Consider the following 576,716-nt stretch of genomic DNA (forward strand, 5'->3'; position numbering starts at 1 on the left):
TCTTGGTCAGTGCAGCCAAAGTCCTGAAATGTAAACTCCTCACTATATTCTATCAATCCATAAATCAATACAAATTATGTTGCTCATGTTCTGATAAATAGGCTATAAGAAATACTTATCAAGAGCAATGTTTCTCTTCTTTTTTTGAGACATAATCTTAACCACATGACAACAGAAACTGGGGCAAGTCATATAATATTCAAATTAGGGCTCTCCCCAGCAAAACAGGAAGTGTTGTCGCGATTCAGTTTAGGACCTGGTTGCTTCTTTCCCTGGGTCCTGAGCCGGAATCTTCGGAACAGCTCCGTGCTGTTATGCAATCGCTCTTTTTCAGAGAGGAGTAAAACGGAAACCTTCACTATTCATAGCCAAATTAGGAGGAACTGAAATCGTTCAAGAAGTTGCTTGCCTGGTACCATTTTGTTGTTAACTATGCGTTTCTTCTGAACATATCCCCTGACTCTGGCTTTCAAATGGAGGCTCTTTTAAAGAGCTGTCTCCTAGCTTTTATTTTCATCCTCCATGGTGACTTATACTTTAGAAGTAGATAAGCATTCCTGGTATATAGCCTGACTATTTTTCAGGTTTTTTGGTGGTACAAGAAGCCTAAATGGAAAAGCCAGGACAGAGAAAATCGTGCTGAGGATGTCCTGTGTGGTGTTGTCCAGTGGTGATCTGTGTCTCAGGGCTGCTAATGGGTATTCCGTGCAATTTGTAAAACAGGAGAGTGAGAGAGATGCAGAGGGCTGGTGGGAAGCAGAGGCAGGAACCCTGCACGGTTCAGAGGCGGGATTCCTGAACAAATGGCCCCATCACTGAGGCTGGGATGAGGGGGGGAGGCTGCTGGCAGGGGCCTGGCACCTGGATGCTGTCACTTCTCATTCACGCTCTATGGCAGGTAGCATTGCAGCCATTTCTAAAGCTGATCACTGGAAGGGAAAACGCATTTAACCCATCTGTGAGGCTCTCTGAGGAGGTGTCTGTCTTCATCTTCCCCTGAGGTCAGCAGCGGCGTAACTGCAAACAGCAGCAAGAAGGCTGCACCACATTCTTGAGTTCTTGAGACTGCTGCCCTTTCTCTCTCTCTCTCTCTCTCCACTCTTTTCTCTCTTGGAATTGTTGCTACCATGTTTTATCTCCATCATTTATTTGTTTTCTTTTCCAGATGCAGTATGCAGTGGTGGTAGGTACAGATTACCAAACGAAATGGATAAATACTGAATAAACTATGTTAGTTCCGTTTTCTTTTTTCCCTGGTGGTAATTTTTAACTTTTCAAAATTAAAACTAATGGATATAAAGGAATAGGATATAACTTTCCACGCATTTTTATGATCAAACAGAAGACCAACCCCTGGGGCTGGCACATTTACCATTCTCCGCTATTAGGGAAGCAGAGAATGGTAAATTCAAGGGAAGAACTTGCAGAGCCCGGTGATTTGAATGAAAACAGAGCATCCCCCACTCCACCCTGAGCATCTCCCTCCCACCAAACAACATCTGAACAGATTTCATTTCACAAATGGAAATGGGATGCAAACAGATTTTTTCAAAGTGATTTCATGAAGAGTGGGCCTGTTTAATTGGGTTTCCTGCGCCAGGATTAATATTACAAGCTGGGGAGCTCTGTGATGTGCCTCTGTTGTTGGCTTTGCCACACCACCTGCCTCCTGGGGGAAGGCAGAGAAAAGTGCCACCATTCAGAAGCAATTTTACTTCTGCCTCAGCCTTCTCACTGAATGACTTACAGTCAGCCTGGACCGAGCACCCAGGCCTGATCTGAGTTACATGTAATGTAGGAAAGATCTCCCCAAGCTCAAGGTCATATCTAGAGCATGCGTCGGATATTTTTTTTCATCTCTAATGTATGTGACTTTCTAATATGTTTAGCATTTGCCCTCCCCTTGTCTCCGTCCTGCTTATTAAGGTAAATTTGCATAGAAATGGGATCTTGGTTTTTAGGACTATTCACCTGACACTTGATCTCTTGATGTGACCAGTGTCTGCTGCTGATACCATGTGGGTGACCCACAGAAGCCCATCTTCCTGCACACCAGAGGCAAGGCCTTAATTAGGGAAAGCTTTGCATGTTAAAGTAATGGGGTGAATCAAATCAGCAAAAGCATTTAGCTTTCACTCAGGAGGACAGAATACTTCTTCCTGTTGAGTGGGTCATCCTAGGTCACAAAAATTTTAATTTGCCTTAGACAGACAGATCTTGAAGAAAGTGCACAAAAAGTATATATATTTTGGGTTTGGAAATAAGTTTTGGCTGGTGATAAAGCTCAGACGGTGAGCTATGACATTTTCCTTTGGATCCTGAAATAATTTTTGCTTAATATCTATCTTTGGGATTGGTAATACTCATCTCTATAAATTGCCTTTGGAAGACCAAGCAAATGTGGAGAATCAGAGGAAGGCGCCCCTTGCTATCACCAGGGTTGCAGTCTGCTTTAAGCCCCTGATCTCCGGGTGCCACCCCCTCCCACGGGCAGCCACCTTCCTTATTTACCTAAATCTTGTCACTTGGGCAGAAATTCCCACTGAGAGGATAATTGTGGTCCCAGTTTCCTGGTTGCTGAAAGTCAGTTAGGTTTGAGGGTTTCTAACCTACAGGGTTTCAGACTTAAGCAAATTTTGCAAAACATAAATGCCAAGCAATAGCTCTCAAGACGGTGTCCTTGACAGTTAGCAGAGAACCAAAGAACTTGAGCGTCATGGAGAATAAGCCTCAAATTTCTTTCTTTTTTTTTTTTTTTAAAGCAATGCATTCTTTTTTTTTTTTTTTTTTAATTTATTTTTGGCTGTGTTGGGTCTTCGTTTCTGTGCGAGGGCTTTCTCTAGTTGCGGTGAGCGGGGGCCACTCTTCATCGCGGTGCGCGGGCCTCTCACTATCGTGGCCTCTCTTGTTGCGGAGCACAGGCTCCAGACGCGCAGGCTCAGTAGTTGTGGCTCACGGGCTTAGTTGCTCCGCGGCATGTGGGATCTTCCCAGACCAGGGCTCGAACCCGTGTCCCCTGCATTGGCAGGCAGATTCTCAACCACTGCGCCACCAGGGAAGCCCAAGCCTCAAATTTCAATGAGAAAAGTTTAGAGGAGGTGGGAGAAACCAGAAGAAAATTTTTGCGGCTTTTGGCTAGGCTGCCTTTGCTGAGGCTAAATTCATTCCATAAAGTTATTCTAAAACATAAATGCTATGCTACTCAACTTTATCTTGTATAACATTTTGCATCTATTCTTTAATTTCATCTTACATCCTTATTCGTTGAACATTATGATTCCCATTTTACGAACGAGGAAACTGAGGCTCCAAGAGGTTTAGTACTTGCACAGATCACACAGCTGTTCACCGACACAACCAGGACTCTGCTCTCTTTCTATTACAACCCCACTGCCTCCTAAAAAAACCCAACCGTATTTCATTTGTGGGCTGACTTATTTATCTTTACACAGGTCTCATGTATTACTAGGAGGAGCCAATATTTTAACTCAATTCAGAGGTATTAAAATGCAAGTTTCCAAAATGTACTTGGCTTACACAATAATAATAAAATAAGGAATCTGACTCATTGAGTCTCCCAATTCTAAAACCAGAATGCTTTCCACTCTCAAACCATGTAGAAGGCTGCTAAGTTCCCCACTGACCAATGCTGTCTAATTCTCTTAAATGATTCAGATGTAAAAGAGAAAATGGCATCTGTCTAATTAACACCGCCTGGCTAAATATAGCTGTTGAGGGACGGCCTCGGGACAGTGTTTACAGAACAGTCTTTCCAGCCCCCCAGGCCTCAAGTTAGAGATGATAGCAAGTCTTCTGTCCTTATCAACCGGAAACAGGGGTGCCCCAGAAACGCTTACAGGCCAGGACAGCAAATGGGGATGAAAGGAGAAGGGGAAAGGCGGTTGCTGGCCTTCATTTCCTGCTCCTGGCATCTGGGGATTCAGAGAATGATGCCGGGAAGTGGATCCTAGCAGCTCGTGCAGCTCTTTCTGAAAACAAAAGCCCTCACTGTGTGCCTACGCCTCCCTCTCTGGCCTGGAGACCTTGGACCCTCTCCACCAACTGCTAAGACTGCCCTCCTCCTGGCAGAAAGACACAATGACCACATTATTTCCCTTCCAGCTTCACGTTACAACATGGAAGCCATTGCCAAGTTTGATTTCATGGCCTCAGGAGAGGATGAACTGAGCTTTCACGCTGGAGATGTTCTGAAGGTAGGTGATGCGGGACCCAGGAGAGCCGGGGAGAGTTTAGGTTACTCTGGTTTAGCCACTGAGTTAATCTAACAATCCATCCTTTGTTTCTCAAGAAATACACACAGTTCCTTGCAAAATGTGAAGTTTGCCTCATTCAAAAGGGTTCCTTCTGAGCACCTGTGCACCAGCTACCAGGCCGGGTGATGGAAATCCGATTGGCATAAGCCACCATCCTTGTCCTGAGATGCTCGTGGTCTGGAGGGGGAAACAAATCCATCCAAAGGGCTGTCATAGATGTCCTTATCTGAGGGCTCAGGAGCACAGGTGAGGGGACAAGTGATCCCACCTTGAAAGATGGGGTTGTAGGAATGGGTGGCAACATCAGTTGTCAGGGAACACAACGCAGGTGAGTCGGGCTTTTGGCTAAAGCTCAGAGATGGGCAAACCCAGGCAGAATTAGGTCAGCATTGCGAGTTTCAGCAAAGCTGGAACTTACAGAAGGAAGGTGTGGATGGGGACACCTGGAAAGTCAGCTGGAGGAGATGCGAGTCAACAAAGGCCACGCACACCCGACCACTCAGGGGCTCCTTACAACTTTTCTGCCCCCACTTGAGTTGTACTGGCCACTTGCTGAGCTGAAGAGGCCTTGGACTTCTCCCACATTTCATGCACCATGCTTACGCACTCTGCATCTTAGCCCCTGTTTTGTGCAAAATAGCATAGGAGGCCTTCAAGAGGCCACTGGGGAGTCTCTGGCACCTATGCCCCCCTTCCTGGCCTCAGAGCACCTCAGATACCCTGATCCCCTGTCCTCAGCAACCCATATGGGCCTCCTGAGACTGCCCAGTGGCACTGAGACCACCACTGTCTCTCCACGAAGATAAATGCTTGCTATGGAAAGAACCCTATCATACGTGAGAGGGTGACTCGGAAAGTGTCTGTGGAGCACAACCCAGGTGGAATGACGTGGTCTGGAATTTTAACCCCCCAATGTTTATCCCTCTGACTGCTCTCATCTGGCAAGGTCTGGTAATGTGGCTGCCAAGAGTATGCCTTCAATGCTGGAACTTCTCAAGGTCAAAATATTGCTTGGGCCGCTGACCCAGGAAAAAGTGACCTTCACTTCCTTGGGGTCTTACCAAGGTCACAGAGGGGTCTGCGACAAGGTGAGCAGTCCCTCCCTTCCTTGTGGGGTATTGTGACCATGTGATTATCTACCATTCTCCAGTGTTTTCACCCAAAAGAGAACCTCGCTGGGGGGTTGGGGGCAAGTCCCGTCCCTCATCTCCCATTTCAAACAGAACCTACTATCTGGCTTAAATTTTCCCTATTCCCCAGAAAAGGAAAAAGGAAAAAAAAAAAAAAAACACCTTTCCTCAACTCTGCTTCTCTGTTCAGCTCCTAATTTCTTTCCTCTCCTCACTGCCAGCACTGGGAAGAATTCTCTATGCTGGGTGCCTCCACTCCCTCACTTCCTGTTCACACCACTGGAACCCTCTGGAATCTGTCTTTTACCCCCAACATTCCCTTAAAGTCCACTGGTGATCTCCTCAATGTGGAATGTAAGGACCCTACTAAACGCCTGTAGGATTAGACACTGCTAACTGCCCCTCTCCTGTATCTGAATGAAGCTCTGTCCCACACCTAAACACTGTACTCTGCTCTGAATATTTTTCTTTTATCATATCTCCCAAGCAATCCCTTCTTCACTGGAGAAGAGTCTGGTGCAATAAAAAGGAGCATGGACTTTGGAGACAGATAAATCTGAGTTTGAGTCCCAGCCCATTAGCTGTGTGGCCTTGGGTCAGTCACATGCCCCCTCTGAGCTTCAGTGTCTTCATCTATAAGTGGAGGCCATGCCTATCTTGCAGAGGTATAGAAAGGATTAGGGGTACTGGTCCCAGCCCAAATCGGATGCTCAATAAATGATCACCGTATTGTCAATATCACTCAATTCCTGCTGCCTCTGACTGTTCAGACTATTGTTATGTTCCCTTGACTGGCCTCATTGCCTCCCGTCTCTTCCTCCTTCATTCTACGTACCAGTCCCAGAAAGATCTTTCCAGAAGATAAATCAGATCATATTACTTCCTTACTCAGAAGCATTCAGTGGTTCCCCATGACCAGGTGATGGAAATCTAAGCCATCTGGCCCCAGCCTACTGCCCAACCTCATCATGCTCGCGTGCAAGAACATGTACACATACATACACATATACATACATACATACACACATGTGACACACACACACACATCTTTGCGTATGAAATGCCCCAGGTCATGCTGCAATATACAAACTCTCCTTTTTCAGGCTCTCCCCGTATTCTGAATGCCCTTCTCTCACACACACATATTTGACCACCTCTACCGGGGAACCCTCACTAATCCTCCCTGCTCCTGACCACCCCGGTAGAATAAATACTCCCTCTTCAGCTCCCCCACAGCATTTCACACACACTGTTCGAGGCACTCACACCCTGGCCTCACAGGACAGTTATTTACAAGCAGGCCGAGCTTCAGCTCTCTGCACCCTGAGCACCCACCTCTGCTGCTGCCCTTACCCCGTGCCATCCTGACTGTCCACGCACATCGTGGCTGTTCCACTCCCCAGAGCTCTGCGCGGGCTGGGGCCGGGCCTGCCTCAGTGTCCAGAACAAGAGAAAGGTGATGAACATTCGATGAATGAACGAATGGGTGATCCCTCCGCTGGTGTGAGAGCAGAGCTTTGCCGGGTTCATCTTTGTATATTCCCAGCATCTAACACAAGTCACGGCCCCAGATAGGGGCTCAGTACATATTTCTTGAATTGTTAACTGCGTTTTTGCACACTCATTTAGAATTCCATCAGAAAGCCAGACCCCTCCTTCTTTTCAAATTCTATCCATTGCGGCCACAGGGGTAAAGAGGAAAGGGGAGGGGGCTTGTTGGCTGAGCCTCACAGAAGGTCTGTATCATGGTGGTCGGTGGGCCTGCCTGTAGGTCTCCACGTACAACCCTCTCCTCCAGAGATGGGTAACAAGCCCCAGGGTCCTGGAAATTGTTTTCTTTTCTTTTCTTTTTTTTTTTTTTCTGGGAAATTGTTTTCAAGGCTAGCTCTTAACTGCCCCGGCAATTCACTCATGGAATGTTCTTTCGTGTTTGGCCTTTAGTGCTAAAAGACTAAACAGATGTTTTCATTAGAAGGTACACAAAATGTCTCGCTCACCATCAACCGCCCCCCGCAGACTTTGAGTTCCCCGGGGCGCAGGCCCCGGCTTGTTCATCTCTGTATCCCCGGCACCTAAGTACAAACAGCCAGCAGGCGCTCACTAGATGCTGATCCCAGAATGGTGAACAAGACGCTGGACACAGAACTCTGGCCAAATGACTCGATCCCGTTTCTCCTGCGAGAGACACATTCCAAAAGTCAGGGGTTGGATGTTTCATGTTCGTATCAGCCCCTCTGGACCCGCAGCTGCACACAGCTCGCAACTTACACTTCCCACTCGAATCTGCCGGTCATTATTACAAAATGTCTCTCGACCCAGGCCATCTCTATCTGCTTCTGTAATACGTCTAACACGACCCCGTTTCTTCCTACTAAAACAGCAACCAAAAAGCCCCCAGAGTTAGACCTACGTAATTAACTTCTTCAGCACTTCACATTTCTGCTATGCCTCTAACAGCTAAAATTTCATCCAATTTTAAAATTCACCCAACCATACATTTTGTCTTCTTCCCACGTCTAACTTATTCTCAGGCCATGTAACCCAGAAAATGATTCCGGTAGGCAACGTTGTAAGAATTAAGTCACAGCAAAGCTAAGGGTAAAACCTCATGCATTTAGGCTGAACTTGCCCAGCTTTGCACGATGGGGAAAAGAGATAGGGGGAAGGAGGAGATGGAGAGATGAGAGGAAGAGGAAGTATGGGCCCTGAGCCAACAACGGCAGGAGGAAACCACCTCCCCCCAAAGACTCTTCTTTGCAGAAAATGAGATCTTTTTAAAACCTTGCCTTCTATACACCACAGAAAGCCTATAAATGCGCCTCTCTGGGAACACGATCTCAGGCTGACCGAGCACCAGGTGGTGGGGAAAATGGCTCGCATTGTGGGACAATCTTTGGTTGCTAGAGGGGGTAGATGGGTATGAGCCACGATTACTAAAATTACAGCCGGTTTGGGGTCAGAGAGCTAAGTGCGAAGTGTGGTTTTTACCGTGCAGGATCGATTTCCAAATGACCTCTTTTACCTCATCCCTGCTCACCCCGGTATTTGACAGCTGCTACCCAAGCCGCACATCGCCTTCCCATGCGACGGGAGAAAGGAATTCCAAAGCCTTTAAACTTGGGGGAGATGGCGCAGAGTGAAATGCCCCCGTGTTCCTTATGTGCAGGCAGGCCCTGCTGCTGAGCTCCCTGGTTCTTCCTTTGACCTAGATTTCCCACCTTCCCCACAGGCCCCTCACCACACACGTACCCACACGCCCTTAGTGATGCCGACAGTCATATTTGATGTCAGAAACTATAGAGTTTTCTTTTCTCAGCAATTCTAGAACTCAAACATGGGACACACTTTTATTTCTTCAGAACACATAATTACATTCAAAACATACAAATATAACACTTTAAAGAACTTGTAAACCCTTCCGTGTCCTTCAGAGCTGGAGTTCTCCCTCATAAGAATATCACATTTTACAGAATTATATTTAAAAACACAGCCTGTACTCTCTGAAGGACATCCAGGTACCAGGGCACATTTGATCCTTGCATCAGCTCCGTGAGGTGCCGGCCAGTTTTTTTTGCCCCCATTTTGCAGATGGTAATTGACTCACCTGAGGTCAGACAGCTAGTGACAGGACCAAGCTAGACCCCAGGCCTTCTCATCCAAAACTCAGGAGTGATATTAGAAATAGGTCAACCCTGCTTCTCAGTTACTTAGCTCTATTCAGCTCTCTTCCCATCTCCGGGAGGGAGAAATCAGAGGCTTCAAGTCCACCCACTTTTGGATGACTCGACTCCGAAATCTAGCTCCAGCCCCCACTTCTCCGCTGAGCCCGACACACATCTCCAACGCTCGCTAAGCCTTCCTTCTCAGAGCGTCCCGGGGCAACTTGATTCCCCTAAAGGGGATCTGAAGTCTGTGAGTTTTCCCTCAGACCTGCTCCTCCTCCTGTATTTTCTATTTTAGTAAAGGCATCACCACCCACTCAGTCTCCCAAGCCAGAAATCCGGAGCCATCCCAGAATCCCCCTTCTCCCTAGGCTCTGCGAACAGTCAGGAAGTCCTGCCCATTTGTGCTTCCTGATTCCTCTGAAATCTGTCCTCACCTGTTCTCAGGCCAGATCCCCTTCGTCTCTTGCCTAGATGGCTACGCGCGTCTTCCTACACTTTCTCCCCTGACTTTACCTACCAATCCATCTTCACACTCTGATACAGCATGCCATTCTTAACTCTGATTCTCACTGTGCTGTTTCCCTGCTGAAAATCCTTTCATGGCTCCCCATACGTTTCAAGATAAAAATCCAGACTTTTCAACTTGGGCTACAAGGCCCTGTGCCCCTGGTTTCCCCTCTCTCTACTCCTGGAGTCACAATCTAAACTGCCCCCTGACTGAGGTGTTTTGTCCCCAGAACGCACCTTCCTTCCTCACTCCCCGGAAGTAGTTCTTTTACCATCAGACTTCGCCTGGGTAGCTCCTTTCATTGCCTGGGCAACCCAGATGGCCTCTCCTCCGGGCAACCTTTCCTAGCCATCTTCTGCTTTCCTCTTTATCATTGCATGACATTTTCAGCTACAAGAAACAGAAACTAAAATTGGCTTAAACGACAACAGAAGATTTATAATTTCTCCTGCGAAGTCCAGAAGTAGGAGGGCTCCTGGGTGGCTAATTCAGCGGCTCCGTGACATCGCCAAGTTTCTTCCCATCTTTTTGTTCTGCCATCTTCATTTTGAATTATTGTTGAGTCTGCGCTACATATTTTAGAAACATTCTCAGTGGGGGGTGGGGGGGAGGGGGGCAAATATTTGTCTTTTGATGGTAAAAGATTTTCTGAAATAACCAGAAGCCACATAGAGCCATGTCTGGAGGGTCATATGAGTAATCAGGGCAGATGATGACATTTGAGGTCGTGGTCGAGGTAAGACCCTACAGTAATGAGACAGAACTTCTGGTTTTGCCTATGATCTGGGTCTAAAAGCAAGTTGAGCAAAGGCATTCCAGGTATCTTGAGTTATGTCCAAACTGTTTGGGAAAACATGGAGTGTGAACACCAAGAGTTACTGTTTTCAAAGCTGCTTCCACTTGATGTTTTAATCTGCTGGTGTAAAAAAGGAAGAGCAAATTAAAATTATAAAAGGTTCCTTGTTACCTGGCAGAGAAGGAGAAACTAACTACCTGCCTAGATAAGGAGCTTAAAGTGCTAAGATCTGGGACACGAATCTCCCAAACAGAAGGAGAAAAGGGGTTCAGGGAAGCCCCTGAGCCCTGAGTCTGGGAGGTCATGCCAGGGTGGGCTCATATGAGTGGGTGGCCCACGTGGACAGAAATAGCTTGGGGTCAAGAGAAGCCAAACTCCAAAGACAAGCCAGCCGCTCCCCACTCGAGTGGCTGTGTGGCTTCTTCGGCTTATTTTCCTCTAAATCCCAAAGCACTTTCTTTGCCCTGCAACCCCTTTCTCCCGCTTCTTGGCGTCCTCCCCACAGTGTCTTTGTCCTTCCTTCTCCTCCCTGTAGATCTTAAGTAACCAAGAGGAGTGGTTCAAGGCGGAGCTTAGGAGCCAAGAAGGATACGTGCCCAAGAATTTTATAGACATCAAGTTTCCTGAGTAAGTATTTCCAGCCTGCTGAGATGGGTCTGTCCCACACACTCCCCTTTACTGCAGCAGCCACTAAAATTATCCCGACGCAGCCCAGACGCTGTCAAAAATGGTTGCCTCTGGAGAAGGAACCACGCCGCTGAAGGCCAGGGCTGGGAGGGAGATTTGCATCACACAGCATTCTCGTTTGAATGTTATACCATGGGCAAGAATCACCTATTTTAAGTTTATAAACTAACATCATGTATAATTGTAACCATGGGGTTTCCAAGAATTCCGGGGGGGCGCGGGGGGCGCTCTCGGCCACTCCACCTCAACAGAGGCTCCTTCAGGGCTCTTCTCTTTTATCTCCCAACCCACCCTCCATCCCAACCAGGAGGGCAAAGCTCTCGGCCTTCCTGAAACCACGTTCGCACCAGTGAGAGAGGTCAGGGAAATTCCCTCCATAAAGAGGAAACGAAAAATTGAGATTGGGTCTCGTGCGTCTCAAGAATTGACCACAGGGGTGAGATAGAAATCTAACGTGGTGTGAGGGTCAGGGTCTAGCCGAAGAGCAAAGGTTTGTTAGGTATTGGTGACTCTGGTGAGGAACCAGCACTGACCACTGAACCAATAGAATGACCACTGACCTCAGCCAGGGGGCCCCTGAGGCTGCCCTGTCATCTTCTAGGTGAGCACGGCACACCTGCAGCCCCTCTTCCACCGCACTCTCAGCGGATGGCCTGGCTTCCAGGACAGCGGAGGCCCCCAGAAAAGCCCCTCGACCCCACCCGACCTGACTCGTTGCATCCACCCACATCCTGCAACTGCGCAGATACTGCCTTTCCTGCAGTTGTTTGGAAAGAACCATCTGCGCTTCGAGCAGAAGTTCTCCCCTCTCTCGCGCATCAACTTGCCTCCCTCTCTGCTGGATCATTCCCGGCAGCAAACAAAGATGCCGCAGTTTCTCCCATCTTACCAAAAACCAAAAAGCAAAACCAAACAACAAAACCCTTGATTCCAAACCCCCTTCCAGCTACGACTCCACTTCTTCAAAAGAATCGTTATATTTGCCATCCTAAAGTCCTCTCCTGCCATTCTCCCCGGAACCCACACGACTTCAAGGTCACCGTGAACTGCTGGTCCCAGTGGCCGATCGTCGGCCATCACGTCAGCACGATTCGATGTGGGGAATCGCTCCCTCCCGTGGAAACACTTTCTTCCTTTGGCTTCCAGAACATCCTTCTTCCTGGTTCTCTTCCCGCCTCCCTAGCTGCTCCTTCCCCAGCTCCTTTGCCGGTTTCTCCTCGCCTCCCCCATCTCCTTTACAGTTAGAATGTCGCCCTCCCAGTGAGACCCTCCCCATCACCATATTTTAAATGACTCCCCCTCCCCATCTCTCCTCTGTCTTCATTTCCTCCCCAGCACTTACATCAGCTGACACACTTAATATTCTAATTACTTTGTTGTTTATGGTGCGTCTCTCCCTGCCGCACTAGAATATAAGAAGTTCCATGAGGGTCCTTGTCTGTGCTGCTCACCACTGTACCCGCTATATCCCCAGAAGGAGGCCCAGCACACAGTAGATGTTTAATAAAAGCTGTTAGCGATGAATGAATAGCTTTTGGAATGATGTGTAATAGGAAAACCTGGTACTCGTTTCATAGGCAGTGTGTGGACATTTTTGCAAGTCTTGAGGGAAGTCACTTATCAAATTCCAGATGGAGGACAAGCGTGTATTTTCTAAACAGTCCCCTCAGTGTTTGCTGCCTCTTCCAAGATATCTCCTCTGAGGACGGCTGCTGTGGAGGGGTCCCATTCTCTTCCCCTCCCCTTTACATTTCCTGTGGTGGTCACTCATCAGCACTGTAGGTTTGTATGGCAAATACTCTGGCAGGATCTCCAGGCAGATGACTGGCAGAAACCCTCTGTTTCCGGCCCCTCAGAGCCCGACCAACCTTCCCCTGCAGTCCCGGGTCTGGAGGAAGGACATTTTTCCCGCCACCCCTGTCTGTTCAGTTCCTACATTCCAAAGAGCATGGGGAACTGCTCACAAAGGAATCCAAAGCTGTGGCCTGTTGGACCTTCATCTTAAAGGGACACACATACTGGCTTTCCAGGGGTGGCAATTAGAGCAGCCACCTTGCAGCAAAAGGACACCGCCCCCCCCTTTGGCCGCTGAGGGATTGCAAACACTTGTTCCTCTTCGCTATGGTTGAGAGAGGTTTCTGGCCTCCTGCCCCGTGGCTGTAGCCACTGTTTGACTTGCCCCTGTGCAAGTGTTTGGCCTTTTTCACATACGCTGTACCCCCTGCAGCAATGCTTCCAAAGGCTGCCAGCCTGAAAGAGCAGTTTCTCCTTGGTTGCTTCTTTTGCAGGGTAAAGATTACTTTCCAGCCTGGCTTTTGGAGGGCCCAGGAGCTGGCTGTGTAGACGCCTCTCTCCGGCTGCTGCCAGCCTCGCTTATCTCCAAGTGTGTGTGCGGGCCTCCCTGTGTGCCCTGCAGCCTCTGCCAGGCATGGAGCACAGCCGCTCCCGCCCCACGCCACCCAGGGGCCCTGGGCTGTGACTCTCTTTCCCAGCCACCAAGGTCTCAGCCCAGAGCCGGCACCCAAGGCCCTGCCCATTGCCCCCAGTGCCCCGAGGGGTCCCTGTCCCTGCAGTTCTTTTCTGGAGACATCCCTCTCACAGCTGCCGGCAGGCGGCCGCTCCCCGCAGTGAGTCACTCCCACGCTGTCCCATTTGGTGCAGTGGCACATTTCCATGATTCAGGATTTCCAAGCAGGAGAGAGACTTCTCCTGGGGGGACGGGACAGGCGGTGCCTCAAGGGGAACACTCACTTGCCTCGCCTGCAAACTGCTGGAGCGTTTGTTTAGTTTCAAAAGCACCTGGCCCCTCTTTGGTCTCTGCCTGCTCTCTGCTGAGCAGTCCCCAGCCTCTCTCCCTTTGGGTCATCTCTCCCTTACTTCCTTCCCTCCCTACCCTCACCCCTACCATCACTCTGGCGTCTCACCAAGATCCTCTGCTTTTATCTCACCTGATAGATGGTTTCACGAAGGCCTCTCACGACACCAGGCAGAGAGCTTGCTGATGGGCAAGGAGGTTGGTTGCTTCATCATCCGGGCCAGCCAGAGCTCCCCAGGGGACTTCTCCATATCCGTCAGGTACCGGCTGTTCCTGACTCCTCCCTGACCTACTAAAGCACTAAAGCAGCAAGGTGACCTCTTGAACATGACCTATTCCTCAGGAGCATGGCGGACAAGGGGCCCAGGCACCTTATCAACTGTGATGCTGTGCATTTTCTTTCCATAACACACGTACACAACTCCTTAGTTTGTGGCCCAAATTACATGTGCATTCATCTGCCTCCCCCTCCAGCCCAGGTGCTTCTGGAAAGAGAGGATTTTTACCAACTTCGTCTCTGTGCCTTTTACAGCACCCTGTACCCAGTAGGTGCTGGATGAGTATCTGTGGAAGGCGTGGGAATGGAGAAGGAAAAGAGAATTCCCAACTGTCCACATCCGTCTTGGGGTTGCGATCTTAACCTTTTCTTTTACTACTGATGCTTGTCTGAAGAAGGGTAGAGAAAAATCAAAACCCCAAGTCACCGCCGTAGGACACATCTGTAGTTGTAAGTGGCTGCACAAAACGAAAGGCTACCTCTATGCCCCGTAATGCAGCAAAACTGACAGGAACAGAGCAGAGTCCAGGAGTCCTGGGGTGGGGGGACCATGACAGCAAAGGCTCGTTAATGTGCAGCACCCCCGGGAGGAAGTGAAGCACCCCCGGGAGGAAGTGACTCAGTTTAACACGACACAGCCCCACACGCAGAAGCCCCAAGTCTGAATACACGGCATGTGGTCAGCGTGTTGGGGATCTCAAGTCACACATCGGACTTGGTGACCACATGTGAAAGTGCAAGAATTATGGTGATAGCAGTACAGGGGGTGGCGCGGCAACCCGTACAGTGAAACCTCACTGTCAAGTTACCTGACCGGAAGTGCTGTCTGGATTCTGCAATATAATCTGAAAGGCGTGCAGCTTTAAGTTCATAAATCCAATCTCGGGTAATAAACGGAGGCCACTTTACTATTTAGAAAGAAAGTGTCCTGTAAGGAATAAGTAGGAAGGACTTAAAAATAATAGGTCAACCATTTGTGTGCATTTGTGCCCCCAACGTGCTCAAGAATAGCTTGGTCTCCTAAGCATTGCCCTTGCAGGCTGGCTTAAACTCTTCATTTCCCTTAACTAAAGCTTTCTTTTTCACATCTTGGGTGATGGTAAATTTTAGCTCAGGCCAATATTGATGTATCACAAATTCTAAACTTGTTAGGTCTTAATTAATGAGATTTTGCTCTATTAATAAATCTTGCAAGTCAAACCTATTTCTTAAGGGCCACAATTCGAGGCAAGACCAAGCAAATTGTTCGACTGAAAGGCATTTCTTGGTGTCTTTGGTTTGCATGATGTTGCTGAGTCTGGCTTTTTCAGTGAGGAATTAGGGTTTCTAGTTCCTTGATTAAATTGAATTCTACAAAAAACGATCAGCCTTGACGTCTGCCACAGTCTTCCCCTGCTGTTGAGGCCATGCAGCTTCTCGTGATGGTGATTATTACTGTAATCAGTATTACCTCTTCTGCAGAAATGTAGCATAATATATTCCAAAGCAGAATCATTTTTATTTATTTATACGTCTGCTTTCTGTCATGGGTACAGATAATTAAGATCTAATTGTAGTTCTATCACTTAGCATTTGTTAGGGGTCTGAAATACTAGACTTTAGAGTCTGGAGCCCTGAATTACACCCTTTCTCTGTCCCTCTCAGAACTCGAGACAGTGGTCCAGCCACTCTCTCTCCAGCCCCAGATGACCCACTACAGCCCTGACATCCATCCTCTCAGCACATGGGAGTGAAAGGGTTAATGTTTCTCATTCTGAGTTCTTTGGCTAAGAGGTGGTGGATGAATAATTGTATCACAAGAATATTTCCTCCTCCTCACCCCGATGTGGGGAGTGATGGCTGTGAGTTGAGCCATGTGGTGTTGCACTGAAGAAAGCATATGTGAGTGACCACAGCCAAAAGGTGAAGTGCAAGCAATGACTGCCAAAGTGTTGGCTACGACCCCCAAGGTGGTTAAGCAGAGGTCACTGCATGGGTTCACTTGGCTATGAGCAGAGACCCACACAAAAGATGAGAAGGAAAATCAGAATTCCTGTGTCCTGGCTTCCCTGGTGGCACAGTGGTTAAGAATCTGCCTGCCAGTGCAGGGGACACGGGTTCGAACCCTGGTCCGGGAAGATCCCACATGCCACGGAGCAACTAAGCCTGTGCGCCACAACTACTGAGCCCGTGTGCCACAACTACTGAAGCCTGCACGCTTAGAACCCGTGCTCTGCAACAAGAGAAGCCACTGCAATGAGAAGCCCACACACCGCAATGAAGAGTAGCCCCCGCTCGCCGCAACTAGAGGAAAGCCTGCACTCAGCAACAAAAACCCAACGCAGCCAAAAATAAATAAATAAATAAATAAAATAAGTAAATTTTTGAAAAAAGAATTCCTGTCCCCTCTGAACACGGACCACGAAATCCATCCCTAAGAACGAGGTATCTTTACTCTTCAACATACTTTAAGTTTGTGACCTTTCTTCTGTGTCAGGCAACTGGTATCATTAACGCCAGTTTATTTTTAGACATAAATGTGTATCCATTTGACCAAAAAAAAAACTTGACATCCCAATGAGAATGACTTGGTGATGGAAAAAGGCTGGAGCTATTAGTAAAGGCCCGGTCCCCTCTTTCCAATGAATAAAATCCAATTTCTCCATCCCCGGTACAAACATACTCCATCACTTGTGAGCCCAGCTGGTGTCAAAGGTGCTGATCTAGAAGAAGTTAGCATGAAAAAAATAATAATAAAAAACAAAAGAAGTTAGCACGTGTGCATGGTGTGACAGGCCCAGCTCATTAGACTGGAATCAGAGACCCCGGGTCCTTGTCTCAGCTCTGCCACTCACTCACAGTGACCTTGACAAGGCCCCTCCACCTCTCTGAGGCTCAGCACATTTTTTTCCCAAAAGCTCAAGATACTTTGTAACCTTATTTACGCAAAACAAGACCAAGAGATACCCATTATGTAGAGAACAAAGCGTGGCAGATTTCTCAGGGTAGTTTATGGGCTTAAAGGAGCTGGTTCAAACTATTTTCTGTTAACAGACAGGTAACGAGGGCTTGAAAAACTCCTCTCCTCCGAGTCTTGGCACAGTCCTTAGCCTGGTAGGTTCTCAGGTGTTGCCATGTTTCAAATAAACATTGTAAAAAAAAGTCCTTGACCTTGTAGTCTTTGAAGCACTGGGAACATTTTTTTCTTATAAAAGGTCAGTTCCAGTGTCAGAAGAAAGATTACCTTCTCCTCATGTTAAGAAAAAAAAAAAAAATCCCCTCTAGCTCAGCCTGTGTCCGGAGCCATCCCTCCCACAAATCTCCCTCCGGAGTTCACCTGGGCCAGCCCACCTGTCCAGGGATGGGCCAGCCACCCATACCTCTGCTTCCTGCCCAAACAGAACTCCAGCATCCCTGGATGCAGTCAGCCCTGGAGGCAAGGACATGGTCACCATGTAATAGACAGTTTGGATTTGCCTTGATCCCTAGGCATGAGGATGACGTTCAGCACTTCAAAGTCATGAAAGACAACAAGGGTAGTTACTTCCTGTGGACAGAGAAGTTTCCATCCCTCAACAAGCTGGTGGACTACTACAGGACGACTTCCATCTCCAAACAGAAGCAGATCTTTCTGAGGGACAGGACCCGGGAGGAACAGGTATGCTGCAGGTCCCCGTCGGCCCCAGTCCAGAGATTCTGGGCAGCTCGGGTCAAACACAAACCACCAAGACCATGCATCTGATGGGCAGGTCCCTGCGTATTCTGAAAGGCAGAGATCTCAGTTTAAATCCTAGCTTAACACTTCCCAGCTATGTGACTTTGGAAAGTTCTCTAATCCTCAGTTTCCTCATCCATTAAAATTGAGATAATAGTGACAGCTACCTCATAGGATGGTGTGAAGTTTAGAGAAGACAATGTATCCCCATTCCTTGCATCGTTCCTAATCACGCCACAAGCACTCAGTACACGTGGGCTCTTCTTATGGATGCTCTTATTTTGTTATTCACAGACGTTACTATGTCACAGTTTTCAGCCTAGCTCAGGAGTTGCCCAAGGATGAAGGTGGGGGGGAGATGGGGGGGCACTATACGTGGGGATATTAGAGCCTAGAGTCCAGGACTAATGCAGCAGGTAGAGCTTTGTGACCAAATTTGGGGGTGGGGGAGGGTAGAAGCAGGGGGCATTGGAGGAGAAAACTGGAGGTGGGATTCTTGCTCTTGAAACAGTTTGGGATATGAAGTATTGTTTTAAAGAAAATGCATCCGACAGACCTGGCTTTCTTTAAAACCTGATTTCATTGCAAGAGACGAAAACTTTCTGAGTATCGGTTTTTCTCTTCCATAGAATGGAGAGACTATAATGCCTCCCTCATTGGGCTATTGTGAGGATAAATGAGACATCATTACAGCCCTTGCCACAGGGTCTGGTCCACAGTCGGCACTAAGGAAATGTTAACTAGCCTCCATAAGTAAATTCACACACACACAATCTATACAATATGTTTCAAAGGAAATAACATGGTTATAGGAGATGGGTATTACAGGAACAAGCATTGACTAGAAGAGTTGAAATCCCAGCGACAGGTTATTTGAAAAGGCATTGAGACTTTCAAAGCAACATGTGCTTCAGGAAAGTAAAGAAAACCATCCCTTGCAAGTAATGGGTTGATTTTAAGCCTGAGAAGTTACAGTCAAAGGAGGAAAGAGTGTTCCCAAATGCACACAGAAGTTCAGAAAGATAAACAAAGGTTAACCCCACCCCCCCACCCTGTAAATTCTTTTAACCAGGAAATGGACAGAGGTATTCATTTATTAGGATGTGCGCGCAGAGGTGAAAGAGGAAATATAAAACTGCATTAAACTGGATTTAATGAGTTCATTTTGCAAAGTGCTTAGACCAGTGCCTGGCATATACTAAGCCGAGGGCCCTGTGTAATTGTTTGTTAGATAAAAATAACAAGAAAGTGTCTCTGAGTCACGAGGTTGTGGTAGCAGTCAGGAGAAAGATCTTGTTTCTTCCCAACATGCCCAGCAGCAGGCCTGGTTTCCATGGTGCTGCAAGAGCGTTGCTGTTTGGGTCTCTATCACCAGGCTATAAATGACAGTTCAAAATCATGCAAAGTCAATAGCAGAGCTTATCTGGAGGATAGGATGTCCAGCAGTGTGGCAACATGCGATAAGGAGGGGTGGCACTGTGTCGGTAAAATGGAACATTTAAGCTTGATTACACAGAGAAAAACAAGCCCACTAGGAAGGGGCTAGTTGGGTACCACGTGGAAAGTCTGTGAACCAGAGATCCAAACTCCCCAAACTGGGAGAATCTGAGCATGCAGCGGCCACTTTGAAAATGTAATGGTCTGAACCATCGATTCTCCTTAAGCTGCCCTCACCCCATCAGCTGTTTCTTGGAGCTGTCACGAGCTAAGTCTGGGAACAGCTGCCAGAAGAGTGGGGCAGGGCCAGGAGATGCTTGAGGAGGATGGAACCGCATCATCTCTGTTCTCTCCCAGGGTCAGCGGGGCAACAGCCTGGACTGGAGGTCCCAGGGAGGCCCACCCCTGAGTGGGACTGTGGGAGAAGAAGTCCGGCCTTCGATGAACCGGAAGCTGTCGGATCACCCCCCGCCCCCCCCCCTCGCAGTTTGCCCCCGCACCACTGCCACCACAGCAGCGGTACCTGCACCAGCAGCATTTTCATCAGGTATCCGGGAAGAATGAAGTGGGGCACAGCGAGGTGGGGAGGAGGACCTGCTCTCCCCCCCAGGCTTCAGTCACCTTGTCCCCACTGCCACTTAGTGTGTGAAAACTCCCCACAGTGCCGGAAACAACCAAAGCAAATAAACGCTGGGGGCCTGTTTTGGGTCCAGGACTGGGGAGGAACGTCCCAATCCAGGCCTGGCCCCATCAGCTCTCACTGGGCCCATATAGAAGATCCTGGACCCCCAGATGGCAGAAATATGGAAACTGCTCTTGGCGAAGAAGTCTCTGTGAATTAAATGGCTCCCTGCTTGAAAACACACACACACACACACACACACACACACACACACACACACATACTCTCTCTCTCTCTCTCTCTCTTACCCTGAGGACTCAGTGAACAATTGTTTCATTTTCCTATCAGCACAATTCCAAATCTTTTCATGCCCTTTAACCCATCTGGCTGTCAGGATCTACAAGTAAAACAGATGAACACCAGAAATGGAGCCTTGCTTATTTATTTATTTATCCCCCGCCTTGTTCCAGATGGGATTTTACGTGGCTTGCCCAGAGTGACAATACAGCCAGATAACATCATCCCTGAATTCCGCAGCAGGGCATACAAAAGTCCTTTGTGAGCTGCCCCTATCTGTCTCCCCAGCCCCATCCCCTGCTACCGCGCCACGTGAACATACATTCTGGCAACGCTGCACTCCCTTTAGTTACCAGAATTTTTCACTGCGTTTTCTCTCATGCTTTTGAGGCTTTTTATATGCTGTCCCCTCTGCCTGAAATGCCCTTTCTTCGTCAGTTCTGCTCCTCTTGAAGCTGGAGTTCAAGCATCATCTGCTCCCTGATCACCCAGGCCAACTTACACTCTCTTCTTTATGCTCACTCCTCACTTAAAAGTGTATGGTTCCCCCTCGAAACTGATGTTCCATGAAGATAGGGGCCTTCTCTTTCCAGCTACATATCCTCAAGACAGTACTAGACACATGGTAGGTGCCAGACAAATATTCCTTGGTTGAACGAATGAAATCTGGCATCATCTTTGCAATCTAAGGTCTGCTTGTCATCCTTTTCCCTCTCTCCATTATCTAGGGTTTGTTGTCCTCAGCAGTAAGTATTCTTGGAGCACGGGCTGTGTCCATGGCATCAGAGCAAGGTGCTGGGGGAGCCTGTGAGGGACGCTTCCGGCGATGTGGTGATGGCTCTTCTGTCACATCTGTTTCTAGGAACGCCGTGGAGGCAGCCTGGACATAAACGATGGGCACTGTGGCATAGGCAACAGCAGCGAAATGAATGCCGCCCTCATGCACCGGAGACACACAGACCCCGTGCAACTCCAAGCAGCCGGGGTATGTGAACTTCCCTCTCTGGGCTCAGTGGAGGAGGCCAAGGGGTCAAGTAGAGAAACGGTTGGTCCTCCACGAGAGACGTCAAACTGCGCACAGAGGTGGTGGGAACCCAGCGAGTGATGGTGGGGCAAGAGTTCCCCGTAGAGCTGATCCCAGCTGGCACCATCCAGCCTGCTCTTCTCAGTTTGGCTGTCGGGCCTTGCCTGATCCTCATATTTCCTGACTGCAATTCGAGCAGAGGGAGATCTGTTGCGCTGGCATCGAGGGCTGTTAGTCTGGGCACACTGCGTTCTGTTTGTCACTTGAAGAAAATAAAAAGACCACCTATTGATGTAGAGAGGGTAGTTCTCAAGGATCCTCTTGAAGCCTTGGAGAATTACATCTCGGTTGCTCAGAGCTGGGCATCCGGGTCTGCTTTCAGTTGCAATGGGGCTTGAAATGTCTCTGGAGAGCCACCCGTCAGCCTTCAGGGCAGGCAGCTCACGGCGAGCTTTGTCTTGGTGCCAGGGCCAGCAGATCCTCTTCCGTGTGCCCGTGGCTCAGAAACCAGCTCGGCCGGCCCCAGCTCAGCAGGACCTCTCTCTGTGTTTTCCCCCAGCAGCGAGTGCGGTGGGCCCGGGCGCTGTACGACTTTGAGGCTCTCGAAGATGATGAGCTGGGGTTCCACTGCGGAGAGGTGGTTGAGGTCCTGGACAGCTCCAACCCATCCTGGTGGACCGGCCGCCTGCACAACAAGCTGGGCCTCTTCCCTGCCAACTACGTGGCCCCCGTGATCCGATGAGGCCCTTCTGGAGGGCTCGGAAGCTTTTGTCTGAAGCTGCCTGCAAGTGACGGAACAAGGAAGAAAATCTGGAACTACACATACATATATATATATGTGTGTGTGTATATATATATATATGTGTATATATACATATGCACACACATATATATGCCTATGTATCCACACATTTATAATAGTAATTTATTGGCAAGTTAGTTGGTTACTTAGTTGATATGAAAGGAACTCAGGTGGAGAATTATATTCATACTTATTTTTCTGCTCCCCTCAGCGGGTGTGCAGAAGGCAGTGGGGGCGCTGGGAAGTGGGAGGCAGGGAAATGATACGGAAATGCCTCCTGTCCTTAAGTCGGCACTGCTCCCTCCTCGTCTTGGGAATTCTAACCGAGAGGAGCTAAGCGGGATGCACACCTGGTATTGGACGCGGAAAACAGGGTGGGGTTGGACTTGGCGGGGCATGTTCTCGTTTCCCTGCACGTCCTGCTCCCCGCCCCCTCCGAGGGTGCGCGGGGCTGTTGCCCTCCTCTGCCCGCGGGGTGGGCACTGCCGGCTGGAGGATGAGGGTGCAGCTCTGAGCTGGGAGCGGGAGGGGATGTGAGGGGAGGGCTGGAGCAGGGGGCGTCCCGGGGCCTGGGCAAGACTAGTCCCCTGGCCGATGCTCACCTGAGACCTTCCTCTCCCTCAAGCGAACACTCCCCAACTAATTCTCTTCCCTGTGGCTGAGGTGGAGAAACGCAGGCCCTGTGAGAACCGAGCACTGGGAAACTGGAGCGGTTTTTCACAAATCCCCCACTGGCTTACTTGAGTGTAATATCTGTTTCCCCAGCAACCAAGAAAGCAGCATCCTAGACTCTGTAAAGCGCCCGGAGAAGCCCCAGCTGAGAATGGCAGATTTCAGAGCCACTGTTTTATGGTTACAGGGATGTCTCTTCAGGGCTCTATTTGTTTTCCCTCTTGGTTTCCTGTGTTTTGAAGATGCTTTTGCCCAGCAACACAGAGAGAAGCCCACTCCTCAAGAGCACTGCTTAGCAACTGATGGATTGATTGATTGGCCATGACCCTGGGTGGCAGCTGGCTTTGAGAGAGCTTCCTGTTCCCTCCGACTGTTGGGCCACCGCTGGCGCCTCCCCGCCCCACGAGCTGTACCTGGGAAGGAACCCCACGGCCACTGTCCCTCCTTCACCTCAAAATAGACTCGTGTCTCCCAGGGCTCAGCCTGGGCGCGTGAAGCGCAGATCAGGCTGGCCGGGGAGCAGGGACACTGGAGAAGGAAGCTCAGTGTCTTAGGGGAGCCAGAACAAACGTGTCCGCCCCGAGGGCACCTGGGAGGGGTGGTGGGCAGGTATACTGAGACCAGAAGGAAAGGGCTCTGGCGGACGTGTTGGTGAAGGAGCTCCGGGGTGGGTGGGGACCTGTTGCTTTGTCCTCTTCCCAGCCCTTCCTGCTCTGAGGAGGGACGGGGCAGCCATCGCCCAAGGTGACGTAAGAAGGAAGAGTTTCTGACTCAGAAGTAACTGTCAGTGTAACGTAGGCTATGGCCTGTTGACTCTGAAATCTGCCATTCTCTGATCCCCATGTCGCCTTTAGAGAAAAAGAGAAAAAGAAAAGACTCTGCGGTGGGTCTCGGGAGGGAAGAGAAAATAGCCTGAGAGGCAGGGGGAGTCCAGCGAGTGGGGAGCGGTCTCTGGAAATGAAAGCGCAGGAGGGAGAAGGGAGCGGAGACATTTCAAAAGATCCAGGAGCAGCGTGAGAGGCCGAAGGGAGGAAGAGGGACGGGAGGTTAAGTGGGGCAGGTGAGGAAGACACTGGAGTGACAAGTTGGGGGCAGATGAGGCACAGGCAGGAGGGACAGAGGCCGGTGGGCAGGAGGAACCGGGACAGAGAAGACACTGCAGGAACCAAGACAAAAGAACAAAGGCCAAGGAGCCCGGATAAGCTGTTTCTCGGTGCTGGGTGATGTGAACAGGTTACAGTAAATAAAAGCCAAAAGTAATGTTTGATTTTACAGTATTTACAAACCATATGCTTTCAGCGGTCCACGAACTTGGTCCATTTGTCTGATTCTGTGGGAGGACCAGCCCCAGGGAGGACAGAGGGAAACGACTTGGTTCTGGCCTGGGTTTTGTGCCTTGAAACACTCCTCAAGAAAGCAGTAATAAAACAAATGCCTTTGTTTTGCTGGGCTGGGTCTGGCGTCTGTGTCACACGCCTCTCTGGCGGAGGGCGGGGGTCACTGGCCTGGAGAAGCTGACCACGCAGTGTGGGCAAAGCTCTCAGAACCCCTGGATCTGGACTTTCTGTTCCACCAGAGCTTTTAATTGAGGTGCTCAAACAGCCTTGTCCCTGCTCATCTTGAGGCTCAATCCAGAAGGAACTGAGAGTCATCCTAACCACCCACAGAGAACAAGGGCCCTCAGGGACCAGACTAAGAGGCCCAGGACCACGCTGTCCACACTGTCGGGGGAGGGGAGGCCTCTGGTGCTGCCCAGGGGAAGTTGCTCTCCACCCAAGGGCATTTCAGCACCAGGGGCGGGTCCCCCCAAGGGCCTCTCATCAACCACACAACCAGGAAGCAACACACTGTCTCTGAATTCGGTTGAATGAATCACTCTGCGTGACTTGGGGGCCACCTGGAACTTCCAGAGAAAATCCGGTTCCTGTTGGACCAGTTCGGTCTCCCTAACCGCTTGCTGAGGCTCACGGCATTTCAAATATCTTGTACCTGCCACTGCCCACCCACTTTTAGATGGCCCTAGGGTGACCTGAGGCAGCGCTTTTCTCAAAATGAACCTGCCTATGAATTGCCTGGGAAGTGTGTTCAAATGCAGAGTCTGGTTCAGTCCTGCAAGTCTATCAAGCTCTGAGGTGATGTTGCTGGGTCCACAGAACACACTTGAGTAGCAAGGGCAAAGAACTTGGCAGTGAGCTAACGGTCTACGAAAATCTAATTGAATCTCTCTTCTAGGGATATTTAGGCGTTTTTCTCTGTTGCTAACAAGTAAGTCACTTTGGCCGTGGGATAGACAGACATGATTCAGAGCTGTCATAACATCATTTGCGTTTGGCAGCCCAGACTTCTTATTTTAGCATCTTCATCTCCATCTCGAATCAAGAAACTTTAGGGCAAGAGGCATTCGGATGAAATACAGACAGGGATTTCCTAACAGTAATTATTGTAAACACGAGCAGTGGTTACAGAAGTTGTGAAAGCTTTCTCAGGAAATCCTTAAACTCCCATCAGCTGTGATCCTGCTTGGAGGCCGGAGGGATAGCCCTGTGACGTCATCAGATCTTGGGTAACTCAAAGCAAAACAGGTCACGTGTGGGACAGACTGGCACAGTCAAAATATTTGCTGTTTGCTTTGTCTCAAGTTGGCCTGTCTATACCAAGGCAAGAACCTAAGAAAAACCTGTCATCTCAATTCTTCTCTTAAATACTCCTTAGACTCTTCCATTTCTTTCTATTACCACAGCCACGCCACCATCATCTCTCCCTTAGGCAGCTGAATTCACCTCCACCCTTTTCTCCCTGCACACCCTCTTGAACCCAATTCATTCTCCACACATTCTCCAATGTGAGTCTGAAGGCACCACTCCCCTGCCCATTGCACTTAGGTTTAAATCTAAAGTCCTAATGTGGCCCTGTGAGGTGTGGCCCCTCCCTCCCTCCCCAGCCTCCTCTGGTTCCTCTCTCCTCCTTGCTTTCATGCCCCTGACCCACTGGCCTTCTTTCAGCCTCCAGATGGCCAAGGATTTGTCCCCATACCTTTCACACCTGCTGTTCCCTCTACCTGGAATGCATATCCCTGCTCTTCACCTGGCTCACTCCTATACATCTCCAGGTCTTGGTTTAAATGTCACTTTCTCAAATTGTCCTTTCCTGACCTCTAATCTAAAATAATCCTTCCCGGTATTTCCCTGGTGGTCCAGTGGTTAGGACTCTGTGCTTTCACTGCCGAGGGCCTGGGTTCAATCCCTGTTCGGGGAACTAAGATCCCACAAACCACGTGCTGCAGCCAAAAAATAATAATACTAATCCTTCCCGTTAGACTATCTCGTGGTTCCCGGTACTTTTCCTGAATAGCACATATACAGATGATGGTGCCAGACTGATTACTATGACTATTAGATGGTAAGCTCCCTGGTGACAGGATTGTCTCTGTTTTGTAAACCATTGTACACCCAGCATCTAGCACGATTCATGGCACACCCAGGTTCGATAAATATTTGTTTAATGAATGAACAAGTGAGAACTGCCTCATCTTACTTGTCATTCATTCTGTAACCCAAATGTTCCAGGCCTTACAGGCCCATAGGTACAAACAAGGTGATATTAACATTGATGCCCAAGTTATAGTAGCTCTTAGCCATCTGCCCTCAAAATCTCCAGTTACTTCTGGAAGCCCAAGAGACAGAGGCTGGTGTCTCTCATGTGTTTAAGCACCAGTCTGCTTGCGTCTCCTCCTCTGCATTGCCCAGGACACCCTCTGCTGACAGCGTCTCCCCTGATGCTGCAGATACACTGTGCATTGCATCTGTCTGCTGGTGAAATGGGCCAATCCTTCAGGAAACCAAACCTGCTCCACAGTCCATGTGGCAAGGGGTGGGGGGGGAGAATAGCCTGCACCCAACTCTGAGTAGCTCTTGTCCCTGGGCCCCAGAGAGGCACTGCTTGGGTCCAGGGTCCCTCACAGCTTGCTCCCTTCTCACCGGAGCCATCTCTCCATCAGACAGGATAGGGATGCCCCATCATCTCTCTTTTCTGTCTCTCTTCCTATTGCCCCTTTTTCCTTCAGCTGAAATAAATGCCCCTGTACCTCTTCAGTTGTGCAATAGGGTCCCAGGGGATGTGCACCCAAGTTGTACAGTCTGGGCTTGGTTATAATTCATTCATTAAATCAACAAATATTTACAAAGCACGCCTAGGGGCCACACACAATCAGCCATTGGGTCCTTTCCATCTGTCGACCCTGCCCTGTCTCTGCACCTGTGCCACAGTCATTGCCTCATTTAAAACTTCCCTCTCTTCCCTCCCAGGTGATTGCCATGGTCTCAGAACTGGCCTCCCTGCCTCCTGGCTGGCCCCCTCAATCCAGACTGCCAAAGAGAGCTTATTAATATGCAAAGCTGATGACATCAGGCTTCTGTTAAAGCCTTCAGGGCCTCCCCATGGCTTTCAGGCTAGAGTTTAACCTCCTTCGCTTCACACTAAAGACATTTTGTGGTCTGACTGCTGCCTGTTTGTTCAGCTGAAATTTCCATCTCTCCCCAGAATGAGCCACGTTGTCTCAGACCTCTGAGTCTTCCCACCCTGTTCCTTCTGCCCGGAATGTCTTTCTCCCACTTTTTGGTCTAGACCAGTGCTGTACAATAGGACTTTCTGCAATGATGATGGAAAAGTCTCTATTTGCTCTGTCCAATGTGGTGGCCTCTGGCCACACATGCAATGTGTCTAGTGCAAGTGAGTTAAATAGCCAGAAGTGGCTACCTTATTGGGCAGTATGGACCCAGACAACTGCTAATCCCTTTACAGTACTTAGCTCAGGGCTCAAGTTCTGTGCCGGGAAGCCACGTCGAATTCATGGCTGATGTAGATGCCCCTCCTCTGTGTCCTGTAGCATCCTTGCTCTGTTTCTATCCCCATACTCAGAACTTCTCTATAGCCAGTGATGCATCAACCTGCCTCCCCCACTGGACTGAACATTTTTGAGGACAAGGGCAAACAGTTCACCCGATGAATGGTTGGTACATGAATGCATAAGTGCACTGGTAAAGGTTTAACTAGCTCAGAGGAAAAGCCCTGATTTGTTGTATTTGCCAATTCTGTGATGTAAATATTCCTATTATGTGTCCAGAGAATAAGACAAGGCACAGAAAGAGAGAAAATATTTGCAAAAGTCATATCTGATAGATCTGTTATTTAAGACTGTTATCCAAAATAAACAAAGAATTCTTAAAATCCAACAATAAGAAAATGAACAACCCAATTCAAAAATGGGCAAAAGACTTGAACAGACACCTCACTGAAGAAGATAATGAGATTACAAGCAAGTATGTGAAAAGATGGTCAACATCAGATATCATTAGGGAAATGCAAATTAAAACAATGAGATACCACTACACACCTCTTAGAAAATCCAAGATCCAAAACACTGACAGCACCCAATACTGGCAAGGATGTGGAGCCACAGGAACTCTCACTCACTGCTGGTGTGAATGACATCAAATGGTACAGCCACCTTGAAAGCCAGTTTGGCAGTTTCTTACAAAACTAAACCTAGTCTTAACATATGATCCAGCAGTCATGCCCCTTGGCATTTACCGAAAGGGCTGAAAACTTATGTCCACACAAAAACCTGCACGTGAATGTTTACGGCAACTTTACTCATAACTGCCAACACTTGAAAGCAACCAAGATGTGCTTCAGTAAGTGAATGGATAAATAAACTGCGGGACACCCAGACAATGAGATATTATTCAGCGCTAAAAATAAATGAGCTATCAAGCCATGAAAAGACATGAAGGAAACTTAAATGCATATTACTAAATGAAAGAGACCAATCTGAAAAGGCTACATACTGTATGATTCCAACTATATGACTTTCCAGAAAAGGCAAAAGTATAGAGACAGTGAAAAGATCAAAGGTTACCAAAGGTGACTGGGGAGAAGAATAGGTGAAAACAGGGGATTTTTAGAGCTTCACAGTGAAACTAATCTCTGTGATTTTATAATGGTGGCTACATGTCATTATACATTTGTCAAAATCCACAACAAGAGTGAACCCTGACATAAACTATGGACTTTGGGTGATAGTGATGTATCAATATAGGTTCATCAGCTGGGACAAATGGACCACTGTGGTGGGGGACATTGAAAATGGGGGAGGCTATGCATGTGTGGGGATGCGGAGGATAAGAAAAATCTCTATCTTCTGCTCTAAAAACTACTCTTTAAACTGCTCAAAAATCAAGTCTATTTTTAAAAAAAAACTACCATGGCTGACTTCAAGCTACCAACATGACATCACTGAACTCAGAGTGGGGAAGAGATGTGCAGGATCGGCTCTCACACGTGCAATCCAGTGGTGGTAGGAGCCAGCTCCAGCACACCACTGCATGAATAAATGAAAGAATGAATGAAGTGTGCTAGATGCTGGAAATATAAGAGATGCCTTCAGGCTCTTTAGGAAGAAGCTTATTCAGACCTGCAAGAAGCTGGGCATGCAGCTGCAGGTCTGATTTCAGTTCTAAACCATCAGATAAAGGACTGAGGTGTCATGTCTTTGACTTATTCAGGAAGAGAGACCTTTGTTTCCTTTGGGTCCTTTACCTTCAATACCAAGCCTTGTCCAGGCATCTACTGAGCCCCCAACTCAGATTAGAGGAAAGTGGGTGAGCCTGAGGCTAGGAAGCAAGGGTATCAGTTAGGAGGGCTCGCCTGCAAGAACATGGAATCCTGACCGGAAGTATCCTAAACAACCAGCGGTCTGTGATGCCCCACATAAGATGTCCAGAAGGAGGGCAATTCCTGGCTTCTGAATTCAACGGCTCAACGACGCCATCCTCTGAGGGTCAGTGGTGTCTCTCCTCGGCGGCCATCGCAGTTCCAGGCATAACATGCAGGCCGACAACGTCCAGTGAAGAAGAGGCACATTCCCCCCCAATTTTAGTTAGTGAGAAAAAACTTACCCAGAAGCCCTTCAGCAGCCATTCCTTCAGATCCCAGCGGCAATGACTAGCTCACATGCCGTACTTAAACCAACCGCTTCCAAGGGATGAGACCACCGTGACTGGCTTAGGCCAATTAGTGGGACCCTCCAGGAGGCAGAACCTGGGAACCCAGGCAGGACTCTGCCCGCATGGAAGAAGCAGGTAGGGGTGGGTGGCAGTGGGCAATGGCTGCCAAGACCCAATCTACAGGGAATATTAGAAGAAGATTCACCTATTTTATAACCAGGCCATTCCATAGGCATTCTTGAGATATTAAGGAACAAGAAGGCGGTGCGAGGGAACACAGCTCCCCACATTCCCTCTCCAGGTTGAAATACCTACGTGGACACGCACACAGGCACACACACAAACACACCCTGCCGTCAGCCCTCCTCTATGGATTCCCACGTGCAGGTTAAGCCAACACGTCAATGGGGACAGGTTCCATGCTGTTCAAAGAAACCAGAACTGTACATAGTAAGGCCCGGCGTCTGCTGTGGGGACAGAGGTCCCAGCCAGCCCAGGTCTCAGCCATACTCCCAGCAACTCTCTGGTCCTGGTGTGAGACTCCCCCACGCAGGTGCTTCCAGATATGGCTCTATCCAGGGTCATCTTGGCCACGGTCTGATGTGGGTGACCCCGTTTTGACAGGTCTGAATTCCCCAGGGAGAGCAGCGCATGGTGCCTCACTCCAGCTCTGACCTGGTTATGGGGAGTTGCTAGGTAACCGCTACGCGGCCTCTGCTTCCCACGCCGCCGAGGAGGCCTGTTTACCATGGCAAGTCCAGATGAGTTGGGGCGTGCAAAGGAAAGGGAGCCCCGGCCGGGGGTCCGCAGCCTGGACTCTGCCCTCACTCTCTCTGGACCACTGGACCTTGGGGAAGTCTATTCACCCCTCTGGGCCTCAGTTTCCTTGTCAGTCAAATGAAGGAGAGGCTGGGTCTCTTTTCTCTCTAAACCGCTGACACATGCAGGCAGCATAAACTAAATAAACACTGATCATCAGATTCCTCTTAGGTAAGAATGACTCAACATGAGTGCAGAAAAGGAATGGGTTGAGTTATTTGCCTTTAAAATAAAATAGAGAAACTAGCAAACCTGTGTCTCCATTAGGACACATAAAAGTTACAGAGAATCTGTAACTTCCCTGGCAGTCCAGTGGTTAAGACTCCACGCTTCCACTGCAGGGGCCTCAGGTTGGATCCCTGGTCAGGGAACTAAGATCCCACATGCTGCACGGTGAGGCCAAAAATAATAATAATAATAAATTTTAAAATAAATAAAAGCAGAAGTTGCAGAGGGCTTCCCTGGTGGCGCAGTGGTTAAGAATCCGCCTGCCAGTGCAGGGGACGCGGGTTCGAGCCCTGGTCCAGGAAGACCCCACATGCCGCGAAGCAGCTAAGCCCATGTGCCACAACTACTGAGCCTGCACCCTAGACCCCGTGAGCCACAACTACTGAGCCCACGTGCCACAACTACTGAAGCCCGCGAGCCTAGAGCCCATGCTCCGCAACAAGAGAAGCCACGATGATGAGAAGCCTGTGCACCACAAAGAAGAATAGCCCCCGCTCACTGCAACTAGAGAAAGCCCGCACACAGCAACGAAGACCCAACACAGCCCAAAAATAAAAACAAATAAACAAATCAATTAAAAAAAAAAAAACTTACACAATGTTAAAAAAAAAAAAGAAGTTGCAGAGAATCTTCCTTCTGTTGGCAGAAATTTAGCTTCTGGAATTGATGTTCGTAAGTCCATGGGGCTCCCCGGGTCCTTTTCCAAACCCAGACTTCCTAAAGAAGTCCCCTTAGGGTCACAGCTTGCTAAAGCATGCTGTCCTATCTGGGCTCTACTGGCCCTTCTTTTCCCGTTGGAGCCACGTCACAGGCCCAGTCCTTCCCAGGTTGTTGGGGCCAGCCCCGACTCCTGCAGTGTGGGCTCTGCACTAGCCTCTGGGGTCTGCTACTTGGTCCTGCCTTCATTCTGAGACCCGGTCCCACCCTCTTCCTTGGTCCCTGCAACAAGCTCCCCGCCCAGGCCCGCATGCTGGCACCTCTGCAGGACCCAGCTCCTCACCACCCCTGCCCCTTGTTCATGCCAATCCCCCTCCCAGAATCCAGACTCCTTCTACTGAAGTTTCCTAACCCTGCCGCCATCCTGCCTGTCTGCCCACCTGAATTTCCAAATACGGCAGGCTGCTTTACCCCTCAGCATTCCCGTGCCCTTGTGCCAGAGCCCCTGGTGTGCCAGCTGCATGCCACGGCCACCACCACCACACAATGCCCGTTGTCACAGGTGGCCCCTGTGACCCCATCCTACCCCAAGCAGCTGATATGTTTTGCCCTTCCTCCTAGACCCTGCCTTCCTGGTCCAGTTCTAAGTCTTGGCCACGTCTGATCCTTCCCTATTGCCATACACACACAGCGTAAAGGATCGTGTCTGAATGTGCCCCAGGATGCTGGAGTCATATCAGGGAACATTCTCCACCCCCTCAACAGAGTTTCCCCCCGGTTGGGGGCAGAAGGAGGCATTAGTACCTTGTGCACAGGGAATGAGAATCACTGGGGTGGTCAGGGCAAGTGGCCTTTCAGCTGCCAGCTCTGCTCTGGGGCACTCTAGACCCTCCCAGCCGGGCAGAGAAAGCCCCATCCTTGAGTCATGCACCCCAGTCCCGCCTTCTTTCTAACACTCCTGTAGGCAATGCGGAAAAGCCGAGAAATCACAAGCTTTGAGTCAGACAGATCTGGGCCCCAGTCCAGACTCTGCCCCTGACGAGTCCTGAGCCTGGACAACTTCCTTGACCTCTCTGAGCTATTCTAGAGAACTGGAGAGAGTAGCACGGAGTTGTCATGAGAAGTAAGCAGAATGATAGGAACTGCTTGGTGAGGGCCCAGCAAACCGTGGGCAGCCCCCCACCCCTGCCATCTTGGCAGAGATGGGCTTCCTCATGCCTCCACCCCACCCCAGACATGTTGCTGCAAAGGCCTCCTCTGCTTTGAAACTTACCTGCCCTGTATTCAGCCCCCTGGGGTGAGTCTCTCCGCCCCTATCAAGTTGATAACTTGCTGATGTAGTAAATCAACTCTGGAGGAGCTCTATTCCCTGGGCCTCACCCACCCCCTTCCGGGTGACGGCTGCTCTGCCATAGTGGCCCACCGGGGACAAAGTACAGAGGGTGTTGGCCAAATGAAGGAGTGATTCTTGAAGGGAGAATGCCAGGGCAGGCAGAGGTGTCCCGCAGCCACCATGACTTCCTCTGGCGGGTCTGCCTGCCCCCAGGCTCTCCGCTACCCAGATCGGGCACTTTCTCTACTGGAAAACCTTTCTCCTGCCACGCCTGGCTTGGGGTTCAAGCAGCCTCCCGGAGATGCGGGGGGGAGGTGGAGGCAGGATGTGTGGGCTCCTCTGCCCTGAACCTTGCCCGGCATTTCCTTCTTTGGAGACTGTGCTCCTGCAGGTCCCCACTTGAAATTCCCCTTCCTTTCGATTTACCTCTGTCCACATCCTAGCCAGCCTGCAAGACCAGGGAAAATGCCACCTCCTTGATTGATTCCTTGATTCCACCCTCAGCCTGGAGTAACTCTCCCTCTGCAGAAACTTCTCCTGACACTTGCTCTCTGGCCTTGCCCTGGAGGGATGTGTGCCCTCGAAGCCTGTGCCCTGTGACTTTGGGGGTTCCAGTTCCCCAAAGACAGAGATGAGCAGATACTAAGCAAACAAATAATTCCAGCCCAGGTCCCTTGGTTGGGTCAGAGCTGTCATAAAATTTGTCTAAAACTATTGCAGACACAGCCCAGTTCCCAGCACTGCCAGCCACTGGGAAGAGGAGGTGCTTCGCAGCACTCTGCCCGCAGGGGTGAAGATTGTCCACGCTGCCCCGCGTCTGCCCTGCGTCTACAGCCTACCAGGTGTGCTGCTCCAGGAACTCCCCACGTCTGTGCTGCCGCCAAGAGGAAGTGAGAGGAGGCTCCGTCCCTCCCCGCGGCTTCCCTCCTAAAGCCTCCCAGCCTCAGAGCAGAGTTCTTTCTCTAACACCTAATGTCGTCCACCACGGGCTCTCTCTGCCTCTGGCCCGTCCTGTGCCCTCTGCCAGGCACATCCATCTCGAGCACCATTTGCATCCTGCCATTTCCCAGCTCACGAACCATCCATGGCTCCCAACTGCCAGCAGAGTTAAGTTCAAACTCACCTTGGAATTCAAAGATTCAAGAATTCAAAGATTCAAGAACTTTCATGAGGCAACCTATATCTCTGGCCCATCGCTCTTCCCGTCCTTGCCCCATCCCTGAAACACACACACATGTACATATTCACATACATGTATACAGACATACACATATGCACGTGTGCACACTTACACACATATATACATGCACATACATACACACAAATACACACTTTATATACACACATAAATGCACACATACATACACACTTACATGACCCAAACTAATTTGTTGTTTAACCTGTATTTGCTTTGAGCATTACATTCATTCACTCATTCATTCATTCGTTCATTCATCCTTTCAACATTCCCTTGGTGCCAGGTCCATATTAAAGCTGGGATGCAAATGTGAAGAGCACAGTTTTCTTACTTCTCCTAGAAGTACTTACTATTCAGCCAGCTTTCTAATAGCTTTTATTTAATTCTGACTACTTTAAATTTAAATAGTAGCAACCATATTGGACAGTGCAGTTCTACTATAAAACCTTCTGGCCCTTGGGTCCCACGAAATTGGTGGCAAGTAGACTTGGGTTTGAATCCTTAGCTGTGTGACCCTGATTGGGTTGCTAAACCTCTCTGAGCCTCAACTTTATCAGTTACATCGTGAACAGGTTGTAACACATAAATGTAAAGATGAAATGAGCAAATGTATGCCTGGAGCCTAGAAAATGCTTAGAAAATATGTTGAATCTGAGTTTTTGTCTCTAGAAATTAAATAATTATTTGGATCATGATCCCTATCCTATTATTAACCTTGTCAATATTTTTGAAGTCTTTTGAATATATTCAGTTGGCCTGAAATAATATAGAAATCCTGCCTCCTTCGATGTTTCAAGGACAGCAGGGGAGACAGGTTCTGGAAGTCCCTTTGTTTTCTGAGCTCCTTTTGAGCTGGGAGTGTGTCCGTGTTTTTACTTAAGTCCCCTGTAACATAATGCTTTATGTATGTTTGCTGATAGAATCATTGTATTCACTGATAACAATACTCAGAATTCAGTCCAATAAATATTTAGTGCATGCACTCTGGCTAGATACTATGGGAAACACAAAGCAAACCACAACAGTTCCTAACCTTGGAAACTTAATCTAACAGCGGAGGCAACACGTTTGCTTGCGATCGTGTTGCCCTCTGACTCTGGGTGTGAAGCCCTTGGGATGGGGCCGTTCTGGTCAGGCTAAGTGTCTCTGCCCGGGCAGTGAGAGACGAGGTGGGGCAAAAGCCTGGTTTGGGGCGTAAGGTTGTCTTGGTCCACCTACTTCGTGGTCAGGAATCTCCTTCTGATATTAAACCAGCAGAAACAGCCGGAGCACGAGGCATTGAAGACCACAGGGCAGAACTCAAGCTAATCTGCCATGGCCACCTCTCCAGTGACCAGCTTTTGTTCTAGGTCACTGCATCCCAGGTCACACAGTGGTCTGACTCTGACAAGGAACGCAGCAACCAGGCCCCAGGGGGAAGGGCCAGGGGAGGAGTCTCCAGGTGGGGAAAAGCACAATCCCCTGGGCCTCTTCCTAGGCAGGACTTTGGCTGAACTCTGCCCTCTGTTCCCTTCCTGATCCTGCCCCCAACCCCACCTGCCCTTCCGTTTGCACCTCCCAGGAGGACGTGGATGGCAAAATCCAGCTTCATCTTTGACTTATTTATTAATTTATTTTTGGCTGCGTTGGCTCTTAGTTGCAGCATGCGGGATCTCTTGTTGCCGCGCGTGGGCTCTGTAGTTTGTGGCATGCGGGCTTAGTTGCCCCACGGCATGTGGGATCTTAGTTCCCCGACCAGGGATCAACCCGCCTCCCAGGCATTGGAAGGCAGATTCTTAACCACTGGACCATCAGGAAAGTCCCCTGACTTCCAGGTTCTTATTCCTATGTTCTTACTTCATCTATGCTGAGGAAGAGAGAAAATCTTACCCATTTTTTTTTTTTTACATCTTTATTGGAGTATAATTGCTTTACAATGGTGTGTTAGTTTCTGCTTTATAACAAAGTGAATCAGCTATACATATACATATATCCCCATGTCTCCTCCCTCTTGTGTCTCCCTCCCACCCTCCCTATCCCACCCCTCTAGGTGGTCACAAAGCACCGAGCTGATATCCCTGTGCTATGTGGCTGCTTCTCATTAGCTAGCTATTTTACTTACCCATTTTTAAGAAGGAATTCCTGGTCAGTTTGAAGTAAAACGATGGTGGAAAAGGGGGAAACTGGGGTGAAAGTCCAGTGTTTAGGGTATAATGCCTGGGAACACCACACTGAATAAGACAGTCCTGACCTCCAGGAACCTACCACCTGCTGGGGGAGACAGGCCATCAGCACAGAGCTTGAGTGCTAAACAGGGGCTGAGCGTGAAGTGAGGGGCCCTGACCCAGACCCGGAGGGTCAGGAGAGATGTTGTGGAGGAATTGACCAGGCTGAAGACAAAGGATTCAGAAGAGTAGCACATGGACTGAACAGAAAAGCATTTCAGCAGCAGGAAGTCCCCAAGCAAAGCCATGACGTATTGAGGAAGGGGGAGAAGAAACCTAACAGGTTTGGATCGTAAATGGTCACAAGGCGCTTGACTTGTAGCGTAGGGATAATAGGGAACTTTGGAAGAGTTTTGTGCAGGGAAATGTTGTAATATATTTGCATTTTAGAAAGGATTTGGGAGGAGAAGATCGAGTTGGGAAGACCAGTTAGTGTTACCGAACCCAGGTCCAGCTGCTTGCTGCTCAAAAGACAATAAAGAGACAAGTTTGGTGGAAAGGAAAGTTTGCCGCCTTATTTTGGATGCCGGCACCCGGGGATGGGTGGGGTGGGTGGGTGTGGATGTCTGTCCAAAGGCCGATGCCCCGCCCCCAACAATCAGGGGGCAAGAGCTTTTATAGACAGAGGGAGGGGCCTACATGCAGAAACAATACAGTCAGCTCTGACAGTCATCTTGAAATTGGTCATTGGTGGTCTGACCAGCCTCATCTTGCTTGTTTTAGGTACAGTTAATCTTCAGTTCCAGGTTCGGTTTGTTTCCATTTCTTTGAGGCCATTTCTCAGAATTGTGGCAGCTTATGTCGTGGCTACAGTCTGGTCATCATGTAGTTCACTTCTTCCACCTGGTGGGAGTTTCAGTATCTATAAGACAGCTCACAGGACATGGCTCAGAATATTGTCTACAGCCCTTGAGGAGGCACAAAAGGTCCTTGACTATATGACTAAGTGATTATTTGGTCTCCTTTGACGGTTTTCCTTTGTTTCTGCATTTTCTCTCTTCTCTGATTAAACTTATTCTTTGGCTAAAGGTTTTCCACAGACAAAAGGCAGGCTGAAGACATGGTGGTGGCAGGGGCAAGGACCAGAGGGTCCTGCTCTGTTTCATTAGGAGGCTTTCGTAACAATGCTTGGGATGGGGGGAGTGGCAACAGGGATGGAGTGAAAAGGGCTGATGGGAGACGTCACAGAGGAGCCTCATCTGGCCTGGTGGCTGTGAGATGGGGGAAGAGTCCCACTAGGGCCACCAGGCAGGTAGTGGTGTCATTCTGGAGGAGAGGGACCCAGAAGGACGTGTAGTGGGAGCAGGTAGAGGAGGAGAGGGTGAGGGGTTCCTTTGAGACACGCTGCCTCAGAGGTGCCTGTGGGGCGTCTGAGCAGAGATGAGCAGCAGGCAGCCTGATCTACTGGTATGGAGCAGAGGAGAAAGTTCTGGAGCTGAGAGAGGACTGAGAGAGTCCTTCGAGCCCTAGGGAGTGGGAGCACCCATGGAGCGTGTGAGGTCTAAACAACGAGGAGGCCAAGGCCGAGCGCTGAGGGACGCCAACGTTGAAGGGATGGACAAAAGAGGCGGAGAAGGAGTGGCGGGAGGTGCAGAGAGGTCAGGGAGTAGGGCTGTCGGGAAGCAAGGGCAGCTGTGAAGCGGCGGGGAGAGGAGCCTATAGGCTTCCAAAGTTGCAGATACAACCAAGTCCCCAAGTCTGGAGGTCGGGGAGGGCAGGTACTTGCCTAGTCCAAAATCAGCGTGCAATAAATCACCCCTGAACGAACAGATGAAAGCCCGAGATATGTCGTGAATGGCAGGGGGGAGGCCTCGGTGTGTTCACTTCTCTGGGCTGCAGAGTGGGTCGGAGGTGAAGGCCGCTCAGCTAGTTCAGTACCAGGATCTACACCCCTCCTCCACGGCCCCAGCTATAATCACCTCCTCTTCCTCTCTCATCCTCTCCGGGAATAGGCAGCAAAGCACGAATCTCATAGAGGCGTGAGAAAGCCCCCAAAGTTTTATAACAGGTCTTCATGACACAAATTGCCGCAGAGGGAAAAAAAAGTCAGCCCTGAGAAGCTTATCTTAGAATATATCATGAGGTGGGTTATTCTGTGACTCGAATTACACAGGAGGACCTAGGTCAATAGACGCAAACAGGGATGGACGTACCTACAATGAATGTGAACGCCAAGGGGTCAGATCTCAACTGCACACCCAGCCGGCAGTGTGCGCGGAGTGAGGGGAAGGCGAGTGACAGCCAAGAGCCCAGGCAGAGGGGGAGGTGTCTTCCGGAGGAGAAGGAGGCCTGAGGGGAACTGGAGGAGGAGGCACAATTTCTCAGGAAGGCCCAGTCACCTTGCGCAAGGTGGCTTCCGAAGCTGGAAGAAATGCAACCGTGATGGGCCCCCCAGCTCAGGGAAACACCAGATCCAGGACTTGAGGGACTGGTAGAGGACCAGAGGCTTTCCTAGGGAGTCACCACCGCATGGGATGTCCACAGACACAAGGTAAATTGGGCCTGTGCCTAAAAGAAATCAGTTCCTGGGCTGGTAAGGTGTTTAAAAAATCTCACTAATAATGCACAGGGGATCAGGCCTCAGGGATGTGTGTCCCAGCACCTCCACTTGTTGGCTGATAACTTTGAAGAGGCTGTCTCACCTCCCAGGGCCTCAACGTGTTCATCTGCAGCACCTTACGGTAGTCCCTTTCACAGCCTACTTCCAAAGATTGGGAGGACCAAATTAGATAACTGTACGTGACAGTGCCTCCATAGCCTATAACCTCTCTGTGAATGCCACTGTGTCACTCGTCAACCTGCCTTGTAAAGAAGGCTGTGGGTATCTGACTCCCAGCTAAACCAAGGGAGCCACCAGAGCAGCTAACGATCACGTCTGATTCCTCTTTTTTATTCTCAGTGGCAAGCATGTTATCTAGTACACGTCAACTGCTCAAAAAAGTTGGCTGAATAAATAAGTCATTGGTATGTAAAGGGAACTATCACGAAAAGATCACTGTGTGTTTCATAGCAGTTAGATCTAGGAAAGCTCTTTTCCACTGCGAACTGTTACTAAAATAGTCTACTCTGATTCTAACCTTCTGTCCTATTCTAACTTGTGTCACATAATATTTGTGTCCTTGAGAGCAAAATCCGTATCTCAGTCATTCACTTCAATGTAAGCTCCACATGGGCAAGAACTTGGTTTTGTTCAGAGCTGTACCCTCAGCACCTAGAGCAGGGCCTTGTGATTGTTACAACTCAATAAGGATTTGGTAAATGAATGAGTGGTTTCTGACCACTCATTTGTTGAATTTATCCATTCAACAAACATTCAGCAAATGTTTGTTGAATGGATAAATTATTAAACAAGGGGAATTCTTTTTCTTTCTAATGTCCCTTTCTAGCATTCTCAACCGAGGCAGTATAGCAAGGTGGGCAGGCAGGTAAGCCCTGGAGTCAGGTGGTTTGAATTTGAATCCTGGCTCTTCTACTTAGCAGCTGGGTGACCTAGATTGAGCTACTGAACCTCTCTGTGTTTCAGTTTTCTCACCTGTAAAATGAGGATAATAATAATTTTTCTAATAGGACTATATGAATTTATTTGAAAGATACATATTTTGCACAGTGCCTGGCACATAGTAATTGCTGCTATTTTTTTTATGACCATATCAGTCTCTTAATAACCTTTAATGGCTCCCCTAGCTACGGAATAAGATTTAAAGTCAAGGTCCCCAGGGACTTCCCTGGTGGTCCAGTGGTTAAGACGCTGCGCTTCCACCGCAGGGCGCTCGGGTTCAATTCCTGGTCAGTGAACTAAGATCCCACATGCCGTGTGGTGCAGCCAAAAAATAAAATAAAATCAAGGTCCCCACAGTTTGGACTCCAGGTCCCTCTCTTTCCAGTCCCATCTTCCCACACTTTAACACTAACTACTCTTCACAGGCTACCACGCTGTGCCAGACACTCCACTAAGTGGTGTATATCCATTAATTTGTTTCCCTTCTCGCACAGCTCTATTAGGTAGGACTTATTATTACCCATATGTCACTAATGATGTGGCCAAGGCTCAGAAAGGAGAAGTAACTTCCCCAGGGACACACAGCTTACACCAAGAAAGTGGGATTCCATTCCAGGACTCTCTGACATGAAAGTTCACCCTCTTATTCACTGGCTTCTGAAATCCTTGCTATGCCAATTGGTCTATGGACCAGCACTACGAACATTACCTGGGAGCTTTCTAGAAATGCAGACTCTTGGGCCTCACCTCAGACCAACTGAATCAGAATCTGCATTTTAGCAAGATCCCCCCAGGTGACTACTGGGCACAGTAAAGTTTTAGAAGTACTGTTGTAAACTGCTTTCCATCAGTCAGACACAACTGCTAATTAAATCAAATATGTGATCTTATTTAATCCCTACAACAATCTGGGAGGTCACAGGGTCGGAGGGTGGTCAGCATTGTTATCCCATTTTGTAGATGAGGATACTTAAGGCTCTGAGGGTTGCGTATCTTGAGTTGAACCCACGTGTGCCTTATGCCAGCATGACACTCTGACTGCACCCAATCCCAACTTCCTCTGCCTGGAATGTCTTCACTCCCTCTCTCCCCCTTGACTTCTCCTCCTTTTAGGCTCCACTTAAGATCCCTTCCTGCTAGGTGAAGACCTTCTTATTTACATCCCACTAGTCAGATTAATTTCTTCTTCCCTCAAAGTCCCCACAGCTCCTTGCACCTACCCTTTTCTTGGCCCTAATACATTCTTTTTTAAAGAAATCGTACTAAGTACATACTGTGTGCCAGGCACATAGTAGGCATTGAGTAAATGTTTACTCCCAATGCATTGCTGATTGAGTTTATTAAAAGCATTTTCATCACACCTGTGTTATTCTCCTGTGTGTTTGTTTTTCTATTCCTCCCACTTCTCTGAGCTCCTCTGTATACCCAGGGCATAGAGTTTGGCATCTTATAGGGCCTCAAGTCATCGGAAAACAAACTAAATGCTCTCCCATCTAAAGATGAAATTTTTCTATACTTAGAGTGTTACTAGCAGTGAGGCCTTCCAATTCCCAAGAATAGCAGAGGACACAAGTGAGATGATGGACACCTCTTTGCTCACCATCCCTGACCTGACACAGGACGCCAGAATTGACTACTGTCACAAAAGTTGCAGATATTTGAAAATCTAACCCTCATTTTTCCAGGCCATCAAAGGAGGACCCAGAAATATTAGGTGATCTCTTCTAAGTCCCCAGGGTTAAAACCATGTCCCCAGTAACCTTCTGTCATTTCACAAGAGACGTAGAAAGGGCAAATGTGGCCATGGTTCAGGGCAAAGATCTCCCAGACACAGAGAACCTAATAGTCCCCTGTGTTGCCTCTCCTTTACAGGGAGACCTGGGCAAACCACATGTTTCTAGGCCTTATTTTCCTCTTCTGTAAAATGAGGGGGTTGAATTAGTTTCTAAAGCTCCTTCCAGCTCTGAGATGCTGTGTTATAAAATGAGAGAAATGTGAACCTTTGGTTGCTATGATCTGAAAATATTTTGAATGTGGAGAATCAAACTGTACAGCAGTGCATGGACAAAATAATATGTTAATGACTAAGAAGATTGTACTTAATCCAATGGGAAACAGCAGAGTTGCTGCTGGTGATGTGTGTGTGTGTGTGTGTGTCTTCCTCCCTTGAGCTCAAACATACATTTTAGATCACTAATATAGTAATCAGGCCTCTGGTAGCCTATCTTGCCCAAACACACACACACACACACACACACACACACACACACACACACACACACACCACTTCAAATTAAAATGGGGGAAAAAAATTCCACTGCTGCTGCTTACATCCTTGCTGTATCTGGGTGGCTTTTTTTTTTTTAAAGAAATTTTTGTCCTGGTGAAAGTGTTGGATTGACAGCCCCTGGAGGGGCCTCTGATCTCAGACTGGGACACGTGGACGTGGGCCGGGAGCTGGGGGTTTTACTAGCATTTCGCTGTTGCACACCAACCGTCCCTGCTAGGCCGTCACAATCTGGCCTAGCAGAGGGCCCCCGGACCCCCAACCGAGGAGTGGTCAGATCGGCCACCCCAGAAGCACCCTGGCCAGACCACGTGCTCGGGGCCCTAACAGCGGGGAAAATGGACGCGCTGGGACGTGTCTGGCCGGCCCGGCAACAGGAAGGGTTAGGTCCCCAACCTTTCCCCCACCGAAGGGTCGGGGCCAGGAGACGAAAGCGGGCCAGAGGCCGCACGTGGGTCTAACTACGGCCCGGCTCCAAGTTCCGGCCCGCTCCGGGGCTCCCGCCCCGGGCTGGGCCCCGCAGGCCTAAGCGCCGTCGCGTCCCCAGCCGAGCCCCCGAGGCCGCCTGCGCCGCTCGCGCCCCGCAGAGGCGGAAAGCGCAGCTGCCCCTCCCCGCCCGACGGCCGCGCCTGCGCCCGCGCCCGCGCCGATTGGCCGCTCTCTCGTCCAGGTGAGGCGCCCCGCCCCTCGGCGGCTCCAGGTGCGGCGGTAGGACCCGGGCCGGGGCCGGGCCGGGGCGCCATGGCCGAGTCCCAGCTCGGCTGCCTGGACGAGGCGCACGTGAACGAGAGGGTGACCGCGGCGCAGGCATCCTTCTACTACTGCGAGCGGCGGCGGGCCGCGCTCGAAGCGCTGCTGGGCGGCGGCGAGCAGGCCTACCGCGAACGGGTCAAGGAGGAGCAGCTGCGGGACTTCCTCTCCAGCCAGGAGCGTCAGGCCCTCGGCGCCGCCTGGAGCCCCTACGAAGAAGTCGCCGCCGCCGCCGCCCGGGGCAAGAGCAAGGCCGCGGCCGAGACCCCGACGCAGGCCGCGTCCGAGTCCGGCGAGTCCCTGGCCTACTGGCCCGACCGCTCCGACACCGAGGTGCCCCCGCTGGAGCTGGGCTGGACCGAATCGTGCTTCTACCGCGGTGTGAGCCGCGTCACCCTCTTCACTCACCCCCCTAGGAAGGAGAAGGCGCCCCACCTGAAGCAGGTGGTCCGGCAGATGATCCAAGAGGCCCAGAAGGTAGGCCCCGCCCCGCCCCACGCCTGTCCCCTCGGACCAGGCGCCACCTCCGAGGCAAGGCCTGGGCCTGGCCCCCCTGACCACCCTCTGGAAAATGGGTCCAGAACCCTGCCTTCCGACGTGGGGCTGGTGAGTCCTCTGGAGAGCATGGATGTGAACGTGTTTGGCAAATTACAAGGTGCTGGGACAGTTGTTTGTCGTCACCATTACAGTGTCCAGAGGCGCTGGCTTTCCTCTGCTCTGTGCTTCTGTTTCCTTGTCTGGTTTCTCTCCCTAGAGAAGAGTGTGGGCTGTGGAGTCCTGTGGTAAAATGGGCCACTCAGAGGTCTTGATAATAACCTATGTGCTGCCCAGGGATTTACAAAACATGTCCCTGGCCATTTTCTCATTTGATCCTCAGGCAACCCCAGGAAGTGCGGTGTGGCCTCCCACCCCAAGCCTCGCTGCTCTTAGGAGGCCCCCCAGAGTCAAGGCTGGCCTGGCCCCTGGCCCCTGGTATTCACTCCGGCTCTGGGCCCAGTGCTAGAGCTCAAGCAGTCTAGGATGAATTAAGGGATGTATTTTGAGCACCTACTGCGTACCTGACTCTGTGCTGGGTGCTTTGACAAGGCAGATCCCTGGACTCAGCAGGTCAAGAAGAAGCTCCCACTTAGGGCGTCTACTCTACCTGGGGATTGAAAGGAGGTGATGTTTCCAGAGTGGCTGGTATTCTAATACTGGTAGGGCCAGTAGCTCATAGGGCAGGGGGAAGATTTACTCTGTGCCCTTGGGTAGGGGTACCTGGGTAGGGCTTCCAGATAAAATATAAGATGTCCTGTTAAATTTGAATTCCAGATAAACAACAAGAAAAAATTTAGTATTATTCAGTATGACCCAAATATTGCATTGGGACATACTGATGCTAAAAAGTCATTCACTGTTTCTCTGAAATTCAGATTTAATGGGGACATTCCGTATTTTTATTTGCTAAGTCTGGTTCCCCTACCTTGAGATTTGTTAAGAAACATCAGCAGCCTTCGGTGCCCAGTTCAGAATATACAGCAGGAGTGGCTTGGGTTCACCATTCTGATTCAACTCAGTAACTGTTGTTGGAGCCCTGTTATCCCTGGAGGCTGAACGAGCCTAGAAAGACCAGTGGTGGGCCTCCTCTTCCTGGAAGGCGCGATGCAGGTAGTCGGCTAGATTGGCTGCCAGAAGGAAGGGTTAACTTTTCACTGTCCATGTTTCCACCCTCCCTCTCTAAAGAATTCCAGCTTGTCTACCTGAGCGTTCTTTGTATATTGCATTCTGCAAAAGAGAAAAACAAGTTTGGACAGAGGAGAAGAAAGGACGCAGGTGACAATACTGTGCAGCAGGGTGCAGCTGGGGTCAGGGGTCAGGGCTCACGATGTAACACTAACAAGCCTTGATTTACGCATTCCTAATATGTGCCAGCCACTGTGCTAATGATTTACCTGCATTTTTTCTTTTGCTTTTCACAACTACGGAGTAAGATGGGTATTTTCCTTATGTTTGGATTCAGAACAGTTAAGTCACTTGCTGAGCCAGGGTTCAAACACCAAAGTCCTTCTTCTTAACTGCTGTGCTGTCGGATGATGGTGCAACAGACTAAACCAAGGAGCTGGAATGGAACTAGCCTGGTCACAACCTGGGCTGCAGGTTGTGAACCCCTGTTACAAGAAGGTGGAGAGAGGGCCCTGCCCACTAGAACTTCTAGTCCCATATGGGATGTCAGGAATCTCCTATGTAGTGGAGTGTTCTTAACTCTTTAAATATTTAACAACAGAAACTTTAACAACTGTGAACCGATCCAATGCATACATATTAAACCAGTAATTATTTCCTGAGTGCCTACCGTGTGCCAGGCACTAGCCATAGGAGGATATAAGGTGGCCTTTGCCCTCCAAGAGTTAATTCAAATGCTGGGAGATGTGCTGGAAGGAAAACAGTTTTTGAGGCTAGATTTGCCTAATCTGGAGGATTTCCCAAGGGACGTAAATTGCAGAGTTGAAAGGAGAGAGAGAAGGAAAGTGGAATGGGCAGTTTCTCCTTAAGAGACTCAGGAGAGAGAGATTTTCGTTTCAAAACAGCAAGTGGCTTTGACTGGCAGGAGGAAAGAGCTGTTGTGGTGGGAGCTGAGTATGTGGGGGACCTGGTGTTTAGAGCCTGGTCCTAAAACTGGGTCCAAAGCAGGTGACCACCCCTCAGGAAGAAGCAGCTTCTGGCCCCATCTGTGCCCGAAACCCACAAGCCCTCTGGACCCCAACTGTTAATCACTGCCACTCACATCTGTGCAGTACCTTCTTCCCAAAGATCCTGTGAGTAGGCAGGGCAGAGAGGTTGACCCTGTTTCACAGGTGAGGAAACTGAGGCGCAAAGAAGAAAAGGGGCTTGCCCAAAGGTCACATGGTTGGTTATGGAAAGACCCAGATCCCTAGCTTCCGCTCTAAAGGCTACACCTTCCGACAACTACCTGCCCACCTCCCCAACCCCAGCTTGTCCAACTGGCAAGCAACCCTCTAGATCCTTCCCCCTTCCTTTTCACCCTGAAACACCCTGGAGGGAGTTTCCTTTGTCTCCAGGGAGAGTCTGGCTGCTGTGAGGCTGGGTGGGACAGACCGAGATGGTTTATGTGCAGAGACACAGGTGACTGTTGGGGAAAAGGGGGGGGAGGGTCAGAAGGACCTAGTACACACGTCCAGCTGTGTGCCAGAATTTCATATTTTATCTCTTTTAATCCTCAGAATAACTTCGTGAGGGGCTGTCATTTTTATTCCCGAATGAAAAACAGGAAACCAAGCCTCAGGGGGAGTGGCTGTGACTTGCCCACAGGCGCAGACCAGTGAGGGTTTTGAACCCGGGCCTCAGGGTTATGGACAAAGGAGCCTAACTAGGGGACACTTTGAAAATATGATTGGAGGTTGGGGAGGAGGGGCAGAGGGTGGTGGCCAGTGGGGAAACAGCCCAGCAGTGGTGGAGGTGGGACCACGTGGAATGGGAGGAGGCCTTTGAGTTGGTCAGTCTTAAGTTATCTGCTGTCTGGGCCTCTGCAAATGGCAGAACGCCCTCCTGGCTGTGCTGGAGAGCCAGCATTCAGACATTCGGCCCTGGTTCCTTGCGGGGGGGGGCGGTTTTTCCTGTTGTTTTAATCCCCCTTAGGTGATCTGCTTATTTTAGTGTCACTGAATGATGTACTTTGCTTAAAGTACAGGCGGAAAACGTGCCTTCAGGGACCCAGAAGTGAGTCCGTGGCCTCTCCCACGCTGGCAGAGAGGACCAGGGGAGGTTGCTGCCGCTTGGGCTGCTGTGACCACTGTAACTGCAGGGAGGGGGCAGGGGGGACTGGACTTAAATCGAGACCATGTGTAGACAAGGAAACGGTTCTCATTTACAAGGGCAGAGTGAGAGGACCAAATAACTGTGGTTTGGAAGAATAGTGCATTTGGTCATTGGACAAATATTTCGAGGTTTACTATGTGCTAAGCACTTCAGTAGAAAACAGACATAAAACACACCTCTGCTCTTAAATTGCCTAATAGTCTAATAAACCATCATTTTAATACAGAATGATGGGTGCTTAGCAGAGGGCGTGGCAGGAGGGGCACTGAACCAGCCCCTGAACCGGGTGAGGGAAGGACCTTTGATGCTGAGGGCCTGTCTACAGGCGTGTCTAAATGCAGCAAGAAGGGTGAGATTGCACCAAGCATCCACCCATCTTTGCACCCCAGCTCCCTTCTGACCAGCGGCATCCATTTTTGGGTCTACTGGGTAGGTTTACAGAGTATTGCCTGTGCTCCAGGAGCAGAGGAAAACCTACTGGCCACCCACCTTGAAGATTGATCCTTGGCCCCTGCGTTCCTGAGCCCCACACTCAAGGGTACCAACTACCCAGCTCCTCACTGCTTACCACCGTGCCTCCCGCAGCATTTCCTTTGGGCCTCAAAAACCGTGTCGGGCAGAGGGGAGGCCCCTGAGGTCCAGAAGGGTCTAATGACTTGTCTTCAGACCAAGGACAAGGAGAGGACACAGCTTCCCCAGGTCCCCGGTCAGAACTACCAATGACCCCGTGTAGATATAAACACAACCCAGGAGAGGGTGGCTGCTGGGCTAGGAAGCTGTGATTAACTGGGAGCTGCTGCTCTTTATTCCTGTGGCAGTGAGAGGAGCAGGCCCACCTGGTTGGTGGGGGACAGAGGGGCATGGGTAGCAGGCCCAGCCCTACCCCATCTCTGCCTGTCAACGGTTTGTCCCTTTCCTTCAGGGTCTGGCTCAGAGGCTAACCCTTCTTTGGCTGTTTATCAAATTTTCAATCCAAAAGTGACTTTTTGTTCTCAGACGTGGCTCCTGGTTTGTGCCACATGTGTGCCTGGCACACAGCTCGATTTAGGAGAGCCCATTTTATCCTCGGAGGCTAGCAGCTTTGGAAGAGCTGAGACTCCCTCCTACACCTCTCCGTCATCTTTGTAGGGCCCCAGCGGCACGGGCAACCAATGATGTTTAATTGATGGAAACTGCCTCCTATTGGCCACCCGCCCCTCTCCATCCCTCTAGGGAAGCAAGTGTCTGGAGAGTCCCCAGTTGAACGGCACATTACCGAGGGACCCCTTTAATCCCCATTGTTAAAGCCACCTGGCAGCAGAGAGAAGAATGCTCTAAATTGGGAGGAGGGGGTGCAGAGGGCTTTGGGGGAAGGCTCCAGGGCAGGAGGCATGGCTGGCCAGGTTAGCAGCCTTGGTTAGAGGTCTGGGCAGCTGATGGGGGTGAACAGCTGGGTACACATGCCCAGGGGATGTGGCAAAGTCTCAGAGGCTCCAGTTCACTTCACCAGGAGGCTCAGCTTGCGGGTGGCAGCCTTTGCCACTGTCTTCCCCCGTTAGCCTCAAATTGGCTCTTCCCTCATTCAGATACATCCAGCAAATAGCACGCAGCACCTTCTCTGTACCAGGTGCCTGTACCAGGCACCATGCTGGGCACTGGGATATTGACATGAAGCAGATTCAAAAAGAAAAAAGAGAGAGAGAGAGGAAACAAAAGAAAGCGTTTACATATATATATACTTAAATGTTACTGGTTTGTGAAATCTGAGTCTGATGATACGTTCGTTAGCCACCTCGCAGCCTTGTTCGAGAGCTGGTCCCGATTCTCGCCTGATACCTTTCCCCGTTCTCCTGACGTTCCATGTCAGAGGCTTTATCTAGAGCATCTGAGCTGCCTTTGAAAAGCCTGATTCGCTGTGCAGAGCAAGAAAAGGCCTCTCAGGGCAGCCCGTGACCTGTGGGTCCAGCACACTGTCCCCCCTGCCTAACTCTTCTTCCCTCCCTGAGTGACCATTCCTCACGGGCGTTATTTCCGAGGCGCGGGGCAGTTCCAGAGTCCTTGTCCCCTTGAGGCTGGCGGATAATGATGCAGCTGCAGTTCCAGGGACTGAGCACTTCACAGTCCTTCCAGGATCTTGCCTCGGCCTGTCCCAGCATCCCTGCCAAGCCCTTGGCTCTGTGGCTATTGGATTCTGAGTCTCTGTCTTTTATGCTCAGTCACTGATCCTGGGAGCTGGGGTTTCTGGGCAATGGAGACCCAGCTTCACGTCAAGGACAGAGAATAGGCTCTGAAGTTGAAAGGTCTTGATTTCTGTCCTGACCTGGCTACTTACAAACTGTGTTCCTTTGGGGTAAATCACTTCCCTCCCTGGGACTCCTGACCTGCAAAATTGGAGGGCATTACCTAGATTTCTGGATGGTTTTGAAAAATAAGGAAGAAACTGTATGGAAGCAGAGGATACCAAGAAAGTATCGTACAAATACCAGTTGTCCTGGAGAGGTGCTGCTGCCGTCGCTGTCCCCTCCCCTCTCGGAGCAGGGAGGGAAGTGTGGCTGAGCTTCCTCCCAGGACGCGGGGCTGCCGGCCAGGAGATCAGAGTTAGGACGGTCAGGGGTTGCTTCTCAGGGGTTGCTTCTCATCCTCAGGTTGGAGGCCCTGTGCAGGTGCGCTTCCTGTTTCCTCCTCTGGGTGAGAGGAGCCGCTCCGACTGCCCTCCCCTCCCCCCCGACCCCCGCACTTCTCTGCTGCCTTGATTTGATGTGGCCGTTTGTCAGGGCGGCTCTCGTCTGCAGGGCTGTGGTAACTGAGTACTCAGCCAAGGGTCTTCTCTAGGATCTGCCACGGGCCGAGACGAGACAGGAAGGCACGGAGGCTCCCCGGTCCCTGAATCAGGGGTCCCTGAGGGCGTTCCCCTGCAGAGTCACCCAGAAGGGCCAGCTCAAAGAGCCCGAGGGCAGTCTGGAAGGACTCCTCAAGGACTAAATCTTGCACAAGTAGGCGCTGGGGCATGGGGACACGGGGGTGGGGTGGGTTGAGTTGGGGGACAGGCTGTGTTTCAGTCTTTGGAGAAGAGGGAGGCTGAGGCTTGGTTCCTCTGAAATCTGACACTTTAGGTCCCTGAAACTCTGAGGATGGGTGTTTCCCGGGGAGTTCAAAAGTAGAAGATGGGGCCTCAGTAAAGGGGTGCCTTCTTCATGACTTCTTGGTCTCATGGTAGCTTAGCCAGGTTTGCTGGGCAGTGGTCTCAGGAGGCCAGGTCACTGCAAGGGAAGGAGTACACAGTTGGCAGCCGGGAGCCTGGGTGTCTTCATTCTTGCTCTGTCTTTCCTCCTCTACCAGGTGACCTTGGGCAAATCATTTGACCTTGCTAGGTCTCCATCTCTGCATCTGTAAAATGGGTATCATTCTTGTCTTCTTGCTTACTTTCACAAGATTGCTCTGAGACTCCAATGCAAGACTCTATGAGACAGCATTTTGAAAAAGATGACTAATAGATGCAGATAAAAGGTATTTATATTAAGAGAGGCTAAGATTGTTGAAAGATAGGTGCTCTGCATGTTATTTCCTTTAATTAATTCAATCCTTGGCACCTTGCAAGGGAAATGAGGTTTTCCCAGAGGCTCAGGGAAAGCACAAGGCCGTAGATCTCATAAGAGGCAAGCTGGGACTCCACCCAGGTCTGAATTCAAGGCTTGTGTCCTTCTGCTACACATGCAGTTACTTTTGGGGATTGCCCCTGTGGCCACCGCTTCCATCTGAAATTCCAGAAACAAAGTATATTTGTTGCCAGCCAGGTTCTGGGAAGCTCACCAACTAGTTCTGGAAACAAACAAGTACAGGACTACTTTGGTGGGAGAGGGAGAGGAGAGGAGTCTTTTCTGCTTGGTGGCACTGGCACAGGTGTCACCAGGAAGCTGGATATAGGTAGCTTCCAGGGACGTTTTTGGTTTGGCCATGCCACATGGCTTGTGGGATCTTAGTTCCCCGACCAGTGTCCTCTTGCTGGCCACTTTCTGGCCCTCTGGGACGTGGGCCCTCACTGACAAACTGAGACCTTAATGGGAGACCCGCCGGCAACCCCACGCCCACGCCGCCCCATCTGTCCAGGTGCACCCCCGGGATGCTGCCTCACTGCTTCACCTTGGCTGGTGGTCAGATCCGCCTCCCTTTCCTCACAGTGTACAGGGCAGACAGAGCCCGTTCTGGGGCAGGCCTCCCGTCTGCGGGGAGAGAGGAGCAGGGCTGGGTCCTGGCTGACCGCCTGCCTCTGCTCCTGGCACTGTCCTGACCACACCCCCTCCCAGGCTGAGTCACTCTAGTGATCCCTGGCCCTCCCCCTCCCTCCCACCACACCTCCTACCCCAGGGGCCATGACTAGTCAGCCTTAGCTGGGGCCGCTGCCTTCCCCCGTTTTCTTTTCCTTCTCTGAATTTGTGGAGTCTGTAGACTTGCTAATGATCCCAGAACCTTAGCCCAGGGAAAGAGCCTATGGCTTTTCTAATTAGTGGTCTCTCTGGCCCGAGTTTCTAGTAATCTGTTAACTCATCCCAGCCCAGCTTGTACGGTGGTCACCCTGTTGGGCCTCTCACAGCACTGGTGGGGCGTGTGGGAGGGTCCAGATAAATGCTCTTTCTGTTCTGTTTTCTAGCAGAGTCAGTAGAGGGCGGGGGCAGGGACAGGGACCAGGGATTCTTACCTTTTTGTGGGTCTTTGAGGACCAACTGTGAGTGTTCTTAACTCCCCCTCCCGGGAGGGTTCCCAGACTGCTTGGAGATTCCCCACTTCTGCTCATTCACTCACCATGTTTCACATGTGCCACATTCCAGAAATATACAGGTGAATAAAATGTGGACGCTGAAAAAGAAAATAAACTGCAGGACAGGTTGGAGGGAGCGGGTCAATAGCTATTAATTGTTGAGTACTTAAATACCAGGCCGTGCTAGCCCTTTTAAAATATATTATTTCGTTTAACTTCCACAACAATCCAGCAACTTTCCATTTTACAGATGGTAAGGTCACAGGGCTGGTAAATAGTGGAGCTGGATGGGAACTTGAGATTGAGTCTGAATCCCACTGAGCTCCAGGGGCACAGAGGCCTCCTGGGAATTGACAGCTGAAGCAGCCAGTATGGAAGGGAGGGCGGGCAGAGGGCCGGGGTGTGCAAGGCGGAAGGCCTAGGAGTGCACAGATTCACACTGTTCCCATCGCCCAGCGCCTCCTGACCACCTTCCCCTGCTCCCCGCACCCTCCACTTGCCTCTCTGGCGAAGCCCTCCCAGGCGGCATCCCCTGGCAGTGGCCAGCAGGTTTTCCTTGCTGCTTCTCAGAACCTCCCGGGCAAGCTGCCAACTCCAGTTGTCTTGCCCTGATTGATCAATCAAGAAATACCTCGAAGGTACTTCTCGAGTCCTGCCTTACTCTGCCCACATATTGTATGTTGCTCAGAGCTCCAGGCCAGTAACCCAGAGCAGCAGCTGATCCTAAAAATCATCTGTGTATCCTCATTGGGTTTTTTTTTTTAGCAGCTGATTTATCTTCCTAATTATGTTTAGCTTTAAGCTAATGTTAAAATGAGCTTGCATTAGATAATTTTCACTAATTAACACCAACTTAATGCAGGGGAAGTCATCCCAGAAGCATGCCGTGGGGCAGAGAAAAGCTGGCCTAGGATCTTAAAAAGAATTGCTCTTCTCACTGCCTGGCAGATCACATATGGTTCTTCACGGCTGAGTTAGTTGACCTCGCTCACAGGGGTACAGCCTGTTCTCTGGAGAGCCAGCCCGAGGCTCCTCTGTATCACCCCTTCATCCACCTAGTTTGGGGAATGGGTGTCAGGAGTGCCTCGTATGGATCCGAGGTGGACGGGGAGTGAGCCCCGGTGGTGCGCAGCAGAGGCGGGGGCAGAGCTGGCACAGAGGCCAAGGGGTCTGGGAGGGGAAGTGGCCTGGCTGGCAGAGCTGGGCTGCCAGTGCAGGAGGGAGCCTGGTGTTTAATGACGTCTAATTAGTGAGCCTGAAACAGTGTAGCATGGCCTCAGGCAGCTGGGAAGCCTCAGCTGACAAAGCGCAGGTGCCCGGCTGCTGGGCTGGGGGCAGCCCGGCCTCGAGGCAGAGAACAAGACCCCAGTGGTCTTGGCTCTGTCCTCTCGGTGGGCCAGGGCTCTGGTCCAGACTGCTTCCTCAGCCCCCCGAGGGAAGCCCCCTACCGCGGAGGTACTCTGTTTAGACATTTACTGCGTGTCGGGCCCAGTGCAGGGCGGCATGATAGGTCTCTGTCCCCCCACCATGTGCTCAGAGAGACGCAGGCCTGAGCAGGTGTGCCTCCTGAAAAGGGCACACACTGCCCTGGGGGCTGGGGACCCAGGACGAGAATGAACCTGGGACAGCCTGGGGGAGGGTGAAGTAAGGACCTCAACAGGGAAGGGATGTTCCCATCACCACAGGGAGAAGGTGGTGACAGGGTGAGTTAAGCCACCAGGGTGGGAGTTGATGGGTGTGTTTGGAGAACGCAGAGGAGTTTATCGTCAAGGGAGGGAGTGGGTTGGAAGCACACGGAGGGTCTTTGGCCAGGCTGAACTCAGGCCGAGGGTTTGGGCAGGGAAACGGCACGATTAGGGTTGGGCTATTGGCTCCACCTGCCAAGAGCAGGGGACCGACCCCTAGTCTCCCATCACGCTGACGCTGAGCCCGCACCGTGCGCCAGGCGCTGTGGGGAGGAAGCGCAGTGCCAGATGCTCTCCAGGCATCACTGCGTTTCTCTGCATCCTCACAAGAACCATGAGGCTGCCTCACTTTACAGGGAGAGTTCCCAGGGGTCAAGTAACACCCGTGGTCTCACCGCCCCTGTGGGACCCCTGACTCCAAAGTCTGTGCTTCACCCACTGCAGGATGCTCTTGGACTTTGGGGATTCAGCTAAATGACTCTGGAGTCCACGGGTAGGAGGCTGCAAGGCGGGTGGGGCGGGGCCAGGCAGCGTCCGTGGGTGTTCCCCGGGCAGTCATGCAGGCCTCCTCTCCTGGGCTTTCCTCTCCTCTCTCACCCCAGGGAGCACAGACAGGAAGGAAGCTTAAGGTAAAGCTTTCTTGTCCAGTTGTTCACATCCCACCGGGGCAGAAATTGGATGGGGCCTGTTGCAGCCTTGATGACAAAAGAAAGCCTTTGCGGTGTGCCAGGAGCACTGGCACCTCCACCGTGAGTTGTGTCCATCCTCCAGCAGCACCTCTCCGTGCTCAGTGGCAGCCGTGCCAATTGGGTCCCGAGCCCACCTGGAGGTGCTCTCCACTCAGGCTGCAGTTTTCTTTCCTTTCTTTCTTTCTTTTGGCCGCGCCTCATGGCCCCAACCAGGGGTTGAACCCAGGCCCTCGGCAGTGAAAGCTCAGAGTCCTAACCACTGGACCACCAGGGAATTCCCAGGGCCGCAGTTTTCTTAGCGGTGCGTTCCACGCTCGGTGTGCGGGCACTGATGCCCAGCATCACTCGAGGGACAGTGCATTGTACAGACTTACTTACTCTTCCCTTGACTGAGCTGCCCTTCCCTTCGGTTCAAGTTTTGACCTTCCTGGAAGTGTAGTGTTGCCTGGGCTTTAATCACCATGCGCTGGGCCTGCTGGACATGGTATCAGGCAAAGGAAAACATCTCCACCTTGATGTCTGGGGCTGGTGGGCAGCTCTGTGCTGCTGGCTCCCTGGGAGCTGCCTCCGAAGTGAGGCCCCTTTGTTCTGGGTTCCATCAGAGGAGAGAGGGGGGTGCCGACGTGGACCCTCAGCTCACAGCAGGCCAGGCACTGTGTTCCTCGTGCCACTGCATTATCTCATTTAAAACTCAGAACAACCCTGAAGGGACCACCTCCCCATTTTAAAATGAGGAAATGGAGACTTAGATTAAATTACTCACTCAAGGCCCCACAGCCAGTGAGACTTTCTGCTTCCAGAGGGTAGATTCTCTTCCCAACACCGGCCGTCACTCAAAGTGTGATCCTTCCACCACCTGCGTTCAGATCACCTGAGGGGGAGGGTGTTGTTAAAACGCGTTTCCAGGGGCCGCTGAGTCAGACTCTCTGAGGATGGGGCCCTAGCATGCGCACATTCAGCGGGCACACCCCGCCCTGCCCCGCCCTGCCCTAGCTGATCCTCTACAGGCTCGAGCTTGACAGCCACTGCCCTGGAGACCTAGATCGCTCGCTGGGGAAATCAGAGAAGGCGATCCACAGCTGGGGATGTGTGAGCCGGGTGCTGGCTGGCCTGCCCAGAACTGACTCCCCTGGGCTGCCAGACAGATGGACCTTCTGGGAGGCAGCAGCTGACCAGTTTGCCCAGGTGCTGCCCTTCCTACCCCAAGGCACCTTAGGGCTGGAGGTGTGGGCATTTGGCCCCATTCACCTGGTTTGGTGATAGCCCCTCAAAACCGCACAGCTTTTTCATAGGATTTCGTGGACATGATCTCATCTGAAACCCCCAACGGCCCTGGGAGGCAGGAAGGGCAGGCATGGGAGGTAAAAGTCAGGCCCCAGGCTCACATGGGTAATCAGTGGTCAAGTGGGGACTGGAGCTGCCCGTGTGGGCTCCCCTCCCTCCCTCCCTCCCTCCCTCCCCAGGAAAAAGTGACCATCTCCAGCGCATACCTGCACGGAGCATGCCTGGCCTGGGGCCTCTTGCCTTTTCCCCACCGCGGCGCTGAGCGGGACGGGGGTCTTTGTCGGCAGCAGCCGTGCCCACCCCGGTGCCTAGGCTCCACGTCAGCAGAGCTGGGGAAACCAGTGAGGGAGAGGGTGGTATCGTCTGGCTCTATGGAGGCATCCTGGTTTTGTGTGTCCAGAAGTGACCTCAGGTCCTAGCCAGAGTAGATGTCCCCAGAGCCTTCCATGACCACGTCATCTGGGGGTGACAGCTCTGGACTGGGATCGGAAGCCTGGGCTTTAGTCCCGCCTCTGCCAAGACCCAGCTGGGTAACTTAACCTTGGGGCTGGGCTCTAGCTGATACGTTTCCTCCCAGCTCTGAGGTGCTGCCCATCTGGAACGTCCTTCAGTGCAGGGGCCGAGTGCAGAGATGCAGCCTGTGCCTGCACTGGAGCCTGGCCCAGGGGCTTTGTAGGGCTGACTTGCAGCCCATGCTCCACTTACTGGCTTGCATTCCATCACAGGGAGGACGGGTACCCTTTCATAATCTGCACAGAGGCGCTGGCTGTACGTGCTGGTGGCAGCTCTGCTTCCTGGTCTGATGTTCTTGGCGTGGACTTTTACCCCTTGGTAAAGTACTGTCCTCAATAATGGGTTGGCTACTCCTTCAAGACCTCGGGCGGGTGGAACAGAGGCAGACCAGCCTGGGGACCGGCGCTCAGGCAGCAGTCCCAAAAGGCGGCCACTTCTTTTCCCTTCTCTGTGCCCTTGAGGAAGAACTTCAACTCTGCCTTCCAGCAGGATGATCTAACCGGGAATCTTGCTCAGCATTCTTTTTTTTTTTTGTCCTTCCACCGAAATGTCTAGTCATTAATGAAATAAAAGAGTTAACAACAAAGCTAGGTCCACACCCTGCAAATAAAACAGTAGACATGAAACACCCTCCATTTAGACATTCATTCCACAAACATGGAGAACTGACTTGGTGTTGAGATGTCCCCTGAGGGTGGAGATTCTGAGAGAAGTCAGATGGTCCCTGCCATCCGGGAGCCCACAGCCCTGTAAGGGACAGAGCCATTCAGCAGATGTTACAATAAAATGTCAAGGATCTCTGTTATGTGCCCGGAACACAACGTGGGCAGGAAGCAGGGAGTGGTGAACAATATTGGGTGGGGAGAAGTTCAGGAAATTCTTGCCTGTGTCTTGAAAGATGCGTAGATGTTTCACAGGAGTACAGGAGGGGTAGGAACAGAACTGGAAACTGCCTGATGTGTGCAGTTGTTCTCAAAAGCGGGTGGGGAGTTGATGCAGTTTTGCCCCCAGGAGATATTTATCGATGTCTACAAACATTTTTGGTTGTCACCAGTGGGGGTGGCGCTACTGGCATGCTGCTACACACCCTGCGATGCACAGGACAGCCCCCCACAGCAAGGAATACTGTCCCTGGGTCCCTGGAAGTCCCACAGTGGAGAAACCCTGAGTTAGGGTAACTGCAGGTCATCCTGCACGGCTGAAAACAAGGGGCAGACGTGAGATGGTCCGAGATGAAGCTGGAGAGGAGGAAAGGGGCCATCATAAGGCCCTTCAGTGCCAAGTTAAGGAGTTTGGCTGTGGGACCCACCACTTCATCAGTCTGTTGTTTTGGCAGGGTCACTGCTACGGAGAAAGAATTGGAGCACAGAGATGGAGGAGAGACTAGTTAGGAAACTATTCCAGCAGTGCAGTGAGAAATGAGGGGGGCCCGAGCGAGGGCAGCAGTGCAGTGGGAACAGAACGGAGCTGACCCAGACAGAGAAGGTGCACAGAGGAGGACCTGCTGGCATCGGTGGCCGATTGGATTTGGTCATGGGGAGGAGGAGGAGGCCAGTAGACTCGGGCTTCTGGCCCGGGTGACCTAGAGGACGTTGATTTTGGAAGGGCCTCCAGGGCAGGCTGGTGAGCATAGCTCTGTGACGAGGAGACTGGCAGTGCAGTGGCCGTCCAGACTGGGTCATCCAGACACACCAGGGGTGTCAGTCCCCAGCTGTCTTTTTTTTTTTTTTTTTATGAATGTTCTTTATTTATTTATTTATTTTTGCCTGTGCTGGGTCTTCGTTGCTGCACGCGGGCTTTCTCTAGTTGTGGCGAGCAGGGGCTACTCTTTGTAGCGGTGCGCGGGCTTCTCATGTCCTGGCTTCTCTTGTAGCGGAGCACGGGCTCTAGCTGTGCAGGCCTCAGTAGTTGTGGCATGCGGACTCAGTAGTTGTGGCGCACGGGCTTAGTTGCTCCGCTGCATGTGGGATCTTCCCAGGCCAGGGCACGAACCCATGTCCCTTGCACTGGCAGGTGGATTCTTAACCACTGTGCCTCCAGGAAAGCCCCTCCCCAGCTGTCTTGAGTAGAGTTGCCGTGGAGTGCATGGGGAAGGTGGAGTCCTTTTCATGAATTTTGTTAATCTAATGGTAATTAAGGAGTCCAGGAAGAGAATCTGAAAAGCTGGCAGTTTAATTAAAGGTAAGTGACAGATGGAGGGGATTTCAGAGGCTCCCTAACACACCCTGTTCCCCCACCCCACCACTGAGGCCGAATATCAAAGGAGGAGATGGTAAGCTAACCAAACACCTGATGAGAAGTGTTACAGCATCAGAACTGCTTTGCCAGAGCCTGCGACAGCTTCTAAAAACTCCTGCCACCTCAAATTAACCTCTCTCCCCAGGTGCTGCACATCAGTGGGTAACCAGGTAAAGGATGCTAGGAGCCTGCGGGAGGCCAGGGGATGGCTTTTCCCTCCTGACGAAATCCGGCTCCCCGGGTTCTGTGCCTTTGATGTCTCTCTTATAAAACCTGATTTTCCATTTATACTGGGAGCCTTGAAGTTAGATTTGGCTCGTAGGATCACGTGGCACATTAAACACCAGAGCGGAGGGAGTGGGGAGCTCGTTTCCCTGGGCCTGATGCCGTGCATCCTAATGTCAAGCAGGGCCTCAGAGACCAAAGCGGAGGGTAATTATCACCTCTCCTCCACAACGAGATTGCAGGAGTCAGCGAGCAATTGATTTTTTCCTACTACAGATATTTCACTGCTTAATTGGTAGTGACACAGATGGCTGGCTCTCACCAGGGCGCCGCAGACCAAGCCTCCCGAAAGCAGGGCCCCTGGGGACGTCTCTCCCTCTAGTCTGTGATGCTCTCACAGCACATCCTCTGTCGGGTGGGGGTGAGGGTGAGCTGGCTCCCTGTGCTTTCAATTACAAAACAAAAGCAAGAGTGAATCCAGAAGCGCTTTCCTGAGCCAGTCAAGCCCTCCCCAGCGACATACTGAGAGTCAGCTTTGAGCTGGGCACTGGAGAGTCTGGAAATGAGCAAACAGTAGACTCTGGCCTCAGGCAGCAGTTGGGAGCTATCAGGAGGCCTATGAGATGGTGGGAGCTGTGTTCTGCTGGAATGAAGCCTAAAGTGGCCTGTTAAAACCCTCCGTGATCCAGCCCCACCCCGTTGTCCTTACGCTACATCTACCCTGAACTGTTCCAGGCCAATTGTTTTTTGTTTGTTTGTTGTGGACCTCAAGTGCAGAGCTGATTGTGAACCTCAGTTCGTGGTCCGCTGCCATCGTCAATCCAGGGAAGGCCCCTCTTATTTTACTCTCTCCTTCCCTGCCGTCCCTTTCTCCTTCCATAGGCAGCCACCCTCCTATATGCAGTGTATGTCCTTGGACATGTCCGTATCCTTGAAAAACTCGCAGAGTTATTTTATGTAGTGTGTTTTTATTTACATAAATGGTATTAGGCTATAGATCTCTATCTCTAACATTCATCTTAAAAAGAACTACCCAGGTTCTGCACATGGAACTCGTCCATTGCTTCTGTCTGCTGCAGAGCACTCTGTCCCGAGCACCCCTCACATTCTCCACACCCATTCTTCTAGAGATGGACATCCAAGTTGTTGCCAACTCCTTGCTATCCCAAAGAAAGCTACAGTGAATGTCTTTGTTCCTGCCCCCTTATAGACCTGTGCAAAGATCCAAGAGGTTCCCTGGGTGTGTGGCCAAGAGTAGCGTTGCTGGCTTCCAGGCATGCACAACCTTAAATCCACGAAGCTCTGCCCCTTGCCCTAAGAAATAGCTGTACCAGTGTTCCCTCCCACCCTCAGTGAATGAGGGTTCCCCTTTCCTCACACGCCAACATTTAGGACTATCCAACTTTCTAGTTTTTAGTTAATGTTATAGTTGTAAAGTGGTATCTCTCTTATCTCTTTGCTTTTTTTAAATTTATTTTAAATTTTTTATACAATTTTTAAAGGTTACACTTCATTTGCAGTTATTACTATCTCTTTGCTTTAATTTGAATCTTTCTGCTTACTAATGAGGTCTGCTTCTCTTTACATACTTATTAGCCATTAGCCATTAGCCATCAGGTATCTCCTCTAGGAATTGCCTATTCATATCCTTTGCCCATTTTTCTAATTAGTTTTCTGTCTTTTTCTTGCTGATGTGCAGGCATCTCTTGTATATTATTAGTTCCTTTCGGTTGTAGATATTGCAGATATCTTCTCCCTGTCAGTTATCTTTGTCTGTTGACATCTTTCTTTGAACAGAAAATCCCTAATTTGCCAAATGCCTCTTTTAAAATTTTATTTGTGTTATGATTCATGCTTTTGGAATCTTAATAAATCCTATCTTACCTATGCCATGAAGATATTTTCCTATATTTCATGAATTCCTTTATTAGTTGTATCTTCTGCATTTAGGTATACAGCCTACCTGAAATTCACCTTTATATATGGTATGAGGTAGGGATCCATTTTATTTTTCTCTATTTAGTATGCCAATTGTCCCAATAGCATCTACTAAACAGCATCCTTTCTCCACTGAGTTGTGATTCTACCTTAAAGTTAAGACTAAGTTAACTTAAAGTTTTATGTATGTGTGTAGGTACCTATATATTTCTGGTCTCTCTATTCTGTCCCATGGTCTATTTGTCAGTTCCTTCCTATCTCAGTATCGCAATTCTTATTAATTTGGCTCTGCAGTATGTCTTACTGTCTAGTAGGACAAGTGTTCCCTTTTAGCTTTTCTTTTTCAAAATTGACTTAGCTATTGTGAATCTTCATTCTTCCTCACATCTTAGAAATATTTGAGCTCCTCAAAAAATTTTACTGACCATTCATTGGAATTGCATTGGATTTTATTAATATGAGGAGAACTGGATTTTTAAAACATTAAATCATGTTATCCATGAACACAGTTTATCTTTTCATTTATTCAAATATTTGTAACTGTCCTTTAATAGAGATTTCTAAATTTCTCCATAAAGGTATTAATTCCTAAATACTATGTGCTTAAGTTGCAATTTTGAATGGATCTTCTTTTCTTTTTTTTTTTTTTAATTGGTTATTGCTGTAGTAGAAGAATGCTATTGGTTTTTGTAAGTTTTTCTTGTATCTGGCAATCGTGCCAAATTCTCCTATTACTTCTAATAGTTTTTCTCTGCATTCTAATTGTTTTTTAAAAAAAAATATCATCTTTAAATACTGGTAGTTTTGTCTCTTCTAGTCCTTCTGTCTCATTTCTTTTTCTTGTCATATTGCATTTCTCAGGACCACCAATACTTTGTTGAACAGCAGTGGTGATAAGTGAACATTCTTGACTTGCTTAAGACTTAAAGGGAATGCAACTTTAAGTATGTTTCATGAGGGTTTTTAGTAGATAGCCTTTATGACATTAAGGGAGGTCCCTTCTATTCCTAGTTTTTTGAGAATTTTAATCACAAATAGTGTTATCAAATACTTTTTAAAAACTTATTAAGATAATATATGATTTTCCCTCTTTGACACAATAAATGTTATAAATTGATACGTTTCTGATGTTGAATAATCCTTTCATTTTTAGGATAACCTTACTTGATTATGCTGTATCATATTTAATTTACTTTTTAAAAAACTGAACTATAGTTGATATGTTTAATTCACTTTTAATGACTTATCCATGTCAGTTTCATTTTCAAAGTCATCAATGTGTAAGTGTTCCTAGTCTTTTTACCATTTCTTAAATAGTAAGATTTATTAAATAGTAAGAATTTCTTGAAAAGTAAATATATCTGTAGTTATTTCTCTTTCTTCATTCAGTATTTTATTTGCATCTCCTCTGTTTTTGTCAGTCATGCCTGTCCTCAGTGCCTTTGCTTGTGCTGTTTTCTTTGCCTGAAATGTTCACCTCCTAGGCCCCTGGTAGCCCATGTGGCACCTGTGCGCAGATTAGGAAAAGGCATCTCTTCCTCAGGCAGGCACAGCTCCCACTCACCCCCATCAGCCCAGTGCCTGTGTGCAGTGCACAACCTGCATACCCATGCATGGCAGCCCTGCCCACTTCCCTGCTCGGTTTTATTCCCTGCTCATTTCTCATGGCACCCAAGGCTGCCCATTCTTCAGGTTTCAGCTTCCTCGGTGAAACCTTTCCTGTTCTCCCCTGGCTGAAAGTAATCTTTCAATCTTCCCCCTCCCTAAGTCCCTCCTTCTCTTCCTACCACCCCTCCTTCGAACTCACATCACACATCATTTGTGCATCTCCTAAGGCATTTATCTCGTTTTACCTTATGTCTTATTATTTTGTGTGAATGTCTTATGATTCCAACTGGATTAACCCCTTGAAGTTAGGGACTATAGTTTGTCCATAGATCCTCCCTCTGCCTGTGGGGATTTGTAAATGTTACCTGTATGAATGATTGGGTATTAAATGTAGGAGGTAAGAAGGGCCTTATGTAATATTGCGTAAATGGTGTTGGGGGGTGGTCTTTAGAGGCAGAGATAATGGCAGAGCACACGTGAAGGTGATGGTGATTGTGATGATGACGATGGTGATGGAGGATACACTTATTGAGCTTAACATGTGCCGGCACTGTGCTGAACGCTTTCACAGTTTGCTTCTCTAAGCCTTCTCAACAACCCTTTGAGACAGGTGCTACTATGAGCTCAATTTTGCTGCCAAGGAAGCTGGGGCACTGATGAGTGAGCAGTGGAGTTAGTGAGCCAGGCCTGGTCTGCCTGGCTTCAGCGTTCAGGCTTTCAGTTACAACGACAAGCAGACTCCTTCGACCATACAGTGGTTACCATTTATTGAAGACTTGCCTACGTATCAGGCATTGTTGATGCTTACAGATGTTATTTCTAATCCTGATGCCAAATGTAGCAAGTACAGAGTATCCGCACTTTGCAGATGAGGAAACAGAGGCTCATCAAAGTTAAGGGATTTGCCTAAGGTTACATAAATAGAAAGTGGTTATAATCAGATCTCTCTGACCCCAAAGCACATACTTTCCTCTGCATCATGGGCACAGTGCTAGGGGCAAACAAGAAAACCCTGCCTCTGGAGCAGAAGGTTTGTATAGGGAAGTGGAGGAGGTTGAGGTCAGAAAGGCAAATCTGCCTCAGGCTGTGGAAGGCCTCGCCTTCCAGGATGGATAATCAAGACTGGCTTTTGGAAATCAAGGGTCCTAGGCAGGGACCTTGATTTGAGGATGAAGTGGGATGGTCTGGACACCTGGAGGCCAAGGGAGCCCGAGCTAACTGGAGCTCTGCCCGAATCTGTGCTCAGGGAAGCACAGGGCTTTGCACAGCTGCAGGGAGATCAAAGCACCCAGGTCTGCAAAGAAAGTGGTATCTGAGCAGATCTGCAGCTTGTGGAAATGGTCCATTTCATGCCTCTCGGTGACTGCAGCTCCTAGAACCTGCTTATTTCCCAAAGGCACCAGAACCAACTTTCCTCAGCCTCCTAGATCTCCACTGACAACGGCTTCTGAAGAGCCGCTGGAAAATCCCCAGGGTGGGTGGTGGGAATTTGCCAAGGATGAAGCACAAGCAGCATGGCCTGCACCCTCTGCACCATCTTCATTTCCCAGAGCAGGGAGCCCATCTCCTGCTCACATGCGCTCAGAGGTGGGTGGGGATGTGCGAAACCCAGGAGTGGTGCAGATGGCATTTTTGACTCTTGGCCAGCGCTTACCCCAGCCCAGCTGGTCCTCCGTGGGCCGCAGTGTGACTCTGTATGTGTGTAGTCACCACGTGCCTCACTGGTGCCCTTCCCTGTCCAGGTCATTGCTGTGGTCATGGACCTCTTCACTGATGGTGAGATCTTCCAAGACATCGTGGATGCTGCCTCCAAGCGCCGAGTCCCCGTGTACATCATCCTGGACGAGGCAGGCGTGAAGTACTTCCTGGAGATGTGTCAGGGCCTGGAGCTCGCTGACTTCCGTATTCGGGTAAGTTGTACCACTGGGGCTGGGGGCGGGAGGGGGGAAGGAAGTGGGATGGAGACTGCCTCTGCCTGCTCCCCGGTTCAGGGGCCCAGGGGAACAGCACTCTCAACCCCTTTCCTGGTGTCTAAAACCTTGCCTCATGAACTGATAACCCTAACGGCACGCCCAGCTTACATCTTATCCCAGGGCTGCTGAGGCTAAGGAGGCAGCTCCGGCCTAGTCCCGGGCACTCAGCCCGCAGAGTCACTGTCAGGGTTGAAGGCAGGGCTGTGCTTCTCTTCTGAAGAGCTTTGAGAGCAGACCGGGGCCACCCTGGGCCCGTCCGAGCCCAAAGCAAGATTTGCTGACTTTCTCAGGCCTTAGGAAGCAGAGTCAGGGTCCCGTGGACAAGAGCATTCGTCCTCCACCCAAGCAGAGACTCAGCTTAGAGCCTCTAGGCCCCCAGCCTGAGTGACAGTGCCCTTCTCCTCTTCTCAACAGAACATCCGTGTCCGCTCTGTGACAGGTGTTGGCTTTTACATGCCCATGGGGAAGATCAAGGGGACCCTGTCATCCAAGTTCCTAATGGTAGATGGTGAAAAAGTAGCCACTGGATCCTACAGGTGAGTTGGGCCAGGTCAGAGAAGGGCCTGGGAGGCCTTAGTTCATGGTCAGAAGTGTTCATGTTCAGAAAGATGCTGGGCTAGAGCCTCCACAATCATGAGTTTAAGAGCTATTGTCTATTCTGATAGCAAAGAATAGCCTCCTGGCCAGTCCCTTCCCTCAAACTTTCTGGCTAATGGATTATTCAAGAAAGAGGGTCAACTTTTATTGAGCATTAAGCACTGCCTGCCTTTCATGGTCCACAACAGCTGGTTGCCTTTTGAGGCTGGAAGAGACCCGGGCACATGAAACAATTAATAAATGGCGTCAGTCCTCTTACATGGTTAAAGTATGGGGTTTTGCAGACGCTAAGTGCTCTAAAAATTCAGAGAAGAACTATTGAGGAATGGAATACTATTAACAGTAGTGGCAGCTATAGGTACTACTTATTAAATGTATGTTTGTGCCAGGTACTGAGCGAAACCTTTTATATTCGTTATTGGACTTTGAGCCTCACAACAACGCTGTGACTGTACCCCTTACAAGCCCCATTTTACAAGGCACGCAGGGCAGAAAGCAGGTTTGAATCCAGGCCTGACTTCTCTTGCCCTTGCCCTTGCCCTGCACCCACTGCCTGCTTTCTGCATTTGAGGCCAAGACCTGGGCCAAGGGAGGATTTGGGTCTGTGGAGGGAGAGCACCCCAGCACGAAGGCAGCAAGGCATCCAGCCTCAGTGGTGGAGCAGGTCGGGCTGGGCAGCAGGGTGTTGAGATGGGCTCGCCGAGGGGCGGCTGGCAGGGCGAGGCTGCAGGCCCGGGCACATGCATGTTGCTTTTCTGTCCCCACGTTCCCAGATTCACCTGGAGTTCCTCCCATGTGGACAGGAACCTTCTCCTCCTCCTGACGGGGCAGAACGTGGAGCCCTTCGACGTGGAGTTCCGGGAGCTGTACGCCATCTCCGAGGAGGTGGACTTGTACCAGCAGCTGGGCCTGGCAGGAGGCGCTGGCAGGCTGGGCCTCAACTACGCCTCCACCGTGGCTCGCAAGCTAATCAACCCCAAGTACGCGCTGGTGGCAGGCGGCCGCCACCCACCTGGGGAGATGATGCGCTGGGCTGCCCGGCAGCAGCGGGAGGCCGGCAGCAATGCAGAGGGGCAGGAGGAGGGCAACAAGGGCGGCGAGTCAGCACGGCGCCTGGAGGGTTTCCTGCACGACCTGGTCACGCTGGAGCAGGTGCTGCCCCCGGTGGAGCCCGTTCTCTCGGGAGAGCTGAGTCAGGATGGCAGGGTGGTCTCCCACCTGCGTGTGGACCTGAAGCCCAGACCCCGGGAGGCCCTTGCCCGAAATGGCAGGGGAGAAGCTGCCAACGGGGAGGCCACCGCGGCCAAGGAGGGCAGGCGCTTCAGCAGCAGGTTCTTCAACCGGCGGTCCAAGAGGCCCGCAGCGCCCAATAGCACGGCCGGTGCCCTCTCCCCCGAGGCCTTGGCCGAAGCGGAGTTTGTGACGGGGAAGAGGCCCAACCAGGGCTCCAGTGACGTCTCAGGTGAGCCCCTCCCACCGGGCCCAGGGCTCCTCAGGCCTCTGGCCCTGGTCCAGGAGCACTGCTGATTCTGTAAGAAGGCAGCCTCCCGGCAGGGAGAGCACATCAGCTCTGGGCCCTATGGTCCTCAGTTCCTCAGGTGCTCTGGCCTTTGCCTGCGTGTGGCCTGGGGCCAGCCACTGCAGGCCGGAGTTTCAGTTTCCTCTTCTCTAAAAGGGGAAAGTGATGCCTGCCTCGCCCAGCTGTTCTGAGGATATGAAGTGCTCAGAACAGTGCTGGGCACGGAGTAGTCTGAGACTAGGGCTCTGACTCTAGGGCTTGTTCCAGCAAACCTTGTTCCTTGCTGGATCAGTTGTCGTCAGGATCTGACCTGGTCAAACACACCGCACCAATGCCCTGACCCACTTTTCCTTGTTTCTGTTGTAAATAGTTTGACGTGGCTCCTCCCTGTGTTTATTTGATAAGTGGTATTTGCCAGGCTGCTTACTTCTGGGAGAGACTGTTCCTGGTGGTGGTATCTTTCTGGCTGTCTCTCTGCCTTTATCTCTTTCTCTGGAACAGTCTCCAGAGTGGCCTTTTCTGGCTGGTGGTAACAGCCAGGGCCACTGCTGGCACCTTTTCTCATGTCGGCATTGCTGAGTCAAAGGGGTTTCCATGTTGGGGTTTCTCCCTCCATGGCTGTGGGGCTTTGCAGCGGTGAGCCTGGGCTCCCTGGCTGGCCAGGTAGGTAAGGGCAGGGACTTACCTTGGGCAGCCTGAGTGCTTCCAGAATTCCTGTGTCCCTCAAGGCCCCAGCTTTGACCTGACATTGGCTGCAGTGCAAGTCTTCCCAAACACTGATGCCCCAGCCCTGCTACAGAGCCTGACGCACTCAGTCCGTGCCTCTTAAAGTTAGGACAGGCCTGGAGTCTCCGAGAATTTGGGCACAGCAGCAGTGCCAGGGCTATAGCTGCATTTGGCCAGGAAGCATTTATTGAGCGCCTCCGTGTGCCGGGTCCTTCGCTAGGTGCTCGCTCTCTCACTTGGCCCTCACAGTAACCACGGAGGTGGCAGATGGAAGCTCAGAGAGGTGAATTAAGTGGTCCCAGGGCACAGTAAGTGGCAGTGGGGCCAGTTCGCAAACCGAGGCCAGGGCCCGTGTCCTGTCAGGGAGGGGTAGCTGGGCCCGTCCCATTCCCCCTGGGCTCCCTGGCTCCCCCAGCACCGGATGCTGCTGCTGCTGCCCTGCACCTCTTGTTTAGAAGGAGGGTTGCCATGGTGAACACCTGGCAGGGAAGAGAGGGGGAGGGGCGAGCCCAACCACAAAAGGGGCTCTTTCCCACGCCCTGACTGGAGGTGAAGTAGAAGCTTTCTCTTCCTTCAGCCCCTCACCCTGAGGTGCTGTTTCCATAGAAACAAAAGGCCATTGTCTTATCCCTTCCTGCTTCCTTTAGTGAGTCTCAGCATCAGACTCCCCTGCTTGGATGACTTGAACGGTCACTGACACTTCTGCTGTTCCCTGAGTGTTTGCACGGGGTGCCAGAAGCCAGCCAAACAGCCAGGGACAGTGCCCTGTACCAGCTCGTCTCCTGAGTGCCTGGCACCCTGAGAGAGAGAGTCAGAGACAGAGAAGGGCAAGTGCAAGAGTGCAGCGGCACGCACGAGGGATGGCCCTCAAGATCACCCTATTCCTGCTCCGTCATAAGGAAACACACAGAGTGGCCTCGTCCAGCACAGCCTCTGTGTACCCGGATGGGCATCCAGCCCCGAGGGCCTGGCATTCAAATCCCTTATGAGACCTTTCCTCTTTCTTCCCTCGAAGGCAGGGCAAGAAGCCAGAGACTCCCCTCCCCAAAGGCCCTTTTTGTGGCCTCCAGCCTCCCAAACATTTGACTGGTTTAGTGCCTCCTCTCAGGCAGCAGAAGCTTATCAGCAGGACTCTGTGTGCCAGAGGGTCAGGTTCCTGGCAGCATGGGGGTCCCCAAGGTTGGAACTTGCAATCCTAGTACACTGGGAACTGTCATCTGGGAGGAAATCACGTTAGCTATTCCCTTAGGGCCCCATCCAGGGAAAGGATCCCTGTCCTACAGCGAACATTCAGAGCAGCGTCAGAACAGCCATCGGAGGGATCTCAGCTCCCAGGACCTTGCTCCCCACGCCTTGGACACATCCTTTCACCTCCCCGGGGGCTGTTTCCTGGTTGAGAAGAGGAAGGGTTGATCCAGGAAGGGTTCAGGAGGTCCCTTTGAGCTCTGATTCTGACTGTCCTTTCTGTCCCTGCTGCCCTCTTGTCAAGGGAGAACCCAGGCCAATGACAGGGTGGCTAAAAGAGAGAAAAATAGAAAAGCTAAGAGCTGGCAGCCTGTACAATTACTTGATAAGAAGTATATAGTTGTCAAACAGCATGCACATTTTTGCAAACCCAAGCGTGGCCCTTGGGAGAACCTTCAGAAATCCCTTCCTTTGGGTCTGGCAGTCCAGCCGTGGGCGGCCAGGTGGTTTGAAGGCTCACAGCTCCCCCTACAGGTGGAAGCCAAGCACCCTGTCCTTCTGGTTTTTCTCTCAGCTGAGTCCTTGCTCCTGCAATTGGCGCCTTTCCTGAGCCGGCCGCCTGTGCCCATCCAGGAGCTCGGGACTCTGCGGCAGAGATCCAACCTCAGGGACCAGCAGTCACTGGAGAGCCTTGTCAAAAGAGTCAGGGGTCTGTCCCGCTCGGCTGGGCTCAGGAATCTGCATTTTAAACGAGCGCCCCGAGCGTTTTCCCACGTAGGGGTCCTCAGAGCAGCAGATTAGGTGACAAGGCTCTGCCCTCGGGGACTGCCAGTTTGGGGGAGGGGGTTCCAGGTGATGTCCTGAAACCCCTCCTGGTCCCCCTGGGGAAATCCCTGGGACAAGGCCAACACTCTCGTGCACGGTAAGAGGAGGAAGAAAGGCACAGACTTTGGCTGAGCACCTGGCGTGTGCTGGGTAGACACGGTGCTAAATGCTCTCACCCAGAACCCACAGCCACCCTGCCTGATGACGTTGTTTCAAGACGAGACCCCAGAGGTGCAGAGAGGCGAGGCCCTGTGCCCATAGTCATGAGTGAGAAAAGGGCGGTGGGCTCTCCTGCCTCCCAGGGCCTGCCAGAGCATTATGGCCATCTCTGGGAGGTTAGGGTTGACACCAGCTGCCTACGTCTTTAAAGGCTGTTTGGAAGGGCCAGAGGCCTGAGTACATGACTGACTCCCCCGCCCCCCGCCACGTATGGAGGAAGAGGAGAGTGCCTCTGGGTCACCACCTTCCGAGGGCCCCTGAGCCCACGCTTGTGTTCCCAGAGTTCTCTGAGGTGACTGCAGCCACAGTTGCTGTGCCAGAACTCTCCCAGGTTCCCCTGAGTCATGCGTGGATGGGCCACCCTGGCTGGCAGTGTGGTCTGGCTCCTAGTGCTGTGCTCGCTGGCTCCTGGATTTGGGGACTTCAGATTTGCCTGTGTCATCCCTGGGGTGGAGGTCTCAGATCTCTCTCCTAGAAGTCTGGGCGCCTGCCTGGGATGGAAGGCTGGGGAGGTGCTGCTGGGGTTCAGAGCTCCATAAGGAACCTGTGGGCCTCCAGTTCCAGGGTAAGCCTACTCAACAGCTGTCTTGCCAAGATGGAGTTCCAAAACTCAGTGTCGCTCCTGAGGTCAGACCCCGGCTGATGTTCTTAGGCTGTGCTCTGATTCCATAAACCTGAGAACTGTTACCAGCCAAGGTCTCGGTCACATGGCACAGATGAGGGGAGCTGAGTGGGCATCCTTCGAGGAGTTGATCCCACTGGGCTCCGGAGAAGAGGCAGGGGTCCTTAGTCTCATTGGCAGGTGTCAAAATCCCCTGCCCTGCTGGTCTCTTGGGCCTGGCCAGGGCTTCCGTCACCATCTAGGTGAGTGAGGGCACGTACGTCACCCAGTCACCACCCACTGATGCCACTGCAGTTGCTCTTGTTACTAGATTGGTGTGAACCCTTACGTAGCTTGCTGCTGCCTGATCGTTCATTGTTTTCAACAAATGTCTATCTCTGTGGTGTCTGCTCTGTGCCAGGCACGGTCCTAAATTCCTGGTGTAGCAGTGGACAAAGTGAGCTTGCCCCTGCTCTTAAGTACTGGGAGGGGGGCAGGGAGGGCAAGGACCTTCTCCTGAAGAGTGATCAGGGAAGGCCTCTCTGACAAAGGGGCATTTGAGCAGAGACTTGAATGATGGGAAGCAGAGAACCATGTGGACATCCAGGGGAAGAATCTTCCAGAAGAGGGGAGTGTGAGGTCCTGAAGCCTGTAGGGAGGTAGAGCTCACTGTCCTTGTCATGGCCGTCTATATCACTGTCCCCTCTCCTGCCTGCCGGGCCGGACCGGCCAGGTCCTGACCATCGGACCGGGTCCTGATGCTCCAGGCCTTCCTTCAGGCCGCCTCTCCTCCACTTCCCGCCCCTATGTCCAGTCTCACTGCGCTGTTTTGTTCCTTTGAAGTTTGACTTTCTCTCGTGAGCCTCCTTTGGGCCGCCCGTGCCACATATACTTTGTAAAAAATAGAAATGTGGGGCTGTTGATATATTCTCCTCCACTCATCTGAGCAGGTGTGATTGGCCACAGCATCTGCTGCAGGCGGCAGCGGGCTCTGGTCTGTGTGCCGCGGGAGGGGCGGACCCGAGGGCTTGGTCCTCAGCCCGGCCTCCCGTCAGAGGCGTGGAGGTGAATTCTGAGCGAGAGGCCCGTCTCCAGGCTCACATCCAGCCTCAGGGAGTGGGTGGGAGTGTGGGGAGCTGGCCACAAACCTGCTCTGCCCCGGCTGCCCCCAGCCCACGCAGCCACTCCTCCCTGGCCTCGGGAGCCCAGCGGACTTTTCTCACCTGCCTCCAAAATTCTGCTGCCTCTGGGGAGAAACTCGGCATCTGCTCAGTAGGCCAAGTAAGTACAGCAAGCCGCTGAGGACAGGAAGTGGGGACGGACGTGTCCTGCGGCGGCCAGGGGACTGCAGGACAGGAAGGGCAGCGGAGGCAGCCTCAGCACCCGAGGAGGCTGGAGGCTGGAGGCTGGAGGCTGAAGGCTGACCCAGCTCCGGGCCCTTGGAGCCACAGGGAGGCGGGCACCATCGTCTGGCTCCCCTCCCACCTCCTCGACCCTCTGGCTGCTCTCGGAACGGCCTCCGGGGAGGCTCAGCTGGACCCGCAGCAAGTCCCGAGGCCTGGGCCCCGCTGGCCGGGCAGGGAAGGGCCCTACTCAGGCCTGTTCAGCGTCTCTCTTGCTAACGGCCCGGGAGAGGAGGCCAACACCACCTCCGTGAAACTCACAGCTGAGGTGATACGGGAAGGTGGTGTGAGTGCCGGGAGACGACCCTGGCCCTGGCGGTGTGGAGAGGAACCGGCAGGAAAGAGGTCAGCGGCCGCCCGGGAGACGGCGGCCAGCGCCCCAGGAGGGCTCCCCGCAGCAGACGCGAGGCGCTGGCCTGAGGGCAGGAACACAGCCGGCCTCCGCTTGGGCTGTAGAGGCAGTGGAAACGGGTGGAAGGGGCCTGGGAAGAGGAGAGCTGTGCCTCTCCACCCCTTCTTTCCTCCGTGCCCCTAAGCCTGGGGTCCGCGCCACCATGCCTGGCTCCCTCCCGGTCAGCCTACCGGCCCCTCCTGAGGCACCGCTTTGCCCCTTCCACGTCGGCGGCCTGAGTGGCGGGAGGAGCTGAGATGGGGCTCGGCGGAGCGGGCACTGGCGCAGGCGCTGCCCGGCTCTGGGGGCTACTGGCCCTCCTGCCCCCCACTGTCAGGTCGGGCCGAGGATGCCCCCTTGCAGCAGAGCCACGCTGAGGGTCACTGACAGTGACTGCGGTCGCGCTTGTGAGCTGTGACCCTGCATAGGGTATTAGCAACTGGTGAATCACCCCGCTGAGGTCAGGAGATGGCAGATCCCTGATGCCCCAACCAGTGGTGGTCTTGCTAAGGCTGTCAGGGCAGGGAGAATCTTTCCTTTTGCTCTTCTGAGGACCCTACTGACCTAGTTTCAGCAGCTTGGGAGGGAGACAGTGACCCCAGCACCCAAATTTGCGGCGTGGGCGGTGCATAGGAGGGGGGCTGGAGGCCAGCCCAGGGAGCACTTTACCTACATCCTCCCTCGCCTGTGTCCCTTGTCTCTGCAGGTAAAACAAGTTCCAGTCCTGCCAAGGCCAGCAATTGTGTGATTTTGTGAGCTGCGGGCCAGCTGTCGGCAGGACCTGTGGATGCCCCCATCCTGTCCTGTGGAGACACGGGTCAAACCCTGCACCGATTTGCACATCGGACGCCTACTGGCCTCCTGCCCCAGCAGCCTCCATCCTGGCCTCAGGGACCCTGTATCCCAGATGTGAGGGTCTGCAGCATCTCAAGACAATCACACGCCTCCACGAGACTGCCGTGGCCGGGCAGGGGGTCAGCCTTTGTTTACATGAAGTGGAAGCTTGACTAGTGTCCGCTCTCCTTTATGCCCAGCCCCCTCCCTCCACCGGTCCAGCCTTGCCCTGCCGGCCCCCAGATGGGATGAGTCCATGTCTTTATACCTTAATGTGATGGGGTCTCCGGGGCAGCCCCAGCCCCCTGGCTTCTCCTTCCCTGGGCTTCCTGGTGCTGCTGGTCCCCCAAGAGGTTTGGTGGAACAGAAGGGACGAGGACAGGGCTCTGAGCCCGGGATCCGGTCTTGCTTGAGCTTCTGAACTCAAGCTGGAAGATGCAGCGAGGACGGCTGGGGGCTGGCTGCTTTGGCCTTCCTGGCGTGTCCCTCAGGCTCCTGCAGTAGACTCTGAATGGAATGAGGGCAGAATTTGACCCTGCCATTTTGAGAGCCCTTGTGCTGAGGCCTCCTTTCCCTCCCCTAGCACCATCCTGGCAGGCTGTGTCCTGAGTGGTCCGGGCCTCCTCGGCTGTTGCCTGCTGCAAGCCCATCTGGCAGCTCCGCTAGTGCCTTTACCTGAGGCAGCTCCCTCCCGTTTTTTGCCTTGATCTGCAGCCCAAAGTAGGGAGAGAGAGAGCCTGGCTGATGTTCCGGTGGCGCTGGAGGCTGGGCCCTGTCACCAAGAGTGCTGGCCTTCCTCCCACCCCAGAGATGGCCCTCAGTCCCTTCACCAGCCGGGACTTACGTGCCTTCTCTAGTTATATGTCAGCCAAAGACCAGCCTAGGCCTCCTGCCAAAGTCAGACTGTATTGAGGAGCCTCAGCCTCCCTGGCTTCTTAGGGACCTGGCCTGATAATCGCCATGATGCCAGGCCAGGAAGACCAGCTGAAAATCGCACACCACCCCCTCTTCACGCATGTGACTGAGAGGACCTGCGGAGGGGGTTCTTGAACGGACAACAGAGAAACTGCCAAACCGCAGGCTCTGCGGCTGGCCTTGCTTCCGGCCGGGTGCTGGAGGCCTGGAGAGCCGAGGGCTGCAGTGCCTGAGAAAGCACCACGCTCAGCCTCTCTCAGCCTCCTACTTCTGAGCCAAACTCTCGTCCTCACATCTTTCCTTCTGCAAAACCCTGGGGCACCAGCAGCCCCTTGGGGAGGGGCCCTGGTGCCTGCTAGCACCTGATGGGAGAGGGAGCGAGGGGCGCACCGAGCATCCTGCGAGGAGCCTGGCCTCCCCGGTGGGTGGTGGGAGCGGCAGGGGAAGGAAGGGTGCACCTGGTTCTTGGGGGGTGAGGGACCCTGACCCACCTCCATGAGCGTCTGTGAGGATTAAACACTCCTGGGAAGTGCTTCCTTATGCACCAAGGCCTGGCGATGTGGCCCTGCTTGTTCTGGAGGGGAAGGGAGAGGGAGGTGGAAAACATGGGGCAGGGGTTACACCTCAGCTCAGAGTGTTTGGGTGGAGAGAGCACTCTTGGTGAGCAGAGTGGACACCTCTGGGGCAAGGGGGGAGGCCAGAGGAGGGGACCGGCTCCTAAGCGATTGTGCCTCCCTTGCTAGAGAAGCAGGCCCACGGAATCCCTTTCCCGTCTCCTGACCCAAAGCAAGCCCGGTTCCTCCCCTGCCCTCACATGCAGGAGGCTCTGGACTGGAGGTTCCAAGTCGCTGCAGCCTTGAGCCTGGCTGTCCGTCCTGCCCCGGCTTCTCCCTGCACCAGCGTGGGGTCATTCTCACTCTCTTCAGAGAAACCAAGCAGGTTGGGAGACCATGTGTCAAAAAGGAAGCAACGCAGTGTCACGGGAAGAGTGCTGGCCTGTGAGGTGGGGCACCTCTCCCCTTCCTTACAGAGGTCTCGGCGAGATGGTCTCTGACCCCCTCCAGCTCTAAGATGTTCGGGAAGAGACGATAGTCCAAAGGTGGCTGAGGATCCTGAAGACCTAAAATGCAGCTTGTCTGCCTAAACTCCAGCCCCTCCGTTCTGCCTCTCGGCTTCTCACTTTTTAGTGCATCTGCCCTCTGTTCCAGCACTTTCCACATACTTTGTGAAATAGTCTCTCTGTCATCAAATCTCAAGGGGACATCTGGCCTTCCCAGTTGGATGGCACATTCAAGGATGGATCATGCCCTTGGTCCCTCTGCAGCAGCTTCCACAAGGCTGGTAACATCAGAAGGGCTCCAGGAGGAACAGGGATGAAACAGCACTCTGGGTGCGGGGCCTGGCTTCGCTGGCCCCATCTCACCCCACCGCCAAGCTGCCCACTTTCTGAGTCCGGCCTCTGTAGGTTGAGTGCCAACAACTGGCACAGCTCCTTGAGAGGCTGACCTCTGATGAGCAGAGGCACTTGAGGGCCGAGACCCCGGGGCTGCTGCCACCCTAGACCTCGCCCCGTAGGAGCAGGAACCCCGGGACCCCTGCATGGCCCTGGGAGGCTTTGCCTTGACATTGACAAATCTTCCCAGTCTCATTGTCAGCTGTCCTTGGGGTGCGGTTAGCCCTAGCCCTGATCCTTCGGGGGTGCTTCTGAGACCGCCTCTGCCAACAGCACCACCCCGTGCCTGTTTGGACCCTAATAGAAAGGCTGGACCACAAAGGCAGCCTTGAGATATGGAGGAAATGGGCCCGGGTGGAGGGGAGGGGAGGGGCTACGGGGGAGACTTTTTTTTTTTTTTTTTTTTTGCTATGACGCTTTCCTCTTTTTAACTTATTGAACACCTACTATATGCTAGTCACCGTGCTAGATGCCCCCCTCAGTCACCTGCAGGTTTCAAACTAAGAAAAGCTCAGGAAAAGGCCCTTTACAAAGTTAACAACAAGTTCTCCTGTATATTTGGAGACTGAGCCTCACAAAGTTGTGTGATGAGCAGCTTAGGTCTTGCCGCCCCCATTTTTCAGATGAGGTGCATTGTTCTCCCCAGATCCCACGGCACATAAAGTGCAGATCTCAGCCTGCTCCTCCAGCTCAGGGTTTCCTGCCTTCAACGCCAGTGACGCTTCGGACACAAAATTCTCTGTGGGAGGAGAGGCTGTCCTACACGTGGTAGAATGTTTAGCAGCGCCCCTGGCCTCTACCTACCAACTACCAGTAGCACCCCTTCAGATGAGGCCGCCAAAAATGTCTCCAGACATTGCCAAGTGTCCCTGGGGGTTAGAATCGCCCCAGTTGAGAAAGAGCTCTTTGCATTGAGCCCTGAAGGGCCACGGGCTCCTCCCTGAGCTGCTTTCTGTGCTTACATCCCGCAAAACAGTTCTCTTTGACAGATCTCTTTGGCCCAGAGAGGCTGGCTGACTTGCCAAAGATTTTGCTTTCCGTGACTGACACGATAGCATCTTCCATCTTTGTTCCGGTTACCTTGCTTAGCTCTTGCCCGCCTTGGACTCTGCGGAACAGGTATGTTTATGTGCACACATCTGTCTTACTCCACCCAGAGCCCTGCCACGTTTCCTCCCAATCTGTTCCCCTTCCTTCAGTCTCAGTTAAAGTCCTACACAGAGAGTACCCTTGGACATACCCATGTGTGCCCAGCAGTGTCCCCACCTCAAAAGGCAGCCAGGGCCGACAGTAGAGAGACTTCCACGCTCCTCAACACGGGCCAGGTGGGGATTGCTACTTGGGGTGCCACAACCACGTTCCGTTCTGACAAAGCCCCCTTAGCAGCTATTGAGCTCTGCCATGCACTGTGCATATAGTTTATCACCTGGCTGTGCACCACCGTCATTCCTCCCTGTCTGGAGGACCCAGCGGCTGTCACTGTGATTGTCTGCACTGCTGTTCCAGTGGCAGGAGGTCTGGTGCAGAACAGGCATCCCGGGCTCAGCAAGCTGAGCCAGACCAAGTTTGAGAGGATGTGCACCTTAGGAAAGGTTGAGAGGTGGCAGGTGCAGATGTGAGAGTGTGCTCAGGGCGAGTCATCGTTGGATCAGCCAGAAGGCTTTGAAAAGTTAGGCAGGCCTGAACTTCTCACCCCTCCTCTGCGAAGCTTCTGCCTTCCCAGCTCTGAACCGAGGAAGGCCCTGCTTCTGACAGCTTATGCTGCTGCCTGGCACGATAGATACCCATTCTGTGCCTGGAGACCAGGACACTGTCTTTCTGCCTCACTATCGTATCCGCAGTATCTGCTTAATAACGATTCGTTAAATGATTGAACACTTGACAACCATGTGATACAGAGAATAAGTCAGGCTAATCAATGTGGACGGTGTCAGAGGCTCTGCAATTGATCATGATCCTTTCACTTTTGTTCCTGACTCCTGAAATTGTACATGGAAGCCAAACAGGATTTAATTTCTTAAGGACTTTGGAGTCCTTCCTTATCAAATCCTTTCCTCCAGGAAGCCTTCTCCTTTCAGTGCACGTCCTCAGCAGACAGTCTTCATCTCCCAGTCACCCGGTCTCCAGGCCTCTGGCTGCTCACGGATGACCCTGTCTGCTTGCTTCTTTCAAAGGCAAGCACGAAAGCACGGGAGGAGGAGATGGGCCTTGAGGTAAGGAAATCTGTCCAAAGTCACCCAGCAAGTCATGAGAAGGGCTAGAACCTGGCTATCCAGACCCTCTAGGAGGGCACTGTCACTGCATCATGTGGCCTCTCCAAGTGACAGCCAGCTGGAGACAAGTTTTCATCAGAAAAGTGGCTAGAAGTTAGGCACTGTCTGCAGCCACTAGAAATCAGCTCTAGGAACAGATGTTCATGTCATAGGAGACCAGCTAGGACCTGCCACGGAAGCCAGCAAGTGCGTGGGGAGCCTGGAGGAGGAAGGGAGGAAAGGGCAAGACAGGCAGTATGCCTGCAGAGGCTACGGTCCTCTGGGCACAAGCAAGGGAAAAGCACAGCCCATCCTGTGCTGAGCCAAGAACCGTGCCTGGTGATCCTTATTTCCTGAGTGCAGCTTGGACACCCTGGCTGGTCTCCTCCTGGAAGGCCTTGGAAGTTGGGCGATTGGACAAGGCGAGGCACTTCACTGCAGTACTTGGAAGGCTTTATTCATTTGTTCACTCAGCAGATATTAACTGTGCACTAGGCCCGGGGATGAACGGTGAGGCAGGCCCTCGTGGATTTAGGGCAGCGGGGTGGGGGGGGGGCATCCTGCTTGCTGTGATCTTAGCTGAGGCTTGTGGCAGCGAGAGGACAGTGCAGAACGGGCAGGCTCGGGCTGGATTCCCCACTCCGCCACATATTAGCTAAATGACCCTGCAAGCTGTTCCACATCCATCCAAGTAAAATGGGGATAATCCTGGTACCACTCTCAAGAGGCCCTGGGGAGTAAAGCACTCAGCACAGTGGCTAACGTAGAGGAGGAGCTCTGTAAAGGCTGATGCCTCCGTTGTGTTATATGGCGGGGGGGGGGGGGGGGGGTGGTGGTTATCACTTCCGTCTTGGGACATTCTCTCCTGGATTCTCTCCCCTGCTCCCTCCCAGTAAAATTGCCACTTTCATGTCCAGGACTTGGCACACCGGCCTAAATGCTCATCCACCTGGAAGAAGTTTCAAGACCCGGGTTTTGAAAGAAAGACGGAGAAAATTTCCAGAGATGCCACTTGTGAGCCCTCAGCTCAGCAGGGCCTGAGTTAGGCCGGTGCCCGCTCACCGCCCCACCCTCCCAGCTCTGTAGGTTTGTTATCAGGGGGCCTGGAAGAGGGCCACCGTCTTATCTGCTTGTGCAAAAGTCCCAAACTTTTCTTGACTGACAGTTTTGGGTAAAAATAAACAATTTTTGTTTGTTTGGAGACTCCTTCATATATAAAATACAAATTAAACCCAAACCAAACAAATAGCACATCAGAAAAGCCTGCCGACCCGCGCCAAGCCACCGGGCTTCCGAGCCAGTCCTGAACCCCCGTGCGGCTCCAGACCCTCCTCAGCTTTCTTCCAGCCCTTTCCGCGCACTCGCCGGCGGCGATGACAGCCGGCGTCTCCCCGGATGGACCGGGAGGAGCCCCAGGACCGGCGCGGGTCGGGGCGCAGAACCCGAGGCTGCGGGTCCCCGCGGAGCGCGCGGCTGAGAGCACGCGGGGCGATGCTGACACCTGGCGGCCGCTCGCAGCGCCGTGCTTTCCTCCTCAGGGTAGAGAAAGAAGGCAGAGGCCAGGGCTCGGCAAACTTTCTGTAAATGGCCACATAGTAAATGTTCTAGGTTTTGGGGACATGCGGGGTCTGTCACGACCGCTGCTGCTGCTGCAGCGCTAAAGCCCACCAGTACGATGCGAGTGAGTGGGCGTGGCTGTTCCAATGAAATTTTGGGGACGCTGAAATTTGAATTTCGTCTCATTTTCGTGTGTCACAAAATATCACTCATCTTTTAATTTTACCACCCATTCAAAAAGATGTAAAAATCATTCCTGCTCAAGAGCTGTGCAAAAACAGGCAGTGGCTGGATTTGGCCTGCAAGCCCGGTGGACCCCTGGCCCCGGGCCACTTTCCTCCAGGCTCCCAGCACTAACCCCCAACTGTCACACCTGGGATCCTTCCCTACTTTGCCACTGTCCTGCAAAGGGGACTCCCCCAGCACCCCACCCCCCCCAACCAGACTGCTGCCGCTGAGCCCTCTTCCTAACAAATTCTGGAGTTGTTAGTTTTCACCCATGCCTATGAACAATCCCCATGGCCAGGCCAGGGCTGGGTCTGACTCTACACAGGGAACTGAGAGAATCTAGGGGGAAGGAGATGTGGGTCTGGCTTCTCTGCTCCAGAAGCCCCTGAGAGGAAAAGGGGCTTGAACTGAGCTTTGAAGGAAGTGTAGACCTCCGAACAGGGGACAGAGAAAGGGGCATCCGAGAGCCGGCAAACTCACTGAGGAAGCAATGGGCATGGGCCCGCTGAGAGGCCACCAGGAAGTCCTCCCGAGGGGACCCCCGGGAGGGAAGCATCCTTCACGGTATGAATCTCACAACTACTCCAACCAACAGGTATAATTTTTCTCAGCCCTACCAATTAAAAAATGCAACCTTGGGCAGTTACTTAACCTCCCTCTGCCTTAGTGTCCTCATCTGTATCTACCTCATAAGATTGTTATGAGGATTGAGTAAGTCAATACCTATATAATTACAGCAGTGCCTGGCACTAGGGCCAGCTTCATGGGCATGCAACTTGAGGGCTCCCATGGGCCCTGCACCCAGAAGGCGAAGGGTCCCACATTTGGTTTAATGCTCTGCTGTTGCTGTCTTGAAATTCTTAATAATTTTGGAACAAGGAGCCCCATGCTTTCATTTTGCACTGCCAGTCCTGCCTGGCATAGCATGTGCTTACAAACTTGAGGTTTTATTATTATCTTAGAGTCTAGAATAACAAATCTGATTCAATACACTTATTTTAGAAATGAGGAAACTGAAGCTCAGACAGTTTACGTGACTTGCACACGATCACACAGCAAGTGGCCTGCAGAATGAAGGCTGGGGACGGAGAAATGAAAACCGCGATCTCAGAGGTGAAGGCAGGACAACGACCCAGCTCTCCACCCCCACTCCCCACCCCCCCGACACCCCCGGAAGGCAACATAAGGAGAGGAGAGAGAGAGACTCCTTAACAGGAGCTTAGAGAAAGAGGGGATATGAAAAAGAGCATGAACAGTTGTAGAGGTAGGAGGGGAGCTAGCTATTTTGAGGAACCAAGAGAAGATTTTCAGAGTAAAACATAGTGGTGAAGCCATGGAAACAAGGACTAAGAAAGTCTCTTGGATGCCGGCCACAAAGAGGTCATAGATGAGCTTAGAGAAGTGAGTTTCAGTGGAGAGTTAGGGCTGGAAGCCAGGATACGGAACAGCAGTGGTGGAGATGGCCACAGGGCATTATTTAAGACGCTGAGAAAAGGAAAAAGAGGGGAAAAGGGCAGGCAGGCAGGAAGGAAGGCTATTTCGAAGGGGGTGGGAGAGGAGCCAGATCCCAACTGGATGCAGAGGAAGGACCATCAGAGGCAGTAATTTAGCCAGGAAGAGGTGCGCCCCTTTCCCTGAGTCTGTAGGGAAAAGAGCATGGGGTTGAGCTCATAAAGGCTATGAGGGCGACTGTTCATTTGGGGGCTGGTTGTCTCTCCAGCGGCACTGTGGCGGTTCCGACGTAGACGCCTCTGGGCAACATAGCAGCATGGAAAAGAGCTGACTCATTGGAGTCAGAGGGCCTGGGTTCAGCTGTGAGGTTATTAACTGTGGTGACCTGGCGCAAGTTAGTCGGCCCTTCAGAGCCTCAGTTTCCCTACCTGGAAAATGGGGATAACCATGGTTGTTGTGAAGGTTAACTGCCATGATCCATGTAAAGCCCTCAGTACAGTGTCTGACATACATCGCTGTTCACGAAAGGGTAGATGTTATTAACAGCACATTCCGGTTCTCCTGTGAACCTCCTGGGGGTCGAGCGTTGGCCAGCACACAGGAGGGGTCCAGTGTTTGCAGCTTCCCTAGGAGCTTTTCAGGAAGTGTGGTTGTAAGAAATGAGAGGTGATTTAGAGGCGGCACAGCTTCTGTCACAAGGGCTTTGTTACACAATAAATGCTACCAAACGTAATAAATGCTTATGAACGCGTCCTCTGTAATCAGCACCCTCTAGAAAGTTCCCCTCCCCAACTGCTATTGGCCTTGGCTGTGGCCACGCCCACTTCCCAAGTGAGCCAGATCAGCTGTCAGCTGTCCTCTTGTCTTTTGGATTTAGTTCTTTGACAGGGAATCTTCCCATAAGTTTGAGAACCAGAGACTGCATTATAAACACTTCCAAATGTCTCACAGAAATGAGAGGCCAGTGCAAAGGGTAAAGGGAGTTCTCCTGTGCCACAGAAATCAGAGCTGGAGCCGATCCAGCTGGCTATGTCACCCCAAGCTTGTGGGTCATTGCAGAATTGTTTGCAGAAATTCCCCTTGTATTGGATTTTGTCCAGGCCAATGCAATGTGTTCAGGGATCACAGAACAATCTCTCAAGGGAAAAAAGGAAGGCCTGTTGCTTGGAATGGCTTAGAGCACTTTTGGTAGCCATCCAAGGCAGCTATCACTCATTAAATCTGCCTTCCCCTCCAGCAAAAAGCCAACTGTATAGAACACCACATATAGAGCTCTAAGAATAGTATAGCGCTCCAAGAACATACTGCACTTGGCCTGCATACGAGTGTGCAGGGCTTGGCGAGTCTTTTTACTCTCAAAGCTGGGTGTGTTGTAACAAACAAACACACAAAATATTTACCACAAGTAGCATGCAGAGAAGAAACGAGAAAGAGAGCAAAGGAGAGCACCCTAGCATGTCATTCTTTGACCTGGGCTGCCTTTTCAGGGCAGGAATCGACTCCACAGCCATCAAAGCAGCCTGTAAGCCCTCGGGCAGTGAGTACAGCAGACCCCTTTCCTCCCCACCATTCACTGACTCCACACTAGGCTGAGCAAGCCCCTAAGTCCTGTAACAGGTGGTAATTTGTCACTTGCTGCGACAGGAAGTTGAAACCATCATCCTCCACAATAAATATTTAGTTGATTTATTGGCTTTCTTCCCACAAGTATAGAAAGTGAGAACAGGTTCCATCCAAAGCTGCAGTTCTGAGCAATGAGAGCTCTCAAAGTACAGACAAGACCCTAAACCACACCCCACTGTTTGTTGGAAGAAATCCATGTGTGGGTCTATTCATAAAAGAGTCTGGGAAGATATTCTCCTTAATGGCGGTTGGCTCTAGTAGTGGGATTTGAGGGAGATTTTATTTTCTACTTTAAAACATTCTGTATTGTCTGAAATCTTTACTCAATGTTACTTTTATGATCAGAAAAACAGCAATCTTATTTGGGAATTATTTTCCTATTCTCAAGTGGGCAAACACAACAGGGTTTCTGGCTTCCTGCTTTCTCCTGGGGAAGGAAAGTACAACGAGGTGGAGTGGACAGACCCCTGAAGGCCCTCAAAGGCAAAGGTTATAGGAGGCACCGGCTTTGGCCACTCCTGGATATTCCTATCCTGCTCCCTGCCCCCATAGAGCAAGTATTGCAGGTCACGGCACATCTCCAGTCTCTTGCCTAGGTAATCACAATTTAGCCTTTAGTTCTCCTTATAGATGTCACACCTTCAGGGTAGCCATCTTTGTCTCTCCAAGATTGAGTCCCATGTCCCTCCAAGCCATCTGCACTGTGTTTACCTGTTGGTCACCCCCACTAAATCGAGGTTCCTAAAGGCAGACGTGTTTTATACATCTGTGCAGCCTCTGTACTTTAGGAAAGTGCAAACAAGCTCCATAAATATTTACTGAATAATTATTTATTGGGGGAACCTTTTATAATCAGAGCAATTCGAGACATACAAAGATGAAAAAGAAATCATTTGTTTTCAAGGAACTTTAAACTGAGTTGGGGAGACAGGTATGTCCAACAGTTAACTCTAAAACCAAGCACTAGTTTAAGGGTTAAAAATAGAGTTACAAACAACCAACTATGAAGATAAGGAAGGTTTTGGACAATGACCATTTCTCATTCTTTTTGTTTTCTGGTTCAGAATCCCCATATTGGAATGCTAGTATGGGGTATGTGCATGTAGTTATAAGGATTCAGGTTCTTAGGACCTTTCTTAGAATTTGACTCATGAATTTTCTTCTGTCCTTCCGCTGGCAGTTGCCCTAAGAATACCTGCCATTTAATCTTAATTGATGTTTGTGAAACACTTATCTTCCTCTGCTGAAAGGCTATAAGTGTTGAGCACTATTACTGTGTTACAGTGGTTTTATTATTAAAGCAGTGCCAATGCGGTTACACAACAGCTTGGATCAGGAGACGAAACAAGGGCAGTGATCCCACTGAAGCTACAGGGGATGGGGATTTGGGATGGTAAAATGTTAATTACCCGAGACGGAATGCGGGCTATCGTCCAGCACTGTGCTCCTGGAGATCATTTCAGTCCCAGAGCCTGGGGCCGGCTCTCTGGCAGTGGGTCCTAAGCATTCTGCCCTCCCCTGGCTGGAATGTTGGATTCACTTTGCTGAAAGCAGCCACAGAGAAAGAATCCAATGGCCACAAGCCAGGAGCACTTGTCTTGCACAGCATCAGGGGCTACTCTGGAAGCTATCCAGGAGCTGAAGGGCTGTTCCGTTTGCATACAGTAAATTATTTATTTCTAAACCGATTTATTCTTTTTCTCTCTTTAGACTCTCTTCTTGTTTCTGGCTCTTGAGGACTCTCTCAAAAGAGAGTGAGCTGGAGATGGATGGGTGTGGGTCAGGAAGGTAGGCTTGAAACAGAAGGCTGGTAGAAGTGTCCATTTATTCATAAAGCTGAGAAAATGAACATAAAGGTAGATAGGCTTCTGGTCAGGAACCACCAAGACTGTTTAATTCAGGGTGGGGAGGAATGGGTGCTGGAGAAGAGGATGCAGTGGAGGCAATGACAACCTATCCATAGCTTTAGTCCCCAACAATGTCACCTCCAGAAACTAACTGAGGAACTTAGGTTCTGAATGAAAGCTTTTGAAGATGTTGGGTTGGCTGAGGGGTACGATTCTAGGCTAAGGGAGAGGCACTAAAGTACAGTGAAAAGAGCGAAGGCTCTGGAGTCAGACAGACCTAGGACCAAATGCTGGTCTACCAACTACATTCTATCTAGGTGACCTTGGGCAAATTTCCTAACCTCTCTGGAGCCTCAGTTTCCTAACTGTAAAATTTAGAGAACGTAAAACTCACAGGTTCAACCGACAGTCCTTGTAAAGAACTCTGCATGGTTGGCACAAAGCGGGCATGCAATAAATGGTAATCGTTACTATCGTCAACCACAGGCCAAATGACCGGAGTCATTCAAACTCCCTAGCAAACAATTAACCATAGCACAGCGAATCCAGATCTGACCGACACGCCTATTTGCCCAATAAGGTACCAGGAAAGAACTCAGTGGAGACAAACCAATGGCATTAGCCCTTGTTGTTGGACGGACTTTCTTGCTGTTCCACCAATAGTTTAAAGATTTGACTAGGGAGTGACATGCTGACGGTCCAATGATTCACAACCAGCCCACACTCAGCACTTCGGAGGGGATAAATCAAGAAGCCGGGACGTATAGATTCCGTTATTAGGCAGTACTGGATGGAGAGAGGCGCTTAGGGGAAACAGCGCGAGGGCGAGGCACTAATGAGCTAATAAAAGGAAAAAGACGATGGTTGCGCCAAGTGAGCTCAGCCGCCATCATGCTCTAGTTTCCCCTTCGCCTATCCGAGTCTGCGACCGAGGAAAAGGTCTCTGGGATGCTGAGGGGGTGTGTCCCCGAATGATTGGCGCAGGCAGCTCAGCCAATCGTAGCTCGTCAAACGGAACGCATTTGACCAATGAGGGGCGACGGCAGCTGAGAGAAATTGGAGGGGCGGAACGGCAGCTTGACGGGCACAAAAGCCAGCCAGTGAGGGCCGGCAGCATCCTCCCTGCGGCCAATGGAGTGGGGCTCTGGGCGGGCCCCCGAGTGTTTGTGTTGTGGTTTTGGGGGAGGGAGGCGGAGGGGAAAGTTTGTTTATTTTGTTTTTAGTTTCTGGGGTCCCCGTGTTTCTCGGAGGTGAAGCGGGAGGGAGTGACCCCCCCCGAGCCCCTCAGTCCCTCTACTACGTCGCCTCCATAGCCTGCAGAGAAGCGGGGACCGCGCGCATCGCGGCGCATCGCCTCACAGCGGAACGCCGCGCACTCGGAGCCGGCACGGCTCAGTGGTAAGTGAGGACCGACGGCCACCGCCGCCCTTCCCCTCCCCCGCTCACCGCCCAGTCAGAGCTGGCCGGCCGGGTGGGCGAGGACGCCCGCGGGAGTGCGCGGCGCGGGGTCGGCCTGTCAAGCTCAGGCGCAGCGTGTGCGTGTCCTCGCGAGTGAGCGCGCGCGGCGGGGAGAGGGCCGGGAGGGGCGTGAGCGCGCGCGGGGTCGGCGGGGGTGGCGGCGTTGGGCGCGCGCCCCGCTGGGCGGGCGTCTGGTGGGTTTGACCCCGGGGCTAGGAGGGACGCGGGCGACATCCGCTCGCGGGGAAGGGGCGCCCCGAATGGCCGGGCCGGGACCGGCGGACGAGCGCGACTCCGGGCGTCACGCGCCGTCAGGTGTGAGCTGGGGGAGGGCTTCCGGGTGGGCTGGTCGAGTCGAGTTCGCTTCCCGTCGCCGGGGGACCTCGGGGCAGGGAGGGGTCCCCGCGGAGAGCCGAGGCCCTCGGAGGCGCGTCGGGGCCCCTGCCTGGCGGTGGCAGAGAGAGGCGGCAGGCCTCGGAGCCTCCCGGTCCCCACCTGTGTGCAGGACCTGCGTGACGGAGTGAATGCGTGCCCCTGCTCCCGCCCCCACCCCTCACCCCAGAGCCCTGCGTGTGTGGCCACCTTCGAGAGGCGATTCAACCTTCTCGGGGAAAGGAGGGCGAGGGGAATATCAGCGGACGACCAGCCCGAAGTGTTTTCTGCATTCCCTGGTCCTGCGCCCTTTGGTTTCAAACTAGTGGGTTTCCACAGTGGGCTTAAATGCACTATAGTGGCTAAAGACACCCAGTAAAGGTAGCGTCTTGTCAGGCTCCTTAAGGACCAGTCCATCCTCAGTTCTTTGGGCACCGAGAACTAGTCTGGGTCTTTTCAGGTTCCTTGCTTTCTCATGTATCTTTTGGCTGTTTTATTACTTTTTAGCGTCTGTGCTAGAGGTTGAAGCGAGGGATAAGGTGAATTTCAAGTTGGCCATTTGCTTACAATACAAGCAAAATTATACAACAAAATTGGCCAGAGATGTTTCCCCATGGTCAGTGAATAAAACGTCATTAATTACTGCCCCCCCCAGCAGTTAGGCAAACAGAAATGAGATGTATAGAAATCTTACATCTTAGCATTTTGTGCAGGTTTAACAGTAGAGGCTATTTCCTTCGTAGTTGTGGGGAATTTCAGTAGGATGGTAGTTTCCTATTGATTTGGAGAAGCATCTTGGCTTTGAAACTATGTTTATTCTTTTGGTAGTGTTTTGTAAGTGCCTCTTAAAAAGCAGAACTTTTAGAACATTGACAACTCTACATGTGTGCAGTGTCACACTAGGTAGGAAGTAGGAGAGATGTGAATGTAGTAGGTCCATACACTAAGGCAAGTATCCAGATCACAAATCAGACTGGCTTGTTCCACTTGGGATGCCGTGATGATAATAATGATGCCTTTATAGTTTCTTAGTTCTTGACTGTTTTTAAGTGCTTGTCGCAAACATCATTATTTGAGCAGAATAGTTCCTGATAGGACTTAAGGAGAAGAAATTCCCAAGCTGCTTTTCTAAGGTAGCACATAAATGTCATGCCCTTGGGGAAAAAAGATTATTTTTTTCTCATTCGAACGGAAGCACTTAAAAATGTTTTAAATCAGAATACCATTTCTTCAAATGGTAGTAGTAATGTTAAGCTAACATTTTTTGCGTGCTTTGCGTATGCCAACCTGTTTATATTTTTACCTAATTCTTACCTTAAGCCTGCGGGGTAGGTATCATTACTGTTTTATGGATGAGAAAAAGAGCCTCCAAAAGCCACAGAGCTAGGAAGTTCAAGGGCATCGGTTTAGTCTTAAGTCTGTTTGGTTTCAAAGCCTGTGCTTGTTCCATTTTGCCCACTAAGTTACCCAGAGGAAGAAATGCAGAGTACACTGAAAAGTAAGAGAGGGATGGAAAAGGGAAATGCGAGTGATTAGGTTCCCCATACCTAACTTAAGAATTAATTAAACTCATTCTTAGTTTTTAGAAATTAGGAACATTTTTACTAGTGTTACATCTAAGCTTTGCTTTAATTTCCTCCTTATTTAATTTTTATAAAGATAAATTAAAATGCGTTTAATTCAGAGGTCAGGGCTTTCAGAGCCCTTCGTGCAGATCACTCCAGGACCTTTGCTTGTTGTGATTAATCCTGTGTGCTCTTCCAGGGCCCAGGCGTTATTCACTGTTGTATCCAGCAGGGTGCTTACTGTATAGTAGGAGCACAGTAAATATCAGTTGACTAAGGAACAGAGTTAAAAATGTCATGATTTCGGGTTCATTTTAGCAGTTTTAGTTTAATGGGACAATAAGAAAGTGAACAGCTCATGTGCAAAAGGCATGTTCTAGAAGAATACTTAAATGGAGCAATTCATAGAGTCTGGGAAGTTTGGCTCTGCTAGTTTGCTAAATCTTCCACTTCTCCTTATCTGTTTGAGCTCCTGTGCCATTCTGTTCTTCCTTTCACCTCCAGAATTCTAACAGAGGAGGCTATACTGACTGCTTCCCTTCACTACTTAGTCATCCTTTGAACCTTTGCAGCCTGGCTTTTAACCTCACCACCATTCACTGAGGCGTTTTCCAAGGTTGCCATTTAATTTAATGGTTAAATTTCCCAGACCATCCTTTCGGGCTTTATCCTGTTGTGTTCTGTTTCCCTGCAGCTCAGTCCTTTTGACTGCCCCACCCTTAAAAAAAATTTTTTTTTTACTTTTAAAATAACATATAATAATAATGACTTTTAGTGTGTATACGTTTCTGTGAATGTTAGTACGTGTACAGGTTCATGTGACCATCACCATAATGAGGATACAGAACAGTTCCATCACCCCCAAAAGACTCCCTCATGCTCTATCCCTTTTGAGAGCCCTTTCTCCTGACTTCCATCCCAGAGAGAAATTAACACTAAGGATCAAACTCAGGCTCCTTTTGTTGTCTTTCTTTTTCTCTTTTTCTACTCCTTGAAAATGTTATTTACTTTTGGGATTTAAACTATCACTCCTATCTATTAACCTGAGGATCCATGCCTCATCTCTCTTCCATTCTCTAAACAACATCCATATTTACCTGCTGGAATTCTTCCCTAGTCCTTCATACCCGGTATGTTTAGAGTTGTGCCTAACTTTGCCTCCCAGCTAATGGCTCCCAAACCAGCTCTTCCATCAGATTTTTCTATATTTTTTGGTGATGCCATCCTTCTCCCAGCCTTGTAACCCTGGAACACTTGAAGGGCCTTATATTAAACTCTGTTACCCCAGACCAAGTATCCTGCTACTCAGCTACAAATGCTGGCTCCTGCCCCTTTGCTGCCAAGCCGGCTTCTGTTCAGTATGCTGAGCAGAGCATAGGTGGTTGGAACACTTAGAACCCATCAGGATTTCCCTGGTCAAAACCCCTCACGGCTTCCCATTGCGCTCAGACCCGTTTAGGATTTTATTTTTCATCCTTTGAGGCTTCGCAAGATGTGGCCTCTGCCTGCCTCTCCAGCCTTCTCTCACCTTTTTATGGCCCACCTGCCTTCCTGACATTCTAACTACACAGCCTTTCTTTCAATTCTTTGAATTACCCAAGCCTTTTCCAGCCGTAAGGTTTTTGTACATACCACTCTCCTGGCTTGGGCTGTTCTTCCCCCCTAGTCTTTACCCACCTGACTTCAGGGTTCAGATGAAATTGTCACTTCTTCAGAGAGTCTTTCCTTTATGGCCTCATCCCATCACTCCCATCCACCCTTAATTAGGTCTCTCAGAGCTCCTGTTCTGTCTTCATAGCTCTCACTACAGTTTGTGATTCAGGACAATGTCTGTTTTGCTTCCCATGCCTCCAGAGCCGAGCCAAGTATCAGGCATACAGCAAACTCTCAGTAAATATTTGCTGGCTGTGTTGTGAGTCTGGGCTTCTGCTTTTATAATTTATTGCTATCTTGTAGTTTCTGGTAGCCTTGCTTTCTACTTCCTACCTTCTCTGGACTTGATCCCACTGGTGGAGGTCTTGCCACATAGAGATAGATATGAAATCACTAAAGAGGACACCGATTTTGTTCTCTTGAATTGCACCTCCGCCTGGGAGCCTTTACCACTGAGCCAGTTGAGATCTAACCTAAATCTAAACCGGGGCTGGGCTTGCTAGTCCGCTGAGCATTGCACCTTGGTTATCCAGGCTCATGTCAGTGCTTGCAGCTGTTACTCTTCCCTCACCTCACCCTGCTCTTGATTTCTTCCTCCTCTCTACACCCAGCGTGGGACTTCTAAAGACCTGTATACTTTCCAGCGGAGCCTGCTTACCCTTTGACATTTGCTGGCCTTTTGACATTGACAACTGCCTCTAGTGTCTTGACGCTAGGGATTGCCCCCACGCTAGTCTTCCTGAAACAGTGCTTTGTTTACGTTTCCTGTCCCCTCCTCAAATCTACCACAGGCACTTAAGTTTGAAAACATTCAATAGTGTTTCATTGCCTCAAGGGATTAAACTCTGGAGCTTGTTATTTAAAGCTCTCTGGACTTGCACTGTGCAGTAGAAATAGAATGCAAGCCGCAAATGTGAGCCACACATGTAATTTTAAATTTTCTAGTAGCCACATTAGAAAGGTAGAAAAAAAGGGTGAAATTGATTTTCATAATGCTTTATTTACTAAAATATATCCAGAATATTATGTAAACATGTAATCAGTAAAAAAAAAAAAATTATTGAGGTGATTTACATCCCTTTTTTCATGTGAAACTCTGAAATCTGGAGTGTACTTTTCATTTAATACATCTCAATTCAGACTAACCACATTTCCAGTGCTCAGTAGCTGCATGTGGCTAGTGGCTACCATGCTGGACGGCACAACTCTAAACCATGTCCTCAACACAGATGGAGGGCTGTACCTGGGTAATTGCCACCACTGGCCTTTTGGTAACTCTGTTCCCCTTCCCTACAACCAGCTCCTTATCCAAATATGCTAACCTTCCTTGCTGAGAAACCCGGAGGATCCTAAGACCAACCCTAAACTTCAGTTCTCACCATCTCCTCTGAGCCATTTTAATGTTAATTTTTTCGTGTCATTGCTTTTTCATATAGCAATTATTTATTTATCAGTTTGTATTATAATCAGAGGTAGTGTTAAAATATTTAATAACTGATAAGGCATAGGTATAGGTGCCTGATGAATTAGAGCCAATGGCAACTGTGTTCTCATCTGTGTGTACCTGCTGAATTACAGCTCTTATTGTCCTGGGCTGTGTTATTCTTGGCTTCCTCCATAAGACTGAGTTCCTTGAAGGCAGGCTTTTGTCCTGCTCATTTTTGCATCCCTAAGATGGCGCCTTACCTGGCATATAGTAAGCAGTCTGTAAATATGTTAAATCAATGAACAAATGCTACCTTGTATTTTGTTTTATTCTTTCTGTGTGCTGCGTTTTATCTTTCCAATTAGAAACCAAAATATAAGTTCTTTGAGGACAGAGATCATGAAATATGAAGGACTAGATGGCGGTTTCTTGATTGTCTTCATAGGAGAATTTCTTCTGAATGAAGATTTGCTTTAAAAAAATAACTATGTTTAGATACTGTTATGGGTTTTCAGACTGGGTCAAAAAATGAGGTTTGACTTTAATGATACTTACTTTCTTTTGTGGTTTGTAAGCTGGCTTCGAAAGCAGCTTCAAAAGAAGAGCTCCTTGGAATTAATGCATGCTCTTCCAGTTAGGGGCATATTTAGTTACTGGAAAGGCACTGAACTAGAAGTTGAAAACCTGGGTTGGTTTGTATCATAGACATATGCTTGAGTACCTACTGTGTTCCAAGCACAGGAATGATTGAGAATTCAAAAACTAATAGTATGAAAAAGATGCAGCTTTAACACAGAGATGAAATGATTCATTCTTCCTAGGAAGATTGAATTCCCCTCTGCTCCCTTATACTTTCCTTATTTTTAGCATGGACTACACTATATAGTGTTTCTAGATCTGTCTCTCCCATCAGATTGTGAGTTTCTTAAGAGCAAGACTGTTGCATTCATCTCTGTATGAATGCACACACTGTACTGTGCCTGCCATATTGTAGGCACTCAAATGTTTGTTGAATAAATATCCCCAAATAAATTAGTTTTGCAGAACCTTAGTTTTTTCTTTTGTAAGTAGGGAATTCTCTGCCTCAGAGAATTGTTGAAACTGTAGCAGGAATAATCATTTAAAACTACGTATCTGTTCTGTGTCTGTTATACCTCAAATATACAGCACTTAACTAAAAAACAAGTGTAACTGATCACATTTCTCCCCTACTTAAAACTGTTAATGAGTCCCCAAAACCCTGCCATCTGCCCTCTGGAGTATAAACTTCATGAGAATAAGCACCTGTTCTGTCTTGTTCACTGAATGCCCAGGGAAGACCCTGCCACATTGCCTGTCCTCCCCTTGGTTGCCTGTACTCTTGCCACACCGACCTTCTGGTTCCTGAAATGCATATTCCTCCCCACTCCAGGTCTCTTCCTTGCACTTGCTCTTCCCATGGTCTGGAGGCCTCCCACCCCAACCCTAGTTGATGCCTCTTCAATCCTCAGAGCCCAGTTTATATGTCACTTCTGTAGTGACTTTCTAAGCATCCCCACCCCAGATTAGGAGATGTGCTGCTTTAAAAAATTCAGAGCACTTAATATAGTTGTAATTAAGTAATCATTTAACTTGTATATTGTTTTCCCTGCTAGAAAATAGTTATGTGAATAAAAATACCTTGTCTGTTTTGTTCACATTTTTATCACCAGTATCTAGCACTGTAAATTGCACATAGTAGGTCCTGAATGAATATTTTTCAAATAAATTAAGAAAGAGAACTAAAAATAGAATTTAAAAAAAATCATTTTAATGGTTTAAATAAATTAAATATATGGGGGCAGGGAGGGGCTTTCCATTTTAGATTGTCTCCAGGTTCTATTTTTTTCTTAGTTTCTACTTGTAATAGGTAAACATTTTAATATTACAGAAAGAATATTGTAATGAAAAATTTTAATTTGTCTGAAAATTTAATCTAGTCATTGTAGAGTTTTTTTCTGTTGTTGTTGTTTTGGCCATGTTGCGTGGCTTGTGGGATCTCAGTTACCGGACTAGGGATTGAACCTGGGCCACGGCAGTGAAGGCCCGGAATCCTAACCACTAGGCCACCAGGGAACTCCCCACTGTAGAGTTTAATGAGTATCTTTTTAATCCTTATTAGTAAAAATGATCAGAATGGTTATTCCTTTAAATGCTTTCTTTATGTGGTCGGGACTCACATGACTACAGTTTCTCTGAATGTTTGAGTGCACACCATGTGCTGAACGCTAGGTTAGCAGCTAGGACTACAAGGATGGGATGAGAAGAGATCTTTGCTCCCGAGGAGTGCACAGCGAAGTGGGCAAGGCAGACACATACACAAATGAGTGCCATTTAGTGCAATAAGTGCTATAGTAGGCATATAGGGGAGGGGGCAGGGGTGAAAAGGAAAGTTGTCCACACAACTGGAGGTCCAGAAAGCCGTTCCAGGGAAGGTGACACTTCCAGTAAGTCATAGAGGAAGAGGGCATTTCAGGCAGAGTGAACAGCCTGCACAGAGGCCCGAAGGAGCATATTTAGTATATGGAGAAGATGGCACAGTGGTCTGCTTTTATAAAGCTGGCGTTGGGGTACAGGGCCAACAGCTGACTTGCAGGCTAACCATGTCATGTCAGACTCAGACTCTTAGATTACACTACATTTCAGAACTGGAAATAATCTTGGAAATCATGTTGTGATTCCGTACATTTGAATTCATAAAGGCATTATAAAGTACCATTCAAAGAAGCTAATCATAAACCAGAATGATGCTTGTTGCTTCTAATTAATATAGTTGTTTGAGTAGAGTGCCTGTAACCATGCAAATGATTTCAGGTGGAGTTAGAAAGCAGTAACTCATTTAAGCTTATCTAGGAGTGGAGAGTAAAGGAAATGACCTCCAGGTTGCCTGAGGCGAGTGCAGATCCACCTCACAGGGCCAGACACTGAACCAGTGAAAGGGATGAAATCAGAAAGGATTACCCAGAAGGGCCTCCAGGTACATGTACTGGGAAAGACGACTTCTACAGCTTGAAGTTTTAATTTTACTTATCTGTAAGTCTTTAAGTGGTTCACTGAACCAGCATTAGTTTAATTTGATTCTCAACTAAAAGTGAAGAAAGGAAGATTCGTTGAATGGAAATTTAGTCCATTTTCATTCATTTTATACCTCTTTAGTTTAACAGCTCTTTGCTTTCATGTCCCCTTCCATTCCTCTTTCTCAGCCTTGTTATTCTTAAGTAGTGCCTCCTTTTCCCTAATTCACCCCAACTCTTGCTATCTTTCGTTCTATTATTGTTTTTAAGTACAGTTGTGAGATGTCTGTACTTTGTTGGCTAACCAGTGTTTCCTCAGATTATCATATTCAGAACTTGATAGTTTTCAGAATGGGAGGTGACTAAGCTCTGGTAGTGCTGATCACATTCAGAAGATGATAATTGACCTGTTACAATGTCGATTGCTACAAATTTCTGTGTGCTTGTTTATTGACCTACATTACAAGGGGCTAAGGAGATAGTGGATGGTAGGGAAAGTGATAGCAGTGAGTGTAGTTTAAGATGTTTGGAAAAGAAAGGAAGGAGAAAATGGGAAGCGCAGTGAGGTTGAGAAGGCACAACATCTTAAGGTAAGAAAGAAAATCTATTTAAAAGGTGTAGGAATGAGACAGGAGGGAAGAGGGCAGGGCAGAACCTTTAAAAGAAGGACTTAGCTATTGAGGATGTAACATAAATTGGTTAGAACTGATTAGGCCCAGGATGGCAGCAAGATTCAACTTCCAGTAGCCCTTGAGCCTCATTATACGCTCATTGTAAAACATGCTAAATGACACACCCATGGGCACCATGACAGTTCTGAGGCTGACCATAAAAGGGCAAAAAGTAGGTGGTGGCCCTATTCCTGGAAGTCCCCGCCCCTTCCCCCCAAAATAGTTGGACTAATCCTCCCACTCATTAGCTTATGAACCCAGTGCATAAACACTAAGCACCCCATATTTTGGGGCTGCTCTCGCCTTTTGAGACGGCCCACACTCTGGCTGTGGAGTGTGTTTTTCCCTCAGTAAACCCGCTTTCACTTTACTATGGACCACTCTTGAATTCTTTCCTGTGCTAAGCCAAGGACCCTCACTTGGTGGCCTATCCCAGGAACCCGCCCGAGACCTGGGACATGACCATCCTCTCGTGCCCCATCTTCCTGCAGCCTCTTTACAAAGGATATTAATAAATCTATTTCTTCTCTGTCACTTTGCCTCTCGCTGAATTCCTTCTGCGCCGAGTCGTAAAGAACCTGAGCTTCATTAAGTTCTGAGACGAGTTGTGTGGTTTCAGTTGGAAGATTGTTGGTTCAAGGTGCAATTTCAGGAAGGACCCAGGAGAGTGGAGTGATAATTGATAGAAGTTCCTTGTAGTTCCTCAACTAGAGAAGAGGGAGAAGTCAGGATTCTCTCTTGGATACCGTGAGCCTAAAACAGTTTATACTACTTTGTTTTTTTCTATGGCACTCAGCAGAATGATTTGCATATAGTAGGTGTAAGCAGTCTAAGAGATAAATCCGCAGGATTGAAAGGAGATATTATTTTTGTTTTTGTTTTGTTTTTGTTTTTTTGGCCACGCTCTGTGGCATGTGGGATCTTAGTTCCCTGACCAGGCATCGAACCCGTGTCCCCTGCATTGAGAGCGTGGAATCTTAACCACTGGACCGCCAGGGAAGTCCCTGAAAGGAGATATTGACTGTAACTTTAAACTTGTTCCAGTTGCCAGATTATACTATCTGTGATTTATGACACATGAACATGTTTGTTAATCCTGTATCTTGTGACTAGTACAGTTACGTTGTATTCTTTCCCTAGAAGGGTTAATTACATGTATACATTTAAAATGTACCACAGTTTTGTTTTTTTTTTTAATATTTTATTTATTTATTTATTTATTTATGGCTGTGTTGGGTCTTCGTTTCTGTGCGAGGGCTTTCTCCAGTTGCGGCAAGTGGGGGCCATTCTTCATCGCAGTGCGCGGGCCTCTCACTATCGCGGCCTCTCTTGTTGCGGAGCACAGGCTCCAGGCGCGCAGGCTCAGTAATTGTGGCTCACGGGCCCAGTCGCTCCGCGGCATGTGGGATCCTCCCAGACCAGGGCTCGAACCCGTGTCCCCTGCATCGGCAGGCAGATTCTCAACCACTGCGCCACCAGGGAAGCCCTGTACCACAGTTTTTATAATGCTTTCTTGGCATGTCTTTATTTTAAAACGTAGTAAGAACCTCCAAAAGTGGAAGAGGTCCAGGCTTCCTGACTTAGGCCCAGGTCAGTATGTTGCAGGAAAGTGGGACACATGAGGTTGGTCATGTTCCAGGTCTCAGGCAAGTTCCTGGGCCCGGCTGCCAAGTGAGGGTCCTTGGCTTTACGCAGGAAAGAATTCAAGAGTGAGCCATAGTAAAGTGAAAGCAGGTTTATTTAGAGAGATACACACTCCATAGACAGAGTGTGGTCTGTCTCAGAAGGCAAGAGCTGCCCCCCAATATGGGGTGGTTAGTTTTTAATGGGCTGGGTAATTGCATAGACTAATAAGTGGGAGGATTATTCCAACTATTTTGGGGAAGGGCCAAGGATTTCCAGAAATTGGGCACCACCCACTTTTTGGCCTTTTATGGCCTCGGAACTGTCATGGTACCTGTGGGTGTGTCATTTAGCATATGCTAATGAATTACAATGAGCACATCGTGAGGCTCAAGGTCTAATAGACATCGAATCTTCCACCATCTTGGGCCTAGTAGGTTCTAACCAGTTTTTGTTGTGTCCTCAATGGCTGTGTCATTCTTCTAATGGTTGTGCCCTGCCCCTTTATCTCCTGTCTCAAGTATATCAAGGGAAATGTCTTGAGCATCTTTTGGGTTCTGATGTGGAGGAAGGAGTGAAAGATGAAGCCAAGGTCCTCCTAGGAGCTAGATGTTTTTCCTCCTGTGAAAATCTTGCTAATGGTGTATCATGCTCAGTAATATCCCTTTCATGAGGAGGTATTTTACCCAGATGTATATCTCTTTGGGACTTCCAAGTGTAGAACTTTCTACTTAAGATGTACCATGGGCAACAGATTTTAAAATAAACCTTCAACAGCTACTCTTTTGTCAACCTTATTTTCTCTATAAAAGTTTTATATTTTATACCAAAGTGTTTAAAATTTATGATGTTTTTATTTTGCCGTTTGGCTCTATCCCTTTAAACAAAAGGGCACACTAATTATTGATTCCCACTTAAATCATGCAGGAGAAGGTCTCTTTATTCCCCCATATTCCCAATATATGGCCAAAACCCGGACCCAAAGGGGAAAACATTAGTTTTAAAACACCAGAGAATTAGTGAAAAGGCTCTTTGTGGAAATAACAAAAACAAAACAAGAGAATGAAAATGCAAAAGACATCACATTTCAAGCCAGTAAGGGCTGGTTTGAAAACTTTAAACAGGGGACCCTGTGCCCCACACACAGCTTGTGAGGCGGCCTCAGCACATTGTGGCATCACCCTACGCTTCCCGAACCTGCCAGAGCCAGGGCTCCACACTGATGCAGCGTGTTTGCTTTTGAAGCAGATGCCCTCTAAACTTTTATTTACTGCACCTAAACATGTGTATCTAATGTCATTTTCTCTTGTTTTCCTTTCACCTCCTATTTTTCAGAACTTGGGTTTATCATTAAGGGTGCCTTTCAAAAAGGTAACTCTGGAGGCCAGAGATGGGCCTCTGCTTCACCTCCCTAAATGATTTGTTCACTCAGTTGGGTCGCATCATTGGTAACCATCCTCCCAATACCTGAATCTTGAAATCCGGAAACACTGAATCTTGAAACATTGCCACATCTTTCAGCTCTTTTCTCTATGGCTTTGGACTTAGAGCCTCTCATTTTCATTTTCATGCCACCATCCTACTTCTAAGTCATCTTCAGTCTATGTCTGGATTATTAAAATAGCTTCCTGTCAGTGGTCCTATTCCTAGTTTCTCTCCAGAAAACATTTCCAACATACACTATTTTCTTTTCCCTTCTTGATCAACCTTTCTTATTCTGTGAAATCCAGACCTCTCTGTCTGAGCCAGATCCTTTAATGCTTCCATCTATCAACTATCATTCCCTAGTTTTGAATCTTTGCCTTCTCCCCTACAATCTTTTCTCTGTATTTTATATGATTTTCTCCCTTTTTGTCCCCATACTTTATAAGGGTTATGCTGTACGTAAAATATTCTGCCTTGTTTCTGGATTCCAAACCATTTTCCTTCTCACTCTTAAAAAGCGTCCTCTAAACTGTCTTCCTAGAAGTCCTTCATTTTTTTTTTAATAGATTTATTTGTTTATTTATTTATTTATTTTTGGCTGCATTGGGTCTTCATTGCTGCACGTGGGCTTTATCTAGTTGCAGCTAGCGGGGGCTACTCTTCGTTGTGCTGCGCGGGCCTCTCATTGCAGTGGCTTCTCTTGTTGCAAAGCATGGGCTGTAGGCGCATGGGCTTCAGTAGTTGTGGCACACGGGCTTCAGTAGTTGTGGCTCGCAGGCTCAGTAGTTGTGGCGCACGGGCTTAGTTGCTCCGTGGCACGTGGAATCTTCCCGGACCAGGGATCGAACCCGTGTCCCCTGCATTGGCAGGCGGATTCATAACCACTACGCCACCAGGGAAGCCCCTGGAAGTCCTTCATTATTAAAGACCTCTTCATTTAGATACAGTGTTTTATTTATTTATTTATTCATTCATTCATTCATTCATTTAGCTGCGTTGGGTCTTCTTTGCTGCATGCAGGCTTTCTTTAGTTGCGGCGAGCGGGGGCTACTCTGGTGCGCGGGCTCTCATTGTGGTGGCTTCTCTTGCTGCGGAGCACGGGCTCTAGGTGCGCGGGCTTTAGTAGTTGCAGCATGTGGGCTCAGTAATTGCAGAACGTGGGCCCTAGAGCACGTGGGCTTCATTAGTTGTGGCGCACAGGCTTAGTTGCTCTGCGGCATATGGGATCTTCCCAGACCAGGGAATGAACCCGTGTCCCCTGCATTGGCAGGCAGATTCTTAACCACTGCGCCATCAGGGAAGTCCGATACAATGTGTTTTTATTGATACGATTGTGACTGTAATGAATCAAATAAATAAAATTTCATTCCTTATTTCTAGTGGCATTTTTGTAGGTCATTTTGGTTTTTTACATACACAATTATATCATTTACAAAGAAAGACAATTTTACTGTCTAATGTTTGAGTTTTAATTCTTGCCTTATTGTACTGGCTAAGACCTCAAGTACCATAATAGAAGTGATATAACCAAATAACAAATGTTGGCAAGGATGTGGAGAAAAGGGAACACACTTGTACACTGTTGGTGGGAGTGTAAATAGGTGCACCCACTGTAGAAAACAGTACGGAGTCTTCTCAAAAAACTAAAAATGGAACTACCATATGACCCAGCAATTTCACACCTGGGTATATATCTGAAAAAAAAAAGAAAACACTAATTTGAAAAGATACATGAGACTTCCTTGGTGGCCCAGTGGTTAAGAATCCGCCTTCCAATGCAGGGGACGAGGGTTCGATCCCTGGTTGGGAAACTAAGATTCCACATGCTGTGGGGCAGCTAAGCCTGCATGCTCTAGAAACCATGTGCCACACCTAGAGAGCCCACGTGCTGCAGCTACTGAGCCCACATGCTCTGGAACCCGTGTGCCACAACCAGAGAGCCTGCACACTGCAGTGAAGATCCCGCGTGCCACAACTAAGACATATACAATGGACTACTACTCAGGGATAAAAAATAATGAAATTTTGTCATTTGCAACAACATGGATGGACTTGGAGGGTATTATGCTTAGTGAAATCTCAGAGAAAGACAAATGCTGTATATATATCCACTTATAAGTGGGTTCTACAGAAGTAAAACAAAATAGTGAATATAACAAAAAGAAACAGATTCACAGACATAGTGAACACAAACTAGTGGTTACCAGTGGAGAGAAGGAAGAGAGGAGGGGCAAAATAGGGGTAGGAGATTAAGAGGTATAGACTACTATGTGTAGAATGAGTATGCTACAAAGATATTGTGCAGCAAAGGAATGTAGCCAGTATTTTATAATAACTATAAATGGAGAGACATGTACCACAATGTTCATTGCAGCACTGTTTACAATAGCCAGGTCATGGAAGCAACCTAAGTGTCCATCAACAGATGAATGGATAAAGAAGATGTGGCACATATATACAATGGAATATTATTCAGCCATAAAAAAGAAATGAAATTGAGTTATTTGTAGTGAGGTGGATGGACCTAGAGTCTGTCATACAGAGTGAAGTAAGTCAGAAAGAGAAAAACAAATACCGTATGCTAACACATATATATGGAATCTAAAAAAAAAAAAAAGGTTCTGATGAACCTAGGGGCAGGACAGGAATAAAGACGCAGATGTAGAGAATGGACTTGAGGATACAGGGAGGGGGAAGGGTAAGCTGGGACAAAGTGAGAGTAGTATTGACATATATACACTACCAAATGTAAAATAGATAGCTAGTGGGAAGCAGCTGCATAGCACAGGGAGCTCAGCTCAGTGCTTTGTGACCACCTAGAAGGATGGGATAGGGAGGGTGGGAGGGAGGGTATATGGGGATATATGTATACATATAGCTGATTCACTTTGTTATACAGCAGAAAGTAACACAACATTGTAAAGCAATTATATTCCAAAAAAGATGTTTAAAAAAAAAAGTGATATAGATGGGCATCTTTGTTTTTTTCCCGGACTTGGAAAGCACTGTACCATTAAGTGTGATGTTAGCTGTGTTTTTCCTAGTTACTCAGCTGAATACTCTAGGGGTTCCCTGCAGATCTCTGGAGCTGTCTCTGTGCACTCCTCTCCTCTCCAGTACTACTGTGTACTACAAATTCTAGCTCCCTTGGACTTCCCAGAATCTCAGCTCCATCTCCTCAACTAAAGGAGGTCTCTGAGTTCTACCTGGGTTCCCCCTCCCGGTGCTTTGGCCTGGAGACTTTCCCTAGACAGCAAGCTAGGACAATTACAGGGCACACCTTGTTTGTTTACCATCTCTCAGGAATCACTGTCCTTCCTTACCTGATGTCCAATGTTTTGAAAACCATTGTTTTGTATATTTTGTCCAGAATTTTAGTTGTTTCAGGTGCAGGGGTACATCTGATCCCTGTTACTCCATCTTTTCTGGAAGTGGAAGTCCTGCCTTTTCTTAAAACATCTGAGGAATTATTTAGGAGTTGCTTCGAGTATGAGATGTTCTTTGGAATTTCCGTAGGGGAAAATCTTCATTCTTTCAGGGTGGGTTTGATTTTAGGGAGCAACCAAGAGTCATTTCTTTAAAAAATTAATTTATTTTATTTTTGGCTGTGTTGGGTCTTCGTAGCTGCATGGGCTTTCTCTAGTTGTGGCCAGCGGGGGCTACTCTTTGTTGCGGTGCGTGGGCTTCTCATTGTGGTGGCTTCTCTTGTTGCAGAGCATGTGCTCTAGGCACGCAGGCTTCAGTAGCTGTGGCTTGCAGGCTCTAGAGCGCAGGCTCTGTAGTTGTGGCACACGGGCTTAGTTGCTCCGCGGCATGTGGGATCTTCCCGGACCAGGGCTTGAACCTGTATCCCCTGCATTGGCAGGCGGATTCTTAACCACTGCGCCACCAGGGAAGCCCCCAAGAGTCATTTTTAAGGTCTGGTTAAATGATATGTCTGAGTGATACTGTTTGGGGTCCAAAATGATTTCAAAGTAATGAGGCAAATTTCCTTGTGCCATTTGTAAACTGTTTTGCAAAATAGGAGTTGCAAACTTTTTTCAGGGATGGCAACCTGATTGAGATAAATATAAACCTTTTTAGGGTGTGTATCTTGAAAAATTACTTTCAGTTGAATGTTTCTATATATTTATTGGTACATATTTAATATCAGTTTATATTTACAACTGGCACTTAATTGCTTACTAAAGCTTTCTCAAATTGTTTTTATGTGATTCTCTCTCTCCAGCTTGATTATAAACTCACTGATATCTGGATACTTTTGTACATTTCGTCAGTACACTGCAGTCTTAACTGCGGAAGCTTCTTAAATGATGATAGTCAACTAATTTCTGTGTAGGGAAACTAAGATCACCCTGTCAAAATACATTGCATGATATAAAAGGATATAAAGTTGGGTTTTGATAACTGTACAGAATTATTGATGCATCATGATTTAAATTTAAAGTTATTTGTATAAGATGTTGAATTCCAGTAGCTTGAGCGCGCACGTATCTGTATCTGTCTTACACTGTAGGAATTATGTGAATGACCTAGTTCACAAAGATGCCTTGAATCTGGATCTGTTATGTAATTAACCAAGGAATATTCTTAGAACCTAGTAGATTGGTATATACACTATATTATATGCAACCTTGATCACTGGGTATAATTCTTCGGGGCGGAGGTAAAATTCTTTTCTCACAGTCTTTCTTGTACCTGAAGGTTCCATTATTCCCAACCCCACCCCTCCATTAGGAAACAAGGACTTTTAAAACGTATTCTTAATGGATTAAAATCTTAGATTTTTAGCTTTCAACTTTGATTTTCTTTAACTTTGTATTTTTAGTTAACTGAATTTATAGCTTTACATTTCTTTTATAGTAAATCTTATAATAGTGAGTTTGGAAACTCTTTTACTTACAGGATGTCCTCTTGGCTTGCTCTTTATCCTTGATGTTCCAGTATCTTTATGTTATCTTTTTTTTTTTTTTTCCTCTCCTCTTTCCTTCCATTTCTGTTTTGTTTAAGTAAAAGGGAGATTACAGTGCGAAATTTTTCTTTTAAATTCTTATGTGTAAGATGGACTTCTAAGATCCAAATTTACCCTGACGTTTTTAATTTTAATTTTTAATTAGAATTCCATATATCAGTGATGTTCTCATATGTGCTATTTCTGATGGCAACGTTGTTATTTTTCTTGCATAGTACGAACCACAATTTAGTAAATAATACTTGTAAAGATAGCATTATCCTTCATTTCCAGGATGTAGCAATGACCATTTTTGCTACTAATATTGCTTTAAGGAGTGTTTTGAGTTATTTTTCAGTCTTTAGTTTCTTTGAGTAGTATAACTTTGTGAGTGCTTCCTTTGGACAGATATAATTTGGGGTTCTTCTCTACCCCACACATTTATTAAAAGGGGTTTTATCAATCAATGTGATACACCATATTAACAAATTGAAGGATAAAAACCATATGATCGTCTCAATAGATGCAGAAAAAGCTTTTGACAAAATTCAATACCCATTTATGATAAAAACCGTCCAGAAAGTAGGCATAGAGGGAACCTACCTCAACATAATAAAGGCTATATATGATAAACCCACAGCCAACATCGTTCTCAGTGGTGAAAAACGGAAACTATTTCCACTAAGATCAGGAACAGGACAAGGTTGCCTACTCTCACCACTATTATTCAACATAGTTTTGGAAGTTTTAGCTACAACAGTCAGAGAAGAAAAAGAAACAAAAGGAATCCAAATCGGAAAAGAAGAAGTAAAGCTGTCACTGTTTACAGATGACATGATACTATACAGAGAGAATCCTAAAGATGCTACCAGAAAACTACTAGAGCTAATCCATGAATTTGGTAAAGTAGCAGGATACAAAATTAATGCACAGAAATCTCTTGCATTCCTATACACTAATGATGAAAAATCTGAAAGAGAAATTAAGGAAACACTCCCATTTACCATTGCAACAAAAAGAATAAAATACCTAGGAATAAACCTATCTAAGGAGACAAAAGACTGTATGCAGAAAACTATAAGACACTGATGAAAGAAATTAAAGATGATACAAACAGATGGAGAGATATACCATGTTCTTGGATTGGAAGAATTAACATTGTGAAAATGACTATACTACCCAAAGCAATCTACAGATTCAATGCAATCCCTATCAAGCTACCAATGGCATTTTTCACAGAACTAGAACAAAAATTTCACAATTTGTATGGAAACACAAAAGACCCCGAATAGCCAAAGCAATCTTGAGAAAGAAAAACGGAGCTGGAGGAATCAGGCTCCCTGACTTCAGACTATACTACAAAGCTACAGTAATCAAGACAGTATGGTACTGGCACAAAAACAGAAATATAGATAAATGGAACAGGATAGAAAGCCCAGAGATAAACCCACGCACATATGGTCACCTTATTTTTGATAAAGGAGGCAAGAATGTACAGTGGAGAAAAGATGGTCTCTTCAATAAGTGGTGCTGGGAAAACTGGACAGCTACATTTAAAAGAATCAGAACACTTCCTAACACCATACATAAAAATAAACTCAAAATGGATTAAAGACCTAAATGTAGGGCCAGACACTATAAAATTATTAGAGGAAAACATACATACATACATACATACATCACAGCAAGATCCTTTTTGACCCACCTCCTAGAGAAATGGAAATAAAAGCAAAAATAAACAAATGGGACCTAATGAAACTTAAAAGCTTTTGCCCAGCAAAGGAAACCATAAGCAAGATGAAAAGACAACCCTCAGAATGGGAGAAAATATTTGCAAATGAAGCAACTGACAAAGGATTAATCTCCAAAATTTACAAGCAGCTCTTGCAGCTCAATATCAAAAAAACAAACAACCCAGTCCAAAAATGGGCAGAAGACCTAAACAGACATTTCTCCAAAGAAGATATACAAATAGCCAACAAACACATGAAAGAATGCTTACATCACTAATCACTAGAGAAATGCAAATCAAAACTACAGTGAGGTATCACCTCACACCAGTCAGAATGGCCATCATCAAAAAATCTACAAACAATAAATGCTGGAGAGGGTGTGGAGAAAAGGAAACCCTCTTGCACTGTTGGTGGGGATGTAAATTGATACAGCCACTATGGAGAACAGTATGGAGGTTCCTTAAAAAACTAAAAATAGAACTACCATATGACCAAGCAATCCCACTACTGGGCATATACCCAGAGAAAACCATAATTCAAAAAGACACATGCGGGCTTCCCTGGTGGCACAGTGGTTAAGAATCTGCCTGCCAATGCAGGGGACACAGGTTTGATCCCTGGTCCAGGAAGATCCCACATGCCACAGAGTAGCTAAGCCCGTGCACCACAACTACTGAGCCTGAGCTCTAGAGCCTGCAAGCCACAACTACTGAGCCCATGTGCCACAACTACTGAAGGCTGCGTGCACAGAGCCTGTGCTTCGCAACAAGAGAAGCCACAACAATGAGAAGCCCTCGCACCACAGCGAGGAGTAGCCCCGCTCACCGCAACTAGAGAAAGCCCACACACAGTAACGAAGACCCAACATAGCCAAAAAAAAAAAAAAAAAAAAAAAAAAAAAAGACATATGCACCCGAATGTTCATTGCAACACTATTTACAATAGCCAGGTCATGGAAGCAACCTAAGTGTTCATCGACAGATGAATGGATAAAGAAGATGTGGCACATATATACAATGGCATATTACTCAGCCATGAAAAGAAACGAAATTGAGTTATTTGTAGTGAGGTGGATGGCCCTAGAGCCTGTCATACAAAGTGAAGTAAGTCAGAAAGAGAAAAACAAATACTGTATGCTAACACATATATATGGAATCTAAAAAAAAAAAAAATGGTTATGAAGAACCTAGGGCAGGACAGAAATAAAGACGCAGATGTAGAGAATGGACTTGAGAACCCAGGGAGGGGGAAGGGTAAGCTGGGACGAAGTGAGAGAGTGGCATGGAGTTACATATACTACCAAATGTAAAATAGATAGCTAGTGGGAAGCAGCCGCATAGCACAGGGAGCTCAGCTCTGTGCTTTGTGACCACCTAGAGGGGTGGGATAGGGAGGGTGGGAGGGAGACGCAAGAGGGAGGAGATACGGGGATATATGTATATGTGTAGCTGATTCACTTTGTTATAAAGCAGACACTAACACACCATTGTAAAGCAATTATACTCCAATAAAGATGTTAAGAAAAAGGGGGGGATTTACTGCTTTCATGTCCACCAGTTGTGAAATGAGGTTCCTATTTGGCTGCGTTGTTTCTAGCATTTGCTAGTTCTGTATGTGAGAGAGGGTCGGGGAGGGAGGGAGGATTGGCGTATAGTTTAAAAAAAAAATTAACAAATTTTATTTCACCTAGATACCAGGGTTTAAAATACAGTACTGTACTTATGTTTATTAAAATGTTCATTCTACCCCTATTTTTCATGTGAAATCTTCTAAGTTACTCTTCATTGTAATTAATGATAGGTTCTTAGTAGTCTTATGTCTTAGTTCTTGCTTTACTCTGGCTTTATAGTTTTCTTTCTATAATAGAGACCTTTGAGTTTTGCAAGCTTTGTTATTATTTGTCATTTAGTCATATATTATAATAGAATTGATACATAACTGGGCTAAAATATATAATTTTCCCTTGCACGTCTTCTATTCCTTGACTTTTATTTTGTGTTCTATTCCTTGGTAACTACTTGGATTCTGTGACTTCTTTTTTTTTTTTTAATTTATTTATTTATTTATATTTTTATTTTTGGCTGTGTTGGGTCTTCGTTTCTGTGCCAGGGCTTTCTCCATTTGCGGAGAGCGGGGGCCACTCTTCATCGTGGTGCGCGGGCCTCTTACCGTCGCGGCCTCTCCCGTCGCGGAGCACAGGCTCCAGGCGCGCAGGCTCAGTAGTTGTGGCTCACGGGCTTAGTCGCTCCGCGGCATGTGGGATCTTCCCAGACCAGGACTCGAACCCGTGTCCCCTGCATTGGCAGGCAGATTCTTAACCACTGCGCCACCAGGGAAGCCCTGTGACTTCTTTTTGATTTTTATTCTTTTAATTATTTAAATCGGTGCTTGTTAACTTTTAAAATCTATGTTCCTCTTTGACATATTTAAAAAAAAACTTATGCTCTTTGTTTTTGGGGTTTTTTCCAACATAAAAAGAAAAATCAAAACATATTGACAGAGGTCTGCTTTTTTAACTTTACTATCTTTACCCCATTTTGATACCACACTCCTGTCAAAGGGTGATTTTAATGTTGCCTTCAGAGAGAGGTTGACTTAATGTTGAAGTGGTATAAAATATTCTAACTAGGGGCTTCCCTGGCAGCGCAGTGGTTAAGAATCCGCCTGCCAATGCAGGGGACACGGGTTTGAGCCCTGGACTGGGAAGATCCCACATGCCGCAGACCAACTAGGCCCGTGAGCCACAATTGCTGAGCCTGCGCGTCTGGAGCCTGTGCTCCGCAACAAGAGAGGCCGCGATAGTGAGAGGCGCGCGCACCGCGATGAAGAGTGGCCCCGATTTGCCGCAACTAGAGAAGGCCCTCGCACAGAAACGAAGACCCAGCACAGCCATAAATAAATAAATAATTTAAAAAAAAATTCTAACGAATAATGCAGTTATAGCATTATAGACATTCAGAGTAGAATATTTTAATAGTGATAATTTTTAATTAAAAATTAATTAGTTCAAATTAATGTATAGGAATATTTTTAGAAAGAGATGTATATTTTGATAGAGATGGACAGGACTATTTTAATAAAAACCCATTTTTAGGTTCATAGTCCCTTACTGGAAACTCTAAGGGCCAGCTGTATCTTAGAATTCAGAATTTTTTTTTTTTTTTTTGGAAAGCTTATAAGATACATTTACTGTATACATGTAACGCCCCTGCAGAGTCAGGGGTAGCACTACATAGTCAAATACATTAATATTTCAGTGGCCAAAGCTATGACTATTCTTACTTTAGTGGGTAGACTATAAATAGTCTCATGTCAGTTCAGGTCAGATTTTGCTGCCAGTTAAATTCAGATCAAGTTTTGCTACCAATGAATTATAGAAAATTTTTGATTCTCAGAAGTTTTTGTGGATTTTGGAATTGTGGCTAAGGGATTATGGACCTGTTTTTACTTTCTTAGCTCTAATATTTGGTTACTTTTGTTACCTTCAGAAAATGAAACCTGCTTTCCTTTTTTTCTTCTACAGGATATGAGATTAAATCTGTTCTCTCCAGGCCAGTTAATAGAAATTAGGACACCTCTTCACAAAGCTTGATACCTTAGGCAGCTGTCACTGTCACATGACACTTCCTCCACTTCACTGGCTTTATGTTGAGAATCTCATCGTTCTCGTCTCCATTCTCCTTTTCGGAGTGCTTTGTGGTAATAAATAGTAAGGAAAAGAGATTTAAAATTCGCAGTACTTCACGTAATACATATCCTGTCTCACGCACAGTAAGGTTTCAGAAGGAACAGCATGTTCTCTGAGGACCAGCCTTTCCTACTATCAGCTAATGTAGTAGCTTAAAAAATAAATCTTTCTAAAAGGAATACATGCTTATAGTAAAACAAAACTCCATATGGTACAGAAGGATAAATTAAAAGTAGACGCTTTCCCCTGCCCTACAGCACCCTTCACCCAATCAGCTTTTAACCACTTGTTTTGTACCTCTTCTAGGGGTTTGGATCCTTTTTAAATTTTTTTTTTCTTTTTTTTTTTAGTTCAGACTTTCCAGGGGACGGTTTGGGAAATTCTGATTAGGTATTATAACCCAACTTGGACTGATTTTGTGTTCATTGTATGTTAAACTATGGAGTGACCTTTTCGGTTCTAGTTGGCCTGTATAAATTTTATTTCTAGAGCTATTTGTTCAAACTGCATAGTTTTGAAATGTTAGACACATGTCTTGAATATTAATTGTTCTAAATTGCAAATGTCTGAGTATTATCCACACATAGGAGTAAAAATTCAATGACTTATTGATTTGCTTAGCAAAATATAATTTTTTTTTTAAGTCAAAAAGCATGCATATATTTGACAGCGTGCACTTTTAAGGAACACTTACGTTTAAGAAGTAGGGTGAAAAAAAAAAAAAAAAAAAAAAAAAAGAAGTAGGGTGTTAGCTCATTGGCCAAGTCACTTGTTCTCAAGGTAAGCATATGGGCAGTGAGATGCAGATGGTCCTAGCAATTATTACCAAGAACATTACTGAAATTGTTTATGTTCTTAAATCCATGATAAATATAAGAGCACAATATATCTAAACATGAATGTCCTTCTGGGGAAAGTGTCAATTTTTGTTTTATATGGAATCCAGATTGTTTTACTGTTTAGTTCAACAAGCATTTATTGAGTACTAACCGTGTCAAAAATTGGCCTTATAGTAATGAGATAAAAATTGCTGGGACATTCCAGGGGACTGTCCAGAGATTGTTAGAAAACAAAATTGAGAACTACTTTTCCCAAGTCATGATGAGGCTGTTAGATGTATACCCTTGTAAATGAGGACGTACCTAGTAAGTACTGGCTGAAATTCAACTTAAGGTCATTCAGTTTGAAGTTGCTTGGTCCAGATCCCTAAGTGGTACTTCCCTCATCCTACCCATCCCACCCCTGCTGCCTCACACTCACATACACACAGGGTCTGTTTTTTTTTCCAGTTTTTGTGCTTGGCACCATAAATATGGGACAGGAGAAAATAAAAATAGTCATTGGTGTTCTAGGTTGCTTGTTTGCCGGTTTAGAGCCTCAGACTCCTTGTTTTTGCCAAGTACATATAGACTGCTTTTTTTTGTTAAGGTCAAGGACTCTCTTAGTTTTTGTCCTCTTTTGGTGGAGCTTTGCTAGGATTCAACACTCTGCATTGAACAGGAGCTACTGTGATGTGGCTGTGAATTGTGGGAGCCAGACCAGAGATCTCTAAGTACTTTTTGGCAAAGCTTTGGCTCATGGAGTATAAGTTGCCTCTTTCCTTTTAGTGTGATTTTGGAGGGAATGGGAACTGGGATCTGTGACATTTACAAGAGCCTCTAGTCGTTAATTGAAGGAAAAAATGCTGGTTGATGAAGGGAAATGACTATAAAATGTAGCAGAAATAAAACTATTAAGTAGGACTAACAAAATAATAAGCAAAAGTTTGCTATAAAGTCAGGCAAATAGTCTCAAGTTGTAAAAAGCCAATTAGCAGAATAAAGAATTAAAAAAGTCAAATTTAAAAATAGAGCTGATTATTTTAAGCAGTTAAGTAGAGCTTAGAAGAGTAATAGAATTGCCCTCTCTGATAGGAAATAAGTCAAGCTAATAATTTAAGAGTAAATAAAGGATATAAATATGGAGAAACTTTAGAGTATATGAAACCAGTACATTTAAACATGGTAATGTATTTGTTATTATGAATTTCAAAAAAGGTATAAAGATATATTAGGAGTATGCTTTGTAGCTAATGCAGATTCTAAATTTTATGTGCATAATTAAGCTATTTGGATTTTCTATTTTTGTCTTGTGTTAGTTTTGGTAATTTATGTACATCAAGGAATTGCCTGTTTCATCAGAATTGTTTAGGTATTGCCATAAAGCTGTTCATAACATTCTTTTATTGTTATTTTAATGCCTGTAGGATTTGTAGTAATGTCCCTTCCTTTATTTCTGATATTAGTAATTTGTGTTTTCTTTCTTTTATTCTTTAGCTGCAAGCTGAACAATTTTATTGATCTTGTCAGAGAAGTAGCTTTGAATTTCATAGATTTTTCTCTGTTGTTTTCCTGGGGTTTTTGTTATTACTGTTGTGGTTGTTGATTTCCAGTCTTTATTGTTTCATATTACTTGCTTTAGATTTAATTGGCTCTTCTTCTAGCTTCTTAGGGATGGAAACCGGTCATTGATTTCAAACCTTTCTTGTTTTCTAGTAGAAGCATTTAACACTATAAATTTCCCTCCTAGCGCTACTTAGCTATATCCCATAACTGTGTCTCACACATTTTTATATATCATTTTCAAAATATTTTGTAATTTGCTTTGTGATACTTATTTGACCCATGTGTTACATATAAATTTCTTACTTTCAACATATTTCTGGATTTTTTTGTTACTAATTTCTGATTAAAAATTGTATCGTGGTCACAGAACACCTATTATATGATTTCAGTCCTTTGAGATTGTTGAGACTTGTGATAGTCTTCTTTAGTGAATGTTCTATGTGTATCTGAAAAAAATACGTGTTCTACTGTCCTTGGGTGTAGTATGCTATTAATGTCAGTTAAATCAAGTTGGTTGATAGTGTTGTTCAGTCTTATATATCCTTACTGATTTTCTTTCTACTTATTATATTGATTTCTGAGAGGAGTGTTGAAATATTCACCTATAATTATGGATTTGTCTATTTCCCCTTTCAGTCATTTTTACTTCATGTATTTTGAACCTCTGTAATTAGGTATATACACATTTAGGGTTGTTACGTCTTCTTGGTGAATTGAGCCCTTTGTAATTTAAAATGTCTCTTTTATCTCTGGTAATATTTCTTGTCTTGAAGTCTACATTGTGTAGTATTAATATCTTCACTCCAGCTTTCTTATGACTAGTGTTTGCATGGTATATCTTTTTCCATCTTTTAATTTTTAACCTATCTTTGTCCTTCTTTAAAAATGAGTTTCTTTTAGATAGCAGATAGGTCGATAGGTCTTGTGTTTTGTTTTGTTTTGTTTTGTTTTTAAATACAATTTTACCATCTTTGCTTTTTAATTGAAGTGTTTAGATCGTTTACATTTATGTCATTTTCAAAATGGTTGGATTAAGTCTGTCATTTTGCCTCTTTTCCTGGTTATTACTTTTTTTACTATTTTATTTCTTCTGTTGGATTATTAGCTTTAAATCTTTATTTTTACTGTCATTGCTCTAGAGTTTAAAATATGCATCTTTAACTAATACTGTATCTGCCTTAAAATAACATGGCACTTCATTGATTGTGTAAAAACTTTATAAAGTACGCTTTTATTTTCCTCTTATATCTTTAGGCTGTTGTTATCATACCTTTTACTCCTCCATATGTTATTAACCCCACAATTCATTGTTACCATTTTTGCTTTTAGTGAAATTTTAAAAATCTGAAAAAAGAAAAGTCTTTTACATTTACCCACATATTTGCCAATTCCAGTGCCCTTCATTCTTTTGTTTAAATCTGAGGTCTCATTTGTATTAATTTTCTTTAGCCTGAAAGGCTTCAGCATTTCTTGTAGAAAAGATCTGATGGCAATGAATTCTGTCCTCTTTTGTTTGTTGAAAAATCTCCATTTCTCCTTGATTTTTGAAGGCTATTTTTGCTGACTGTCGAATTTTAGATGGCCAGTTTCTATCTTTCTGTACTTGAAGATGCTGTTCTGTTGTCATCTTGTATTATTTCTAATAGGAAGTCAGGTGTCATTCTTAGCTTTGTTCACCTGTGTGTAATTTGCCTTTTTTCTCTGACTGCTTTATAAGATTTTCTCTCACTGGTTTTCAGCAATTTGATGATGACACTGTGTCCTGGGATGCTTTTCTTGGGATTCTTAGATCTCTGGGCTTAGAAATTTCAACAAATTAGGGAAAGTTTTAGCCATTATTTCTTATTTTTTCTTCCTCAGCCTACATACTTTTTTGGTCTGAAATTACACGTAAGTTAGACTGCTTGATATTGTCCTACAGGTCATTGGGGCTTTGCTCATTTTTTTTAGTTAATCTTCTTTCCTGTTGTGTCTGTTGTGCAGTTCGGCTTAGCCAATGAATTTTTCTTTTCGTCTCTAGAAGTTGTGTTTGATTTTTTTAATCTTTTATTTCTTATTTTGTTGATGCTTTTCTTTAAGTTCTTGAACATATTTATAGTAACTGTTTTAAAATCCTTACCTGCTAGTTCTATCATTTTGGTCATTTCTGAGTCTGTTTCTGTTAACTGATATTTTTTCTCCTAGTTATGGGTCACATTTTCCTGCCTCTTTGCATGTATAGTAATTTTTTTTTTTTTTTTTTTGGATGCTGTATGTTGTGAATGTTACATCACTTGGTATCTTGATTTTGTTGTCTTTCTTAAAAGAGGGTTAAGTTTTATTTTGGCAAGCAGTTAAATCACTTGTGGGTCAGATGATTCTTTCTGGGTTAGTTTTTAATCTCTTAGGGTGGATCTAGCACAGCGGTCCCCAACCTTTTTTTGGCACTGGGGACTGGTTTCATGGAAGACGATTTTTCCACGGATCAGGGGGGAGGAGGGATGGCTCAGGCAGTAATGCAAGTGATGCGGAGCAATGGGGAGCAGCAGATGAAGCTTCCCTCGATTGCTCGCTCACCCGCCGCTCACCTCCTGCTGTGTGGCCTGGTTACTAACATGCCATGGACCTGTACCAGTCTGTGGCCTGGGGGTTGGGGACCCCTGATCTAGAGTTGCCTTTATTCTAGGCTTCCGAGTTTAGCCCTCTACTAAGGGTCTCTGCTGCATGCTTGGAGTATTCATTGAAGTTTCTCCACTCTGGCTGATTGAAACCCAGATGTCTCCCATCCGGGTATCAATTCTGGGTATTGTTCAGTTTTAAGCTCCCTAATTGTTGGGTTTTCTCTAATAGTTTGTCTTTGCCTGGCCTTATAGAATTTCACATTCAGCAGAAGACTCAAGGAGACCCAGTCATTTAGCCCACTGTGCTCTGCTTGCATTCTTTCTCCCATTGCCACAGTCTGGAAAGTGCCTCCAAGCAGAAAGCTAGAGCCTTCATAGGACTCACTTCTTTGGTTCCCTTCCATCAGATATCACAGTGCTAACTGTTGTTCAATGACAGAAACAGTTGTTTCATATATTTTGCCCAATTTTCTAGTTGTTTTTAATGGGAGGGCAGGTATGGTACTAATTGCTTAATTATGGCCTGAAGCAGAAGTTGAGAGATACCGTTTTTTATCTTCAATTTATAGATAAGGAACTCAGGGCCCAGACATATTTAAGGAATTCTTCCTACTGCTCTCCTTTAACCAGATGGACAGTCTTTATGTTTGCCTCTCTAAAGCCATATAACTCACCAGCAGCCACGTTGAGCCCTGTCTGCTCTAGACCTGGGGTTTGGCCAACTTTTTCTGTAAAGGTCAAATAGTCAATATTTTAGGCTTTCTGGGTCACATAAGATCTATGTCACATATTCTCCTTTGTTTTCTTTTACAACCTTTTAAAAATGTAAAAGGTTAAAAAAAGAGCTAGTGGGCCATGCAAAACCAGGCCATGGCAGGATTTGACCTGTGGCTCAGTTTACTGTCCCCACTCTAGACAGTCCCTTAATACCTTGGACTTTCCTAGTCCCCCTTACCTATGAAATCTCATATATTCTCTATCCCATTCCTTAGGGAATAACAACAAGATTTATTCAGCTTTTGGTTGGGGGCAAGCATATTCATCATTATTTCAATTTTCAAATGAAGAAACTATGGCATAGAGAGGGTAAGTTCTGGGCACACAGGTAAGTGGCAGAATAGAGACTTACTTAGACTTAAATCTGTCTGATTTTAAACACTCCCCTCCCAACCCCCATCTATAACATTTGAAGCTATGTGCTGTACTGCCTCTAGGACTGACAGAATAGCTAATTTAGCTTAAAAAAATGTATGCTAAGATATTAGTCGTTAATAATGATATAAGGTTTTTCTCATTTATGAGAATTACAGAATCATGGCCCTTCATGGTTGGAAGAAACACTAACGATACCAAGTCCAGACTCTTGCTGAACTTAGAATCCCTTCAGCAGCATCCTTGTCAGTCATGCTACTTTCATTTAAATGCCTTACTGCCTCTGTGAGCAGCCATGAGTTTTTGTCTTGCCTTCTGGAATAACCCAGAACAAGCCTGTTCTCAACATGAAAGTTTCTTCATATGCCCTTCCTTTCAGTATTAACCAGATTTTTTTCAGTCTATCCACGGTCTTATAAATATGATGTTCACACAGTAGAAAGGAATGGGCTACTGATATGCACAGCAACATGGCAGAATCTCAAAAACATGCAGAGATGAAAGAAGCAAATAAGGTCCGTACAATATGATTCCATTTATATGAAACTCTAAAAAAGACATCTATAGTGACAGAAGGGAAATCATTGGCTCCTTTGGGCTAGATGTGGGGTGAGGGGGATTGACTGTGATGAAGCACAAGGAAATTTGGGGGATGATGGAAGTGTTCTATCTCTTGATGGTGGTGGTGGCACATGGGTGTATAAACTCGTCAGATTTCATCAAAATGTGTACTTAAGAGGGTACATTTCAGTGTGGACATATCTCAATAAAGTTGATTAAAAAAAACAGAGTTCTGGGACTTCCCTGGTGGTGCAGTGGTTAAGAACCCGCCTGCCAATGCAGGGGACACGGGTTCGATCCCTGGTCCGGGAAGATCCCACATGCCGCGGAACAACTAAGCCCGTGTGCCACAACTACTGAGCCTGCGCTCCAGAGCCCGCGAGCCACAACTACTGAGCCCGCGTGCCACAATTACTGAAGCCTGCGCGCCTAGAGCCTGTGCTCCGCAACAAGAGAAGCCACCTCAATGAGAAGCCCGCGCACCACAACGAAGAGTAGCCCCCGCTCGCTGCAACTAGAGAAAGCCCACGTGCAGCAACGAAGACCCAACACAGCCAAAAATAAAATAAACAAATAAATTAATTAATTTAAAACAAACAAAAAAAAAGAGTTCTCAGAAATGAGCATGGTGCTCTAGCTGTTGTTTCACCAGTACAGAATATGATAGAACTATTGCTTCTCTCCATCTGGATACTTTGCATCCTATTAATAATTTACCTGTTTTAAGGAACTCCTTCATATTGTTGGCGTACATTAAGATCATAGTTCACTAAAACCTTTCATATGTGTTATTATCAACTCAGATATAACTCTTCGTGCCTACTTTCGTAATTGATTCTTAAAATGCATTCTCTGTACTCTCAGAGCGCTCTGTTCATAAACAGCACTGTGATAATAGCATTTACCTCATTCTGTTGTGCTTTTTCTATTTCAGTGTCTGCCTCTCTGACTAGACAGTGAGCTCCCCGTGCAGAGCCATAGTCCCTTTTGTATCTCTGGATCCTAGTATAATAACTGGGGGTAACAGGCACTCAATAAATGTTGTTTGTTTGAATACTGATGAATGAAGGAAAACACTCACTCTTCAGAACCCATCTCTCAGATATATCTCCTCCAACAAGTATTTTCTGATTTTCTACTCCTCAAAGCTAGGTTAGATGTTTCTCCTGGCTACGTCACTAACCCTGTGCTTACCCATCACAATATATATTATTGTGTTTTTCATATTTCAAGGATATTCACTGTGCTATTATTTATAGTAGTAGAAAATGGGAAATAACTTACCTATCCAACAACAGGGAAATGGTTAATTATGATTCATTATCAGTGGAATCTATACTGTCATTAAAATAATATTTTTAAAGACTTTTTAAAAACATGGGAAAATGTTTCTGATAAAATGGTAAGAGAAGAGAAGATGCAAAAGGCTATATAGATTCTTAGGTTTAAGAAATGTAAAATTATGTGTGTACACACATGGAAAAAAAGACCAGTAGGTTATAGATGTTAGGAGTGTTTATTATTTCATAAGGGAATTATCAGATATTTTATTCTTTCTTTTTCTTCATCTTTTTTTTTTAACTTTGCAGAAAATATATTACTATAACCAGGATAAAAAGCTATTAATAATATAATTTAGAGGAGAGGGAGACATGACAGCTAAGTGTAATGAGGGTCAGAAAAAGGACATTAGTGCAGAAACTGGGGAAATCAGATTAAAGTCTGTAGATAATGTATTGTAGCAGTGTGAATTTCCTAGTTGTGTATCGTGGTTATATAAAGTGTTAGCGTTAGGGAAAGCTATGTGAAAGTGATATGAGAACTCTACACTATCTTTGCAACTCTTCTGCAAGTCTAAAATTATATCAAAAAGTAAAAAAATACAATTGAGTGTTAATAGGATTATAAACTCCTTGAGGACAGAGAATGGGTCTTGTTCGCCATGACATATCTTGGGCTGTATCAGGCATAAGTAGATGCTTATTAAATATTGGGTTGGCCAAGAAGTTTGTTCAGTTTTTTCCGTAAGATGGCTCTAGTAGTGCTTAGTTGTCTTTTAACTTCATTCGAAACAGTTTTGTTAGATTGTATTGTGACAGCTGTCATATCAGCCTACATTAAAAAAAAAAAAACTTACCAAAATTGGTGAATTTTTGTGTAGCCATTTTAATATTGAAGATAGAAGGAAAAAGCAACATTTTCGGCATATTATGTTTTATTATTTCAAGAAAGGTAAAAATGTGACTGAAACACAAAAAAAGGATTTGTGCAGTGTATGGAGAAGGTGCTGTGACTGATCGAATGTGTCAGAAGTGGTTTGCGAAGTTTCGTGCTGGAGATTTCTCACTGGACAATGCTCCACGGTCGGGTAGACCAGTTGAAGTTGATAGCAATCACATTCAGACATTAATTGAGAATAGTCAACATTATACCATGGGGGAGATAGCTGACATACTCAAAATATCCAAATCAAGCGTTAAAAATCATATGTACCAGCTTGGTGATGTTAGTCGCTTGGATGTTTGGGTTCCACATAAGTTGAGCGAAAAAAACCTTGACCGTATTTCCACATGCGATTCTCTACTTAAACGTAACAGAAACGTTCTGTTTTTGAAGCAAACTGTGATGGGCGATGAAAAGTGGATACTATACAATAATGTGGAATGGAAGAGATCGTGGGGCAAGCGAAATGAACCACCAACAACCACACCAAAGGCCGGTCTTCATCCAGAGAAGGTGATGTTGTGTATATGGTGGGATTGGAAGGAAGTCCTCTATAATGAGCTCCTTCCAGAAAACCAAACGATTAATTCCAACAAGTATTGCTCCCAATTAGACCAACTGAAAGCAGCACTCGATGAAAAGCGTCCGGAATTAGTCAACAGAAAATGCGTAATCTTCCATCAGGATAACAGAAATCTCATATTTCTTTGATGACCAGGCAAAAACTGTTACAGCTTGGCTGGGAAGTTCTGATTCTTCCACCGTATTCACCAAACTTTGCGCCTTCAGATTTCCATTTATTCCGGTCTTTACAAAATTCTCTTAATGGAAAAAATTTCAATTCCCTGGAAGACTGTAAAAGGCACCTGGAACAGTTCTTTGCTCAAAAAGATAAAAAGTTTTGGGAAGATGGAATTATGAAGTTTCTTCAAAAATGGCAGAAGGTAGTGGAACAAAACGGTGAATACGTTGTTCAGTAAACTTCTTGGGAAAATGAAAAATGTGTCTTTTATTTTTACTTAAAAACCGAAGGAACTTTTTGGCCAACCCACTATTTACTAAATGAACGGATTGAAGTGAAATTGTATATTTCCTCAGTTTCTGCTATTCCAATTATTTTGACTCAAGTTTCAATCTCTTACGGTGACATTGCATTTCTAAGTTGTCATCACCCATTCATGCACTAAATTTTTGTTGAGTATTTATGATGTGTAGTATTATAGATAATGTACTAAGCCCCACAAGCACTCAAAGATAGTCCCCTGGCACTTGTGAGGTAATGAGGAGGTCAGATGTATACAGATATTTATAACAAAGGGTGGCTGTGCTAAGCACTATGTGAGGAGTGCCAAACAAAATATCATGAAGGTGGAGAGAACCTAAGGAGCCTATCCATTTGGGAGATTACTTACTGAAGAAATGCGTATTCGAGGAAGTGAAATTTTGAATTTGCGGTGGTGACATTCTACCACCACATATCAAGAAGAGAGGTGAATACCTTTATCTTCAGAATGTGGTCTTTGATTGAGATATTTGGGAAGAGGAAACCCTTTCATTGACTTGAGTCATACTGGGAGAACCAGGCCTTCCCTTTCTACTTGTTCCTGAAGGCCAAGGGTCAGGAGAGGAAAGGAGTGGAAAGGAGAGGTGGAAGAAACCAAGAGGAGTGGAGTAGCCTTCTCCCCAGGACTCCATTACATCCTTGATGTGTATTTAGAAGCATGAAGAGTTGTGGACTCCTGGTTTTTATATATGAATCTATATTGTGTAGTTCTAGTGATTATTATAACAAAGATTGGTGGGATATTTTGTATCATTCCTATATATGTGTGAAACACTTACCGTATATGGTGTACTCATTCACCATTCCCCAAGTATTCACTGGGTGGTTTCACAGGAAGGCGATCCCATTCAGTTCCCACTGCAGGCTCCCTGTGGGAGAGGAGTCTAGGATTATCGTCATTGTCAGTCTCCAGGTGATTGGATTGCATTTCAGAGAAGTTAAATAACTAAGTGAATAGTTTGGTACCACACAGCTACTATGTGGCAATTTCTAGAACCCATGTCTTCCTCCTCCAAATTAAGTGCTCTTCCCAATCTCCCTACTAGTTACTCAGACATTTTGCTGAACATACATATTTTTTGAGAGTTAAGTGAAATACTAAACAGTTTCAGTTGCTGACCTTATTGAACCCAGTCAAGAGGTTAGGTCAAGGAAATAAATTCCTTTCCAACAGGAAGCTAGGCCACTCCTTTTATACCACTTATATGCTAGAGACTTTCTATTCCAGTCTGTTAAGAAAGTAACAGTCTGCTAACCTTTACCCTGCATACCTTTTCTTAGAATAACCATTAGAAATTTTCATTTTTGAAAATACTGTGATTCAGTATCTGGCATTTGCCAGGCTGCAAGAGGTCTTCATTGCTTTTACTTTGTATGATGGGAATTGAACATAAATAGCTTAAAAAAAGGAATATTTTTATTACACAAATAATAAATATTTATTGTAGACAAATTCAGAAAATACACATTGCCTGTTATCACTGTAATCCCACTACATTGAGATAACCACTGTTTACATTTTGGTGATGAGTTTCATATATATTTTTTTCACAAAATGAGTAATACAATATGTGTTGCATTGAGATCTGCTCTGTCCATTCAATATGTATTGTGAACATCTTTCCATGTCAATAAATAGACTTCATTTTTAATGGCTATATTCTGTTATATGGATATGTAATAATTTCCCATACTGATTCTAGCTTATTCCCAATTTATAATATTTATCGACACCATTGTAATTTATTTGTATATCTGGCTTTGCACATATGCATAGTTAATTAGCTAGATTTCTATAAGAAGAATTGCTGGGTCACAAGGTATATGTGGCTTTTTTTAATGCTTTAAAAAGACACTTTGTCAGGCTAAAGGTAAAGTTTAGATATACAGTCAACCTTTGAACAGCATGGTTCACTTATACATGGATATTTTTCAATAGTAAATATTGCAGTACTACATGATTTGCAGGTGGATGAATCCGTGGACATAGAGGGTCTGCTATAAATTATTTGCAGATTAACCCCCTGCATTGCTCAAGGGTCAAGTGTAGTAAGTGGAAACTTCTCTCATGAAGTGTCCATACTACTTTACTACTTGAAGACTTTTCATTAAAGGACTCTTCCAGTCTCTTAATGAAGTTATTTATGATTAATCACTGATTAACTGCTATTGAAAATCAGTGTGTTCCTTTTAAATGAAAACTTTTATCAAAGGAAGATCTCTCTTTTAAGCCTCTTCCTCAGCCTAGAAGCTCTGGTAGGTTTCTAGGGAGTTTTTTGCAAAGCTCCTGGGTGGTTCTGACTGCTTTGGACCAGTGCTTCTGGTCTTTTGCAACAGAGTGAACTTGATAACCTTCATTGGGGTAAGCAAGCCGCATTAGTCTGCCACCAGAACAAAGTTCCTTTGAAGTTTCCTGTTTTAATTGAGAAATGTCTATAGAATTTATATTCTATTCCATAAAATATTATTTTGTTTTAAAAAGAATTTTATGGTTTTATTATTTATATTTAATCCCAAATCTAAATGAATTTTATTTTCTTATATATGAAGGAAGGGGTTTACATGATTTTTTTTTTTTCCAAATGGATAACCAGTTGTCTCCATGGCATTTATTAAATGATTTATCCTTTCTCCACTGATCTGGAATGCCCTGTTTATTATACACCACATTCCAATATACATATACATAGGTCTGTTTCTTTGTTCTATTTGGGAATATATTCCTCTGTGAGGACCATGCTGTTTTAGTAACTATGGCTTTGAAGCATTTTTGTTAGTCAGTTATTTAATCCTGTAATAATAAACAATGACATTGAAGATCACATCTGTACCCCAGCTGCCAGCCTCATCTCTTGCCACTTACCTGTAATATACTCCTTCCATCTCTGGCTGTGTACTTCCCCAAGTGTTCCTTGCTTTATCAGATGGCCATGCCTTTGTGCAAGTCATTCCCTTTGCCTGCCCTCTTCTCCTAACGTGGTTAATTTGTCCTTCAAGATCCAGCATAGGTTCATCTCCTGTAATTCATTGCACTCAGTTTAAAATAATAAAACAGAGGAATCCTTCAAAGTGTCCTGGGTATTCAGTGCTCCTTTAAGTGCCTGCATGCTTTTTCTTACATACTGCTTCCTCACACTGCATTACCTGGCAATTTCCTGCTTAAACTTTCAGGCTCTGTTCAGGGGTCACCTCTGGAGGAGCCTTTTTGCCCTATCATCAGAGTTCCCTACTTTCTTCCATCTTGCCTTGTGCATGCCTCAATTGTAAGATTTTTCATAGTGCTCTATACGATAGTATATACCTGGAAGTAGTGCTGTTTAGTAGCTTGGTTTTATTTTTTATCTATTTTTAAAATTTATTTATTTATTTATTGGCTACATTGGGTCTTCATTGCTGCACACGGGCTTTCTCTAGTTGCGGCAAGCAGGGGCTACTCTTGGTTGCGATGCCGGGGCTTCTCTATGCAGTGGCTTCTCACGGAGCATAGGCTCTAGGCGCGCAGGCGTCAGTAGTTGTGGCATGCGGGATCAGTAGTTGTGGTTCGCAAGCTCTAGAGCGCAGGCTCAGTAGTTGTGGTGCACGGGCTTAGTTGCTCCGCGGCATGTGGGATCTTCCTGGACCAGGGCTCGAACCCGTGTCCCCTGCATTGGCAGGCGGATTCTTAACCACTGTGCCACCAGGGAAGTCCCAGTAGCTTGGTTTTAGAATTAAATAGCCTAAGTTCTAAACCTGACTTTACCACTTTTCAGTTTTGAAACCTGCTATCAGTTATTTAACCTTCGTAAGCCTCGGTTTCCTTAGGTGTAATTTGGGGATAATAATAGTCCCTTCCTTATAGGGTTGTTTTAGGGCTAGATGAGAGAATACTTCTGAAATGCTTACCCCGTATTCAGAACATAGGTGGCCCTGAATAAATGCTACTTATTATTATATCTGTCTCCACTACACTTTGTTTAAGACTGTCTCTTATTTACCTCTGAAACCCAGTATTTAGCCCAGAACCTGGCAGGGAGTAGACTGATGAATAAATTACCAGCTCAAAACTCTCCCCTCCTGTTTCCCTCTTCTCAGTGGCACTGTCATTGCCTTTAGAGTCATCTTTAACTTTACTTCCCATTTAAAACAAGAAATTTGTTGCGTATTTATCATGATCCAGGCACTGTGTAAGGCCCTGGGTGAAAAAGAGAAAAAGATACTGTCTCTATCCATCAGAGCTTACAGTATAATAGGGGAAGTAGTTTAAAAATAAAACAAAAATACTAGAATCTGTAGGCTCATTTTACCATTTGCTCTACCTTTGTTTATGGTTGTAAATTTTCAAAATAAGTTTTAAAGTAAATACATGAATATGTGTAATTATTAAATGTTATGTGCTATGAAGAGTAAAGTGGTCTGGGGAGTTTATATTTAAGCTGAGACTGGAGATTGAGAAGGAGCCAGCTAGAGGAGAGGGTGTTTGACGAGGGAGTAACATGTACCGTGTCATAGGAGAGCAAGTCTTAGCATAGTCAAGAAATTGAAAGGTCAGTGCATATTAGAGCAGGGAAGAATAGAGAGAGCTGATGATAGTGAGCAGATAAGCAGAGTCCATATCACTTGGGATTTTGAAGACCAAGAGGAGGAGTTCAGATTTTATTCCTGTTATAGTGTGATGCTGTTGAAGACTTGTAAGTATGGAACAAGCCGACCTAATTTACTGTTTTTTTAAATGTGTCTGTCAAAAAGATTGGAGGAAAACATAACCATACAAAATTTATGGGATGCAGCAAAAGCAGTTCTTAGAGGGAAGTTCATAGCAATACAGGCCTTTTTCAAAAACAAGAAAAATCTCAAATAAACAACCTAACCTACCACCTAAAAGAATCGGAAAAAGAAAAACAAGCAGATTGGAAGGAGGCAAGGATGGGAGCAGAGATGCCAGTTGAAGCTATTGCAGTAGGCAAGAGATGATAATAGCAAGAGAGAAGGAGAAAAAGGAACACATTTGAGAAATATTTTGGAAATAGAGTCAGTGGGACTTGTTGGTGGATTAGAAGTGGGAGAGGAGGGAGAGATAGGAATAAAGATTTATGGCTTGAGAGCTGTATATTGTGTTATTTATTGAAATTTACTAAAACATGTTTTGGGAGGAAAGTAAACAGTCAAAATTGATTATATTAAGTTTGAGATGCTTTAAGGAGTCCCAAGTGGAAATGTCAAGTAAGTAATTGAATATGGGAGAACTAAAGTTCCAAAGGAAGTTCCATGCTGCAGATATAAATTTGAAAGTTTTTACTATAAGGATAATAATTAAAGCCGTGGGAACGGATGATGCCATTTAAGGAGAGAATAAAGGAAAGGGGGCTTGGTATTAAATTCTGAATTACTTAACATTTAGAGAATAGGTCAGAGGAGGATGAAGATGAGAAGTAAGAGGAGTCAAATACAAAGAAGGAAAACCAGGGACGTGAGATGCCACAGAAGCCCTGTATCCACAGGCAATGCCTAGAACAGTGCCTGACCAGGGCTAGTGTTCAGTAATCATTGGTTGAATGAAATCAAGAGATTATTTCATGAAGGAGGGAAAGATTAACAGAATTTAGTGCTGCTGAGAGACCTAGTAGGATGAGGGCATAAACTATTCATTGGATTGGTGGGATAGAAATTGCTTGTGATGGAGGCAGAAGTCATATTGGAATGGATTGAACAGAACATGAATGGGAGGTGAGAAAGTGCAGATAGTATTTATTTACTTAACCACTTTAACAAAATTTGGCTGTGAAAAGAGTAGAGAAATGGAGTTGTACCTGAAGGGGAGTATGGGATCAAAGAAGAATTTTTGTTTGTTTCTTAAGAGGGGACATACTAGAGCTTAAATGTATTATATAGATGGGAATGATCCAGGAAAGAGTGAGTGACAGTTGGAGGAAAAAGAGGAGATAATTATAAGATTGGAGTTTATGAGTAGGGAAGAAGGGAGGTGATCAGAAGCGTAAGCAGAGAGATTGTTCTTCAATAGGAGGAGGAGGGTCATGTCTGTTGAAATGGAGGAAAGAAGGGAAAACGTGCACAGATTCACATAGGTTTATACAACTGGTCACGAGAAGATGACAAATTTCTAGTTTTAAGCTTGTTTAGGTTCTCAATGGAGAATCAAGGACATTAGCTGAAAAGGATGGGAGGGCTGTAAAGGAGGGAAAAATGGGTAAGAAAGAGCTTTGTTGGAGAGGGGAGGAATTAGAAATCGAGTTTACTAGTGAAATCTAGTAGGATTACCAGCTAAGATTGAGTGCCCATTTAGTGACCTTGAATTTATGGTGAAAGTAGTCTTCCTAGTTGAATGTTTTTTCATCAATATTCTTGGTATGGAGAAGGCAGTTTCTTGAGTTCTGGAATTATGGAGTTTGAAAGAAAGAGACCTTGGAAGAGGATTGAGGGTTCTTGCAAGGGAGTGGTTATAATTTTTAACTATGAAATCTAAGCTAGATAAAGAGAAAAGTTGGGAGAGGGAAGATGGGGTCAAAGGAATTGAAGGTCTTATGGCAATTGAAAAGTCATTTTCATGGGGCACTTGAGCAAGTGAACTAGAAGGGTCAAATAGTGGATTGAGTTTGGTGTGACAGTGGGAGGATGTGGCTGAGGCAGAGGGAGGGAGAAGGTCCTTGGAGCTGAGCAGTTTACAGAACTGGGAGGGAAGGTGTTTGCCTGGGTTACCCATTTGGATGCTGAGGTTATGTTGAATGTGATGACTAAGTGTGCTGCAGAGTTTAACACTGAGACAGATGTGCTAAAATATCAGAGAGTGATAAGTGTTCTGCAAATAATTAAATTGGACTCGGGGATAGACAGCTTCTTCAGACTGGGTGGCCAGGGAAGACCTCTCTGAGCAGGTGACATCTGTGGTCAAATCTGACTGATCAGATGATGAGTGGAGAGAATACTTCTGGCAGAGAGAACAACTAGTACAAAGGCTCTAAACTGGATACAAACCCCTCACTTCTGAAGAACAGAAGGGAAGCCGGTAAAGCTGGAGCTTATTCAACCAAGAAAGGGTGCAATGAAATGAAATGAGGTTAGAGTGCAGTAGGAGGGTGAAGGGTTTTGGAAACTCACAGTCTGGAGCTTATGTGCGGTAATGTGGTAGCCAGCCTCCGAGATGGCCCTGATGATCCTCTTGAGTTCATGCCTTTGTGTAATCCTCTCTCACATTGAATAGGGCTGGCCTCTGTAACCAATGAGATATTGAAGCAGTGATGGTGTGTGATTTCCAGTGCTAGGTCGTAAGAGACATTGCAGTTTCTGCTTTGCTCTCTTAGACCACTCATCTGAGGGAAGGCAGCCTGCCATATTGGAAGGACATGTAAATAGCCTGTGGGAAGGTTCACGTGGAGAGGAACTGAGGCCTCAAGCTAACAGACACTGTGTGAGGGAGCCATTGTGTAAGGGGATCCTCCAGCCCCAGATAGACCTTCAGGTGACTACAGCCTCTCATGTGTATTTCATTCGTAAATATTCTGGCGTATATGTCTAAAAGCTAAGGACTCATTAAAAAAAAAAATCAAGCATAAGCATAATGCAGTTATCACATCTAAAAAATTAATAATTCCTTAATAGCACATCAAAAAATCAGGATTCAGATTTCCCCTGATTTTGTAAATTTGATTTGTTTGCATCAGGATCCAAACAAGAACCAAAGTACCATTTGGTTAATGTTTCCTAAGTCTTTTTTTATCTGTAGGGTTCCCTCTCTTCTTCCCCGCAATTTATCTAAAAATTAACTCGATCATGTGTCCAGTAGTTTCTCACCTTCTGGATTTTGCTAATTGCATCCCCATGGTGTGTTTAACATGTTCCTCTATCTTGTATTTCATGTAAACTGGTAGTTATATCTAGAGGCTTGTTCTAGTTCAGGTTCTTTTTGTTTGGCAAGAATACTTTATAGGAGGTGGTGTTTACTTCCATTAGGAGGCATAATAAGCAGTTGTCTCATCTTACTGTGATGTTAACAGGTATTAAAGATCAGTGCCTTGCTATGTTATTCTATGTTGCAAAATGGTGATATTCTAACTCTGTCATTTGTCTTCATTAATTAGCTGGAGAAACTTTCCCATATCACCTCTGTGGTTAATCTGAGGTACACTTCATTCAGGAAAGGCAGGAAAAATGCTTGATTCTTTCCCTTTACTTATCAGTTTTCAGAATAATGAGTTGGTTCCCTAGCATCATCCAAAGGAGACCAATGAGTTTGTTTAAAAATAGTATCATGAACTCATGGATTTTTAACATATTTGATATATGTGAAACCATTGCAGTGATTATTTTTATTTATGCTTCAGATTGTCCTATTTTTAACTAGTGGGAGGAAGGTCTTCAAGTTGACTTCTGAAGACTTTTTATAGATAGCATCCTTGCTTTTCGATATGTAAGATGTCTGGGGCTTATCTTGTACGTTTTCTGTCCCAGTTCTGAATCAGATGTTTCTCTGAGGAGCTCTGGTTCCTTTCAGTGGTAAAGGCTGTTATGTGAATTTTGGGTGCTTGATCATGTATATCACACTTTTTAATAGATGCTAATCAGAATGTATAAAGAGTTCAAAAAAGGTCTTCTTTCACTTTGAGTTCAAATGGATAGAAATGCTATTTTTCTTAATCTAAGAAATATGGAATGTTTTTGTTTGTTTGCAGGAAAATAGGAAAATGAAGGCTTTAGATAGAAAAAATAAAGTTTTAACTTCTCTTTTAAATTGTGTGTCCTTCTTCTGCCATACGTTATTCATTATGTCCAGTGAAGAGAAATGCTAATAAGCTTTTCATATTTCTGGCTACATAAAACGAGGTAGTGTTTAAAGATTATCATTATAGCTTTTGGTTTCTGTATTTCTTGTCTCTTTTTATCTCTAGATTCCCCCTCCCACAGACACATTTCTCCCACAGACACATGTCTTCTTGGCATTTTTAGGAGGGTATAGTATTTTATTTTGAAATTTTTTGCTTTATCATAATACTTCTTGGCTTATGCTACATCACTAGTGAAAAAAGCAGTTTTTGTGACAGGCATAAGGAAGCCTTGTTTCTGGATATTTTGATCATTAAAACTCATTATATAGAGAGAGGGAAATGAATTCTACAATTTGAATGATTATATATTTAAATTATAAATCAAGTTAGAGGAGAATGAAATACTGCCCCCCTTATGAGAAGACTCTGGAATACAGATTTTTTCCCCATATTTAACAATTTGATCCTTCCCTTTTCCCCAGTATTCAGGATCTAGTTCATCAGTTTTATATATGATGCATTAAACTTTTCATTCATTCATTCATTCATTCATTCATTCAACAAATACTCATTGAGCACCTACTCTACACCAGACATGGTACTAGGAACTGGGAATGAAGAAATAAGCAAAGCAGGGAATTCCCTGGCAGTCCAGTGGTTAGGACTCGGTGCTTTCACTGCAGTGGCCTGGGTTCAGTCCCTGGTTGGGGAACTAAGATCCCACAAGCCCTATGGCACAGCCAAAAATAAAGAAGAAAGAAATAAGCAAAGCATTTGCTGACCATCACAGAACTTTTTATCTCGTGGGAGAAAGACGGTCAAGCAGTCATATTACTACATATGTAGTATGTAGTAATACCAAACCCTGATAATTGCCTTTTAGGAAAATATAGGGAGCTGTAAGAGTGATACACAAGGGGATCTGTCTCGGTCTGGGAGGTTAAGGAAGGCCTCTCTGAGAAAGTAACATTTAAGCAAAGACTGGAAGGAAAAGCGGGAGTTGGCCAGATGATCATTTGGAGCAAGAGCCTTCGTGTAAAGAGACTAACATGTGAAGGTCCTAAGGGAAGAAAGAGCTTGAACCCTTGGAGGAACTGAGGAAGGCTGGTTTGCTGGAGGCAGAGAGGAAGGCAGGGTGGTAGGAGAGAAGCTGGAGATGTAGGCAGGCCTGGGTCTTGCAGGGTATTGTCGACCTCATTCTCCCCTAGAGATCCAGAAGTCCAGCCACTTAATCATCGGTGACCCAGACTCTAAGGGTCGGGCAGGCCTCCACGTAACACTTCCCAGGACCCGCTGGTCCTTCTCCTGGGAGAATATGGGGAACCTCTGAGTTCAGCTTCTCTCCCCTTACTTCTTGAGAGTCCTTTCTTTTTTCTTTCTTTTATTTTAATTGAAGTATAGTTGATTTACAATGTGTGTTAGTTTCTGGTGTACAGCAAAGTGATTCAGTTATATATATATATATATATATATATATATATAAAATATCTATATATATATATTGTCTTTCAGATTCTTTTCCATTATGGTTTATTACAAGATACTAAGATATTGAATATAGTCCCTGTGTAATACAGTAGGACCTCATTGTTTATTTTATACATAGTAGTTTGTATCTGCTAATCCCTAACTCCTAATTTATCCCTTCCTCCTCCATTTCCCCTTTGATAACCACAAGTTTGTTTTCTATGTCTGTGAGTCTATTTCTGTTTTGTAAATAAGTTTATTTGTATAATTTTTTAGATTCCACATGTAAGTGATATATGATATTTGTCCTTCTCTGTCTGACTTACTTCACGACGTATGATAATCTCTAGGTCCATCCATGCTGCTGCAAATGACATTATTTCATTCTTTTTTATGGCTGGGTAATATTCCATTGTATATACGTACCACATCTTCTTTATCCATTCATCTGTCGATGGACACTTAGGTTGCTTCCATGTCTTGGCTTTTGTAAATAATGCTGCTATGAACATTGGAATGCATGTATCTTTTCGAGGGTCCTTTCTTAATAAGGGAATAGTTTAAAAATTATTCCTGCCTACTTTGTACCTAAGAGTGAAAGAGATTTTATTATAAACAGAATTATTTTGGACTGATCTTCAGAAACCTTTCCTCCAAGGATGTACTTATATACAATTGTACCTTTAAAACTTTTTCATGTCTCATCTGATCCTCACAGCAAGTGTATAAGGTAGATATTTATTATTTTCCTCATAATACATAAAAGGTACTGAAGCTCTGAAAAATTAGACAGTGCCCAAGGTCAACTTAACAAGTAGTACAAGGACTTCCCTGGTGGTCCAGTGGCTAAGACTCTGCACTCCCAATGCAGGGGGCCTGGGTTCGATCCCTGGTCAGGGAACTAGATCCCACGTTGTAACTAAGAGTTCACAAGCTGCAACTAAAAGATCTCACATGCCGCAGCTAAAGATCCCACATGCCACAATGAAGATCCCGCACGTGGCAACGAAGATCCCATGTGCCGCAACTAAGACCCAGGGCAGCCAAATAAATAAATAAATATTTTGTAAAAAAACAACAAGAAAAACCAAGTAGTAGTATAACAAACAGTAACTGGATACTATGTCTTCTAACTACAAGACCAGTGGTCTTTGTGCTCTGTTCCTCCATTCCCTTTGAATGCGAGGGCTTCTAGCATATTTTGATGTTAATATTTGCATTTTATGTTTTTTTAAATTGAAGAAAAATCATAAAACTTAGGAGAGGAAGGAAGGGAAATAAGGTAGAGGGGACGGGGATAGGAGCAAGACTGCTTTGAGTATAGTGTATTTGTAGATTTGACTTCGTGCAATTACTTAAATATTATAAGGCAAAGTTAATTTTCTTTAACAAAGCAATCCTTGAAAATTGAAAATAACAAGAAACAAAGAACCTAAAATTTAAAACTCAGTAATTTGGGGCTTCCCTGGTGGCGCAGTGGTTGAGAATCTGCCTGCCAATGCAGAAGCTACGGGTTCGAGCCCTGGTCTGGGAAGATCCCACATGCCTCGGAGCAACTGGGCCCGTGAGCCACAATTGCTGAGCCTGCGCGTCTGGAGCCTGTGCTCCGCAGCAAGAGAGGCCGCGATAGTGAGAGGCCCGCGCACCGCGATGAAGAATGGCCCCCACTTGCCGCAACTAGAGAAAGCCCTCGCACAGAAAGGAAGACTCAACACAGCCATAAAAATAAATAAATAAATAAACCCAAAGTTTTAAAAATAAAAAAAAATTAAAAAAAAAAAACTCAGTAATTTGAACGTATATCCTTAATGGTGTATACCCTAAGGACAAAAAAAGAACTGCAAAAAACAACAGCAAAACAACAAAACCCTTCAAGTGTACCCATATATAATTGGTGATGGTATCAGTATTGTCATTCAGAGATTGTTGTGTGTGTATTGTCAGATAAAGTAAATGAGTACTTATGTGATATTTTATCATTTCCAGTGTTGTTGAGACTCAGATTCTCAACATAGGTGAAAGGAGATACAGATATAAAATAAAAGAAGTTAATTAAAACCCTGTTAACTTGGTTTTTTTAAAAATAGGCTTATTTTTCTAGAGCAGTTTTAGGTTCACAGTAAAACTGAGCACAAAGTACAGAGTTCCCATATACCTCCTTCCCCACACCCAACCCCTAGTTTCCCCTGCTATCAACATCCTGCACCAGAGTGGTACACTTTTTACCATTGAAGAACCTGCAGTGACACATCATTGTCACCCAAAATCTACAGAGTTTACATTAGGGTTCATTCTTGGTGCTGTACATTCTGTGGGTTTTAACAAATGCTTAATGGCATGTGTCCACCATTACAGTATCATACAGAGTAGTTTTCACTGCTCTAAAAATCCTCTGTGCTCCCCCTATTCATCCCTCCCTCCAACCAAGAACCCCTGGCAACCTCTGATCTTATTTCTACCTCCATAGTTTTCCCTTTTCCAGAATGTCATATAGTTGGAATCATACAGTATGTAGCCTGTTAAGATTGGCTTCTTTCACTTACTAATATGTATTTAAGTTTCCTCCATGTCTTTTCGTGGCTTGAGAGCTCATTTCTTTTTAGTGCTGAATAATCCATTTTCAGTTTATTTATCAATTCACTTACTGAGGCACATCTTGCTTGCTTCCAAGTGTTGGCAATTATGAATAAAGCTGCTGTAAATGTCAGTGTGCAGGTGTTTGTGTGGATATAAGTTTTCAGTTCCTTTGGGTAAATATCAAGGAGTGTGATTGCTGGATCATAAGACTGTAGTTTTGTAAGAAACCGCCAAGCCATCTTCCAGAGTGGCTGTACTATGTACTGCATTCCCACCAGCCATGGTGAGCATTCCTGTTGCTCCGTATCCTTGTCAGCATTTGGTGTTGTCACTGTTTTAATTTTTGGCCATTCTAATCAGTGTGCAGTGGTATCTCATTTAATTCATGATTCCCTAATGACATATAATGTTGAGCGTCTTTTCATATGCTTATTTGCCATCTGTGTGTCTTCTTTGGTGATGTGTCTTGTTCAGGTCTTTGGACCATTTTTTAATTGGGTTGTTCATTTTCTTACTGTTTTAAGCGTTCTTTGTATATTGTAGGTGACAGTCCTTTATCAGGTATGTCTTTTGCAAATACATCTTTCACATTCAGTGGCTTGTCTTCTCATTCTCTTGATTAACTTGATTTTGAATTGGAAGTTTTTGGAAGAACTCTTGATATATTTTATCTTAAAAAAACAAAAACATAAAAACTACCTGCTACCTTATTCTACTGAAAAGCCCTAGAAACAATGATCAACCCAGTAGCCGTATGTAACCCTAGTGCCCAAATTACAGTCTCGAAATACCAGTTCTCACAAAAGGAAGCAGAATTCCTTGGATAGCTTATCCAGTTCTGCAGTAGGAGTTATACAAGATAAAGCTAAACCTAGAATTTCTTGTTATAGCATATTACAAGGAGGTCATCAAAGACTACAAAGTCATATCAAAAGGGCCCAAGAACATACATGAAGAGACTCCCTTTGGCCAGTGATGAGACAATTTGAATACCAATAAAAACATTAACTGATACATTTATGAGTTCATAATGATACTTTATAAAAGCTTATTGGTTACCATTTGTTAATGCTGCATTAAGCATATATTTTTCTTTTCCTATACAAATTGATCTGGCTTCTGGATCTGAGTACCAATTTATAAGAATTACAGAGGACAGAGCAACATGTTAAATACCAACATGGGGGTCTAATAAGAAAAATCCAGACTATAGGAACCCCTACAGGACAAATAGCCTGGTTTCTTCGACAAATAAGTTGCAAAGGAAAAACACATGAAAGCAAACAAACTAACAAAACCTTGTGTATTTATGAGACAACTGGAAATTTGAATACCCACTGGTTACTTGCTGGTATTGGAATTATTACTATTTTTAAGTGTCATAGTGGCATTGTGAATTTTTAAAGAGGTTTTTTTTTAATGTATTAGGGATGAATACTGATGTGTTTATCCATGAAATAGGTTTGGTTTGAAACTAATGCAGAGGCAGGGAGACAGATGTGGGTTGGATACAGATGAAACAGTGTTGGCCAGGAGTTAACAATTATTTAGGCTGATGATGAGCACGTGAAGGTTCATTACATTATTCCACCTACTTCTGTGCTTACATTTTTCCATGATACATTTTTTTGAAATCTCCCCTAAGAATTCATAACCATGAACTGGCCCATGTGTGGATGTGGGATTTGAATTCATACTGTCTGTGTAGCATGAGAAACTCAGGCTAATTTACTTTAAATTGTTCTTGGGTTAGTAGTGCCTCCAGGAACCTGACAGAGCAACACAAATATTCTCAGGAGAAAAAAACATCCTACTTAGGACTCAAAGAAGTCCCACAAATAAAATTCCACAGAACAGGAGCCCATGATGAAAAATCACAAAGCACTTGGGAAACAAGCTGCAATGAGTGAGTCAGCAGAAATAAAATCATCTGATTTGAAAAGACTATATATTGTAATGATTGGAAACTGAACATAAAGTAAAAATATTTGATATCCTTAAAGCAATAAAAACAGAGATTAAAAGCATAACTAGGTAACTGAGACCATCCGAAATAACTAGGTTGAAAGTCCCATATGTTGTGGCCGGGTTTTTCAATTGCTGTGCGTCGTTGTAGAGCTATCTGACTAGCTGTTTTAAAAGATATTAATAACCAGATATATTTTAAAAAGAACCATTTCAGAACTGAAGAACACGATTATTGAATTTAGTAGTTAATCGACAAGTTAAATAGCAGATTAGACACATGAAGAGAGAACTAATGAACTAGAAGATAGAGCTAAAGAAATTGCCCACAGGAAACCCAGAGAGACAAAGAGAAAATATAAAAGAAAGATTAAGGCATGTGAAAGATAGTATGAGGTCTAACATAACATCTAATCAGAATTCTGGAAGGAGATAATAGAAAAATTGGGAGAGAGGGAGTATTTGAGGAGATAATGACTGAGATTTTCCAAAATTGATGAAAAACTTGAATCCTCTGAATTAGGAAGTTCAAGCAGGATAAAGAAAGAGAAATATCCCCTAAATACATTGGCAAATGTAAGATCTTAATAGTGGCCAGAGAGAGAAAGCAGACTGTTCTCAGACTACAGTTTGATAGCTGACTTCTCATTAGCTGGAGTGGAAGCCACGAGACAGAATGCTATTGTCAAAGTGCTGAGAGAAAAATAATTATCTTTCAAAAATGATGACAAAATCTTTATTTTGAAATAAAGACCATTTTATGATGAATGGAGGAAATAGAAGAGTGTTTTTGAGCTTTCAGTTATAACACAGTAGTTAGAGCTTAAGCTCTGGAGTCAGCTTGAGTTCTACTGCCCTTGACTGTGTTATTTAAGCTCTCTGCTTCAGTTTCCTTCTCTATGAAATGGGATGACAGTAATACGTGGGGTGTTTTAAATAAGCAAATGAGTTGTTAAATCTAAAGCGTTGTACTGGCCCATAGTATGCATTCAATAAATGTTAGGGGTTGTATTACCATATTTTATTGAATTTAAGATGCCATCAATTATAAGACATGCCATTATTTTATGCTCCACTAAGAAAAAAGAATGCTGCCAATTAACTGTAAGATATAAGATGGCATTCATTGTAAAACCTGTCTGGATTTCAGAGATGTTAACATGTAAAGAAAAAAATACGCATCTCAGAATTGATGGACGGAATATAGCTTTCCACTTTCCACTCCCACGATAACTAGCTGGTTATTCCAAAATCATTTAATGAATAATTCATCTTTTCTTCACTGATTTGAAGAGTCCTTTTTATCATAATTTCCCTTATATGGTGCATTTCTTTTCTCCTTGATTGACTAGAGCTTCAACCATGGAATCAACAAGATTAGTATGTTGGATGAGGACTAGTGGGAAGGGAGATTGAATGTAAGCAATGTAGAGGTTTGTGATATCAGAAATGAATTATACTTGGGAGAGAGGTTTGGAGAAGAGTTCTTTTTGGATAGGTTGGGTTGGAGATTGGAGGGACATTGTGATAGAAATTCTTATCAGGTTCCCAAATTCTCTCCTCATCTTGGCCAATTCCTTCTTCGCTGCTTCTTTCCAAACCACTAATTCTCAAATTTACGCCTACATCAGAATCATCTGGAGGGCTCCTTAACACAGATTGCCGGCCCTGCCCCCAGAGTTTCTGATTCAGTAGGTCTTAGTGAAGCCTGAGAATTTACATTTCTATCAAGTTCCCAGGTGATGCTGCTGCTGCTGGTCTGGGGACCACACTTGGAGAACCACTGCTCGAGACCAAGTCCTCTTCTTTTCCATCTAGATTATTCTAATGGCCTCTAGTTTGGGGTTCTTTTCCCAGTTTTCCTGTTCTTTAACAACTCCTGACACAATTTAGGATTATTGTGGTGAGAGTAGAAGTGGAAAGAAAAGAATAAACCTGAATGACATTTCAGAAGAAAGATTAATGGCCTTTGGAGACTGCGTAGATGTGAGAGAGAAAGGAGCAGGAAGCAAAAGAGGCATTTTCTGAGCATTGCCACCAGATTTACTTCTTTCGAAAACACTTCTTTCATCTTGTTATTTCCCTGTTCAAGAATCTGCAGTGCGATACATCTAAAATGAGATTTATTTGAATAAAATACAATTGACAGTTGACACCCAACCAGTGTGGTTTCTCCTGTTGTGTCTAAGTCAGATCTCATTATGACAAATGATTTTGCAAGTAGAACTCTGCATTACCAAATACTTTCAGGCCCGTGCCAGTGACCTACTTTAAGCAATATCCAATTTGACAATTCCAGTTCAGCAAACTAATTTTGATAGCATTTTAGGACTTGTAGAATTCAATCTGAAATACATTTGTATAAAGACTGTTGATTTCTAAGGGTTAGTTTATACCCTATTTAGAAATCCTGTTTATTGTATGTATATCATTATTTTTTATCTCGTTATACACTATGCTTTCTTGTATTTACCTTTTTCTTATGCTTGCTGTTTGGCCATAAAAAGGGGAGGCATTGTGCCAAATATTTATATTTGCAATTATAAATGCAAATGAGGCAAGAGTGTATGTTTGTACAGGTGGGATGAAATGAACAAATGGCAGTGAAAGCCTGTTTATCAAGATCATTATTTATTGCTCTTGGATTGGAAAATAAGTATAGAGATGGCGCTTTGGGTTTTTAAGATACTTAGTATGTGACATATTTTTATTTTTTAATTTTTAAAAGCTGATTTTTCTTGTTAATTTTATGTTATTTGGTCCTGTGTGTGGATAAGATTTTAATTTTTTTAAATATTTATTTATTTATTATTTATTTATTTGGCTGCTCTGGGTCTTAGTTGTGGCACTTGGGATCTTCGTTGTCGCATGCGGGATTTTTAGTTGCGGCATGTGGGATCTTTCAGTTGCAGCATGCAGAATCTTTTCTTAGTTGTGGCATGAGGGATCTTTAGTTGCGGCATGTGAGATCTAGTTCCCTGACCAGGGATCGAAACTGGGCCCCCTGCATTGGGAGCACGGAGTCTTAACCACTGGACCACCAGAGAAGTCCCTGGGTGAGATTTTAAAGATGTGGGAAGTATAGCTAGCTGTAAAAGAATACCAAATATTTGTATTTTAAAAAACAACTTTATTGTGGCATAATTTACATACCATAAATTCACCCATTTTAGGTATGAAATTAAAACATTTTCAGTAAACTTACACAGTTGTGTAGTAATCATCACAACTCAATTTTAGAACATTTCCATCAGCGCAGAGACCCTTTATGCCCATTTGCTGTCAATCCTTGTTCCAACTCCCATCCCTAGGCAACCACTAATTTACTTTGTCTCTGTAGATTTGCCTTTTGTGAACATTTCATTTAAATGGAATCATAAAATATGTAGCCTTCATGGGCGGCTTCTTTTACCAAGCATGTTTTTGAGGTTCACCCGTGTTGAATAGTATGTATCAGTAGTTTGTTCCTTTTTATTTTTTTATTTTTTTTTATTTTTTATTTTTTATTTTTTTTAATAAATATATTTTGAGTGAATTAATTTATCTTTCGATAAAGTGTTGCACTTTATTTTTTTTTTAATTTTTACACTTTATTTATTTATTTATTTATTTTTGGCTGTGTTGGGTCTTCGTTTCTGTGCGAGGGCTTTCTCTAGTTGCGGCAAGTGTGGGGCCACTCTTCATCGCGGTGTGCGGGCCTCTCACTGTCTCGGTCTCTCTTGTTGCGGAGCACAGGCTCCAGACACGCAGGCTCAGTACTTGTGGCTCACAGGCCTAGTTGCTCCGCGGCATGTGGGATCTTCCCAGACCAGGGCTCAAACCCGTGTTCTCTGCATTGGCAGGCAGATTTTCAACCACTGCGCCACCAGGGAAGCCCTGTTCCTTTTTATTGCTGAGTAGTTTTCCACTGGGTGTGTTTATTCATTCACCAGTTGGTGGACATTTGGGTGATTTCCACTTTTTGGCCTATTATGAATAATGTTGCTGTGAACATTCATATATACACAAATGTTTGTTTTGACAGTATATAAACCATTAATAACCAAATGAGAAAATCAGAAAATTTCATTGCAAAATATTTTAACCTGAAAATAAAAAATCTTCTCTAAGACCATGTCAGATTACATTTTTACATATATTAATTCCTTATTATCCCTTAAATCCCTTTCCACACTTGCAATTCAACAATAATCCTGTTGTTTTATTAAGGTGATAAAACTATATTGTAGAGCTTCACACTTAAAAAAATATTTTCCTAGTCATTATCATTTGAACCTCACAATAGCCTCACAACAGGTGCATAGGACGAGTATTATTACTTGTCTCTCATTTGTTGCTGCCAGAAGGAGTCTCCATCGATATTCTGAGGTAATTGCTGTAGAAATCTCATCAAGATGATGCTTCCAGTTTGTAGTGTACACACACAATAGGGCAGCACCAAAGGGCTACTCTTTTTTTTTTTTTTTTTGGCCACATGACATGCAGGATCTTAGTTCCCCAACCAGGGATCAAACCCGTGCCCCCTGCATTGGAAGCGTGGAGTCTTAACCACTGGACCGCCAGGGAAGTCCCCACGAAAGGACTACTCTTACATGTGATTTAGATACATGTTTGCAGTCTTTGTAGCTTATTCATTCCGTAGATATTCATTGAGCATCTGCTACATATCAGGCACTGTGCTAGATGTTGGGGATTGAGATGTGAAAGATTTAGTTCCTGCTCTCAAGGAAGTAACTATCCATAAGAGCTGTGTAAAGGAAAATAAGCTATAATACTGAGCCATGGGAACCCAGCGGAAGAGTATCTAATCTGGAGGGGCTTTGGGGGATAGGGAGGAGGTTATCAGAGTGTATTGATGATAATAATAGCTAATACCTAGTTAATAATAATACTTGATAATAATAGTAATAGTAGCTAGATAATAATAATAGCTAATACCTAACGTTTACTCTCTCCCAGGCATGTTCCAAACATTTTGCATATATTTACTCATTTAATCATTACAAGAACCTGGTGAGGCAGGTAGTATTTTTACCCCTTTTTACAGATGAGGAAGCTGCAAAACTAAGGTTGGTAACTTGACCAAGGTCACATGCCCAGTAAATGGCAAATCTGGAATTTGAACCAGGCAGTGTGGCTCTAGAATCTGTGTCTCCTGAGAAGGTGTCTCACTGGAGATGACACCCAGGCTGTGTCTTGAATGACAGTTTGTACTTAGCCTTGCAGAATGATGATTGGATTTTGTCTACATGGTTTTCTAGACAAAGAAATATCACGAGTAAAGGTAAAGAAAGCACAGGGTTGAGAACAAGTGTGGCAGACTCCTTGTACTACTTGTGAAGAAAGGTGGGTGGCAAGAGATGAGACTAGAAAGACAGGGCTGGATAATGAAGGGCCAGGATGCCAGCTAAGGAATTGGGGTTCTGTCATCTAAAAGTTATACCAAAGATACCACTTTTTCCTTTGTATTAATTTTATTTTTTTGTTTTGCTTTCATTCTTTTTTATTGTGAAATATATCACACAACCAGAAAAGTGCATAAAATACAAATGTAAAACTTAGTTATTTTAAAATAACCACCTCTGAGGTCAAAGAATAGGACATTGCAGGGAGGGACCCAGCAGCTCTTTTTAGTGACTTTTCTAGTGAACCCCCCCCCCCCCCCCACCTACAGGTAACCACTCTTCTGACTTCTTTCTTTCCTTCCTATGTACCTCTAAACATTTTAGTTTCGGCTGATTTTGAACAGTCACATGCTATATATTCTTTTGTTTGTGGTCATTATGTTTGTGAGATCCATCCATGTTGCTGTGTATGGCTGTTGTTTCTTGATTTTCATTTCTGTATGGTATTCCATTTTATGAATACGCCAGAATATATTTATCCATTCTACTATTGAGAATATTTGGGTTGTTCCCATTTGGGGGCTATTATAATAGTGCTGCTCTGAATATTTCTGTATATCTTTTGGTGCCCATGTGCATGAATTCTTTGGGGTATATACCTGGGAGTGCAGTTGCTGGATCATGGAGTATGTCTGTCTTTAACTTTAGAAGAATAATGCCAAACTGTATTCCAAAGTGGATATAACAGTTTACATTCACACAAGTAGTACATGATTTTTCGGGTTGTTCCATATCCTTGGCCACACTTGTTATTATCAGACTTTAAATTTTTTAGCTATTCTGGTATATAATGTTATATCATTATGATTTTCTTTTGTATTTTCCATTATGATTTTCTTTTGTATTTTTCTTACTATTGAGGCTAGACACCTTTTCATATGTTTATTGGCCATTTAGATAATGTAGTTTATTTGGTGATGTGCCTCATCTTGCCTCTTGCCCATTTTCCTATTGTTATCTGTCTTATATTTCATTTTAGAACTCTTTATTATTTTGAATATGAGCCCTTTATTGCTTTTTTTAATTTTTTTTTAATTAATTAATTTATTTATTTATTTATTTATGGCTGTGGTGGGTCTTCGTTTCTGTGCGAGGGCTTTCTCTAGTTGCAGCAAGCAGGGGCCACTCCTCATCGCGGTGCGCCGGCCTCTCACTATCGCAGCCTCTCTTGTTGCGGAGCACAGGCTCCAGGCGCGCAGGCTCAGTAATTGTGGCTCACGGGCCTAGTTGCTCCGCGGCACGTGGGATCTTCCCAGACCAGGGCTCGAACCCATGTCCCCTGCATTGGCAGGCAGATTCTCAACCACTGCGCCACCAGGGAAGCCCCCCTTTATTGGTTTTATATGACCTGCTTTTTTGTTTTCCTGAGGGTGTCTTTTGGTGAACAAAAGCTGAATTTTGGTATCATTATATTTGTCTGTTTTTTGATAATAGTTACTTTTTGTTTCCTGTTTAAGAGATCCTTCCCTATGCCTAGGTAATGGAAACATTATCCTACATTGTTTTCCAAAAGCTTTATCTTTCACTTCGGGGCAGATAGTTCACCTGGAATTGATTTTTGTGTATGGTAATTCTTAATTAACTTATTAGTGCTTCTCTGCCTTTAAGATATTTTTTTATATTTTGTCCCGATTTTCTGGGCTGTTTTTAGCAAGATAGGATGGTTGGTCTGAATTACCTAGTTTACCATGCCCAGAACCAGAAATCTCTTTTAAAGTTTTAGTTTCACTTTGACTTCAAAATGATCCATTCTCTTCTGTAAAGAGGCCTTAATAAATATGTTTACTAAAAAAATAAAATAAAAAAGACTGAAAACTATATAGATTCATGATTGCTTTTATTTTTTATATTTTTTATTTAAAAGACCAAAAAAGAAGCTTCTGTTTTCATCTGTGCTTCTCTCAGCTATAAAATAACTGTTAGACAACTTAAAGCTTGCTACATAAAATGAACAACTGTACTTATTGCAGGAGAATTTTAGAATGTTATTTTTTAATTTAGAATTTTACCATAGTTATACACTATCGAACACTGATGATAAAACAGTTTAACGATGGTAATGGCCACCCCCCTTTCTCCCTCTATCCATATATTTAAACCTCTTTTTTTGGCCAGAGATGGACTGTATGCAAATCACATCCAGAATGCTTTTAGTTTGTGCCACAAAATATGAAGAAAATGTTTTCAGTTTATGGCAACTAGATCCATGACATATGATGCTCCAGGAACTGTTTTTACAGTCGCAAGATGCACAGGAACCGAATAGCAAACTCCCATGATTATTGGCAAGGAAAAACTGGCTACGTGGCTGATGTTAAATGTGCTTTTTAAGACAGCCAGATCAAGAAATGTCTGAAGAATTTGAGACTGCAGCAGGGAGATGATTTAGTAGTTAGTAAACACAGCCTTGGGAAGGCCCGGCAAGGCAGTTTCTTGTGAGCCATTTACAGCTTCTAGGAGGAGAGCACAGTGTAGGCGCCAGAGAGGAAAGCCTGACGTGGCCTTCAGGGAATGTTGCTGGGGGCAGCAGAGCCTCTTCCACAGGCACAGACGCACCATGGGGTGAGGTGGAGGCTTCTTGTCCCCACCTTGCCCTGCCATTTCTGTCTCTGAGGCTCACGATGGAGGTGAGCCTGGTTGTAGCCAAGATTTTAGGGGTAAGCATTGCGTACTTGGAAGTTATGGCTCTCGAGCCACACATTTCCTTCCTGCCCAGCCCTTGCTTATACCATTTTCTTTCTCTTTTAAAATTAATGATTCCCCAAAGTGTGGTCCATGGATCCCTCCTCACCCCCCATCTAGACCCTTTCAGGGGGTCCATGAAATCACAACTATTTAATAACATTAAGATGATATATGCCTTTTAAACTCATTCCTGAATGTAAGTGGAGTTTTCCAGAGGCTGCATGGCATGCGGTACTGCAAAAGGTTGAATGCAAAAGCAGATGTTAGGATACAACTGTTGTCTGATATTTGCAAAATATTAAAGTCACTTGCAAAAATGTTAAAAAATGGCACTCTTCTCAAATTTTTTATCCTTTAAAATATGATTTTTAATTTAAAAATGTTAACACATAATCATTTATTTGTATGTTTAAATATTTATGAATAAATATTTTAAATTTTTCATAGTTTTAATTTTTAATGTGGTAAATATTGATAATTACAACCCACCTAAACAAAAGCTTTTGGGAGTCCTTAATAATTTTTAAGAATGTAAAGAGACCCTGAGCCAAAAAAGTTTGAGAATCACTGCTTTAGATCCCGTCAATTCCAGCACAAATCTTAGTTTCTCTCTGAAGGCTGCACAGATTGCCTAGCCCACCGTTTTCTCTGCATCCTCAAAACTTCTGTGCCACACAGCTTAGTGCTTAGTTTTTGTGGAATTGCTTGGAGTGCTAGTTTTCTTATCAACAGTGTTAAGACCTCTGAGGACAGGGAGCATATCTTAAATGAGAGTTTTTTGAGATGTCCACGATGTATATTGCTGAGCACAGCATAAATAGTTAATGGTTATTCATATTATTATTATCTTCAATATCAATATTAAAATTTCCCTTACTTACTGGTTTAATGGAAAACCAATATGCATTTGAAATTTTGTGAAGAACCTTCATAAAAATAGCTATTTGATTTTTTTTAAACGTACATAAAATATATAATATGGAAAAAGAATAAAGGCTTTTTGATCCTAGATTGTCAGTGAATTGGGTACAAAAGCTGAGCATGTTAATCTGTTTGACTCTTATGTGGCCAATGATTGCAGTAAAACCTGGCCAGAGGCCCTTGCTCCAAAAACGCTGAGCATAGTGCTGGGCATTTCGTAAGCATCAGGAAAGCTGGTTGAGTTGAATCTGCTGTTCCAATAGCTGCCTTTGCTGTTCTTGTAGCTGGCAGTCATTATTCCCTACCATCCCGCCCCCATCTCCAAGTGACTTGCAGTGTGTGTAGGTCTTCAGAGGGTAGTTTTACTTTCTGTTAAAGAATTGACAAGTTGTCCTGGACAAAGTGAGAGGGCGTTAGTTCCATTTGACCAAACTGGATTAGTGGTTGAAGGTGAAGCACGTGCCTTTTTCATCATCCCTGCTTCAGACTGAGTTTGTTTTTTATTAGGCAACCCTCCCTGACTTACAAGATACAATAAATTTAACATCTTTGTGCCAGGGTCCTGCTCTCAGTCCCAGAGTTTCTTCACAGCTCCTCCCTGGAAGTCTATGGGTCCATGCAAGTAGCACACTGCCCCGAGAGCCTAGCATTACTTCACCATGGTGTTTCTAGAACAGAGCATGATAACTGGCAGGTGGCTCATTCACTGAATGAATGAATGAATGAATGGAATCTGTAATGTGGCCTTGGATGTATTGGTTTTTTGTTGTTGTTTGTTTGCTTTTAAATATTTATTTGCTTGCGTGAGGTCTTAGTTGCGGCAGGTGGACTCGTTAGTTGCGGCTCGCCAGCTCCTTAGTTGCAGCATGCATTTGGGACCTAGTTCCCTGACCAGGGATCAAACCCGCCCCCCCCTGCACTGGGAGTGCGGACTCTTATCCACTGTGCCACCAGGGAAGTCCCCCTGGATATATTGTTATAAGTGATAAGCAACGTCCTTATTTGAGTAAACCAAGAATATTGTATTGAGTTGATTTTCTTTTTCCCCAAAAATGTATGTTTTTATTTCATAAGAGCTTATTGGAATATCCTTTGGACTAGCACTGTTTTAAATGATGGTGATACTGTGATAAAAAGACTTAGCCGTTTCTGCCTTCAGGAAGCTTATGACTTTGTAGTATACACGACATAAACAAGCCTAGTGGAAAAATATACAAGTACGGTTGCTAACCCAGAGGAAGGACCCATCCAGAGCGCCTGTAGCGAAAGAGAGGAATCAAGACAAACTTCATAGGAAAGGTTTCCCTTTTCTTGCATCTTGAAAATTGAGAAATTTGCCCTGTGAGTGGGAAGGAGTCCAAGGGGAAACAGCGTGTACAGAGTCACAGGCACATGAAACCATGTGGTGCTTCAGGGAAATTGAAAGCAGTGTGGTTTTGTGAAATGAAGCTGAGAGGTGAATGGATCCTGGGCCTTGTATACCACGCAGTGGGAATTAGATTTCATCTTGAAGGTGGATGAGAGACATTGCAAAGGCACTGTGGTTTTGCACTTTACAACAGTAATTCTAATGGCAGTGGGGGTGGGGTGGGTCTTGAGGGTAAAAAAATCAATTAAAAAACAAATGGAATAAATCTGGTGAGAAACTATGCTGGAACTAAGGCAGTGACAGTAGGAATAGGGAAGCAAGTACCTGTTGAAATATTTGGGGATTAGAATTGACAGAGTTTGGTGAGAGCAAGATGCTGATGATGGTCCCAGATTTTTATTTGAGTGGGACGCTAGTGTTCTCTAGAGAGGCAGATTATTTTGTGTCATTACATTGCGTTTTAGGGACCTGTGGAACATGGGGTAGAGAAGTCCACTGACATTAGGAAGCTATATAGATGGCTTTGAAGATTGTAAGAAAGGAGAGCCCTAGAGAGAGATTTGGGAGTCATCAAGATATAGCTAGTAGTTAAATCTGTGGGAGAGAATAAGGACATGAGTTTATAACAGCAGTCCCCTGCCTTTTTGGCACCAGGGACCGATTTCGTGCAAGACAGTTTTTCCACGGACTGGTGTAGGGGGCTGGCTCAGGTGGTGATGCGAGCGATGGGGAGCGATGGGGAGTGGCAGATGAAGCTTCGCTCGCTCGCCCGCCGCTCACCTCCTGCTGTGCGGCCCGGTTCCTAACAGGCCAAGGACCGGTACCAGTCCACAGCCCGGGGGTTGGGGACCCCTGGTTTATAATAAAAAGAGAAAGGGAGGATGAATTCCCGAGGAACGTACCAATAATGAAAGGACAAGTAGAGAAAGACTGTCCAGCAAAAGAGACTGGAAGGAAATGGTCTAAGTCAAGAGAGCAAAACTGATGCATTTGGCCCCTTCTGTGGGATAAAGGGACTAAGTATGTTCCATATCAGTTTGAGCATCAGAACTAGGCTCAATCCTTGACGACAGGAATTGAGTTGGATTCCTTTACCACAGCCCCTGTCCTCCAACCCTCCATGTACAGAGGCAGCCTCTCCTCACCCAGCAGCACTCTGCCCATGGTGAGAACCTGAAAATCAACAGTGTTGACAGGGACCTTGGGCTGGCTGCAAACCTAGGGAGACGGGGACCCAGACACAGCCAAGGGACCAGGAACTAAAGCAAGGTGCCCCTGGCCTAGTGACGGGATCTGCAGTATCCTTAACATCAAGATAGGAAAGGAGCTCCCAAATGACAAGGGTTTCAGGTCATTCCAATTTTTAAATGCCAAAGAGAGGTTAAAGCAAAAAATTCAATGATATCCACTGTATTTGACAACAGAGAGTGACAGGGAAAGAAACCAAATTTTGATGCTTAGCAAGTGCATGAGAGATAAGGACACTGACACCACAAGTAAAAACTTCTTCTTTTTTTAAAAATTAATTAATTAATTAATTAATTATTTTTGGCTGCGTTGGGTCTTTGTTGCTGCGCAGGCTTTCTCTAGTTGCGGCGAGTGGGGCCTACTCTTCGTTGCGGTGCACGGGCTTCTCATTGCAGTGGCTTCTCTTGTTGCGGAGCATGGGCTCTAGGCGCGCGGGCTTCAGTAGTTGTGTCACGCGGGCTCAGTAGTTGTGGCTTGTGGGCTCTAGAGCACAGGCTCAGTAGCTGTGGCGCACAGGCTTAGTTGCTCCGCGGCATGTGGGATCTTCCCGGACCAGGGCTCGAACCCATGTCCCCTACATTGGCAGGTGGATTCTCAACCACTGAGCCACCAGGGAAGTCCCAAAAACTTATTTTTTAAGAGCTTGACTAGGAGAGGAAAGAGGGGATGGAGGGCGCAAAAGCTGGAGGAAATTTTAGGATTAAAGGGGATGTTTTTAGGAGTGGGCAGACTTGAACATTTTTACAGAAATTCCAAAGCGTTGAACTGAAGTAGTAGTGATTGGAAACTGCAAAGGTAGCATTTCCAGATCTTGGAACAATAACAACCCTCGGGTTTTGGTGGCTAAATAAACCCGTCGACCTGTAGCAGAACAGCCTCCACCTGTGCTCCTTAGACTTTTGAGTTTATCATTGATGTTAATTAAATAGGTTCCTTTTTGCCCACTTGGGCTGGGTGCCCCGCTTATAGAGCTGGACGTGTGGTACCCTCCCATCTGCCCTGAATCTCCTGGTCTATGCTTGCCTCCTGGGAAGACGTTCCTGGGCTTCTTTGCTGGTGTTTTGCTCCACCCTCACATCTGCTGCCTCACTTAAGGCATCTCTTCCGGACATCTTGCTTGAAGTTAGGCCAGTCCCCAGCAAGGTAGACAGTCAGGGTTTTCAGTGTTATTTGTGATTCAATTAAAAGTTTACAGGTATATTCTTAATAATCTGCATCTCAAGAATCATGATGGTTGTCAAACAGATAACAGTGGTGAGTCCTGGGAAGACCAGGGCAGGGAGAGAGAGGACCATGGTCAAGGGCTTTATCCATATTGCTTGAATTTTTTTGAAATGAGAATTGAAATTAAATTTAAAAGAATCATGCTAAACAACCAAGTTTGAAAATTAAAACTTTATCATATCAGAGGTGTTATTAGTAAATATAGTTTATTGACTTTGTATTTCTTTCAACCTGCCATATTCCCTATGAAAGATTTCAGTTCTAATTACATCTGTGAGTTTAGTTCCATACTTAACTGTGGAGGAGCTCTTGAAGCCTACTTGAAGTTTTGCAGGGCCTGGGAATTGATTTAGTACAAGACCCACTGAACCTTCCCATCCCCCCAGTGTGAATTTCAAGACCAATCTGGTTATTCTGCAAGAGAATAGAGAAAACTGGAGCAGTTCAAATAGTTTACTGCCGTGGCTACACATCGTCAGATGGAAGGATTGCAGTGTAGTTCTGAACATTTCAAAATGATGTTTGGAAGGAATTTGCCATTACTCATACCTTAGAAGGAAAATAGTGCTGTAGATAACTTCAACTAGATAATTTTAAATGTTGATTTTAGAATTAAATTTTGTTTATTTTGAATATGAGTGCATCTGATACAGAGGTTTACAGCCCTGCAGAGAACGTAATGAAGCTGTTCTGTAAAAACTGGTTTCCAGAGTACTTGGAAAACTGCCCAGTTTCCCCCGCCCGCCTCTCCTCTGTTTTAACTCCTTTTCCGTCACTGACCACTGGCAAGCGTCCGGGACCAACTGCCAAGCAGGCAAAGGACAGAGTTGGCCAGTGTCCTAAGCTTGTCTGTTAGCAAGATATGTAATAATGGGCTACTTTATGAAGTTGGTATAGAATTTAGACTACTGATAAGCCTGGAGAAGAATGTTTAGCCGGGGCAGGTACTAACCACAATAGAGAACTGAAAATTAGTCGGGCTTATCTTGATAGTCTGCAGTTGAGAAAAAATTTAAGAATCCTGTCTTTCTCTGAGGTGCTGAGTTTCACACGTAACCACAAGGTTTACATCCTCTGTGAGGGCCAGGCCCATCTTGGAAGTTGCAACTAGCTTCTTCAGCTTTCCCCAGTGCAGTGTGGAAGCGTCCACACTGTAGTACTGAGTTATTGGGATCACATCAGGATTCAGTTCAGCTTATGTTTATTGAACTCCTACCCGATACCAAATTCAAAGTTAATGTAAGACATAGATAGTCCTTGTTGTCAAGGAGTTCTGTTGTGTGAAGAAAACAGACCCATGGATATTACCAGTATTATATGGTATTTGGAGGGACACTTAGTGCAACCAAGAAGGGTACAGGAAACTATCAGGAGCTAACAGCTGAGGCAGATCTTAAAAGAGGAGTAGAAGGGGGACTTCCCTGGTGGTCCAGTGGTAAAGAATTCACCTTCCAATGCAGGGGACGTGGGTTGGATCCCTGTTCGGGGAACTAAGATCCCACGTGCCACAGGACAACTAAGCCCGCATGCCGCAACTACGGAGCTCACGTGCCTCAACTAGAGAGCCCGTGCGCCACAACTAGAGAGAAGCCCTCGCGCCTCAACAAAGATCCCACATGCTGCAACTAAGACCCGATGCGGCCAAAAATAAATAAATAAGTAGCACCCCTTATTTAAAAAAAAAAAAGAGGAGTAGAAGGGAATTAGGCACAGGGCCCTCAGAGACGTTAGTGAGCAAGGAAACCCTGTGCAGTCTATGTGACTAGAATGTGAAGTGACGATGGGGCTAGAGAGATCTTGAATTTAACCCTGAGGGTAGTGGGTAGGTATTGACTGAATTTTGGCAGTGGTATGCTCAAAGGTGAAATTGGCTTTTTAGAAAGGAAGGTTGCTGGGATAACAGTGTGTATAATAGAAGGGTAAAGATAATAATTAAAATGTCACTAATATCACAGCACCATTCCGTCTGAGATTTATTTATTCAAACACTTAAAAAAATAAGCTAAGGTAGAGATGATGATAGATAAGAGGGCAGCAAAATGCTTTCGAGAGTCAGTAAAACACTACCTCAAATGTAGGACTAAAGCTATAATTTATAATCTGTAGCCATGGGAAGTGGAATGTGCTTTCTTGGACAGAAACATTAAGTTGATTGTGAAATCACCTAGGGGGCCAGTTGAAATCAACTAGGGGGCCCGCTTCCAAATAGTGACCTCTTTCTGACAACAGTGTAGCATGTTGAGCAGAATATCCTTCTAGCATTTGTTCCTGCCATTATAAAATGAAGGGACTGGCCTGGGATCTCTAAATGTCTAATAAATGGCTGTCATTTCATATATATTTGTATATATATGAGTATATATTTCACATATATATAAAGAGAGAAACATTCCATCATGAAATAACATTTTCACTGCACTTGTTAGCAACTTGCTATCATCTGATTTGATTTTGAAGAGGCCATTCCAGTAATTAATTAGAAATGGATTGGGGAGGCGCAGGAGTAGGCCCAGGAACACCAGCTAAGAGGCCTCCACAAGTAAGGAATGATGATAACAGTGAAAATGAAGAGTTATGGGTGGATCTGAGATCCATACTGTGAAAGCAGGAATGACAGGACTTGCTGAAGGACTGTGAGAGGACTGGGGTGGGGTGAGAAATCCAGGGTGACTCTGAGGCTCTGACCCAAGCACCTGGGTGGAGGACGATACCCTCTCCTTATTTTTTTTTGGCCGTGCTGCGTGGCATGCCAGATCTTAGTTCCCTGACTAGGGGATCGAAATCGTGCCCCCTGCAGTGGAAGCACGGAGTCTTAACCAGTGAACCGCCAGGGAAGTCCCAGTTATACCCTTGATTGAGACAGTGGAGACAGGAGAATGGGGTCTGGGGGTAGTACAGGGGCACAGGGAATGAAGAGTGCAGTTTGGGATGTATTGAATCTACAGTGATTATGAGACAGCCTCATGTCAAATGGAGAAGTTGAAAAAGCAATTTGGTATTTTTTGGTAGAACAAATAAGTTAAATAAATAATAAAGGTTTAACATCGGTTGTCATGTTTCTTCAGAAAGTATTTCAGTTAACATTCTTAAAAACCATTCACCTTTATAGAGCATGTGGCTGGTGCCCTGCCCTGTGTTAAGTGTTTTACACATATTTCATTTAAACTTCCAAAGAACCCTATGAGGAAGGTGCTGTTACTGTTCCCAATGTTGAATGAGGAAGCTGAGGCTTGAGCTGTTAGGCCACTGGCCTAAGCGTCAATAGCTGGTAGGTGGAGAAGCCTGGATTTGTACCATGGCATCTTGCTGTGAGCATGAGGCTCATTGTTATTTTCTTCTCTTTTCAGGGTTTTGGTTTTTGCACTGAATGTAGTCTAGACTCATCTTCACGGGCTTGTGTTGCCCCAGGATACTGTCAAAGGTAAGTTTTTAAAATCTATTTCCACCGCGTATTGGCAGTGAAATGAGAGAGTCTTCATCTTAAAAAGAAGAAAAGTATGTTTTGACATTAATGCTTCTTTCCAGAGTTCTTACAGAAGGGTATTTAAAGTGGCCATCACACCAGCCCTTTTTGCATTTCCACTTCACTAGGTCCCTTTAAAAACACCTGTATTTCGTTTGATACTGACATTTGGTGCCTCATCCTTTTATGAAGCTAGAATTTGTTCTTCGATTTAGCAGTTTCACAGTTTTACGTGAGTGTAGCCTCGCTTCTCTGCCTCCGGTCCCTGCCCCCTTCGGTCTGTAGTCCACGCGCTGCCAGAGTCAGCGTCTAACGATAGATTTGCTCACGTCGCACCTTTGCTTAAACAGCTCTCGTGGCTCCCGGTCACTGCAGATGTCATCCTACAAACCCCTCCAAAACCTAATCCCAAACAATGTTTCTGGCTTCTTTTTCAGTAAACCCCTATCTGTAAACCTTACCAGACCATGTTCTGTTCCCCAGACATGAAGTTATTTTTCACAACTTTGTGCCTCAATGGATGCTCTTCTCTTTGCTTAGATTTTGGATGAGGGGAGAGGAATGCAACTATTTACTCTTCCTTCTTGTACTCTCCTGGCAGAATTTCTTTTTCATCTGTGTTCTAAGAGCACGCGTTGTTGTTACAGCAATGAAGCATTCGTTATTTTAAGAGTTATTTGTATCTGTCTCCTTTACTAGTCTGTAAACCCTTTGAGAATTCTTGGAAAGGAACGGTTTTTGTAGTGCCTATTGGCTGCTTCTGGACACGTTGCTGAGTGCTATACGTATATTATTATTATTAATTAATTCATTTATATTTTTTTATTTTTGGCTGCGTTGGGTCTTCACTATGGCACGCAGGCTTTCTCTAGTTGTGGCGAGCGGGGGCTACTCTGTTGTGGTGCTCGGGCTTCTTGTTGCGGTGGCTTCTCTTGTTGCGGAGCACGGGCTCTAGGTGCACGGGCTTCAGTAGTTGTGACACATGGACTCAGTAGTTGTGGCTTGCAGGCTCTAGAGCGCAGGCTCAGTAGTTGTGGTGCACAGGCTTAGTTGCTCCGCAGCATGTGGGATCTTCCCGGACCAGGGCTTGAACCTTTGTCCCTTGCATTGGCAGGTGGATTCTTAACCACTGCGCCACCAGGGAAGTCCTATTATTTAACTTAATTCTTGTAGCACCTCCTCCTGACCAGTTTTATAGATGAAAATAATGAAGATTAGAAAGTTAAGTAACTTGCTCAAGATTATACAGCTAAGAAATGACAAAGAATAATGGTTTTGCTCCTTCAAAGCCAAAGCTCATTCTACTACACCACACTAGCCCAGCACCATCTGGCATGTGGTGAGGACCCAGTAAATATTTATTGAATAAATACCTATTGCAATTTAAACAAAAAAGACTTGAGTTGATTAATTCAGTCATTCTTACATAGAAATTTATTGGATACTTATTAAATGCTGGGTACACAGTTTTACATAATCTGTTAATACAGAGATTAATGAGAAATAGTGTCTGGTATCAAAGGGTTGATAATCTAATAGGAGAGGCATTAATGTAAGTAAATAAACCCAATACAGTGTTACAGATCTTATAATAAAATTCAAACAAGATCCACTGGGAACACTGAGGAAGGAATCACCAGTTCTGCCTAGAGATGGGACAGGAATTACTTTATAAAAGTTGAGTCTCGAATGAGAAGTAGGGAGAGGAAAGGCCAAGGGAGTAATATGAATAAAAACATGGAAACCTGAAACAATCTGGCATATTTGGGAAGCTGTAAGTAGTTCACTATGGCTGGAACAAAGTGATCAAAAAGGCCTTGGCCGATGATGCTGGAGAGACAGGTGAGGGCTGGATCCTGGAGGACTTTGAAAATATTAACATATTTGCCAACTTCTTTAGAGAAGATCGAGCACAGAGGCTGCATGACATTACTCATATTTGCTCATTAATGTCTGCTGAGGCCTGTCCTGTGTGTGCTGAAGCACTGTGCCAGGTCAAGACTATCGGTCACCTGCTTTATTCACCTTCCTTTTTGTCAAAAGGGCAGTAAAACTGATTTAGACCATTAGACACAACTATAGCCATGACTTCAAACAAGAATGTCTTAGAGGCTTTCTCAAGAAACACATTGAAAAACATTAAGGATAGTTCAAAATCAACCAAAAAAAAAAAAAAAGAGAGAGAGAGAGCAAATTAAATAAAGGACATCAGTATGACATTTAGTGAGAAACCTCTCAATTTCCATTTCCCCTTTGAATTGCCTATATAAGCCTAGAACAAACAATTTAAACATAGAACTTCACTGGTTTTATAGCGCATGTGCTGTTTGAAATTCAGCTGCCTTGCAGCTTATGTACAGCAAGTAATTGTTACACTCGCTAAATATCTAAAAGGCCTGTATGAAGAAAGTCTCTTTTCCCTAAAGTCTAATCATTGCCTCAGCCATGCCTGCTTAGGAAAAGCTGTGCCTGCATAATTCAAGGTCAGGCAACAGCCTTCTGTACTTTGAAGCCACCCAAGCCTGATAATGCCCTATTGCCTTTGCTGAGGCCAGCACAGCTGGCATTTGCTTGCTAGGCCAGAGTGGCTGATGTATGCTGAGGCCACTTGCACAGCTGACATTTAGATGAGCTTTCAGTACCACCACCACCACTGCTGCCACCACGACTGACTGTGGCTTGTTGCTTTGCTGAGGCCGGCGAAGCCCCCAAGCTTTTGCTCAGGCTTCTCTGCCTGGTGCATGCAGCCTTGTCTCTATAGAAACAGCCACATACCTGAAGACGGAGTTGCCATAACTACAGTTACACTAAGGTCAAAATACAGTGTGGCCTATGCTTTATAAAATTGTCTTTTTTTTTTTTTTTGGCTGTGTTGGGTCTTCATTGCTGTGCGCGGGCTTTTCTCTAGTTGAGGCGAGCGGGGGCTACACCTCGTTGCAGTGCGTGGGCTTCTCACTGCGGTGGCTTCTCTTGTCGTGGAGCATGGGCTCTAGGCGTGTGGACTTCAGTAGTTGTGGCACGTGGGTTCAGTAGTTGTGGCTCGTGGGCCCTAGAGCGCAGGCTCAGTAGTTGTGGCGCACGGGCTTAGTTGCTCCATGGCATGTGGGATCTTCCCGGACCAGGGCTCGAACCCGTGTACCCTGCATTGGCAGGCAGATTGTTAACCACTGCGCCACCAGGGGAGCCCCCCTATGCTTTATAAACTTCTAATTTGGCCTCAGTAGTTAAAAGCTAGTATATAACTGTAAAAACTCATGTGGACTAATGTAAACCTCTATAAGGTCAAAGCACTTTGCCCTCTCACAAAAGACCAAGGCCCAAAGTCCTGGGCCCAACAGAAGCCTCAGAAATTTCACGTGTATTTTTCTCCCCAAATTTTGCTTCATGTCTATTAATCAAGACTCTAGTCTCATGTGCCAGATTTAGGTCTTTGAGAGACCTAATAAATAGCACTTTTTCCCTAGGCTGAGTTCTATACCATTGAGAAATAGAAGAGTAGGGCATTTGGGAGACCAAAATATCATCTTTATTACTAATAAAGCTGTTTTGGAGAATGCAGCTTACATCTGCGGGCAAGAGTCTTAACAGTGAAGCTCAGAATTCAGCAGACTTACCTGTCACAGGTAACCGTGAGGGACCTGTATTGATGGGTATGAGAGTGGAGCACAGTGCGTGCTCCTGGGGGACAGCTGGCTTCCGAAGGGAAGAGACAGAAGGGGCTGAGCTCACATACCTTGTTTCTCCTTCTGAACTCACCATTCAGATAAGATCCTGCACCTCCACTGGGGTGGAATGTGTGGATGGAGTGGAGCCAGGAGTGAAACCTCAGGAGAGGGGAAGAAGCGTTCCTCTTTCCAGCGCATTCAAACGAAAACAGCACAGAAATAATGGGGGTGTCTTTCCTGGTCAGCTATGCCTGTAATGTATCATCTATGAAATACAATCTCTATTTCAGTAAAGCAGAATGAGAACTTAAAAGACATTTGTGAAGCAATTTGTATACCAGATCTTCCTAGTTATGTTACCGAGTTTTTCCAGTGCTGTCAATTTAGTTTTTATAGAAAGAGTAATTCTGCTTCTGCACAACTGTCATAAACAGGTGAGGGACAAAACCAACTAGAGAAAGCCTGTTTCACTTGCTGTGAGCATCAGCTGTGTATTTTACAGAGGGAATGGACAGTGTCGGTTCACGTGGAGTGAGTGAATTGGTGTTGGTTAAGGGGCTTCCACTGTACCAATTTTACATTTCATTACATAAATACACATTGGTTCCCAAAAATCCTTATTAGGTGAGCACAGTAGGTATTTCGATACCCTTTCCCACCCAACAGGTAAGGAAACAGATTTCCAGAAATATTCAATACCTTTTTGGCCTTAGGTCTTGGTTATTGAGAAGCCTGCACCAGAACCAGATTGCGAGGTCCCCACACCTGCTGTATTCATAAAGATTTCTCTGCACACCAAAAGGATTCACTGTCAAACGTCTTTTTAGCTTTCATATTTTGTAGCTATGAGCCCTTTGAAATATTTGAAAGGCTTTGAAATATTCATACCTGTATTATAATGGAGATTTGTTTTGTATCAGTTTGAGTACTTATTCCTTAATAATTACGTACTTAATGAATTAATTTGAATGTTGCATAAACTTTTAGTAGTTTCTTTTTGGTACATTTTAATTCGTAAAATTTTAACACTTTTATTGGACTCATCTTCTTAGAGGAAAAATTACTACTTTTTATTGTCTTGCCCTATGAATAGTCTGTTCTCATATAAAAATAAATTAACTGACATTTATTTTATTAAGCAGATTTTCTTAAAGTAAAAAGGTGGGATCAACCATTAGAGTACACCTTAATTTCAGTTATAAAATACCATAAATGTTGAACATAAATTATAAACCCAAGAAACCCAGATACTTTCAATAGCCTAGCCTAATAGCCAGACAGTATGACCTGCTACAGCATAACAACTGGTCCCCTAGTTTACTTAGGGCGGCCTCTTTTCTGACAGGTCAGTGTTTGTACTGTATGAATTGCCGAAGATTTTCACTATTACCTCTGCCAAAAGTCAAAAAGAGGAAAGACATCTAGAACTGTTTAATATTCCAGTGTCTGAAACCTGTCCTAATTATTCTCCCCTAACGTGGGGAAAACTCTCTCCCTACCTCTCTCCCTCCTTTCTTATCTAGGATGCATGTGTATATACACATACACACACATGCACACACACACACATGTGCACGTGCGCACACACACATTACTTAAGGTCATTGCTTCACAGTATCTATGGTCTCAGTGACAGAATTTCAGTATAGTCTGAGAAAACAAATTTCCACACTGAATTCCTTATGTGTTTTTTTTCTCTTCTTACCTCTTTCAGGCAGTATTTGTGTGTTTCTGCAGAGTTTTGCACAGAGTCTGTTCCCATGCAGACCAATGAGGGAGAAGTATCGGAAGAAAGCAGTTCCAAGGTCAGTGAATTACTGAAGGTGCAAATAATTTGAGCAGAAATTAAACAACAGGAGCAGTGATTGAGTAGAGTGGGTGTTATGTTTTAGGTGAATTTAGAAATTTGATTGATTTAAATTAGAACCTAACCTAAGGTTGAGAGGATCTTTTTTCTTCTCAATATCCATTTTTGTTGCACTCGGTGACAAATTTAAAACAAATTTATCTGAACTCATAGAAAAATTTATGATTCATTTGTAGACTACTTTAAGGTTTTATTATGCAAGTTGTATGTACTTATTTTAAAAATCAAAACAAATCAGAAGTGTATAAGGTAAAAGGTAAAAGTCTGTCCCTTATTCCTGCTACACAGAGGTATCACTGATAATTTTTTAGACACTTTTAATTATAAATTTTTAAATGGTAATTGGTTTGGTTTTTCAAGCTAAAGCTTAAATGAGTGCTATCGTTGTCACCTGTGTATAAGTAGTTATGTATGTGTTTATCTATATCTGTCTATATCTGGCCTCATGTCCAGAGTCTCCTTGGCTGTTTCTCTTCCTGGTCATATGGAACCCTCGGTATCACTTTCACATCCCTCTTTCTCCTGTCAAAATTGTCTCTAGTCCCTTCCTGGGAGCTCTCAGGGTATCTCACACTGTGTCCTGGGCAGTGCCCAGCATGTTATCTGCTCTGAACCCTCCTGAGGGCTGTCCCTTTTCTGCTGCCACTGCTACTGGTACTCTCTGTGGGAAAGCTTATTCTTTCACCAGAGCAAAAGTGGAGAGGGGTCAGATGTCACCGGGAACCTCCAAAGCATCATGCTAATTGGAAGAAGCCAGGCACAAAAGGTCACATATTGTATGATTCCATTTATATGAAATATGTAGAATAGATAAATCTGTAAACAGAACACAGACTGGTGGCTGCCAGGGATTGGCTGAGGGGAAGGGGAATGAGGAGTGACTGCTTAATGGGTGTGGGGTTTCTGTTTGGGGTGATGAAAATGTTTTGGAACTCAATAGAGGCGGTGGTTGTATGACATTGTAAATACACCAGATGCCCCTGGATTGTTCACCTTAAAATGGTTCATTTTCTGTTATGTGGATTTCACATCAATAAATTATTAAAAAAACAAAAAAGACAGAAAAAAAATATCTGTGGGTTCCCATCAGATCAGTCCTCACTGCCTATTGGCCTCATACAAACACTTCACCAAGTTTTAGAGAGGCCACCCCCTTCTCTGCTCTATTGGGCTTTGTGGGCTGGGCTTCAGAGAAGCACGGTTTGTGCCCTGAGTCTCAGGGTCCCTTGTGAAAGATGCTTCAGCTTCTTTCTGAATCCCCCCTCACTGCAGTCCATGTGTTAGGTAGAAGGACAGATGTCATCCTGTCTTCTTGTTTGTTTTTTTCCCCCTCACCAGATCTCTTCCTTCTTTCTGTAGCCAAAAGAGAAGCCTATAGACTTTGATCAGACTCATCTAGATCCTAAATCTGATTTAGGGAGAGTCAGAATATGTGACATCTGGACACACTCTAGGAATCTCCCCCAAACACACACCCAGGTCACCCAAAATACACAAACCCCAGGATTTCTATAGTATGCACAGACCCTTCCCCAAGACCCTAATTAATTAATTTATAATGAACTACAATGTTAAGGAAGACTGGATTCTTGGATCTTCTGGTTAGTACATTCTCTCCCTGGAAAGCTAAGTTGTAACTGGAAGGTTGCTTGACAAGCATGTAACTAGACCAATGTAGAATATTTAATTGTACCAGAGATTCAGTTTCTACCTTCTTTCTGGGAGCAGGGGAGGAAGGATTGCATTTCTTGATTTTCAGTTATTGAATATTTTATCAGTTTAGAATCAGTTAGACTAAAGAATAAAAGAATATTCCTTTTATACTTGTAGTTAAGTAGATGCTTTGTTCTTTTTTTATTTTTGGCTGCATTGGGTCTTCGTTGCTGGGTGCAGGCTTTCTCTAGTTGCAGCGAGTGGGGACTACTCTTCATTGCAGTGCACGGGCTTCTCATTGTGGTGGCTTCTCTTGTTGCGGAGCACAGGCTCTAGGCGCAGGATTCAGTAGTTGTGGCTCGCAGGCTCAGTCATTGTGGCTCGTGGGATCTAGAGCGCAGGCTCAGTAGTTGTGGCGCACGGGCTTAGTTGCTCTGCGGCATGTGGGATCTCCCCAGACCAGGGCTCGAACCCGTGTCCCCTGCATTGGCAGGCGGATTCTTAACCACTGCGCCACCAGGGAAGCCCGATGCTTTGTTCTTAAAAATCACATTATAACTTTGTTTTCATCAGTCTTAGTTTATGTTTTTATGACTTTTTTCTTTCTTCTGCTTCTCTTTGTTTAAAATCTTATTATATTCGGAATGATTTGATGTTAATACAGGAATTTATCATAGTACTATGGTAACATAATTTGTGGTTTTCTGTTAACAGAAAGAAGTTAGGAAAGGTAACTGGTTTTGAGAAAAAGTGGGGACTTTTCTACAAAACGATACTGAAGTGTATCCATTTTTAAAAAAATAAATAATTCTTGAATATGTGCTATTTATTAGGGGATACACAACAATAAATAGAAAAGACGGGCTTCTTACTCTCGAGGTGGTCATGTTTCAGTGGGAGAAACAAATGTAAATAAAGACAGTAATTGTGGATTATGGTCAATACCATGAAGAAAATAAAATAATGTAATATAGGGTGACTGGGAGGACAAGCTTAGGTTAGTCAAGGAAGGCCATTAAAGGGTGTTAAGTTAGAGAGTAGCGTGATATGATTGCATTTTTAAAAGATCGCTCTGGCTGCTGTGTGGAGAATGGGTTGGAGAGAGGCAAGAGTGGGAGCAGGGAGACCAGTGAGAAAGAAGACAGTCGTAGTCAGTCACTCAGGTGAGAGAGAAGATGGATTAGCGTCCTGCACTGATGTGGAGGAAGACAGACTTGAGGTGTATTTTGGCAGTAAGCTGACATGACTTGAGGATGAACTGGAATACTGTTGCTTCATAAAATCAAGAGGCAAATTTCAAGAAAAAGGTAGAATCAGTACTGTCAGATGCTGCTAAGAAGCCAAGGAGATTGGTAACTGAGAAAATGCATCTGGATTTGTTTTTTGAAGAATTAATTAAAGAGAAGGGACGCAAGAAAATTTTCTGGAGGGATGGAGGCGTTCTATGTCCAATAGGGGTGTGAGTTATACAGGTATATCCATTTGTCAAAATTATAATTCTATAATTTACATTTACAATAAAAATTACAACTTTCCAGGTACAATTGCCCTGTGAAAACTGTAAAATAATATAATTAAATAGGGATGGAGAATGGATGGAAATATGGCTGAAACAAGAATGACAGAATGTTGGGCTTCCCTGGTGGCACAGTGGTTGAGAATCTGCCTGCTAATGCAGGGGACACGGGTTCGAGCCCTGGTCTGGGAAGATCCCACATGCCGCGGAGCAACTAGGCCCGAGAGCCACAACTGCTGAGCCTGCACGTCTGGAGCCTGTGCTCCGCAACAAGAAAGGCCACGATAGTGAGAGGCCCGTGCACCGCGATGAAGAGTGGCCCCCGCTTGCCGCAACTAGAGAAAGCCCTAGCACAGAAACGAAGACCCAACATAGCAGTCAATCAATCTTCAAAAAAAAAAAAAAAAGAAGAATGACAGAATGTTGATGACTGTTGAAGCTTGGTGATGGGTACGTAGGGGTTCATTTGTATTTACTTTGTATGTACTTGAAATTTTCCATAATAAGAAAGTTTTTTTTTTGGCCCCTCTGCACGGCACATAGGATCTTAGTTCCCCAACCAGGGATCGAACCTGCGCCCCCTGCAGTGGGAGCATGGAGTCTTAACCACTGGACCACCAGAGAAGTCCCCATAATAAGAAAGTTTTTAAAAGGAATTTATTAATGGTCTGCAAGAGTAAGAGGATGAGAAACTAATTTTATGGGTTAAAAAGAAATGAAATGATAAAGAAAAAAGTAAGAATTGTGGCTGTAGTCTACTATCCAGTTGTAGGAAATTTAGAAGTAAATGAAGTGAGAAGGAGGCATTACTAGTTCAAGTGAAAGATTTTTTTAATGGAGGAGGCCCATGCCTGTTTGAGAAAAGAGGAAAGAAATGAGTGGAGGAAGGCAGAGTGTGTTTATGGAAGAGGTTCACCAGGCTCGTGAGCTGGAAGGAAGCCCCGGGGATCAGTGAGGCTGGCCTTTGCTGCTGTGGTGGTGCCTGAGCTCAGGCCTGAACCCTGCTCCTCTGACTCCTGTCTGGTGGTGGAGAGATATTTAGAGGAGGAAAGAAAGAAAGTGGGGTTCAGCTTTTCTTCATGTTGCCTCTGGAATAGAAGTCATTGTTATTTGGAGAGTTTAGAGTGCACGATTGAGGACTGGAAATGACGAGTTTAGATTTCCTTTTAAGGGGAAGTTTTGGAATTGCATTTGTAGAGAAGGTGCTAAGAAAGCTAATAAGTGAATGAAAGGGTCAATGCAGTTTTTAAAAATACCCATGTAAGTGTTGTACAGACAGAAATGAGGGATGCTTATGGTCGGACTGGATTGACAAAGGAAGTCTTCCTGGAGAATTTTGATGCTCCTTTTGAAGAAATATTCTCTGAAACTTTGCAACATCTTCCATAGCTTTTTTTTTTTTTGGAGAGAGATGTTTGTTTAAATTCAGAGATGGACTGGGGATTATATATTCTTCAAGAGTTAGGAGATGTACACTTCAATCTCTTGAGTTTAGAAGACTGTGTCTGTACTAGAAAGATAAAAAGCAGAGGATTGTTTCTAACAGTTGGCTGTAGGATGGCCATAGATGAATCTATAGTTACGTACAAGTGTTCTTTCCATTTTTCCTTGCTTATTTTTTTTTACCTCCCTTTCCCCCCTCCTCTTTTCTTCTCATTAATTCTGCAAATACTTATTGAGCATCTGTTACGTGCCAGGAACCGTGCTGGGTGCTGACACACAGAGCTGCCTCAGTGAACTGTGATTTTTCTTTCTTTTGATTATTGGAGCCGCAAGAATTTTAAGTGGAAGCAGGAAAAAAGAATGTTAAATTTCACGTTAGTTTAGAACTAGCTTTTTTTCCCTGAATGGTCACTAAGTATAATTTTGTGTGACCTAATCACTTTCTCAAACAGAGTTCTGCTATTTTAGTGAAAGCTTCTATTGTAAATGCTGAAGGACAGCAAATTGACGGAGTTATTATTAATGTAAAACTTCAGAAGCCCCTGAATATATCCTTTGGAGGCACAGTGACTATTCCTTATATTTTTCCCAAGGACTACTTCAGGACTTATTTAATTTCCCTGCTGGGTCTGTGAGAGAGAAACTTGAATAGAATTAACACAGTTACCCATGAATCTGTTTTATTGTTATACATTTTCAGAAGTTAAGTATGAAAATTATGTTCTGTAAAAAAGTCTTTGATGCCGTATCAGAAATCCAAAGCTGGGAGCATGAACTTCATTGGCACGATTCTCTTAGAGAGAGACTCATGTAACTTAATTTATTTAGTATTTTTGTGCTTATGCTGTCACATTAATCTAAGAACAGGTACTATTTTATCTGACATTGTGGCTTTGACTTTCTGAATGCAGTGATCAGTTTCTTAATGCCTGGGCTAGCTATTCCATAGTGGGACTCTATGTTACTGGGGCGTTTCCATTCTAGTGTGGATTTACTGACATATTTTGTATTGTAGCTATTTATTTATATTGTCCCTTCTGTTTTATTTTTTGTAATTAAGATATTGTTTAAAAAAGATATACCTTTGTAATCATTCAGTTAATTATTTAATTCTGTTAACCTAAACCTGTTCTTAAAAATAAAAGTTATATACATTAAAACACACACACACACACCCATCCCACCACCACCACAACTTATTATTAACTCTCATGACTGTAGTTGGTTGGGCTCAGTAGGGCAGTTCTTCTGCTCCAAAGTGGTGTCAGCAAGGGCTGCCATCATCTGGAGGCCCAACTGGCCAGAAATGTCCGAAGTGGGTCACTCACATAGCTGGCAGTCAACGTTGGCTGTCAGCTGGGAGCTTAGCTTGAGGCTGTTGACCTGAGCGTCAAGGGTCTCCTACATATGACCTCTCTACCTGGCTTGGGTTTCTCACAGCATGGAGACTGGACTCCCAAGAGGGAACATTCCCAGCATGCAAAAGCTGCAGTTATGTTAAGGTCCAGGCTCAAAAGTCACACAGCTTTACTCCCTCTGCATTCTGTTGAATTAAAGCAAGTCATAGGGCCACTCTAGATTCAAAGGAAGGAAAAACAGATCCCACCTCTCATTGAGAGGACTGGCAGAAAATTTAGGGTCATCTTTAATCCACAACACAGTGATATGAGTGTTGGGTGCTAGGTTGAAGAGGAGGTAATGGCAGAGACCAGGTTATTTTAGGCTAAGGAGTTTTAATAATAGTCAACAGATTTTTTTTTTTTTAGATTTTATTTTATTGAAGTATAGTTGATTTACAATGTTGTGTTAATTTCTACTGTGCAGCAAAATGATTCAGATACACACACACACACATATTCTTTTTCATACTCTTTTCCATTATGGTTTATCACAGAATACTGAGTATAGTTTGTGTGCTCTACAGTAGGCCCTTGTTGTTTATCCATTTTCTATATAATAGTCTACATCTGCTAATCCCAAACTCCCAATCCATCCCTCCGCACCCTTCTATAATAGGCAACAGATTTTTAAAGAATGGAAGAGATATGTGCATTTTACTTTATGATTTGCTTTCTTTTTTTTAAGTGCATCTTTTAAAATTAATTAATTAATTTATATTTTGGCTGCGTTGGGTCTTCGTTGCTGCATGCGAGGTTTCTCTGGTTGCAGCAGGTGGGGGCTACTCTTCGTTGCGGTGCGCGGGCTTTTCATTGCGGTGGCTTCTCTTGTTGCAGAGCACAGGCTCTAGGCGCACAGGCTTCAGTAGTTGTGGCACGTGGGCTCAGTAGTTGTGGCTTGTGGGCTCTAGAACGCAGGCTCAGTAGTTGTGGCACACGGGCTTAGTTGCTCCACGGCATGTGGGATCTTCCCAGACCAGGGCTCGAACCCGTGTCCCCTGCATTGGCAGGTGGATTCTTAACCACTGCGCCACCAGGGAAGTCCCTATGGTTTGCTTTCTTATGATAGCTGGTGTTGATGTAGAGGATAGACTAGAATATCTGCATCTTGACCCTCAAATTCTCTAAAAGAAAGAGAATCTGATTAGCCCAACCCCGCCTATGGACTGATTTCCATTGGGTCTTGAGTTCTTTGATGGCAGGGCCCAGAGATGAGGAAGTAGATCCCATAAAAGGACATATTAGGGACTTCCCTGACAGTCCAGTGGTTAAGACTGCACGCTTCCAATGCAGGGGGTGCGGGTTCAATCCCTGGTCGGGGAACTAAGATCCCACATGCTGCACAATGTGGCCAAAAAAAAAAAAAAAAAAGACATATGAATTGGGAGGCAAAACCCAGCATTCCTGGGTAAGTCTCTAATAAACACTGATATAATCTTCCATTATACATATTTCTCAATGAGGATGGATTAGAAATCTTAATTTCAATTCCACAGCTATTTCTCAGTTTAAATTTAGTATAATTTAGGTTGATAGTCTAAATGAGTTCATGTTGGCTTACTAATTATAGAGATTATGCAGCTATAGGCTTGCATTTTTTTTTTTTAAGTAAGCAAAATCTAAGCAACTATAGTAAAGTTTATAATAAAACTGAGCAGTTGGGTGTTTGTAATCTTATTCTCTGTACTTTTTTTGTATATTTAAATATAATAAAACAATAAAAATGAATAAACTCTAGGATTTAAAAGTTATAGCTATGGATTTAAGTGCCCATGTATCTCTATTAATTACTACAAATAAAAAATATGTATTGAATCAGGAAGCCAACATTTTAGCTATAACATTCCCTTTATTGTTACCAAAGGTAACAAGTAAACTTAGTCTTTGCCTACAAAGAATAAAGTGATCTGTTGACTGCTTTACACTAAATAGAATTAAATGAGATGATTTAGACAGTCTTTTGCTTCTTTAAGTTTAGGATATTTCTACCTTAGACTGAATATGACTTACCAAATTTATAACAGGATTTTATAGATTCTGGTATTTTAAGAGCAGACTGGGAAAGAAACCATGCAAGATAGGTATTTTTCCCATTTGTTTACATAGCTGGCAAACAACATAATTTGGATTAGATTCCAGGTCTGTCTGACTCCAGAGGCTACACTAAGTTCAATACTCCGTCCTGAAGAAGTCATATGGCAGAGTAATCAACTCTGTTTACTTATATCAGAGAAGCTTCCTAGAAAGTTCACCTGGGTGTAGAAGAATGCATATGAGGGAAGAGGGTGCTTTGTGCGTGTTCAGAGTCATACACTTCTCTTGAGGAGAGGTATTGGAGCACTGGGATGTGTGTGTGAGACGGTGAGAGATGAGGTTAGACAGAATCCCATGCAGGCAACAGAGTACAGCTAGAAGGGGAGAAACCTGGTCTGATATGTGTTTTAGAAGCATCACTATAGCAGCAGGGTGGAGAAATGGTTACAGACAGGGTTTAAAATGGATACAGGGAGACCAGGTAAGAGTCAGATTGAGGAAGGCTTGGAATCAGGCAATAACAGTGGGTCTAAAGAGGAGAGGACTAACAGGAGAAATGTTCAGAAAGAATGGGATGGGGGCACTTAGAGGCAAATCTGGAGTTTTCAGCTTGAATGATACATGCAATAATATAAGAGATAGAGCAAGGTTTGTTGTAGCTGTTGTTAACTATTATTGTGGTGGTGGTTAACTGGGTTATGTATGGAGGGTTTGGATTTTGAAATATTGAGGTGCCTTTAGGCACCCCAGGAGAAGATATTTAGTAGGCATCTTGGAACTCAGAAGAGAGAAAGAGAGGATATCAAGGTATATACTTGGGAGTATATTTGCATATCAGCATATAAGAATAGATGGGACCTGGGAAATGAGAAAAGGTCCAAGTATAGAACTGTAGGAACTACTTCAGGTTTGTGTCCTTTAGTACAAGCACACCTCATTTTATTGCATTTTGCTTTGTTTTGCTTCACAGATAATGCGTTTCTTACAAATTGAAGGTCTGTGGCAACCGTGTGTCAAGCAAGTCTATCGGCACCATTCTTTCAAAAACATTTTCTCACTTCGGGTCTCTGTGTCACATTTTGGTTATTCTCATGATATTTCAAACTTTTTCATCATTATTATATTCATTATGGTGATCTGTGCTCACTGACCTTCAATGTTACTGTTGCAAAAAGATTACAATTTGCTGAAGGCTCAGATGATGGTTAGCATTTTTTTAGCGATAAAGTATTTTTTAATTAAGGTACATTGTTTCTTTTAGGCATAATGCTACTGCACACTTAATAGACTACAGTGTAGTGTAAACATAACTTCTACGTGCTCTGGGATACCAAAAAAATCATATAACTCGCTTTATTGCAATACCTGCGTTATTGTGGTTGTCTGGAACCAAACCCACAATCTCTGAGGTATGCCTATATACATAAGCATTACCTTGGGTATATTTCTTTTCTTTCTTAACAGTTTTCTAAAGATATGCTTCACATACCATAAAACTACTCATTTACAGTATACAGTTCAAAATATTGGCTATATTTTATAACTGTAAATGGAAAGTAAACTTTAAGAATTATATTAAAATTTAAAAAATAAAGTATACAGTTCACTATTAGGACTAATAAATGAATTCAGCAAAGTTTCAGGATATAAGATTGATATACAGAAATCTGTTGCTTTTCTATACACTAATAATGAACTATCAGAAAGAGAAAGTAAAAAAAAACAAAAACTCATGTAAAATCACATCAAAAAAGAATAAAATACTTAGGAATAAACTTAACCAAGGAGGTGAAAGACCTATAATCTAAAAACTCATTGATGAAGGAAATCGAAGATGATACAAAGAAATGGAAAGATAGTCCATGCTCTTGGATTGGATCCTAAATCATATGGAACCACAAACTGCCAAAGCAGTCTTGAGAAAAAAAGAACAAAACTGGAGGTATCACCCTCCCAGACTTCAAACTATACTACAAAGCTACAGTAAGCAAAGCAGCATGGTACTGGCACAGAAATAGACACACAGATCAATGGAACAGAATAGCCCAGAAATAAATCCATGTACCTATGTTCAATTAATCTATGACAAAAGAGGCAAGAATATACAATGGAGAAAAGACAGTCTTTTCAATAAGTGGTGGTGGGAAAACTGGACAGCCACACGTAAAACAATGAGATTAGAACATTTCCTCACACCATATATAAAAATAAACTCAAAATAGATTAAATACCTAAATGTAATACCTGAAACCACATAATTCCTAGAAGAAAACATAGGTAGAACACTCTTCGACATAAATTATAGCAATATTTTTTTGGATTTTTCTCCTAAGGCAAAAGAAATAAAAGCAAAAATAAACAAATGAGACCTAATTAAACTTAAAAGCTTTTGAACAGCAAAGGAAACCACTGACAAAATGAAAAGACAACCCACGGGAGAAAATATTTGCAAATGATGTAACTGATGGGTTAATATTCCAAAATATATAAACAGGTCATATAACTCAATATCAAAAGAAAACAAACGACTCAAAAAATGAGCAGAAGACCTGAATAGACATTTTTCCAAAGAAGAAATACAGATGGCTAACAGGCACATGAAATAATAACATTGCTAATTATTAGAGAAATGCAAATCAGAACAACGAGCTATCACCTCACACCTGTCAGAATGGATGTCATCAAAAAGTGTACAATAACAAACGTTGGAGAGGGTGTGAAGAAAAGGGAATCCTCGTACACTGTTGGTAGAAATGTAAATTGGTACAGCTATTATGAAAACAGTTCAGAGGTTCCTCAAAAAACTAAAAATAGGGCTTCCCTGAGGCCACGGTAGTAAGGGGCCCGCGCACCGCGATGAAGAGTGGCCCCCACTTGCCACAACTGGAGAAAGCCCTCGCACAGAAACGAAGACCCAACACAGCCAAAAAAAAAAAAAAATTAATTGATTAATTTAAAAAAAAAAAAAAAAAAAAAAAAACCATTATGGTGACCCAAAAAAAAAAATAGGGCTTCCCTGGTGGTGCAGTGGTTAAGAATCCACCTGCCAATGCAGGGGACACAGGTTCAATCCTTGGCCCAAGAAGATCCCACATGTCACGGAGCAACTAAGCCGTGCGCCACAACTACTGAACCTGCGCTCTAGAGCCCATGCTCTGCAACAAGTGAAGCCACGACAATGAGAAGCCCGCACACCGCAACGAAGAGTAGCCCCGCTTGCCTCAACTAGGGAAAGCCTATGCGCAGCAATGAAGACCCAACACAGCCAAAAATAAAAACAAATAAATAAATTTATTTTTAAAAACCTCTAAAAATAGAATTACCATATGATCCAGCAATTCCACTCCTGGGCATATATCCAGAAAAAAATGAAAACACTAATTCGAAAAGATACATGCACTCCAATGTTCATAGCAGCACTATTTGCGACCCAAGATATGGAAGCAACCCCAATGTCCATCAACAGATGAATGGTTATGTATATATGCAAAACGAAATATTACTCAGCTGTAAAAAGAATGACACTGCCATTTGAAACAATATGAGAGGGACTTCCCTGGTGGCGCTGTGGTTAAGAATCCGCCTGCCAGTGCAGGGGACACTGGTTCGAGCCCTGGTCCAGGGAGATTCCACATGCCACGGAGCCACTAAGCCCGCCTGCCACAACTACTGAAGCCCACGCACCTAGAACCCGTGCTCTGCAGTGAGAAGCCACTGCAATAAGAAACCCACGCACCATAATGAAAAGTAGCCCCTGCTCGCTGCAACTAGAGAAAGCCTGCATGCACCAACGAAGACCCATCACAGCCAAAGATAAATAAATAAACAAATTTATATATAAAAAATTGAGAGAATATTATGCTTAGTGAAATAAGTCAGACAGAGAAAGACATACTGTTATGATATCACTTATATGTGGAATCTAAAAAATAATACAATCTAATTTAAGAAAGTTTTCATTTTGCCAGAAGGAAACCCTGTAGCCATTAGCAGTCACTCCCCATTCCTGTTCCTCTTGGACTTGGGCAGCCACTAGTCTACTTTATGTCTCTATACAATTGCCTATTCTGGCCATTTTGTATAAATAGAATCATACAATATGTGTCCTTTGTGTGTGAGACTTCTTTCACTTAGTATGTTTTTAAAGTTCAACTATGTTGTAACATGTATCAGTACTTCACTCCTTTTTATGGCTGAATAATATTTTATTGTATAAATATATAAGATATAGTATTTTATATACAATATATACAATTTATTATATATAATATTTTATTATATATACTACATTTTGTTTATCCATTCATCAGTTGATGGAAACTTGGGTTGTTTCCACTTTTTGGCTGTTACAAATAATGTTGCTGAGAACATTTTTGTGTAAGTTTGTATAGACATATGCTTTCATTTCTCATGGGTGAATAACCAGGAGTGGAATTGCTGGGTCATATGCTAACTCTCTGTTTTACATTTTGAGGAACTGCCAGACTGTTTTCCAAATGCCGCCTCATTTTAAATTCCCACCAGAAATGTGTGAGGATTCAGTTTGTCCACATCCTCACCAACACTTGTTATTGTATTTTTTTATTCTAGCCATTCTAGTGAATATGAAATGCTATCTTATTGTGGCTTTGATTTGCACATTGTGTGCTTTTCAAAATGAAAGTGCCCAAGGTCCACCCTGGACTTATTGAAACAGAATCTCAAGAGTTGGGACTCTGGAATTTATGTTTTACAAGCACCCAGGTGATTCCTATGCTGGTTGTAGGCAGACCAAAGCTGAACTAAGGGGCACTCAGAGGTGGAAGAACCAGTGAATTGTTAAAGTTCTCTCTGAGATGTAAGGCACACATGAACTTCAAAATAGGGTTATTACGTCTGAGGAGGAAGGACAGGGATCGGGTTTGGAAAAGACTGTGCTGGGGGGCCTCAACCCTTCACCATACCTTCACTGTATGTTATTTCTTTAAAAAAAAGAGAGAAACCTGAAGCAAATGTAACAAAGTAAATATGTGAAATCTGGGTAATGGTTACATGGGTGTGTTTGTTATTTTATTCTCTGTGCTTTTCTCTCCCCCCTTGTAGCTTCAACACAGCTTATTCTTGTTTCTGCCATATAGAATAAGGAAGGATAAAAAGTATTCTACAGACCACTCTCTCAAATATATGATGACAGTTCTCATAAATTTCTCAAAAATCTTGACTAGGTGGCCCAGGACTGGTATGGCCACAGGGACTCAGACGTCTTCTATTTTGTTCTTTCATCTTCAATATGTTGCCTCCACCTTATGTTTTGCTCTAGCCCCAACCATCATGTCTGGGTTCCATCCAGCAAAGAGGAGAAAACTTCCCTTGAAACACTTTGTGGAAGTTGCACATTCCACTGTGCTTATATTTCTTCGACCAGAATTTAATCACATGGTCACAATAAGCTTCAAAGGACTTTAGAATATGTGTCAGCTAAAATTTGTAGATTCCCTTGCTAAGCGAGAAGTGCTTCTTTGTGTGAGTCAACCACATTATCCAATACACTGCTATTATACTGGTCTTGCCCATCCTACAGTTTTACAACTGATTGTTTTGAATCTAAAGTATAAGACTTCGCAATTTAAGGAGTTTTTAAAAAGACTGATTAATTCAATGAGGGAAAGGAAGATTTTTCAATAAATGGTGCTAGAGCCAATACATGACCATATGGAAATACATGAACCATGATCCCTATATCATATACCATACATAAGATCTAATTTGAGATGGATCATAGACCTAAATGTGAGGGCTAAAACTGTAAAGCTTTGTTGGAAGATAACACAAGAAGTGTCTCTATGACCTTAGGTAGCTTGCAGAAAGCGCTAACCGTAAAAGAGAAGTAGCTCAGTTGAAGTTCATTTTAAAAAAAAGGTTAAACTTTTGTTGATCAGCTGAAACCATTAAGAACGTGGAAAAGCTATAGACTGGGAGAAAACACTTGCAATACGTTTATCTAATAGAGGTCTCATATGTAGAATATATAAAGAATTCCTAAAAATTAATCAGAAAAGGACAAACAACTCAAGTGAAAATGTGGACAAAAGACTTAAATAGGCATTTCACAAAATAAGATATTCAAATAGGCATGAAAATAGGATATTTAACATTCTTATACATAAGGGAAATGAAAATTAAAACTGTAATGTGATACCATTACATACTCACTATAGTTCAGAAAGACTGACAATGCTGTGTTTTGTTGTTTTTTTGGCCACGCTGCAGGGCTTGCAGTCCTGATGAGGGACTGAACCCGGGCCACGGCAGTGAAAGCCCGGAATCCTAACCACTAGGCCACCAGGGAGCTCCCGCTAAGTGTTGATAAGTATATAGAGCAGCTGGAACTCTCATACGTTGTTGGGAGGAGTGTAAAATGGTACAATTACTTCAGAAACTATTTCTCAAGTCTGTAGTAAAGTTAAGTATACGCCTACCTTACGACCCTGACATTCCATTCTAGACGTATGCCCAATAGAAATGACTGCATATATTCACAAAAAGACTTATGTGAGAATGTTCATGGTAACTTTGTTTATAACAGCCCCAAATTAGAAATAGCCAAACTGTATCAACAGGTGAATGAATAAACATATTTGTTCAATGAAATACTGCTAAGTTTAAAAACTGAACTTTTGATGCACATAAAACATGGGTGAATATCAAAAACATTATATTGAGTGAAAAAAGACAGACATGAAAGTGTACATTCTAATTATACAAAGTTTATGAACACGTAAAGCTCATCTATGGTGATAGAATAGTTACTTGGGGTATAGGGGGTAGAATTCAAGGGAAGGGGCATATAGGAGTTTTCTGGGGAGGTGGAAATGTCCTGTCTTGAACTATATAGTTATGTGGGTGCAACGATATCTAAAGTTTATTGAGTTCTACACTTAAGGCTTGTGTATTTTTCTGTAAGTGAATGATTTTCAGTAAAAACAAAAAACAGTTTTAGGAACTTCCACCTTTCTCCGTAGTCTGCTAAGATCATTTTGAATATTGATTCTGTCATGCAAAATATTAGCTGTCTTTCTCAGCTTTACATTTCAGGAAATATATATGTTTTCTTTTTAAACCATCTGTGATACCTGGAATGGAGGGGGTGGTTGGAAAGGTGTAACATGTATAAAACGGATGGGATTTAGCAATTAATTTGATATGGAAGAAAAGGAGATGGAGAAATCAAGGGTAACATCAAGGTGTCAAGCTAAATGACTGGGAGGATGGGGATGCCATTGTCAAATAGGAAACATAAGGAAGAAAACAAGTTTGGGAGGGAACAGGATTAATTCGGTATCGAACATACAGAGTTTGAGACGGTGGCAAGCTATCCACAGATACGTGTCTGTCAGCCAGGTGAAAATACGGGGCTGGGGGCTGGAAATACAGGACTGGGAATCACTCACATTTAATAGTTGAAACTGTGGGATTAGATGGTATTGCTATGGCAGAATGTGAAGAGAGGTCCAAGGACAGAACCTGGGGACATAAATGTTTAGAGAGTAGAAGAAAGAGAAGCACAGATTAGCAAATTAGAGAGTCAGCAAATATTTATCAAACATCTTGAGCCCAGTTTATGATGAATAAGACATTCAGAGTCTCTGCCTCAAGGCGTTTGCATTCTTGGTGGGGGGAAGACAGGCAACAAAACACATAAATAAGTGATCCCTTCAGATAGTGATGTGTGTTATGCTAGAGAGTGACTGAATGTGGAAGCTCTTTCAGTTGGGGTGGTCAGGATTCATTCATCGCTTCAAAGAGATGGCACTTGAGCTGATAACTAAATGATGTTGAGGGAAGCTTTCATGTAACAATGTGAGAGAAAAGCTTTCTAAGCCAAAGGAATAAATTCAGAGGCCAGATGGGCAAGATGGAGTATCAGCAGCAGGATTTACCTTCCCACTAGAAATAACAATTTTTAAAATATACGAAATGGGGGCTTCCCTGGTGGCGCAGTGGTTAAGAATCCGCCTGCCAATGCAGGGAACCACGGGTTCGAGCCCTGGTCCAGGAAGATCCCCCATGCCGCGGAGCAACTAAGCCCGTGCGCCACAACTACTGAAGCCCGCGTGCCTAGAGCCCGCACACCGCAACAAAGAGTAGCCCCCGCTCGTTGCAACTAGAGAAAGCCCGCACACAGCGATGAAGACCCAATGCAGCCAAAAATAAATAAAATAAATAAATTTATTTTTAAAAAAAATATATATACACAAAATGTATTTGAAACAGTGGTTTTTCAAGACACTGGACATCAGGTAATGAAGGACAGTGATCACTGAGAAATGGAAAACAAGGTGAGTCATCTGACTACCCCAGTGTACTGGCTTGAGAGAGAGCTTCCAGGCCGCAGTGCAGGGAAGGGGAGCCCAGGCAAAGCCCAGTGGACCCTCTCAGTTGAGGCAACATTGCTGAGAGTCTGGGGAGACTGAGGCAGCCGAAGTTTGTAGGACAGAGTACTGGAAAGGAGAGAGCTGCTAAGAGAGAGAACTCTGGAGATTTGAGGAGGGTTCACCTGTGTATTCAGCAAAGTACTTTTGTATATATACAAAGTGCTTTTGTTATATACTTACGGCACATACATGTGACTACTCAAGGCTGAGGCAGGAAGGGGCACCCCTCCAAGAGGATTGGAAGGAACAGTGTCTAGCACTCAAACAGTGTCAGTAATCGTGCCTGTTTCTACAGACTAGAAAACCTCGTAATTCATGGAGCATTATTAGTATACTCAGCAGTAGTACTGGTAGAGTTCTCACCGTAGTAGTGGGGAATAATTAATTAGCCCTAACTAATTATTAAGTCTGGCTTAACAAATCCTAAAAACAAGACCTAAAAGGAACAAACTATTTCAAAGTAATTTAACTGCATGTCAGTGCAACGCTCAAAAATATTTATAGGAATACAAAAATATTCAGGATCCAGCAAAAATTCTCAATGTCTGTTATTCAAAGCAAAGATTTTCAGGCATGTAAAAACCAGGAAAATACAAACATAGTGAAGGGAAAAACAAATCAATTGAAACCAACTCATAGTTGACACAGATGTTAGAATTAGCAGACAAGAATATTAAAACACTTATTATAATTGTATTTCAGATGTTCAAAAAGTCAAGCAGAGACATGGAAAATATATTTTTTAAAAGCCCCAAATCAAATTTCTAGAGTTGAAAACTATAATGTTTGAGATGAAAAATATACTGGATGGAATTGTGGCAGATTAGATATTGTAGAATAAAACATTAGTGAATATAAAGAATCACCAATAGAAACTATCTAACATGAAACACAAAGAGTAAAACTCGAAAAAGTGAAAAGAGTATCAGTGTGTTGTGGACAACTTCAGTCAACCTAATACCCATGTAATTGGAGTCTCTGAAGAAGGGGGCAATGGGGCAGAAAAATAGCTAAGAAATAATGGGCTCAAATTTTCCAAATTCGATAAAAGCTATAAACCCACAGATTCCCAGATCCAAAAAGCTCAATGCACCTGAAGCATGAGAAAAATGAAGAAAACCACATCAAGGCACATCCTAATCAAATTACTCAAAACCAGTGATAGACAAAATCTTAAAACCGGAGGAAAAAAGACACACTGTTAACAGAGGAACAAAGAATTTCTCGTTGGAAACAATGCAAACAAGAAGACAGTGGAGCAACATCTTTAAAGCACTGAAAGAAAAATCTAACCTTGAATTCTATAACCAGTGAAAATATCTTTCAAAACTGAAGGCTAAATAAAGTCTGTTTCAGACATACAAAAGCTGAAATAATTTATCACCAGCATACCCTTACTATAAGTAATGTTAAAGGGAGAAGGAAAATGATGCCAGATGGAAGTATGAATCTACACAAAGGAATGAAGTACTCAGAAAACGGAAACTACACAGCTTAAATATATGACTTTTTTCTGTTATTTAAATCTCTTTAAAAGAGAATTGATTGTTTGAACAACAATAATACAAATGCATTGTGGGTTTATAGCATTTGTATCTGTGAACTGTACGATAACAGTGGCATAAAGACCTGGAAGGGAACATGGTAGAATACTATTGTAAGATTCTTATACGTGAATTAGTATAATTTCACTTGAAGAGAAGAGAATACACTTGACCCTTGAACAATGCAGGGATTAGAGGCGCTGACCCTCTGGGCAGTCAGAAATCCAAGTATAACTTATAGTCAGCCATCCCTATACTCGGTTCTCCATATCTGGGGTTCCTCTGCATCCTTGGATTCAGCCAACTGGAGATGGTATGGTACTGCAATATTTACTATTGCACAGTTGAAACCCGTGTTGATCAAGGGTCAGCTGTACTTCCCAACTCAGTCTGTGAGGCCAGCGTTACTCTGATAACAAAACTAGACGAAGACATTGCAAGAAAAGAAAACTACCGGTCAGTATCTCTCATGAACATAAATGCAAACATTCTAAACCTAATTTTAGCATATTGAATCCAATAATATGTACAAGGATAATATGTGAACATGTAGGGTTTATCCCAGCAATGTAGGGTTGGTTTAACATTCAAAAATCAATGTGATTCACCACAATAACAAAGTAAAACAGAAAAACTGTATGATCAACTCAACAGATGCAGAAAAAGCATTTGACAGACGTCACATCCATTCCTGATAAAAACTTTCAGCAAAATAATAGGAAGGAGCTACTCAACTTGATAAAGGACTTTTATGAAAATTCTACAGTTAACATTAAGCTCAGTGGTGAATGACTGAATGCTTTACTCATACGATGAAGAACAAAAAAAAGGATGTTTGCTGTCTACACTTCTATTTAACATTGTACTGGAGGTTCTAGCCAGGGCAAAAAGGCAAAGAAAAGAGAACAAGAGAGAGAGGAGAGAGGAGAGGAGAGGAGGGGAGGGAGCCAAAAGAGTACATACTGTGTGATTCCATGCATATGAACTCTAGAAAATGCAAACTAACCTATGCAGACAGAAAGGACATTAGTGGTTGCCTGGGGAGGGAGAGCAGGAGGGAAGGATTAAAAAGGGGACATGAAACTTAGGAGTGGTGACTTCTTGATTGTGGTGATGGTTTCATGAGTATATACATACATCAGATTGTATACTCTAAATATATGCAGTTTAATTTGTCAGTTATACCTCATAAAACTGTTAAAATTTTAAATAATTTTTAAAAGAAGAAAACAAACCAACAAAAATTTATTGGTGGCACTAAATAGAGCAGTTTTGATAGTGGGAAAACGTAGAGGCAAGAGGGTTTTAAAAGTAGTCTGAACACAGTAGATTAAACCCAGTTATTAATCTCTGCTCCCTTCTAAACCTCCACTAAAATTACTTTTACAAAATGATTTCGGCAAGCATAAATCCACCAGAAAAAAAGTGAGTGGAAGAGGAGGTGAAGTAGATAAGAGACGCCAATGGAATTTTGGAAGCTAGAAAGCTTTTGGAGTGACCCTGAAAATGGCAGGTTTGGTTGAAGAATTTACAAGGAGCAGGGTCCCAGGTATCCTGCCCCTCACATCCACAGATGGATGGATAGCTATTCTTCTCCCACCCTGGCAAAGCAGGGGGCGGGGGAGGGGTAGAGAACCTAACTAAAAACAGAAGGATTAAATCAAAGTCACATACTAGGTGAGAATGTGCCAGCTCTCTTCCCCCATTCAGTCCCAGAACACTGGAAGCCAGGCTTATACCTGTTAGGCTGAGGATTGAAGGGGTACCTCTCTGGGCAATTGAACAACCCAGGAGGGAAAAAGAATATACAGATGTAGGCATCTGAGTGTTCTCCCAATGAAATGGCCAGGTCCCCTCCTTATATCCAGGAAGCCAGCCACAGGATAAGCAATGTCCTCCCCCTTCTCCATAGACAAAAAGCACTTTTGAGCTCTTTAGGACTTAACTCTTAAAAATCAGTGGATAGCCGAAGATGACCAGACATTTGATAAAAACCTGTGAATGGAAGATAGTGACCAAACCAAAGATCAAAGAGGAACTTGGAGGAAACAGATTATACAGGGAGCAAAAGAAAATAAAGCAAACAAAATAAAAACACTCCATAATATCCTCAGAAATAAGGATTATATAATCGGGGAATAAGAACAGGACTATTAAAAAAAGGACTGTTCAGAGCACAAGGAAGAGCTCTTAAAATTAAACTGCAAGGGCAGGAAAACCATTTTAATTGAAAGTATTGAAAGGTTAAGAGAATCTCCAGAAAGTAAAATAAAAAGTCCAAGTGATAAAAGTGGAGAGATAAAGAAGAAAATTAAGGAATGAGTCCTGTAGACTGAGTACTGGGTAACAGGAATTCCTAAAGTAGAGAAAAGAAATTGAAGGGAATAAAATTTTCAAATATTTAAATAAGTAGAGAAAATATCCCAAACCTGAAGAACTAGAACTTCTGGAATTGCAAGTATTTACCCAGTACCAGCTCAATAAATGAAAGAAGGACCATACTTAGTGGTTTGCATTTTTAGAAACCTGAGGAAAAGGAAAGGATCCTAAAAGTTTCCAGAGAAGAAACAGGTTATATCCAAAACATTAGGATTTATAATACTATCGAATTTCTATCTAGCAACTCTGGATGCTAGAAGACAATGGACATGGCCTTCAAATTTTTGGGGGGGAAAAACATTTACTAACTTGAAATGCTATATTTGATTATGTATGTGGATAAAAATATTCTATATGTTAAATATATAGATAAAATAAGGACATTTCAGTCATTCAAGATCTCAAAAAATTCACTTCCTGTATACCTTTTATTAGGAAATCATTGAAGTCTGTGTTCCACCTAAATCAGGAATAAACCATAAAAGAGGGAGAAAAAGGAAACAGATGCTCCAGTGAAGGGGAGAGAGCAAGGAATCCCAGAGATGAAGGGAAAGAGTCATCCCTGGCAAAGTGTCAGCTATTGAGCAGTCTAGAGAGCAAACAATCTCAGCTGGAACAGGAGAAAACCCCTGAGGAATGTCTCCGAGACTGGAGTGAAATGGAATTGATAGATTACCTGAAGTGTTTGAACTTATTAAGAGGAGACTCACAGCTCTGTTGAAGGGTTTGAGGGCGAATTAGTGAAAAATACATAATACCAAGCCAAAAAAATTGAAAGAAAGTATAAGAGGAAGTAGTAATTGTTAGTTCCAGGGAAAAGAAAAAATTGTACAAGAAAGGAAATTAACTATTCCATATGATCCAGCTGTATATGTTTTTTACTGAGTAATAGCACTGCTAGCACTGAATATTGATTTGAACAAAAATTGTGATTTATATTGGGAGGATATTGGGATATATTGGGAGAAGGGAGGTACATATGTGTTGGTGGGGGAAGCAGCAGAAGAGCGTGCTCAGTGATGAGAACACGGAAGAAATGGGGGTGTAGTTTAGTCTTTAAAGAATTTGGTTAGTAAAGGGAAGGGAAAAAACAGGAGGATAGTTGGAGAGGATCACAAGGCCAAAAATAATTTTTCAGAATGGAAGAGATTATAAAATATTTGTAGCTTGAGGAGTTGAATTTACTGGAAAGGGAGAAAGAAGGGTTCCTTAGATAGTGAGATCCCAGAGAAGGCAGTGTGGTGTAGGTCATGAGTTTGGAAACAAGTGGTGAGGTTAGCCTTGCAGAGCAGTCAGTGGGGGGCAAATGGGCAATGACACAGAGGTTTGTGATATACTCACGAGAGAAAAAAACGAGGGGCTTTTGGGACTTTGTGTGGGATAGCATTGTCATCTTCAGAAAGGAAAGACTTAGGGAGGATGCTTAGTGGATGGGTTTAGAGTCTTTGAGGAGATAGAAAAGGTACAGGATAAATAAGTAAGGAGTGTGGTGTAGTAGGTCAGTCATTCAGCCCAGTTCTTAGCACCTAGAAGGCATTTGGCAGTTGTGTTGGAAGAATGAATAACCGACCAGAAGGGCTGTGTTAGAGGCTGTGTTTGGGGGAGTGGGGGGAAGCAGGTGAACAAAGGATCACAGCTGCTGGCTAAGCCTTACAGAGCTACTGGGAAGGAGCACCTGGAAGGGAGGAGGAGGAAGTGCCAGGAGATATCAGAAAATGCTTCCTAAAAAAGTAACTTTCAACCAGTTTTTGAAGGTGAAATGGAAGTTCACCAGAAAGACAGGATGAAGATGGGCCTTCCAGGCAGAGGTGCTGAATGTCAGCACTGAGTGGAAGTTAACTGGTATAATTTGTAAAGGAACCAGTTTTGTAACTTTCTCCAGCTCTGCACTCCAGGAGCTGAAGAGAAAAAGAGAAGGGTTTGGCAAGACAGGAATGTCCTAAGGACAAGTTGGTGGTGAGCAAATCTAGGACATTATGGAGGAAAGTCACTGAAATGCCTGCGGGTGAGCCTCTGAATGGACTCTGAGGAAAGAGAAGAATCACAGAACTAGACCTGACAATGAGGACTCCTTACAGATTCATATGGAGGGAGGGAGTGGAAGAGGCACTTATGGTTGGAGGCGGATTTCAGAATTCATGGACCTCGGTGTGGAGCAGTCCAGATGGATGGCGAGGCCCAGCATCCGGTCCTGCGCATCTCCTCCCTGAAGCAGGAAGGAGATGGATCTTTTGTCTAGGATGGGTCTAGAGTATCTGATACCTTTAAACTGAGTTAAGTGCCCTTCCTTCCTTGTTTCATTGCATTCTCACACTGTATTTTAATTGACTAGTTTTTGTTTGTCTTTCCCACCAATCCGTAAGTTTTTTGGGGGGCAAAGACTGTCTTCTTCCCCATTACCTCAGCACAGCACCTAGCATGTAGTATGTACACAATAAATAATTTGTTGAATGAATGAATGGTAATGGGAGAAAGGTGAGGACATGGTGTAAGTTTTATGAATAAAAATACTGAAGCTCTTAATGTCAATATTATGACATAGTATGAGTGTGTTTCATGTTTGGTAATTGCAATCATTGTTGCTTTTGTTGTGGTCATCCATGTACAATGCTTGGTGTCAGTCTATTTATGTCTTGTAAAAATAAAATACAGTGTGTGTGTGTGTGAATAAAAAAAAAAAAAAAAAAAAGAAATTGGTATAATAATACTAATTACAATAATGACAAATTGTTCTGAACTTAAAGACTACTTATATCTAAGATGCATATTATATGCTTATTGTTTTATTGTTTTTAAATACATGGAATGTTTTCTCCTTTCAAAAAAAAAAAAAAAAATACTGAAGCTCCTGAAAATGAGGTCAAGGGGGAGGAGTGGTGGGGATCATCAAATTAAGTTCAAAGTGTTCAAGACATTTGTAGAAAAAAGAAATTAAGATGCGAAGGGACTGGAAGTGGACTTGAGAAAAACAGGAAGTGGCAATAAGGAGCAGTGATCTTTCTGGACCGTTTTTATTGCCTTCTGAGATGATGAAGAGTGAGAAAAGGTATGAACCCTGGTGAAGGAGGTAGTATCTTCTGGGGAAAAGCATTTTAATTAATACTTAAAAGAATGAGCAGAAATATGAAGTATATGTAAGGCAGAAGACCAGGGCTTCTAGGCAAGAAGGGACATTATATGTAAAGGCACAGAGGGGTGAGGAGTTGGTGTGTGCTCCACCAGGGGTTCAGAAGGGGTGAGTGAGGCAGGGGTGATAATAAAGATCACTTAGGCAAATGAACTGAAATTTTATCCCTCAAGACAGGTGATAGAGTGCCATTGAAGAATTTCAAGGAGAGTGATGTGATCATGTTCGCATTTCGCAAAGTCCATTTGATGGAAGTGGTTTGGAGGATGGATTGAAATGAGATGGGACCCAGAAGCACAAAGGCTAGTGAGAAGGTTTTTGTAGTAGTGAGATTTAGAGAAGCTGGCTTTAACTATGGCAGTTAAAGAGGATAAAGAAGGGATAATGGGTATGAGAGCTGTTTAGAGGTAGAAGCCACTGTACTTGGTGATTAATAGGATGTGGGGTTAAGGAAGGAAGGTGGAGAACCTATAACCTTGACTGTAGGTTTCCTGTTTAAGGATCTTGGTGAAGATGGCACCATTTACAGAGATAGGGGATATAAAAAGGAGTGGAAATTTAAGGCCAAAGATGATGTTTCATTTTGGACCTATTGGGCCATCCAAGTAGAGACCCAAATATGCAAAATATGAGGGCTGCAGTTAAAGATTCGAAAACCAGTATAGGGGAGGTTGTTGAAGCTATGGGGGTTTGTTTTGTTTTGTTTTAATTTTTGGCTGCATTGGGTCTGCGTTGCTGCACACGGGCTTTCTCTAGTTGCAGCGAGCAGGGGCTACTCTTCGTTGCGGTGCACGGGCTTCTCATTGCGGTGGCTTCTCTTGTTGTGGAGCACGGGCTCTAGGCACGTGGGCTTCAGTAATTGTGGCACGCGGGCTCAGTAGCTGTGGCTTGTGGGCTCTAGAGCGCAGGCTCAGTAGTTGTGGCGCATGGGCTTAGTTGCTCTGCGGCATGTGGGATCTTCCCAGGCCAGGGATCGAACCCATGTCCCCTGCATTGGCAGGCGGATTCTTGACCACTGCACCACCAGGGAAGTCCCTAGGTAAGCCTTTTTAAAAAAAACTAGTAAGCAGAGGCTAAGTCCACAATGTAGAGCTCTTTAACTGGGGAGGATTTTTAAAGGTCAAAAATCAAGAAATTTTCATAATATATATAAGTGGGAGAATAGTCATTCTTTGAGAAAATGATTACAAGGAACTTTAATAAATTTAAACAATGTGTCATCTTTTTTTTTTTCTAATTAAGGCATAACATTTATTTGTAGAGTTAAGTGCATAAAATGTACAGTTCAGTGATTTTTTTTTTTCCGCGTATGTGTACTTTCTTGTAACCACAACCCAGATCAAGATCATCTCCAGCTCCTCATAAAGTTCCCTATGCAACATTATAACCATGTTTTTTCTTCTGGAGGTTTAGATCACTGTGTAAATTTAGGATGGAAGAATCCTCCCTCTCCTTGGCAAAATCTGGTAGGCTGCAGAATCAGGAAGTCCGTAGAGAAGAATAAAAGTCGAAACCTGGTTTGAATTTCACAGTATGCAGTATGTGTCTTTTATTATTCTTGCTTACACTTCCTCCAGTTTCTCCTTTTAATGGAAATAAAGTAAACCTCTCGATTTTTCTGTTCTTTTTGAAACATAGCCTCTTAATACTATTCCATCTTCTCCAGTATTTCTGAGAAATGAAGACTGCAGAGGGTTGCAGAGCTGGAAAGCCTTTTGTTTTATGTGGGTTTCATTATGGTGTGTGTCTGTGTTACTGTTGTCTGTCTTCCAGATTACTAGGTTCTATAAGAAATGGACGGTATTTTTCTAAGTAGGGAATAATCCTTGAATACATCTGTTGAGATCTATCTCCTTGAATACTTCTGTTTGATATTTTAAGATTATGCCTTTTGGGGAAGTTTTCATAGGACTGATAGTCCCAGTTTGTGGAGGTAGCTCTACCTCTGTACTTATCTTCCTTTATTGATCAGTAAACCATCTGGAATAGTAAAATGCTTTCTTTTTCCTTTGAAAATTTGCATTGAGAAATAAACCATACATATAAAAGAGAAAAGAAAAACATACAGTTAAAAGAATAATCATAAAATAAATGCCCATATACCTACTACATAGGCCAAGAAATAGAATTTAACCATACCCCAGAAACCACCATGTGTCCCTTCCTGATCGAATCCCTCTTGCCCGACTCCCTAAGATACTAATTAGCTTAAGTTTTGTAATAGTTATTCCCTTTTCTTTATAGTTTTATAAACCATAAATATACATATATGTCTATATATACACATATATGGCTTAAAAATGTATATATTGGAATTTTATATTAATGGATTTAAACTGTGTATGTATTCTTTTGTGACTTGCTTCTTTCACCTAGTATTGTGTTTTTGTAACTCATCCAGGTTGAGGTGTGTTTCTGTAGTTCATTCATTTTCATGCAGTATAATATTCTATTGTCTTAAAACACCATAGCCTATTTATCTACTTTATTGTTGATGAATGTTTATTTTTTTTTCCTGTTAAAAATAATGCTCCAAAAAATATTTTTGTATATGTGCAGAAGTTTCTCTAGGGTATGTACCTAGAAGTGCAACCACTGGTTTGTACAGTAAGTACATAGTCAAGTGTACTAGGTAAGGGCAAACTTATTACAAGTAGTGGCACCAATTTTCCCTCCCACTGGGAATAGATGAGAGTTGCTGTTGCTCTGCACCCTTGTCAACACTTGGTATTGCCCGACTTTTTAATTTTAGCCAGCCTGGTGGTTGTGAAATGGTATCTCTTTGTGGTTTTAATTTGCATTTTCCTGATTGACAGGAGATTGAACATCTTTTCATAAGTTTAGGGCCATTTATGCGTCCCCCTCAGTGAAATTCCTACTCAATAATTTTGTAAATTTTTCTGGTAGGTTGTCTTCTTCTTACTGATTCATAGCAATTCTTTATTATATTCTGGATGCTAATCTTTTGTCACAATTACGAATTGCAAATCAGCATGCTTCCTTTTTTATTCTGCAAATCTGGTCACCCAAGCAGAGATGCCATAAGCAAACCTGGAGAGTGAAAACCACTGGCTGAGGCTTCTGTCCTAGGCAGTATAGTGAAATGCCATGCGGTTCTGTAAGCACAGGCCCTGGCACTTTGGAGTGATTGCGTCTTAGTTACTGACTACTGCTGACTTGTGGTACTTGCCTTTGCAGGTGGAACAGGAGGATTTTGTAATGGAAGGGCATGGCAAGACTCCACCTCCTGGTGAAGAAAGCAAACAGTGAGTTACAGTTTATTTAAAAAGGGTCTTATTACAGATCTTCAGAAACACTTTGGTTAAACATGCTGAGAGCATGTTTGCAAGGGATGTATATGTTGGGCACATTGTGGAACTCACGAATTGCTTTGGTGGCTGTTAATGCATTGCTTCTATTTATAGACAGACTAACTGGAGGGACAAGAAAGTTGGCTTTGTAGTTTTTCACACTTGACTAATCAAAATTTATGTCACGCTTTAGCAAAGGCTTTAAGGCTTAGGATGTTCCAAACTGAACTAACTCAGTCTGGTTGATTTCCAAAGACAGCGTAAAATGGTATATCCTTTTCTTAGCAATGTCTTTATGAAGTGAACTTAATTAATAGACTGTTACCCTGCATTCCAAGTGTGAACTCATTTGAATAATACTTCCTGAAATTCTATTCCATTAGTTACTTATACTTCTGATCTTTGTTTAAATAACAAATTGTTTCCCTAAAGGAACAGGAATTATAAATAATATAACTTAGCCAACGTTCTAAGTAATTCAGGATGTCTCCTCTAACTTTTTTTTCTTTTTTATAAATTTATTTATTTGTATTTTATTTATTTTATTTTTGGCTGCGTTGGGTCTTCGTTGCTGCGTGGGCTTTTCTCTGGTTGTGGCGAGCAGGGCCTATGCTTTTTTTTTTTTTTTAATTTATTTATTTATGGCTGTGTTGCATCTTCGCTGCTGTGCACAGGCTTTCTCTACTTGCGGTGAGCGGGGGCTACTCTTCATTGCAGTGCGCAGGCTTCTCATTGCGGTGGCTTCTCTTGTTGCGGAGCACAGGCTCTAGGTGCACAGGCTTCAGTGGTTGTGGCACATGGGCTCAGTAGTTGTGGCTCCTGGGCTCTAGAGCGCAGGCTCAGTAGTTGTGGTTCACAGGCTTAGTTGCTCCACGGCATGTGGGATCTTCCCGGACGAGGGCTCGAACCCGTGTCCCCTGCATTGGCAGGCAGACTCTTAACCACTGCGCCACCAGGGAAGCCCAGCGGCTACTCTTCGTTGCAGTGCGTGGGCTTCTCTCGTTGTGGAGCACAGGCTCTAGGTGCGCGGGCTTCAGTAGTTGTGGCACGTGGGCTCAGTAGTTGTGGATCACGGGCTCTAGAGCACAGGCTCAGTAGTTGTGGCACACGGGCTTAGTTGCTCTGCGGCACGTGGGATCTTCCCGGGCCAGGGATCAAACCCGTGTCCCCTGCATTGACAGGCAGATTCTTAACCACTGCGCCACCAGGGAAGCCCCTCCTCTAACTTCTTAAGGAGTGATACGTTTTAAATCTGAAATTGAGAGTCCTCTAGGTAGCTTTTGTGTGGCAGTGAGTAGATTTTTTCCTCCCTCTGTCACAGAACTTGAAAAATTATGTTGCAGAGCAGAGTGGTGTTTCATATGCCCTTTTAAAGGAAAAACAGTTAAGACTGGCTTAAAGTACTGACATAACTATTTTTTATTCAGACAGTAGTCTTCTAAGTTGAATGGGACAGTGAGTGATTCATGGAATTTACAGAAAATCTGTAGAGAGAAACTCTTTTCTCTCATCTTTTTTTTTTTTCCTAGAAAATAATTTAGTTTTGGTCTGTCTTATGAAAATTATGTCTCTGAAACCCTTAGGAATGAATTATGCAGAATATGCTATGCTGCCCTGAGGCCAGGTTCATTAAAGGAGAATGTTTGTGTTGTATTTGTTGTGAATGGAAACCAGGATATTTTCACAGCTGGTTTAATTTGCTAACCAGGCAGTTTTAAAAATAGCTTACAATATAAATCCTAACTTTGCTGTATTCTGTCAAATGCACTTATATTCTGCATGGGCGGATGGAATCAATTCATCTTTAGCAAGATAGAAAGCCAAACAACTAGTCCCAGTAGAGGGAACTAGGAACACTTCAGTTGCCCTGCCCCCATATCCACTCCCCCCTCCCAGACTCAGGTCAAAGGTATTATAATATAAAAATCATAGCTCCCATTTGACGAGGGTTTTCTGTGCACTGAGAACTTTGCTTAAGGTGCTGTGTATGTTATTTCCAACCCTTACAGTGTCTCCACTTCAGGTATTGGGGTCGGTAACTTGCCCATGGTAATGCAGCTTGAAACGGAAGTTAGGATTTGAACTGGATCTTTCTGACTTTAAAGTGTTTTATAACATCTCTTGAATGCAAATTCTTTGCCAACCTTGGGATCTATGTTCCTGAAAAGTATTGTGTCTAGCAAAATTGCAGCTGTCAAGATCAAAGTCTCATGGATAAGAGTGAGTTGGGGGAAACAGTGAAAATGGCATAAAGCCTATTTTCAAAACACAGATGAAGGTTCTATTCTCTGAAGGGTATCCATTTCCCAAACAAACCAGTCTTTATCTTTAAAAACCTGCTCCAGTAACCCCTATCCTGAATCAGCTTCTTTAGGTATTCAGGAAACATTGCTGGGATAGATTCTCCCACAAGTTTTATGTTATACAAACTGTACTTCTTTTAGAGAACTTAAAACAGCCCCAGCAGACTTGAAACGTCATGGGTTGTATCCTTACCATTCCTCTTGATTGTTTTGTTTTCACAAATCTCTGACTTTTCACAGATTAATCTTGTTTTATTTTGTTTTGTTTTTTAGTGGGAAGGAGTTGTTTGTTTTTTTCTGGGCTTGGTCTGCTATCATATATTGAAATGATAAAGCAGAAATGAATCTTCTCTCTGGGGCTTCCTCTGATAGACCTGCCCACCTCTTCTGTGGGAGTGGGGAGCAAAGGTGCTGTGTTCTTTTGTTTGAGGCAACAGAAATAAAAAGAGTGAAAAAAATTTTTATTTTTTATTTTTTGTATCTCAGAACTGCAGTTAGCAAAGGATGATTGAATCCTGGGTAGTAGGATCTAGGAACTGAATACTACATTCTAGATCCTGTGAGTGACACATTGCTGAATAACTTATGAAATTCCCATCCATTCTTTTTTTTTTTAATTATAAAAGTAATACATGGTTGTCATAAAACATTCAAATAGTAAGTGTGGATTTAGAAATAAAAATGAGACTCTTCTTTTACCCTCCTTCCCTTCCGCATCTTCTTAAACATTTTCTGTATATTTAGAAAAAACAACTAAATAGATTTTTTTCCTAATACAATTCTTCTGAGACTTGCTTGTTTCATCTGACATCTTTTGCAGTCTATTTCATTCTTTTAAACAAATGCAAAACATTCTGTTGAACTGATGTACTATAGTCATTCTTCTCTAATAAATATTTTGGTGGCCTTCGCTTCTTTGATTATTACAAATAATACTTTATTGAACATACTTATTCTTATATCTTTATACACAGGTGTATTTCTGTAGAATAGATGTCTAGACATGGAGCTGTTTGGCTCATGGGCATGTTTATTTTTTTACAAGGAGGTAGCTGCTATCAAATTACCTTTCAAAAGAGCTATACCAGTGTTCATTTCCATCAGCAGTGAATGAGAGTGCCCATTCGTCCACACCTTTTTCTTTTTTTTTTTAAACCAGCAAACGCGAGTTTATTCAAGAACAGCCAGAACTGCAATCCGGGATACGTGAAATATGGCGGAGCATAGGCAAGGGCAGAGACAAGGAAGGGGAACTTGTTTTTATAAGGAAAAAAGGGGGAGTTGGGAGGGGCTGAAGTAACCAAAGAGTCCATTGGAGGAAGCTGAGAATCCAAAGTATGGAAGCTTCTCATTGGTTGGACTGCTAGTCTCTGATTGGCTGGGCTGTGGTCCCGCGAGAGAACTTTTCTTCTTCCGGCTGGGTAATGAAGTAAGCAGCATCTTCCTGCTGGAGACGGAGGTGTACATCTCTTCCTATTCAGAGTGATTGAAGATGCGTGGGGGCGGTTTGAGAGCTACCCCTACAGGCCTGTGGGACTCCAATTTTAGCTGAGGTTATGAATTCCACACCTCCATTCAATGTTTCCATTCATTCAGATCCATTCTCTGATTCGCCCTATTGGTAGGTGTTCCTCACAGTCATTTTCCTCAGAAATGTCAAGATCCAGTTCTCAATTATAAAATTCTTTTAAGTTTCTCAAGGTTAAACTCACACTCTCTTTCTTATTGTTGGATTCCCATTCGGCCCATGGGAAGCAGATTTTAGAGTTTACCTTGATGAGTGAAAAAATGTATTGATCAAATAATTTCTTTTTTTTTTTTTTTAACATCTTTATTAGAGTATAATTGCTTTACAATGGTGTGTTAGTTTCTGCTTTATAACAAAGTGAATCAGTTATACATATACATATGTTCCCATATCTCTTCCCTCTTGCGTCTCCCTCCTCCACACCTTTGATGACAATAAAATTATTTATCTTTGAATTTTTGCCACTCTAATATTTTATTGTTTTAATTTGCACTTTTATGCTTACTAATAAGATGGAATGTCTTTTGTTCGTTTATTGGCCATTGATTTTTATTTCGTGTTACCACCCTATTTTACCTACGATTCCCATTTTTCTTTGGATTGTTTTGATAGTTTTGTAGGAGCCCTTTGCAAAGTGTAGATATTAACTTTTGTCTTTTGGGATGTTCTGAATATTTTCTCCCAGGCCTTATCTTTTAACATTGGGGTATCTGTCATACTAATAAACCATTTACATTTTTATGTAGTAAAATCAGCCTTTATGGCTTCTATGTTTTGTGCTTTCCTAAAGAAGTCTTTCCTACCCTAACATGATGAAATGTCCTGAGTTTTTCTGCTGTATTTTTCACTTTTATACCTTTAATTGAACTGGTACTCATTTTTGTGTATGGTATGACGCAAAGATCTAACTTAATTTTCTTCTGAATTGGTTTCCAAAATGGCTCTCATTCATTGGTATTAGCTTGTACGGAGAGCCTTTTTCACTTACGGAGGCAGGTGGAGCACAGGGATTATATAACTCGCTCAAGGTCACAGAGCAAATTCTAGTAAGGATTAGGTCTAAAATTATTTCTGTTAGCTGATCTGTGCCACTTTCCTTGTTTCTTCATTTAACATTTTTACCATAGGTTCTGGAAGTCTTGAAAAAATTATTTTATTTCTGTGATGTTTATTTCAATGGAATAAGTTCTATTAATAGGTAGATTAAGGTAGCTATGCATGTAGAAAGCTTCTTGAAAAAATAATTGCCTTTTGATATTGAAAAATATTTGTGCTAAATTGTTAATATTTAGATCAGTTGTGCTGATTTCTGGTGTACATGTGAATAAGATTTAGTAGAATGTATAGCTTTAAACATTTGTCTGTATATATTGTCCCAATATTATTGCTTTTTAATGAGGTTTATTTACTATTAGTATATCTAATATAATCATTTTTCTGAGGATATTCACTTTATGAGCTATTGAAGCAAATCAGACAAACCAAGGTTATTGCCATATATAATTACTACACTAAACTCACACAGTATTAATCACATGATGTGTTTGACACAGGGGTAAATATAAAACTATTACAGCTTTTTAAAACACAACATGAGCAGATACTTGCTCATAGATTGTGTTTGATCATGCTTATTGAAAGCTCATTCCAGATAAAATGTTTCTACCCAGGCAGGATTTTGATTTGGTTTTATTTATGATACAAGTGGTGGTCTAGTTATTTGTGGGCATATCATTTCTTGTAATTTTTTTTTTTAGATAAACCCACGCACATATGGTCATCTATCTTGTAAATTATTTTGAAGTTAGATATCAGTTCTGGTATATTAACAAGATGAGTTTGGCCTCTTTTTCATTTCCTCCTTTAAAAAAAATTTTAATATAGCTTATAAACAAATCTAAGCTTTACATCATGCTGAAATTCACTCATATTCTCAAAAGATATTTGCTTTTAACCTACTAAAATAATTCAATTTTTCTAGTAAGTTTTTATCGATTGAATTTTCTTAATTCTTTTGGTTCATTTTATGAAAGGTCATCATTAAAAACAACTCTCTCGGGGGCTTCCCTGGTGGCGCAGTGGTTGAGAGTCTGCCTGCCAATGCGGGGGACGCGGGTTCGAGCCCTGGTCTGGGAAGATCCCACATGCCGCGGAGCAGCTAGGTCCGTGGGCCACAACTACTGAGCCTGCGCGTCTGGAGCCTGTGCCCCGCAACAAGAGAGGCCGCGACAGTGAGAGGCCCGTGCACCGCGATGAAGAGTGGCCCCCGCTCGCCGCAACTAGAGAAAGCCCTCGCACAGAAACGAAGACCCAACACAGCCAAAAATAAATTAATTAATTAATTAATTTAAAAAAAAAAAAAACAACTCTCTCAAAGCAGGATCTCAAAGAGATAATTTGCACACACATATTTATTGCAGCATTATTCATAATAGCCAAGAGGTGTAAGCAACCCAAATGTCCATTAACAGGTGAACAGATAAAGAAAATGTGGTATATACATACATGGAATATTATGAAGCCTTAAAAAAGAAGGAAGTCTTGTCACGTGCTACAACATGCATGATCCTCAAGGGCATTATGCTAAGCAAAATAAGCCAGTCACAAAGGACAAATACTGTATTATTCCACCCATATGAGGTATCTAATGTAGTCAAAATCATAGAAATACAAAGTAGAAAGGTGGTTGCCAATGGCTATGGGGAGAGAGGAGAGAGAATTAGTATTTAATAGGTATAGAGTTCAGGATGAGAAAATTCTAGTGATCTGTTGCAAAGCAAAGTGACTATACTTAATACCACTGAACTGTATACTTAAAAATAGTTAAGATATAAAATTTAATGTTTTTTACCATAATAAAAAAAAATAGCAGCCAAATTGAAATGTACCTTAAATGTAAAATATAGCCTGGATTTCAAAGACTTAGTACAAAAAAAGAATGTAAAATTAATAACTTTTATATTGTTTGTTTATTTATTTTTTGCACTTAAAAAGCAGTTAGGTCATTTGTTGGCATTAGGAGAGCATTCCTTTAAATAAGAGAAAGGACTCTGAACATTAAAACCTCATCCATTTTATGAAAACTTGAGACCAAACTCTTCATCATCTGTAAACTGCTTAATCACGAACAGGAGCAAGAATTTGAGTTAAATAAATTAAACCAAACTGTCCATCTACAAGAAAATGAAAGGAAAGCTGGGGGGCGGAGGAAGAAAATGAAGGGAAAGCTGAGGGCGGGGGAGCACCCCCCCAGAGTCCTTGCTTTCACACTACAGTGTTTCAGGTACAAGAATCCGACAGTTGGGACTTCCCTGGGGGTCCAGTGGTAAGACTCCCCCTTCCAGTGCAGGGAGTGAGGCTTCCATCCCTGGTCGCGGAGCTAAGAGTCCACATGCCTTCTGGCCAAAAAACCAAAACATAAAACAGAAGCAATATTGTAACAAGTTCAATAAAGACTAAAAATGGTCCACATCAAAAAAAAAAAAAAACTAACAATTCCCCAGTGCAGCACAAAACCGCTTCCCATAAGGCAGTCATTTAATTATCAACTGTCCAAAGGCTAAGAAAATTTCGTGGAAAAGGAGCATACCCTTTGGCTCTGTGCGTGGCCTGTAGCTGAGGAGCCAAGTTCTTAAGAACCGATGATTGACTGCCATACTCTTGGGGAGAACGCCTTCATGGAATCTTAGGCATCCGTTCTCAGCTTCCCCATCTATAAAATGCGGCCCTGGCGAGGCAAGACCTGATAGGCTTCCTGATCGAAGCCTTCACACACCTCATTGTACTCCAGCACATGCCGCTTGATCTTGGACGAGTCAGCCCAGATGACGAAGTCCTGCATGCTGCACGTGACAAGGAAGGTGGGGTCGGTGACCACGTCGGGCCCCTTGTGCACGTGGCCCTGCTCCATGAATGCCACGGCGGCCTGGAGGTGCTGCGCAGGCGCAGCTCAAGGAGTACAGTGGGCAGGCTGCGGCGGCAGAAGGACGAGGCCTTGAGGAAATCGCAGAGCTCCAGTGATCCACATGTGGGCACTAGGCCGAGAGCATACTTGTCCAGCAGCGCTTCGGCCAGTCGCGCAGGCGCAGCTCGCGCGCCCAGCAAGGCTCAGCTGGTTGTAGCGTGTGTCGTCCTCGTACCGCTGCAAACGATGACACCGCGACACGCGCAGCTCCTGCAGGTTGTGATCGGTGGCCTCCCAGTTCAGGAAGACCATGTGCTTCAGCAGCTTCTGCTCACGGAATTTAAGCTTCCACACCATGGTGGCGGCTCGGATGCTCTATATTGTTTTATGTTGAGATGATAATCTGTTACGTATGTTGTCTTAAAGCATATTAAAATTTTAAAAACCAAAAAAATCTCATTTAATAATGTATTTTATAGACAGTATCCCCCTTTTAGGGATTGTTGATATAATTAATTATATCATTTTCTATATTTCTACTCTCCTGGGGTGCTTTTTTAACTTCTCTTTCTAAGGGAGAATCTATTCTTGCATCGGAGACCTGTAAGGAAATCGAAGTGTTGAAGACAGGTTTATATTGATTCAGAGAGAAGAGTGTAATTTAGGGAGTCAGCACCACCCTTTATACCCCAGTGTGGTGTAATATGGTTTTGTGCTTGAGGTGCTGTTTTTTAAATGTCTTAACAACAATGTCTTGATTAAATTCTCTTCTTACTAATTACATTCTTCCCAACTTAAATGTCTAGTTATAAAATGCCCTTTTAATTTTTCTGAATTGTTAATTATACAGACCTTTTGTAAGTTCTGATAGTTAGTCCTTACCGTTATTTCTGCTCCTACTCTAACTCCTTAACCTACAGTTCTCTCTTCCTAACATTCATCTTACACTGTGGTACAACTTTTAAAAGTTTATTCTTTCTAAATCTCTACAGTTGATAGCCCTTGTTTTATATTTGACTACCGAATTTAACACTAAACTCTTTGGGAACCATTCTTTTGGTGCTTATTTAAAGGCTTTGCGAGGCTCTGTAGCATTTCCTAAATACAGAGAAAATGAAAGTATTTCCAAATCACTCATTTTATAGATCATTATCTTGAAAACACAAACCTTGGTATTTGGCCATAGGAAAGGGTTTTTTGGTTTGTTTGTTTTTAACATTTTATTTTCTGTTTTCTACCATCAGATTTTCACCAACTTTTTTTTTCCTTTGGACCATTAAAATATATACATGTTGAAATAAACTTTTTAAGAAGTACCAAATTGAATGCTTTGTAAACTCAATCATTACTACACAGCAGTAAGCTGGACATCAGGAAAATAGTTGGATTTCTTTTTTTAATATTTATTTATTTGGCTGCACCAGATCTTAGTTGCAGCACGTGGGATCTTCGTTGTGGCATGCAGGATCTTTTTTAGTTGCCGCGTGTGGGATCTTTAGTTGCAACATGTGGGATCTAGTTCCCTGACCAGGGATGGAACCCGGGCCCCCTGCATTGGGAGTGCGAGTCTTAACCACTGGACCACCAGGGAAGTCCCTGGATTTCTATATAATCTTTTCAGATTGTTTTTGGGAGAAAGGAAGTGAGAGTTATTTTCAAGTTTATTAGTATTTTGAAAATGCCACAAAGAGGTTCAATAGATAGTTATGCTCATGGAATTTTTGCTGCTGGGAATTTTAGTATAACCATAAACATTTTATACTAGGTCTTTGGGAAACTTTCAGTTGCTAATAAATTTTCTAATATACGTTGAAGTCACTTAAAAAAATTAATTCTTTGAAAATATCTTTAAGTTCTAAACTCTATTTTATGAGGTTTTTTCCTGTGTTTCATAATTGAAAATGACTAGACTGTGGATTGCTGCTACACTTACAGGTTAAAGTGGTGACTTTAAACAACAATGAATAGGGTAGCTCATGTGGCTCTCAGAAAACTACAGTTAATTTAATAAAAGTCTTATTTATTTAGCTTATATTTTACTTATGGACAAATAATATGCTTTCATGGAAAAATATTACTTGAAAGGCAAAATGTAGTAAAATGTATTTGCACAGTTCCTTGAAATTGTTGTTTTAAGGCTGCTTTTTTGGAGACATTACTGTTATCGTATAGTTGTAAAATGTTTTGAAATACATAGCATTATGTAAATATAGATAACGAAATGCATGTTCAGTTGCAAGAATTTCCAGTGGTGTCATGAGGAGAAGGTAGTGTTTATTTCTCCCAAATTTTATGTTCACTGGAGGGTATGGACACAAGTCCTGCCCTAAGCACTGCGCCTTTCCTTTCCCACTGGGAGTCTGTGAACTGAGGTTTTGGCAGAAGTACGGGGTGGAGGGGGAGGGAGATTGTAGTAAAGAGGAGGTACAACATGATGGCAGGCAGTGAAAGGTCAGGCTAAGGCTTTTTGCTCTGTCTTCAGCTCTACAAGAACAGAAACTTTTGCCAGCATGGTCACTGCCATTGGCACCAGAAAACGTCAATAAATATATACTGAATAAATGAAGATGTCAGTAAGTTTCCACAGACTGTTAAGAATCCCTGTTCTGCACACTAACTTTGAAAATCTGAAGTGGGGTAACTAAAAATCCTAACTTAAGAATATTTTATTTATTGTTAGCAGAAGAAAAGTGAATTGGTAACCTGTCACGTTTGACTTTATATTCAGTACTTTCTTAAATATATTCCAACAGATCCAGCTTTAACAGATTCTTCTCTTTAAGTGTCCCTACCTGTAAGCCAGTAGATTATTATTTTGCACAAAAAAAAAAAAAAAAAAAAGATTTTCTATGCAAGTCTGAACTCTTTCTTTGCTTCCAAGGGCCTCCATAAGATGCCTTTAGCCTACTTATGCATATTTTCTCTGCTGTTCAAAGGATCTTCCTGCTCCTGCCCAGTGTCTCTCAGTAAGGTCTTCCATGCATATCTCGTTTCCTTCCCCCTCTCATGCCTTTGTTCAGGCAAAGAGACCCTTCTTTCTGACCAGGAGCAAATCTAGGTTTTGTGGGAATGCTCTTTAGGAAAAAGAAAGTCAGATAACCAACAAGGACCTACTGTATAGCACAGGGAACTCTACTCAATATTCTGTGATAACCTATATGAGAAAAGAATCTAAAAAAGGATGAATATACATATATGTATAACTGAATCACTTTGCTAACACAACATTGTAAATCAACTGTACTCCAATAAAATTTTTAAAAAAGAAAAAGAAAATTTCAAATACACAATTGGTACAAAAGTGAATATTTATTTACAATGAGGAAAGAAATCACAAAAATGGCAACTTAAAAGTTGACAAATACAAAATTCAGAAAAATAACATATTTATATTAATTTGTATTAATATTTGCCTAACACATTGCTGTAATGTTTTTTTTCCCAACATTTTTTGGCTGCTTACTCTTTGATTGACCCTTCATATTACGACAATTCTGTGATATTTTCTAAAAAGAGATGGAGATAATTCAGTGTTTCCTATAGCATGGTTGACCAAAATATGTTGTTTGTTATTGATAGATTAGAGAAGTTCCTTTCATCTTCACAACCTGTTATTGGCTACATCATATAAATTTGTAAGATTGTTATCAATTTTGGGAAAACCTCAAGCAAGTATCTTTTATAAATAAGCTATAAGATTGCAAGGCTTCATTTTTTTCTTGTATATTGACTACCCTGAAATACTCTTTGAATTGACACATTTATATCATGGTATGATCTGGCCCTGCACATTTCTGTCAGTATGCACAGTGAGTTGGCCCAGCAACATCTTTGTACACAGGATGGTTAATAGTAACTCAGCCATACAAGGAAGTGACTGAGAACCACATAAATATATTCCATTAAAACCAAAGGGAGTTCCCTGGGGGTACAGTGGTTAAGAATCCACCTGCCAATGCAGGGGACACGGGTTCGAGCCCTGGTCCGGGAAGATCCCACATGCTGCAGAGCAACTAAGCCCGCAAGCCACAACTACTGAGCCTGCATGCCACAACTACTGAAGCCCTTGCGCCTAGAGCCTGTGCTCTGCAACAAGAGAAGCCACCGCAGTGAGAAGCCCATGCACCGCAGCGAAGACCCAATGCAGCCAAAAATAAATTAATTAATTAAAAAAAAAAAACAAAACCAATAGAATATCATCAACACAGCTTTCCCTTTAGGAATCCCCCAAATGCCTACAGCCACTCTTAACTCTATTGACAGAGGGGATCATGGTGGGGGGAAGTTGAGATGGAAAGAGGCTGTGGTTTTGACAATCTGTGTTAAGATTGTGAGGAAAAATACATTGTCTTTGCACATTTTTAAAAATAATTGGTCATTTGGAACAAAGTTGGAGAACTCACACTCCTAATTTCAAAATATATTACAAAGCTACAGTAATCAAAAACAGTGTGGTACTGGGGGCTTCCCTGGTGGCGCAGTGGTTGAGAATCTGCCTGCCAATGCAGGGGACACGGGTTCGAGCCCTGGTCTGGGAAGATCCCACATGCCGCGGAGCAACTAGGCCCGTGAGCCACAACTACTGAGCCTGCACGTCTGGAGCCTATGCTCCGCAGCAAGAGAGGCCGCGACAGCGAGAGGCCCGTGCACCGCGATGAAGAGTAGCCCTCACTCGCCACAACTAGAGAAAGCCCACGCACAGAAACGAAGACCCAACGCAGCCAAAAATAAATAAATAAATAAAGTGTAAAATTAAAAAAAAAAAAAAAAAAAGAACGGTGTGGTACTGGCATTAAGACAGGCAAATAGCCAAATGGAAAGAATAGAAAGCCCAGAAATAAACCCTCATATAAGGTCAGATTATCTTTGACAAAGGTGCTAAGACCATTCAGTGGGGAACAGAGAGTCTTTTCAACATATGGCAATGGGAATTTTCAATACCCATTTGCAAAAGAATGAAGTTGGACCCTTATCTTACACTATATACAAATATTAACTCAACATGGATCAAAGACCTAAGCCTAAGACCTACACCTATAAAACTCCTAAAAGAAAACATAGGAGAAAAGCTTCATGACACTGGACTTGGCAGTGGTTTTTTGGATATGACACCAAAACATAGGCATAAAAGCAAAAATAGACAAATGGAACTACATCAAAGTTTAAAATTTTTATGCATCAAAGAACACAGTCATAGAGTAAAAAGGCATTCTACAGATTGTGAGGAAATATTTGCAAATCATATTATCTAATAAGAGATTAATATCCAGAATATATAAAGAACAACTCAACAACAGCAAAAATCAAATAACCTGATTAAAAAATATCCAAAGGCCTTGAATAGACATTTCTCCAAAGATGATAACATAAATGGCCTTTACGCATATGAAAAGATGCTCAGCATCACTAATCATCAAGGAAATGCAAATCAAAACCACAATGAGATGTCATTTCATACCCACCAGGACAACTACTATCAAAAAAAAAAACAAAACAAAAAACAAAATAACAAATGTTGGCAAGGATATGGAGAAATTGGAACCTTTGTGCACTATTGGTGGGATTATAAAATGGTATAACTTCTATGGAAAACAGTGTAGAGTGTCCTCAAAAAATCAAAAATAGAACTACCAAATTATCCAGGAATCCCCTTTCTGGGTATGTATCCAAAAGAATTGAAAGCAAGGTCTTGAAGAAATATTTGCACACTCATATTCATAGCAGCATTATTCATAATAGCCAAGGGGTAGAATCAACTCAGGTGTCCCATTGGTGGATGAATGGATAAACAAAATGTGGTATATATAGGAAATGGAATATTATTCACTCATAAAAAGATGGAAATCCTATTAAATGCTACAATATGGATGGAACCTTGAAAATATTATAAGTGAAATAAGCCAGTCACAAAAAGACAAATACTGTATGATCCTACTTTTATGAGGTATCTAAAGTAGTCAAATTTATATAAATAGAAAGTAAAATGGTGGTTACCAGGAGCTGGGAGGAGGGGGAGTTGTTTAATGGGTATACAATTTCAGACTTGCAAGATGAAGAAGTTCTGGAGATCTGTTTCACAACAATGTGAATATATTTAACACTGCTGAACTGTACACTTAAAAATGGTTAAGATGGTAAATTTTACATATTTTACTATAAGAAAAAAAAAAGAGATCATCTGGGCATAGTTTCAGGACCCCTCCTAGGGCTTTGGGAGAGCCCCATGAAAGTGAGGGGTCCTGCAGCTAAAGCTTCATTAGCTTCATATTGAAGCATCTGGGTTTTTTGCATTCTTCTGGTTTTGTTTTTTGTTTTACTTTTATTTGCATTTATTTTTGGGGGGCATTTATTCTGGTCCGTAAGTTTTTGTTTCTTCTGGAATATCTTTTTCTTCTGTGCAACCTCTTCTTCTGGTTTAGGAACAATCTGTTCTTTTTCAGTAAGGATATCTCAGTGTGGCAGGGAGAGCCCATGTATGGGTTGATCTGACCATGAGCTCTGTTAAGTCCTGCACCACGTCCTGGGGACTTCATTCACCTGGATGTGCTCAATGACCAGAGAATCTACTCCTAAGCCCTTAAGTTCAGCATTACGCTATGCATTATTGAGCATGTGCAGTAAAAATTCAGCACTCTTTTTGGGCCATGGAGCCCCACTGTTTGGCCCGGGCACACCTACCAACTCCACCATTGTAACGACAGGATGGCACACATTGCTGAAACATCTATTTTGACCATTCTGATTCTGTCCTTCTTTGAAACTCAGCTCAAATGAGCTATAGTGTCTCAATTTTCTAACTCCTGTCTCTCTGAGGGTTGGAACCATATAGTTAACAATTTATCTTATACTTTCTTGTTGACTGTCCAGTGTCTTATCTCCTAATTATAGGATGTTAAGTGTTGTTTCTTTTGCATCTTATAAATACCCAGGTTAATAGTATTCATCTATTCATTCTTTTGCTTATTCATTTGGTCATTCATTCAGCAAACATTAATTGAATTCTTCCTGTGTACTAGAGATAGAAATAATAACCATATACCCTGCCCTTAAGAAGCTCATAGTTTAGAGGGGGAAGCACCAAGTAAATGGGTAACAATAACAATAGGGTTTGAAGGTGCTTCCATAGAGGCATGTACAGGGTGCCAGGAAGCACAGAGGACACTGAACTCAAACAGAAGTGTCAAGGAAGGCATCCTCCAGACGCAAATTTGACTTTTGAGGTTTGGTTCTAAAGACTCTGAGAATTTTTTTTTAGTGTTCCTTAAAAGGTCTGCTAGCATTCTAATTTATAAATGTGTAATAAGAGTGTAAATGCTAACCTTCTCCAAAGATTTGGATTCTAGTTGTGTTAGAGATTCCACTGTAGTTTTGGCTACTATTTCTATCTATATACCTTCTGACTTTGTTGGGGACAAAAATTCTGAAAAAACTTAGTTCTTACATTTATTTCTCGTCAGCCTTCTTCATTGCTGTCGTTTGGTAGTGCTGAAGTTGATAAAACTTAGAAAAGCTTTTGCCTTTCCTCTGTTTTCTACACGACAAACTCCTACTGATTCTTTAAGACTCCGTTTAAAATCTTACCTCTCCTGTGTAACCTTTTCTGACTCTCAGCAGTTAGTTCTTTGTATTCTTATAGCGTATATATCTCTATTTATACTTTAATTATGGCAGTTACCATGCTATATTTTAATTATGGATTTACATGTCTCTGTCCTTCAAGGTGTTAAAATCCTCTTTGTACCCTCCTGGGCTTTGTTCTAGCACAGCATCTAATACATAGTAGATGCTTAAAAGATGGTTCTTGACTGAATGAACAGTGAGTTCAGAGTTTGGAGTCTTATTTTTGAAAGGGTGGATTGGCCTTACTATACTTCATGGTCACAGATTGCATTCTTTTTTTTTTTTTTTTTTTTTAATATTTACTTAATTGGCTGTACCGGGTCTTAGTTGCAGCACGCGGGATCTTTTAGTTGTGGCATGCAGCATATATATTTTTTTAAATAAATTTATTTATTTTATTTTTGGCTGCGTTGAGTCTTCGTTGCTGCGCGCGGGCCATCTCTAGTTGCAGTGAGCAGGGGCTACTCCTCGTTGTGGTGCGCAGGCTTCTCATTGCGGTGGCTTCTCTTGTTGCAGAGCACAGGTTCTAGGAGCACAGGCTTCAGTAGTTGTGGTTCGCGGTCTCTAGAGCGCAGGCTCAGTAGTTGTGCCACACGGGCTTAGTTGCCCCACGGCACGTGGGATCTTCCCGGACCAGGGCTCGAACCCATGTCCCCTGCATTGGCAGGTGGATTCTTAACCACTGTGCCACCAGGGAAGCCCCCAAGCAGGATCTTTAGTTGCGGCATGTGGGATCTAGTTCCCTGACCAGGGATCGAACCCAGGCCCCCTGCATTGGGAACATGGAGTCTTAGCCACTGGACCACCAGGGAAGTCCCACAGATTGCATTCTTAACAACAACCAGTTATCTAACTTACGATAGAAGCCCCTCTACCACATCCATCTGATCCAGGCTATTCTCCCTCACCTAGAAGTCCACAGTTGCCTTCCAACTTGTCTCTGCTTTTCCACTTGGTCCTCTGTAGTGTATTCTCCATATAGAAGCCAGGATGAGCTTTTGAACACATAACTCTGATCCTGTCTCTCCTAAAGTGGTAGTAAGACCTCCATGGGTCCTTGGAATGTTTACTTTGGGAGGTTTTGGAGACTTTGTCCCACTTTATAGGAAACATATTAAAAGGTACCCTCATTCCCTATTTTTTTTAAAAAATATTTGTTTATTTAGTTGGCTGGGTTGGGTCTTAGTTGCGGCGCGTGGGCTTAGTTGCCCCGCGATCTTAGTTCCCCAACCAGGGATCGAACCCGTGTCCCCTGCATTGGAAGGCGGACTCTTAACTACTGGACCACCAGGAAAGTCCCTCATCCCATATTAAATACGTGGTTTTATTTATTTTTGCTATCGTATGTTAAAAGAATTTTAATAATTTTGCTTCTGAAATTCTTTGGCTACTAATAACTGACTTAATTTGTAATCACCTAAGATTTCTTAATGATTAACATATTTAGCATTTTTTGCAAAGTGAGAATTATTTTCAAATGTAATGAAACCTTATAAATGCTAAACTTAGTGAATGAAATTGTTGGGTGTTATATTCCAAGGACACTGAAGCATTTATTAATTTTTATGGTTATAATTTTCTTTTTGTATTTTGGACTTGTAAATATATTTTTTCAGGTCCCAAACATTTGCCTAGACCCTTAAAAAGCTTGTAGATCCGAGATATTAAGTGGAGACTGCGTAATGGATAAAATGGCACTGTTCACTCTCCTGCTTTAAAATTCTTTTGTGACTTTCCACCGTTCTTAACAATAACATCCTTTCTGTGGCCTGCAAGACCCACTATGATCTAGCTCCTCCTACCTCCTCGGCTTCGGCTCCCACCTCTCTCCCCTGGTCACCTGACCTAGCCTCCTGATCATCCCTCTTGTTCTTTCAACACTCAAGCAATTGCTTTTCAACTCAGCTTAAATGCCCCTCCTGAGAAAAGCCTTCCCTAACCACCTGATCTGAAGTGAGCCTCTCTGTTTTTCCATATCCCATCAACTCTTTACTTCCTTCTCAGTGAATTTCCTTCTCCCATGAGGATATTGGCTCCATGTGGACGAGAACCTACCCTGTTTGATACTACTGTATCCGCAGCACCTAGCACAGACACAGAGAAAGCAGTTAATGCATACTTGTTGAAGAAATGAAGAGCTATGTTAATAGATTTTGTAATTTACCATTCCTTGAATTGTTGGTATAAACCCTACATGGTCATAATGAATTATTCTCTTAAAACTGGTAAATTCTATTTGCTAATATTTTACTTAGGATTTTTGTGTTCGTCTTCACAAATGAAGATTGGTCTGTAGTTTTATTTTTCATACCGCGTCCTTAGTCCAGATGGGTATCAGGAATATGTTAGCCTCATAGAAGAAATTAGGAAGCTTTCTCTTCTGTCTCCATAAGTTCGGGAACAGTAGAGATAACATGAAATTATCTGTTTGATAGAAGAAAACCACTTGTGCCTGACGTAGTTTCAGTGGCTAGTTCTTTGAATAATTATCTAACACATTTCTGCAATGGGTTTTTGTTGTTATTTTCATAACTTTTCTTGAGTTGACCTTGGTAATTCCTGTTTTCCTTGGCTATCATCCATTTTATTTAATCTTCAGGTTTATTGACATAAAGTTATGTATGATTCTTTCACAGTTTAAAAAAGTCCTCTCCAAATCTGTGATTATAATGTCCCATTCTCAGCCCTAATGTTAATTTATAACTTCTCTCTTATTTTTAATTGATCAGACTTTCCAAAGGATTATCCACTTTTATTTATTTATTTATTTTTAATTTTTAAAACTTAATTTTAAAATTTTATTGTTATTATTTTCATTGAAGTATAGTTGATTTACAGTATTGTGTTAGTTTCAGGTGTACAGCACAGTGATTCAGTTACAGATATGTGTGTGTGTGTATATATATATATTCCTTTTCAGATTCTTTTCCCTTATAGGTTATTACTAAATATTGAGTATAGTTCCCTGTGCTATGCAGTAGGTCCTTGTTGGTTATCTATTTTATATATAATAGTGTGTATAAGTTAATCCCAACCTCCTAATTTATCCCTTCCCCCACTCCCCCTTTACCCTTTGGTAACTATAAGTTTGTTTTCTTTGTCTGCGAGTCTCTTTCTGTTTTGTAAATAAGCTCATTTGTGTCATTTTTTTAGATTCCATATATAAGCGATATCATATGGTATTTGTCTTTCTCTATCTGGCTTACTTCACTTAGTATGATAATCTCTAGGTCCCTCCGTGTTGCTGCAAATGGCATTATTTCATTCTTTTTTATGGCTGAGTAGTATTCTATTATATGCATATGTATACCACATCTTCTCTATCCATTCATCTGTCAATAGACATTTAGGTTGATTGGCTATTGTAAATAGTGCTGGAGTGAACATTGGGGTGCATGTATCTTTTCGAATTATGGTTTTCTCCAGGTATATACCCAGTTATTTATTTTTTAAAACAAAATTTTTTTTAAATTTTAAGTATAGTTGATTTACAGTGTTAATTTCTGCTGTACTGCAAAGTATTATACATATATTATAAACTTTTTAAAATTTATTTTTATTTATGTATTTTTCGCTGCATTGGGTCTTCGTTGCTGCGCACGGTCTTTCTCTAGTTGCGGCAAGCGGGGGCTGCTCTTTGTTGCAGTGCGCAGGCTTCTCATTGCAGTGGCTTCTCTTGTTGCAGAGCACAGGCTCTAGGTGCGTGGGCTTCAGTAGTTGTGGCACACGGGCTCAGTAGTTGTGGCTCACAGGCTCTAGAGCACAGGCTCAGTAGTTGTGGTGCACAGGCTTAGTTGCTCCACGGCATGTGGGATCTTCCTGGACCAGGGCTTGAACCCGTGTCCCCTGCCTTGGCAGGCGGATTCATAACCACTGCACCACCAGAGAAGCCCCATATATGTAAATTTTTAAATATTCTTTTCTATTATGGTTTATCTCGGATATTGAATATGGTTCCCTGTTGTTTATCCATTCTATATGTAATAGTTTGCATCTGCTAAACCTGAACTCCCAGTCCATCCCTTCCCTACACACCTCTCCCTTGGCAACCACAAGTCTGTTCTCTATGTCTGTGAGTCTGTTTCTGTTTTGTAGATAGGTTCATTTTAAAACAAACAAAAGTTTTTTGAATCAATAAAGATTCAGTCTACTCTTTATGTTTATGATTTTATCATTGTTAATTTATTTTTTGAGTTCATTACTCATTTTTGTAGATTTTTGAGTTAAATATGTTCAGTTCATTATTTTTCAATCGTGTTTCCTCATAGAAATATTTTAGTAGTGGTTATATAGTCACCGAAGGTGCCAAGTTTGAAAGATAACACTCATTTGAGCATGTAAGTTCAGGCTTATTTGTTTTAAAAGTAAATTCATTTTTGTTACTTTGTATCCTCACCTTGTAATACAATTTAAAAACGCTGTCTAATTGTTAATATGAAAACAGTACAATAAATATAACTATATCACAAAGTCCAAAATGCCTGGAAATACAGGGGAAATAGTGCATTTATTACACTTCTTTCTTTTAGATGAACAATTGGACTAATTGTTTTAAGTTTAGAGGTATCTCACCAAGAAAAAGATTCCTGGAGGTTGAAGAAAATTGTTGATCATATCATTTGAAAATAGAACTAATATTTTGCTTTAAAATGTGTTTGTTTCTCTACTTTTTGTGCAGCTTGCTATAACACAAGGAAACACATAGTCACGTTTATATGATAATATTCTGCATTGAGGAGTGGAGACTTGGCAAAATTCAGTCTTATAAAGAAATCCTGTCCGTCACAAATTAAAACAAGGCAGCTGTACAATTTCCGTGCATTTTAACATGTTGAGCATGCTCCACATAAGTAAGCTTTCCGTAGCTCATCTGGAAGGTATTGGAAGGATAAAAATAGACTAAATGTTCAAAATTTCCATCCTTGGAGTTTCCTGCTTTTGCTTACAATCTCAATTGTCAGTTCAGGTCCTGGCTCCTGCTCCACTCGGGTCTGTGCAAAGACAGTGGAAGCGTTTACGCCATAAATATTCAAGCTGCCAGATCATCTAGGCATTGGCTTCTGCCTGCCCTGAAACAGCTCCTTTCTGGTTCTTCTATCACAGTGGAAAAAGCGAAGGAGGGAGACTGTATAAAGACCCAGAAGCCAGGATGACAAAAGTGTGGGATTTAGAAAGGGTTCGTAGGATCCTTTTCAAGGAACGCTGGGCTTACAGAATCCATCAGTTCTGTGCTGGCTGGCATGTCAGATTACGCTTGGTCAGCCCAGTTCATTTGGGAGAATCACACTGTGGAATCCGAGCTTTTCTGGTTCATAGAGATAGATGGAGTCTGATAGTCACAGGACACTTTTGCCCACTTTCTATCATTTTAGTTACTTTATTTCCTCAAGCAATCCTTAAAACAAATAGATGGAGATGATTTTCTGGAAACTATGTGACTTTTATTCCTTGTATTTGGATAGCACATTTCCTCTGTTCAGCCCAGCACTTCTGAATGGAGGTCTAAGTCATTAATTCATTCATTTATGTACCTACTATGTGGGGCTAGGTAGGTGTCGGGCCTCACACAGCAGTGAAGGAAGATGTGGTATGTGTCCTTATACATACTGGGGACGACCAACTATAAGCAAGTTCTTTGACAAATAATAAATTGCAGTTATGCCCAGTGCTATGAAGAAGTAGTAAGGGAAGTTATGGGAGTGTTGAACAGGAAGGCCTGGTCTAGACGGGGAGGGTCAAGGAAAACTTTCCTGGGGTAATGACTTTTGAGATGGCAAGGATAAGATGAAACAGAACTGCTAAAAACAAAGAAGCCGAGTACAGTTTTAGGGCTGAAAGGAATCAAAGATACCGTCTACTGATGGCCAATCCTTACATTCCACAAATGAGAAAACTGAGGCCTGGAAGGTAAAGGGAGTTGCCTAACTAAGGTTACACAGCCTGTTAGCCCCAGGGCTAGAGACGCAAACCCAGCGTGGTTTTCTTAGGTGGGTTGAAAGCAAGATGCACTGAGTCAGAAGAAGGCTCTTAGAAATGGGGGAAACCAGGTAGGTTTTAAATTTAGCGCTGACTCTAGGTCAGGTACTTCCTCAGGTGGTGGGGGAGGGGATTAAAGGTGACTCAGATATGCCAGCTTGCTGTGCTGTAGCATAGTTTTTATTTGGGGTGCGGGGAGGAGGTACCAAACATACATACACCCGAAACAATAACTGTGGAGTTCAGTTGGGAAACCAGTCACTGTTCTGCAGCTGTCTAGCTGTGTGATTGGGATAAGTCACTTAACCTCTCTGAGTTGGCATTCACAGATTATACTTTGGTGTATTTCCTTTCAGTCTTTTCCTGTGCATTTTAGGAGCTTGTTAGAGATCAGTTGTGTCCTATATTTCACCTCAGTCTTTAAAGACGAAAGTCTCTTGTTTGGGTAAGGTGTTGTTTAAGCCCCTTTTTAAAGAGCAGTTTGCCAGCCTGTGCTTGTCCAAACATCCAGGGAATAACTGTAGCAAGTGAGCCAAGCTCCAGGATCTGTAAGAATCGTTAGCAACTGAGCACATTTCTATAAACCAATAAAGGTTTTTATATTTTGTTCATCTGTTACCCTTATGCTGTTGCCACTTTCACATTCAGTGTGTGTAGGTGGAGAGTATGAGATAACAGCGTTTCACAAATGAAAGTGAGTGGAAAAGGGCCGCTTTCCCTTTAAGGTAGTTTCAGCCCCAGTTCCCTCCCCTTTCCTGATTGACAAACCTACCCAAAGTCACATGATCCGCCTCTATTTGAAGGTCACAAAAAGCTGCTTCCTTTAGAGACAGAGGGGGAGAGAGAGAGCAAGAGGGAGAGTGAGTGTGAGAGTTAGTTCAAGCCAAAATGGCCGACAGAGTCTCTGCTGGTTTCTGAATATTTAAAATACAAAAAAACAGATAGACAAAAAGAAATCATTTTTTGGACCTTTTTTCATTTCCATTTCTACCTTGTATGCCTCAATTTGCTGGATTTAAGCACTGCTGCACTTTATGAGGTTGGTAAATATTTTCAATTTTTTAAAACCAATTGATTTATATGGATCTTGTCTAACCGTTTTCACTAGTGGTGTTGCAAATCGACATTTGTCTAGCGTGGAGACTGGCTTCAGACATTTCGTGAATCTGTGTAAATCAGACCCGTGATGTACTTTTGGTTCGGCATTTTAGAAATGGAAAAGCCTTGGTAAAATATTTGATTTTGAAGTGATTTAATTGCACTTTTAATTTATATGCAGATTTTCATCATCGTTTCTGTCTTGCAAATAAATGAAGCTGCGAGTATTTGGAAATTTGATATTTAGAAAGAGGTTTTTTAAAAAACACAGACCTCTCCCTGCCCCCTTAAATCTGCTGCAAAAATTTGCATAAATATAAATGGGTTTGCATTCTTTCGGCTGCTAAGGCCGACAAAGGATCTGGGAGGGCAAGCACTACCACGGGAAAACCTTTTTCTTTTTTTCTTTTTTTTTAAAGCTAGGCCCTCCTTCCTAGAGAGATGTAAAACCTAAAATAAGACCTGATCCATTTTAAACATCAGGCTGGGGGCGAGTGAACACCAGGAGGTTTGGGGTTTGTAGATTCCCCTGCTTGAAAACCTCCCAAGCAATGTGTGGATCACCCCTCTCCTCCGCGCGCGCTCATTTGCACTGGGTCTCTGTGTGTGTTCTCAAATATGCAGCCAGATGCGCTTTTATTTTGATTGTGGTTCGAACCAAATGGTGGGACTATCTTGTAAACATGGTGTTTTAAAGGGTATAAACAGCTATTCCTCCCAATTAGGAATTATTTCTTTATCAGTTTCTCCCTGTGGATTGGCCTTATTCGTTTCTCATAGATTACAATTTCCGTTTAATCTTACACAGATGAACTGGGCTTTTCAGCACAAATTCAGCATCTGTGTGTGTAGTTGCCTGTTTTAGCCACGTATCCATTGTGAAGTGGTCGTATTGGGTCACCTAAATAAGTAGCTGTACGTGTTACCCCTGAAACTGTGTGTGCAGTGCACTGAAGTTAAATTCCATTACTCCTAATGCAGGATTCTAGAAAGCCTGGGAACAGGGAGGGAAGAAGGCTGAAAACTTGCTTTCTCAGAGCCACCTCCCCCTATCATTGTGAGAGTGTGATGTAATGCTTCTCGGTCTGGTGGGCTGAAAGGATCGTAGTTTTGAGGCGGCGGGTAAATTGACCCCCCCCCCGGGGAAATTCCCCCCCGCCCCCCCCCTCAGCACATCCCTGGCTCTACGAGGCCTTGTTTTCTTTTTTTTTTCCTTCCAAATTTGTATCCTACTGATTTATGCTTTAGCATATTGGCATGAGAAACAGACTATTTTTCTAAATCTGTTACATAGTTTAGAAAGGGCATTTAAAATATGCAAATAGGTTGAATTGTCATATCCCCATCATTAAATATGTAGACTTGGATTAAAGCTAATTAAGCATAAATGGAATAATTTTGATCAGAAGTGAGCAGTGGCTTTTTTTGGCTGTTGTTGTTTCCTCTTTAATTAATCTAATTATAAGATGTTTGCTGGACCTGAAAGTGTTAAAAAAAAAATGGAAAAAAAAATGCTGGACCATTTTGAAAATTTGACAGTCTGGAAGAGGGTGTGTAGTGCTTTCAAAAGCTTTATTCACTGTTAAAATGGATTGGCCTCTTGTGCTGAAAATGGCCTGTTTCTTTGGGCCAATTGTGTGTAGATGAAGGGACTTTCATGCTAATTTAACAAAAAGACTTTCCATTTGAATTCATGAAGATAATTAAAGTTCTCTGTCTCTAAAGAGCAAGTATTTTATTATTTTTCTAAAATTAATGTTGTTATTATATTAGCAGTGGAAATGAGTAGAGAAGTGACGGTTTAAATTCAGTGTAAATTTTTTTGGTGGTATAAGTTCAGCTTTTGTGTAAGAGGGATTGGAAACATTACAGTCAGGAGGTAATCTGGAACAAATTTATCTCTTAAAAATTTTTTTTACAGCTTGCATTTAAAGGAAAAGACAGAAATTACCATAGTGATAGGGAGTGTTGCTTTGTGGTAGACCTAAGGAAAATTAGAGCTCTGATTTTTGTTGTTGTTTTTTCTGAAAATGAAAGCGCTTATTTGGGGCTTTACTTGTTAGATGATTCATTTTACGCCCATTTCCTAAGTTGGCCTTACAGAAGAAGAATGAGAAGAACCTAAGCTTTCCATGTTTTGCCATTAGCTTGTTTCTGTGGACTGTAAACATGTGAATAGCAGTTTAATTCAGTTTGCAGAGCGGAGGGACCAGAAGCAGGGTGCCTGCTCTCTTAGGCAAGAAGGAGAATGATATAATGAACATTAACAGAATGCCATCTGATTCTTTGAAATGTTTTGGTAAATATTCTTCTCTCCTAGACAGGTTGAGAAGTGCGATAAATAAGACCTGGTTTCACGTATGTTAGGCATTATGGCTCTGATGAGTTTCAGAAGCTCAGCTGCCATTTTGGATCTAAGTTCCTTCGGGGCCAGTCCTTATGGCACACCAAACTATGGGAATTCAGGAGCAAATAAAAATGAGTAATAAATCAAGTGTGCAGATGGGTGGTATTTGTGCCTTTTGTTGAAGTTTTCTTTCTGTTGGCAGCGTGAAATGAATCTAAAAACTTTAGAGATGTGGCTGATGTTATGAACAGCAAAACCCCAGGGATATTAGAACTTGCATGTTGTGGTTTTTAAAAATGAGACGGTGTATGCAGAGGAAGTTTCTTACTGGAGAAAAATAATATAATCCTCACTAAAGTCTCCCCACCCCCAATGCTGGGTCTACTTGTGATATTACAGTAATGTCATTATTCACAAGGCTACTCTGTCTCAGAAAGAATTGTCACAGATTCATTATTAAGATTTTACTGAAACATCACAAAAATTGATAGCGCCTATTATCAGAAGTGGTATCTTATTTTTAAACTGTTTTTCAGTCCTTCCATCTGTGTGCCAGAAAGGAAGCATTGGCATCTTTGGTATATGGCGCAGACTCAACCCTGTTGTTCAGCTTTGAATGGCCATTTGTTATTCTCTGTCGCCACTGGGACAGTCCTTTAAAAATCGACTTCTAAAAATTGAAGCAGAGACTTCTAAGGCTTTTCCAGCTCTTAAAACTACAAAGAGACACAGAAAGAGTGATATGTGATGATGAGACCTTCAGGTTCTGCAGAGCAGGCCCCAGCAGATAACAGTAGTAAGGGGTGGGCCTCACCCTACCCAGTTGCCCCAGAACTGAAAAGTTTTGGAGAAATTTAATTTTTACAACTCAGTATAATCATTGACCTTCTGCCGTTTAAATTGGACAAGGCCCTGAGGCGACACAGGTGAATATACTTTGTCCCTCCCCTCAAGGAGTACCCATCTAGCGAGGGAGATACCCAGGTAAAGAACCAGTGGCTTTACCTTGGTGCTATGTGTGCAACAGTTAGAACAAGTACCTGGTACATAAGTAGCCTGAGTATCTGCATTAGGAGAACCCTTATTTAAAGAAGCCAAATAATTACTCCTTATTAATTTTTAATTATCATTTGGATATTAGATTTTCTTTAAGTGGAACTTGGAAGTTAAAGGTGGGGTTTCTGATCATTGGCTGGGGAGTGGGGCAGCCTATGCTAATTGTTTCCTAGTACAGTATTGTTCAAGGGTTTACACTAATCCGACTTCCCTCACCTGCTTCTTGTGATTAAGACTTGTGGTGGAGTGGGTGGGGTGAATTGAAGCCACTTGGCCTGAAAAGGGATTTAACCCGCGATGGTGACATTTTAACATGTTTTCCTTTCTTTCTTCAAATATTCAGCAATCATTTATTATGCCAGGTGCTGGTGTAGGTGCAGGGGGCGCTAAGAATTAATTTGGTCAGCCCATCGCCCTGAACAACCACCGGTTCATGTGGAAATATTTGCCACCTGATGACTGTCTAACCTACTGCTTTGGGTTATGACTAGGATAACGCTATAGTTCTTTCACCTGATGGTCTCCTTACTGATACTCAGGGAATGAATGGTAAGTTTTTGCTTCTGGTAGTTCTAGAGACTTCGATTTAAGGTTTGACGAGATAGTCACTTTATCCTTTTTTTTTTTTTTCAGGCCTGCAAAATTATCTTTTAAATTATCTCTGAGAACCTTGCAACTTAAGTTGCCTCCCTAGTTACTCTATCATATCCCTCAGTTTTACTTTTTTTATGCCCCTTAATTGTGTCAGTGTCTGAAATCACATTATTTGTGTGTGGTACATCACTCCCCACAAACCAAAGCAGACTTCAGTGTTTTGCTTATTGCTCAGTCCTCAGCATCTAGAATAGGGCTTAGCACAAGTAAGTGCTCAATAAAAATGTGTTTGAATTAGACCTGAGTGTAAGGTCACCAGGACCAGCTATGTGACCATAAGCCCCTGTTTCTTAATCGGTAAAATGGGAATAATATGTTGTTGGGAAGCAGAAGGGAAATGCTGTATGAAGGGGCCAGCACCTAGTCTCGTTGCTCAGTATTTCCTTCCCCTTTGCTCTCTCTCTGTTAAGTAAACCAGAAAGGCTTTTACGGCCCCACAGATGCCTTGATCCTCTCACGGCTCCCAGGATCGTGAAGCGCTGCACTGATTGCTCGGAGCTCCAGCCTGGATGAGGACAGGAGCAGCGCTGAGCCTTTTCTTTTATTCAAGTCCCTACATTCCTATGGTCTGAGGTCGTCTCCCTGCTCTCCAGTTCCCTTCAGGCTCTGCCTCTGTGGTGTATCCACATTTGCTTGGCTGCTTTTCATACATTCTGTGTTTTGCATCAAAAGGTTCTCAACGGTTTCAGATGAATTGGTCTTAAAGTTTACAAGGCAAAGGAGAACATAAAATACAGTGTTTTTTCCTTCATTTTCATTGTTCTGAGCCTGCACATGTAGACTCTATTTCACCAAACTGGTAATAGTTTTGACTCAAAAGACAGATAAAATTAAAATTTAGGTCAATTGCCCACTTTATACAATGCTGTTGAATTAATATAGATGACAAATAGCTTTATTCATTGACCTTGGACTGGAATTTGTTTCAGAGAAAAACAAAATTTTTATCTGTTCATTCATTACAAATAATTATTTGAATACCTGTTACCTGCCAGACATTGGGATAAGAGCTAGCATAGGAGTAGTAGGAAGATTTTTTTCCAGGTACCATTTTTTTCCAGGTACCAGGTACCAGTAGTAGGAAGATTTTTTTCCAGGCTGAAGTTAGAAAGAATATAAATTCAAGGAGCCTGGCCAGTCCTCAGGGTGTTGGGTGATTACAAAAGAGGGACACCCAACCCAAATAGAGGGACCAGCTTATGCAAGGGCCCCGAGGCAAGAGAGGACTTCAGCATATTTGGAGAACTGTATGTAGAGTACTTGGACATGGTTGGAGCATGATGTGTGTAAGAGAAAAGATAATCTGGGAAATGAGAAGTGAAACTGAAAAGGTAAACACTGGTGAGATGCGGAAGAGTCTATAAGTCATGTTTGGAAGTCTTTATCCCAAGAACAATTAAAGGGTTTTCAGCAGGAATTTCACCTGATCAGATTGAATTTTTGAAAGATATGCCCTAGTTGGACTGTAGAAAATGGCTGGAGGATTGAGTATAAGACCAGTTGGTATTGCAGTAATCTCAGGTGATGGTGGCGTGGGCTGACAGCAGAGCTGGGAAGAAGTGGATAAATCCAGAGACATTTACGAAGAAGATTTCACAGAACCTGATCATTGAGGGTTAGGGTTGGCGAAATAAAAGATGACACCTCTGTCTCTGGCCTGGCCTGCTGATGGATGGTGGTACCATTCACGGAGTTAGGGTCCATTTAGATGAGAGACACATGTGGGATTGAGAAAATGAGTTCAGTTTTGGAGTAGTTTAATCTTGGGACATCTAAATGAAGGTCTGGAGTAATTAGATACCTGGTTGGAGATAAAGATTTGAGAGTCATCAGTGGTCCCAACTTTACCAAGATTTTCCTTTTTTTTTTTTTTTTTTAATTATTTATTTATTTTTATTTATTTATTTATGGCTGTGCTGGGTCTTCGTTTCTGTGCGAGGGCTTTCTCTAGTTGCGGCAAGTGGGGGCCACTCTTCATCGCGGTGCGCGGGCCTCTCAGTATCACGGCCTCTCTTGTTGCGGAGCACATGCTCCAGACACGCAGGCTCAGTAATTGTGGCTCACGGGCCTAGTTGCTCTGCGGCATGTGGGATCTTCCCAGACCAGGGCTCGAACCCGTGTCCCCTGCATTGGCAGGCAGATTCTCAACCACTGCGCAACCAGGGAAGCCCAAGATTTTCCTTTTTAAGTTGATTTCTTTGGTAAGATGTCCAGAAATGGCAATGTGCAGTGCAAGTGCTATTGGGTATTGATAAAAGAACACTATTTTATAAAGAGGGTAAGACCACAGATGTACTCCCATTACTACAGTGGTCACCATTAGAAATACAAAAGGAGTTTGAGGGAGGAGAAAGGCTAATTTTGGCTGGGTTGATCAGAGAAGTCTTTATATGAGGACCTTTTATTTGAGCTGAGCCTTAAATATTGGGCAGAATTGTGAAGAGCAGACATGAGGGCAGAGCATTGTAGCTGGAGGGTTAGTTGTGTTCAGAGGGGATTGAAGGGAGTTTGGATGGGAGAGCTGGGACGCCTGCTGAGTAGTTTGGATTGCCATGGCAGATAGTGGGGGTCTGTTGAAAGTCTGATGGCTATGTGATCAGTGTGGTATTTTGAGAATATTAGTATGGCAGTGAGGCAGAGGAGGACTCGGGGTGGTGGGATTGGGAGAGGGCAGGACTGAGGGGAGAATTGAGATAGGCAGGCCAAGCAGGAGGCCTGTTATGAAAGGGCCTGCCATAAGACTATGGCAGTGGGGCTAGAAGAGGGACCAGGGACTCCAGATTTTCAAGGTGAATGACGGGAATCCAGCAGAAATGAAGATGAGGAATTCCAGGTCGGGCATACTGAGTTTAAGGAGCTGGTGGGATTTCCAGATGGAACTGGTTAGCAGGCAGCTGGCAATGTGGAGCTGACGCTTGAGAAAGAGGTCAGAAGTGGAGATAAAGAATTGGAAGTCATCCACGTAGAAGTGATAGTTGAAGCTGAGAGGAGATGAGGTCACCATGGGTGCAGAGAATGGAAAAGAGAACTGAGAATGGGGCCTTGGGGACAGCCAGAGAAAGAGGACCTGGGAAAGGATTAAAGAAAGGTGCTTGTGCAGGACAGTCGTGAGTCACTGAAGATGAGGGAAGGACTTCTGAATCTCAGATGCCGTCAGCAGGTTTTGATGCCACACAGGAAGAACAGTATTTGGTTATGGCAACGTCCCCAAACCTGGTGTTGGAAGGTGTTCTGGTGGGAAAGGTTTGGGAATCATTACGTTATGCCAGCACCATTCAGTAGAAATAGAATGTGAGCCATGTGTTATTTTACATTTTCCAGGAGTCACATTAAAAAAAAACGGGGGAATTCCCTGGCGGTCCAGTGGTTAGGACTCAGTGCTTTCATTGCTAAGGGCCTGGGTTCAACGGGGAACTAAGATCCCGCAAGCCATGCAGAGCAGCCATAAAGAAAAAAAAAGAAGAAAACAGGTGAAATTAATTTTAATAATATATATTTTATTTAACCCAATATGTACAAAAAGTTAATTCAACATGCAACAGATTTTAAAATATTAATGAGATATTTGACATTCTTTTTTTTCATACTAAGTTTTCAAAATCTGGTGTGTGTTTTATAATACATTTCAGTTTGAATGTGAAATTTTATTGGACATGCTTGATCTGTATTTAGATTTGATAAATTTTACAGTTGAAAAAGTACATTCACGTACCCAAGTTTTTTCAAACATACAAAAGTTTTCTAGTAATAGAAGTAAGTTATCAATTAAAAAAAAAATTTTTTTTTTTTTTTTTTTTTTTTGGCTGCGCCATGTGGCTTGCGGAATTTCAGTTCCCCAACCAGGGACTGAACGCGGGCCACGGCAGTGAAAGCCCAGAATCCTAACCACTAGGCCACCAGAGAACGCCCTTAAAATTTAAATTAATTAAAACTAAGATACATTTAAAAATTCAGTTTCTCAGTCACAGTAGCCTCATTAAAAGTTCACACTAGCCATGTGTGGCTACGAAATTGGACAGGGAGGGTTTATGCAGAGTAAGATAGGCTACTTGCAGCTAATGGGCACTTTGGAAATAGCCAGAGTCACAAAGCATTTTTCCCATCACAAAGCATTTCACAGGATTGGTGTTAGAACACATGTGGGCTTATGCTAATGAAATTTTTAGAATTGAAGGGGTCAGATCCTAATTTTGCTTGTGAGGAGATGAACTTTTTATGCATAGATTCTAAAATTTAAAACAGGAATTTAAAAAATTGTTTTGGCTAAGGTCAGCTGGATGGTACATTGGTAGAAGTTCTTAAGCATAACCAATTTGTGTCCAGTTTCAGTAATGCTAGGTACAGAGATTTAGTTGGAGGGTGGGAGCACTCCCTCCCCCTTTTTGAACTCTGTGGGGTCAGTGAGAGGCCGGGCTTCAGGTGGGGAGGTGACATTAGGATTCCAGTGTTCTCAGAAGCTTTCAGTCAGTGGTCCCAGCCTTCTTGCATGAGGGGGAAAGGGTGCCAAAGGGCTAATTATTTTGTGCTTGAATCTCGCTTCTTTTTGGCAACCTGCAGGCTGTTTGGCCATAGACTATTATACTCATTTTGTATTTCTTGACATCCTGGGCCAATATAATATTTACTAAATATGGGTGGTTTATAAAAAAGCAGGTTCAAAGATTTTTATTTAATGATCTCATTGATTTATATTGCTTTGTAGTTGCTAACTAGACCTTCTGAATAATAACCTGTAAAGATAGAAATGATCTTGAGTTGTGCTTGGAACCAAACCTTGTTCACACTGGAGAGTTAAGCGTTGCTTTTGAGTTGGTGCACAATTCCATTTCGGTGGGCATAGAGGACCTTATTTTTCTATGAAGTATAAGAGTTTGGGGTGTCAGTTATTCTGTGAAGTCTTCTTTTTGTTTTTTAAATCAATATGGAAATTAATTCCTTACATTTTTGTTTTCCTTTAGAAGTGCATTTTGGTTATCCATGCCTTTGTAAAACACCAGACTGTGTAGTGGTGGGCTTATGTAATGCCCTTTAATGGCTTAAAAAGAGACCTAGCACAAGGTTCCTTGCCCCCCTCTCAGGAGCCCAGAGCAGTGAGTCTTGTGCCTCTCGGTGCCATTCTTTTTTTTTTTAACCCCTTGCTTGCATAAAATAATTGCTGTTCTTTTTATGCCAAGAAGTTCCTATTTATAAGCTGAAGTTAGACAGCTAATTGGGTAGCTTAGAACAGTGGCTTTCAAACTTTTTGATTGGATCTACACTAAGCAATAAATTTGATTGAGGCCCTGTACATACATGAAGTATACACTGAAGCAAAAGTATTTATATTTACTTTCTGATACTACGTCATATATTCTATCCTGATATAGGCTACTCAAGTCCATTTAGTAAAACAAAACCAAAACCAAAAGAGCTGATCCCAACCACTGAAATGATTTAATGATCCACCCTGGGTTGTTTCACTGAGGTTTAAAGAATTTTTAAGGAACCACTCGTGGGTTGCCATATTCCAGGACATGATCCCCAGTTTTTCTGGTTTTGAGAATCAAATTTATCAGTCCACTCAGTTGCCATACCAACCAAATTCATAAGCGATTTTTAAAAACGTTTATTTGCGGGACTTCCCTGGCGGTCCAGTGGTTAAGACTCCTCGCTTCCAATGCAGGGGGCGTGGGTTCGATCCTGGTCAGGGAACTAAGATCCCACATGCTGCCTGGAGCGGCCAGAAGATTTGGGGGAAAAAAAAAAAAGAAGTTAATTTGCTACTTCAACATGTAGGAGATGAACATTTTTGATGACCAGAATGTTGTCCTCCCTATCCAGAGCTTTCCATTTGGATCAAAAGGAGTTGGCCATCCGTATTGAGGAATGGAGATATACATGCATGTTTTCCCCCTAGATTTTAGAGAAACTGAAGTAGAAAAACCCTATTACCAGATTATGTAACTTTCTCTCAGGAAAGCCCCACAGAAAACACTGCCATACTTTCTTTTTTGGAGGGGTTGAGGGTGGGGTGATTCCCTGCCCCATTTCCAGGTTTCAGGAAGACACACTTCCACTAATGAACATATTCTGTTTTTAGACACACTTCAGTAGATTTGATTAGTTCAGCATTTCCTACTGTTTGTCAGGGTACTAACAGGTTTGTCTGGAAAACAAAAAAAAGTTCCTTTCCTGAATTAAACTGATCTTTGCTTACTACAAGGACTTAAGAGTCTTTAAGATGCTAATATGCGTTGGGAATCTTAAGTGTTGTGTATATATAAAATCTTAAAGTCCCAGGTTTTTATTTTTGTTTTTTAGGCACAATTTGGGGAAATGCATGGTGTGCTTTCCATTTTAATTATTCCTTTCTAGAACTACATTCTAGACAAGTAAGCTGGATTTGGCTATTTCCCAAGTCTCTTCAGACACTTTAACATGGTTGTTCCCAGACAGACGTAGGTTTCAGGGAACTGTAACATTGCAAAAGCAATATTAGGATCCATCATGAGTTATCAGTTTTAAATATGCCAAGTAAAGGCATTTTAAAAAACCCACTATTTATTACCACCATTTCAAAGAAAAGGCATTTTGACAAAAGAGTAGAATGGACAGTCTCAGAATAAGAAACATTACTCAGTTGATTATAGCTTCGTGAAAACTATTACATACGGAATATAGATCAGCACAGGTACTAAAGTTTTCAGTGTTTGGGAACCACCCTAATTATAGCCCATCTCTTAGCATGTATTACAGTTAACTATGTGCTTGCTGGTTTTATTAGCCTCACTCATAGGAATAAACCTTACTTCAAGTTCTGGAACTACCTTCCTTCATATTTATTGACAATGATGGTCATTGTGTGACAGTGACTCACTTTTAAAAAAATTACTTTGCTCCCTCTGAAAATACTGTAAGCAGGTAACCATTCTACTTTAACGTACGAAAAAAAGAAAAAACGAACCAACTCCATTAGGTGCTGAGCAATTGTAGAATCTAGAATAATAATCAAAACCTATTCCAAAGTTTATCTGATTTAATGAGGTATACAGTTGACCCTTGAACAATGCCAGAGTTAGGGGCGCCAACCCTCTGCGCGGTTGAAAATCCGAGTGTAACTTTACAGTCAGCCCTTCGTATCCACAGTTCTGCATCTGCGGATTCAACCAACTGTTAAGTATTTACTCTTGAAAAAAATCCATGTATAAGTGGACACGCACAGTTCAAACACTATCTGTTCAAGAGCCAACTGTATAGTCGTGGTGATTTTGTAAAAGTGGCAAGTAGGTCACAGAACTAAATAATATTACTTATGTACATTTTTGCCAGCCTGTTGGCTCTTAGTGAGGTGTAAATAATGGCCATGGCAGGTTTTTTGTCATATCATGTACGTTTTTATTTTTGTGTCCACCATCCCACTCTCACATTTTAAATGACAAAGACCTTAAATCTGGCAACTGCACATCAAATGTCCCCTCTGTCTGTCTTCAGCGAGAGAAAGTGCTCTTTAGATGCAGTTTACTCCTTTTATCAAGGGGCCCATGGCCAGCAGCTCACTGGCCTGCCCTGCTGTGATAATGCTGTCAGCTGGCTGTGGGACTGGCTGCCCCAGCTAGTGCTTTGACTCTTCATCCTCAGAATCCTGGGGCCAAGAGAGGAGGAGGGGAGCGGTTGGGGTTAGCACTGTAGGTAGGGTCTTTGGAAGCAGTAACAGGCTGGGTAGACTTGAGTGAGCAGGATATACTCTATGTCCTGTGTACTTGGAAAAAATTGTTTATTACCTAAGTATTTATGCCTCAGGCACTATACAGTGTTGGGAATAGTACAAGATAAAAAGACCTGGCTTTTATCTTTGGAACTCAACCAGTAATGTGAGGCTGCCTGTAATAAAGACAGAGGTATGATGCCAAGGGATCCTGGAGGTTGGAGGCAGAGCCCTAGGGAATTGGGGAAGTCTTCACCATCGAGGAAACATTTGAACTTATTTATTTTTTTTTTGGCTGCCTTGGGTCTTCATTGCCGCACACGGGCTTTCTCTAGTTGCAGCAAGCGGGGCTGCTCTTTGTTGCAGAGCACGGGCTCTAGAGCACAGTCTCAGTAGCCATGGCGCATGGGCTTAAGTTACTCCGCGGCATGTGGGATCTTCCCGGACCGGGGCTCGAACCCGTGTCCCCTGCATCAGCAGGCTGATTATTAACCACTGCGCCGCCAGGGAAGTCCCTGAACTGAGTCTTAAAGGGAAATTAGGAGTTGCTTGGTGAAGGGGATGGTGAGTAGATCGGGGTGATATAACGTAGTGGTTAAGAACTGAGGTTCTGAAGTCAGGACAGTTGTGTGGTTAGGTCAGCCCAGTGTTGGGCAAGTAATATCTGTGTGCCTCAGCTTTCTCACTGGTAAAATGGGGAATAATAATAGTAATAGTACCTGGAATCAGTGTTAGCTACTGTTTTCATAAAAGTTATGCTAGCATTTCAGGCAGAGGAAGTGACATAAACAAGGGAGGATTTAGGGGGCGGGGGCATATGGGAAATGGTGAGGTGTTAGTGGGACACAAGTGCAGGCTGCCTGGAGGAGAGTGGAAGGGTTGTCTGGGTTTTGTGTTCTAAGGAATTTGAATTTTATTCTGTAGAAAGCAGTTTTTAAAACAACTTGCTTCAGTTGATCTCCATATTGAGAATCTGATACTGGAGGAGAGATAAGGGGCAATCAAAGCAAGAGAAGTGATTGGAGAATGTAAATTAAGTCAGTGACAGTAAAGATGGAAACACTAGATTTTAGAAAAACTTGTGAAATGAAATCCATCGGATGTGATAAAGGAGGAAGAGTTGTGGACAGGCCCTTGGCTGGCTGAATGGATGATGCCAGGAGTTGGGATGGGCATTTGGTGGGTGGAGCAGAGGTTTTGAGTTTGTAAAAGTGTGAGGATGGGGGCTAACAGGCTGTGTGTTTGCTTTGGATACGTTTTAGATGTTTGCAGGACATTTACTATAACTTGGCAGGTGGAAATGAGGGCCTGGAGCTCGAGAGAAGTTGGGAGCCATCCATTTAGATCTAGAGATGGTCATCTAGGCCATGGTTGTGACGGTGCTCTCTTAACAGATGGTCAGAGGAGTGGGATGAAAACAGGAAAAAGGGTGGTGCAAGAGAAACCCAGGCAGGAAGGCGTTTAGGGAAGTAAAGGATAGTTATCAGGGCTGGTGCCCCAGGGGGTCAGCTGAGATAAGCCCTGGATGTGGGCAGTTAGGTTTGGCCTTTAGGAGCTCAGTGCAGGGGCTTCCCTGGTGGCGCAGTGGTTGAGAATCTGCCTGCCAATGCAGGGGACACGGGTTTGAGCCCTGGTCTGGGAAGATCCCATGTGCCGCGGAGCAACTAGGCCCGTGAGCCACAATTACTGAGCCTGCGCGTCTGGAGCCTGTGCTCCGCAACAAGAGAGGCCGCGATAATGAGAGGCCTGCACACCTCGATGAAGAGTGGACCCCACTTGCCACAACTAGAGAAAGCCCTTGCACAGAAACGAAGACCCAACACCGCCATTAATTAATTAATTAATTAATTAAATAAAAAAGGAGCTCAGTGCAACGCGTTCAGGGCTCCACTGAGGTCCAGCACGTTGTTCATCCTGCTTGCTGCTGTCTGTCACATTGGGAAGCCTCCCTGTGGGTTTTCGGGTTTCTCTCTGTCACTACGGTGAGCAGCTCTAGGACAGGAACTAGTCGTGCTCACCTCTGTAACTCCAGCACCTGACCTGACACACACGCACACACACACACACACACACACGCAGAGCGAGTGCTCAGTGAGCATTTGCTGAATGAATAAATGAATCAAGGATGACTTGAATTAACTCAACATATATTTATTGAGTGCCTTGTGTGTTTCAGGAGCTATGCTAGTCTCTAGGGATAAAGCAGTAAGAAAATAGATAAAATCCCTACGCTCGTGGGGCTTATATTCTAAAGCATGAATCAGAAGGCTAAGGGGAAGGAACAAGCCGAGACTTAACTGTCGAAGGTACGAGGATGAGCTCTGTAGCCTCACCATCCGTGAACTGAGCCTGGCACCCAGGAGGCATTCGATACAGCTGGGTGGCTTGAACAGGGGAGAGAGAGGGTTTGAAGAGAACTGAGGTGTGGGAAGAGATTTGCTGCCTAGATGACAGGTTAGCCTTGGAGAGGGAAGAGTAAATTTGGAAATGGAGAGAAGGATATTTGAGGGAGTTGCCTCTGGGAGACATTCCCCTCTCAATGGGTGGCATTCCTCGCTGTAAAACAGGAGATGAAGTCTGAGTGGAAAAGGACTACAGGAAGAGCCATCTACCAGCTCTACAGGCTTAGCTGAGAGAGGAGATCCTTTCTTTGTAACTGCAGTGATCTGAGGCTATGCAGGCTCTTTCCAGCAAAGCAAGGTGAAGAACGTGGTGAGTTGGGGTTCATCTGAGGCTGAGTGAGGATTGGCCTGGGTAGGTAGTGTGGGGTAGCCAGGGGTTGAAGTCTTCAGGGAATGCTAGTGAATGTTCATGGGAGTCCAGGCTGGGTTGGGAATAAGATAAGTCCAGGGTCAGGCAAATGACCTGAAAGAATATGGAAAGAAAGGGTTTGGGTTGGAGGAGGCGAGAACTTATACATTAGAAGGGAAAGACAGTGTTACTTCCTGTGTGCTTCCTATAATGCTGTTCTAAGTGCTGTATATACGTTAACATTTATTCTTCATGACGACCCCATGAGCTAACTGTGGAGAGGTTAAGTATCTTGCCCAAGGCTGCTGAATTTGTGTGCTTGAGCACTAAGTCCTACTGCCTTGGGAAGAAACCAGACGCAAGAGCTTCTCCCAGGCCAAGTAGCTTCACAGTAGCTTCCTGAAGTATCTGAGCCATCCTTCCCTTCTAGTAGAAATATTTGGGGTGGCATGGAAGGGACCTGTGAACTGTCCCCTCCCTTTAAAAATATTTTAGGCAACAGTGTATTTTATATAGAACTCTCAGTTTTTCCTACCTGCCTTGTTCATGCCCAGACATCCTTGAATAGGAAACAAAGAATATTTCACAATTAGAGAAGGCTTTAAATGCAGGCCAGTCTCTGAGCTCTAGTACCTCTCCTGTTCACCTGTCCTCCCCCCCACTAAACTGAGAAGAAGAGCCAGAGCATCTGGCACTTCCACCAGTTTGAAGGGAGGAGAGACTAAATAAAAGCTTGATTGATGTGTGGTGTCTAAAAGGAGGGGAATCTGGCTGTGTTGCCTGTTACAGAAATGTTGGTAGTGTCTGCTGTGGTTTGGGGGCTTTGACAAACAAGAAAGTGTTCTCTTCCTGGGGCGAGTCCCCATGTGTTTTTGGTGACATGGGCTCTTCTGGATAACTAGTTGGACTTCAGTTGGGTAAGGAATTTTACCCCTGGCCCCGTGCCCTCCAGCTGTGTCTGAGGCCTGTGACAGATCACTCATAGACTAGGCCCTTTGCAAACCTTGGGGGGAGACATTTTGACCTTTGCTTGGAAGCCATTTGGAAGCACAGAGGCTTTGCAAATGAAACATGTACACAACTTCATCCTTTTGTATGAAGAAAGAATTATTTGCAGAGACCAAGTGTATATTCATGATACCTCAGCATTTTGTTTGCATTCTTTTTTTTTTTTTTTTTTTTGAAATTCGATGCTTTATTAGAACTCTTTAGATTCGTGTTTGCAAACATTTAACAGGGAGTGGCGGGGAGCGGGGAAACCAAGAACCACACCATTCTTTTCTCAGCTTCTGCAGCAGAATAGGGTTCCAGGAGGGGCTTCCACTTTGACCTTGCCTGGCTCTCTTGCTTCTGGGCCCGAAACGCATTCAGAACCTGGTAACCGGACCCTGGATAGCTTCGGGAAAGCTCTGGGTGGCCGCCTCCCGGGCACCGGGGGACCGCTGGGTGGCCGCCTCCCGGGCTGCGCCGGGGGACCGCTGGGTGGCCGCCTCCCGGGCAGCGCCGGGGGACCGCTGGGTGGCCGCCGCCCGGGCTGCGCCGGGGGACCGCTGGGTGGCCGCCTCCCGGGCTGCGCCGGGGGACCGCTGGGTGGCCGCCTCCCGTGCAGCGCCGGGGGACCGCTGGGTGGCCGCCTCCCGGGCTGCGCCGGGGGACCGCTGGGTGGCCGCCTCCCGGGCTGCGCCGGGGGACCGCTGGGTGGCCGCCTCCCGGGCAGCGCCGGGGGACCGCTGGGTGGCCGCCTCCCGGGCTGCGCCGGGGGACCGCTGGGTGGCCGCCTCCCGGGCAGCGCCGGGGGACCGCTGGGTGGCCGCCTCCCGGGCAGCGCCGGGGGACCGCTGGGTGGCCGCCTCCCGGGCAGCGCCGGGGGACCGCTGGGTGGCCGCCTCCCGGGCAGCGCCGGGGGACCGCTGGGTGGCCGCCTCCCGGGCAGCGCCGGGGGACCGCTGGGTCGCCGCCTCCCGGGCAGCGCCGGGGGACCGCTGGGTGGCCGCCTGCCGGACCGCGCAGGGGGACCGCTGGGTCCCGGCCTCCCGGGCTTCGCCGGGGCACAGATGGGTCGCCGCCTGCCGGGCTGCACTGGGGGACCGCTGGGTCGCCGCCTCCCGGGCAGGAGGCTTCTCAGAGCCTTTCATTGTTGCCGGCCCTGTATTTTGCGCCCGGAGTTGGCGGTGATAGTCAGCCAAGTTCATGATCATCGTGGATACATCTTTCTGGTAATAAGGCCGGCCAAATATCAAGATCTCAGCCTCGCCGTCCGGGTCCCACTGATTAACGTGAAGCAGGGTCTGCGACACACACTCGACATGCGGGATGTGCTCTCCGCCCAGGCCGAAGATTGCTTCCACCAGCCAGGCCTCCAGGTGAATCGCCCTCGGACTCTTCAGGTACTCGGAGTGAAACCAGTAGGGCCGCTTGGTGAGGTTACCGAGCACCTCGAAGAGCGTCCCTTCTCGCTGCTCCAGCTGGACGAGCGTCGGAAACCGCTTGGGGGCGGCCATGCCGCGGCGAGCCTCGCAGGGGGCTGTGGGTCCGCTGCCAACCGCCGGCCGAGCATGAAACCCCTGTTTGCATTCTTTTAACATCTGGCTTTGCTCTTGAAGCAGTATGGAAGGAAGGCCACTACATCCTCCTCCATCCCTTCAAGGTAAACAAATTTTCATGATTTAAAAAAAAAAAAACACACCAAAACCACATACTTTTACATTCCAGAAAAGCTTAGATATTTCAAATATTGAATATACAGAGCACATAGATCATCTAGCATTATTTGCTGGCAATTTTTAGGTTCACTCCTCATCCTAGTGTTTTCTGTTGAGGCCGTGTCTTACCTTCTGGGACTTTTGCATTTCTGCTTGGTTCACTGTTGGGGGCTAGCATTTTTGTGTTTTTTTCCCAACACTGCTAGTGTGGCCCATAGTGCATCACATTATTAACACCTTTGGTTTTTAAAATTGGTTACCTCTAATTGATTTTTTTTTTTTTTTTTTTTTTTTTTGGCTGCATTGGGTCTTTGTTGCTGTGCACGGGCTTTCTCTAGTTGCGGTGAGCAGGGGCTGCTCTTCGTTGCGGCGCAGTGGCTTCTCTTGTTGCGGAGCACGGGCTCTAGGAACGCAGACTTCAGTAGTTGTGGCACGTGGGCTCAGTAGTTGTGGCTCACGGGCTCTAGAGTACAGGCTCAGTAGTGGCGCATGGGCTTAGTTGCTCCGCAGCACGTGGAATCTTCCCGGACCAGGGCTCGAACCCATGTCCCCTGCATTGGCAGGCGGATTCTTAACCACTGCACCACCAGGGAAGCCCTAATTGATTTTTAATAATGTGATCTTCTTTTGTCAGATATTAAATCCTAATATTTAGTCACTGGTACTTGATAGAGCTGGTTAGGCAGAACAAACAAACAGATAACCCATCACTGAGAGAGTGGTCCCAATGCCCTCAGGCCAGTATTAGTTGGGGTCTCTAAGACTAGTTGGCACCTTTATTTGGAAGTCAAAGTAGAAAATATAGGCTATTTATTCCTCATTTCTTCCCCCTCTGAATACTGATACTATTCTCCTGGGTAAGGGATAAGTTCATTGCTTGTTTTTAGGTCATGGAACTCTTGCTGGTGTTTTTTCATTTCTCTTGTTTTGGTCAAGGGCAGTGATAGGCAGACATAGTTAAAGCTAGCAGTTATGACCCATGTTCTTCTATAGGTTCTCTCTGAGGTTCTGTGTGACCAGATTGAAAAAGACTGCTTAGAATCATACTGAGTTTTTCCATGAGGCTCTGGTGGGGAAAGGACATGAACTCACATTCATTAAGTGCCTATTATATAGCAGGTATTTCCCATGACCTCATTTAGTTCTCACTGCAACCTGAAGTGGAAATGGTTTGATCTTCATAGGAAGGATGGCATGCCCAAAACTTAGTAACTGATCTGAAACCACTGAACAAGGAAGTGGAAGAACTAGGGCTCTAACTCCAGAATGTATTCTCTCCCCAAGCCTTCTCAGTTGCGGCACAGAATAATTTGTGCATTGATGATAAATCCCTGTTTTATAATGCAGAGTGTCTTAAATAAAATATGCACTCAAATGATGGGAACTGATGGCTTTATGGGGATCCTCACACTGCATTCCTAATAAATAATAATGAGGACAATGAGGCCAGTACTGGTGGCATGCAGAGCGGGAGGTTTTGGGGGACAGTCCTGGATGGCCATTGAAAGGCATTTTTCTTCTTGAGCAACATGATATGTTAACTAAGAAAGAGAAATTACTGAGTGATTAAAAACTTTATCTCAGATAATTAATTGAAAAGCCAAATTGATTAATAAAGAGACATTTTTAAAAGGATCTTAACTGTATCGAGTTTAAGTAGTAATTCTTAAAGTGTAATCAAACAGAGGACTTATCAAAACTATAATGAAGAAAATAGAAATCATTTGTAATTAGACAGTAATTAAAGGCAAGTACATGCCCAGTGATTTTAGAGTGCTTGAAAACAATTACTTTTCTTAAGTAGGTTAAACATCTGGGTTATAAGCTTGTTTACACTATTAATTTACTTAACAAACCTGTTCTTCAGAGATGATGCAAAAGTGAACTTTAGCTTGGCTGTCTGAATTATCACAAGTTCCAACTTAATGGATACTCATTTTAAAAACATTTTTTTACACTTAATTTTTTAAAATTGTCCCTTCCTGAACAATCCAGTCCTAACGCTTCTTAGGTAGACAGAGAAGGTAGGTGACCTGGTCGGGGTGTTAGAGCCCCAGTAGGATGAGGCGGCCTTCACATACAGGGAAGGTCTGGTGTGGTGTATTGGACCCAAAGAGAGGTAAGCAGGGCATTCACGTGAGCCTGGGGTGGCAGCAGCACTGGGAGATTGGTTAAATATAGGAGGAAGGAAGATTGATCTAATGCATATGTACGTTAAGAATAATGGGAGCCAGCGACTCTCACTGTTGGAGAAGGGAGTTACAAATATTGAAAGGGAGAAAACTGGAATGAACCTTGTGATGTTAGATTGGAATCAGAAGTATTAGTGTGAACTCATGAATTTTAATAAGTATTGATAAATATAGAAATGATACAGATGTAAAATGCATGCATGTGTATTTATATACATATGTATATACATCTCTTCGCTCTGTCCATAAAGAGGGTGAGAGTACCTGAGAGCAGCAATACCTCAATAGCAATGAGCACATCACGTGCCCAGATCTTGGCTTCTAAATACCATTTTCCACTAAAAGGAACCCCAACTTCTTGGACAAATGGCTGATTACGAGCTTAGAGCAGAAAAGTTTAAAATGAACCTGGAATATCTTGTGCTAGAAAGCAAAGAAGTCTTCAAGAATGATGGAGATATTTCAAAAGGACACACGCCAGTTTGAAGGCACTCCCACTGGCCAAATTTGGGATAATTTGATCATCAAAATTTCAGAAGTGATAGTCATTGGTTAAAACCTATTGAATAAAAGAGAAATGTGAAGGTTCTCACGATTTCACCTACTTTGAAATAAAACCTTTGTATGGACTCATGAATAAATTCAAAATGTCTTATTTAAATTTTAAAGTACCTCCCCTCAAAATACTTATTGAATACAGAGGGGGGAAAAGAGTTACTTTACAGTCAAGAAGCATGGTAGATACCACCTTAACCAAGTGACCTGAATGAATATTACCAGTAATGGGACAGACTGAAATTGATAGGATGCAATATTGCATTGGTGATATTTGTGCCAAGGTGCATGACCCAAATCTAATCATGAGGAAACAAAACATCAGACAAACCCAGTTTGAGGGACATCCTCCAAATTAAATGACCTGTGATCATCTTTAAAAGTTCAAGGTCATGAAAGTCAAAGCAAGGCTGAGGAACTATTTCAGACTGAAGGAGACTAAAGAGTCATGTCAACTAAATGCCACATATGATGCTGACCTGGGTCCTTTTATTTTAAAAGACCGTTGCTGGGACAAGAACAAAACTAGAATGGGGCCTGAGGATTAAATGATAGTAATGTATCAGTGTTAATTCCCTGATTTTGATAGCTGTATTTTAGTTACATAGGAGATTTTATTTTATTGTTCAAGAAAATCATACATTAAAGTATTTGGAGTGATGAAGTATGAGACTGACAACTTACTCTCAATGGTTCTGGGAGAATGAACTCTTTGTACCATATCTGCAACTTTTCTATAAGTTTGAGATTGTTTAAACATTTTAAAAGAACTTAAAAAATATTCTTGCCTAAAATTTAAATCATGAGAAGTACATAAAATTAAAAGTCCCCCATTTCTCATTTTAAACTCCACTCCCCACCCCAATCCAACTCTGTAGAGATACCACTGTTAACAACGAATGCATATTCTTCTAGGCATTTTATTTATGTAGGAATGAATGTATATATAAGTAGATTATATTGAGTATTTATGGTATGCTGGCCACGTTGCATTCCTAGGAGTTATAATGATCAGCAATCAAAAGGCATAGTCCTTGCCCACCTCTGGTAGCTGCGTTTTGAAAACTTTGCCTGAGGGATTTTGAAAGTCAGAGAATTCCTATTTGTTCCAGTTTAAAGTCATTTAATTTGACTTTTATATTCCTGTATACCCTGCTTCAAGCAATGCTTTAAAAACCAGAATAAGCTTTTAAAACCTCTAAATGACTCCCCCCTCCACCCTTTTTTTTTTTTTTGGCCTCTGGCAGACCTGTTTTACAAATGACCAACTTTCTGTTATGAGTTTTAACAAGAATGTTTTCACTTGTTACATTTCACATTTGAAAGAATCAAATAACTTACTTTTAGGGTATTATAATTGCAAATAGATTGTGATTTTCCTGTACTCAGTGAAGGAATGGAAATAAACCATTGCTGCTCATGAGTATGTATAAACTCGTATAGGATGGGAGATACAACTGAAAATTGTGAAAAAGAAGGGAGTCTGTCTTTCAAAAGGAGACGAACCCATTTCTTAAAGATTAATCTGATTTATGTAATGCCTCAGTAGCAAATGACTTATTTCTCAGTTTGGATTTATATAGTCCGCAGTGTCAGATAATCACCCTCATAGCTTTGTACAGACCAAAATGTTTCCTCCATATCACTGGCCCATACAGATCTCAAGTTCTTGCAGATGTATTAAAGGGGCCCATATGTAGAATGCCTGCTGGAATAGGAAGAGGAGTGGACTGAGTGGAGGGGATAACTGGGGTGGGGTGGGGGGGACATTGTTTCCATCCTGTCTTTCCTCACACTGTTACTGTCTTCTCTTGCTAGCCTCTTTCTTCTTGCCCAGGCTTTCACTAATGTTTTGATCTAAAACACTTTTGAATTTAGTGAGGAGGACCTTGGGACCTGTTGCCTTAGACTGTGATGAGGCCAAGGTCTGTGTTGAATGGGCTTCAGCTTTGCAGGTTGGCATTAGCTTACCAGCAGGTTCCCCAAAATGCTGACCACTGATTATCAGCCTGTCTTATTAAGTGTTTTAGAGAGAACTAATCATTGGTGTTCACAGTGTTGTTTAGCAAACTTCACGGATAGTTCAAAACAAAACACATTTTTGGTCCTAAGCTATTGGTGCTTCCCAGGCCCGTGTCAGGACACTAGTGCATCACAAAGACCTCACGTGTCACAACAATGCCAGGTTTTCCCCACTGCCCAGGGTCTCACTCACCCCCTTACTGGGTTCCCATCAGGCTCGCTTCTGGCTGTTTGCCCCACCTTCCTCTTTACATTAATCCATGTCCCACCACTTGCCCTTCCATAGCAGAAGTCAGCTTCATGAGAATACTCCATAAGAATGCAAAAACTTACAAATGTGGAGTAAAATAGACAGAATTGGGAAAATAGCCCAATAAACTCTTTTTTTCCCTCAGTAGTTTTTTATTGAAGTACAGTTGATTCACAGTGTTGTGTTAATTTTTGCTGTTCAGCAAAGTGACTCAGTTGTAAATATATATATATACACATTCTTTTTTTAATGTTCTTTCCATTATGGTTTATCATAGGATATTGAATATAGTTCTCCATGCTATACAGTAGGACCTTGTTGTTTATCCATCCTGTATATAAAAGCTTACATCTGCTAACCCAACCTCCCACTCCATCCCTCCCCCAGCCCCCTCCCCCTTGGCAACCACCAGTCTGTTCTCTATGTCCGTAATTCTGTCTGTTTCATAGGTAGGTTCATTTGTGTCATATTTTAGATTGTACATATAAGTGATATCATTTGATATTTGTCTTTCTGTTTCTGACTTCACTTCATACAATAATCTCTAATTGCATCCGTGTTGCTGCAAATAGCATTATTTCATTCTTTTTTTATGGCTGAGTAGTATTCCATTGTATATATGTACCACATCTTCTTTATCCATTCATCTGTCAATGAACATTTAGGTTGTTTTCATGTCTTGGCTGTTGTGAATAGTGCTTCTGTGAACATAGGAGTGCATGTATCTTTTTGAATTATAGTTTTGCCCGGATATATGCCCGGAAGTGGGATTGCTGGATCATATGGTAATTCTATTTTTATTTTTCTGAGGAACCTCCAAACTGTTTTCCACAGTCCAGTAAACTCTTTAATGATTACTTTGATAAATGCCACTTATGGAAAAGCTTTACAATTACAGTAAATTCTATATTTAAGATGAAATTTTGAGACCTGAAAATCCTCTTTCTTTCTTTATATAGCTTTGAGTTCAGTCATCAGAACATTCTCATGGGGTGAGGCCTTCTACTTTTGAGATTTTATATTTTGTTTTCATTTCCTGCCACATGGCAGGTGCAGCTGAGAAGTACCTTCAGAAATCACGGAAAATTCTGGCCTCATCATTCTGCAGGGTGCAGTGATCTATCTAGAATCCAGAAGGGCTGTTAGTTGCAGGGTGGAAGGCTAGTGGCCAGCCTCAACTTGGACCTCTATCTTGTCTCTTATTGCCCTTTATGAAGTGTCTGTCTCACTTTTCCTTTCCTTCCTCACTCTTCCTTGTCCTCTTTCCGTCCAAACAGCAGTACCTTCTTCAGCCCTCTACGTCTCACCCCTACCAGCCACTTAGTAAATGAAAGGGAATCAAAAAGAAAGGAAAGAAAGGAAAAGAGAAGAAGAATCATTATAATGCAAAGTTTTGAGCGACATACATAACTCTGTGTCTTTATGTGTTGCCACATCTCTTTACATTTTTAGAGGATATGAATATTTTGTCTTTTGTAGTTCAGTAAGCCATCTGTACTGTGTTTAGACTCTGTGGGTTCTTTATTGTTTCGTTATAAGAGAAGGAGGTATGGGGCAGGATCTTTTCATGTACTTGCAAATTTCAGTCAGTCCTGTATTTATTCATGGGCCACTAAGGTAAACTGGGCATGCAGGTTCAATTCTTCTCCTCTTTGTTCGGTTGCTGTGGCCAGTGTCCGGGGCCAGTCGTTCCAGATTCACCTCCTGCCACTTCGGATTCCCAGCTACTAGCAGAGCCCAGACAGTATATCTTTTCTTGGCTGTTGACCTGCCCTTCTGCTTCCTCTGCCCCACTGTGTTCAGAAAATTCTAGCAAGTTACTACTAATGAGAGTAAGTTTTAAGTGTTGCAAAGCAGTTTGTGGAACTTGGGTTTTAATGCCTGCACCATTATTTGTAAGTATGATGTATCTCTGAATGATTACATGTGTAACCGACCCAGGGGCTGCTTGGCCTCATTGATGCTCTTCTGTGAGAATAATTGACTCTGGTAACTGCAGAGCTGCCTGCGGCTATCAAGGAGCTCTGCTATACTTATACCACCTGCTATTGTTCTCTTCTCGGCCGCCACTGCCGCTGCTTTTTCTATTTTTAATAAGTTGCCAATTACTGGGTTTTTGTAGGGATACCAACAGTTTGCTGAAATGGGCATAAGACAAATATAATTGCTTTCTAATCTTTATTTTCATTTATCCAATGAAATTATTGATATTAAGAAGCTCTTGGCAGTTATTTTGAAAGTACTGATGCATTTTTATCTTACTAAACAGCACTGTTCAGTTTTTCCAGTTTGAAGGTGGTATACAAGCATGTAGCAGAGGGCACTCTTCCCAGCATACATTAATTTTGACGATGATGTTAATTTCAGGTGTATTCCACAGATGTGATCTAGGAGGCTGATCAGCTTTTCCTGACCACTGAACCACACGGGAGCGTACTGAGCCCGTTTTCTCAATTGTTTGGCTTGTTCTCTTAGGGGAAATTGTCAGCGCCTTTTGTCTGTTTTTTGTTCAATGATGCATCCCAAGTGCTTGATAGAATACTAAATAATATTTGTAGCATTGTAGTAATTAAACAGATGCCATTCACAGATTATTTAGTGTTAGGTGAGATCATGTTTTTATGCACCAATACTACAAAGGATTCTTTGGTATTGACTAGAGGTCAAAAGATTACTGGTACTCTAATATGAAGAAAGAATTTACACATAATGTATTAATGTAATCACCAAAATCACGAGATTAGTCGTGTTGGTTTGCCCACAGAAGCAGTAATGATCATCAACCTAGAAGCTTTAGGATCTGAGTGAGGTTCATTACTGAATCTTTAAAGTGAGTCATTAATTTGAAAATTGGCATTTAAGCATTGAGGGAAAAAAAGTAATTGAATAATTATTTGAAAGTTACCATTGTTAACCAACAGAGAAATACTAGCTTTTGTGACATTCTCAGTTTACGAATTATCTAAGTTTTTTAAATATAATTATTTAAAAGGGTTGGAAATGATCATCTATAGAGCATGTTCTTTGAAATTAATCAGAAAAGTAGTTTTGAATCCATAAATATACTGTCAATGCTATTCTGATTTAGAGAACCCATCAAGTGAATTTGGGCAGCCTAAAGGGATTTTGATTATTAGGAAACAATAATTCCTTTTTGGTTCTGAGGTTAAAGTGGATTTTATTCTTCTCATCTATCACAATACAAGGGGACAATACAATAGTATTTAAGAGATTATGCAGTGGAACCAAATACTGGTTTCTGTTTCCAAAGTGCCTCCTTGGGTCCTTACCTCTTTAAGCCAGTTTCCTCAACTGTAGAATGAGGTTAACAATTTACCTCAGATGTGTGAGGATGACATATTTAGGGCAGTGTCTGACACATAATGAGCACTGAAATATCAGATATTAATATGGTTATTAAAATGTCTGAGATGCTCATTCAAGAGGTTACTGGGCATTAGAAACTGTTTCTAAAGATCAGCAGAGTTTCATCTCTTTTATTTAAACCAGGGGTCCCCAACCCCTGGGCCACGGACCAGTACCAGTTGCCGCCTGTTAGGAACCAGGCCGCACAGCAGGAGGTGAGAGGCGGAGGAGCCAGTGAAGCTTCATCTGCCGCTCCCCGTCGCTCCCCATCGCCCTCATTACCACCTGAGCCAGCCCCCCAGCCCCCGTCCGTGGAAAACTTGTCTTCCATGAAACCAGTCCCTGGTGCCCAAAAGGTTGAGGGCTGCTGATTTGAATGATTCCCTGTTTAAGAATATAATTGTTAAAGGTATTACTACAGTAGCAACAGAAAAAATAAGAAATTTGGAGCTAAACCTAGTAAGATCTCCATGGAAGAAAATGTAAACTTGTATTAGGAGACATGAAGGTGTAAATAAGCACAGAACTCTGTCATGATCATGGGTGAGAGGGCTCAGTAATTTAAAGATGTCATTTCTCTGCAAATTGGCATTTAAGTCCACAGCAATTCCAATAAAAATCCCAGTAATTTTTTTGAAACTTTATAAGCCTATTTACATTTATTTATTTATTTATTTATTTAGTTGGTTGGTTGGTTGCTCCAGGTCTTAGTTGCGGCATGCAAACTCTTAGTTGCGGTTTTCATGTGGTGTATAGTTAGTTCCCTGACCAGGGATCGAACCTGGGCCCCCTGCATTGGGAGTGCGGAGTCTTAACCACTGCGCCACCAGAGAAGTCTCTGATTTTTAAATTTATATGGAAGAAAGAACAGGAATGACAAGTAGGAGGACTTACCCTACTAGATATCATGACTTACGGTAAAGCTGTAGTAATGAATACAACCTTGTATAGATGCAGGGGTAGAGATGGATCAGTGGATCAGAGTGGAAAGCCTAGACCCAGACCACTAAGCATGTATGGAATCTATGATAGAAATGGCCTCACCAGTCTATCGGTGGGAGAGGTGACAATTGACACAGCAGATTAGTAGGGGAAAGGATGGACTTTTCAACAAATGGTGCTGGGTTGCTCTATATGATTGTAATAGGCTCCTGGGGCTGCCATAACAAAATGTCACAAACTGCATGATTTATAACATCAAAAAATTACACTCTTACAGGTCTGGAGGCTGAAAGTCCAAAATCAAGGTGTTGGCAGGGCCAGGCTCCCTCTAAAAGGCACTAGGGAAGAATCTTTCCTTATCTTCCAAGCTTCTGGTGTTTGCCTGCAATCCTTGGCATTTCCTGGCTGTGGCTGCGTCACTCCAATTTCTGCCTCCATTTCACAAGACCATCTTCACCCTGTGTGTAAGGATCAAGTCAGACACTGGGTACAAAAATAAATGCCATATGGGTTCAGATAAATGTAAAAAGATTTAATAATTCTAGAAACAAATATAGGAGAATATCTATGACCTTGGGACAGGGATGTTTTAATCACAATCCTAAAAGCACAAATCATGAATGAAAAAAGTTGATACATTCATGTTCATCATAATTAAGAACTTACATTCATCAAATGACATTATAGTGAAAGTAAAAGAGAAACTAGGAGAAAATATTTTCAGCACATATGATCAACAAAGGATTTGAATCCAGAATACATAAAGAACTCCTACAAACCAATAAGAATAAGACCTAGTAGAAAAAAATAAATGAAATAAGAATTTCACAGTAGAGAAAAATCCAAATGTCCAATAAATATAGGGAAAAAATGCAGCTTAATTAGTAGTCAAGGAAATGCAAGTTAAAGCACAGTGAGATAAGATTTTGCACTCATCAAATGAGCAAAAATTAAAAGATTTGAAAATACCAAGAATTGGTGAGGATATGGGACAATGAGAATTTTTATACTCTTCTGGTGGGAGTGTAAATTTTAGTAACCACTTTGGAAACAGTGTAGCAATATCCAGTAAAGTTGGAGAACATGGACACCCTGTGACCCAGCAGTTTGAGTTGTGGGCACGAACCTACCCCCACTGAAGAACTCTTGTGTATATGTTTGTATAGGGAGACATGTTCCAGGATGTTTATGGCAAAATTGCATATACTTGTAAAAACTGGAAACCTAGATGTTGGTCAGAAGGAAAATGGATAATGTGTTAAAAAAAAAAATACCTTGTGGTATATTAACAATGGAACTCTGTACAACATTTACATGAATGAACTATAACGTAACAAATGAATTTCAGGAACATAGTGTTGAGTAAGAAAAGCAAGTCACAAAAAGAATAAAATTGTATGATTCCATTTATAAAATTCAGAATGTATACAGTCAAATATATTGTTTAGGTTATTGTTTAAGCATTATGTGGTAAAGCAAGGGGGTGATAAGCATCAACTGAGGGGTAGTTACCTGTCAGGGTGGGAAAAGGTGGGATCACAGAGGATACCAGGGGCTCTAAGTACTGGCAGTGTTCTAGTCTTTAACTGAGTACTGCGTACATGGATATTCTTTCGTATGCATTAAATATTTAATAATAAAAAATTTTAAAACTTTGAAAAAGTTACCCTCATAAGTTTTATTGTTTTTAAGAGCAGAAAAATAACAGAAATGTCAGGTCTCCATCCAAAAATTCAGGCACTGAATACTTATTTTTACATGTGTTTTGAATTCTTTGTCGCTGAGAGATGCTTGAAACTGGGAGAAGGGAAAGGCGGGCCCAGTGATCCTTGTCTGTCTCATGTCTCTGGCGTTGAGGAGGCTTCTGCCACTGCAGACGTGACATTTGTGTCTTAAGACCCTGCTGAAGGGGCTTTTAACAGCATGTGAAAGCATATTCACATTTTTAGCGAAGCAACAATATGCCCATCTCCTGTTCATTTCATTATTTTCTTGGCATCTGAGTAACTGAGCCAGATGGAAAATGTTTCCCACATTAGGTTCTATTTCGACATGTCAGCCATTTAATTTTATTGTCCCTAATCTCCTGTTGATAAGACTTCAAAATGTGAGTGGTTGACTAAGAGAGTCCAATTTATTCTAGTCAAGGTTGATAGCAGCCTGTTCTTGGGGCAGACTTCCTTTAGAACATTTACTTTCCCACTAAGTTCTCCAGTACAGAAGCTTTTAATGATAGCTTACACCTGCCCCTTTCCGTTCAAATCATGTACTGAATAGAGAGTAAGAACACAATAAATAAAACTAGCTTTCATTTCTTCCAACCCATCTGGACATGTAGTCATCTGGCTAGCAAGAAAAAGCTCAAACCTTTATCTCACCAAAATAACATGGAAAATTCAATATTAAGCAAAAGAAAAAGTTTAAATTAAGAACATGGGCTTGGCATCAGACAAACCTAGGTTCAAGCCTCAGATCTGCCTCTTATGTGTAAACCCTTTGTAATTTACTTAAAGTCTCTGAACCTCAGGTTTCTCACTTATAAAATGGGGATGTTGATAGTTCCGATCTCATAGTTTTAAGGATTAAAGAACTAATAGATATAAAACATGTGATTGTTACTCTTGGACCAGCCCTAATTTTCATACAAAAAGCAGGCACAGGTTGGGCCCTTTGGTCAGGTGTTTCTCCTGCCTCCCCATCTGCCCCTCAGGTTTCACAGGGCACGTCATCTCTACTTGCCATTTAACTAGTTGTTTGAGCATGGGCAAATCACATAAAATCTCTGAAATGGTTTCTTCAACTATAAAACAGAGATGGCAATATCTGTGTCACAGTTTTGCTACACAGATCAAATAGTCAAGTGAGATGAGGCAGTGGGCATGAAAATGCTCTGTCCTCTGTAGCAGTGTGGGAACCTGTCCATTCCACCCCACCCGCTGCCAAGCAAGCCTGTTAATGTTTGTCGAATGACAGAGTTTTATCTTCATAAAATAGCTTTGAAGGTACATGGCTCAGACAGTCTTTGCTTAAAATTGATAAGAGTTTGTGAATCTATTTCTGCTTGCAGATTCATTGAGAACTATTTGATACTTTGGTCAAAATTATTTTCTGTAACATTTTTTTATGCATTGCTTTCAGTGGTTAAAACAAGTAGGTGAGTGTAGAGTCTTATATCACTTCCTAAACATTTCCTCTTTACTGCAGTGGAGACAGTGTTAGAATCTTAAATGAAGGTGAGGATAGAAACTATTAACAGACTCGTGGTAACATTCTTTGATACTCATCTTCCCTAGAACTTAAAGTCAATTAAATTGTAAAGAAGATAAAGTGGTTTTATAAGCTGTGGTTTGCTAAGACTTATATCATCTTTAGATTTGTCTTTTGCCGTCTTCTCTTCCTGCTCTCTGGAGAAACTCATTACTCCCAGGACTTGGGCTACTGTCTCTGTGCCCTGTAAAATTCCTGATTCTTGTTACCAGCTCCACTGTTCCTCTGAGTTTCCAAGCCCTGCTCACCATCTTTATCTGGATGCCGGTGGACACACAAGTGTTGCCATATCCCAAACTGAACTCATTATCTCTTGCCTCCTTCCCCCAGCCCCACATCCATAGTCTTCCGCCTGCGTGCTCACTCTTGATTTATAGCCCATTCTTTACCAGTTACCCTAGTCTAGGAACCTGGATAATTCTTTGTTTTGGGGGCCTGTCCTGTGCATCGTAGAGTGGTAGCAGCATTTGCGGCCTTAACCCACTAGATGCCAGTAGGACGCTGGCCCCCTCAGTGGTGACAATCAAATATGTCTCCACACACTGCTGCCATATGTCCCCTGGGGGGCAAAATCACCCCTGTTGAAAATGACTGTCTTACACACTTTTTCTCTTACCTCTCACATTTAGTCAGTTACCAAGCCCTTTTGATTCTTCTTCCTGAATATCTTTCGGAGATTTCATCTTTCCTTTTTATTCTCTTTGCTCATGCCTTAGTTCAGGCTCTTTTCTCCTGCCTGAACTATTTTAGTAGTACTAAGAACACCACCTGTATTGAGTACCTCACACGCTTTACATGTATTTACATATAATCCTCACCACAAACTTATTGTCAGTCTCTCAGTTGCGAGCAACCTAAATCTAGCTCAACATTTAAACCAAAAGAGGAACTTAAGGGCCTGTGGTACTAGGAAGCCCAGGACTGTACCCCACTCTGGACCTCTAGGCTGTGCTTGCCTGTGCTTTGCTTCCGTCTGACAGGCTTTCGCTGCAGGGCAGCCAGAGGCCCTGGCAACTCTTAGCCCCGCATTGTCCTACAGACCTCCGTCCCAGAGAGAACAGCAGGAGGGTGTCACCAGAACTCCGGCAGCAGTCCGCAGAGGCCAGTTCCTCACCGACCACAGAAATGTGTAGGGAGATAGTCTCCATTTGACATTAAGGAAACCGAGGCTCTGGCGGGGGAGCCCTGCGCCTAAGGTTACCTTGTGGGTGGGGTCTGACCCCAAAGCCTAACTCTTTCTCCTGCTGTGTGCTATATCCTAATGCATCTATCCTTTGCTCTGTCTCTTCTCCTGCTGCATAGGCTTCTTTCTCTTCAAAGGTTAGCTTTCTAAAATGAAAATTTGGTTGTTTAAAATTTAGTTTACATCGCTTAGTAGATTTCTTCAATGGTCCCTCACCAAGATAAAGTCCAAATCTAGCCTGAAAGACAAAGCCCTTTGTACTGGCCCCTGCTTACCTTAGAACTGGCTCCTGTTATTTCCCTAGCTGTATATTTAAGGCTCCAGCCACCCACTGCTTTAAAGCTGCATGCTTTTGCGGTTTCTGCAGTCTCGTGGAGTGGCCAAGACCACTGGGAAACAGACAGACCTGTGTTTGAATCTTGGTACCTACCAGTTCTGTGACCTTGGGCCCTGCCTGGACCACCCTGCCCACCGTGTCCCCCTAGCTGAGGTCTGTCTTTAGGACGGTGAACGTGGCCCTTGCTGGAGAGGCCTTGTTGGCCCCTCAGTGCCTCTACCCTCTTCACCTTCCATTCTCAGCCTCTGCACATACTGCTGTTAACACTTTCATTAGTATCCTTATTGCCAGCACTGATTATTTTTTAAAAGCATACCTTAGGGAACAGATTAGCTTGGAGTTTTTATGGCCTTTGGGTATGGACACAGGCCAAGGTTGTGGTCTCTGTGTACTGGGTTTCTGCATGCTTCCAGCATGCGTCAGCTTCCCTTGTAGCTGTGGCTTTGCTCTGGCCTGTGTGCCTTGCCTTACACCAGCCGGGTATTTCTGATTTCTTTTTCAAATAGTCTTAAGCAGTGCTGTCCAGTAGCATTTTCTGTGGTGATAGAAATGTTCTGTGTCTATGCTATCCAGTCAGGTAGCCAGGAGCCACGTGTGGCTCTTAAACATTTGAGATGTGTGACTGAGGAAGTAATTTAAATTTTTTATTTAACTTTAGTCAATTTACGTGTGGCTAGTGGCCACCATATTGTACAGCTCTGGTCTTGACTGTTAATTACTTAACCCTTCCTGTTTAGTGAGACATTACGTCGTCTCATAATTTGGAACTTCTGATGTCCTTCTGCTCTTTTGTGGAACATTGTTCTGTACTTCAGTGCCTGATGCATCTAGAGTAGTAAACTTGTGTTAAAATTGAGTAAAATACTTAATGTCACTGAACTGTATACTTCAAAATGGTGAATTTTATGTCATGTGTGTTTTACCACAATAAAAAACAAATGAAAGTTTGCCCGCATGGTGAATGGTGGTAAAGTCTGCAGTGAAGAGCCATCAGGGAGATTTTTGCTGAGGAGAGAGTACCCTCAGTATGACAGGCATGAGCAGTGGCCCAGGGGAGAGGGGTGACAAGTGGCTTCCTGACCTGGACCTGGAGAGGCTGGTTAGCAAGTAGGCGCCAGGCCTTGAAGAGCCCCAGATGGCAGGCTAAGGAGATGAGGCTTGGTCCTGAAAGCTATGGAGGGATTGTAAGCAAGTAAATGACATGTTTGGATTTTATTTTTATAAAGATCACTCTGGGGCCGCTCTGTGGAAAATGTATCAGAGTGTGGCAAAACTGGACCATGGGAGACACAATCAGGCTAATGACAACCACAGTGATAATAACAGCAGCTTCCATTCAACGTGGCAGCGATTCAGGAGGAGATGATGCTGAGAGCCTGAGAGTGCCTGACGGGGTTAGGAAAGATGCCGTCTCTTATTTGAAAAATAAGGTGTCCTTATTTGAAGAGGTCTTTATCTGCTTTGCATTGTACTGCTGTGTAGGAATAGCTAATCCAAAGCCACCTGAGTTATCTTGTTCTTTAATCACTCTTTAAATATGGAAAAAAGAACTCTCAATTAATATGACAAATGATAAAAATATATAAGGTCTTTTCCTTAAAAAATAATGTACATAGGTATTGGCGGGGGAGAGGGATGGCGGTGGCTATAAAAGGGTAACCCAAGGGATTCTTGTAATGGAACTGTTCTGTATCTTACTATGGTATGGTGGTGGTTGTTTGAATTCACACATGACAAGCTGCCTAGAACTGAATACACACATGCGCACACAGGCACAGATGAGTACATTGTAAAGCTAGTGAAATCTTAATAAGGTTGGTGGATTGTATCAATGTCAGTTTCCTAGTTGTGATATTGTGCCATAGTTACGTAAGATTTACCATTGGAGGAGACTGAGTGAAGAGGATACAGGATCTCTCTGTGTTATTTCTGACAACTGCATGTGAATCCACAGTTACCTCAAAATAAAAAGTTAAAAAGAAAAACAACAAAAAAACGGAATAAAGCAGATCTCCTTGGAGCTCCTGGCTTTCAGTATTTTCCTTTTATTTGGATGTTTCTTCAGTAATAATTTTCTACAGAAGTGACTTGATTACATTTGACACGTTGCTAAAGAATATTTAGCTGTTTTGTCAATTCTGAGATATACATTTTTTCTTTACCTTTTAACATCTTTTTTTTTTTTTTAATAAATTTATTTATTTATTTATTTTTGGCTGCGTTGGGTCTTTGTTGCTGCACACAGGCTTTCTCTAGTTGTGGCGAGTGCGGGCTACTCTTCGTTGCGGTGTGCAGGCGTCTCACTGTGGTGGCCTCTCTTGTTGCGGAGCACGGGCCTAGGTGTGTGGGCTTCAGTAGTTGTAGCACGCGGGCTCAGTAGTTGTGGCTCGCGGGCTTAGTTGCTCCGCGGCATGTGGGATCCTCCAGGACCAGGGCTCGAACCTGCGTCCCCTGCATTAGCAGGTGGGTTCCCAACCACTGCGCCACCAGGGAAGCCCTAACATCTTTGAAATAAGGATGCATCTTACAATTCATGGAGACTTGGCGTTGAGTCAGCTTAATTGGCAGCAGTTTTTCTTAATGGTACCTAAAATGTTGGTGTGTCCTACAATCACTGGTGTCCTACATTTGATACGTTTGATTCCTGAGTCATTTGACCATCTTGGAAAAGAACAGAGGCTGGTAAAAGTTTTGTTTGACACCCTTGTGTGTATGTGTGTGTGATTTTTCAGTTAGCAAGCTTGTGTTTCTCAGCTCCAAGCCCACCCTTCTATACTCTGTTTCGTGATGTGAAAGCTGGGCTTCTACCAGCCGCATGTGTGCTTGCCACCGAGCTCTTTGTCAGGCTGTACCAACAGGGCGTGTGAGAGGCTGACTGCAGGGCCTCTTTCTTCTTCCTGTCTGCTTCCTCTTCCCATGAGGGTCACTTGAGCAATACTTCTTTGCCCCAGCGGCAGCAGCAGGGGCTTCCTGTAGCAGCAGCTGAATGCACTTTCCAGTTTTTCCAACACTTGCAGGACCAGCTTCCCTGCAAACCCCCCCCCCCCCAGGCCTTGGCACCCACCCAAAGCCCCCTGCTCGGAGCCTCTTCCCTTCTTCCCCAGCCCTAGGGCTGCTGCTACCTCTGCGGTACCTTAGCGCTCGCTCTGTCTCTCTCTCTGTTTGATTTTTCCGTGACTAGTTAATAACTCTGTACCTAGTTAACTATTCTTTTCATTGAAACCTCTCTGTTAGGGGCTTCCCTGGTGGTGCAGTGGTTAAGAATCTGCCTGCCAGTGCAGGGGACACGGGTTCAGGCCCTGGTCAGGAAGATCCCACATGCCACGGAGCACCTAAGCCCGTGCGCCACAACTACTGAGCCTGCGCTCTAGAGCCCGTGAGCCACAACTACTGAAGCCCACGCGCCTAGAGCCCGTGCTCCGCAACAAGAGAAGCCACCGCAATGAGAAGCCCATGCACCGCAACGAAGAGTAGCCCCCACTCGACACAACTAGAGAAAGCCCGCACGCAGCAATGAAGACCCAATGCAGCCAAAAATAAATAAATAAATTTATCTAGCTAGCTATTTATTTATTTTAAAAGAAACAAAAACAAAAAAACCTCTCTGTTAAAACAGCACGTGCAGTCTGTCTCCTGCGGGGATCGTGCCTCATCCTGGGAAGACCAGCGGGATGCGCATGGCCTGCATCCCAGCTCCTCTCGCACTTGCTCTCCCCTCTGCAGCCCGGGCCCTTTTTGAAATAGAAATCTGATATCAGCAGTGGATTCCCATGCTCTGAGGAAAAAAGAAAATTGGTCGACAGCCCCTGCAGGCCCCGTGAACAGCCCAGTCTCACCTCACACTTCACTTCCCCTGCCTTTGTGACCCAGCCACACTGGTCGTATTTCAGTTCCTCAACAGCCCGGTTTCGTCCCGCTGCACAGCCTTGGCCGGGGCTGCCCCCTCTGCTTGGACACACCCACGACCCCCCCCCCCAGTTTGCCCTTTCTTCCATTAAGTCTCAGTGTAATTGTAACCTCCTTGGGAACATCCTTCTCCTGCCCCACCCCCAGATCTGTGCTCCCCACCACGTGCACTCATGGTGCCTGTACCCCCTTCAGCACTTATCACAGCCTCAGTGGACGTTTATATATGTTTCTCTCTTCCCCAGCTGCACCGTTAGTTTCATGAGGGCAGGACTAAGTCAGTGTTCGGTTTTTTCTTGTTTCTTTTCTTGACTGCGGTGTCCCCAGTAAGAAACGCCTGACGCATCTTAGTGCTCAAATAATTGCTGAATGAACAGGGATATTGTAAAATAAATATTTATTAAATGTAGAAAGGGACCATTTGGTGATATCTTGATGGTGAATTAATTTTTATTATAAGCTAAAAATTTTTGAGAAAGCCTCTCTTGCTGTGAGTTAAAATACTTCAATAAAAATACTGACAAGTAGGGCTTCCTTGGAGGCACAGTGGTTAAGAATCCACCTGCCAATGCAGGGGACACGGGTTTGAGCCCTGGTCCGGGAAGATCCCACATGCCGTGGAGCGACTAAGCCGGTGCGCCACAACTACTGAGCCTGCGCTCTAGAGCCCGTGAGCCACAACTACTAAAGCCTGTGCGCCTAGAGCCCGTGCTCCGCGGCAAGAGAAGCCACCACAATGAGAAGCCCGCGCACTGCAATGAAGAGTAGCCCCCGCTCGCCGCAACTAGAGAAAGCCCCGCGCAGCAACGAAGACCCAACGCAGCCAAAAATAAATTTAAAAAAAAAAAAAAATTAGGGCTGTTTTTTTTCCAAAAAAAATACTGACAAGTAGCCAAACTATAAGAAAAAAATTCACTTATTGAACTGGAAGTCATAGTATGTTATTAGATTGCTGTCTTCTGAGATATTCAGATGGAAAAACAATATGAAGACCTGTGTACCCTCATTAAAGCCTAATTCTGTATTACCACCTCCTCCTCAAAAGACAGAAGTAGAAGTTATCCTACTTAGTTTCTTTGAGTTGCCGTTAGTCTCAAATAGGAGATTTTGCTACAGCATGAACCCACAATATCTGCATTTCTAAAACCGTTTCTCTCAATCCAGTACCGTGCCCTGTGTATGACTTTGCTTCCTTTCCTCTGTCTTCTCAAGGTCTTGGTCACACGGGCAAAAGCCTTGTCCTCGAGCTGGGTATACCCTACATATATCCCTTCTGCAGCCCGTTACCATACTCTGAAAATTCCTTCTGACCTTGAAAGCGTTTCCTTCATTGCTTCTTGTCTTTCATCACTGTGTTATTGGCATCAGCCTTTTGGTAGCTAACAATTAAAAAGTAGAGACTGTTTTTTGATACTTGTTCCACGTAATAGTTCCCAAATTATTTTATTGAAATTGGATTTTACTAATTCTGTAAAATCACCGTAAAATGTTAGGGCTGAAAGTAACCGGACATCATCTAGCCAAATTCCTTCTCTCACATGTGTGACCCAGAGCTGGTGAGTGTTGGATGCAGAGCCAGGGCTCCAGATGCCCTGCCTCATGTGTTCAGTGACAGTGGGGGCTGACGCCTACTGTGTGTAAGGCAGTGTCAGGAACGAACGCACAGTGTGGCTATGTGATTTCTTTCTAAGCCAGTCCTCTAGGATTTATACATCCAGATTAGCATTGCTTTCATAAAGCAGGCAGTTCAGATATTGAAAAAAGTGCCCTAGCATTGGTATAGTCTGAAAGAGGAGTTACCAAACTATTTGACCCAAGAAAATGTTACTGGACTAAACACAGAGATGTCTTCAAGACAACTGCTTTGAAGAGGACAAAACTTATTTGTCACAGTAAATCCTGGTATGATTGTCAAATTCTCAGGCTTATTTCTTTATAATAGTTTATAGAGTTAGGGCTACTGTTTTCAGGGTGCTTATAATATTCTTAGAGACAATGACCTAATTTAATAATACTAGAAATAATTGTAAAATCCTATTACATGGCAGCGTATTGATGACTAGGTGATAGTGAAGAATTCTGAGCAGGGCAGGGAAGTGCTGTCAAGAAGGCTTCTGTAGGAGAGAGACTCAAGCCAGCCCAGGGACGGTTGGACAGACATCCTCTTTATTTCTTTGTATTCACAAGTATTTACTGAGTGCCTTTCTTGGACTAAACATGGGTGGCACAGGGTGACCAGAGAAAAGGCAGAAGGTGACAGTGGGTTCTAGTAACAGGAAGTGAAGGTTTGTCTGGGGAGGCGAGGAAGAGGAGATGGAGATGTAAATTGAGGCCACAGGCAGGGCAGGCTTTACGGGCCAGGCTCAGAAGTGGAGGCTTGATCCTGATGGGTAGGGTGAGTTCAGTCAGTGTCCAAACCAGGACACTTTTGAGGAGCAGCAGGCTTAAACCAGATGTCCTAGGCATTCTGGGAAGCAGGCTCACCGGGCAGATGACATCATATATACCCACAAAAGAGTGAAGTTGCTGTCAGAGGCAGTTATCTGATTAAAAGTCAAATGAACCTTTATTGTTATAGTTACCCCATTGTGTAGAAATTGTCGTTTACCAGTTTCTCTCCCTGGGAGAGCAGGCTGAGCCCATCGAAGTCAGGACCTGTGTCTGGTTCCCAGGGCCAGGATTATACTGGGCACTTAGAAGGTGGACAGTCAATATTTGCTTAGAAAAAATTGAATAAGTGCTTGGGGCTTACAGGAATCCTTGCATTGGATCTAACAGGAAGACGTGGAGGGGCTGAGACTTGGGTGGGGAAGCTTCAGCTAGATGGAAACAATATACTGTTGGCCATCCATGTCCGCGGGTTCCCTATCCCAGGTTGGCTGAATTCACGGATGCGGAACCCGCGGATACGGAGGGCCGACTGTACTCCGTCGTTCTGTATAAGGGACTGGAACATCCGAAGATTTGGTGTCCATGGGGGTTCCTGGAAGCAATCCTCTGTGGATACCGAGGTACAGCTGTTTGAAGGAGCAAGAGTCATTTCTGGAGGTGGAAATCACCTTAAGCAAAGGTCCAGGCTTGGGAATGCGGGCTGGAGGAGGCCCAGCAGGAGGCTGGAGGTTCCTTGATTGCAGTGGGAGGACAGGAAGAGTCCTGGACATGATAGCAGGTGCTGTTAGGTGTTCGCTGTAGACCCCTCCCCCCAACCCCATGCCAGCACCTACTCTTCTAACTGCCTTTTACCCTGCAGACTTCAGCTAAATACTTTGGTGTCAACAGTGGCCACACAGATCTTACTGTGCCTTTCACTTAACAAGTTGGTTCCCTCCCCGTGCCTTTTAGACTGGTTTTTCCCTCTCTCTAGAACATTCTTCCCACACATGGCTTTTTTTTCAAATATCACCTTCTCAGAAGCTTTCCCTTACCTTATCCAGAAGAACCCATTCTCTGACCTCTCCACATTCTGTCCTATTACCCTGCCTGCTTTATTTTCTTCATCAGTCGCTACTAAAATCATATTATTCATTAGTTAGTTGGCTTACTGCTGGTTTTCTCTTACTGGAATGTAAGCACCATTTCTATCTTTTTCTCCTGTATCCTGAGTACCCAGAACAAGGTGTGGCCTATAGGGGGCACTAAATGATTGCATGGAGAAAAATGTTTTATTACACAGGAAAGCCCTTCCTTTTGGAAAAACCATTAGGAAACGTAGGAACTTTATTAGCAACAGTTTATGCTACAGCTCACAGCTGATCTTGCTGAGAACTGCTGTTAGAGTAGGTGAGGGGTGGAGGTTGGAGCATTTTAGCATGTCCTAGCCTGGATGCTCTGGCCTCCTGAATCCTAAATCTATAGTACCGGTTACTTGTGGGTTACAGAGAGTGTAGTGGGGAATCCTTGTTGAAGGATCCTCAGATTCTTGATAACCATGAACAGGCCACAACGTTCCTGGAGCTGAAGCCGGAATCCCGAGTATGACCAGGATGTAAGGCAGGGCGGTATATATGTACTCAGGTGCAGTTTCCTCTCCATTGGAGAGAGGGGTGGAGGTTGAGCCCCCTTCCCTCCCCAGCCCCACCTTCTGGGGAGCCTTTGTCACTCTGTCAACATTAGAGTGACTTAGAAGAAGGAGGGAGGGACTGTTTGAATTTTCCCTGCTGGAGGCAGAAAATAGTTTTGTTAGCCTTGCGTGCTCACTGTTGTTCAAGTGTTTGCTTAAGTCATTTTATCTTCTTGGAAATTTTTCTCCCTTTTGGTTAGCACTTCTGTGGTTTAGTTCTGGTACATAGTGTTTGATTTCCCTTCTTGTTTCATCCTTTTAAAATTTTATTTTAGCAAAAGATGTACATACAAGAGTGGAAAGCTTAACTGTGGAAACCCCAAGTTGGCCAGAAAAATTGGCAGGAATTGTGAATGCGCTCACTTTCCTTTCCCTTTTAAAGCCTTTGTTTTAGGAAAAAGGAAATTGGTGTATTTGGAGAGCAGTTGTTAGCTTTTCAAGACTGGGCTCGTTGGTCTCATTTGGTAAGGGCCCAGAGCATGTCAAATAAAATGAGTGAAAAATGTAAAGCTAAAGCAAGCATGTAGCGGAAAGCAAATAACTATAAATTTTAACCCCAAAGCCCCACCTAATATGCTTTTAGCGAGAGGGCTTGACTGTTTCTGGGAAGCTTCAGGTTTCCTGATGATGGTGGAATCCCTGTAAGGCATCCCATCTCCTGCCCTTCCCAGCTCACCCCACCGTCACCGCCAGTTTTGTTGATACCTGTAGCACTCTATCTTGTGTCTAGACGCTCAAACCCGCCAGCATGTCAAAGACTCCAGTTCTTCCACTATTCCCTGTGACACAACATAGCATATAGTTCCTTTTTGTCAGGGCAATGGGTTCCTTCTTTCGGGTGTATGAATCGTTTGACAGTAGTACTTACCTATATTCCTAAGACAGATCTTGGGTGTCTAGCTGATGTTTCAGGAGCCGTGTTCCTACACCAGTTGAGTGCTCAGGAAATTTGTAAACGCAGATTTGTTTGGTTGCTGGTTTTCTCTTAGGTAAAGATTATTGGCTCCCTTCTTGCCCCCTTTATTGACTCCTGTCTACCTCCTGGCCGCCCTGGCTCCAACACTCCCGTTGGACATTCTGCCCCAATCCGTCCTTATTCCGGGTTTCCTGTGTTTTAGAGTTGGGTGGCTGCCCGGTGAGCCTGGAGTCCATATAGGGGCGATTTAATTGAAGGGTTTTGATGGCTGATGTCCTGAAGTTAAGGTGTCCTGGCCCGTCCGTCTCTTTCTCCATTTTAGGGTGTAGCCAGGAGGCAGGATGATGACTCATAGCTAATAACGCGGGCACTTTCAACCCCAGGAGGAGTGGAGACAGCAACAAATTCTCGCTCTTTGGCGTCTCCCCTGACCTTCTCTCTCTTCACACCATCTCATAGCCCCTCGTGGAGGTAAAAGTTGCGAGTCCCTGAAACCTCTTAATTGCCCATCTGCAGCTTATTGCTTGAGGAGGTTTTTATTCTATCGTGGCTGACCTGGATAGCCTGCATCTTCATGTTTGGTGGGCTGCACAGTCCCCTCTGTGTCCCACTGTACGAAATGCTGAGGTGTCAGGAATAAAAGGGGTTGAAAGGGGATGCGGAGGTGACCAAGGGGAAACTTCGTGGCTATTTGAAGGCCTTGACTGGAACCAAAAGAAAGGAGTGGGATTTGCATTCCAGGCGTGCAGGGGGGCAGGGGTTGGGGGGTGGGCATGGGCCAGACAGGCGGAGAGGGATGGGGCTTGTCTGGGGAATGGAGGGCTCTCACAGGAATCAGGTTCCCGTGCTGAAGCCAAACAGTGACCTTTCTTCTGAACTCAGGATAGCATCACTGCCTTGACCACCCATTTGACTTCCAGATCCATTTTATATTGCTTACTCAAATAAAATAGATTTTTTTAAAAATTTAAACTTCTTGTTTTGAAATAATTGTAGATTCACATGCAGTTGTAAGAAATAATATGGTGGGTTTTAAGAAATAATCTTGTGTACCCTCTACCATTTCCTGCCAGTGGTAACATCTTACTCTCTCTTTTTTTATATTAACTATATATCCCCCATGCTGTGCATTTGATCCCTGTGACTCATTTATTTTATAACTGGAAATTTGTACTTCTTAATCCCTTACCTAGTTCATTCATCCTCCCACCCCCACTTCTCTGGCAATCACCTGTTTGTTCTCTATGTCTGTGAGTGTGTTCTGTTTTGTTCTGTTTGTTCTTTTGTTCTGTTTTTTAGATTCCACATATAAGTGAAGTCATACGGTATTTGTCTTTCTCTGTTTGATTTATTTCACTTAGCATGATACTCTCTAGGTCCATCCATGTTGTCGCATATGGCAAGATTTCATTCTTTTTTTATGGCTGAGTAATATTCCATTGTGTATATATATCACATCTTCTTTATCCACTCATCTATCAGTGGACACTTAGGTGGCTTCCGTATCTTGGCTATTATAAACAATGCTGCAGTGAACATAGGGTGCATATACTTTTTCCAATTAGTGTTTTTGTTTTCTTCAGAAAAATACCCAGAAGTTGAATTGCTGGATTGGATGGTAACTGTATTTTTAATTTTTTGAGGAACCTCCATACTGTTTTCCATAGTGGCTGCATTAGTTTACATTCCCACCAACAGTGTACCAGGGTTCCTTTTTCTCCACATCCTCACCACCACTCATTTGTTGTCTTTTTTGATAATAACCATTGTGACGGGTATGAGGTGATATATGTCCTTGTACTTTTGGTTTTCATTTCCCTGGTGATTAGTGATTAGTTTTAATGTGTCTGTTGGCCATCTGTATGTCTTCTTTGGGAAAATGTCTGTTCAGGTCCTCTGCTCATTTTTTAAATCAAGTTTTTGTTTTGTTTTGTTTTGTTTTGGATGTTGAGTTGTATGAGTTCATTGTATATTTTGGATATTAACCCCTTATCAGATAATATCATTTGCAAATATAATCTTTAAAATTGAATTTATCTGGTCAAAAAAGGTATACAATTGTCTTACAACCACCCAGCTTTTCCTTTTCTGATGCAGTAGTGTTACTAGTTTTTTTAAATGTTTCTTTCAGGGAGTCTCTGTTCATATATAAAGAACTACATGTAAGCCCTCTTTTTCTTACATACATGGTAATTAAAGTACACTTGTTTGCATCTTGCTTTTTAAGTTTAACAATATATCTTGAAGATCTATTTTCATTAGTACATAAAGAGCTTCCTTTTATAATTACATAGTATTCCTTGTGTGGATAAGCTATAATTCATATAACCAGCTTCCTAATTGATGGACTGTTTCCCATATTTTGCCATTATAAACATGTTGCAATGAATATCCTTTACATGCATAGTCTCCCACACGTGCAGTTATTTTCCTGTGATATGCTCCTAAAAGTGAAATAGCCCAGTCAAAGACTATGTACACTTTAATTTTGATAGAAAACTTTCAAATTGTCCTCTAGAGAGATTTTACTAGTTTATATTCTCACCAGCAACATATGTGAATGACTTTTCCCTGGCACCTTTGATAGCACTGTGTTTTTACAGATTTTGTCTTTGACAGTTTGGTAAGTGAAAAGTGGTATCCCAGTACAGTTTTAATATGGTGTTCTCTTATGCGGAATGCAGTAGGTCATCTTTTCATGTTTTAGATGTGATCTGTGAACTATGTGTTCATTTCCTTCACCTACCTTTCTATTGGATTGTTGGCCTTTTCCTTATTGATTTGTAGGAGCTCTTTATGTATTATGGAACCTAGCTCTTTGTGATATAAATTGCTAATATATTTTCCCAGCAAATACTGATCTTGCTCCTGGTGAATTTTATCATGATAATTGTTTTAAAGTTTTTAAATATCTGTATTTTATATAGATACAGCAATCATTTGTTTATGAAATCTGAGTTTGTATCATAGTTAGAAAGTCTTTGTTCACTCTGTAATTATGAAAAGAAAAATTAGCCAGCTTCTTCAGTGCCTTAATGATTTCCTTCCTTCCTTCTTTCATTTATATTTAAACCTTTCCCTCATCTGGAGTTTATTTTCATGTGAGGTGTTGAGATATGGGTCTAATTCTCTAGAGAGTCGTGGTGGTTCTTGAGTGTGTCTCAGAAATGGTGTGTGTCTCATACCCCCTGTGTATCACCCATAGCCCCTCATCTGGTGCTTTATGCATAATAGATGCTTGATATGGAGGAGAAGGGGGAGGACACTGCTGCCAGAAGCAGCAGCAGCAGCTGATAGGCTGAGTATTGTAAGGTGCTTTCATTCATCATATCTAATCAGCACAACCAGTCTTCAAGATAACTAGTATAACCCCCATTTTATAGATACAGAAACTGACTTAGAAGCCAGGTAATTTGCCCAAGTTCCTACCATTAGGGTTTGAGAGATACATGTAATTTGATCTTGAAACTGTCAGACTTCAAAGCTTATGTGTTTTCTCTTCACCTGGTGACCTTGGTAGAGGGCTCTGCTTGTAATTGACTGTGCTTGGGTATGGGGTTGTGGGAGATGGAATCAAAAGAACTTTGAAGATGTTGGAAACTGAGGGTCCTGAAACACACAAAAAAATACAGAAATACTGCATACATTCCTTGAGAATCTCTAGACTCAAGTGATATATAGAAAGCGTAATTCTTAACTGCAGGGAAAAAAAGATCTTGATCTCTTGCTTAAGAGAAACTTAAGTGTTCTCTCAAAAAAACATGATATTTACACTTGGCTATTACTGAGAGTATTAAAAACATAGATTTGAAATTCCTTAGATTTGGGTGATGCTATTAAAGATTACAATGGTAAATCACTCTCTAAAAATTTTCCTCAGGTTACCTAAGTAGAAATTAGGTACAAAACTGTGCCTTGAATATCATCTTAAATGGAATTAGGCATCCTGTATCTGATCTTGAAGCATCAAGCACAGGTACATGTTGGCTTAGTTGTTCCCAAAAGGCTGTATGTAAATCGTATTTTAAATTTTGAGTCATTTTCCCACTGTTGTATAATTTTAATTGAAGAAATGGGTCATGTAAGTTCACGAGTTATTTTTACTCTGTAGTTGGTTACTTATTAAACATGCTTATCTTTCAGAAATGTACATATCCCTCAAGGTAACTCAGTTATTATCATTCAACTTGCTAGGTTTAAATGATAACTGGCACACAAGAACACTACTTTCCATTTTTACTATTCTGAAAATAGAGCACAGATTAAGAGCATTGAGAAGTAGGGTACGACTGTCACCTGTGGAATCCTGAATTCAGAGTTGATTTCCTTCTCTGCTAATTTTTCGATACCAAGATAAGTGTCACAAATAGCACCCTTTCTCAGAGGATTTCCAGAATTAGAATAACAGGCACAGACTTAATAAAGTGATAGTGATGCATTATAATCAGGAAGCTTACACACTGCCTGTCTCACTCATTGTTTGCAGTATACTGTGTGATCTCTGAGGAAAGGCCAGATCTCTTCCATTTTAATTTCTGAATAAAATGTTTGGCTTTCTCTTAAGGCACAGATCTAGAAAGATGTGCAAAAATCACTTTCCCTGGAGGCCTGCGATATAAGACCCCTCCCACCTTGGTCAGAGGAGAGCCAAATGGATTATTGTTTGAATTCCCTTCTTTTCTCCTCCCCTTAGATCTGAGTAATGCTTTTAAAGATTTTCATGCACGCTGTTTAGCCCTGTTTCTTATGGGTGCAAGCCACTTGCACACATAGCCCCGAGAAAGTGGCTTGGTCAGTGAGAGAGGAGGGTCCAGAGCCTGAGGATAATGGCTCCCAGTTGAGGGCACACACTTCCCAACTCCCTTCTCCTGTGTGGGTAGGCAACAGACCTTCCACAATCTCTCCAAACTTTCCAGACCGTTCCATTGGGAGTGCACACATAAGGGTCCGAACCTCAGACCAAGGCTTCTGACTCAGCTTCTTCAGAGATGAGGCCCTGCTGGGGATAGACATGTGGAAGCACTTCAGGCATTTTGATATCCTGGCCACTGAGTCCTCCTGGATACATGTGGACACCGCATACTCTTATGTCACATTTTAATTGCTTTAAAATTGCCTTTTAATGGAGTTGCCACTTACTGTGATTTTGGTTGAATTGCTAACAATCTTACCGATTTCAAAGATCAGTTATTATTATTTATTCTCTTAATATAGTGATTGTGTTTGACCATGCATGGAAGCAGGCAAAGAAGGGTGGAAAAGCAATATAAAAACAAAAGCACCTAAATGTTTGTGAAAGCATCCCCACTATCTACTGTTAATAAGTTGTCACTTCTTCTCCTGAATAACATGTGCCTCACACTGTGGGTTCTGATTGATAAGCTTATTTTCTTTTCTGCTGAGGAACCGTATTTCATCACTATTTTATAGTGATTTCCAGAACCCTGGCTTGGACTCCTATACCTTGTTTCTTTTCGCTTTCTTTGCTGTTGAATACTAAGGGTAGAGTGCTTCTCTGGCTTTTGTGTGTTGGTCTGGCCCTTAAGGTTTAAACATAGTTTTTAGTGGTTGCAGGATATAAATATTAGAGTATGTGGTATAGCCCTCGTCATGATGCTGCTCCTTAGCCTGTTTGGGTATTTGTAAAACTACTGCTAATTTCAGGCTGTCTTTAGGAGCCTAGCATGTTAATTGTAGCGTGTGTGAAAGCACATTCAGGAGTAAAATGTGAGATGGTGTTAACAAAGATTTATTCACCAAATCTTAGCCCTTTAAAACCTAAGGGGTCCTCTGAGCTTGAAGAACCTCAGTTTGAGGCAAGCAAAACCGAAAGAATGGTTGAAAAATTAGCAGATTTGATTCAGAGTTACAATATAAACACACCATATAGGTGTTACCAACTGAATGGAAACATCGGGAGAAAATCCCAGTGAACATGCTGGTAGTTTATAGCAATCCAGAGAGTTAAAGCAATGAAATACAAAGGTCTAAAAGTTCAGACATTTGCCTTATTAAGCTTTCTTTTACAGGAGGCTTCATTGCACTTAAAAATGAAACTTTACACTCACAGGAACATTATCCGTGCAGAAGCTCCGATTTAAAGATTTGCCATCTTAGGGAACAGTGTGCACAACCTGGGTGAAATTTCTTTTTTTTGTTTTTAGTTAATTTATTTTTTGACTGCATTGGGTCTTCACTGCTGTACGGGCTTTCTCTAGTTGTGGCGAGCAGGGGCTACTCTTCGTTGCGGTGCACGTGCTTCTCATTGCGGCGGCTTCTCTTATTGCGGAGCACGGGTTCTATGCACGTGGGCTTCAGTAGTTGTGGCTCGTGGGCTCTAGAGCGCAGGCTCAGTAGTTGTGGCGCACGGGTTTAGTTGCTCCACGGCATGTGGGATCTTCCCGGACCAGGGCTCGAACCCTTGTCCCCTGCATTGGCAGGCAGATTCTTAACCGCTGCGCCACCAGGGAAGTCCCAACCTGGGTGAAATTTGAACTGATAAATCTCATTGGTACCAGTGCACAGTCAGGGCTCTGCTAGGAAAACAGGCCATTCCAGGTATTCCATGTAGGAAAGAGTTTTTTCCTCTTTCTTTTATTTCAGCCCCTTATTGACGTATAATTGACATATATTAAACTGCCTATATTTGAAATGTTCAGAATACACTGAATTTTGAACTGTGTATACACATGATAAGGAATGCATCTTTTATCCCCCAAAGTCTCTTTTTGCCCCTTTGTCAGTCCTCCTTTTCACCCCTTCCTGCCCCTTCCCAGCCCCCAGGTAACCACTGATCTGCTTTGTGCCCTCATAGATTAGTTTGCATTTTCTAGAATTTAATACAAATGGAACATACAGTACTTCTCATCTGGCTTCTTTCATTCAACATAATTATTTTGAGTTTTATCCATGTTACGTGTATCAGTAGTTCATTCCCCTTATTGCTAAGAACTGTTTCATTGTATGCAATCCCACCATTTGTTGATCCATTCACCTATTGATGCACCGTTGAGTAGTTTACAGTTTTCAGCTCTTACAAATAAAGCTGCTGTGAATATTCATTTAGAAGTCTTTGTATTGGATGTATGCTTTCTTTTCTCTAGGGTAAATACCTAGGCAAGGAAAGGCTGGGTCATGTGGTAGGTGTCTAACTTTTTAAGAAAATGCCGAACTGGTTACCACGTAACATTCCCACCATGAGAGAGTTCCAGTTGCCAAGACTTGGTATGGTCCGTTTTTAAAATTTTGGACATTCTAATAAGTATGCATGTGGTATCACCTTACTGTGGTTTTAATTTGTTTTTTCTTAATGACTGATGATGTTGAACATCTGTTTATGTGCTTATTTGCCACATCTGTGTATCTTCTTTGGTGAAGTGTCTGTTCAGATCTTCTGCCCGTTTGGAAAATTGGGTTGTTTTCATATTAATGAGTTTGGAGGGTTCTTTATATATCTGGACGCACATTCTTTATCAGATAAGTGATTTGCAAATATTTTCTCCCAGTCTGCTGCTCTTTTTGTTCTCTTAACAGCATCTTTTGGCGAGCAGAAGTTCTTAATTTTAATGAATCAACTTTATCAACTTTTTTTCTTTTGTGGATTGTGCTTTTGGTGTTGTAGCTAAGAAATCATTTGCCTAACCCAAGATAACAAAGATTTCCTTTTCTGTGTTTTCTTTTAGTTTTATATTCAGGTCTTCGATCCATTTTGAGTTAATTTTTGTATGTGGTGTAAGGTATGGGTTGAGGTTTTTTTTTAAACATATGGCTATTCAGTTGCTACCCCACCATTTGTTGAAAACAGACTATCCTTTCTCTGCTGAATTGCCTTTGCACCTTTTTTGAAAATCAGTTGTCCATTTCTGTGTCAGTCTATTTCTGGAATCTGTTCTATCCCATTGAACTTTTTGTCTATGCCGCTGCCAGTACTGCGCTGTCTTGATTACTGTACCTTTATAGTAAGTCTGGGTTTCAGGTTGTGTGAGTCCTCCAAATGTTCTTTTTAAAACTTGTTGGCTATTCTGGGTCCTGATGAATTTTAAAAAGAGCTTGTCAGTTTCTACTGAAAAAAAGTCATGCTGGGATTTTGATAGGGATTGTGTCAAATCTGTACATTAATTTTGGGAGAATCCACATCTAAACAATGCTGTCTTCCAATACATGAACACAGTATATCTCTCCACTTATTTAGGTTTTAAAATTTTTCTCTCATCAGTATTTTATAGTTTTCAGTGTGCAGGGATTGGACATTTTTTTTTTATCAGATTTATCCGTTAAGTATTTTGTAGGTTTGGATGCTACTATAATAGGATTTTTTACAATTTCAATTTCTGATTGTTTGTTGCTAGTATATAGAAATAGAATTGATTTTGTATATTGATCTTGTATCCTGCAACCTTGCTAAAGTCATTTATTAATTCTGGTAGCTTTTTTTTGTAGAACCCATTGTATTTTCCTAGAAGAAAAGGTTTTTTATAGGGAATTAAAGGCTCACACAACCATTAGAAAGTCTGGGGGGGGGGGAAATGCAGGGAGACCACTGTTATTGTTGATGAAAGTAGAGGGCCGGGTTCCCAGGGAAGCAGTGATCTCAGCGGCTGCCTGCAGCTCCAGGATGGCTCCAGTTCATCTGGAAGCTGCTGTAAAAGTGGAAAGTCCTGTCTGCCACTGCCTATGTGTCTGCTTGCAACTATTTTTAGAGAATACTGACTTCTGCCTTCCAGACCAAGAGAGAGCCTCTCATTGGCTGTATCCAACCTAGACCAGACAGAGAAAGGGATTCTGGGAAGTGTTGTTCCAGCCCTTTCCCTGCAGTGCAGGGAAGACTGTAGGAGGCCGCAGTGGTAGGCTGACAGACAGTCTGGCACAGAGGACTTTGGGAGAGACACATGTGAGATCCTGCACACAGTCTTGGAGAAGTAACTTAGCAGTACTGTGAAAAATAGGGGTGTGAGGTAGCTGTAACTCAGAAAGATGTGATTGCTAAGAAGGCAAACTGGCTCTTTGACTGTATTGGCAGTGAAATATTATCTGGGACAAAGAAGTGGCAGGTCTACTCTATTTGGTCCTGCTTTAACCGATAATTGGATGCATGTAGACAAACTGGACATGTTTAGGGGATAATGAATGACCCCAGTGGTGAGGGGACAGAAAACCAGGTCACATGTGAAATGTTTGAAGAAACTGAGAAAGCGTCAGGGATGCATGATAGATGACTACAGATACGGATTTAGAAGACTTGTCTTGTGCGGTCTGAAAAGGAAGGCTTAGGACCGGTGGGTGGGAACTATAAGGAGATAATCTCCAAAGCAATATAGAGAACTTCCTACACAGCTGCACTAAGATTGAATAGAAGGTTTTGTTATAGATTGCTGGGCTGCATGGCAACAGTATATAAAGTATAAGAAGAGTCATTTCAGATTATGTGTTCCTCAGGCACCATTCTAACCCTGAAGGGTTTCGCAGGGAAAAACCTCCTGCATCGTTGGTTATAACTTTTGCCACATGGAATTTTTGAAAGTGAAAACAAGGTCTTTTAAATGTATTATCTTCCTTTATTTGATTTGAGTAATTCCAAACAAACCTATTCCTTGCATGTGCCTCATCTATGGAAAGTGGGGGAATTTGTGAGATGCTTAGAATCAGAGGTTATATATGCAAAAGTATTATTGCCATATTTCATTGATTCTGAAACGCCAAGTTCTTTTCATGTTTGACATACCTGAAATCTGCACGTACCCTGCAGTTGATGGTCCCCTTCAACTATTGATGCCTTACATTTGATGTCATCGTGGATTTTTTGCCTGCACAGATTTGGTCCTAGCTCTTCCTGATGTCATCGTTTCAATTGAATTTTATGCATATTTGGTATTACACAAGTTGTTTAATTGACTTTTAATATATCTTTATGAAGATTACACTGTAATTTGGCACTGAAACACAGATGGGAATAACGAGGCATAAGCTTGGTGTTAATGAGGTTAATATTTATCCTTGGAGAAGTAAGTACAATTCCATAATTTCCTAGAAAGAACAACCAAGTGCATTGTACCTGAGCTATTCAAAGTAAGGTCCAGGAACCAGCAGCTTGTTAGAAATGGAGAATTGTAGGTCCCAACCCACACCTACTAAATAAGAATCTGCATTTTAACAAGATTCCCATTAAAGTTTGAGAAGCATTGCTTTGCGCAACCTCGTGTAGAAAGGTAAGTCATATGTAGCAGGAGCGGTGTTAATTTTGTTGCTGACGCGCAAAAGAATAGCCTATTGCGTATTACACGATGCAACTGAAGGCAAGAGAAATTTCTGCATCCTTCTAAATTAATGAAAAATATATTTACCTTAATTTTTCTAGGTTTAATGTTACTCTTTTCCTCCCATGAGCCACTCAGTGTTAGAACGATTTTGATGCCTCTGTGCTGTTTGGCCTTGTCTACTAATTTAATATCATGTGCAAATTACATTAGCATCCCATTAAATTCCCTCAGTCAGATCCAGCAAATGAAAAAATGTTAAGAACAAATCCAACACAGATCTTTGGAGTATCCTGCTATGTAATTCCTCTGCTGGAATGGATTTATTCCAACATGCTCTCTTTCTGTGTGCGTTTTTAATTAAAAACACTCTAAATGGATACTTCTGGCACTTTGCTTAACTCTTTTCATTGCACTCCTTTTGTTAATTTTCCTCACTCCAGATACGTGTGTGTGGTATCATTAATCCTTAATTGGTTATGAATGTTAATGCTTTTGTGTCTAGTTATTTTCTTACTGTTTTATGAATTGCCGAGATTACCGTTTGTCTTTTAAGGAAATAAACGTCTATACAAGTCACATATATTAGATGTGCTTTGGAAAGCTTATATATATCTGTGTTGGACGGAGTTCTTAGTGTCAGACAATAGAATTAATCCACTCTCACTGGTGCCAGGGGTTTATTAAATGGTGATGCTGTCTCACAGATCCTTGGGAATCACACCACGGAACTGGCGGCCCCACGGGAGCTTTTTCCTCTTCCTGTACATTCAGGAAACCGCCGTTAGAGGTTTTGGCTCCAGGACCCATCATGTCTGCTCCCTGAGAAGAGGGGTGCCCTGTGCCCTGTCAGTTCCCTAGTAAAGTCACGCACGAGCGCAACTTATTGGCAGGACATAAGTCACATTTCAATCTCTAGTTGTAAGGGAGTCTGGGAAATAGGCCAGAAGGGGCTTGGAGTTGATGTTGGCAGAATTGATGCACTTATCCACCGCAAAGTCAAATAATAGCTTTTTTTTTTTTTTTCAAATAATAGCTTTTATTACTAGTACAGCACTAAAATTCTCAGTAGAAGGATGATACTACGAATTGCGTGGTAGAGGAACATTTTAAATATCCTGTGGTATCATATTTATCACATATCTAACGTACTGAAGACACAAGGAACCTTGACTGATAAATCTATAACAATTTGAATACATTAGAGTGAGTGTAGATTCTAGAATATTTGGGGGAATGCATTTCTGTGAATGTCAGGACTAAAATGTTTTCTAAAATTCTTTTTGACTTTATGTGACTTTCATAAAGAGCTGTTAAAAGAGTTGTTTAAAGTAGAAGTCCTTAAAAAATTTTAAACAGATAACTAAAAGATGAGTCAATGTTTGAGGCTCTTTTTTTTAAATTAAAATCTTTATTGAGATAATTGTAGATTCACATGCAGTTGTAAGAAATAACACATCGAGATTCCAGGTACCTTTTACCCAGATTCTGCCAATGGTTTCTTCTTGCAGAACTGTGGTACAGTATTACAGCCAAGATGCTGACAGATATAACTCACCGATCTTATTTAGATTTCCCCAGTTTTACTTGTGCTTATTTGCGTATGTGTGTGTTTAGTTCTATAGTTTTGTCACATGTAGGTTCATGTATCCACCACCACTAACAAGATACAGAAGATGCATCACCACAAGGACCACTAGTGTCACCCTTTTTTATAATCGCCCTGCCTCACCCCACCTCAACCCCTGGCAACCCCTGCAACTACTTCCTTCACTGACAACATTCATGACCACAACAACATTCATTTCAGAATGTTGTGTAAATAAAATCGTACAGTATGTAACCTTTGGGATTGGCTTTTGTCACTTACCATAATTCCCTGGAGATTCATCCAAGTTGTTGATGTACTGATAGCTTGTTCTTTTACAGTATTGGTTTGCTTCTGGCATGTTTCACATGTTGGGTGGATCTGTTGTATCCGTTCGGGTCTGTCTGCCTCAATTGTGTAGAGTTGGTTAGGAACTGGGACCAAAGGTGCCGCCACACTTACTGACCAGAGAGCATCAGGTGTTGATGGTGTTGTGGCCACTTATCCCCACATTAAAGAAAAGAAAGATGCTCTTTATATCTGGACACATTTTCCTGTTAAGATGAACCCTGTCTGCTTAGCTGAATTGAGGTTCTTAGTATCTTTACACTCCAGTCAGCATATTGGTGATTACTGCTTTCAAGTATGAAATTGTCAGCCCTGCCTCTACTTGATGTTTGAGGCATGATGGGTTTGGGTTTGAGCAATTCAGGAATCATTGGTCATGATTCTAGTTTGTGGGAAGAAGTTGATCTCTTACATGGATTATCACAAGCTATGAATTCACATATCCAGGGTTCTGGTACTTTCAAAACACCAATGGCACTGTAAGCTGTCTTCAGAGTACCCCAGAGTGCTGGTAAAGCAGAGCAAGAGCAGAGGTTCCTCCCTTGAAGATGTTGTCTGAGCTGTGAGGCGAGATGCAGCTGTTTAAAAACTTAAACTGAGGGACTTCCCTGGTGGTCCAGTGGTTAAGATTCCACGCTGCCAATGCAAGGGGCCCGGGTTTGATCCCTGGTGGGGGAACTAAGATCCCACATGCCTCAACTAAGCCCGCGTGCCGCAACTAGAGAATCCTGCACCCCGCAACGAAGACCCAGCTCAGCCAAAATAAATAAATAAAAATTTTAAAAAATTATCACACACACGAAAATTTAAACTGAGAGCTCCAGGAGGACAAGCAGCACTGCATCTAGTTTGCTGCTGAATCTCGGCCTCTAGCACAGTGCTTGGCGTGAAGTAGGCACTGAAATAAGGAAGGAAGGACAGACGGACGTAGGACAGAAGCTTTTAAGAAATGGAATGCCTAGTTCTTTTGACGTGAGCGAAGACTATTACAAAGTAAGTACAGAAAACTCTGAAGGGTGTGTGTGGGGTTTTGCTGTGGGGGGTTGGGGAAGGGAGGGAGAGGAATATTCCTCCCCCCAAAAAATAAAGCCCCAAATACACACCACGCACTGTCCCATCTCAGGACCCTTGTGTTTACTGTTCTCTCAGCCTGGTTGGTCACTCTTCTCCCAGATAATTTTCTTCATTTTGGTCTCTCACTGCCTGAGAGAGGCCTTCTGTGAGCATCTTGTGTAAAGTAGCTCACCATCTTCCTTGTCCCTTCCCTCTTGGTCACTCTCTAGCCCCTTTCCCAGCTTTATTCTCTTCATGGCATTTGTAATGATTTCCTGGCGTTGTGTATGTGTGTGTCTGTCTCCATCTAGACTGTCAGCCCCTGAGGCCACTGTTACATGCCCACTGCCTAGATCAGGGCCTGGCACATAATAGTAACTCAGCGTATGTTTGTTAAGTGATTTAATTAGGTGCTTTGAGGCTTTTGTTTTGAACACGTGTCCCACAGAAGGGATAGGAAAGTGTCGCTTGCTCCGTAATCATGCGTTTTGGTAACACTTAGTAGAGGGCCTAGTGTGTCCTGGTATTTGTGCTCAGTGCATATGATAAGAGGAAGGGCAACTCCCCTGCGTCCAGAGACTTCATTGGTAGCAAACGTAGACCTACTTGGCTTGCTGTTCTACAGTGTGATGGGCGCCCTGAGGGAGGCATGCCAGCCCCTGGGAGGACAGAAGCAGGAGCTCTGGAAGTGTTGACCCGGAGGGGAGAGATGGGCCTTTTCATTGAAGGTGAGAATTAGAGGTATCGGAAGTGTTGGTTTATGTGTGTGCACCCCAGTCCCGGGTTGATTCCTTACTCAGTTATCAGGGGACGTGTCCCGGTTGGTTTGAAAAGTGCAGTCACTCTCACGAGAGCCCTGCTCCCTCTCTGACCTCATGTGCCGCTGTCTCCCTCACTCCCTCTGCTCCAACCTCCTTGCCAAACACCCCCGTGTCATTCCTTCACACTTACTGTTCCCTCTGCCTGGAGTGCTCTCTCCCAGATAGCCGCATCTCCCTCGCCTCGTGGGTCTCCATTCCTAGGCCACCTTATCAGAGAGGCCTTTTCTAACCCTTCTCCTTCAGCTCACCCTGCCCTGTCCTCCTCGAGGCCCTTGTTACCACCTGAAATGTATATTTGATACATGTACTTTGTTGTATATTGGTTGTTGCCTATCTACCCCACTGGAACGTAAGCCCGCCCGAGAGCTGGGGTTTGGTTTTGTTTCTGCTGTATCTCCAGTGCTTAGGAAAGCGCCTGGCTCATAGATGTTTGTTAAAGAAATGGGTCAGTTCCTGGGCATCCTGGTAGAAGGGAAGTGAGACACAGAGGAGCCCCCAACCCAGCTCTTCCTCCCAGAGCCCTGGTCAAAGCAGCCATGCTATAGAAAAGTCATTTTACATGCTCTGGTGCTGCCAGTGACTGATAGCATCTGCTTTGGAACCCCTCGAGGACCAGACAAGAGGCACGGCAGAGGTGGTGAGGTGTACAGAGGAGGGCGAGTTTCTTATGAATTGGAGTTGTCAGGGAAGGCTTTATTGAAGCAGATGGATATTGAGCTAGGGCTTGACAATGGGGTAAGATGTCATTGGGCAACAAAAAGGAGGAAGGTTTTTGTGTCAGGTCTGCACAATGGATGAGGGAAGTGTAGGATTTGGAACTGTACTGTGAATGGCCCTGGATGTCAGCTCTAGGGGATTGTCATCTGGATATTACAGCTCTGGACATCCCCAGCATGGCCTCGGACCCTTGGAGGCTTTGGATGTGAGAAGCAGCAGGTTATTAGGAATGTCAACATCGTTATTCTTCAGTGTTCTGAACTTGCATGCAAAACAGGAGTCTTGCTCTGCCTCAGCTCAGGTGAATATTGGATAATCTCCCCTTTTATTCAGATACTGCCTTTCTCAAAAAAAACTCACTTGTACATACTTCTTGCAACTAATGGTTATTTGTTAAAAAAAAAAAAAAAGAAGGAAACTGTTGATTTTCTTCACTTTGGACCTTTTTAAGAGTAGTTTTGGCTTTTATCATTGTAGATTTATTCTCGATTACAGTGTTTACACTTGCATCTGGCTGTGTGTTTAGAGATGGGGGAAAGTATCAATGATTTCTCCTGCTTCTAGATCTAGAAGCATTTGAAGGTTAAGTGAGACCCACGTAGTCCCTGCCATTTGTATTTGATTGTTGTATGGGAGGTTTGATTTTTGAAGTATAAATAGATATGTTTTAAAGTGTAGGCTTAGCACAGGAATTTAGAGTAGTTGTTCTCAACTCCAACTACATGTTAGAACCACTTGGGGCTGGGGACTTTGGGAAAAAAACCCACTGATTCCTATGTAATTGATCTGGAGTACTGCCTGGGTAATGGTTTTGCTGATGTTTGTTTTTTGGTGTTTTGTTTTGGGAAACAATCTTGAACTTACTGCAAAGTTACAACTATGATTTTGGGGGAAAAAAAGCACAACACTTTTTTCCCTTAATAATTTAAAAATAAATTGCTGACCCAATGTCCCATCACGTGCATCCTTTCCCCAATAATTAGAATACTAGTGTATTTCTAAAAAACACGAACATTCTCCTATATATGCACAATAAAACCATCAAAAAAATTAACACTGATACATTACTACCATTTAATCTTTAGCCCCTTCTCAAGGTTTAACACTAGCCCCAGTAATGGCCTTTATAGCAAAAGGATCACACTTTGCAGTTGGTGGTTGTATCTCTTTAGTCTCCTTCCATTTGGAACACTTCCCCAATCTTCCCTTAGTGTTCATTACCTTGAAACTTTTGAAGATTGCAAACCAGTAGTTTTCTAAAATGTCGCTCAGTTTGGGGCTGTTTGATGTTTCCTCGTGATGATATTCAGGTTACACGTATCACAGGAGTGATGCTGTGTTCTCAGAGCATCCAGTCAGGTGACTCACAATCTCAGTTTGTCCCATTATTGATGATATTCACGAAGATTATTGATTAAGGTAGTGTCTGCCAGGCTTCTCCTCTGTATAATTATTATTTTCTCTTTTATAATCAGTACGTATTTTTATGGTGTGATGCTTTAAAACTCTATTACATTCCTTGTCGTTTTCAATGTATTCATTTACTTATTTCTATCTGTATAGACTGATGTTTTCCTGTTTTATGCAATGGCCTATAATCTGTTACTATCATTACTTATTTTTGTTGTCATATTGTCCCAGATTTAGCTTGTAGGAGCCCCTTCAAGCCTTTGTGACCATTTGATGTGCCCCATCATTTGTAGATTTCCTTGCTTCTTGGCAAATAGGCATTCCAGGCTCATTTTGTACTTTCCATGTTCAAGCCCCTAAATTAGCTCTTTTTCCGAAGAACTCTGGTTCTCTTAGTAAAGAATGGTATTTAGAAGACATAATCTGGGTTCGAGGTGTGTTCATACCTACCGTATTTGGACGTTGCTTGTTCCCAGGCCGTCTCAGTGATAGAGCTAGACAATAAGCGTGCGTGTTTGCATACATGAAGGAAATATACACATATAGGCATACAAAGTTACATCTACTTTTTTTGTTATGTCTGTTTCTATGTGTTAAAAATCATGAGTTCGTGCCAATAACTAATTCTGATCCAACGCTACAGGGTTCATTTGAGATTTCTCCTTTTCCGTTTTGGTAACTCCTTTTTTCAGTAGTGAGAAACCTGATTGTCATCATCGTTAATATATTTACTTATTGGTCAATCACCCATATGTAATGGATCTCCCATCACCACCACCATAGTTGCCTTCCCTGCATGGATGCCCTCTTCACCCCTGTTAGGCTCTGATGCAGCATAGAGATGTTTTAAAGCTCCCCAAATGGTACTAATGTGCAGCCAAGATAGAGCACAACCGAATTAGAAGAAACGTGAACCCCACACTTTCTGACTCATTATTAAGCAAATGGTAGGTTTTTAAGTCAGGTTTGGTTTGGGAAAATAAATTCTTCCTAAGGAAGTGAAATTTAAGGAGAAGACTCAATTCTACCAACACACAGAGTAAAAGATCAGGGTGAAAGCACAGCCTGTCTCCTGGAAAGCTTTGAAAAATATTTGTTTTGGAAATAAATCTGCTTGTAGTGAACGTAAATTTCAGTCCCTTTCCCTGAATTACCTGTTTATAGGAAAAAATATTTGAAAAGGTTAGTTGTTTTTTAAAAAGGTGTTTCATTAAAGACTTACTGCTTTATTTTCTGTTTCCAATGTTTGTTTATCACTTGACATTTTGAAATAGTAATATATAAAAGGGATCACACAATTCTAAAAAAAAACAAAACTGCTTTTTATTTTTTACATTGCATTTAAAAAATAAACTTTTAGTTTTGCAACTTAATGCTCTTTAGAGCATTGAATATTTAAACAGGAGATTTTCAGGCTGTGGTTGCTCTTTTTCTGTAGTAAGTTTTAGTTTAAAGTATGGAAATCAAGTTACAGTAACTGGGTCATGAGGAACCCCATCTTCTTCCATTTGCAGCCAGAGGAAGCGAGAGGCCCTAGGAGCCAAATATAACAGGATCTGTGGCCAGCCTACCTTAGATGGTCAACATCTATCTTGCCAATTTTCGTAAGTCCATTTTCTTAAAGCAGTCCACGGCTGCAAGTGGATTTTCACCAAGAACTTCACACTTAGGCTGATGACACACAATCTGACTCCAAAGAAATCCAGCCTTAAACCTAAGGAAATTACCATAAAATCTCTTCCTTGATTTTATTTTTGAAGTGTTCATGGAAGTTGCCTTGGAGTATGAATCGTGCACTTTAGGCTTTTGTATATTAACGGCCAGAGGTACAGAAGGAGAAAGGGCAGTATTTGTGAATGTAGAAAGAGCCACTGAAAACTTGATATGTAGGTAAAACACTTATTTTTTGTTTGTTTATTAGTTCTTGTTTTCTATAAATAAAGCGTTACTTATCTATTCATGAGAGTGTGCCTCAGTGTGGGTCCTCAGTTCCTTTTAGGTAGGTTGAGTGAGTTTCACTCCCCAAACTTGAGTCCTTCAAGGACCATCTTTGTGATCTTTGTCATGTCTGCAAACATGCAACATTTTTCTTTAATTTCTCTGACATTTAACTTAGCCTTTATCTAGGTGATATCTGTGAAACCGTGGACTCGGTGTGTCGGATCACCTAAAATCACAAGTACTGCAGGCAGCGTCTGCTCAGAGGTTGGGAACTGGGAGCTGGATCCCTAACTCTCCTTCCAGCTCTGAAATTCAATAAGAATGGCGTCTGGAGTTTCCTGCCTTGTGGTTACACCACAAGGTTACACCAGTGGTTGTTTATGCGTTTTTCCCAGTTAATACATAGAAGTTGACAGCTTTCTATATATATATTAGAATATTAGAGTATATGTAAAAATATAATATATAATAGAATAAATATTACATTTTACAGTTATTTTTCAAATGTGAGGTATAAGTTACATTATCTTAGTTTCTTAGGATTCAGCATATTTCTTCAACTAGATTTTTTTTTTATGTATTATTTTTATTTTAATTGAGGAGAGCAAAACCTGATGATCTTAATTGTCAAATCACCCAATAGGGAATACATGGATTTGTAGGACCTTCAATACTGCCTTAAAAACACAAGTAGAAAACATGTAAAACATACAGTGTTAATAATGCAGAAGAAAAATACAGAATTTAGAACATAGGGTTTTATGTTCACGGCTCTGAAGATGTCATGGGAAAACACCTAAATTATGATAAATACCTGTGTACCATAACTGAAGTCATATTCTGCATTATTTGTGAGGAATATTGTCAGAAACCAACTGGATATTGTCATATATTCAAATCAGGTTCTTTGCTGAGTGGAAATACATTAATCTCGTGTGTGTGTGTGTGTGTGTGTGTGTGCGTGTGTGTGTGTGTGTGTTTAGGAAGATATTATAAAGGCTCTCTTTAATGGGTTACTTTAAAACCAAACTTAATGTCATGTTTTGCAAAAGGGGTGACAAACCAAAATAAAGGGGATAACTAAATGTGGTGAGTTTTATGTATCCTCCTAGCTTAAGTAGAATACTGTGCTCTGCTCAGTCAGAGATGAAATGTTTGTTGCCTTGCCTACCATCTATAAGCATTTAATTTGCTACACAAATAGACTGTGGATAGAGATGTTTAACCTTGTGGTGTGACATTACTTTAACAGAGAGAAGGAGCAAGAAAGGGAAGAACAGTTAATGGAAGACAAGAAAAGGAAGAAAGAGGATAAAAAGAAGAAAGAAGCCACTCAGAAGGTGGGTTTTACCAATTAAAGTCTGTCTTTACATAGCCAAGCATCTAGAATAAGTAACTGCCTTGGTTTGGATACCTGACATCTTAATAATGCTACTTGAGGCATTAATTTACTTAAGAGTTTTAAGATTTGAAAGTGGGAGAAAGTTAAAGACCTGCATTTGTTACCATAAAGTAGATGTTAAATTAATGCTATAGCTGACTTTATTGAAAACAACAGTAAACAATACTGAGAAAAGCAAGAGAGTTACCGACACTTAAATGCTTGTACTGTTTCCTTCTTTGTGTCATGATTAATCTCCATTTTCTTAAGCTTATAGAATAACTTTTCAAAGCTTTCCATTTGCCCTGATGTTGTCCTTCTGGTCCACCTACAGCATTGTCATTTATATGAGTCTACCTTTTGATAATTCCGTAAAGAAACCTCCCTCAGAGAGGATCTGGTGGGCTTGCTTCGTGCTATGGGGGAGATAGTATTGCATGGCTTTGAGGCATTTGCTTGGGGAAAAAGAGATGCTAAAAGAAAAAAAGACAGAGCTTCCCCGGTGGCGCCGTGGTTGAGAATCAGCCTGCCAATGTCGGGGACACGGGTTCAAGCCCTGGTCCAGGAAGATCCCACATGCTGCAGAATGACTAAGCCCGTGCGCCACAACTACTGAGCCTGTGCTCTAGAGCCTGCGAGCCACAACTACTGAGCCCGCGTGCCTAGAGCCCGTGCTCCGCAACAAGAGAAGGCACCGCAATGAGAAGCCCGCGCACCACAATGAAGAGTAGCCCCTGCTCTCCGCAACTAGAGAAAGCCCGTGCGCAGCAACAAAGAACCAACACAGCCAAAAATAAATAAATAAGTAAATTTATAAAAAAGAAAAAAAGACATAGGACTGACAGCTGTCAACTGTCAAGTCTTAGTTGAAGTGTTTGCCTGACAGGGTTGTGGGGAACAGAGTGGGTAGACCTCCCTGCCCTGCCCCCTCTGCTGAAGAGCGTGCCCCTCTGCCCTGGCCACTGTCTGAGCTAACTTCTCCCACCTCATTGCAGACTCTGGCTCAGCACGGTTGCATTTCTGCCTTTGCAAAGTGCCTGGCAGAATCACTTTGCCTCTAGTTCTTGTTACCACTACCTGAAGCACTTGGGAAGCAGGGCCTCAGTATGAGGCAGGTTTGAGGGTCCCTGCTGTGGAGCCAAGTTACTGAAGCTAAGTTTAGGAGGGGAAACAGTTACCAACTTCAGAGGGAACTCTAGATTTAGAAACAGACTCTAGGCATTCGAACTCAAGGGACACTGCAAGTTACCCCAGCACTATTGGATAGAGTGTTTCCCATAATTCTGTTCTTTGAATTATTGAAATCATTTGGGAGTGCTGGCACAAAAAAAACAGTGGAAGTATTTTCTGAATTGGATTGCATATGACGCTGCCACATTAAACATGTGAAATGTAATTTATCTTTTCTTCAAGACTTAATTAAAAGGAATATTTATTATTGTTTGGTGCTGTAATAGACTACTGTGCTCTTTAAGGTTTTGTCTGCTTTTAATTGTGTTTCTGGTTCTATTAATAGTGGCGTGCTCACCATCACATCTTCATGCTGTCAGGGTACCTGCTTCTAATCTGAGCTTGTTGGAACTGCCTAAAATGACAGTAAGGAGTCTGAATAAAAATGTCAGATGACGACCCAGAGGCTTTTTTTTATACTTGGTGGATACAGCCACCTTCTGCGTTACCAAGGTTGTGATGTGCGGGTCCACCAGCTCTAGGGTATCAGGGGCATTGCCCCTGTACCCACATGCACTGACCTTCCTACAGGAGTGATGGGACAGTGAACCTCAGTGAAGGCTTTCTTTCTTTTCCTTCCTTCCTTCCTTTCTCCCTCCCTCCCTCCCTCCCTTCCTTCCTTCTTTCCTTCCATTTATGGCTGCCTTGGGTCTTCGTTGCTGCACGTGAGCTTTCTCTGGTTGGAGCAAGTGGAGGCTGCTCTTTGTTGCGGTGCGTGGGCTTCTCACTGCAGTGGCTTCTCTTGTTGTGGAGCACGGGCTCTAGGCATGCGGGCTTCAGTAGTTGCGGTATGCGGGCTCAGTAGTTGTGGCACGTGGGCTCAGTAGTTGTAGCTCATGGGCTGTAGAGCACAGGCTCGGTAGTTGTGGTGCACGGGCTTGCTCTGTGGCATGCGGTATCTTCCCGGACCAGGGCTCGAACCCATGTCCCCTGCATTGGCAGGCAGATTCTCAACCACTGCGCCACCAGGGAAGCCCCAAGGCTTGCTTTCTTTAGGGCATTCACATTTCATCTACTAAATTGGTACAAAAATTGGATTTTGCTGTCTGTGGAAATACGTGGTTATAAGCTGGCCACTGGGGAACTTGAACAAAGGCTGGTTACAAGAAGATGCCAGATAGAGTGATTGTTTTAGGCAATGTACAGTTCATCCTCATTCTTCACATAGATAACAATGTTTTTTAACCTGAAATGTCAATACTAGAAGTGATTAATAAAATGTGCATCTGTAAACCTTCGTTGTGGATCCTACTAATAAGAAAAATGATTTAAAATAAAAGATGGTGTGGATTTATTCGAGAGTGAATTGGGATTATTTATGCAGAGAATTTCGTATATACAGCTGGACAGTCTCCCCAATGTATTTGCATCTGCATTAAGAACTGGTTTAAAAGTTACGGCAAAGAGGAAAATCACCATAAATGAAATTTCAGATGGTTAACTATGAACAATAAAAATTCACTCATTTTTGTTCAGAAATGTTCTAGATTGGCTGACACAGGATCTAGGCTTAACACATGTCCTTTGATATTGTTTTATCATACTGAACCATTGTGTAATTTCAGAATTAGATTCTGATTTAGCACTTTTAAGGAGCGAGCACAAAGCTCACCATGTGACTGTCTTAGTGGTTTCTGACCTCACAGTAGAGACAGCACCTCAACTAGGAGGCATAAAATGTGCTATAATGCAAAGAATGGTAGAGAATGTGCCAGAGGTTCTATAATGGGGTCATTCATTCATTCAGTCAGCAAACATTTGTGGTGCCTCTTCTTCGTGCTTCCACGTCTTTCTCTCAGCCTACCCCATTGCTTTACAATCATCTCTTTCTGTCTACCCCATTAGACTGGCTCTTAAGTTTCTCGAGATTTTATTCATATTTGTATTTCCAGTGACTAGGACAGTGCCCAGTGCAAAAGTGTTACTCAAAAAATGTTTGTTTAATAAGTGAATGGGGATAGCGGAGTCAAGATGGCATACTAGGAGGACGCAGAATTCACATCTCCTAACAACTAGGGCACCTACCAGGCACCGGTGGGGGACCATGGACACCTAAGGGGATGGGAGGAACACCCAGCAACGGGCTTGCAGGACCTTGGTTCCCAGGCTGGAGGTCCGACCTGAGCTCCTGTGGTGGGAGCTCCGAGTCCAAACCACTGGACTAACAGAGAACCTCAGACCCCAGGGAATATCAGTCGGAGTGAGGCCTCCCAGAGGTCCTCATCTCAGCACCAAGACCCAGCACTATCCCACTGCCTGCAAACTCCAGTGCTGGACGTCTCAGGCCAAACAACCAGTAAGACAGGAATACAGCACCACCCATCAAAAAAAAAAAAAAAATGAAATGACAAAAAAATATGTTACAGACGAAGGAGAAAGGTAAAAACCTACAAGACCAAATGTAGACGAAATAGGCAACCTACCTGAAAAAGAATTCAGAGTAATGATAGTAAAGATGATCCAAAGTCTCAGAAACAGAATGGAGAAAATACAAGAAACATTTAACAAGGATCGAGAAGAACTAAAGAGCAAACGAACAGTGATGAACAACACAATTACTGAAATTAAAAATACTCTAGAAGGAATCAATAATAGAATAACTGAGGCAGAAGAACAGATAAGTGAGCTGGAAAATAAAATGGCGGAAATAACTGCCAGGGAGCAGATTAAAGAAAAAAGAATGAAAAGAATTGAGGACAGTCTCAGAGACCTCTGGGACAACATTAAATGCACCAACATTCAAATTATAGGGGTCCCAGAAGAAGAAGAGAAAAAGAAAGGGTCTGAGAAAATATTTGAAGAGATTATAGTCAAAAACTTCCCTAACATGGGAAAGGAAATAGTCAATCAAGTCCAGGAAGCACAGAGAGTACCATACAGGATAAACCCAAAAGGAGACACGCCGAGACACATATTAATCAAACTATCAAAAACTAAATACAAAGAAAAAATATTAAAAGCAGCAAAGAAAAAGCAACAAATAACATATAAGGGAATCTCCATAAGGTTAACAGCTGATTTTTCAGCAGAAACCCTGCAAGCCAGAGGCGAGTGGCAGGACATACTTAAAGTGAGGGAAGGGAAAAACCTACAACCAAGATTACTCTACCCAGCAAGGATCTCATTCAGATTCAATGGAGAAATTAAAACCTTTACAGATAAGCAAAAGTTAAGAGAATTCAGCACCACCAAACCAGCTTTACAGCAAACGCTAAAGAAACTTCTCTAGGCAGGAAACACAGGAGAAGGAAAAGACCTACAATAACAAACCCAAAACAATTAAGAAAATGGTAATAGGAACATACATATTGATAATTACCTTAAATGTAAATAGATTAGATGCTCCAACCAAAAGACATAGACTGGCTGAATGGATACAAAAACAAGACCCGTATATATGCTGTCTACAAGAGACCCACGTCAGACCTAGGGACACATACAGACTAGAAGTGAGGGGATGGAAAAAGATATTCCATGCAAATGGAAATCAAAAGAAAGCTGGAGTAGCAATTCTCATATCAGACAAAATAGACTTTAAAATAAAGACTATTACAAGAGACAAAGAAGGACACTACATAATGATCAAGGGATCAATCCAAGAAGAAGATATAACAATTGTAAATATTTATGTTCCCAACATAGGAGCACCTCAATACATAAGGCAAATGCTAACAGCCATAAAAGGGGAAATCAACAGTAACACAATCATAGTAGGGGACTTTTAACACCCCACTTTCACCAATGGACAGATCATCCAAAATGAAAACAAATAAGGAAACACAAGCTTTAAATGATACATTAAAAAAGATGGACTTAATTGGTATTTATAGGACATTCCATCCAAAAACAACAGAATACACTTTCTTCTCAAGTGCTCATGGAACATTCTCCAGGATAGATCATATCTTGGGTCACAAATCAAGCCTTGGTAAATTTAAGAAAATTGAAATCGTATCAAGTATCTTTTCCGACCACAACACTGTGAGACTAGATATCAATTACAGGAAAAAAATCCGTAAAAAAATACGAACACGTGAAGGCTAAACAGTACACTACTAAATAACCAAGAGATCACTGAAGAAATCAAAGAGGAAATCAAAAAATACCTAGAAACACATGACAATGAAAACACGACAACCCAAAACCTATAGGATGCAGCAAAAACAGTTCTAAAAGGGAAGTTTATAGCAATACAATCCTACCTCAAGAAACAAACATCTCAAATAAACAACCTAACCTTACACCTAAAGCAGCTAGAGAAAGAAGAACAAAAAAACTCCAAAGTTAGCAGAAGGAAAGAAATCATAACGATCAGACCAGAAATAAGTGAAAAAGAAATGAAGGAAACAATAGCAAAGATCAATAAAACTAAAAGCTGGTTCTTTGAGAAGATAAAGTTGATAAACCATTAGCCAGACTCATCAAGAGAAAAAGGGCAAAGACTCAAATCAACAGAATTAGATCAAGATGAAAAAGAAAATTAATTACATGGGACTGAGTGAACGAACTGATGAGGATGAGTATAATTTTTGTGACTTTCTGTCTGAATTTAAAAAAAAAAAATCCCACAAGGACTCAGAGGCAAAGAATATACAAATCAATTTTCACTGCAAAGTAAAGGAGCTGTTACAGTGGAGGATTACTGGACTGAATGTCAATATTATGACATAGTATGAGTGTGTTTCATGTTTGGTAATTGAAATCATTGTTGCTTTTGTTGTGGTCATCCATGTACAATGCTTGGTGTCAGTCTATTTATCTCTTGTAAAAATAAAATACAGTGTGTGTGTGTGAAAAAAAAAAAAGAAATGAAAACGGGGAAGTGACAGCTGACACTGCAGAAATGCAAAGGGTCATGAGAGATTACTACAAGCAACTATATGCCAATAAAATGGACAACCTGGAAGAAATGGATAAAGTCTTAGAAAAGCACAACCTTCTGAGACTGAACCAGGAAGAAACAAAATATAAACAGACCATTCACAAGCACTGAAATTGAAACTGTGATTAAAAATCTTCCAACAAACAAAAGCCCAAGACCAGATAGCTTCACAGGCAAGTTCTATCAAACATTTAGAGAAGAGCTAACACCTATCCTTCTCAAACTCTTCCAAAATATAGCAGAGGGAGGAACACTCCCAAACTCATTCTATAAGACCACCATCACCCTGGTACCAAAACCAGACAAAGATGTCACAAAAAAAGAGAACTACAGACCAATATCTCTGATGAACGTAGATGCAAAAATCCTCAACAAAATACTAGCAAACAGAATCCAACAACACATTAAAAAGATCATACACCATGATCAAGTGGGGTTTATCCTAGGAGTGCAAGGATTCTTCAATATACGCAAACTAATCAATGTGATAAACCGTATTAACAAATTGAAGGATAAAAACCGTATGATCATCTCAATAGATGCAGAAAAGGCTTTTGACAAAATTCAACATCCATTTATGATAAAAACTCTCCAGAAAGTAGGCATAGAGGGAACCTACATCAACAGAATAAAGGCCATATATGACAAACCCACAGCCAACATCGTTCTCAATGGTGAAAAACTGAAACCATTTCCTCTAAGATCAGGAACAGGACAAGGTTGCCCACTCTCACCACTGTTATTCAACATACTTTTGGAAGTTTTGGCCACAGCAATCAGAGAAGAAAAAGAAATAAAAGGAATCCAAATCGGAAAAGAAGAAGTAGAACTGTCACTGTTTGCAGATGACATGATACTATACATAGAGAATCCTAAACATGATACCAGAAAACTACTAGAGCTAATCAATGAACTTGGTAGAGTAGCAGGATACAAAATTAATGCACAGAAATCTCTTGCATTCCTATACACTAATGATGAAAAATCTGAAAGAGAAATTAAGGAAATACTCCGATTTACCATTGTAACAAAAAGAATAAAATACCTAGGAATAAACCTACCTAAGGAGACAACAGACCTGTATGCAGAAAACTATAAGACACTGATGAAAGAAATTAAAGATGATACAAACAGATGGAGAGATATACTATGTTCTTGGATTGGAAGAATCAACATTGTGAAAATGACTATACTATCCAAAGCAATGTACAAATTCAGTGCAATCCCTATCAAGCTACCAGTGGCATTTTTCACAGAACTAGAACAAAAAATTTCACAATTTGTATGGAAACACAAAAGACTGCGAATAGCCGAAACAATCTTGAGAAAGAAAAACGGAGCTGGAGGAATCAGGCTCCCTGACTTCAGACTATACTACACAGCTACAGTAATCAAGAAAGTATGGTACTGGCACAGAAACAGAAATATAGATCAATGGAACAGGATAGAAAGCCCAGAGATAAACCCACGCGCCTATGGTCACCTTATCTTTGACAAAGGAGGCAAGAATATACAATGGGGAAAAGACAGCCTCTTCAATAAGTGGTGTTGGGAAAACTGGACAGCTACATGTAAAAGAATGAAATTAGAACACTCCATAACACCATACACAAAAATAAACTCAAAATGGATTGAAGACCTAAATGTAAGGCCAAACACTATAAAACTCTTAGAGGAAAACATAGGCAGAACACTCCGTGACATACATCACAGCAAGATCCTTTTTGGCCCACCTCCTAGAGAAATGGAAATAAAAACAAAAATAAACAAATGGGACCTAATGAAACTTAAAAGCTTTTGCACAGCAAAGGAAACCATAAGCAAGACGAAAAGACAACCCTCAGAATGGGAGAAAATATTTGCAAACGAAGCAACCGACAAAGGATTAATCTCCAAAATACACAAGCAGCTCATGCAGCTCAATATCAAAAAAACAAACAACCCAATGCAAAAATGGGCAGAAGACCTAAACAGACATTTCTCCGAAGAAGATATACAGATTGCCAACAAACACATGAAAAGATGTTCAACATCACTAATCATTAGAGAAATGCAAATCAACACTACAATGAGCTATCACCTCACACCGGTCAGAATGCCATCATCAAAAAATCTACAAAGAATAAATGCTGGAGAGGTTGTGAAGAAAAGGGAACCCTCTTGCACTGTTGGTGGGAATGTAAATTGATACAGCCACTATGGAGAACAGTATGGAGGTTCCTTAAAAAACTAAAAATAGAACTACCATATGACCAAGCAATCCCAGTACTGGGCATATACCCTGAGAAAACCATAGTTCAAAAAGAATCATGTACCACAGTGTTCATTGCAGCACTGTTTACAGTAGCCAGGACATGGAAGCAACCTAAGTGTCCATCGACAGATGAATGTATAAAGAAGATGTGGCACATATATACAGTGGAATATTACTCAGCCATAAAAAGAAACGAGATTGAGTTATTTGTAGTGAGGTGGCTGGACCTAGAGTCTGTCATACAGAGTGAAGTAAGTCAGAAAGAGAAAAACAAATACCGTATGCTAACACATATATATGGAATCTTAAAAAAAAAAAAAAAGGTTCTGATGAACCTAGGGGCAGGACAGGAATAAAGACACAGACGTAGTGAATGGACTTGAGGACACGGGGAGGGAGAAGGGTAAACTGGGATGAAGTGAGAGAGTAGCATTGACATATATACAGTACCAAATGTAAAATAGATAGCTAGTGAGAAGCAACTGCATGGCACAGGGAGATCAGCTCGGTGCTTTGCGACCACCTAGAGGGGTGGGATAAGGAGGGTGGGAGGGAGATGCAAGAGGGAGGGGATATGGGGATATACGAATGCATATTGCTGATTCACTTTTTTATACAGCAGAAACTAGCACAACACTGTAAAGCAATTATATTCTGATAAAGATGTTTAAAAAAAAAAAAGAAAAAAAGAAGTGAATGGTCGGGACTTCCCTGGTTGCACAGTGGTTAAGAATCCGCCTACCAATGCAGGGGACATGGGTTCGGTCCCTGGTCTGGGAAGATCCGACATGCTGTGGAGCAACTAAGCCCGTGCGCCACAAGTACTGAGCCTGCACTCTAGAGCCTGTGTGCTGCAACTACTAAAGCCTGTGTGCCTAGAGCCCATGCTCCACAATAAGGGAAGCCACCGCAGTGAGAAGCCCGTGCACCACAATGAAGGGTAGCCCCCACTCGCAGCAACGAAGACCCAACACAGCCATAAATAAATAAATAAATAAATAAATGTATTTAAAAAATAAGTGAATGGTCAAGAATGGATGCTGGCAACATAATTTTCCTGAAGAACTGACTTTTATTTAGCTAAATTAAGTTATTTCTACATAGAAATTAAGCACGAGCTTCTTTTCCATTATGCTCAGTGGTTATGGCAGTTTGCTCTTTCTAGAACCATCCCTGAGTAAACTGTTAGATTTCACTCACGAGAGAGGTGTCAGAGAAGGATTTCACTCACATTCGTTAGGCTGCTGCTGCTAAAGAATCATTGTTTAGCGTTGGCAGAACATATGTTTTGATCATCCAGATTTTCACCGTCTGGGGGTAGTTCTTTTAACAGAACCCACATTATAAGACACATTTGACATTAGTTGGGTTTGTTGCTTACAGCTAGGGAAGGCATTGAAGTGACTTCCTGTATAACTGATCTTCCAAATGGCATTGTAAGAAGTATTTACAATGATATAAATCTTCAGTTGCCTTAAGGAATTGGTATGTGGATACAAATCAGTTCATTCTTCAATATGGGGGCTTATAGAAAATTATACAGTAGAATTGAGCTCTGTAACAGTTAGTACTGGGAAACACATTCATTTTAAGAGGCTGCCTACCACAGATTCAGTACAGCAGAATTAGCTTGTCTTTTAATGCAAGAATGTAAGAAACACTCCAGGAGGTCATCCAAGTGGATTGTTTTAACTCGGTGGTGCGCTGGAATCCGTTTTGAAGGGGCTGGTTAGCCACAGGACAGACCTTCCAAAGATGACCATGTTTTCACGAACACCCAAAGCAGTAACTTAGTATGATTACCAGCCACAAATAATTAAACCTCTTCTATATGAATATTTTTGTGACAGAAGTCGGAGAACTAATATAAAAATCTTTTTTGGAAGATTTAACAATTGGGAAAAGGGGGGTCAAAATAACCCATGATCTCAATAATGTGATTTAACCCCTATTGGAATTTTGGTGCATTTCCTTTGGAATATTTTTCTTATTCATGACCTTTTGTGGTTTTGCTTAAATATTATAGGGCACGTATAATTAGATGCTCTCCTTTATTTTCCCCTCTTAATAGCAGAAGCAGTTTTCCGTGCGGCTCCTAGTCATCATTTCCAAACTCTCCAAAAACCCATTATTATATTCAGCATATCCAACCTTTTCAGTTAATCACTTCCAGAAATGTATTAGTTACTATATAAAGAAATACTTTCAACAAAGCAATCTGTATTTGTTCAAAATTTATATATTTCAATCTTAATGAATATTTCTCTGTTTTACATTATTTTCTATAAACTTTGATAATAATAGCAGTCATTAAGCATTGGTGTAGGTTATCTGATTTAATCCTTACAGCATCCTTTTCTGCAAAGGAGATACTGTTATTATCTTCATTCAAAAGATAAATTAAAAACTGAGATCACGTAGCCAGGAAGTGGCATAGCTTGGTTTTGAATCCAGCTTTCCTACCGTGATCTCTGATGCCTCTGAGCGTGGCCCCTTAAACTTTGCTTTCTAGATTTGAAGTCAAGTGTTTGAGTCCATACTCATAGGTAAATCTTTTTGTCTCTGTGGTTAATTTTGTTTCTGGGTCTCATCCATTTGCTTTTCTCTAGTCATTGCAGTCTGAATGGGAAATAGCATTCCCAGTGCAAGGACCTCATTTAACGAGAGCGGAATGCTTTTTTGTCTTAATTTTTAGAATCTTTCGTAATGGTGGTCATGTAAGTTATAGCTGGACATATGGCCATTGTCTTTAGAAGGATGTCTGAACTGACTTTTTCTGAATTTTAGGTATGCCTATGTATCTGACACCTTGAATTACTAATATCAGAATTAAAGTAGTCTTACAATACAATACAGAATTAGAAAGCAAGTCTCATTTACTTACGTCTCTTTATTTTGCAGGTCACGGAACAAAAAACCAAAGGTAAGATTTTTTTTTTCTTCCTTTTTAGATTTATGCTCTTTTGTGTTTAGATTTTACACTTTGCTGACTCAGCCTCCAATCCACTTGATTCGTGAGAGTAGGTGTAGAGTAATTAAGGTTGGCTGTTTGCAGTCACTGAAGAGCAGTAATGACAAATTAAAAGTACTTAGTGTTTCTAGTTGGCCTTACATTTTTGGGGAGGCAAGAGAGATTAGACGGTGTAATACCTTGTTTTGAAAGTAAAGAGGTCATGATTTTGAACTGAACCTTTTCAAAATTTTTCTTAGAACAGTAGCAAAAGCAGCACACTGGTCCCTACTTTACAGATGGGAACTGCAGAGGCTTGTTAACCACCTTGATCCATGATAGGCACTGAGTCTGAAAATGAGTGCTATATTTAGGATGCTCACGCTATCTTCTGAACTAGAGCCTGGAATATGCTTTTAAAAAAGATAATGCACTTTACCTCTTACAAAATTGTGATGTGTTGTAAACAGAAGCAGATGTCCCTGAGGTCCTTCTCGACCTCTGATGGTCTGCGTGTATTCAGTTCTTTCTCTTTTGTTCATTTTGATTATGCAGTCTTGCATAATCAGTGGTCATACTTTTGGTCAGTTCTCCTTAAAAATGGGAGACTTAATTCCTTGAGACCAGTGTTGTAACTCCTAACCTCACCCACTTAAATATGTTGTTCTCTGCTAGCGTATGCACTAGAATCATTTGCATAGACTTGCCAAAATACGCAAGCCCAGTCTCTTCCCAAACCTTCATGGTCCCAGGCCACAGCCCTAGCAGATCGATATATTTAGGGAAGCTCTGCAGGTGACCACAGTATATGTCCCAGGTTGAGGATCACTGCCCTGGATGAAGGGAATCAGATGTGATTATGATAACATGGGGGAAGATAAGGGTCATGGAGAGGCCAAGGCTTGATGGGAGGTTCTCTAATGACTGGTTTCTTTATTGTTTTGTTTCGTTTTATTGGACCACCAGACCAAAGTATGTCACACAGTGAAGACTAATAAAGATGGTACTAGTTTCTTAGGAAACTTAGTTCTGGAAAACAAATTCTCAGATGAGTAGACATTACTGTCACATATTTCTAATCAAAAAGCATTTCAAAGAGAATATAGTCTGGAACTTTGTAGTGATTTATAAAATAAACTGAGAGAAACTACTGTTAGCTGTAATTATTTTAATTAGTTAGAGAGAACGGTGTTCCCCCCTTGTACTTCCAGCCAGTTCCTAACCCAGAGGTAGGCATTATTTTGGAAGTATCTCTATAAATTACTTGTTTGGAATATAAATTATACTTTACCATAGAAATAGAGTTCTTGATAGTAGAACAGTGTCCATATTTTCTAAACCAGTATACTGTCTAGGAAAGGATTTTGGCGTATAAGTATATTTATAGGACTTTTTGATGATTTATGAGGACAACAGATGAGAAAATTGGCATTTTCCTAAAAAATCCAGACTCTGTGGTCGCTGGAACACAGTGGTTGGGTTCCTGGGCCTGGCCACAGTTCTTAATACTTGTGACGCCAAGGACCAGTTGAGCTGTCGAAACAAGCTGCTCTGTATGTTAAGTGGTATTTCTATTGGAAAACTGAAAATCCGTTAGATTTTTCTTTCTTTTTTTTTTATTTGTACTAGGTCTCTTCTCAGAATCACATTCCTCTTTTCTCTGCCAAAGCCTTAAAAATTAAACTTTCTTTTTTACTTACTACCAAAGTTTCCCTCCATTTAGGGTTTTTCTCATACCTACCATAAAATGGAATACAGTTTCACAGTTTCCATACCCCCCTATCACCACCACCCTCCCACTCAAAAATTAAAATAATCCTGAAGTGAGCTGAGAGCCTGCTTTGGGTCTCATAAGGGATTTAATTGTTAGAACTGGGGAATAAAAATTATCCCTGAGGTATGTTAGACCGTAAGTAGAAGGAGGCCCTGATCTTTCTACCTTTTTTATACCATTTTACAGCCACATCTTCATCTTTGTTCCCAAGAGCCTGCCTAAACCCCATTCTCCTTCCCTCAGCTGCTGTTTCTGGGTCCTAGTCCCCTTCCCAAAGATGGCGCCTTCCTCAGGCGGCCTCCCCTTAACTCCGAATCCACCTCTCTTTCCCCAACAGACCCTATATAAAAAAAAGACTGTGTCGGTGCCAAGTCTCTGGTTGTACAGAGGACTGAAGTAAGGTTTGTCCGTATTTCAGAGAAAAAGTAAATTCAGCATATTTTCTTTATTTTTCATCATTTAAAAAAAGTGAGAATTTTGGAGAAAACAGGAGAGGGCTTTCAAGTGGAGGTTAGGTGAAGACATGGGCCAGAGCTGGGCCTGCTACTCAAGTAGCAAATAACTAAAAGGCACTTAAGGTAGAAACTGATCTCCTCCTTTGTTGGATATTGGTCTTGGAATTGGAAAAGTTTGTGGGAATGATGTAACAGACCAGATTTAACAGGGATGGAAGGGTATGATTAGGATTGAAGAAATAGACTGTGTAACGGAAGAGTTTGGACGTAACCATTTAGCGTTGTTAAAAAGATGTTAGATCTTAGGGTGACAGTTGGCTTAATGGAAGTTATCAGTATGAAATAACCGATTTGTAGAAACTAACGTGACCTTAAGCTACATTACTAGAAATACAGTATCTAGGCAGGGATTTACAGTTCCTGTAATGGGCACCACTCTATGCAAAGGAACAGAGATCAACCTCTATGGACCATGAGGAGTTTGGGCCAGAATGGTCAAGGAATTTGGACCTGTGTCACCTCTGGGAGGGTTAAATACTGGAAGGGGGTGGGAAGTGTTTAACTCCCAAGGAATGCTTCCCACATGGGGAAGCTCTGGTAACTGTCTTCAAGGATTTGAAGGGCTCTGGTGCCTGACACTTAGCAGTTCCTTGGTAAATGTCTGTTGGTGAGTCAAAGCAACAGGGAAAAGCTTCCAGCTCAATATAAATTAAAATTTTTAGATATTGCTGTCCAAAGCAGTAATTCATAACCTTTACCCAGTTTGTACACAGCAGAGAAACAGCACTTTCCCATCAGCATACCCGAGGAGATGGACCACTGTTGTACAGTGACCACAGCTCTGGCTTTTGAGTCCATTCCAGAAGTCATATTACAGTGGGTGCATGGTGCTGCGTGCACTGAATAACCTTGGGTCTACTCTAATTGATTAACATTCGAGGTAGGCTTTCTTCCCCCGAGGTCCAGCTAGTGCCCATTAGAATGACAACGAAATCACTAGTGATTTAATGAGGAGAGAAGCTTCCAGGGAGACAGTCTGGACAAAGGCCAGTGTACATTGAGTATGGGGAGTGAGTGGAAGGTAAAGAAATGGAGACGGTGCTTAGAGGTTACCGAACAGTGTTGAGTGTGTGTCAGCCACTTTGTGTGTCATCAATCTTTGAGATTTTTTTGTGTTGCATTGTAACTCATTATTATTCACCAAGAAAATTTTCAGTCTAAAATAATGTCTTCTCTAGAGCTTGTTTGTATTTTAACTACTACTTTTAAAACATTTCTAGAAGGGTTTTTTGTTTGTTTTTGTTTATTTGTTTGTTTTTGATGTTTGGTACCATCAAGGTATTTAAAGAATAAAAATTAATTAGAAAACCAAAACAAAAAGGTGTTTAAAGAAAATAGTTTGTATTGGTCCTATCCGTATCGGAATTTTCTTAAAGAATACTTTTATCTGAAAAAGAATCTTATTGAAGTTTTTCAGAAATAGAGGCAATTAGAAGTTCAGGCTGTAAGATGAGAATGGTATTAAATAATGGCAGCAGGGAAGGGGAAAAGATTCAATCATTAGAGTAAGTAAATGGCTCTTGGTGGTAAATGAATGGAAATTAGAAAATAGGATACCCAGCATTTTTCACGTCTTTATTTCCCTGATGCAGAGATCATGTTTAAGCCACAGACTTTCTCTCTGGAAAATAAGAAGCTGTGCCCTTATTCTGAGCAGCTCATCTTTAGAAATATTTGCACCACAAGCTGTTAAAATCACTGAGGTTCAGAAGAGAAGAGAGAGGGCCCAAAAAGTAATTCAGACTTAATCATAATTTCCCTCTCCTCTGTTACCGCCTGACTTTCTGGAGCATGACGTGGCACACGCACTGATTCTGATATCTCTAGTTGGACTTCTGGAAGCAGGTCGGATTGGGCGTCCTGCCCAACAGCTGCACTGCTCTCCAGTTAGTGCCTAGAGTTGTGACTGGCTTTTAAATGTTGGAAATTCTTGAATTTACAGAAAGGTGTAATTTAAAAAAAAAACAGAGTAAGAATTCATTCAAGTCCTGAAACAGTTTGCTCTTAACGTGTAGCACAGGCGGGCTTTTTCTGACTGTGGCCTAGAGTTTTGAGTGGCTGGTCTCCCAGAATAGAGCACCACGCTGCAAGGAGAGTGGTCAGGCGGTGCTCCTGTTTCGTAATGACTTCATCGTTTATCATCCATTCTACCTCTGATGTGACGGTGGGAAAATGCCTTGAGGAGCTTTTGCAGGGAATCTTGCACAATACACAGTACCCACCAGATTTCTTTGGTTATGCTATGAATGTCGTAAAGTTAGTCGAACTGATGTTCAGATCTCAGCTCTGTAGACTCTCCTTACCATGTCTTACTCTATTTTAGAGAAATGAGGGAAGGCATGTAACAAACCTGGTTACCTTAAAGTGGAGATTCTAGCCCTCTTATAGAAGGGTAGCCTTGCAGAAGCATAACTCCTTCTATCCTAAAAGCTAGTTGGGAAGAATCCCGCCAGCCTTTGTCAGCTTCTTGTTTATTCTCATAATAAGAGGAAAAGGGATTGGGAATGCCATGTGCTACGGAATCCTCCAGGCACAGATAGAAAATGAATCATTAAATAATTCATCTTTATTCATTCATTTATCAGTTATTTATCCACTGGCTGTTATAAGTCATGCAAAGGGTACTATATTAATAATATTAGATAATGACCAATTTATTTTCTTAAGAAGTATGTTTATTATTTATTCATTCATTCATTCATTTATCCTCTGACCTCCCTTCCTTACTAGGAGGCCCAGAACTGCCTCATGATTGGCTGTTAGACACAAGCATTGCTTTGCAGTTAGTTCAGGCTCCTACTCTTTCTTTTTCCTGTTACTCACAGTACTCACCAATGTCCAGTGGGTATAGATTGGGCCCCCTGGTTTCTGATGATGTATCTCTCTCCTCATAAAGGAGCCAGTTCAATGAGCAACATGCTGGCCCAGCATCATTTCAGCAGTTAGAGCAATACTGTCACCAGGGCTGGCCCTAACATGACTCTGGGTGTCAAGGGTCTGGGCCTCAGAATCCTCTGAATTACCAGTCTCAATGATTGTTTCTGTATTGCTGCCAGCCTGTATTTACCAGGTGGATTTTCTTGGAAAGGGTGGCAGTCTTTTGGTAAGATGAAGCAAGGGAGGTGCAGATCCAGCGGAACATTCTCTGTAGGGTTGAGGGGAAGCCAAGGGGTCCTGCAGAGCTTCACAGTCGTCTCAGTGTTCCAGTACTTCCTGTTTGCCATTGTAAAAGTGAGGGAAAACCTTAAGTATTTAAAGTAAATAGGAAAACTAGCTACATTTTGAAATTTTTATTTTAAATGAACAGTTGAAAAACACACACACAAGGTCCACTTAATTTTTTTTTTTTTTTTTTTTTGGACAAAAGCAAAAAGATAACATTTCTAATGTTTACACAGAGTGCCAAGAGTCTTTGAGTTCAGGTGGCTGTAGAAACCAAAACCAAGTTGATTTTGTGATTCTCTAGGCCTGGGGTTCCCTGTAGGGGTCTACTCTGTGCCAGGCCCTAAGAAAAAAAGATGAAAGATGGGTTCCTGCCATTGAGGAACTTCTGGCATGGTGGGGAGAAGGGTCTGTAAATGGAGAATGTCAATATAACCGGTTCCTTCAGTGGTACAGAGATGGACAGCATGTTCCAGGAGCCCGAATGAAGGGTGTGTAGCCTACCTAGTCCAGGGATTTGGGGGAAATTTTCTCAGAGGCCAGTCTTTCAGAATGTGGATGAAGGAAAAGGGTCCTTGGGCTGAGAGCCTTGAACCTTTGCCATGGGTTTTGTGTGGGGTTTGTATGCATCCTTAGACCTTCTGGGCAGCCCTTCAGGTGTTCCACTATTGATTTAGGGGAGTGAATGGTGCTTGCTCCCCTCTCCTCCTTAGTTAATGGAATGTAATTCCACGATACCGCAGTCTTTGAATCCTTGTCACCATCACTCGCTGCCCTTACCGGCTACCTTCGGTAAGCTGAAGATGCTGGAGAATCCGGAAAGACTATGTCCCTCAGAGTTGGGTGAAAGAAGAGTTGTCTTATTAGAATTGGTCTCATGGAAGCTTTCTTAAAAATAATCTTCAGAAAAATGCATTTGATCTCAAAGGCTGTTTCCCAATCTCTCTCTTTCAGTGCCCGAAGTGACGAAACCAAGTTTAAGCCAACCAACGGCCGCCAGCCCGATTGGCAGCTCTCCATCGCCACCAGTCAATGGTGGCAACAATGCCAAAAGGGTGGCAGTGCCGAACGGACAACCGCCAAGCGCCGCCCGCTACATGCCTCGGGAGGTGCCGCCGCGATTCCGTTGCCAGCAGGACCACAAAGTGTTACTAAAGCGTGGGCAGCCTCCTCCACCGTCCTGCATGCTCCTCGGGGGCGGGGCGGGGCCTCCTCCCTCCACAGCGCCCGGAGCAAACCCCAACGCACAAGTGACAGGAGCGCTGCTGCAGAGCGAGGGTGGGACCGCACCAGGTGAGCGAGCCTCATGCGGGTGAACGGGAGGCACGGCGGCTGCAGGGAGTGAGCATGTCACTTGTGTTGCCCACGTCAAGTCCACGTTAATTATATAGACGCTTGGGGTTACTCAAAAGATGGGGGAGGAGCCCAGTGTGAGATGCGTACCAGCATTTCTCTCCTGAAACTGGGTTTTGGTGTCCAGTGAGTGCGTGGTCTTGGCCTGAGCGTCTAATGTCGCTGCTGTTTTTCCTCTCTCTTTGGGACCTTTTTTCCTCCTCAGACAAGAGCATTACAGTTCGAGCCTCCATAGTCCCAGCTTCCCCCACAGGTGTGTGCTCAGGGGGCGACTGGAAGTGAGGCTAGTGCAGAGGCTGGTTCTGAATCTCAGACTCCCGTGTTTACGTTCCTGGAATGCTGGGAGAATAGAGAGAATGGTCTCTTAGATGATAATGTAGAATCTTGGGAGGATCCCACATAATACCATTCTTTTATTAGATTTTTAAAATCAGTATTTCTTTAGAGAGCCCTGGATTTTGAGCTTTGTTAAAAACTGTATGTAGACATAAGGGACCTTTAGCTGAAGGGTCCTACTGGAAGTTTTGAGAGTTTTTAATAGATGAATACTAAACAGCTAACAGTAAAGAACTTCCAGATACCATCCCCCCCCCTTTTTTTTTAAAGCTTGTTAACAGATTTCCATGTATTCTTAAAATATTTTTTGAGACTATATTAAAATTCAGAGCTTGAAGACCATCAAGCGTTGGCAAGGACAATGAGCTGGTGGTTGTTAATGACAGGACACTTTATTCTAGTTCTGATTTGAACGTAGAATTGCCTAGAAAATTCTGTTACCATCTTGTGTGCCAAGCGAAGATGGAAGGAAAGCTCGCGGCGACACAGGCTTCATACAGAGATAAGCCCTGTATAGGAGGCTTCTTGTGGTGGCTGTCAGGCCAGGCCCAAGTCAGGGAGGGAAAGGCCTCCTGGCCCTTCCTTCCTGGCCCCTCGTAACCAGCTGCAAAGGGAAGTGTGAGGGAGCGGTTGTGCCGGGCACTTCAGCAGCTGAGTGTAGCCAGGCCTGGACGTCGACATGGGTGCAGTGTGAGTCAGTCTCCTGTTTACATTCTTAAAACCAAGGAGCCCCTGATCTCAAGAGTTTGAGATTCTCTGCTTCCTTATTTTTATATGGCTCTATGTAATAGTTTTTTTTCAACGTCATATTGATTTAAAGCTCTTTGGTGAAAGGAATAAGTTTAGAAATTATTGGGCTAAAAGCAGGTCATTTTTCCCCCCACCAAATATAGTAAATTCCATCAGATATGTGCTGAGCCAGACTATTTTATCAAGTTCCTTGGGCATACAAACTGATTCATGCTTGTCTGCCCCTGGCATCTAGCTGGGTGGGCATTCCTCATTCAGTAGATGTTTACTGAGCAGCGGTTCCCTGGTCGCCATGTGGAACTCAAACGTTAGCAAGATAGGTCTCTGACTAAAAGGCAGTGACGTGGGGAAGGGAAGATGTGAACACAGTACACTGAGCAAAACGGCGCCAGACAGGGAAAGGTGGTTTTCAGGTGGTAAGCTCAAAAAAGTTTCATAGAAGCAATGGCACTTGAACTAGGCCCAGAAAGACAGATAAATTTCAGTTTGTGAATTCAGAAGGAAAAAACAGGAGGTGCCTATGTGGAGGTGACTATGTGGAATGGTGCCAGGGTGAGAAGGTGCAATTTGTGGAATGTGGGCATCATCAGAGAGAGCAGTGGAAGATGAGACTAGAAGAGTCAGTTGGTCCCAGGTTGTGGAGCATCTTGATCAAACCTCAGTCCAAAGAGTTTAGCTTTATTCTTGTACACTAAGAAACTATCCACTGCCTTCCATACAGCAGTGATATAATCAAAAGTGTGCTTTAGAAAACTCACTGCAGCCAGGAGTGTTCAGCATGGATTGGAGATATAAAGCAAGTACAGGTGTTATTGCCTTGTCTCAAGATACAGGAAGGCCCTTCTCTGTCACTAGGAATGGCAAGAGGGTATCTTTGAGAGATGCTGAGGGGGTGAGATTTAGCAAATACACCAACCTGGCAAAACAGAAGAGATGACTAAGACGGGTGTGATACAGTTCACCAAGGCAGGCAGCTGGGTAGAGAACTAGTTTGCGGGGAAGCATGGTGAGCTCTCCTCTGGGGCACTTTGAGCTTGGGGTGTTAATAGAGCATGCATGTGCAGCTGTGATTGATGAGACACTCTCTTTCTCAGAGTCAGCCCTTGGAGGTGCTGCTGCTTCACATTATGCAAATCCCACTTGGGGCCCGGGAGCCTCCTCCAACAACGGCGCCTCCCCCAACCCTATTCACATCTGGGACAAGGTGATTGTAGACGGGTCTGACATGGAAGAGTGGCCTTGCATTGCCAGCAAAGACACTGAGTCTTCTTCCGAAAACACCACCGATAACAACAGTGCCTCGAACCCTGGCTCTGAGAAGAGCACTCTGCCAGGAAGCACCACTAGTAACAAAGGAAAAGGGAGCCAGTGCCAGTCTGCAAGTTCTGGGAACGAATGTAATCTTGGGGTCTGGAAATCTGACCCTAAGGCTAAATCTGTTCAATCTTCCAACTCTACTACAGAAAGCAACAATGGACTAGGAAATTGGAGGAATGTGAGCGGTCAGGATAGAATTGGACCTGGCTCTGGCTTCAGCAACTTTAACCCAAATAGCAACCCATCTGCCTGGCCAGCGCTGGTCCAAGAAGGAAATTCTAGGAAAGGGGCATTGGAAACGGATACTAGTAATTCCAGTGCACAGGTTAGCACAGTAGGTCAGGCATCCAGGGAACAGCAGTCAAAGATGGAAAATGCGGGTGTTAATTTTGTTGTCTCTGGCAGAGAGCAGGCTCAAATTCATAACACTGATGGACCAAAAAATGGAAACACTAACTCCTTGAACTTAAGTTCACCAAACCCCATGGAGAATAAGGGAATGCCCTTCGGAATGGGCTTGGGGAACGCCTCCAGGAGCACTGATGCCCCTTCACAAAGCACTGGAGATCGAAAGACTGGGAGTGTTGGATCTTGGAGTGCAGCTAGGGGGCCTTCTGGAACTGACACAGCCTCTGGACAAAGCAATTCTGGAAACAATGGGAACAATGGAAAGGATAGAGAGGACTCCTGGAAAGGAGCTCCTGTTCAGAAATCAACCGGGTCAAAAAATGACTCTTGGGACAACAATAACAGGTCTACGGGTGGGTCCTGGAACTTTGGCCCTCAGGACTCTAATGACAACAAATGGGGTGAAGGGAACAAAATGACATCCGGGGTCTCTCAGGGAGAATGGAAACAGCCGACTGGGTCTGATGAGTTGAAAATTGGAGAATGGAGTGGTCCAAACCAACCAAATTCTAGCACTGGAGCATGGGACAATCAAAAGGGCCACCCCCTCCCTGAAAACCAAGGCAATGCCCAGGCTCCCTGTTGGGGAAGATCTTCCAGCTCCACGGGAAGTGAAGTTGGAGGTCAAAGCACTGGAAGCAACCACAAAGCAGGAAGTAGTGACAGTCATAATTCTGGCCGTCGGTCGTACAGGCCCACACATCCTGATTGTCAGGCTGTCTTGCAGACTCTTTTGAGCCGAACTGATTTGGACCCCAGGGTGCTCTCAAACACTGGCTGGGGCCAAACTCAAATTAAGCAGGACACAGTGTGGGATATTGAAGAGGTGCCAAGGCCCGAGGGGAAATCTGACAAAGGAACTGAGGGGTGGGAGAGCGCTGCCACACAGACCAAGAACTCAGGGGGCTGGGGAGACGCACCCAGCCAAAGCAATCAAATGAAGTCTGGATGGGGGGAGCTCTCAGCCTCTACAGAGTGGAAAGACCCCAAGAACACAGGAGGCTGGAACGACTATAAGAACAACAACTCTTCCAGTTGGGGAGGAGGACGACCAGATGAAAAGACATCTTCCTCTTGGAATGAGAATTCCAACAAGGAGCAGGGGTGGGGAGGTGGACGCCAGCCCAATCAAGGATGGACTTCTGGAAAGAATGGTTGGGGAGAGGAGGTCGATCAGGCGAAAAACAGCAATTGGGAAAGTTCTGCCAGTAAACCTGTGTCTGGGTGGGGTGAAGGAGGGCAGAATGAAATCGGAACTTGGGGGAACGGTGGGAATGCAAGCCTAGCTTCAAAAGGCGGGTGGGAAGATTGCAAAAGATCTACAGCCTGGACAGAGACCGGCAGACAACCCAGTTCCTGGAACAAACAGCACCAACAGCAGCAGCAGGCACAGCAGCCGCCGCCGCCACAACCAGAGACTTCTGGTTCATGGGGAGGCCCAGCCCCACCACCTCCAGGCAACGGACGACCTTCCGGTTCCAACTGGAGCAGCGGGCCGCAGCCAGTGGCCCCGAAGGATGAGGAACCCAGTGGTTGGGAAGAGCCATCCCCACAGTCGATTAGTCGGAAGATGGACATTGATGATGGCACTTCAGCGTGGGGAGACCCTAACAGTTACAACTACAAGAATGTGAATCTGTGGGATAAGAATTCCCAAGGGGGCCCAGCGCCTCGAGAACCAAACCTGCCTACCCCGATGACCGCTAAATCAGCATCAGGTAGGCAATGGCTTTTTCTCACAGGTTTTGGTGAAGAAAATAAATCCTAAACCAAGGTGTTTTTATTAAGATGCATTTATTTAACTTAGCTTTGTTCTGGGAATCTTTCCTACGTTAACTCTAGGCTGTTGTTAACAGAGACTCTCTTTTTATAAAATGATAGTGATAACAGATGCTGGTGGTACATTTTAATGTTCTTTCTTGGCAAAAGGAAAAAGATGGCATCCCTGGGTTAGTCTCCCCAGTTGTTTTTTTTTTCGTTTTGGTAATTGTATTGGTCTGCAGAATCCAAAAGATTTATCTCTTGCTAAACAAACTGTGCTCTAGATTTAAAAATAAAGAATTAAAATAGGAGCAGAAATAGACCTGACTTCCATTCTGGTTCTGCCTGTGGACACATCCTGTGTGTTTCTCTTGCCCCGGCGACGGGAAGTAGTCTGTGTTGTTCTTGCAGAGACCATCAGAAAATGCTGTAGCAAAGCTGGGATCTGGAAGGTTTCCATCACTTTCCAGATGATTTTTAACAGTTAACCTCTGGAAGTGGAGTACTTCGTTGTGTGGAGATTGTTATCTCATGATAATCAGTTGTCCAGAATTAAACTTTCTTCCCTCCTTATTTGAGTAGGAAACATCATACCTGGTAAATTAAAAATAGTGCTGGTGAAAATTTTTAAAAAGGCAGAGTGGCGGGGGTGGGGGGGTGGCCGGGGGATTTTGAACTCTTTAAAAAAAAAAAAAAGTAGTGCTGGTAATCATTCTTAGTTTGGCATTGTCAGCTTGAATGTCCTCATATAGTTCAACAAATTAAGAGGATGCACCATTCAAGTGTTCGTTTTTTTAGTTAAAATTATTCATAATATTTAATTTTCCACTTTCCACAGTAAGCTTAGTATTCAGTGAATCCAGTTATGGACACTTAGAAAATGATTACTTTTAATTAGTTCTTTTCTTGAAATATTGAAAAGAATGAGGAAGGAAATGAAGATTGCTCATTAATTCCCTACCTAGAACATGTAAAAATTTTTATTCATATAGTAAAAACCTTCAAACTGTACAGAAAAGCAAAAGGTAATAAGTAAAAGAATCTTAGCCCCTAGGGTCTCTCCCTGCAGGTCTTAGAATTTTGTGTGCCATTCAAAAATTCCGTTCATACCTATAGCAAAATATATCTATCCTTTAAAATTTTTACACGGAAGGGATTGTACTATATACACTGTTCTTCACCTTGCTTTTTTCATTATTCTTAAAAACTTTCCACGTTAGCATGTACATTTCTGTCTTTTAATTGCTTCGTGTATAGTATTCATTTGATGGGCAACTCACGATTGGTCTGACTGGTCCCTTTTTGGTAGATATTTAGGTTGCTTCCAAATGTTATCTGACAGTGATGCAGTGGGCATTGTTGTACATGTAATTTCATCTACTTTTACAAGTATATCTGTGGTATAATTTCCTGGCAGTGGAATTACTGGGCAAAAAGTTAAAGTGACAATGCCAAGTGCCCTCCATGAAGGTGGTACCTATTTATATTTCCACCAACAGAATTCAGGAGTGCCTGTTCCTCCTACCTTCACCCCCAGTGGATACTATGGTGTTCATTGAACAAATCATTCTTAGAGATACATGTCCTTTCTTTACAGTCTGGAGCAAAAGCACACCACCTGCTCCAGATAATGGTACTTCAGCTTGGGGTGAGCCAAATGAAAGCAGTCCTGGGTGGGGTGAAATGGATGACACAGGAGCATCGACCACAGGCTGGGGGACCACACCCTCCAGTGCTCCAAATGCCATGAAACCTAGTAAGTATACGGCATTATTTTTGAGGGAGTCTCTATTATAACTTTGGGGGTCACACATTTTGGCGAGGGCTGTTGTTAAACTGTTGTTTCAGTGAGATTCAGGACCTTGAACCTTTAATAAATGGTTAGCAGCAAATGCTGGGGACTTGGCATATGTAAAAATGCTTACAGTGAGCTAAAAGTCATAAGTTAGTTTTGTTGATTTCGTTTTAACTTAGGTTTAGTGTCTGGCCAGAATAGACATTTTCATGTGGTGCTTTTTTTTTGCTCAGTAACTTAAATATTGCTCATTAGATCTATTTTGCATTTCTACTCTCATGTTGGTATAATTTTTTTTTAAACTCCTGGCTTTTAACGTGGAACAAGGTCTCTGCTGCCCAGTGACTTCATCCTTCCGTTCCTTCCTTTCCCCTTTCTTTGTCTCTCTTCTCATACATCCACCCATGTAAGGACATTTAAGGTTTCTTGAACCCAACAAAGATTTCTTCATTTGAATTTTTAAACAAAGCACGTCACACTTATTCATGATCATTGAAAATCTAAGCTATACTAGATCCAGCTGGCAATGTGTAGTCACAGTAATTTGCAAACTTTGTAAATGGATGCTGCGGAACGTCCCATTGGATGGTGCTCAATTGAAAAATTCAGTCTCAAGTATCTGTTTTCACTTGTTTATAGTTTTCTTAAAAAGTACTCCAACATCACTTTTCTACCATATTGCAGACTTAAGGAATTGTCTTTTGATTAAAAAATGTGGTCAGACTGAATACTCAAAATTTGGACAAGAATAAAAAAATTCTACTGCCAAGTTTATTTTATGATATGTATGATTCTTACCATGCCACAGGAAGGAATATCATCTTAGCTGTCTGTGTTCTAGAAACTCACTCTTGTTCCTATGTAACTTGACTGCATTTTAAAAATTACGAATCTCCTTCCCTTCATAGAAATAGCTTTATAAAGAATTTGATTTCGTCTTGATTTTCATTGTAAAATTGGTTGTATCATCATGGGAAATACCATCCTGTAGACTTGGAATAGATCCAAAATGCTGTTGGAAGGCATTAACCAGACCCTTGGCACAAGGAGGTACTTTAGCAGTACTTTCAGGATTTTTATGTGTCTTTCTCAACTTCAGGATCATCTTTTGTCCATCACAAACGACTCACTTTTCTCCAGATTTTAAATAGTCTTCTACTCTTCAAGATCATCTATATCTGCAGTTAAAGCTGTAGTTATATTTATTCCTTCTCTGGGTAATTTCAGTGTGTAATAGAGGAAGGGGCTAGATCATCACCGCCTACCGAATTGATGCTGATAGTTAACCTGTGATCTTGTCTAGACTGCAGATACCTTATATCTGGTGTGGGTTCTGTGACTAAAATTCGGAGCTTTTTTATCTTTCTACAAGAAGTCGTTTGTTAAAAGTTCAGCTCCTTTCTCTAGAAGAAGGGTTACGTGGATGTCTTCCTTCTTTAAAGGGGTCAGTATGTCACTTATGTTGGGTCTTTAATTCCTGTTGCTTGTCAGGGGATGTATAAAGCCTGTGTTTACAATAATAGTGGGTAACCTCCTATGCAGAAGAAATGGTCCTGGTTATCAATGGCATTTCCAGCAGCGGAGAGGACAGCCCCCAAGCCCTGCCTCTTGCTGCCCAGTCACAGAGCCCCTGCAAGGGGGGCTCAGTGAACCCCATGGAGGTTCCATCAGGTTCCCCTGGGCGTTGCTGGGAGATGATGCCACAGTCTGAGGAAATCAACTGCCTTGCACCCTGTGTACTTGATGGGTGCCTGCATGGCATCATAGGCCTGGTCCTAGGGCATGGCAGCAGTCATTCAAGGAAAGGCCTGGAAGAGACACCTTTCTGGCTCTAGACTCTTCACATGAAGATATCTAAATCAAATAACTACCCCTTTGTAAAGGTCCTGTCATTTGGTAAATTGAAGGTGTGGATGGAGCTTCTAGGCAGGATAGTGTTATTTCCCTTCTTCCATCATTGTATAGAGTATCATTACCACAAAGTGTATCTGTCAGTTCCATACAGTATTTTAAGAAGGAGATTAAGGATTTATCCCAATCTCCAAATTAAAGATCTTTGTTTAAAGGGGGATGTTGGTGAAATTTGACTCTGGATACTGATGACGTCCTACTTCGTCGAATATTAGAGCCCTGATTTCCCTCTGTCTTTGTTCTGTTTTCCTCGTTCCCTGTCTACCACATTTCCTCCGTCTGTCTTTTAAAAGCCATTGCTTATACATTGTCTTTGCGTAGGATCTTTTTAGTACCTAATCCATTTCAAGTGTGTAAATCCAATAACTTTCAAATTTTCATGGCTATATGTGAATTTCTCTTCTTTCACCATAATTTTGATATTCAAAATCTAATACAGTTTTCTTTTTTCATCCATTTTGCGTGTTCTTTTCTTCACCCCAAGCAAGGTAGACAGTTGTTCTTTGCCATACCGCATATTTGTAAAGTCCATTATAAAGTTCACCACATACTTTTAGGAGGGTAAAACTAAAGAATGCAGTAAAACATCCTTATTAAGAGTAACAGATTTCTCTAAATTGAGATGTGAAATTTCTTATAAGTAACGACAGGTTCTTTTCAATTGGGGGATTTCTGTCAACTTTGTATAAAGGAGAAAAAATCATTGAACCAGAGGCCAGGAAATCTTGATTTGTGGTTTATTAACTTACTCTGTATCGTTGACCCATTTTGGGTTTCCATTTCTCCTCTCAAAAGTTCGAATGATATTCGCCTTGCCGTACAGGTAGACTAGACAAAATTACAAATACACTAAAATGCTGCGTTTACGGGGAATGGTTGTTGCGGTTATTGTTATATATAGCTATTGCGTACAGTTGGTTCGTTCTTCTCTTAAAGATTCCAAATCTATGCAAGACGGCTGGGGGGAGAGTGACGGGCCCGTGACAGGAACTCGCCATCCCAGCTGGGAAGAGGAGGAGGATGGAGGAGTCTGGAACACCGCCGGCTCTCAGGGAAGTGCTTCCTCCCACAGTTCGGCAAGCTGGGGACAAGGAGGAAAGAAGCAGATGAAGGTAGCCCGCTTTAGAAATGCCTGGGCTTGCTTATTCGTTCTTAGAGGGCAGAACTGAGAATGTTTTCATGGGCGAAGCCAGGCAGCCGGAGTCCCTGAGGTCCTCAGTGAGGGGGAAGGTATTTTCTTCAGAACAAGTAGCTACTTCCTCTTTACCCCTCATCTTCCTTCCCCGTGACCTTGAAATCTCGAACAACAAAACTCTTGCTGTGGGTAAGATGGAATTTTCAAAGAAACGAAATTTTCCTCACTTTGGCTTCCATATTAGAATAATTCTTTGGAAGCTGTCAAGGCACACCTTATAAATGTTTTACGCTTTCGCGTTCTAAAGCCAAGTCAGTCCTTAGAGTAAATCCCCAGGAATATGTAAAAGAGAAACCACAGTAATATGGTTTCTCCAACAGCAATCATCGCAACTCATTTTTATCTCATTCGGGAAACTCCAAGGCCCAGGACCCTTTTCTCAACAAAATGAGGTGCCAGTGCGTAACCCTGCGTTAGCAACTAGATGATTTATCTACATCCTGTGCCAGTTGTGTTCTACACTTGTTACTTTCTGTATCTTAGAACAACTTAGTTTCTCCTTTGATTTGCATAATTTGATGAGGACTTTGGTTTTCAATCTAGAACCTGAACGACTCTCAGTAGAAGCCCTCTTTTTTCATTCCAGCCTCTCATTCCACAGATACATTGAGAGACATAGGAAGTGGGCAGCCATGTATTTAATTTGAGGATGGGAGCCTTGCTGCCCTAAGTAACGCTTCACAACTGAAAGTCCTGGTTTTCAGATACCGGGTGCCATTTTAGAAGGTCTTCAGTGGCCAGGGGCTGTACCTTCGTCCCCTTTGCCTATGGGATTTTGTTCTGAATACGATTACTCTCTTTTAGGCCTGAGAATACAGATTGTTTCTGTTAGAGACGTTTTGTTTAAGCAGTCATTTACAGTTTTCCCTCTTAAAGGACTTGTATTACTCCAGTCACAAAAGAAATTATTCAGTAAACTTGCCAGCATTTTTAGTACATTCGTGTTGTCTAGTCTGCTGTGGCTTTCTTTTTGTTATTTACAAATTAACAATAAGACCAAATTACAAGACAATTCAGGAGACTGTTGAGGAAGCAACTGAGTGAAAGGTACTAGCCCACTCAGGGAACCACCAAGATTTAACGAAGTTAATTGGGAATTAAATGTTTCTGCTCCATGACTGATGATTCTGACCTTTCATACTGAGGGCCTCTTTGTGTGTGTGATCAAATACAGCTGACATAAAATTTACCGCCTTAACCAATTTTAAGTGTACGGATCAGTCGCATTAAGTACATTCACACTGTTGTGCTGTCATCACTAACATCTGTCCACAAAGTAACTACCACTTCTCTCCTCCCTCCAGTGAGGGTTTTTTTGACCCTCAAACTAAGTACCTTAACACTTGCAAGAATAATAAAATTGATCTGACCAATACCATCAGAACACAAATAGAATTTTTACCTGGAGAATGCACACGTGCACAAAGCCCCATCACCTCCTGCCCCCACAAGGTCCCTGCCACAGTTCCACTCACCTTCTATGTAGAAATAAAAGTGGAACTGATGGCTGGTGCCTTGTTCAGTGGAGAAACTAGTTTGTCCCATTAAGAAACAAGCAGAAACCTACATCCGCCACCTTTGCACTTAAAACTAACTGCCCTCATATAGTAACAGCTATGCGGTAAGCTTGGCGATGGTGTCTTCTGCTAGGCTTCTTTCCCATTGGGGATCCACATCCTTTACACTATGAAACAAGCAGATGAAAGTGCTACGTGGATGAGTTCCTCATTGTATCCACACAGAGAATAATGACCAGTTTAAATGGGCTCCTTTCCAAATAACATGCACTAGCATCAAACTCTTTTTCTTCACTCCTAATACAAACCGGCTTGGGTTACAAGGAGATACTAAGAGAGAAAATACTAGCATGCAAACATTATGTTTTAGAAAATCTGATATTGACCTTCTATTTATAGGGTAAAAACACTAGCTGACCATATATTTTTCCAGTTACTTCTAATTCAATGCAACGAATAAAGTAAGAATGAAAACACAGATATAATAACTAAGGCATAGTACTTTTTTAGACTAACAGATAACATATCAAAATAACTATAGTTAAAGAGGAATAGTTAGGGTTCAAAAAGGTAAACTCTTGGTTTTGCATTTTCAGTCAGTACTTATGCATCTCAGGAAGTTGAAATAAAATAAATTATTTGATTCTGAGGTCACGTATTTCATTTCTCTAGTGCTCACTAAAAGGAGGAAACAGTGATTCATGGATGAATCCTCTTGCCAAACAGCTTTCAAATATGGGATTGCTGGTAAGTTTCACTTTTTCATATGTGTAATGTCTCCCAACTTTTACATTTAGTACAGATTTTAAGACCACTGCCACATATAGTGCAAAATTACAGATTTAGAAACTGGTTAAGCAGTGTTCCTGATTTGGATTAGGCAGTATTTGTTCTCTCTGCTTTTTTTTCTTAATGAAATACTCCAGTATTTAAAGGGTACAGCTTTTAAATTTTTAGTCCTTGTATCCTTTTCCTTAGGCAGTTAGGGAAGAAAGAGCCAAGTACTTAAAATTTATATAATTTTTGCTGACTACTGTACCAGTTTTAATATTATAATTTTTAAAAAGACAGCAACTGCAGAATAACCAGGGAAACTATTTGTGATTAATTATATAGGCAGTTCTTGTAGAATTTCTAATTTTTTGATCTCTTGGGAACATTATGGGGACACCCTGTCCCCGGTTGCCAAAAGACAAATGACTTGGCTGCACATTTCGAGATTTGATGACTTGACAAGTCACAAGAAGAAGTTGTCATCATTTGGCTGCCACTCTTGGAATTTGATCCTGAGCCGACTGGAACTTGAGCACAGGGGTTTAATTCTCCAAGCAGCTGTTTAGCTGTTCCTCTGCCCATAGATTTACTGAAGCTAATTTGATGTGAAAATCGAATTTAGGAATACAGACACCAACAGCAATCAAAATTAGTCAGATTTTTGTTTTTAATATTTATTTCTTTATTTGGCTGCACCAGGTCTTAGTTGCGGCTTGCGGAATTTTTAGTTGCAGCATGCGGGCTCTTAGTTGCGGCATGCGGTATCTAGTTCCCTGACCAGGGATCGAACCTGGGTCCCCTGCATTGGGGGCGCAGAGTCTTAACCACTGGACCGCCTGGGAAGTCCCAAAATTAGTCATTAAAAATGTTACTGGGACTTCCCTGGTGGGGAAGGGGAGTGGTTAAGATCAGCTGCCAACGCAGGGCACACGGGTTTGAGCCCTGGTCTGGGTGCCGCGGAGCAACTAAACCCGTGCGCCACAACTACTGAGCCTGTGCTCTAGGGCCCACGAGCCACAACTACTGAAACCCATGTGCCTAGAGCTAGTGCTCCGCAACAAGAGAAGCCACCGCAATGAGAAGCCCGCGCACCGCAACGAAGAGTAGCCCCCGCTCGCCATAACTAGAGAAAGCCCGCGTGCAGCAACAAAGACCCAATGCAGCCAAAAATAAATAAATAAATAAATAAATATATATATATATATATATATATATTTTTTTTTTTTTTTTAAGTTATAAAAATGTTACTGTCTTGGGACTTCCCGGGCGGTCCAGTGATTAGGACTTTGCGTTTCCACTGCAGGGGGCGCAGGTTCAATCCCCGGTCAGGGAACTAAGATCCCTCATGCCGCGCAGCCAAAAAAAAAGTTATTGTCTTCATTCCAGTTTAAGGTTCATTTCCAAGGATGTTGTATAGTCCTAGTAGTAAAGTAAGGTGTGGCTCACACATGAATAATGCCGTTTCTCCTCTGATTCAGACGTTTAATTCAAGCCTTTAATCTTCCTTCACTGTTCTTTATTTTCAGAGTCAAACTGAAGATAATCCAAATAGCAAAATGGATTTGTCTGTAGGTGTGTATCCCTGCACTAATACGAATGGAATATGTTGCTGTTCATGACACCCTGTTGGGATCCCCTGCTCACTTTGAGTTGGGATGGGTGCAGGTCCTAGACACATATTCCACACTCGCTCTGGGGAAGGTACCGTGCTTGACGTAAATGAGTAGTGTGTGCTACATATAAAAACTTGAGACTTGGAGGCCACTGGGCAGCTGGGGAGACTGTGTGTTCCACATAAAGGAGTCAACCTTTGCTCGGCTGTTGGCACTTGTTGTCGTGGACGAGTTCAGGCTCAGCTTTGCCAGGTCCTCCAGTGTTTTCAAGAGAGGCCAGAAATTCAGATATGCATTGACATCCTGATTTTTTTTTTTAACATCTTTATTGGAGTATAATTGCTTTACAACGGTGTGTTAGTTTCTGCTGTATAACAAAGTGAATCAGCTATACATATACATATATCCCCGTATCTCCTCCCTCTTGCGTCTCCCTCCCAACCTCCCTATCCCACCCCTCTAGGTGGTCACAAAGCACTGAGCTGAGCTCCCTGCGCTATGCGGCTGCTTCCCACTAGCTATCTGTTTTACATTTGGTAGTGTATATATGTCCATGCCACTCTCTCACTTCGTCCCAGCTTACCCCTCCCCCTCCCCGTGTCTTCAAGTCCATTCTCTACATCTGCATCTTTATTCCTGTCCTGGACATCCTGATTTTTAAATAGTGGAAGCTAATCCAGATTTTTTTAAATGCTGTGTGTGGCCAAATAAAATATGTCTGTGGCCCTGCCAGAGTCAGCCCTCAGGTGGCCAGGTCTGTCTGCACTGGGATGTCCCATTATTGACCAACCCCCCCCACCACCGCCACCCCGCAAGTAGAGCAGATGCAGCATCAGCCCTTCATCTGTGGGACCTTCACACTGATGCTGTCGCTCACCTGAAGGAACTTGAAAAGAATCAAACCGGGAAGAAAAGGAAACAGTCCTAGGAGATAAGGGAAATAACCTCTGATCTGTGATACTCTTAAATACGAGAGCAGCTAAAAAATGAGCTTCATGTCACTGTACAATAGCAAATTTATAGACATGTGAAAGAAAGTGGGAATAGCCATTGCACCTGGGAAATTACATTGTACCAGTAACATGGCACACCGTCTCCTGCGTTCAGCATGAAGTTCTAAATGTTAGGGCAACAACCGTGCCTCTTTGCTCTTTTTATTCCTAATAACGTGTTTCACAACCCCAACTGTTTGTCTAGCAGATACTAAAATATTAACAAGAGACACATCCTCTCACCGAGGACATTTGAATATATGAGCAAGATATATTCATCAAACATATCAATACCCAGTCTAAGAATTAGATTAGTTAGAGATTTTTTACTAGGTTAGCCCTCAGGCTCTCTTTCAGTCTTCCATAGAAAACAGGCTACAGCTACTATATGTTGTGGCGTTTGGGGGGGATTGTTTGGTTTGGTTTTGTTTTTAAGGCATCCATGTGTGTTCCAGGAAGGACCACCAGCAGCCTGAACCAGTAAAAAGCTCTTCTGGTCCTACACCTGCACTCAGGGAGCATAGTGGGACAGGTCACTCTTGGTCATGAGGGAGACATTGATTGCTAACATCCTCACTCCTTCTGTGTTACTTTTCAGGGAGCCTTCCAGATAAAAAATTTGATGTGGACAAGCGAGCAATGAATCTCGGGGATTTTAATGATATCATGAGGAAGGATCGATCTGGGTTCCGTCACCTAATTCCAAAGACATGGGAACCACAGATAGTGGGCCTTATTTGAGAAGGTGAGTTGAATCCTTGGTTTAAGATAATAATTCATGAGAACCACTTTGGTTCCCACTTGTCTTTTGATAATTAATTCCAGAAGGAAGCATAGAATTACTGAACTGAATGAGCGAGCAAAGCACAAACATCACCTGCTTTTGAATGGTGACATGAAAATAGTTGTCGTTGGCAGGTGATTAGGCAGCAGCTAGAACCATCTGTCTTTAGAATGTGAGTATTGTGAACAAGGTCTAAGTTTTGGGGAATTTATGAAGTTTGGAGGGGGGAAGTGATCTATTTATAGTGGGGGAAATGCACACTCAAAACACGTAGAAGAAATCCTAGAGGCAAATTTATTCTGAATTCTTTTTTCTGCTGTTGTGCAATTTACAAAAATAAATTTTTGGATCTTGTGCAAATACTCTGTGTCTCCTAAGGCCTTGCCTTCTAGCTTTGTCAAGATGATCCAAAACTTTCTCCTTTGCTATTTCTAAGAGAGCTCTTTTGTCTTCTTTCTCCATTTCCATAATGATCTGTTTTTAGTTATGATGGTATACTTTTCAAATTCTCAACTACCTGCTTTAAACAAGTCATTTATACCTATCTGTTGGGATTTTTAACATTTCTAATGGAGGAGATGATTCCTTGATTCAGAATACCAATTTGCAGTGTTCCTGGTCTTCAGAAGGCAGTTAAAACCAAAGTTTTTAGATCTGGCACTTTTCTGACGCCACAGTGCTGATGCAGACAGCAGCATGTTCGCAAGACGATTGCTCTGGCTTCTGTTTCGGCAGCCACGTAGCTAGAGTAATCAGTACTAGACGCATGAAAATGAAGTGTCTGGCAATGTTTATCTTAGTGCAATGGACAGAATGTGTTACTAACTTAGAGGATAAGAATCTATAGGAAAGAGGATGACAGATGGTGTCTGTTGGGCAAAGTATCATGACTATTATCAGATCCAAATTCTATCCTCGTTTACTGCTAATACACTCTAACCTTGTTTATTCCTGGTGTTTCTCTTTTCCCTTCTTGCATTCTGTTGCTTCACTAACCAACACTCATTGTGATTGGCTAACTACTACTACTTTTCAGCTGACTTTGCCTTTCTCCAATCAAGATGGGTGCCTTGGGGATGAGGCTCCCTGCTCTCCCTTCTCCCCTTCTCCCAGCTACAAGCTGTCTCCCTCTGGTTCCACACTACCCAACGTCAGCCTTGGAGCAATCGGCACAGGGCTCAACCCCCAAAACTTCGCTGCTAGACAAGTAAGGAGGCCTCTCAAATTTATAACTGCTTGGCTGTGGCCTCGCCTTGGCCCTGGTCTGCAGTTTATTGCATCATTTGTCTGTCTTGGGAAATTTGTTGATTACTGAATGCACAGAATGATACTAAGTATAGGCTTTAGCTCTTTCAGCCCATAGAACCCATCTCTCTTCATGTTTCTCAACATGGATTTTATTTTAAATATGTTTCTTTTGTCTTCCCATTTTTAGTCATAAGTTTACGTTTAATAGTTAACTAATGACTGGCGTAGGAAAATGTTAAAGAAGCTTACAGGTACCTTCTATCATCTAATTTAGCAACATATTTGCCATTTTTGAACGTTTGATTGAATGGCAAGACTACTTTTGAGGTCTTTTCAATCTAATAAAATTGCTAATTAGAAAACAGCAGCAAAACTAGTAAGATTAAATATTGGAGGGTTACAGCATCTTAAAAATCCAGTGTCTTTAAGTATCATATTATCCAGAGAAAGGTAACTTACATGTTAGATAATGAAGCTTTAAGAAGACCGATGTTGCCCAGTGTTTGGTTCAGCCTGGAGCAGCGCCTTTCCTGGGGTTGGATCTGTCCGTCCTCCAGGGAAGGGCTGTGCAGCAGAGACAGGACTGGCAGGGCTGTCGTGATGATGCCGCCTCGCCTCTGCAGGCCCAAGCGGACAGAGCAGGCCTCTGTCTGTCACCTTGCAGGAGCTCTGTTGTAGTTTTTGTGGAGAAAACCAGGAATTTGGAGACAATTCCTTTGTGACAGTGGCTCCAGTGATACTTTCCTAACCTTAGTTCCATGACTACTTACTTGTCCTTCTGACTTTCATCTCTGAATGTCACAGAAGGACATTTAATTATTAGTTGCGTCCATTCTGTTTGCACGTGATGACTTCCACATAGAAATGAAAGGATGGTATGAAACACCTCTTACGCTATAGTCCTCAAGTCTCATATAGATCGTTCATATGCTTTCTAATTGTTGCCTTAGCACATTTAAAAATGGATTATATTATATCCATATGTTCAGATTGGTTACCTCTGGATTGAGAGTTTATAGGTAGTTTTTTGTTTTCTTTCCTTGATATTTCGCTCTTTTCCTAATGTTTCCACAGAGGACATGGTTGTTGTATTACTTATATAAACAGAGAAGAAACAATTATATCCATTTTGGTGGGGAGGAGGGCTCTTTGGTTTGAGATATATAAAATAGAAGATAGTCTATACTCTTGGTTAATGGTGATTAAAGTATGCTCCCAGGATCACCTGATTATCAGATGCTTTTAGTACATAAACGTTAGTATAAGTGACCAGCCAAACTAGCTGTGCACTGGACTCTGAAAAAAGGTCATTCTCTTCATTTTTTTGATCTGTGGAGTTGCTACAAAGTCCATTGTGAACCAGTTGATTATACATGTTCTATCCAAATATGTTATGGTTTTTTCACACTGTTTTCATGCAGAGTTAACTACTTCATATTTAAAAACAAAATTTGAGGTTTTTTTCCAAATTATAGAAGATTTCAATTAGCTTGATAACCTGTGTTTTTAATTTATATACCTTTCTAAGTTAAACATTGTAGTTGAGGCAAATATCACCAATAATTATTAGGCTCAGGTCATCATTAAAGCCTCACATACAACAGTGAAGCTTTAGAAATAGCCAGATAAGCCACCATTTATATATATATATATACGCTTTTGATGCTGGTATTCCTAATCTCTAAATATAGTTTTAAAAAAAAAGACTGGATTTGTATGATTACCATTAAATACATTACTGTGCAAAATAGCTACTTCTGAGCCAAGAAGATGACCAACTTTTGATGCCAAGGTTCCATATTAAAAAATAGAGAAGGTGAGAGGAGTTCCCTGGTTGGCCTAGTGTTTAGAATTCTGGGCTTTCACTGCCATGGCCCGGTTCCGTCCTGGTCGGGGAACTGAGATCTCACCAGGCACATGCCCACGGCCAAAAAATAAAAAAGCGAGATTTAACAGTAAATAATGAATAAAAATTATCTAAAAATGGTTTATTTTTTCTTAAAAGGTATTTTTGAATAAACTTTTGTTGACTTACCTTTGTTATTATCTGTATCAGATATATCAAAAGTGTTTGGTATGGCTTTAGAGACACTTGATAATGAAAACCTAAAACCTTTGGTGGGAGTGGGATGGACTCTTTCTCCTAGGAATAGGAAAGGAGGACTTGATTTTACAAAAAGCAAAAAAGGCAAATTCTTTGTAATACCTCTTACCAGAAAGAGAGGTTGAAATTTACAATGACCCGTACAGAGCAGTTTGGAGCCCTACAAAACATAGGTCTGGCAAGGACTCTAGCTGTCAGAAACCCCACCATCCAAGACCATCCATGAGTAATTAACATCTAATAACAAGGTCATTACTTTGATAGTAAAGTGTGAGAACGATCTTAGTGGAATAGTTTTAGCAAAATAAATGTTTCCTATTTTCCTGGGAAGGATTAGTAGCTAAGCTCCAGACTACCAGGATCTCAGAAAAATTAGAACTGAGCCATTTCCCCTCAGAATGACAAGTTTGATTAGTAAGACAGGAGAGGCAGAGACATTAGAGTTTCTAGAACTAAAGGTCTTTTCATGTTTAAACAGTCCTTTGGGAGATTCAAAATTCATGGTGGATCTTTGATTTTCTTTTATGAGATGTACACAGATTTTAATTGCCATTTCTACTTTATATTCATAATCATTTTTATTTTCAATTCTTTTAAGTTCATTAATTCCCCTGAAGCAGTCCCTTAATCTGTTTTGAATCATTAAGCCATCAAAATATCTTTGTTGCTCTAGAACTTAAGGACAAAATGCTTCTTTAAAATTGCCTTAATCCCCACGATTCCAGGGATAAGATGATGGTGGTGACCTCAGCTCAGAGCGCACAGACTTGGTATAAGCAGTGGTGTAGCTGTCTTCACTGACGGTGTCCAGTGGGATGTTTGTTTTCAAGTGTATGAAATTAGTGGGTCATGGATGTTTGCAAATGATGTGCTCATCCTACAGACCAGGGCTTGACTGAGTTCCTGGGAATACAAAGAGGGAAATATTAAGCTGGTGGTGGAAAGACAGGATGCAAAATAACTGTAATATGATTTGATGATGGATCCTATCAAAGAGTTTTCAAGTGTTTTGAGAATGTAGAGGTGGGCTCAGTGAATCTGAATGTGCAATGAGGAAGGTTTGGGAAAAGACTTTGTTGATGAGGATGACCTCTGAGCTGGGCCTTGAAGAGGCCAAGTGAAGATGGTATAGAAAACTACGTCAGGCAGCGTCAAGTATCGAATATGATTTCTTTGCTTCTCTGCTAGAAACAAGTCAGAAAGGAAAGGCCATCATATACAGCCCAGCTTTTTATATAGCTCTTTGATTGGAGCAGTCTAGAAGTGCTTCAGTGAGTTGATCCTCCAGAAATCAGGGAGCTAAGCTTGTTTTTTGACTAAACTGATAGTCATACATTTGAATGAGAAGTTACAGGTGAGTAATGTTTTGTTTTGGTGTCCCTGGAATGATTTTTCACTTTTTCCCTTTCTTCCTTTTTTATCTCACCCTGTGGTTGATTCACGTTTCCTCGTCTAGTAAAGAAGGGACCAAGCAGACCCAGGACAGGGAAGGGTGTTCGGATCTGGAGTAGGATCCTCATGGAGCTAGGCTCACAGTTGGGTGGCACTGATCTTATGATTGAATCAGAAAAGTATTCAAATCAACCAATTCAGAGAAGTCATATCATAGTATTGTTTTACAACTGATATTATTCACAAGCCTGCATTTTTACTTAGGTGCTTTTTAAGGTGCGTCTCAGCTTATATAGTTTGAGAATAAATTCGGTAAACCCAATCTTAAAAAAGAAAGTAGTTGAATAAATGTTATACTGCCTGTACCTTTCAATAACAACAACAACAAATTAGTGTTTTTTCTAACATTTGACTAAATGTAACCCTTTTGGTTTATAGAATGCATCAGACTGCAGGGGTGGTGATGATACGCCCATGATTGGATTTGAATACTTTTCTGAGTATTCTGAGATCAGGAACTTTTTTCAGTTGTAAAATTCTGTGATTCCATGGAACACGGGATATGATTCTTCTGAGGGAGAGAAAACCTGAACTGTTTCTTATTTGTGTTTTCTTATGTTAACAAAAAGCCTCACCGTCGCTGTTCCGTTGACAGGGTGGCAATCATGGTTTGTTTGGAAATAGCACAGCACAATCGAGAGGCGTGCACACCCCCGTGCAGCCGCTGAATTCTTCTCCTAATCTCCGGGCGCAAGTGCCTCCCCAGTTCATTTCCCCCCAGGTAAGCAGCTTCATGCATCCACAATTCATAAGTAAAGTCCAGATGGTTACTAGTTGTCAACTGACTGGTTTTGTGCGCGTAAAAGGAATAACAGTTACCCATCTAAAATGGGAAAAATCCAGATGCCAGGGATCAAGATTTTTACAACAAGATGGCAAATCTCGTTTGTTTGGTTTTTTTATTGTATCGTGCATACAAAGTAGATGTTTTTACATGAAAAGCATTATGATTATATTCCTTTTAGATCTCCTATATATTTTCCCAATACTATATTGATTTTTAAATTGTGTATAATTAAAACTGCTGTGTAAATTCTGATGTGTCAACATTCAGAAGTTGGTTGCCCTCAAGGATTTGCAGGGTAATTGCCAGGTTCTGGGTTATTCTGAAAAGTTTTGAGGAGATATATACTAAAACACTGACTGGGTGTTCTAGGGGGGGTTAAAGAACCAATGAAGTGGCAGAGACTTATTCACAGAGCAGCTTTGTGTAGGACACGGTCCGTGGGTACCATGGGAACCCTTTAGGACCCTCTATTAGCAGAGATTGGACAAGTTGTTCGGGGTATAGGTGAGAGATTTGTGCCAGTCTACCACATACTGCCTCTCATACATCTTTGTGGGAAACAGGTCTGAGGAGCAAAGTAAAAGGTGATAAGCCCAAGTAAAGATTCAGTGTGTGAATCAAGATCAAGAGCTTTGAGTCTGTCCCATCGTATAAGAGGGGGGTGGGGTACTTACTAGATCCAGCCAACAGGTTGTGAAGGGTCAGGTTTTGTTGTTTGTTTTTTGATACATCTTGTAAGACAGAAGCTTAAAATGTTTATTTGAAACCATAATCTATAGATTTCAAACCCTGCTTTGGACGGTGAGTCTGTCCGTCTTGGTAGAGGAAGGAATGTTGATCGTGCCCCCGCCCCCATCTTCACGGTCCTGTCTGGAGTCCTCTTAGGTCTCTCTTCTTCCCCTTCCCTTTCTCTGAGTTCCACTCATCCTTCAAGTCCCAGGTAGACAGAGCTGTTCCTGACTTCCCCAGCACTTTACAGTGGCAGTGTCTTGCCTTTTGGAGCACTTGCCAACGTGCCTTGCCATCAGGCCAACAGCCGTCTGTGGTTATCGAACGTCTGCAGTGTTCCAGGTTGTGTGTTGGCAGTGCGTGATTGAAGAAAACACTGCCTCTCCCATCGCTGCCTCCTGGAGTTGTGGCGGTGATGGCAGAGTAGTCGGTAGATAGTGTGCTGCATGGAAAAGCTTAACAGAGTTTGGGGAGCTGGGTGGGACCTCACACTAGCAGTGACATTTAAGCTGGGTCTTGAAGAACGAATCAGAGTTCGCTGGGCACAGCCAGATGAAAGGTGCCTTCCAGGAGGCAGGAGCAGCTTGTGCAGGGGGCAGTAATATCTGGAAGGACACGGCACGTTTGTGGAAATGCGGTTAGTGTGAGTAGTTAGTTTGAGCTTGTGGAAGTGTAGGTATGCTGTCTAGAATGGAATAGGAAGAAGCTAGTCAGGAAGTTTGGGACCAAATTTGGAACGGTTTTGTTTGCCTTGCTAAGTAGTTTGGACTTTGTCCTTTGGTCACCATGGTTTGTAACATTATCTTGGCTGCTACTTAAAAATACAGTTTCTGGGTCTTCCTCAATCTACTGAGACACAGAGTCTTGGGTGTTGGGGCCTCGTCACCCCCAGGGGATTTTTACATGCTCCCTAGAGTTTGGCTGCTCCTGCTGAAGATAATATAGTATTAGGCAAGATTTCTCAGCTGAGTGGCAGTATAGGAAAATTTAAGTTTTGGAAAAATAACACCATGATATAGAGGACGTGTTTGAGTGACAGAATCGCTAGAGCAAAGGAGATCAGTTACGAGGCTAGTGCAGGAGTCCAGATAAGATAGTGGCAGTCGGGGGGACTTCCCTGGTGGCTCAGTGGTTAAGACTCCACACTTCCAATGCAGGGGGGCTGGGTTCGATCCCTGGTCAGGGAACTAGATCCCACATGCATGCTGCAACTAAGAGTTCGGATGCCACAACTAAGGAGCCCACAAGCCGCAACTAAGGAGCCCGCCTGCCACAACTAAGACCTGTTGCAACTAAATAAATAAATAAATAAAGGAAACACAGCATTAAATTAAAAAAAAGATAGTGGCAGTGGGAATTAAGGCCTCCTTGTGAAGGTCACTGGTGATCTTTGTGTTGTGGAATACAGTGATCTGTTCCCCAGTCTCTTTTTACTCATGTATCAGCATTGGACACAGTGGGTCACTCCCTCCTTTTTGAAACAATTCATTTGGCTTTCAGACACCTTCTATATTGGTTCTCCACCTGCCTTTTCTTGTCTTTCTGCTTTACAAGTTCTTCCTCACTTCCCCAGTGTTTAAACATCACAGTACCCCAGCCTCAATATCTGAACCTCTTCTCACCACTTACATCCACTTTTAGGTGATCTCGCCCAGTGGAATGACTTTAAAATACTGACAGTTCCAAAACTGTGACTTCAGCCCAGATCTCTCTTCTGAACCCCAAAGACTTCTGGCCATCTTTAGTAGGATGCCTTATAGGCATCTGAAGTGAACACGCCCAAAACAGAACTTCCTGCTTCATCCCGCTCTCCCCTCAAAGCGTCCTCTTCCTCCCAGTACCTGGCACTCTCATCCTGCAGGTGCTCAGGCCAGAGCTGGTTGTGAGTCCTCACAGCGCACAACCAACCCAGCAACAAATCCTCCCTTCAAAACTTCATCCAGCGTCCGACCATTTCCTACTGTGACCATGGTCTCCTGACTGGTCCCCCCCGCTTCATCCCGTACTTGCTCCCTCGAGTCTTGTTTTCTGCCCCGAGTTCAGACTGATCCTCTAAAACCACACTGTCCAGTGTAGCCATTAGCCACATGAGCACTTGAAATGTGACTTGTGGAATGGAAGAACTGAATTTTGGTTTTAATGAATTTAAATAGCCACACCAGGTTAGCAGCTACCGTATGGACAGTGCAGATGTGGAACGTTTCTGTCATCACAGAAAGTTAAGGTAAATCACGTTGCTGCTTTACCGGGACCCCTCTCCTGGCTCCCTCTCTCACTGAGAATACAAAGCCAGCTCTTCACTGTGGTCTTTGGGGCTCTTGGTGACCTCCCTGCCCCCCACACTTGCCGCTCTCCTCTTCGTCCAGACCTCTCCAGCCAACTGGCCCCAGTGCACGGAACATACTCCCAGAATGCTCTTCTCCCAGATTGGCACATGGCTCCGTCTTTGTTTCCTTCAGAGCTCTGCTTCAGTCCCACCTTATCAGGGAGGCTGTCCCAGGCTGTGTATAGTACACCACCACCACCGTTACTCACCCCCACCCCACCCCCAGGAGGGTAAATAAGCTTCACAGCGGCAGGATCTGTGGCTGCTCTGTTCATTGCTGCATCCTGAACATCGGCAACTGTGCAGGGCATGTATTTTAAGTTCAGTAAGTATATGTCGAGTCACAGGAAGATGCATTTCAGAATGATCTAGAAAGTGGAATTGTTAGGAAAACACAGTGAACTTAAGGGGCTGCAAATCTCTTTAGGACCAAAGTATCTGCTCTACTTGGAAAAGAAAAGTACTTGCGTTCTCCTACATTTTTGAAATGTGTTTATTTAGCAAAACATGGTTAACCTTTATTTAATGCATAATTAGGGCAAAATATTAAACAATGGAATGTTCAGTTTTTTCCTGACATTTACATATTTTAAAAAACAAAGCAGTTGGGTAGGTTTAAAAAAACTTTTTTTTTCAAGTAAAGAGAATATAATAACCGCACTGAAAGTTTGGATTGTGCAGAAAAAAATTCTTTCTTTTAAAAAATTTTATTTATTTATTTTTATTTGACTGTGCCAGGTCTTTAGTTGAGGCATGCGGGATCTTTGTTGCATATGTGAGCTCTTAGTTGTGGCATGCATGCGGGATCTATCTCCCCCACCAGGGATTGAACCCAGGCCCCCTGCATTGGGAGCACGGAGTCTTAATCGCTGGACCACCAGGGAAGTCCCAGAAAAAAATTCTTCCCAAAACTACCCTCCCACCCCACTGGACGCAATGACAAGAATTATTTTTACGTAATCCCCAATCCAGACTTTGTTCGTTTACAGGCATGCTTTTCACATAACTGCATTCATGGTCACAACAGCCTGCTATTTTCATTAACATTGGGTCATAATATTTTCTGGTTACTAATACAGTCTTCAAGTTGATCATTCTTAATGAAGAAGGCAAAATGTTCCATCAGGTAGACTTGATTTGATTTCCCTTTCCCAATTGGTTATTGTTTCTAATTTTTCACTGTCATAAGTAACACTGTAGAGAAATCCTTTATACATAGATCTTTGCCCACATTATTTCTAAATTTAGTTGCCCAGAATGAAATTTCTGGGTCAAAGCACATGAACATTTAAAATTCTTTTTTTTCTTTTTTAAATCCATTTCCCATACCTTCTTTTATTTTATTTTTATAAATTTATTTATTTATTTATTGGCTGCGTTGGGTTTTTGTTGCTGCGCGTGGACTTTCTCTAGTTGCGGTGAGTGGGGGCTACTCTTTGTTGCCATGCATGGGCTTCTCATTACGGTGGCTTCTCTTGTTGCGGAGCACGGGCTCTAGGCGCGCGGGCTTCAGTAGTTGTGGCACACAGGCTCAGTAGTTGTGGCTCGCGGGCTCTAGAGCGCAGGCTCAGTAGTTGTGGCGCACAGGCTTAGTTGCTCCGTGGCATGTGGGATCTTCCCGGACCAGAGCTCGAATCTGTGTCCCCTGCATTGGCAGGTGTATTCTTAACCACTGCGCCACCAGGGAAGAAGTCCCTGAACATTTAATATTCTTAACGAGGGACTTCCCTGGTGGCGCAGTGGTTGAGAATCAGCCTGCCAATGCAGGGGACACGGGTTCGAGTCCTGGTCCGGGAAGATCCCACATGCCGCGGAGCAGCTAAGACCGTGCGCCACAACTACTGAGCCCATGTGCCTAGAGCTCGTGCTCCGCCACAGGAGAAGCCACTGCAATGAGAAGCTCACGCACCTCAGTGAAGAGTAGCCCCCGCTCGCCGCAACTAGAATAAGCCCGTGCACAGCAACAAAGACCCAACGCAGCCAAAAATAAATAAATTTATAAAATTCTTGATGAATATTACCAAATTTTACATCCATTTTAACCGCTTTTTAGGGACAGTCAATAATTAATGTAAACATAGGAAGAAGATATTGAAACTCATCTTTAAGATTTGTTACAAATGTTCCATACCGTGGGTTTTTTCTACCTTGCCTTTTTCTTCCTGTTACTCAAATGTTCAGAAAGTAACATATTTTAGAGGTTTTTGTCTTGCTTTTATTTTTATTTATTTTTTAATAAAGAGACCATTCTGGGGCTTCCCTGGTGGCGCAGTGGTTGAGAATCTGCCTGCCAATGCAGGGGACACGGGTTCGAGCCCTGGTCTGGGAGGATCCCACATGCCGCGGAGCAACTGGGCCCGTGAGCCACAACTACTGAGCCTGCGCGTCTGGAGCCTGTGCTCCGCAGCAAGGGAGGCCGCGACGGTGAGAGGCCCGCGCACCGCGATGAGGAGTGGCCCCCGCTTGCCGCAACTAGAGAAAGCCCCCTCGCACAGAAACGAAGACCCAACACAGCCATAAATAAATAAATAAATAAAAATTAAACTTTAAAAAAAAAAAGAGAGAGACCATTCTTTCTTTTTTTTTTTAATTTTATTTATTTTTGGCTGCATTGGGTCTTCATTGCTGCGCACAGGCTTTCTCTAGTTGCGGCGAGCAGGGACTACTCTACCTTGTGGTGCGCGGGCTTCTCGTTGCAGTGGCTTCTCTCCTTGTGGAGCACGGGCTCTAGACGCGCAGGCTTCAGTAGTTGTGGTGCACAGGCTTAGTTGCTGCGCAGCATGTGACTCTTCCCGGACCAGGGATCAAACCCATGTCCCCTGCATTGGCAGGAGGATTCTTATCCACTACGCCACCAGGGAAGCCTGTCTTGCTTTTAAATTGCTGTCATTTTGCACTTGTAACGCTTCGTTAAATGCCATATTGACTCCCAACTAGAGCTTCACTTTCTCCAACCCAGCTGGAGATTGAAAGGATTTTAAGCCAGAATAATTAATTCCCTGCCATGGGAATGTGCAAACCTGCACTTTAATTACTCTGCAGCCCAGGTATGAATAGTCATTTGCCAGGAGCCCAGTGAAGCATCTGTCTGGTCCTTTTGTGTTCACTGGAGGGGGACAGTACATGTGAATCTGAAGGAGGGGGAAGTTGAGCAGTGCTAGATAGGAAGTCCTCAAAGTACAACCTTGATAGTCTTTATAACTGTCAGTTTATAGAACACATGAGATGCTGGCATTTAAATTAAAGTATAAAAATACCTTGTGTTAGCATTTCTTTTCTTTATAGTCTTTCTGTATCTGTCTATCTGTAAATAATATGTTTCATGTTCCCTTTTTTGAACTTTATGTAATGAAATCATACAGTATGTAACCTTCTCTGACTTTTTTTACTTGATAATGCTTGTAAGATTTTCCCATGTTGATTTAGGCAATTGTGGTTCATATGGTATTCTACTATATGAATATACCATCATTCATTTACCTATTCTACCCTACTATCAATAGACATTTGGGTTGTTTCCAGATTTTTGCTATTATGAGCAGTGCTGCTGTGAATATTCCTCTATTTGTCTCCTAGAATGAATTTCTCTAGGGTACTGCTGGGTCATGGGCATGTTTTACTTTGAATGGTGGTTTCTGTAGCTAGGTTTGAGTAGTAGGAAGTTTTGAGTAAGGCAGGTGGTGGGACCATGGGCTCGTGGCAAAGGGTAACATACATTCTCAAGACTGAAGAGAAATGGTAATCAGGAGACCAGCTGATTTGTCCAGTAGGTCTTTTAAAACTGAAAGAGGGGGCTTCCCTGGTGGCGCAGTGGTTAAGAATCTGCCTGCCAATGCAAGGGACACAGGTTTAACCCCTGGCCGGGGAAGATCCTACATGCCGCGGAGCAACTACGCCCGTGCACCACAACTACTGAGCCTGAGCTCTAGAGCCCGCAAGCCACAACTACTGAGCCCACGTGCCACAACTACTAAAGCCTGCTCGCCTAGAGCCCGTGCTCTGCAACAAGAGAAGCCACGACAGTGAGAAGCCCATGCACCACAACAAAGAGTAACCCCCGCTCGCCGCAACTAGAGAAAGCCCGCGCACAGCAACGAAGACCCAACAGAGCCAAAAATAAATAAATAAATAAATTTATTTTAAAAAACTGAAAGAGGGCTTCCCTGGTGGCACAGTGGTTAAGAATCCGCCTGCCAATGCAGGGGACATGGGTTCGAGCCCTGGTCCGGGAAGATCCCACATGCCGTGGAGCAACTAAGCCTGTGCGCCACAACTACTGAGCCTGCGCTCTAGAGCCCACGAGCCACAGCTACTGAAGCCTGTGAGCCACAACTACGGAAGCCCACACACCTAGAGCCAATGCTCCGCAACAAGAGAAGCCACTGCAATGAGAAGCCGCGCACAGCAACGAAGACCCAATGAAGCCAAAAATAAATAAATAAATAAATAAATAAAATTTTAAAAAAATAAAACTGAAAGAAGGGAGGAGAAATGACAGTTCAGACAATGGCTCTTTATTTTGGAGGCCAGCAGGTTGGGAAAGAAAATAAGCAGAGGAGATTTCCCATGAATCATAGATGAAAGCTTCGGAAAGGAAGTTAGAAACGTGCTGATCAGTACAGACAGCCTGGAGCAGCACTGTCCGGTAGAAATGTAACACAAGCCACATGATGGAATTTAAAGTTTTTAGTAGCCCATCTAAGAGATAAAAAGAAACTGGTAAAGTTAATTTAATAATATATATTCTTCAAACCAATATATCTAAATTATTATCATTTCAACCTTTACTCAATGTTTTTAAATTATATTAAAATTTTTACTTTCCTTTTTTTAATACCAAGTCTTTGAAATCTGGTGTATATTTTACACTTAAAACACATCTCGGGACTTCCCTGGCAGTCCAGCGGTTGGGACTCCACGCTTCCACTGCAGGGGGCATGGGTTCGATCCCTGGTTGGGGAAGTAAGATCCTGCATGCCACGTACTGCGGCCAAAAAAAAAAAAAAAAACAACCCACATCTCCACTTAGGTTAGCCATGTTTCAGCTGCTCAATAGCCACATGAGACTAGTAGTTAACATACCAGATGGCACAGGCCTGCAAACAGAGTTATTGTATTCCTTTCTTTCCTAGAAACTGCCACAGAAAATGACCACAAACTGGGTAGCTTAAAACAACAGACATTTATTCTCTTACAAGTTCTGGAGGCTAGACGTCCGATAGCAAGGTGTCATCAGGGTTGGTTCCTACTGCAGGCTCCACAGGAGAGTCTGTTCCGTGCCTCTCTCCTAGTTTCTGGTGTCTGCTGGCAGAGCTTGGTGTTCCTTGACATGTAAATGCATCACTCCCATCTCCACCTCCGTATTCACGTGGCATTCTTCCCTGTGTGTCTCTGGACTTTCTCTTCTTCTAAGGACACCAGTCATTGGATTAGGGCCCACTGTAATCCATTATGTCCTCATCTGAAACTTGATTATGTCTACAAAGATCCTACTTTTGAATAAGGTCACATTTTCAGATCACAGTTGGGCATGAATTTGGGGGGGTGGGGGACACAGTTCAACCTGGTATAGTTGCTAAACCAAATGAATTTAAGATTCACACTGTGAAGGTAAGAAATACGATTTCATGAGTCACTGAGGTATGGTCTAAGACTCTGGTTTGGAATATGGTGTGATAGCGTAGGATATATCTCCACTTGTAGCCTCCTTCCCTGTCCCCGACCGCTCCTGCCCCCCCCAAACAAAAAAAAGAAAAACTTTTAATACAGTGAGGTTGGAACCATTATATCAGAGACAATAAGTTAAGCCACACTGGTGACCATTTGGGTGAACTCAAAGGACAGATGAAGAAGAATTATTATTTGAGAGGAGTTGTGGAAGGTATGTCCCTCATGCTGGCCATAAAACTGGTGCAGAGGTAAAGTGCACAGTAATGGTGTGCCTGTTTTGAGCTCCTATCTGCTAGGGGTCTGTTAAAATAGAAAATCAAATAAGGTGGGTTTTTGTTTTGTTTTGTTTTGTTTTTTTAAGTCAGTTTATCTTTTATTTTTTAATTGAAGTATAGTTGATTTACAATGTTGTGTTAGTTTCAGGTGTACAGCAAAGTGGTTCGGTTATATATATCTATATATCTGTTCTTTTTCAGGTTCTTTTCCATTATAGGTTATTACAAGATATTGAATATAGTTCCCCATGCTATACAGGAGGTCCTTGTTGTTTATCTGCTTTTTATATAGTCGCATCAGACAAGTTTTTTAATTGGTTGGCAGCACTCAGCACCTCGTAGAGAGTAGCAAGGAAGCAGCTGGGCAAACTATTACTTTAAATCAAAATACTTTCCAAAATGAGAGAATTGATAGTTTAAGTGCAAGTGCCTGAGATCTTGGAAGAAAATGAGTTGGTGAGCCGAGTATAGGAAACTTGAACTTAGATGTTTTTAGACTAGAAGGTGTCAAAGAAAAGATAGGCAGATATTCTTGAGAATGTAGCAGACAGTGACTCAAAAGTATTAGGAAGCTGAAGAATTTAACTTTGACTGTGATGCTAAAGAAAGGTAACATGGGAAGACCCCGTGGCCTTCTGATGAAAGCTTTCTGTTGACTCACGTTTTATAGGGTCATTTTTAAAAGATGGAAAGTAAGGGTATGCAAGCAAGGGTGAATGTGTGAGAGTCATGCTGGGAGATTAAAACACAAAATAAGTTGAGGCTTGTAAAAAAGTAGGCAGGTCAAAAGTGTCTTAGAACTTGGTTTGGTGCAATGTGGTGACTGGGAAAGGAATCATAGCTTTGGACTCTTCATATAATGCTGACTGATTAAGTGGAAAGAATATTTTTACTGCTTTTGTCTTTTCTGTTAAGAATAAGGGTGTTCAACCGAAAGGGTTTAAGATGCATTAAATCCTACAGCAGAGAAAGAATTTGTGGAAAGAATTGCAGAGTCCTGACTGTGATCTTTGAAGAATGCTTGAGGTCTTCAAGGAGGAGGGTTTAATAATGACAACCCCTCTTTCCTGCCCAAATCCTGAATTTTTAAGACAAAAAGAGGAAGGCTTCCAGGGGCCTAAACGTCCTCTTTACTACCGAGAAAGCTGATACTGGAGAATGTGAGCTTCCTAATACTGAATTCCAAACTTACCCCCTAGTAACTGGAATAGGGCAGTCCCCCCTGTGGGCTTGCTGCCAGGATGTAAGGGAAAGAGGCCCAGAGTGTTATGATAAAGGTGGATGCCCCTCTTTGGAGCCTCAGGTCAGCAATGGGAAAGAAGCTCCCCTCCCCTACAATGAAGTAAGGAGAATGGGGGAATTTTTTTTTTTTTTTTAATTTTGAAAGAACAAGGAAAGTGGCTTAAAGACTGATGAACTTGGTGCCAATTCCAAGCAAGATTCTAGACAAGATTATCAAAAACATGGTTTCTGAGCACCTGTACTAGGAATCGAGAATCATAGTTTGCTAACATATTTGAACTTAACTCGTTTTCTTCACTGATTGGTAAAAAAATTTTGGATTATAGGAACGATAAAGTTGTTGTATCTCTATTTTGACAAGTCATTTGACAAGCTGTCTAAAACAGTTGTGTTGATTAGAAATGATTGACTATTCCTGGACTTCGACTGGAAGGGTGACTGTTAGTAAGTTAAAATATGAGAGGTTCATTCATCTAACAGGTGTTTATCGAGCATCTGCTATGTGCCATGCATATAAAGATAAATGTAAAGTCCTAAGGATCAAAACATAAATTAATAAAATTTTTAAACCCAGCTGCTTAAAAATTACATGGGGGAGTAAAGCACCCCATGTAATTTTAATTTAATGCACCATCTACAATTTTAATATTGTAGATTTTAATTGACAGTAAGCTTAATGTGTGAGTTAGGAGTTGATCATCAGAGAAGTTGAGATCTTAGGAACTGTTAAAAGCATGGCTTTGGGGCTTCCCTGGTGGCACAGTGGTTGAGAATCTGCCTGCCAATGCAGGGGACACGGGTTCGAGCCCTGGTCTGGGAAGATCCCACATGCCGCGGAGCAACTGGGCCCGTGAGCCACAACTACTGAGCCTGAGCGTCTGGAGCCTCTGCTCCGCAACAAGAGAGGCCGCGATGGTGGGAGGCCCGCACACCGCGATGAAGAGTGGCCCCCACTCGCCGCAACTGGAGAGGACCCTCGCACAGAGGCGAAGACCCGACACAGCCAAAAATAAACATAATAAATAAATAGTAAATTAAAAAATTAAAAAAAAAAAAAAGCATGGCTTTTAGAAGAATAGTTAGTGATGGCCAGATCTACCCAGTATTAGACAACTTTAGGAAATGGCTTTTCTGTCCTGGGCTCTGCATTGAGAAATTGAATGAGATACAGGTGAGAGAACTGATCATATGTAGCCTGGAGATGAGATGCAGGGGAGCTGTGATCATTGCCTGGACATCTGAAGAACCATCCTGTGAGATAATATGAACATGTACAGAGGGCATTTCTAAGCATTTGACATGGACTAACTTGTAAAATCCTCAAACAACCATTTTGGAGATAAGGAAAGTGAGGCTTAGAAAGGTTAAGTAAGTCACTTGCTCTGAGTCCTATACCTTAGAAATGGCAGGCTCACACAGTCTGCCTCTAGAACTAATAAGCTTTTGACCAGAATGCTATTTACCACTCATGGAAGACGGAGTAAGTTTGTTCTCCATGGCGCTCACTGATTCAGTGGGTTCAGTGGATGTTTTTATAGCACATTTCCAGTAATAACTTCTCAGACAAAAGTTATATTATCATTAATTTGTTTTCTTGATATTTTCTAGATTGCAAAATTCGTAATTTTTATTGTAGAAAAATTGTAAAGTCTAAAAAAGAGAATTAAAAAGCTCCTGTAATTTCACCACTCAAAGACAACCATTGTTAACACTTTGGTGTATTTCTCCCAATCGTTTAATATTTTTTCATAAATATTTTTCAAGGAAAAAATTGGCAGTGCTTGCTTTAGCTCTAATAAGATTCATTTCACGGAAAAAAAAATTTTATTTTGATAAATTCTGAAAGTTCCTTCTTTTGGCTAGGTTTCTGCCTCAATGCTCAAGCAGTTTCCCAACAGTGGCCTGAATCCAGGTCTTTTCAATGTGGGGCCCCAGTTATCTCCTCAACAAATTGCCATGCTGAGCCAGCTTCCACAAATTCCCCAGTTTCAGTTGGTAAGTAGCAGATTTTCCTCCTATAGCTAAAAAGTTTACTTGATTTTTTTTCTTTTTTTTTTTTTTTTCTCTTTAGCTTTTATTTGCTTCATTTCATGCAAACTGTTGAGTGTGCTTAAGGGTTGATATATCAGCTCAACTGCAGGTAAATGTGACCCGTAGACTGGGAACTCGGTGGTGCTTCCCTCACGGGCACTTGATTCATTCACAGGCCCTTTCAGTTTTCCCAGTCAGTCTGTCTTAGGAAACTTCCGTCCTCTCTTTCTCCCCTGCGCTGTAGGCGTGTCAGCTGCTCCTGCAGCAGCAGCAACAGCAGCAGTTGTTGCAGAACCAGAGGAAGCTTTCTCAAGCCGTGCGCCAGCAGCAGGAGCAGCAGGTACGTGGCTCCGGAAGGGCCCCCTGGTGCTCGGTGGGGGGGATGCATCTCTGCTTAACCTCTTCGATGGCAAGCACGACTCAAATGCCGCCTTTCCCCGTGCGGTTCAGGGTGTTGGCTTCTCACGTGTCCGTTTTCCCTTGCGCCTGCTCGCCTCCAGCTGGCTCGAATGGTGAGCGCCCTGCAGCAGCAGCAGAGGCAGCCCAGCATGAAGCATTCGCCGTCTCATCCCGTCGGGCCCAAGCCACACCTGGACAACATGGTCCCCAACGCTCTAAATGTGGGGCTCCCAGACCTTCAAACCAAAGGGCCGATACCTGGATACGGTTCTGGTAAGCTGTGAAGTAATGAAAACTGCCTGTTGAAAATTACCTGCCAGTCACGTTCTCAGCCTGGGGGGTTGGACCTCCATTACGCTGTTTTCACAACAGCTGTGCGGGGTAGGTGACTATTTGTATCCCTCTCTTTCAGGTGAGATATCTGAGTTATTGATATCCTAGAGTCTCAGTGGTTTCCTGAAGCTCACCACACAGTAAATAACAGAGACAGGCCTCCACCTTCTCTGGGTCCAAAGCAGTCTTTTATTACTTGTGAGTGGCAATCAGCTCTCCTACCACCAGGAGTTTTTTCAAGCCAGTTAAATGTTTGTACCTGCTGTGACTGCTACACACGTCTGAGGTTATAATCTAATAACTTATGTACAAGTTGAGGCGTTTAGCTCTCCAGATAAAATTACCTTCTCTTGAAAAAATGGGGGACTGATATTAAAATTAAAAGGCAAACTGATAAAATTCTTCTGATATTAGTATCTCATCTGATTTAAATAGAATTAGCACAAGTAAAGTTATACCTTTGACATTCATCAAGAATTTGTTGGCAGGCAAATCGTAGCTCTTTCAGAACTGGGGAACGTGTTGTAAGCAGAGTCCACAATCAGCGAGGCAACAGTGATTTAAAAATAAAATTAAAAAATTAAAAAGGTACCACACCCCACAGTGGGTTTCTCCTCAGACTGACAACATTTAGATTTTCTTTCAGTAAAGACGACACTGTTCTTTGCAAACTCAAAAACAAGAGTTTGGGGAGACTTGAAATCCATACTCCCAGGTGACAAAGTGACCCTGGACAAATGGCCCTGCTCTCTGTGCTCTGTGAGGTGCCCACTGCCCCCTGGGGAGGCCACATCCAGAGAAGAGCAGAGAGTTCAAGGACTCCTTGATCCTGGATAGTTGTAAGGGAATTAATTTACAGATCCTCAAGTTCTACCAACTGTACTTAAAAATGATTTGCCTGAGAACTGACTTTTAAATTCAAAATAAACTTTCTTCCATATGACATAAAAGAAGGGCAGATTCTCCACCATCCCGTATCCTATTAGAGCATGCTTCTCTGAGGTTCCAGGCAAGGAGGAAGCCTCCCTTGATGACTAATGATGGTGCCATTACCCCTGGGTTTCCAGTCTTCACCTTCTGAATCATGTCTTCTGTTACAGATGAAGCTTGACATAAGAGCCTGGGTGTGTTGGTGTGTGTTCAGTTGTTCTGAATTTAGACACTGTACATGATAGTGAAGTGGGGCAACTGTGCTTCTTTTACATCCGCTTTAGTCAAAGGGTGCGTAGTTCTTGAAAAGGAATCCAGTCGTATAAAGCAAAGAGAGCATCTGGAGGCCACAAGTGGCTTTTCCACTTGTTTTAAGAACACAGTTCTTTTCAGGCCTTCTCAGTACTCATCCTGAGGGTATGTCTTAGTTGGAGAGAAAAGCACCTTTGAACAGCTTGAGCAGTATAGTTTAGTGAGACTGACTCTTTGAAACAGACATTTTCACAGCGAATCAGGTAAAGCCTGTGGATAAACTTTTATGTGATTTCCTTTAGACTGGGTATGCACTGGTCAGTTAGTTGTTAAAAACCTAAAATCATGATGTATTTATTTCAATGACAGTCTTTATAACATCTTTACTATCTGCTGCCCCCTATTAAAAAGTAAAATTATGTGTTGGCTACAAATCTGTTAATTTTTAGCAGTGTATACCTCTTATTTATTAAATATATAGAAAGTTTGTATCATGATGTCTTATTAGATTAATCGTGTTGTTTGTGATTATTATACTTAACTATTCCTAATGACTAAAGGATCAGAGTTCAGTATATATACATATGTACATTTACGGAAGAAATTTCATGGGTTTTTTTTTTAAATCATATTCCTGTTTCATAAGTAACTTAAAAATTTAGTTCTGCATTATAATCCAAATTAAGTAAGGAGGAAGAACATATTGACTTATTTACATCTGCTCACTTATTAAACAATGGATAAATTAATTTTATTAGGTCTTTATATTAATTGTGATCTGACCACTTATAATCTGCCTTACAAGATGCGTTTTGCAATTTATTTCACAGTTACAATTCTCCTTAATTCATATTACCACATTTCTTGGAATTGAAAAATTGGGACTGAAGACAAGTCTGATTTGGCTGGCTATTTTGAATAAAATCTATAGCTGTAAGATTTTGATGAAAATATAGTTAAAGCATTTACACAGGTTAAAATTTTTTCAAAAAAGATTATATGGCAAAGCTGTAATAAAATGAATGAATATACATGAGTATAAATGGTGCTGAGTATAGCAAACTAAAAAAAAAGTGCCTGTAGGTTAAAGACTGGCAAGAATAATTAAGTTTCTTAATAAATATTGATGAAGCCTCTACTGGTATATTTTCTCAGAATTAAAAAGTTGAATGACTTTCATGACTCCTTAACGGGTTACCCTTAGCTATTTTTGTTTCTGTTTTTTTTTAATATTTATTTATTTTATTTGTCTGCTTCGGGTGTTCATTGTGGAGCGCAGGCTTCCCTCTAGTTGCAGCGTGCAGGCTTCTCTGTAGTTGTGGCATGAGGGTTTTCTCTTCTCTAGTTGAGGTGCGCGAGCTCAGTAGTTGTGGCACGCAGGCTTAGTTGCCCCGCAGCATGTGGGATCTTAGTTCCCTAACCAGGGATCAAACCCGCATCCCCTGCATTGGAAGGCGGATTCTTTACCACTGGACCACGAGGGAAATCCCCCTAGTTGATTGTTTTTGTAAAGTAGATGGTTTCTAATTTTCTGCTTTTAGCAAAATGGAAAATATACCTAATTGAATTGTCACGTGATAATGACCTGTCTAAAAATTAGTATTTATACTAAATATATACTAAATACTAAAAGTAGTTTTAGTATTTGTTTTATTGAGTGGGGGGGGGGAGGAAATATACCTAAAAAGGAATGTAAAGAAATAACTTATGTAATTACAAGGCTCCTCCTTTTTCCATCTCCTTATTTGTGTAAGATATCTTAGTGCTTTATCAAGTCTACAAAAATTTTAAAAATAGGAATAGTGTGAACTAGATCTCATTCTAGTATTAAGTCATAGTCACTCACAAATATCTGAACTAATCGAGAAGCAAAGTCGCTCATCAGGAAGGGCGTGTCAAATAAAATTTTACTTTTTATGTTTAAAATTTATCAAAATATGTAATATTTCTGTGTGTGGTATATCCAGTGAAAAGTAGAGTTATGAATAGTAGAGATTATTAAAATAGCAGAAGAATAACTATCTTTCCTGGTATTATGATGCGTCAATATCACATGTGCATGTGGACATGAATTAGAACAGTTGTATTAAAGGGGCAACTGTGGATGATTTCTTTCTTTTATAATTTATTCTTTATTATAATTATTATTTTTTTAACATCTTTATTGGAGTATAATTGCTTTACAGTGGTGTGTTAGTTTCTGCTTTATAACAAAGTGAATCAGGTATACATATACATATATCCACATCTCTTCCCTCTTGCATCTCCCTCCCACCCTCCCTATCCCACCCCTCTAGGTGGACACAAAGCACGGAGCTGATCTCCCTGTGCTATGCGGCTGCTTCCCACTAGCTATCTGTTTTACATTTGGTAGTGTATATATGTCCATGCCACTCTCTCACTTCGTCCCAGCTTACCCTTCCCCCTCCCCGTGTCCTCAAGTCCATTCTCTACGTCTGCATCTTTATTCCTGTCCTGCCTCTAGGTTCATCAGAAACATTTTTCTTTTCTTTTTTTTTTTAGATTCCATATATATGTGTTAGCATACGGTATTTGTTTTTCTCTTTCTGACTTACTTCACTCTGTATGACACACTCTAGGTCCATCCACCTCACTACAAATAACTCAATTTCATTTCTTTTTATGGGTGAGTAATATTCCATTGTATATATGTGCCACATCTTCTTTATCCATTTATAATTATTTTAAAACCCCAGGAACTTGTTTTTTCAATCTGCAACCAAAGTAATAGTGGAAAATATAGAACTACGGCAAAGAGAGTGAAGGAGTGATGAATTAAGGACAAGTTAATTTGAGAGAGTTTCCTTAAGGAGGTAAGCCCTGAGACAAGTGGTAGTGATGAATAGACAACGAATTAGAGTGTGTGGCAAAGAAAGTAATTCTGGCAAGGACAGATAAGGTAGCCAAGGGCTTGTATTTGTAAGAATGGTAAGGGAGGTAAAAGGAATGTACTGGTGAAATGAGGCCCTGGAAAGGCAAGGGGCATGTCTTATCTCTGATTGTACCTTAGCTCCTAACACAGAGCCTGGCACAAATTAGGCTCTCCATAAATATTCATTGGACTGAACTAAATGACTTGTTTGATTAGAAGTTCTGTGTCGGGGAACTGGAGAATTACTGGAGGCCACTTGATGGACCGAGGAAGTTTGGTTTGATGAAATAGCAAGGACAGTCAAGTCAGTGTTTTCCTGGGTTTGGAGGTGTGATAGCTCATGAGCAGCCCCAGAGGTCACGAGTGGAGTGCCCTCTGCCTTCTGTCAATGCAGCCTCTAGAGCACAGAATTCCTTTCATCCAGATTTGTTGAACACATTCTATTCTAAAGTCAGGCCAGTCACTATGTGACGTCGAAGAAAGATACAGTTACATACAACCTTGCACTGATTTTCCTCTCATAGTTTTGGGTTTGTAGATTGGACCTTTCAAGGCACCGTTATCTCTTGTGGTTTTTTGGGGTTTTTTTTTTTGTTTTTTTGCCCTCTTCAGTTTTTTTTCCTTACCACACTTTATTGTTTAGTTACGGTGCTGCCATATCGTGTTGGCATTTGATCCACAAGTTTCTAATGAGAAAGATGCCCACTTTACCTAAGGTTCAGGGGGAACTGCTCAAACTCTTTTCTCTCCTAAGATTTATAACTCTTACTAATTTTCTACATTTTATGTGTCACAGAAGAACTCTAAGCAGCTGAAATTAAATAACTTTAATTCATTGTGAGTTTTAAATTTGAGAGCAACTTTAAAGAAAATTAATATATAAGGAATGGTTTCTTATCTTACTAACCCTTACATTCTTCTTTTTAATCCCAGGTTATTTTCAAAAGCTCTTTCTCAATGATTAGAACCGAGCTTTCAGATGGCCTGGAGTCCAGGCACTTTGGGCTGGTTTTCTAAGTCAAAGGTAGAGGTGTAATTTGCCCAAGGAGTAAACCCACGTAGGCCACCGAAGCTGTATCAGAGAAGGCCCTTGTTCCTTTCAGCCTCCCTGTCCTCCAGTCTCATTTCATTTTAGCCACATAGGACAAAAGTGAAAATATCTTAAACTCTTCTTTTTAAAAAAGAAGGGTTCGGGGACTTCCCTGGTGGCGCAGTGATTAAGAATCCGCCTGCCAATGCAGGGGACACGGGTTCGAGCAATGGTCCGGGAAGATCCCACATGCCGCGGAGCAACGAAGCCCGTGCGCCACAACTACTGAGCCTGCACTCTGGAGCCCGCGAGCCACAGCTACTAAAGCCCGTGCGCCTAGAGCCCGGGCTCTGCAACAAGAGAAGCCACCGCAATGAGAAGCCCGCGCACCGCAGCAAAGAGTAACCACTGCCCACCGCAACTAGAGAAGGCCTGCGCGCAGCAATGAAGACCCAACGCAGCCAAAAATAAATAAATTAATTAAAAAATAATAATAATAAATAAAATAAAAAGAAGGGTTCAATCTGAAATATTTCCAGCTCATTCCAAGGACTTCTCCCCACCCACACCCTCCAAGCAATCACTTGGACTAGTAAAGTCAGTTACAAACTGTGTGAAAGGACAGTGTTCCGTGTATTAATAGCAACATTTTAAACAGGTCAAGAAAGGTGTTAGAACTGATTTGATTTATTGTGCATTTATAAAACTATCCCTGACAAGAGAAGCACAGGGGAGAAAAATGTGACCCGGGCCCCCAGTGGGATTTGGATAGATGGAACTTGAGGGCCAATAAGACAGCACCAGATGGTAGGAGAGTAAAGTGGGTACAGCGTGGAGTCTGGCCTGGCTGGAGCTGCACGTCCACTAGGGGAAGAATAGACCCCACAGGCCACCTGAGCTGAGACGTGGTGGGAACCCTGCTGACCTCCTTGGGTGTCCATGCTTGCATGTTGTTGCCACCCTATCTATGGCTCATTCTCCTTTTTCTGTTTTTTATTCATTATTCTTCCCTTCCCCTGTTTCAGTGGTTGATTTTAGTCCTTTACTTTTTTTGAGCATCGGTTTGAAAAATATTAAATACATTCTGACCCAAAATGGATGGTGGACCCTGTGAGGCTACATCAACAAGCCTCTCCTGTCTGGCTTTCACCTGTCCAGCCCTGTGCAGTGGGAAAATGTTACCTGCCAAAACCCTTGCTAAAAGCCTGACACCTGGCGGCACATGGCGAAGTAAACTGAATCTCTCGCCAATTGCCTATTCAAGCTATGGGGTCTTTGTCATTATATAAAAACTTTTTTCAAATTGATCTCCCAGATTCTGTCTACCCCATTCTCACACTGTCAGGTCTCTTTGTAAAATACAGGTCTAGTTATCTCTCCTCACTTGCTGAAGAATTTCATCTCCTGTCTTAGAGGGGAAAAAAAGGTCTAGACTCCTCAGCCTGATACATGAAGACCCTACACGCCACGCGACTTCATTGCTCCCCATCTCACTGCATCCATAGGCAGCCAAGCACTGGAGTCACGTTGGGCTTGTCATCGTTCCCTAAACACGCCTGATTGTCACCAGTCAGAGCTTTGTACTTGGTTTCCTTGACTTACTCGCCTACCTTGCCTAGGTCCAGGATCAGTGTCCCTCTGCAAAGCCTTTCCTCCGCCAGAGACCCTGCCACAACTTAATAGCTGCTGTTACACCAGGTTGGGGTTTTGTTTTGTTTTGTTTTTAAATTTATTTATTTATTTATTTATTTATTTATTTATTTATGGCTGCATTGGGTCTTCATTGCAGTGCACGGGCTTCTCGTTGCGGTAGCTTCTCTTGTTGCGGAGCATGGGCTCTAGGCGCACAGGGTTCAGTAGTTGTGGCGCACAGGCTCAGTAGTTGTGGCTTGTGGGCACTAGAGCTCAGGCTCAGTAGTTGTGGCGCATGGGCTTAGTTGCTCCACGGCATGTGGGATCTTCCCAGGCCAGGGCTCGAACCTGTGTCTCTTGCATTGGCAGAGAGATTCTTAACCACTGCGCCACCAGGGAAGCCCTGGGTTTTTATTTTTAATAAATTTATTTATTTATTTACTTATTTATTTATTTATGGCTGCATTGGGCCTTCATTGCTGTGCATGGGCTTTCTCTAGTTGCGGTGAGCGGGGGCTACTCTTAGTTGCGGTGTGTGGGCTTCTCATTGCGGTGGCTTCTCTTGTTGCGGAGCACAGGCTCTAAGCGCATGGGCTTCAGTAGTTGTGGCACGCGGGCTCTAGAGCACAGGCTCAGTAGTTGTGGCGCACGGGCTTAGTTGCTCCGCGGCATGTGGGATCTTCCTGGACCAGAGCTCGAACCCCTGTCCCCTGCATTGACAGGTGGATTCTTAACCACGGCGCCGCAAGGGAAGCGCCCACCATGTTGGTTTGACGTGTAGACGTCTCCATCTCAGTTGGAGAATTGCTGGCCCCACGTTCTGTTTGACACAGATGGATAAATGAATGCACACATGCACTGAGATGGTCTTAATGAGATGGCAGTCATACATGTTTTCATACCTGAACAGAGTCGTCACTTTTTTAGCAAGCAGGAGCCAGGATCAGCATTTTGAATCAAAATATCTGTTTCTGAGTAAAGAAAACTTCATGTGAATTGGTCTTTAAGTGACAAATGAAGCTATTCATGGGTTCTGCCTCAGAACTCTTGGTTACTGATACTAGAAACTTATAAAAAGATGTAAAATTTGGTTCTCCATTTTAGGCTTCAGCTCTGGCGGCATGGACTACGGCATGGTTGGTGGGAAGGAGGCTGGAACGGAGTCTCGCTTTAAACAGTGGACCTCCATGATGGAGGGACTGCCCTCTGTAGCCACACAGGAAGCCAATATGCACAAAAATGGTAAGAGCAAACAAAGCTTCGTGACTTGGAGCTGTTCCGACTCTCAGCAGGCCTTGACGAAGTGGCCTATAAACTTACTTTGAAGCACAGATCTATTTTAGCTTTTTCCTAATGAGTCTCTTGATTTTTTTCCCCCCAATCCTATGATCACCTAGGAGAGGAAGATTGGGGTTGTGTGTATTTCAAATTATAAGAAACTTAAATGCTAGTTCCACTTAAGGGGAGCAAAATTTCCCACCTGCAATGGGATTGAGAGCAGTAGCAGTGAACTTGAGCTCCCCTTAGGTTAAAACCCTAATAAATTGGCTGAGAGAACAGAATCCGTTTTTGGAGCTACAAGAGAGAGATCATAACAAATATATATCATGATGATTGTTTGAGCTCTTTGATCTCCAAAAGATGACTAATAGATCAATACATGAGGTTTGAACTTTGCACAAAGCTTTCTTGTTCTTTATGAATTACAGTGTCTGCAAGACAGCAGTTGAGGGCATTGTAATTGTAGGCTTTGGTTGTGAATGTGGGTCAGCTCTTCCATCTCTGTAATTCTCTGTAAGAGCATCTCCATTTCCCTGTGAAATGGATAAAAGGTCTTAGGACCTTCCTTCAGCCTTTGTTTCAATGTTTGTTTCATTTGACAGTAATTTACTTGGGCTCAGCTGTATCCATGAGAACCAAGTTGTAAATAGGGGTCGGACTGGCTCCTGCAGGGGCTTCCTGGCAGCCTCAGCCCCATCAGTCTGGAGCCTTTCAGGGTTCCTTTATAAACCCCTCTTTCATGTGCCCATCCGGTAGGCTGGTGAAGTGGCCACGTGAAGTTCTCTGCCTGCTGTCCCTAAGCATTATCATTTGATTTCATGCTACAAAATCAAGAATGACTTATTGAAATTATCAAATCTGTTTCTGGACTGAATAATCTAAGCTCAGCATCTATAGCTTTGGACACTTGGGCTGCTTCCTTAGGCTGATGATTCATTAAGTCCCCTTGTCCCCAAAGACATGATAGGTGTATGATTATAAATGCACAGTGGCACGTGAGAAGCTATCTTACAGGTAGAATACTCGCTTGCCTTTTTAGAGCTTATAGGTAATGTTTTCCCATTTCCTTAGCAATCCCCAAGGTAATTGAGCTATTCATTTCCTACTACTTCACTACTATGTGCCCTTGAGTCAAATTCCTGTCAGTGGCTCCAGAAAAGCGAATGACTTCTCTTAGCTGAGCGTGGAGACAGTTTTAATAATACTTGTGCTAGGCCAAACCAAACAGATTATTTTCATCGATATTTACACAAATATTTTATTTTCATTTTTTTTACTTTTTGGCTATGGCGTGCGGAATGCAAGATCTTAGTTCCCCGACTAGGGATTGAACCCGTGCCCCCTGCAGTGGAAGCATTAAGTCTTAACCACTGGACCACCAGGGAAGTCCCTACACAAATATTTTAATACATTACCCTGGAAGTAATTTTATCTGTTCATAAACAGCATCCTAAGAGTAGATCAGGTAACACAATACAGCATGTAAAATTCATTTGAAAGATAAGTAGAATGGTATCTCACAGAGGTCAAAATTTTCATTTAAAGTAAAGTTCATTTTTTGTTAGTTTAAGGGAATTATTAAGCTTTTAATATTTTTCCTGCCTCCCAGCATATAAAATGCATGAAGGGAGCACCAACAAAACTGCTGAAATACTCTCAGGACAGCAGTTTTACAAAGGATTTGCTGTTCTTCATGTGTGGAGCCGTGGATCTCAGAGCTGCAGAGTTCACTGCTGGCCCTGTGCTGGCAGAGACCCTCGGCGGCGGCGGCGGCGAGAATGCTGTCTCATTGCTTTGGAATTTAAAGCAATTGCAGATGCCTTTCTCTCCAGCGAACTCCCTCTGTTTACTCTGCTTCTTCCAGCTAAACTAGGCCTGATCAGCACTTAAAGACTTGGGTGGGTTGGTGTCAGTAGAAATGTAATTAAAAACCCTTTTATGTACCGCAAATTGTTGAGTATTTTTCCTATTCCTCACCCCTAGGTCATTAGTGTAAAAACTTGGGGGGATGATGGTACGATTCGTAGTTGATGAAAATTTTGTTAACTTCATAAGACCCTGGAATTTTAAAATTGAACAGGACGTTCAGGACTGAGAACAGTGCTGTGTGCGTAAGTGCAGACTGAGAGGCTGAAAGGCGAGATGAGTTGTCATGATTATCCTGCTCCCTAATTAGGCGGTGGCTTTCAAGTGGGACCTCGGATTCCAGGACTCTTCTTACTGCATCCTGTGTTTGAGTTCCTCTAAATGAAAGCGCAACAAGTTCTGTTCATAGGAGTCCTTTCTGGTGTGAATTAGTTACCTCTCTCTTTTCTCAGGCGCTATAGTGGCCCCTGGTAAGACCCGAGGAGGGTCACCATACAACCAGTTTGATATCATCCCGGGTGACACACTGGGTGGCCATACGGGTCCTGCTGGTGATAGCTGGTTACCTGCCAAATCTCCACCAACAAATAAAATCGGAAGTAAATCCAGCAATGCCAGTTGGCCTCCAGGTATTGTACAGGAAATGTTTTTTCTGGGATATCATTTTTTTTTTATAATTGTTAATATCAGGTTCTGAACAGATTACTTCTGACACTCCCTTTACTAAGGCATTCACTTTGATTTTTTTTCATTCAGTAATTATTGTCTGATAAAAGCAGGGAAGAATTTGCTGTGGGAAGATAGCAAATTTTCATTAGAGGGGGGTCTCTGCTCTGTAGAGTTCAGTCAGGAACATAGGTGTGAATGCTGATCACCTACAAGGCAAGTTACTGTGTGGTAAATACTGCACAGGCACAGATAGGCCAAAGGAAGTCCGTGGAGTGCAGCCTGGGAGTAAAAGAAGGTGACCTTGGAGCCGGGACTTGGCATTCATCCATGCAAAGGATGCCTTGTAACGTGGGTTCTTCTGAAATGTCCAGTGAATTGATTAGTTTATTCACGGAGCAAGTATTTATTATCAGGTTCTAGGTACGCAGTAGTGAGTGCAGTGAGACTATTTGCTATTTGTTTTCTCTTTTTATTCTGATACAAGTAATCTATCTTCATTGTAGAAAAAACTTTTAATTTATTAAAGCAAAATTAAAAACAAGAAGTTTGGTATATGTCCTTCTAAACCTCTTTCTATACGGGTATATTTGAGCTATGAATATGTATAGTTTCTAGTATAGTGCATATTCATATGTACTACATACTGTTCTTCCTCATCATGATTAGGAAAATAAAATTTTCATATAGCTTTAAATATGATTTAAATTAACTGATAAAAAATTGTAAACACTTAAATATTTTCTAGGCTTTCTCATGATAAGCCAAATTATTCCTGCTGGTTGTCCCTGGACATTCCACGTGGTAGTGGTCATATGTGTTTTCTTTTGTGCATCTGAGCCAATTTCCAGTGAGATAAGTGGGAGAAATATCTCCTCTCCAACTCAGATTTTCTCCCAGTTTTTGTCCTAGATGCCTCACAGTTGTCATGAGACCACACTACTGTATCCTACCTCCCTGCCCTCAGGCCTGAACTTCCCTGGGAGCAGGAAGAGCAGGAGCAGGGCCTGGGGCCAGACCTTGAGGGTCTGTGGCATCAAGTTCCCAAGCAGAGAGAGAAGGTCGACATGTCGGGATAGCACAGGAGTGCTGCTGGCAAAGTATATGTTCAGGCCGACTTTTTTTTTTTTTTAATTTTGTGATGAAAATCTGAGCTAAAATAGATTCAGAAGTTAGACTTTTCACAGATCTATTTCTTGTATCAAAAAATAACTTTACCACGTTTTGAACAACTTCCTACCTCTATCCAACATTTGTTCTCCTTATCTCAGAATTCCAACCAGGAGTGCCATGGAAAGGTATCCAAAACATTGACCCTGAATCTGACCCCTATGTCACCCCAGGAAGTGTGCTGGGGGGTACAGCCACATCTCCCATTGTAGATACTGACCACCAACTTCTGCGGGATAACACCACAGGTAAATAAGTAAAACACCCCTCGTGTTTATTGAGCACCCAGTATTTCATGTTTGGCAGGCTGTGGCTTCATTTGTACTTGCTGGTATCTCACCAGAAAACATAGGAATATGTAGCTTTTCACATTTAGTTTTTAGATATAGTTTGTCCTTCCTCTTATTAAAGGTTAAATAAAATACTTCAAGATTTCACTAGTTACGCTGACATTTATCTGCACTGTTTTCATTTCGTTCTTCATTCGTCATCCAAAGGGTCTAATTCTTCCCTCAACACCTCGCTGCCTTCACCTGGTGCCTGGCCCTACAGTGCCTCTGACAACTCCTTCAGCAACGTTCATAGCACTTCAGGTACGCGTGTGACCCAGTTCTGCCCCTTCGCTAGCGCTTTCCTGTCTGGCTGCCTTCTACAAAGGAAATTGGCGTTTATTTCTTAAGGAATAAATACCTCTATGGCAGTTGACCAGCATAGGTCAGGGTGGATGGAGACCCACCTCTTGTATTGGCTGCGTCCTTGGGGAACTTGCAGTCTCAACAGAGGCAGGGTGAGACAAATACAGCTTTAGGACCAAGGCAGATGGTGACATAATTACAGGGAGCTATGGGTGTTGAGAGGGCAGAGGTTATATCCTGATGACACAAGTGCTTTTCTTTTAACCAGTCTGCCAAGAAAATCAGGGGCCGTGGGAAGAACCAGTTAAGTCCAGGTTGTTATTCCTAAGGCAGCCAATTAGAGCTTGCTTTTCTCTAAAAATTCTTCCACTTACAGACAAAGGCTAAGGGCAGATGGCCAAGGGGAAAAAAAGAGGACCTTGGTTAATTCTACCAACAACATTTGTTGAGTTCCATGTGTGTGTGTGTGTGTGTGTGTGTGTGTGTGTGTTTAAGACAATAGGGAATGGAAAACCTATTGGTTATAACAGAGCCTTTGAAGTCACTTACTTAGCACAACACCTTATAGATTGGTAGACCAATCATTAGTAATTGGCACCTTGGTCTTGCAAAAGTTGGACCTTAAGCCATTAAAGTCATTAAGGCTTCTGACGTTTATGCAGGCAAATGCAAATAAAACAAATCCTTAGCTACCTACTAAGGCACTGCGGGTTAATGACCTTACAGATTGTCTTCTTTTCCTTTCCACCTCTGTCATATCAACAGTGCAACAGTAACCTCTCAGGACCAGGCAGCATGCTAAGCCTTCAGCGTGAATTCTTATCTTACCTTCACCAAAGTCTGTGGGGGAGGTCCCGCTATTATCCCCATTTTGTAGATGAAGAAACTGAGGTTCAAAGAGCTGATAGAATTTGCCTCAGGTCCGAGTGAGTGTGTAAAGGAGCCAACTCCATATTCCATGTTTCTAAACACCACCCTACATTATGCTTTTATAGGACTTCTACCATTTTTTTTTAATTTTTTTTTTTTTTTTTGGCTACACTGCATGGCATGTGGGATCTTAGTTCCCCGACCAGGGATTGAACCCATGCCCCCTGCACTGGAAGTGCACAGTCTTAACCACTGGAATGCCAGGGAAGTCCCCTAGGGCTTCTACCTTTACATGTAAAAACTCATTTTCACCTCTTTTATTCCTGTAACTGCCCATGCCTCTGTTTTAACTATTTTATCTTTCATTTACAAGCGGTCACCTGAGAGATGACTCAAGCATCACCCTTGTTTAAAACTGAATGTATACATTTCCAACCCTCACCCTCACAAATTTTCTTTTTTTAATTAATTTATTTATTTATTTATTTATTTTTGGCTGTGTTGGGTCTTCGTTGCTGTGCGCTGGCTTTCTCTAGTTGCGGTGAGCGGGGGCTACTCTTCGTTGTGGTGCACGGGCTTCTCGTTGCGGTGGCTTCTCTTGTTGTGGAGCACAGGCTCTAGGTGCGCGGGCTCAGTAGTTGTGGCTCGCGGGCTCTAGAGTGCAGGCTCAGTAGTTGTGGCGCACGGGCTCAACTTCTCTGTGGCATGTGGGATCTTCCCGGGGCAGGGCTCGAACCCGTGTCCCCTGCATTGGCAGGCGGACTCTTAACCACTGCGCCACCAGGGAAGCCCTGTCTTTCTTTCTTAACTAACTCTTTTTCTTAGTGGTGCTGCTGTGCATCACTTAGTCGCAGCATCTCAGTCTTCCCTCTCGCCTCTTCCTCACTCTTTCCTGTCTCCCTCGCTTGCTGGATCCAGCCAGTGATGACGTCTCCCAAGTGGTTTCTTCTCTCTCAGATCCATTTCTTCTCTTCCATTCTCTTTGCTGTCATCCACATTTTGGCCCTAGTTTAAACACTACCTGCTAAATCTACTGCAAAAACTCCTGATAGCATCTGAAACTGCCCCCAGCGGACCTTTATGGCCTCCTTTACCTCTCTGCTACTGTGAAATGTTCGGCCAAAATTGGGGAGAAACATATTTGGTACAAAGAGAGTTTAAGTTGAAGCTCGGTTTCTATTTTCCTGTCTTGCTGAGCCGTCCATTTATATCAATCCTTCAAGACTTGTCTTGGCAAAGTCGTTGCTGACAGCCCAGCGTTGTCATTTTCCTCCGTGTATTGAACATATATGATGTTGCCTGGGTTACCAATTCTGTTGTTCATCTTTTCTGTTTTCCCGTCTGAACTTGAAGTTCTTGGGAACAACTGTTTATATTATCCATAGCACTGATTTAGCACCTTAAAAGCAGAGTAAGCCCTTAGTGAATATTTGTTGATTATATTTTAAAAATCTGTTTGAATGTTATCTAGTATTCTGGATCAAGAAAAGTTTAATTTTTAATGTACTTTCCATTCAATCAGCAAGTATTTATAGAATAAATACTTTAGTTCTGCCTGGGTTCACATTCTACTATATCTGTAAGACTAATGACTTTAAGAAGACTTTCCTTGAATTTATCTTCCTTTTCAGGTTGTGTTTAGCTAAGAAAGCAGTAGAGAATTAGTTATCTTACTAACTCTTTAGTTCATGTGTTAATTTGTCAATTCAGAGTAAGAGTCATTGAAAATTTATATTTGATAAGCTCAGAGAACAAAATTATTTTGTACTGCTCCTCTTAAATTGTGCCCTTAATATTTTTAGAATTTAAACACGTATGTATTTGTGTGTGCGTGCGTATGTGTATTTGTTAACAAAAGTGACCTGTCTAACCTAATTTCCTCCTTAATTTTCTCTTCTTACAGCAAAGTTCCCTGATTACAAATCGACATGGTCCCCAGATCCCATAGGACACAACCCCACTCATCTCTCCAACAAGATGTGGAAAAACCATATTTCCTCAAGGAACACTACACCGCTGCCCCGCCCGCCTCCCGGTCTGACCAACCCCAAGCCGTCATCTCCCTGGAGCAGCACAGCACCCCGCTCAGTCAGGGGGTGGGGGACGCAGGACTCGCGGCTTGCCTCTGGTGAGAAGGATCTGCCTAAAGGAGCGTCACTGTTCCAACCCGAGGGGCTTCTGTTCACACAAATGTTGAAGACACGATGAACTCAGAGGAAATCCCGGTTGTTGGGTAGAGGAAAAAGTATCTCTTGAGTGGAGAATTGAAGTCAGCATAAGGCAGAGGGACCCAAGAACTCCCGAGGTACTGACGGAGTAAAGATGAGAACCCTGGGAGGACAACGTTGTCTTGCAAATAAGGCGCAGGAGCGCATAGGATCAAGGTCTAGGAGAAGAGAACTGGCTATTCAGTGACAGGATAAAGGAGGTCAGAGTGAGGCAGAAGGAGAAGATGATTTATAAAAGGAGAGAGGAACCCTGTGGGCTGTTTGAAAATGTGTCTCACGCGTGGCTATCTTAATTTTTTGATCGTTCTTCCTGATCTTTTTTTCTGGTTGCTTCCAGCCTCCACCTGGAGTGATGGTGGTTCAGTTCGTCCTAGTTACTGGCTGGTTCTTCACAATCTCACTCCACAGGTAACCACGCTTTCTTGGGATTTTCTGGATGGGACTTGATTGTATTACGAGAGGGGAAGTCCGAGGTGTGTGGGGCTAGCAGAGAGGAGAGCTCATTTATTTCCTGGTCACCACAGAGAGGTCCCGCCTGCAGGAGTGAGTCTCCCCAGCTAAGGCCCGAAGCCTACTTCTGAAGCTGGGGGGATGCTGGACACCCAGCTTCACGCCTGCCTTCATGGTGATGTTGACACGTGTAGTTTATAAATAGTGAGCATGGGGTGGTGATCTGGTGAATTCTGTTTAGCAGAGATAACTTGCTGTGTGGATCTGCCTGTCAGAATCTGGAACCAAGCAAAAAAGTTACCTGTTTTTGTGTTACTCATTCAAGGAGACTTGTGGCTCACTGGTAACCATTTTTATGCTTCATTCATACACAATTAACCATCCATCTCTGCAGTGGAAGGAATGTGTGGATTTCGTGGCTTAAATGCCGTATGTGTGAATTTCTGTCTGTTAATTTAATTTTCATTTCCTGTCTGTTCTCTTCTTCTCTGTAGATGGCATTACTGATTTGCTCTCATCAGAAGGTGCTCTCTGGGTTGTTGTTACAGTGGTGGGGTTTCATTTGCACCAAACCTCCCTCCCTTCCGCTTGAGTTGCCTGATAACTGACGTATTTGCAGCAACATACATGGAGCACTCAAATGAGGTTAAATGAACCCATGGAAACTGAGCCCAGGGCCTTCATTTGGGCTTGACAGCACAACCTTTACAACACCTTGTTAAAAAGGAATCAATTATACCTCCCTCCCTTTGACATAGAGAGTAAATTGTCTGGCATTTAATTCATAAGTGGATTCATGCACACTTTACTAAGCCAGCATTTTCCAGAGTGTTCCCATGGGATATTAATAGGTCTCTGGCCTAATATGTTTGTAATACATACTTGATTAAACAAAATTAAGCAGGTGCCTTCATTATGAGGCTTCTTAGACCCTTTACTATGCTTTAACATGTATTATGATCCTCTGTGGGGAAATACAGATTCTCCTAAATTTATTTGCCTAGTGAACCTATTTGTGGGGAGTAAATCTGGGGCTCGTATTTCAGGGTTCTTGTTGAGATGGACAGTTTTCTAAATACAGTTAACATGAGGAACTGTCTGGAACAGCTCTTAATCTCCATATCTAATCAACTCAGCTGAAAGCCCTGGGTTATTTATTTAGCGAAGAGTTGACTGAAGTATAGACGTTTTATATAACCATCCTCAAAATATGCCTCATTATTTCTAAGTTGTCACAGTGCTGTGGGTGTAATATGGTTAGGATGAGAGAAGCAGTGTTGAAAGGAGCCTGTATTATCATATGAAACATAGTAAAGGTACAGACTACTATGGATAAGAAAAATAAGCTACAAGGCTATATTGTACAACACAGGGAATATAGCCAATGTTTTATAACTATAAATGGAGTATAATCTATAAAAATGTTATACACTTGAAACTAATGTAATATTGTAAATCAACTATACCTCAATTAAATTTTTTTAATTTAAAAGTAAATAAATAAAATGAAAAAATAGTAATTACATTTGTATATGTATATAAATGAATATAGGCAGGCTTCCCTGGTGGTGCAGTGGTTAAGAATCCGCCTGCCAATGCAGGGAACACGGGTTCGATCCCTGGTCCGGGAAGATCCCACATGCCACGGAGCAACTAAGCCCATGCGCCACAACTACGGAGCCTGTGCTCTAGAGCCCGCGAGCCACAGCTACTGAGCCCGCGTGCCACACCTACTGAAGCCCGCACACCTAGAGCCCGTGCTCCGCAACAAGAGAAGCCACCAAAATGAGAAGCCCACGTACCACAACGAAGAGTAGCCCCGGCTCGTCTCAACTAGAGAAAGCCCGCGCACAGCAACAACGAAGACCCAACACAGCCATAAATAAATAAATAAATAAATTTATTTTTTTAAAAAATGAATATAGGGATTGGCTGTGTTTGTGTTAGAAAGAATTGATTCATTTAAAAATCAAAATGACCTAATAGCAGACATCTCACTAATCTCAATCATAGCTTAAAAGGAGGTTATAAGGCCACATTTTTTGGGGACCTGGATAAATTTACTTGTCATCACCTACCATTTATTTATAGGGCATCTATCCTAAAAAAGTCACTTGTGGTATATACTGACATGCTTATATAGTCAATTGTCATTTATAAAACAATGCTAAGAGCTTTTGTCCCATCATTTTCTGTAAAGAATTAACGGTGAAACTGCCAGTTTTCATCCTGTAGGGTTTCCATGGTAAAACCACAGAATGTTTCCACTGCTGCTGCCAGTAGCACAACTTTTTAAGGCTATTCCAGTAGTAATCTGTTTCCCTTCCCAAAAAATGAACTGAAATGTTGCACTGAGCAGCTTCAATAAACCTAGTAAAGTTCTTGATACAACTAAATCGGAGGGAATAAAGAGATTTGTTCTCTAAGTCATAGGTGAGGAAGGGCAATTGTCCCTAATCACTGAACACCCTAATGCTGAAAGTCTGACTAGGGTGAGCAGCTATAAAAAAAACCATTGGTCACGTTGGCTGAGGGCAGCAGAAGGCACAGAGAAGTAGGTAGAAGTAGAGTCTCTCCTCGAGATGGCGAGAGTAGGAGTAAAGAGACGTCAGAATAGTCTGAGCTGGGTCAACCGTCGGCATTCTAAATCGTCAGATGGTTAGCAGTGCCTTTCTTGTTCGTGTCTTTTTTCTGTAGCTTTTTGTGAGATTGGAAGAATGTTACATTAGTAATCATGCTCAGAACTTTGCATGTTCTCTTACATTCTTATTTGGTTACCGTCTTATTTCTGCTTTTTAAGCCTCTACCAGTCAGCATAGGTTTACTTGTTTACCTCTTAAGGAAAATAGACCACAGGTTGAATCATATGCTTTTGTTTTGAGCTGTATTTATACAGATTTTTTATGTGCAAAATGGCCACATTAGATCTGAGCCCAGTGCTTTGAATATCTTAAGATTTGCCTTGAAGACCTCTGTATTCAGTGCAGTCTTCCCCTGCCTTGAGTTCTTCATTTGTCTCTCCGAGACTTATTTAGTACTAATGCTGTTATTTACGAACCGGAAGTCCTTCTCATTCTCAAATATAAGAAAGGTCACTTGACTTCCTTTCCCACCCCATCACCAGTTATTATCTCATGACTGTCATTACTCTTTAGATTGATGGGTCAACCTTGAGAACCATCTGCATGCAGCATGGCCCACTGCTGACATTCCATCTGAACCTAACCCAGGGCACCGCCCTGATCCGATACAGCACCAAACAGGAGGCGGCCAAGGCCCAAACTGCACTGCACATGTGAGTACCCAGCCTGCGCTCACTGAGACAAACATGCATGAAGAGGCACATGTGAGTATTCGGGCACCTGCTTAATTAAACAGAGATGCACGAGAACATGCACACAAACGGCATCATGACATGAGCAATTGCTTGAGTACCGAGGTGGCTAATCTCTTCTACCCTATGTAAGCATGGATTGTCCTGTTTGTATCCGATAATCGGAATTCCAAAAGTAACAGATTTGTGAAACAGTGAGTACATTTTTAGTACCATGAAACAAATCCAGTATTTATGAAATGTGAGACGTTGTAAGTGCTGTCCCTTTTCGTAATAGGATCTAGCTGCTTTCTTTGGCCTCTGTGGGTGATGATGAATATTGTGGTCTTAGTGGGTAGCAGGGGTTCTGCCTGAAGTAAGTGGGGCTGGATCAGACTCTGACTATCCTCTTCCCCGCCGCTGTCAAGGTGGTGAACGGGAGGAGCTGACTCCCCGTGGCTGCAGATGCCATGACAGGAAGGTACACACAGAACAAGCAAGTGATGGGGAGGTCAGGCAGTGAGCCCGGCCCTGAGACGAAGCAGCACTTCAGGTGTCTGGAGCTGGGTCACCTTGATGCTTGGGGCTGTGATCTTTTACCCCCAAGGGGGAAAAAAAAAGAGGTGACGTTTTACTTGACGTACAAATTCCATATCCCAAGGGATATTGATATATAATATTCTCCAGTAGTGTTTGGATATCTGGAGATTGAGTGATAACGTTGTTCTCAGTCAGTACTTCTCAGTCACCTTTTGGTCTGGTTAAAATGCAGGTTTCGATCCTGTGATTCTGAAAAGCGTCCAGGGGAGGTGGAAGCTGGAGTCAAAGGACCACGCTTTTGAGTAGCGAGGACTCAAAATACTCAGTCCCTGTGCATGCTTTTAGGAGTTTCCTCAAATGCATAGCTCTTTCCCTCCCCTTTTTTCCAGGTGTGTGTTGGGAAACACTACCATCCTGGCTGAGTTTGCCACTGATGATGAAGTTAGCCGCTTTCTGGCACAAGCTCAGCCCCCTACCCCTGCGGCGACCCCGAGTGCACCCGCAGCGGGTTGGCAGTCCTTGGAGACCGGCCAGACCCAGTCAGATCCCGTCGGACCTGCTCTGAATCTTTTCGGTGGGTCCACAGGGCTCGGGCAATGGAGCAGCAGTGCTGGTGGCAGCAGCGGGGCCGATCTTGCTGGCGCTTCATTGTGGGGACCCCCAAACTATTCTTCTAGCTTGTGGGGAGTCCCGACCGTGGAAGACCCCCATAGGATGGGCAGCCCTGCTCCTTTACTACCTGGTGACCTTCTGGGAGGAGGGTCGGATTCAATCTGAACTTAGAACTTTCAACTCTGACCTCGTGACCTTTTTTGGAACAGCAGCAGCACTAACTTGACCTTTTCGTTTTTTTTTTCAACTTGCAATAAATACATTTTTAAAAGGAAAAAAGAAAACGGAGAGAGAAAAAAAGGTGGGTCATTGACAGACTGTCTGAGCACATAGTTGCCTCCCTTATAACTTCAGTTTTTTCGTTTGGAATATGAATCCAAAAAGAGAACATATCACTCTTGAAATACTTGAATCATGAACGCCAACCTAGAAAGACAATGTGAAGCAAGTACACATACCATTTAAATTTAAACACAAAAAAATTAAAAAAATTAGTTTCTAGTTTTTCACTTTTTTCATGTTATATGGAAGTTGTTGCTAAGAAACATATATACTGAAAAAAAAAATAGCTTTTTAACTTTGTTTGCACTGGGTGTGTTTCCGTCCTTAGGTCTACCATGTTTGGGAGGGAGGGGAATTCAAAAGAATTGTTGGGGTGGGGGGAGGGAAGACTTGACGGAGCCTCACTTTAAAAACAAAAACACAAAAAACCTAAAAAAAAAAAAAAGAAAAAAAAAGAAAAAAAATTGTGATTGGCTGGTTGATAAATACCAGTGTGTTCTGGCACATGTAACTGCCCAGGCATGCTCGTTCTGGTATGTGTGTGCACGTGTGTTCATGTGCATTCGCGTGCATCCTTCTCTCTGTCTCTGTGTGTGTGTGTGTGTGTGTGTGTGTGTGCGCGCGCCTGTGTCCTCCTCCTCCTCCTCCCCATCCTGATTTCTCAGAAAGCTGCATTGCTGACAGTCCGCAGGCTGGCTGGCCGGCCATCTGCTTTTTATTTTTATTTTTTTTAACTATGAGAACACAGGAGCACGAGCACCTGGGGAGCCACTGCTACTGAAGCCACCCCGTTGGGCTGTATTGAGATGAACAGAGTGCTTTTTAATGAGGATAGCAGGGAGCTCCTTTACATTTGCAAAGTAGCCCGAGAGCGTGAGTTTTCTGTCTCTTTTCTTTTGACCTAGCAGTAGAGTGGAGCACTGCCAAGTCCCCAAAACTAGGAGAGCAGGAGGTACCTCTTGGAGCAACTGTGTGTTTATTTATTTCTGTTTTTTGAATTAAGTGGCTACTAGTAGGCACATCTGAATATCTGTTAAATTTCATGCTGGCCTTTTCATTAGTCTGAATGGGAACAGACAGTAAGATAGCTTTTAACGATGTGATGTCTCAAAAGCAGAAAAACTGTGTTCCCCCTTTCTTGTGTAATCAGGTATGAGAAATTGGTCAGAAAGTCAGGTAATGCTGAATTTAAAATTTCTGTTGTTCCTCTTTAACATTTTACAAAAACAGAAAAAAACAAATAAGTTGTGAGCAGCCTCCTGCGAGCATCCGCAGCCCCTCCCTCTCTGCTCCCTTCTTGCTGAGCGTTACCTGTGCCAGGCCGTGGCGTGTTACAGCACCAGGCCATCACTGACAGAAACGTTTACTTAACGAATGTTCTTAAACCAGTGTGTACTTCAAGCGTTTCCTTTTGTTTCTCTGTGTTGTGTATTTCCTGTGTATGTGGTTTTGCTTAGGCAGGTATAACTTAGCAAAGACTTAAGTATTGCACCTTTTTTTGGTTTTGACCTCTTTTTTTTTTTTTCCTTGTAATGTTGCTTTTTTTATTTCGGTATTTAAAGACTTTTTTTTTTTTAAGCATCAATGTAGTAGTACTCTGGGCCGAATAGGGGGCAACTTTTAATCCACAGTTATCACCAACATGTATGTACTTATGTTGGAATCAAAATGTATCAAACTGCTTTTTGTGAAGAGTTACAGCAGACCTGAAGGGTACCCCTTTATACAAAACAGATGGCTGGCGGGGCGGGGGGGAGGTGGGGGGAACGTGTGCCGGTAACGTGCTAGCACTTGTGTGGACATCCCCGTCTGCATTATACTGTTTAACATAAAGTGCCGACATTCTGTACCAGCAAATACCTGCCCATTCCAACCCTTGGTGGGAGCAGACCTCTACTGTCCTCTGTAACTTGCTGCTAGTGAGGACAAGGGAGTTTTTCTTTCTTTAGCATCTTCAGTGAAGGATACAACAATGCCTAATAATGTATTTGACTTTTAGCTTGTGTCTGTGGGTGGGTGGGCGGCTGTGTATAGGAAAAGGCAAAAACCAATTACTTGCATTTAAGTGGTTTTGTGAGACAAAGAATGGGAATTCTGTAGTCCTCTCAGTTTACTCTGTTGATTATAAACCTAGCCTCAAAAGAGATTGACGTGCATAATTCAAGTGAGCGCTTGCTCATGCAAGTCTTTATGAACCCTGTGTGGGTAGGTGGTCAAACTTGAGTTTCTAGCGTTGGTTTGGTCCCATCGGATGCCTTTAGAAAACTAACTGTGCCCTCCGGTTTTCATCACCACCATGCCCCTTCCACTTCTGCCCACGCACAGAATGTCTCCTTCGAGCCCCACCGACTGCTCTCTGCCTAGGGGTGCAATACCCTGGCATGTGTGGTGGCCTCCAGGTGAAGAGCAGCTGTGATCACACATCTACAGAAGGCTGAGTCTGAGTGTCCCTGGGCCGGGAGCATGTCCTGAGGCTCAGGCGAGCTGCGGCTCGTGGGTCCCTGGCATGTCCTGCCCCACCCTCCTCTCTTCCTGCCTGTTGGTTCCTTGACCTGCACTATGGGTTAGTTGAGTTCCTTACGATACTGCGGTGAAAGCCGGGTGCTAGAGCCCCTCTTGTTTACAAGACATAATGAGGGATTTGAAATATGTAAAAATAAACATGAGAAGCTAAAATGTTCTTCCATCATAAGCTTAAAGGGAAAAAAACTAAAAACTTAAAAAAAGACCAAAAAGTGCATATATATATACATATAAATATATATTTTAGATGAAGACTAACTCTGGGAGCATTTAACAGTGTTTTTTGTTTTTAACATTTATTTTCCTGCTTTAAAATTTGCAAGCATTCTCAGGAATTCTAGGGTAGGAAGCCAGATTTTGGAAGATGGTTTATTTAACCGTATCTTATCCTAGATAGACGGCTGTTTCTTTCCTGTTTAATAAACTTTTACAAGTTCCTGAAACTTCAGAACGTTTAAACAATTTTTACTTAAAATGTAAAAAGAAAAGTCTCCAAACGTTATTGTCATACTGGGGATCACACATTTTAAAACACGTAGAAAGAAATATTTTTAAAAAATTATCAATTTAGCAGCAACAGGTAAATTCACGAGCTTAAAAGATATGGGAGAAGGATTAAGCTTTATAAGAGCTCTAGCATGGATTCATTGGAAATTGTGTATAATTTAGTGGGAGAGTGTTTGGTGTGTATAAATGGGAATGCCATCACTTTATTCCTTTCCGTTTAAGACTGAACATTTAAATCTCCCCTTGGAATTTTTAGTTTTCTTTAAAGGAACCTTTCGCCCTGTCTCCCCAACCACAGCAACAAAAGAAAGGATCAAAGAAAGAAACAAGAGCTTAAAAAAAAAAAGTAACTCTAATCTGTAAAGTAGTACGGTTGGATTGCTGAGAATCTATGTAAAGAGTTAGGAAATATAGGTTAATAATTTTTGGAACAAATTTTAAATGTAGGCATTACTAGAGGAAAAATATCTATGGACTGTTCTATTAATGAAGAATGTCCGTCTTAACCTCCGTTTGTTAAGGGAGGAGGAGAAAGTAGAAGAATCTAATAAGGAACAAGTGGTTTTACTTTTTTAGCTCCCAGCTACCATTGTGCTCATTTTAATTGCTGTTTTGAAGATCTGCTGCTTAATTATCCCCATCCCCCAGCCGGAGATGTGGAGTGTTTCCTTTCAGTTTTTGGTGATGTCGAATTCTCCTTTTGTATTCCCTCCTGGGCCAGGGGTTAGAATTCCCAAGCATGACCACAGCTTCTTTTAAACACCTAAGCTTCCCAGTAGGAAAGAAACTCCTGCTCGACAGGTAAAGGGAGTGGGTGGGGTTGCTGCCTGCAGTTTCTCTGAAACCGCTTTAGTGCCTTCGTACATACACCCACACATCCTAAGCAAGAGGAACTCGTGCGTATGTGCATGTGGTCCCGTCGCTCCAGACAGTAAGACACTCACCCGTTACAGAAATTGGAGTGGTTCTGGACAGGCCCCAAAGGCAGTGGGCTAAATTTAAAGTCATTAAAGAAACAGAAATCAAGGAAGTATGCTTTTATGTCTTGATAATGTGGGATACCAAGATCCTTCCTCGTGCTGTCACCCTTTGTTCCTGTGTATCGGCTTCTCCCGTGACAACTGCAGTGACTTGGAAAGGCTCTTTGTGTCAGGCCATTAGAAAGGGGTTCCTATTTTTCTGCTCTTCTCCTTTGTCTCCTCCCTTTCCCATCAGCTCCCTTTTTCTTGACCAGTTGCTGGAAGCTTTGCTTTTTTGGTTGTCAGTGACCTAAGAACAGGATATAGTGAGGATGTAATGGAAGAGGAAAACTTTTCTTTCCATGGCATTCCTTGGCAAGAGCCACGTCTGCTGAGAGGTTAGATGGCTTCAGTACACTTAGAAAATGTGGCGGAAGCGTCTTCTCTTCCACTGCATTCTGGCATGGGTATAGGGGCTTGCTGGTGACCTCTCATTACATAGATTTACTTCATGAACATTTTGATCATGTAAACTTGAGCTTTCCAATTTTTACCAGTTCCTGTATATTTTTAAACACTTGATTACTAGTGGCCAGAGATATCCCGCACTCAAACATCATGAACTTGGTTTCTGTCTACCACATGAGTAGCCAAAAGGAAAGAAGCGCTAGAAGGGGAAGGGAAGTCTTCCATCAGACCGGAGACCTCTCCTGGCAATTAAGATCCAGTGCCATGACCTAATTTTAGGTGTTTAAAAAAAAAGTACAGATCTCCTAGACACTGTGACGAAACGGATGGTCCATGTGGCGTCTCTGATCCCCCAAGTCCCCAGCCCTTGATATTTTTCATTTACGACATTCACGGAAGTTAACTTAGTAGTGCTGCAAGTTAAGGTTCCAAAGCACATCCTTTCATCAGTGTCCCCCAGTAAATCAACATTTCGCCTTGATTGCCATTCAGTCAGTTTTATTTATAGCAACTTGATTTTCTATTACTGTGGCTCCTGTTCTAAGAACTTTCCCACCTCTTCTGACGTGTATGTAGCAGAAGTTAGCAGTTGGTTCTTCCAAGTTCCTGTGGGTTGCATGTGGTGTGTAAGATATGCAGAAAGAAAGAAAAGAAAAAAAAAATTCCTATTGAAGAATTTGGAAGACCTGTTATTAATATAGCTAGCAGCAACTAAAATTTCACAGGCTATTAACTAGTTGCAAGTATTCACTCTCACTTTCACCACTTTTTGCGGGGGAGGGGGGCAGTTTTTGTAAGATTAACAGCCAGATTCCATATCGACCTCAGATGCTGCGTACTTTTTAGTTTTATTTTTTCTATTCTGCCATCTTGACTGTTAAACAGAATGAAGATGTCTGTGAGCTGAGCAGAATGCTTAGGCCATGCCTCTTCTCTGCTGTGTAAACAGGATGTTTTCAGCAGACTTGGCTGTAGTAGCCATCTCTAAGATTAGGGAACAATTGAGTCTTTATGTTGAAAAGGTCCCCTTCTCCCCCAACCTCAGCGTTCAAATTCAGCATACAACACTCTAGGTTACTGTTTTGAGTTTGGGTTGTTTTCTTTTACTTATCTATAAGGTCTTTAGGAGTAGAGATACATTTTTAGCTGGTTAAAAAAAAGAAATCAAACCTTTTCTTCTCCAGTGTTTCGCCAAGTTTTGTCATACTTCACGTCTATGCATTAACTACACTTCTTAGTGTTACTACAAAGAGAAATCTTATTGTTTTCCCTCCCGTGAGTGTACAACTAAGGCTGCGTGCGATAGTGCAGATGAAAATAGTCTGGCCCGTGTGTATAACCTCAGCAGTTAATCAGAAAATGGAGTGCCCTTCCCCTCGGCTGCAGAACTGCACCACGGCCTCTCTGCTTTCTTTCTCCACAAGTACAGGGTGTGCAAGCAGTCTAGAAACAGGCAGGTGTATAAAATGTTGTCAAGGACATCATCAGTCTATTACAAAACATAGAATATTATCTCTATTTCCAGAGTTAGTGCACACCCTGTGATAAGGCCTGTAGGTTTATGGCCAGTGCCAAAGGTGTGTGTATTTTCAGAGATGGTCCCCATTTGTCAATGATGACGTTGTTTTCTTGACCTGAAATTTGACAGAGGTGGTACTGGCATCACATTCTTTATTTGAAATAATTATCAACTTCAAGAATCTATGAACATAGTAATAACATAATTAAAATTGAGCAATGACCCTGCCCGCTTCAGCAGAGGAAAGAGGCCACAGACATGCACGGGATGGTGAAGGGAACACCGGTCAGGAAGCAGGGCTGCACCCCACCGGCTGGGCATCCGTGTCATCCTCATGTTTACGGTCACTCGGACTAGATCTGGATTAATTACCACGTATTTGAACATTTGAGTGGTTTTTCAACTGTCAGCCTCTTACAGTAACCTCCAACCACCACCAAAATAAAATAGCAAAAGTGATAGAGACTGCCAGTGTTTGCCTCACAGAATTTAAATAATTTCCTCTTCAGTTAGCCGTACACCTGAATTTGTTTTTAACGACAGCTGTGCACACCAGGAAAAATGGTACTGCCCTGAGCAAAAGGTCTCTGCAAAATTCAGCTGTTGGTTCTTCATTGTGACAAACGCTTGTTTTGTTCATGGGAGGAGAAAGGTCAGAAAGAGGCAAGAAGTGTTCTGTTTTAAATTGAAAAGAAATAGTGTTTCCCTAAAGCACTTTGTGCCTCAATTTCACTTTCAAAATATAAATCATTGTTTTGGAAGTAAATTCCCAATTGGAATTGATCCATTTTGAGCCAATATTAATTAGCTGGGATTGTTTTTCTCAAAAAGTGAAAGTCCTCTTTGCTGCTGTTGGTGAGCAGCAAAAGAGAAACTGTGGAGTAGCTTCCAATGTTGTGGAGCGAAGTGCTTTCCTTCCTTTCTGGTCCCCCACTTCCCTGGACCTCTTACTGCATCTGGCGGTCCTTCTCCTTGGGGTCCTGAAAGGCGTGCACAGTCCTCGGAGGGCTGGGTTGTGAGAGGTGACGGGATGCCAGGAGCCACCTCACTGCAGGACCAGCCTGACAGCAGAGCTTTATGGAGAGGAAGAGAGTGTATCCTGCGTGTGTTCGCCAAAAATGAAAAAGGGGACTACTTATACAAAACAGAGCAAAAACCTTTGGAACCCTTAAAGAAGTTACGTACCTTTTAAAGGTAGTAGAGTTTTTCACCAAGTGCTGCATTCAGCATGACACTTCTTGCCAGACGTTTCGGGATAAGTTAAAATATATGTGTTTAAAACACCACCCCTACCCACCACCCCTTTTTAATTTTGTCCAAGGAATTAATTACTTAAGTGTAGTATTTCTGAATGTGCCTTTGTGAGTTCAGAGACCGTCTGTTTTAGGAAGAACCTACCCATTGGGATAAAACAGAAAGACGGTCAGCTTGGTCTTTAGGGAAGTCGGCATTTCTCCGGACCGTCCCCGGGGCGTTTTTATTGCACAGTGTAGAGTTGTGGGGGAGAGGTTCCGGGACTTGGGAGAGGGGATGACGAGGTGATGGTGCACAGATGACAGAGACCTGGTTAGTCCAAGAGTGCAGGTTGAACTTAATCTCTCTGCATTGCCTGGTCTTCTTCGTGTTTATGTGTGTGCGTGCATGGCTGTGGCTGGTTTAGTCTTTGTTTTCCTGTGAGCACTGGAGAACTGAAATATGGTGATGCTTGTGACACACTCGTGCACGTCGAGAAGGCTTTTCTCCCTCCTGCCTCACGCGGGGCAGGCAGCGCGTTGCCACCCTTTGAGTCTGTGTCCTGAGAAGGCAATTCTTTTCCCGAATGGAAGTCACATAATGTTGCTGTTTGTGCAAACAGGGTATCACACACGAGGAAAAGGCTTTTGAGAGGATAAGATTGACGTGTTTGTGAAAGAAAAGAGAAAAATCTGCAATCATATTTTATTTCTTCAGAACTATTATAGTTAAACATAGAAATCTGCAGTGTCTCTTCCTTTGTTTCATGTTTGTTTTAAACAATTCCACCTCTTCTCCCCACTCCCTCTCTTTTCTAAAGAGTAATCAAGTGAATGCTAAGGGCCATTTCCATAATTCCTCAGAACTCCCCAAAGAGGAAAACAATCCCTCCGCAAGATTCCTTCAGCTTCATTCAGGAAGACACAGGGAGGAGAGATGCTGCAGCTTCCGGGGCTTCACTCTCATTCCTCTCTAATGGCCTTGAAATGTATTATTATGCAAATGTGAATTTTGATACTGAACTTAAGAAGAGGTTGTTGGATTTTTCTTTTTTCAAAAAAAAAAAAGGTCCCATATGTGGTCATCATTGCTTCTTTACTTTGTAACGTGTGAATTGTAACTATGCATTCTGCAAAGGGGGGGTGGGAGGAGAGGGCAGAAAGGGGAAGGAAGTAGCTTTGTATCCTTGTTCTACAGTTTCTGTGTCCATGGTATCCCCTCAAGCTGGCAGGGAAGGGGAGTGAGAGTAAGAAGCGGTAAGGTTGGCACAGTGAGGTAGAAAGAGACCTGTGAGTCCGGCCTGGCACCTCCTGGGGGGCCTGCAGCCCCTACCAGCCAGTGTGGTACAGGATCTCCATCCTAGCCGTGCGGTGTCAGCCTGGTGCAACAGGAGGGCCCCGAAGGCCCCCTGTTTTCTGGAAAAAAGTGCTCACCCTGTCCTGAACTCAGAACCCTTTCAAGCTCAGGAAACCTTGCCTCACGCGTGCTGACCTTAATCTTTATGTCATTTCAGAAAAAACTCCTCCTCCTCCTCGCTCCATTTTAATTTTTCTTTCTTCTTTCTTAGTCATTTTTAAGTGAATTTAATTGTAAGGAAACTTTCTTGCTCTATGGGGAAGAGGTCTGTTGCTTGACAGGCAAACAGGGCTGCTCTTCCCTGTCCACTAGCCCTCCGCCATACGTGGCCTCTCTGCTTCCCTTGCAGGTGTTAAGCTGTGTGTAGCTAGTGAGCAGTGAGGTGTTTGACACGGGAAAGCCCACAGCCTCCTCTGTCCTGACAGCATCCCTCTGTTGACCCTTCCTGCAGTCAGTCGTGGCCCTTGCATTGCTCTGGTCTAGGCATTATTGGCAACACACAGTATCGGAAGCAAGAGACTGCCGTGCCTGGAGCCAGTGTTTCCCTGCAGCAGTTTTGCTGTTGATGTTCACAGTACTGTAACTAGTAACAGACTTGATCACAGTCTCCTCGTGCCCCTGCCAGCCTGCACAGGCACGATCTCATCAGGGTTCCAATCTGTTAGATTGCCTTTAGACAAAAAAGAAAACAAAAAAATAAAATTCTGACGTTTCAGCTGTCTAACACAAAACAATACCTCGAGGTACATTTCCCCTGCAGTGTAGACCCTTAACTCCCCTCCTTTTCTGACATTGGTGGGTTATCCTTGGAAAAATATGAACGTGTAGATAGCAGGATAACTTTTACAATTTTTTCTTTGCTGTGAAAGTAACCCTAAAATATGATGTTTTCCACTTTTTTTTAAAGGCATCAGAAGTTTCAGATCTTATTCTTTCATGTTTAAGAAGAGAAAGCAGAACAGGTCAGGGGAGTGGACTTGCATTTGTGGGGTGATGTTCTCTCCATTGCCTCCCATACACAGTGACGACAGACCAGTGTTTAAACCCTGCTCTGAATAGATGCCATCTATTCTAGCTCTAGTTCCAGAGTAGGGAGTGTCTGGATTTCTCTCTTCCAGAAGATCCATCCCCTCCAGGGACTCCAGAATGTTTTCTCCTGAGACCTTGAGTTCTCAACCTTTCTTGGTTCAAACACACACACACACACGCACGCACACACACACACATACTTTGAGTAACTGAGTAGCATTCTGTAGATCATAAAGAGAATCAGTCCCTAGCATTTCAATTTTGTGCTGTAGAATTCATAGCCGTGTCGCTTTGCGATGCTCTGGAAATGAATTGATTTCTTACTTAGAAGGAATCATCTGAGACGTGCAGGCAACCTCCCTGAAAGGCCCGCGCACCCTCAGGTGTCCCTCCCTCCACAAGGCTTGAAGCTGACTTTAGGTAGAGGTAAATAAGTTTAACGAGTGCTGCTTGTAGGGATCTGTCAGCTACTGCTCTCCTAGATTTGGCCGCTCATGAGGCAGGACCAGAATAGATCATTTTGAATAGCTTCTTCGCAAACCCCCTAGCTCCCCCCATCTTAAAGATAAACCCTGTATCTGTCAGGAAGCCCTTTTTAGGTTGGGCTCGCTGATCTTTGTCTACTGACGACTTCCTTTGAGGGAAGAAGCTTGATGATAAATGCACGCATATCCACCACCCACCTTCTGATCTGGGCGCTGTCGACCTGCGGATTTTATTTCTGTTGTTTGTGTGGAAGCCCCTTTTCTATCAGTCTCCTTCCTCTGGTCCCTCCTGAGTTTTTCCTGCCCTTCTGTCCCTCTGCGATGCTCCCAAAGGGCTCTGCTGATCTCTGCACTTCTGTCCTGGGACACTCCCCCCCACCACCCTTTGCACACACCAGTGACCAAAGTGTGTCCAGTGATCTCACAGAAGACATAAAAAATGGTGCATGCACCGTGAATGTGCTCACAGAGACACGTGCACAAGATTCTGCACCCTTGGCCTTAACCTCAGTATGACTTAAGGTGCAGGAACATTTTTAACAGGTTTAAAAAAAACAAAAAAACCCTTCCTGGAGGAAAAAAAAAAGCAGACGCAACGGCTCAACCATGCCCACTCCTAACTCTCCACTATTTGCTTATGACTTAACTCTGTGCCCACCCCACCCCTCCCTGTTTCGAGTAACCAAAAACAGATAACAGAAGCAACCCGAGGAGAGGTTTCTGGACTATTTTTTCTTTCTCCATTTAGATGGAGATATATATGCTGCTTTGGGTTCCATAATCCTAGGGGGCTATGTTTACATAGTAAAATACATCCTACCAAATCAGGAAACTGAATATGGGAATCTCTGCAATGAGAGTTAGGTCACTGATGGTGAACAAGAGAAGTGAGGGCCCTGGGGGATGGCGCAGAGGAAAGACGGAGCAGTACCACCTGACGGCCTGGGACGCGTTGCTCCTCCCTTCGCTTCTCTCCTTGCCCCCTTTCACAGAAGGTGCAGAAAAGGGCATCAGAAAGAGGCTGGATCTTTCAAAGGCAGCTTTCCAACTTTGCACACAAACAGGTAACAGGAAGGTACAGCAAAAATCCTCTCATCTGAAACACTGTCTGCAGAAACAAAACCTGTAAACATGACTAAATAGCTGCACAATTTTGATGCTCTCTGCAAGTTACCTAGAAGTGTTTTGTTTTTCTTATACTTGAAATAGCTTTTACAATGTTATTTTGGTGGCTTTCTTTTCTCTCTACTGGTGGGCCATAGAGAAAGTGGATGACGGGATTTAAGGAAGTTTGAGGGGAGAAAAGGGAGGATATGGCATTGTCTTTTTTTTTTTTCTCTCTTAAACATAGAGGTTTAATCAAACTCCCATATGTTGAAATTGCTCCTCATATGACTGGTTTTACATGGACACAGAAACTAGGCACTTTAGAGGTGCACTTGCATGGCAGGCTGGGCCCCCCTTTTCTATATTTTATTTTACTTTTTTAGTATAGTGGTACTTAAAATCACTGGTTCACTTAAAAAACAATAAAATGTTAAACTCTACTAATGTACAAATAAGCTGAAAAGTTGCATTTTATGTGTATTTTTTGCCATAGCAGGTACTGTATTTCTCATGCTGGATTTCAAAAAAAAAAGTCAAAAACAAAAAAAACTAAAGGGTGGTCTTTTATTGGATGTGACAGGTTGAGTAATAAGGAATTAAGTCGTCGTCATTTCATTAAAACTGAGAGATGATGTAATGCATATATGAGTTTTCTGAAGGGTTTTTTTGGGCTTTTAAGCAGCTTATTTTTGTTTTTGTTTAGTTTTTTATTTTATTTTATTTTGGAAAGATATGATTGTATTATGTGCAACTCAGTTGCTTACATTATAACTACAAAATATTTTTGGGTTCCTGGAAAAAAAAAAAAAAGAAAAAAGACTAATAAATGTGTTTGGCTGCTAAGCATTTATTGTGGTTTCCTGTTTCATTCTGCCAGTTTAATTTGCTCGTCTGTTGAATGTTTGTATTTCTTCTACTGTACTCCCTCGCCCTGCCCCACACATAAAAGCTGTCTGACATTCAGCATCTGGACTGGGCCTCCACTTTGTCTATCTTGTCTTGTTATGTTTGTGTTGCCGGAGTTGTCAGGTTGACCAGCCGCTGGTGGGTGTGTGCTCCTTGCTGCCTGCCACGCTGCCGGCTTCAGAGTCTCTGAAAGAAATTCAGGTTCTCCTGCTACCTTTCGTTGTCATCCCGTTTGAGCCTCGTGTGCCTCTGGAGTGAAGACACTACAGAGTGGAGGAGGGCAGAGGGACGATGCCTGCCGGGGCTCTGCTGCAGCCCGGGAAGGTGACAGCGTGCCAGCTCTGTCCACGAAGCCACCCGCCAGCACCCCCGCCCTGCTTCCGGTGCTCACCACTGCGGAGGAGCGGGAGAGCCTTACCCTGAAAGCCAGCTTGTTCCCATCTGAACAGTTTCTTACTTATTGTTAGCTGCTGGAGACTCGTTAGACATGTGACCATGCAACAGCGCTAGAAGGGCAAAGGGGAGCAATGGAAGGAAACTAAGACCTTCTAATTCCCAGGTAGTGTCGTGTCTGACTTCATTCTCAGAATGCTGTGTGAAATAGGTAGTGGCAAACCCATTTCATGAGGAAGTGCAGCTCAGCATAATTTAATCAGCTAGTAGTAGATAACACTGACTGATTGCTTCCTATAATGTTTACATTAGGTCACTGCTCTAAGCATACCATGTAAATATTCATCACTTAATTGAAACTTGTTTCAGTCACCATGCTAGGAACCTAGATTGGATTCCAAAGTTATCACGCCAAAATGCCTTGGCTGAAAGACACCTGGAATTCTAAGAAAATGGTCTTAAGCAAGTCTGCTGTACAAAGTGGTAGGCTATATACCATCCAATTCTTACCATAAAATAAGTAAACACCAGGAAATGTGAGGTCAGGAGAGGGGAACTAGATGTCAAAAACACCTTGCGGGGGCTTCCCTGGTGGCACAGTGGTTGAGAATCTGCCTTCCAATGCAGGGGACACAGGTTCGAGCCCTGGTCTGGGAAGATCCCACATGCCACGGAGTAACTGGGCCCGTGAGCCACAATTACTGAGCCTGCGCTGCACAACAAGAGAGGCCGCGATAACGAGAGGCCCCCACTTGCCGCAACTAGAGAAAGCCCTTGCACAGAAACGAAGACCCAACACAGCCATAAATAAAAATAAATAAATAAATAAAAATTAAAAAAAAAAAAAACACCTTGCGGGCCTGCCTATATCAAGTAAGTGCTGCATTTGTGGAATTGAGATCATAGCAAAACCTATGAAGACCTTTATCACCAAAGACTTTAAATTCTGGATATTTTAAAAATGCATAAACGTCTAAGGGGGGTGTGTTTTAGAATTGAAGATGGTTGTCAAGACTTTAGCCTCTGACTCAGCCCTCTTCACCGCTGCGGGCTCTGCTGTCACCGTAGGTGACTTCAGCGTCCGCTTGGAAAATCCATCCTAACTGCCAGGTTTCTGCACTCCTTCCCCCAGTCACCCTGGCCACACGTTCCCATACTCACACCAAATTGCTCCCCTCCAGAATCACTAATTTCAGCAACCTTGACCTTGACTTCCTGTCCTCCCAGACTGCTTCCCCCTCCTCTTTGGCTTCATTTTGACCTCATCAGCCATCCCAGGACACTGGCCTATTTACTTTCTTCGACTCCATCAGCCCTCTCCTTTTCCTCATTTCCTTCCTAATCCAGTTTAGATTTTATAGCCTATAATTTCAATAATATGGTTGCTAAAATCCCCACTTTGGAAAAACCCTATTTTCTATTTTCCACCAGCAACCAAAAGCAGTATCACTTGGGGAAAAAAGTCACTGCGGGGCAAATAAGGACTCCTGTAAATCTACTGTAACCAACCAGCAATGAGACCTTGGCACTGCCAGCAAGCATCCTGTGTCTGCTGATATGTGGAGAAAATTAGAGGTATCAGAAGAATTTCCCCCCAAATTCCTGCTTCCAAACTGTGATCAAGAGACGTGCTCCCCCTTCAAGTGCTGGTTCCTCCAGCACTTTCCCTTCCTGCCCACTTGGCTACTTTTACCTCCCCATTCTTCGTTCTCTCTTCACGTGATCAACTGTCACCCCCATCCCCACCCTAAGCTACTCTATGCTCTTGTCCTGCTATATTTTTTTCACAGAACTTAACCACTTTTTAAAATTATCTTGTTCAGTCATTATTATCCATCTCCCTCACTGGAATGTAAGCATCAGAAAGGGCAGAATTCTTTTCCGTGTTGTTCTCCAGCTCGAGCGCCTAAAACCCCTATGGCTTTAATTACCATCTGTGTGCTAAGACTGCTAAATTTATATTTCCAACGCTTACCATTGGGCTCCGGACTTGTAGATGTAATTGTCTGCTCAACATTTTGAAACACCTGGATATCTTAATGGCTCTGCAAACTCAATAAACCCAAAAGAGAAGTCCATCCTGCCTGCTTGCCCCTCCTCCCACCCCATGGTAAATGGCATTGCTATCCTTTCAGCAATGAAACCTAGAGACCTAGGAGCATCGGCTGAGTCTGCCCCCTTCCTTACTCCCCGTAACTAACCCACCACCAAGCTGGATTGATTGCACCTCTTAAATTAATCTCTTCCTTTTCTTCATTTCCTCTGCCACTTACTTCCTTTGTCCAGGCTAGATCACCTACACCCCTAGGTCTCACCTAGTCCACTGCATTAGCCCAACTGGTTTCTCATTTGGCATTCACTCCAGTTCCCCACCCCCAATCCATTCTACACATAAGAGCTGAGATGATATTTTTCAAAACATAAATCTGATGAAGTCATCCTCCAGCCTAAAACTTAGTGGTTTTCTATTGCTTAGAATAAAACCCCAAATATCCTTATCTCCTACCAGGTTCCCATGGTCTGCCTTCCACCTGCTCCTGCAAATTTACCTCCCTCTCTTTTCACCTTTGCCCTCTCCACTCAAGCCTCATCAGCTGACCACTATATCCCAGTGCCTAGTACAATGCTTGGCACACACTAGGCAGCACTGTGAAATGAACGACCCTCATGAGTAACAGAATTTAAGAAACTAGGTATTTTAAAAGCCTGAAATAAAAACAAGAGGATAGATGTAAAATTCCCGATTTAGGGACTTCCCTGGTGGTCCAGTGGGTAAGACTCCACGCTCCCAATGCAGGGGGCCCAGGTTCGATCCCTGGTCGGGGACCTAGATCCCATATGCATGCCACAACTAAGAGTTCGCATGCCACAACTAAGAGTCTACGTGCCACAACTAAGAAGTCTGCATGCCACAACTAAAACATCCCATGTGCCGCAAGTAGGACCCAGCACGGCCTAAATAAATAAATAAATATTTTAAAAATAAATAAATAACCTTGCCCTATATTAGGTTCATTAGGTTTATAAATAAATAAATAAAATTCCCAATTTAGAGATGTTGCTTTAGATAACACTGACAACCAGCCGCAAGTGTCTAGGTGGCCTTTGAAGATTAAGAACCAAAACTTTGGGGACCTCCCTGGTGGTGCAGTGGTTAAGAATCTACCTGCCAATGCGGGGGACACGGGTTCAAGCCCTGGTCTGGGAAGATCCCACATGCCGCGGAGCAACTAAGCCCGTGCGCCAGAACTACTGAGCCTGCACTTTAGAGCCCACGAGCCACAAGTACTGAGCCCACGCGCCACAACTACTGAAGCCCGTGTGCCTAGAGCCCGTGCTCCGCAACAAGAGAGGACTCCACTCGCCGCAACTAGAGAAAGCCTGCGCACAGCAACAAAGACCCAACACAGCCAAATAAATAAATTCACATTTAAAAAAAAAAAAAAAAAAGAACCAAAACTTTAGAGAAAACTTGTGGACTCAGAGGATAAGACTTGCAGACGTGCGGTTTCCAAGGGGAGTAAAGATGGGTTAAATCTTGAGGAAATTCCCACCACTTCCTTTTCCAGGAGTGTGAGAAGGAAGGATCATCAAAGAAAGAGCAGTCAGAAAGGGAGGAGAATCAGTACACTTTAGTTTTCAAAGCAGGAGGGAGGGGTTGTCAAAAATGGTAAATATTTCAATCAGCCAAAAGGGATGACTTAATACAAGAAAAAGGAAAACTACTTGACTCAAAAATCAAAATGATTTAAAGATGTACGTTGGGAAGCTTGCTCCCAGTTACCTGGCCTATCCTGTTCCCTGCATGTCCACCCCACCCACACATAGCCTTTATTAGTGATTCTTTATGCAAATAGGCAAACATATTATGGCAAAGGGCCTTTTGAATTATTAGAGGAAGTTACTGGTGATCAGTGAGAGTGCAGTTTAGAGGAGACGAGAGGGCAGAAGCTGCATCACAGTGCTAAGGAATAAAGAAGGGAGGGGAACAAATGTGTTCAATACGGGAGCCCCAGACACTGAGCTAGGATGTCAGCATCTATGTCACCTGCCTTTGCTCCTCACTCTACACCTGCGGGTCATGAGCCATATTTCACAGGTAAGAAGGCCCAAGTGCCAAACGATTAAGTAATCGCCCAAGTCACACAGCTAGTAACATCAATGCCGGTTGGTGAAGAGGCAGCCAGAAAGAGCTTTCCGTGTTAAGGAGGTAACAGCAAGTGAAGGTGTTTCTATAGTGGAAGAGATCTGTGCGTTTAAAAAAAAAAAAAAGGAGAAGGGAGGCAGAACTGGAGAGATTCGAGATAAAATAATTGAAAGAGCAAGATCCTTTCCTGAATGAAGAGATTGGAGACAGAAACTCCTATTGGGGGAGGAAAAGTAACAGCAAAGTGCAAGAGCCAGGAGAGAGGCTGGAAGACTGAGGAGACAGAGTTTGCAGTAGTCACCGTGGAAAGCAAGGAGAGTAAACTCATCACAGCACAGCAATGACAGCCCTGGAAGTTGCAGGGAGTAGTCGTCTTCTTTCCAGAATTGTTTGCCCTCATCCCCAAAAGCAATCCTCTGCAGCTCCAGAAGGGAGGTAGAAGACATGGGTGATAAGCCCAGGTAGCTGATGGGCTTCTCTGATGGCCACAGTATTCTGGGATTGGTGCTGCGGTCCATTCTGACAATTCTGAAGCCCAGGTGGAGACATGAAGGATCTATGGCATGAGGACACTGAAGGATGTGAGAGGCTGGGGGAAGAGGAATGGCAATGTCAGGATCTAACTTGTATCTTGGTGACTGTGGGCCTTGTTTCCCTTTGTGCTCTAGGCTCCTTTGGGCAGCATTCATTCACCAAGCGAACATTTACTGAGCACCTACACTACGTTAGGTCCTGTGCGGGATCCACCTGCCAGGGACACGGGGGACCAAGGCAGGCATGATCTCCACCCGCACCGAGTTTGCCATCGATGGGAAAGGCCAACAACATTGAACTCTGGTGAGAGTTATGAGAGGCCTATATGAAATCCCAGAGGTGGGGAGGGAGAACACTTACAGGGGTGGTCCATGAGTTTTTGAGTAAATCGTGAAAAAATTAAAGCAGGAATGGAAAGGTGACAGGAAAAGAAGTTATTGTCAAAGACAAGATCTTGGAAGTCTTGAGATCTAATCAGCAGCTTTTAATATTCCTGAAGTATTATGGTTACTGGGAAAGCGGCCATTCACCTCAGCAAACAAGCTGAGAATTCAAAATGGACCTCCCTTCATAGAGAGACACTCAGAAACAGGTAATTTCAAAGCACTATAGGACCTGCTACTGTAGCACAGAGGAAAGAGTACCTTTGAATCTGGTAAGAACCAGGAGCCTGGAGCCTATCCCCCTGCACTTAACTCCTAGCTCTTGCCCTTCTACATGAGCAATCTCAAGACACTCAACCTGCCCATGCCTTCGCTTTGTCATCTGCAAAATGGGGATCATAATAATGGCAAGCATTTACTGAGCACTTACTCTGCATTGGAGAGTAGTATATTATTTCATTTAATAGTACCTGAAAAACTCAGGATCCTCACATGGATGTAATGAGATCCCATGTGTAAAGCACTCAGGACAGTGCCTGATACCTAGTGAAACTTACATAAACGTTAGTGGTTTTATTATTAGTGGCCAGAGGGAAGAGTGGGACCATCTGGGCCTTACGTAAGACGCAGTGACAGAGAGACGTGTTCCAGGACGGGGGAATGCCTTCACCAAGCCGTGGTGTGACCCGGCACGGTGTGTGCTGGGAACTACACAGCGTAATGGCTCAGAGTCAGAATCTGAAGTCGGGCGGCTCCATTTATTAGCTGGGTGACCGTGAGCAAGTCATCAGCGTCTATGAGCCTCAGTTCCAGCGCTTGCTGAAATCCATTTTTACTGCACTTTCGCGCAAGGGGCTCACTTGGCCCTCAGTAAATGCCGATTTCCCTTGGGCATCTTCCTTTCTCCTCAGAACCGCGCTGGAGGCCAGGCAGGCGGTAGGAGCGTGGGAGGGATTAGGCGACAATAATAATAGCAAACACAGAGGGCTTTCTAAGTGAACCAGACATCGATATGATGACACCCAATCCTCACAGGAATCTTAAAGGCGGGTCTTAATGTACCTTTTTTCAGATGGGGAGACTGAGACGCAGAGCTGCTGAGTAACTTATGAAGCGCTAATCACGTTTCTGGTAAACCAAGAGAAACTCCTTAACCCTCAGCAGCCAACCGCCGAAACTGAACAACCTTGAGGGCTCGGGTCTCCCGGAACCCCGGGGGCGGGACCAAGCGGAGGATGTTCCGCTCCCGGACTTCCGCTTCCGTCCTCGGTGTCCCTGTCCGGCTTCGGCGGGGTAGTGTGTTCGGGATGGCGGCGGGGGGCGACGGTGGCGGGCGGGAGGCGGCCTGCGGGTACGACAGCTACCGCTCGCCGCTTGCCTCCCGTTATGCCAGCCCGGAGATGTGCTTCGTGTTTAGCGACAGGTACAAATTCCGGACCTGGCGGCAGCTCTGGCTGTGGCTGGCGGAAGCCGAGCAGGTAACGTGCTGCGGGGCTGGAGGCGGGCCCGGCCCCGCACGTGCCGGGTTGGGTGCCGAGCGCCGGCTGAGCCTCCGGGGGCAGCCTCCCCGCTAATCCAGAGGAGCTGAGGCCCCAGGAAGCCCAGGGCAGGAGACCCGGCAGCCGCCACCTGTTGCCTCACATGTTTTAATCGTCGAGGGTTCGAGGCGCACAGGGGGCGGCGAGAAGTGCAGTTACCGTTTCAGGGGGTAAGTCTTGGCGGTTCCTGCAGGAGTACATGGCCGAGCGCTTGGTCCGTGCCGTTGTGCTCGTTTCTGTACACGTCTTTCCCCCTTTAACCCGTAAAGACTTGGCAAACTAGGTGGTGGTTTTCCCACATTGTAGGGAAGAAGACCAAGCCTCGATGATCCCCAGCGCGTTATTTGCTCCTTACCACTGATAGCGGAACCCGGGTGTGAACCCGTGTCCCGTGCAGAGCCTGACTGAGCGCTCAGCCACCTCGCCCTCCACAGTGCCTCAGTGTTGTCTGAGACCGGACTGTCACTACAAAATCCATGTTTCCTGGGCCACCGTTTCCGCTTCACTCTGCTGCCGTCTGCCTCTGGGGAGGGAGAATCGGGGCTATTAGATGAGATGTATGGGTTCTCTTATAAGAGCTGCATGTAGACCTATTTAGCCCAACGATTTCAGAAATAGCTACAGACGGGCCTTTGCAGAGGAGCTGAAGGAAACTGAAGGTGATCCACAGAGCTGTAAAGTTTCAGAGGAAAATGCCACAACAAGCAAGATGGCAGCACCCAAATGACATTTAGTAAACCTGGAAACAATCTTGAGTACGTGCCTAGGACCGAGGTACACGGTCCCCAAACAGGAAACTTTCTTCCTAGATTTTACCCCCTTCCTATCACTATGCTCAAGAAAATAAAGTAGTACATAACACTAGCAGACAGAATACTCTGTAATGGCCTATATGTAAAAGAATCTAAAAAAGAGCAGATATATGTATATGTATAACTGATTCACTTTGGTGTACACCTGAAACTAGCACAACATCGTAAATCAACTATACTCCAATTAAAAAAGAAAAGTAGCAGACATTTCTACAGTGCCTGCTATGTGTGTGCCTGGCAGTTTGAAGATTAAAAATTAATAGTTTACTAATCCTCAAAACAGTTCTTTATAATAAGTAAGTTATTCCTGTTTTACAGAGGATAGAATGGAGTTACAGAGGATAGAATGGAGGCACAGAGAGATTTCATAAACTGGGCTCAGATAACAATAATAGATAGTAGACAAGAACATGAAGTGTGTTGTGGTTTGTTATGTACTAGCATGTACTCTATTTTCTGTTTTACTTGGTACTCTAGATGAGGGTGGTGGCACTCTTAAGATTTTGCCACTCAACATAGCTAGTAAAAGGTTCAAGCTGGGACTGAAATGTAGAGTCTGAATATGTGTCCTTTCCTCTGCCCAGTCTATATATACATTGCCTGAAATGCAGACAATTTTGATGTCTCCTGAGTTCGGATTATCTGTTAGCTAGGTTGTCAAAATTAACAGCACAAATTACATAATAATTTAGTAGTTAAAAAATTTGAGCAATGAGAGATTAGGAGAAGTGCTGAAAATTAGGAGTAGGGAATGAATTTTGAGAAGACACATTGCTTGGGGATAGGAAGCATTTTGACCACGCTGCCCCCTGCTGCTTTGCTTTGGGAGGAGCCCTGAGATGTCACGTCTGATGACTAAAAATCCAAGGCAGCTTGGGCCAGATGTGGCTAGTGTGACTGAGGAATTGAATTTTTTCTTTTCTTTTTTTTTTGGCTGGGCTGAGTGGCATGTGGGATCTTAGTTCCCCAACCAGGGATCGAACCTGCGCCCCCTACAGTGGGAGCTCCGACTCTTAACCACTGCACTGCCAGGGAAGTCCTGAGTTTTTACTTTTAAATTTTTACTAGTTTAAATGTAAATAACCACATCTGAGTAGTAGCTACCACCTTGGACAAGGTAGGTCTTAAGATGTGAGCCCCTTCCCAGGGCCAGGCCTTGGGGCTTTCAAGTGAGGTTTGGATAAATTTCACCAATGAACATATTCAGTACTTGGCTCCAGGGTTCCGAGCTGCCTGTGGGCTGCCAGCTATTTTTTGTCGGCCTGATTTTTTCAGTGATGGATGAACGTAAGATGTTGATGTGTTTATTTTCTCATTTGTATCTCCCGGAATTGCTTGCTTTTTTTTTTTTTTTTAATTTATTTATTTTTATTTTTGGCTGCGTTGGGTCTTTGTTGCTGCGCGCAGACTTTCTCTAGTTGCGGCGAGCGAGGGCTACTCTTTGTTGCGGTGCACGGGCTCTAGGCACGCAAGCTTCAGTAGTTGTGGCACTCAGGCTCAGTAGTTGTGGCTCACAGGCTCTAGAGCACAGGCTCAGTAGTTGTGGCGCACGGGCTTATTTGTTCCGTGGCATGTGGGATCTTTCTGGACCAAGGCTCGAACCCATGTTCCCTGCATTGGCAGGTGGATTCTTAACCGCTGCGCCACCAGGGAAGCCCCGGAATTGCTTTCAGTTGCACTGAATTTGTTGCACATAATTTGTTGGCAAAGACAGTAATAGCATTCCTAATTTTGGTTTCTCTGGCTAAATCCATCTAGATCAAATGTAAAGCTGTGGCCTGGATCCTACACTTTGGGCACTTAAGTGCCAAGCACTAAAGAATAAGCAATAAATACCACAAAGCTCTCCTCTCAGAGAGTATATACATTCTAGAGGGGAGAGACAGGCTAATAGATTTGTAAAAATGTCATGTGGTGATAAGTGCTCTAAATAAAACCAGGCTAAAGGGATAGATAGAGAGTGCACAGAAGAAGCGTGTTTCACATTGAAGTCGGGAAAGACCCCTCTGAGGAGATGGCGTTTGAGCCCAGAGACCAGACCTGTGAGGGAGTGAGCAGAGACGTAGGGGCAGAGGGAACAAAAATCAGGATTGCATTGTTTTATGTATTGGAGTTCCCTTAGAATATAATTTACCATGATTCATTTAGAAAGTTGTCTCCTCCTCCCCATGTCCTTTTAGTTTAGTTGGCCCAATTTTAGTTTAAGAATTGGAAGGTAGGGCATAAGTGCTAACATGAACCAATTTTTTTTTCAGTGTCACTTCAATTCAAATAATTGTGCCACAAGAAGTTATTTTATTTTATTTTGCCTGTTCTGCAGACATTGGGTTTGCCTATCACAGATGAACAAATTCAGGAGATGAAATCAAACCTGGACAACATCGACTTCAAGATGGCAGCTGAGGAAGAGAAGCAGTTACGACATGATGTGATGGCTCACGTGCACACGTTTGCCCACTGCTGCCCCAAAGCTGCTGGCATTATTCATCTTGGTGCCACCTCCTGCTATGTTGGAGACAATACAGTAGGAGCCCATGATGTTGTTTTGTTTCCACTTAGACTCAGTGTTTATAATGCATTTATAAATTTTCTTTGATTTTGTCCATTTTAGGAAGTGACTCCATAGATCTTAGGATCTCAGTGCTCAGGAATTTTCTGCTTTTGGTATCCTTCCAATCTAAACTGTAAACCCCTAATGACCTCCATAAAATGAGACGTACAGATACTGCCTACGCATTGGTATGCTGGACATAAGCCGAGTTCTTAGCATTTTAGTGGCCAAAGTAGTTTTCCAAAGGGATTTTCTTTCCAAAGTCCTTTTTACTCTTTGCCAAGACTTCTGAAAAAAAGAAATAATTACATTATAATTCTTAAATCCCTTAATTAGCAAAAGTGTCTCATAAACACGAGAAAGTAAAAGCAAGCATTTTCCGAAGTTTACTAGGCGCCGAGCGCTATTCTGAGCACTTTCTATGTATTACTTCATTTTTTCTTCACAACAGGCATAAGAGTTAGATTCTGTTATCTCCATTTTTAAATAGCTTTATTGAGGTATAGTTTAATATCGTAAGTTTACCCATTTTAAAGGTACAGTTCAATGAGGTTTAGTAAATTTATGCAATCATTCAGCCTCACCACACTCCAGTTTTCGAGCATACCCCTCACGCCAAGAAGTTCTCTTTTGCTTGTTTTACAGTCAATCTCCACTCCTGCTTCCAGTTTCAAACAACCACTGACCTGCTTTCTGTGTCTATAGTTGTGCCTTTTCTCGATATTTCATATAAATGGATTCAGAATATGTAGTCTTTGGCTTTGGCTTTTTTTTCCCATTGCCACAGATGAGGAAGTGTAGAAGTTGAAGAACTTGCTCTAGGTTTTGCAGCTGGAAAGGATTCATGCCTGGGTAGAGTGGCTCCAAAGCTCTGCCCTTATTGCAGGGCACCCGTGGGACTAGAAGTTAGAATCCAGATACACTTGCAGTTCAGAAAGAAGCCAGTGATTTCTAAGTTGCCCGAAGTAACATTTTTTGTCTAATGTGGTACGTAATTAAAGGCATCGATGTGTAATTGGTGAATCAGATAATGGGAGAACAACAGTTCTCTAACTTGGAGTATCCTTCTAAAATTACCCAGCATGCAGTTGGGCTCAACAATTACTGTCTCATAAACATGTGTTGGAGTTGCCTGCAACACTTACATCTCCTAACCCCCCAGGAACAGCTTTAGATTTCCTAAACCTAGATCTTGTAGTTCATGACTTTTTTTTGTTAGCAATGATTGACATGAAAAAAAGGGAGTGGAAACTAATGAAATGTGCCTTATGGATTTTTTTTTTTTTTTTTTTTTAACCCCTATGGATTATTCTCAGAAACTCAAACACTAATTTTCGGGAAGGTATAAACCCTGTTGACCGGGACATCTTTGCCGTATTCACGATGGGGCTTACCCCTTATCATTTTCCCGTTACATTAGATACCACATAAATAGGGCTTTATAAGTACAAAGGCTTTGTGCTTATAGAATCCAGTAGTACTGCTCTCTAAGTTGGTGTGCTTTTAAAACAGTAATCAGAAGAGAATTTCTGTTAGCATCTTCTGGCTTGCACAGTGTGTTGCTGAAAGTGAGATAGGCGACTAGGTTAGAAACCCAGTTGTGATGGCCAGAAAGTGTTATGTCATAATGTTGTCTGGGCAAAGCTGATTAACGTAAGATCACTGCATTTCCCTTGCAGGACTTGATTATTCTTAGAAATGCATTTGACCTGCTTTTGCCAAAGGTAAGAAGTTGACAGAAGTTGCTTACCAGTCCTAAGATTCCCTGTGACAGGAGATGGGTACCACAGTGTAAAGCAGCACAATGTAAATCTAAATAAGTTATTGTTTACTCAGATGAATGATCCTAGATCTAATCTGTAGAACTAATTATCTCTTCTTGAGTTAAATCACTATATAAGTTAATGCTTTTTAAAGCATAGCCTTTTAAGTGAAGAAAGTGTAACCAGCAGCACGTGGCTGGAATATGTGGGTCAGATTTATGATTTTGTCTTGTTTTTCTTCATGAACGTGCCAGTGGTGTTAACACTGTGCAGAAATAATTCGTGACGTTTTAGGTAGTCAACTCAGTTTTTGAATGTTGGTTGGTATGAACTCTCCAAGGCACTTTAAGATACAAAGGTGAAAAACTATGGCCTCTGCCTTCCGTGAGCTGGAGGTGTAGTTGTGTATGAATTGTCTCCAAGTTTAGTTCCTGTTGATGCAAGTGCTCAGCCTGAATTCACTCTTTCTCGCACATGGTCTTCCTTGCAGCTTGCCAGAGTGATCTCTCGGCTTGCCGACTTTGCCAAGGAACGAGCTGATCTTCCCACCTTAGGTTTCACACATTTCCAGTAAGTGAGAGGGTTACCTCTTGGGAATTGGGCTTGTTTATGTGCATCCAGCTTCCATTTATTCCTTCAGTTCTCCCTTCTCCATGGTAACCTGGAGATGAGAAATCTCAAAACATAAGCGCTTGGGGTGCCTGTGAGTAATGAACCTTATACCTACCTTAAAAGCTATACTGCTTAGAGAGTAAATCTAGTGGTTCATTTCATTGGAAAATATGTATACAGAAAGTTGTTTTTTTTTTCCCCCCTTAATTTAATAATCTAACACTTCTGGTATCTGCTTTGCCTACAGGGAGATCTTTTAGGGGCAAGGAGGAGGTTGGAGAGCAGATCCTGTTTAAGTCACAGGGCCTGATCCCTCCTTTCCCACTCCAGGAATCCAATGCTGGTTAGTAGAGTCAGCCCAGATGGTTTTGCAGGTCAGGACAGTAGACAGCTAGTTGGGGTAACTATGAAGGACCAGAGTTTTAGATGGGTACCTTCCTGCGGCGTGAGCAGGAGGGAAGGAGGGGCTCTCCCAGTTTAGGCCACAGGAAAGGGGAGCCTCTGATTGCTCCCTTCTTGGATCTGTTTCCACTCTGCCTGTCAAGAAAGTATTCTTGATTCAGTGATTCCATTCTTGAGAATTTAACCCAAGTCATCCAAATTATGGGAAAAGCTATATGTACAAAGATCTTTGTTAAAATATTATTTATGATGGTAAGCATTGGAAACAATCTAAATGTCCAAGAATAAGAGAATAATTAAATAAGGTATAGAATGTAGTATATCCACAGGTTGGAATAATACACAACTAGCAAAATGATGCCGGTAAGACTAATAAGACATGGGAATGCACTTAGGTTAATGTTGTGGGGAAAAGACAGCATATAAATTGTACAGAGATTGGAAGGAAGTACACCAAGATGTATATACTGATTACTCTGGTTTATGAGATAATAGGGTAACTAAAATTTTTTCCATACTATGTTTTTTATGTTTTGAATGTGCAAGTATTTTTATGATTACTGAATAAAACCCTGTTTTAAAGCCAATGATGTCATTTTTGAAATGCTAGTAGCAGGTTTCAAGTGATGATATTTGAGTAGTGGTGTGTTAGCCTCTGCCTTTTGTTTTGTTTAATTTATTTGTTTATTTTATTTTTGGCTGCGTTGGGTCTTCGTTGCTGCATGCAGGCTTTCTAGTTGCGGCGAGCGGAGGCTACTCTTCATTGTGGTGCGCAGGCTTCTCATTGCGGTGGCTTCTCTTGTTGCGGAGCACAGGCTCTAGGCATGCAGGCTTCAGTAGTTGTGGCTCGCGGGCTCTAGAGCGCAGGCTCAGTAGTTGTGGCGCACGGACTTAGTTGCTCCACGGCATGTGGGATCTGCCCGGACCAGGGCTCACACCCGTGTCCCCTGCATTGGCAGGCGGATTCTTAACCACTGTGCCACCAGGGAAGCCCTGCCTTATGTTTTAATGGGGTGTTGCTATGGCAACAAGGGTGTCATCCCCTGTAACTTAGGAAAGCCTATTGAGTTTAATCTTCCTTAAAATTAGAGCCTTCGTTATTAGTAGCAGAAACCAGAAGGATTTGTTCCTGTGAAGGAGTCAGTGCTCAGTGTGAACGGCTGGGCCACGACAAACGTTGCGTTCTGTGCTGGCTCCGTAGACGCCTAGCATCACCTGTGCTGCAGCTCCTCTTCTCCCGCATCTGATGGAGAGTGCTCAGGGGATGCAGGCGTTCCAGGATTCCTCTGGGGATGGTTTAATGAGGGGTACCTGCTGCCACAGTTAGCAGCCGTTAGAAACCCAGAAAATGGTATTGATGCGTAGATATGACCTCAGAATGGGTGAGTCCCTGCAATTAAAAAGAAACAGCTTTATTGAGATATAACTGACTTACCATAAAATTCACCATTTGAAGTATACAGTTCAGTGGTTTTTTGTATATTTATAGAGTTCATGCAGTCATTACCAGTATATAATTTCAGAATATTTCCATCACCCCCCCACCAAAAGACCTGTACCCATTAGCATTCCCTCCCATTCCCCCATTCCCCCATTCCCTAGCTCCTGGCAACCACAAATCTGTTTTCTGTCTATGGATTTGCCTCTTTTAGACAGTTTGTTTAAGTCAAATCATATAATGTTCATCTTCTTGTGACTGGCTTCTTTTCACTTACCATAGTGTTTTCAGTGTTCATCCATGTAGCATGTGTCAGTACTTAATTTATTTTTACATTATCTGTTCACCAGTTGCTGGACATTTGGCTTGTTTCCACTCTGTTGCTATTATGTATCATGCTCCTATGAATAGGTCCATGCAAATGTATTTTTTTCTTTGCTTGTACCAATAATCTAGTAGCAGAAGTTAAAAAGGAAAACTACCATAAGATTGATTTGGGAATATGTGTCCTAACTTTTGATGTGTATGCTGTAGACATTCCTAGTGGGGTGCCTTGATGTCACCAGCTGTCAGTATCATTAGCCTAATAGAAGAGAAATTCCATATGGAGTAGGCTAGGTCATCTAGTAGAACTCTGACTTTATTGCAGTTTACTCATAATTATGTTTTATGTTATAAACAGACCTGCAATAGATTGATTTAGACCTCAGACTGAAGACAAAGCCATTAGCTATTATGTTAGAGTCCTCTGGTTGTGTGTGTTTTGGGGTTATTCTCCAGTTTGGCTGGCTCTTCGTTGGATCTTTTCTTAATGTATTTATTTATTTTATTTTATTTATTTTTGGCTGTGTTGGGTCTTTGTTGCTGCATGCGGGCTTTCTCTAGTTGCAGCAAGCAGGGGCTACTCTTCATTGCGATGCGTGGGCTTCTCATTGTGGTGGCTTCTCTCTCTGTGGAGCACGGGCTGTAGGCCTGCAGGCTTCAGTAGTTGCAGTGCGTGGGCTCAGTAGTTGTGGCTCATGAGCTCTAGAGCCCAGGCTCGGTAGTTGTGGCACACAGGCTTTGTTGCTCCGTGCCATGTGGGATCCTCCCGGACCAGGGCTCGAACCCATGTCCCCTGCATTGGCAGGTGGAGTCTTAACCACTGCGCCACCAGGGAAGCCCCTCTTCGTCAGATCTGGACTCTTTACAGAGCCCTTTCTTTACTGTCAGTCTAGAGTCACAATCTCCAGTATCGTCATCTGTGTTTTATTTTTTGATAGCATTTTAAAAATGAACAATTATCTTGTTTGTTTACTTGTTTACATGACAATATGAGCTCCACTTGTCTGTTTTGTTCTTTGTTGTATTTCCAATACCAAGAACACATTAGATGCTTGGCAAATGTTTGTTACGTGTATATTTCTTGCCAAGGCCTGGGGACAAACAAAACAGACATTGTCTCTGCCCTTATAGTGCCTCTTGATGGTGAAGAAAGAACTGTGCTAGTAGCCCTTTAGTTTTATAACCTTTGAATATTTATAAATGACATTGAATTTGCTTAACTTATTTGCTTAAACTTTTTAGCTCTTGTTTTGTCTTCACTGGTTTCTCTCTTTAATTCTTAACCCTTCCCAGAGGTAGCAGTGATTATTAGAAGAAGCAATGAAGGTTTTATGAAATAAGTCACTGGTTTGAGACCTCTCTGTGTTCTCTTTGGGTTGTTTTCAGGCCTGCTCAGCTGACCACAGTTGGGAAACGTTGCTGTCTTTGGATTCAAGATCTTTGCATGGATCTCCAGAACTTGAAGCGTGTCCAAGATGACCTACGCTTCCGAGGAGTGAAGGGCACCACTGGCACCCAGGCCAGCTTCCTGCAGCTCTTCGAGGGAGATGACCAAAAGGTATTCTGAAAGTGACCTGGGTGATACAAACTCAACTGCAGGAGCACCAGAGACAAAGCTGACCTCCAGGATGGTAGAAGCGATTGAACCTGGAATGGGTGGAGTCTGGACTGGAAGCGGGTAGTGAAGGCCAAAACCTGGGCAGGTGACTTGTCAAGATGTTCTCATGCTAGACACACCTGAATTTCTATAGGGATGTCTTTTCTTTCCAAGGTAGAGCAGCTTGACAAGATGGTGACAGAAAAGGCAGGATTTAAGAGGTAGGTAAGTGGGAAAAGTGTTGGCCTCCTTGTTAAGTAATGAAAGATAGTATTCCTCTAGATTTGACCTTAAATTTTTTTTTTTTTTTTTTTTTTTCTTTCTCTGTCCTTCCACCCATCTCCTTCCATCTCTAGCCTGGGTTTTTATTCTTACAGTCTGGATTCTATTATATTTCTTATAATTTATAAGAAAAAAGGAAGCTGTTTAGTTCTGAGTTCAGTAGAATAGCCTTACCCATGTTGTTGCTGTTTTGCTTTTTACTGAGGACCTCCGATGGCTTGGTCTCAGTCTGGCTATGTGCATCGAGGGCTACAGGCTCCCCCATGGCTCCTTGTTTCAGGCACTTCATTGGACTGCAGCAGGACAGAGGCTCGCTGGACCGTGTTTCCTCCTCGGGTCAGGGCGGCTGTCTGGGTATCAGTAACAAGGGTGGAAGAGCAGTGTGTTCCTGGAGCCACGTATCAGCGAGGTCCTGGGCTCAGTGTGACTTAGTGCTCCAGTGGCGCCAAGCTTTCGCTCAGTCTGTTTTTGCTCATTTGTTTGACACAGTCACATTTTGGAATATTTTCACGTGAGGCTCTTTTCTGTTCATTACTAGGGCTTTCATCATCACAGGGCAGACCTATACACGAAAAATAGATATTGAGGTGCTGTCCGCGCTGGCCGGCTTGGGGGCATCAGTGCACAAGGTGAGTGGTGGTAGCAATGGGAGTGTTGGACGCCACAGACAGACCCGCCCAGCCTCACTTCGACTTCACTGTGGCTTTTGAGAGATGTCAGATATCACTCATAGCAATTTGGGGCCTGTCAGTGAAGCCTCTTAAGTTAAGGTGTGTTAAAAGGAAGGACTAGTTTCCGTGTTCTCATTAAGTTCATCTTGCCGTTGTCTGTCCGTGATAATCCTACGCAGTGTTTCACCAGAACATTCCCGTGCTCCCCGAATGCCAGCTCTTCAGGAGCTGAGAGGAGTCTCCCTCGGGGAGGACATGCTGCCCTTCAGCTCGGCGGGCTCCCGAAGAGCTCCCCTCCTCCATCCGTCCAGTCCCTGCCCCAGACCCCACATGCTAAGAGTGTGGGTGATGCCTGTGGCCCTGCTGTTCCCCAGATTTGTACTGACGTACGACTCCTGGCAAGCCTCAAGGAGCTGGAGGAACCCTTTGAAAAACAGCAGATTGGTGAGTGTTGCGTGGAGGCCCGGGAGCACCGCGAGATGCCAGGAGGTTCGCGGGCGCGTGTGAACAGTTCTGCCAGGGGCGTGCTTGGCCGCCCACTGTCCCCTGAGGTCTTCCTGCCTTTGCTTCTTCTCCTTTACACGGACAGGCTCAAGTGCAATGCCGTACAAGCGGAACCCTATGCGCTCAGAGCGGTGCTGCAGCCTGGCCCGTCACCTAATGACCCTTGTCATGGACCCGCTGCAGACAGCATCTGTGCAGTGGTTTGAACGCACACTGGATGATAGTGCCAACCGGTCAGTGAAACGGGGGTGTCGCGTACAGCAAGTTGTGGGAGGACCAAGAGGGGCCTGGAAGCAGCAGGACTTTATGAGCATCTCTGTATTCCCTCCTTGTCCCTGAGGAGCCTGGAGTCTAATAGGGAGGCAAGAACATAGAAGGAACAGTGTGATACGTGTTAGAATCAAAATATATATAGAGTGATCCTTGTGGGGGCAAAGCGGAGGGAGGGGTGGTGGAGGAGTTGAGGGAAGCTTCACAGAGGTGATGCTTTAGACTTAAGAAATCTAGGCATTTTTTAACATTTGAGACAAGATTGGGAGCACGTATAAAGGCACAGAGCAGGAGAAAAAACAGTTGGGGGAGTTACTAATAGTCGGGTAGCCCTGGAGAATGAAGTCTGTGGCAAGAGATGAGGTCGGACATGCTCTTGGTTAGTAGCCAGTTTATGAAGGGCCTTCTAGGCCCTGAAAAGGAGTTTAGATGTTGCTCTTTCTTTTTTTTTTTTAAGTCTTTATTGAACTTGTTACCATATTGCTTCTGTTTTTCTTTTATGTTTTTTGTGGGTTTATTTTTGGCCGTGAGGCACGCGGGATCCCAGCCCCCCGACCGGGGATGGAGCCTGCACCCCCGCATGGAAGGTGAAGCCCTAACCGCTGGGCCTCTAGGGGAGTCCCAAAGATACTGTTCTGAAGGCAGGGGGACGTCATGTGTGGTGTCTTGACACAGCAACATCTTAATTAGTTATGAGATGGGTCAGGAGTAATTTGTAGTTACTAATAAGGTACCAGCATGCACATGATTTTCTGCTTTGTGTATATACTTATTAATATTCAAAAGCAGATTCATTACTCTAGTATTGCTTGTATTCTGCTGGAATTTCTTGAGAGGAAATGATCAGAGTTAAAGCTAGGTCTCTGGGGTGTGTGCATAATCCAGGCTTTATGGGAATAAAACATGTGAACTCATTCGGAAGTCAGCCATTGACTGTTTTTTAGCAGGCTGTGACCTAATCAGATGTGCACACTAAAATACCCTGCACCAATTTGGAGAATCAGTTGTAAGGGGACAGGGAGCTGATCAGAACAAGTTAGGAGGCTACTTTAAAAATCCAAGTCCAGGGGCTTCCCTGGTGGCGCAGTGGTTAAGAATCTGCCTGCCAATGCAGGGGACACGGGTTTGAGCCCTGGTCCAGGAAAATCCCACATGCCGTGGAGCAACTAAGCCCGTGAGCCACAACTATGGAGGCTGTGCTCTAGAGCCCACGAGCCACAACTGCTGAAACCCGCACACCTAGAGCCTGTGCTCCACAACAAGAGAAACCAATGCAATGAGAAGCCCGCACACCGCAACAAAGAGTAGCCCCTGCTCGCTGCAACTAGAGAAAGGCCGCACACGGCAACAAAGACCCAACTCAGCCAAAAATAAGTAAATAAATAAATAAATTTATTTTAAAAAAAAAACGAATCCAGGTTCTTCCCTGGTGGTCCAGTGGTTAAAACTTCACCTTCCAATGCAAGGTGTGCGGGTTTGATCCCTGGTCTGGCAGGTAAGATCCCACATGCCTCATGGCCAAAACACCAAAACAAAACAGAAGCAATATTGTAACAAAGACTCTAAAGTCTTCAATAAAGACTTTAAAAACGGTCCACATGAAATAAAAATCTTTAAAAAAAAAAAAAATCCGAGTACACACTGGCACAGTGGCCATGTAACTGGAGAGGATGTGGATATAAAATCGATGTCAGGTGGGCTGGCCTTGGCGGTTGACTGGAGTGAGTGTTAAGATGGTGATGGGGTGCTGGTGCCATTTCCTGAGTCAGGAGCTACAGGGAGAGGAGGAGCGGGGTGAGGTGGGGAGCAGGAGGCAGTGGAAAAGCGGCTGAATTCAGTTCTGGGTTTGGGGAACCTACACATCAGCCAGGTGGAGCTCTCCAAATGGGTATATGGTCTGGCGCTTGGGCAAGTGGTCTTAGTCAAGAGGTGATAGATTTGAGGGTCATTAGGATATTGGGGTAGTTGAAGGAAATTGTCCAAGTAGCACATCTGGCATGAGAAGTCAGTAGGGCAGCTTCTTGGGACACACCCTCCATTTCATGGAAATCGTTATTTGCTTGAAGCGATAACTGAATTGGCTGTTTGTTTTCTAGACGAATGTGTTTGGCCGAGGCATTTCTCACTGCAGATACGATACTGAATACGCTGCAGAACATTTCTGAAGGCTTGGTGGTGTACCCCAGAGTAAGCGGCCTCCGTTAAAAAGCACAGTATGAGGGCGGGGTGGGAATGGGGCGGGGCGGGTGGCCTACTGCTCTGGAGTGAGCATGTTGGAGGAGCTGGATTCTGGTCCAGTTGGAGCTCTTCCCAAGCAGAGCTCACTCTTCATGTTGTGACATAAGCTCTAGGGAACTAGGTCTGGGGGATTCATAGACATGTTTATAGAAGAGGGAAAAAGAAGTGCTTCGAATTGGCTTAAAATTGTCCACCGGCCTGAGTCGTCAGCTCTGCTGTGACTGGCAGAGTAGACTTCTCCGTTGGTCTGTTTGTGAGTACCTGAGGCAGGTGGGTTTGTTGCCATGCTGTGCTTGGCTCCTGAAGTCAGGCACTGAAATTGAGCAGACTTGAGGTTTTAGGAATCATTCTGATGAAGCAACTTTTAAAAGTTTACTCAAGTCAGTATTCCTTTTTTAAATCAAAATAATACTCTGGATTATGAGAAAACTTAAAAATACAGTGTAGCATAAGACAATCCATTCTACCCTCTTTCTTCATAGATATGGTAGTTCTTGTCCCTGCTGTGTATCTTTTTGGTCATAGTTGATGTCCTACTGTGCGTATGACTTTGTAACCTGAGGCATCCTTCTTGGTGCTTCATTCGTACAGGTAATTGAGCGGCGCATTCGGCAAGAGCTGCCCTTCATGGCCACAGAGAACATCATTATGGCCATGGTGAAAGCTGGGGGTAACCGCCAGGTTTGTAACCCCTCATGCTCCTGGGTAAACAAAGTACACCTTTAGTCCTGCTTTCTCCTCCCCAAAGAAGGATGCACGAAGATGTCTCTGTTATTACCTTCGGTCATGGTATTGGTACAGAACAGTGACCATATACTGCCGTAGAACAGGCCTATCTTTGGAGGGTGATGGTGGTGACCTCAGTTTATTAAAAAGTGAATTGCTTAATCACTTGTAGAAAAGGTCCACTTTCAGTGAAGAAATTAGGTCTGAATTTCCATAGGAAATGCTGGGAAGTGGGCAGGATGTAAGGGCAGATGGTTCATGAAGCTTTGGAGGAGGCCTTTGCTCCAGCTGCCATACAGCATGGGCCCTCAAATGCCTGTTACTAGTAAGCCAACCATACTCCTTGTCTTCCCAGGATTGCCATGAGAAAATCAGAGTGCTCTCCCATCAGGCAGCTGCTGTGGTCAAGCAGGAAGGGGGTGAAAATGACCTCATAGAGCGTATCCAGGCTGATGCCTACTTCAGTCCCATTCACTCCCAGTTGGACCATTTACTGGATCCTTCTTCTTTCACCGGTCGTGCATCCCAGCAGGTAAACATCAGAACACTTCTGTGGTGCTGCAGTCTTCCCCAAGTGCCCTCTTTTTACACTGCTGGGCTGCAGAGCCTGGAATATTATCTATTAATATAATGTTTCTGCTTCATGGGAGGTATGCTGAGAATGGGGCTAGTTAGAAAGAATTCAGAGTAGGTTGCTGGCTAAAATTTAAAGATTTGGTTGTTTTGAGCTGCCTTAAGTGTTTCTCCCAGTGGATTTCTCTGAATTCTCTTTTGGTCTGGAGCCGTGGTGTAATGGACAAAGATTGGGTTTTACTGTCAGGTAGATTTGGGTTCAGTCTTGACTTTCTACTTTTACTGGCCGATAGGATAGAGATACATATCTTGGAGTGTGGACTGAAAGGCCTAGCTTGGTGCATAGTAAGTATTCAGTAAATGTTTGTCACTTTTCCTCTTGGCCTTTTGGAGACTACGGGTTAATTCAAAAACATTATCGAGGGCTTCCCTGGTGGCGCAGCGGTTGAGAATCTGCCTGCCAATGTAGGGGACACGGGTTCGAGCCCTGGTCTGGGAAGATCCCACATGCCGCGGAGCGACTGGGCCCGTGAGCCACAATTACTGAGCCTGCGCGTCTGGAGCCTGTGCTCCGCAACAAGAGAGGCCACGATAATGAGAGGCCCGCACACCGCGATGAAGAGTGGCCCCCACTTGCCGCAACTAGAGAAAGCCCTCGCACAGAAACGAAGACCCAACACAGCCATAAATAAATAAATAAACCCAAAGTTAAAAAAAAAACAAAAAACATTATCGAGTACAGACTAGGTGCTCAGATTGTGTTTGGGTGCTGTGTTTAATTCTGGTGCTTTAAAGATGAATTAGATAATCCTTATCTTCAGGGAGCTCAAAACTTAATGGTGAAGGCTTAGAATACCAAGCTGTACATGCAAGAATTGAGGGAAGCACATCTTTTTGGGGATCACAAAGGAGACAACCCTAGATCAGAAGAAGTTAGGAAAGACTTCTTGGAAGACATGACATCTGAGCTGAATCTTAAGGACGGGCAGGAGTTACCTGTAGGGAACACCAGGGTGAGAGGAGATGGCAGATGCGTGGACGTCCAGCATAAGAGAGAGTTGCCAGATTATCAGGTGCCCTGGAAGCAGTTAGGATTTAAAGTAGAAGACAGACGGGAGCTAATCATTTATATTCAAGTCACTCTGGTGTATTGGATTTGAAGGACTTAAACTGGAGGTCGGGAGGCCAATAAGGTGGCTGCTGCAGTGGGTAAGCAGTCGGTGACGAGGGCTTTGAGCCAAGGCCAGGGTACGTGCACACGGGGCACAGATTCGAGGGCTGTTTAAGATGTTAGTCACTTGGAAGCTGGTCGAATGGGGAGGAGGGAAGAAGCAGTGATGATTTTAGCTTGGGTAATGGGTGGAGAATGGTGCGACCAACTGAAAGGACACAGCCAGGCTGGTTTGTGGGGAGGGGCGGCCTGGTGGGCCTGATGGGGTGAGCTGCCTGTGTCTAGGGAGAGATTTCTGGTAGGGAGTTGAGAAAAATAGAAGCTCAGTGGTGGCATAAAGGTTTATCAAGTAAGGTCTCAGTGTTATGAATTGACATTGAAAAAAGGATTCTCAAAACTTAACGTGTTCTTTTATCTTGCATTTGCTTTCTTCTTTGGCAGGTACGGAGATTCTTAGAAGAGGAGGTACATCCCCTGTTAAGACCATATGAAAGTGTAATGAAGGTGAAGGCAGAATTACGTCTGTAGAGTTAGAAGAGAATTAAACAAAAAACCATTGTTGGCTGTGTTAACTTTTTTTGCCGAGTCATAAAAACTGTTACTCTAGTGCCTTATTTTATCTCGAGAATTGTTACCGTAAGGACTTCCCTGGTGGTCCAGTGGTAAAGAATTCACCTTACACTGCAGGGGACACGGGTTCAATCCCTGGTCAGGGAACTAAGATCGCACATGCTGCGGGGGCATCTAAGCCCTCGAGCTCACGCGCCTCAACTAGAGCCCAAGTGCCACAAACTACAGAGCCCATGCACCCTGGAGCCTGTGTGTCACAACTAGAGAAGAGAAAACCCGCACGCCACAACTAGAGGGAAGCCCATGAGCCACAACGAAAGATCCTATATGCCTCGATGAGGATCCCGTGTGCTGCAACTTAGACCCGACACAGCCAAAAATAAATGAAATAAATAAAAAAACTTTAAAAAAAAAAAAAAAAAGAAGAGTTGTTACCGTAAATTAATACAGCACTTTTCTTTCCATGGTGCTTTCACATTTCTCAAGTTTGCAACACAGAAATAAATTGCACTGTGGTTGGACTCTGTTTTTCATGGCAACACGAATTTTCGTAATAAATGTAGCTTATAGTCTTCACTCTGCTCTTTCAAGGCATATTTTCCAGCTAGTCTAGTCCTTTTTACACGTTCCCTTGATTGCAATTGCAAGATGGGGAACAAATTCCTGGCCCTCTCTTCTGGAAGTGAATTTGATCTAGGCCTAGCAAAATAATCTGGATTCAGTGATTTGTTATAGCTGGATACCTGCATTTCAGTTGTATCTGATGAGAATAAGTAATGAAATTTAGAGGTATGGTAAATTCTCAAAGAAAACTGATATGATCATCAGGCTTAGCTGAAGTTGTGCCCAACTTCACTTGATCTTTGGATAAGGCTTGTATATCAAGGAAATGCTAACTGGGTATACTGATCTCATCAAGGCATTTGACCATCTCTGGTCCTGATAGCTGAGTGAACCAGCTGCAGCCAAAGGTGAGCGAGAGTGACCATCCACCCGGAAGGAGAGCACTCGTGTCATGACATAGGCTTCTATCCTTAGCCCTACCTCATTCTGCATATTTCTTCAGCATAGATGAAAAGGAAGAAAGCTTATCTCTCAGATTTGCAGATGACACAGAACTAGGACAATTAACCAATACGTTTATTTGGTAAGATAACTTAAGATTTCACCTAACCAAAATAGATTGAAACGATGTGGCCAAAATGAAGACAAAATTAAGGTAGATGTAAATAAGTTAACCTTAAACTCAGTATGAACCAGGAGTGGTTGCCAGTGAGCTAAGACAGTTTTAGTCGTGTTAATGGTAGTGTAGTGTCCGGAAAAGGCACCCTGTTCCAGACCCGTGGCCTTATGTTCTATTTTGGACACCCAGTCTGAGGAACAGAGATAAACTGGAGAGCCAGCCTCCAAGGAAGCCCTTGCCACATGAGGAGTGGTGAAGGAGTGTTAGGGCTCCTGTCTTGTAAGAGAAAACTTGCCATTGCTTCAAATACTGTTGTGAGGAGGAAGAGTGACACAGCTGAGACCGTCCATACCCATGGTTGAGAGTGAAGCAGGGACATCAGAACTGCTCTGAGCTAGTGCCTCTCTCCCCGCACCTCCACCCTCGGGTCACCTAGTTGTCAGGAGTGGGAGTGTTGTGAGGGAGAAGAGGCTGAATCGGCCCCAGTTGTATCAAGTCAAAGGCAGCCCAACTGAAGAACTCAACCTGTAGGGAAGAATAGGAGGTGATCCTTAAAGCCAAATTCTAAGTACAGTTCAGGGTGGCAAGCAGGTATGGACCACCCGGAGCCACGTGATATTTCAATTTTTCCAGGAACAGTTTGATTACTGTTAGTCCTCTCTTGTGAGCATCTGGAAGGGATGTTTGAAACTACTAGGTCTCGCACAAGGAATTAATCATTGGGCGCTGTTCAGACACGCTGTCTACTTCCTTCTCTAGTACAGGCCTCTGGAGAGGAAGCAGCTACTATCAGTGCATCGTAATCTGAGAGCTTCTATAACATACCAGACACACTGGGGATATCGGATACTGTGGATTTTAGTTAATAAATTTCCTCATAGAAAATAAATAGATGACAGTCTTGTTCTGACAATTCTGATCTCTAGTGATTGGTGGTTTGGCTGGTTTTTCTTCCTAGGCTATTTGAGGGGTGGGTTTGTGTGTCTTCTTTCCTCTTCCATTCTCTTGGTTTTATATTTATATACTTGTGATATACTCTTTTTTTAAACATCTTTATTGGAGTATAATTGCTTTACAATGGTGTGTTAGTTTCTGCTTTATAACAAAGTGAATCAGCTATATGCATACGTATATCACCATATCTCCTCCCTCTTGCGTCTCCCTCCCACCCTCCCTATCCCACGCCTCTAGGTGGTCACAAAGCACCAAGCTGATCTCCCTGTGCTATGCAGCTGCTTCCCACTAGCTACCTATTTTACATTTGGTAGTGTATATATGTCAATGTTACTCTCTCACTTTGTCCCAGCTTACCCTTCCCCTTCCCCGTGTCCTCAAGTCCATTCTCTACGTCTGCATCTTTATTCCTGTCCTGCCCCTAGGTTCATCAGAACCATTTTTTTTTTAAGATTCCATACATATGTGTTAGCACATGGTATTTGTTTTTCTCTTTCTGACTCACTTCACTCTGTATGACAGACTCTAGGTCCATCCACCTCACTACAGATAACTCAATTTCGTTTCTTTTTATGGCTGAGTAGTATTCCATTGTATATATGTGCCACATCTTCTTTATTCATTCATCTGTCTATGGCCACTTAACGTTGCTTCCATGTCCTGGCTATTGTAAATAGTGCTGCAATGAACGTTGTGGTACATGACTCTTTTTGAATTATGGTTTTCTCAGAGTATATGCCCAGTAGTGGGATTGCTGGGTCATATGGTAGTTCCATTTTTAGTTTTTTAAGGAACCTCCATACTGTTCTCCATAGTGGCTGTGTTGTGATATACTCTTAAGTGCAATTTTGTTATTTTAACATTTTAATTAAAGGCATTTGGGTGGGCTTCAGGTTCCTGAGAAGAGAGAACGCTCATGGCATCTCAAAGATTAGACTGAATTCAGTTAACCAATGATGCAAGCCCCAGGATCTGAATCATCCAGAAATCAGGGTCTTGGCAGACTGTGGGAGCACTGTCTTCTGTTCAGCTGCAGTCAGACACCTGGGCACTTACTGCCCTCTTTCCCTGGCTGATGGTAGATTTCATACAATAACCAGGAGAGCCAGATATCCTTCAGTGGAAGCACAGAGGATAGGTGTCTCCAGAACAGTATGAAAATCCAGGGTCTGACATGAAGAAAGTATTCAGAAAATGTCATTTTCCTTTCTGAGCTCAGGAGTGTTCGCCAACCCTCCTCTCTTCTTGCTGGTTAGTCGGGGAGCAGGCTGAGACTTGAGGACTCTACTTTTGGTTTGGTCTGCCTACCATGGGTGAGTGCATCCTGAACTTGAACCAACCAGAGAATTGGGAATGAGTCAACATAAAAAATGAATAGTAAAAAGTTTAAAAAAAAAAAAAAAGGCTGGAAAGCTATATAGTGAAATAGTGTGGTTTCTTGGATAATGAGTTTAAGATGATTTTTTTCTTCTAGTTTTATTGAGGTATAATTGACATACAGCACTGTGTAAATTTAAGGTGTACAGCATAATGATTTGACTTACATATATCATGAAATGATTATCACAGTAAGCTTAGTAAAGATATACAAAATTAAAGTTTAATTTTTTAATTAAAAATTTTTTCCTTGTGATGAGAACTCTTAGGATTTACTCTCCTAACAATTTTCATATATAACATACAGCAGCATTCATTATGTTTATCATGTTGTACATTCCATCCCTAGTACTTCTTTATTCTGTAAGTGGAAGTTTGTACCTTTTGACTGCCTTCATCCAGTTCCCCTTGCCCCTACTCCCCACTTCTGGTAACCACAAATCTGATCTCTTTTTCTATGAGTTTGCTTGTTTTTGAAGTATGATTGACCTACAACACTATGTTAGTTCCTGTTATACAACGTAGTGATTTGGTATTTTTATGCATTTCAAAGTGATCACCATAACTCTAGTTATGATATATCACCATAAAAAGATACTACATATTTATTAACTATATCCCCCACACTGTACACTTCATACCTGTGACTCACTTATTTTGCAACTGGAAGTGTGTACCACGTAACTTTCCTCACTTATTTCTTCCCTCTCCCCACCCCCTCCCCTCTGGCAAGCACCTGTTTGTTCTCTGTGATTCTGTTTCTATTGTTATGTTTTGTTCTTTTGTTTTTAGATTCCAAATATAAGTGAAACCATACAGTATTTGTCTGTTGACTTATTTAACTTAGCATAATGTCCTCTAGGCCATCCATGTTGTTGAAAATGGCAAGATTTCATTCTGAGTAATATTCCATCGTTTATACAGCACATCATTTTTTTTTTTTTTAATAGGGGTATAATTGTTTTACAATGTTGTGTTAGTTTCTACTGTGCAGCGAAGTGGAGTTCCCTGTGCTATACAGCAGGTTCTCATTAGTTATCTATTTTATACATATTAGTGTATATATGTCAATCCCAATCTCCCAATTCATCCCACCCCCTCCTTTCCCCCCTTGTATACCACATCATCTCTATCCATTCATCTATTGATGGGACAAGATATTGCTTCTATATCTTGGCTATTGTAAACAATGCTGCAATGAACATAGGGGTGCACATATCTTTTCTAATTAGGAGTGGAATTGCTGGATCATATGGTAGTTCTATTTTTAATTTTTGAGGAAACTCCATACTGTTTTCTATAATGGCTGCACCAATTAACATTCCCACTAACAGTGCACAAGGGTTCCCTTTTCTCCACATCTTTGCCAATGCTCATTATTAATTCTTTTGCATGTAGCTATCCAGTTTTCCCGACACCATTTATTGAAAAAGCTGTCTTTTCCCCATTGTATATTCTTGCCTCCTTTGTCATGGATTAATTGTCCATATAAGTGTGGGTTCATTTCTCGGCTCTCTATTCTGTTCCATTGACTATGGTTCTGTTTTTGTGTCAGCACTATACTGTTTTGATGACTGTAGCTTTGTAGTATAGTTTGAAATCAGGGCATACACCTCCAACTTAGTTCTTTCTCCAGATTGTTTTGGCTGTTTGGGACCTTTTGTGTTTCCATACAAATTTTAGAATTATTTGTTCTAGTTCTGTGAAAAATGTCATTGATATTTTGATAGGGATTGCATTGAATGTGTTAATTCCCTTGGGTATAGTTTGGTCATTTTAACAATATTAATTCTTCTAATCCATGAACACAGTGTATCTTTCCATCTGTTCGTGTCGTCTTCAATTTCTTTCATCAGAGTCATAGTTTTGTGAGTACAGGTCTTTTACCTCCTTAATTAGATTTATTCATAGGTGTTTTATATTTTCTTTTTGCTTCTGTGCATTTTTTCAAGTTTTGAATGCAATTTTTATTTAAATTTTAGAAAAGTTTTAGATTTACAGGAAAATTGCATATATAGTACAGAGAGTTTCCATATACACCATACTTGGTTGCCCTTATTATTAATATCTGATGTACCATTTCACAGTTAATGAACCAATTTTGATACATTATTAAATTGAGTCCTTAGTTTTTAGCTAATGACCTTTTTCTGTTCCAGGATTCCACCTGGAACAGACGTTTTATTTATTTATTAATAAATTTATTTATTTTATTTATTTATTTTTGGCTGCATTGGGTCTTTGTTGCTGTGCGCGGGCTTTCTCTAGTTGCGGTGAGCAGGGGTACCCTTGGTGGCGGTGTGCGGGCTTCTTGTTGTGGTGGCTTCTCTTGTTGCAGAGCACGGGCTCTAGGTGTGCAGGCTTCAGTAGTTATGACGCGTGGGCTCAGTAGTTGTGGCTCACAGGCTCTAGAGTGCAGGCTCAGTAGTTGTGGCGCACGGGCTTAGTTGCTCCACGGCATGTGGGATCTTCCCGGACCAGGGCTCAAACACGTGTCCCCTGCATTGGCAGGCAGGTTCCTAACCACTGTGCCACTAGGGAAGCCCAGACATTATATTTAGTCATGATAACATTTTAAAAATACTGGAATTCATAATTCCCTGGCGGTCCAGTGGTTAGGACTTCATGCTTTCACTGCCAAGGGTCCAGGTTCAATCCCTGGTTGGGGAACTAAAATCCCACAAGCCGTGCAACGCAGACACACACACACACAAAAGATGAAAAATACTGGAATTCACATATATTACTTATAAGGTATGTTCTTTATTAGAGATGTGGTCTGATGGACACAAACTTTAGCTCATGAATTTAGCTAATTCTGAACGTAACTAAAAGTAAAAGCAGAATTTGGTTTTTCAATTCTGGATCTTGTGCAACCTTATCTTTACCTCATTAAGTGCTGTGTACTGTACAGACAGATTCTTAAAGGCCAAATTTCTGCCGGGGGAAATAGTTTAAGAGGTGAGTATGGGTGTTAATTTGCCTTCATGAAAAGTCCAAACTCAGGAAGAAACTGATTTGGGTTTCTGACCCAGATTTCAACTTGAGCACTTCAGAGGATGAGGTGATCTGTAGGTGACCACTTGGACAAAAGGTCAAATGAAAAAGAAATGAGTTTTTGGGTGGCACAAAACAGGAGGCCCTCTTCTCATATAACAAGATCCTTTGGCCTTAGAAAAGCCATGTTAGATCTGCCCTTTCAGATTCTGATGCTTTATTTTGTACTGAAAGTTCATATTTGTGGTGGTATTGGGCCTTCCTTATCTACAGTGAGCAAGAAACTGTGGCTAGGTAACATCCCAGTCCAAGCTGGAGTGGAAGGAGGGGCTCCAAGGGATACTTGGGAGCTACTGCAGACCGCCCCCTTGTCCTCAATCCCCACAGGAGTTTCCTAGGAAATAACAAGCTCCTATCAAATAGTGATGTCAAGTGGCCACAGATGAGGTTGAGAGGGAGACTGGAGCCATGAATGCTTCGGGTCAAGTTTCCATCCACAAATGATGGAGCCTTCCACTGACATGGCTCTAGGGCACTGAGAAGTTTAAAACTATGGGACAGTGTTACACCTCTGCCATGGCTTTATAAAGTTGTAACTAGGATAGTGCTAGTTGTGAGAGTACAGGCCAAGGACAGTTGACCCTTGAACAATGTGGGGGTTAGAGGCACTGACCTCTGTGTGGTTGAAAATCCACATATAACTTTAGAGTTGACCCTCTGTATCTGCAGTCCTTCAACCACTATTAGTTCCCATTATTGATATTTTGGCCAAGTTCTCTGCAAAATTCTAATGATAAAATTTGCCCTGCTTTTGCCACAGGAGTGTTTGTGAATAACATGAAAGTGCTTTGTAAAGTGAGCATAATACAATGAGGTCATGACTGAGAATGCCTTAGTGTGTTTTGTAGGCTTCACCTGTGGTTCCCATTAATTCACTGCATCATCCCCACCTTGGAACACCCTTAGGAACCCGAGCTCAGGTTAATAAACAGCTCTAAAACGAAATTGTGGTACATCTCTTCAGAGTAGGGTGAAGTTTCTAGAAAAATATTCCTGTAATCCTGTTATAGCTTTTGGTGACCTTTCTAAAACATGGCAAGTGCTTTTTTTTTTTTTTTTTTTTTAAACTAGAGCCTGATGTCCACTGGGACCTGGATATCAAATGGAGATGGGCCCTGCTACCGTCATGGACTGTTCATTCGTACTGCACTTTAACATTTTCTCAGACAGCATCCAGTTCTCACAACCACCACAAGTTCACATTCTCATTTTATGGGTGAGCCAAATGTTAGCGTGGTTGATAGACTCAAATGCAGGCCTCTGACTACACCCTCTCATTGCATCATGCCCGAAGATTGAATTTCTCGGGTAGGACCTCAACCAATTTGTTACTAGTTGCGGCTCCTTCCAAGGCTTGTGAATTGTGTAAGAGTGGATCAGGCCGGTCTAGGAATGGTTTGTACACCCGTAAAGAAGGCACTTAAATGTTTAGAAAATGAATATCAGGTAAGCCGCTCCTTCCAAGAGCCCTGCCGCGTCTATTCCCCATCCTGACCACTGGTCCACCCCATATTCCCCTAACTCCTAGGGATGCAGCGCAGACGGGAGGCCAGGTGGGCATCGCTAGGCCAAAATTGGGCTTCGAAGGTCGCCTCTCCACCTCCACCCCCAGTAACGCTCGACCCCCCCACCCCCGCCGGAGGACGCGGCCTAGTCTCCGAAAGGAGGCTGGTGTGCGGGGTCCAGAAGCGCGCAAACCCCACCGCACCTCCCGGCCAACGGACCAGAAAGACTACAGCCCCCAGCATGCCCCTCGGCCGCCCGCTCGGCCCGGCGCGCGTGCGCGGTGACGCCGCCGAGCGCCGATAGGGGTCGAGCCTCCAGCCTGACAAGCTTTGGCACAGTGGTGGCGGTGGCGTACGGCCGCGGGGCAGCTGGACGTCGGCCGCGGGGCAGGTGAGTGCGGAGCGAGAGGTTGGCCGAGACTCGCTGGGTTTGCGGGGCCCGGCGCCCACCTGTGCCCCTCCGGTGGGGACGTGAGGGTCTGTGGACCGACCGACTGACCCACGGACTGACGGGCCGAGGAGCAAGGCGGCGCCGTAGCCGGCCGGCCCGGCCCTCGCTCGTGCGGCGCGCGGGGCGGGGGTCCCGGCTAGGCCCGGGCTCTCGAGGTCGGGCGCGAGGCCTGAGGGGCGCGAGGCCTGAGGGGCGCGGGCGGTGCTCGGGGCGGGGGGCGGCCTCCCGGGGCGGGACCCCCAGCCGGCCCAGCGGGAAGGGGGGCTCCTGGCGCCCGAGCTGAAGTGCCCTGGGCGCTCGAGCCCGAATACGGCCCCCTCCCGCGGCTGGGAGCAGTTTACAGAAGCCGCACCTCAGGCCGGCGACCTTTTTTGTTTTTTGGGTTTTTTGAAAAAACGGCTGCCTCGGATACGTTTACAGCAGCAAAGTCTTCTTCAGGTGTGACTTGTAACTTTACGTTAAAGATTCAAGTCTGGTGTCAGAACACGGGCTCAGATTCTGGCCAGACTCGGAACACACTGTAATATGGGTTTTTAACTCTGGAGAAATTGAGGCAGGTACTAGCCAGGACTCAGCCAGTGTGGTTAGGATTGGAATTTTGAAAATTATTCTCATACATGGTTTAATGATCGATCCAAGATGCTTTTTATGTGGGGCGGCGGGGAGAGGTGATTTAAAGTCTCTTTTTGGTGACGAATGACTGTATCATATTTTCCAGGCTTGTGCTGCATATGCGATTTGTGGTGGGTTGCTGGCTCTTTTTTGCTTGCTCTTTGGTGGGATATTTAGAAGTGTCTGGAATATTCTTTACCCTTCTTTCTTTTTCTTTCTTGGTAAATTCAAGTTCCTAATCAGACTCTGTTTCACAAAAAGTGAATTTTCAACTTCGACTTGTTTATTTGTAGCTTTTGTGATTGTTTATGATTAAGTTTGTAGGTACACATATATTTCCTCCTTTTCCTCTTTATCTCTTTTCTGTATCTTCCAGTTCTCTCTGAACTCTAAACGATGGAGTTATATCTTCTTTGTTTTACATATTTATTTCTGTTCTCCATGATTAGCTGGTAATTGATTCTAAATAATAGTCAACATCTTTCCTGTCTTTTAATAATCCCAGGTGCCGGTAGCCTTTTCATCACTAATTGTTACATTAGCCTGGGCTTTAGCCCTCTTCGTATCCCTTTTTAAGCATGGGGGTGTGTGATCTGGGAGAGAGGGCCGGGGTGAGGTGTTTTTCTTGACCAGATATAGGTAACAGCTGAACACGACCCATGGCATCAACTTTAGAAGGCTGTGAACAAAAATTGTTTAAATATTAATCTTGTGAATTTGGGAACTTGTCAGGTTGACAGAAGAGTCGGTGAGGTACCTCACAGAAATGAACCTGATGTCAGGGTAAAATATTGAGAAAGGATCTCAGGAATCATCTCTTTTATCATACCGCCATCTTTCAGTGCCCAGAGTGGATGCTGGGGACACCTTGTTGGCTTAGAAACTTAAACAAGGTTCTGTGTGTTTGTGTTTTTGGTTTCTCTCTTCCTAGTTCTCAATGAACGCTTTGGCAGGAGCTCAAAATCTGGTACATTTGATAATTTAACATCAGTTTCATCTGCTTATTCTCCAGATTGTCTCTCTTCCTCAGCTGGTGACATCAGTAATTTTCCACAGCAGCCATTCATGAGCTCATGCAGACTGTCACAAGGAAGTGGAATAGCACAGAGGGTGGCACATACAGGAGAAATAAGGGTCTTGTTTCTTTGCCGTCAGATATTACACAAGGAATGAGACAGGAATTCTGGACTGAAGCACAAACTATGCGGGAGGGGTTAGCAAACCAGACTCCAGGCTTCCACATATGGTAATAATCATTGGTACCACTTACTGAATCTCTTCTCTTTGCCAAGTGCTGTAATCGTCACAGTGAAGTGCAGGTTTATCATTGTCATTTTATATGTGTGTAAGTTGAAGTACAGAGGTTAAGTGATTTGTCCACAGACATAGTGACCGGGCCAGAATGCAAATTCAGGTCTCTGATTCTGACATCCCCGCTCTTTCTACTGCACTGTACTACCCTACCAACATATATGTTCAAGTCTTTCTCATTCTTAAAAAAACAAACAAAAGAACCCACCTTTCCTGTGGCCACAATTCTTCTTCAAACTACTGTCACTTCCCATCTGTTTCCTTTCTAGATTTGTCCTTAAAAAGCAAACTCTATGCCCTTCCCTTCTGTTTACTCCTTATTTCATTGCAGTCTGGCCCGCACCCCTCGACTCTATTGAAATTGCTCTCATGAACTCCACTCAGCCATTGATTGAATATCTACCTTAGGTACCATCTTCTAGACTTACAAAGAGGCTGAGCTATGGTTCTTGCCCTGAGGGAGTTTAGGAGCTAATGAGGGAGAAAAAGAATCTTATACGGGTCACTGTATGTTAACTCCTGACCGAGCAATCTTTGCTCTTGGGAGTGGGGGAGGAACACTTCACTGAGAAGGTGATAGTGGACTGCCAACAGAGAGAAACCCTAAGTTGTTCCAGGCAATGGTGTCAGGATTGCATGCTTAGGTGTGGACTTTCTGAAGTTGTAACTCGCCAGTGAGAGATGGTACAGTTGAAATATACAGCGTAGGCTTTAGAGTCTGCCAGACCTGGGACCTGAGCCTTAATTTCTTCTTCATAATACTGCCTACAGTGTCAGCTCTGTGAAAGTAGGGCCTTTGTCTTTTTTTTTTTTTTTTTTTTTATGGCTGTGTTGGGTCTTCGTTTCTGTGCGAGGGCTTTCTCTAGTTGCGGCAAGCGGAGGCCACTCTTCATCGCGGTGCGCGGGCCTCTCACCATCGTGGCCTCTCTTCCTGCGGAGCACAGGCTCCAGACGCGCAGGCTCAGTAATTGTGGCTCACAGGCCTAGTTGCTCCGCGGCATGTGGGATCTTCCCAGACCAGGGCTCGAACCCGTGTCCCCTGCATTGGCAGGCAGATTCTCAACCACTGCGCCACCAGGGAAGCCCCAGGGCCTTTGTCTTTTTCACCACCCCACTCCTCTCTCCTAGAACACTAGTCAGTAGATGTTTGTGGAGTGAATACCTCATAGGATGTTCAGCTCGTGGGAGGTGCTAGATTCTCAGCAGCACCATGTGACTGAAGTAATGAGGCTGACGTTCAGTGTGGTTTATGAACTGATTTTGAAGACACCACTGTTTGAAATAGTATACATATAATCACCTCCCCTTTTTGAACATTTAGGCTTGTTAATTTATGCTCACAATTCATAAATGAGGAGAGAGACATTCACCTCTTTTCTGTAGGCATAGTTAACTGCTAACTGTGTTTTCACTTCCAGTATTATGCCTCTTTTTCAGTTATAAACACATCTCTGCTTTTTCTAAGTGTTTGTGATGTAGGTTTTGTATGTATTTTTTTTCTCTGCTAATGTTCTGGATTGTTTGGGGAAGTTAATTTCTTTGGAATCATTAAATACCTTTATCAGTAAGAGTAACGTGAGAAATGAGATTGAAAGCACCAGTCCAGTTATCAGAAAGCTTATTCTTGGGAAGGGTCTGATTTCTAATTAGGACTAATAGATTTTTTTTTTCCTTAACAAAACCATACAACTATTCCTGGTCTTCCTAGATAACTAGTTAGCCTTCTAGCTAACATTCTAAAGACATGAAACAACAGATCATTTCCCTCTTCTTGTGTTTGAGTTTCATTTGTAAATATCCTTAATTTGTGTGACTTGAGGTTATGGGATTAAAGTCCAAGTACCACTTTTTTTTTTTTTTTTTTGCTTTTGCAGTCAGTGGGATATAGTAATTAGCACCTACAATAAAGTTCAAATTCTGGCTCTACCACTTTAAACTTTGAAAACTTAACAAAAGTGATATAGCTTCCCAATGCCTCATTTTGCTTATCTGTAAAATTAGGATAATTACTACTACTGTCACCACTCAATAATAGCTCTTATTTATTGGGTGTTTACTATAGACTTGGCACAGTTCTAAGAATTTTACTTCTATTAACTCAATCTTCACAGCCACCCTGTATAGTAGTATTATGCCCACTTAAGGTGAGGAACAGTGACAAGATGGTCACCTGAGAGTTGTAATAAAGGTGTTTAATAATGTGATGGGTAGTTGCACTAAATGACCTGTAAAGTTCTCCTCAATTATGATTCTCTGATTGAAATCTAAGTCTCCAGACTCTGAGCCCTAGAGATTGTTCTAGAACAGACTGTTCCTGCCTTTCCCTGTATGGCCAGCCTGGTTTCCTGTTGTCTCTGCCCCACACCCCTGCTTCACCCAGCCCCTTACATTCTTTTTTTTTTAACAGTTTTTTAAAAATTAATTTATTTATTTTTGGTCATGCTGGGTCTTCGTTGCTGCACATGGGCTTTCTCTGGTTGCAGAGAGTGGGGGCTACTTACTCTTCATTGCAGTGCGTGGGCTTCTCATTGCGGTGGCTTCTCTTGTTGCAGAGCACGGGCTCTAGGCACGTGGGCTTAGTAGCTGCGGCTCGTGGGCTCTAGAGCCAGGCTCAGTAGTTGTGGCGCATGGGCTTAGTTGCTCCGCGGCATGTGGGATCTTCCCAGACCAGGGATTGAACCCGTGTCCCCTGCATTGGCAGGTGGATTCTTAACCACTGGACCGCCAGGGAAGTCCTGCCCCTTACGTTCTTCACATCACCTTCTCATTGAGCCTTCCCTGAACACCTAATTTAAAATAGCAGCTTCCTGGGACTTCCCTGGCGATCCAGTGGTTAAGACTCCGCACTTCCAATGCAGGGAGCGTGGGTTCGATCCCTGGTCGGGGAACTAAGATCCCTCATGCCGCGCAGCCAAAAAAAAAAAGTTATTGTCTAACCCTAAGGTTTATAACAGCAGGAGGACAACCTCCTCTGACATCTTTCCTGGAATTTCTGGTGATAATGATGCTGGTCTGAGTGTAATGCAGTTTGCCTGTTACCATGTTGTTACCAAGTTTTTGATTCAGTTTGAGGTTGGGATAGTGGAAATAGGAGACTTAGCTTCTGGCCCGGCTATGTCACCTACTCTCTTTATGGCTTTATATGAGTCTTTTGACCTCTTTAGCCTTAGTTTCTTTCTTTTGAAAAAAGTAAGAGGGAGATGAACTCAAAAGATCCTTCTAACTTCATCATTTGTGACTCTGTTCTAAGAGCCTTTGCCCTGCGCCCAGCATTGAAGAAGCTAATGATCTCTAAACATAGGTGCAGGTCTGTTAGAGAAATTCATTTGCTCTTGTACTATGGGGATTCTCTCCTAATTTATATTTAATTTGGAATTTTCACAGAAATTTATGTTTCTTAATACAGTTGCTTGTATCATGTTTTAACTCTGCCTGGCTCCACTGGGCTCCATTCCCAAGTCAAGGTACATTGTTCTGACACACGCACAAGTGGCTTCTGTGTCTTCCCAGGGCACTGTGCTGGAGAATTGACAGCTCAGTTGTACTAGTCAGTGTGGTAGAGAGGGACCACTTAGGAGTCACTTCTGACTCACTGACTGATATGGGCAAGCTGCTTAACCTCTCTGAGCCCTGGTTTTCTCAAGTGTAAAATGGGGAGTGCTTAGCAAGTATGGTAAATGCTCAATAAACACTTTTCCTTCTTTCGTGGTATCTCCCTTCTAATACCTCCATCTAACCACTGCCACAAAGTACACAGGATTGGATTACCATACTGTAGGGTTATTGGGTAGGTGTTTTCATATCTGCAAATGAAAAATTCCCAGTAATTATATAGATGGTATGGCCAAATGAGTGACTTAAAGGTAGTTTTTGACCTCTGTGGTTTAATTATATGAGGAATAGGGACTTTGTTAACTATATTTATGATCTGTTCCTTTTAAGTGCCCTAAGCTCCTATGTTAATATAAAGCTTTAAATATAAATTTTTCAGTGCCCTTTTTTGCCAGTCAGCCCTCAAGGAGCTTTATTTTCCTCAAAAACTCTTGTCTGTATTTTTCAGAGCTACCTGAATGTCGAGTTGAGGTTAGGTACCCATTGTTTGTTTCACTTTTACTTCTAAGGGGGGTGTTGCTCCCCAGCCCTGGTGGCGGGAATGACAGAAGGTCCAGGCGGTACCTTGCTTCTGCTTTCCTTATCACAGTGCAGGTGCTTCCAGGCTGTACATCTTAGGGGAGTGATCCTGGGAGGTACTCAGGGAAGTGACCAGAGTACCTTGGGTGATTATTTTACAGGAAGACCTAGAGTGGATGGGCCTGCAGAAGCCTGCACAGGAGAGCCTCATTTACCTGGTGCTGCTCTGCAGGAAAGCGAGAGCCGTACCTGGGCTTGTGGAGTTCTGGCGGGGAGAATCCTGTTTCCCTCGTCTGTTTCCAGTCCGTGCTCTACCTTGCACAGTCGTGCCTAAATCTTGCCTCAAGGAACACTATCTCTGGTCACAAAGAAAATATTGACTCAGGGACGGGGAAGCAGCCCCAGCTGTAAGCCTGTGGGAGCGGGAGTGGAGGGAGTGGAGCGCAAAGTGGAGTTGATTCCTGGGTCGTTTTGCTCTTTAGCTGATGCCTGTTTGGAAGGAGGCAGTTTGAGAAATTTGGATGCCTTTTTCACTGAGGAGATTAAGAATAAAGTGAATACTAAACATGTTTTCAGCAAGAATGATTGGGGTGACTGGAGGGGGGAGCCAGTTCTAGAAGATTAGTGCCACTAGCTGCTTTATCGTGGTGTTTGGTGGGGCTCAAGTTTTGAGACTTTCTTTCCATACTGTGGTAATTGCTTCATTTAGCAGCATGCTCTAAGAGAAAGTGGTGGGTTCTAAGGTCTGAAAGAAGGGTGCTACGGCTGGAGCGTCGAGTGCGTGTCGAAGGCTGAGAGATGAGGCTGGAATGGTCAGCAGGGGCTACTAGCTCATGCAGTCTTATAAGTCAAGTTAACAAATTTGGACTTTTTCCAAAAGTCAGAGGGAAGAAAAGGGGCTTTAAAGAGGAGAAGGAAATAATCAGTTGCATTTAAAAAGGATTTCTGTGCTGGGTAGAGAGTAGAAGCTGCAGAATCAGAAATTCTGGGGGGTGGGCCCCAGCTGTCTGGGTTTTAAGAGCTGTCTGTTTTTTTTTTTTAATTTATTTATTTATTTTTGGCTGCATTGGGTCTTTGTTGCTGCGCGTGGGCTTTCTGTAGTTGCGGCAAGAGGGGGCTACTCTTCGTTGCGGTGCGCGGGCTTCTCATTGCAGTGGCTTCTCTTGTTGCAGAGCATGGGCTCTAGGCGCACGGGCTTCAGTAGTTGTGGCACGCGGGCTCAGTAGTTGTGGCTTGCGGGCTCTAGAGCGCAGGCTCAGTAGTTGTGGCACACGGGCTTAGTTGCTTCACGGCATGTGGGATCTTCCCGGACCAGGGCTCGAACCCGCGTCATCTGCATTGGCAGGCAAATTCTTAACCACTCTGCCACCAGGGAAGCCCTGTCTGGGTTTTAAGAAGCCCTACAGGTGATTCTGATACACTCTGCAGTTTGAGGACCACTGATGGAGGTCATTTAGGAGAGGGAACAATATTGTAAAGTCAGGGAACTAAACTCCATGGTATTGCTGAAGTGTAGCTCATGTTTTTTTAAAAGTAGTTATTTTATATACCTAAATAAAGAAATAAGATAAGCTAATAAAACGTACATTACATAATCAGTCTAAATCACTTACCTTGAAATGTCAATAAAATGGGCATAAGCCCTATATCCCACATTATGTGAGGAGGCCAACACCCTCCCCCAGGTTTTTCAAATTTAACTCCTTTAATTCTCATAACAACCTGTAAGGTAGGAATTACTATTCCTATTTTCAGACCTTTCTTTGATTTTCCCCTCAAACCACAGTCAAGGCTATTATGAGTCCAGCAGGCTTTCTTGAAGGTATGGATGACAAAGGGGTATTACCTTGCAATAGCACACTAACTTAAATTGGGGTTTGGATTGTTCTTTGCTTAAGAGGCATTTGGTCCACCCCTAAGACCTCCCCACTCCCAGGCACGCAGCATGTCACTGTCTCGTGGGTCGCTCTGTCCTGAAGGATGCAGCTCCTTACCCATCTCTGGACTGCTGTTCCCATCCCCTCTGTAGTCCAGGCCACTCCTATTTTCTGTTCTCCCCTACCTCCAAATTTCCATTAATTTCCTTTGCTAGACAATCGATAGATCTCTCCTAATCTGTGGCTTCAAGGTTTACCTTCCACCTTTAAGGAGCTTATCAAAATATTTTCCCAAAGATAAACCTCCTCTCTGGGAAGCATTCTGGAGCCAACATTTTTTCTTTTAAATAAATTTATTTATTTATTTTTGGCTGCGTTGGGTCTTCATCGCTGCACGTGGGCTTTCTCGTGTTGCGGCGAGCGGAGGCTACTCTTCCTTGCAGTGCGTGGGCCTCTCATTGCGGTGGCTTCTCTTGTTGCGGAGCACGGGCTCTAGGCGCGCGGGCTTCAGTAGTTGTGGCACGCGGGCTTAGTTGCTCCGCGGCATGTGGGCTCTTCCCAGACGCAGGCAGATTGCTTTCCTTCCTTCCTCCCTTCCTCCCTTCCTTCCTTCCTCCCTTCCTTCCTTCTTTCTTTCTTTCTTTCTTTCTTCATTGGGTCTTCGGTGCTGTGCGTGGGCTTTCTCTAGTTGCGGCGAGTGGGGGCTACCCTTTGTTGCGGTGCGTGGGCTTCTCACTGCAGTGGCTTCTCTTGTAGCGGAGCACGGGCTCTAGGTGCTTGGGCTCAGTAGTTGTGCCTCTCCGGCTCTAGAGCGCAGGCTCAGTAGTTGTGGCACATGGGCTTAGCTGATCTGCGGCATGTGGGATCTTCCCGGACCAGGGATTGAATCCGTGTCCCCTGCATTGGCAGGTGGATTCTCAAGCACTTCGCCACCAGGGAAGTCCTTGCAGGCGGATTCTTAACCACTGTGCCATCAGAGAAGTCCCAAGAGCCAACTATTAAAAATAGTAATTTTCCACTGTCCTATTATTATAATATTATAAAATTTTAGGCTCATTTTAGGGGTCACTAGGTTAATTACCTTGCTTCAAGTGACATCGTATTAAACTCTAATAGCAATAATTTGTTACTAATCTGTTCTTTGATTTCTGTTTACAAAGCTGACACTATACAGTAGAAAAGGCACATTTTTTTAAAATCCAAATCCTCTCCCAAACTAGAGGAATGTACTTCATTTAAAAAATCTTCAAAGGTCAAGTTCCTCACAGCACTGTTTTTATTGCAAAAATTGCTGTTAGGTGCTTAAATGTTGTATCTACAGATGACTACATTAGTAAATTATAGAACATATGGTTATAAAGACTCCATGATTACTGGGGAAATGCTGATAATTTGATGTGCAGTAGAGAAAAATATTTTAAAATCTGAAATATAAGAACTGTGTATGTGTGTAGAGAAAAACCAAAAGAGAGCATAGGAAAGAAGAAAGTGTGATTTATTGAGATGGCAAACTTGTGGCAGAATTTTTAAAAATTTTGATTTCTGTTAATGTCATTGTGTTAGTATAATTACAAAACTCAGAGGAGAGTCCCACACTTCCTTCCCATGATAAACCCAGTGACTGTATATGCTGCAGAGATTTTCTTCTGACCTATAGCTTACATATATCCTGCTACCACTTAAGTCTGTCATCTGTGTTCTCAGTGGAAAAGAACGGACCTGTGCAAAGTGCCCAGAAGTGCTGGGAAGAAGCCCCCCTGAGCCTCAGGCTCTGACAGCCAGTGTCCTACCTGACCCCAGCTCGGGTGTGGCTGGGGACCCAGTAAGCGCCCGGGCTGTGGAGAAAACTCCGGACAGGGAGGCATATCTGTACAAGTAGATTCGGAAATAGCATTTTTTCCCCCTTAGAGTCTGTCTTGCAAATTGATGTACTTTTCTGGTCTCCTGGTTTATAAGCATCTTTTTCCTTTAAACTGCTTTTAGTGACTTTTGCTTTGGGCAGAGTATTTCACTTCAGTGTACTGGAAAGAAACTGCAACTCCATGTGAAGTCAAACACCTGGGGATCTTGTTTAGCCTTAAACGAAACAAAACAAAAAATTGGCGTGGAAACCTGGTTTCAGCAGCTTAGGGAGTTCCTGACTTCACAGTTGCTGTTAAGATGTCAGATTCATGCTGAGCAGTGTTAGTAAAGTGTTAGTTACAAATTAGAGAGAAAGGGATCCTTTTCACAGTTATATATAAGCTATCTCTAATAGTTTGCACCTTTTTTTTCACTTTTGCTTTCTTTGGTTTCATATAATCCCTGTGGAGATGGATATTTGAGGTGATAAGTAGTAGCCCTGTGAGAGGAAGAGGAAGGCAGGATACAGAGAAACTGCATAGTTTATGTAAGTTCAGGCTTCATTTGTGGACCTCAGAAAACTCAAGGACACATTCTTATTCCCTCAGTGTTCTGTACTTAAACTGTAATTTTAAAAATTGAGATATAATTCATGTACCATAAAAATCACCCTTTTAAAGTATACAATTCAGAGGCTTTCAGTATATTCACTGTTGTGCAACCATCACCACTATCTAATTCCAGAATATTTTCATCACCCCCAAAAGAAACCACATACCCACTAGTAGTAATTCCCTATTTCTCCCTCCCTCCAGCCCCTGGCAACCACTAATCTACCTTCCTTCTCTATGGATTTGCCTATTCTGAGCATTTTATATAAATAGAATTATACATTGTGTGGTCTTTTGTGACTGCCTTCCTTCACTGAGCATAATGTTTTCAAGGTCCATCCATGTTGGTACATGTGTCAGCACTTCATTCCTTTTTATGGATGAATAATATTCCATTGTATGGATATACACATTTTGTTTATCCATTCATCACTTGATGGACATTTGGATTGTTTCCACTTTTGGTTTTTTGTTTTTGTTTTGTTTCCACTTTTGGACTATTATAAATAATGCTGTTGTGAACATTCATGTACAATTTTTGATGTGGTATAATTATTATTATTATTTTTTTAAAGCATTATCTTCCTCTACTATTTTAATACTCCGAGTTAAGAACTATCATTACCTGTATTTTGCAATTTATTTATTTATTTATTTATTTTGAGGTCTGGGCTCCAGTGAGCCTTGGTCATGTTCTTTTTATTTATTTATTTATTTATTTTGGCTGTGTTGCGTCTTCGTTTCTGTGCGAGGGCTTCCTCTAGCTGCAGCAAGCGGGGGCCACTCTTCATCGCGGTGCGCGGGCCTCTCACTATCGTGGCCTCTCTTGTTGCGGAGCACAGGCTCCAGACGCACAGGCTCAGTAGTTGTGGCTCACGGGCCTAGTTGCTCCGCGGCATGTGGGATCTTCCCAGACCAGGGCGCGAACCCCTGTCCCCTGCATTAGCAGGCAGATTCTCAACCACTGCGCCACCAGGGAAGCCTGGTATAATTACTTTTAAACACAATACCTCTGTACTTTTTCAAAAAAGAGAACATTTAAAATCAAAACCAATGAGCCCCATACTCCTACCACTTAAATAAGTTGTATTCCTTTTTATATTACCTTCAACATGTATATATTATATATTTTTTAAATGGCTGAAATCACATACTGTCTTCATGCTGATGACTCTACTTTTCTTCTCTTCCCTCTTCAACTCACTCCAACTGGACTTCCACCCTCACCATTAAAAATTAAAGCTCTCATAAATCGTAGCAGTGTTTTCTTAGGTCAGTCTCCCAAGGCAATAGAAATTTTAAAATGGGACCTAATCAAACTTACAAGCTTTCGCACAGCAAAGGAAGCCATAAAACGAAAAGGCAACCTATGGAGTGGGAGGAAATATTTGCAGATGATGTGACCGACAAGGGCTTAATTTCAGAAATACACAAACAGCTCACACAACTCGATAACAAAAAAAAACACAATCAAAAAGTGGACAGGGGCTTCCCTGGTGGCGCAGTGGTTGAGAATCCGCCTGCCAATGCAGGGGACACGGGTTCGAGCCCTGGTCTGGGAAGATCCCACATGCCGCGGAGCGACTAGGCCCGTGAGCCACAATTGCTGAGCCTGCGCGTCTGGAGCCTGTGCTCCGCAACAAGAGAGGCCAATAGTGAAAAGGCCCGCGCACCGCGATGAAGAGTGGCCCCCACTTGCCACAACTAGAGAAAGCCCTCACACAGAAACGAAGACCCAACACAGCCATAAATAAATAAATAAATAAATAAGAAAAAAAATTAAAAAAAAAAAAAAACTAATTTGTGACTTTAAACCCTGTATTAAAAAAAAAAAAAAAAAAAAAAAAAAAAAAAAAAAAGCTTTAAAAAAAAAAAAAAAAAGTGGACAGAAGACCTAAATAGACATTTCTCAAAGGAAGACATATAGATGGCCAATAGGCACATGAAAAGATGCTCAGCATCACTAATTATCAGAGAAGTGCAAATCAAAACTACAATGAGGGGACTTCCCTGGTGGCGCAGTGGTTAAGAATCCACCTGCCAATGCGGGGGACACAGGTTCAAGCCCTGGTCCGGGAAGATCCCACAAACCGTGGAGCAACTAAGCCCCTGTGCCACAACTACTGAGCCTGCGCTCTAGAGCCTGTGACCCGCAACTACTGAGCCCACGTGCCACGACTACTGAAGCCCACGTGCCACAACTACTGAAGCCCACGTGCCTAGAGCCCATGCTCTGCAACAAGAGAAGCCACCACAATGAGAAGCCTGCACACCACAACGAAGAGTAGCCCCTGCTCACCACAACTAGAGAAAGCTTGCGTGCAGCAACAAAGACCCAACACAGCAAAAAAAAAAAAAAAAAAACTACAATGAGGTATCACCTCACACTGGTCAGAATGGCCATCATTAAAAAGGCTACAAATAATAAATGCTGGGAGAGGGTGTGGAGAAAAGGGAGCCCTCCTGCACTGTTGGTGGGAATGTAAATTGGTGCAGCCAGTCTGGAAAACAGTATGGAGATTCCTTAAAAAACTAAAAATAGAGTTACTATATGATCTAGCATCCCACTCCTGGGCATACATCTGGAGAAAACTCTAATTCGAAAAGATACATGCACCCCAGTGTTCATAGCAGCACTATTTACAATAGCCAAGACACGGAAGCAACCTAAAGGCCAATGAAAAATGAATGGATAAAGAAGATGTGGTACATATATACAATGGAATACCACTCGGCCATGAAAAAGAATGAAATAATGCCATTTGCAGCAACATGAATGGACCTAGAGATTATCATACTAAGTGAAGTAAGTAAAACAGAGAAAGACAAATATATGGTATCACTTATATGTGGAATCTAAAATATGATACCAATGAACTTATTTATAAAACAAACAGACTCACAGATACAGAAAACAAACTTATGGTTACCAAAGGGGAAGGGGGGGTGCAGGATAAATTAGGAGTTTGGGATTAGCGGATACAAACTACTATATATAAAATAGATAAACAATAAGGTCCTTCTGTATAGCACAGGGAACTATATTCCGTATCTTGTAATAACATATAATGGAAACAAATATGAAAAAGAAGATGTATATATATATGTATAACTGAATCACTTTACTGTACACCAGAAACTAACACAACATTGTAAATCAACTATACTTCTATTTAATTAATTAAAATAAAAAGTTCAAGAAAAATAACACAATTAAAGCTCTTGTCAGTATCACCACCAACCTCCAGCTTGCCAAACCAATGACCAGTTCTCTGTCCTCCATACCACTTCACCTCTAAGTAGCACCTGACACTGATGATCACCTCCTCCTCGTAGAAACACTTTCTTCTCTTGGTTTCCACAGTGCCACACACTGCTAGTGTTCCTTCTACTTCACTGGTCACTCCTCAAACTTTATTTTTGTATATTTTTCTGCGTAACCTCTAAATGTTGGAATGTTCCAGGATCTGGTCCTCAGCCCCCTATTCTGCATTCTCTCCTTAGCCACGACATCTAGTCCTGGTGATTCTCAAATTCACGTCTCCAGTTCTGACTACTGCGAACTCTGTGCTCATATATACAATTGCCCAGTTGACCTCTCCACTTAGAGGTCTAATAGACATCCCCACTGAACGTGGCCAAAGCAGATTGCTTGCTAACCATGAAACCTGCTCTCCCCCAGTCTCCCTTCATCTTGGTTAATGGGATCTGCACAGTTGCTCAGGTCAAAAGCCTAGGAGACATCATTGATTCTTTCCATTATCTACCTCTATATCTCCAAATTATATCCAGAATCTAGTTACTTCTCATCATCTCAAATGTTTTGGTCCAAGATACCATCTGTCACCTGGACAACTATAATAGTTTCCACTCTAAACCCCTCTGTAGTTCATTCTTCACAAAGTAGCCAATGTGATATCTTTAAAAACCTAAGTCAGACCATGTCATGCCCATGCTCAAAGCTCTCCAATGGCTTCCCATTAAAATAAAATCCAGAGTCTTTGCTATGAGCAGTAGGCCCTACATAATCCAGTTCATCCTGTCTTTCCAGTGATAATCTGCTACTTTCCCCCTCATTGCTCCATCTCAGACACACTTGTCTTTTATTTCTCCAGTGTGATAAATCTTTTGTTCCTTAAGGTCCTTGCACAAGCCGTTTCCTCTGTTTGAGCTTCTAAGTCTTTGCAGAGCTGACTCCTTATCATTCTGGTGTCAGCTGAAATGTCATCTCCTCAGAGAGGCCTTCCCTGACCACCTATCAAAAATAGTCCTGCCCCTACCTGCCTCTGAAATTATTCTTTCATTTACTTATTTATTGTCTGTTTTCTGTCACTAATATTAATAGCTGGCTTTATTAAGCACATACTATGTGCTATGTATTGTGATAAATATTTACATTTTCTCATTTGTCATCCTCATTTTACAGATGAGGAAACTGCAGGTTCATAAAAGCGAGAACTTTGTCTGTCTTGTTTTACTGCTGTATCGCTTGCATGTGGAACAGTGTCTGGGGCATAGTAGTTGCTCAAAAAATATTTGTTGGTTGGATAGATGAACAAAAGACTCCTAGGTTTATATTTCTAGTTTTTACATCTCCTTGAAGATGTAAACTTGTGTATCCAGTCACCTGCTTAACAGCTCCGCTTGGATTTCTAAGAAACATTTAAATTATCCTACAGCTCTTCATTCCCTCCTCCCCCAAACCTGTTTCTTTCCCACTCACCACCGTATTAGTAAATGTCATCATCGTAAACTCAAGAGTTCAGACCAGAAACCTAGGCGTCGCTTTGGGATGCTCCCTTTCTTCACTCCCCACATCCAACCCAGAAGCAAGGCCTATTGGTTCTGCCTCTGGTTATATCTTGAATTCATTTACTTCTCCCCACATCCACTGTCACCACTTTAGTCTCACTCCCCACCATCTTTCCTGGAGCTTGTACTTCCAAACTGGTCTCACTGCATCCACTCTTGTCTCTCCACAAGCCATTTACCAAACAGCAGCCAAAGTGATTTTTTAAAAAACGTGTTAGTTCACGCCACCGCCATGTTTAGGATCCTTTTGTAGCTTCCCATTGTCCTTAAAATCTAAATCCTTCACTGTGACCTACAGTCCCTTGACAATCTGGGTGCCTCTACCTCTCCAGTTTCCTCTTACCGTTGTCCCCCTTGTCCGCTGTGTTTCAGTTACTGGGCTTTCCCTTCTTCCAAGGCCTTCCCCACCTGAGAGCCTGTGGACTTGCCTTTCTTTCTGCCCATGACTCTACCCCCATCTTTGCAAGGCTGGCTTCTTGTCCTTCCGGTTTCAATTCAAGTAGTGTGTCAGTGATTCCTTCCCTGGATTCTTTTTGGTTTGGTTTGGTTTTTGGTATTTTGTGGGGGGGGGTGGTGCAGTAGAAAAAAATAGCTTTATGCTTTGCCAGGCAAACCGTCCCTGGATTCTATATCACATCACCCTTTTGTTTTATTCAGATCACTTGCCATACTCTGAAATTCTTATTTATTTATCCATCTCTTTGTTTTCTGTTTGATTTTCCCCCTCTAGATTGTAAATCATTGTTGCCCTAGCACATGACATGTGTTGGGGAAATATTTGGGGAGTAAATGACAGATATACACGTTTCTGAGTGCACATGCTACATACATTTTCCCTTAACATTATATCATAAATAGTATCCATATTTCTTTAGTCCCTATAATTGGAATTCTTTTTTTTTATATATAAATTTATTTATTTTACTTATTTATTTTTGGCTGCATTGGGTCTTTGTTACTGCGCGCGGGCTTTCTCTAGTTGCGGCAAGCGGGGGCTACTCTTCGTTGCAGTGCGCGCGCTTCTCATTGCAGTGGCTTCTCTTGTTGTGGAGCACGGGCTCTAGGTGCGTGGGCTTCAGCAATTGTGGCTCACGGGCTCTAGAGCACAGGCTCAGTAGTTGTGGTGCACAGGCTTAGTTGCTCCGCGACATGTGGGATCTTCCCGGACCAGGGCTCGAACCTGTGTCCCCTGCATTGGCAGGCGGATTCTTAACCACTGCACCACCAGGGAAGCCCGTACCACAGTTCTTTATCCATTTACTAGTTAAAGGACCTTTGAGTTGTTTTCAGATTTCAGAGTTTGGCAGTCACAGATAAAGTTGCCACAAACGTTTACATACAGGTTTTTGTGTAAACAAAAGTTTTGTTTTCCTTAGATAAACATACCTAGGAGTGGGTTTGTTGGGTTGTGTGGTAAGTACATGTCTAACTTTATAAGAAACTGCCAAACCTTCTTCCAAAATTGTGGTACCATTTTGCATTTCTACCAGCAGTGTATGAGGGTTCTAGTTGCTCTGAATCCTCATCAGCACTTAATATTGTCAGGTGGTTTGCTTTTTAATTTAAGCCATTTAATATGTGTATGGTAATATCTCATTGTGGTTTTAATTTGCATTCCTTAATAACTAATGACGTTAAGTATCTTTCTGTATGCTTGTCATCTGTATATCTTCTTTGTTAATGTTTCTGTTCAAATCTTTTGCCCATTTTATTTTTTTTAAATATTTATTTATTAATTTTTGGATGTGGTGGGTCTTAGTTGCAGCATGTGGGCTCTTCGTTGTGGCGCACAGGCTTCTCTCAAGTTGTGGTGCACGGGCTTCTCTCTGTGGCACGCAGGCTCCAGAGCACATGGGCTCTGTAGTTGTGGACTCTGCGGCATGTGGGATCTTTGTTCCCCTACCAGGGATCGAACCCGTGTCCTGTGCATTGGAAGGTGGATTCTTAACCACTAGACCACCAGGGAAGTCCCACCCATTTTATATTTTTAATTGGATTGTTTGTTTCCAGCTCACTGAGTTTAGAGAACTCCTTATATTCTAGATACATGTTCTTTATTAAATGTGTGATTTGAACATATTTTCTACCACCAATGGCTTCTGATAAAGTCTCATTTAATCAAGTTTTTTCTTTTATAGATCATACTTTTAGTGCAATATCTAAGAAATCTTTGCCTAACCAAGGTCACAAACATTTTTTCCTATGTTTTCTTCTAGAAGTTTTGTACTGATTCTTCTAGGACCATTTGTTGAAAAGACTATCCTTTCTCCATTGAATTGCATTTATATGTTTGTTGAAAATTAATTATTTACTTTCCTAGGGCTGCCATAATAAAGTATCACAAAGTGGGTGACTTAGAACAACAGTAATATTGTCTCACAGTTTTGGAGGCCAGAAATCTGAAATCAAGGTGTCGGCAAGGCCATGCTCACTCTGAAACCTGTAGGGAAGGATCCTTCCTTGCTTCTTCCAGCTTCTAGTAGCCCCAGGCGTTCCTTGGCTTATTACACCATAATTCCAGTCTGTGCTTCACATGGTGTTCTCCCTGTCTCTTCATATTTTCTCTCTCTATATATCTGTGTCCAAATTTCCCCTTTTTATAAGGACATGAGTCATAATGGATTAGGGCTTACCTTAATGAGGTCGTCTTAAGTTGGTTAAATCAGCAAAGACCCATTCTCCAAATAAGGTCACATTCTGAGGTACTGAGGGTTGGGACTTCAACATATCTTTTTTTGGGGACACAACTCAATTCATAACGTTAATTGACCATATGTATGGGTCTATTTCTGGATTACCTATTCTGTTCCATTGATCTATATGTCTTGCCTTTTGCCAGTGTCACCTGTACTACATGTAGCTTTATAGTAAGTATTGAAATCAGGTAGTGTGAATTCTCCAACTTTCTGCTTTCAAAATTATTTTGAGTATTTTGATTCCTTTGCTTATCCATTTAAATTTTAGAATCAGCTTGTCAGTTTCTGCAAGATATCCTACTGGGATTTTTTTTTTTTTTTTTTTTTGAGTATAGCTGCTTTCCACTGCTGTGTCAGTTCCTGCTGTACAGCATAGTGAATCAGCCATATGTGTACATATATGCCCTCTTTTTTGGATTTCCTTCCCATTTAGGTCACCACAGAGCACTAAGTAGAGTTCCCTGTGCTATACAGTAGGTTCTCATTAGTTATCTGTTTTATATATAGTAGTGTATATATGTCAGCCCCAACTCCCAATTCATTCCACGCTCCCCTTTCCCCTTTGGTATCAATACATTTGTTGTCCATGTCTGTGTCTCTTTCTGCTTTGCAAATAAGATCATCTATACCATTTTTCTAGATTCCACATATATGTGTTAATATACCATGTTTGTTTTTCTCTTTCTGACTTAACTTCACTCTGTATGACTCCTACTGGGATTTTGATTGGAATTATGTTGAATCCTGTCCTTGTTCCCAATCTTAGGGGGAAAGCATTCAGTCATTTATCATTAAGTATGATGTTAACTGTAGGATTTTTGTAGATGCCTTTTATTAGGTTAAGGAAGCTTCCTCTATTTCTAGATCTCTGAGAGTTTTTTATCATGAATGGATGTTGACTTTTGCCAAATGCTTCTTTTGTATCTATTGAGATAATCATATAGTTTTTCTTCTTCAGTCTGTTGATATACTGAATTACATTGATTGATTTTTTAAATATTGAACAAGTCTTGCATTCCCAAGATAAATCCCACTTGGTCATGATGGTATTGTTTTTATGTATTGTAGAACTTATTGGCAAAAGTTGTTCATAATATTCTCGTATTATCCGTTTAATGCCTCCAGGATCTGTAGTAATGTATCCTCTTCCATTCCTGATAATATTGGTAATCTGTGTCTTCTCATTTTTCCTGTTCAGTCTGATCAGAGGTTTGATTTTATTGATCTCCAAAGGAACAGATTTTGGTTTCATTGATTTTTCTCTTTTTGTTTTCTGTTTTATTGATTTCTGTTATCTTTATTGTTTATTGCTTTTTTTTCTTCTGCATACTTTGGACTAAATTTACCAATAAATTCAACAACTTGGATAGTGGACAGATTCCTTGAAAGTACACAAACTATCAAAGCTCACTCAGGGGACTTCCCTGGTGGTGCAGTGGTTCAGAATCTGCCTGCCAATGCAGGGGACATGGGTTCGAGCCCCAGTCCAGGAAGATCCCACATGCCGCGGAGCTACTAAGCCTGTGCGCCACAACTACTGAGTCTGCGCTCTAGAGCCCACAAGCCACAACTACTGAAGCCCGCGCACCTAGAGCCCGTGCTCCACAACACGAGAAGCCACCACAGTGAGAAGCCCGCCCACCTCAACGAAGAGTAGCCCCCGCTCTCTGCAACTAGAGAAAGCCTGTGCGCAGCAACAAAGACCCAACGCAGCCAAAAATAAATAAGTAAATTAATTTTTTTAAAAAAAAGCTCACTCAGGAGGAATAAAGATAATCTGAGTAGCCTTATCTCTATGAAAGAAATTGTAGTTGAAAATCTTTCCATGAAGGAAACTCCAGGCACAGGAGACTTCATTGGTGATTTCCTTTCAACATTTAAGGAAGAAATAATACCGGTTTCTACACAAACTCTTCCTGAAAATGGAAGAGGGGGGACTACTTCCCAAATCATTCTATAAAGCAGATATCATCCTGATACCAAACCTGAAAAAGGTGTTATTAGGAAAGAAAACTACAGTCAAACATCCTTCATGAACATAGATGCAAAAATTCTTAACAAAGTTTGGGCAAATTGCATTCCACAATTTCTGAAAAGGAAAATACATCACAATGACTCGGTAGGGTGAGCTTCAGGTATTATTCCTTGTGTTGCTTGCAGGTGGCTCTCTTCCCAACTTTGGGTAGCCTCCTCACACACACGCTCTGACCAGTATTCACATGAAGATTTGGGGGTGCTCTCTGCAGATTTCTGGAGCTCTCTGTGCAAGTCTCTGCTCTACAACTTCAGGCTGCTTTGGCCACCTCTAGCTCCCAACTCAGCTCCTCTGCCCTCCTGGGTGCCCAGTCCTGGCTGCAGACCCTCTCCAGGTGGTAGCCGGCCGTCACAGGGCTCAGCTCAATTGTTTTCTCTTTCTCAGGCTTCACTGTCCTGTGCTGCCTGTCATCCAATGTTTGAAAACCATCGTTTCGTGTATCTTTCTGGCTTTTTAGTTGTTCAGGTTGGGAAAGTAAATCCAGTCCTTGTAACTCCATCTTGGCCAAAAGCGGAAGACCATAACTGGAATATGAAATGATTAAATCACATTTTATTGTGTCAGTATACCCAGATTTGATTAATTCCCCTAATGTTTGACATGTAAATTGTCCTCATGTTTTTGTTGTATAGGTGGTGCTGAAGTAGACCTTTTCATGTACATACCTTTTCGCGTCTATTGAATTATTTCCTTAAGATAAGTTTCCAGGAGAATAGTTACTGGATCAAAAGGCATTTTTAAAAATTTACATGCTTAAAGATGACAGTCTTTTAATCTTCCTCCAGTATACTTCTTGTTTTTCAAAAGTTTCTGCCTCTCAGTACCCCTGTGACAACATCAGGGCCGCCAGTGATGTGGCTGCTTTAGCCAGCTCCCAGATGGCTGCTTTCAGGAAGGTTTCCATAGGGACTGGAGGCTGGAAAAACCTGCCCGCCCAGGTTTGCAATATCACTTCTGGCTCCTGTTGGGAACTTGGGGACTAGGGGGTAGTTGGTAAGAGAAATGGCATATACGTATTATTGCAGAGACTCATTAAAATATATCCAGATCTGACCGTTTCTCACTGTCCCCATGGTAGCAAAGCCAACATCATTCCTACTGTGTCACCCCCTCCTGCCCTGCAGTCTTCTCTGCACAGCAGCCAGAGAGAGCTTTGAAGTCCTAAATCAGATTCAGGTTTGCCTCTGCTCAGAACCCTCCTGTAAGGAGGATAAGATCCAGTTCTGTACTGCACTCTAAGGCCCTCCTGAGCCGGCTGCACCTCCCACTGTTTCCTCCTCCCCCTCCCCCTCCCCAGCTCCTCCCCAGCCCCTCTGCCCTGCAGCTACTTCACTTGCCACCTCTGTTTCTGCCTTGTCTTCACCCTGCTGCTCCTGCTGCCTGGATCTTCCTTCCCTCAGGAGCCATAGGACTTGGTCTCCCACTTCCTTTTGTTTGGGCCTTTGCTTGGATGTCACCTTATGCTCAAAGAGCTTTTCCTGACTACGTTGGCTACGTGGCTCCTCTCTCCTGACTCTCCTGTGCCTTATCCTGCTTTATTTTCCTCAGAGTCCTGTAGTTAGCACCATCTAACACAGCTGTGTTTATGTTTGTTGTCTGATTCTCTGCTGTGATGTAATGGCTGGGACTTTGGTTTTTCACTGTTGCGTCTCAACCCTTAGAACCATGTGTGGTTCGTGGCGGTGCTCAGTAACTGTTGACTGAATGAATGAGGGGGGCAGGCCAAGGCTGGGAAAGGGAGCTGTGGACTGAGAATTGTCTTCCCAGGCCCCTCAGTCCTCCACAGCCAGAGACAGCTCTTTTCTTCCACTTATAGACAACGCCTGCTTCCTCCACACTTTCTCTGCCCTTCTGGAAGAAACAGCCAAATCACTATCTCTGAGGCGTCAATGACGAGGAGTCTTTCTGATGATCCCAGCTGGCATATGTTACATTGAACCATACGGAGTTGTCGTTTTTACAGGTTGTAATGGCTGAATGGATATCAGCAGTATCGTATGGCCTTGAGTAACCTCAGTGTAGAGGGCCCAGATAGTCACAGTAACTTTCTGGAAATTATGAGGACTCCTGCTAATTGCCTGCTGCTTCCTGAGCACTCGCTGTGTGTCAGTGTGCTGGGGCTCTTTGCGTTCTCACTTCATCCTCATAACCATCGTGAGACATAGGTACTGTTACTCCAGTCTGTGGAGAAGAAAACTGAGACTCAAAGAGGTGACGTGAACGTGCCCAAGGTTATAACAAGGGGGGAGCCGCAGAGCCGGGATTTGAATCCACATCTGTCTGTCTGGAGAGGTCTTCACTTTAACCGCAGCGCCGTCCGGCCTCTGCACAAAGGTGGCAGAGGATGAGTTTGGAAGCCTTGCCCTCCTAACGCTGGTGCCACAGCAGTGTGCCTGCCCAGGGCTCCAGGCCAGCGGTGGCCTGGCCGAGCACGAGGTTATTTCCTGGCACTGTCAAGCTGGTGGCCGAGTGACATCATCTCCCCAGCATGGTGGTGCAGGGGGCACATTTATCAGGGTCCATTTGGGAGACTGTACGTGCGTCTCTTCTAGGCTTGTTTTCTCGTGTGTGAGGACCAGAGATAATCTGCTTCAGAATATGCTGTGAGGACTGAACGGTGACGTGATTTTAAGAACTTCTAGCTCAGTCCCTTTAATGTTAAAATACTTGCTCCATCCAGCACAGAATTCTGATTCAAACCAGGCCCCGCATACCTGTTATACTGAAGGAAGACGTTATGTTTTCCTCACGCAGAACAGATAGACAAGTCTAGGATGGCTGGCCCATTAGGGAAGCGGGTTCTGCCATCTGTTTCTCAGCAAGGCTTGCCTGGAAGCAAGAGGGCTCCCTCCCAGCTGGGCATCAAAGCCTCCATGATGGGCATTTAGCCCAAATGTGGCCCGGTCAGGGTGTGTCTGGGGGCAGGAGTAGAGGTTGGTGACCCAGCTGAGCTGCCCTTGGGACAAGCTGTTTGGCCCCAGATTTGCAAGTGTGTCTTCAAAGAGAACTGGGATTTTTTTCATGTGCCCATTTTTCAACATTCGCTGGAGTAAAGGGTCCATAGGGTAATGTTTTCTCACGCTTCTCACGGTGCCCTCGAAGTGGTTCTTTGATTTTCCTTTTTTGTTTCTTTCTCACTCACCTGACCCTTCTCATTTACCCCGAATTCCCAACAGCAGACAGCACGCAGGAGACGAGGCCAACAGCTGTCACCTCTGAGCTCCTGTCACCTGAAAAATGGCGAAAGGAGGTCTAGGCCTAGGTGAATATGATTCTAAAACCTAGAAGGCAACTTGCCCTAAAATATTTCACCCACATCTCCGTTGTTACCTTCCATTTATGTTACCTTCCTTTCATTTCATGGTTAGAAGTAAAAGGTAGAAGTAAAAGGCTTCATATTCAGAAAAAGGCTGAGAAAGCCACCCCTCAAACTGCATTTCTGTTGAAGCTCGAGTGGGTGATAATAGGCTCTTGCCTGTTCTGATAGGAGCAGGCTAGAAATAGGAGTCAGAGGGAGCCCCAAGCGCTGACGCCTCAGCTGATGGCTTATTTATTTTTTTTAAATTGAGATATAATTCACATGGTACAAAGTTCGCTATTTTTAAAGTGTATAATTCAGTGGTTTGAGTATTTTATGCTGTTCTGTAACTATCACCACTCTCCAATTCCAGAACTCTTTTCATCTCTGCAAACAGAAACCCTGTACCCATTAGCAGTCACTGTGCCTTCCCCTCTCCTCCAGCCCTTGGCAGTCACTAAGCTACTTTCTGTGTCCAGGGATTTGCTTCTTCTGGACATTTCATTTAAATAGAATCATACAATATTCATCCTCTTGTGACTGGCATCTTTAACTGAGCATAATATTCTTAAGGTTCACCTGTGTTATAGCATTATTAGCACTTCATTCCTTTTTATAGCTGAATAATATTCCATTGTATGGATATCTATGCATTTCATATATCCCTTCATTGGTTCTTGGACATACGGGTTGTTTCTGCTTTTTTGGCTATGAGTAATTCTGCTGTGAACATCCAAGTACAAGTTTCTGTGTGGACACTTGCTTTCATTTCTTGTGGGTAAATAACGAGGAGCAGAATTCCCGGGTCGTGTGGTAACTCTGTGTTTCACCTTTTGAGGAGCTGTCAAGAGTACTTTCCACAGCAGCCCACCATTTTACATTCCCACCAGTAGAGTATGAGGCTTCCAGTTTCGCCACATCCTCACCAACACTAACTGTTGTCTTTTTTTTTTTTGATGTTGAAGATAAGTTTTAATGGCAGGTGCCTACTGCTGTAGGACAAACAGGAGCTATGTGCCTAAGTGTATTCATCCCATATGGCCAAACACTGCTCTTAAGACTTTTGTCTCCAGGGACTTCCCTGGTGGCGCAGTGGTTAAGACTCCGCCTGCCAATGCAGGGGACACGGGTTCGAGCCCTGATCCGGGAAGATCCCACATGCCACGGAGCAACTAAGCCTGTGGCCCACAACTACTGAGCCTGTGCTCTAGAGCCCATGAGCCACAACTACTGAGCCCACGTGCCACAACTACTGAAGCCCGCGTGCCTAGAGCCTGTGCTCTGCAACAAGAGAAGCCACCGCAATGAGAAGCACGTGCACTGCAATGAAGAGTAGCCCCTGCTCGCTGCAGCTAGAGAAAGCCTGCGCGCAGCAACGAAGACCCAACGCAGACAAAAATAAATAAAATAAAATATTAAAAAAAAAGACTTTTGTCTCCAGTATGCCATCCTCGTGGGTGTGAAGTAGAATCTCATGGTGGTTTTGATGTGCATTTCCCTGATGACTAATGATGTCGAGCATCTTTTTACCTGCTCATTGGCCATTTATGTCTCTTCTTTGGAGAAACGTCTATTTAAATCTTATGCCCATTTTTATTTCTTTTTAATATTTATTTATTTATTTATTTTGGCTGCTCTGGATCTTAGTTGTGGCACACAGGATCTTTTAGCTGTGGCATGAGGACTTCTTAGTTGTGGCATGCGGGGTCTAGTTCCCTGACCAGGGATCGAACCCAGGCCCCCTGCGTTGGGAGTGTGGGGTCCTAACCACTGGACCACCAGGGAAGTCCCCTTATGCCCATTTTTAAATTGGGCTGTTTGTCTTTTTAATTGTTGAGTCATTTTTTAAGAGGACAAAAAAAGGAGGGAGGCAGGGGTTAAACAGTGACATGAGAGACTTAGATGGCAATTTCCTAGTTGCCCAGCTGTGAGGTGCTGGAAGGTGTAGTCGAGCAGACTGGTGGATGAAGTGGAAACGTCGGTGTCGGGTGAGTGGAGGCACTGACTCAGAAGTGTTGTACCTAAGTGATTCCTCAAAACTTCTGGCTCAGAGGAACCTATTCATGGAAGTTTTGGTGGTGGCTGGTTTTTGTTTTCTTTTTTAAGAAACATTTGCCTGAGTACAGAGCATCAGGAAGTCTGTCTGTGTGATCCTCTCCTTCCTTAGTAGTATGGGAACTGAGCAGACCCTCCTCTTGGCTCACAGAGCTGTTGGAGAACAATAGTTTTGTAGCTTCTTCAAAGTGTATGCTCTCGGATGAAATGTTCAGAATAGGAGGCTTTTTCTTTCAAGTGTGACTTTTCCTTCCCTGTCAAACAGTGGCCAGGATTTACCTCCCCACCACCTCTGGGCCAGCAAATCAGAGTCGGGTAGAAAGGACTCCCAGGAGAGGGGCTGCGTTAAATGACTTTCCTCTTTGCACTCCTACCAGGGTAAATGTTTCTGGACCAGATGAAGCTTGAGGAGCCTTCCAGCTGTAAGATATTAGGATAGGAAACTCCTGAGTCTGGATCTACAGAAGACTTGCCTGTCCTCTCCACACAATGTCAGGTGGGAGGCAGGGGCCTGGCTTGGACATGGGGCGACAGGCTCTCCAGGGGGAAGGGGGGTCTTATCCAGGAGGACACCCTGGTGGGAGGGAAACAGGCTTGTTTTCCACGGACCTTCGAGGGTCACGTGGACCATCCAGGTAAGAGGTGGAGGAAGGAGGAAGTCGTCTGATGGGCATCTGGGAGAGTTACTGCAACTCTCTTCTCAGTTTTCCTGAATCCCTGTCCTCTCGTTCCAGCCTGCAAATCCTCACTCAAAGGTGGAGGGAGAGGCAAGGAGATGAAGTCTGGTTATGTCTTGTAACACACTGCTGGCTTCCTTTTCCTTCCTCCAGAAAGTTGTACTTTGCTAGGTTTCTTCCCTCCCCCATCCATCCCACTCTAGATGGTCCAGTCCTTTAATGCTGGCACTCTGTGGGTGGGACGGGGGGGAGAGGAAGGGAGAGGGGGTGTCTCAACTTGAATTTTCCCCCTGAGTGCTCTGCATTTTCTTCATCTCCTATTCCTGGTCCTCCTTGGTTTTAGGAAGCCACATACCTTCTGCCAGTGGCCCCTTCTCAGCCCTGACTCCTAGCATGTGGCCCCAGGAGATCCTGGCCAAGTACACGCAGGTACAGCAGTCAGCCAACGGGCGCCAGTGGCTCTGCTCCCACGCTGGGGCACCCAAGGGGACCCACTGCCCGCTGCAGGCATCCTGGGAGGGGGGCCGCTCCCCCGTATTCACACAGGGTCAGAAGCCCCCATCAGAGACAGCATCTTAGCTCCACGTTCCCTGTGAATCAGGCATTAGGTTGGGGAACAAGTATGGCACTCTGCTCTCAGTATTATGGGGACACAGAAATACATAAAATGTGTTTCTTGCCTTGATTTTATCTTTGACCTCTGAGGAAAACTCTGGGAGAATTCAAGAGGGTCGTGGCCCCCGTAGCTGAGCGATGACCACAGAAGCTTCAGGGAAGGGTGGCCTTTGGTCTGAGTCAGGGAGGCTGGGAGGCATGGCAGCAGTGCACGTAGCCCCAGGCTGACTCTTCCTACTCCTGGGTCTAGAAGGAAGAGGCAGTGGAGCAACCAGAGTTCTGCTATGATGAGTTCGGCTTCCGCGTGGACAAGGAAGGTGAGACAGCCCCTCGGGTGTAATCTCTCCACTTCCTTGGGGAGGACCAGCTCCAGTGACTGATTACACTGCTGTGGCCTCGGGCTCTAGATGTTTTACCCAGATGTTCCAGAATCAAGGACAGAGCCACATCTGATGGTGATGCTGTTATAAGTATCTGGAATCCTTTGGGGGTTTTTTTTGCCGTGTTGCGCAGCTTGTGGGGTCTTAGTTCTCCAACCAGGGATTGAACGCACGCCCTTGGCAGTGAAAGCACCGACTCCTAACCACTGGACCACCAGGGAATTCCCTGGGTTTTTTTTTTTTAAGATTAATTTTATTGATCTTCATATGATAATAAAAGCAATAATGTTCATTATAGAGAATTTTAAAACTACATCAAGATATAAAGATTAAAACAACCCATTATCCGACAACCTGAAGATAACTGCTGACATTTCAATGTATTTTTTTCCTGGCTTTGTGTGTATCCATATGTAACTTTTCATAACTAAGATGATATCATATACATGTTTTTATATTGCTCTTATATCTGTTAACATTATTCCATGAGCATTTTTTCTGTCCGTTAAGACCTCTTTAAAGCATGTTTTTCAGTGGCTGTGTACTATCCTTGTAATTATAATGGATTTGTCATCATATTTTTTTTTAATTTTTAAAAAAAATTTTTATTTTTGGCTGCATTGGGTCTTCGTTGCTGTACGAGGGCTTCTCATTGCGGTGGCTTCTCTTGTTGCAGAGCACAGGCTCTAGGCGCGCGGGCTTCAGTAGTTGTGGCACACGGGCTTAGTTACTCCACGGCATGTGAGATCTTCCTAGACCAGGGTTCGAACCCATGTCCCCTGCATTGGCAGGCGGATTCTTAACCACTGCGCCACCGGGGAAGTCCCTGTCATCATATTTTTATAACCATTCTTCTGTGAGTGGGCCCCTAGGCCATTTCCATTATTTTCTACTGTAAAGACACCTGTTGTTGTCGAGTGGGCTGTTGGAAAGCCGTCTGCCAGAACCCAGGGTAGCCTGTTACCAACCAGATGTTAACTGACTGACTGAGACCAGTCATCTTCAGGTCACTCATATTCCCAGTTCTGATGAGTCTTCCTTGTTCTCTAGTTTGCAGGCAGATATTTAGAAGGTAAAAGCTGGGCCTGAGAGGAGCACAGGGAACTTTCTAGTATGATGGAAGTATTCTGTATCTTGATGGGGACAGCGTTTAGACTGTCAGTGTTTAGACATTTATTGATACTCAACAAAGTGTACACTTAAAGTTTGTGCACTTTATGTGAATTCACTGAAGGTGAAGTTTCAGAAAGTGGAGGCCAAGGGCATGGCTTTAGGATGAGTAAGGATGAGGCTCAGTGGGGTGGCCCCGCCCCACTGTGCATCCCCAGTGCCTCAAACAGAGCCAGAGGCGGTCTTGGCCTCGTGAGTTCCCAGGCAGTAAACAAACAAATGTCTGCTGGGGGCAAGAAGAGGCTGGGAGAAGAGGGGAGGTGGGAGACGTTTGAACAGAGACTGGGAGGAAGTGGGGCAGTGAGTGTGGCCAGGAAGGGGAGTAACAGGTGCAGAGGCCCTGAGGTGGGAGTGGATTTGTGGGGAGGAGCTGGGGTGGAGGGAGCAGGGCGCGAGGAGGCGGGGCTCGGGCGCTGTATCTGCGTGAGAGGCTCTGAGCTGTGACGGGGCTGTGGGCAGCCTCTAGGGAGGCAGGGCAGAACTAGGAGGCTGGTGAGGAGGCTGTCGGCTTGGACTAGGGCCGTGGTCGGAGGGGCGCGAGGGCCGAGGTTCTGCCTGTGCTCCGAGGAGGAGGAGCCTGAGCACCTGGTGGGGGGTGGCCTCATGGGTCTGGTTTGGGGGTGAAAGCGAAGAGCTCGCGCTGGCTGTTCGGGGTGCCACGGGAGATGCTTGGAAAGGTGGTGAGATCCGGGCGGCGGACCCAGAGCCCAGTCCTCTGCTCTCAGGGCACAGGCGGCGGGTGTCGCTCTCCCTCCTCCCCCACAGGCGCAGACGGCGCCCCCCGCCCAGGCCAGCTGCTGGAGGACCCCCCCCAGAGGCTGCGCTGGCAGGCCCACCTGGAGTTCACCCACAACCACGACGTGGGGGACCTCACCTGGGACAAGATTGCCATCTCCCTGCCCCGCTCGGAGAAGCTCCGCTCCCTGGTGCTGGCCGGGGTGCCCCACAGCATGAGGCCGCAGGTGAGGCGGGGCCCGCGGGGGCCGAGGGCTTCGGGGCTCCCTGGGGACTGAGCGCCGTGCTCCCCCCATCAGCTGTGGATGCGGCTCTCCGGTGCCCTGCAGAAGAAGAGGAACTCCGAGCTGTCCTACCGAGAGATCGTGAAGGACAGCGCCAATGACGAGACCGTTGCTGCCAAGCAGGTGGGGCCCTGTTTGGGGGTGGGTGGGGGGGCAGGGGGAGGCCCTTCGGGGGGGCCTGGGAGAGCTCGGCAGAGCTCGGCAGCTGTGAGGCAGCCCTGGGCAGTCCTTGCACCTACAGACATGTGCCTGGAGCCAGCCAGCTTCCTCCTGGTCCCTCTGGCGGGGGGCCCGGGCGGGGCGTGGGGGGAGGGATTGTCAAAAAGGCCACTGGACCAGTGCACATTAGGATCCCCTGGAGATTTTTTTGTTTGTTTTATTTATTCATTTATTTATTTTGGCTCTGTCGGGACTTAGTTACAGCACGTGGGATCTTTCGTTGGCGGCACGTGGGCTTTTCTCTAGTTGTGGCGCGCAGGCTCAGTTGCCCCGCGGCACGTAGGATCTTAGTTCCCCGAACAGGGATGGAACCCACGTCCCCTGAATTGGAAGACGGATTCTTAACCACTGGACCACCAGGGAAGCCCCTCCCCTGGAGATTTTAAATACAGGTTTCCAGGATTCATTCCAGAGATCCTCATTCCACAACTGTGGTTTGAGGCCCGGGAATCTGTAATTTTATGTTCAGAGGCTCCCCCGTGAATCACGTGGCACCAGCTGCACACCAGCTGGGCTCTAATCCTGAAGGGAGGAGGGTGACTTTGACCCGGAGCCTGAGGAATGCCTATTCCTGGGAGAGAAGCCAACCTGAGGTTGCCCCACACAGGGGCCCCCGGCCTCCTTCCCGGGGGTCTTGGTGTCAGGGGTGCGGAGGCTGTGCGCCTGCTCGTGTGCCTCACAGGCTCTTGTGGGCGGGCTGCCAGCAGATTGAGAAGGACCTGCTCCGCACCATGCCCAGCAACGCCTGCTTCGCCCACGTGAGCAGCGTGGGCGTACCCCGCCTGCGCAGGGTGCTCCGAGCGCTGGCCTGGCTCTACCCGGAGATCGGCTACTGCCAGGGCACGGGCATGGTGAGCACAGCACGGGACGGGGGCAGTAGGCCTGGAGAAGGGGGTGGAGTGGGGGGGGGGTCCCCAAGCAGGGAGGGGTTCCAAGCCTGAGGCAGGCATGCGGTCTGTGGTGTGACCCGCCCCCCACCCCCCAACCAGAGGCCGCCTTGTTCTAACCGGTCACCCCCGAGGGGGTGCCTCTTCTAATTTGCATGGACACCTGGGCAGAGGCCCCTTACCCCCTGCCCCGGCCAGGTGGCTGCCTGCCTCCTGCTGTTCCTGGAGGAGGAGGACGCCTTCTGGATGATGTGCGCCATCATCGAGGACCTGCTCCCCGCCTCCTACTTCAGCACCACCCTGCTGGGCGTCCAGACCGACCAGCGGCTCCTGCGCCACCTCATCGTCCAGTACCTGCCTCGGTTGGACAGGCTGCTCCAGGAGCATGACATCGGTAAGGGCCCGAGCCCACCTCTGCTCTGGGGTCAGGAGGTCCCGAGCTCTGGCTCAGGTGCTGCACGTCTGAGGCCTCAGGACCCAGCTGAGGATGGGGCAGCTGGCAGCTTAGGGGGAGGAAAGGAGCTCATCTGATGACGGCCACTCACGCTGCCTTCGTTGCTCTCTTGTTCTCTGACGGTCCCTGACGCCCCGCCTCCTCTCTGCCGTGGAGCAAGCATGGCCCCTTGCTGCTTTGGGAGATTCGCTCCACCTCCTCCACGGCTTGCGTGCCTGCGGGATGCCCCTCCTCTCCGGCTGTTCCTGGTCCCAGCTTCAGGGCCTGTGGTGTGTGTCCACAGAGCTGTCCCTCATCACACTGCACTGGTTCCTCACGGCCTTCGCCAGCGTGGTGCACATCAGGCTGCTGCTGCGCCTCTGGGACCTGTTTTTCTACGAGGGCTCCCTGGTGCTGTTCCAGACCACGCTGGGCATGCTGCGCCTCAAGGTGAAGGCCGGAGCCCCGGGTGCCAGATGCAGCTGTCCTGGCAGCCTCCTTGGGGTCTGCCCTCCCTCCACCTCTGCTCCAGTCCGGGTCTCAGTGTCATGTGGCCTGAGCCCTGGCCCCTCTGGAGAGGCCCCGGGGAGGAGGGAGGTCTCTCTCCTGGGGCAGGGCCTCCCTGTCCTCAGCTGGACCATCCAGGGAAGTCACACATGCCTGAGGCCAGTGACTGGGGTCAGCCAGGCAGTGACCGCGCCCCCCTCGCCCCTCGCATGGCCCAGGAGGAGGAGCTGATCCAGTCGGAGAATTCGGCCTCCATCTTCAACACGCTGTCGGACATACCGTCGCAGATGGAGGACGCGGACCTGCTGCTGGGGGAGGCCATGCGGCTGGCGGGCTCCCTCACTGACGTGGCCGTGGAGAGCCAGCGCCGCAAGCACCTGGCCTACCTCCTAGCCGACCAGGGCCAGCTCCTGGGCGCCAGCCCCGCCGCCAACCTCTCTCAGGTGGGCCCGTGAGGGAGGAGGCCCCAGCTCACCACCATCCCCTCCAGCTCAGCACCCAGGGCCCGGCCTGGCCAGACCACAGCTGTGCAGGGACCTGCCGCCTTGTCCTTGGCGCGTCTCTGCTGGGACCCACCTGGTTTGGGCGTAGGACAGACCCAGATTTGAACTGACGATATGTTTCTGAGCCTCAGAGCCGGCCTCAGAGGCCATGTCAGAGGAGGCGGCACGAGTGAGATGCCAGCCGGGCCTCCGCATGGAAGGGCTCTGCTCACCGTCCCCAGTGCTGGGGCGCCATCCACTTGGCTGGGCGCCGGGTGCCTGGGGCCGCCGCCGACCTGATTTCCCCGCCTGCAGGTTGTCCGCCGCAGGACCCAGCGGAGGAAGTCTGGCATCACGTCGCTGCTCTTCGGTGAGAACTCCGCGCGGGTGGCCAAGCGCTGGGCTGGGCTCTGAGAGCGGGGTGGCAGGGGCGGTCAGACCCGGGGCGTCTGGCCTCACACCCCGTGTGGACTGCGCTTCCTTGGAGTCGGGACAGGGCCGGGCTGGGCCACGGCCGCCATTGCTCTCTGGGCCTCGCAGGGGAGGACGACCTGGAGGCGCTCAAGGCCAAGAACATCAAGCAGACGGAGCTGGTGGCCGACCTCCGGGAAGCCATCCTGCGCGTGGCACGCCACTTCCAGTGCACAGACCCCAAGAACTGCAGTGTGGTGAGCCTCAGGTCCCGGGCTGTGCACACAGCTCAAGCAGGGGCCCTAGCCCTGTTCCAAGCGCCCCCTCGCGGCGGGCTTTTCTGCCTCCACAGCAGGAGCTGAGCCCGGACTACAGCATGGAGAGCCACCAGAGGGACCACGAGAACTACGTGGCATGCTCGCGCGGCCACCCACGCCGGGCCAAGGCCCTGCTGGACTTCGAGCGCCACGATGATGACGAGCTGGGCTTCCGCAAGAACGACATCATCACGGTGAGCGGGGAGCGGGCACCTTCGTCCCCGCCAGCCCCGAGGCCACGGGCGGGTTGGCCGAGCCCTCAGGTGGGCCAGAGCTCCCAGCCAAGGATGAAGCCAGGCAACTGGAGCTGTGCTTCCCGCCCTTTTCCTTCGCAGATCATCTCCCAGAAGGACGAGCACTGCTGGGTGGGGGAGCTGAATGGCTTGAGAGGTGAGGCCTCCGTCTGGTCCTGTGTCACGCTGGGCGAGGGGAAGGCGGGCCTGGCTGGGAAGCTGTAGCGGGCACTGGGTTTGCTCAGACAGCGGCCTCCGTCGCTCCCGTGTGTCCTCAGCTCCACTGGGGGGAGCATCAGGACGCCAGGACGCCCGCTTCTCACGGGCCCTGCTTCTCCCACAGGCTGGTTTCCAGCAAAGTTCGTGGAAGTCCTGGATGAGCGGAGCAAGGAGGTGAGAGTACGCACGAGGCAGGCCCGTCCCTGGAGCCGCTGCTGCCTCTGGCCCGCGAGGCCTGCACCTCCTTGCAGGGCCTGCGTCCCGAGCGCATGTGGCTTGTGGCAGTGGCTGTGAGGACAGGGAGGGGCTGGCTGGGGCCTCTCAGACCCTGTCCTCCACCCTCAGTACTCCATCGCGGGGGACGATTCTGTGACAGAGGGGGTCACGGACCTCGTGCGAGGGACCCTCTGCCCGGCCCTGAAGGCCCTTTTTGAACACGGGCTGAAGAAGCCTTCCCTGCTTGGGGGCGCCTGCCACCCCTGGCTGTTTATCGAGGAGGTGAGTCAGTCCTCTTCCCCGAGCCCCTGCACCCTGCGGAGCTGGTGGCAGGAGCTGGTGGGGTGGTGACCTGAACTCAGTTGGACTCTGTGGCTTTGACCTGGTACCTACCCCGTTGCCTGACACTCACCTTGCCCCCCAGGCGGCGGGCCGGGAGGTCGAGAGAGACTTCGACTCGGTGTATTCGCGCCTAGTGCTGTGTAAGACGTACAGGTAACCCTGCCCTGGCCTCGGTGTCCTCCTGGCAGGGTCACCCGGCAGCCTGGGGCTGGGGGTGGAGGAGGGAGAGGGAGCGGCCCGAGCCCACCAGGGCAGCGCTGGCAGCTTTGGTCCCCCCCTTTCAGGTTGGATGAAGATGGCAAAGTCCTGACCCCAGAGGAGCTGCTCTACCGGGTAAGCAGGGCCGTGGGCGGGACAGGCCTTAAGGGTTGGCAGCTGGGGACACCTGAGTGACAGCTGTGCCCTCCAGGCTGTGCAGTCCGTTAACGTGACCCATGACGCTGCACACGCACAAATGGACGTCAAGCTCCGCTCCCTCATCTGCGTGGGGCTCAAGTGAGTGTCTGTGCCGCTGCTGAGTGGGGGCCGCGGGGGGCCTGAGCTGGGCAGACGGAGGTGGAAGACAGCCAGGGTGGCTCCCAAAGCCCCTCCTCCAGCGTGAGACCAGCCACTGCTTGGGGCGCGGGGCTGGCGCTTGGGTTTTGGGGAGCACAGATTTCAGCAAGGTGAGCAGTGAAGGCTCACCAGGGATGCGGCTGCAAACTAGGGAGGGGCGCCTGCCGGAGGGGCTGCAGGCTGGTGCGAGGCTCGGACCTTGGCCAGGCTGAGTGCGGTGTTTCTGCACTTGCCATGCAGCAGAGGGGCGGCCTCCAGGCTGCCCTGACCTGGAGAGGCGGGGCAGGGGTCCCCGAGACCTGCTCGGAACACGCCGTGGGCCCACCGGCCAGCGAGCGGGCGTGTCGCTCCCCGACTGACCGGCGGGACTGCGGCCCCGGGGCCCGGGGTGGTGGTGGCCGAGTCTCAGACACGGGACCGAGGGGAGTGGGGGCCACAGGGACCTTGGGCCCCTGGGCACGTCTCCCCACGCGGAGGAGCCAGAGTGGCTGAGCGGGAAGGAGGCGGGGTCACCTGCATAGGCCACCAAGCGGAGGGAGGTTGGGGGTGCGGATGGAGGGGCCCTGGAGCGGGGGTGGCCCAGCGCGGTGCGGTGCGGGAGGGCAGAGCCCCGCCTACGGTCCTCAGGACCCTCTGCCTGGAGCCGCCCCCGACCCCGCCCTGCCTGTGGCCAGTGAGCAGGTCCTGCACCTGTGGCTGGAGGTGCTCTGCTCCAGCCTGCCGACCGTGGAGAAGTGGTACCAGCCCTGGTCCTTCCTGCGCAGCCCCGGCTGGGTCCAGATCAAGTGCGAGCTGCGGTGAGGAGGCCCGGCCCCGGGGGTGGGCCGAGGGGCGGGCCGAGCCCCCTGCGGCTGCTGACAGCCTCCCTCTCCCTCCGCCTCCAGGGTCCTCTGCTGCTTCGCCTTTAGCCTCTCCCAAGACTGGGAGCTTCCTGCAAAGAGAGAGGTGGGTGGTCGGGTCCTGCCTTCCCTGGGAGGGATGGCGGCTGGGGCGGTGTGGGTGTTCGTGCTGGCGGGTCTCCCCCAGACGTGTGGGTGCTGAGGCAGGCCTCCTGGGGGCCCTGAGTGCTGGTGTCGCCTGTGAGAACCACTCTGGCCCCTTGGGCCCTGTGGTGTGCCCTGCGGCCGTGACAGGAGGGCTGTTCCTGTGCAGGAGGAGAAGCAGCCCCTGAAGGAGGGCGTCCAGGACATGCTGGTGAAGCACCACCTTTTCAGCTGGGACATAGACGGGTGATGCTCTTCCTCCAAGGACCCCGTCACACCCAGGCCTCCCCAGACCCCTTGGCTACCAGGCCCCTTCCTCAAGCAAGAAGAGAACAGCCCGGCGCTGGCCAGCCTCGGGCCCACCCCAAGCTGCAAGGTCGAGGGGAGGACACACTCGGGAGCTCTGGCTGGGCACCGTGGTTGGGAGTCCGGGGACACCGCCCTGGGTGTCAGAGTGCTGGTGGAGGGCAGCAGGTGGCAGGAGCAGAAGGTGGGGGCCTGGCTCAGCCTGTTACTCTCAGCGCCCGGGGGAGGGCTCTGCCCGGCCAGGGTCTTTACCAGAGGCCCCGGGCCCCAGGTTCACTGTGCTGAACAAAAACCTTGTGAGGTGGCATGCCACCTCTGTTCTGTCAGGTTTTGCTCAGGAGGAGGGTGGGGGTGGCTGAAGGCTCCCCAGCCTCTTTGATTTATAAATAAACTGTCTTTGAGAAGCACCTCTCCCACCTTCTGTCTAGCCAGCTGCGCGTCCAAGGTTCTGCTCTTCCCAGAGAAGTGGTCCAGAATGCACAGCCAGGGATGGGAGGTGGCCTCACGGGGAGGTGCAGTCAGGGTCACAGCGTGGCACCCAGATGCTAGGACACCTAGGACACAGCCACACCACCCACCTCTTCCCTTCCATGGATTGAACGAGATGGACTAACAAGTGGGGTTTTTGTTTTTATTTTAAAAAGTTCACACGGCTTTCCCACCTCTGTCCCAGCACTGGTTCTGGTGACTCCATCCCTGATCCCCTATGAATGACGATGACAGGCCAGAAGGGAGGCCAGGCCCCAGGGCAGGAGGAGGCCATAGCTTGAGGGCCACCTCTGGCTCCACTGCTGTCCCAGGGCCGTGGTGGCTGCAGTGAGGCAGCGGGACGGAATGTGGGCAGGTGGCCAGGAAGCACCTCCGCCCTCATGGCACTGATAAGCAGGAAGCAGGACAGGTGCGGCACAGGCTGTGATGAGGCGTCTACATGTCGAATACAAGTGATGGGTGGGGCCAGGGTAAGCTGTGTTCAGCCCCAGGAGCGGTGGCTTCAGGCCCTTCCGTGTGCACAGAGCAGAACGGGGGCGGGGGGTTGCATTCACCCCCCCCCCCCAAGATATATGTGTATATATGTATGGCGATATATAATATAGAGGTATATACACCTGTACAGAAAATGTTTGCCACCGACCACTAAATGGTCACACTACACCAAGACACTAAGATGGCAGGGAGCCCCCCCCCCCCCGCCCGGGAAGCCTGGGTCAGTGGTGTTGGCATCACGAGGGTGGTGAGGTAGAGGCCCAGCCAGTTCCTTCCCTTGCAGGGAAGGGGGAGAGAAGGAAGGACGTGCACCCCTTGCCCTGCCTCAGCCTCGCCTCCTGAGCAAACTGCAGCAGGCAAGTGCACCCCGACCTCACAGAAGGAGGTCAAATAGAAGCCCCTGGCCCATCCAGGCCTCCGAAACCCCAGGGTGGGACCCAGAGCTGCTTCTTGGAAGCTCTTCTCCTTGATGAGCCAGAGCCAGGTGTGGGGACACCCTCCTCCGGCCTCCCACGGAGGGGAAAGCAGGGCCTGTGATTGTCAGGACTCACGACCACGTGGAGAGGCTGCATCAGGCAGGAGAGCGCTGAGCTCCCTGGAGTTCCCGAGGTCTCCGACTTTCCAGCCCTCCCAGCCCCCGGCTCTGCAGCCCCCAGAGCTACAAGCAGGAATCCCAGTGTAGCTGCAGGTCGTGGCCGTCGAGGAAGTCTGTGGAGAAGAGGCTGGGGGCTGTGGTGCTGAGCGGGGCCAGGCTGAGCACCGGCCCGCCCGACGACAGCTCCAGCCAGTCCATGCCGTCCAGGTGGCCGTCGGCCAGGTCCAGGCCCACGCCACTGGGCTCAGGCGCAAAGTGCAATTCCGAAGTGTCCATGGGGGAGGGGGGGTGGTCCAGGATGGCAGAGCTGCTCAGCATCTGGCTGTGGAGGTCGTCGATGAGGGAGAGGGGCTCTGGCCCCTCGTGCCCGCCGGTCAGCAGGGGCAGCCCTGTGCTGCTCTCCAGGAAATCCTCTAGGCGCCCAGGGAGGGCCGGCGAGCCGGATGGAGGCGGGACAGCCTGAGGGAGCTCGGTGGACGGTGACGGCTGTGTGGCCAGGGGTGACCCGCAGGCTGCTGTCAGGGGGGACTTCTCTTTCCCTGGCTCCTTGAAATCTGCTGAGATCTCTGCCAATCAAGAGAGTCAATGGGTGTCAGAAACCAGCCTGACGATGACCTGCTGTTGGGACCCTGCCTTACACCACATACAAAAAAATAACTCAAAATGGGTCAAAGATCTAAATTTAGGAGCCAAAACTACAAAACTCTTAGAAGAAAAGGGAACATCTTCATGACACTGGATTTAGTAATGATTTCTTAGTTATAACACCAAAGGCACAGGCAATGGAAGAAAAAATAAACTGGACTACATAACAATTTTAAACTTTTGCACATCAAAGGTCACTATCGAGACTGAAAAGACTGCACAGCAACTATACTTCAAAAATATTAGAACAAGTGAAAAGAACCCACGGAATGGGAGAAAATATCTGCAAACTATGTATCTGGTAAATGATATCCAGAATAGATAAAGAACTAGAACTCAACAACAAAATCCAACTGAAAAATGGACAGACAACTCAGACATTTCTCCAACAAGGTATTCAAGTGGCCTATAAGCTCGTGAAAAGATGCTCAGCGTTATTAGTCATTAGGGAAATGCAAGTCAAAACCACAGTGAGGTATGTGACTTCACAACTACTAGGCTGGCTATTTTCAAAAAACTTTCTTGAAAATAAGTGTTGGTGAGGATGTGGAACAACTGGAACCCTTGTGCGTTGCTGGTATGAATGAAGACAGCACAGCTGTGTGGAAAACAGTTCTGTGGTTCCTCAAGAATTAAAATACAGAATATGACCATATGATCTAGCAATTCCACTTCTGGGTATGTACCCCAAAGAATTGAAAACAGACTCAAACAGATACCAGTGTTCGTACAGCATTACTCACAATAGCCAAAAGGTAGCAACAACCCAAATGTCCAGTGGATGAAGGGCTGAACACAATGTGGTACATACACACCATGGAATACTATTCAGCCACAAAAAGGAAGGAAATTCTGATACAAGCTACCACACGGAAGAACCTTGAGGACATTATGCTAAGTGAAGCCAGCCAGAAACAAAAGGGCAAATAGTGTATGATTCCACTTAGAGAAGGTATCTAGAATAATCAATTCAGAGACAGGAAGGAGAAGAGAGGTTACGGGGGTGCGGGGGGGCACGGAGGAATGGGGAATTAGTGTATAAACGCCTGACCAGCTGTCTCCCACAGCACCAGCCTCTTCAACCCGCTTCAAGCAGGCTCTGGCCCTGGCCCCCCTGCAGCACCCTGGCTGAGGTCACCAGCTGCCACCACAACACAGCCCGGGACCGGCTCTCGGTCCTCGTCTTCCCTGACCGCCCATCAGCAGCCCATGGCCTCAGGCCGTCACCCTCTCAAGGGCGCACTCCCACCCTCCACCTGCTGCTCGGCCTCACTGGCTTGCGCCCCTGCCTCCACCTCGCCCTCTCTGCTCGCCCTGCCTCGCTGCTCCGAACGCCCCCCTGGACGCCAACGACTCCCCAACTCCTGACTCAGCCCAGACCTTGCCCGGGCTGGCCACGTGGCCCTCCACTCGGCTGTCTAGGGACTGAGGCTGCGACTGACGCGGCCACCACTCGCCCCGGCCCACGCCCCCGGCGCTCATGCTGCTGCACCCAGTAACTCCCCACACCCTCGGCCTCATCCTTGGCTGCCCTGGGGTCCCCTCGCCACACACCTAAGCCGTGAGGAAACCATACCGGCGCTCTCTCCAAGATACACCCAGATTCCAGCCCTTCCGCACTTCGCCGCTGCCTCCCGGCCCACACACCCCGCTCGCGCCTGGACCACCGCGCCTGCCTCCCTGCTCCTGCCCTTCCAGCGGGGCAACCCTTCCCTCAAAGCTGTGCCATGGCTTCCAGTGTCACCCAGAGCCCATGGGCCTCCGCCCGGCACCCACCAGGCCTCCCAATCTGCCCCTGGTGCCCCCCACCCCCGCCCCCCGGCGCCCGTCAGCCCTGCAGGCTCAGGAGCTCCCCAGGGACGCCTGCGGCTAAACTGCACCTGCCCGGCAAGGCTGACCCTGACACCCCTCGCACCTGCGACCCTTCCCGTCCCGGCTTCTCCTAACACCTGTCTGACATACGATAATTTACTTATTTCATTCACCGTTCATCTCCCCACGCTGGGCTATAAACCCCGCCAAGGCAAACGTCTCTCTTGCTCACTGCTACGCCCTGGGCTGCGGGCACGGCGCTGGCCACGCAGCAGGTCAGGGTCAGGCAAACGTGTGTCGAGGACGGCACCCCAGGGAGTCCCTGCCCAGGCCTTGGAGAAGGGACGCGTCTCACATGTTACCGCATCCAAAGCACCAGGCCTGCCGGGCATCGTGTTCAAGAACGAAACCAGGGCTTCCCTGGTGGCGCAGTGGTTGAGAATCTGCCTGCCAATGCAGGGGACACGGGTTCCAGCCCTGGTCTGGGACGATCCCACATGTCGCGGAGCGGCTAGGCCCGTGAGCCACAACTACTGAGCCTGAGCGTCTGGAGCCTGTGCTCCGCAACGAGAGGCCGCGACAGTGAGAGGCCCGCGCACCGCAATGAAGAGTGGCCCCCGCTTGCCGCAACTAGAGAAAGCCCTTGCACAGAAACGAAGACCCAACACAGCCATAAATAAATAAATTAATTAATTAATTAAAAAAAAAAAGTATAAAATAAAGCGTTTAAAAAAAAAAAAAAACGAAACCAAACCCAATAACCAACCAGCCTAGGAATGGAGACAACCTGTGAAGAAAGGAGGAGGTCGAGGAGCAGAGTGGCGGGTCTGGACTTTACCTCCACTCTGAATCAGAATGTCAAACAGGTCATCCATCTGCTGGCTTGAGGAACCATTTTCCTGTGGCACAAAAATAAGAAAACGAGATGGAAGTCTAGAACAAGAGGCCCCCCAGCCTGGCCCACAGAGCCCGGCGGCCTGCACTCAGGCTCCTGGAGCCCACACTCACTCCTGCCCGACGGCTGCTCTCCAAGGCCTCTCTGACCTGCGAGGCTGGCTCCTGCCTGCCCCACCGTCCAGCCAGGCCCGGGGGACTGTGGGAGCCCAGCCCAGCCCAGCCCAGCCAGGCCCCGGTCCACCCTCTTTACCTGCTGTCTGGGCTGCTGGCTCACAGCTTCCTCATAGCCAGGTGGCTCCTTCTTCGGCAGAGAAGTGCGGGGTCCAAAAAGGGGCTGTGGCGGGTGCTCCAGGTCCCTCTGGCCTGGGGGGCCAGGGGCTGGAGAGCCAGGCTGGGACAAGAGCTAGACAGGAGAAAGGGAGGGAACCAGTGGCTGGGGCGAGGGCGACAGCCCAGGGCCCACACACTCCAGGCAGGCAAGGCGGGCAGCTCTGCCACCTGCACTGGCTCTCGGAGAGCTTTTGTGGAAGCCCCCGAGGAAGAAGGGATGTGGGATGGGGGAGGCCCTGACCTCTGACCCTACAGAGGGCGACTGGCTCCCTGGGGTTTGGTGTAAGCCACATGGGGCAGAGGGGGGTCTCTGGGCTGATTCCCCCTCTCCCCCCTGGAGTTTCTGCCTGAGGCTGCTCAGGGGCCTGTGTCCCTTCCTGGGTACCCGAGTCCTGTCACTGCCCCCCTGACCCCCAGCTCGGCAGGGCTGAGAGGCCACACAAAGCCTAAAGCAGCCTCACCTTTGGACCAGGCTGAGTTGAGGGTCTGGGCCGCGAGGGTGGCAGCAGCAGGGAGCCAGCTGCCAATGTCACCTTGGTGGGGGACAGCTGGCCTCTCTGAGGGCAAGGAGAGGAGTGGAGCCCGCGTCAGGCCCAGCCTGGCGGCCCTCAGTCTCTCCCAGGAGGGGCTTCCCCGACCCTCCCCTGGGCCTGTCCCACCCCATGGAGCAGGGGCAGAAGTGGCCCGGCCTGGGTGGGGCTGCTCAGGAGCCCTCGGCTGGGCACAGAAAGGTTGAGGCCAACGGGCCAGAGCAGTGGGCAGGCCCTCGTGGCCCCACCCTCAAGGCTGGGGGCCTCACACAGGTGCCTCAACCTTTTCAACTCTGAGCACCTTCCTGGGTGACACCGGGATGGCGATCCCTAGTTTCGGAGGGTTGAAGGGAAGATTAAAGGAAGCGAGCATAACCCACCCGGCCACGGGGGAGCCTGGTGCACAGGGCGCTGTCACGAAGAGTGCCTTCACACCCTCCTGGGGCTCCTGCCCCTCCCACACCCAGGTACCTGCTGGGGGCTCCCGCTGGCCAGGCCAGGGCCGTCTGCATTCTTATTGGTCACGGTGAGGACAAGGTGGGTCCCTGTGGAGTCAGTGAGGAGCGTGGGAGGTGTGACCCCCTTGATGAGGCTGGGGCCCTGTGGGCCCAGAAGCAGCTGCGGGGCCAGGGCTGGTTCAGGCTCGGGCAGCACGGCTTCCTGCTTCACCACCACGGCCGGGGGCACCAGGGTACAAGTGTCTACATGGTGGGCAGCGGGGCCCGCGAGGCTGGGGCCGAAGGGGTGATCAGGGCCCGGGGGCTGCCTGCTCAGCTGGCAGCTGGCAAGGCTGTTCTCCTGCTTCACTGAGGGGCCAAGAGTGACCTGGGCCGGGACTGGTTCAGGCTCGGGCAGCACAGCTTCCTGCTTCACCACCACGGCCGAGGGCACCAGGGTACAAGTGTCTACATGGTGGGCAGTGGGGCCCGCGAGGCTGGGGCCGAAGGGGTGATCAGGGCCCGGGGGCTGCCTGCTCAGCTGGCAGCTGGCAAGGCTGTTCTCCTGCTTCACTGCGGCACCAAGCGTGGCCGGGGCCGGGGCCGGGGCTGGCGTGGGCTGCTGGGCCCGCTTCTCCTGCTCCAGCTGCAGCCTGAGCCACTCCACCAGCTGCTGCTTCTGCCGGAGCATGCGGGTCAGCTCCTCGATCTGCTTGTCCTTTTCCTGAAGCATCTGGTCCTTGTCACGCCCCTCCAGCTCTGCCCGCATCCCAGGGCTGAGACAGCAGGACCCAGCGCGGGGGCCCTCCTCCTTTACAAGGATCTGCAGCGGCGAGGCCTGCAGGGTGAGCTGGGTCACTGGCGACGTCACCATCTCGCCAAAGGTGTCCCCGGGCGTGGAGTTCTCGTCGCCTGTGCTGAGCAGTGAACGCTCTGAGGGGGTGGGAGACACAGGGGGTGTGGAGCCCGTGCTGCCAAACTTCACCACTCCATTGCTGGTCACCGTGGCCACCACCACCTCAGCCGGGGCCAGGCCCGCTGCCACCAGGGTGGGCCCTGTGCTTAGCCGGGCCGCGGGGAAGGCTACCACCACCTCGCCAGCCTTGGGCAGGATGGAGGCAGCGGTGGGGGCCTTGGGTGCTCCAGCGGTGGGACTGACTTGCTCCTGGTAGGCGCGCAGGCGCTCAATCAGGTCTGTCTTGGTGCCCGAGACGGGCAGTGACCGCAACTTCAGCTCCTGCTTCAGCTCTGCCACCTGCAAGGGGGTAGAGAGCCGGGCAGTCCTCGTCTGTCTGGACCCCAATGGCCACTTCGGGTGCATCAACCACCTGAGCCTCCCACAGCCCTGGGGGGCGAGACGTGCATCTGCCAGGCTGGTCCCCTCCTCCCCGCCGTCCTCACACTGGGGGCGTGGTGCCTGGTGCTGAATAAATACTTAATTGAACTGACTGGATTTTACAGATGAGAAAACTGAGCTCATGAAAGTGAAATAACTTCTTCAAGATCACACAGCTGGTGATGGGCAGAGCTAGGAGTTAGAGCCGGGTCTGAAGGACTCTGAGGCCCGTGTCCAGCTCCCCCCAAAAGGGCTGCATCTTGCTAGGGAGGGAGCAGACTGGTTCAGAGGACAAACTCTCCAGGGAGAATGTGATCCACTCCCCTTTCTGATCAGGGCAGAGAAAACAGGCCAGGCCTGGGGCGTCTGCCACCCTCCAAAGCCCAGGGCACGAGCGCAGCCTGTGGCCCAAGTGTGGGCTGCTCTCTCCCAGGCCAACGCAGCACTTGTAGAGCAGATTCAGCAGGGCAGTAGCCGGCCGCATGGAAAGGGCGGGTGCTGTAGTGGAGCCCTGAGTCTGAACCCTGGCTCTACTGCCGGCCGGGCCCATGACCTCAGGCAAACCTCTCTATCCCTCGACGCCTCTGCTTGCTCATCCTTAAGCCGGGGTAACACTCCCCGTTTCTCACACTGCACTGTAGAGGCTGAGGAAAACGAGAGGTGCACAAGTGCTCAGTAAGCCCTGCGGCCCTGGACAGACACTGGCTGGCGGCGTTAATGACGATGGCCACGATGACAAGGCTAATGCCGCGGACGACCAGGGCCAGGCGGGCCTCTGCTGCAGCTCCCCTCTGCCTCCTGCAGCCGGGGTCCTGGGCCGGCCGCCTCCCCTGCCTGAGACCGAGCACCTGACCGCCCCCACGAGAGGCCAGGCTGGTGACGGCACAAGGCCTCCAGGGGGAAGGGCGCGACCGCCTACCTTCATGTCGTCCAGGTTGGCAGGCAGGGCCCCCGGCTTGCCAGTCAACGAGGTGCTGTTCTGACGTACCAGCCCACTGGGCCCAGGGGCGCCCGAGCCGGAGCTGCTGCTGGTAGCGGAAAGGCTGCGCGTCAGGGGGGCCCCACCGCTTCCCAGAGCCTCCCCTGCTGGCCTGAGAGGAAGAAAGGACAGGAATGAGCCCCCGCCAGGTCCCGCCCTCGGCAGGCCGGGTTGCCGGGTGGAGAGGAGCAAGGGGCAAGGGCCCCGCCCACAGGGCACTCCGGCAGGACCCGGACCAAAGGGTCCTTCATGTCAGGGCCGCCCGCATCTGCCCGTCCCGGGTGCCTGCGGGCAGGTGTGTGTGTGGGTGGGGCGGGGGGGCGGGGCCTACTTGGGCGGGGCGGGCAGGATGGTCTGGTAGTTGTAGTGCTGCTGCTGCTGCTGATTGAGGATCTGGAGCTGCAGGAAGAGCTGCTGCTGCTGCAGGATCCTGGCGTAGGAGGAGTCCATGGGGGGCGCCCCCTTGTCCTGCTTCTGGTCCGGGGGGATGTACTGGTGATACTTGAGCTTCTTCACCTTCGGCTTCAGCTCCTTGGCCTTCTTGCTGCGCTGCGACTTCTCACCGGCAGACTTGGGTTGGCTTTGCTGTGGGCACCGGAGATAGAGGGCGCCGTCAGGGGCAGCCGAGCGGCTTCTGGAAAGGCCCCGCCGCCCACCCCGCCCTGTCCACGCTCCCTGCCGGATGGCACCCCTCCCAAATCAGAGGCCTCCTCAGTGCCCAGGACTGTCCAGGGAGGGGGCGGGGGCTGATGGGGGCGGGGCTTGTGACTTGCTCTGCTCTTAAAAGAGCTTCTAGCCCGAGTGCACAGGCCAGGCAGCCTCCCTGTGACCCTGAGCACAGAGTGAACGGGACGACGAGGTGAAAAGAGCTGTTCTACGGAGCTCGCGCAGCCCACACCGGGCGCTTTACAAAAACCGCATCACACAGACCTGCAAAAACCCTGCCTCCCCAGGAAGCGGCCCGTCTGCTCGAAAGGGAGGGAAGAGGCTCGGGGAAGCCCCGCGCTCGAGGCCGCACAGGGACTGGGATCCAAACCCGGGGCTCCAGAAGCTCATGTTCATTCACGACGGGGCGGCCGGCACACAGGGAGGCCGTCTCCCGGGTGAGGAGGGTGGAGGGGGTGTGGGCAAGAGCAAGCAGGGCGCTGAGCGCTGGGGAAGGAGCGAGGAGGGCCTCGCGGCTCCTGAGCAGAGAACGGCAGGTGGAAGGGTGGAGACTCGATGCGGGGCTCAGCTGGGGTCTGACCAGGGCGCTGTGGGCACTGACGGGATGTGGAAGGAGGTGACCGACTGTCCCGAGGCAGAAGGGACAACAGAGCATGTGGCAGCCAAGCAGCTACAAGGTCACGGTTTTGAGCTTCGGCAACAGCACGTGACAACGGTGGCCCCTTCGCAGAAGTCAGGAAGAGGTGGCGGTTGGCCAGGGTAGGGAGAGCTGGGGAGAAGGCGCGGGGCTGCTGGGACCGGAGAGCACCCGAGAGGAGGGAGGGGGGTCCACTGAGAGGCCGCGGCAAGGCTGAGGGCGCGAGAACGAGGCCGAGGGCAGCCCGAGAGCACCCCACCGAAAGGGAAGAGGACGGGGAGCCCAGGGAAAGCCCCCAGAGAGAGGAGCGCGACCTGAGGCAGGTCTGAGGCAGCTCGGGGCTCAGCTTGGAGGAGAGTTCGTGGCGGGGCTGGGGAGCTGGGACAGAGGCCGAGGCACTACCGGGAAAGAGGAAGTTGGATAAACACACATACACTGTTCTCGCAAACGGGGAGTGGGCAAAGGAAGGCACCAGTCGTGTGACGAGGAGCAGGTCTGAGGGAGGAATTTGGGGGGAAAACCTCAGACATCTGTGGCCAATCAGGAATAGACTGCAGAGGCAAGGGAGGTGCCGGCTGCTGAGGGAGCGGCCAGGAGCCAGCAGGGCGCTAGGGCACCACTGACCGGGAGGAGCAGGCCTGGGGCGGAGACCCCGCCAACCACCTGGGAGCGCCTGGAGGCACAGGAAGGCTTCGCTAAGGCTGTGAGCCGCAGGAGAGGAACGTGGGCCGCCAGAGGCTCCAGGCCAGGGCCAGGGCCAGGGCCAGGGCCTGTGTGGCGGGACTGGAGAATCAGTCAAGATGGGAAGCAAGCCGGGCGGGAAGGAAGGGCACCTGCCCAGCAGGCGTGGAGCACAGGCTGGAGGGCGGCAGTCAGGGCCAAGGTCCCAGAGGCTGAGGGAGGAAGCTTGGCCGGGCGGGGAGGACCGGACACCGGCTCTTGGTGCTGCTGAACTTAACCTCAGCGTCCAGCACCGTGTTCCCATACAAAGGTCCCCATGGGCGTCTCGTGGGGTTGACGGTAAATGCTGTCCCTTCAGGTATCTTAGGTCAGGCCTTGGAGGAAGAGAGTGACAACAAACACCCGGCACGGCCGGCTGGGTGACCTCAGGCCCGTCACCTCACTTCTCGGTTCTGTCATGGCCTCACGAGGCTGTGAGTGGACAGAGGGGACGTGTGGGCGTGTCTTTCTGCGGCGGGCAGGAGTGAGAGCCCGGCCCGCGGTGCTCAGTGAGCGGTGGCGGTGGCTGTGACGGCCAGCGTGCGTGAAGGGAACAGGAGATCTCCCAGAGCACTGTGGTGACCTCGGCTGGTCCCCGACCAGGAGGAGAAGAGAGCCAGCCCCACTCCCCACACTGGGACGGAGTCACGGCAGGGCTCAGAGGGGCACGGGGAGGAGAGGGCGGTCAGCTAGAGGTCTGCACCTTAATGAGCGTGGGGAGGGGCTTGGCGGTGGCGACCGTGGTTCCGTTGGCGAGGATGGGCGGCGGCGGAGGCTGCTCCGCCAGGAAGACTGTTTCTGCAGACTCTGGGCCCACGGGGAGTTGAGACAAGACCTGGGGGAGAAGAGGGGAAGTGAGGACACGCCCACCCCTTCTCGTGGTCCCGGAAGCTGCGCCATCTCCAGGCTTCAGCCGGTGGTGTGTCCCTGTCCTGCCCTGCCCGGAGGTGGGTGGCTGTCACCCCCTCGGACGCCATCACTGTTAGGGGGCAAATGACGGGCAAAGACGAGAGGGATGAAAAGAACAGCCTCCAGGGTGGCAAGGGGAGAGGGAACTAGAAAAGGGGAAGACAGAGGGTGGTGAAATATCACGGAACTGAACACACTCAGGAGAAGCGGCTGTCCTGAACGAGCGGACACGGGGCAGCAGGGAGGCCTCTGCATCTACCCGCAAGGCTGCCCAGCCGGCGTCCTCCACGAGGGCCACTGCCGCGCTTCCTGGCTTCCCCGTCCCGCCTGGCCAAGCGAGGGACCTCCTCCTGGGCCGCTCCAGTAGCTCTGGGGCCCTTGAGCAGGGGAAGCACCTGGAGCGGACAAGCTCACCTGAGCGGGGGACACAGAGGCGGCACTGGGCAGCGGCTCGCCGACCCGGGCTTCCAGGGGCGACGGCACCGACTGGGACTCATGGCTGGCAGGCTGCTCAGGAGATAAGGCGTCGCTGCTGTCCTCATCGAAGGAGGAGCTGTCTGCTACTTTCGGGTAGTTCACCTGGCCCACTGGAAGCCAAGGCCAGGGTGAGACGGGAAGAGGCTGTCCCAGCGAGGCGCCTGCCCCGCGGCCCCGCGGCCCCGCGGCCCCAGCAAGCAGCGGGAGGAGGAGGCCAGCAGCCGACCTGCCTCCTGTGTCCGAAAGAGCTCAAGGAAAGCTTGTCATCACGACCCCGAAACAAAGGCCAGGAAGAGTCAGTCCCACCAGGCCATCAAAGCACTCCCCTTGGTGGGGAAAGGCCTGATTGCTAACCCCTTGCTTTTAACTCCACCCTGCGTTCAGTCTTCCAAGTCAGGGTCTGCCCTCCCGCCCCACAGCCTGCCACCTCCTCCACCTCCACTGCTTCCCTGCTGTTGAAGGCACTTTACTCCCATCCTGTGGCTGCACAAAACTCTCCTCTTCTCCCAGAGGCTCATGGACCCTGCGATCAGGGACGGAAGGAGTTTGGGTAACAGCTATGCAGGTGCAGCTTCTCCCTGGGCTGCCTGACTCCCCGAAGACCAGGAGGAACAGACAAAAGAGCCTCCTGGAGAAGGGCCGCCTGCTTGCACAGGTGAAGCAGATCAGTGGAAGGACAGCGACCTCCCTTCAGCAGCCAGTGACTGCCAGAGACCCACGTCCTGGGGACAGGCCTGCGCTCCTGGGCAGGGACCAGGCTGGGTGGGAGAGGCGGGAGAAGCGGGGACCCGGCGTGGGAATCCCAGATGTAGAGGGAAGGAAAGAAGGGGACGGGGCAGGCAGGGCATTTCAAAAGACTCCTGTCACAACCCCGCCGCCAGCACGGTCAGGGGAGAAGTTCTGCACCGGCACTGTCCACACGGGGAAAGAGGCAGTGGCGCAGAGGTGAGCCGGCGGCCATGCCGGGGACGCTGCCGCGGCGGGAAGACCACAGATGAGGAACAGGAGCAAGCCTGGAACTCTCCCAGCAGACCCTCCCCCGCTCCAGGGCCATGACCCGAGGCCCTCTGCCCCTGGGACCTGGCAGGACGCCCCTGAGCTTGTCCCCCACCCCCTCACCCGCCCTCCCAGGGGCCCGCAAGGAGTGCGGAGGGGACGCAGCTCACTGACAGTGGGCCCTTCTCGCCGGTCACGCTAGGTCTAGGTGCCCTCCCACAGCCTCTTGCTCCCAGAGAGGGGACCTGCCATGGCACAGCAGCCACAGGACAATGGGACTCAGGATGGAGGAGCTGCGGGTCCACCCCCGCCTCAGCCCGGCCTGAGGAAGCTGCTGGCCACGCCGCAGCGGCCCCAGGGCCGGTCAGGCCAGGTCACTGCGGGGCCCACCCGTCTCCCGCAGCCAGGGCGGCCCGGATGGGGTCCTGCCCGGCAGGAGTTCACGGGCCAGGCACCCTGGAGCCCAGCCGCTGCTCTGCTGGCGGGAAACGTGGATGCTGAGGGGAGGCCGGGCGTGACTCCGACGATCAGCTGGCGGCGCGTGTGTGAGCAGATGGCCGCGGGTGGGTGCGCGGTGGAGTCAGGGAGGCGGAGGCCGTCTGCGAAGCCCCTCCCATCCCGGCGCGCACCCAGCTCTGCCTCCCCCTCCATCCCCCGCCTCCTCGGCCTCTCCTCTGACTCCTTCCTCTCAGCCCTAAACATCCTCCTTGACCACTGTCTCCCTCTCTCTGCTCTCCACTCTCCTCCTGAACAGATGGACCACGTTTGCCATCACCACTGCCTCGCCTCCTGCTCACTCCTTGACCTGCACACTCACTGCCGGCGAGTGCTCCTTTCTCCCCAGTCACCAGTGACGACCTCGTTCCAAACAGCTACTTCCCAGGCCTCAGACAAGCTGTATTCCGCCAGGGCTCCAGGCCACACTGCCCACGCTGTCCCCTCTGCCTGCGATGTCCCTCTGCACCCTCTCTACTTGGCAAACCGACTCAGTCTCCAGGTGGGCCCCAAACGTGCCGTCAGCCCCACCGCCGTCCGCGTCCCTGAGAGACGCCCGTCTCGGCTGGGCTCTGGCTGCCCCTGCCACACACCTGCCGCCCTACACTGGCCACGACAGAGCCGCCAGCTGGTCTGTAACGAACGTCACTGCCAACAGCAGCAGCCCTTCCCCGAGTCTCCCCGGGCGCCCAGGACTGTGCCGGGCCCTTCACAGCCATCATCACCTGGGAGCCTGCAAACTGTCCCGAACAGCAGGTGACTTGGCTACAATGTCACAGGGCCCTGGTCTTTCTAACTATGTGGCGCCACACGTGCCTGGGAGCTAGACTCAGAAATCACTCGTGCCCACGGCAGCCTTCTCCCGTCAGACCGAGTTCTCTGAGGGCAGCAGCGGCATATTCCGTTCGTCTCTGTAACGGCAGGACTCACACAGGCCTGGCGCGTGGCTGACTCCCCGCAAACATCTACCAGATCTGGGCCGGCTGCAGAGTCCAGAACTGACCTTGGCCCAAACGCTGTCGTGGAATCTGCTGAAGATCCGGGTAGGAAAACACTGACACGAGGTGAAGTGAACGCCAGGGCAAAGCAGGGAATTAAAGGGGAAGAGGGCGGCCGGGGCACGGGCTGCCAGCCTCCAGCTCGGAGCCACCGCCTCTGCGGGTGCAGATGAGGCCCCAGAAACCGGTCTCCTCTGGGCCAGGGCTCGGGCCCAACGTGGCCTGCTTTGGGCCTACTCCTGTGCCCTCCCCTGCCCTGCCCAGAGACCTAGCTCACTTCTACGGCGAGAGCACCTGAGCCTCCTGAAGGCACGGCTGCTTCCCGGGGGCAGGTCTCAGGCCTGCGGCAGCAAAAGAAACATGTCTGTACCAACAGTTACCAAAGTCTGAGGGAATCATGTCTGAACGCCTGAGCATGGCACATGAGGCCCTGCATGTCCTGGACTCTGTGGCCTCCCCCCTCGCATCTCGACACCCGCGTCCAGCTCCACGTGCAGGCTGCTCCTTCTGCCCGCTGCATACGCTTTAATTCCCACTCACCCTGCACCCCCATCTGGGCCTCACCTCTTCTGACGCCGATGCCCCCTGTCGGGGCTGGGGTGGGCGGCCCTCCATCTCACTCTCGCCTATTTCCTTGCCTGTATCTGCTCCTGGGCTTGAGCTCCGTAAGGACGAGGGGCTTGGTCTGCCTTGTGGGGCTGTGGCCCTAGCACCTAGCACACTGCTTGGATCAATCGACCTTTACTGAGTGAACTATCTGAGGAGAGTGCCAGGCTCCAAGAAGAGATCTCACTAATGAAAAGAAACCGCAGGTATAGTTTCAAGGTCCCAGCGTCTGCACGTGCTCACACACACCAACCCCAACATCTATCTACCTTCTCCGGGAAAGAGGGACAAGCCCCTGCGCTCACAGAGATGGGAAGTGGCCAGAGGCCTCTCTGTCACTGACGTAGTTACTTTGGCACGGCGCTGATCTGTGAGGCCACTGGTGCTGTCCCAGGCTCATAGGACCCGTTTATCAGGCTCTCATACTCTGTACCTCGGCTCCCCCAAGGCTAAGCAGGCAGTCAGGGAGCAAGCGGTCCAGAGCCCATTCCCTCTGCGCCCCGCCTGCAAGTCCACACGTGGTGGCCGGGCCTCCTCACCAATGATGGCTTCCTTCAGGCTAGACTCCACAGGCAGGATATTCTTCTCCACCAGCTCCATGGGGCCAGGCCTCTGCGCAATCTTCTCGTTGAGGTCATCGGCCAGCCTGGCTCTTTTCAGCTTCAGCTGCTTGGCCTGCAGGGAAGGCTCGGCCGAGGTCTCTGCCCATGGGAGAGAATGGAGTGCAGGAGGATATAGGAATGAGCTGGTTCTGCCCTGGGAACTCCAGAGCAGCTCCCCTTCCCTCTGGGGAAGGAGTAGAGACCATGAGAATGCAAATCACGTCCCAGGCAGAGTACGGTGGCCCGGCTTGAAGTTTCACAAGGATAGAAGAAGGGGGCCCCGCTGTGGACAGTGTGTGGTCACACGCAACAATGGTCACTAGGCGCAGGCTGGCCCAGACGACTCTCTGAGGTGGAGCCAGAGCTGAAAGGGCACCAGGCAATGGGTGGTGTCTCCTCTCCCTCAAGCTCGCTGAGTTATGGGGACAATTCTCCTCCCTGCTCTGGGCCTCAGTGTCTTCCTCTGCGAAGTGTGGGGTTCAGTCTAGGAAAGTCTTCTTCCAACCCCAAAGTGGTTTCAAAACCAAACAAAAAATGAATAGACTCAAGCCAAAACCTTTCCTTCCCTAGAATGAGGAAACAAGTGTGTGTGGGCAGGTGGAGTACATCTGGGATGATCCTGCTTGTACTTCACAGGTGCTGCTGTAAATACTGAGTGAGTGAATGAATGGATGGATGGATAGACGAATGAATGAATGAAAACAGAAAGTAAACACATTTAAAAACAGAGTTGGAGGAAAGGATTTCATACCGAGGTTTTATGAGATCCAGGGCCACCACATGGCCATAGAAAAAGGAAAGCCACCCCAAGAGAATGTGACTGTGCTTCTTTGGGAATTCCCAAAAACCAGTGGTGGTGCCCACAGCACTGCCGTTTTACTGCGTTAAGGCTCTGGCTTACACTGTCAACAGAAATGGGAGTGATGAAAAAGAGGGAAGACGAAACGTGGGTGGTGCAGGGGTGAAAACAGTGAGAACGAGGGTTTAGATGAAGAAGCATTTCCAATCTAACACACCTTCCAAAATGTGCATCCTGACCAGCTCCGATCTCTCCGGCCGGGAACGAATCTTCCGCTTCAGGTAGTCCTCTGTCTATAGAAAAAACACACCAAGCAGCTCTCAGATCCAGGTCACAAGCTTATGGCATGAACAGGACCAAAAAGCAGCCGTGCCTTTAGTGGGTCACCTCTGCAGCCCCCACGACCTCAGCCTGGAGACTGCAGGGTCCTGAGGCCTGAAGGATGTGTCCACTTTCAGCGCACCTGCCAAGGGCATCATCCATCTGTCAAGACCATTTGTCGCTCTGAGGCTGGACTACCAATATATTTTTAATCTATTACTTTTACTATCATAAAAGTAATATATGTTATGTTCACCAAAGAAAATTCAGAAAATTAGAAAGTAAAACCACAATAAAAATTTTTAATCATCCACCGTTAGTATGTGGGGATATTTGTTTCTAATCATTCTTCCATGCAAAAGATAAGTTTAATTTTGCAAAGCTGTAATCATACTGAATATAATTTTATACCTTATTTCAAAAAACTTGGCATTGCCTGATAGCATGAGCATTTTCCATTCACTCTGAATGGCTGCCAAGTAGAGTACTAATTTTGATACATGGTGTCATAGCTCTAGTTCCTTAAAGTCTCATGTCCTCATTTCTGCACTTCTGAGACAGCAAGCAAATTAAACCATTCCCTCAACAGTCCCAGAGCCAGCCCACTGCCCGGCTCTCACGTTATAATGTATATGTGACTCCGGATTTGTCTGACTCTAGAGCCTGTGCTCTTAACCTTTGCACCAGAATTTTACAAACCATAGGTCAAGACCATTAGTGGGTCAGGACCAGCACAGGATAGGGTAGGATAGGACAAGACAGGACAGGACAAGACAAAGTAGGGTAGAGTAGAATTGAATAGAAAATAAAGTATCAGAGCATACTGCATGCCTGCAGCAAGGTAAAGACTTGCTCCTTGGACTGGCCTTGGTGCTCTGACTGGTCAGCTCTGTGCCAGCCCCAAGGTGGTGCTGAGCTCTCCAGGAGATGGCTCACAGTGGCCGTGGGTTCAGCGTCTATCACCCATCTGCAGTGGGCAGAAGTACTGCCATGGCTGCCAGAGAAGACGGCAGAAGAGGTGTCGTACACTGCAGGTCTTCACAGACAGCAGAGGGAGGCATACGGTACTGATGAAGAAAACACCTGGAGTCCACACACCAAGGTGTAAATCCCAGTAAGCTTGCCACTTACTAGCTGGGCAAGTTAGTTAACCTCTCTTAGCTGCATCTATTAAGATAAAGATAATAACACCTAATTCATAAGAGCTGACGTGAACATAAACAAGAAAAGGGTATAATTTCACATATAAAAGAACTCAATAAACTAGTAGCTGTACTCATTAGTTCATATTTACTCCTTGCCTTGGAGAAGCAGGCCAGGAAATGGTGCCAAGTCTTAAGACTGGGTTGAGGGCACAGGCGATGGCATTCCTTCTCTCCCTGCTGTGCTCTCTCGTCCTCCCAGCCACTGAAACAGTGCAGCTGGTCACTCCTTTGGTTCCCAGGACCTGTGACCTCATTCTTCCCACTCACTCTAAGAGTTAATCATAATTTTCCTTAGAAATTTGTTAAAAATAAAATAAAGACAGAGATAGTAAGATAAGTCTTGGAGGTAAATACTTCAGAGTCTCTGAAAGAGCTGTGGGTCTTAGGGAGCCCCGGCCTATGATCCTCCAGCTGGGGAGGTTCTCTTCCCTTGTCTGTGAAGGGGCTGAGAGGGGGAAGCATGTTCTGGCGACTTCCCCATCTCCGCCCACACTGGGCAGCAGAATATCCCCTGAGGCCCCCGAGGGAACTGAAACTGAGGGGGACAGGGCAACAAGCCAGGTGCTGCAGTGTGAACCTGAGCTCGGAGGGACCCAGCTTCTGCTTCCACGGCCTCAAGTGGACCCTGGCTGCTCAGAGGCACACGGAGACCAGTAAGGTTTCCATGCCCATTCTGGAGAGGTGTGGGCAGTGTGGCCAGACAGAAGGGACCACCACTCAGCAAGCTTTTCCGTGGCTGGTGGTCGTGTCCTAACAGCTACAAAAGGCTAAGTGGAATTTAAAGATGGGGAAATACTAGTGGTCTCCAAACCAAAAGAAGGGAGGTGACCATTACATACCCTTGAATGTACTAAAGGAGGAAACTCATTCTGATCATGGCCCATATCATCACACTGGGAGACGCTGGGGTGGGGATGAAGCAGAAAAGCCAGAGCTTTCTATTTAGAACCGTAAGGCCAGGGCTGACCCTGGAGGCAACGCTAGACTGGAAGGAAGATGACAGCAGCACAACGGGCTTTGAAAATGCTCTTAGGAATCCTTGGGAAGCAAGGTGCCTTACCCTGGCCCGCTCCAAGCTCCTTCTCTGCTCATGAAATGCAGCTGGACTTTTCAAAGCTGTTGGGAGAAGAATCATAAAAGAATTACTTTATAGTGAAGCATCATGTCTACTGCTACAATTTACAGTGGAGAAGGTATCTTAAATTCAAGTTAATTTTAGCAGTACTATTAATATCAGCTGAAGTGAAGAAGAAAACGGCACCTGAGTAAGCACATATCTTTATGGTTCAGCTACCCCATCAAAACAATTCTGGTTACTTTGTTCCTAATGGAAAGAGTCACTGCCTAAGCTTGGGCTCTATAAGGTGCACCCACGGAATATAACTTTAATATAATCCTTATGGAGCAGTCAACTCTCCAAGAATGCCCACTGGGCCTCCCTTTACTCTCGGGGAGACCGGGACACAGAGCAGAGCTGCAAGTTGGGTCCACCCACTTTCCTTCTCCAACCTCATCAGAAATCACAAAGTGACCGAACTGTTTGAATGAGGCAGTTAAACCAAAAAGACATGCATTGGGCTTCCCTGGTGGCGCAGTGGTTGAGAATCTGCCTGCCAATGCAGGGGACACGGGTTCGAGCCCTGGTCTGGGAAGATCCCACATGCCACGGAGCAACTGGGCCCGTGAGCCACAATTACTGAGCCCGTGACCCACAATTACTGAGCCTGCGCGTCTGGAGCCTGTGCTCCGCAACAAGAGAGGCCGCGATGGTGAGAGGCCTGCGCACCGCGATGAAGAGTGGTCCCCACTTGCCGCAACTAGAGAAAGCCCTCGCACAGAGACGAAGACTCAACACGGTCATAAATAAATAAATAAATAAATAAAAGAACGTGAATTTCTAAAAAAAAAAAAAAAGACATGCATCTACTTGGGTGCCATTTCCTTCTTCGGTTCAGCTGGTATTAATAGTGCTGCTAAAATTAACTTGAATTTCATCTTGAAGGACTAAAAGAACTTCACCATGATTGTATGGTTAACCTTGGTGCACACAGCCAGCAGCTGACCAGAAGGCTCACTGTATCCCCCATCAGGGACCCGGCTCTATTCTGGGGCTACCATCACATGGCCATAGCTCGCAACTCAGCAAAGCACACCAAGGGTGGGGAGACCAAAGCAGGACCCTCTACAAATGCAGCGCCGTGAAGAGAGTCTGTGTCAAAAACTCAGCAGATAACGAGTTGGGACACCCTGAGGATGAGAGGGGAAAAGGCCTGACTCACTTCAAGTAGGGAACAACAGCAGTAAGAGAGAAATTCGTAAGACCGTGGTCAGTTTCACTTCTGCTGCCCTAGAATTTCAGAGCAGCTGTGAAACTGTGTGTGGAGATAACTTTTGCTGGGCTGCTGGCTGTGGTAGGAGTGCAGGGGTAAGGAGACGCTAAAAGTAGCCAGAGCACAGATATGACCCTAGCCTGCCTGGGCCTTTGCACTTCCTCCCCACATCCCACCCCCCAGGGGCTGGGCCTCAGCAGCAACAGTCCCCGAAGAAAGCTCCAAATGTCACTGCAGTACTTCTTTTTTTCTTTAAGTTTTTTTTTTTTTCTAATATTAAAGTAAAAAAGAAACTATCATTTTAAAAGATCAGTTGGAAGTACCCTATCTTCTAACGGCAGGGGGAGTGCTAGATTTAACAAATAATCTCTAAGGAAAACCAGCACAGGCTCCCTCCCCAACCTACCAGAGCATTCCAAAGCACGACCCAGGCCATCCCAGCTCTAATCTGAAGGTCTTGGCATCTCAGTGGGTAAGCAGACAACCCCTGCACCTGCTTCTACTGAGTAAAGCTGGTTCAACTCCAAAATCAGCCTCCAAAAGTCCTGATATGCAGGGTGTGATGGACCAGCAGGGAATGAACACACAACCTTGCTCTAGGAGCGCTGATCACACGGATGAGACGAGAAGCACTAAGAATCAAAGCAAAACTCAGTGTCCGCCCCACCCCACCCCCAGCTGCCTTTCTGCCTTAGTTTTCTCCACGGCTCATCACCGCCTGACACCCTGGATGGTCATACTGCATCTCTCTCTATTTATTGCCAGCCTCCTACCATTACAATAAGCTCCTCAGGGCACGGCAGGGTGTTTGCCTACTTCTTTCTGACAGTACCCCCGCCATGGAGAGCACATAAGTCATTCAATGAATTAATGAATATTCTATAAGGAATGGATACAAAGTGTACACTGGTGACAGGAAAACTAGAGGATTCTGTGAGCTCTAAACTTTCATTTGTACAGCCAGAATTAGGCTCTCATCTCAGTTCAAAACTTCACAGAAGTCCCAGATATAAAAGCAAGACATGTGCATGCCTGTCCTGGGTTCTACCAGTTACTGCTGGTGTGACACGGGGAATGACTGCTTTCCAGGTCTCATTTTCTTCTTCTGTAGAGTCAAGTCCGCCCACCTCCCAGAACTCCTGTGACAACCGAAGGAGAGTGAAGGGCTCTGCAGCCAGTGGCGCCCTCACCAACACATTTAGGGTGCTGCTGTCATCACGCGCAGTGATTTGGTTGAATCAGGGGTTAGATTCCCACACGGGCCAGCTAGTTCCTACACCACGGTCACAGACAAGCTGGCTAAACACCAGTCAGCATGCAACGACCTACACTGGCTATCCTAAGGGGTAAGGCACAGATCCAGCTTCTGGAAAAACAACTCACAAAGCGCAGAATTTCTTGATGGAAGGGGAGTGCAGCATCTTCATGTACAACGAGGGTGTTGCACCATGAGTGGGGGTAAGCGACAGGTGAACCGGCTGTACTGTACGTGACTGCCTGCTTCCATCGAGTTAAGGAAATCTCTGCGTAACAGCGAGGATGCCTACCTTCTGTGGTGGGCACGGTTCTAAATACTTTAAAATGTTACCTAATTGAATACTCCTAATGACTCCATGTGGTGTGTAATATCCCACTGTACAGATGAGGACAGGCTCAGAAAGGGCAGGAAAGGCAGCAAGTGGCAGAATAGGATCATAACCTAATTCTCTCTCACCCTCAAGTCAGAGTTCCTTCCCTCCTCTGGGTCGGTTCCTTAATTTCTTCAAAAAGTGGAGAAGAATGACCCTGTTGGATGGGAGGCAAGGAGGCTTCAATGACCTGCAACGCTTAGATGTAGGGCTGAGGGCAGGCCATGTGGAAAGGCCAGCTCGACCACAGTACTGAGCACAAACAGGTGTAAGGAAGGCTCAGAAGAGGGGTGCAAAGTGACTGCAGGTACACAAAGCCACGGTTTCAAACCTGGGGCTCACCATGGAGCTTAAGGTGCAGCCTTCAGCACTGACACTAGGAGACGAGCCTGGAGGTGGATGAGAAGACCAGAGCAGTTCACTAGCTGCTCAGAGCTTGGGCAAAAGAACCAGAAATGAAGACCAAGAAAAGAATTCAAAACAATAATTACTGATCCCAAAAGACGGTTTCATTTTATAACAACAACATTATAATCTCATTGAATCCTCTTAAAAACCATGAGGTAGGTACCACTATTCCAATTCTATATGTGAGGAAACTAACACTGCAGTAACCTGTGAGGTCACTCACCGAGTGGTGGACCCCAACCCAGGTCCAGCTCTGTCTCTCTTTCCCCCTTTGTGACAGGTGTGTAGGCTTCTATCAGCCCTTGAAGAGCCCACTCACTTTGTGCTGCTCTCTCCCCACGTCTAATTCTGCTCTCTGACAGCAAGTTCAGCGATTTCAAGAGCCACTTCCAACATGCGAAAGGAAGAGGGAGCAATGGCCCATCTTGTGCGGGCTTCAGTCAGGACTCCTGGAAGGCGCTTCCCGGGCCCATCTGGGGAAGCCTGGAGCTGGGGCAGCCAGTGCTCTCGGTAGGTCGGGGTTTGGGGTGGAAAGGGCACTCCTATATGTGTCTGGCCAGCTCTGTTAAAAGCTGCAGCCGTGGAGGAGGGTAACCTAGTGAAGAGATTAGGGGTGATAAAGGTAAGCCCTGGGCTTTCTTGATGTAGAAGCAGGTGGCAATGTATAGTCAAAATCACAAGCTTCCACACTAAGGGAATGAGACACAAGGAAGTACAGCAACGCAGAAAATAATTTAAAAGTTTAGGCCTCTACTAGTTGTGGAGAATCCCCAAAGGCTCGAAGCTAACCCATAAACATGTGTCTGAGTAGGAGGGCGGCTTTCACCTTGGACTCTCACGCCCTCTCTCGCTGCCTTAATGCTTTGCCAGAGGAGCCAGGGCACTGCTCGCTCGGAAATTTTATTTTCCCAGAAACTCCTAGAAGGCAGTTTCTGAAAGAGAAGCTCCCCCAAACCAATGCAAACCCAAGAACTCTGCATGTTGTTTATGAGAATGTACATTTTTGGTGTCAGAGGGCACCAAAACTTGATCCTCTACTCCCACCCTCTGGGAGCTGGTTTCCTGGAACACTTGCACGGCTTTGCGTGAACACAGGGTGGGTGTGCAAACACGTGCTGAAAGGAAAAATAACCAAGCCCCCCACGGAAATCAAATGAACACAAGTGGCTAAGAGGTGTGGTGCTCTTAGTCACAGTTTCGGTGCCAGATGTGGGCCCCGCCCCTGGCTGGCTCTAACCCCCGATTAATACTCTGTTCCCTCTCTCCAGCGTCCATCTTCTTTCTCCCCTTACACATTTGCTACCTTAATTAAGTGAGGTAATTTGTGAACTAAAAAGACAAAAGCTGTTTCAATTTCCTTTTTCAAAACGCACTGCCATCCACTTCCAGGGGGAGTTCGGTGCTGTGCTGGGTGTGATCTGTTCAGACGGAGCGCTGTGATCTGATCTAGCACCGAAGCGCGAACATAAGGAGCCTGAAAAACCAACCTGGCGGGACTTCCCTGGTGGCGCAGCGGTTAAGAATCCGCCTGCCAACACAGGGGACACGGGTTCGAGCCCTGGTCTGGGAAGATCCCACATGCCGTGGACCAGCTAAGACCGTGCGCCACAACTACTGAGCCTGCGCTCTAGAGCCCGTGCTCCACAACTAGAGAAAGCCTGCGCGTGGCAACAAAGACCCAAGGCAGCCAATAAATAAATAAATAAATAAAGAGTAACTTAAAAAAAAACAACCAACCTAGCACATGAATGTAGCGTTTTCCCATCACCAGCCCCAGATTTAGTTCAACACGTAGGCAAGTGAAAGCCTCCTAGGAGCCACAAAGCAGTTCTGGAAATGCCTCTCAGCGAGGATAGCAACAAACCCCAGCTATTCATTTTCTCATCATTATCATTAAGGAATATTTATTAGGTGCCTGGGTCTGAATGTCACTTTATTAGGTGCTGACATAGTAAAAATGATCGCTCCCATACTATGCTAGAATTAAGCTCACTGCCAATTCTGTATTCAGAGGAACTCAAAGGCTATAAACACAGGACAGCTAACAGAGATCAAGACTGCCATGGGCTAAGGAGCCCTTCTTCCAGGCAAGCCTGCTGGATTTCTCTGTTCACTGTGGAAGCAGCAGGCATACGCACAGTGCATCAGCGGGGGCTGCGTCTGCGTGTGGTAACAAACACACTTAACAACTCAGGTGGGAAATCAGAACTACGTCCATTCATCCATCTATCTAATAAATACTTCTTAAGCAACTACTGTGCTAGTTACTGAGGACAAGGATGTACAGGATGGAGTCCCAGCCCTCAAAGGCAGCTCAGGGTCTGGTCAGGGAAAAAGACAAATAATCACAATACAAGATGGAAGCATAGTTGTAGAGGTAATTTAAAGTGCTACGTAAGACAGAAGAGGCAAAATTCTGCCTGAGGAAAGAGTGTGTGAACTGTATGGGTAGATTTTACAGAGAAAACCCAAATGAATGGAATAGAAACACCACAGGCAGACAAGGAAGGTCATCTAAGAGCGTGACAAGTTCAAGGGACTACAAGTGGTCTGATGTGGTGGGACCAGGGTGTTCACGTGGGGATCATGAGACTTGGGGGGGGGGGCGGGGGACAGGGCCTGCATCTGAGGAGCCGGGGAAGACACTTTTCTCTGTTCTTCCCACTAAGTACAACTAAACACTCTGGACCTTACATAAGTAGGTTCTGAAAGGTGGAGGGAAGGTGGCAGACTGGCTAGGGACCTTGGAACCCAAAGAATGACACAGTGGCGAGTCCCCCGAGTTTCCTTTTTGCCTCTTACATCCCAGACTTGGAGCTGAAGAAGCTGGCAACCTGGAAATGCCAATGGAAGCGGACAAAAAAGCCCCAACAAAACCTACTCTCGCTAGCCACAGGACCAGGAAAAGGGCGGCCTAGCAAGAGAAAAAACTTAAGACAGTAATCATTCTACTCCAGCCAGACAGCACGGTGAAAGCCCCACCCCCAACAGGAAAGGCCAAGTGGGAGTCTAGACTTTCACCCTTACAAGACTGTAATGAAGCACCCCAACACCCCTGCCAGGTGGTGTCAAAGAAGGCCAAGTAGGAAGCTGCCCCCAATCCAAGGAATAAGTGGAGACCAAGTGCGGAGCCTGGACTTACACCCCCTCTAGCAGTAAGGAGATTCCCCCCTCCCCCCGCTGAGGTGGTGTCACGGGGAGGACTGGTGAGGTGTCAGGACTTTCACCATTACAAGGTCACCTCCACCCACAAAAAAGTTTAACATCGTGTCATCCAAGCCCTGGAAGGAGAGGAAAAAGATGGGTTGGAAAAGTACTTAAAACTTCCCAAATTTGGCAAGAGACATAAGTCTTCAGAGATTGAAGAAGCTGAGCAAACCCCAAACAAGTTAAACCCAAAGCAGTTCACCCCAGGATACATCAGAATTAGACTTTTGAAAACTAAAAACACAGAAAAAAACTTGAAAGCAGCCAGAGGAAAAACAATTTGAATGGCAGCAGATTTCTCATCAGAAACCATGGAGGCCAGAGTGGTCTGTAACTACCACATTACCCAGGCGAGTGACATGATCAGAACTACACGGAGGGGTGGGGAGTTATTTCTAACTTGATGTTTTATGTTAAAAAATTAAATGAAGATGTGGCACATATATACAATGGAATATTACTCAGCCATAAAAAGGAACGAAATTGAGTTATTTGTAGTGAGGTGGATGGACCTAGTGTCTGTCATACAGAGTGAAGTAAGTCAGAAAGAGAAAAACCAATACCATATGCTAACACATATATATGGAATCTAAAACAACAACAACAAAAAAGGTCATGATGAACCTAGGGACAGGACAGGAATAAAGACGCAGGCCTACTAGAGAATGGACTTGAGGACACGGGGAGGGGGAAGGGTAAGCTGGGACGAAGTGAGAGAGTGGCATTGACATATATACACTACCAAATGTGAAATAGCTAGCTAGTGGGAAGCGGCCACATAGCACAGGGAGATCAGCTCGGTGCTTTGTGACCACCTAGAGGGGTGGGATAGGGAGGGTGGGAGGGAGGGAGACGTAAAAGGGAAGAGATATGGGGATATATGTATATGTATACCTGATTCACTTTGTTATAAAACAGAAACTAACACACCATCGTAAAACAATTATACTCCAATAAAGATGTTAAAAAAAAATTAAATGAGCAGAAACACACCTGGTAATTGGTATGTATTCCTTTCACCACTCATGTCTGCACTCACATGCTCCCCCCTCTTCCCTGCACCCCCTTTTAATTTTGAATTTTTTTTGGAAACCTACAAAAACACTGAAAGAGCAAGTAATAAATGACCCTATAACTCTGACCTAGATTCACCAGTTACCTTTTAGCCATATTTGCTTTCTCTCTCTCCCGTGCGCACGTGCACGTGCACACGATTTTGTTTGTTTATTTAATCACTTGGAAGTGAGCTGCAGACACAGTTGTCCCTTGGTACCTGCAGGTGATTGGCTCCTGGATGCCCCACGGACACCAAAATCCTGTATAAGGATGCTCAAGTTCCTTATACAAAATGGTGTAGCATTTGCATATAACCTACGCACATTCTCCCATATACTTTAAATCGTCTCTAGAATATTTATAATCCCTAATACAATGTGATTGCTATGTAAATAATTTCCAGTGCGTGGCAACTCCAAGTTTTGCTTTTGGGAACTTTCTGGAATTTTTTTTTCCAAATATTTTCAATCTGCGGTTGGTTGAATCCACATATTTGGAACCTGTGGATACGAAACCTGCAGATACAGAGGGATGACTATCAATCACAACATTTCATCCCTAAATTCTTCAATATGCATTTCCTAAGAATAAAGACATTCTCTTATCTAACTATAATATCTTTATCACACCTCAGAAAATTAATATTAATCCAATAATATAATCGAATTTGCAGTCCATGTTTGAATTTCCTGAATTGCCCGTCAAATGTCTTTTATAGCGGTTTGGATTTTCCCCCTTAATCCAAGATGTAATCAAGAACCATGCACTACATTTCATAGTTGTCTCCTTGGTCACATTTTGAAACAGTACTCTTGCCTTCTGCACTTCTCCTGACACTGACTGAAGTATACAAACCAGCTTGTCTTGTGGAAAGAATGTCCTATATTCTGAATTTGGCTGTTTCCTCGTGATTAGATTTAGGTTAAACTTCTGTGGCAGGAAGACTACACAGCTGACGTGCACTTCTTAACATCAGGAGGCGCACACGGTGCCATGCTGCCCAGCCACTGACAGCGCTGAAGTGTGAAAGGCGACAGCAGACCTCTCCACCCCAAAGGTAGCATTTCCACCTTCGTAATTAATACATAGTCTGTGGGGTAACATTTTGAGGCCTTGTGAAAATCCTGTTCCCTAAGCACTACTTACCTAATGGTTTTAGCATCTATTGATGATACCTGCCTGAAATCAAGTATTACATTGGGAACTGCAAAATAGTAAGAACTGCATTTTTACAAGATCACTCTAGTAGAGATCAAGAGGCCATTTAGAAGAATAAAATGGAGTGACCGGGTAAATGGTCGTATTAACACTCCCAGAGAGGGGATACAGAAGGAGCAGGCCTGGGACAGGGTGGGAGAGATGGTGTTTAGTTTGGGACATGCTGAATATGAGCTGATTGTGTGACATCCTATCAAGAGATGTGCAAGTGGTACGTGTGTGTACTTGCATGTGTGTGTCTATATGTACATAAGCTTATATGTGTATGTGTGTGCATACAGCATCATCTAGGGATAATGTGATATGTTATGCTGAGACAGAAGAAAATACTTCCCAGGATGAATCTTAAGAGACTCTCAGAATTTAACCATAGGTGACGGAGAGAGCCCAGCAAAAGAAACTGAGAAGGCTCACGGGGGTGGGAGAAGGCTATAAAGATACAGAGACTCGGCTTCAAGAAAAAGGGTGTAGGTAGAAAGAGAGAGATGTTAATAGTGGGCAGGTCAGACAAAATATGGCTTGCAAAGTTTCCAGAGGATTACTCATACTTAGGACACAGCCAGAGGTCTCGGAGCTATGCCAGTGAGTTGGTGGAGATGGGGACTAATCACAAGAGGCAGAGGAGTAACAGTGAGGGTGGGGTCCAGAGGTGTGTGTCCCCTAAGGGGTTAAGACCGCTAACTGTTGATTACTCACTCCCAACAAGTATTAATTGAGAGCCCACATGTCTGTTGGTGCTGGGATATCCTTGTTCTTCTCTAGTGAAGAATGGTGCATCAGACAAATAAACACCTAACACAGTAGGAGGTGGTACATGCTCTGAAGAAATATAAAGCAGGGTAAGGGGAATAGAGGGTGATAGGGCAGGATTTTATACGCAGTGGTCAGGGAAAGACTTTCTAATGTGATGTTTGAGCCAAGACCTGGAGGAAAGGAACGAGCCCTGCAGGCAAGGAGAACATCAAGTGCAAAGGCCCTGGGTGGGAACCTGCCTGAGAGGCAGAGGGACCTCAAGCAGGCCAGGCTGGCAGAGCAGAGTGAGCAGAGAAGAGTGGGAGGAGATGCCGTAAGAGGGGGAGCCGCAGAGGGCCCTGCAGGACTTTGGACTTTACCCTGTTCTCAAGTGGAAATAGAGGGAATGAAACCGGGAGAAGAAATAAAGCAGGATTGTGCCTGTCAACCGTGCTGTTGACAAAAAGGCTCCTGAGGGTAACGTAAATATAAAGATCTGCTGCAAATGGTTTCCTTGTTTTTCCCCTGCTGTTTGCACAGCATGCTGGGAATTACCTTACTTGAGCTTCTTAGTACCTGCTATTTCCTACACTTTATAAAGGAGAACTGACTTGCCTGGGATCACATCCTAATTAACTGCAGAACGAAGACCAGACTCTGGTTCTTCTGATTCTAAAATTCAGATCTTTTAATTTATGTATATTTCAGCATAAGCCAGGTAGGAGGAGGGGTGGGAGTGGGTCAGAGAAAAGATACTTCTCTGATCAAGCATCTTTTAAAAAAAAAATTGATAGTTACAAAAAAATAACAGTGATTTTAATCTGATCTTTTACATTTTGCTTTCTTCTCCTGGTTATTCCTCCGGAAAGAAATGCTGCCTTGTCATTTGCTCTAATACTGGCAATGGGATAGAAGGGAGGACTTCAGATATAACCTCAGGAAATGTCAAGGGGCACACATTTTCCCATCCCTTTTCCCATCAACCCTCTCTCAAAGGGGTCAACATAGCAGAAGAGGGAGTCACCGTATAATCAAACTCCTTCCAAAGTTAACTGAGTCTTTTGCCACATTCCGTGGCCCTAGCACAGAAGTTTGTCACACAGCTCCAGGCAGTTCATTAACTCTGCCAAACTGACCACAGACATGGTGCAAGGCCATATGAGAGGCAGGCAAGGCAAACTTTTCCCAGCATTGGAGGCAAGGGGTCATAAGCTGTCTGTACTCAATCATTTTATATGCAGCAGCCTCAACTGTCTTAGAAATTCATCATCAACTCTTGAATCACGTGGATAGGACTATCCTGTACTTCAGAACTCCTGGCGAGAAGAGAGTAACAATATTCTACGCCATCACTAAAAATGTAAAGGGGAATGATGCCAGCAGCCCTTGGTCCAGTGTTTCTCCGAGTGTGGTTCCAGAACCACACTTGCATTAGAAAGTCTCTGGAGGGCAAGAATCTCTACGTAATGCAGATTCCAGAGCTTCAAGAATTTCAATCTTTAGTCAGCTCTTCAAGGAGGCTGGTGCCAATAAAATTTGAAAACCATTGTTTCCCTAGTCCAAAAGGCAGGGGAAAGGTGACACTGCAGATGAGAAAGTAAGAATTTTTATTTGCTCATTCTCCACCACGAGGGGCTAAGTGACTAAAAAGTACACCTAGTAAGGACTTGATAATTTTTCTGAACAGCTAACTCAAAATTGCAACTCTGATGGCTGTGTAGGTGTCCAAATTGTGTACAAATTGGTAGAGTTTAATCTCCTGAGCTCCTTTCGGGATCACTGCTTCGAGGTGCAAAGTATGTACTTTTGGGAGTCAGAGGATCAGGGCTTTTTGCCATCTTCCTCACACGCTGGCAAGGGCCTCATTCAGTGGGGTGGATTCCACACCCTGCTGTTTGTATTCGGGCCTGGCAACACACTCAGTGGAAGGCGGCTACAGAAATGTAGTCCTTGGTCTTAGCACACAGCAGGTGAGGAGCACAGAGGTTGGCTGTGTCACTGATGTGTAAGGGTTTACAACAGCATTAGGGGAATGATTTTTCTTGGGATTCCATATTCAGGCAGAGGAGGAGCCCTTAACCTGGGGCACACTATACCAGCTTTAGAGTATCTATGAATCCCTGGAAACTGTGTGCTGAATTTTGGGTACTTGCTTGGGCAACTGCCTAGTGAGAGGATGTGTAAGATTTTCCAAGGAGCATCAATGGCACACCCACACACACAAAATCAAGAACCTCTGGTTTAACTAAGCGTTATTAGGACAGAAGTGAAAAGGTGCCCATGGCCTTCAAGCCAGCTGACAGGAGCAGCAACTTGGAAGCAATTTTAATAGAGGGCTTAAAAATGATGGAGCTACTCTCACATACAACCCCTCCCCACTAACTTTCACCTTTCCCCACCAACTGTAGTTCCTGATCTAACGCTGTTTTCAATTTTAATATTTACAAAGTTGAAATTCTGAAAGTACATCAAGCTATCATCATGAAATTCCTCTGTCAATGAGAATCATTAGACCATGACCTTCAGGAATTAGCATGGGGTTCGGAGCCAGAAGACCTGGAGTGGATCTACCTCTGTCTTTTAGTGGTGCTGTGTGACCTTGGGCAAGTCACATGACCCCTCTGAGCCTCAGTATTCTCATTGGCAAAATGGCAATTATACAATTTGCCGTGATGACTCCTAGCATTAAAGTGAAAGTGCTCTGCCATCTGCTAGAAGCTCTGGTTAATAAGCTTTTGGCACTGTTACTGTTTTAACTTTTTTTTCTGTGCCATCCTCCTTCTGAAGAGAACAGCGTGGGTGTGGAGTCAAATGCTGAGAGCTAACTGGGGTTGACTTCCATTTTTTGTCTTTCTGTTTTTATCTGTTATACCAAAATGCCTGCAAAAATAACCTGCAATGTTGACCATTAACCAAAGAGTTGTGTCAACAGTCCAGGGACTGGCCATGACAATGAAAACCAGAACTAAGTTCATGTGAATCAAAGAAAGAGCTTGGGTGATGGGGTATGGGGAAGGGATCATGCACTCTGGGGCAAGCATGGGTCCAAACTGACAGGCAGAAAACGTGCTTCATCCATATCCTGTTTTGGCACTTGAGCTGTCACCCCCAACCCAAACCATCAGGGAAGCCAACTACCAGGAATGAATGTTAAAAATGGAGACCCAAGGATGCTAACCTTTTCCTTTGCAGAAGTGCAAGCTGCTCCAGAATCTTCAACCTTGACCCACTGATGGTGAAAGAGACTCAAGACTGGGAGAAAAAAGTCACTGCACAATCTTGCATGGCATGAATATCAACAGGTACAGTGAATTTCAAAAGGCTAAAATATCAGGGGTCAAATATTTTGAATTTGGCCTTCCAAGTTTCTCTTTGACATGTATGCCAGCCATGTTTGTATCTGCCTTTCACACCATAGCCCAGCCTAATACTCCAGATCAGTCAATTATCATTCCAATATACACTCCTTGCTGAAGCATATACATATACACCTTTTTGAAGCCCCATAATCAATACACCTAAGTCATCTGTTTAGATACAAGCTCCAAATCACCTTTGCCCTTCTGCAAATAACATCCTACTAGGCTGAAGGATTTTAAATCACTGCCATCATCAGATATCTATCAGGGCTCCCCATGAGTATGTAATTCTTTAGGATTTTTATCGTTTAAGTAAAATTAGTGCATAGTGTCAACAAGTGACTTTTTTAAATTTTTATTTATTTATTATTTTTGTCTGCGTTGGGTTTTCGTTGCCGTGCGCGGGCTTTCTCTAGTTGCAGTCAGTGGGGGTTACTCTTTGTTGCGGTGCACAGGCTTCTTACTGCGGTGGCTTCTCTTGTTGCAGGGCACGGGCTCTAGGTGCATGGGCTTCAGTAGTTGCAGCACACAGGCTCAGTAGTTGTGGCTCACAGGCTCCAGAGCGCAGGCTCAGTAGTTGTGGCACATGGGCTTAGTTGCTCCGCAGCATGTGGGATCTTCCCAGACCAGGGCTCGAACCCATGTCCCCTGCATTGGCAGGCGGATTCTTAACCACTGCGCCACCAGGGAAGTCACCTCAACAAGTGACTTTATTAACTCCTTTACTTCACTTATTATCTTGCAAAGATGTTAGCCTTGGATATCTCAGACATGTTGAGAACTAATTATTAAATGAAAGTGAATACCTATTACACTTTTTAGATATTAAATTGTATCAAGAACCTGTATCAGGAAGATTACTTTTGATGGTCTGTTCAAGAGAGCTCCCTGTTGGATTCTCCTTTGGATTCAGCAATGAATACGCTCAGAACATACAACTCGTTCTAGAGTCTATTTTAGGATTAGTCAGCAACTGGACAAGGAAGAGGTTCTATGCTAGTCACTGACCACTGACACAGGAAGACACACTTCTGATGACCTACATCAGCAGGAAGAGAGATGAGGATGCTGACATCTATCAGAAAGGCAACATAAAATGCCAAGGAGTGACGTGCCCAGCTGGTCTTCTCCTGAGATGAAAGAGAAGATTCCTGAGGCCATATGCCTAACACGATTTTCTCTCAGCTTCAAGTCTAGGGATCACGTTAGCTCTAATCCTGGAACACATGTTTTACCATGGTGTTTTTTTTTTAAAAGATTTATTTTTATTTATTTATTTTGGCTGTGCCGGATCTTAGTTACGGCACACGGGATCTTTTAGTTGCAGCATGCGGACTTCTTAGTTGCAGCATGCATGCAGGATCTAGTTCCTCGACCAGGGATTGAACCCGGGACTCCTGCACTGAGAGCATGGAGTCTTACTCACTGGACCACCAGGGAAGTCCCTACCATGGTGTTTATCAAATGCCATTTAAACTTGGGATTCAACTACAGTTAAATGGTAACATTCCTGTGCTGAGGATACATCATCTCAGACAGGCGGAGTTCTCTTTCTCTGCTTCTTTAAAAAAAAAAAAAGTTATGCTGTACATCTGAAACTAATATAATGTACGTCAATTACATCTCAATTAAAAAGAAAAGGGAAATAAAGAAAACTAGCTCTTTCATCCAAAAATATCTATGTATCTGAAAAAGCCAAGTGGACCACACTAACAGCTGTGAGAGTGAGCATCTGAGAGGAGCACGAGCCCGAGGACCCTGGGTGGACTGGAGAGGTGGGCAAACGGCAAGCTTTGGGGAGGCCTTTTCTTTTTTTCTTTTTTATAAATTTATTTATTTATTTGTTTTATTTTTGGCTGTGTTGGGTCTTCGTTGCTGCGCACGGGCTTTCTCTAGTTGCGGTGAGCGGGGGCTACTCTTCGTTATGGTGCGCAGGCTTCTCATTGCAGTGGCTTCTCTTGTTGCGGAGCACAGGCTCTAGGCGCGTGGGCTTCAGTAGTTGTGGCATGTGGGCTCTAGAGCTCAGGCTCAGTAGTTGTGGCGCACGGGCTTAGTTGCTCCGCGGCATGTGGGATCTTCCCAGACCAGGGCTCGAACCCGTGTCCCCTGCATTGGCAGGTAGATTCTCAACCACTGCACCACCAGGTTAGTCCCGAGGGAGGCCTCGTCTGAGCTGCTGCCAGAAAGGGGAGCTGGTCAGATCCTGTCCAAACTTCTTTGGCTCACAGGAACAGCTGTTCAGAGACTACCACACAGACCTTCTAGCAACTCCCAAGTGGACTGGAGCACATGGGAAACGGCCGAGGCCCAGGTGAGGATCTGCTCTCAACCTAGCCCCACCCAAACTCATAATCTACACAGAACCCTTTGAGACAGAATGTCTCGGACCATGGATGGACCTAGAGATTCTCATACAGAGTGAAGTAAGTCAGAAAGAGAAAAACAAATATCGTATATTAACGCATATATGTGGAATCTAGAAAAATGGTACAGATGAACTGGTTTGCAAGGCAGAAACAGAGACACAAATGTAGAGAACAAATGTATGGACACCAAGGGGGGAAAGCGGGGCCGGGGGCGAGGGAGGATGGGGGGATGAATTGGGAGATTGGGATTCACATATATACACTAATATGTATAAAATAGATAACTAGTAAGAACCTGCTGTATAAAAAAACAAATAAATTTAAAAAAAAGAATGTCTCGGACATTGTAACACTTCACTTAAAAGCAAAACAAATGACATTTCCTTGAAGCCTACAATTTTGTCATCTTCAATCTTTGTAAGTTTTACAAAAGGGGGGGTCGGTGGCAATTCAGCCTCAAACTAGACCCTCTTCTGCTCTGGAATCACCAGTATCCCCGCTGGTGAACATTTCTGTCTCTTGGCAAGCTGCCCCAAAATAAAAAAAAAAATTATTCCCAACCCAGCCACTCACTTGTTTTGTTTTAAGAGAGGTTAAAAACAAAAATACATTACCATGGAGAGGGCAAGCTAATAAAATAATAGTCCCATTAATATACAACCAAAAGGGGAACAATTTTAACAGAGTACCATGTTGGCTAGTGGTTCTTTGAGTCAGTAATTTTCAGCAATTGTTTTTTAATCCAAGGGTAGGGAGGAAAGTGAAATTAAGAAGGATTTAATTTACTGAAAGATAGTTCAAAAAAAAAAAAAAAAAAGGTTATGAAGAACCTAGGGGCAGGACAGGAATAATGACGCAGATGTAGAGAATGGACTTGAGGACACGGGGAGGGGGAAGGGTAAGCTGGGACGAAGTTAGAGAGTGGCATGGACTAATATATACTACCAAACGTAAAATAGATAGCTAGCAGGAAGCAGCCACATAGCACAGGGAGATCAGCTCTGTGCTTTGTGACCACCTAGAGGGGTGGGATAGGGAGGGTGGGAGGGAGACGCAAGAGGGAGGAGATATGGTGATATATGTACATGTATAGCTGATTCACTTTGTTATAAAGCAGAAACTAACACACCATTGTAAAGCAATTATACTCCAATAAAGATGCTTAAAAAAAAAAAAAAAGAAAGATAGTTCCTGTTCCCAAACACTGGTTTTCACAGAACTTAATGAGATATATATATATATATTAAAAGCTGCTTTCAGATTCACAAGATGGTAGATCCAAGCTAATGTTCTCACTCTTAACTGCAAATAATACTGCCTGTATTTCAAAAGCATGAACAATACATCATCTCACTTACCTCCAAATTAACTGTGGGGTAGATAAGAATTTTATTTTTTAAAAATTTATTTTATTGAAGCATAGTTGGTTTACAATGTTGTGTTATTTTCTGGTGTACAGCAAAGTGATTCAGTTATACATACATATAATAGTTTGCACCTGCTAACTCCCAATCCATCCCTCCCCCACCTCCCTCCCCACCTTGGCAACCACAGTCTGTTCTCTCTGTCTGTGAGTCTTCTTCTGTTTCATAGATAAGTTCATTTGTGTCATATTTTAGATTCCACATATAAGCGATATCATATGGTATTTGCCTTTCTCTTTCTGACTTACTTCACTTAGTATGATAATCTCTAGGTCCATCCATGTTGCTGCAAATGGCATTATTTCATTCTTTTTTATGGCTGAGTAGTATTCCATTGTCTGTATGTATACACACACACCCCCCCCACACCCACATCCATTTAGGTTGTTTCCATGTTAGATAAGAATTTTATAAAAGTAGAATTTGAGTTCAGAAAAGTTAAGTGAGTTACCCAAAATCACCATGTTCTTAAGTGGCAGAATAAAGCCTAAAACCCTACTGTCTAATATAACAGCTACCATCCACATATGACTACTTAAATTAAAATTAATTAAAATTAAATTAAATTAAATTAAAAATTCAGCTCTTCACTCAAGCCAGCCACATTTAAGCACTCAATAGCACATGTGACTAGTGGCTAGTGTTATAGAATATTTCTATCATCACTGAAAGTGCTATTGGACAGGGCTGGTATAAAGGCTAGTTCTTTTGAATTCATGGTAACATGGGGGAAAAGATGCCACGGCACCTCAGTATTTAATAAAGACGGACTGAGAGTGACAAAGTTAAATCATAGCCTCTTTCTCATTACAAGAAATTCTGAGGTCTGAGGAGGTTGGTTTACCTTCTCAGGGGTTAAGAACACCAAAAGTTACATTTAAAAGAGCTTCACCAAAATAGATTTTTATCCATATGTACTTAGGAAAGAGAATCTTGAAACTCAGTTTGTACATTTAATCAAGAATAATATAAGAAATAATTCCCAAGTTACAAATAGCAAAAATATTATTATTAAGAATTTTAGCTACAGAGGAAAAGAGATCACAATAATTAATCCTGACACTTCCAGCCATTAAATAACCTTCTGTCAGAGTTTAGAAGAAATTTCTTGTTGGTGCAGAGACTGCTACAGTCAGATGAACAGGAGATTTTCGGCTAACGTGGGGCCGGTCAAATGACAGCTTAGGTTAGCTACCAGTGCTGCAACTGGGCCGCACTGTCTCTGTGTAGCACTTGGCTAATGCCAACAGCTGAAGCGTGACAAAGGGATCAAACCGTAGAATTGAAGGGCTGGGGAATCAAGATGTGGTGAAGTTTATTAAAAATAGAGCTGCGGGAACTCCATTACACGAGGACATTTTTTTTCCAGTTTCAGGGTGAGAACACAGGGCCTACTAGCAGATATATAAATCAGTCAAAACTAGCTGGCCAACTGGCTCACTTTCTCACTCAGCAACATGTCCGAGGGCCTCTTGGGGGCCAGGCAGTTTGAGAGGCCTCTGGATTGACAGTGGCTGCCCTCTCTGAGTTGTGTTGCCCTCACACCCTTCGGATTTTCCCAACCACTGAGAAGTAAGTGTCACCAATGGCAGTGGCTGAGTGCACAGAAACACCATTTAAAATGAAAAAAACAAGCTCACCCAAGAAACGGAGAAAGATCCTTAATCTACTGGACAAACGTAATGATTTCCTCATGTTTGCCAAGGTACCAAGGTTTTCCTACTACATGCACATGGGGCAATAATGGACTGGTAAGGGGTAACTGGAGCATTAGAAATATGCTACTCTCTGCTTTTTCTCAAGGATTCACAATGGAATAACAAAAGGTTGAGAGGGAACAGACAAATGAGATTCTTCTCTCATATCTAGAAAGATTATAGGAGACTTTTTTCTCATTTGTTTGGGTCAGGAGAACTTCCAGGTTTTCCTTTAAAAGGTTATTCCTCTGCAGCAGCTCTCATTGCCAGAATGTTTTTCTTAATTTTCACCTTAACCTTATGGCTTGTACACTTTAAATGTCAAAGAGAAAGGCTGTGGGGAAAGCTCTGTTTGAGAACAAAGTGTACCACACATGACCCACCTCTTCTATGAATCTTCATCCTAGATACAGCAGCATTCCTTAATCTTGTACTTAAACACCAGCTTCCTATCTGTGCCATCTCTCCTCTCCCTCAAGATATGCAGAGCTTTAGACATCATTAAAGAAAGCTAAGGGCCTGGGATATGTAATCCTTTGCTATCTGGCACTCTGCATTTGGTAGGGTTTAAGTAGTGTTAAATTCGAGACAAATGTTTACATGATGAGAAAGAAGGATTCTGGGAAATGATCCTATTTAAAAACACATCAGAAACCAACTTCTATATCCCATAGTTTAGATGCCATGAACAGAGCATATCAAGTAGCAGAAAGAGGTGTATGCGAATTGAGGGATTCTTTAATCCCCTGAATTCTATGGGAAGGCCATAGCCCAACTTTGAACAATATGCAAAAACACGAATGACCCTGACAGCAAGGTAGCTACTGAAAACATCATGTCCTACAGATATGATGTCAGAACTGGAAGCCAGCCACACATGGGAGCTGCATGTGAGTGTTCTCTGAAATGAGGTGGGTGGGTTCTTCCTAGAGCTACAGAAAGACTGGGATGAGAAGAATTTGATAAGAGATATTATCAGAAATGATGAGGCAGAATACAGCCATGCTCCTTTCCTCTGGTTTGAAGGTCCTAATTACTTCCTAAGTTATACAACAAACTTAAACATAAAGGCGCTTTTCAGAAACTCCTCAGGCCAGCAAGATGGAAATCAAAATGGGCACTTCAAACCAGATGTTATCTTTTCAGGTCTCCAAATCTCCAATAATCAACAAACGGCTGATCAATTATGATTTGCCCCCAGCACTACTCATATTTTTTTTGAAAGACATGAGTGAAGGGTGAGATGTGGAATTGCTGTGGATGTCGGGGAGGCAGAGAATGTTGGAGACTGTAATGGGAGTTGGGGTAGCGGCGAGGGGCTGTGGTGAGGAAGCGGTGTTACTCAGAGGGTGAGGGGCTGGGGAAAAAAAGAGCCTCATCTTTGGGAACTCAGGGCCCCATCTGCACATCAGCAGGCATGCTGATGAGCAGGGAACTTCACACCTGAAACTCTTCCCAGGCCTCAACAGTCTCTCTCATAATCTAAGAGTTTGCTTCCTACTTTCTTCACTAGAAAAGCTGGAAACCAAACTGTGCCCATAGTTGAAGGTGGCTTGTTGTATGAGGGAAGATGCAATATTCTCACAGAAGCAGGGCATTTCTATTCCTATAAGAAGGTCAATTATTCTCACTTCACAGATACAGAGAACCACCCAAAGCACATAATTAGATATTCAGAATATTTTAGAACCTGGGCTCCTGACAGAACAGGAGTGTTGTTTCAAATTCCATGCCAGGAATTCCAACAAGTTTGCAATAGAGTGGTATCTGTGTCTGTCTTTCATCCTCTCCCTCTTTCTTTCTTTCACACACACACACACACACACACACACACACACACACACACACACACTCCACTTTACAAATGGCTGTCTTCATTCATTCATTCATTCAGTACCAGGTACTGGGGACAGAAATATAAATAAGATACTTTCTCAAGGAGCTCACAGTCTAATTGGAGAGACAAACATATAAGCAGATAACTGCAATACTCAAGCATCATTTGTCTTAACAACACAGAATACTGTAAGAAATGCTAAGCAAGGAGACTGTATACAATAAATCTTATTAAACAGTTATCTCCAGTAGCCCCTGGTATCAAATGAAAGGCAGCAAGAAGAATGCAAGGCACTCATCCTCCGCGTGGCTTTTGGATCCTGAACATACTACAGATCCTGAGAAGCAGCACTATGCTCTCAGAACTAGCACTGTAATTAGAGTCAGCGCCCCACAGGTCAATGCTGAACTGCTCTTTATCTTGTGTGCGGGCAAACCTTACTACCCAGATAAACTGTTAAATGTCTTGAGGGCAAGTCCCGTGCCTTCCATTTCTTTAATCTCTAGAGCACCTAGGACTACCCCAGGCAAAAAGTAGACACTAAACACATGATGTCTTGGTGAAAGGCACGAGTAGATGTGACGCTGGGTAACTTGTTCCTCTACAAGGTTTGTATATAGATTGGCGGATCTGGAGTGTTTTGTAAAGCACAACACCGCCCTACCTGATCACATTAACTGATCCACACTTTAAAGATGGGGAGTCCTTCACTGGAAGACCAGAGAAGAAGACGGCATGTGGGTAAATTGTTTGGTAGTTAATAGCAACTTTAAAAAAGATATAAATTTGAGACTTAAGTTTCCTGGCTGACACTTAGGACAGAAATAGACCTCAGACTCCTTATACTTGCTATGAAGTTCTAGCTCTTAGACATGGACCTGGTATTACCACGATGTAAATCAAATCCCATCTTCACTTGCTTAAAAGCCTTCAATGGCTTTCCATTGTAGTTAAAACAGAACCTACCTCCTCCTCGTGGTTGACAAGGCTCTCATTCTGGCTCTGCCCACCTTGCCAATCTTAACTGGCCCCTACTCTCTCCTCACTTACCAGGCCCAGCCACAATGGCTTCCTTGATGTTTGCAAACATGCCAGGCTCTTAAATGCACTAGGCCTTTACACTTGCTTTTCCTTCTTCCTGGGCCCTCTTCCTGCTTCTGAATGACTGACTCCATCATATCCTTCAGATCTCAGCTCAAATATTTCCTCCTCAAGAAGGCCTTTCTTGACCAACTTTTCCAAAGTGATTCCATCTCATTCCTATTATTTGTTAATATACCAACCAGTTAATTTACTTCATAGCATTTACCATGTTTTGAAATAATTGTGTTTGTCTCCCTGTTTATTATATTATCAGTCTTCTAAGTACAAAACTCCTGAGAGCAGGAGTTGAACTTATCTTGCTGTATCAACAGGCACACACTAGGTACTCAAATATTTTGAATGAATGAGTGAATGAGAATTAGGAAAGTACAGTAGCAGTAGGTTAGCAGGCACTGAGTTAAGGTGAAAAACATCAGTTCTCCCACTATGACGCTAGAAGTTGTTGTATGATATATAAATTTTTACTTCATTAGGGTGTGTCCAAGTAGCAGTAACACATAAAGATAAAAGAAATGAGAGGGAGAGCCTAACTCTCTGCTGATGACTTAAAAAGAAATGTCAAAAAAAGCAAAATTTTGCTGGCTTCAGCTTCCACTCATTTTATAAGGCTATTGGTATTAAAAGCAAATTTTCTTACTTCTAACAGATTCCAAGGTTGGCTTTATTTCTCCCAAGTGATGCAGTTCTGCACCAAGCCCAGCCCTGCGATACCCCCATCAATGACTCCATTCAGGCACACTCATCCCCACGCCAGCCTTAGGGTATATCTGAGGCTCTCACTCTAAATAAAACTGGGGTTGACTCAGAATACTAGGTGGAAAAGGGCTGTCTCTTCCCAAGCACCCGAACGCTGAGGCAAAACACATGTGAGAAGTGTTCTTCCTCACAGTACCCCAGCTCAAGATCTGTTCCTCCTATAAAGGGAAGTATAATAGGGCGTAGAAACCTTTTTAAACGTGCAGTTCAGGAGCTAAGGATGATTCAATGGTACCGTTAAACCTAACGCTGTTTGTTTCACTGAACTTGATCAATTAGGGCTGTTCTCTTAACTATCACTGATTGAGAGGCCCTGAACTTGGAAAAGCATGACAAAGAAAGGAGTGAAAAATGAACCCCGTAGGCCTTGTTTTCTGTTAGATGCTCCCCGTGGCATACTGGGTACACACACCGCATCCTAAAAGCAACTCTATCAAGTGCTGAGAGGGGGAGAGAGAGTGGTACTTACGCGGCATGATCCCTTGGCTCACCAGTTCCTCCCGAGTCCGGCGCTGCTGGAGCTTCAACTGCAGCACTGCATGGCAGCAAAGAGAGAGGGGAGATCAAGGCTCAGTCGGGCATTCCACCACAAAAGACACATTTTCAAATGCAAAGAAAGCCTCGAAACAGAAGGGTGTAGTGTGAAAGAAGGATCCCCTTTAATTGTGACTGTAATTGCAGAAGTGGCCTGATACAGCACGGTTTCCGTATTCTGCTGTGGGCGGCGAGAGGAAGTTGCAAAGGGTCTTGCCGGGTGATAATAATCCACAAAGTACCAAAGTCTTGCCTCTTGCTCAAAACCTCCTACAACACTGTGTCCTCCTCCAAGACGAAAAAAAACACAAATTCTTAACTCAAAGAAAACATAATGAGGACCACCGCACAGCAGAAAAAGCTTTCTAGATGTTCTACACCTTCTTTCTGGTAGCAAATGTTTACCACCATAAGTATAGCAAGTGATCGATCAGGAAGTATTGGTTATTTGTAAAATCTTTTCTTTTGTATCTAAAAATTATACCTATTTTCAGCAAGCAATGGATTTCCGTGGACCAGAAAATATTTTGCCATTAAGATAATTCTTCTCTGCCTCTTCCTCTTCACTTACAGCCTTTTTCTGTTGACATGAAACAACAAAGCTAGGTGATTCAAAGCACATCCGGACTAAGGGAGGGTGATGGGCGTTTCTCCTATTTCTACTCTGGCAACACCACTTGATATAACAAGTTAATAGGATTTTTTTTTTAAAGTAAAAAGCCAATTATCTCTATTTCAAATGCCAGAGAAACCTAAAGGGTATTACCACTGCACACCATACAGAATGACAAAGGCACAGCCTCCATTCAGAGACTAAGTGAGAAAATGTCCAGAAAAGGAGGGTTAAGAGGATCTCACGGGTCAAGGGAAGTTCCCTTATATGATAAGTTTTCAATTATAAGGTCCCTGCAAGCCACATCTCAGGGGGACCTGTATCTATTAGGAACCATATTACCCTAATGTCTGCCTTTTCCATCCACAAAGCAGTTTTTAAGAAGGTCTCCAAAAACTGCAGAACCGTAACTAGTCTCTCCTGACTATATCTCAAATTCAGCAGGTCCAAAACCTATCTTTTCCCCCCAAAACCTAACCTACTTCCCATCCTTTTTCTCTTTAATGGTATCACTATCCTCTTCCCCAGTACTAATACTAAAACTTCTGGGCCAACTTCAACTCTGCCACCTCCTTACGCTCCTATTTTATCAAGTTTACCACGTTTCCTCGTGTTGCAGTGACAGCACTGTGTCTCGCCCACTCTCAGTCACCCAATCAAGATTGTCCAATTACTCTTCCTCCAGTACCATGAACTTTCCCAACTCCTTATTCACTTCACCTGGAAATGCCCACCTCTTCACCTGACCTTCCCAACTCACTCCTCCCCAGCACTGAGAATTACTCCAGGCCTCCTGTGAGCTACCTTTTATCTGTTATAAAAAGTAGAGTGATATTTTGCCCTGTGTAATATTTACCCTCTGAATAAATCTTCTCTCTCCTACCAGTTTATAAACTCCTGGGGGGGGGCAGGGAATATATCTTACTAATCTATGAACCACCCCCCAACAGCACTTAATACACAGTAAGCATTTAACAGTTGTTTCTTAAACTGAACTGGATCTCTAAATGATGATACATACAGCCTGAGAAATCTAATCAGGAGGGTATTATTATTATTTACAAATTAACACTGTTAAAAATAAAGACAGCCTTGCAGAATAAAATACAAAAGCAGCAACAGCCACACCAACAGCTAACATTTATAGAACATGTGCTCTGTGCCAGATACTGTCCTACATTCTTTCATGTTTTAACTCACTTAATCTTCGTAACTTCCCTACGGAGAGAATAGGTATTACTATTTTATAGGTAAGGAAAATGAGGCCCAGAGAGATTAAGTAGGTTACCTAAGGTGATTTACTAATAAAAGGTACAACAGGTTTTGAACCCAAGCATTCTGATTCCAGGACCTGGGCTCCTTACTTCTCTGCTTCTCCAGGGTCTTTTGGAAGCCTGTGCTGCTGAGATAAACAGGCATGGAGTATGATCACCTGGGTTCATTCTGTGCTAAGACAAAGGGGATGAGGGAAAGGGATGGTTCAGGCCGGGGTCAAAGAAGTTTGGGTGATCAGTTTCAGTAAAATAAATTTAATCTAAGAACTTGATTTCAGAATAAATTACAGATCAACAGCAGTAGTAATAATAAAATAAAATTATAATAGGAGACATTGAGTGTTGCTATGTGTCAGCCCTATGTTAAGTGACTGACATGCTTTTCACTTGTTTAATTAAAAAAAAAAAAGCCCTCTTTTTTACGTCGGGACTTGGGAGCTGCTCTGTGGTGCTTGGAACAATGGCTTTCTGTGTAATGGAACTGTTATGTGGAGAGGCTAAGATGCAAAGGAAAGTTCCAAAACATATGGGAGAATGTTTGCTGGAAAATGACTTGGTTAAAACCTGACAATCCTACCAGCATCCTGCAGGTTGATGAATACTAATGAAGCTATGAATGTCACCAACTGATGAACAGCTTCACTTTAAATGAGGCGTTGCTGTCTGCCTATTGAAAGAGGCCAGTTTGCTATGAAGTTCCTAAGGTGTAAACTTTTCTGGCTAGCGCCACGAGATTTACTTGTCTGTTGTATGAAAAACTGGTGATCAGGAAAAGCTCTTCATTTTATGGACACGGAAAGAAAACAAAACTCAAGACAGATTATTTTTTTTTAATTTTGAAATTGCATTTGTTAGTAGATTTCTGAGCCAACATCGAATCTAGATTAATGCATCCATAAGATTCAAGCCATTTCTATTTAATCATGTCACTGCCCTAGAGTCATAACCTGTTATTGATACTTTCTAGCTCTAAAACTGTTTTTAATGGAAAATTCTTTTTCAGTTATCCAGCCTTGTAATTAAATAATTTTGAAGGGGTGGGGGGGGGGGGGAAAGCCCTGTGGGAATAGTACAATTATTATCTCCATTTTACAGATGAGAAAACTAAGGATCAAACCTTTAAACTTTTGCCTTAGGTCAGATGGCTCAAAAGAGCTGGAACTAGGATTCGCACCAGGTCGCTGTGACACTAAAATGAAGGTACTTAATACTGTGCCACATGTCTCCTTGGAAGAAAGAAAGAGGAGGGCCAGGCAGGATAAAGTAAGAGGGGAAAAAAGGGCATATATTTGTCATCTTTTAGAGTGTTTCTAAGGCCCCGTGTAAGATGAGCTATTAGAAAAGGATTAAATATAACAAACTGATTTGACTTCAGAGAACAGGGAAACCTAATGCAATTCAGTAAGTCTGAACACTTCAAAAAAACAATAACTAATGAAAACTCTATTATCCAAGAATAATTTTGAAGTATCAATCATCAGCCTTCCTAAAAACCTATATACAGACAGGGATCCATTATGCAAACTTACTGACTGAAAAACTTCTTGCTTCATGAAAGCAAAAATTTAACTCTATGATTCGAGCTTTTTATGGAGTTTTTTTTTTTTTTTTAAACAGCTCTAGGTCAAAGAGGAAGGTTCATCTAATAAACCTTTTCCATCTCTAAAACTAAATGAAATTAAAGTTCAGTTATCTGAAAATTCCATCTTGTGCCTCTCAGCAGTTAACTCCAAAATCTATGCTTATCTGAAATCTGAACAAGTTTCCCATTTACATAATAGAATTAACCCTGTATCAGTATACTCTGGGTATTGCTATAACTTGATTGTAGGTATGTATTATTTTATACATTGCATAATCCCTGCTAACCCTAACAATGTTTATAAGGAGGAAAATAAAAGCCCTAAGCAGTAAATTCAGAATTATGGTGTAATGTATCTGTTTGGCTCTGTATATATACAACAATCCTTCTTCTAAGACTTTCAGCTACAAAGCAATGCATATTTATATGAATTTCCCCTTTCCTAAGTCTATCTTAATTCCTCTTAATTCTAAGCACTCTAAATAAAATGGCTTTATGTTGCCAGGCCTTGAGGATTATTCATTTTAGAACAAATCATTTAATAACTGACTTTCAGTAAATACCATGTTATGTATTATGTATATTATGTATTACGTATTATGTTATTGTACATCACCATTTAGATTTCCTCTCCATTCCCCAAGTCAATAAAAACTAAACAAAAATACCTATTTGTGTACAAGCATGCATCTTTATACCTTCACTGTTATTGAATTCCACAAATTTAATATATCATCTGTTTCTAAATGTGTCTGTGCAAGCAGCCTATATATAGATGAACAGATGTCTTTAAAGCTGATGCATGGTGAATCAACTGAGTTGCCTGCCAGAAAAGGACTGGAATAAAAAGAAACAAACCGTAAAGTGGGGAACCCTAGGTTCTCCATTCCCCATGAAAATAATCAAGTTTTCCATTTGTTTCAAACACAGGTGATCAACTGCTATTTGAATAACTGGCTGCTTGGGAAATCAAAGCAAGGGAAGGAACTTCACATATTTCTGCCCTGTATGACCATGGAAGTATACTGATGGTATTCAAGGGATAATGCCCAAGAAATGAACACATCAAACAATTGGTTCAACTGGGTCTGGAAAGAAAAAGCAAAAATAAGTGCTGTGTTCTCAAGTCCAGCTCTATGGCTTCCACTGGTCAGTAGTTCTGGATTTTATTGAAAAGGGAGATGTGCAGCTCAGTAGGTTGCTCCTACCTTATTCATATTTACCCATTATTGATTTCACCATGGCTTCTAGAATAGGGCGGCAAAGTATAAGTTATGAGGGAAGTAGAAAAGAAGAGGAAAGGGTTAGTATGGGAATGACTGGGAAAGAACAAACACTCCCTCTGCATCGTCCTTTACTCTGGATGAAGACCTCTTCAACAAAGATTCTGACTGCAGGAACATTCCATTAACTCAGCTCTATTCGAAACACTGATGAATCTTTTTCTCAGTTCTTTAAATTTGGATATGAAACTTTAAATTAAACCTAATCAAATGACAATGAATTTGATCACAGCTCTTCAGACTATTTATGTTACAAAAAGGCTCCAAAATAAACTTGTTGACAAATAAGGGAAATGCTCCTTGACTAGAAATTATATGCTAGTCCAAAAAGTGCTGTATCAGAAACTCAGTGAGGTTTACATGCTTGAGGAGAGCAAAAGGCAAACAAGCCTTCTCAAAAATCTTTTCTCTCCCCGCCCCCCAACCCCATTAAGATATTTGACCCTAAGTTATGGAGGTTCTCATACTTCAGAGGAGGAAATTACTACCCAGAAATGATCAGTTGAAAGACTGGCCTGGTTGGAGTTAAGTTTGAAAGCATGAGTTTTCATGAGAATTAAAAGTGACCCTCATACTAAGATACTAAAATAAAAAGGACGAATACACTAGAAAATAAATTAGATGTCATTTCTGGCATTCCTAAGGTACAACTAATACTAGAAGATTTCAGGACTTCCCTGGTGGTCCAGTGGGTAAGACTCCGCGCTCCCACTGCAGGGGGCCTGGGTTCGATCCCTGGTCGGGGAACTAGATCCCGCATGCATGTGGCAACTAAGAATCTGCATGCCACAACTAAGTCCACAAGCGGCAATGAAGATCCCGCATGCTGCAACTAAGACCCGGCACAGCCAAAATAAATAAATAAATAAATATTAAAAAAAAAATACTAGAAGATTTCTCCATTTTGTTTTAATTCAATTTCATGATACTTACTTAAATGACTTAGAATAGGGAATCTTTTGATTTATCTCCTCATGAATTACAATCTACCTCACTCTTGATAATTAACAAATATGCAGAAAATCAACAAGAATATAGAAAACTTGAACACACTCCACCCAACAACTGCAGAATACATATTCTTCTCAAGCACACATGGAACAGTCTCTAGGACAGGTCATATACTAGGCCATAAAACCAGTCTTAGTGAGTTTAAATGGATTTAAATCATACAAAGTACATTCTTTGACTACAATGAAATTAAATTAGAAACCAACAACAGAAGAAAATTTGGGAAATTTATAATTATGTAGAAATTAAACAACACACTCTTAAGTTGCCAATGGGTCAAAGGAAAAATAATAGGGAAATTAGAAAGTATTTTGAACTGAACAATATATCAAAATTTATGGGATATATCTAAAGTAGTGCTTAGAGGGAAATTCATAGATTTAAATGCCTATATCAGAAAAGAAGAAAGATCTCAAATACATACTATAAAGCCTTCACCTTAAGAAGCTAGAAAAAGAAGTGCAAACTAAACCCAAGGTAAGTAGAAGAAAGAAAGTTAAAGCAGAAAGGAATTATATAGAAAACAGAAAAATAAGAGAAAACCAATGGAACCAAAAGTTTTTGTTTAAAAATATCAACAAAACTGACAAATCTTTAGTTAGAATGACCAAGAAAAGAGACATAAAACAGATGCAAAACTCAGCAATGTAAAAGGAGGTATTACCACCAACTATAGTAAGTAAGAAAGTTAAAAGGGAATACTATGAAGGACCATATGCCAACAAACTAGATAACTTAGATGAAGTGGACAAATTCCTAGAAAGGCACAAATTACTGAAACTGACTCAAGAAAAAACAGAATATCCAGAGAGACCTATAAAAAGTAAAGAGATTTTCTTTTTTTTTGAGGAGAAAAGAAAAACCAAGGCTCAGATGGCTTCACCGGTAAATTTTACCAAACATTTAAAAGAAGAATTAATAATAATCCTTCACAAACTCTTCCAGAAAACAGAGAAGGGAACACTTCCCAACTCACTCTATGAGGCTAGCATTACTCTGATACCAAAGCCAGAGAAAGACATCACAACAAAACTACAGACCAATGTCCCTTAGGAACACAGACACAAAAATTCTCAACAAAATACTAGAAAACAGAAGCCAGGACTGGAACCAAATCTTCTGTATTCTTATCCTTGTATTCTTTCCCCCATTCCAGTGATTCTCAACCTTTACTTCCCAAATAAAATCATCTGAGAATGTCTTCAATTGGTCTGGAGTGGGGCCTGGACATCAGGGTTTTTCAAAAGCTTGCCAGATGATTCTAATGTAGTGTCAGGTTAACAACTGCTGCCCCATTTAATGCTACTTTGGCCTAACTTAAATTCACTTTACACTGGAAAATTAAACATGTTCCATCCATGTTCATGATGCCAATTATAAATCATGCCGAGTAACTAGTACTGCGCAGATTTAACCCACCTTTCTTTTGAGGCTCCCAATTAACTGCTTTTAAAGCACATCATCCTTTGATGTGTACTGAGCAATGGTTGAATCTTTTTAAGTTAAAAATTTTGTTTTAAATTTGTTTAAAAGTTTGTAACAGGAGAGGATTTTCATTTTCTAACACACTTCTTCCAGAAAAATTATTTGTCGTCTACTACTGAAGGTTTAAATGTCAAGGGGAAAAAAATGGCTAAAGAACAACTTAATAAACAGATAAAATCTGGTATCTCTAGACTCACTTCCGTGAGTTTTCTATCTAAATCTAATGCACTTGATATGATGCATCATCTTCTAAGTTCTCTTTTAAGCACAGCCTAGCACACTTATTTAATAAATATTAATTGTTAAAACTAATTTCAGATAGTATATTCTTACTCCAAATTCTGTTCTTTCTATAAATCCCCAAAGCCTGAACTCATAATAATTGGTACATTTTTCCTCCTCATTAACCTTCAGGTACCAATCCCAGAAGAAATAAGCAAATACAATTCAATTTGCAATAGACAACACCATCTCTAGCTTCAAACTGGAGAACGTGTTTTACTGGGAAGAGAAGGAACAGTGTGGGTTTTAGCCTTATGTGAAGCTTAGCATGCTCATAATTAGAATATTCATCTTTGCAGCAGTGAATTACACCTATGTTATTGGTGTATTTTTATACTTCAGTTTATCCTATAAACTGCAAAATCACCCAAATTGTAAAACCACATCACCTATCACTTAGAACCAAAGACTATTCTCTGAACACCCACTCATTTCATTATTAGAGTATATGAATAAAAGTAGGTGAAGGGTGTTTATGTCAATTATATCTCAATTTTCAAATTAATTATTTTTTAAAAGTAGGTGAAGGTACCCCCAGAGGAAGGTATTTCTCATTTCTGCTGCCTGGGCTACTTTACAGCATCACCACCAAAATAGGGATTGGGAGTCGGGATGAGCAAAGAGTTCTCCTCCATGCATCCTCTCATTCACTCATCTAACAAATATGTTAGGGTTCATACTAGTAGGCTGGATACATCTATGGTCTCTGCTCACATAAAGCTTTCAGTCCAGTGGGGAAACTGACATCAAATCACATATAAATAAGTACAAGTTGTGATCAATGTTTTACAAGAAAGAATAAAGGATATGAGAGAGGTCAGACCCTGGAATTCACAGTTACTCCTCCTTTAATATTCTGTGATAACTAACTTTCCACATTTCCTCTTCACTATTTTTTTTAGATGATTTTTTTAAATTCTCTTCACTATTATAGAGGCAATTATTTAAGATACTAATAATCCTTGAGAAACAGAGACGTCAGGGTAAGCTGTATTAAAGTAAGTAAGTTAAGACACAGTTTCATTTAGTCACTTTACACGTATTTGCTTAGTTGCTCGAGGGTTCACATACTAGTTGGTCAGCACACCTATGCACCTCATATTCATGCCTTATTCAGTTATTCCTCAGTTCCTGTCAAAACTTTCCTTGGCATTCACTCAAGAACTATGAGGGCCACTGAGCTTGCTGTGGGGATATAGCAGTGACCAGACAGAGTCGCTGCCTTCAGTGGTTGTTTGAGGGAAACAACCATCAAATAAGGACTTATAAGAGTGAAGAGTATTTTCAAAGAAAACATTACTCAGACACCACATCCCAACTAAGTGGTTTGACGGTTCCCATGATTCAATTCATGCATTCAAACATCTTTTGTACTCTCAAAGCCAGAGCCGGGCACTAGAAATAGATATGTGAATAAGACATGGTTCTCATGTTCAAGGAATTCTTAAGTCTAATGCAAAAAAAGGGACTCAAAATGGATAATTACAATGCTATAAGAAAGATATTGATGTCTGTAACGTAGATTTTTTACTAAAAAGTCACAGGAAAAAGCAACTTTAGCTAGCACACACTACTAAGGGTCCCTGCCAACCTCAAGTCATTTGGTCTTATGTGTGCTACACACATATGCATAAATAATAAAAAGATGTGTTGGTTTCTTAAAAATATAAATTCAAATAGTTACGTATTTCTTAGGTGCTATGGGAATACAAAGGTGATACTACCCAACGCTGGAAGTCACAGAGAAAAAGAAACAAGATCCCTTCTATGTGGGGTAGGACAAGTGAACATATAAATTGGCCCTTAAAAATATTTTATCCCCATGATTAGCTTGAACTAATGTTTCGAGTAATTTGCTGATTTCATTCCCAAAAAGAATACTCCTCTGGGTCCCTGTTTACTGTAGTCTCTCATAAGCCCTTCCTGAGAGAGACTAGAAGGATGTCAAAGAGGGGGGAGAGATGCCTCTGTGCTCCCTTACTCCCCTCCACTGCTCTTCCTGCTTCCTGGTTCTCATTCCTACCCTGTCCTACAGCATCCCTGGAATTCTTTTTCTTCTGCTCCTTATATATAATTTCTCAAGCCCTCTAAGTTCTAAATTTCTCTAGTCCTTTTCATGATTAATTTTCTTCCGTCAACTTGGGAAACCAGCCGGAATGGGTTAGCACAGTGTACACAGCACTAAAAATGTATTTCTGGCCTATGCTTTTAATATAAACAATAGCATTTTAAAGGCCCAGTGTATTCTATAATTAGTCCTACTCTTAACCAGAAAGCATTTACTATCAGCTTAACTATGACTCCGGGGAGAGGGGCAAGCATTGCATATTGAGTTGGTTATATGAATATTTTATAAGTTCCAAGTGAATGCAATACACTTAGAGAACTGACCTTTAAGGGCAGACCAAAAACATGAGAGAAAGAATGGGAAGACACGGGTTCCAGGCCTGGCTCTGCTGCTACCTAATCAAGTCACTTAACGTCTTTTAGCCTTGACTTTCTCACTATAATACAATTTGGAAAAATAACCCCTACTCTTTGAAGCTCAAAAAAACCTAATGTATGTGAAAAGTGCTTTGTAAAACTGTAACACAGACTATAAATGTTTCACTAGAGGTCTTTGCATGAGATAGCTTTTCTCTAGGACAGGAGCAAGAACTGCTAGCACTGTAACCTGGTACCATACGTCCAATGAGACGCTTTATTCTGCAGAGTAAAAGGTCCTTATACAAAAAACCTCCTTATTTAAAATCATGTCCCAAGTTGTGGGGCAGGGGGAAGAGGGAGAAGGGAGGGGAGAGGTGGAGAGGAGAACTGCTTCCTTTTGGAAGGCAGTTCTGGAACATGCAGTCAGTGAAGAAGCATGCTCTGTTCCCAGACTCTAGAAAACCTGGTATGTATAAAGAGCAAGACGCAGAGAAAGGCAGAAGAATCAGTACCCATTCATTAATAAAATTAAATATACAGGGAGTGTTCAAAGCAGGCTCCTGAAATTCTGAGCTGTCAATACCAAAACAGTGGTTAAAGGACCCAGAAAGGGGACTTCCCTGGTGGTCCAGTGGTGAAGACTCTGCGCTCCCAATGCAGGGGGCCTGGGTTAGATGCCTGGTCAGGGAACTAGATCCCACATGCCACAACGAAGATCCAGCACGTGGCAATGAAGACCCCGAGTGCCGCAACTAAGACCAGGCGCAGCCAAATAAATAAATAAATACTTAAAAAAATAAGGACCCAGAAAGGTCCATTTATCTGTTGCCAGAGAACGAAGGATCTGCTAAAAGTCAGATCCAGAGGTTAAGACAAAAAGGAGGAAGTAGAAGTGAGAGAAGGAAAGTTGATTCCGAGAGGGATCCTACTGATCCGCCATCTAAAAAGCACATGGCTAAATGCACTGTGGTATCCTAGATTGGATCTTGGAACAGAAAAAGGACATCAGTGGGAAAACAAATGAAATCTAAATAAAGTTTGGAGTTTACTTAGTAGTGTGACCAATGTTAATCTTTAAGTTTTGACAAATGTACCAAAGGTATGTAAGATGCTAACATTAGGGGCAATCGGTGAATGGTGTATGAGAACTCTGAACTATCTGTGCAACTTTTCTGTAAGTCTAAAATTATTCCAAAACAAAAAGTTTATTTTAAAAACCCATGGATTTGACTCTCCTTTCAGAAAGATATACGAATCAATTACTAAAACATATCAAGGGTCAGGTTTTTCTTTTTTTTTCTTTTTAATAAATTTATTTATTTTTTATTTATTTATTTTTGGCTGCGTTGGGTCTTCGTTGCTGCGCGCGGGCTTCCTCTAGTTGCAGCGAGCGGGGGTTACTGTTCGTTGTGGTGCGCGGGCTTCTCATTGTGGTGCCTTCTCTTGTTGCGGAGCATGGGCTCTAGGTGCGCAGGCCTCAGTAGTTGTGGTGCGCAGGCTCAGTAGCTGTGGCTCGCGGGCTTTAGAGTGCAGGCTCAGTAGTTGTGGCACACGGGCTTAGTTGCTCCGCGGCATGTGGGATCCTCCCAGACCAGGGATCAAACCTGTGTCCCCTGCATTGGCAAGCAGATTCTTAACCACTGTGCTACCAGGGAAGTCCCAAAGGTCAAGTTTTTCAAACTGAAGTGCTACCATGTGTTGGACAGAAAGAAATTATAAATAATTATAAATGATTAATTATGAAGAACAAATAATAATGGTCTTCTAATAAATTTAAATTATAAAATGATTTGTGGCATAAACAAATATAATAAACAATAATGTAATGTTTCAAAGACTTGAAGACAGGAATCCCTAATTCTTTTTAAAATCACACATACCAAAATCATCTGTGAGATTTCAAATTTGGTTATTTTATCAATATGCTCATTCAACCCTTTCACAATCCCATAAATTTCTCTTTCATCTCTGTATACAGTGTGTAAACATGAGTTAAATTATCTCTCAAATGATCTGCTTTAGAAATCAGAAATAATACTAAAAATGATAAATAGCTTCTATTTAATCTGAATACTGGCAGGGATACAGGCAGAGATGAGGTATTTTCCTGGGTTGGTAAACCTGGTAATTTACAAATGATAAGCTTATGAAAATCCAACCTGAACGACTAAAATATGCAAAATAAAGGGGCTCTGTATTGTGTAATAAAACTTATAAAACAGTGAAAACATGCACGTATCATCTTATTTAATTCTTAAAACAAAGCTATATGGAAGTTATTATTATTATTTTTGTTTATTTTTGGCTGCGTTGGGGTCTTTGTTGCTGCGCGTGGGCTTCCTCTACTTGTGGCAAGCGGGGGCTACTCTTCATTGCGGTGGCTTCTCTTGTTGTGGAGCACGGGCTCCAGGCACGCGGGCTTCAGTAGTTGTGGCTCACAGGCTCTAGAGCGCAGGCTCAGTAGTTGTGGCGCACGGGCTTAGCTGCTCCGTGGCATGTGGGCTCTTCCTGGACCAGGGCTCAAACCCGTGTCCCCTGCAATGGCAAGCGGATTCTTAACCACTGTGCCACCAGGGAAGTCCCGAAGTTGTTATTATCATACTATTTGTAGATGAGGAAATTGAGCATTAGAGAAATTAAGCAATTTGCTCAAGGTCATAGGGTAAGTAAAGGGTAGAACAGAAATTGGAACCCAGCTCCATTTCAATCGACAACCTGAGCCCTTAACCACTATCTTATGTTGTGCTTCTTTTCTTTCATAAAACACACCAGTTCTGTATGTTTAAAAATGACACTATATTAGCTGCATGATGTGACTGGAAAAAATTATCTATATGTTTACCAACCAGGGGAAAGTCCAGGTGATTTCAGTGAATAGTTTATGGCATTTCAGAACTCTAGAATTGAAAAGGCCCCGTCTATTCAAATTCCAAAAGACATAGAAACTATAGATAACAGTGGTCACATGTAAAGGTCATTCAAAGGGGCTCCTCCCAGAGACAGGAGGCAGTCTGGAAGGATAACAGAGAACTCCACAGGCCCACTTCCCATTTGGCTCTCGAATAGGAAGAGAGTACCTGCTTCCTGGTACAACTTCCTTTCTGCAATCTGCCAGGGGTTCTTCCCTGGTACTAGGGAGATTCTGGGTTGATTCATTCATTAATTAATCAAACTAATGTTTATCACGCACCTATTATATGCTAGGCATTGTGCTAGGTGATGTAGCAGTAAAATGGACAGATTGACGTCCCTGCCCTCACTGAGTATATGTTCTAGTGCGAAAAACAATAAATAAGTTACATATAACTTCCGGTGGTACATTATGTGAAGAAAAACACAGTGGAATAAGAGGAGAGAGTGATGGTGGGTGGTCAATTTTAGACCAAGTTCACAGGGAAGGTCCTTCTGAGGAGATAGATGACTCTTACGCAGAAACCTAAACAGCATGATAAACCATGAAAAGATTTGGAGAGAGAGTGCTCCAGGCAGCAGAAATAGCAAGTGCAAAGGCACCGAAGTAAAAGGCTTGTCTTGAGAAGGAAACTAAGATATAAGAGATGAAGAATCGAACATGCTGATTTCCTATACTATGCAGTCACTGGGTTGGATGCACTACTACAGTGACTCATTTATCAATAATATCAACAGTTATTTAAGGTATGTATTGCCTCTCTTTTATAGATGAAGAAAAAGAGGTTCAAAGAGGTTAAGTAACTGTTTGCACAGCTAGTAAGAGGTAGAGCCAGAGTTCAAACACAGGTTGGCCTGATACCAAAGTCTGTGCTTTTTCTATTACATCATATTTAATGCCAGAGTCATAGCAAAAATATTAATAATTATACATAAATAAGTAAATAAATCAAACTCCCACATCCTCAAAAAGCTGAGGCTCACCATTTCATTTTGGGTAGTTGCTCATCACCCCCTTGAAGTAATCTTCTCTAACTGCAGCAGACATATCTCAAACTGCCAGCCACTTCGAGGTCATCAGTCTCTTTCCTGAGGATCTATAAGGCAATGCTCAAAACAACCCTATCACAGAAGATCTGAGGAGAACGTGTACTTGCACCACACGTCTGAATGGGTGGAGATAAATTGGGAATGTGCTTCCTTTGGACTGGCAGGGCCATCTGAACAATCCCTTCCAACATTAAAGGCACCAGGAACAGCATTTTCCCTGCCACATTAGCTCTGCACGTTCACCCAGAAAACATGGGCAGCTTCGAATCTCATTTGCTCTTCCCTGTTGCATAACTGGTGCTGACATTTTGCACCCAACTTTGTTGAGGGCAGGTGACAGGTGAATAGACTCAAAACTTGGAACAGGGTAGTTAAGCCAGAAGTGACAAAAAACTTTTTCCCTTAAAACTATATTAGAGTATTTATTCCTTCTATATCTTTATAATATGGACTTGAAAACATATAGCATGGTAGGATAATCATGACTGAAATAATAAGGGAGGCCTATATCCTCATATAAATTCTGTAAATACTCGGAAAGTTAGTTTTTTACTATTAAAGTACTTCCAACTTAGCTTCCTGACATTTTTGAAATTAACTTTCAGTGTTTGTATAATTGACGACAGTTCACGTAACTGACATTTTGATGAAAAAAATGGTAAATTCTGGTTAAAATAATTTTTAAATGAAAAAAAAAATTTTAGGGGAAGAATTAGGGAGCAGAGAGGTTATGAGAAATTAGAAATTTGGTAAAACGGGTTAAAACACACACACACACACACACACACACACAATCTGAAAATTCTAATGTTTATGTGTAAACTTCTCCATGATATTCAAAGAAAAAATGGTAATAATTTCTCAACCCTTAAATCCTAGGTAATATAAAATTTTATCTATTTTTCGCAAAAAAATTAAAAGAATATTTAAAAATAAATTTTGGTAAAGGCTACAGCAAAATTTTTCTTTTCTGTAGAAGAATGAGATCCATAAAATTAAAGTTCATGTAATATATGAGGTGTGAAAGCTAAAAGCCTATCAGCTAAAACTGCTGGAAGGGTTAAAATTCTCAAGACCAAATCCATAAAGGAAAAGCCAGTCTATTACAATACTGTAGCCCATTTAACTACTGTAGGGTTTTCCCACGCCCCATCCCCCCAGGTTTAATAAAGACATCTCAAAAGTAAATGTGTAAGTAAGTATAAGGGCGGGCGTGTTGTCAGGAGAACTGCAACTCTGTATTTCCTGAAGTTTGTGTGGTCAAATTTGCAAGTGGAACATTTCAATACTGCAGGTTTTACACAAAATTTTACAAAACAAACTTGCATTAAGTTAAAGCAGAACTGAAATCAATGCCTTTTCTGGCCACTTCAGGAATGATTTGTGTGTTTTCCCATCATAGAAGCCTGCTTTTTATTTAGATGTTTGGCTCCTTCAACACACACCATGGCTCAGAGTGGACAGTCCAGCTCCAAAGCTAAAATGGAAGTAGAATGCAAAGTGATCAACCGATTACCCAGTTATCCCATACCACATCTTTCTAGCATAATTTTGAGTGATGCAGAGGGTGCCACACTTTTCAGCAGAATGCTTATTTTTAAAATATCCCAGATACTAGCTTATAGTTTCCTTTCTCTTGCATTTTCAAATCATCCCAGTAATAACACTCCTCCCTAAGAAGTCTCACTGTAGTTGTTTCAGAAAAGTGCATTAGACTTGTCTGATGCACTGTGTGATACACAAGCAAGACCCTTCTTTCTCTGGCTCTTCTGCCTCTCTGGAGCATGAAAGCAGCCAGAACTACAGCAACAGCTGGGGATCATTAAACTGACAGAAATAGCATAGGAGACTCCATTGGTGTGTGAGTGGGGGGAGGAGAGGCTCCGTATCAGATTAAAAAAAATCAAAAGGGCAACAGGAAAGCAGGGGACGGGGTGGGCAAGGTGAAGCCCAAGCAGTGCATCTCACCCAATTTACACAGCTAAAGGGATGCACTGAAGCAAATAAAGGGACAGGTGGCTGCAGCCTAACTTGCAGCCACCACCTATTCTCAGATGGAAGGTTAGTCAAACCTAAAAACGTGGGTCAATGACAACAGGCTGGGGAAGAGGCAGGAGGGGAGTTGTGGCGTCTCAAACGCTAACCTTGGGTCATCCCCAGTCTGGAGGAATTACTTAGAGGATGTGAGTCAGTTCTGGGGCTGTGCAGACAATAAAAATCAACTCCAAGATGGGGCAGGGGCAAGGGGAATGAGAATAGGTGCCAACCCCTAAGTGGACTCAGAGACCAAACCGATCCCAAGGCATCCCTTCAACTGGGGAGGACCAAACACTAGATGAAATGCAGGCTCGCGGGCTGTTCATGCCAGAGCAGAGCCACGCCTCCAATGCTAGCTTTGTAACCTGGCAGGCCTACGAAGGTCGGTACAGGAATGTGCCATCTGCCTGGCCCAGTGCCCGAGTGTGTTCAGCACATATCTGAACACCCTAGACGAGCTTTAGTCAGATGGCCCCATGAGAGTGGGCTTGCATATCCTGATCTATGCCTTAAAGTCTGGTTAGTCCCAGGATCCCGGGGTACCTTCTCCATCCGCACACTTGCTAGGCTGTCATTGAATATCATCAAGGCCTCTCCCACCAAGGCATTTTCTTTATAACTAATCTTACAGGACTGCAGTTTCAGACAGTTCCCCCACCTGCAAGCCTGAACAGGAAATGATTCAACTGCAGATATTATGATTGCAACTCTCTTTGGCAAGAGTGTTTAGTAACTGTGAGATTGCATGAACTTCAGCTGAACATTTTATTTGATACAGCTAATGATTTACTAGAGAAGGCTCCAGACTGATGGCTGTTCTCAGCAAAAAACAACCACTATACTACCCTCCTTCTAGAATGGATTGCTTCTTTTCTAACCCACAAACCTTGCAAGAAAATCTCCTAATGCATGTTTCCAAAACCTGGTTTTCTATAATGAGTTGAAAAAAACCTCACAACAGTTGGCTCATTCTGAATATTGGAAGTTAGTATTAAGCAGGGTAGAAGATATACAAAAACAAATCCACTAGAGAGGAGACTAAGAAAGAATTTAAACTATATGTATATGTAGTTTATACACACACACACACACACACACACACACACACAAAACACATACAGTTTATTTTAAGGCTGCATAACATCAAAGGACAGGATATATTTTAACCAAACTATTGTGACTATAATCACTTCTCAGTGTGTGCAGCCTAGGTGGGAGTAATTGTATCAATATATCTCTCCGCAACCTTTAACAGAGTAAATTCTTTACCTAAAATGTGAAAAATAAATGTCATAAATCAATCACTTGCTATGTACAAGTCTTGGTAAAAGGTAAAAGGTAGGAATTGAGAAGGAAAATAACCCAATATATTTATATAATACTTTACAAAGCTACTTTCACACGTATGATCTTATGAGTTAGGAGGGCAGACATTATACCCACTGTACAATGAAAGAAACTGGTTTGCCAAGGTTAGAGCCACTTAGCCAAGCACCCCACTGGCAAGATCAAACCAAGAACTTCAGGTTCTTGACTAACAGCTCAGTACCGAGTCCTAGCTGCCTACCACAAAAAGGCTTCTGCCCTCAAGGAAGTAATCTCTGACACCTAATGCCTTGGCCAGTGTTTCTCAGGTGTACTAAGTTTCTTCCCAGTAAGAATCTCACCAATCTCCTGGTCCAAAATCATATTCTGAATCGAATTCAAGACAATTATGTTAAAAGGTTATTTGTTAATATCACTGACAATTAAAAGATGTGAGTTCATTCTGAAGGCTATAATTATTAATATGAGATTGAATAAAACTGAATTAAGACAGAATGCTCAAAATATATCTGTCACTTTGGCACAAACACTGCATTTTGCTTAAGGGCATGATACCGCCCTCTAGTGCACGGTGACCTCAATAGACTCAGCTAATGCATATTGACCACCTACTATGTATAAATGTACTTTGCTAGCATTTTGCAGGGAAAAAAAGAGAAAAGGTTAAGCCTATCACGCACATACAACCATAAAAACTATACAAGCCCCCCTCAAGGAATTTATAAATATAATGGAGAAGATAAGAAATGTAAAACAAAGTCACTGTAATCAAAGACAGTATTATAACTGCTTTAAGAGTTTGCAGATAATAAATTATTCGAGTACAAAAAGGATCAGATAAGCTTCTTTGGAGCAGCACCATATATGCCACCTTTGAAGGACTTCAAAAACTAAAGATGAATAGCATGAGCCAAGACCTGGCCTAGGAAATACTATACGGCTAAGAACATAACCAATACACTCCAGTTTAGCTAGAGCATTAAAGGGAGTGGTGGAAGATAGCTGGAAAGGCTGGCTAAGGTCAGAATGTGAAGGGTCTAGAACTGTGCTATCCAATATGGTAGCCACTTGCCACATATGCTATTTAAATTTAATTAAAATTAAATAAAATATAAAATTCATTTTCTCAGTCACTCTAGCTACATTTCAAATCTCCATAGCTATGTGTGTCTAGTGGCTACCATAGTGGGCAAGACAGCTGTAGTACTGGGTAATACTGCACCAGATGGTTGTATTAAACCACAAAACATCAATTTCAAGGCTGATCAATCTTTTAAGCTCACTCCTCCCAAAAAATGCACATCTGATCCTTGCCAAAGTCTATTAATAAAGAAAATCACAGGTCCTAATGCCATAAAAGGTAAATTAAAAAGTCTGGTCTCTATCCTTCTAGGCATTTCCAACTGTCAACTAAAACAATAAGAAAAGTATTACACGTGGCCTCCTATAAACAATTATCTCTAAAAACATGTGCCAGCTTTTAGAATCTTTTTTTTAATTAGGAAAAAGAAAAGACAGAATTACAACTATGAAAGAAGAGAAAGTATTATTAGGTATTTATCTATAATAATAAAACACAAGACTAGGAAGTTACTTCCACTGAGCTTCTTTGCGTATTTAAAGGAAGAACTATCTTTATCCTTCAGACACCTGCTTCACCTCAAAAGGAGTAACATCAGGCATCTTTTACATCTAATGCACAATCTATTTTGTGCAGTTTACAAAATAATTTTTTTTAAAAAACAATGTGTATATATATTTGTAGAAAATATAACGTGAGTCCTCTCAAGATCCAGAAGACATACAGAATTCTAAGTACAAGGTTCTAAGCACAGTATAAAAGCAGAAAAACATACAGTCAATTGCTTAGGACAGTTGTCTAAAATTACCATTGTGACCCTACTTATGACAAGAAGTCTGTAGTTCTATTTCCTATACACTCCTGCACTTAAAACAAAGATATTCTTAATGATCAGACTGGGAATCTAGAACACTATAGTACTCTGGAATATAGAAAGTCAACAGTAGCAGCCCAAAGCCTTAAGTCCGGAGTCACACTGTCTCTCTGCCTCTCAAACGACCTTCCCTCTAATGTTGCCATGGTGCTTCTTTGACATTAGTTCAGAGCACTTCTAGATATTCAAAGAAAAATCAACTGCCTCTCAACCAGTTTTTTAAAGTAAGCTCTTTGCAAACTGGGCACTGCTGAACGCTCATCCCCTCTTCAATGAACTCATTCATTGCTGATTCCACATGCTCAAGTCATCCTGTCAAATGTCAGTTAAAAGTCCCCAAAGAGATCTCAAAAATTCAAAAGAAACATCCAAGTTTTTAGAAAAGCAGCATTTATGTAACCGATAATAGAGATTGTATTTAAATTCTGATAATGGATAATAGAGGATTTCCAAGCTAGGAGGGGGAAAATGTTGATAATTCTTTTCTATTCACATTTGATAGAATTTGGATAAAGTCACTATCCTCCCTTTTTTCATAACCCATAACCCTTCTGAAAGAATTTTTTTCAGCAGTTTCAGCAGTTTTTTCAGAACCTTCAGGGATGTTCACAAGGGAAAACTCCTTTATGGATGTTCACCTAATAAACAGTTTCCTGCTATCTTCCATACACTTGGATGTAATTCTAATGTAATTCTGCAATTACTAAAAAGATCGGTAAGGCCAGTCCAAATTGTTCACCCTAACCAAAACTAACATGCAATACAAATAAAAAGCCTTCCAAGTGTTATTTTATTTTAAATTATGGTATCTTAATGTTACGAGATCTTAGAGGTTATCTATCTGCTTTCAGTACTTAACAAAAGAAACTGAAGTCATCATCAATAGCTGCCTATTGATTTGTACAGTACCCATGGCCAGAGTATGTTTTATTGGTAAAACACTGTGTTTCGACCCACATACAGGGGAAAAATCCCATCTTACCGAAGAAAAGATTTTTCTTCATTCTTCCATAATCTAGTTTTGATATATGAGCTCTGCATGGGTGGAAGAAAAGGAATAAGAAAGTGAAACATCCTAAACACTGTCCCATCAGGTCATAAAATACAGGACCCTACAGGTCCTTGCTCAGTTATCTATCTGCTAAGTGCTCAAAAGCTTTAATAAAAACCATCCAAAGACGAAACCATCCAAAGTCAAAGCTTGGATGGCTACAGAGAAACAGTGAGGGGATAAAAGACAGCAGTAGATAGAGGAGGAAACAAAAGCATGCAAATCCCACAGGGATAAATATGCCAACCTTCCCGTAAACTGTGATAAGGGGCCAGGCACACTGCTGAGTAGCTGTCCTTTCCCGGCTTCAGGACAATCCATGAGAGTGGCAGAATCCTGCAGGTGGGTTGATAAATCTTGGTCTTCTCTTCCAGCCTGGGGGAGATGTGGGACTCCAAAGGCCAGTGCTGCAACAAACTCATCCTCCTCCCCTCACTCTTTAAAGAGGCCGTTTATTATTTGCAGAAGATTTGATTAGCACTGCTCTTTAAGTTACAGTGGGCACTTCATTTCTGTAGCCCTAAGGGTCGCAAGAACAGCTAGATCCCAAGTTTACTTAGGGAGTGTGGCATTAAAAGCAGTGACAGCAGAAGGTCAGAATCAGTAAGTCTCCTGGAAAACATTTCTTCCTGTCAGCACTGGGCCTCGAAGCGGACACCTCCCTCCTCTACCCAAATGCCAAAAAGCAGGATTGGGATGATTTCAATGCGCAGAGCTGGAAGAGAAGAGGGTTCCCTTAGAGAAAATGCTCATAGCAACCCACCAACCTCATTCACCCAAAATAGTAAACAGTTGGTTTCTCTGCTCAGAACCAAAAGGCTTCTGCCAGACAAGCAGCATCACATGACCAGGTTCCCTCTTCTCTCCTCTACCTCCCTCCTTTCTTGTGCAAAGTCTGCACCGAAGCGGAACAAGGAGCTATAACACTACACTATTTTATTTCACTTGACATTTGTTTTTAAAATATTTATAGATGAAAGATATCAAATCGGGAGGAGGGGAAGATACTAAGAGAAAAACTCAGGAAGAATTTACTTTGAAACAAGCCATATCACAGCACTAAGAAGGGTAGCACAAACATAGTGGTTAATTAGCAAATGTGCCCAATGAATGAACAAATGAGTGAAGAGACAGACATTTCTTAGCAAAATATTTTGCTGATAAAATCTCTAAAAGAAGATATAGCTCAGTACATACTTGACTTGCTCATTTAGAAAGAAAATAAAGGCTCTTAAGAAGCTGGCTAGTGTCAGAGGCAACATACTGTGACAACAGTGGCAGCCCACCAAGAATCTGAGATTCATACTCTTACCTTGTCGGCCTCGACTTACCTTACTCTTTGATATTACTCCTTAGATGTCACAGTCACATCATGCAAATTGCTGAGTAGGCAATCAGGGCAACTATACTAACAGACTGAATTGAAAAGCCTACCCAGCTAATTATGCAAATAGCTGCCACCATGACACTCACTGGCATTTTCACTTAAAGCAGGTGGTGGTGAAAGGCTGGCAGCACAGCTGGTGCCAGATGCGCCACCATACTCTTCTCCCCACAAGGTTCCTAAGCACTTGAAAGCTGAGCAAGGGATACAGGGTAGAGGCAGAGAAGCAAAAACCTCCATGCTGAGCAATCTGTGTCAGTAGGAAAATAGGTGAAGTATAAGAATCAACTGCTTCACCATCACCTGCATGGCCTCTACTCAAGGGGCCAATCAGGGGGCTCTGAGTAGAGTCACTCATCCTTATCCACCCCCTTGCAGTGTAAGACGCTCAATAAATATTTATAAAATGGAAATGAAAGAAAAAGGGAAAGGAAAAAGAAAAAAATATATCAGAAATCCTTAATTTAAGCAACATCTTTTCCCAACAAGACTATGTGAAGAGAAGTATTTGGCTAATATCAGAATACAAATACTACTGATAATTTGCTGGGGATGCGGAGAAACTGGGACTTTCAGACATTACTGGGGAGAATGCAAAATGATAATGCTATTTTGGAAAACAGTCTGGAAATTTCTTATAAAGGTAAACTTACACTTATCATACAACCCAGTAATCCCATTCCTGAGTATTTAAACAAAGAGAAATGAAAACATATGACCACATAAAAAGCTGTATGTGAATATTCACAGCAGCTTTAATTGCCAAAAACTAGAAGAAAAACAAACGTCCTTCAACTTGTGGTACATTCATACAATGAAATATTACTCAGCAATTTAAAAAAACTCCGAACTACAACAATATGTATGAACCTGAAAAGCACTATGCTAAGTAAAAGAAGACAAATACAAAAGGTTACACACTACATGATTACACATTTATATGAAATTCAAGAAAAAGCAAAACTATAAGGGCAGAAATAAGATCAGTGGTTGCCAGAAGTTGGGAATAGGGAGGAAGACTATCTACCAAGAGGTACAACGGAACTTTTTCATAGAAATAGTCTTTATCTCTTGGTTGTGGTGGTGGTTTACCTTTTACCAAAACTTATTGAACTGTACCCCTGAAAAGGGTGACCGTTACTGTATATAAATTTATCTCAATTTTTTTAAAAAGCAGATTCTAAAATATTATGCATAGAGGCAGAATGGAATAGTAGTTAAGAATATAAGCTCTAGAGCTAGATTGCCTGGGTTTATTAAATCTTGGTTCTCTACCACTTACTAGCTGTATGACCTTGAGATACTCAACATCTCTATGCCTTCATTTCCTCATCTGTAAAAGTGGGGATAACAGTATTCACCCTGTAGGGTTGCTGTAATAAATGAGGTAATACATGCAAAGCACTGAGGACAGTGCCTATTCTATAAGATTCAGTAAATGCAAGCTGTTGTCATCACACGATTATGTAACACGTAGATAAACGTGTGCACAGAGGAGAGTGGAAGGATGGTGGTAGGAACAGTATGCTTTTATTTTCTTTCTCCCTTCTATCTGTATCTTCTAAATTTTCTACTTTAAACAACTACTGCCTTTATAATAAGCAAAAAAAAATTCTTTTTTCAAAAAACAATGAAAGAAAGGACACTGGGCTGGAATTCAGGAGCCCCGTTTTTCAGCTGCGCTGCTAATTATTTAGTTGTAGGACTGCAGGGCATCACCCTCATCTCTAAACGGAAGGGGCCAGAGCTGACAGGCTCCATCTCTAAAATGGAATGGTTCTCTAAGGTGTATGGTGGGACTGGGCAAGCTACACCCTTTGTTTTATTTTTCGTTCCATATTTACTGTCTGCCTACCATGTGCCAGGCACCGTGACACAGACAGATACAACACTCAAGTCACTCCCTTCATGGAGCTTACAATACAGGCTGTTCAAAGAAATGGACAGACGTGTACCCAATTATACAATCGTCGGCATGACAAGTGCTCTGATGGGAACACAAAGAGGGGACATAACAAGGTTCAAAGGAATCAGAGAAGACACCTGAGCCAAGTCCTGAACAGTTTTTTTAAAAAGTCAAACCAAAAAGATGGGGAAAGGAATTCCAACCAAAGGGAGAGAAATGTTAAAAAGCAAAAGGTGTGACAATAACAATTTCTTGGGCAACGGAGGAGAGAGAGGAAGAAAGAAAGGGCATTTTGACAGCAGTGTGAAATGAAGAGAACCAAGACCAGCCATGGGAGACTGGTTAGGAAAAGGGAAATGAGAGGTCAGGCTGTTTGCTGATAATCTCCAGAAATCATATAGAACTGTAAATGTTTTATTCTTTCTCAAACATCTATATATGAATAAACCTGATAAATATTAGTCTGAGATGTACTTTACTATATTTACAAATATAGCATATACTTACAAAAATTTTACAAACAAAAATGTCAGTTCACTTCCATTTTCCATGGTTAATTGTACACACTTGTTCATTCAGTAAATATTTATTGAGTGTGCGTTATGCACATGCTAGGTGCTGGGGAAGAAGGGAGACACAGACAGTAAACAAATGAACCACCAAAGCAAGCAAGAGAACCAGATTGCTTTTTCTTCTGCCCGAGATCTACTGAGATCTTCTACCCCTCTGAAGCAGGATAGAGGCAACGTGATAGCGGCTGAGAGCTCTGCACTCGGAACCAGGAAGATCTTTGTTCAATTTTTTGCTCTTACTACCCACCACCAGTCTGGCTTTGGGTAAGTCACTTAACCTCTCTGAGTTTTCATCCCACCTGAAAATGGTGGTAACATCACCAAATCCATATGGTTGTAGGGTGAATTTAATGAGACAATCAATAATCAATATGTCATATGTACAGAAAATGTTCAGCAAATGGTTCTTTTTAATATTGTTTAATTATAGTCTTCCACTTTTAGGGCAGCCCATGCTCTCCCATTAAACGGACAAAATTACTCAGAGTAGAAAATAGGGGGAGAAAGGTATAAAAAAGATCTGTTTAACATTACTAAATTCACATTTAGTGAATTCACAACTGTTTTCTTGTAAAGATGTCATGCTTGGAACTCACATTCCTTTAGGATTTCTCAAACTGTTAACATTTGCCTATGTTACAAGACTTAGTAAATTAAATAAAAACCATCACCCAAAAAAGGGAGCCAGTCACAATCTCTCCTGGGATTCCTTCGTTCGGACTCTGACTAACACTGAGTCATGCAAAGACCAGAAACAACGAAGAGCACTGATAAGCAGTCTGCACACAATTGGGGAGCATAGTTGCCAGACTGTAGACTGACCGTTTACTGCAAGCAGAACTTTCTGAAACAGAAAAACCAAGATGGAAGGAGAGTTTTCTAACTGGCTGTGCCTTTGAGTAATCAAGTCTTCAGGAGAAAGAGGCACATCAATTAATATGTTTCTCAAGGAAAAAAAAAAAAAAAAAAAAGGCTGCTGCCTCCCTATAATCACATACTCAAAAATGTTTTAGCCACCTTTTTAAAATGTTTATTTTTGGGGGACTTCCCTCATGGTCCAGTGGTTGAGAATCCGTCTTGCAGTGCAGGGGATGCCGGTTCGATCCCTGGACAGGGAACTAGGATCCCACATGCCGCAGGGCAACTAAGCCCGTATGCCGTAACTACTGAGCTCAGAAGCCACAACTAGAGGGTCCTTGCACAGCAACTAACGAGCCTGTCTGTGCACCACAACTAAAGAGAAGCCCATGCACTGCAAAGAAGAGCCCACGCGCTGCAACGAAAGATCCCGAGTGCTGCAACTAAGACCTGATGCAGCCAAAATATATATATATATATATACATACATATGTATTTTTTAAAAAATAGAAATAAAAACAAATAAAATGTTTATTTTTTACAAATGACTTTGTACAACACAAAAAGAAACTGTCTTCCCTGGGACCCCAGACCTTAACGGCCAAAATGATTTTATTTAAACTTTCCTCCCTAAATTTCCTTTTGCAATGAAACCAGGCAGTGATACTTCAGACCAAACAGAATAATTTCAATTACAGTCTACACTTTTTTTTTTAACTGAAGTAAAAGTCTACCCTTATAAACAGAAAGAGTACCACACTTTTACATCTCTTTCTCTTATTAGTGGTTTATAACCTCCTTTATACAGACAGTCCTCTGTAGACAACTGTCATGCTTCCAGGGAACCCCAGGATCTTTTTGCCCACCTAATACCATACAGGACACCTTTTTTGCTGCTACTCTCCTCCAGTCCCCTTCCTGTCATTAGTGCAGAGGGAAGCCAGCAGCTAGAGAAGCTTCTGAACAACCGAGCATCCCTGCTATGCTCCATTCTGCCTCAAGGTCTCTGGGCTGTGCTGTGTATTAGCAAGACAAGCCTAAAAAAGCCACAAAGCCAGGTTCTTCCCTTTAGGTACTGGAGCGCTGATCTAATGAGGCTAGAAATCCGTGCGCTCGTGCTTCCCCATAACTGCCTGTGCTAGCCCTATAACATACCACCGTTTGCGCTTCTGCAGTGGTCCAGATGTCACCAGCCAAACAAGCCGCCCACATTATAAACAGGCAGCAAAATTATTAGTGCATAGTTCTGAGGAAAAAACTATCAGATGACGTCAAACTACATTTCTGCTGGCTCTTTTTTTTTTTTTTTTTAAATTTATTGATTTATTTGGCTGCACCGGGTCTTAGTTGTGGCACGTGGGATCTTTAGTTGCAGCATGCGGGCTCTTAGTTGCGGCATGTGGAATCTAGTTCCCTGACCAGGGATTGAACCTGGCCCCTGCATTGGGAGTGCGGAGTCTTAGCCACTGGACCACCAGGGAAGTTCCTCTGCTGGCTCTTTCTCATTACTTCATTGTCTTCAATACTTCACTGTCTTCAATTCTATCTTTCAAAATCAAAAGCTGCTAGAACTCCTCCAGCAGAAAGCCATCTCCCCTCACTTTTCTCCACTGAAGCAAGAATACTGCATGTTAATTCTTCTGCAAATCCAGACATTTTCCCCAGAAGTCAGGATGCTCAGCAGCCACTCACTCACCAGGGTTACATGTTTTGTTTCACAGGCATCAATTCTCTAGTTCACATAGATACACACAAGTTCCAATCCAAGGACAGTACACACAGGGGAGCCATTTAACTACATGGTGTCTGTAATTTGGGAGTCTGAAAGCAGTTTTAGTCCTTTAAGATAGTAAGTTTATTTTATTTTATTTTTAGGCCACACCATGTGGCATGAGGGATCTTAGTTCCCCAACCAGGGATCGAACCCGTGCCCCATGCAATGGAAGCATGGAGTCTTAACCATTGGACCGTCAGGGAAGTCCCTAAGATAGGGAGTTTATTGAGCTCCCTATACTCAGAGAGTCAATTCCAATTTGGAATGCTTCATAATTTTAAAGAGAGTAGAGTCCTTCATCAACCATCTTAACCTGAGACTCTGATACTATTCAACAACAAAAAAGTTTTATCAAGACTGTACTGCAAAGAAGGTATCAACATTTCCCAGGATACTTTTAAAAAATAAACTATCTAAGGCTGCATAGGCCCACTGAAAAGATTCAGTTAAATTTAGATGAAAATAATTTCATAACTTTAAGTGTAAATGGTTAAGAAAGTTCAAAGCTGGATTGGGCCTTCTTTGTACAACTTTGTTATTTTAAGAAAACAAATACTATCTTGTTTTATAATTGAAAATTATATATAAATATATAAATTATATATTTTCAATTATTATAATTGAAAATTAATTTTAAAAATTCAAATTTGACTACTACTTGCTTTGTAGTTAAAAAAAATTAACCTAGACTTCTCAAATTTCTTAGGTCTCAAATTCTCAGGTAATTTCAAGATAAATGCTGCATCTGGTCAGAATTCAGTCTACCGTTCTGAACATATCAACACACCAACACATCAGCCTTTTTGTTAGGAAACAGTTAACTTGTTGTTGTTAAAAGAATGTTTTTGTTAAAGAGTGTTCTTAAATACTTTTAGGAGTGCTTCTCTTTTTTGGTTTGTGTACACAGGGACATACATTGTAACATTACTTATACTTTAAATTACTAATTTAGAAATAAAGTTTTTTTAAATTAGACTTAAGAAAAGGAAACAGTAAGCTTTCTGATTAGTAAAACTATGTGAATGGTAAAGTATAATTAAAATTACCTCTAAACCTTATATTTTTATGAAAAGCAACAGAGAACCAAAAATTATTTTCTGAATCCAGATCGTATATTCAAACTTCATCCCCACAAATTCAAGCAATCAAAATGACAAGCAGAAGCACAGCACTTAACTGAGAGCCTAGAAAAGGATTTCATCAAACAGAATCCTCAATCTAGAATCTCAAGTTAAGATGTGTGACAAGGGACACTCCACTCTTTAAAATTATGAAACATTCCAAGTCGGAATTGACTCTCTGAGTATACTATCTTTTAGGAAACTCAGATCTGCCACCTGTTCACATCCATCATCTGAAAACTCTGGCTCAAAACTTACCTATTCCAAGAAACCTTCCCTAATTAACCTCTAAAAACTCTAGTCACTCCACCTGCTGTACCTTCAGTATAAAATTTCCTCTTATTTTGTAGTATAATGACCAAGTCTATCTTCAACTGAATGCTACTCTTTGAAGAAAAGGATAAGCATCTTGTTTCTTATTTTATTTTGCCATTAAAAATAATAATAAAACAGGGCTCTATCCAATGGATACTCAATAAACATTACCAAATACCCAGGGCATCTAGTCCACTATCTTTCAGCCGGATGCTCACTAATTATTGAACCCTTAGTAATGTTATTTATCATCATTGCCAGATCCCAGACAAAGGGAAGGAGAAAAAGGTCAAACTCAAATTAGCCCCTGGTACTGATAAGGTCTAGACTGTGGTGGTCTATATTTATGTTAAAACACAGGTTAAAAAATTATCCATGAGTCTTCAAGCTCTTTTATACTGTATCTAATCAGAAGACTGCATGGCTTTAATAGTCAGGTGCTTTGAATTTGAAGGTACAACCCTTAGCTCCAGCACTTACCAGATAGGTTCCAGTTTCTCTCAAAGCAAAATTTTACTTAACTTGAAGGACAGGGGTTGGTGTTAAATGAAATAACTATTTAAAGTGCCTACTACAAGGGAGGAAGTCAATACATGGGAGCTATCATCACTGTCAAAATGATTAATTATAAGCTAAGAAAAACTATTCATAATATAAATTTTACTATATTATATTATGGCATCAATTCCTTGATAAAATATGGTATATAAAATATAATCCCTTCTTGAATGTGATCTGTTTACCACTGTACTAAACTTCCCTAGAAAAATGATCTCTGTTGCAAGGTAATTTGCCAGGGATCTGGGGAAGAAGGTTTTGCATACATGCAAAGACATATTTCCCAGAAAAACTCAGTGTTATGCAACATTTTCACATTAACAGATGTCTTAGAATCCAAACGCCCAACTTTTTACTGTTACTGAACTATCGTAGTCATCCCCTGATCCCTTACAATCCATGTCTCACTGGCATTTCAAGATGTGGCTGCAGTGTCCAAACAGGTTGGGCTTTCATATGGCTTAGTCAGCAAACCTGTTAAGAATCCTAATTAAAGTCCTGATTGGAGAGAGATTAAAGTAACAACAAACTATCATGTCATACCCATTAGATGAGTCAAAAATTTTAAGTTTGTAACACCTATATCTAGCAGAGAGGTGGGGAAAATGGTACACTCATACGTAGCTAGTGGAATGTGAAGCATTACAGTCTGTTAAAAAGCAATTTGGCTACTGCATTTATGGAACTTAAAAATACATATCTCCTTAACTCACCAGTCGCACTCCTAAGAAGAGACACCACAGAAATACAAACATAAAACATATGTAAAAAGGATGTTTATTGCAGCATGTTTCATAATGGCAAAAAAAGAAAGAAGCAAAATGAATATAATATCCTCCGATACAGGAAATGTCTGAATACATTATAGCCCATACAGGCCATGAAATAGTATGTAGCCATTGAAAAGAATTAATTTGATCTATGTCAAATGATGTGGTAGGATTCCATTAAGTATCGTTGAGTGAGAAAAGCAAAAGGTAAAAAAAAATGCATATGACACAATCCCATTTAAAAATAAGTCAATGGCAAAAAAGAAAAAAAAAAACTGTGTGTTTGTGTGCATATGGATCTGTATACGATTGTGTGAGTGCAGGGAAAAATATAGAAGGATATACATCAGGCTGTTTACATGGTTTGGGGGTAAAGACACACCAATGTGGGGGGAATGAGGAAAAAGAAGAGGAGAGAAAGCTTAGCAAAAAAGCCTGCACTTAAAAAAATAAGGATGTAAAATTTCAGATTTATGTTAACTATGTAAAATTATGTACATGTGTAGATTTATGTATGAAGACTTAAGTAAATTTTAAAAATAATAATAATCTCCCAAATGGGGATTGATGAGTCACGACTTTATTTTTAAAAATTTATATTGTTACAATATTTTTAATTGAGTTATAGCTGATATACAATATTATATGTTACAGGTGTATAATACAGTGATTCACAATTTTTAAGGGTTATACTCCATTTATAGTTATTATAAAATACTAAATATTAAAAAATATTTCCCGTGTCATACAATACATATTTTTAAACATCTTTATTGGAGTATAATTGCTTTACAACGGTGTGTTAGTTTCTGCTTTATAACAAAGTGAATCAGCTATACATATACATATATCCCCATATCTCCTCCCTCTTGCGTCTCCCTCGCACCCTCCCTAACCCACCCCTCCAGGCGGTCACAAAGCACCAAGCTCATCTCCCTGTGCTATGCGGCTGCTTCCCACTAGCTATCTATTTCACATTTGGTAGTATATATAAGTCCATGCCACTCTCTCACTTTGTCCCAGCTTACCCTTCCCCCTCCCCGTGTCTTCAAGTCCATTCTCTACATCTGTGTCTTTAATTCTGTCCTGTCCCTACGTTCTTCAGAACCACTTTTTTTTTTTTTTTAGATTCCATATATATGTGTTAGCATCGGTATTTAGTTTCCTCTTTCTGACTTACTTCACTCTGTATGACAGACTCTAGGTCCATACACCTCACTACAAATCAATACATCCTTGAGTCTATCGTACACTTCCCACTCCCCCACTCCTCTACTGCCCCTCCCCCCTTCCCTCTCCCCACTGGTAACCACTAGTTTGTTTCTATAACTGAGTCTGCTTCTTTTTTGTTATATTCACTAGTTTGTTATATTTTTTAGATTCCACATATAAGTGATATCATACAGTATTTATCTGTCTCTGACTTATTTCACTAAGCATAATACCCTCCAAGTCCATCCATGTCGTTGCAAATGGCAAAATTTCATTCTTTTTATGGCTGAATAGTATTCCACTATATTATACACCGCCCCCCGACACACACACACCCACATCTTCTTTATCCATTCATCTGCTGATATTTAGGTTGCTTCCATATCTTGGCTATTGAAAATAATGCTGCTATGAACGCTGGGGTGCATGTATCTTTTCCAATTTGTGGGTTTTTTTTCTTTTTTCTTCAGATATATACCAAGGAGTGGAATTGCTGGGTCAGATGGTAGTTCTGTTTTTAGTTTTTTGAGACACCTCCATACTGTTTTCCACAGTGGCTGCACCAACTTACATTCCCACCACCAGTGTGCGAGGATTCCCTTTTCTCCACATCCTCGCCGTGTTTTTTTTTTTAAAGGTAAATTCTTTTTACTGTTCATTGTTCCTGATTTATGATTTAATTTTACTTAATCCATTGCTCAACACCCAAACACATATTCATTATATTTCACTGATTCATTTTGTATCAAATTTTGGACTGAAGGAAGTTTCATATAAAAAACAGAGAATTTAAGATTCTTGGATTTCTGGTGCAGGGGATATAAATCTTCCAGGTGCTGCAGGGAAGCCCCAGGGCAAGACCTGTCCAAAATATGACTTCCAACAGCCTGCTACGATGGATGGAATTCTGCATCTCAGTCTTGCTTTTAGGTTAAAACATAGAAATTACCTACAAAATGTAAACCTAATAAGGTTAGGAATCGATGGGCATCCTTTCAGAATCATACCTCCTAAACCAGTATGACCTGGAACCTGTTGGATAGTAATTTTTGATGTGAATTTGGGCAGAGTCAAAAAATTAGATTTTAAATCTAGAATCCTACAGTTAAGAAAAACCATAAAAGTCATCTAGTCCAGCTTCTTTCCAAATGTAGGTATTTTGTCCTCTATAGCATACCTAAAATGGGACCAACAAAGCCTCCAGACTCTTCAACACCTCCAGTGGCAGAAAGCCTGCCACTTCAAGAAGTATACCCATTCCATTGTTCTCATCTGTAATCATCTGGTATTTTTTCTCTCTGTTGAGCCAAAATACAGTCCTCTTTAGGTTCCATTCACTGAGTTCTTTATATATTTTGGATATTAACAGCTTATCAGACATGTCATTTGCAAATATCTTCTCCCATTCAGTAGGTTGCTTTTTTGTTTTGTTGATGGTTTCTTTTGCTGTGCTAAAGTTTCTAAGTCAATAAGTGGTGTTGGGAAAACTGGACAGCCATTTACAAAAGAATGAAACAAGAACATTTTCGCACACCACATACAAAATTAAACTCAAAATGTATCAAAGACCCAACTATAAGACCTGAAACCACAAAACTCATAGAAGACAATATAGGCAGCACACTCCTTGACACTGGTCTTACCAATTTTTTTTTTGGTTCTTTTTTTGAATTTTATTTTATTTTATTTTTTATACAGCAGGTTCTTATTAGTCATCAATTTTGTACACATTAGTGTATATATGTCAATCCCAATCTCCCAGTTCATCCCACCACCACCACCACCACCCCCTCCACTTACCCCCCCTTGGTGTCCATACGTTTGTTCTCTACATCTGTGTCTCTATTTCTGCCCTGCAAACCGGTTCATCTGTACCATTTTTCTAGTTCCACATGTATGTGTTAATATACGATATTTGTTTTTCTCTTTCTGACTTACTTCCCTCTGTATGACAGTCTCTAGACCCATCCACATCTCTACAAATGACCCAATTTTGTTCCTTTTTATGGCTGAGTAATATTCCATTGTATATATGTACCACATCTTTTATTTTTTTAATAAATTTATTTATTTTTATTTTTGGCTGCACCGGGTCTTTGTTGCTGCGCGGAGGCTTTCGCTAGTTGCGGCGCGAGGGCTTCTCATTGCAGTGGCTTCTCTTGTTGTGGAGCACGGGCTCTAAGCGCGCGGGCTTAAGTAGTTGTGGCACGCGGGCTCCAGAGTGCAGGCTCAGTAGTTGTGGCACATGGGCATAGCTGCTCCGCGGCATGTGGGATCTTCCCGGACCAGGGCTTGAACCTGTGTCCCCTGCATTGGCAGGCAGGTTCTTAACCACTGTGCAACCAGGGAAGCCCAGGTACCACATCTTCTTTATCCATTCATCTGTTGATGGGCATTTAGGTTGCTTCCATGACCTGGCTATTGTAAATAGTGCTGCAATGAACATTGGGGTACATGTGTCTTTTTGAATTATGGTTTTCTCTGGGTATATGCCCAGTAGTGGGATTGCTGGATCATATGGTAATTCCATTTTTAGTTTTTTAAGCAACCTCCATACTGTTCTCCACAGTGGCTTTATCAATTTACATTCCCACCAAAAGTGCAAGAGGGTTCCCTTTTCTCCACACCCTCTCCAGCATTTGCTGTTTGTAGATTTTCTGATGATGCCCATTCTAACTGGTGTCAGGTGATACCTCATTGTAGTTTTGATTTGCATTTCTCTAATAATTAGTGATGTTGAGCAGCTTTTCATGTGCTTCTTGGCCATCTGTATGTCTTCTTTGGAGAAATGTCTATTTAGGTCTTCTGCCCATTTTTGGATTGGGTTGTTTGTTTTTTTAATATTGAGCTGCATGAGCTGTTTATATATTTTGGAGATTAATCCTTTGTCTGCTGATTTGTTTGCAAATATTTTCTCCCATTCTGAGGGTTGTCTTTTCATCTTGTTTATAGTTTCCATTGCTGTGCAAAAGCTTTTAAGTTTCATTAGGTCCCATTTGTTTATTTTTGTTTTTATTTCCAGTACTCTAGGAGGTGGGTCAAAAAGGATCTTGCTGTGAATTATGTCATAGAGTGTTCTGCCTATGTCTTCCTCTAAGAGTTTTACAGTGTCTGGCCTTACATTTAGGTCTTTAATCCATTTTGAGTTTATTTTTGTGTATGGTGTTAGGGAGTGTTCTAATTTCATTCTTTTACATGTAGCTGTCCAGTTTTCTCAGCACCACTTATTGAAGAGGGTGTCTTTTCTCCATTGTATGTTCTTGTCTCCTTTATCAAAGATAAGGTGACCACAGGTGTGTGGCCTTTCTATCCTGTTCTATTGATCTATATTTCTGTTTTTGTGCCAGTACCATACTGTCTTGATTACTGTAGCTTTGTAGTATAGTCTGAAGTCAGGGAGTCTGATTCCTCCAGCTCCACTTTGTTCCCTCAAGATTGCTTTGGCTATTCGGGGTCTTTTGTATCTCCATACAAATTTTAAGATTTTTTTGTTCTACTTCTGTAAAAAATGTCATTGGTAATTTGATAAGGATTGCACTGAATCTGTAGATTGCTTTGGGTAGTATGGTCATTTTCACAATATTAATTCTTCCAATCCAAGAACATGGTATATATATCTCTCCATCTGTTGGTATCATCTTTAATTTCTTTCATCAGTGTCTTGTAGTTTTCTGCATACAGGTCTTTTGTCTCCCTAAGTAGGTTTATTCCTAGGTATTTTATTCTTTTTGCTGCAATGGTAAATAGGAGTGTTTCCTTAATTTCTCTTTCAGATTTTTCATCATTAGTGTATAGGAATGCAAGAGATTTCTGCGCATTAATTTTGTATCCTGCAACTTTACCAAATTCACTGATTAGCTCTAGTAGTTTTCTGGTGGCATCTTTAGGATTCTCTACGTATAGTATCATGTCATCTGCAAACAGTGACAGTTTTACTTCTTCTTTTCCAATCTGTATTCCTTTTATTTCTTTTTCTTCTCTGACTGCTGTGGCTAGGACTTCCAAAACTATGCGGAATAACAGTGGTGAGAGTGGACATCCTTGTCTTGTTCCTGATCTTAGAGGAACTGCTGTCAGTTTTTCACCATTGAAAATGATGTTTGCTGTGGGTTTGTCGTATACAGCCTTTATTATGTTGAGGTAGGTTCCCTCCATGCCCACTTTCTGGAGTGTTTTTATCATAAATGGGTGTTGAATTTTGTCAAAAGCTTTTTCTGCATCTATTGAGATGATCATATGGTTTTTATTCTTGAATTTGTTAATACGGTGTATCACATTGATTTGCGTATACTGAAGAATCCTTGCAACCTTGGGATAAATCCCACTTGATCATGGTGTATGATTCTTTTAATGTGTTGTTGGATTCTGTGTGCTAGTATTTTGTTGAGGATTTCTGCATCTATATTCATCAGTGATATTGGTCTGTAATTTTCTTTTTTTGTAGTATCTTTGTCTGGTTTTGGTATCAGGGTGATGGTGGCCTCATACAATGAGTTTGGGAGTGTTCCTTCCTCTGCAATTTTTTGGAAGAGTTTGAGAAGGATGGGCATTAGCTCTTCTCTAAATGGTTGATAGAATTCACCTGTGAAGCCATCTGGTCGTGGACTTCTGTTCGTTGGAAGATTTTTAATCACAGTTTCAATTTCATTACTTGTGATTGGTCTGTTCATATTTTCTATTTCTTCCTGGTTCAGTCTTGGAAGGTTATACCTTTCTAAGAATTTGTCCATTTCTTCCACGTTGTCCATTTTATTGGCATAGAGTTGCTTGTGGTAGTCTCTTAGGATGCTTGGTATTTCTGCAGTGTCTGTTGTAACTTCTCCTTTTTCATTTCTAATTTTATTGATTTGAGTCCTCTCCCTCTTTTTCTTGATGAGTCTGGCTAATGGTTTATCAATTTTGTTTATCTTCTCAAAGAACAAGCTCTTAGGTTTATTGATCTTTGCTATTGTTTTGTTTCGATTTCATTTATTTCTGCTCTGATCTTTATGATTTCTTTCCTTCTGCTAACTTTGGGTTTTGTTTGTTCTTCTTTCTCTAGTTCCTTTAGGTGTAAGGTTAGATTGTTTATTTGAGATTTTTCTTGTTTCTTGAGGTAGGCTTGTATAGCTATAAACTTCCCTCTTAGAACTGCTTTTGCTGCATCCCATAGGTTTTGGATCGTCGTGTTTTCGTTGTCATTTTTCTGCAGGTATTTTCTGATTTCCTCTGATTTCTTCAGTGATCTCTTGGTTATTTAGTAACATATTGTTTAGCCTCCATGTGTTTGTGTTTTTTACGTTTTTTCCCCTGTAACTGATTTCTAATCTCATAGCGTTGTGGTCAGAAAAGATGCTTGATATGATTTCAATTTTCTTAAATTTACTGAGGCTTGATTTGTGACCCAAGATGTGATCTATCCTGGAGAATGTTCTGTGTGCACTTGAGAAGAAAGTGTGATCTGCTGTTTTTGGATGGAATGTCCTATAAATATTAATTAAATCTATCTGGTCTATTGTGTCATTTAAAGCTTCTGTTTCCTTATTAATTTTCTGTTTGGATGATCTGTCCATTGGTGTAAGTGAGGTGTTAAAGTCCCCCACTATTACTGTGTTACTGTCGATTTCCTCTTTTATAGCTGTTAGCAGTTGCCTTATGTATTGAGGTGCTCCTATGTTGGGTGCATATATATTTATAATTGTTATATCTTCTTCTTGGATTGATCCCTTGATCATTATGTAGTGTCCTTCCTTGTCTCTTGGAACATTATTTTAAAGTCTATTTTATCTGATATGAGTATTGCTACTCCAGCTTTCTTTTGATTTCCATTTGCATGGAATATCTTTTTCCATCCCCTCACTTTCAGTCTGTATGTGTCCCTAGGTCTGAAGTGGGTCTCTTGTAGACAGCATATATATGAGTCTTGTTTTTGTATCCATTCAGTGAGCCAGCGTCTTTTGGTTGGAGCATTTAATCCATTCACGTTTCAGGTAATTATCGATATGTATGTTCCTATGACAATTCTCTTAATTGTTATGGGTTTGTTTTTGAGGTCCTTTTCTTCTCTTGTGCTTCCCACTTAGAGAAATTGCTTTAGCATTTGTTGTAGAGCTAGTTTGGTGGTGTTGAATTCTCTTAGCTTTCGCTTGTGTCAAAAGCTTCTGACTTCTCCATCGAATCTGAATGAGATCCTTGCTGGGTAGAGTAATCTTGGTTGTAGGTTCTTCCCTTTCATCACTTTAAATGTATCATGCCACTCCCTTCTGGCTTGTAGAGTTTCTGCTGAGAAATCAGCTGTTAACCTTATGGGAGTTCCCTTGTATGTTATTTGTCATTTTTCCCTCGTTGCTTTCAATAATTTTTGTCTTTAATTTTTGTCAATTTGATTACTATGTGTCTTGGTGTGTTTCTCCTTGGGTTTATCCTGCCTGGGACTCTCTGCACTTCCTGGACTTGGGTGCCTATTTCCTTTCCTATGTTAGGGAAGTTTTCTACTATAATCTCTTCAAATATTTTCTTGGGTCCTTTCTCTCTCTCTCCTCCTTCTGGGACCCCTATAATGCGAATGTTGTCGTGTTTAATGTTGTCCCAGAGGTCTCTTAGGCTGTCTTCATTTCTTTTCATTCTTTTTTCTTTATTCTGTTCCGCAGCAGTGAATTCCATCATTCTGTCTTCCAGGTCACTTATCTGTTCTTCTGCCTCAGTTATTCTCCTATTGATTCCTTCTAGTGTATTTTTCATTTCAGTTATTGTATTTTTCATTTCTGTTTGTTTGTTCTTTAATTCTTCTAGGTCTTTGTTAATAAGCATTTCTTGCATCTTCTCAATCTTTGCCTCCACTCTTTTTCCGAGGTCCTGGATCATCTTCACTATCACTATTCTGAATTCTTTTTCTGGAAGGTTTCCTATCTCCACTTCATTTAGTTGTTTTTCTGGGGTTCCATCTTGTTCCTTCATCTGGTACATAGCTCTCTGCCTTTTCATCTTGTTTATCTTTCTGTGAATGTGGTTTTTGTTCCACAGGCTGCAGGGTTGTCGTTCTTCTTGCTTCTTCTCGCCAACGTGTTATTTGTGTTCTTTTTGATGATAGCCATTCTGCCAGATGTGAGGTGATATCTCGTGGTTTTGATTTGCATTTCCCTGATGATTAGTGATGTTGAGCATCTTTTCATGTGCTTGTTGGCCATCTGCATGTCCTCTATGGAAAAATGTCTATTCAGGTCTTCTGCCCACTTTTAAATCGGGTTTTTTTTTTTTTTCGATTTTTTTTTTTTTTGATATTGAGTTATATGAGCTGTTTATACATTTTGGAATATTAACCTCTTATCGGTCATATCATCTGCAAATATTTTCTCCCATTCAGTAGGTTGTCTTTTCATTTTGTCGATGGTTTCCTTTGCTGTGCAAAAGCTCTTAAATTTAATTAGGTCCTATCCCTTAATTAGGTCCTATTTTCGCTTTTATTTTCTTTGCTTTAGGAGACAGATCCAAAAAAATACTGCTATGATTTATGTCAGAGTGGTCTACCTATGTTTTCTTCTAGGAGTTATATGGTTTCCAGTCTTACATTTATGTCTTTAATCTGAGTTTATTTTTGTATATGGTTTTAAAGAATGTTCTAATTTCATTCTTTTACATGTAGCTGTCCAGTTTTCCCAGCACCACTTATTGAACAGACTGTCTTTTCTCCATTGTATATTCTTTTCTCCTTTGCCATAAATTAATTGACCAGATGTGCATGGGTTTATTTCTGGGTTTATTTCTGGGCTTTCTATTCTGTTTCATTGATCTATGTGTTTGTTTTTGTGCACTGCAGCTTTGTACTCAGGGAATATGACTTTTGAAGTCAGGGAATATGACTGTGATTCCTCCAGCTCTATTCTTTCTCAAGAATTGTTTTGGCTATTCGGGGTCTTTTGTGTTTCCATACAAATTTTAAAATTATTTGTTCTAGTTCAGTGAAAAATGTCATTGGCATTTTGATAGGGATTGCACTGAATCTGTAGACTGCCTTGGGTAGTATGGTCATTTTAACACTATTAATTCTTCCAATCCAAGAACACGGTATATCTTTCCATCTGTTTGTGTTGTCTTCAATTTCTTTCATCAGTGTCTTACAGTTTTCTGAGCAGGTCTTCTACCTCCTTAGGTAGGTTTATTCCTAGGTATTTCATTCTTTATGATGTGATGGTAAAAAGGATTGTTTCCTTACTTACTCTTTCTGATAGTTTGTTGTTAGTGTATAGAAATACAAGATTTCTGTATATTAATTTTGTATGCTGCAACTTTACCAAACTCACTGATGAGCTCCAGTAATTTTCTGGTGGCATCTTTAGGATTTTCTATATATTGCATCATGTCATCTGCAAACAGTGACGGTTTTACTCCTTCCTTTCCAGTTTGGATTCTTTTTATTTCTTTTTCTTGTCTGATTACTGTGGCTAAGACTGCCAATACTGTGTTGAATAAAAGTGCCAAGAGTGGGCATCCTTGTCTTATTCCTGATCTTATGACTTTAAAAGATTTATTCAGTTATCTCATTCTGATTGCTGCATTTGTCAGTTGACATTTTTCTATACCACATTTCTAAAACTAATGACGCTCCCCATTTATCACCACGTTCACAGCTTAAGCAAAGTTAAGATACACAGAAGGTAAACACTATTTGCAAACAGCTAACCCAATGCACAAGCTAGCAGCAAGCACAGATGATGTGCAATGAAAACAGACTCTATAAAATGTAACCATGATCACAATGGGATGACTATAGCTGACACTGCTGTAGGACATACGGGAGAAATGTTAAGAGAGTAAATCCTTAGAGTTCTCATCACAAGGGGAAATTCTGTTTTCCTTTTTTCTTTTCATCTTACTTTTCTTTTTATTGTATCTATATGAGAAGATGGATGTTTGCTGAACGTATTTTTGGTAATCATTTCAGAATATATGTGAACCAAACCATCATGCTGTTTGCCTTAAACTTACACAGTGATGTATGTCAACTGTTTCTCAATGAAACTGGAAAAAAATTTATAACCACAAAATGTTCTTGAACACACTATTATTTCAATTCTTCAATGGCCAAATACAATAAATACTGATCATGCTTATTATGGATGGTGAGTTCTGACTAGGATAGATGATGGTTTCCATTAGCAGCTGTTGAAAGCCACTGTGCACCCAAAGAGAAGCGTACTCTAATCTTAGAAACCAAATTCTTACATTACAAAAAAGTGGCCCCAAATCCCAGTTCCTGTGGAAAGAACCTATTACTAACATTCCTCCACCTTGAAGAAACTTCCAATTGAGATACATTTTTGTATCTAAAGGTAGGGCCAGAGTTTCCTGAATGAACAGAAGGCATTCCATCCACAGAAAGTGGTAGCGTGCATAAATAAATTTTATTGGAGATAGACAAACCCATTTTTTTACACTCCATCAGCAACTGTGCTTTAAAGTTTTTGTTATTTACTTAATCAAATGGGAGACTAAGCTGTCGAGGAGAAACACTTATTTTTCCCTAGAAGCCACTATGCTAATCTTAATGACAGCACATATGCCAGGTACTGTTCTAGGTGCTTTACACATACCAGCTCCTTTAATCTTCACAAAAACCCAGGGTTCTCAACTCGGGGTGATTTTGCCCAGAAGGAGACATATGGCAATGTCTGAAAACATTTTTGCTTGTTACAACTGGAGGGAGCTACTGGCATCTAGTAGGCAGCAGCCAGGGACGCTGCTAAACACCCTACAAAGCACAGGACAGCCCCCACAGCACAGAATTATCCAGCCCCAAATGTCAATAGTGCAGAGGCTGAGAAACCCTGTAATGACCCCATGAGGTAGGTACTACTGTTGTTCCCATTTTTCAGATGAAGAAACTGAGGCACCCAAAAAGATAAATAACTTGCTTAAGGTCACACATCTAGCAGATGGCAAAGCCAGGATCTGAACCTAACAGTCTAGCTCCAGAGTCCTTTCTCTTAACCTCTCATAAGAAAGAAAGATGCTAGTTGGGAAGCTTACCTACAACTTTCTCCCCATCTTCCTAGATTCCAGGTTTATCTGGGAGAATGTATCATTTATTTGTTCATTCACTTGAAATTCCATCTATCCACCTGCGCATCTATCCAATCAACAAGTATTTATTGAGCGTATGTGCCAGATGCTGCTCAAGGCAATTCTAGGTGAACAAGATCTCTGTCCTTGTGGCACATGCGTTCCTCACTCATATTTCCTCCCTGTCCTTACTAGTCCTTGAACATGCTAAGCATGATCACACTTGTGCCTGGAAAGTTTTTCCCCAGAAAAACCCTCACTTCATTCAGATCTCTGCTTAAAGTGTCACTTCCTCAAAAAGGCCTTCCCTGACCACCATCTCTTTTCTTTTCTTTTTCTTTTTTTTTGGCCGTGCCCCACGGTTTGTGGGATCTTAGTTTCTCGATCAGGGATCAAACCTGCGCCCTCAGCAGTGAAAGCGCAGAGTCCTAACCACTGGACCGCTAGGGAATTCCCATGACCACCATTTCTAAATTAGCTACAGACTCTTACCATCTATCCCCTTTCTCTGCTTTCTTTTTCTAAACAGCACTTATCATTCCTAATATTATGTTAATATTTGCTCGTTGTCACTACCTCCCTCTCACCAATAGAACGTAAACTCCATGAGAGATCTATCTCCAGAACTGAGACGTCTACCTGGCACACAGAAAGCATTCAGTAAGTATTTGTTGAATGGCTGGATTAGCAAATGCCTTTTCAATTGAACCATTTCCTCATGACTACCATCCCTCACCTGGACTTTTGCAACTGCTTCTTATTTGGTCTCCCTGCCATCTTTCTTAAGCCCCTTCATTTCATCTTCTACACTGAAACCAGAATAATCTTTCTAAAATGCAAATCTAATGTCATGCCTCTACTCAAAGCCCTTCAATGACTTCCCATTGTGCTGAGGATAAAAAGCCCAAACTCCTAACATGTCTTTTAAGACCCCCTTGAATTTCTGAGTTATTCTTAGCATTCATCATTTCACATTTTATAGGTGAAGTCACAGCAACAGCAGTAATAGCTAACATGTACTGAGCACATGCTGTGTGCCAGGCACTAATCTAAGGGCACTATATGTCAGAAATCACTTAGGCCTAATCTATGGGGTAGAAATTACTGTTATGTTGATTTTCAGATGGGGAAACTGAGACACAGCTAAATAACTGTCCAAGGGCAACTAGTAAGTGGTAGGGCCAGGATGTAAACCCGGGCAGTCAGGTTCCAGAGCCCGCCCTCAAATCCATTATACTACACTGTCTCTATATACCAGCTGTAATAGAAGTCCATTAGTTCCTTGAAGGTGCTGTTTTACTTCTCACCTTCAGATGTTCACATTGTCCTCTCTGCTGGAACATCCCTCAGATCATAGCTTAAATATCCCTCCCTCTGTGAGACTTTCCTATGATGCACCCTAGAATTGTTTGGATCCCCCTGCTCTGCTCTCCTATGGCATTCTGAATTTCCCATTATAACTCCCATTCTATTTTATTGTAATTACTTGTCTGCCTTCACCAATAAATTTCAGGCTGCACGAGGACAAGAGCCATGTCTATCCTGTTCACCTCTGCACCCCTAGCACCTGGCACAGGCCCTGGGATATATGAGGGGCTGAGTGAGTAATTTCACATGGCACCAGCACTACAAGCCTTTCCTAACCCCCTCCCAAAAGTGATTCACTGTTTCTCTAAGAGCCCTGCTCATAGAGCACACATTTTATGCTTCATATTTTGTTAAATAGTATCTACTAAAAAGGATGGAGGGACTTCCCTGGTGGTCCAGTGGTAAAGAATCGGCCTTCCAACGCAGGGGACGTGGGTTTGAACTAAAATCCCACATGCCGCAGAGCAACTAAGCCTGCGTGGCATAACTACTGAGCTCGCGCGCCTCAACTAGAGCCCGTGTGCCACAAACTACAGAGTCCACGTGCTCTGGAACCTGAGCGCCACAACTACAAAGCCCACATGCCCTGGAACCCGTGTGCCACAAACTACAGAGCCCACGTGCTCTGGAACCTGAGCGCCACAACTACAAAGCCCACATGCCCTGGAACCCGTGCACCACAACTACAGAGCCCACGTGCCCTGGAGCCTGCGCGCCACAACTAGAGAAGAGAAAACCCACACGTCACAACTAGAGAGAAGCCCGTGTGCCACAACGAAGAGCCTACGCACCGCGACTAAGACCCAACACAGCCAAACATAAATAAAATAAATAAATAGTAATAAATCTTTTTTAAAAAAAGGAAGTATATACATATCCTTTCCCTGTATGCTTGTGAAAAGCAGGTATAACATCTTATACATTTATGCGAGCTTTGAAGCAACTCTCACAAACTTAGCGCTTAAAAAGTAATTATTGCGTACAAAGGATCTCTCTGTATTATTTCTTACAACTGCCTGTAAATCTACAGTTATCTCAACCAAAATTTCAATTTAAAAAATAATTATTGAGGGTGGGAGGGAGGTCCAAGAGGGAGGGGATTTAAGTATACATATAGCTGATTTACTTCGTTGTACAGCAGAAACTAACACAACATTGTGGAGCAATTATACTCCAAAAAATAATAATAATAATAGTAATTATTGAAAGAAATGGATTGATAAATAATTACTCAATAGCTTAAAAATGACTCCCCACTATCCGATGAAGGCCAAACTCTCCAATTTAACATTCAAGGTCTTCGATTATCCAGCTCCTTATTATCTATTCAACCCAATCTTCTCTTCCAACTATACCATACCTCCTATTCCAATCAAGGTGAAACCTTATTCTTCTGACATACCAGCCTAGTCTAGTTTCCAGATCTTGCCTTAGGATACTCCTCCTACCTGAACGCCATCTGATTCAACCCTTCCCTCCTCCGACTCCTGTTACCTATGCTAACAGCACTTTTCCTCTTAGGTCCAGCTCTAATCTTACCTCCACTGTGAAGTTTTCCTGACCTCATTTCTTTCTTTTTTCTTAGGATTTTATAATCTTCACTAACCACTGTATCTCCAACAAGAATGCAAATTTCTTGAGTCTCAGAATCATTCCTTCTACTTCTCAGGAATCCCCCAGAGTACCTACCAGAGTGTTAAGTATATATATAATCAGTAATAAATAAATACTTGCTGATTAAAAGAGAAGTATCGTTAGCCATGCACATTATCAACCCTCAATCATCCAGGCTAATAGAAGAGCCAGTGTATAGAAAGACAACCTGCTGGATGAGTCCAACTATCTTTTAGAGTGGGCAGGAATGCCTATATTTGTATTAACTACTGTGCAGTTGTTTCCAATTTTCCAGGAAGTCACAAAGCTGCCACAAATGGTCTAACTGCACAATTCTTCCCTTGTCAAGGCCCAGAGTCTGCACAGCTTATCATTCCATACTGGCAAACAACTGTATAACTTTTCCTCATCGGTGACACAAAGATAAAAATAAGCAGAGGTAGTCATATTCTAAACATTCGCTGGATCTCACCTTCTCCTAATAGGGAGATCATTGTTTGGGCACAAAAGATCATCTATTCTAACTCTCACTAGGCAAATATCTTGTTTGTATCAACAAAGTGCTTTTGTAAATAGAACAGAGTGACAATATCAATAAGAATTTGAACAAGAGGCTTGCCAAAGAAAATCCCTGTGATGATCTACTCTTAGGATAATCCAGAATTGATAAAAAGCCAAATTCTTCCCACAGTCCATAGAGATTTGCCCCAGCCTACGGCTATTTTCCCTGAGAGTTTGTAAACTCCTCAAACTATGGTTAGCCTCTCTTTCTCATCCAAATGGTCACAGTTTTCTTATAACAACATACCACACATCTGAGAAGCTAAGTTTCTCAGCCTGAATTTCTGTTTGTACCTGGTAAAGCTACAGCTTTCTCCCAGAGGGATTCCAAAATGCCTAAGCTTCTCTCCAGAAAACTCTCCAAATACTTTCAGTAACCTAATAGCAATAGCTTTGCTACTAAAAAATTTCCCAACATCTTTCTGCTTTGGCAGGCCCTGCTGAAATCCCCCTCCCCATAAGGGGGAATCTGAGTAAAAACACTACCAGCTTCAAGTTCCCTTAGGCAAATTTCCAGCCCCAGTGCAAGGCCATGAGGTTAAACATTTCTCAATGACGCAGGCTCCCTCAGAGGGAGGAACAAGAAAGAAAAAAAAAAAAGAAAAATCAAAACTTATTCTTCCCAGTGCAATAAATCAAGAGACAACCGCCAAGTCCTAAAAAATAAAGTATGAGTGAAGTTAAACTATACACTGTTTGTTTTGCCAAGGCCCCTCGTAGAAGCACAGAACCAGGATGAGAGCTGTGGGATAGGAGAAAAGGCAACTGCAGAACCAGCAGTCCAGCCAAACAGACAGATAATTCTCTAGGTTCTTTAGAGAATCTCTAGAATACTGATAATGTGTACATTTCCAGCCACTGTATAATTTATGATAACTAGAGCAACTAAAGCAAAATGACTGAATTGGTGGTTGTGGGGTAAGGAAATGGAATCACACATGAAACAAATCATTATTTAGGATTAAAATGTGTATTAGGTGGAAGGCTGAAAAAACCAAAGGAAAGTATGTTTAATCAACTTCTTGGGGAAAGAGTATAAGGCTGATCATAGAGAAAGCAAACTCATCTGAGGGGCTGGGAGGGCTTTTGAACCTCTGGCCGCCTGCAGACAGATAAAAGAATGAAATAAAATCAGAATTGTTGGGACTTCCCTGGTGGTCCAGTGGCTGGGACACCGAGCTCCCAATGCAGGGGGCCCGGGTTTGACCCCTGGTCAGGGAACTAGATCCTGCATGCCGCAACTAAAACCTGGCGCAGCCAAATAAATAAATTAATTAATTTTAAAAATCAGAATTGTCCCCTCAGAACTCATTTACAGATCACAGAACTTTAGAGTTAGAAAGGGCCTAATGCTTACAAGAAAATGCTAATGATGAAAATATTGTTACATCTGTACAGCACTTCCCCTTTCAAAGTACTTTCATTCATTTAGTCCTTAAATAAATTAAACTATTCTATAGCTACTGTGTGACAGGAACTGTGGATATAGAAATAAGACACCATCCCTGCATTCAAGGAGCTTACTGTTGAGCTCTGCTAGGAACAATAATGCAATAAAACTAACCCTCTGGTCGTCTGTCCCAAGTATAGGGAGAGCACAGGAGAAGGAGCACCTAAGTCCATCTGGAATCAAAGACAGCATGCATCTCGGAAGAGAGAGCCCTTGAGTTGGGACTTGAAAGCAGAAGTTAGTCGGCTGGCAAACAGAGAGAGGAACGGTCAAGGCAGAGGGAAGATTATATGCAAAGGAATAGAAAATCAAAAGAGCACAGAATGTTCTGGAAACTAAAAGCAGTTTAGCATTGCTGGAGACTGTGAAGTTAGAAGTGATAGGAGGATAATTAGTCAGAGGCCAAATAGACAATATAATAAAGTATAATAGTTTAAATTTTACCCCATAAGAAATCGAAGCATTCTGAGAAGAATAAAATGATTAGAATTGATTGTAAGAAAAAGTATCTTGGCAGCTGTAGGAAGGGCAGACTAGAGGAGAACCAGGTTATAGGCAGAGAGACTAGTAAGAAGGCTACTGAAACCACAGTGAGAAACGATGACAGTCTCATCTAGGGCAGTGAGACAAAATAGGAGAAGTCAAAGTAAAGGTAGAGCAAGAGGGAAGAGAAATGGGAACCTATTGTATATGTATAACTGATTCACTTTGTTATAAAGCAGAAGCTAACACACTATTGTAAGGCAATTATACTTCAATAAAGATGTCTAAAGAAAAAAAAAAAAAAAAAGTAAAGGTAGAATCTACAGAACTCAGAGACCAAACAGATGTGAGGAATATAGGCAAAGAGGAATTAAGAATGACTCCTGATTTTCTGGGTAGGAAACTGGTCTCGAGTTAGGGAACGCAGGGGTAGCCGTGGGGACTGGTAACAGCAACTTTAAATCTGTAAAAGCCTGAAGTGTATGTAGTCGTCTAGATGTCCAGGTGGAAAGAAGTAGTAGATTAAATGAAGCTACTAGAGCTCAGGAAATATGGTGGGGCTAGAGATATAGATGCAGACATCCTGAATAAGTGGTAGCTGAAGCCACGAGTTGGGATGAGATTGCTAGGGAGAATGTGCAGACTGAGAAGAAAAATGGGTCATGGACTAACCCTGGGAAAAACTGACACTTAAGGGACAGGAAGAAGAAGAGAAGACTGCAAAAGAGATTCAACAGTGGACAGAGAGGTAGAAGGCAAGTTGAAGAGAGAATGTTGTCTATAGTTTAGCTGCCCAGATCTGAATACCTTTCCTATTTGGGGGAAATTCCAAGATAGGGGGAAGGCAGGCCTCTCTTCCTACTACAGAGTCCCTCTCTCTGCATCCTGGCATCCAGCTCACAAATACAACCCAAGTCCAGCCAATCAGATCCTCTCATCTAGAACTTTGAAAATTGGGGGAATGACACAAATGTGGAAAATATAATCAGAAATTATCCCTGGCACTATGGCAAGTATCTACCAGAATTGTTGGGACTTCCCTGGTGGTCCAGTGGCTGGGACTCCGAGCTCCCAATGCAGGGGGCCCGGGTTTGACCCCTGGTCAGGGAACTAGACCTGCCAATAGCTGCAGGCATTCACTGGAGACCAGGCCAGCAGCAGTGGCAGAGAAAGTCCAGTAAGCAGTGCCAGTGACAGAGTCCTCAGCAGACTAGTCCTGTGACATGGTCTTCGCTATGTCTTGCCTCGCTCAGTTTCTGCTCACTTTCCGACCTTCGTTAGACAGCCTTCTTATTAAGGCTGCGCACTATCCAATACTCTTCCAAAAAATTGATTTTATGCTTAGATTAACCAAGATCACACAAAGAACCCTGAGTAGTATAGAATAAGGAGAGACCACTGAATAGGGTCAAATGGTAAAGAAAAGTCAAGTAAGAGGAGGCCTAAAATGGGTCCACTGCATAGGGTGACTAGTAGCCAGCAGTGTTCTTGGTGACACTGTTCACATGTGTTACCTCATTCCACCCTCACAACACCTTCTGAGGAAAATAAAGCAGGTACTACATCTTTATTTTATGGTGAAAAAATTGAGACTAAAAAAGATTAAGATCATACAGTTCTTTTGACTATCCGCAGTTGCTCTCAAGAAAGTTACTTTATAGATGCTCATTAAAGGAGACGTTAAATGTCTACACTAATTCTTACACTGAATGTCAACTAACACAGATGATGATCACATATGGTCCCCAATCCTGGACTTCTAGCTTCTTCAATTTTGGCAATATAAAGAGGATCCCAACAAAAGAACTAGGATTCTCATAGACAACCACCCAGAAACATACCTCAAGGAACATGAGGCTCCTTGCCATCACCCTTCCATGGCTCATTCAGGGTGCCTTGGCCACTACTTAAAGAATATATCATCAGCTACAAGGACTCCTCAAGTGGAAGAAGGGATCTTCTATCCCTGACCATGAGAACCACTGTGGGAATGAGAGGTTGAGAGCTTTCAGAAGAAGATGGTTATTTCTCAACTTCATTCCTTTGGGATATGTCACAGCCAGGAAGGGAGAAATTGGAAATAGCAGCTTTCACAAGCTGCCAAATCCATGTCCTAGTCCCAGGGGATAATTAGCCAATGAGGTTTTGTAGAGCTGATGTAATGTTGGCAGAGGCTAATGCTTTATGTTTGAACATGTAGCCTCTTGATATTTAGCTACAGGGCTAAAAGGGATGACATCCTGAAAAGCCAAGAACCCATAACACCACCACTTAGCAATTTGCATCTTTAAAGTAATTTGTAAACTAACTGATCCGTCTTTATTATGAATAGTGTACAAGAGCATTTGTTAAACTATAAATTTTCTAAATCTTATTTTATGTAACTCTTTTACTAGGAAAAGAAATTTCCAAACACCTCCAAAGAACAAAGATAATTTAGAAAGCCTAAAGTAACAAAAGAAAGAAATTAGAAGGAAGGAAAGTTTTCCTAGGAATAAAGTCTGTTTGTGGTACTTTAGTCCCACTACCAAAACGCCAAGTTTAAGGCTGTCTAATGTTCTTATGAAAACAATTTTTGAAACTGAGTAGACTGAGACAAGCGCTTTCAGGAGCACCACATATCTCACAAGAGAACTCTGAAATGCAGGAGGTAAGAAATCAATGGGCAAGAAGCAGAAGTATTCAGACATTAAACTCTTGGTTTGAGCTTGAGCTTTTAAATTGCAAAATGAATGCTTGCCACTTTAATAAAAATTAAGTCCTTTGACTTTAATATGCCATGATGGGGGCTTCCCTGGTGGCGCAGTGGTTGAGAATCTGCCTGCCAATGCAGGGGACACGGGTTCGAGCCCTAGTCTGGGAGGATCCCACATGCCGCGGAGCAACTAGGCCCGTGAGCCACAGCTACTGAGCCTGCGCATCTGGAGCTTGTGCTCCGCAACAAGAGAGGCCGCGATAGTGAGAGGCCCGCGCATGGCGATGAAGAGTGGCCCCCGTTTGCCGCAACTAGGAAAAGCCCTCGCACAGAAACGAAGACCCAACACAGCCAAAAATAAATAAATAAATAATAATTTTAAAAAAATAAAGGAATTCCTTTAAAAAAAAAATGCCACGATGATCTCCCAAAGCCTCAGACAAAATTAAGTATATTAAAAAGGAAAAAATTTAAATTCTCTCATCAATTGGCCAAAACATAATGCTCCCAAATATGTACTAGCTCCTTACTTGAAGCAAGAGATAACTTTTGGTTCAACCTGGGGCAGAAGTGATCTAGTGATAGAGATACAAATACTCTGTAGTTTATATATCTTGACAATTTCACAAAAATTGAGAATGACTTTTCTCAAAATGAATGATGGAGAGGGAAAGATGGTACAAAAAACCATGACCCTCTACATCTTATAAAGGAACTAGAGACTCATCCTTAGCGGGATACTCTGTACTTGCTCTTCGAGAAATAGTTGGGCTGGGGAACCTAATACCAAATGTTCCAACAGTGGCTTTCTTCCCAATCTCTCCAATATTTCACATTCACTTCATTCACTCATTAACATTTATTCAGCACCAACTAGGTATCAAGCTAGATAGATGCTAGATATAAAGTGGCAAAACAAAATTAACAGGTAAGATAAAATTAAAATGAACAGTAACAGGTAAGGCCTTCATAGCGTTTATAAACTAGTGAGGGAAACGCACATTAAACAATCAAAAAGTCCCACAAATAAACATATAATCTCTAAGTATAAATGCATGAAGAAAGAGAGAATGAGAAAGAATAAAAATAACCAGAAGGGAGGGGCACGCTAGGGGGGCATTCTCTGAGACCCTAAGGAAGGATGGAACCTAGAAAGCAAAAGGAAAAAGATCAGGAGGTGCAGCTGGAGAAGTAGGCAGGAATGGATAAAATGAACCATGCACACTGAGAAACTCACCTATTATTTCATGAGTACAAATACTGACTTCAGAACTAGATATCTACGCTCTTATTCTAAACTATCGAAACTAGCATATGATCCCTATGCAGGGGACCACGTTTTTCTAGATTCTCAAACACTTTTCATGTAACACCTATGAAATTCTAAGAGTACATCAAAAAAAGTTTTCCTTCAAATTTATCAAGACTTTTCTAAAAACATTCATACTAACCACCTTAGTTGGGATTAAATATAAATTTAGTAACACTGAGTCAGTTGACCAAAAGCCAAGCTGCAAGGGGATCTTTAGCATAAAACTAATGGGAGATTATTTGCAAACATCTCATGGACTGACTTAGCAGATATAAAACTCAGCTGTTAGGATGTTCTGAAAGCTCTATATTACAGAGCTCAGAAGAAAAGGGGGAAGGAGGCAAGGAGACCTTTTTTTCTTACCAGAGTCAGCAAGGACCTTCACATAGAAAATGTTCCTACTCTAAAGATATACAGATTTAAATCTACTTCCTACCCACAGAAACTACTTGCTACATCGGAAAAAATTTCTAATGCACGTTTATGGCAACACACTCAGGAGGTTTTGCTTAGTTTCAAACATATGAAGCTGGTTTGGGCCATGGGTGTTGAGTCAGAAATCTTGCTACACTGCAACTCAAAATAGCGTCCTTTCTAATCCTCGTGAACAGGTACAAGAATCACTGTTAAAAAGAGGGAAGCTTCTAGGCAAAGGTTAGGGCTTGTATGAAGGCTTTCTAAGTTGGGTTAAATGTAGGGGAAAAGGTCATCCTTATGTAGAGAGGAGATCTAGGACAAGAAAATTTAATACAGATATTCAAAAAGAGAAAAAAGTTAGAAATGTGTTTAACAATTATGTCATAGTGTTCTGGGGGTGCAGGGGATAAGGCAGGGAGGGAAGAGGGTAAAAAAGAAGGTAGGCTATGTAATGAAAGAATAGGACAAGGAACCTAGACAAGCTGGGTAGCCTGTCAAGAGCTACTATATATTTATTGGGGGATAAAAGTTCACGTGGAAAGCAATATAATGTAGTGGTAAAGAGCATGGATTCTGAAGCCAGACCATCTGGGTGCAATCTTAGTTCTACCACTTACCAGGTGTGTGGACATGTTCCTTTATCTACTTTGCCCCTCAATTTCACCATCTGTAAAATGGGATAATGAGAGCATCCATTTCACATAGTTATTGCAAAGATTAAAAGAGCTAATATATTAAGGAGCTTGGAACACTGGCACATGGTAAATCCCATTTAAAATGTGTTAGCTACTATTATTTTATTTTAAATATATTTCTACATTTTTCCTGGAATTCTTATAAAATATACTTAGAATTCCATACTCTATAAATGTGTCTCTTATGTTTTGTGGTTTGTTGCATTGTCCTGTTTGGTCTCTACTAGTTTTCTTTTTTCTTTCTTCTATTAAGCCACATATTAAAGAGATATGCAAAAATGTAAAACAATGCCATTCTCTTACTAATTTTTTATTTTAGAAAATACAGCTATTTTCCTTAAAACATGTTATCTATGTTAACATATTAAAGGGATTTTTATTTAAGTATAGTTGATTTACAATATTGTGTTAGTTTCAGATCTGCAGCAAAGTGATTCAGTTATATACATACATATATATAGTTTCAGATTATTTTCCATTATAGTTATTATAAGATACTGAATATAGTTTCCTATCTCTAATTTCTAATGATTTGTTTTTCAAATATAAGGCTGTCTTGCCTAAGCTTAAGGGAAATAATAAAAATTTTCTTCATCTGTGGAGAATTTTAAATGGGAAGTACTCTACCCCTGGGTTTAGGCATGGTTAGGCCCAAGAAATGAGTGAGGGCAAGGGAAGGAAACCTCAGGGAGAAAGCTCAGGAACCACCTACAGAGCTGGTTTTGCTAATTTAGAGATTATCTTCCACAACTGTTCTCAAACCGTGGAGGTTTTTGTGTAATATGGTACACTTCCTGACAAGAGATCAGGGAGACAGAGGTGATGTGGGTGGGAAAGACGTTCACACACTTGGGGTTTTGTTGTGTTTTGTTTGGTTTTTTAAACATTACCTAGCAGTGCTACCTCCTTTTCTCCTTTTGGCTTACTTCCTTCGAGAGTAATTTTAACTCCAATCTCCTGGTGCCCAAATTAGCTCAGGGTACTCCAGAGTGTATGAAGGTGAAAGGCAGTCAACCTGATTTGTTATACCCAATGGAACATTTTTCTGTTGTACATAAAAGGAAAAAAGCAACAAAAGCCCATAAAATGTTCCACAAACTTTAAACTTTAAAAAAATTTTTAGAATAATCACACCCACTCATAGGTTTTGAAAAGCACAGCAACAGAATCACAATAGTTCAAAAGCATAAGAGCACAGTCTGACTGAAAATGATCAATCTAATTTCACTTTGTAAACTGACTAGATGGAAAAGGGAGATAGAAATTAGCAATAGAAGTCAGAGTCCACCAAGTTAATTTTTTAAACAGTTGTTAGCCTTGTATTTATAAAGACGAGAGAGTTTTAATGTAAAGGTGACTTTAAGCTTAAAACAATCAGGGATAATTTTACAAGTTTTTGAAATCAATTTTATTGAAATTTAATCTAGATATGATAGCCTTACCCATTTTAAGCATACAAGTTCAATGCCTTTTGACAAATGTATACACCTGCATAACCAATATGACAATCAAGATACATGATATTTTCACCCCCTCAAGTGCTCTTATGCCCCTTTGTAGTTAACTTCTCTTTCTGCTTCTGGCCCCAGGCAACAACTGATAGGCTACCTGTCACTCTAGAGAAAGCTGCATTGTTTCCCTCAGACTTTTTTTAAAATTGCGGTATCATTCACATTCTATTCAATTCACCCATTCAAAGTCTATAATTCAGTAGTTTTTAGAATATTCCCAAAGTTGTACAACCATCACCACTATCTAGTTCCAGAGTATTTTCAATACCCCCCAAGAAATCTGCATCTATTAACAGTCATTCCCCATCACTGTCCTACCCCCCACCACCAAGCCCTGGCAACCACTAATCTTTCTGTCTCTATGGATTTGCCTATTCTGGACATTTCATATAAATGGAATTATACAATATGTGGCCTTTTGTGTCTATCTTCTTTCACTTGGTGTGTTTTCAAGGTTCATCCATTTTATAGAATAGTACTTCCTTCCTTTTTATTGGTGAATAACATTCCATTATAAGGATATACTACATTTTGTTTATCCATTCATTAAGTGATGGACATTTGGGGTGTTTCCACTTTTGGCTAACGCTGCTATGAACATCTGTGTACAAGTTTTTGTGTGGAGCGATGTTTTCAGTTTTCTTGCGTATACATCTAGGAGTAGAATTTCTGGGTCATATGGTAAATCTGTTTAACTTTTTGAAAAGATGCCTAACTGTCTGCGTTTTCTTAAACTTTTTATTTTGAGATGATTATAGATTCCCACCCAGTTGTAAGAAATAATTCAGAGATCCGGTTTACCCTTCACCCAGTTCCCCCACCACCACCACCGCAATGATAACAGCTTGCAAAACTATAGTGCAACATTACAACCATGATACTGACACTGATACAATCAAGATACAGAATATTCCATCACTACAAGGATCCCTCATGTTGACCTTTGATAGCCACAATTACTTTCCTCCCAGCATCACCCCATCTCAGCCCCCAAGAGACATCAATCTGTTCTCAATAACTATCATTTTGTCATTTCAAGAATGTTATACACATTATTCCTCCATGCTACAATGCTGGGTACTCAGTAATTTCAAATTGATTCATTGCTATACCTAATGGAAAAAATCATTTTAAGTACTCTACCTATTCTCCCTAAGGGAAAATGCTTGGGGAGCCCACTGTTCAATAGTTCTCCTAATGTCATGACTTGATTTTATATGTCTCTTCAATATGTTTTTAAGGGATTTGGAGTAGAGCTTTAAACATCTTCGAATGCTAGTTGGGAAAACCCATATCTTTGAAAGTTAAATTACTTTGTGCCTTAAAAACGTGAATTTCACAAATAATTTTTTTTGGAATGATGTGTTTGAAATAGTTATAAATGCTTGCTATTTTTGCCAGTTTTAGGACTTTTTAATATTTGCAATTTGTTAATACTCTTTTAGAAACACTGTGTGTGTGTGTGTGTGTGTGTGTGTGTGTGTGTGTGCACGTATAATTATATTCCTAGTCATACTTAATAAAAAATAGTTTGAAACATTAAAAAAAAAAAAAAGAATGTTATACAAATGGAATCATATAGGTAACCTTTTCGGATTAGCTTTTTCACTCGGCATGATTCTTTGGAGAGCTGTCCAGGGTGTGTTTTATGTATCAACAGTTTGCTCCTTTTTAAAAAAAAAAAATACACCAACAGATCGTCTTTACTTCTTTCACCTGTTCACCTCCAAAGCAAAGTCAATAAAAATAAAATATCTGTTGGAACAACACTCTTCAACTTTAATACGCACCTGAGGACCTTGTTAAAATAAAGATTCTGATTGCACGTCTGAAGTGGAGCCTGAGATTGTGCATTCCTAACAGGCTCCCAGGTGATACAGATGATGCTGGTCCTTGGAACACACTTTGAGTAGCAAGGTGTTAGAAGGGTTAGCAAGGTTATAGCATCCATTTGGATAGCCTACTTAATGTTAAAACCATAAATTTTCAATACTCTACACAGCCAAATATTTTATAAATTTGTCTTATGGCACTGATTTGAGGAATATAATTCTTCAATATAAGTGCTTCAGTTCCTATCTACAAGGCAAAGATGAGGCAATATGAATTTTGGCTTTCTGATAAAGAGTAGATGGATTGTTAAGAGGATTTTCACACCTACCCTACAGTCAAAGAACAAAATATACTACAGAAAGGTACTTTTAAACAGTTAAAATATTTTATACTAACACCACTATTTTATGCCTAAGAGAACTCAGATTTTTCTTACCCATCAAAAACAAACAAAAAAACTTAGTGTGTTTTTAGTTCATAAAAACTTTGCTGAAAGGTTCAGCAAATTGAGAGTAAGTTACCGTGCACGGGAAGGATCTGCAGCTCTGCCAAGAACACAACCTAATACAAACACTGCGAAGATAAATTTCAATAAATCTTACAAAATAGAAACAAAGGCAAAAAATATAAAAGAGGTTTAGACAAACTAGACTGGTCAGATGGAATAAGGGATGGAGTGCCTCCTTATCATTCACTGTTTGGTCAGATGGAATAAGGGATAGAGTGCCTCCTTATCATTCACTGTTTGGTCAGTGGAGTGCTTTGACAGAGGTCAGAGGTCCCAAAATCAACAGTTCTAGCTCCTGATCCAAGACACTACACTTCCAGTCATTTTCTGCCTCTTTCAACTACCTATGTGTGTACACATACACACACATCTATTTAATATGAGCTTTATTTCAATACAACAGAAATATATGCTTAAGATGGAAAATTAGAAAGATACAGGAAAACTCAAAGGAAGAAAAAAAAATCCACTATGAAATCCCACTACTCAGAGACAGCTATTAATATTCTGATGTATATCTTTATAGCTATTTTTTTAGGATTATATGGATAAATGGTAAACATTTTCCCACATCTTTAAATAACCTTATGACTACATTAGTACCAATTATATGAATATATCATAAGTTATTTAACCAATACTCTATTGCTAAAGTATTGGTTGTTTCTGTTTGTTTCTGTTTTTTCTATCATAAAGAATACTGCTGGGGATATATGTATACATATAGCTGATTCACTTTGTCATACAGCAGAAACTAACACGAAATTGTAAAGCAATTATACTCCAATAAAGATGTTAAAAAAAATACTGCTATGAGCATCCTTATATACACACACACACACACACACACACACACACACATATATACCTTTTAAAATATCTTTAGAACAAATTTCCAGAAGTACTTCAAGATTAAAGAAGAAAGATATTTTTTAAAAATTTATGAGTTGCCAAATATCAAGAGAGTTGTGGCAAGTTGTCAGAATATCCAGGAAGAAATAAAAACTATCTGCGCCTAATAGTATTCAAAGCCCAACAACAAAAACCAAAAACAACCACAATAACATCAAAAAACATACAGCATTTATTATGTACCAGGAACTGTTATAAGCATTTTACATACATTAAGTTATTTAATACTTAAAACTTCTTGGGGTTGGTATTGATACTATTACCTTTTTTTTTTTTAAACAGACGAACCAACAGGCACAGAGAGGTTAAGTAATTTGCCCAAGGTCACAGAGCTGGTAGTAGTGGCAGAGCTAAGAAACCTGGGTTCCAAAGTCTACGCTCTTGAACACTATACCTATTCTTCCCAACCTTTTTGACATCAGGACTCCTTTACCCTCTTATAGTTACTGATAATTTAAAAGAGCTTTTGTTTATATGAGTTATATCTATTACTACTTATCATATAAGAAATTAAAACTGAAAGCATTTAAAATATTTATTATTTCTTTAAAAAAAGCAATAAACCCAACTATATGTTAACATATATATTTTTATGAAAAAATATAATTATTTTCCAAAACAAAAAAGCAAAAAGAGTGCCATTTTATCATTTTTGCAAATCTCTTTAACATACAACTTACTAAGACAGCTGAATTTTCATACATGACACTGCATTCAATCTGTTGAGATATCATACCACCATGTAGCTCTGGAAAACTACACAGTACACTCATGACTGGACAATAGTAAAAAAGGCAAATAACACCTCAGTATAAATATATAGAGCTTCCATCTCACATCCACTGGAAAGGTCTCAGAGATGCCCAGAGGTCCCCAGACCACACCTTGAAAACCACTGCACTAGTTACTGCAGTGCATGCTACACAGAATAGTTGAAAGGCATGTCCTCAGGAACATACCTGCCTAAAACATATTCCAAAAACATATCCCAAATTTTTTGGTAAATCATTTACTCAAGAATTATTATTAAGTGCATACTATGCACCAGGTACCCTTCCAGGCACTGGAAACACAGCAGAAAAACAAGAGAGAAAAATCCCCTACTTTGAGGTATTTATTTTCTTGTAGGGAAAGACAGCAGTAGCCAATAAACAAATAATCACATATAGTCAGTCCTGCATATCCACAGGCTCTGCATCCACGGATTCAACCAAACACAGAATGAAAATATTTGGGGAAAAAAAAAAATTCCAGAAAGTTCCAAAAAGCAAAACTTTAATTTGCTGCGCAGGCAACTATTTACACAACATTTACATTGTATTAGGTATTATAAGTAATCTAGAGATGATTCAAAATATATGGGAGGATGTGCAAAGGTTATATGCAAATACTATACCATTTTATAAAAGGGACTTGAGCATCCATGAATTTTGGTATTGGGGGTGGGGAGTGGGCTGGAACCAAGTCGGCCCTTGGTTTCCCCACAGAAACCAAGGGACGACTGTATTCTGTCAGATGGTACGTGGTACGAAGAAAAATAAAAGCAGAATTTTGAAAAACAGGATGGTCAGAGAAGGCCTAACTGAGAAAGTGACATTGGAACAAAGATCTGAAGGAGGTGAGGGAGCAGGCCATGAGGCTACCCAGCAAAGAGTGCTCGAGCAGAAAGAATACCAAGTAGGAAAGCCCTGAAACAGGAGCACAGCCTAAGGTGTGCAGGGTCAGCTGAGAGGCCAGCACGGCTAGGACAGAATGAGCAAGGGAAGAGGAGGAGGAGTGTAGTCTGAGAGTTACAGGGCTGGGGCCTTGTAAGGACTTGGGCTTTTTCTGTGAATAAGAACCAGTGGCAGGTTCTCAGTGAGGAGGGATACGACCTGACTTTTCATTCTAAATGGAACGTATAAGTAAGTAGTGTTTCAAGTAAAAAACCTAAATTTAAACATATATTCCATCTCTTACTGTGTGTCTTGAAGCCTCTCTAAGCCTCAGTTTCCTACCCTACAAAATGTGAAGGTACCTTAAAATTGTTGGGAAGATCAAATAAGATAATATACATAAAAACACTTTAGAGGTGTGATACACTATAAAAATTTCACTACTGAGTTTATTTTCACTATGTAATTGCCACAGATACCTCTTTTCTAGGCCCTCTGTACTCTCACTAGACTGCTGCCACCACCCCATTTATGTGGCTGCCGTGAGATTAAGGATGCCCTAGACCCCTAACAACATGAGCTCAGCCTGATACTGCCCTTTAGCTTGTTGAGAGCAAGGCAGAGAACATTGTTTTTTGTTGTTGATGGCAGAGCGGGAGGTTTTTAATTTTTTTCCCCCTTGTTATTATAAAGAAAATCCTTTCAAAAATAATGCATGTGGTAATCATAAAAGTGAAGTTCCAAAAAAAACAAGACTGTATGAGACTCATCTTTATTTAATTTGGCACTGTTTTAATAAAGCTAAAACTGTGGTTCATGGTCTTGACAGCTTGCCTCATCCAAAAGGAAACAAAAGGGAAGAAAAAAAGATAGAGACAGACAGATGAATTCAAATTCCTTTGATCTAGGTCCTTACTCTAAGGGGACCCCAGATAAATTAATAAGTCAGAGAAAGGGCAGTAAGATGTAATCCAGAATACTGATGACAACATCTGTTTGTCTGCCTACCTGTCTTCTGAGATCATCATCAAGGTATGAGATCAGCACTCAGGCCAGAGAAGGCAGGGCAAGATGGAGGTCCACCAGGGAACCAGGGAACCAGGGAACCACAGGGCCTGTAGCATCTGACTCCACTTCCCAGGGGCAGGAGGTAGACACCCAGGCACTGGTTTTTATCTCCACCTCTTAAGATGTGAGTCATTCTGAGTAGTGGGAGAAACCTGCAAGGGAAAACCCAAAGAAACCAAGATCTCTGGGGGAAATTATAAACAATCTCATACATCAAAGGTCTCTGATGGTTTCTTTGTAAGTATGTTATAGCAGAAAGAGCACTGTCATGGGAGTAAGGAAATGAATTCTCCTTCCATCTCTGCCACTAATTAATCATGTGACTTCAGGAAATTAACTAACCTCAAAGGGCCAAATTCCTCATCTTAAATAAAGGAGAGGACAAGAAAATACCTAAGGTTTCCTTCAAGCTCTAAAATTTCTTGAACATAAACAAAAACATATTTTTAAAAGCCCACATTAATATTTAGAGTATTAGTAGATCCAAAAGGTAGTTATTGCTGAAGGTTCTGGAGTTTTTCACTAGCGCTATAGACCCCTGAGTGATGTGAACCCAAACAGGGGGCCCTTCCTTAAAGAATTAATGTATCACCTAAAAGGGCAAAAGTTGTCTGCCCACCATCTTCCTTTAACTTTATTTTTACGAATTACTCCTCCTCTCTCTCTAACCCATACTATTATAAAATATACAGGTCAGAGGCAAACTGTAATGATTAGGGAACCAGAAGTTAAATAAATATGCAAGAATTAGGTACACAGACATCAAGGAATGAGAGAGTAAATGGACCGAGGAAACACTTTTATATGGTAGCAGGTATGGGGTACACACATAAAAAATTTAAAAGGTATATACAGTTAAAAGCAAACTAACAAAGCGGTTTTCTAAGGGACAAATCGAAGAGGGTAATTAGAGGACTTCAGTGTACACTGTGCTGCATTTCTCAGGTTGGATAATGTGTCCATGGGCTTGTGTGTTCTATATACTGTTGTAATATGTACTCTACATGTTCTTTCACAATTATGGGGTATCCCATAATCATAATAAATTTAAAAGAGAACTCCATTCTTTTGTGGAACAAAAAGTCTCTTCTGTCCCAATCCCCCAGCTCTCCATCCCTTCTCCCTAAGGCAGTCACTGTTGCCAGTTTCTTACAGTCCTTCCAGAGATATCCTATACAAGACAAGAGTGGGGAGGGGCGTGTAGGGTGTGGATGGAGTCTGTGTGTGTGCATGGGTGGGTGGGTGGGTATGCAGAGACATGCGCACAAGAGAGACGGAAAAAACAAACTGACTCCCTCACCGTGCCTCATCAAGATCAGGTGTATATCATGTGACCAAACATACCTAGGAAATTGCTTCAATCCTTTTCTCTACAAAGGGAACTATGATCCACTGTTGTACAGTTACAAACTAGTAAGAAGACTGCACTGGCTGGATGCAGGGACAGGGCCTGCCTGGTCAAAGCCTTACATATTAGCTGTCAAGGGCTGAGCCCTGGCATTCCTTGGTTCTAAAACATACCAGAGTCAGTGCTGTGCCCCAATATTCCCTTAGTCTTAGCTTCAGAAATCCCAAATGTCCATCTCAGATAATTAGTTTTCTAATCACAATGATCTAGATAGGTTTCCATAGGGGTGATAGGTGCTTTAATTCTCTGTGACTTGATCAGAACACTTGGATTTAGCAGTACACATCGCAGGAAGACAGTGCACACTGCACATCCTGAGATGCGGAAGAACTCAGTTTTGAAAGCTGTGCTTTCAACAGCACACGCTTACGGCAAGGCCTGGCTAAGATACAGGATGATAGTTAGAGGATTCATGTCTTAATACAACAACAGATCTTAAAATACTTTCATAAAATCTTGATTTAGGACGCTTACGCCAATTTATTAGGGTAAGTATGCCAAACCAGATTTCTTCATTCATTAAAAAAATAAAACACATGGGGCTTCCCTGGTGGCGCAGTGGTTAAGAATCTGCCTGCCAATGCAGGGACACGGGTTTGAGCCCTGGTACAGGAAGATCCCACGTGCCACGGAGCAACTAAGCCCGTGCGCCACAACTACTGAGCCTGCGCTCTAGAGCCCGCAAGCCACAACTACTGAGCCCACGTGCCACAACTACTGAAGCCCGCGCGCCTAGAGCCCGTGCTCCGCAACAAGAGAAGCCACCGCAATGAGAAGCCCATGCACTGCAACAAAGAGTAGCCCCCACTAGCTGCAACTAAAGGAAGCCCACGTACAGCAACGAAGACCCAACGCAGACATACATACATACATACATATATATATACATACATAAAAAGAAAATACATACTGAGTGTCTACCATGTGCCAATGTCAGGAGCCAATATATGGATGAATATATAGCCTTTGAGAAGCTAATAATCTAATTAGGAAGACATGAAAAACAATAATTAGTCTACACTGTAAAGGTGGTGCTGCAGGAACAGAGAGAAGGAAGGGCTGACTCTGTCGAGAGAGGTTTCACAGAAAGGCAGCATCTGTACTGGATCTCAAAGGGTCAGAAAGAGACCACCAGCAGTGAGGAGGATGAAAGTCTCCTCATGCAAGTATGCCTCACCAAAAATCTCCAAGCTTCAAATACTAAATGAAAACACAACGTATCCTGGAACTTTGCCGTAACATTCAGTATCTTAAAGTTTAATTTAGGGTGAAAACCTTGTATCTTGAATCTTGTCAAAGGAGTTTCATTACTTTAAACATTTCATTAAATAGTAGTTTCACCTATAAAGCATATATTCATGGAAATCCAAATACTTTATTGCTGGAAAACCTACAGCTCACATAGTCTAAATGTCTTGACTTTATAGAAAGAATGATAGGCTTTTTTTTTTTTATTAAAGCTTCATAAGAGATGCTTTTTCATTTCCTATCATAGATACACCCATTATTTACTATTACAATCCAGTATAATGGTTACAGCTTCAGAAGAACACAGTAACAATTTTACAAAGCAACACAGTACTAAGGTTTTTGAACATTTAGGAACCACAAGTACTACAGCAATCAGTTTGCTATTACTCCTTTCTATACCCAGTTTCCCTACTTTTATGAACATATGCAAAAGCAAAAGGTCCACATACATGCTATTCTCTGCAGACCTTTCATTCTACCTGTATCCAACACCCCTGTCAATTTCATCCATACTTGTCTTACATACTATTATCGTTTAAAAGTTTTATGAAGTAGCTGGTCCAACAGATGGGTGGCTGGCCCTACCCAACATATGTCACAGAAAAACCAGCTCTTAGGCAAGACAAGAAAATATTAAGTAAGTCCCTTTCCCTTATCCAGCTAGGAACAGTGAGACCCCAGCTCAGAGAAAAGCAATATTTTTTTGTTGTTTTTTTTTGTTTTTTCAGTTAAATCGAAGTTGGAAAAGCAATCTTTTAACTTTTATTAAGAAAAGTTACTGGACTGAGATTATCTGTAAGTAACAAGATGATCAAAGAAGGGAGAGAGAGTCCAAATGCTAACTTCTACTCCCTAAAATAAAATATGCACTTGCCCACATACAGCAGAGAACCAGGATACAGAACAGGGAAAAAAAAAAAAAAATCTGACTCATTTTAACTGGGAACTATCTCATCAAAGACAGATGGGAAACATTCAGATAAGCATACTATCTTGTTTAGAACACAAAGCTCAAAAGATCTGTGGGAGGAAAAGGAAAGGAACCTGGAATGCAGAGCATACATGAACAGAAAGACTCAACTAATAACTGACTCATCATGGTCTTATTTGTAAAACCAGAAAAAACAGAACGGTAGCAATATCTTTCCTTTTTGTCCATACCCTGTCCATAAAGTGCAATGTGATAGCATCTGATTGTGTCTTCAGATGGATATCTGTGTCTTTCAACATACTATCTAAGCGCTCCCCGAGGAGAACAGTGAGACCAGTTCTGCCTGAGACAGTATCTGCCAGCACCAAGGAGTCTAATTTTCCTTTGAGTGAAGGCCAGTGGATGGGAAGAGGTCCCCAAATGCCACTTGTATGAATCTTTCAAGATATTCTCTGAAACAGGAAAACACTACAGACTACATTTTAGTAGAAGTCTAAAAATAACAAAAGAACATTCCCTATTTTTAGATATCTAACTTACAAGTTTAAGAACACTAAAAAAAATCATTAAAAACAAACTGGGATTTTTAAAATGTTTTAAAAGACACTTTTAAATTGGGAAAACTGTTTTTAAGAGATAGAACTTCAAAAATCCTGCATTCCTTCTGTTGACTGGCTGCCTCCTTGCTCAAACTTCCTCATCTCCAAAACTCAGAGTCCCAATCCTACATGTTATCAAGAGCATTTCCAAAGAACCAAAAGATGATACAAATAAAAGATTTACCACAAAAGAGAAGATCAGCTAAGGAAAAATTTTAAGACACGCTTTCACAAAGAGTCATTTAAAGAAGAGTGTAGATTAGTGATTAAAGACAGTACTGTATAAAACAGCAAAAGCAATTTAATTATCCCTCATTAAAAGCAGCACCACGGACAATAAAAAAATACTTGATTAAAGAAGACAAGTAGTTTTTTCTCACATGTCTCCTCACTGAACAGTCTTAAGATCGGTAAGCATCTAATTCAAAGCTATGTCTGAAGATCTAAAATTTGCAATCAGGAAAAAATTATTAATATTTTTTACAATAAAAACCTGAAAATGCAGTACATTTACTGGACAATTTATATTTACCCTCCCTCTATCTTCCTCCCTATCTCCATCCAATCCTAGTACAAATATGCCCAATGTTTTTTAAGAAACCTATGGCAAATAGGATTTGCAGGCAATACGGGAATTACCGGACTGTACAGCCATCATTAACATCTCAGGTTCCAGTAGCGTCATGACAGGTTCTTCTCAGAAACAAGAGCCCACAAATATAATGAAAAAACCTCAAAGTCGCAGAAGAAAGATGTTGTCTTCAGAGGCTACTAAAGCTTTCATAAATTCAGTCTCATGCCTTATGCTCAGATGAGACTGTGAGAACTCACTCCCCTTCTGAGTGCAGTTACCAATTTATCCACCCTTCACACAAGTCAGGATGGCACAGAGTTGATTTACTGCCGACAGGAAACCAAAAAGCACTCAAGTTAAGACATATGAAGTGTGGTTAGAACAGTGAGTGAGCTCCTCCCCTTGCTATTCGTCTCTGGGGGGAGGGGAGAGACAGACAGAAAGACCTTCAGAAAAGAGATCAACTGCTTTTTTTCCCCTCTCTTTTCAAGAAGAGAAGACAAAGTTTTGTTCAAAACCTTAGTATGAGGGACTCTGCTGCTAATGCAGTTTAGAGCAACAGATTAAACATAATCCAAACAGCTCAATCTTGTGAAAGACACAGCCCAATTACTGACCCACTAATGGGAGGTGGGATGGGGATCAGGCACATATAAACACATACACACAAATAAATATGTACGGTGAGTTAGTTTTCTGAAAAAGCGTTCTAACGGCTTTTTCGTCTGTGGTATTTATAGATAACAGGCTAAGGAAGTTGAATGTTTAACTACAGAAGCACAGATATTTCTCCACTCCCTCTCCAATTAAAATATCTGTTTCAAAAAGTCATCTGAATACATTCCGGAGCTATAATCTGTCTTTCAGATCTGCCAAACCCCTAAAAGAGCTCCTTACTTGTGCCTGTGTAAGACACGGGATCTGTGAATAGACAGCTTACTGATGTTACTGACTTTTCTAAAATGCTTTATGATCTTGCTGGACGTTTGGAACACATAAGAAGACAGTTATAGAAATAAGAATTTCCCTTTCCTCATAAACAAACTTCAATCCTTTTTCCACCAGCACAGAGCAGGATCTTCTGAATAAAAACGAACATGGGCATTTTAATCTTTCATCGCAAAAACAAAAAGAAACTAAAATCTTTTCAAATTTTAGCAATTTCCATTTATTCAAAATTAAAAACTCATTCCTTCCCTTCACAGTACTTTTTACTGATATTCATAATAAGGATATTAAGATGCCTTTCAGCATATCTGATTGAATTTTTTGGGGGGGCGGGGCTACGTTGGGTCTTCGTTGCTGTGCGCGGGCTTTCTCTAGTTGCAGCGAGCAGGGGCTACTCTTTGTTGCAGTACGCGGGTTTCTCATTGCGGTGGCTTCTCTTGTTGTGGAGCACGGGCTCTAGGCGTGCAGGCTCAGTAGTTGTGGCTCGCGGGCTCCAGAGTGCAGGCTCAGTAGTTGTGGCACACAGGCTCAGCTGCTCCGCGGCATGTGGGATCTTCCCGGACCAGGGCTCGAACCCACGTCCCCTGCATTGGCAGGCACATTCTTAACCACTGCGCCAACAGGGAAGTCCCTGATTGACTTTTAAATAGCTGAAAACTAGAAATCCATTTTTGGTATGTTTAGCTAGAATGCCTTGGTTTTTTCTGGGTGACAGCCTGTATCTTGAAAGCCTACTGGGCAAACTCAGCCCAGCAAATGCCTTAATGCTCACGTAGTCACACAAATGATAAATGAAAGCGCTTAGAGGTCTTAAAAGAGAAAGTAGTCTCAGAATGATTGACGGCAATATTCTGTTATTAGAAAAGAGAAAGCAATGCAGATTTGCGGTGGGGGAGATTCTGTGGAGGAGAAAAAACTTCCTTTCTTTCTCACTCCAAGAACATCATGTTTAAAAGAAAAGCCAGAAAAGCTCTATATAGAACTGTGGGAATGACTCAACAGGCAACGGAGTGGCAGCCGGTGTGGGCTAAATGCTGCTCTGGGAAGAGAGAAGCATTCTCACTGGCCCCTTCTCACAACCAAGCTCTCAAACCATCTTATGAAAAACGGGTAAATTTCAGCTCTCAGACTACATGATAGTCTGGTCAGAGGTTACCAACTAAAGGAAAAGAATCCCTAAAAGCTTGAGTCATTCCTTTGTCCATATGTGGGCTGGACAATTTGCTGTGTGAGGGTTTTTCAAGTGAAACAAGTTCTCACAGTTCTGTACTTACAGGAAAATAAATACAAATTATAAGATTCCTGCAAAGAAGATGGTAGGAAGGGCAGAGGGCTGTTTCCCTTCTGCCAAAACTTTTCTGTTTGCTGTAGAACAGTGCCTGGAATGTCAACTGTCAATATTCCAGCCCGACAGAGATACAGTACTGACAGTCACGTGGTGGTAGTAACATTAACACATCACATTTCAACTGATTTGTTTAACTTTTTCACAGCAACTCCACACCCATTATTTCATCTGCACTTTGGGATAAAAGGAGCTAAATAAAAAGAAAACAATTTTTAAAACAGAAATCCAAAAAATTAATCTTAAAAAAAAACCAACAATAAGCAACACAATCTGCCTACTGCTAGGATTTTGCATTCACCCTGAAGAGTATCAGCACAGCAACAGACTCAATGTGAAAACTGGTTTTAAAACAGGTTTCACAATTCTAAAAGTCTGAACTCCTGTGGCAGCTTCAAATCCACTAATTTTTGTGCAAATGAGCAAAATTTCATAGAAAGAGAACTAAAGTAAACTTTGAAAAGGTCTCTGCACACGTGAACATGATTTTCAAGTTGATGGCACCAGGGAAATGAAGGGTAATGATCTTAATTCCCAATAAAATAAAAGCTCTTTTGCTTTTAATCATAACTCTCTAGCTAATTAACAAAAATTTAATATGGTCTACAGTCTATTAATCCACTCTAAAGGGACTTAATAACTGCAGTATAGCAATATAGTTTATTCATAAAGCTTTCCCACCCACCACTGGCTCCCCAAAGGCCTTCAATGTTCATAATCAAGAGGAACTAGACAAGTTCTTATCCTACTTGACCTTCCTACTGGATTTGTCATGGTTTCCATACTCTTCTTAAAATTTCCTATTTCCTTGACTTCCTTTAAAAATCCTACTTTCCTACCTCTCTGACCTTTCCTCTCAGAATTCTAAACGGCTCCTCTTTCTCTGCCCCTCTCAGGAGCACCCCTTTCCTTTCCTCTTGTACATATTCTCCCTGGGCAACCTCAGCCTTTCTTAAGGTTAACCACCACCTACATACTGATCCATATCAAGCCCTACCTTTACTTGTATGCTACCAACTATGCATCTCTACGTGGCTTGGCTATCCTAAACTCAGTATGTACAAAAGCAAACTTCCAATATCATTGTTTTGCACCAACCCCTCAAGATACATTGCTTCCATTCGCCCTAACTTAGGTAACAGTACTCAGTTCTTAAACCATAAACTTAGACTCCCCTCCCCTTCTGCCCCAAACATCTAAGTTTAACTAATTATCTTTTTTTTTTAATATAAATTTATTTATTTATTTATTTATTTTTGGCTGTGTTGGGTCTTCGTTTCTGTGCGAGGGCTTTCTCTAGTTGCGGGGAGCGGGGGCAACTCTTCATCGCGGTGCGCGGGCCTCTCACTGTTGCAGGCTCTCTTGTTGCGGAGCACAGGCTCCAGACGCGCAGGCTCAGTAGTTGTGGCTCACGGGCCCAGTTGCTCCGCGGCATGTGGGATCTTCCCAGACCAGGGCTCGAACCCGTGTCCCCTGCATTGGCAGGCAGATTCTCAACCACTGCGCCACCAGGGAAGCCCTTAACTAATTATCTTATAACTTATTTCTCAAATCCATCCTTTTTGTTCCATCCCTACAACCAGTGCTTTATTTTAGGTCCCTAATATTTCTTGCCTGGAGTACAGTAACAGCTTTTTATCGATAAAAACATTATAGAAAAGTTCAAACATACACAAAGGTAGAAAGAATGGCATAATAAGCAGCTTATGTACCCCATCACTTGGCTTCAAAATTTATCAATACATGCCTGCTTCCCCCTAGCACCCAGCCAATACTGGATCACTCTGGAGCAAAATCTAAGCATCACCGAATTTCACCTTTATTCTGTAAACCCAGAAGATAAGAACTATTTTCTTAACATAACTACAATACCATTACCACACCTAAATTTTTAAAAAATTTTTCAATATCATCAACTATCCAGTAGATGTTCAAATGTTCCCTCCTGTCTCATAAATTTTTTATAGATGATTTATTCAAATCAGAGTCCAACAGGGACAACATATTGCATTTCATTAATGTATTTCTCTCACTTTTTTTTTTTTTTTTTTTGGCCATGCCACGCAGCTTGCAGGATCTTAGTTCCCCAACAAGGGATCGACCTCAGGCCCCGGGCATTGGAATCATGGTGTCCTAACCACTGGACTGCCAGGGAATTCCCTCTTAAAGCTCTTTTAATCTACAGATTTCTACTTCCTCTTTTCTTTTCTTGTAGCTTATTTGTTGAAAATAACCAGACTGTTTCCCCACATTTTGGATTCTGCTAACTGTATCCCAAAGGTGCCATTTAACATACTGCTCCATCCCCTTTATTTCCAGTAAGTTAGGAGTTAGACTCATACAGAGTCATGACCCAATTCAGGTTCAAGTTTTTCACCAGAATATTTTGTAGGTGGTAGTGTGTACTTCAGCAGTAGCTTCTTAACTGTGCTCCTTCTCTCCAGCCTTGCCTCGATTAAAAATCATCCTTGTTACCAACTGACTCTTGTTCCTCCTTCAAAACTCAGTTTAAGTGCTGCCTTCTCCAGAAAGCCTCCCTGATCACACCCTCCATGGATATGCTAAATACCCCTCATTTATGATCCCTCAGAACCTGTTCCCAACTCTATTACTGCTCTTTACCACATGGTTTAATGCCTCTGTATTAACAGAGCTCACACAGTGTCTAACATGTGACAGCATTCATAAATGTATGCCAAATGGAATGAAAAGCCCTATTTATCTCAGAAAATTCTAACATGGGGAAAGTTCATAACAACAAAAGAATCCTTACCTACCCAGAAAAGGCAGGTAGTCTGCTACAATTTTCATTAGAACACATGCCAATGTTATTATTTAGAAAACTACACGAGGAAGACTGAAATTATCCACAGTATTGAGGTATAGGGTTAACATAAAAAACGACATCCACAATAATAACCTCAGGAATATTAAGTGCTAATGACAATGAAAATGCCCAAATTGTAGGGGATGAGCAGGAGAAACCAGAGAAACAGAGCACCTGGCTCACCTAACAAACTAAGCAATCCTCGAAGCATTGAAAGCTGTCAGCTTCACTAACAACTGGTATCAATTCCTAGGATGGAATGTAGTATACACAGGTATACAAAATTAAGAATGCCTTTTTGTGATCTCTGTGGGATTTCAGAACACAGAAATGTAATCTTGTTCCTATGTCCACTTCTGATTTGGGTTCTCACAAGTACATGCAGGAGTTTACTGAGGTTCAGCTCTACAAAGATCTAATCATCATATCGAAATTTTACAGGATCCAACCAGTTAAGTCTCTCCCCCAGACAACTCGTATTGGCCAAAGTGAAAATACCCAAAAGATAACAAAACCCAACACCCAGACAAGTTGTTACAGGTCCTGGGCAGTTTTCATTTCCTGTGAACACAACCTACTATTGATGAGAAACCCAGTCAAGACCTGCAAACCTGGGAGGCTCACACATTACCATAGGTATGCTATTCCTCAGCCTCAGGACAGACGAAGGCTATACCTCCAGCTAACTTTCCAAAGGACCGTCAGTGTTAAGGGCTATGAGCCATAAATATAAACAGCCAGCTCATTCATACGGCATGTCTGAAATATCGTCATCACGCACGGTATCAACGCCAGTCGGGGCACAAAGACAATGATGAACCAGACTGCCACTGCCTCTGTCCTCAAGGGCCTCCTAATGAAGGTAGAAAATCTCTAACCAACAATTTAAAAAAGAAGAAATGAAGTGCTAAGTAAGAGTAAAAACAATGAGCTAAACAAACGTAAAAGAAGCAGCCATTGGTTCTGGTTACCAGAGACTTGGATTGTTTCTTAGGGGAAGGATGATGTGAACTGGCTCTTAAGAAAAACAGTCGCCAGAGTTTATCAGTTTCTTTTCCAATTCCCAACTCCATACACTTGTATACCCATGAATCATAAAATAACACAGCCAAAAGAAACCCACTCTTGACCTAATCCAGCCCCTTATCCAGAGAACTAAGATGAGAGACATGTAAGAAACTCTTCTTTAAATTCCTGACAATTGGTTCCCAGTCTGTTACTTGAGTACTTGTGGAAGAACCTTAAAAATGATCTTTTAGTGAGAAAGGAAATGAACTGAATGGTCAAAAATGATGAAACAACTACAAACATTTGGGGAAAGATTATTCCTCACTAATCATCAAAGAAATACAAACTGAAATGAAAACATTTCAATGATCACATCATCAAAGTCCTTTACAAATAAGACTATCAATGTTAGTAAGTGAAACTGGCACTCCAACAGGGTTGACATAATTGTAAATTGCTGGGCTACTCTGGAATGGAATGGGACAATGTATTTCTCAAGAACCTCAACTGTTAACAAGGCCTACAAAGGCCTGCGTGATATGGCCCCTAACTATCTACTTATTTCACATCACTTTCTCTCTCACTCTCTCCACTGACAGAATGATATTCTTTTAGCTCTTCTGTGCCAAGTTTTCCCCAGTGAACCCTTGCCTGTCCCAGACCCCTTTCCCCACCTCCTCCTCTCCCCAGTCTTTTTTTTTTTTTTTAAAGATTTATTGATTGATTGATTGCTATGTTGGGTCTTCGTTTCTGTGCTAGGGCTTTCTCTAGTTGCGGTGAGCGGGGGCCACTCTTCATCGCGGTGCGTGGGCCTCTCACTATCGCGGCCTCTCTTGTTGCGGAGCACACAGGCTCCAGACGCACAGGCTCAGTACTTGTGGCTCACGGGCCTAGTTGCTCCGCGGCATGTGGGATCCTCCCAGACCAGGGCTCGAACCCGTGTCCCCTGCATTAGCAGGCAGATTCTCAACCACTGCACCACCAGGGAAGCCCCTCTCCCCAGTCTTAACGCGGGCTATGCCCTCTTTGCTTTGTTGAGCCAAGCGCTCACTACTTGTGCTCTGGCTATCAGCCTAAACGTCTCTCCCTCAAAGAGGCCTTTCCTGACCAACCTCCCCGCCTCCCCACACACCTAAATTAGAACCATCACAATGAGGTTTCCTAATCTGTTTAACATCTTGTGCTTTTTTTTCCCCCTAAGCACTTACCAAACTTTGTAACTATGAATTGGCTTGTGTAACTCTTTGTTTAATCTTTCTGTCTTTCACTAACTGTAAACTCCATGACAATGAGAACCTTATCTGTCTTGTTCCTTACTGTCTCTCCAATACTTGGCATACAGATGGTGCTCGATAGTCACTGAATAAATTTTTTCATTGTTAAAATGGTCAAATTCTTTAAGCCAATATTTTCACTTCTGAGGACCTCAATAACCTAAAATGCAGAAAAGGCTTTTAAAATGTTTATCCAAATATTAGTGTAAGTGTGAAAAACAGAAAATGATTCAAATGTCCAATCAGTGGGGAAATGAAATAAATGATGGCACAGAATGGAAGTTCTACACATATTAAAAGGCTACTTATACGAAGTATTTCAATGACTAAAAAATCTTAAGCTCCAGTGCTAAGTGAAAAAAAGCAGGACACACAATTGAGTCTATAGTATTAGCTCAGTTATTTTAAAAACATACATTTGGAAGAAAACTAGCGGGAAATAAACCATGTGCTAATAAGAATTTTCTCTGGAAGATGGGAGTTATTTGTGTGTGTGTTGTTTGTTTGTTTGTTTGTTTGTTTAAGAGGGAGATTCTATCTGGTATCTGCTCTCCAGGAGCCTAGCACAACATTTGATGAATACTCAAGAATGGGAAATTGATTATCTCTCAGTACTGAGATGAAATAGGTTATGAAATTCTCTACATCACATTTTAAGCAGAATTGCTTAATGAACTAGCATGTTTAAGATTTGGGCATTTTCACATTGGCTAATCTAAAAAACCCTTGACAACCAGGCTTCCTGAGGAACCTAAGTAACAAATCTTTCCTTTCCCCAAGAAAATAATGTGATTTGGATCAGAAACTGCCCACTCAAAATTTTTACTTCTCCCAGCAGTTAATTAGTACCTCCTGTGCAACACTAAAGCATGAAAGGATACAGTGTACTCTTACAGGAAAAAAAATACATTATCTGCCCTTTCTTCCACAGGCTACACATATGGAAAACAAATGAGTACTTCCCAAATTTTACACAAAGGAGAAAAACCTATGAAAGGGAAACGACTATGTCGAAGTGAACATTCTCTCCTGTTCATTTCTCTTTACATAATTCTTCCCATCCCACCCAGCAAGGCAGATAACAGACACATACAAATTGCATCTGTTATTTCTTCCAGAAAAATATTTGGGATCAGCAACAACAGTTAGAAAGTGAAAAAAATTTAAAAGATACCATAACAGCATTAAAACTTATGAAACCTCTGAAAATAAATCTAACAAAAGATATGTAAAACCACCACATAGAAAATTATAAAACCTCACTGAGAGATTTAGAAAATCTAAATAAATGGAGAGGAAATTCTCTGGTGGTCCAGTGGTTAAGACTCTGTGTTTCCAGCGCAGGGGGCAGGGGTTCAATCCCTGGTCAGAGAACTAAGATCCCACAAGCTGTGGGGTATGGCCAAATAATAATAATAATAATAATAATTTCTTAAATAAATGGAGAAAAATACCACATTTGTAGCACAATATTCTAAAGATGCTCATTCTCTCTAAATTGGTTTACAGATTTAATGCAATTCCAATCAAAATCCCACAGTGATTTTAAAATTAATATGGAAATGCAAAGGGCCAAGAATAAGCCAAGAAAAAGACTCTTGGAAAAGGAAAAAGATGGGAAGACTTATTTCTCCCATAGAACAGGACTAACTACAGTTACCATAATCAAGACTGAGGTATTGGTACAAGCACAGACACAGAGACCAGTGGAAACAAACAGGAGCTCAGAAACACACTCACACATAGGCAAGTCCCTGATACATGAAAGAAGTAGCTCTGCTGATCAGTGGGAAAGAAGATTATTTTCAATAAATAAGAATCCGGGACTTCCCTGGTGGCGCAGTGGTTAAGAATCCGCCTGCCAATGCAGGGGACATGGGTTTGAGCCCTGGTCCGGGAAGATCCCACATGCCACGGAGCAACTAAGCCTGTGCGCCACTACTGAGCCTGCACTCTAGAGCCCACGAGCCACAACTACTGAGCCCGCGTGCCACAACTACTGAAGCCCGCACACCTAGAGCCTGTGCTCCACAACAAGAGAAGCCACCGCAATGAGAAGCCCGCACACCACCATGAAGAGTAGCCCTGGCTCGCAGCAACTGGAGAAAGCCCACATGCAGCAATGAAGACCCAACACAGCCAAAAAAAAATAAATAAATATTTTAAATGAATGAATGAATAAATGAATAAATAAGAATCCATTTAGAAAAAAAAATCAGGTTGGGCCTTACCTTACCCCCATACAAAAAATTAAGATACAAAACTCACTAATTAGAAATCCTTAATTAAAAGATACCATAAAGAGAATGAGAAAGATAAATCACAGAGCGTGAGAAGATATCTGTAACACATTTAAGCAACAACAAACTAGTATTCAGAATATATCAAAGAACTCCTATTAGTTCTTTGGTAGAAAAAATAGGCAAAAAATGTCACTAGGCATTTCACAAAAGAAATCCAAATGGCTAGTACGTATAAGAAGAGATGTTTAACCTCATTAGAAAACAGTAAAATGAAAAACAAGAACATCATAAGATACCTTCACATAACCAACAGAGTAGTAAATATTAAAAATCCAACAATTCCAAGTGTTGGTAAGGATATGGAGCAGTGGGAACTTTCATAAACTGCTGGAGGGTATATAAACTGGTACAACCACTTTGGAAAAGAATTTAATCTTACCTAGTAATTTTGTGTTACTATATATATGTATAGGACTTTCCATTCCTATGTATATATGCATGTACCCATGCGCCAGGATACATAAAGAACCTTCACAGCAATACTGTAATAGCCTAACCCTGGAAACTACCCAAATGTTCACCAGAAGAATGGATTTTTTTAAATTATGGAATAATTTTCCATGGCAGCATTCACTATACAGTAATGAAAATGAATAAACTAAAGCCGTATGCATAAATGAATAGCACATGCACTGAACAAAAGAAGAATACAGAATCATTCTGTTCACATAAACTTCAACTAAACTATTTTGTTTAGGGATATATTTGTAGTAGGTAAAACAAATGATTTTCAAGAAGTCAGAATAGTGGTTACTCCTATGAAGAAGAGACGGTGCTGTAATCAGAGAAGAGCATGTGGGAGGCTTCCTTGGGCTTACAATGAGCTACTGTTGAGCTGAGTAGTGGTTACACAGCTCTTTGCTTTACGGTTATTCTGTAAACTATCATGATTTATAAACTCTTCTGTATACATGTTATTATCCTCCCCCGCCCCCCCAAAAAAAGAAAAAAAGACATGAATGGTAAAATATATATCACCAATCTAATACTGAGGGTGGGGGGGCAATTAGTGTAAGAAGCTTTTTCAGCTATGTAGATCTAATTTCAAATGTTCTGTCCAATTGTTCTCTAAGTATATTCATATTTGTTGGATCATGAACAATCTGTGATTCAGAAGTAAAGGTTCCTACAGGTGTAGATAAAAGTAATTTCTCATGGGTGATATTTCAAATTTTTATTTACTCAATCCTTGGTGGGTTGGAGAAAAGTACTTTCTCAATAATGAGAATGCAAAATACAAGAATTCAAGTCCTACAAACTTCTCATCGGCTTTAAGAACCAAACATGGATTTGTTAACTAGAACACAAGAAGTGCAGGAGAGCTATCTAGGGGGTTGCTAGGGGGACCAAGCAGGAAAAAGGAAAGGTAAATCTCACCATTTTCAAAAATTTTGCCTCGTATCAACCTCTATCTATGACCCCCAAAATTATCCCCCATAAACAGATGACCAGCCCCAAATTTAGTCTGTAGTACCTAAAGTGGGAAAGAAAAACAAAGAAATTTGGTATTGATTAGCTCTTATAAAAGAGCTAATTAATGGTTTGTTCATCAAAGGAACAGGAGAGAAGGCAAAAACTAGTAGCTATGGTCCAACTTATTCTTCTGTATACCTTTCAACGTCTTCCTCAGTGCCTCATTTACTGTAGGCACTTTATAAATATCTGCTGAATAATAATTTCCATACTGGTCACAGCAATGAACAGTAGCAGAACTGTAGGAAGGTACAAATGACTGACCTGAAATAAAAGTTTAAAAGTCAAGGATAAAATAAAAGGCCAAGAATACAATCCCCAAAATGCCAGCTCTCTCTTAGAAACATTTATGAACTTGTCATCCATTAAATTATCTAACTTTTGTCTATAATGTCTTCTGAGTAATGCATTCCATGTAATTACTATACACTGTGTCTTAAATCCATAATTCTCAAACGTCAAGAGGCACACCTCTTAGGATATAAGCAAGTCCCCAACTTACAAATGGATTATATTCCAAAAGTTCATTTGTAATTTGATCATTTGGAATATGGAATATACTTTCCCACAAAGGCCATGAAATATGAATTATGGCAAAATTCTCAGGCTTGCCCACAAAAGCCTATAAGGTAACTGAAATGCAATATATTTGCAATGAGAAAAAGGAGTAAATGGTATTTCAGCTCCCATCCTAGAGGCTCCTGAAAATACACCTTATGCAGTCTCAGCCAGTTCTGAAACTCATTCATACTTGAAAGACTGTTATCAGTTAGTATAAAGAAGGGGTGGATATGTAAGGAAAAGAAGCCAAACAGCACTGTGCCATTAAAGGAAGAAGCAAAGTAAAACTTGAATTTTCCATTATGACACATTCATTCAATGTGTGCCAGCTGGCCAAAGGGGATAGGGTTAGATCATTAAAGAGATTTTTCTGGACTTCTCCAAGCCCAGCCTGGAGAGGATCCCAAGGTACATCAATTTTATCTTTTAGACCTAAGTGCTCAGCCTAGAAGAAGACAGACGAGTAATATTTAAAAATACACCTTGAAACGTCTCTGCCAACTTTTTCCAATTAGGCCAATAAAGGTTGGATTAAGACACCTCCTCTCAGTAGGGTTCCAACTTCCTCTGTTTAGGAAATAGAGGTATCAGGACCTTGACTGCCTATTGCTCCGTAAGGACCCTTGCTTAATCAATGAATTTCCATATAAGATATGCCTCTAAATGAAAGAGATCTGAGAAGAAGTAAAACTTCACTCCACCTTTTCAACACGCAGTACACCATCCATGAAAAAGCACCTCGAAGCCCAGGATTTATTTTGCTCTAGAACACCACACTTTCCAACTTCATAATCCTCTCAAGGATTTTCCATTTCTGCTCTTACCTTTACCTCCCTACTAATAACCATGCAAAGCAGACCTAGTGTAAAATATAATAATGATTTTCTTACCAGTACATCCAGCATTTTTCTCCTTTTGATAGGAAGAAGCACCATTAAGGTGCACAAACAGAAGACCCAATTATGGCCAGAAAAGCAATGCAACTACATACTAACAACATGCCCCTGTCCAGACATTCACCTGCTGGCTGCTGGATGGAACAAAAAGGAAAACAGTAAGATGCTTCACCAGGGAAACAGCTCCTCTGCAACTTCCTAGTTTTCTTAACTTGATCAGTAATTCCTATTTTCTCCCTAAAACAACAGAATCTGATTTTGACAGTTATTTTAATGATTTCTGCTAAGCAATTGGTATTTTTGGCCATTGACATACATTCTACCATATAAGGTATTTTTCTGTAGTCATCAAACTTCTTATAGATTATTTCTTTATTAAGCCCCTCCCCTCCCCTTCAGCATTATTCTAATATCAGTATTTCACCACTGTTTCCCTTCTAATGTTGAATAAAATTTCAATTCGGGGGGGGGTTATTTTCTCCTGCTAAAATGGTAATTATGCTGTACAGACTGTTATGTTTGTCTGTCAGTTTCAAGTATCCACATTCTCTTATAAGCAAGATCACTATTAATCAATTTGGGGCTCCTGGCAGTTAGGAAACCATTCTAGCAACTGAAGAGGTTGGCTCTGACATAGCTTAAACTAACAGAGATAGATGATCTAGATCAGAAGTTTTCAACTTGTGCTCTTTCGAGAGCTGCCTGAGGGGCAGGATGCCAAGTCAGTGGGGTTCTGCCTCCTCCATACAGATTCCAGTCAACTGGAGCAGCTGTTTTACACACTGGACTTATACATAAAATTTCAAATTTACAGAGATCTTCAACTTTAAAAAAGTAGTTAAAACTTCTGGTCTAGGACTTCGCTGGCGGCACAGTGGTTAAGAATCCGTCTGCCAATGCAGGGGACATGGGTTCGATCCCTGGTATGGGAAGATCCCACATGCCGTGGAGCAACTAAGTCCGTGCGCCACAACTACTGAGCCTGTGCCCCACAACTACGGAAGCCCACATGCCCTAGAGCCCACGAGCCGCAACTACTGAAGCCCACGCGCCTAGAGCCCGTGCTCCGTAACAAGAGAAGCCACCTCAGTGAGAAGCCTGCGCACCGCAATGAAGAGTAGCCCCTGCTTGCTGCAACTAAAGGAAGCCTGCGTGCAGCAATGAAGACCCAACGCAGCCAAAAATAAATAAATAAATAAACTTATTTTAAAAATGAATAAAAATTAAAAATTTTTTTTAAAATACAGACTCTCAGGCCTCACCCAGATCTACAGAATCAGAATCTGCACTTACAAGCACCCTTGTTGATTGATTAGCACGTTAGTTTCTGGCTAGGCACTAAGGATACCACAGTAAATAAGACAGACATAATCCCTGCTTTCACAGAGCTTCTCATCTAGTCAAATATGGTAACAAATAAGTAGATAATTATGCACAGGGTACTTAGGAAGAACACAAAGGGCAAACCCCTAACCTAAGTTGGGAGTCTAAGGAAGAAGTCCTGAAGGAAGCAGCACCTTACCCTGGTTCTTTTTTTTTTTTTTAATATTTATTATGTTTTTGGCTGTGCTGGGGTCTTAGCTGAGGCACGTGGGATCTTCATTGCAGCACACGGGATCTTTAGTTGCGGCATGCAGGATCTTTAGTTGCAGCATGAGAACTCTTAGTTGTGGCATTCAAACTCTTAGTTGAGGCATGTGGGATCTGGTTCCCTGACCAGGGATCAAACCCAGGCCACAGGCACTGGGAGTGTGGAGCCTTAGCCACTGGACCAGCAGGGAAGTCCTTACCCTGGTTCTTGACTAGAAAAAAACATTAGCCAGAAGAAGAGGATGAAGGTCATTCCAGGAAGAAAAAACAGGACATGAAGTGGAACTGAGATGTGGAAATGTCTCTTGTGGGAAATCCCAAATATTTTATTGTGAGCGGGAGGAGATGAGAGGCAGGGCAGAAACTGGCTATGAAGGTTTGCCAAGATGAGGAGCATAAAGGGAGGAAATGGGGAACCACTAACTGATTTCAAGCAGGAGAGCAGTAGCCTCGTTTATGGTTTAGAAAGATCACCCCATTGGCAATAGGGACAAGATGAGAAACAAGGAGAGACCAGTTAGAAGGCCATTCTTGCAGTAATCCAAGTATGACATTATTAAGAGTCTGAACTAAGTGGCAGCTGTAAAGATGGCAAGAAAAGAATGAATTCAGTAGATATGACCATTGTGGAATTTACAAAAATTGGTGACTGGTGGCTGGGAGGAAAGATAGAGGAGATAGAAAGGAAATGGAGTAAAAAGTTACTTCTAAAAATAGCATGTTATAATCTTTCTGGAGGACAATTTGGAAATAATGACTTTAAAAAATTAAAAACTTCATACCCAAACACGTTACTTTTGTGACCAGAAGGACACAATGTTCTTTATGTCCTTATCTTTTTATCCACTTCTGGGAGTTTGTCCTACAGTTACTTGCAAGATTTATATACCAAGATGTTTACTGCAGTATTATTTATAACATAAAAAAATAAAAACAAGGTAAAGGTCTCACAGGAGACTGGCTAATGTTGTATACACACAATACAAATATCAAGCAGAGAAAAAATGTTTTCTAATATAGTTGAATGATATAGTAAAATCTCATAAAATAATATTACATGAAAGTAATTTATACAGAGTATATATGTGTAAAAGTAAACAAATGAATGAACAAATAAAAACTGATAGATAATATATTAACTGCTGCCATTAGCTATCACTGAACTGTATAATCATGAGGGAATTTTCATTTTCTTTTTTCCTATACTTCATCTGATAATAAAACAAATAAAACCCTTAAAGTTTTCATTCAGAAAGAAAACAAAACAAAGCAACCCCTTGGTCTGAACATCTGGGTAGAAGGTGGTGCCAATTTCTACAATGACGAATTCAGTAGCAACAGCGGTAAGATGATGAGTTTAGCTCTGAGCGTACTGAGTCTGTAGCACATCCAGTGAAGGTGTTCAACAGACAGCCAAGCATATGAGTCTGGAGCTTAGGGCAGAGACTTGGCCTGGAAAGATAACATGGAATCAATAGCATATAATGGAGGTTAAAGCCAGAGTTCTGGGGGAAACCATTCAAGGTAAATATACAGAGTAAGAAGTTAAGGAAGCTCTAGAGCTGAACACTGGAGAGTAATACAATTTAAGAGGTGAGTAGAGAAAGACAGTAAAAGATCTGAGCAGAGAAGGGAGTGGCTAGAAAGACTGAGTTTTAAAAGCCAGTAAAGAGTAGTATCACAGATGTCAGTGGAGGAAAAGTTTCAGTCAGAGGGCGTGGCCAGCCATGGCAAATGCTACAGAGAGGTCAAATAGAATAAAGAGTACCTATTTGGTCTACAACAGAAAGAGCACTAATGATTTTGGCAATGGCAGTTTCTGAAGAGAGGCAGGGACAGAGGCCAGAATGCAGCGAAGTCTCTGGAATGTGGGAAAGTAGAGAGACAGTAACTGTAAACTACTCTTTCAGGAGCTTGACTTTAAAGGGAAGGTTAGAAAATTGCTGTTGTTCAAAATGGGGGAAAAAATCAGCTGATTTATATGGCAAAGAGCTGAGAGAGAAAGGCTGAAGATACACCAACACCTCTGCCTCAACAGCAACAGCTGCCTTCTACTCCATTGAGACCATCACAGCTGTCAGCACCAATTTTCTCTACTTCCTGCCCAAGATACGAGAGTTTTGCTGTTTGCTGTCTGTCATCACCTTCACTGCCATTCCTCCCATCCCAGAGGAATGCTGGTCCCCACTCACACTCAAGGCAGAACCAATGCCTTTGGATCCCATCCTCTTGCATCTCCCAGGAACACTGCTCCATCAGTTATCCTTTCTCTTTTTCTGTCTCCAGCTTGTCCCTCTGGACTCTTTCCCCTTAACGTATAAATAAGCTGAACTTTCTGCCATCTTGGGTGAATAAGTAGAAATTATAAATGGGAAAAAAACACAAGAAAACTGCTTGAGTGTCCACTATTTCCCAAAATAAAAAATGCATGAGTTTCCATTACATTTCCCACTATGCATGTAAAACAGAGTTCTTGCCATAAACAAGTAAACCATTCATCTCTTTATTCAACAAATATTTACTGGGTGCCCACTATGAGCCAGGAGTTGAATAACACTGTGAATAGAATAAAGTTTCTGGACTCATGAAATGTACTATCAGAGAGGGGAAATACAGACAACAAACATATATACACACATGTACAAACACACACACACACACACACACACACACACAGGTCATAATAAGTGCTTAGAAGAAAAACAAAGCAGGATAGAGAGTAATGGGAGGTGCTATTTTAATAAGATAGGCAGAGAAAGGCCTCCCAGAGAAAATAACATTTGTGCAGGAACTTCAGTGACAGCACAAGTATCAACGACCTGGGGCAGGAGCGTACTTGATATGTTCAAGAAATAACAAGAAAGTAAGTGTGTCTGGAACAGAGTGAGCTGGGGAACAGAGGTAAGAAATCAGGTGATGTTGTTCATGGGTTAGCTGTGAGGTAATAGATTTAAGCTACAAAAAAAAAAAAAAAGAAATCAGGTGAGAGGTGATACCAGGACCATGTCGTAAAAACTATGATTTCATCATAAGCCTCATGAGAAGATACTGAAGAGTTCTGAGAGGAGTGTGACAATGTCTGATTTCAGTTTTCAAAGGCCCACTGAGTGGAGAATTCCAATTACAACACAGGTGATGAAGTACGAAGAAAAAGGGCAACTGGGCAAACACAAAGAGGGACACCTAACACTGAATATGAGTGAGGACAGGCTTCTCAAAGGGAATGATGTCTGAACAGAATACTGAAGGACAAGTAAGAGTTAGCAAGAAGGCGGCAGGGTGGGGTTTGGGCGGGGGGGCGGGTTTCCCAAATGGAGGGTACAGACGTAGAAAAGCCAGAGGAGTTTTGAAAAGGTCTGGTATTTCTATCCCCCAGTATCAAAGAGTCAAAAAATATTTTATAAAAATATACCACTTATAATGTCTACCCCCAAAAAAGATACCAGGGAATATACCTAATAAAATATTTGCATGACCTTTATGGAAAAAATTATAAAATCTGTGGGTAGATACTAAGGACAGCCTATTTAATTGGAGAGATAAAACTAACTAATGGACAGGAAGACCCAATATTTAAAATGTATATTCTCCCCCTTAACCTATAAATGATATATTTCAAATCAAAATCCCAGCAAGAACTTCACAGCAGCATGATTCGTAAGAGCCTCAGACTAAAACAAACCAAATATCCATCAAAAGTAAAAATGGACAAATTACATTCATAAAATGGATTGGTTATATAGCAATGAAAATGAACTACTGCCACACACAATTCAACCCAAATGAATTTCAAAAACATAAAAGAAGCCACCAACAGAACACCATACAGCATGATTCCATTTATATCAAGTTTAGAAAGAAGCAAAACTAACCTATTGTGTTAAAAGTCAGGACGGTAGTTTCGTCTGATCAGGAAGAGGGAGTACTGATTGGGAAGAAGCACAAGGGGTGGTTCTGGGGTGCTGGAAATATTTTATTTCTTTATTAAATAGTAAGTACGCACAGGTGTATTCACTTTGTTTGTAATAACTTAACAACCAGGATGCTTACAATTTGTGTTATTCTGTATCAACGTTATACTTCAATAAAATAGAAATATACTGATGTCTGCAATTTACTTTGAAATGCATCCCAAAAATAAGGTGGATTGATGGACAGTGGGATGGATAGATCTACTATACAGAAAATATTATAAAATGTTAATGGTAGAATCTGAGTGGTGGATATAAAGGTGTGCAGTGTAAAACTCTCTACTTCATCATATGTTGGAGTTTTTTCATAATAAAATGTTGGATGAAAAAACCCCAATGGGTTTTCTTGTAGAACTTCACAAGCTGATTCTAAAATTATGGAAAAATAAAAGGGCAAGATTAGCCAAAACAACTTTGAAGAAGAAAAAGGCAAGGAGAGACCTGTCCTAACAGATGACAACAGTAACTAAAATGATGTAAAGACACAGAGATAGAGGGATCAGTGAAACAGAACAGAGAGCCCAAAAACTAACTCCTGTACACAGAGAAACAGAATAAAGCTGGCATTAAAGATCACTAGGGAAGGGAATTCCCTGATGGTCCAGCAGTTAGGACTCCACGCTTCCACTGCAGGGCGCATGGGTTTGATCCCTGGTCAGGAAACTAAGACCCTACATGCCACATGGCACGGCCAAAAAAAAAAGATCACTAGGGAAAAGAAGAACTATTCAATAAATGGTGATTCATAGATTAGATTAGAAGAAATTACAGAATACCTTTAATAACTCACAGGGAAAATAAATATTGAACAATAAACACAAGTTGCTGAAGAACACATACAATATAGTTCTCCCTCTCCAATTAATACATGTATTACATAAATGTGTATATGGGTTTACAAAATGAGAAATATTACATAGGGAGAAGCAAAGAAGTAGGAAAAAAACCCAGAAACCAATTATGATAACCCAGGCAGGAAATGTTGGGCTTACAATGACCACCTAAACTTATCATTCCTCTATTTTATAAGAAATATTAAGATTATTAGAAACTTTCAAGAGACATAAAATAAAGTAAGGATCTATGACATTAGAAACATGAAGACCTTGGTTCAAATCAGGCAATTCAATAATTCCATATCTACTCACCATTCTTCCGCTCACTAAGTGGAGGCAAATTGGGATTCCTGCCAGGGTGGAGGCCTAGGGTCAGCTCGGGCTGCAAGGAGAGCTCCTGCAGTTCATTGGCAACAGCTTCGCTCTGGGGGCTGGGTGCTGCGGACAGGGACACCAGCACTGGTTCATCATCATTTTCGCCAGCCCCTCCTCCGTCCAGCCCATTCACAGCAATGACGGAAGGGGGCAGGCACACGACACTGGAGAAATCCACCTTGGCTTTCGTGATGGCAACCTGGAAATGGAAGGAGAAATAAAAAGTTTAGTTATGGAAAAAAGACTATTCCACTGAGTACATGCTGAATACTAATTATTAAAAATTACAGTACTGGTGAGCTACCACTATTCTTAAAAGCTTTTTGTAAAGTAAACTAGCATCATTATTAAATTTTTACTATGCTCACAGAGTGCATGAGATTTCAAGTCCAATAAGTGTCCTCAACTATATCACTCAGGAGGATAATGTACGACTGAAATAAAACCAACACACACACACACACACACACACACACACACACACACAGACACGTCTAGTGGGATAAAAGGAAATAGTCAAGGAGAAATAGCTATAAGATAAATGTTACCTTCCAACTACTAAGGAAAAATATCTTGTGAAATAATACTTAATGCGTACAAGGTATTAAAGTATCATATTGTACCAGCATAATCCAGGGGAGAAAATTTCTTTAAGAAAACAATCCCCAAGCCACTAGATTCCACAAAGAAATATAAATAGAGATGTCTGTTTGATAATGGATATTAGCTTAATTTTTAAAAAAAAATTTTTATACAGTTTTTAAAGGTTACTTTCCATTTAAATATTGGCTGTATTCCCCATTTTGTACAACACATCCTTGATCCTATCTTACACCCAATAGTTTGTACCTCCCACTCCTCTTCCATCCATATTGCTCCCCCAACACTGGTAACCACTAGCTCGTTCCCTGTGAGTCTGCTTCTTTTTTGTTATATTCACTAGTTGGTTGTATTTTTTAGATTCCACATGTAAGTGATATCATACAGTATTTATCTTTCTCTGTCTTACTTCACTTAGCATAATGCCCTCCGAGTCCATCCATGTTGCTGCAAATGGTAAAATTTCATTCTTTTTTATGGCTGAGTAGTATTCCATTGTGTATATATACCATGTCTTCTTTATCCACTCATCTGTTGATGGGCACTTAGGCTGTTTCCATATCTTGCCAATTGTAAATAATGCCGCTATGAACACTGGGGTGGCATGTATCTTTTCGAATTAGTGTTTTTGTTTTTTAGCTCAAATATTTCAACCTAACTGAATGTTTAATCACAGGATCCAGGAATGGAATACTAAAAACAAAACACATGGCAACCTGAGAAAGAACAAGATCTTTAAAAATGAAAAAGAATACAAATAATTTGAAAGTCTTTTTAACAACAAGGGAATTAATGGTTAAGGGAATTAAGACTATATTCATCCACCAAATGCTGTGAAATTATTAAGAACAAGTTTTACAAATTAAAATGTGGAAACTGTTTATCTAAAATTAAGTTTACAAAAAGATATAAAAATGCATACTCATATAAAAATATTATACACGGAAAAAAAGACCATAAGGAAATATACCAAAACACAAAATAGGTTTTGTTTGTTTGAACTATGAAAATTTTTACTTTCTTTAGTTTCCAAATTTTCTCTAAAACACACATATTGCTTTTATAATGAAAAAGCTATAATCTTAATCTAAAAGGGGGACCTAGGAGTTCCCTGCAGACTTTAGTGAGGACTTTAATCTGCTTCAGATTAAAAAACCAACAAAATATTGGAAAGCCATGAAATGAAGAAAGGCACTGAAAACTAAAAGGACCATCACATTCTACCTTCAGGTAAGGCTATAATGTGCCCAAACCTGACTGTAGTTCTGGTTGCTCTTCATAAAATGTAAAATGGAATGGAAAAGATCAGATAAGACCAATTAAGAAGGGGGGGGGTGACATTAAGAAGAATAAAGACATTAAGAAGGATGCTCTACTCCAAAAATGCTGAAAGAAAGTGAGGCAAGTTCAAAAGAAAAAATATATATATATTAGGAACTCAATAATCTAAGAGGTAGTATGGGCAAACCTTGGGAAAAGAATTTTTTAAGGGTTTGAACAATTTTAGGAATTAAAAAATAACAAATGTTTACCAAGAAAATCCAGAATCTGAACTTCAAAGAATTTTTTCCCATCTTGCCTATGATTTACCATCATTTAAGCCATGTCTCTATGTGCACTGGGAAAAAACAACTGTTAAACATGATTAATCCATCTGGCTTTTCTTTGCCACTGACCCTGAAAGAGAATATTTGCTTTCCTTAACAGCAGCCTTTTCAGGCTAAAAAGTTCAATTTTATGATATTTAACAATCCTTTGAGACCCAAACCCCTTAGGACAGAGTCCTGAATACCCTTCCCCACCCTGAAACATATGAGCGTGCTCACACATACATGTGCACATGGATGATGGCGCTGAGATGTGAGTTTAAAAAAAAACCAAAAAACACTCTTAAATGAAGTTCTAAAGGAAAGCAGGAGGAGGATAGTATCAAAACTTCCGCCTTGGGCTCCCCTGGTGGCGCCGTGGTTAAGACTCTGCCTGCCAATGCAGGGGACACGGGTCCGAGCCCTGGTCTGGGAAGATCCCACATGCTGTGGAGCGACTACGCCCATGAGCCACAATTACTGAGCCTGTGCGTCTGGAGCCTGTGCTCCGCAACGAGAGGCCGCGATAGTGAGAGGCCCGCGCACCGCGATGAAGAGTGGCCCCCACTTGCCGCAACTAGAGAAAGCCCTCGCAAAGAAATGAAGACCCAACACAGCCATAAATAAACTAAAAAAAAAAACAAAAACAAAAAAAACCACTCTTAAATGAGTCCTAAAGGAAAGCAGGAGGAGGATAATATCAAAACGCCTTGGGCTTCCCTGGTGGCGCCGTGGTTAAGACTTTGCCTGCCAATGCAGGGGACACGGGTTCGAGCCCTGATCCGGGAAGATCCCACATGCCACGGAGCAACAAAGCCCGTGCACCACAACTACTGAGCCTGCGCAACGAAGCCCGTGCACCACGACTACTGAGCCTGCGCTCTAGGGCCTGCGAGCCACAACTACGGAGCCCACACGCCTAAAGCCCGTGCTCCGCAACAAGAGAAGCCACCACATTGAGAAGCCCACGCACTGCAACGAAGAGTAGCCCCCGCTCACCGCAACTTGAGAAATCCCGCGCACGGCAAAGACAACCCAACGCAGCCAAAAATAAATAAAATAAAAATAAATAAATTTATTAAAAAAAAAAAATTTCCACCTTAAGACCTAGGAAAAGTAGCTTCACATACAGTAACAGGTTTTCAATAAACAGCTGTTAATATACAATGGAATATTATTCAGCTACAAAACGGAAGGAAATACTGCCATTTGCAAAAACATGGACAGACCTTGAGGGCATTATGCTACGTGAAATAAATCAGACAGAAAAAGACAAATACTGTATGATCTCACTTATGTGGAATCTAAAAAACAAACAGAAAAACAAAAATAAAAACAAACTCATGGGGGCTTCCCTGGTAGTGCAGTGGTTAAGAATCCGCCTGCCAATGCAGGGGACACAAGTTCAAGCCCTGGTCTGGGAAAATCCCACATGCCGCGGAGCAACGAAGCCCATGTGCCGTAACTACTGAGCCTGCGCTCTAGAGCCCGCGAGTCGCAACTACTGAGCCCGTGTGCCACAACTACTGAAGCCTGCGCGCCTAGAGCCCGTGCTCCGCAACAAGAGAAGCCACCGCAATGAGAAGCCCACGCACCGCAATGAAGAGTAGCCCCCGCTCGCCACAACTAGGGAGAAGCCCGCACGCAGCAACAAAGACCCAACACAGCCAAAAATAATAAATTAAATAAATAAATTAAAAAAAAAAAAAAACACCTCATAAAAAAGGAGATCAGACTTGTAGTTACCAGCCGTTGGGGTGGGAGGTGGAGGAATTGGATGATGGTTGTCAAAAGACACAAACTTCCAATTATAAGATAAGTAGAGTTAACACTGCTACATGGTATATCTGAAAGCTGTTAAGAGAGTAAATCCTGAGTTCTCATCACAAGGAAAAAAAAATGTTTTTGTATTTATATGAAATGATAACTGTTAACAAAACTTACTGTGGTAAACATTTCACAATATATGTAAGCCAAGTCATTATTTACACCTTAAACTTACACAGTGCTATATATCAATTATATCTCAATAAAACTGGAAAAAAAAGTTGTTAAATCATTATAGATTATATGAGTTCATACCTCTCATTAGAAAATGGAGAAATTTAACTGAGATGGTAACAGCTGTGTGTGTATGCAGTAGACAGACCCTGCAAGTAGTATTTGCACATTAACAGCCACTTGATAAATGCCTGTCTGCAAAAGACAGAAGCAAATGAAAGATATTTAAAGACAGTCTGGGGACCAAGACAGGCAAGTCTTGAGGAAAATCTGAACAATACAAGAAGACTGTATGAAAAAGTACAGAAAAATTAAGAATAACGTTTGGAAGTCAGGATAGGAACCAGCAAACCTCATTCCACTTAAGTACTCCAATTAAACTGCTGGGGTAGAATCATAGTTTCATATAAAAAGTTCTTAACCAAACAGCAAAATCCCATTATTTCAGACTTCACTGATATCTGTGATACCATAATGAAGTATGAGATTAAGAAATATTTTAAGCTACTTGAGGGAGGGGTAGGATAAAAGAGTGCCACCAATTTTATAGTGTTTACCAGATTAAGAGAAAAACTAAAATACTGCCTCATAATGCATAATTCTTTACACGATTACAAAAGAGACTAGCACATAACACAGACAATGTTAATATGTAAATGTATACTTCTCATTTCAAATGAGCTATTTTTCCATTAAAAATGGCCTGGCAGTAGTGTTTACTGGATATAGAGTTTTAGCTTTGCAAGGTGAAAAAGTTCTAGAGATCTGTTGTACAACAATGTGAATATACTTAACACTAGTGAGCTATACACTTAAAAATGATTAAGATGGTAACTTTAGTATCATATGTTTTTTACCACAATAATTTTTAAATGGCTTGGCAAGATCTCTGCTTAAGAAATAATTTACTAAACTAACTCATATTATTCATTGAGCCTGAAAGAATAAACTGTCTATTCTTTAAAGTGTCCCTTAATTTACTTTTCAGTAATTCAGAACAACCTTCCTCCTATTACTTTGAATTAGAAAATTATTATTATTGCTGAGATTTGGAGATCTGACATTCACATGTGTTACTGCTCCCAAAAGACAACAAAGGTCCATCCATCACATGATGTCATGATTTCTCTAATGAAGTTTGAAGTTAAACTGCATGCATCTGTAATTCTGCTATGTACTTAATGCACATAACCAGTACTTCTAAAAAAAAGATTTTTTTTTTAAAGAAAATGTGGACTATGACCCCTAAAAGAAAGTCAACCCAAGTCAAGTGCTAGGCATAAAGAAAAAATGAAGAAGTTTAAAAAGTGATCTTTTTCAGAACTCATACATTTTTAATAGATTAAAGAAAGGAATATTAAATTCTGTAGTGACTTGGACCATGACTGTGCCTGCCACTGCCTAGAATGAAAGAAAAAGCAATTTGAAAAACTGTTTTACTGAGTGTTCTATTCAGAATTTATTTTAATAGCTTAGTAACTGATTAAGTTCCATATTTATAGGATCATTAAGGGCTTGAAGAGGTTATTTTAAAATTTTACATACCTATATAGTTTACCAAACATATTTACTGGGCAAATTATATGCTACAGTAGTATTTAATTTAAAGATTTCAAAAGTTTCAGGATATAGCCTTTCAAAATGCTAACATTAAATGGTATTACAATAAAATTCTTCCATAAAAAATTGTAAGGGGCAGGAGGAACAGATGAAACAAGAGAGACAGAACACTGGTAACTGTTGAAGCTGAATACTGGGTATATGGAGATTCATTATACTATTATTCTCTCTATATTGGTGTATGTTTGCTAATATTCTTAAAATGTTTTAAAAAAAAATTTTTTTTTAAATAAGATTCTTCCATAGAACAAAGTGAAGACTTGGTGAGACATAAAGCAAGGTTTCCTTAATCTTGATCTTAGAAAATAAGCCAAACAAAAGTCAAGTATAAGCACTAACAAAAGAAAAGAGAGAATATTTAGCATGAAATATATACATTGGGAAGATTTATTTCTCTAGCAAACATACTACTTTCTACTCATTTTTTAATAGCCCACAGGAGAAAGTCCTAGTAAACTCTGACCATCTAGAGACAAGATCCAAAAATGTTGAGGAATCGCCATCATGGATTATGTCTCCTCTACCAGTTCCTGAATATGCCTAAAATTTTATTTACTGTAAAACTTGCATGAAAAAGAAAAGCTGAAAGAGTAATAGTCATCTCAGATTATACATATATTATTTGGAAAAATTAAAGAGTTATATCTCAAAATACTTTCTGAAATGTCTCAAAGGAAAGATAATTAAAATAACCAAAAGAAAAAATCTGCATCATGTTTTAGTGTTGTAAATTTATAATTCTACTGAGTCCAAAATCAAACTTTCTTTTTCATCATAGGATCACCGACTCCCAATTTTTTGGCTGCTGATTCACATACGATCAGTAGCAGCCAGAACAAAAACAACATGGGGGCAGGGTCATCTCCCACAACCCATCTGTTTCCCTCTCTTGCTGGCTTGATTCTCCCTCATCTTTTCTCCACCCCACCCCCTTTTTGGGCTGCATGCCTTCTGCTGGTGCCGAGCGGCACATGTAACTAGACGCAATAGCACAAAATGTGTTAGAGAAATGGAAGAGCTCAGGCAGACAGCTGATAACTCTAAAAAAGTATATACTAACATGATTTTTTATGACCCATGACAAAGAGTTTCATGCAACCAAATGATACTACTCTTCAGAAAAAAATTTCTCTGTGTAAAAAGTGGTTTTTTAATCAATTAATGAATCTTTTTTCAACTGTACAGATTTTTACTCTTATTTTCCTTGATTTATCTTCAACAGATAAACCAAAATCTTTAAAACTCTTACTGTCTAAGCAGATATATATATATAATTTGACACAAAGGAATTGGAGAACAAGTATTTTCTGAGAGCTAACTATGTACTAGGTACTGTCCTAGATCCTACAGTGAAAGGTGAGGAAAACATCTAGCCTTGGCTAGCTAACTGCCCTTATCTCTGTTACTACCATCCCCATTATCTTCAGATGTCTTAAAAACTACTCAGGCTACTACAGATGGCAAAGAAAAGGCCTTTCTGCTCCCTCTTCATCTTAGAAGTATCCAAAACCAAGGAGTACAAGAAACAGGAAAATATAAAATCTAACTCAAAACAACAGAAAGCACATGAAGAGTGGCATGGCAGATTAAAGATGACTGCAAATTCCCTGACACTTCTCCCATTGGTAGGTGAGGTCTATTTCCCCTCCTCTTGAATCTGAGCTGGGCTGTGACTGCCTTAACAATGCAGTACAGTGAAAATGATGCTATGCCAGTTCCAGGTCTAGACTTTAAGGAGACTGGCACCTTTTACCTTGATCTTTGGGAGCACTGTACTCCCAGAAGTCCAGCTGCTCTGATGGAGAGACCATAAGAAGAGGTCTCAAGACTACACTGAAAAGAAAAGGGATCTAGCTAAGACTAGCCTTCCAGACATTCCCCACCAAGGTGTCAGGCCTGAATACTCCTGGACACCCCCCAGGCATGCCCAGTCACTTGCTGAATGCCACCATGTGGACCCAAGTTAACAAACACCATGTGGAGCAGAAGAACCCCCAAGCTAAGCCCCACCCAAATCCCTGACCCACAACACTGTGAGACACAATAAATGACATCCGATTTCTTAACATCAACATTGGAAACTGGGATAATAGAGTATGCTTTCAAATTCTCAGGAAAAAACTTATTTTCAAATTGGAATTGCTTATATAGACTATCAATCAAGTAGGAAGGCATTCCACATAACAAAAATCTTACCTCCCAAGTAATTTTTTTCAGAAAGTTCCATGGAGCTACAGCTTTTGCTCACTTCAGGTTTTCAGCTCCTCCTGATCATTCTACAGGGAATCAGTCATCCAAGTTTTTCCTCTTATCCCAACAAAACAGATAAAAGGTAACAATATAGTACTACCTCTTCAATACCAACAGTACAAGGCCCTTCAGAGTACCTGCTTCATTTCTCACACTCCCCTTTAAGTACCCACTGCTCCCGCCATATGTTGCTTTCTACTTGTGACAGCCTAGAACTGCCTCTTCTTCCCCAACCTACCCCCTTCTCCCTATTATCCAACCCCTTCCAACAGGCTATGCTTCCATAAGATCCCAGGCTTGCTTCTCACTGCTTAATTTTACTACTGTTAAAATGGATTGATCCTCCACTAGGCAGTTAAGTTCACTGAGGAAAGGAATTCCATTCTACTGTCTTTTTGACTCAAGTACCTAGATATCATACTTGATGCAGAATAAGAACTCAATAAACATTTGTTCATTTACCGACTATATTAATCTCATGGCAACCACATGACATACACAATCAAAGTCAGCACTGATACAGAAAAAAAAAAAGGGAAAAAGGTTCTGTCACAGGTAGGTATTTATGTTTAAACAGAAATACTCAGAAGATCAGAAAAGGCTTCCTAAGAGAGGTAATATTAATGTTTGGGACCAGTCATAAAAAATAGATAGGGGCTTCCCTGGTGGCGCAGTGGTTGAGAACCCACCTGCCAATGCAGGGTACACGGGTTCGGGCCCTGGTCCGGGAGGATCCCACGTGCCGCGGAGCAGCTGAGCCTGTGCTCTGGAGCCCGTGAGTCACAACTACTGGGCCCGCGTGCCACAAGTACTGAAGCCCACACGCCTAGAGCCCATGCTCTGCAACGAGAGAAGCCACTGCAATGAGAGGCCCGCGCACTGCAACGCAGAGTGGCCCCCGCTCACCGCAGCTAGAGAGAGCCCATGCGCAGCAACGAAGACCCAACACAGCCAAAAATAAATAAATAAAATAAATAAATTTTTTTAAAAAACAGATAGTATTACGAAACAGCAACAGGCTCACAGACACAGAGAACAGACTTGTGGTTGCCAAGGGGAAGGGGGCGTCGGGGAGGGAAGTGTCGGAAGCTTGCGATTAGCAGATGCAAACTATTAGATACAGGATGGATAAACAAGGTCCTACTGTAGAGCACAGGGAACTATAGTCAATAACCTGTGATAACCATAATGGAAAAGAATATGAAAAAGGATATATATAACTGAGTCACTCTGCTGTACAGCAGAAATTAACACAACATTGTAAATCAACTATACATCAATAAAATTTTTTTAAATAGGTAGTATTGACAAGATTCACTTATTTCTCATTCATTCTTTCGATAAATATCTACTGAGTAACTACTACATGCCAGGTACTGTTCTGGGTGCTAGGGGATACTACAGTGAATAAAACAAAGTTCCTGCCCTCAGGGAGCTTATATTCTTCCAGGAGACAGAACAGCATGAACAAAAACATGGATGTGAGAAAGTGTGGAGTATGTTCTAAAAGGGCAATCAAGTACAAGTTATATGAGATATGACTGGAACAGTAAGCTCAGTTTCACTCTAAGAAGTAGGAAACATAACACAACATTATAAATCAACTATAGTCCAACATAAAATAAAAATTAAAAAAAAAGAAGTAGGGAATAACATGGTCAAACCATGTTTTAGAGAATTAATCTGGCAGTGCAATAAATACTGGATTGGAAAAAAGGAATATGAAGTTGGGAAAAAAGTTACGAAGCTACTTTCACTAGGCAAAGTATAATTTACTGAGATCCTGAATTTGGGTAGCAAATGTAGAAAGATGGGAACTGTCACACACAACAGGGAGTCATACCTGGCACAGAGCAGAAATTCTAATCTTTGCTGAGTTCATGCTGAATGAATGAGACAGAATTTATAAGTGATAGGACATGTTTGTGTTTGGTTGTGGGGGTGAAGAAAGGGAGGTGTCAAGATGACTCCATGGTTTTAAGCCAGAGTGACTGCTAGAACGGTGATTCTACTAAAAGCAGCAGGCAAGAAAGAAGGAGGACATTTACCTGAGAGGATGATCAATCTGATTCTGGGTACTGGGTGCAGGAGCCAAAGCCAAATAATAGAAACATCATCTGAGTTTCCATCATATACATGAGAAGGAAAACATGGACATGAAAGTAGAAGGATAGAAACAAAAAGGAATACAAGAATAGGAAGAAAACAGAAAACAAAAAAAGGAGTGATAGTATTAATAAGAGGAAAAGGCAGAGGTATAGATATAAGGGAATGAGAAATTGCTATCATACCTGACTCTGTTGATAACTCAGGAATTCCTAGTCTCAGATTGCCTACTTTGGTTTTACAGCATCCTTCTGACTCCTAAAATTATCATATACAGCCGAGTATCTAATTACATATCGGTACTTTCTACTCACACTATTTTAGAAGAAGCTCAATAAAGCTGTAACTTTATAATGCTGAGGGGCAACCAGCTGTCCCTAAACTTAAAGACACAAGTAAGCTCAAGGGCTTATATAAAAGGACATGAACTTACCAGCTGGAAGCAGGAGAAATAAATAAAAACATTTAAAATAAAGAAAAGTAAGATATGTATTTTATCTGCAGGCTCAACTCCTTTTCTTTGTATTACCTCTCCACACCACTCTCTACAAGCCCCTGCCAGATACCCGTAGCTTAGAACATAACTTCATGGTGTTGGGTACACATGGGAACACCTTTAACTGAGTGACACGAACTGCTTTTCAGTCTTAATGTCACCTAAGAAGACCTTCTGGGGTGGATCTGGCTTCCATTAATTCACTCAACAAATATATATTGAGCAGGCACTGTTCTAGGCACTGGAAATGCAAGAGACAGAAAATATTCCTGCTTTCATGGAGCTTACATTATAGTGAGAGAGACACAAAAATAAAAGTAAATAAATACACAATAAAATAATCTCAGGTAACTATAAGTATTATGGGGGGGTGGAGGAAGGTTAATTTAAATGTTTAATTTAAATGTTCAAAAAAGGTCTCATTGAGGAGGTGATTCTGAGCTGAGACTTTTGTAACAGCCAACACTTAATGAGCACTTACTCTGTGTGAGGCACCGCATGTGTGTGTATTCAACCTTCACAACACTAACAGGTATTTACTTATATTATCCAATTTTTTACAGGTGAGGAAACGAAGGCACTGAGAGGTTAAATAACTGGAACGCAGAGAATCAGCTTTCAGAGCCCACGTCTCTAAGCACTACACAATCTGATGCTACCAGAATTTGACAAGAAGCAGCCAGCCATGCAGAGGAAACAGCAGGTACAAGTTCAAAGACCATGAGGTGGGAATGAGCTTGACATCTTCAAGGGACTGAAAGACCAGCCTGGGCAGAGAGCAGAACAGGAGGGGAGAAATACATTTTAGGAAAAACTGGATGCCCCTAGGAGGTTTTAAGCAATGGAGTGATATGATCTGACACATGTTGTTAAAGATCACTTTGGCAGCTGTGTAGAGAATAGATTGTAGGGGAAATTGTTCACCTTAGCCTGCTGCCTGACTTTTGAGTTTGGTATAATTTACCATTCTGCCTGGCCCCCTAGTAACAATTACAATAATGTTGTTTTGGGGAAAAGTTATGTGACCTATATCAATATCTTAAATCACTGAGTTTGGTGATACGACCCTGGGCAAGTCACTCTGAATAAAAATTGTTACTCTTTGTCCTGTTATCTTAAAGGGTCTTATGAGAAGGTATCCTGAAAAGTACAGAGAGTTTAACTACAAGGTGGCATTTTGTTGCAAACATTTAAGAGAAATTTGACAATTTGCCTTAACCCCTATCTCCAATTCCCTGCTCCCCAAGAAAAGGCTGCTTAAGATTTAAAGCACTATTTTCGCAAGATGACTTCATTACATTCCTTAAACTATATTCATGCCCACAAACACTACAGATATGCTTTCCTTATGATTCCTGATCCCTTTTCTGTGGTGTTCAAATATGTTCCAGTTTTTAACTGTGGAATTCTTTTAGAAATTCTTCTCTTGGGACTTCCTTGGTGGCGCAGTGGTTAAGAATCCGCCTGTCAATGCAGGGGACATGGGTTCAATCCCTGACCCGGGAAGATCCCACATGCCATGGAGCAACTAAGCCCGTGCACCACAACTACTGAGCCTGTGGTCTAGAGCCTGTGAGCCACAACTACTGAGCACCCGCACCACAACTACTGAAGCCCGTGTGCCCTAGAACCCTTGCTCCGCAACAAGAGAAGCCACCGCAATAAGCCCGCGCACTGCAATGAAGAGTAGCCCCTGCTTGCCGCAACTAGAGAAAGCCCGTGTAGCAACGAAGACCCGACGCAGCCAATAAATTAATTAATTTAAAAAAAGAAAGAAATTTCTTTTCTAAGAGAAAGAATGATGGATGTTTAGCAGTCCATATGCTATGTATAAAAGACCTGAATAAATTTAAATATGATCTGAACATATCTGTGTATTCACCTACAAAATTACATAATCCATCATAAGACAATTTTCAAGTTAGGAATTCTTCTGTCATTTCAACTCTGACGTTAAAACCTTACACTCCAATAAGCCAGGACAACCTGAAATGTTGCCAGGCCACAGTATAGAAAATGTGCCCTAATGATGCTGTTCAGGTATGAATAATATGAAAAAGACTAGTTATTTCTGAACATACTACCTTTGGAATGAAAAACTTGTTGAGACAAAACTCACCTAGGATGAAGACAGGCAGCAGTTGGGGGAAAGGGAAGACATTTACAGTATTGTGCTTTGTTTCCACACTACAATGGAGTGTTTGAAGAGAAGCACTATTTTCCAGTGCCAGAGCCTCACATCCTTAGGTCTCCCAATGAGCTCTCTCCCCATATCTTAAGAATATGTTCCCTCTTTATAAAAGGAGTCATGAATATTTTCCTAAACTCTTGATCAAATATTTCAAAACACTGAGAATGAAATATTTTGCCATAAAAAGAGAAAGAAGAAAAAAAATCCAGAAACTGTCACAATTTTGTAGGAATACAGCAAACGCAAATATTGGGTCGGCCCAAAAGTTCATTTGGGTTTTTCTGCTACCCAGAAAAAGTATATTGAAGACTAGAGTCTTCAATATGGGTCACGGAGAAGAGGCTAGGCTACGGCTCCTAGTCACCTACTGGTGCTACAGTAAGGAACACTCAGGACAATGTACAATCTATGACAGCACTGCAGCATTTGAGATGAAACACCACCAGCATTCTCATCAATTATCCTTCTGATTACACTTTAACTATAAAAGCTAACTTACTGATTAAATGAATCTATTCTGACAAGATTAGGTACCATACAAAAGCACTTGCTCTTCACATTACCTTCACAGTAAACAGTGCAGAGTTTGTGTTTAAAAATGCATTTTCAGGGCTTCCCTGGTGGCGCAGTGGTTGAGAATCTGCCTGCTAATGCAGGGGATGCGGGTTCGAGCCCTGGTCTGGGAAGATCCCACATGCCGCGGAGCAACTAGGCCCGTGAGCCACAACTACTGAGCCTGCGCGTCTGGAGCCTGTGCTACGCAACAAGAGAGGCCGCGACAGTGAGAGGCCCGCGCACCGCGATGAAGAGTGGCCCCCGCTTGCCGCAACTAGAGAAAGCCCTCGCACAGAAACAAACACCCAACACAGCCAAAAATCAATCAATCAATCAATTAATTAATTTTTTAAAACACTAGTACATTTTAAAAAAATGCATTTTCAGTTGCTCATGGTCATTAAAGGCTTCAATCAAGGCAGAACCTCTGGAAACATAATAAATCTCAACTTAAATAAAAACAGCTCCTAAGTCATGTTCCATTAGTCTTCCCTTCTGACAGCCTCTTGCTTCAAATATTATTACTCTCAGCCAAGTAATATTTCTAAAAAAAAGGTGCTGAGAAGTTCTGATGGAATAAAATGTAACAGACATCAGTAAATATGATTTTAACTTCAGTACAATTGTATTTAAAGCTTTGAAATAAAGAGGGAAGAGAGAGTACAGGCAAAGAAATCCACTTCCCAAACAAATATAAAATACAGCAAAAGTGTTCTCCAAAGCACTGCAGGAATCTCCACTTTACAGCTACATCTAAGAGCAGTTACTGCAGAATTTATAAAATGCTAAGACACACAGCAGCAGTCAGCAGTTAGCGCAGCGCATTTTGTAGGCATCTATGCAGGCAATAAGCATGATGTGTATAGCAAAAAAAAAAAAAGAAAGAAAGAAAGAAAAGGTAAGTGCACACCAGCATGGAAATATTCTAATGTCTTGGTGGCATATCTTAAAATGGAAAGGTTCTAAATCAATGAAGGAGAAAGGAAGCACACTCGTGATCTACATCTAAAAGAGAAGAAAGCATCCGAATGTAGTAACTTGGAAGTTTTAGATGATATGAAAGAGAATACAACACAAAGAGAATTAGGAGTGTTTTTAAATACCAGAGATGACCAATAAGCAGAAAGTAAAAGAACCTCACCTGGATCACTATGGGAAGCACTGGAGGTTTTGCCCAATATCCACTTTCTCTTTCTTCCTTAGTAATAGAACACCTGAACTTTAGCTAAGTGCATGCCAGAATGCAGATTGCATTTCCCAGCCTCTCCTGTAGCCAGATGTGGCCACGAGTTTGAGCCAATGGGACATGAATACAAGCATACCTCGAAGCTATTGCAGGTTGGGTTCCAGACCACTGCAATAAAGCGAATATCATAATAAAGCGAGTCACACAAATTTTTTGGTTTCCCAGTGGATACAAGTTACGTCTCCACTATACTATAATCTATTAAGCGTGCAATAGTATTACGTCTTAAAGAAACAATATATATGCCTTAATTTAAATTAGTTTATTGCTAAAAAATGCTTACTATCATCTGAGTCTTCAGCAAGTCATAGTGGTAACATCGAGGATCATCAATCACAAATCATCATAACAAATATAATAATGAAAAGTTTGAAATACTGCAATAATTACCAAAATGTGATATAGAGACACGTTGGAAAAATGGCACCAATAGACTTACTTAATGCAGGGTTGCCACAAACCTTCAATTTCTGAGAAATGCAACATCTGCGAAGCACCATAAAGCAAAGTGTAATAAAACGAGGTATGCCTGTAAGAGTATTAAGTGTGATTTCCAGGAAATGTCCTTAAAGGCACTGAGTACACTATTCTTTAGACCCTCCTCCTTCCTGCTGTCTGGAATATAGATGAGGTGCTGGAGTGCAAGCAGCCATCTCAGGCTATGAGGAAGAAGCCACATGCTGAGAATGGCAAGGCAACAAAAATAAAAGCTGGTTCCTTGACACTGTGGAGCACCACACCAGCCCTGGGTTACCTATCTCTGGACTTCTTTTACGTAAGAAGAAAGTAAACTTATATCATGTTTAAAACCACTATTATTTTACTTTTTTGGAATCACAAATGGTTGAACATAATCCTAATAAAGAATTTGGTGCCAGGAATAGAATGCTTCATGAGAAAGATTATAACATTTCTGGTGAGCCTTCAGATACTGAAGACAGCAAAACATCTCATTAAAGCAATGCCTGGGGACTTCCCTGGTGGCACAGTGGATAAGACTCCGCAGGGGGCCTCCAATGCAGGGGGCCTGGGTTCGATCCCTGGTCAGGGAACTATATCCCACATGCATGCCGAAACTAAGAGTTCGCATGCCACAACTAAGGAGCCCACGTGCTGCAACTAAGGAGCCCGTGAGCCACAACTAAGGAACCCGCGAGCCACAACTAAGGAGCCCGCCTGCTGCAACTAAGACCCAGTGCAACCAAATAAATAAATAAATAAATATTTTAAAAAAAGAGAAAAAGCACTGTCTGATTATATTGGAATGCTATAGCTTTAAGGGAAATAGTAGGAAAGATTCAGAATGTTGTATGTGTTGGCTGCTTCTTGCAACTTTCAACAAAATTATATCAGAGAGGTAAAACTCATACTAGAGGTAGTCAGTCAATAAGAAAAGATAAAAAGGAACATATCCTTGCTAAGGAAGGTGTACTCTTTCCTGTGGCCTGCAATCTAAGTTCACTAGAAGCCTCTTACTTTGGAGCCTTATAGGGTAGAAAGAGCGAACCACTCTGTATTCCAAAATGGTGCAATTAAAGGTAGTGGCTGCCAGGGACTTCCCTGGTGGTCCAATGGTTAAGACTCCGTGCTCCCAATGCAGGGGGCCCCAGGTTCTATTCCTGGTCGGGGAGCTACATCCCGCATGCCACAACTAAAGATCCCACACACCGCAACGAAGATACCACACTCTGCAACGAAGATCCCACACACCACAGCGAAGATCCCGCACGCCGCAACTAAGACCCAGTGCAGCTAGCTAGCTAGCTAAATAAATAAATATACATATATATATATATTTAAAGTAGTGGCTGCCAAATAGAGATAAGACTGGAGCTCTGCCCATATAAAGGCTATGAACTCAATTGCCAAAACAAAGCGGGCAGGGGTGGGGGGGAGCAGTGGGGAGGGGTGCTTAGGGTCGCCTTCTCACACAAGCCAACTGTTTCAGATAGCCTCACTGTGACTGTCATTAAATTAAGATGGGGTGGAGACAGGTAAGGCACAGATCCAAGTAAGAAAAGACCAGAGTCATCAGGCTTAAAAACAATGCTTAATCCAGAAATTTATTCCTCTGTCAGGACAGAAAGTCTTCAAATTTCCTACACAGTAGCACTTAATACTTGCTATGGACCAGAGACTTTTATAGGTTACCAAGTCTCCCCTTTTCAGAAACCATGTCTAAGGAAACCACGTCTAAAAAACTAGAGGGAGCATGAGAATCATGTCTCACCAAATAAAGAATATCAATAAAAAGATAGAAATTTTCCAGGTGGTAATTTTTTATTGCTATCATCCTATTTCTATTACACCTATTGTATACTAATTGTCTTGGGGGCAGTTACCCTGTCTTTTAGTTTATAAGCCCTGAACCATACCTACCAGAGAAGACTACACATTACTCAGACATCCTGGGCTTTGTGCTGAATGCAGTAACTAAATGAAACATTGGGGTAGTCTCTCTTGGGATGAGGTGAATGTGTTGTATATGTGAAAAGAAGGGTAGGCATATATATTAGAATAACCAAAGGAGCAGACTATAGTTAAAAAACCAAAATCCTAATTATACCCCCAAATCCATTCTTCTCTTCTTTCTCAGTAATAAAAGACTCAGGCAAATGGCAGCCCAGATTAATGACTACAATTCCCAGCCTCCCTTGAAACTAGATGTAATGATAGGATAACATTCTGGCCAATGGGCTATAAGCAAAAGTATCATATAGAACTTCTAGGAAGTACAAAGGGAATAAGCACATCTTCAGCCCCTCCTCCTTCCTGATGGCTGGAATACAGATTGTATGGCTGGAGCTTGAACAGTCATTTCAAATTATAAAGTAGAAAATATATGCTGAGGATAGCAAAAGAAACTATCCCTGAGGAAGCCCAGAGTTTGAATTTATACCTATTACAAAGATCTTAAATCAGCTGTTTCAGATATGTTCAAAGAGCTAAAGGAAACCATGCCTACAAACTAAAGGAAAGTGTGAGAATAATGTCTCACCAAATAGAGAATATCAGTAAAAAGCTAGAAATTATAAAAAAGAACCAAACAGAAATTCTGAAAAAGCAGAATAACTGAAATGAAATATTCACCAGAGAGTTTCAAGCAGATTTGACCAGGCAGAAGAAAAAAAATCAGTGAACTTGAAGATCAATTGAAGTTATCCAATCTGAGGAAATGAAAGAAAAAACAATAAAGAAAAATGATAATGTCCCTTGAGACCTATGAAACACCATCAAGTTTACCAACATATGCATAACGGAGGCCCAGAAGAGGGGAAAAAGGGCAGAAAGAATATTTGAAGAAATAATGGCTGAAAATTTCTTAAATATGATGAAAAACATTAATCTACACATTCAACAAGGCCAATGAACTCCAAGGAGGGTAAGCTAAAAGAGATCCACATCTAGACACATCATATGCAAAATATAGAAAGAAGAAAAGAAAATCTTGAAAGCAGAAAGAAAAAGTGACTCATCATGTACAAGAGATATTCAATTCAAAGAACAGCTGACTTCTCATCAGAAATCCGAGAAGCCAGAAGGCAGTGGGATGGCATATCCAAAGTTCTGGTGGGGGGTGGGGGGGAAGCCTGTCAACCAAGGATCCTATATCAAGCAAAACTATCCTTCAAAAATGAAGGATAAATTAAGACATTCTGAGAAAAACAAAATTGAGAGAATTTGTTGCTAGTAGACCTGCCTTTACAATAAATGCTAAAAGGAGTCCTCCAGTTTGAAATGAGAAAACACTAGAGAGTAACTCAAATCCACATGAAGAAATAAAGAGCACAGATAAAGACAACTATATAGGTAAACAAAAAAGACAATATAAATGCATTTTTGTTTCTCTTTTTCCTCCTGTCTGTGAAAAGACAACTGCATAAAGTAAGAATTATAAATCTGGGTTGTAATTTGTGACATTAACAGCAAAAGGGAGGGGGGAACAGAACCATATAGGAGCAAAATTGCCGTATACTATTGAAATTAAGTTGACATTAATCCCAACCAGAGTGTAAATTACGGATTTCCACTCCTGGGATCTTAGCATGAGAGGCTCCAAGGACAAACTCCCCTGGAAAATAAGCAAAGCTGGTGAAAACTACTAAAAAGAAAAATTAATTCTCTGGAAATGGTCCTAGAGCCATACAGCAAATAAAGAAGTATTCATTCAAGAGAAATCTACTAAAACTTGCTAACAGTGAACATCTGTGGCATCTGAGCCACAATCCACTACTCTGCAGTTAGCTTGATGGAGCTTCGCTCCAGGTGGGTGTGACTAAGAAGGCACTCCTTCTCTCCTCAGCTCCCAACCAATCACCAGAAGGAGCAGGTCACCAAGATTTTGCATCTTCTACAACTCCAACCTGAAAAGGCTAAATTCCTGGTGAGTGGGACCAGGAGATAATGGGCCTCTTCCTCCACCCAGCCCCCATCCATAGGACAGAGGCTGTATCCAAGATGCAGCCATCCAAGAATCCTGGGGTCCAGACTGTATTCTCCCCAACTCACAGGGCAAAGGTTCCATGCCAGGAGAGACAAGACAATTAGAAAAAAAGCTACCACCCTGGCCAACATCCAGAGTAATGACTCAGAGATTCTGTCCAGAGGGCGAAGTAGTCCATAAGAAAGGAAAGCTCCAAAGCTCTCCCCAAAGAAACTGGCTTTATTTGAGACAGACTGTAGAGAAATTCAGGCCTAAGGCGGTTCTTGAAAAATAGCTCCTCTTAATCAGGAGCAACAAACTAAACCATAGGCCAGGTAACTCACTAGTAAGAACCAGGGCAAGAGACAGCAAAGAAGAGCCTCTTCTGGGGTCAGAACAAACCACAAAGACTGGGCCTAAAAAATTACGCCAGTCCAAATTTAACTGGATCAAACTGATGAACAATTAATGCCAAGACAGTTCAAGGAGGGAAAGAATAATCTTTTCAACAAATGGTGCTGGGACAACTGGATATCCACATGCAAAGAATGAAGATGGACCCCTACTTCAATACCATTTATAAACATTAACTCAAAGTGGATCAAAGATCTAAGTGTAAGAGTTAAAAATATAAACTTTTTACAAGAAAACATAGGTATAAATCTTCATACCTTCAATTAAACAATTTCTTAGATATGATACCTAAAGCACAACCAAAGAAAAAAATAAATAAACTGGACCATCAAAATGTTTAAATTCTGTGCATCAAGTGATACTATCAAGAAGTGATTTCTCCCACAAGAATGGGTCCGCAGCCTGTTAGGAACTGGGCCGCACAGCAGGAGGTGAGCGGTGGACAAGCAAGCAAAGCTTCATCTGCCGCTCCCCATCTCTCGCATTGCTGCTTGAACCATCCCTCCTCCCCTGCACCGTCCACAGAAAAACTGTCTTCCACGAAACCAGTCTCTGGTGCCAAAAAGGTTGGGGACCGTTGTGATAAGGTGTTAATATCCAGAATATATAAAGAACTCTTATAGTTCAACAATAAAAGGGCAAATAACCCGATTTTAAAATGGGCAAAGGTTTTGAATATACACTCCTCCAAAGAAGGTGTATAAATAGCCAATAAGCACATGAAATGATGCCCAACATCATTAGTCATTAGGGAATATGAGATACCACTTCACACCTATTAGGACAGCCAGAACCAGAAAGTCAGATTATAACAAGCACTGGTGAGAATGTGGAGAAACTGGAAATCATATTACGAAGTCATATTAAGAAATCATATTATATGATTCCATTCATATGAAAGTCCAGAATAGGGAAATCTATAGATACAGAAAGTAAATTAGTGGTTCTTTATTTGGAAAGAGGGGGAGGGAGACTGGGAGATAGTGATAACCAAATGGTACAGGTTTCTTTGAGGTGATAAAACAGTTCTAACATCAACTGCAGTAATGGTTGCACATACCTGTGAATATACTAAAAAACACTGAATTGTATACTTTAAATGGGTGAATTGTGCAGTATTTGAATTATATCTCATTAAAGCTGTTTAAAAAAAAAAAAATGAAGCAGCGGCTACTACACGGATGAACCTTGAAGACATTATACTAAGTGAAAGAAGCTAGACACAAAAGACCACATACATTCCATATAAATGGAATAATACAGAATAGGAAAATCCATAGAGACAGCAAGTAGATCAGTATTTGCCTGGTGCTGGGGGTCAGGGGAGAATGGGGAGTAACTGCCAATAAATATTGGGTTTCTTTTGGGGGTGATAAAGATGTTCTAGAATTGGATAGTGGCGATAGTTGTACAACCTTGTAAATATAGTAAAAACCAAGGAATTGTGCACTTTTAAAAGGTGAATTTTATGTGTGATTTATATCTCAAATTTTTAAAAAAGGTATATACACTAGAGGGTCCAAAATTAACAAAATAAAAAGTCATACAGCTTCATCAAGGACATTTGTAAGTGAAACTACTTTTTTCTTTCCCTGTAAGTGCACAGTGGTTAAAAAAAAAAAAAAAAAAAAAAACTCTGAGTACAGTTGGTGCCACTCCCTCAATTCATGCTAAGGCGCCAGCAGTCTTACCCACCATTGCTTTTGCATCGTCAATGCAAATATCAACACAGTGAAATGAGAAATAATATCTTAGTATTATTACAAAGACAGTTTTGAAAGTCAATCAGGGACCCCCAGCAGTCCATCTGCAGACTCCATCTTGCAAACCCTTGGACTAGACTATAATCTCTTAGAAACAGGGAACACATTTTCACACACAAGGCAGCACAGTGAGTCAGAAAAGGAGCATGGATTTTTTTGTCAGGTAGACTTAGGCTCCAATTCTAGAGCTGCCATTTAGGTTACAAGAGCTTAAATTCTCTATGCCTCAGTCTCCTGTGCTATAAAATGAGGATAACACCCACCTAACAGGGTTACTGTATGGATTAATGAGATGAAGACCTAAAGACCAACTGAAATATAACAAGTGTACAATAAATGTTAACTCCCTTCTCCATTTTGTTCCCAACCAGCTAGTACAGGGCCTTGTATAGAAGATGCTCAGCTGCTCAATAAATAGCTGGAACAGTTTAATTAGCTACCTAATACAGACCTATATAAGTCAAAGTTCTAAATTTAGATACAAAATATTGAGATGTGTTCAAATATTTTTCACAAAAAAATATATTCACTTTAGGGTAAATTTTAAACTGAAAAAATATTATTATTTAAAAACAGTCCAATTTTTTTAAAGTATTTGCTTTCCAGGTAAGTAGCAGTAAGAAGTAAAATATGTTAAATGCTAGACACAGCCCCACACTTCTGATTCAAAAACATGTTTATGGCCTGCATATCTCTATAGCTCAACTACTTGAAATTCGGTTGATATAAACAATCTATGGTGACTTTATTAAACCAATATGGTGATGAAGAACATGAGTATTTTAGTCAAAGAGCCTGATTTTACATGTCTACACTACCATTTACTAGGCTGTGTGACCTTAGGCTAGTAATCCTTATGGAGATAATAATGATGCTCACAGAGTTACCCCAAAGATAAATGAGATAATACATGAGAAACACTTATAACAATGCTGACACAGAGTAAGAACTCAACAAATACTATTTTTAAGCAATTTCTCTCATTTAAATACATTATACTCCAGTGATATTCTTTGGTAGCATTCTTATATAGCATTCTGGCAACAAGTATAGAAGTAAATTAAAAAAAAAAAAAAGAACAAGGTGCTCTTCGATAAGTTACTGATCTCAGTAACTTTTGGGTGAATGCTGATAGACCTTTTATGGCATAAAAGTTTTCCACTTATACCATAAACTTACTTTTCCCACCTTTCAATGGGACAATCCAAGAGATTCTAAATCATGGTAGAAATCTGGAATGCCCTAGAAAAACTATGTTTCCAAGTCAGGTTTTGGCTTAAACTTCAAATAATCCCAAAAATGGAGTTTGGGGAGATTATACAAATTTTCTTTGCACACGACGAGATCCCTACTTTCAATGTGTTAAGTGTATCTTTAAAAATACAAAAATGTCTACTGGGAAAAAACTCCAATATAACATTTAACTAAAGTAGTTTGTTTTCTGTCACCATTAAGATAATTAATGAAACAGAAGACTACAGCTGAGAAGCCCAAACATTCCTGACATGAGTGTGTTTCTAACTTGAAGGACCTCATTTTGGAGTGGGGGAGAGAACATCTTTAAAGAATGTTGTGTATACAGTAGACATTAACCATTTTAGTTGATAATGACCAAATGCAGCAAAATAAATAAAACACCACCTTGGCCCCAAACATGGCATATTTATGTAAACACTTCTAAATATCTCTAGAGTACTGAAATGCCTTCAAAAGCTATGCAGAAAAGGAAAGAGCAGAGACAGAGAAAACCATTCCTGCTGAATCTAAATCTGATCTCTTTAAATTACTGTCCTGAAAAATTCCTCAGAGTTCATGATCTTTTCAATAGCACTACTCTCCCCCACCCACATACCCCAGCTCAAAAAAACGCTGCCCTAAAGGGGCCAAGAATGTGCAATGGGGAAAGGACAGTCTCTGGAATAAATGCTGCTATGAAAACTGGACAGCCACATGCAAAAGAATTAAACTGGGCCACCACCTTACACCAAACACAAAAATCAACTCAAAATGGATTAAAGACTTGAATGTAAGACCTGAAACCATAAAACTCCTAGAAGAAAACACAGGCGGTAAGCTCCTTGACACTGGCTTTGGCAATTACATTTTTGGATTTGACACCAAAAGCAACGACAACAAAAGCAAAAATAAGTAAGTGGAACTACACCAAAACTATCAATAAAAAGCTTCTTTCTGCAAAGCAAAGGAGACTACCAACAAATTGAAAAGGCAACCTACTGAATGGGAGAAAATGACTGCAAATCATATCTCTGATAAGGAGTTAATATTCAAAATATATAAAGAATTCATTCAACTCAATAGTAAAAAAAAAAAGCAAGAACAAAAAAAACTGATTAAAAAAAAGGCCATTATTGGAATAGACATTATTCCAAAGAAGACATACAGATGGCCAACAAGTACATGAAAAGATGCTCAACATCACTAATTATCAGGGAAATGCAAATCAAATCCACAATGAGGTATCACCTCACACCTGTTAGAATGGCTATCGTCAAAAAATTAAGAAATGACAGGTACTGGTGAAGATGTGGAGAAAAGGAAACCCTAGTGCTCTGCTGGTGGGAATGTAAATTGGTGCAGCCACTGTGGAAAACAGTATGGAGTTTCCCCTAAAAATTAAAAGCAGAACATATGATCCAGCAATTCCACTTCTGGGTATTTAGCCAAAGAAAACAAAAACACTAACTTGAAAAGATACATACACCCTCATGTTCATTGCAGCATTTTTTGCAATAGCCAAGACACGGAAACACCTAAGTGTCCATCGACGGATGAATGGATAAAGAAAATGTGGTAAAAATATACAATGGAATATTACTCAGCCATAAAAAAGAATGAAATTCTGCCATTTGTGACAACATGGATGGACCCTGAGGGCATTATGTTAAGTGAAATAAGTCAGACAGAGAAAGACAAATACCATATCTCACATGTGGAATCTTTAAAAAACAAAACAAAACAAAAAAGCGAGCTTATAGATACAAAGAACAGGTTGGCGAGTGCCAGAAGTGGGGTGAAAGGGTGGGCAAAATGGGTAAAGGGGGTCAAAAAGTACAAACTTCCAGTTATAAAAGAAATAAGTCACGGGATGTAATGTACAGCATGGTGACTATAGTTAATACTGTGCTGCATATTTGAAAGTCACTAAGAGAGTAAATCTTAAAAGTTCTCATCACAAGAAAAAAAACTGTAACTATGTGTGGTGACAGATGTTAACTAGACTTACTGAGGTGTTCATTTCACAATATATACAGATATCGAATCATTATGTTGTGCACCTGAAACTAATGTAATGTTATACGTCAATTACACCTCAATTTTAAAAAACACAAAACTGCTGCAGGGGAAAGTCTAACTTGAAAACTCATTCTAAAATATAAAAGTTCAATCATTTCTTGGAAAAAAGTGAAACTAGGAAGGGAATATTTTCTATACTAAACAGAAGAGATCCTAGTCACATCCTTACCTCTAAGAATGACAGGAAGGAAACTGTTATTATTAGGGAGACTATCCAGAGCCAAGTCTGCTACTTAAAAGATAAATACTGAGGAATTCCTGAGTCTCATAAAGGCATGCATATCTTGTGCTGTTTCTCTAAGGTTTGTTTAAGATGAGTAGCTAAAATAATTATCACCATCTATCCCCCACTCCATTGTTCAGCTGCAAAAAGTTCTACTCTAAGGAGTTCTTCAGAAGTACACTTCCATCTGGTGATTTACACTTTCTTATTATATACTGTAAATGTTTATAAAAAATAATAACATTAATAACAAATAAACTTTTAAGTCATCAATGTCATTAGTGCCTGCCAATATCATACTAGTTGACAGCCTTCCTTAGACTCAAAGTGTGTGAAAGAACATCTGAAGGGAGCCCTGTGACCCTTCCTAAGCAGCATTCTCACACCACCACTAAAACACACAGGTGCTGTCATAGAGGAAAAGCTAAGTCCTAACTATAAAACATAAAAACCCGTGCACATTTCATAAGAACTCAACCATGCCAATAACTAATGTGCTGTTGTATAATGCTACAGTGTTGATCAAGCATATTTCAATCAAGGAAAAAATATCAAAATATGGATATGAGGATTTTAAAATAAAAATATGAAATAACCCACAGCACTTACAATTTCTGCACTTCTTCAAAAACTAATGTTCATGACCATTAGGATGAATCATTTCTATAAATGTAAATATGAAAACAGTTGAGGAAAAATGTGTAGGCCGACAGATTTTTTTTAAACCAATGCTGTATGATTTTTTTCACTTTTATTTGTTATTTTTAGTTGTGAAAGAATTTAAAATACAGAAAAGTGTAATATAACAAACTCAAATATAACAATTATAACATACTGCCATATTGGCTTCAGATTTTTTTATGAAATAGAAAACTGGAGGTAACTTGGTTTCCCTGCTCATTCCACTGTCCTCTCTGCCCCGTCAAAAGTAACAACCCTGCTGAAATTAATACATCTTCTTCTAATCCATGTTTTTTTTTAATTAATTAATTTATTTATTTATTTATTTTGGCTGCGTTGGGTCTTTGTTGCTGCACACAGGCTTTCTCTAGTTGCGGTGAGCGGGGGCTACTCTTCGTTGCAGTGCACGGGCTTCTCATTGCGGTGGCTTCTCTTGTTGCGGAGCACAGGCTCTAGGCGTGCAGGCTTCAGCAGTTGTGGCACGTGGGCTCAGTAGCTGTGGTTCGCAGGCTCTACAGCACAGGCTCAGTAGTTGTGGTGCATGAGCTTAGTTGCTCCGCAGCATGTGGGATCCTCCCAGACCAGGGCTCGAACCCGTGTCCCCTGCACTGGCAGGCGGATTCTTAACCACTGTGCCACCAGGGAAGCCCCTAATCCATGTTTTTTAAAAATAAATTTGCAGCATATACATGGATCCACAGACAACACAGATTATTTTATTTTGTTTTTAACAATCGAGTGGTATCACATTTAACTTTTTGTAACTTGCTTTCTTTTTTTCTAAACAAAATGTTTCCAGGATTTATATATGTAGACACAGGTGGACCTGGTTTGTCCTTCTGACTGTATAACAGTAATAAATTGCATTAAAATACTACTGCTTTATTATTATCCATTCCTCTGTAGTTGGATAATTTGTTTCTAAATTTTTCCTATTACAAATTTGACTGAAATAAAAATGCTTGTACATGTTTCCTTTTGCATAAATGCTTGTACATGTTTCCTTTTGCATATGTAACTCTGTAGAGTTATATATCCCTTTAACTGCTGGTTCATAGGATATATTCATTTTCAACTTCACAAAATCTTGCCGAAAATTACACATCCTTCTACAGTGTATTAGGGTTTCTCTTCCCCACAGCCTTGTTAACAATTGGTAGTATTAAACTTTAGTATTAAAGTAGTATTAAACATAGTTTTATTAGACAAATGTGCTTAACTTAGCTCCCTATGTAACAGCAGTGGCAAACAGGGCGGTCATAACTTTGGTATCCTTATCTTTTCTGGTGCTGAATTCTCCTGCAAAACTGCCTCAGGAAGTAAGTGGAGGGTTTCCAACTCTCAAAGCAATGAATTCTCCAGCTTCACCTCTGGCTGAATTACGTACACTCCAGGCACAAAACATAATACAAAGAGAATGGCGCAGGAAATGAGCCTTGTGACTCAAGGAAAACATAGTAAAGCAGAGCCCAAAAGGCTCTTTAAAGTAGATCATACAATCGTGACTACAGAGCAATTCACATAAAGTGCACAGGAAGGAACTGCTTATCTACATTTTTCACCCCCAGTAGTATATATAATTATTTGTTATCTGCTGTATTTTATATGTTTACACTATTTTATAACCACAATTCTGGAAATATTCCCATCAAGTGTGATAGATTAAAACTTATTTTCCTTCTTCTAGGCATTCAGATTCAGGATGGCTGAGTAGAGAAAGAGACTCTGTCTCAAAACCTTGTCAAAAGGTGGTAGAATTGGTGAATTTTAGGGTTTGAAGAAATCTACAGTATTCAATGATTTCAGATGATGAAGAAACTAAAGCTCAGAAGAGTTATAAGCAATCTGCTCAATGTTACCAGATGAATTAGTGGCAAAGCCAGGAGGAGAACCCCAACCTGCTGACTCCCAACTCAGCATTTCCATACTACCATATTCATTTTCTGTAAACAAATGATGAAACAGGTATGGAGGATTCTGGGCTATTTGATTCAGCACGCTATCCTGTCTTTTAAAATGCGAAATCTCCTCTCATATTGGCTTACCACCCCCTCTCCAAAAGAAGTTACAACAAAATGAAGAGCAGCTACCATTTCTGCCAATCTGAAAGGAAGAGTAGATCCAAAAAGGGGCCAAGTGATACACTGGAATTAAACTGAATACAGCAGGACTGTGAGAACAGCAAATGAGCAAACAGGGATGAGAAGATTCTGTTTAAGCCTCAATGCTACTGAGCAAGAGGGCTCCATGATATAACTTGTTCTAGATATATGAAATCGGTGATTACCTCAACTTTTAACTTTTAAATTTTTATTAAAACATTATACAAGTCTTTTAAAAAACATATAGGCTAGATTTATAACAAAAAGCAATAGTCAGTGGGATATTGTGACCAGAATAACATTTTAAAATCATCATTCAGGGAATTCCCTGGCAGTCCAGTGGTTATTAGGACTCCACACTTTCACTGCCGAGGGCCTGGGTTCAAGCCCTGACTGGAGAACTAAGATCCCCCCTGCAAAAAAAAAAATTAAAAAAAAAATAAAATCATCATTCAGACAGTGGAAAAGAGAACAGAGCTGGATAGGGGTAGAACATGAGAGGAAACAGGGATTGCAATTAGGAGGCTACTGGAGAAGTCTAAGAGAGAAATGAAGGTGGCTTAGACAAGAGCAGTAGTGGAGCAGATAGTCAAATAGTCAGATTTGGTTATTTCTGGGATTCAAGGATGGTTCAACATACACAAATCAATTAATACGATACATTGCGTTAACATAATGAAGAATAAGAATCACATGATCATCTCAATAGATGCAGAAAAAGCATTTGATAAAACCCAACACTCTTTCATGATTAAATAAAAAGCTCAACAAACTAGGAATAAATGGAAATTAACTCAGCATAACAAAAGCCATATAGAAAAAGCCCATAGCTAACATCATACTCAACAGTAAAAAACTGAAACTGGACACTAAGATCAGGAACAAGGCAAGGATGCCCACTCTCACCATTTCTACTTAACAGAGTACCAGAAGTCACAGCCAAAGCAATTAGGAAAGGAAAAATAAACAAATAAAAGGCATCCAAATCAGAAAGGAAGAAGTAAAACTGTTCCTGTTTGCAGACATGTTTTTATATATAGAAAACCCTAAAGACTCCACGAAAAAATCCCAAACTATTAGAACTAACAAATTCAGTAAAGTTGCAGGATACAAAATCAACGTACACTAATAGACGAACTATCTAAAAAGGAAATTAAGGGAAGAATCCCATTTACAACATAGCATCAGAAAGAATAAAACAATAAGGAACAAATTTAACTAAGGAAGTGAAAGACTTGTACACTGAAAACAATAAAATACTGACAAAAGAAATTAAAGACACAAACAAATGGAAAGATGTCTCATGTTCATGGATTGGAAGGCTTAATATTGTTTAAATGTCCATACTACCCAAAGAGATCACAGACTCAGTGCAATCCTTATCTAAATCCCAATGGTATTTTTTATAGAAAGAGAAAAAACAATTCTAAACTTCATACTGAACCACAAAAGACACCAAATAGCCAAAACAATCTTGAAAAAGAATAAAGCTGGAGGTATCACATGTCCTGATTTCAAAATATATTATAAAGCTACAGTGATTAAAACAGTATATGGTAGTGGCATAAAGGCAGGCATATAGATTAGTGGAATAGAACAGAGAGCTGAAAAATAAATCCACTGGGGATTCCCTGGTGGCACAGTGGTTAAGAATCCGCCTGCCAATGCAGGGGACATAGGTTCGAGCCCTGGTCCAGGAAGATCCCACATGTCGCGGAGCAACTAAGCCCGTGCACCACAACTACTGAGCCTGCGCTCTAGAGCCTGCGAGCCACAACTACTGAGCCCGCGTGCCACAACTTCTGAAGCCTGCACACCTAGAGCCCATGCTCCACAGGAGAAGCCACCATGATAAGATGCCTGCGCACCGCAACGAAGAGTAGCCCCCGCTCGCTGCAACTAGAGAAAGCCCGCACGCAGCAACGAAGAACAAACACAGCCAAAAATAAAAATAAATAAATAAATTTATTAAAAAAAAAAAAAGCACAGGCAACAAAAGCAAAAATAGACAAATGGGACTACATTCGGCCCTTTGTATCTGTGGGCTCTGCATCCTCAGATTCAACCAACTGTGGATGGAAAAAATTCAGGAAAAAAAATCCCAGAAAGTCCCCAAAAGCAAAACTTGAATTTGCCATGCAGGCAACTATTTAGATAGCATTTATATTGCATTAGGTAATATAAGTAATCTAGAGATGATTTAAAGTATACGGGAGAATGTGTGTAGGTTATATGCAAATGCTATACCATTTTATATAAGAGACTTGAGCACTGCGGATTTTGGTATCTGTTGGGCACCTGGAACAAATTCCCCACAGATACTGAGGGATGACTGTATACTAGACTAAAAAACTTCTGCACAGCAAACAATCAACAGAGGAAAAAGGAAACCTATCAGAATGAGAGAAAAATATTTGCAACCATATATCTGATAAGGGGTTAATTTCCTAAATACATAAGGAATTCCTACAGTTCAATAGCAAAAAAACCAATAGCCCAACTTAAAATGGGCAAAGGACTTGCATAGACATTTCTCTAAAGAAGACATACAAATTGTCAACAGTATATGAAAAAATGCTCAATATCAACCAATCATCAGGAAAACGCAAACTAAAATCACAATAAACTATCACCACATACTGTTAGGATGGCTATTATTAAAAAAAAAAAAAAAAAAAGACAAGTGTTGGAGAGGATGTGGAGAAACTGGAACCCTTATACACTGTTGGTGGGAATGCAACGGTACAGCCATTATGGAAAACGGCGTGCAGGTTCCTCAAAAAAAATTAAAAATAGAACTACCATATGATACAGCAATCCCACTTCTGGATATTTTTCCAAAATAACTGAAGTTGGGATTTCAAAGAGATATAAGATATGTTCAATGCACCGCTATTCACAACAGGCAAGATGTGGAAACAACCTAATGGGTTAATGAACTTTAAAAAGGTGATATAGGGACTTTCCTGGTGGTCCAGTGGTTAAGACTCTGCGCTTCCAGCGCAGGGCTGGTCGGGAAACTAGGATCCCACATGCTGTGCAGCATGGCCAAAATAATTAATATAAATAAATTAAAAGGTGATATATATATATATATACACACATACACAATGGGGTATTATTCAACCTTAAAAAAGAAGGAAACCCTATAATATGCAACAATATAGATGAACCTTGAAGACATTATGCGAGGTGAAATAAGCCAGTCACAGAAGCACAAATAGCACGATTCCACCCACATGAGGTATCAAGATCGTCAAACTCATAGAATAGAATGGTGGTTACCAGGGACTAGGGGGGAAGGTTAAAGAGGACCAGGCTAATCGACGGGTATAAAATTTCAGTTTTGTATGCAAGATGAATATGTTCTAAAGATCTGCTGTACAACATTGTGCATAGATATTATTATTGTATTGTACACTTAAAAAATCTATTAAGAGGGTACATCTCATTTTAAGTGTTCTTACCATTATAATTTTTAAAAAGTTTTTTAAAGAAAAGAAATAGTCATAATTGGGATATATTTTAAACCTTGGGTTAGAATCACATGAATGTATACCCTAAAGCAGTATTTTTCATATTGCAATTTGTAATACACTGGTCATGAAATCAACTTAATAGACCAAGGTCAGCATTTTGAACTAAATAAAATAGAAACTATCAGAATGTAGTAAGGGTATTATTTCATGAAACTTTTGTTTCAGATATCTATGTACTTATTGTATAACTGGGTTCTAATATAAAATATGTCTCCAATTATGAGTCACAGTCCAAAAAAATTTGTGAAACTTTCCGTAGGAAGTTGAGAGTACTTATCTTCCCTAAAATTTTTTTCAAAGTTCCACATTAGGTTCAAATGAAACAAGCTACAACAAGTTCAAATACATACCTAATATAATCTCATTGATCTGCCAAAAAAAATACATCATTTGGTCTTTTTAAAAAGAAAGAAAGAAAGAACAGCACAGGCGATATTCAAGCATCACTGGAATGCCAAGCACAAATTATGTTATTTCTACTAACCATGGAGAGATATACAGATTACTAAAGGAATATAATGCCAATTTTCTTTAACCACGAAACCATTCTAACCATTCAACTACTCCTAATTTTAGGGATGAAACACCACCAATGCACATTCATAATGGCACTGCTTTCAGAATTTTCAGGAAAAAATCTTACTCTCCCAAATAAGAAAATATGCTTACTTCTCCTTGAAGAATTCAGAGGTTATATACTACAGCTCTGAAAGATTCTTTCATAAAATGTCCTGCCTTAAGCAATAACCTTTTATTAAATAACTGAGATAAAATAAAACATTATCTACCAATTTCGTCAAGTCTTTAGGTTCAATTAGCTGAGTCTCTCAACAGTAACACTATTGCCATTTTGGGTGGGTAATTCTTTGTTTTGGACTGTTATCTTGATCCCTGCCCACCAAATGGGAGTGGCATATCTCCTCCCTCCCCTAACAGTCACTGTAACAACCAAAACCACCTCCATACTTTTTTTTTTTTTTTAAACATGGTGTCTGTGGGCTGAGTCCGCAACCAGTTCGGGGCGGCAGATTGCTTTTTTTTTTTTTTTTAATTTATTTATTTTTGGCTGTGTTGGGTTTTCGTTTCTGTGTGAGGGCTTTCTCTAGTTGTGGCAAGTGGGGGCCACTCTTCATCGCAGTGCGCGGTCCTCTCACTATCGCGGCCTCTCTCGTTGCGGAGCACAGGCTCCAGACGCACAGGCTCAGTAGTTGTGGCTCACGGGCCTAGTTGCTCTGCGGCATGTGGGATCTTCCCAGACCAGGGCTCGAACCCGTGTCCCCTGCATTGGCAGGCAGATTCTCAACCACTGCACCACCAGGGAAGCCCCATACTTTTCCAAATACCCTCTGGAGATATGGTACCTCTCCGATTGAGAACCACTGAAAAATGTAGATGATTCTCCTTAGTTCAACTGATTGCCACATAATAAATGGTGGCCTCCAACTCAGGGCAGAAATGTCAGGCAGCTATCAGTTCCTGGAATTTAACCGTTTCCAAGGAAGCATTAAGATCATGCAGTCTGAAGTAGAAAGAATATTTACCACCTTTTTCCTAGCACTAGGCAGTTCCTGGCTGCTATTTTCGAAGCGGGATACAGCAAATGTAGACATTTAAGGGGAAAAAAAAAAAAAGGTTAACATATGGATTCTAAGTTAAAAGTGAATCTACATTTCCCCCAAGTTTCATGAAGAAAGGATGGGACAGAGAGAATTACAGAAAAAATGTCTAAGATTATTTCCTTGAACAAAGTCTCCAGGTACATTTACATTTTTATATATACATGTGCAGTGCACAAACTTAAGGGAAAAGTCAATGAGTAATATGTAACAAGTCTTACCAGATTGAGAAGACTATATAACACTTACTAAACACATGTGACCAGAAACAATGCCAAATGCTTATTTAACACCTGCAGCAAGCTTATAAGAGGAGAAACTGAGGGACTTCCCTGGTGGCACAGTGGTTAAGAACCCACCTGCCAATGCAGAAGACACAGGTCGGAGCCCTGGTCTGGGAAGATCCCACATGCTGTGGAGCAACTAAGCCCGTGTGCCACAACTACTGAGCCTGAGCTCTAGAACCCGCGTGCCACAACTGCTGAGCCCGCGTGCCACACTACTGAAGCCCACGCGCCTAGAGCCCATGCTCCACGACAAGAGAAGCCACTGCAATGAGAAGCCCATGCACCGCAACGAAGAGTAGTCCCTGCTCACTGCAACTAGAGAAAGCCTGCACGCAGCAACGAAGACCCAACGCAGCCAAAAATAAAATAACATAAAATAAATAAGTTTGTAAAAAAAAAAGAGATCATCTAGTGACTAAGTGGCTGAGCCAGGAGTCACACCCAGATCAACTCCAGAGCCCTCACCAAGACTTATATTGTTTCAAGGCACAAATAAGAACACAGGAGGAGGGGACTTTAAGAGCAGGAAAGAACTTATCTGAAAACTATGAAAAATGTTAATACACTAAAGTTAACTATGAAAAGGTTATCAGCAAAAGTTCCTGTGACCCAAGAAAAATTCGATTTTCATCCCAAGGCTCTTAAGCAATCATATTTAAACTCTGCACTTAAAAGTTCACATTACAAAGAAGCTCAAATTAAATGAACTCTGAACTCCATTTTGTACGTGCTGCCTTGCACATAATACTCAATTTTTAAACTGTTAGCCTGTTTAATTGTTCCTTAAGAGGCATTTCTATTTTAACAACCATATGGTACTTCATTACTTTAAGAGATATCAAAAGGGGCTTCCCTGGAGGCGCAGTGGTTAAGAATCTGCCTGCCAATGCAGGGGACACGGGTTTGAGCCCTGGTCCGGGAAGATCCCACATGCCGCAGAGCAACTAAGCCCATGAGCCACAACTACTGAGCCTGCGCTCTAGAGCCCACGAGCCACAGCTACTGAAGCCCATGCGCCTAGACCCCGTGCTCTGCAACAAGAAAGCCACCGCAATGAGAATACCGCGCACCGCAACGAAGAGTAGTTGCTCACAGCAACTAGAGAAAGCCCGTGTGCAGCAACGAAGACCCAATGCAGCCAAAAATTTATAAATAAATAAATTTAATAAAAAGAAAAAGATATCAAAAGGAAATAACTATTATTACCCTAACTGATTATATTTTACAAAGGGGAAAAGGCAACTTTACAATGGATAAATATGGCACATAGAAACTTAACCAAAAGTGAGATTTAACATCACTGATACTGAAACTAACATCATGAGCCTCCTGATGTGAAGCACTAAGACAAAACATCCTGCACACAATATTTACCCTGAAGTTATTCAAGAGGAAACAGATAAATTCAAACTGAGGGATATTCTGCAAAATAACTGGTTTCCCAAAATGTCAATGTCATGAAAGACACCGCTCCCTTCCTAAAAGAGGGCTAAGGAACTATTTTAGGTTAAAAGACATGACACCGAAATGCAATGTATTTCCTGACTGAATTCTGGATTTCAAAGTTTTTAAAGTAAGCTATAAAGGACATTATTAGAACAACTAAGGAAATATGTACAATGTGGACTACATGTTAGATAATGATAATATGTCAATACTGTCATTCCTGAGTGTGACAACTGTACCGTGGTTATATGAGAGAAATGTCCTTATTCTTTAGAAATGAATGCTGAAATATTTAGTAGTAAAGTAACCCTTAAATGCTTCAACAATATATAAATGTGTGCATGTGTGTAGAGAGAAAGAGAGAGAACACAAAACTGTGGCAAAACATTCACAATTGGTGAATATGTACTATTCTTGACGATCACTGTACTACTCTTACCAAAATAAAAGGTTGAGGTGGAAAATAATTCAAGACACAAAGCTCAGGCTTCCCTGGTGGCACAGTGGTTAAGAATCCGCCTGCCAATGCAGGGGACACAGGTTCAAGCCCTGGTCTGGGAAGATCCCACGTGCCGCAGAGCAACTAGGCCCGTGAGCCACAACTACTGAGCCTGCGCGTCTGGAGCCTGTGCTACGCAACAGGAGAGGCCGTGATAGTGAGAGGCCCGCACACCGCGATGAAGAGTGGCCCCTGCTTGCCGCAACTAGAGAAAGCCCTCGCACAGAAACGAAGACCCAACACAGCCAAAATAAATTAATTAATTAATTAAAAAAATAAAAAAGTTTAAAAAAGACACAAAGCTCAGGAATCTTAATGTAAACATTACCTAAAGAATTAAGACAGAATAACAGAACCATTCTCTATGGAAGAAGAAAGGAAAGAGAAATGAATCAAGAAGCAGAAGTCAGGGAGTAAGACAGGAATTCAGGCCACTGTGAATCAAACCCCTATCTTCCTTTCTTTATAACCCCAAGCACAAACATAGTATTGGCAGGAACCTCAACACAACCATTTCTAAAGTAAAGGCCCAGCGTGCAGAAACAGTGAGTGTTCACTCACCCACCAATATTTACTAAATATATGTGTGTGTCAGACTCCATGGCAGCAACACACAATAAAAATAAGAGCACAGATTCTGGAATCAGAGTGCACAGGTTTAAATCCCAGCTCTACCAAATCCCAGCTCCACTATTTGCTATTTGTGTAACTTTTAGCAAATTACTCAATCTCTTAGTGCTTTGATATCCTCATTTTTAAAGGGAAGATAATAACAGTACTTACTTCAAAGGGCCGTTTTGAAGATTAAGTGACAAAATATATGTAAAATGCTAGAGTACTGCCTGGCATATATTAAACAACCCAGTAGATACTAGCTACTTTTTTTTGTTTTTATTAGGCACTGGAGACACAAAGTCAAGGAAGATATGGTTCCTTCCCACAGAGATTTGCGGTCTACCTGGGGAAACAAACAGAAGAATCAATGTCCAAGGACATGTAAATCACTGAAGTTGGAACACACCCTCACACCATACACAAAAATAAACTCAAAATGGCTTAAAAACTTAAATATAAGACATGACATCATAAAACCCCTAGAAGAGAACATAGGCAAAACATTCTCTGATATAAACCTTACTAATGTTTTCTTAGGTCAGTCTCCCAAGGCAATAGAAATAAAAGCAGAAATAAACAAATGGGACCTAATCAAACTTACAAGCTTTTGCACAGCAAAGTAAACCATAAATAAAATGAAAAGACGACCTATGGACTGGGAGAAAATATTTTCAAATGATGCTACCAACCAGGGCTTAATTTCCAAAATATACAAACAGCTCATACAATTCAATAACAAAAAAACAAACAACCCAATCAAAAAAAGGGCAGAAGATCTAAAAAGACATTTCTCCAAAGAAGACATACAGATGGCAAACAGGCATATGAAAAGATGCTCAACATCGCTAATTATTAGAGAAGTGCAAATCAAAACTACAATGAGTACCACCTCACACCGGCCAAAATGACCATCATTAAAAAGTCTACAAATGACAAATGGTAGAGAGGGTGCAGAGAAAAGGGAACCCTCCTACACTCTTGGTGGGAATGTAAACTGGTGCAGCCACTATGGAAAACAGTATGAAGATTCCTTAAAAAACTAAAAATAGTTACCCATTGATCCAGCAATCCCACTGTTGGGCATATACCCAGAGAAAACTCTAATTCGAAAAGATACATGCACCTCAACGTTCACAGCAGCACTATTTACAGTAGCCAAGACATGGAAGCAACCTAAATGTCCATCGAAAGATGAATGGATAAATAAGATGTGGCATATATATACAACGGAATAAAACTCGTCCATAAACAATAATGAAATAATGCCATTTGCAGCAACATGGATGAACCTAGAGATTATCATACTAACTGAAGTAAGTCAGAAAGAGAAAGACAAATACCATATGTGGTATTCACTTATATGTGGAATCTAAAATATGACACGAAATGAACTTATTTACGAAAGAAAAACAGACTCACAGACACGGAAAACAAACTTGTGGCTACCAAAGGGGAAAGGAGGTGGGGGAGGGATAAATTAAGAGTTTAGGATTAGCAGATACAAACTACTATACATAAAATAGATAAACAAGGTCCTACTATATAGCACAATGAACTATATTCAATATCCTGTAATAAACCATAATGGAAAAGAAAAAAAAGTTTCTGTAAAGAATAAATCCACGGGACTTCCCTGGTGGTGCAGTGGTTAAGATTCCGCTTGCCAATGCAGGGGACACAGGTTCGAGCCCTGGTCCGGGAAGATCTCACGTACTGCAAAGCAACTAAGCCCGCGAGCCACAACTACTGTGCCCTCGTGCCACAACTACTGAAGCCCGCGCGCCTAGAGCCCGTGCTCCACAACAAGAGAAGCTACCACAATGAGAAGCCGGCTCACTGCAACGAAGAGTAGCCCCCACTCGCCACAACTAGAGAAAGGGCGCGTGCAGCAACGAAGACCCAACACAGCCAAAAATAAATAAATAAAATTAATTAATTAATTTTAAAAAGTAAAATATTTTAAAAAAGAATAAATCCAATGCTATATTGGCATAATTTAAAAAAAAGATTCAATGTCCAGAGAACAGTGTGGTAAGCATTATGTAAAAGTATGCACTTACAGTAAAGGTACTATAAGAGCAGAGAGAAAGGGTGTTTAATAAAACAAAAGATAATAAAAAGTTTACCACAAATGGGACCAGAGCTGACTTCTGAAGAATAAGTAGTTATTTCCCAGGGAAAGAGAGTGATTAACCATTCTAGAAGCTTTAAAATCTTAATGGGAAGAAGTCTGACATCAGTTGAGGTTAGGCTAACAAGAATGGAAAGTATGGCAAGAAAAAAAAGGAAGGCAGGCGCCAGATCATAAATGGCCTGTGTGTTAAGCTGAGTTTGAACTTTATCCTGAAAGCAATACACAGCCACACAAGACACAGAAGCAGAGAAGTGATGTGCTTAAATCTCCATGTCAGAAAGATCACTTGGA

General features: G+C 43.3%; 7 protein-coding genes, 1 long non-coding RNA gene and 1 pseudogene across 34 annotated transcripts in view; 5 read left to right on the forward strand and 4 right to left on the reverse strand.

Annotated features, from left to right (window-relative positions):
• The first annotated feature begins 4,034 nt into the window (after positions 1-4,034).
• On the forward strand, positions 4,035-22,006 carry GRAP2 (GRB2 related adaptor protein 2). The gene is given in 8 exon segments (XM_036866369.1): positions 4,035-4,214; positions 10,909-11,000; positions 14,016-14,135; positions 17,621-17,789; positions 19,641-19,753; positions 19,755-19,830; positions 21,065-21,187; positions 21,789-22,006. Coding segments are annotated over 8 exon segments (951 nt in total). The 5' UTR covers positions 4,035-4,136; the 3' UTR covers positions 21,969-22,006.
• A 20,603-nt stretch (positions 22,007-42,609) lies between these two features.
• Positions 42,610-74,315, forward strand: FAM83F (family with sequence similarity 83 member F). Of its 4 annotated transcripts, none has more exons than XM_036867227.1 (5): positions 42,610-43,156; positions 63,153-63,320; positions 63,798-63,919; positions 64,784-65,442; positions 71,556-74,314. In XM_036867227.1, the coding sequence occupies exons 1-5, from the start codon at positions 42,671-42,673 to the stop codon at positions 71,603-71,605; spliced, it is 1,485 nt and encodes a 494-aa protein (XP_036723122.1). In that variant the 5' UTR covers positions 42,610-42,670; the 3' UTR covers positions 71,606-74,314. The 4 variants fall into 4 exon arrangements, 3 of the variants coding, with proteins under 3 accessions (XP_036723122.1, XP_036723121.1, XP_036723123.1); XM_036867226.1 differs by having other exon boundaries at positions 64,754-65,442; positions 71,556-74,313; XR_005021586.1 differs by lacking the exon at positions 63,798-63,919 and having other exon boundaries at positions 64,754-65,442; positions 71,556-74,315.
• A 9,898-nt stretch (positions 74,316-84,213) lies between these two features.
• On the forward strand, positions 84,214-335,007 carry TNRC6B (trinucleotide repeat containing adaptor 6B). The gene is given in 27 exon segments (XM_036865529.1): positions 84,214-84,408; positions 147,555-147,628; positions 153,050-153,140; positions 179,908-179,975; positions 262,023-262,110; positions 273,419-273,440; positions 279,873-280,211; positions 282,452-284,800; positions 286,441-286,599; positions 289,486-289,661; positions 291,934-292,008; positions 293,562-293,607; positions 295,239-295,331; positions 295,334-295,389; positions 296,461-296,631; positions 300,824-300,949; positions 313,121-313,252; positions 313,533-313,628; positions 313,789-313,960; positions 321,862-321,999; positions 324,357-324,533; positions 325,842-325,988; positions 326,238-326,333; positions 329,149-329,373; positions 329,811-329,881; positions 333,079-333,218; positions 334,166-335,007. Coding segments are annotated over 25 exon segments (5,595 nt in total). The 5' UTR covers positions 84,214-84,408; positions 147,555-147,628; positions 153,050-153,095; the 3' UTR covers positions 334,554-335,007.
• Positions 187,296-188,112, reverse strand: LOC118901845 (annotated as a pseudogene).
• Positions 218,309-219,443, reverse strand: LOC118901968 (KHDC3-like protein). Its single transcript, XM_036865807.1, has one exon. It carries the CDS (start codon positions 219,440-219,442, stop codon positions 218,309-218,311), a length of 1,134 nt encoding a protein of 377 aa, XP_036721702.1. The 5' UTR covers position 219,443.
• An 11,066-nt stretch (positions 335,008-346,073) lies between the features above and the next one.
• LOC118902160 lies at positions 346,074-347,755 on the reverse strand. Its single transcript, XR_005021523.1, has 2 exons — positions 347,181-347,755; positions 346,074-346,948 (listed from the first exon to the last, which is right to left on the reverse strand). It is a non-coding gene; the product is annotated as an uncharacterized LOC118902160 (long non-coding RNA).
• Positions 347,756-353,482: 5,727 nt separating this feature from the next.
• ADSL (adenylosuccinate lyase) lies at positions 353,483-370,263 on the forward strand. 4 transcript variants are annotated; one of them, XM_036866769.1, is made up of 13 exons: positions 353,483-353,697; positions 356,890-357,093; positions 358,800-358,844; positions 359,374-359,453; positions 363,046-363,217; positions 363,431-363,477; positions 364,077-364,167; positions 364,584-364,653; positions 364,799-364,946; positions 367,080-367,170; positions 367,813-367,902; positions 368,303-368,479; positions 370,133-370,263. In XM_036866769.1, the coding sequence occupies exons 1-13, from the start codon at positions 353,527-353,529 to the stop codon at positions 370,217-370,219; spliced, it is 1,473 nt and encodes a 490-aa protein (XP_036722664.1). In that variant the 5' UTR covers positions 353,483-353,526; the 3' UTR covers positions 370,220-370,263. The 4 variants fall into 4 exon arrangements, with proteins under 4 accessions (XP_036722664.1, XP_036722665.1, XP_036722666.1 ...); XM_036866771.1 differs by having other exon boundaries at positions 353,505-353,642; positions 370,133-370,252; XM_036866772.1 differs by lacking the exon at positions 353,483-353,697 and adding an exon at positions 353,756-353,927 and having other exon boundaries at positions 370,133-370,252.
• Positions 370,264-378,626: 8,363 nt separating this feature from the next.
• SGSM3 (small G protein signaling modulator 3) lies at positions 378,627-414,443 on the forward strand. Of its 12 annotated transcripts, XM_036866143.1 has the most exons (23): positions 378,646-378,728; positions 401,892-401,977; positions 404,446-404,564; positions 405,089-405,174; positions 405,611-405,677; positions 407,676-407,872; positions 407,945-408,052; positions 408,853-408,999; positions 409,207-409,429; positions 409,773-409,918; positions 410,194-410,418; positions 410,773-410,827; positions 410,998-411,125; positions 411,221-411,379; positions 411,521-411,575; positions 411,762-411,811; positions 411,983-412,135; positions 412,278-412,348; positions 412,480-412,528; positions 412,605-412,690; positions 413,425-413,547; positions 413,635-413,695; positions 413,903-414,443. In XM_036866143.1, exons 3-23 carry the CDS (start codon positions 404,558-404,560, stop codon positions 413,981-413,983), a joined length of 2,277 nt encoding a protein of 758 aa, XP_036722038.1. In that variant the 5' UTR covers positions 378,646-378,728; positions 401,892-401,977; positions 404,446-404,557; the 3' UTR covers positions 413,984-414,443. The 12 variants fall into 12 exon arrangements, with proteins under 12 accessions (XP_036722047.1, XP_036722041.1, XP_036722037.1 ...); XM_036866146.1 differs by lacking the exon at positions 401,892-401,977 and having other exon boundaries at positions 378,629-378,728; positions 413,378-413,547; XM_036866142.1 differs by lacking the exon at positions 401,892-401,977 and having other exon boundaries at positions 378,629-378,728.
• Positions 414,444-414,568: 125 nt separating this feature from the next.
• Positions 414,569-576,716, reverse strand: part of MRTFA (myocardin related transcription factor A) — a 180,195-nt gene continuing 18,047 nt past the window's right edge. The window contains exons 1-15 of one of the 10 annotated variants that reach the window (XM_036866133.1): positions 539,727-539,744; positions 538,655-538,916; positions 455,607-455,672; positions 433,076-433,131; positions 430,707-430,782; positions 429,628-429,789; positions 425,931-426,103; positions 425,311-425,442; positions 422,916-423,169; positions 422,525-422,696; positions 420,304-421,524; positions 419,764-419,859; positions 419,223-419,375; positions 418,863-418,974; positions 414,569-416,184 (exon numbers count right to left, since the gene is read on the reverse strand). In XM_036866133.1, coding sequence (XP_036722028.1) covers positions 415,682-416,184; positions 418,863-418,974; positions 419,223-419,375; positions 419,764-419,859; positions 420,304-421,524; positions 422,525-422,696; positions 422,916-423,169; positions 425,311-425,442; positions 425,931-426,103; positions 429,628-429,789; positions 430,707-430,782; positions 433,076-433,131; positions 455,607-455,672; positions 538,655-538,916; positions 539,727-539,738 — 3,450 coding nt within the window. In that variant the 5' untranslated portion in view covers positions 539,739-539,744 and the 3' untranslated portion in view covers positions 414,569-415,681. Of the gene's footprint in view, positions 416,185-418,862; positions 418,975-419,222; positions 419,376-419,763; positions 419,860-420,303; positions 421,525-422,524; positions 422,697-422,915; positions 423,170-425,310; positions 425,443-425,930; positions 426,104-429,627; positions 429,790-430,706; positions 430,783-433,075; positions 433,132-455,606; positions 455,673-519,375; positions 519,840-538,654; positions 538,917-539,726; positions 539,745-576,716 lie in introns of those variants that run through there. The other 9 variants (XM_036866135.1, XM_036866134.1, XM_036866131.1 and 6 more) reach the window with 9 other exon arrangements.

The sequence above is a fragment of the Balaenoptera musculus genome, chromosome 10, assembly GCF_009873245.2.
Source record: "Balaenoptera musculus isolate JJ_BM4_2016_0621 chromosome 10, mBalMus1.pri.v3, whole genome shotgun sequence".
Taxonomy (NCBI): Eukaryota; Metazoa; Chordata; class Mammalia; order Artiodactyla; family Balaenopteridae; genus Balaenoptera; species Balaenoptera musculus.

Bases quoted from the DNA above. Each gene is read 5' to 3' on its own strand.
- FAM83F (XM_036867226.1), top strand. From the start codon at position 42,671: ATGGCCGAGTCCCAGCTCGGCTGCCTGGACGAGGCGCACGTGAACGAG. The intron at 63,920-64,753 runs GTGAGTTGGGCC...CCACGTTCCCAG, and splicing joins GTAGCCACTGGATCCTACAG to ATTCACCTGGAGTTCCTCCC. The intron at 65,443-71,555 runs GTGAGCCCCTCC...TTGTCTCTGCAG, and splicing joins GGGCTCCAGTGACGTCTCAG to GTAAAACAAGTTCCAGTCCT.
- LOC118901968 (XM_036865807.1), bottom strand. From the start codon at position 219,442: ATGGCCGCCCCCAAGCGGTTTCCGACGCTCGTCCAGCTGGAGCAGCGA.
- ADSL (XM_036866769.1), top strand. From the start codon at position 353,527: ATGGCGGCGGGGGGCGACGGTGGCGGGCGGGAGGCGGCCTGCGGGTAC. The intron at 358,845-359,373 runs GTAAGAAGTTGA...TCTTCCTTGCAG, and splicing joins TTGACCTGCTTTTGCCAAAG to CTTGCCAGAGTGATCTCTCG. The intron at 367,903-368,302 runs GTTTGTAACCCC...TTGTCTTCCCAG, and splicing joins AAGCTGGGGGTAACCGCCAG to GATTGCCATGAGAAAATCAG.
- SGSM3 (XM_036866142.1), top strand. The intron at 408,053-408,852 runs GTGGGGCCCTGT...GCGGGCTGCCAG, and splicing joins AGACCGTTGCTGCCAAGCAG to CAGATTGAGAAGGACCTGCT. The intron at 409,000-409,206 runs GTGAGCACAGCA...ACACCTGGGCAG, and splicing joins ACTGCCAGGGCACGGGCATG to AGGCCCCTTACCCCCTGCCC.